Below are 513,189 nucleotides of genomic sequence, written 5' to 3'. Positions count from 1 at the left end.
TTACTACCAAAGAAAGATGAAATGCATTTACAGAAAAGTACAGGAGAGACAAAGTGATAATTAGAAAGTTTTTGACTTACAGTGGTCATTGCTGACCACAGTGTCCTTGGAAATGAAATAGATGGACTACCCATGAAAATGTTACTTAATCTATGTCAGGATTTACCAAACTCTCCCTGTAAAGGTACAGATAGTAAATATTTTAGACTTTTCACTTCAAGAAGCAAAATTAATGATGTTATATAGGTACTTATATTACAGAAGATAACACAAATTTTTACAAAATTTTTGTTGATGAAACTTAAAATATAATACTACTAATTGAGTACTTTTTTTGTAATACTAATGAGGAAAAGGAATTTTTTGGGGGGATAACATTTCACTTAATTCAGGTTCAAAATTAGTGTTTTCTATCATTAAAGTTGTTTGCTAATATCATCTGTCATTTTGATCTTTAATGAACTTTTATACATTTAATCTAATATTTGAAACTACATTTTTATACAGATAGGCATCACCAAATATTAACATGAAATTCAGGAGCATGGATTTTTATTTGAGTGTATTCATTGCTTAGAAGGTATTTATGGAATTTTACTAGACTCTTCCCTTATATTTGCCTGTTAACAGGTCATTACATTGCAAGAAGTTCCTCAATTGTACAACTAAATCAGTTTCGAAATACTGAAATTTCCTTTGCACTTCCATTGAGGTCTGAAAAACATTGCCGTAACCATTGTCTGAGCTTGAGAATGTATCTACTGCAAATTTATGTGGGAATGGAGATCTCATTCTTGTTTTAACCATTGACAGATTAGAAAGTGTATAAAGCAGCTTGACATTAATTGCAGTTCAAACATTAGTTGTCAAAGTAATTTTACTATAGTTAAGCTTCACATATATAAGTGACATTTGCCTTATGATTTTAGGTTGAATTCATTAATAAACATTATTTAGTCTGTAGCAAAGGCTAATTTCCAAAGCTATTCAGTGTTTGATAATAATGGTTTAAACCAGTTCTTCTCTTTCAGAAAAAATTCAGTGTTATCCCTCAGCTCAAAATTTTTATTGCAATAAAACTTTACCACTGCTAAACCATAAAACTGCCATGTTTAATGTTTAGCTTCTATCTCTGACAAAAATTCATGGAACCGACAGTAAAATCTACAATCGTAAATGAAGTTCACCACTGGTACGACTGGTTTAATAATACACAACAGATTAATGTATTTTTCACAAGATACCTGTAACAGATACTACAACAAATAAACATAGGCTTAAAAATTTTTACATCTTTACAAGCATTGCAAATTTGTCTAAGTCTTTTTCTGCTCCAGTTATATTTTTACTACCCTCAATTGTAACACATCATAGCAGATTCTACTTCATGTTATACTAGATTCATATTTTCTTAACTTCTGTTAACATATGCTTACCTGCATTTATTCCACACAGACTATTCATACTGGCTAATTCTTTAGTCACTTCAAACTAGTCAAGTACTGATTCCTTGAATTAAACAATTGAACAGTATTGTAAACATCTGTCAATTCATAAAGACCCAAAGAAAACCACTTGAAATCATCTGCTTTGTTTTTTTTTTTTTGACCATTGGTGTTACTTTCAATGTTCTGAACTCTTCAAACAACTGTTCTTGCTGAAATGCTAATAGTCTTGAACAAGTTTATTTTCTCTGGACTCATTTATTTGGCTGCTATGATCAAGCATAATTTAATGAATCCACCATTAGTAAACGGCGTTCCTCGCTTGTTTGGCTAACAGATGAACCACTTGGAAACTATTGTGTCATTGCATAATAAACGTAATGCTTTGCCATTTAATTTGATAACAAAATAATCCATGCTTCACTGTACCTTAAAGGCATGCATGCAAAGTTCACTATTATTTTTTTGTCATGACATAATTGTATGAACTGGTAAAAAAAAAATATTTCGCAATGGAGTGATATGTATGGCACTCAAAATGCCATCACGTTATAATTGCATCACCTTAACATCATGCTGAGTGTCACCTTATAAGCAATGAAGACACATCTGGTCTCTGATGCATCTGCTCAACCCTGCCATAGTAGTGTAAAATCATTCATAGACCACAAGTAACCAAAGGAAGGTGGCTGGGTTCCAATAAAATTTTATTTATGGACATTGCTCATAAAACTTTCATTTGTCACCAAGTCTATTTTCCTTTTGATGTTTTCCAACCATTTAAATATGTAAAAGCCATTCTTAGGTCATAGGTTTTACAACACAGAAGGCAGGCCAGATCTGGCCAGGGACTACCCTTTCTTTGTCCAACCCTTGAACAATATAATGGAACTCCAAGTCTGAGAGCTAAAAACTTGATTTGAGTCATGGTACAATAGATGACCATGACCTCTCACCTGGTTTCTAGATCCAAACCAGTTCACCCATCCAGATCCCTTTGGCTGAAGGGAGGACCATGTCCCCTTAAAGAAGGAACCTGTGGCATAGTACATACTGTACACCTTCCTGCAAACCTTTTCTAAAGGGATCTGCAGTCATTGATTGGAGTGAACAGATAATAGTTAGATCTTTTATGGATTCACTGAAAGCATCATGCAGAGAAGTAAGCCCCCAGTTTGTAAAAATATTAGACAGCTTTTATGTGTTTTTATACTGCATAATTTTAAAGAACCTCACTCTTCTTCCACAAATGGCAAAGAGCCTATCCTGGGGGCTGGCATTTTCATTGAGTTTGCTTCCCTGCTCCCTCTGCCTGCTAACAGTGTTCATGGCAGACTCCCTGCCTGCCTTCCCATCATGTCGTCCACAGGCTTGTCTCTGCCCTCTTTCTCTCCCTTTCCCAGCATCTGTGTGATCACGGCACTGTCCATTTATAGGACAATTGCTAAAATAGCAATGAGGTGAGATAGAAAACTAGCAGCCAAGAAATCACTATTTGTGCTCATGTGCTTAAAAATAACCAATCTGGAATGACATTATAGGAAAAATCCAGATAACACTGCACCTGCCCTGGTATGAAGTCACAAGTGGCTTTACTGCTGGATGCACTTTTCCCCTTCTGTACGACAAAGATTTAAAAGCAAAACTAATCTCTGGCATCTCTTAATCTTTCTTCCCTCCAAAACATACCAAGGAATTAAATGTTTTCATTTAGTGTGCAGCCTTACTTTTTCCATTTTAAAGAAGAATAAATGGAGGTGTCAGCAGTTTAAGTGGTATCTCATCATTTTCAGCTCACCTCTGAACTTAAAAAGTCATTTTTCTCTGGAAGAGATTATGCAGCTTTTATGGGTGGAAAATAATGAAAAAGAAAATAAAAGGCAAAGATGCAACAGCTACCACTACTACTGCCCTCCACCCCCACCTCTGCTGCCTGAGTTGCTTATCATGACCTTATTCCATCCATCCCCCTCCTCTGCTCACTCCCCCTCCCATCCCCACAACCCTCCTCTGTTCTGGAAGCAGATAGGGAACTGGATGAACAATCTTGAGAATGCTGATAGGTGGCCTGGTTGTTGCCTGGACTTGTCTGCAAAATCTATCCTAGGAGTCTTATCAATCTGGGGGATGCCAGTGACTTGAATGATACCATCAATACTGTGCTGAGCAAGTTTATAGTTATAAATGACATGGTGGTGAAAGGCTAGCTAAAACTTTCCACGGGCAAATCAGAATCCATAAAGATCTCAACAAGCAGACCTAGAAGATTAATTAGGTCACTTAGGTCCAAACTAATGAGTAACAGGAGACAAGGTTGGCATATGTAACAAAGATTTGGCAGTTTTGTTGACTGTAGTTTCAGTTAAGTCATTCATATGATGTAGTTATCTATATCATCACATGTTGGGAGCAAGACCCCCAAAATCCGGCCATAAACTGGCCCCATAAACAAAATCTCTGCAGCACTGTAACACGTTCATAATGGCCCTATCGCCAGCGTTGGAAGGTTGTGGGTTTACAGGAATGAGGGCAAGGAAAACCTGGCCCGCCCAGGGCAGAAAACTGCTTAAAGGCATTCTTAAGCCACAAACAATAGCATGAGCGATTTATGCCTTAAGGGCATGTTCCTGCTGCAGTTAACTAGCCCAACCTATTCCTTTAATTGGGCCCATCCCCTCATTTCCCATAAGGGATACTTTTAGTTAATTTAATATCTATAGAAACAATACTAATGACTGGTTTGCTGTTAATAAATATGTAGGTAAATCTCTGTTCGGGGCTCTCAGCTCTGAAGGCTGTGAGACCCCTGATTTCCCACTTCACGCCTCTATATTTCTGTGTGTGTGTCTTTTAATTCCTCTAGCACCACTGGGTTAGGGTCTCCCCGGCCGAGCCAGTGTTGGCAATCACATGCTACTGTATGTTAGGGAACCTTTCTAAATGTTCTCATAGCATCACTTGCTGAATCCTGTTACAAATGTTCATCACACGGTATTGCAATTGTTTCTCTTACCTCCTACATTGTAAGCTTTTGAAGGCAGAAACTGTGTCCTTTTTTAAATCCACACGTATAGCATAATACATGACCCATGTGGGAACTTAATGTCAATTATCAAAGTGATGTGAATATAGCTTTTAACTATAAAACGCAATACCATTTACACAAAACCAAGGTAAGGTTATTTGAAAATTATAATACTCTTTATATTGTATTAAGATGAAGTTATATGAGATAGTATAGTGATGAAGGATGAGTGCTCTGAAATTAGTTTCTAGATTCAAATCTTGTCTCTGCCATTTACCAGGTGAACAATCTCGATCAATTTCCTTTCTATACCTTAGTCGGTATAAAATGGAGTATAAGTACTTGCTTCCTAGAGCTGTTGTGAGAATTAAATAAGGCAACACATATAAGATACTTAAAACAGGCCCTGCACATTGTAAACATAACTGTTATTATTAGTATTAAAATGATGATAATCATGATGATGACAACTCCATGATTGAAGTTATATGACAGTGATATACTGTGTGACAGTCTTTACAACATATAAAACAAAGGATTAGCATATAGAATAGATAAAAGAAGTCAAAATTTAATTTCTAAAAAACACCAAAAATGAGGAAAAGATATGAGGTAATTAACTGCAGTAGAAACTTAAATAGCTAGCAAACATATAAGCTAAAAACTCATTAATAATTTAGAAAATATAAAGTAAAACCTATGAAATAATATTTCTTACCTACTAAATTGACAGAAATTTCAAAGTCTGATGACATCAAAAGTTGGCAAAGATCTAGCGTGATAGGAAACCTTATGGGTGGTGGAAGTGTAAATTTGCACAACCATTTTGGAGAGCAATAGTTAATATTTAGTAAAACTGAACACGTGCATATCCAAGAGTCTGGTAGTCTCACGTCTGCACTATCCAAGGGGTTCCTAAGCATAAAGAATTTCACAGACTGGCCTAAGAGCCTGCCTATGTTCAGAAAAGCCCTTTCCACACCCAGCCATATCTTGCTTTAGGGCATTGCTCCTGAGTTCAAAAACCTTTGGATAACTGAAAAAGGAGATGCTTCCTTTAATGATTACTTAGGGCCCATAAAGCCTGTGGGCTTCTAGTCTTTCCTATACCACACATATTTCTGTTAAGAGTGAAGATTTGTGATAAAATGAGATATTCAGATACATGGTAGAGAGAGGTGGAGGTGATGACAATCTACTGTCAGAAATTGTAACCCGATTAGCAGTGGCGGCAGGAGAGCCTAGGAAAGCAAATCAGCGGTGAAATGTTTTGAATACTTTATGGCTGTTTTTCCTATGTTAAAGTGTAGGCAATTCTATTTCACTTTTCTCAACGTTTATGCCTAAAAAGTATTGTCAGCTGGAAAGAAAAGCACCTTGGGCTAGCCAAAGGAGTATGTTGATGACTCTGATTCTTTTAAACACATCTAAAATGTCTTCTGGAATTATCAAATTTCCCAGAGTAAATTAGATAAAATCCACAAATAAAATACTTTCATAATTTCTGTCAGATTTGGTGTGTGCACTTTGATAAAGCAGTTAAAATCCACATTATAAAAGCACATCTTTAAACATGTATTCTAATTGAAGTTTATCTTCATCTAATTTTACTTATAAAATTCTTAATGCTTTCTATTCCTATGAACAAAAAAATAAATAAAATTACGTGCTTTCTTCCAGACTGATGAGTTTTAGCATTAGGTAGTTTTCGCCTTTTTACATACTGGGGAAAGCATTATCCTGAGGTCTAGAAATGAATGGTGTTATGTATTATATTTAAATTTGGTTGTAATTTAATTATTCACCAAAGCAGAACACGAACAATAAGTATATACACACACATACCAAAGAAATACATATACCTCGCTTCAAACATAACTTACAATTTTAGCTTAAAAGTATTTATAAATTACCCAGAAACAGCATCATGATTTTCTTATTTTTATAACTTACGAAAAAGTGAATAAATTAATGGTATTATATTTACATTATTTTAATCTCCTTACAGTATGCATTCTAAAATTTATTTATCAGTAGTTCTAGCACTATTTATTTAATTTATTTTTATTTTATTTTTTTGAGACAGAGTCTCTCTGTTGTCTAGGCTGGGGTATGATGGTGGTGTGAACACGGCTCACTACAGCCTCCACTTCCAGGGCTCAAGCGATCCTCCCACCTCAGCCCTCCAAGTAGCTTGGACTACAGGAACAAACGACCATGCTGGGCTAATTTTTGTATTTTTTGTAGAGACGGGGTTTCACCGTGTTGCCCAGGCTGGTCTCGAACGCCTGAGCTCAAGCAATCCTCCCGCCTCGGCTTCCCAAAGTTCTGGGATTACAGGCATGAGCCACCATGCCCGACCAGCAATATTTAACATTTACTCAATATTAAATGCAAATTAAATTTGAGAATTACTTGATAGCATTTTTAAATCTTGTATTAACATATTTATTTGAATTAAGAATGAAATTAGACTGTTTCTGTAAGAAAAAAGGTCTTATTTTGCTGATAGGTTTAACAAAAGTATAGGCTTTGCCAACATAGGATATTTTTGATAAATTAAGTGAGATAAATCTGCAGTTTCAAGGTTTAGATGAAAATATATTTTACAGCATTTGATAAGATAAATATCTTTGTCAATAATAAAATTAGTATTTTTCTATATTTCCAGCTGTTAGAGACACTATTGCTGTTCTGTTGCCTATCCCAGCAGCCACCTGTGAGTTCACTGTACCTTCTAGAGTCTTAAATGCCCAAGTCTTTCTGCTTCTTGGCGTAAGGAGGATTCGCCCTCTCTCTAGTCTTCAGCCTTGTACAGGGAGACTGGAAGGGCCAGGGAAAGTAATAAAAGATGGGAGTCCATGGATGAATTCCCCGCTTCTCTATTCTTTATTGGGACAGTTCTGACGTGCATTCTGCAGGATACTCAGAAGGTGGAACTGGGCTCTGTGGCCTACAGTAGTAACCCACTCACTAACTCACTTTTACATTGTTTTTCTCCCTCTCTGGTTCACTCTCCTCACTGACTCAGGTGTACCTTCTGGAATCACCTGTCAGGTAAACTTCTTCAACTCAAGATTTCATCTTGGGGTCTGCTTTTTTGTGGGAGCCCAAACTAAGACACCAATCCATTCTACACAGGGGGCCTTTAAATAAAAGAGCAACAGGTATATTTAAGAGTTATTTGATTAGGGTTGATAAACTCTTTCTGGTGTACCTCTCAGAATTCAAGAATGTGAATAACTCATAATTGGGCAATAGATTGTCTGCATGTTAGGTGGTTTTTGACACTTTCATGAATTTAAATAACTTAATAGAATTTTTGGCAGACAGCACTAAAAATATTTTGTCAGTAAATTACTAGGTAGTGTTTGGTATTTAACTTGAATGGAATGCATAGAATTGGAGGAAACTGCTCTAAACAAATGCCATTTGCTCCCATTTATTTATTATCATGAATATATTTTATCAGCAGTTACTTCTATAAAAGTGAGGGAGGGACAAAAATGAGTACAGAAATCTGTATTGTTCCAGCATTGATGAATGCTGGAACAATACAGATTTCATCAATGGATACATGAACTAACTGGGGAGAGAAGTACCATTTCTATAATTAAGAGAAGAATTCTCTATGGAACTTTACTTTTTCTGTTTAATAAACTACAAATTAATTGTAGTTTTATGATTTGGTGTCTTGATCAATTGGGTAACAATTACAATAACTCAATCCAGAAGAAAGTGTTTAACACTTACTGCCTTCCAGGAAATAAGACATTTTAAAAATTCAATCTCTATCCATAATTTTTTCAAAGAGAAGTATGATAGGGTGGTCAAAAAAGAGACCTTCTGGGACAAAAATATATTACAATAAGATAAAATTCTGTGGGACAATTGGAATGAAAAGGAGAAAAAGAAAAGTTATAACATTTCCACAGGAGATTATGCATGCATGTTTATAATGGATTATGAGAATTGAATTAAATTGTTATGGTATCCAAATTCCTTTGGATACATTTTAAAAAGTGATATAATCATTTTGTTTTAAAGCATCAATAATTACAAAATGTCAGAAGTTTTATCCTTTGAAACTCTTTAAATCTATGATTTAAATTGTTAAATGTCAATATTAAAATGTGTAAGGAGTGGAAAGTTTTTCCAAATTCCTTTAAAGGTTATACAAGAAATAAATGTGAAGCCTGGGCTAGAGTGTGTCCTCCCAAAAATCATATGTTGAAGTCCTAACATTCAGCGTCTCAGAATGTGACCTTATTTGGAGATAGGGTCTTTACAGAAGTTAATCAGTCCAGTTAAAATAAGGTCACTAGAGTGGGCCTTAATCCAATAGGACTGGTGTCCTTTTAAAAGGGGAATTTAGACACAGAGACACAGAGAAAGTGAAAATGATGTGAAGAGACACATGGAGAAGATGGTCACCTACAGGCCAAGTAGAGAGGTTTGGGCCAGATCTTACTCCCACAATCCTCAGAAGGAAGCAACCCTGCCGACATCTTGATCTTGGACTTCTGGCTTCCAGAACTGTAAAACAATAAATTTTTGTTGTTCTAAGCCACCCAGTTTGTGATAATTTGTTGTGGCGCCCTAGCAAACTAACACAAAGATCATTCTCCTGGAGAAACTCTCATACTTGCAGATAAGAAAAGTGTAAAGGACATTCACTGAAGAGTTCTTTGCATTAGGGGAATGGATAAACAAAATGTGTATCTCAGAAATTCCTATTTAGTTAGTGCTGAGGATGGGTTCTTGGAAATGGAAATGCAATTCTGGGTCTTTCTGACATAGTCCCTTTAGAGACACGCTGCTGTTGTTCCAAATTGGCAAATGCTCTTCCATTCCCTTCCAATCCCCTGAGGTCATGCGTGTTTGGTCCATAGTTCCCTCTAGCTTTCTTTTGTACAATTGTTTGGCAATTTTCAGGGTGGCAGTGATATTTTAGACATACTTCATAATATCAAAGAACTTCTACCAGTTCCTAAATTGCAGACTAATTTTTGCCCTTCACTACTTTCTTAAATGTGCCCCTCCCTGCACATCTATAAAACTTGAACTCTAAAATTCACCATGATTCTTTCTCCTTCTTTGTTTCTTTGCAGCAAATCCAGTTCTATTTTTCTCTTCTGTTGCATAGAAAAATAGATAGAACCCAAAATAAATGACAGAATTCAAGCAACAAGATGGATCAGTGGGATGGATGGCAGAATGGGTAGATGGACAGGGATGTGACAAAGTGAGGGTAGTAAAAGATGGATGGTAGGATCTCAGTGGCAGCATGTATAAAACATTATTATAAAAACCTAAAAGTTCACTTTGCAGTATTTTTAAAAATTCTCACAACAAAATGTTGGAAAAAAATGAAAAAAAATTAATGTCATACAGAATGGCAGCAGTGCAGAGCAAACAACACACGTTACAGAACAGATCTAACTCAAGTGTCCAAGGTCAATGTCGACAGTAATATGTCATGTTGATACCTCATTTGATAGCATGCACCCTGGAGATGATAGAATGAGTGGCACTTTCCTTCTGTGATTTTCATTTCAAAAACCCATAACCCCTGTCTAATCATGAGAAAAACATCAGACAAATTCTGACTGAGGCACTCTCTGCAAAACACCTGACCAGGAAACCTTAAAACTGTCAAAAGTCATCGAAATTAAGGAAAATCAGAAACTATCACAGCTAAGAAGAGCCTACGGAGATGTGACGATTAAATGTGTTGTGGCATCCTATATGGGACTGTGGAAAAGAAAGAGTAATCAGGTAAAAACTAAGGAAATTTCAATGAAGTATGGACATTAGTTGATAACAATATATCTATACTGGTGTAGTAGTTGGACCAATTATATCATTCTAGTGTAAAATGTTAACAATAGAAGAAACTGGGTGTGGAGGGAATGGGAGCTCTCTGTTCTATCTTCATAATTTTCCTGTAATTCTAAAGCTGTTATAGAATAAAAAGTCTACACTAAAAAACAGCAAATAATTACCTAAAGTAATGTTATTTTGTAATATTACAGGTGTGGGTAGATTATACTCATGTACCACATAACAATGTTTCAGTCAATGATGGACCCCATAAGATTATAATACCGTATTTTTACTCTACCTTTTCTATGTTTAAAAACACAAATATTTACAAATACTTACCCTATGTCACAATTGCCTACAGTATTCAGTACAGTAACATGCAGTACAGGTTTGTAGTCTAGGAGCAATAGGCTGTACCACATAGCCTAGGTGTGTCATAGGCTGTACCATCTAGGTTTATGGAAATACACTGCATGATGTTCACACAATGACAAAATTGCCTATTGACACATTTCTGAGAATGCATCCCCCTTGTTAAGTGACATGTGACTGTATAATCCTCTAAATGCAGTTGTAAGGTCTTTATTTGTATCTCTATGAAATAAATGCTTTTATTTTCAATGTTGGTCATTATAGTACAAACTAAAGGTGAGACCAAGAGACAGAAGTTATGTGTGGATTTAAAGTATCTAGTTAGCTCAATTGGAATAATCAAACTTTGTGGTTTTCGTTTTTGTTTTTTGAGGATGAGAAGATGCAGAAGGATGAAGTCGAATAAACAATTAAATTGGAATGAAAGCAATAGCATTTCCCCAGATTTGAATTGGTAATTTATGTTATACAGATGCAAACAGATTAATAAACAATACTTCATGACAACTGTAAGAGAATTCTTATCTAACTTATTTGTAATAGGCCTGCACAAGATATATAAATGTATTGACTATAATTCTTTTGCTAAGGTACTAATCATTATATTTTAAAGGTATGGAAACAGCTATATAAACAATGTCCTTAGGGGAGCTACTTAACCATTCTTTCCCTCTTTTTGATCTACAACTGGTTGTACCACAACCTGGTATCCAGACCTTTTTCTGTCTCCTGGAATCTCCTCCTGTTTGTTCACTGGGCCTTCTCCCCCTGTTGCTTAACTCTTGCTTGTCCCATTAAGGCTTTAGTTCAAAAGAGTTCAGTTGCAAAGTTTTATGGGTCTCAAAAATAACATTTTACATTTATACTTAAAATTGCAAAGTATTTCTACATATATGATCTTATTTGATTCTCATGGAAATCTTATGAAATACTTCTTTCTTAGCTAAGGAAACTGAGCCCTTGAGGGTAAGCTTAAGAGCATCACTGACTCCTTATTTTGGTTATTCTTCTTGGCTACCTGACCTCTGTTTACTGTTGAAGCATTTGGAGCATCCTCCATCTTACCCGGCAAGCATGCACCTTCCCGGACTCTAATTCAGATAAGACATAGGCACATAGCCCCGCTATGAAACACCCCCTGCCTCAGCCCCAGAATCAGAAGTTAGAGGAGTAGAAAAGCAAGATGAATTCTGGAGATGAGATAGAGCAGCTGCATCTAGTTTCAGGAGGCAGCAGGAACCACAATTCTAGTCTCTGTGTTGAAAATCAGATGCCCAAATATGCATGGGTCCGTTTCTGGTTTTTCTATTCTCTTTCATTGACCTATTTGTCGATCTCTATGCCAATTATTATCATACTAGCTTTAAAGTAAGTAAAGACCTTTCATCTTTACATATAGAGACATGCAGTACTATAAATTTCCTTTTAAGTACTACTCTAGTATTCTACAAATTTTGATATATTGTTTTCATTTTCATTCATTTCAATACACTTTCTAATTTCCTGTTTGATTTTTTTCTGGTTCATGAGTTGCTTAAAAGTATTATTTTTTCCCCAGATAGTTGAGCATTTTTCAGATATCTTTCTCTTGTTGATTTCTAAGTTAATTCCATTGTGATCACATCACACAGTTTCCATGATTTGAATTCTTTTAAATTCATTGGCACTTGTGTTATGGCTCAGAATATGTTCTATCATAATAGATAGTCCATATGCATTGAAAGGAATGTCTGTTCTTCTGTTGTTGTATAGTGTGCTCTAAAAATGCTAATTATGTCAAGTTGATTGATAGTGATTTTTAAAATTTTTTTCTTGTATTGCATCCTGTTGCATTTTAATGATAGTGATTTTCTAACTTTCTGTAACTTTGCCAATTTTCTGTCTTGTTTCATCAATTACTGAGAGATAGATATTAAAATCTGCAATTACAAATGGGGATTTGTCTATTTCTCCTTGCTTATTTACTTTGAAACTTTGTTATTAGGTGCATTCAAGTTTAAGATTGTTATATTCTCTTGATAAAAATGACCACTTTTTCATTATAAAATGACTCTATCTCTTGTAATGTTTTTTGCTTTGAAATATACTTTATCTGACAGCAATATTGTCATCCCAGCTTTCTTTTAATTAGTGTTAGCATATTATATCTTTTTTCATGCTTTTATTTTTAAACTATTTGTATCATTATATTAAATGTAGATTTCTGTAGGCAGTATATAATTTGACCACTTCTGGTTTATAATGGAGGTACTTAGACATTTCATGTGATAATTGATAATTGATATGGTTAGGTTTAAAGCTACTATTTTGCTATTTGTTTTCTATCTGTTCTTTGTTACAGATTTCTTTTTCTGTGGCCCTTTGTATTAATTGAACGATTTTATTACTCCACTTCATCTCCTTCTAGCTCCTTAGCTAGATCTCTTTGTTTTGTTATTTTAGTGGTTACTCTAGCATTTACAGTATACAGTATACATCTCTAACTTATCACAGTCTACATTCTAGTAATGCTTATACCACTTCATCATTTATGATATTATATGTCCATGTTATTTCTCCCAGCCTTTGTGCTATGTTTACCATACATTTCACTTCAACATCTTTAAGTATGTTTTGTAGTATAGATCCAGTGGTGATGAATATTTTCACCTTTTTTATGTCTTCAAAGTCCTTCTTCATTTTTGTTTTTGAATTATATTTTCACCACAGAATGATAGATTGGCAGTTGGTTTTTTTTTCATTTTAGAATTTTAAAGATGTTTTTCTTCTTTTACTTAGATTGTTTCCAGTAGAAATTTTGCTGTCACTATTATTTTCATTCTTTTGTGTATATAGTACCTTTTTATCTGTTTTTAAGTGATTTTCTCTTTTTCACTAATTTTGAGCCATTTCTTATGTGCCTTTGTGTTTCTTGTACTTAGGATTTGCTGAGTTTCTTGGATATTTGGGTTTATGGTTTTCATCATATCTGGGAAATCTTCAGCCATTGTTTCTTTAGTTTTCTCTTTTTCCTTTCTTTCTCTTCTGTTTTAGAGACTCCAATTATATCTACATTACATTCTTTCAAATTATCCAATATATCAATGATGTTCTGTTCATTGAATTTTTAGTCTTTTGTTATCTCTGAATTTCACTTGGGTACTTTCTATTGTTATGCTGTTCAACTCACTAATCTTTTCTTCTGCAATGTCTAATCTGCCATTAATCCCATACAATGTATTCTTCATCTGAGGCAGTTTAGTTTTCTTTTTTAGAAGTTAAATATGAGTCACTGTTAATATTTTGTACAACTTAACATGTTGAATCTCTACTCTAGCTTTTTTTTAATAAATGGAAGGCACTTGTAGTAACTGTTTCAATGTCCTCGTTCCCTGATTCTGACATCTTGTGAGTTCTGATTTGCTTATGAGTTTTGATTGATTAATTTTTCTCAATATTGTTCATATTTCCCAATTTTTTATATGCCTGATAATTTCTTATTTGATGTCACACATTGTCAATTTTACCATATTAGGTAGTGGATTTTAAAAAATTCATATATATATAAAATTGAGATTTGTTCTGGGAGATAAATTATTTCAAAATAATTAATAGTTTAATTATTTTGAAATAGTTCAATTCTTTCAGGGCTTGCTTTTAAGATTTGTTAGGGAGTACTGGAGTGGCATTTAGTCTAGTGATAATTTCCCCTGCCTAAGACCCTTCTAAGTATTCTATTCCATGACTCATTTTCCAGTCTGGCCAGGCACAGACACTATTCCCAGCTTTGTGTGAGCTCTGACTCTGACTACCCTCTCTTCCTTTCAGGTGTTTTTCTCTGGTCTCAGGTAGTTTTCTTTACCATATGTGCTGCTCAGAATGAGTACCTCTCTAGAAGTACTGAGGCTCAGTGCTCAGGACTCAAGAAGGACCCTATGTACATCTTCAGAGTTATCACTCCATGCAGCTCTCTCCTCTCTGATGCTGTACCCTGAAAACTCTAACTACTGTGAACTCTCTGGAGGCTCCACCTCCTCAACTCAGGGTGAGCAGCAGACTCCTTTTGGGTTCACCCTTGCTGCACTGCAGCCTAGAAATTCTCTCAAGGTGGTAAACTGGGGCATTTGTAAGGCTCACGTCATTTCCCATCCCCATCTCTTAAAAATAACCGCCCTTCATTGCCTAATGTCCAATATCTTGAAATCTGTTTCTTCATATAATTTTGTCCAATTTCTTAGTCATTCCAAGTAGGAGGGGAAATATGGTTCCCTATTACTCCATTTTGGTAGGAAGTGCACCTTTTTTCTGCCTATTCCTTTCCTTATCAGTTTCTTTCAACTTAAATAACAGAGTCGATATCTATTGTTTGCGAGTAAGAGGTCTGGCAGATACACATCTACCTCTCCCTTTCTTTAGATACTCAATTTATCTCCCAGTCCTGTCAGTTTTATTTTTTAAATAGCTTCTTAATTGCTGTAAGTTTATATATGTGTGTATGTATATGTAGAATGTGGTATGTGTGATTATTGTGTTCCAGGTACTTTTCTAAGCATTTTACTTCTATTAATTTAATCCTCTCAATAACCCTATGATATAGAAATCATTATTATACCTCATTTGTACAGATGAGGAAACAGGCATGGAGAAGTAAAGTAAGTTTTCAAGTCATAGGGTAAGTGATTGAAAACCAGCAGTATGAAGCAGATCCTATGGAAACATTGCTGCCTTTTTACAAATACTTCTACTCCCTTACATCTCCACTTAGGTCTCCATACCGCCACCCTAGTTCAAGCTAGCATCATCTCTTGCCTGAGCTACCATGTAATTGGTGTTGTGACTTCCAAATCATTTTCTTCATTACAGTTAGAGTAATCTTTCAAAACCCAAATCTGCTTGTGGGGGATCCATCAGAGGGGTGGGAAAAACTATAGGGAAAGGACGCAAACCTTCTGAAAGGTCAGAAGGTTCTGCAGAGCCCCAGGGGGAGAATAGCCGAAGGCAGCTGTTCTATAACCCTGAGGCAGAGGGCAAGGGGTAGGTACAAGGGAATGTGGGGGAATTTATCTTCAACAGACTTGTTTACTTATATTGACCAGGACCTGACCTTTGATCATCCATGTGCATGACGTTCCCTGAAAGGGGAACAATAAATGTTAATTACCTACAGGTTGTGTGGGCTCCAGGTTTTCTGAATAAAAGCAAGCTGCTCCAGCTTCTCTCTGGCGTCTAGAGCCAGGCAGTCACCTAGCACCTAGTCACCTAGCTGCTCTTACACTGCATACCTGTGTCTGAGTACCCATTTCATCTGTCGGCCAGGGTCTGCAGGACAGACCCAGCATCTGATTAAATGTTTTCAGTGTTTAATACCTATTGGTGGCTTCCCCCATCCTATTAGGACGAGACAAAAACTCCCTAACACGCCTACGGTGCTCTCCTGGTCTCACCCTTCCACACCCCACAGCTTCAGTTTCTATTCTGCTTGCTTCTTTTTTTTTTTTTTTTTTTTTGCCATCCAGCTACAATGGTTTTTTTCAGAACCCTTGCACCCTTCTACCACATGGCTCTTGTTCACACTATTCCTCCCCCACCCCCACCCCATGTAGAACATTATTCCTTACCTGTTTTGCCAAAAAAAAATTATCTGTTTTGACTCACCATAAGATGTTCAGCACCTGACATCAAGTGTAGCACATAGAAGACATTCCGTAATTTGTTACAATGAATGAATGAATGAGAGGATAAGCTCCTTGACTAAAGTGACACAGTAATAAGTTGGGACATTAGAATTATACTCTGATTCTAGACCCAGTTAGTTTTCATGTGGCGTTTGAATTAGAAGCTTGAAAGAAAGTTTTGACTGCTGTCAACTTCTTCTCATATCCATTTTGGGGATGTTGGTGATGGTACCCCAGCCTGCACATCTCTTGGAAAGTCAGCCCCTCTCTGATGCCCACGACTGGTTACTGGTGCATTTGGCCTAAGGCGCTGTTAGACTGTTAAGTTATTTATGGGTGACTCTAGTCTGTAGGAATTCTGGTTGATCCAGTAATTGGTCTAAGCATCAGGTTTGGATGACTTAGCTGTGTTCCTAGTGAGTTAACAATAACTGATGATAGAGATTTAGAACAGACACCCCCAGGTGCTCAGTTGTTTTAAATAGCACATTAAACAATGTAATACTTAACCCTGGAGGTGAACAATAAGTGTTGTATTAGTTGCAGTAAGTACTATGCTATAGCTCTAAATGTGGAGCTAGAAACCCATTCTTTATTTCTAAATGAATGTGCTTTTCACAAAGAACACAGGCTCATGATGGATGGGGAGCAGACGAACTTCAGCTCCCAGACTCCAAAGACCCAGTGCTTACAAGGGAGAAGCACGTATAATCTGAATGTATGCTTAAGGAAACACCAGACAAACCCGAATTGAGAGGCAGTTCTCAAAAGTTTCAAGGTCATCAAAGAGAAAAGTGCCTCCCGGGTTGGAGTCATGACAACTAAATGCAATTTGGGAATGCTGGTTTGGATTCTAGATCACAGGAAAAACATTAGTGTGACAACTGGCAAGATTTGAATAAGGTCTGTCAATTGCACTACAATTACAGTTGTGGAAGAGCTGGGAGGTGAGTACATGAAAGCTCTGTGGACTATTTTTACAACTTGGCTGTAAGTCTATAGTAAATGTTAAAAACACCACTAAAATAAATAAATAAGTAAACAAAAACCTAAATAAATAAATAAAAAGAAGATTAACAATTTTTATGCAAAGAGCATAGAAAAGGCTTAAAATTTCAAGGCATGAAGAAGAGGGTGAGTAGAGGAAAGAATGATCCGTTAGCCTATGGACCCTCAGAAAAATTGAGTTCTTCATTATTTTATAGAAGAACAGAAGCAACATCCTGGTCCCAGCAGATGCAACAGCATCAAGCACAGAACAGGCACCTGCCTTGCTGAGGAAACTAATTCTGATGGGGCCAGTTGGGTGATGGCCTAAGTCTTAGCAAAAATTCTGGATGTCAGGGCTGGTCTATCCAGGTAAAAATGAGCTATTAATCCTTTTTAAATACACACCTATTTTTATTAGAGACTGAGTTTCATCATGTTGGTCAGGATGATCTTGAACTCCTGACCTAGTGATTCACTCTCCTCGGCCTCCCAAAGTGCTGAGATTACAGGCATGAGCCACCATGCCCTGCCTACTACAAATACACATCAACAAAAAAAAAAATTAGCTGGGCATAGAGGCAGGTGCCTGTAATCCCAACTACTTGGGAGGCTGAGGCAGGAGAATCGCTTGAACCCAGGAGGTGGAGTTGCAGTGAGCCGAGATTGCACCACTGCCCTCCAGACCAGGTGACAGAGTGAAACTCTGCCTCAAAAGAAAAAAAAAAAATACACACCTAAAACCCAGTTACATGCTTTTAGTTCAATATAGCATGGGTGCCTCATCTGCTGAACTGTAATCATGTTGCTTGACCAGTTTTACCTCTAAGACCTGTAAGCTTCAAACAGAAAGGCTGGTGACTAGAGAAGTAAAATATTTTTTCAAAATAGTATCGACAAAAAAGCAGATTGTTCCTTTCCAAAACAATTATGGTCCAATTATTTCACATGAAGAAATCTGGGCTCAAAGAAGCTACTGAACTGCAGAAGACACTAGCGGATACAAGGGTTTGCAGTGACTTAAGCCCAAGACCAATGTATCATTGGGAGGAGTGATCTCTTCCATCCTCTCCAGGCCCCAGGTTTCCGACTTGTAAAAGTAGTAGTCGAGCTAGGTAATTTCTAACGTGTCCTCTAACTTTACTAAGCTATAATTTAATGAAAGAATATTTATTCAAATGAAGAATACAGACTAAAGGCAATTGCCACAATTACCATTACAACCAACATCTTGGTACTGCTGAATGAGACGCACTTCTCTCTCTAGTTGGGAAAAATAACCAGCTATGTCTCTATCTCTGTGCTCTGGACCCTGTGGCCTCTTGGCTTCTTGGGCACTAGATCACATCATTTCACTTCTGTATTTTCAATTCTCTTCCATTGGCATTTATGCATCTTTGAGTCACTCCTAGCTTGAAACAAACAAACACACACAAAACAAATGAAAATCTTCCTTTATAGCTCTCTCTATCCCTTCACAGCCTAACTTTGGGAAAAAACTTAATATATTTTCTATATTCATTTTTTCCTTTTCCACTGGCTCCTTAATCTACGTCACCATTCACTGAGGCCACCAATAACATCTATGCCATAAAACACAGCAGCCATTTTCAGTTCTGATCTGACTGGACTTCTCAGACCATTGAATACTGTGAGTCACATTCTCCTTGAAATACTCTCTTTCCTCAGCTTCCCTGATACTACCCACTTCTGGATTTTCTTCTTGTTGTTGCAAAAGTAATTGTGGTTTTTGCTCCACAATAACTTTTGCACCAACCTAATATTTCTCTGACACCTCCTCTTTGTTATTCTTGGTCTACTTGTCCTTCTCCTCCTAGCTATGAAATCTTGTAAATTTATTAAGACTAGATCGTAGGTCCTCAATCCTTCTGCTCATGACTTTTTATTATTAAATATTATTATTTCTGTGTCTGGACTTCCCATTATTTAACTTTGAGTTCCAAACTGTCAACTCAACAGATCTATGTGGCTATCTCAAAAACACCCCAAATTTGACGTGTCTAAAACTAGTTCACCCTTCACACCATCTCCCTACACCTGTCCTGTTCTTTTTCCCATACTCTGTCTCATAGTGGTATCACCACACTTGCCTTTGCCATCCAGAAATCTGGGCATTATTGATGACAAGTTCCTCTCCTTCCTTCCGCATTCGACCATCACCAAGGAGATACTTTCCATCTTGTTACCTAAAAATTTCTCACGTCCACTCACTTTCTTTATTTCTGCCACTCCTCCTCTGGTCAGAGTGAATGTGCACTGTCATGAATGGCTGCAGGAAATCTCCTAATTGGTTTCTTGTCACCTCCCTGGCACCAGCATCTTTCCACCATTTCATCCTTTCAGTCTCTTCTCTGTACCGCATCCAAAATGGCCTTTTATAAAAACTTTTTATTTTGAAATAATCATAAATTTGCGGGAAGTTACAAAGATAGTACAGAGAGGATTCATGTATTCTGCATCCAGTTTTCCCAATACAATAAGATACATCTTATGTAATTATAATACAATATGAAAACTGTGTATTTGACATTGGTACCGTGTGTTTATAGTTCTACACGATTTTGTCATGTGTAGTTTTATGTTACCACCACTATAGCAATTACTATACAGAACTATTCCATCAGCACAGAGATCTCCCTTGTGCTACCTCTCTATGTCATACTTACCTCTCCCTTCTGTCCTCCACCACCTCTAACCTCTTCCACCATTCATCTGTTTTCCACCTCTATAATTTTCACTTTTCAAGAATGTTATATACATAAAAAGTCATAGACCATGTGACTTTTTCAGGTTGGCTTTTTTTTTTCAACGTAACTTAATGTCCTTGAGATTCATCTGGCTTTTTCCCTCAATATAATGTTTTTGAGATACATCTACATTGTCACATATATGGGTGGTTTGTACTTTTTTATTACTGATGAGTATCCCATGGTATGGATGTACCATAGTTCTATGTTGAATAGCAGTTGTGACAGAGGTTATCCTTGCCTTCTTCCCAATTTTATGCAGAAAGCATTCAGCCTTCCACCATTAAGTCTGATGTTAAGTTTCTCTGCTAAATTGAGGATGTTCCCCTCTATTCCTACTTTTCTGGTAGTTTTTATCATAAATGAGTGTCAGATATTGTCAAATGCTTTTCCCACATGGATTGATATGATCACGTAATTTTCTTCTTTAACCTGTTAATATGGCAGATTACATTGACTGATTTCCAAATATTGAGTCAGGAAGTCACAGTAAGAGAAATTAGGCAAGAGAAAGAAATAGAAGGCATCCAAATAGGAAAATAAGTCAAACTATCTCTGCTGAAGGTATCATTCTATACCTAGAAAACCCTAGAGTCCACCAGAAGGTTCCTGAAACTGATAACTGACTCTAGTAAAGTTTCGGGATATAAAAAATCAATGTATGAAAATCAGTGGCATTTCTATACACCAATAGCATTCAAGCTGAGAGCCAAATCAAGAATGCAATTCCATTTACAATAGACCCGCCCCCCGCCCGCCTCCCCTACACACACACACAATACCTAGGAATACATCTGGCTAATAAATTGAAAGATCTTTACAAGCAGAATTACAACACACTGCTAATGACACACAAACAAATAAAAAGCATTCTGAGATAGCCAAGTGTAAAGGAGTCCCCGGAGAACCTCTGACAGGCCTGAGCACTGAAAGAATGGGATGGAGCTGTAGGAAGTTCACACCTTTTGCAGTGGGGAGGAGCCTGGCCTCTCCTGTTCTGGGATGGTAACCTGGGATTCAATCTGTGAGGCAGGAAGCCAGCTAACAGGACTCTCGCTTTGTGGAGAGTCCCTGTTTCCCAATTTTTTTTTCCTTTTCACCCAATAAACCCTGCCCATCTCATCCTTCAACATGTCTGTGAGCCTAATATTTCCTTGTCATGTGACAAGATTTTTCCTACACAACAATTCCATGCATGCTCATGGATTGGAAGAATAAATAGTGTTAAAATGGCCATACTGCCTGAAGCAATCTACAGATTCAACACTATTCCTATCAAGCTACCAATGTAATTGTTCACAGAACTAGAAAAAACTATTCTAAAATTCATGTGGAACCAAAAAAAGAGCCTGAATAGCCAAGGCTCTCCTAACCAAAAAGAACAAAGTCAGAGGGTTTCTTCTTTTCTTCAAACTATAGTATAAGGCTACAGTAACTAAAACAGCATGGTACTGGTACGAAAATAGACACATAGACCAGTGGAACAGAATAGAGAACCCAAAAATATAGCTGCACATCTACAGCCATTTGATCTTCAAGAAAGCCAACAAAACTAAGCAATGGGGAAAGGACTCCCTATTCAATAAATGGTGCTGTGGTAGTTGTCTAGCCATATGTGGAAAAATGAAACTGGACCCCATTTGCCATATACAAAACTTAACTCAAGATGAATTATCGATTTAAATGTAAGACCTCAAACTATAAGAATCCTAGAAGAAAACCTAGGAAACATCATTCTGGACATTGGCCTTGAGAAAGAATTTGTGACTAAGTTCTCAAAAGCAATTGCAACAAAAACAAAAATTGATAAATGGGACTTAATCGAACTAAAAAGCTTCTGCACAGCAAAAGAAACTATCAATAGACTAAATAAACAACCTACAGGATAGGAGAAAATATTCACAAACAATGCCTCTGACAAAGGTTTAATATCCAGAATCTATAAGGAACTTAATTCAGCAAGCAAAAAACAAAATAACCCCATTAAGAAGTGGGCAAAAGACATGTACAGACACTTCTCAAAAGAAGATGTACAAGTAGCCAACAAATATGAAAAAATGCTCATCATTACTAATCATCAGGGAAATGCAAATAAAATCACAATGAGATAACATCTCACACCAGTCAGGATGGCTATTATTAAAAAGTCAAAAAGCAACAGGTGTTGACAAGGCTGCAGAGAAGAAAGAATGTTTATACAATGCTGGTAGGAATGTAAATTAGTTCAGCCACTGTAGAAAGCAGTTAGGCTATTTCTCAAAAAACTTAGAACTACCATTCAATCCAGCAATCCCATTAATGAGTATATATCCAGAATAATATAAATCATTCTACCAAAAGATATATGCACTCACGTGCTCATCACAGCACTATGCACAATAGCAAAGACATGGAATCAAACTAGGTGCCTATCAATGATGGATTGGATAAAGAAAATATGGAACATATACACCTGGAATCCTATGCAGCCATAAAAAAGAATGAAATCAGGCCAGGCGTGGTGGCTCATGCCTGTAATCCCAGCACTTTGGGAAGCTGAGAAGGGTAGATAATCTAAGATCAGGAGTTCGAGACCAGCCTGACCAACATGGCAAAACCCCATCTCTACTAAAAATACAAAATTAGCTGGGGTGGTGGCACATGCCTGTAATCCCAGCTACGTGGGATGCCGAGGCAGGAGAATTACTTGAACCTGGGGGGTGGAGGTTGCAGTGAGCTGAGATAGTGCCATTGCACTCCAGCCTGGGCTACAAGAGCAAAACTCCATCTCAGAAAAAAATAAAAATAAAAAAGAATAAAATCATGTTCTTTGTCACAACATGGATGAAGCAGGAGGGCATTATCCTAAGAAAATTCATACAAGTACGGAAAACCAAATGCTGCATGTTCTCACTTATAAGTGGCAGCTAAACGTTGGGTACTCATGGACATAAAGATGGCAACAAGAGACACTGGGGACTACTAGTGGGGAGGAGGGAAGTAGGGGGATAAAGATTGAGAAACTAACCAGTGGGTACCATGCTCAGTACCTGGGCAACAGGATCAATCATACCCTAAACCTCAGCATCACTCAATGTACCCCTGAATCGAAAATATAAGTTGAAATTATTTTTTAAAAAAAACTAAGATTGAGGCCGGGCGTGATGGCTCATGCCTGTAATCCCAGCACTTTTGAGGAGTTGGAGGCCTGGCCAACATGGTGAAACCCCATCTGTACTAAAAATACAAAAATTTCCTGGGAATGGTGGCATGTGCCTGTAATCCCAGCTACTTGAGAGGCTGAGGCAAGAGAATCCCTTGAACCAGGGAGGCGGATGTTGCAGTGAGCCGAGATCTGCCACTGCGCTCCAGTCTAGGCGAGAGAGCAAGGGCCTGTCTCAAAAAAAAGAAAAGAAAAGAAAAAAAAAGCTAAGATTGAGTCAGGCTTGCATCCTTGGAATAAATCTCCGTTGCTCATAGGATATAATTCTTTTTATACATTGCTAAATTCAACTTAACATTTTATGAAGAATTTTTGCAGCTGTATTCATAAAGGATATTAATCTGTAGTTTATTGTATTGTCTTTGTTTTGGTACAAGGTAATAACTGGCCTCACAGAATGAGTTGGGAAAGTGTTCCCTCCCTCCACTCTTTGAAAGATACTGTGTAAAATTGGTATTAATTTTCACTTAAATATTTGGTCTAATTTTTCAGTGAAAAACTGAGTCTAGAGATTTCTTCTTTCTAAGTTTTTACAATATAAATTCAATTTTTAAATAGTTACAGGGTTTTCAAGTTACCTATTTCATATTGGGTGGATTGTGCTATTTTGTACTTTTTGAGGAATTGATCTGTTTCATTTAAGTTGTCAAATATATATGTGTGTGGAGTTGTCAGAATTGCCTTTTTAAAAAAATTACAAAGTATAATACTCATAAGGAAAATGCAAAAATGTGCAGCTCAATGTAAATAATCCCTAAAAAGCAACCACCCACCTAAGCACCATCTAGGTGTAAGGAACATGGCCAGCACCCCCTGACACCTCCCTGGGGCTTCCTCCTGAATACCACTGACTTCTCCTCTTCCTTAGAAGCAGTCACTATATTGATTGTTAGAGAAATTACTTAATTACTTTTCTTTTTAATCTTTACAACCTAACTACATATCCCTAAATACAATAGCTTAGTTTTCCCTGTGTTTTGAACTTTATATAAATGAAATCATAAAGTATAATGTGGCTTCTTTTACTTAAAACTATTTTGGTGAGAAATATTCAGATTAGTCACTCATTTTCATGGCAGGGGTATATTCCATTCTAGGAATGTATGCTTTAAGGCTATTGGATTAAAGCCTTACATCTTTGGGCATCTATTTCTCTGCACAGTGTCAAGGCAGTAAGATGTTCTGGTGCCTTACTCTTCTCCTGTATATATTTACCAGATTAGCAAACTCTCAGCACTCGGTCCTGAGAGCCTGGGTAGTACATTCAGTGTACTCCACAATCTCCTGACTGCACATTTCAGCAACAGCAAGAAAAGCTGGAACTATTGGAAGAAAGAGGGTCAATGTAGGCCACTGACAATGGCATGCCTGCTGGAATGAGGTAGCCTCGGACTTGAGCAACATGAAAAATGCCCAGGCAGCCAAGAGAGGGTCCCCAAGGCCAGGGGAAGGAAAAACACCCAAGCATATCGTTGCTGACTCTCATTTCCCCTAAAGCATGGAACAGTGTTGTTTTGTGGAAAGTACATGACTTTCAGAGCCAGACAGATATGGGTTTGAGTGATGTTCAGTTGCTGGGTAGACTTGGGCAAGAGACTTAACCTCTCTGAACTTCCACTTCCTCACCATGCAATGAAAATAATAATGTCTTCCCTTTGGTATTGTTAGAGGAATTAAAAGGCCATGATACATGGGAAACCCAAAAGAAATCTTTCATTCCATCCTCCCTTCCTTTCTTTCTTACATTCTTTCTTCCTATATCCCTTGATATATAAAATGGTAGAGGTAGGAAAACCCTAAAATTACTTAATTCCACACTCTTCTCATACAGGTAAGAGACATGAAGGACTTGCTTGAGATCCCACCACTGGCCAGTGGCAATGCTGACATCTTCCTAGTGTGATCTTTCCACCATGCCATGGGGAGCACCTAGCTGGAGAATTAGAAATTCTAAGTCTCAATTCCAAACATTTGTATGTGCATCCGCTTAAAATTCTGAATTCAAAGGGACATCAAAAAGGACAGCTTTCTTATCTCACATTTTTCACTTAAGAACACCCAATTATACTGAGCCTCTTCTACTTTAAAAGCTGCTCTGATTCATAATTTGTACAAGGTTTGGCGAACTTTTACAACTCAAGACCATATCTGATGCCTCCCTACAAGCACTTCTGAGTAAATTTTACTTTTTGGAAGAGGTAGTACCAGTTGTCCCAAATCTAGAGCCCTCAAACCCCTCAAGGTCCACGATTGTTCAAAGATGACCAGTTATAATTTGGGATTTGCCTTCCACTTGGACATTCTTCAGAGTTTGAGAGAAAATTCCCCTACTTTGTGAGCTCAGCTACACGCACGCACTCCAGGGAAAAGAGTAAAATATGCATCTCAGAACTACCCTACCTAAGGCCCAGCGCAGTGGCTCATGCCTGTAATCCCAGTACTTTGGGAGGCTGAGGCAGGTGGATCACTTTAAGTCAGGAGTTCGATAGCAGCCTGGCCAACATGGTGAAACCCTGTCTTTACTAAAAATTAGCCAGGCGTGGTGGTTTGTACCTGCAATCCCAGTTACTTGGAGGCTGAGGCAGGAGAATCATTTGAACCCAGGAGACAGAGGTAGCAGTGAGCCAAGATCACGCCACTGCACTCCAGCCTGGGCAACAGAACGAGACACCATCTCAGGAAGAAAAAAAGAAAGAAAGAAAAGAACCACCCCATCCAAAGGACAAGGCAGCTGGGGTGTTTCTGCACCAATTCCCACCAGTCATCAGCTGAGCACTGTTCCCAAAAGGGGCTGTTCCCTGCCCTTCTTGTCTGCCTCACATGGTCAGAGTAACCTCTGGAAGCCAGAGAGTCTTCAGGTAGAGATGTGAACGCAGGCAGTTGGGAGTCTGGGTGCGTGCACCAAAATGAAAACGGTCCAAGAGATGTGGTCCTGTGGGGCACTGGCATTGAAAGACACATGAAAAGCACAAGGCACGGACTTTCTTTAACCAGAGATTTCTCTGACAATGCCAAAAGAATGGGCTGAGGTAGCTGGAAAGCAAAGGCAAAGTTTGTTCTGTGTTTGCCAAATTACATTATCAGTTGTACTCAAATCTTCATTATGTTTCTTTTGTATATGTAAGGACATTGATTAGAAAAGAGACAAATGGAATGGGAATATAGAGCAGGATTTGGAGACCTTCAATTTCCCCAACCCACAACCCACCCTGAGCTCCCTCCTCCTCTGCGTTCCCTGGTTAGGCTCTTCATGTCTGGCCTGAAGACACTGTTAACTTCTCTCAGTGGCCATCAGTTACCTTGGCAGAGGGACAGACTCACTTAATGCTCTATCCCTACCCCCACCCCTCACCTTTACACACTCATCTTCCACATCCCCAGACTTGTAACTAAAGTCAGACCCCAGCACTTACTAGGGGAGAAGGGAATTCAACCACCAAAAGACTTACAGGACTTAATTATATTGGCAAAGATGTGGGAATATGTGAGGAAAGGCATCCTGAAGGCTATTGGTCAAGAGGAAGGAACATCACTTTGATCAGGGTAAACGTGGGTGCACTGTGCACTCACCCACGATTCTGGATCTAGTGGTGTTAGCTGGGGCAGCTGAGAGTGGTTCTGATAGTTTACTTGCTGGCCCAAGAAGTCCAGGGCTCCATTGGAAGTACAGTCTAGGGAAAGTTGAGAAGCTAGAAACTGTAAGGTTCAATATAACAAAAGAACTCATAGGTGTCAAGAGAGGAATGTGGCTGTAGCCTTATAGGCAATCCCGTCATCAAAGCCTGGGATAGACACTGGTAAGGCAAACACCGGCATCTTTGAAAAGAGTGTAGAGGCTCTTCTCTGTGAGTTGGGAATAGTGGTGGAAGATGCTACCATCCAAAAGGACTGCTTGATACCAAGCATGTGGGAAGGGCCCGGGTGGAAAAGGACAAATAGGTACACTAGAATAGTAAGATAGAAATGGGTATAGTCATCTTACAAGACATTAGGGCTTACCAGAATGAACTGAACTGCAGGGATCTTAGGGTGTGGCCAGTTGATCGCAGGATTTCCGGCCTAACTTGGCGTGTAACTGAAAAAACTCCAGGTCTGGTGAATGGGGGCTGCTATTACATCAGAAACTTGGGGTCGTGTCTAAGACCGAGTCAGTTCCCAGACCCACATCCCCTCACTAAAGGGAAAATAGGGATGCTTAAGGCAGCACTTTCTGCTAAAATTGCCAAGTATGTTCTGTGACTTTTCCTCTCAGCCTTCCCCAGTGGTACTTGTGTCCATTTAAACAGGTTACTGTACTGGGGGAAAAATGCCCAAACTTTTCTCAAATATTTGGACACTGGCTCCAAGCCAACCATACCACAGACCACCTATCAAAGCAGGCGACTAGTAGAGATCTGGTAATTGATAGAGTTTTGGAGTGTGTGTGTGTGTGTGTGTGTGTGTGTGTGTTGACCTTTCTTCTCCCATTTGGCAGAGGAAAAGTATACCAAACACAGAGGAAAGTGGAGAACTCATGGTGAGCTTTTACTCCTGTAACTGCATCCATTCCTGCTTCGCTTACTGAGTTCCCTCCACACTTGCATCTCAAACGCTGAACTCAAACTTGTCATTCTCCCTCTCCTCCCATGGCCTTTGAATTTGCAATTCCCTGGCCTAAATCTTCCTCACCTCTTCCCATCCCTTTGCCTAATTACTTCCTCCTCATCCTTCAAATCTCAGCTCCAGGGTCCCTCGTTAGGGAACACTGCCTATTCCCATCACTCCACGAATCTAGGTCAACTTCATTAGCTCCACAACATCCAGGGACAGCAATCTTTGCCTTTAAAGCACCTCCCGCAGCTTGTTGATGCACATTCATGCGAGTGGCTTGACGAGTATCTGCTTCTTCCTCTAGACTAGAAGCAGCCCAAAGCTGGAACGTAGTTTTGGTTACCACTCTTCCCCTGGCTTCTAAATACGATGCCTGGCACAGTGAACACTCAATAAATATTCATCAAATGAATGGATGAATGAATAAATAAATGAATGCACACCTCTTTTACTTCAAAAAAAAAAACACTTCTTAAGAATTGAAATTTAGCAATAAATTGGCCAATGTTTTTCCTATCTTTAGCGTGCCAGCACTTTCTTCTGGAGACCATGAGCAGGGGCAGAAAGACATCATCCCCAGCAGCACTCACATCTGAAAGCAGGCGGGTGTCCCTCTGCAACAACCCCTGCTCAGTTAGATTGCTTTAGGATACCCTCTTTTCTAAACAGAACAAAATTTTAACCAGACCATAAAAGCTGGTTTGGGATCTGAAAGAATAAGATTGTGCAGCAAATGATAAAAGGAAAAACCCAGCCATGCCTCCCTGTTCTGCCTTTTGTTTGGGCATCCTGTGTCCTGCTAGGCCTAGAAGGGGGTTGATGGAACCGTTTGTTGGCTGAGAGACTGGATTTTAATTGTCCTGCAAAGCTCCAATAAAGCTTTGTTTCAAGTCTTGAATTTCATCCATGTTTCCCTTTTAACAAACTTCAAGGAAATAACTCACCCTGAACTGCCACAGTGTACTGCCAAAGCGCTAGCAAATAAGAAAGGCACATGCTTCCTGAATTTGGGTGAATGAACCGACAACACTCACTTTAAAGGGTTTTCTTTTTCTTTTTTTTTCCTTTTAACTAGGAGAGAGAATGCGGACCAGGCTTTCCCTCAGCAATTTTTCTAATGAAAACATTTGGTGCCACCTGGTGGCCAAATTTACACGGACGCCTCAGCCTTCGCAGAGTACAAATGTCTCCCGGTTGAACTGGATATTAAAAACCCTGGTGCTACTCGGGAGGCTGAGGCAGAGTGGCATGAACCCGGGAGGCGGAGCTTGCAGTGAGCCAAGATCACGCCACTGCACTCCAGCCTGGGTGACAAAGCGAGACTCCGTCTCAAAAAAAAAAAAAAAAAAAAAAAAAAAAAAAAAAAAACCCTAGTGCAACCAATTTGGTAAATTTCTAAGAATATAGAGAATTTAAATTTCTCCTTATTGAAGACAAAATTCCCCACCTGCGTTCCACCACGCCTCTTGGGGACAATTTGTTTTCCTGAACAGGTGGCTTTCTTTAAGTGAACATTTTCTCTAAGGTAATATGCTTCATGCAGAGTTCACTTTTGAGCTAAAAGAAGGGCAAGAAGTGCAAATAATTATTGTGGCATGAGAGAAGGAGAAGGAATTGCCCAGAAATCCTTTAGGCCCCTTCAGTGTCTACTGGCCTAGGATTCCAAAAAGGTTTGAGAATGTTTCTCATACTCATATTTGGCCCAAGCACACGGGTCCAGTGGGTCAACTTTCACTTTGAGAAAAGCTTCAAATTCCACATTCTTGGATAAAACATAAATAGAGCCCAGTTAGTCCCTCTCAGGCTTTTATGAACTAGAATCATATTTCTTAACCTATCATTCCTGAGTGTGAGAAAAACAAGAGGAATGATATGTAATGTCTTAACAAGCTGTGCTGGGATACCAATTTTAACTGGCCAATAGAACCAACGCAGATTATGTTTTAGAGAAATCTAATCCCTTATAAATCAGCTGTGTGTAAAAACCCTCACATAAACAAGTGATGTGTTGTGAGTAGCAAGGAGAAAAAAAAAATTCTCCTGGAAATGTGTAGGTCTATTAGCGGAGACAAGCGCTGCTCGCCTCGTGCTCCATACTCCGAAGGGCAATTCATGTTAAAGGCAGTAGTGGGCTGGCCCCCTTTATGCTGAACATAGGAAATACAGAAAAACATCTACGAGACTGAGCAAAGTGGTAGTATTTCGTGCACTGGCTGGCTCAGCACCAAAATTCAAATCAATACTCCAGAGAGAAGAGCCCCCAGAAACAGCCCAGCAAGAGCTTGGAGGGTTCAATGATCATTTAATTTAAGCCCCTCTTTTTACAGACAAATGAACACAGGCCCCCAAGAGTTTAGGTGATGTTCCCGTGGGCCCTTATCAAGTTAGAGCAGAGCCCAGGGAGAGAGAGAGTTGAGGTCCTCCGCTCTCTGCTTCTGCCTCCACACTCTGCTTGCTCTGACCAACGTCCTCCCACCGGCGATGCAGAACTTCAAAGGGATGGAAAAGGTGGCAAAGTCACCAGTGAATCTGTGTGATATACATAACTGATGACTTCCTCCTTTAAAAATTTTTTTGAGAGAGGGTCTTGTTCTGTTACCCAGGTTGGAGTGCAGTGACACAATCGTAACTTGAAATCCTGGGCTCAAGTGAGCCTTTTGCCTCAGCCTCCCGAGTAGCTGGGACTACAAGGAGCACACCTCCATGCCTGGCTAATTTGTTAAAATGTTTCTTTAGAGACGGTAGTCTCACTATTTTCCCCAGGATGGTCTTGAACCCCTGACCTCAGGTGATCCTCCCGCCTTGGCCTCTCAAAGTGGTGACTTCAGGTGTGAGCCACTGTGCCCAGCAGCTTCCTCCTTTACAGAAATAAATTAATGCAAAATAAAGGAGGAAGAGAGAAATGATAGCTAAGCAGAGAACATGCAACAAAGTCAATGCTAACATCCACGTGATTGAGCATCTACTGTATGGCAGGTGCTTCACATGCGTTATCTTGAATGGGTGAACATTCTCCAATACAGCAGGGTTCCATCCATTCCACAGGTGAGGCACCTCATGCTCAGGTGGGTAAATTGCCCACCACCGTGTGGTAATAAAAGGGCAGAACACACACATGAAATCAGGACACCCTGACTCCAAATCCTATCACTGTTTCATGTCTCCAGCTGCAGACAACTCTTATGTGAGCCCTGGATAGGAAAAGGAACAGAGTCATGGAAGGTCCACTTAAGTTCTCCTTCAAGCAGCTAAGGAGGTGCTGTCTCTAACAAGCCAAATTAAGATAGGCAAAGTCACCCCAGCAGCTGTTGACTTCAGCATTTGCTTTTAAAATGAGAATTATTGTCTCAGGGTGAAGACTCCGGTTCAAGCATGAGTCATGCACCCCAGCAGACCTGGTTTGTTTTTAGCGAAGTGTGGCCGGGGGAGGAGGGGTTGTATTCACCAGCAAAGCATGTCACAGAGGATGTACACACACACACACACACACACACACACACACACAGACACACAGACACACACACACACACGTCTGCCCATTACAGCTGCTCCAGGCATCTCTCGCCTGACAGAATAGGGTCTGTTTCTGACCCCCACACATCCTTAAAGAATGTGATCTTTGCAGAGATCACTAGCAGGAAATGACCCTGAGGAAAGCCACTTGATGTCATTCTTTGAATGTTCTGCTGTCAGCTCCCAAAACTGTCAGGAATGAGGTCGTAAGTGTCTCCTTCAGCTGCATAAATAGAGGCCACCAAAGGTCTCCAGGAAAGAAAAAAGCTGGTAATCACAGCAATTCACGTGTGGACCAAATATGGCAGCACCGGTGGAAGACAGAGTCATGTTATGACTCACACAAACCCAAGCTGGAATCCCATAGCTGCTGTTTTCCAGGGGTATGACATTGAACTGCATAAATGCCTCAGTTTCCCCATCTGCTTGATGGGCATCAGAGCATCACTATGAGGGCTGAGCCGAGTACTTATAGAAGCAGTGGGTGATATAGGTAGCCAGTGCCTGATCAATGCTGCTTCTCATCCATCCTCCTCCTGCATGATGTGGTTAGAAATCTCCAATGGCTGGGCGCGGTGGCTCATGCCTATAATCCCAGCACTTTGGGAGGCCGAGGCCGGCGGATCACCTGAGGTCGGGAGTTTGAGACCAGCCTGACCAGCATGGAGAAACCCCATCTCTACTAAAAATACAAAATTAGCCAGGCATGGTGGCACATGCCTGTAATTCCAGCTACTGGGGAGGCTGAGGCAGGAGAATCGCTTGAACCTGGGAGGTGGAGGTTGTGGTGAGCTGAGATTGCGCCATTGCACTCCAGCCTGGGCAACTTCCAGAGTGAAACTGTCTCAAAAACAAACAAAAAAAAGAAATCTCTGGTGCGGCTGGGCATGGTGGCTCACACCTGTAATCCCAGCACTTTGGGAGGCCAAGGCGGGTGGATCACCTGAGGTCAGGAGTTCGAGACCAGCCTGGCCAATGTGGTGAAACCCTGTCTCTACTAAAAATACAAAAAATTACCTAGTTGTGGTGGCACACACCTGTAATCCCAGCACTTTGGGAGGCCGAGTCGGGCAGCTCACTTGAGGTCAGGAGTTGGAGACCAGCCTAGCCAACATGGCAAAACCCCGTCTCTACTAAAAACACAAAAATTAGCCAGGCGTGGTTGCGCACACCTGTAATCCCAGCTACTCAGGAGGCTGAGGCAGGAGAATTGCTTGAACCCGGGAGGCAGATGCTGCAGTGAGCCGAAAACATACCACTGCACTCCAGCCTGAGCAACAGAGCGAGACTCTGTCCCCAACTCGCCCCAGAAAAGAAAAATCTCTGGTTCCATCAGAACCAAGAGTGGCCCAACAAAGGGCTGACCAGTCCAGCTTCCTGGTCATGGAGGTCACACTGATGCTAATGGATCAAGTTGGCAAGCTTGACATTTAATGTAAAACTGCTAGCATCAGATTATTTGGGGCCAACGTTCCCCCAGTGCTTAAGAATCACTGTTATAAATTCTTCTTCCTTGCAGCTCTCAGAACTGATCCCTCCTCTCTTTGGCACGTATCTCTGCCTCAGTTCCAGCTCTCAGCCCCCTCCCTGAATCCCACAGCACCTCCCAACTATGTCCCTGCCTTCAATCTGCCCCATCATCCCCAATCCCTACATTGCTGCCAGAGTGAGCTCTCTGACATGTCTGTCTGAGGTGATGGATATTATTGGGTGTCTCTCAGCATCATTCTGTCTTCTTCTTTAAACAGAGACTGGATTTCGTTCAGACACCTAAATCTCCCACCTTTGCCCTATGCTTCTAGGAAAGCTGTCTCTTCTCCCTTTTCCTTGGGCAGGCCTGATTGATCGAAGAGTTAGCCTATCCACTTACCAGTGACTGTTTTAATATTGGTCCATGTTTCAGTTCTGGACAATGTTCTGGAAGGAAAGGTTTGTGGCTGCTTCTGGGAATATTCTTCACTTCTTATCTGCAGGCCATGAAACGTGTAAAATTCTGCCATGACACTATCACACTGCCTTACTCATTTATGTGTTTGGATCCCTACAGAGACTGTAAGCTCATAGCGTAGGCCTTCTCTTACTCTACTCTTCATCCCACTCCTAATACTGGCACATAGTAGACCTTCAAATAACAGTTGCTGAATGAATGAATGAATGAAGGAATGATGTTTAAATTATCAAGGGTGGTGAATCTTCCCAAAGCACTTCCTAACAGACAAAGGGACAGAGATCCTACTCCACAATAAAAGAGCATCCACTTATTGATGATGTTTGCTATAAACTCACATCTGTTGCAGCTGCCTTTTCCAGAACACAATGCCAGGCCAGATGTCAACCTTCTTTCCTAAGTAGGAAGTGTTTCCTAAGTCACATACACAAGAAGACCTCTCTACAGGATGTTATGATTGCCCCTTAAAGGCAGCAACAAAGCAAGGTTTTAGGACACCAGAGTCAGATGCACTTTGAACACCCTGTCTTCTCAGCAGAGGCAACATCATGTACTGGCCTGAATCATCAAAATCAACAAGACAGGTAGTACAGAAGGGTATGAACTTGAAGCAGAAGGGACCCTGGCCTCACCGGCAGGGCATTACAATTTGAAGTGGACATAAAGCATAATCACCAAAGACATTAAATTAAAAATCCTGCCTGCCCCCATAAAGCCCAGAGGACAAATTAGTAGAGTTGTATACAGGCTGCAATGGAATCATTTGCAATTAAGAGCAGTAATTTAGCTTCTGTTCCTGTAATTATAACTGCTCCTGTGTGGACAGACAGATCCCTCATTGTGTCTGGAACAATCGCAGCATTCCAAACATAAAGCAAGCCAAAGTAGCATACCCCAGGGCCGCCTCTTTCAACAAGCTATCGCTCAACAGCCCCCCGGTGCAGCCGGCTTGAGGGCCCAGTTTCCTGCCATTGTTAGCCTGCTGAGCCTGGAATTCCATCCAAATGGGTTTGACCCCTTTGCTAAACAGCAGTGCATATTTCCCTGATTAGTATATTCCTGTGTTTAGATGGGAAGTGGCAAGGTTGGGGGAGGTGAAGGGAGAAAGACAAGGAAAATAATAAGGAAAAACAACTCCATTCTATTCATACAATGATGATAGCAACCTGGAACTCTGGCTTCATCTGCAAGTGTAATATCCGTGCTACTCATGCATAAATAAATATTCATCCATCAAAAATTCTGTGTTATGTGCATGCCATAGACTAACCAGGCTAGGAATGAGCATGCACACCTGACTTCATTAATAAGTAGTTATTGCTATGGGGGGTCTGTTTATTCTAAGAACATGCAGAAAATTATAAACTATAATCTCCTTGTGGTTGTCCTTAATTACGTGAGTTCTGTCCCTCAAGGATATTTCCTTCTGACAATGACACTGAAGAGGGGCCTTTTGGTATTCGGCAACTGGAGTGATTCCTGCATATATAGGACTGCCCTTCTCCACACCACATCTTCTCCCACCGTACCCTACTTCCTGCTGTTTCGTCTAATGCTACAGTTTCTATCCATTCATTTTGCCTTTTATATTAATCTGGAATTCCCTCTTACAGATCACTTCACCATGTATTCCTTAGCAAACATTTTTATCACCACGTTTATTAATGTCTATTTGTTAATGACCCAAAGGCAAAGAAAAAATAATTCACCGTTTAAAGTCCTACGAGGTTATCAAAATTAAAAACATATATGATTTAAAGACACCATCAAGAAAGTGAAAAAGCCCATAGAGTGGAAGAAAAGTTTCACAAATCATACATTTAATAAGGGACTTGTATCTAGAATATATAGGGAACTATGACAACTCAAGACAAATAACCCAGTTGAAAGCAGGCAAGAAGCTGAACAGACATTTTACCAAAGAAGACATACAAGTAGCCAGCAAGCACATGAAAAGATGTTGGGTGTCATTAGCCCCCAAGGATCAATCAAAACCACAATAGGATACCACTGTTACGTGCGGGTCTTTGTTCTTAGAGCTCCCAAGATATGGCGGGCCACTCTCAAGACGGGGGCAAGCCTCTTATTCTCTGACCTGGGGTTCTTGGCCTCACGGATTCCAAGGAATGGAAGCTTGGGCCATGCGGTGAGTGTTATAGCTCTACTAGAAGCCGTGAGTCACAGAAGAGAACCCTGGAACCCAGCAACTAGCGTTCAGCTCGATTAGGACGAACCCTGGGCCCTTAGCCATGCAGGAACAATAGCGAGCCTCCAGCCCGATTGGGAGCGGCAATGGGCGTCTCGCTGGATCAGAAGCACAGTGGACAACCTGACGGATCCAGAGGGGTGGAAGTCAGAGGCGGGTCTGTGACGGCGGCAAACGGCAGTAGTGGACCGCGAACGAAAGCTCAGCTCGAGCCATAACAAACATGGACCAGAAGAGTGTGCAGTTGCAAGATTTAATAGAGTGAAAACAGAGCTCCCATACAATAGGAAGGGACCCAAAGGGGGTTGCTGCTCCCTGCCCGAATGCCTGGGTTTATATCCCGATCATTGTCCCTCCCCCTGTGCTCTCAGGCGATATATGATTTGACTATTTCTTTATCCTCCTGCTTTAGCCTAATTTATATTTTAGTGAGCCCTCTTTACTACCTAATTGGTTGGGTGTGAGTTGAGTTACAGGCCCAGTGTTTAAATGTAGGTGCGGTCACCTTTCCCAGCTAGGCTGTGGAATTCTTAGTCGGCCTAAGAAATCTGGCTAGTCCTGTCTGTCACCACTTCACACCCACTAAAATAACTCTAACAGAGAAGACAGATAATAACAAGTGTTGGTGAGAATGTGGAGACATCAGAACTCTAATATGCTGCTGATGGGAATGCAGAATGCTGCAGCTGCTTTGGAAACCATTCTGCAGTCAACCAGTCTGGCAGTTCCTTGAATGATTAAACACAGAGTTACCATAGATGCCAGTAATTCACCTCCCAGGTATATACCCAAAAGACATGACAACACATGTTTACACAAAAACTTGTACACAAATGTGCATAGCAGCATTATTCATCATAGCAAAAAAGCACAAAGAACCCAAATGTCCATCAACTGATGAAAGGATAAATAAAATGTGGTATGTCCATACAATGGAATATTATTCAGCAACAAAAAGAAATGAAGTATAAATACATGCTACAACATGAATGAACCTTAAAAACATGCCAAGTGATGTAGTCCCAGCTACTCGGGAGGCTGAGGCAGGAGAATTGCTTGAATCTGGGAGGTGGAGCTTGCAGTGAGCTGAGATCACACCACTACACTCCAGCCTGGGCAACAGAGCGAGACTCCATCTCAAAAAGAAAAAAAACAAAACAAAAAAACCCACAAACATATCAAGTGAAGGAAGCCAGTCACAAAGGACCCCATATTATATGACTTCATACTATGAAACATCCAGAACTGGCAAACTGCGGAGACAGAAAGCAGATTAGTGGTTGCCTAAGACTTAGGAGGCATTCTGAACGGCTATTTCTCCCAAGAAGATGCAGAAATAGCCAAATAGGCGTATCAGGGACTGACAGCTAAGGGGTGTGAAATTTCTTTTTAGGATAATGAGAATGTTCTAAAAATTGCTTCTGCTGATGGGTGCACAACTGTGTGGATATGGTAAAGGCCATTGATCTGTAAGCGTCACAGGGGTGAATTATCCGTTATATGAATTTTATTTCATCAAAGCTTTTAAAAAACTATGAGGTTAATTAAATACTCATAATTAGCTGGCAAATTTAATTGAAAGAGCATGGGACTTCACCCAGACTCTTTGCAATCTCGTCCCAACCTTGACCCTGCTCTAAATGACTAAGTAACTGAGGCAAGTGCCTTCGGTCTCCAGCCTCTGCGCCCTCATCTGTAAAACGAGGAGGGTGGACAGATGCTCCCTGAGGACCTTTCCACTTTTAATTCTTTCAGAAAACAGTGACCTCCAAAACAATTGTACTGATAAAATGGCCTGACTGTTCTTTGAACTCTCTGAAAGTTATCATATTCTTTTCCTTGGTTTTTAAAATTCCACCTTGGACTCTACTGGGTAGTTAAAATAATAAGTTAATTGTGTTTGATTTCAATGAAAGCAAAGTGTTTTAGATTAGTGTGTTTTGTTTATGTGCTGATAATGACCTTTTCTGCATGCTGAGGTGGGCAGCAGTAGTGAAATCTGCCCACCTGAAGCCAGCCTCAGTGGGGTCGGCTAGGGCCTGGGAAGCCCCTTCCTACTCAGTCTAAGCTGAGTACATTTACTTCCTCTGAGTCCTCCTCTCTTCTCCCATGCGAATTCTTATTTCCTGGTGTCCCTCATGTGTGAGTACGAGCCCGTTAGGCCCCCAGGCCAGCACCTCATAGACTTACAGATTAATTCTGGTTTGCAAGTGAATCATAGCATGGCCTAACATTTTTTTAGGTGTGAGTTTTGTTGTCCTCACCATTTTTTACTTGATGGTGGTGGAGGAAGGGGTACTCTTTCTGCCAAGCTGCTATATAAAGTATTGGTCAGACGTCTGCTTGACTGGCTAGAATTCAGCCAAGGCTGGCTTCAGAGAGCAGTGAACAGAGCCGGTTGCCTCCTAAGCCCTCATGTTGACAGTGACATAGCTGCGCTGATGTAGAGGCTACTTTCCCTCTTCCCCATTTTCACCCAGCCTCCTGACTCTGTTTCAAAGATTCCCCTTTTCCCTATCAAAATAAATATCTAAGCTTATAAAATACAGCTTCAGCCTAAATCCTGTCTTCTGCTCAAAGCCTTCACATTTGCCTGCACTAATATCCTCTTCCACTGAATCCCATCATAATAATGCTTATAAACCATAAAATGCTGGAAATGGGTGGCTAGTTGTCTAATGTCTTTCAAATCGGCATCTTCTATCAGTTCTCGAGGTCAAAACTAAGTCAAATGCTTCTCTTCTGTCCTCCTCAGTGCCTAGCACAGTTAGATAGACATTAAATAAATGTATATTAATTGGCTTTACAAAAAATGGTCCTAGCGGAGCACCTGCAAAGATGTGGTTCATGCCGGCATCCTGAGACAAGCTAAAATGCTGACAATTCTCAAACAGATTTCTGAAAATGGTAAGAGAAAACTTTCATAAATATTGTGGTCATTCCCTGCTAATCAGCCAGCTAGAACTTTTCTTGGGATATATTTAAGTATTTCTTAAATAAACAAATAATGAAGCTATGACTTTCTTTTTTTTGACACGGAATTTTGCTCTTATTGCCCAGGCCGGAATGCAATGGCACAGTCTCGCCTCACTGAAACCTCCACCTCCCAGGTTCAAGTGATTCTGCTGCCTCAGCCTCCCAAGTAGCTGGGATTATAGGCACCTGCCACCACACCCAACTAATTTTTGTATTTTTAGTAGAGATAGGGTTTCACCATGTTGGCCAGGCTGGTCTCGAACTCCTGACCTCAAGTGATCCACCCACCTCGGCCTCCCAAAGTGCTGGGATTACAGGCGTGAGCCACTGCGCCTGGCTGAAGTTGTCCCTTTCTTTCTCCAACTCTTCTATAGGGGAGGAGTGCATGTCTTTCCAATGCTTTCATTCTTTCCCTCCAGAGACAAGGAACCCATCCCTCTGGACTCCCCACCAGTGCTTTAGGTGAGATCTTCATCTACACTCTGAAATCCTCACCAGGACCTTCACCCCGAGCTGTCTTCTTGAACTTGCCTTTCGTTTCCTCTTCCTAAACCTCTTTGGAGGAAGAAATCCTCTTCCTCAGTCCTCTTCCATGGTAGCCTTTTCCCTCATGCTATCTCTCGAGTAAAAAAATGTTGAGAATCCACGTAGGCAAATTCTACATTACATGTGTATGATTAATGACCCTCTGAAAAATAACATTACCACAAAGTATTTAATTTTAATTTGGTCATGGCCAACTTTGGGAGTTTGGTTTGCTTTGGTTTGGTAGATCGCAGTGGGCTTCAAGAAAATCGGAGTGGGCAAATAATTAGTTTTCCTCTACCACCTTGTTAGCAGGTAATAAAAAAAAAAAAGCAAGTCCCTGACCAAAACAAGCTCAGAACAGTTCATCAAGCAGTCCTGTAAACTTGGAGTCCCAGCTCTCAGCTCTCTGTTTAGGTGCTCCAAGCATATCCTATAAAAGGTCTGCTCACCACAGACACAGCAACAATTCTCAGCAAGATGCAAAACATTGCAAAACATTGCCATCTGCATTATCTCATCTCTTAACCAATGGCTGTAAGACTAACTGGGGCTCAAGCTAAGAAAATATCCTCAAAGGGAACAGATCCATGGTTGAGTGCATTCTGAGGTCCTCTTCAGTCAAGAAGGAAGGAGGACCTCTAAGCTCTAATCTATGCATCTTGAATTCCTTTAATTTTGCCAGTGAAAACTAACTACCAAGACACGAATTTCATCAATAAAAACCTATTGTTTACACCTTATGTAAGAATCAGCAAAGTAATGGTTGTTGAACAAGGAGGGCTTGTAAAAGACGTGTCTGGCCTTTCTGATGTAATCCTGCCTGGTCACCCCATAAGAGGCGTTCTTGATTGGCACATGAAGTTCACCTAAGCTAAAGTAACACACATAGTATCACACTAGATACTATCAAGTATTTCTTTCTTTCTAGATGGAGTCTTGCTCTGTTGCTAGGCTGGAGTGCAGTGGCGCAATCTTGACTTATTACAATCTCTGCCTCCCAGGTTCAAGCAATTCCCCTGCCTCAGCCTCCTGAGTAGCTGGGACTACAGACGCACACCACCTCTCCATCTAATTTTTTGTATTTTAATAGAGATGGGATTTCACCATGTTGGCCAGGATGGTCTCAATCTCCTGACCTCGTGATCTGCCCACCTCAGCCTCCCAAAATGCTGGGATTACAGGCATGATCCACCGCGCCTGGCCACTGTCAAATATTTCTAAGTAAGCTACAGGCATGATAATCCTATAAACTAACACTTTATACCTAAAACTGCTTCAGAAAAATATGTTGCATCATTTTGTAAAGTAGAAAACTACCCCACTCTCATATTTATCCTTTACATGATTTTTTAAATTTATCATTTTTATTTATTTATTTCAGAGATGGGGTCTTGCTATGTTGCCCAGGCTGGAATGCAGTGATTATTCACAGGTGCAGTCCCACTACTCATCAGCACAGTAGTTTTAACTGCTTGTATCTGATCTGAACTGGCTCACCCCTCTTTAGGCAACCTGGTGGCCCCTGCTTCTGGGAGGTCATCATAGTGATGTTGAACTTAGTGCAGATGCTTAACCAGCATAGCGTCCTACAGCCCAGAACTCCTGGGCTCAAGTGATCCTTGCGCCTCAGCCTCCTGAGTAGCTGGGACTAGAAGCTAAATGATTTTTTATAATCTGGTTTTCTTAAAGTTAGGCTCACATGTGATGGAATGCTGTCACTGTACCAGGCAGGTGTGTGAGCACTGGGAGAGTTCCCATGTAGGGTCCTCTGAACAAGTAATGAAGATGGAAGTTTGATGGCTGTGTAGTGACATAGTGATATCGCTGCTGCTGGTGAAAGGGCCTTTTAAGCTACGTTGGGCAGAGAGGGACTGTGACTCTCATCCTGAACTCTCTACTTCACATGTGGGCCCCACTCTCTTCCCACAAGGGTTGTGGTTGGCCAGTTTTTTCCATACCTCTCCAGTTACACACTGAAAAGCCTGGAGGTCTTAAGCTTTTGATGTTCAATGACTACTTTGAGAATGTGGTGAAAATCTCTTCAATAAAATTGCATGTACACACCTGCAAAAAGCAAATTTTAAGTATCATTTCAGTGAGTTATGGACCCCACCACCACCAGTTTCATCCTTAAATCTCCTAGGAATCCATCAAGGTGGTCAGGGAACCTCTGACATTATGACGTCAAGAAAGTCAGTTAACCTCCCTGAGCCGCTGAGTTTCATCTTCCATAAAATTTGCTGCTCTCATAGTGCTACTGCCTACTCCATCACAGTACTCTGGGGAGGGAGTAAAATATCAATTATGGAAGTACATTGGAAAGTGTAGATTACTGTGTGAATGCACGGTGACTCTGTTTAATGAAAGTGCAACCCACCGGGAGGACCAGCTTCTGTCTTCTGGGCCTTTCCCTGGACACAAAAGATGTTACCTGGCATCTGAGTTTGCTCATGTCCTTCTGTGTTTTATCAAAACCAGATAAGTGACACTGATTCCCAGGACTGTCCTCTACCGTGATGGGAAAATCAATATACCTGTGGTGTCTTCTCCCCTCTCAAACATTGCCCCTTACTTTTAACCTCTCAGTTTTCCTTCCTCTCCAGTCCTCACCAAGAGCTGTCCTCACCAACAGCTGTCATTCCTCCCTGAGCCCCTGAACTAGTGAATTAATTTACACTGAAAAGATAATGATTTTATGTGTTGTTTATTCCCAGCAGTATTTTGCATTTTAAAAGAGAGCTGCAGTGTTCGGGCTACAGTGGATGCTAAAGAATGTACCCCTAATGATGGGATTCCAGTAACTGTTGTACCAGGTGAAGCTATTTTTTTAGGAAGTTATTCAAGTCAACCATGTAGGCTATTTTATATTCCCCATATAAGCCTGAACACTAAGTTTGCTACTCACTTTAACTTTTTAGTGAAGATGAGATGATCCTCTCATATCTAGGCAAGAATATTTTGAAAGGGGTAGTAAAGAATTCTGCTCCTCTGGCTACAAAGAGCACAGCTTTTCCATGCAAAGAAGAGGAGAATCAGGTTTATGTCAATACCTGTTGTGTCAAAACTCCATTCATACCCTAGAGGGTATAACAGGTTCAGAGGATATTGCTCCCAAAGGGCTCCCATTTTCACCAGTTCTAGAGGGAGCCTTCCTGGCCACCCTGTGGTCATGGCACACCTTTTGGGAAGGTGTATGAGGATGATTAAAGGATTGCTCTGGGATGGAAGACCTTCCCCTTAACACATCTCTCATCTGAAAAGCACTTGAAGTCTTAAAGTCAAAAGCCTGATTTACCTGTCCCCACCTCGCCTTTTTCCACTGTATTAGTCCATTTTCACACTGCTGATAAAGACATATCTGAGACTGAGAAATTTATAAAGAAAAAGAGGTTTAATGGACTCACAGTTCCATGTGGCTGGGGAGGCCTCACAATCCTGCGGATGGTGAAAGGCACATCTTACATGGTGGCGGACAAGAGAAAATGAGAGAACTTACGCAGGGAAACTACCCCTTATAAAACCATCAGATCTCGGCCGGGCGCAGTGGCTCACACCTGTAATCCCAGCACTTTGGGAGGCCGAGATGGGTGGATCACAAGGTCAGGAGATCGAGACCATCCTGGCTAACATGGTGAAACCCCATCTCTACTAAAAATACAAAAAATTACCCGGGCTCAGCTACTCGGGAGGCTGAGGCAAGAGAATGGCATGAACCCGGGAGGCGGAGCTTGCAGTGAGCCAAGATTGTGCCACTGCACTCCAGCCTGGGGGACACAGCGAGACTCCGTCTCAAAAAAAAAAAAAAATCAGATCTCGTAAGACTTAGTCACTATCATGAGAATGGCACAGGAAAGACCCACCTCCATGATTCAGCTACCTCCCTCCGGGTCCCTTCCATGACTCATGAGAATTGTGGGAGCTACAATTTAAGATGAGATTTGGGTGGGGACATAGCCAAACCATATCACCCACTAACTCCCCATGAATGGAACAGACCTAAGCCCATGCTCTGTGTTGCAGCCCTCACCTCACCCTTGTCTTACTTCAGGCTAATGGCTTGGCCTTGCCATACTTGCTCCCATCCCGGCATTTTTCCCATTGATAACCTTTCCCTGACGAGGTCCCCCCTTCCCAGTCAAGTCCAGCTAAAAGCTATTTTAGAACCTGCAGGTCCAGCTCATGCCCCCTGACAATTCTGAGCCCACCCCTGCCCTTCAGGGGAAAAGCAGCACTCTTCCTGGCTCAGGTTGCCCAATCCTGTAAGTATAGGCCAGCTCTGCCAATTCCTCACCATGAACCTATGTTCCAAAGGGAGACTTATGAATTCATATTCTTTCCTTGAAACCAACAATTATGGGATCATGGTGCAGGACTTCATGTATTTTTGAATGACTCAAACTTCATTTTTCATGTAATTCATACAAGAATCCTGGAGCCCTGGATTTCCTATCCACCCTCTATTTCCATTTTCCCTTGCTTCTTTTGCCCAAGTTTTAATGGCTCAGCTGGAGTTGAGACCATATTTGCTACTCGTGTTTGTTTGAACACTTAGGTTCTGTGAAAATATTTGCCTCCCAAATTCCCAATGATAGACAGATGTCCTAGCTCATTGCTGTTGCTTTTTAAGTATCTTGGCAGGGAGAGAATTGGCTTCACATTTCAAAGAATTCCTTTTCTGCTAAAAAGTTCTGGTGTCACCACACAAAAGCACTTGCAATGCACACCCACAAAATGGAGCCATCAGGCCCTCCTTGGAAAGAAAATGCAACTCTTCATTCTCTCTCAAGGTCCACTAACTAGCTTAGTGTCCTTGGGCTTAACCTCTCTGGACCTTAGTTTCCTCATTTGTAAATGAGGGATTTGTTTGATTTCTAAGGTTTCATCCAGCCATAACCTTCTCTGATTCTGTCAAAACAGGTCACAGGGAAGAAAACCATAATTTTACTTTGAGCACAGGGATTTTTGGAAGACTATTACAAATCTGCAAATAGAGTTTAAAATCTCATCAATCTTCCTTTACTAACAAAATACATTTCCATTCCTTTTTCACTGAGTAATGGAAAATAGCCTTGAAGGGTAATATTGGAGGGGCCTCGGTGACAGCAGGGTTCATTTTCTTGTTTTTAGATTCCAAAGTTAAAAAAAAAAAAAACCATTAAAGCCAATTCCTCTCACCAGGCCAGATCCAGAAGTTGCCACTTCAATTGGGTCTATTTTGAGGTAAAAGGAGATGAATATGAACACATTTCCATAGATGGAACTCATGCAAGAAGAGGGCAAGGTAAGGCTCCCCCTTCTGAAATCAAAAGAAATCAAGAAAATCCATTATCTGTTGCAGCTACACTTGACATGCTTCTGCCCATGTTATTTGGGGTTCCCTTAAGTTCCAGATTTCATGGAGTGGGGGAGACAGAGTTGTCACGCATCTTGAGGATTTCTCATGCACTGCGCTGCTAGTTGGTGAACAAAGCTACGACTGTCACTTTGCTCCTATAGCCTCTGACTTTCCAGCACAGCTCTGAGTGTCTCTGCATGGAAAAGGACTACTTCATGAAAATGTCCCTGATCATTTTAACTGCACCATGGGCCACACGAAGGCCAAAGGGGGAACTATAAAGTAGTTAGCTGCAGAAATTGGCCTCCTGCCTGGAGGTTATTTGGCCTCTTCTCTCCCTCTTTCCCCTGGATGCTGAGTCTCTGTCTCTTTACTGTTCCTTTGAGTTCTTTCTCAAACCCATGTGCTGTGCTTCTATGAACCAGCGCTAAATGGAGCCCAAGGATGTCAGTTTCATGCAGTACTCAGAAGAAACTGCCGATTTTAGCTCTGTCCTCTTACAGAGTTACAGTCACATAGGAATATTAAAAAGTTTTTTGGCCCACAATTCAGTTCTTAACCGCCACTCCTTCACATATCCATTTTCTAATGAAAAACAATCGGGAAAAAATAGCTGTATCTTCATTTTGTTTTTTGTCTCCTGTGGAAAAAAATAGAGTTTTTCATTTATTCCCATTAAGAAGGGTTGGAAGAGGCTATAGATTTCATATATGTATATTTAAACTTGGTGGAATTTTTAATTCTCTCTACCCAATTACTAGTTTGAAAGGGTTAGAAGAAGTTCACTGCCAACAATCCAGTTTATGAAGGTCTAGAGAAACATTCCATATGGGAAAAATAAGGCCAAGCAAAAATGAAAATGGAAACTTCCTCTACCAAAAATAGGGAAAGGGCCCTAGAAGAAACAAAATGCCAAGAATATCTTAAAAGAAAAGCATTCCCAGGCAGCAAAAGGCATGCACACACAAACATGCACACACACACACACCACCCATATACACACAAGCATGCATGGATGTAAGGACACATAGACACAGGAACACACATATATCTGAACCCAATGGCCTGGTCCAACCATTGGGAGGTTGTGTGTCACGAGCTCATTTTGTTCTTGTCCTTGATAAACTGGTAATCTTTAAATTCTGCTGCAAAAGCAAAGATATGGAAGGTAAAACATGATTCTGTCATTTTTTTTTGAAAAAAAAAAAAACAAAAAACATAGAAATCCCTGAGTGTATCTGTGTTGGCTTTATAACAGAGATGACTATTCATTTGTTCAACAAACGTATTTTTTGGTAAGCATCTGCCATATTCTAGGCACTGTAGATACAGGATCGTAGAACACTGGCCATAACGGATGGCACTCCTGTCTGGGGAGTAAGGCAGCCATAGAAAGAGATAATTAGAGTAAAAATGGTTGGTATGGAGGAGGATTATGTACACCCTAAGTGGAAACACAGAAGAAAGAACGTTCATCTCTGCTAAGGGCTCATAGTGGAAGAAACATTTGTGCTAAGTATGGAAGCAGGATGGAGACTCACTAAGGAAGCTGGAAGGGCATTATTGGCAGAGGGAAGGTCATGAACACCATCACAGAGATGGGGAACAGCATGGTGTGTTCCACACACAGCAGGGGATCCCACAAAGCTGGAGTTTAGATGAGTCAGATTTTGAAGGACACGATCGACCACCATGCTGAGGAATCTCAGCTTTATGGCATAGGCAATGTGGCAGCATCAAAGGACTCTCTCTCTCTCCCCCCACAAGCATAACTGTTAATTTTTGGCTTATGGATTTGTTTTGAGATTTCTGTTGCTGCAGAGTTTCTTTGGTGACAATAAGAAGAAGGAACCAGAGGTGTGTGAGGCAAGGAGGTGAGTTAGCGGCTGCAGCCGTGCTCCTCGTAAGAGCAGAGGGAGAAAGTCCTGGCTTGGGGAGTGAAAATAGAAAGGAAGACTCACAGACGCAGGCCAGGAATGACCCAGACCACACTCATGTCCTTGGTCTCCTAGAGTATTCCTATTTCACCTGTGTCCTTCCCCACCCAGGACTGTGGCATGCCCGTGAACTCTTCTGGGAACAGCTGCCAAGTCCCTGTTGCAGGGGGCTAAAGAAGACTCAACTCATCACTTTACCCAGGCCTCCTGCCTGAGGGTCTGAACAGATTTAACCACCAGAGCTCAAGCCAGATTTATGGAAATGCGGTTAAAGGGGACATCAATAAGAATGGCTGACTTATATTAATTTTTTCTTTTAAGCTCCAACAGACATGGCATACTATTGGGCTCAACAAATGCTTTTGAGCTGGGCGTGGTGGCACATGCCTGTAATCCCACCTACTAGGGAGGCTGAGACAGGAGAATTGCTTGAACCAGATAGTTGGAGGTTGCAGTGAGCCGAGATCATGCCACTGCACTCCAGTCTGGCAACAGAACAAGACTCCGTCTCAAAAAAAAAAATGCTTTTGAATCAATGAGAGGGGTGGGCTACACAAGTAAGTTTGGAACTGAGCTTAACCTAGGTCTACAGATTCCCCAGACAAGCCTTGGTCCCTGCTGTGGGGTCCTGTGTGCTGGGCCTCACCAGAGCTGCTCTATCTGCTTTTTTGTGACTGCCCACATCTTGTTTCATTTTAAGAAAAGTTTCTACAACTAAGTCTAGGTTATCACTAAAGTCCTCCCTTTCTTAAAATATCTCTGCAGCAATAAGACATCAATGAACTGATTATCGGTGATTAATATGCTCTAGCAATTTGTGTTTAATGTATTTTTAATCCACTTATGACTGAAATAAAAACTTTCCTCTTTCCTTGTACTTGAGAAAAGGGAATTCTAGAAGTGGCCTCGGTTTCAGAGGAATGAGGCTGCCAACATGGGGTTTACCCAGCTGGCTTTGTAAATATTATTCTACCCTGGTCTGCAATCCTTCAAACAATTGGTGATACCACTGTGGCTTAAAATAAAAACCTCAAGGCTGCTCTCTGACCCTCCCTAGTCACCCCCAAACCTCTCTAGGGGACTTGGACTTCCAAACCAGAATGACTTCCTCACCCACCAAGCAATGGGGGCTGGATTTTTCTCCTCTTAGGGTATCTTTCTAACTTGTTATTTCCATAATTAACTTTAATTACTTTCCTCCTCCTCCTCTCTTTCCACACAACACCCTATTTTCATTCTTTGTGGGGGTGGTAGACCTCCAAGCTTCTGGCAACTCTCCCTTTGACCGAGGTCCCCAGGAAGAATTTCCAAGGTCAGCTGAGGGGGGCCTAGGAGAGCTGTGTGGAAAATGAGGCCTAGGAGATGAGGAGGGGTTGGGAGAAGGGGAGGAACAAACTTTCCAGTGGAAAAAAGACTAAAGAACATTTATTCCAAGTTTTATTTCATAGATGAGAATGCTGAGGCCTAATGAGGTGAGGCAACTCACCCCAGGTTGCTATTATTGGGGGGTCTTGGGGACATGATCCTATCAAAGCAGGGTTGAAACTGAGTGTCCATTGTTGGCTTATGTGGCAACCTGAACTTCTTGTCTTTTTCAAGTGAAATGTGGCAGCAGCCAAGCCTTACTTTTCTGGAAGCTGTAGGTCACGTCTTCACATTCAAAGCCTTTGCTTAGCCTGGCCTGTTTTATAGATCTGGCCACATCTTCCAGCAGGACCATCACTCAGCACTCTCTGCCACAGTGCTCAGGGATCTCCAGGGCCCACAGGCAATAGGAGATGGGGAACCTCACCCAGGAGAGAAGGGCCTTGACCACCCCAGCAGACAGCTCCACATTGCCGTGCTCTCCTCTCTCCCGCATGCATGAGCCTTCTTGTTTCACGCATGCGTTTTTGAACACAGCACCATCTCTCATTCATTTCTTTGTGAATCTTACATCACCCTGTGCACTTCCCAGGCACCCTGATCCCTCACACCGTCCCCAGCCCAGAATGTGCCTCCCACCTAGCCCTTCTGAAAGAAATCACCAAGAGACATTAACTCAGGCTACAAGGACCGAAACTGGGCTTCCCCAGTACCCACAGAGCCACTCCCTCACTGGGTCAAATACACACCTGGGCCTGCCTATGTTCAGGGTGAGTTCCCAGCACACGCCTGTCTTGTTCCTCATGCAAACAGGTGTCTGGCAAGCCTCCCCAACCTGGCTCAGGTACCCACATCTAGGTCCCGCTTAAACTCAACACAGGATGCAAGAGAAATATGCACTCAGATGACACTCAGGCACAGGCACAAAGTCACACGTGCACATGTACATCCCAGAGAAACCTAGAAAACAGTAGGAAAGGATTGCTTTATAAGGGCAATTATTTTCTTTTTTTTTTTTTTGAAATAATGTTAATTTTTATTGGAATCTTTTTTTTTTTTTTTTTTTTAGTATTTATTGATCATTCTTGGGTGTTTCTGGGAGAGGGGGATTTGGCAGGGTCATGCTAAACATGTGAACAATTATTTTCTTCTTTTTGCTTATCTTAAATGTTTCTGGAGTTCATTTGAATTACTAATTCAATTTGAATACCTAATAACACAACTAAATGCCTTTTTTCTTTTTGAGACAGGGTCTCGCTTTGTCGCCCAGGCTGCAGTGCAATGGCACAATTATAGCTCACTGCAATCTCGAACTCCTGGGCTCAAGTGATCCTCCCGCACCTCAGCCTCTGAGTAGCTGAACTACAGGTAGGCACCACCATGCCCAGCTATTTTTTAAAATTTTTTTGTCAAGATGGGGTCTCGCTATGTTGCCCAGGCTGGTCTCAACTCCAGGCCTCAAGCAATCCTCCTGCCCAGTAAATGTTATTTTTAAAACTTCTATGCAAAATGAGTTTAATGGGCACAGTCTCTCCTTCATATATGATTCAGCCACTCATTCAATGAGCTTTGGTTTTTACCTCATTGCCAGGGTAGTGCTCAGGGTAAAAAGAAGACGAGTAGCTTATTTGTGTTCTCAATCTATCACTTATCAAGGAAAGAATACATTGAAGACATCACTTAAATTAAGTCTAGACCCAATCCTGATATTAAAATATGATTACAATTTAAAAGTATATGACAGAGATTTCTCAGTGCCAGCTAATGATCAGCACATGACAGGTGGAAATGTCGTCCTATGAAAGAAGCCTCCAGCTCCACCATCGAGTCCTTCAGGGCACACAGAGCGAGGGGCTTTGACCTGGACAAGGTGTGACTAACGAGGCAATGAGGCTCAGCTGTCATTCTGCTTATTGGCAAACAGGCCAGAACTCCTGCCTCTAAATAAACAGGTCCTTCCTGGGAGTCAGCACAGATGGCTACAGGCTCATTCAAACCTGGTCATCACTGCTTGGATTATTTTGGAGCTGTTCTTTGGGAACTTTCCTTATAACCAGTTGATCAGCCACATGGGAACATTAGCCACTTGCTTCATAGTCTGCTTCAGAATTAATATTTAAAAGAAAGGCAGGAAGCTAAGTTTTGGGAGTCTCACCAAGGGGTAAGAGTGCAACAGATGCCCAGTACTAAGGAAGCCACTGGGCCCAGACAGTGTGAGCTCTCTCAGGGACGTCACAGGGCCAGGCATCCTCTGGTGCCCAGAGCAGTGCCTGACACACAGTTGGTCATTAGTAAATACTAGTAGAAAAAAAATTGAGAAAAAAAAAGCAGCAACATTATGGTCAAATTCATAACCCACATATGACACGCTCCACTGTCCAGACCAGCCAGGTGCTGGGCTGCTCCTGCTGAAATGAAAAGAAAAGGGGGTCTCAAAGCCCCTTTCTTCTCTTTTCATCTTCTTTTCTAATGAACATACAGGGTCAGGCTCAAACTATTAAAACTCTTCCCAGCATTCACGTTTATAGTACATATTTGACATGAAGGCAAAGGTATGTCAGACTCATCATCATAGACAAAGGCAGTCAAGTTCAAAGCCAAACGTTGAATGCTCGGGCCAAAGCCTTCAAGTCCAGGCAGGCGCTCAGGGTGGCTGGAGACCTCACAGGGCCCTGACTTTCACACCCACCTGGCTGCTCAGGGTCAGGGGTTTGAGAGAGTGTCAGCAGGAGACAGACCAGGTCACCGTGCGCTGGCCCTGCCTTCCAGGTAAAGCAGACACCTGTCTGTGGAGTGGCCCTGCCTTGCTCCTGCCTGAGGTTGCGGGGCCCACATTCCTTTAATTCAGCTGAGGCCCATGGAAGCCCTGCTTGGTCCACCGCCTCCCAGGGACCTCTAGAATCCACTGCTCTCCAAGCCAGGGTTAACAGGATTCTCTCCAACCCTCCATCCTTTTTTCTAAAAGAAAGGGGGTTTCAGAAGATATTCCTCCCTGGGGTGGGGTCAGGAGTGTGGGGAATGGATAAGGGAGTGAGCTTTGTCCAGACAATCAAGATCTGCTGCTCTATTTCAGTTTTCCCGGAACATGAACAAGGAATGCTTTTTCTCCCCCAATTCAAACTGCACACACCTTATAAGAAAACAATGGCCTGCAAGTGCGTCATTTCAGCAGCCAGCTGGTTTTGTACCCCTGGAAATCCCTGAAGTGGGCAAGCCGGTCATATCTGGCTCTATCAAGAAAATCTTACATCAATTCAGAAATTCTCTGGGTGGCCCTCTCCTTCGGTTCTGCCCTCCTTGGGAATATAGCAATTTTTATTAGTAACTCTATCAAATAGAATTATTAATTATCTTATTGACTACATTCTGTCAAGGGCTAACCATACTCCAAGCCCTGAGCTTAAAGTCAATTATCTCATTTAATCCTCATGAAAATCCTGTGGAGCAGGGTTGATTCCAATTTTACAGAAATAGAAATAAGGTGTGTAGGCAGCCCCTAAAATAGACTGACAAATTCACAGTCTGATGGAGTTCCGGGTGTAACTAATGTATATTGTTACAGGTTGATTTTCCAGAGTTCGCTGGGACTCAGGTTTTTTCTGTTTGTTTTTTTTAATTGTTGGGAGACATTATTATTATGTGAGCGGAAAATAAGATCTGAGTAGGCAGCGTATAGAGTTGTGATCCAAAAAAATTCAGAAGCCAGGTTAATCTGACACCTGCGGAAGCTGGGCACAGCGGATGCTTGGCGGCAAGGTCATTGAGCCTGAGCCGCCTGGGAGGAGCGCAGGCCAGGTGTCCACTTCCTCTACTCAAACTCCAGCCCTCTTACCTCAGCTTCTCATGCTCCAGCCCAGCCTCCCAGGGATGCCTTGTGATGCCTGCCTGCCTGGGGCTGACTGTGTGGCATCCTGTGAGCTAAGAGGTTTCTAGGACCCACAGAGAATGATGATATTTGTGGCTTTATTCACAAGGACTAGCCTACACCTGGCACATAATAGATGCTCAACAAATACTTGCTGACTTACTGATTCCTCCACAAGGCCTCTCCCTGGGCAAGTGAGAGCAGCCCCCCTTCATCCTGCATTCCTGAGCTGGGCTTACTCAGAGACGCGGTGCTGTATTTGGTCACCAAGCGTCACCTCCAGCTGAGTCCAGCTGAGTCCAGCAGAGAAGCCAACAAAGTGCACAAAGAGCCATGTGTTGACCTCCAGTGTCTTCTCCCAGCCCAGGCCTGCTCTCAGCTAGGCTGTACTGACAGCTGCATCTGCCAGAGCTGGGAGCTTTGGGGGTGTGAGTCTGGGCCCCCACAAAACTGAGGCACCACTCAGGACTTGTCCTGGGCACTCTTGGAGCAGGCATATTGGCTGCTGCCTCCCCTCCTTCTCTGTCTCCAATCCTCTGGGTCTCCAAGATCTTATCCCTTTAAATATCCTGCTAAGGCATGAATGGGTAACTAAGTTAGAATATTTATATTTTGAAAGCAGGACTCAAATCTGAAAAACACACACAGAGAAATGCAGCTCTGATTAGGGGAGAACATGAATGAGGATGGCTTAACAGAGGGCAGGAATCCTCGCCTCACTTCCCTCAAAGTCACGCACTGCCAGGAATCCCCAGGAGTAGCAACTCAAAGGCTGATGCTGTGCCACACCCCACAGAGGAACGTGTACAAGGAAGTCCCAGTTATCGCAGCCTCACCAGAGAGATGCCAGGCTGTCAGTAGCCTTTTGCCTAAACCACCTGTTTTAGAAGAAGGGCGTGTGTGCGTGTGCGCACGCTACGCTGCTCCTGCTGAAATGAAAAGAAAAGGGGGTCTCAATGCCCCTTTCTTCTCTTTTCATCTTCTTGTCTAATGAACACAGAAGTTAGCCTTAAACTATTAAAATTCTTCCCAGCCTCCATGTTTATAAGCACCTATTTGAATTGTATGTGGAGGGGGGGTGGGAAGAGAGAGAAGGAAAGAGAGAGAGGAAGGAGTAGAGGGGAGAGAAAGAGAGAGATGGAGAGGGTTAAGCAAATAGTTTTAGGGCCTACTGTTCAGCAGCCACCCTGGGGAGCCCTGGTCTTGGGCACAGAGAGGATAAAAATTAAGTACCTCCGAGGAGCTCATGGACGAGCACGGGGAATGAACATTAAAGCAGGGGCTGTCATTCTAATGAGCCAGGTCTGAAGAGACCAGTAGGGTCAGGATGTCTGGGACCACAGGGACAGGATAATCCACCCTTAGCTTGAGGTTTCAAAGCGGTTTTCCCAGAGAGACTTCACTCATGTTAAAAGATATATTTTTGGCCTTTTTTCTGATCATTTAGTGGCAAAGATTTCCCCAACCTGGCTTTCTTCTGTCAACACTCCGTACAGCAGCTGTCTGTTCATGCCTCTGTAGTATGAAAGCACCTCAAAATCGGCCATGGAGGGCTGAATGCCTCTCCGGCCTGGCCCAGAGAGCTTTTCTAGTCCAGAGGTGTAGACGCCATGGGGAGAAAAAGGCTCTGTGTTGGGGACCAGAGGTACAGGGAGGAGAAAAGGCAAATGCTTGCTGCATCTCGGGAAATTTTTGCCAACAATGTTGTCCCAGATGCAGAGATGACAATGTCATCCCGGGTGGAACCTGGACTTTTAGACACTCTGGGGGACCCTCTTTAAGAAAAAGAAATAAAAAGGATTCCTCTTACAAACTGTCAGACACAGGACTTATGTAGACATTGGCGGGTTCTTCGCAGCAAGCAGGCCACCGCAAGTGAGGGGCCCTCAGGCTTCAGCTTCATGTGGCCTTCATGGCAAATCCACCTCTGCTCAGTGGCCAAGAAATGGTCTTTCTCTGGAGGAAACAACTGGGAGCCAGCCCGCCCTGTGTAACTTAATTATCTGTGAACTTCACAGGCAGAATGGCAGCTGTCACTGACAGGGCCCAGCCAAGCGTCCCCTGCGTGTTCCCATGGGTCTCCAGGAAGATGTAATTTTATTTTCAGAGCACAGACTTTCTTCAGCATTTCAGTTTGGCATCCAAAATTTTCACAGGAAAGCAAATGACAGCACCCGTCAGAAAACAAAATAGCCTTCCCATTACATGTTTATTGCTGTTCTAATGAGCCAAGGGCACAGGATACTACTTTTTAAACAACATAACAAAAATATTTGCCCTCAATAAAGCTTGTGTTCTCCTTCTTTAGAGGTTAAAAATGTCAGAGATTTGAACATCTCACATTAAAATCAGCAATGTATTTATTGTTTTTGTTCCCACCTAACACAGAGTGTTGCTAAAGATTAGGAAAAAAGAGTCAGATGAGCAGGTGGAAGTTGATCATATTTTTCATCATCATTGTTACTAGGGTGACTGTGGCTGTTCTAATACTACTAACCGTAAGAGTAAGCAGTTCTCCATAAGACTTGACAAGTGAAATGAAAATTGCAGCAAGTACCAACCTAAGCAGACTTTAGGAAACAAAACATACTCGAAATGGTAACCCTGAAGAGTTTTTCCCTCCCATATTTATCCCTTTCTCCACACCTGTGTTCCTCAGGGAAGCAACCCTCCACGAGACACAATTCTGACTGGTGATGTGTAGGCAGACGTCACTGGGGAAGAGGCCTAAAGCCAAAGGGCAGAGCTTTGTTAGGAGAAAGCTCTTCACTCTGTAGCCCTCTTACTTCTTCCCATTCTCCCTACTGGATAGCCTGGGGGTATAGCAGTCACACTAAAAAACAGATAGGCAAGTAGGAAGGAAAGCCCTCTGTGCTGAGCAATGGGAAGACGACCTTGAGCAATAGGAGGGTGCCATGTTTGGGTCACACACCAGCCCTGCCCTGGCCTCCTCTGATGATTATTTTCTGAGATAAGCATACCTTTATTTCTTTAAGCCACCATCAGAAATATCAAGAGTTCTGATACTTGTTGCCAAATACATTTCTAACTAATGCAAGAGAAAGAAAGAACCTGGTCCCCTCCAATTCCATCATAAATATATTCGCAAATTATGGGACGAGCGAAAGCGTTCTATGTTCTCTAAGCTTCAGTTTTCCCCTGGGTAAAATAAGTAACTGTTCTTGACCTGCTTCTTTATGGAGTTGCTCTGAGGATGAAATGATATATGCGAGGACACTCTGAAAACTGTCAATTGTATATGATTATCAGTAGTGGGCGCCATGCTAGGAGCCCAGTCTTTGTGCCCATCTCTGCTTGGGTGTTAGGATTAGCCACTAAATAGAGATCTAGTTTCAAAAGTCTTCTTACAAAAGGCTTCTCTGGCATAGAGGTGCCCCAGAGATAAAGGGCCAGCTAACACAGAAAGCCAAGTACAGAAACTCAGAAGAAATATTAGAGTGAGGGTTAGAGTGCCCCCCCATTAACAGTGTCAGAGGAACCACAGAACTGGTGGATGATGAGGAATTTTCTGGTACAACCCTGCATTCATTGCCTGAGGCTACCGCAACAAATGATCCCAAGTTGGGTGGTTTATTTTATTTATTTATTTATTTGTTGAGATGGAGTCTTGCTCTGTCGCCAGGCTGGAGTGCAGTGGCGCCATCTTGGCTCACTGCAACCTCTGTCTCCCAGGTTCAAGCGATTCTCCTGCCTCAGCCTCCTAAGTAGCTGGGACTACAGGCACATGCCACCACGCCTGGCTAATTTTTGTATTTTTAGTAGAGACAGGGTTTCACCACGTTGGCCAGTATGATCTTGATCTCTTAACTTCGTGATCCACCTGCCTTAGCCTCCCAAAGTGCTGAGATTACAGGTGTGAGCCACCATGCCCGACCTATTTTATTTTTTTCTTAAAGACCAGTGTAACAGTATTGGGTACTTCAAAGCAACAGAAACTCATTTCTTTCACAGTCCTGGAGGCCAGATATCTGAAATCAAGGTGGCAGCAGGGTTCATTGCTTCCAGGGGCTCACAGGGAGAATCTGTTCCTCGCCTCTCTCCTAGCTGCTGGTGGCTCCCGCCATCTTTGGCATTCCTTAGTAGCAGGTGTATCACTCCAAGCTCTGCCTCCATCCTCCCATGGCTTTCTCCTCCCAGTGTCTCTGTGTCTGCTCCTTTTTCTTTGTCTCTTGAAACAACACCCCTCACTGGATTTGGGGTCCACCCTATATCAGGATGATCTCGATTTGAGATTTTTATTTAAATGACATCTACAAAGATGCTTAATCCAAATAAGGTCACATTCTGAGATTCTGAGTGGATCTATATCTTTTGGGAGCCACAGTACAAATCCCAAGAGTATCCCTCAGATGTTCTTGGGTCCAAGTCCTGGGTAACAGGCTCACATCCTTGCAAAAGGGGAAGTGTGGGTTTTCCTTTGGGGGCCTAAAGGGTCTGTGGTCACTGAGAAGTCCTCACAGCCTCCAAAGGCAGAGCTGCAGGAGGGAAGTTGCAGTAGCAGCAGATGAGGCTGGGAGAGAGGCAAAGCCAGCAGCAGCAGCTACAGGAAGGGATGCACTGCCTCCCCTGTATGGCCCTTTCCCCACTCACATGACCAGCCACCTGTCTGTCTTGCCACAAGTTCCAGAACAGTCTTAACAGGGTATACCAAGTGCACTCAGTCCTCATCCATCCCCACGCCCCTCTACCTGCCTCCCAACGCCCAGTTCACAGGGCTTCAAATCACGTCACCATCTGCTTTTGGCCCAACCTGGGTCCAAGAGGGTCCTAGGGCTGCTGCTGAGCCCCAGGAATCACCTGAGTCATAGCCCCTCCCCAGGGTTGTCCCCACGACAGAGGTTCAGGTTCCACAGCCTCTTCACACAACTCCCTAATCCTGAGTCCACTGAGTGCCTCAGGAGAGTGAGCTTCTGTCCTGGCTTCTATTTCTGAGCTTGCCATGTCATCTAAGGGAGCTCCCCAACATGTTCTGCAAGGACTCCCGCCTTGCTCTAGCCAGGATTCTTGGATCTCACCCCTTCCCACTATCTTCTGCCCTCGAGGCACAGACACACCTTGGAGAATGCTGAGTGAAACAGAAGCATAAGGAGAAGGCTCATAGGACTCAGGCAACCTCAGAGCTCACACGATTTGGGGAGGAAAGGAATCTGTAATTGTACCAGGAAGCCCATGGCAAGTGTCAAGTAGCAGAATAGACATGAAAGCCCCAGAGATAGTTATGAGAATGGAATGACCACCTCAGGCATGGCAAAGGTGGAATTTGATTTAATGAAGAAAATGTTCTCTGATCATTCTTGGCCATCTTCTCACACTTCCAACAATGTCATATGGCTGAGGATTCTCAGTCTGCATCTCTAGCCCAGGGCTTTCTCCACAGTCTCACAACTGTTTTCTGGAGGCCTACTGGGCATCTCCACCCAGATGTCTCCCAGGACCTTAACCTCAACACAGCCAGACTTGAGCTCTTTTTCTTTTTTTTGAGATGGAGTTTCACTCTTGTCACCCAGGCTGCAGTGCAGTGGCCCAATCTTGGCTCACTACAACCTCCGCCTCCCAGGTCCAAGCGATTCTCCTGCCTCAGCCTCCTGAGTAGCTGGGATTACAGGCGTCCACCACCAAGCCCAACTAATTTTTGTATCTTTAGTAGAAATGGGGTTTCGCCATGTTAGCCAGGCTGGTCAGCATTGCTGGCTTCCCAAGCAGATGTCTAGGAAGCACCTTCAACAACTTCCTTTCCTTTACCGTCTTATATGATCACATAGGCACAGAGTAAATACGTTTAAGAGAAGGAAGAGAGGGAAAAGGAGTTCATGTGGTTGAGCTTCAATCACTAAATTCTTAATTAATTCAGAGACTCAATCTGCCCTAGGGGACAGAGAGACAACACTGATGTCGCCTGTCTCATATGCTTCCCTTGTTCCTGGCTAACAGAATCATAATTGTGCCAGGGGAGCAAAGTACCCAGCTGAAACTACTATGTAAATTTCTCAGCTTCTTTCACCACTAAAAGCAGCCATGTGACAAGATGCTGGCCAGTGAGCTGCAGGTAAAAGTCCCCAAGAAAGAGGTCCCCTTCTCAAAATAAAAAAAGGAAAACCTTACTAAAAGAAAGCCCTTTTGTTGCCCTTTGCACCTTTGCCCTGCCCTCATTCCTGCTTAGAAGGAGCAGCCATCCTGCAGCCACAAGGGAACAAGCATGACAATTGATTGGCAAGAGAATGGTGTGTAGAAAGATGGGCCAAGCCTACATCCCTCATGTTGCAGATGCCTGGATGGCCCATTCCTGCGTGCCTACCTGCAGACCTCCTTTTGTATAATACAAAATAAGCCACTCTGTGTTTAATCCACTGTAGTCAGGTTTCCCATTATTTATGTTCCTGATTTCTGCCATTATTTTATCATTAGTATTCATATATATGCACGTCTATGTATATCCTACAAACTCCTCAATAATCCTCCACAAAACATAGGGAATGTCATGGATACTGTGCTACTGCCTAAATTTCCCCCTTCAAAAAGGGAGAATTCACGCCCAATACGGTCAGTCCTTGTTATGGTTTGGCTCTGTGTCCTTGCCCAAATCTCAGGTCATCTCGTAATCCCCAGTGTTGGAGGTGGGGCCTCGTGGGAGGTGATTGAATCATAGGGCCTGGTGGGAGGTGACTGAATCACGGAGGTGGATTTCCCCCTTGGTGCTGTTCTGGTGAAAGGGAGTGAGATCTCATGAGATCCGCTAGTTTAAAAGAGTGTGGCATCTTCCCCCTCTCCCTCTTGCTTCTGCTCCCGCCATGTGAGATGCCTGCTTCCGTTCTGCCTTCCATAATGACTGGAAGATTCCTGAGGCCTCCCCAGAGGCAGAAGCCTCTGTGCTTCCTCTACAGCCGGCAGAACTGTGAGACAAACTTCTTTTCTTATAAATTACCCAGTCTCAGGTATTTTTTTTATAGCAGTGCAAGAATGGATTAATATAGTCCTCTTTGAGAGTTAACTTTGCTCAAGAGAGATGCTCACTCAAGGTCACCCTCCTTCCTGGGAAAGCACATTGCCAACAGCCAATGCAGGATATCTATGCCTGGTCCCCTTGCCCAAAATCAGATCTCTCTGATGGACCATGCCCCTGGGATTAGCTGAGAACTCTGGTGACTGCCTCACACCAACTTTTCCCTCTGCCCTCGTGGATGTTGATCCTGAGAGCATTCCAGAGTCAGGCAAATCTCCATCTCAGCATCTTCTCCAGGGACACCAACCTGCAAAGAACTGCCCTGATAACAAAATGTGAGAAAGAGAAGCCTCGGCCCGCATGTCAGGCAGTCTAGAGTGCTCACGTTAAGACATTCTCAATTTTACAAGGACAGAGCTTTTTCCCTCTTAAACAATCAAGTATAAAATAGCTTCGTCAAAATAGCATTAACACCAAGCCAGAGCTCATGGGTGTCCCATACTGGCTTAACAACCGGGGTCCCAGAATGACTTCTTTGCTTAACATGGGTTCTTTCAACTTTTTATTACTTGGCTTAAATGTTAACAACCTATTGTCTGATTTTTTTTTTTTATGGAATTTTAGGCACTGTTGCCAACCCTCGTGGAAAAGATCTGTTTGTGTTAGCTATTCAGGCATGAATATTGGAATTTGAAAACAAAGAACATGATCTAGTAAGCTCATGGGACTTATCCTTCCAGAGGAAAATGTTCCCCGTGTCTACACACTGTCCCGCAGCAGATGCGCTCACCCTTCTACAACCAGAGGTGTGTTCACGCCAGATGTGTTCTGTTTAGGGCTGGGGTCAGCAAGTATATTTGCGTCTTAGATAAAATAACTTAGTGCCAACGTGTGTCTGAGTCACGGAGCCATGAATTTGGATTCCATACCACCCAGGCAGGCTGAAACTCTGGGTAGATGTGGAAAGGGTTTAAAGATATTTCAGAATGTCACAAAGAACTGTGAGCTCTGAGAAAACTCTATCATGAGTTTAGTGCAAAGTACTTGAGCACAGGAAATCCCATCAGAGGAGAGCTCAGTTTGGTCCAGTGAAATTCCATGAACAGAATCCTGAGACGCCTCTGGGCTTCGGTTCAGGTAACTTCAATACAGAGAAGAGGTTGCAAAAGAAGGTTCTTCTCACCAAGTCAATCCTAAGCCAAAAGAACAAAGCTGGAGGCATCACGATACCTGACTTCAAACTATACTACAAGGCTACAGTAACCAAAACAGCATGGTACTGGTACCAAAACAGAGATATAGATCAATGGAACAGAACAGAGCCCTCAGAAATAACGCCGCATATCTACAACTATCTGATCTTTGACAAACCTGAGAAAAACAAGCAATGGGGAAAGGATTCCCTATTTAATAAATGGTGCTGGGAAAACTGGCTAGTCATATGTAGAAAGCTGAAACTGGATCCCTTCCTTACACCTTATACAAAAAATTAATTCAAGATGGATTAAAGACTTAAACGTTAGACCTAAAACCATAAAAACCCTAGAGGAAAACCTAGGCATTACCATTCAGGACATAGGCATGGGCAAGGACTTCATGTCTAAAACACCAAAAGCAATGGCAACAAAAGCCAAAATTGACAAATGGGATCTAATTAAACTAAAGAGCTTCTGCACAGCAAAAGAAACTACCATCAGAGTGAACAGGCAACCTACAAAGTGGGAGAAAATTTTCGCAACCTACTCATCTGACAAAGGGCTAATATCCAGAATCTACAATGAACTCAAACAAATTTACAAGAAAAAAACAAACAACACCATCAAAAAGTGGGCAAAGGACATGAACAGACACTTCTCAAAAGAAGACATTTATGCAGCCAAAAAACACATGAAAAAATGCTCACCATCACTGGCCATCAGAGAAATGCAAATCAAAACCACAATGAGATACCATCTCACACCAGTTAGAATGGCGATCATTAAAAAGTCAGGAAACAACAGGTGCTGGAGAGGATGTGGAGAAATAGGAACACTTTTACACTGTTGGTGGGACTGTAAACTAGTTGAACCATTGTGGAAGTCAGTGTGGCGATTCCTCAGAGATCTAGAACTAGAAATACCATTTGACCCAGCCATCCCATTACTGGGTATATACCCAAAGGACTATAAATCATGCTGCTGTAAAGACATGCACATGTATGTTTATTGCGGCACTATTCACAATAGCAAAGACTTGGAACCAACCCAAATGTCCAACAATGATAGACTGGATTAAGAAAATGTGGCACATATACACCATGGAATACTATGCAGCCATAAAAAATGATGAGTTCATGTCCTTTGTAGGGACATGGATGAAATTGGAAATCATCATTCTCAGTAAACTATCGCAAGGACAAAAAACCAAACACCGCATGTTCTCACTCATAGGTGGGAATTGAACAATGAGAACACAAGGACACAGGAAGGGGAACATCACACTCTGGGGACTGTTGTGGGGTGGGGGGAGGGGGGAGGGATAGCATTAGGGGATATACCTAATGCTAAATGATGAGTTAATGGGTGCAGCACACCAGCATGGCACATGTATACATATGTAACTAACCTGCACATTGTGCACATGTACCCTGAAACTTAAAGTATAATAATAATAAAATAAAAAAAAAGAAGGTTCTTCATCTCAAAATTGAGTCTGGAAGAAATCTCAGGGAAAGATCTTGTTGTCACATTAAATAGAAGTGGAAACAGCTGTAAAAGTTGGATTTTGCAGCCAATCTGGAGATTTTTCTCAGTTCTATCAAATAACAGACAATCTTGGCTGGAAGAGCACAAAATGAGTGAGCGGGTACATCATCAAAGGGTAACATGGAACCTAGGGACCCAGTCAGAGATAGAGAAACCCTCCAGGCCCTAAGTGGAAGCAGGAAGGGCCCCTGCCCCCCGTGTCCTGTGTACTGGAGAGGGGGCTGAGGGGCAGGAGTCTGGCTTACTTGGATCCAGTGACTCTTCCCTTTCACACACACCGACACCACACCAGTCATTTCATTTGTATGAGTAAAAAGCCCAGATCACCGTTTATTCTGTCCACAAGTCCCACAAGACAAAGAGCACAGATCCATGGATAGAGGGACAGGCCCATCCATGCTGCGAATGGGTTTTCTTCTTGTTCAGAGCATCTTTAATACGAACTCAGACACACTGGCTTCCCCATGCCCACGAGATGGACTTCCTCAGGACTGGGAGGCAGGACGAGGCTGCTGCTTACACAGAATCCCACAGAATAGTCCCTGACGAGGTGGGCAGCCAGGGACTAGCCTGCTATGGGTTGAATTGTGTCCCACTCTCACAAATTCATATATTGAAGTCCTAACCCCCTAGGACCTCAAAATGTGTGACTGTATTTGGAGACAGGCCGGTTAAGAAGGTAATTAAGGTAAAATGAGGTCACTCATGTGGGCCCTGATTTACTATGGCTGCTGTCCTTATAAGAAGGGGAGATGAGGACACAAATACACTGGAAGGAGATGCCATCTACAAGCCAAGGAGAGAGGCCTTGGGAGAAACCAATTCTGCCCACAGCTTGATCTTAGATTTCCAGCCTGGAGTCCATGGTACTTTGTGATGATGGCCAGAGCAGACCAACAGCCTTTCCAGACAAAAGTCTTAAGAGACTGCTGATTGTGCTTGGGATTAGGGGGGCCTGTGTTGGTATTGTTTACCTTATCCCCCCAGGGCCTAGCCCGGGGCCTGGCCTACAGGATACTCAATTCATTGTGTTTGTGAAATCAGTGAAAGACTCAGGATGAACCTTCCTGGGACTGAAACTTTCCATGTGGCCTCACTCTGCTAGACAGCCTTCCCTGGGTGGTAGCCAAGAATCTTGCTCTGTTCCAAAAAGCTATAAATGCATAGCAGTAGTAACCTGTCAATGATTATAAGCCCAGGAGAAGAGGGGAGGTGGGAACAAACACTTTATTTTGTTTTCTTTCAGCCCTCAGCGCAATTGCCTTAGCTAGGTCAAGGCTTGTGATTTCTTTTTAGGAACGTAACTATGGTATCGTTCCACCATGGCTAGTACAACAAATCCATGTTTAGTAATATTAGTGACATTCAAGAATTTTTCTCTCAGGTACTCATCACTCTAGCACTGGTCCCATTTTATCCCTCCCAACTTCTGTCAGTGGTTCCTCCATTCTCCCATGGCTCAGGCTCAAACCCTCAGAGTCATACTTGTTTCTTGTTTATTCTTGAATCTCTAAATCCAATCAGTAACAAAATCTTCTTCCTTTTTCCTTCCCCGTGCCTCTAACTTCTTCAGGTCCCTCAACATTACAACTCGCCTCCTGCTTCACAACATGGGAATCCTCAATGATTCCCCCTGCCTCTAAATTTGTCACTTCACTGTGTGATGTTTTTTCTGCAAACCCCACCTGTGTCAAGCCTCAGAAACTCTTTCCTGGGGCCCTGGGTCAAGAATAACGAAGGCGTATCTTAGTCACTTTATACCTGGAAGCCATGGCTAAGAAGTTTTTAGAAGGAGGGAAAATGAGAGGCCAGGACAAATTGCTAGAAATATTGGCTACATTCATCTACAGCCAATGGGGCTCTTCTAGAATCAGAAAGCCCATTTCCAGCTGCTACTCTGCAAAATACACACAACCAGCTTCACCTTAGGTTGTTGGACACAAGAACTCAGCTTTCAGAACATGCCAGAGTTCACAGGTAAACAGTTAATAATCTTCCCTGCTCATTTATTTTTGCAGGGATTGTCATAAGATGGGGCAGGGTTGGGGAGACAGGTGGCATGTGCAGGCCAGAGGGACATGGGGAGAGAAGGAGGCTGCTCCCAGGAACACAGAGTCACCGCCAAGACCTCCAACCTTCACCCTGCATGGTTCAGTGGCTTGCAGGCTGAGAGCAGGAAAGCGACATCTGGGATTCAGCACATATGAGACACTTGACCTCTCAGCTTCACGCCTCAACAGGCTCAGTGTGGGGCTGAGGCCAGAGAAGCAGAGCAGCACGTACAGTGCAGGCGAATGTTGACAGAAGAAATATTCATATGTTCTTCTCTGGATGCAAACTACAAATAGCCTACCCTCCAACAGAAGGTCTTGTGGTAGATTTCCTGCTTATATTAATGTTTAAAACAAATTAGTCTGTTTGGTTGGGTTAGCCATGGAAGGATGAGTTCCTGGACAACACTGGTACAGTATAACCATCCTCCTCTGCTTTGGGTTTTTAATGAGAAACCATGGCCACGTGTGTGCCATGGGAGTTTCTGAAGCTGAGAGTCCTATAATGGCCAGCGATTGACCCTGACTCTGGGCCTAGGATCTCCATGCTTGGCATGCAGAGGTGTTTTGGAATGAATAAGGGACTTACGGAAAACAGAACTTGTTTTCTTTATTAATCGTCACAAGTGTAGGTAGAGACAAACCAGCCCTGGCATGTCCACCCAAACTCCTGCATCCTGGATTTACTTCCTTACTCTGCTGTCACTTCGATCCCTAACACAGTAAAGCTTTGAATACTCTGTCCCTGGGATATCTACTACTTTTGAGTTCCAAAAGCTGACGCTATGGGGAAAAGTGCAGAAAGACATCCCCAAAGGGATCTGGATCGGTTCATCCAAGAAGAAGGATACGGAGCTCTTCTGATTCAGGGTCAATTCCATTTCCTTGTCTGTCAAATGGAAAAATATTCTGTTTACCCTCTAGCATCCCTTCTAGCATACAGATCTACGATATTAAAATATTGCTCTTTTCAGGCCTAGGCATAGGGTAAGACGAAACTAACCCACAGCAGAAGGTTATGAGAAGGCTAGCGATACTCTCTTCAGGGAAGTAGGTCTAGTTATTAAAAAACCATATTCAGAAACATAGTAAACTACCAATGCTAACAAATATTAACATTGCTTTATTTAGTCAATTAATTACTTATTTTAATTCAGTATGATGATCACTTACACAAAATGTGTGTGTTGGGGACAGTAGCATGCTGATAAACTGGCTCTTTAGAGAAACAAACGAAGCCCTGAACTGTAGTGTTTGCAGATTTTCATGGTGTAAATAGTCCTACTGTAGCTAGTTGCAAGGTATGAACCTGATGTCACTGGATCCCTTGACAGGGAACTGGGAACATGTGTACAATTGGCTCTCGAGGGCCAGCTCAGGATCCAACACACCCCTAGTTGGGTACAGTCTGAGCAATGTCAAGATTTGTTGAAATCAGCTTAAATTCCTATATTACGATTTTATTTTCTCCTTTCACTATTTGTGACAGGAAGACCTAGTCTGACACATATTTTGAGACTCAACTCCTATCAGTGGAGAGTAAGCAGTAAAATCACTTCAAACCAGAATGGAGTCCAGCCATCTGGCCCTTCTCCTGCAGGGCAGAAAATCATGGTGGTAAGCAGACCTTTAAGCTCTCCTCACTACAAGCCACTTGACCGCCTAACTGCTGTGGTGGCCTGTGCTGGCAGCAGCCCCATTTCCATCACACACTTACTGAGCTATATGCCAGTTACCCAGCTCAACCCACAGCCCATGACACGTATTCAATAAATGTTAATCAAATACAAATTCATTCTCTAACAAGGTCTTGAATGCCCATCATTAAAACACTGTAGTTTCTGTTCTAATGAAAGTCAAGTAGATCCAACAGACTGCTGGTCAGCTGAGTGGAGAAAGAAAGTAATGGGCGATGTCCGGAAGGATAAACACCATCCTCTCTAACAATGGCCAGACTCATTCTGCTGACATAAGGGAAGATGAAATTAACCCACAGCAGAAGGTTCTGGGAAGGCTAAAGGTACTCTTTTCAGGGAAGGTAACTCTAGTGATTTAAAAACACATTCAGAAACATCATTATCTCTACTGACAAGCAGTGGTCCTGGGGAACCTACCTAGACTAGAAGCTGTAAGGCCCATTATCCTTGTACAAATTCGTTTCCTCATCGTTTTTTTGTGTTTTTTTTTTTTTTTTTTTTTTTTTTTGAGACAGAGTTTCGCTCTTGTCACCCAGGCTGGAGTGCAATGGTGAAATCTCAGCTCACTGCAACCTCCACCTCCCAGGTTCAAGCGATTCTCCTGCCTCAGCCTCCTAAGTAGCTGGGATTACAGGTGCATGCCACTATGCCCAGCAAGTTTTTGTATTTTTAATAGAGACGAGGTTTCACCATGTTGGCCAGGCTGGTCTCAAACTCTTGACCTCAGGTGATTCACCAGCCTCAGCCCCCCAAAGTGCTGAGATTACAGCGTGAGCCACCACACCTGGCCAGTTTCCTCCTCTTTAAAACAAGGACATCAATGCCTATTTGTGCAGATTCAGTGAAACAGCATACACCGTGCCTAGCCCTAGGTCAAGGACACGAAGGTTTAGTAAATGGCAGATGTTATGATGACTATTACATTCATGTAAGTCTCCACATCCCTTTTTTCTATCTTCTCATACCTTCATATTGACTCCCTGCTGGTAAAAACGCATCTCTAAGCCCTATCAAAAATATTGATCTGCTGCCCCCTTTCTGAGGTGTCTGGGAATTGTTTTGTGTTACGGTTCCAAGCTGCTTGAACTGTAGGCAATAAGTAAAATCTTCCTTGGCTGGTGGGACATTCTGTAGGGTCACAATTTCAGCATTTTGCCTTGTGGACTGTGCTAGATAGGACAATGGCCCCCTAAAGATGTCTACATCCTAATCCCTAGAACCTATGACTGTGTTACCTTACATGGCAAAAGAGACTTTATTGATGCAATTAACTTAAGGATTTTAGATGGGGAGATTATTCTGCATTAACTGGGTGAGCCCAGTTTAATCTGCAGGGTCCTGTGAGAAGGGGACATGAGGGTCAGGATCAGAGAAGAAGATTGGATGATGGAAGCAGAGGTGGGGTGATGAGGCCAGGAGTCGGGGAGGGCTGGCAGCCTCTAGAAATTGAAAAAGGCAAGGAATGGAATGTCCCCTAGAGCCTCCAGAAGCATCCAGCCTCACTGGCTTGCTGGCACCTTGACTTTGGTCCAGTGAGACAGATTTTTGACTTCTGTCGTCAGAACTGTAAGATAACAAATTGTTTTAAGCCACTAAGTTTGTGATAATTTATAATAGAAGGAATAGGAAATTAATACAAAGGCAAATAATAAAACACGGGTCATGAGTCCCAGAAGGGGAGCAATCCTTCCTCTCCAAACCCCATATGTGAGAGGAAAGGACACAGTCTCCTTGGTCTATGACCGTGTCACTTCCTCAGGTGAGACACTTTTACAGCAGGAAAGTACGGGTCACCAACCAGTCCTCAAACCTTTCAATATTATAGCTTAAGTCAGGGATAGGAAAGGAAGAAAGTTAAGTGTGCAAAAAGCTGTAAGCCATCAGTATTGTGGAAGTCAGGTGATTACATGTATATACACATAAATACATTACATACACTTAGATATACATAAAATATATAAAGGTTATATACTTATATATACTTTAGAGTGGCATATATACTTCTATATATACATAGTATATATAGTATATATACTTCTACATATACATAGTATACATAGTATATATATAGTATATAGAAGTATATAAATATATATAAGTGTATACGTGGTATATACTTACATATACTTATATACTTCTATATACTTTCTATATATACTTTAAGTATATACTTTATATATACTTTATAATATATATACTTCACGTATATATACACTATATATAAAGTATGTATAATATGCATAGTATATTTTATATTATACATATTATACATACTTTATTATATTATATATTTTATAATGTATATATTATATAATATGTACACAATATGCATATTCAATTATATATAATAAAGTAATAATATATTATAATATATAAGATATTTTTATAATGTATATAATATATAATACATATTATTTTAATGCATATAATATAATATATAATTATAATATATGATATATAACATCACAATGTATAGAGTATGTAACATATATTATTATAATATATATAGTATATATTATTATAATGTATATAATATATAATACATTATTATAATGTATATTATATATTTATTATTATGTATATAATATATAATATTATGATGTACATGATATGTATATTACATATTATATATACATACTTTATAATATATAAAGTATGTATAATATGTATACCTTATAATACATGCTATATATACTTTATATAAAGTACATATACTTCATAATATATGTACTATTTATACTTTATCATATATAATATCATATATAAATTATATACATTATACTTTACATATATACTTTATGTATACATATACTTTATATACATATATACAGTATATATATTTCAAGTATGTATAATTAGGTGTAAATATACTTTATAATATATATTATACTTTACAGATATACTTTATATATACATATTTTTATATACATAAATACTTCAAATATATGTATATATAAAGTATATACTTTAAATATATAAATACATAAAAAGTGTGTGTGTACATATACGTATGTATATAAAGTGTATATATATATAAACTGTATGTGTACACACACACACACATACACACACTTATGTTAAAAGTTCAGAGTAATGACACTGTGAGTGGATGAAGAAAGCTAAGTAAGTGATTTTCCAAACAGATACTGAAGAGGAATTAGAAAACAAATGACCTCAACTGAATTATGGCCTCATTTTTGAGGAATGAACTGTAGGCCCTGAATTGTAGTGTTCAGGAATGAAAGCTCCGGCTTAGAGTGCATAAGGAATTCTGTGAAACCACTGGAAACCATTTGGTAAGAAATAACCCCTCCTGGCAGCAGGACTCAGGCTCTTTCATGACCTCACCGGGAGTGTAGCGTGAGTTCCTGTGATCCCAACTGGCCCTACCCACCGTGTTTGAGCCACATTTGTAAACTCCAGAAGGACATGGGGCATCTGAGGGTACCCTGCAGCTTTCATGAGGCTTGAGCTGTGGAGAAAAATGATGACAGCAGAAATGAGAGCCAGGGGAGCTGGCCATCCGGCCAACACCCTGCACTCTGTGGGGCTCATGTTGACTCACTTTGCAAAAGGCCCTCTGCACCCATCTCTTTTTTTTTTTTTTTTTTTTTTTTTTTTTTTTTTTTTTTTTTTGAGACGGAGTCTCGCTCTGTCGCCCAGGCTGGAGTGCAGTGGCGCGATCTCGGCTCACTGCAAGCTCCGCCTCCTGTGCACCCATCTCTTTAAGAAAAATGCTTCTCAGATCGAGCTGCCAATAGACTTAAAATGGAAGGCCTTTCAAAGGGCTCCTTCTAATTTTTGTTTTCATTGTCCTAGCTTAGGAAGTATGTAGAAAAACAATCATTAAGGATGATCTCCCTGGTGTGTTTGTGTGTGTGTGTGTGTGTGTGTATATAATGCAAATATAAGCATAGTATTTTTGGTGGGATACCCGTGAAATTGGTTAACAGTGGATAATTTTGAAGGTAGGATTAGAAAAGTTGCAAGAGGACCTAAACTTATTTATTCATGTGTTTTTAAGTGGAGATATTAAGCATGTTTTTTTCTTTTATGTGAATTGTTTCAGCTATTTTTTCCCCAAATACTTTTTTTTTCTAAATAAAAGAACCTTTTCCTTTTGGCTGAAAAGAGGTAATATCACAGAGCAGAAAACAGAAAAGCTCTGATTGTACCCATTGAATTTCCAAAGTAAGTTCTTTCTTCTTACAACCAAACAGTCCTGGGCCAGTGAATGGCTAATCTACCTCCCAGATATGCAGGGTGGTATGGTTTCATTTCAGGGCTTCTCTAACTAAAATGTGCAAATGAATCACCCCAGGATCTTGTTACAAGGATCTTATTCAGGCTCCTATTCCCTGTATCTAGGGTGGGGCATTTCTAACAAGCTCCAGAGGGATGCTAATGCTGCCGGTCTATGGACCACATGGTGACACCTGTTGGACGAGGTATCCAGCATGAATACCATGCTTTCCAGTTTAGCCGTCAGAACATAGAAGCCCTGCAATTATGCGAACCTCAGGCCGGTAAGTCAGAAGCTTCCAAGGTCAGCCCAAGATCACACAGTGACCTCCAAAACCAGAGTGGATAACTGATGGGCATGGTCCTAGGCCCACTGAGGCTGGAGGCAGTTCCACTTTGAAGCCCACTAATCCCGCACTAGAATACCGAGGGAAGTGCTACCACGGGAACAAACTATCTATGTTTCCCCCTCAGATCCCTGCTTCTTTACTGTTTTTTGCTATAAATGGAAAGGTTTTCTTTGGGAGATCCCCAGGGACCTGACATGGGCTCTTGTTGCGGTTACTGCTGTTATCGCTGATATTACAGTAAGGGCTATGATGCCAATAAGCTAGATAGAATGCTTGTTCCAAATACCAGGACATTCAATTCTTTGTGATTACCCTTCAAGGAGAGTCTCTGGTATTTTGAAGCTGGCACACTTATTAAAAAATTAAATAACAGGTGGTCAGCCAGAACCCAAGGGCATTTCCCACCCTGAACTGTGCATGCCAAAACTAACCAAACAGCCTGGTTGTGTTTTCCTTTTCTATTACCGGCATGCGAACAATGCAATCGTCGTCGTTTATGCTGGAGATATGGTGTCACCCTTAACCAAGACAAAGGATCAAAACAGGCTTTGTTCTAGGACTCTCTGTTCTATGGCCAGAGAGTTCTTGTAGGATTTGTACTTGCTGATCCTTGGAGTGCAAATGGGATTTCTTTAAGTCCCCAGTAGACTTATTCCTGTAACCAAGATTTTAATAAGGACTTTTCCCCCACCCACCAATGTTGCCTGTGCCACTGCTTCTCTGCAATTTCAGCTATAAAATGGTTTTTTTTTTGTGGGGAAGGTGATTTCCTTCTTGCTGAGACTAACAGAGGGCAATCTCTACCTCCATACGTCTCTGGGCTTCTTACTAGTTTCTTAGGCCCAACCGGAGATTCCATTTCATAGAATCAGATTTTTAACAGATTTTGGAAATTATTCGGTACAGTCTCTCCAAATTGCAGATGAGAAACTCATGGCCAAGAAGAATGAAGTGTTCAAAGTCACTCAGCCAATTTGTGGCAGAACCAGAGCAAAAATTCTGTCTTCTGACCCCCAAGCCCATGCTGGGCCCACAGCACTCCAGCTGCCCTGGGATCGTGGCTGACATCAATGGGTTTCCCATCCTATACAGGAAAAGTGGCATTCCAAAACTTCCTTCAAAATGAAATCTAGCCACAGTTCGCAGACATAATCTTGTGAGTCACTCACTGAGAATCTGAATATCTAAACAGTATCTAAGTAGCTAAATATCACCAGATTACGAGCCAGAAAACCTCACTGGAACTGAGTTGGCTTTACACTTAACATTGGGTACGTACTTGGATGGTTCAGGATTTCCTGGGTCATATTTTCCTAATATATAAAATGGTGCTAGCAATAGGTCCTCACCTGCCTTGCAGGGTAATTAGGAAGATAATTTGAAAGGAAGTTTTATTTTAATAGTCATGGCATAAATGAATTTGATACCCACACACCTAGGTTTGATTCCTGCTCCGTAAATTACTGGCAGCAGGCTCTGGAAAAATCCTTTAACCACTCTAGCCAATTGTTTTCACATCTTTGAAAATGAGGCAAAGACATCCATCTCATAACTTTGTAGAGGATTAAAATGAGATGGGTATGAAATCAGGTGTATGACACAGTTTCTGGTAAGTGGTAAGCATCCACTGATGAACTGCACATTCTAGCTTCATCACTTCCTTTGTGTATCTGGTTTTCCCCAACTAGACTTCAACTTCCACACAGATTTGTTTCCTTGAAGTGAAAGGCTAACACTCAAGACATGCTTCCAGTTTACTTCCAAAGCAGAAGAAAACATGATGCTAGTCCTTAAGGAGTTCTTACTTCCTACAGAAAAACAAGATGAGCTAACATATTGAGCATTTTGCAAGCATTATCTCATTTAATTCTGATGGCATCTCTATCATGTATACTGTATTTGAAGCTCATTTTACAGTCGACAATATGTAGGCACCAAGAGATTAAGTACCTTACCCAAGACCACAAATCCACTACGTGGCAGAGCTGGCCCTCAGAACTCTTCCAGTTTTGCCCCAGGTTTGTAGACTCATCTCCTGTTCTTGCCCTAGCATTCTGATCTCTCATCATGTCTTCCAAGGTCATTTTAGCAAGGAACTCTGTTTCATGTTTCCTGATGGATTTTTTTTCTAACCACGTGTGTTCATTTGCTAGGGCTTCCATAACAAAGTACCACAGACTGCGGGGCTTAAACAATAGAAATGTGTTCTTTCACAGCCCTGGAGCCCAGAAGTTCGAGATCCAGGTGTGAGCAGGGTTGGTTTCTCCTGAGGCCTCTCTCCTTGGTTTGCAGATGGCATCTTCCCCTGTGCGCTCCTATGATCTTCCCTCTGTGCACGTCTATGTCCTCATCTCATCTTCATAGAAGGACACCAGTTATATTGAATTAGTGCCCACCCTCATGACTTTACTTTTTAACTTCATTACTTCTATAAAGTCCCTATCTCCAAATACAGTCACACTCTTGAGAGTTTGGACTCCTGAGGGTTTGGACTTCAACATATTAATTTTGAGGGACATAATTCAGCCATAACACTGTGATTTCCATCACAAATGTGTGTCTCCTCCTAAACAAATTCTGAAGTCCTAGCATCCAGAAACGATGGAGAAAGGGAGGGGAAGGGCAGGCGGCATAGCCTCTGCTGAGGAAAGTACACACATTTCTCATGAAACATTTTTCAGTGGCCCCTTCAGCTCCCTTGAATAACCTGACTACTTCATCATTCCCACACCCTCTGTATTCTCCAGTAAGCCCTTTACACAGGTTTCTCTTGTCAGGGCCACCACGTCCCCACTTTAATTCTCATCTTGGTATGCTTCTGGGGGAATCCAAAAAAAGACAATTGCTAAAATGAAATCCTAAGTAGAGGTGATGTGAGCACTAGTAGACATAAGCTACACAAATCTCCAAGATTAAGCCTAACGACCATGTGATGTGTTTCTGCCAAAATTTCTATTTATCACCAGCACAGCAAGCTCTGTATTCATGAGACCCAGTGCAAATGAAAACTGTTTAAAAGTGGGGGAAGAAACTATTGTCAAAGGTACTATAAAATAAAGCTTTTTTCCTTCCTTCTGCAGTGTCTCAATTTATCATGATGTTAAAAAAAAAAATCTGCTGTTTAGTGTTGTTCTAAGTCAAGAAAAATTAAAATTTTAAATTATTAGCATGAATTTTATGGTTCATCTTTACATTGTACAATGTCAGTTTTAAATGCAAATATGGGCCAGGTGCGATGGCCAACACCTGTAATCCCAGCACTTTGGAAAGCCGAGGCAGGTGGATCACCTGAGGTCAGGAGTTTGAGACCATCCTGTGCAACATGGTGAAACCCCCATCTCTACTAAAAATACAAAAATTAGCCAGGCGTGGTGGCGTGTGCCTATAATCCCAAGCTACTCACTCTGAAGGCTGAAGCACGAGAATCACTGGAACCCCAGAGGCGGAGGTTGCAGTGAGCTGAGATCGTGCCACTGTACTGCAGCCTGGGTGACAGTGCAAGACTTCATCTCAAAAAAAGATAAAAAAATTAAAAATAAATAAATAAATAAATGCAAATATGAGAGTATTTAACTCATCTGCAGAATCACTGGAATTATGTAATTCATATTTTTCAGCTTATACATGAATATATATTTTTTTTCTTGCCAGAACAGTGGAAATACTGCACAAAACTAACTCAACTCTTTTTATTTATTTATTTATTTATTTTATTTTATTTTTTTTGAGATGGAGTCTCAGTCTGTCACCCAGGCTGGAGTGCAGTGGCGCAGTCTTGGCTCACTGCACCGTCCGCCTCCCGGGTTCAAGTGATTCTCCTGCCTCAGCCTTCCGAGTAGCTGGGGTTACAGGTGTGCACCACCACACCTGGCTAATTTTTGTATTTTTAGTAGAGACGGGGTTTCACTATGTTGGTCAGGCTAGTCTCGAACTCCTGATCTCAGGTGACCTGCCTACCTTGGCCTCCCAAAGTGCTGGGATTACAGGCGTGAGCCACCACACCCAGCCTTTTATTTTACTTCTTGATATGCACAAACTCTATCAAATCTTAACGCTCAGCTGCCCTTTTTTCCTTTTGGTCTATGTCTTCATTTTCAGAGGAAGTATATGGTTAATTCAGGGAAGTGCATGAGTAAGAAAGAACAGAATAGGGTCCGTTGGTCGTTAGTATTTGTTATTAATAGAATGCCATTGCCTTCTTTCTTGTGTCAAAGCAAGTTCTGCTTCAAATGGAAAATGTGCCCTCTTGGAGCTGTCAGTGTCCCTCCTCCTTCCTCACCTCACCTTCCTTGGTTGTCCATGCTTACCTTGTATTTGCTTTGAGTCTCCCCTGAATCCCCACACGTGGTGGGTCCACTGGAATTCTGTGTCCAGGGGGCATCGCGAACACTGTATGTGAATGAGCAGCAAGGATCAATGGACATGCATGTTGCATGTCACTACTCAGCTCACATGCATGCTCCGTTTTCATGTTGGAGTACACCTGCAAGATCCGAGTTCAAAGGTATTAAGGATTCATTAAGGATTAATAATTTATTAATCCTTATTAAAGATTTTACCATGGCAACAGCAGAATGTTAAACCGGATATGAGATGCTTGTGAGTTCAGGGCCCTGGGTAGGTCACTCAACTGTGATGCTAACTTTGATCACAGAGAAAGGGAGGCCATGGCATGTTGAACACCCCTAAGTGGGAATCACGCTTCTGCATTACAACCAGAGGCAAGGCACTGAACTCTCTAGTCATCAGAGTCCTTATAAGATGAATGTCTTGTACATGATAATCATGAAGGTATTATTTCTAAACACTTTATCATTCAACCAAGGTGAGAGGGCTTCTTGAAGTTCTTTATTATGTTCAAGCAGGTCTCGTTTAAAACCAAGAGTGAATTTAAAGAACACAACTGTCCCTTTGTTTGGGATTCCCCTGCACTCACTAATATCATTTAGATAAGTTAAAAAAAAATCCTGATAGCTTTTGAATATTTTTGGCAAGAGCAAAATTTTTTCTAGATGGCCAGAAAAATTCCATGATTATTTTTTTTTCTCTTAAATGCAGGGGGCTTTGCAGGCTTCTAATTTTTAAGCCTGAGTGCATCTGCAGACACACATAGACACACGCACGCCCTTGGTTTCCCCTCTGGCCCACACCAGCGTGGCATGGCCCAGACAGCTGCGGTTTGTTGTGTTCGCTGGTTTCCAGCTGTGGTCCTTGCACCTGTCCTCACCCGTGTTTTGTACATTCTGGAATGTCTGCTGGTTTTCCTTATCAGACGCGTGGAAGAACATAAACATGTCACCTCTTCCTAACAAGACTTCCAGAGTGTGTGTGTGTGTGCGTGTATTTGTGGGACTTCCTAGAAACCAGGGCTGTTTTCTCTTGCCAGGCGCCACAGCAGGCCTTCCTGTGCAGGAGGTCATTTCAATAAGGACTCTCGGAGCTTAGTAAGCAGAGAAAAGAAGGTCATTCCCAGACAGGATGTTGGGAAGACGCCCGGCATGAGCCTTGCTGGGCAAGAGACGCCAACCGGACCAAGAATGTGGGCCAGTCCCCCAGGAAGTTATTCATGAGCCTGCACTGTATGATAAACAGGCAACCAAAGCCTTTTCTAAACAACTAAAATAACAATGCTCCAAATTCCAGAAAATCCTCAAACAATGACTGGACATTCCTTATCCCCTATTTGCTTATTTGTTCACCAAGTACTTTCAAAGAAACCAGAAACTGAAGTTCTGACTTGGGTTTCAGAGCAGGAATAAAGTGTGAGAAGATGTGCTGGCCACGCCGCACTCCCTGGGGACATTCTTCCTTTCAGGGGAGTCTCCCCTTGCCACGCCAGCCCAGCCTTCCAGAACCCTTGTCACTCCCAGTGGCAGTTGAAGGCTGAAAGCCAGCATGGACTAGCTTTAAGACAGGTCAGCAGGATGGGGCCGAAAACAGGGAGAAGCTTCTATGGTTTACGGGATCAAAAGATGTAAATTGGTCAGGTTAGAAAATTATTCCTGAATAAGCAAAAAAACTATTCGGGGAGCTGGAAATGTGCTATATATCTACATGACTTGAAAGAGATATCAAAATTCCTTGAGGGCATGTATTGTTTAAATTGTAATATACATTCACTTGCTACACAATGACACTTCAGTCAAAGGCAGATGCATATACAATGGTGGTCCTGTAAGATGATAGTATTTTTACTGTACTTTTGTATGTTTAGCTACACAGATACTTACCATTGCATCCCAGTGGTTTATAGTATTCAGTACAGTACCATGGGGTCCAGGTTTGCAGCCTAGGAATGATAGGGTCTACCGTATAGTGTAAGTGTGTAGTGGGCTATGCCACCTCGGTTTGTGTAACTCTGATGGTCACACAACGATGAAATAACCTAATGAAGCATTTCTCAGAAGAGATCCTCATTGTTAAGCAGCACATAACTGTGTATGTATAATAGTATGATTATATGTGTGTGTACACATATATAATGTATACATAATTTGCATAATTATGAAATAATATTCTGTACACATATATAATGTATACATAATAATTTACATAATTATGAAATAATATTCTGAGTATCATTTTATAGATATAAATGTCTACAGAATCTAAGTCTGCAAGTAGTAAGATGACGGGTGGATATATGCACATATATCTTCTAACACTTGTTTATAGGTAAGACCCATTCTTCATTGGAAGAAATAGAAACTCTTGTCATTTTTCTCACTGGTTCAGTAAAATTGCACTTGGAAACTTCAATGCAATCTTCTCTCTACTGTCCCGGCTGCAGGCCAGAACACCCAGTTTCTTCTTTTTTGCTGTGGGGCTTAAGACTCTAATGTATGCGGTTTATCTATTCTTTACTGTTGGCAATCTGTATCCCACACTCCCCTCTCCCTTATAATGAGAGCTTTGAAGGGAACAATTTTTTGTTGTTTCCTTGTTCCCCAAGTACACAAAGCAGTGACTGGCACATACTAGACACTCAAAATTAATTTTGAATGAATAAATGCATCTAGCCTCACTTCCAAAATTCAAAAACACCAGATATTTACCAGACACCAGTGAATACTTCTGATTAATGTGGACCTAAATGGAAGACTGGATTGGTATTAACATGGTACTTTCTGGAGAATAGAAAACTCAAACCCACAAACATACAATTAGGATTTGACAAAAGGGCCATCACGGGTGTCAAGAAGGATACATTTTAATGGGACAGACAGAAGAACCTGGACCATCTGGAACAACACACAGAAATGAGCCCCTGCCCACAAGCCCAAGGAATCTCTACCCTTAGACATCCTTGAAGCCAGTGCTCTGAAATGGCCAGTTTCCATCTTGTCTGTTGGTAGAAGAAAGGCTGCAAAGAGAGACTTCAGGATTTTCCCAAGCTCTCTTTTCCCAAGATTCTGTGAATTTCTCCGTCCATCTCCCAGGGGCAGGAATTCACACCACATCAAACCTCCCGACAATGCTGGCAGCGTGGCTGGTGTGAAAGAGACTCTGGACTTGGATCAAGAAGGGATGGAGTAGAGTGAGGCTGAGATCAAAAAGCAGGAAGAACAGCCTGGGGAAAGAGCTGGGGAGGAGCTGGCTCTGCTCTTTGCACTTACACCGGTTTCTACTGGACCAGCTTTAGTTCTGCAGCATTTTCCAGAAAGCCTTTTCCTGGCAACGTTGAGATTATTTCTAAAATAAACACAAACCACTTTGCATCTCTCTCCGTAGGCTGTGATGAACAGAAAGAGGCCTTGGAGAGCCGTGGGACTCAGGAGCTGGAGCCAGGCTTGAGACGGGGTCCAGAAGGAGCAAGATGGGATGCCTTTGGACTGAGACCTTAAATTCCACCCAGTTTATTACAACCATGCTCACTCCTCTACCTGCCCTGCCCCAATCGGTGCAAACTGCCTTCTCCAGTCTTGCTTCCTCTCTAATCCATAGGTTGTCTCTGTTTTAAGAAGGCAAGTGGCCAGTGAGAGCCTTAAACTACCTTAGTGTTCTCTAAATAAGATATGCCTCCATGGAGTTGTAAAAGTGGATCTTTGCATGTCACAAAATCACATATGCATGCCAGGGCCCTTTTTGCCATGGTGGGGAGTGGAGGGATGCAGTGAGACATGCTATATATTTCTTGTCTTTAAGACAACAATCTTGTTAAGAATGAAGACCAATTCTAATTGAATCCTAAATTCCTTTCCTTACCAACTGCAACAAGAGATGCCAATGCAAATCTATTTCTAGACTGAGATAGCTTCAAATTAAATTTGGAATAAAATTTCAGGAGAAGGGTCATTTCTGGCTTTCAAAGGCAAACCCAGAATCAGGCAGCCCCACTTCCTGTTAGGGTCACTTTCCCCTCTGAAAATGAATGATACATGGAGGCAGGGAGATGACAGGTGTTTAAAATTTAAACCATGTTGCCTGGGGTGGGTGCCGATCCTGGCATGCCGCCCTGGCACCCACATGATAATGAGGTGCTTGGCTGGAATCTCTGGCTGAGGGCTTTTGTTGGAAAAGGTAGCAGGCAAGCCCAAATAGCTCCCCAACAGATATAATGGCTTAATTATTACTTTAATCAGTAAGGCCGAGGTTCCTTAAAGGGCAGCTTCCTTCCCTTAGTTTTTTTCATCCCACTGGCTGCACTCACAGCTGACTGTTCTGAGCACGGTCCTGTAACGAGAGGGCACATGGCCAACTGGATCTTAAACCAGCTTTGTGCACTGTAAACAAGATGTACTCTAATTATAAAAGAGGGTAAATGGAAGAGCCCAACAGGCGGAGGAAATTGAACATGGGTACAGAGTCGGTTGACTCAGAGGTTAACTACCCATTGAAATGGAGTCTAAAATGAGAAGCGACCTTTCTTCAGCACGGTTTTCATTCCATGCTTGATCCACAAAGGAACAGATACTCCACAAGATAAAGGCACCCGTGGCTAGCGGACAGCCTTGACTTGGTTCGTTGGATTTTCACAAGCTTGCCAAAAAAAAACAAGGGGGTGGGCGAGGAGCATCTGCTTTTTACAAAGAGACTGAAATGTAAAATTAATGTTCCAGGTCTTGTTTTAGAAACATGCACCTCAGAGCAGCTAGGCTGCACTGTTTCTGTCTGAAAGGTTAGGATGGCTCATTTCAACGACCCATCCCACCCTCCCACCCTGCCCCACCTGCCTGCATTCAGCTCAGGGCAGCTTCTAAATAAGCCTCTTTGTACAAAGCCAGCGTGCCTTGCTTGCTCTGGGAAAAACTTGATAGTAGTGGCTTCCCTCCTCTCTGCCCAATCGCATTTCTGGAAAATGGATTTTCAGGTTTCAGTTTCACCCAACTCTACCCAGGGCTTGTTTTCCTGGAAGGTTCAAGTTTTCTTTGCAGATTTTTCCTGGGAGGCCTCAACTCTTTCCCCAGTCCTGATAGCTTTAAATTCTATTTTCAACCTTTGCACACGATAACCCTTTTTGTTCTCTTGGAGCCCTCATGCTGACACAATGCCCTTCCTCCTTTATAATCTGTCTGTCTTTCTATATATTTATCTCCGCAGGAATGTAGCACCAAAGAAAGAAAAGTTAGTAACAGGGTTTACTCCCTGCAGCCTAGTTGGCTGTTTATGTCTCTCTATACGAAGTATTCACCCCAGAAAGGAATGTGTACAGCTCTGGGCATCCCAGAAAACAAGCCATCCCAATGCCAGGTAACTCAGTCAAGCACAGAGGGAACTCATAACAGATATATTTTTCTTCCTTTGTTTTAGAACAAATGATGCCCGTAAGTGCTCAAATGTGAGTGGGGAAAAAGGAGGGTGTTAGAAGAAACAAAATAGTGGTGTTGCAACCGTGTTTTCTTCCTTTCCCAGGGCTCTGTGTGCACCCCACCCTCATGGCAGCCCAGCCAAGAACAGGAGATGATTCTTGACTGAAGGCTCCAAAATGACACCCCTGTTTTTGTTCTTTCCTGGGGTTCTCTGGGGACAGTGGCTGCCTGAATAGCTTCTCCAGTGATCAAGAGGTCCTGTCTGTGGTGTTCTGATGAGTTCTTTGTACTCTGTTTTCTATTCCAAGTTCCTAAAACAAAGGTGATGCATGTTTAACTGAGTATTCAAAAAAAGAAGCTTCTGGAAGCTGATAAAAATTGACTACTGTCAGTTTAGAGGCAGAATCCTTAGTTTGCTGTTTCTTCTTCCTCTTCTTTCTTCTTCTCCTCCTCCTCCCCCTCCTCACCCCCCCTTCCTCCCCCTCCGCTCTTCCTCCCCCACCCTCCTCCCCTTCCCCTCCTCGTCCCCCTCGCCTTCCTCCCCCTACCCCCCTTCTCCTCTCCCCTTCTCCTCCCCCCTCCTCCTTCCCCCTCCTCCTCTCCCCTCCCTCTTCTTCTTCTTTTTTTTGCTATTATATTCTTCCACAGAATCTTTCACATATCTGTGATGAAATTTTGAAAGTCAAGAATGTGTCTAGGGACCCGCGTAATAGTGAAAACCTGCTGATCACGGCCCTCCTGCCTCTAACCATGACAAAATCCACAAAATCGTATGTATGTATGACTTGCCCAAAGCACAAATTCTGATCCGTCTGTCCTCACCCCTTCCATCTCCCTTCCCTCCTTCCCACTTTACCAGCTAGTTTAAGTCATCCTGGTATTACTGCTTTTGCCAGGGGATTAAATTTCTTACTGCAATAAAACCTTCTCTTCCATGCTACCCTGTGAGGAAGCACCCGTCCTAACTCTATGGTCAGCCCCGTACCACCCAGCTGATCTCCTGGAGATAAGCATCAACTCTCTGGTGCTGACAACTTCCTCATCCTTCTATGTCCAGTCCATCAGCCCCAGACAGGGTGCCCTGCACAGTCAGTCCTGCCACCCCAATACTTTAGGTCATTTGGTACCTTGCTCCAACTTAGGAGGGCGACTTCTTGGTTACTCTGTTACTTTTCTCTCTCACCTCATGCCCTGCAATTGTGATCAACTGATAGGTGCTCTGGCCCAGCTTTCCAGGGCATGGCCCTTGTCATGTGTCTCTCCAACTACTCCCTGGTTGGGTCAATCCAAGACTCTGGGAATTCAAGGCCTGGCCATTACCAAGCCTACTAACTTTGTGGATGAGCCAGTGCTCATGGGAACCTGGTTTGAATTCTGATCAGGATAGTTGGACCTCAGCGTTGGTGAAGTCTTTAGGATGGGACTTGAAAGGAACGATCTGAGAAGGAAAACCAGATTCTCCATCACCCTTTTCTCATCTGATCTAAGAGCCTCTGCTCCTAAGATTCCTCTGTAGAAAGGCCCAGTCTTAAGAAGTGACTTTGGTTGGCTGAGAGACCCCAAGAAGTAATCCTCTGTGTTATTTCCAAACGGTAGAACCAAACTCAGGGTCCCAGTCAACCTCGCCTGGCACTGGAAAAAGGATGATTAGCTGATTGGCTGCTGCTGCTGGAACTCACACAGATGTCCTCTGGGTAGCTCAGCATTGCACATGAGCCCAAATAAGTGCAGGGATGAAACAGAGTCAATGCCTTCTGCAGCAGTCATCCCAATGCAGGTGGATTCAGTCAACATGTATCCCATGATGGGTACGTATTTTAAATCACTACAGGAAATGAAAAACCAATAGTCATTGCAGAGATAAAGACAGACATACACAAATAATAAAGGGCAGAGTGTACATTATTAATAATGATGTGTAATTACAGACCCAAATAAAGTGCTGTAGGAGCACAAAGAAGGAAGAAGTGACTTCCATTGGGAGAGAGGAGCAGAAGAGGGTGGGGAAGTGGGCTTTTGTCACCCAGGCCTTGTGAGCAGGATCTCAAAGAAGCAATTCTTACTAAATGAACTAAATGAAAAGTCTTTTGAGTGGCTATTTTTCTTGACTCATAGCTGTTGCTTCAGAACCTCTCCTGTCTTATATAATTACAGATTTTGAGGTATCTTGGAGGAAGGACTCCTAGGCAGGACAAATATTCTAAATATCAAATAACCAGTAAGGCACAGGCAATAGCCATGGAAATGGGCATACTGTGAACAATGGGCACAGCTGGGCTGGTGCACACCCACTGATATCATCCCCACTTCCAGGGGCCATTCGCAGAGGTAACAGATAAAGTCCAAAGAAGAAAGAAAAATAAGGCTAGAATGTACATATAGAGAAAATGAACAAAGCCTGTACATTTGGAAAGAAGCGGGAGTGGGAAGGGCAGGAAGATTAGGAAAGAAGACACAGGAATGATTTCAAGGGTATGAGAAAAATCAAGGCAGAGAAGTGCCACTGCAGCCCGGGAAACACAGTTTGAAAAAGGGGAGGCTAACGTGGCATGGGGAGGGGGAGGATCATGATTGAGGAAACGTCCTTTGGTCCAGGCATCCAGGAAGGCTGAGGTGGAAGAAGTCGGTGAGAGAGAGTGAGGGTGAGGCTTCTGCAGGTGTGGGCTGGGAGTGGACACTCCACCTCCAAGAAGGGTGGCCCTGGGAGGGAGGAGGAAGATGTGCTGGTAGATCAAAGGAAGAAGGAGGCTTGGGTTTTCTTTTTCCAGTGTAGGAGTCTAGGGAGATGTGAGACTATTCATAATCTGTAGCGAGAGAGTCACAGTGCAATGGAAGACACAGGTCATGGGACAAAATCAACGGAGATTGTAGGAGGACCAATGCTCAAGTTCAGGGACAAAGGGGACATTCTCCTGTAAGAGGAAGAGGAAGACATCATTCCTGAAAAGTTAAAGGAGAAAGGGACAGGTAAGAACAGCAAACATTCAGTGTGGTGAGACAGGTTGCAGAGTCCCTCTTGGATGAGTCAGAGGCATTTGCCAAGTAAGGTCAGGTGAGGGGCAGCAGTAGATGTGGCGCTGGGTCTGGCAAGAGTGAAAAAGGTTTGGAAGTCCCTGTCTGGTTAAACAGAAGAGAATGGGAATATACATGGGAGGTCTGGACCACACAGAGCCTTTAAAATAAAAGCACACATGCCCTGAAGGCTCACTAGTTTCTAACAGCTTAACTTTGAGCGTCCAGGGAAGAGTGAACACAATAAGACTAAGACTTTCTGAGAAAAGGAAAAGACTTGTATCCATTCCAAGAGTTGGTCCAACAGCAAAGTCAGACCTCCAGGTTGCTCCCTGCAGGGACAGCCTGCCCACTCCCAACCTTACCTTTGTAACCTGATACCTGTTCCCCCATCTAGCTTTCAACCCTGAGGCCCACGCCCCCGACCCAGGACCCAGCTGTGAGTCTCTTGGAAGTCATGACCCCAGGCATGGCTGGAGCCAGCCTAACAGAAAGGAACAGCAGGAAATTCCCTATATGATGGATAGAATGAGGTGCATGCAGAAAATGTGTTACCACTTTAGAACTTCCTATTTCACTATTAGAAATGTGCCTTTAAGGCCGGGCACGGTGGCTCATGCCTGTAATCCCAGCACTTTGGGAGGCCAAGGCGGGTGGATTGCCTGAGCTCAGGAGTTTGCGACCAGCCCGGGCAACACAGTGAAACCCTGTCTCTACTAAAATACAAAAAATTAGCCAGGCATGGTGGCGGGCACCTGTAATCCCAGCTAATTGGGCAACTGAGGCAGGAGAATCGCTTGAAACCGGGAGGTGGAGGTTGCAGTGAGCCAAGATTGTGCCACTGCACTCCAGCCTGGGTGACAGGGCGAGACTCCGTCTCAAAAAAAAAAAAAAAAAAAAAAGAAAAGAAAGAAATGTGCCTTTAAAATCAAAATGGGAAGAAATAGTAACTAGGTTGAGTGATGGATGGGTTAGCTGGATGGCGGTAATCATTTCACCATGTGTACAGATATCAAAACATCATGTCATACACCCTAAATATATGCAATTATTTGTCAATCATACCTCAATAATGCTGGGGGGAGATATCAAAATGGGAAAAGCAGCACATAAAGAGGGAGGTCAGTTGTGGGCAATTGTGGATTGCCTTGACCCTCTGCCTGTTTCTAAAAATTAGCCAATATCAGCTATCCCAGGGAATGAGAGTGGTGGAAGGTGACTGGGATAGGCCATTTTGGAAAACAGAGTGGAACTGGACAGACTGCTACAGTGAGGACTTCAAGCGACAGGAACACTGAGTACTTGAGATTTTAGGATGAGAGGGAAAAGAAATGGAGATGAAAAGCCTATAAAAAGGAAAGGTAGACGGGAACCAAAACAAAATGAAGCCTTGTATGCTCCATAATTTTACTTGGAGTTGACTTTGTCTGAGGGACAGTGGAGTATTTTGAGAAAGAACCAGTCAGCAGAGAATTTTGCAGAGCCCAGAGTGGGATTAGGTCAGAGTTTATTCCGGCAAAGCAATCCACCCAGGTTCAGCGGAATCAAGTTAGGGAGGTCTGGAAGGAGGACGGGAAAGAAGGAAGAAGAATGGGAAGAAGGGAAGAAGGAGGCGGGAAAGGGCGGGAGGGAGCCATATGGGAATATTTCGAGAATCCAGAGCTGGTTCCACAGACACATTTCAACATGGGAATGCCAGATGCTAGCAATGATTGGATACTGCCTGGTTCAGAAGGATGAGCTGCTGGGCACCTAGGCCCCCCAAAAGTCCACGCAAGCTTGAATATTCTGACTTCTGGCTTAGCCCCCTCCCTTCCTCCCTTCTGAGTATTAGTAACATAACATTCTTTCGATAATTTTTCTTTTAAAGGAGATACTACTCTTACTAAAAGGTCAACCAGCTAAAAATATTTTGCTCGGATTTTCCATGCACTTCTGTTCATGATTTCTTTGCTTCCAGCCTTGCCTGGGAGAAATGACCGAAGCATTTTCCACCCGCAGGGAATCGTTTTCCAGGCATTGGTGCCAATGTTTGTCTTCTCACTCTTCCTTCCCTGCTTTACCCTTTTTGGTCTTATCAGTAACTTTCGGAAGAACCAAATGAAATATTTTATTTTTAAGGAAAGAGTCCAACCTCTCTTTGACATTTTAAGCCAAAGGGCCCGAGTTCCTTTTTAGTAAACCCCTTTACGAGAGCAGAGGCAGGGCCCTGTGTCATGCGGGATGGAAATGGGGGTTTTCCTTGAGGCAGGACCCCAGGTGTGATGGGGCACCTGATGGCCCATGGATAGGAACAGCAGCTGTGCCCCTGGTATAACAATTTGAGGGGTGCCCCAAATGGTACCTGGAATTCCTACTGGCAGAATCACTTTTTTGGGCCAAAACATGGAAGATCTCTACTCAACCTTCTCTTCCTGGAATGCTCTTTCCTCCATTTCTCTACCAGGTGAAATTCTACTCATTCTTGGGATGGAGTCTCACTCTGTTGCCCAGGCTGGAGTGCAGTGGTGCCATCTCGGCTCACTGCAACCTCCGCCTCCTTGGTTCAAGCGATTCTCCTGCCTCAGCCTCCTGAGTAGCTGGGATTATAGGCACATGCCACCACGCCCTACTAATTTTTGTATTTTTAGTAGAGATGGGGTTTCACCATGTTGGTCAGGCTGGTCTCAAACATCTGAACTCGTGATCCACCCACCTTGGCCTCCCAAAGTGCTGGGATTACAGGCGTGAGCCACCGCACCCAGCCCTACTCATTCTGTAGTACACAGCTCAAAGTGTACCTGCTTGGGATTAGTTGTTTTGTTTTCTAGGTTCTCATAGCAGCTGACTCCTACCACCGTCATGGTACTCAACTTATCATTTATCTGCTTGCGTGCCTGTCTTTCCATAGCACACCCTGTCCCCGTGAGACCCTTCCGTGCTTCCAGGTCAGCCTCAGTCTGATTATCTAAGTAAAAATAAGACCTGGAACTTAATGGGTACTGTTAAAGAAAAAATTATGCTGACACTTGTCATTATGGCAAGGAAGACTATATTCAAAACTATTACAATAGGAGAGAGAGATTTAGTTCAACCCCAAATGCAGCAAGGATATGCAGGGATTTACAGCAAGGAACAGAGTGAGGGGGAAAGTGACTAGGAATTACTAAGAGGAGACCTCAGCAGGAGGGAGATTCTGGCTAAACCGACATAGCAGGATTCTTTGCTAAAATTTGTCTGGACAGAACAAGGATTGGGGGGGCCACGGTCAAGGCCTAATGAAAAAGAGGGCTTAGAGGAGCCTAACTAAATTTTGGTCATGGAGCAACTCTTTGTCAGTACCAAAGAGTTTATAAAATGAAAGGATCTATCTCTAAGAAGTAGCTCATTCTTGTCATTTAGCCCTATTCACCTTCTTCTCTCGGTAAACAGTTACTAGCCATGTGACCAAGATTCTTTCTTTGACCAAACTGTAGGAGGATCCTCTGAACTCTCTTCTCAACTATGCCTTGACCTTTGGACTTCCGTGTCAGTCTTTGCATTGCCCAATTTAGCAAGAATCTTGCTAAATCTGTTTAGCCGGAATCTCCCATCCTCGGTATCTCACCAGGTTCCTCGTCTCCACCGTCTCCTAGGTGATATGTGATCACACTGGTCTGTCTTCAGTCAGAATCCTGCTAGGTTACTTTAGCAGAATCTCCTGTTACCTTTGATGTTTTCTCTAGGAATTTTTCGTCCGCTGACCTTGTGTACTAAGAGCTGAGCCCAATCTCTCATGCCCACTGCAAAACCCCCCTGTGGTAGTCTTGATACCTACCTCGATAGTCCTGCTGAATAAAGTCTGCCTTACCATTCTTTAACAAGTGTCAGGAATAATTTTTTCTCGGACATGTTTTGTCACCAACCCTGGCTAGAGAACAAGCTGCATCCCTGGGCATTGCCAGGGGACTGGGAGGGTGGGCCTGGGGGCTGTGCTCTGGACAGGGAACCTGGGGCCATGGGTTCCTGAAGGCCAGGGTGCTGGAGGTAGGGGCTGCTGAAGACCAATCTCACCCCCATCACAATTGTGCCTGAAGCCAACCCTTGCCATCAGGATGCCAAATTCTTCTCTTATCCAATGAAACTTTCAACCTGTTTCTATTTCCTAGTCAAGGAGAGTTTCTTTTTTCTTTTTGCCATTAAAAATATTTTTATTTAAATATTAAAAAGTAGCATGCCTTTTTTGTTTCAAGGTCTTTTGTGTTTTGAGAACATCCTTCAGCCCAAAAGTGGTTCCCATGGGAATTTCTTTTAAGGCTACAAAACCCGAGAATGCAGGAGTGAATGGTAGACAGCAGATGTGCCCAGGGGAGGATGAAAGTAAAAGCTGAGTTCTGCTTGTTTTTAACCTGTTTTTCTCAGGATCGTCTCCTCCCATAAGGAGCTTTGTGTCAACATGATATGACTCTCCACAGAGTTTATAGAACTGGGCAGAGATCATCTGATCTGTCCCTGACATGTCAAAGCTTGGAAGGAAAAAGAAAAAGGAAGGGAAGAAAAGAAAAAGACTGAGATAAAGAGGTAAAGGCATTTGCTGAAGTCCCCAACTGTCTCAAGGGGCAGGACAGGAATTTCCATGTCTCACGAGGGAAACTTACATGCTGTTGGTGGGCATGTAAACTATTACAACCACTATGGAGAACAATATGGAGATTCCTCAAAAAATTAAAAGTAGAACTACCATATGATCCAGTACTCCTACTTCTGGATATATATTCAAAGAATATGAAACTACTATGTCAAAGGCATACCTGCCCTCCCCTGTTTATTGCAGCACTATTCACAATGGCCAAGATATGGAATCAACTTAAGAGTCCATCAATGGATGAATGGATAAAGAAAATGAGGTATATTCACACACAGTGGAATTCTATTCAGCCATATAAAATAATGAAATCCTACCATTTGTGACAACATGGATGAGACTGGAGGATGCTGTGCTGAGTGAAACACAGGAAGGCAAAACACAAGACCTCATTTCTATGGGAAATCCAAAAAGGTCTAACTCATAAAAGCAGAGTGAATGGAGGTTACCAGGGGCTGGGGGGCAGGGGAGAGGCGATTAGGGAGATGTTGGTCAAAACATACAAAACTTCAATTAGAGGAATGAGTTTCAAGAGATCTGATAACATGGTGATTATAGTTAATACACTTGAAATTGCTAAGAAAGTAGATTGTAAGTGTTCTCACCACAAATAAATAAGTACAGTTATGTGCTAAATAACAACGTTTTGTTCGATGATGGACCCCCCCATGACAGTGGTTCCATAAGACTGTCAAAGAGCTGAAAAATTTCTATGGTTTAGTGACATGGGGCAAGGCATTACTGGTGTTTGTGGCGATGCTGATGTAAGCAAATCTGCTGCACTGCCAGTCATGTAACGGTCTACCGCATACAATGATGTATGCTACATAATACTTGATAGTGGAAATAAACAACTCTGCTACTGGCTTATTATGTATGATGCTGTACTTTTTATTATGGTTATAGAGTGTACTCCTACTTATCAAAAAAAGTACACTCTATATTTGCACAAGGACAGAATCTAACAACACATTTCTCAGAAAGTATCTGTGGTTAAGCCACACCTGACTGTAGATGAGTCAATGCATATGTTAATTGGCTTGGTTTCGCCATTGCACAAAGCATACATCTATCAAACCGTGATATTGCACACCATAAATATATATTATTCTTATTTGTCAACTTGAAAAAGGCTTTTTTTTTTTTTTTTGGAAACAGAGTCTCGTTCTGTTATCCAGGCTGGAGTGCAGTGGTGCCATCTTGGCTCACTGCAAGCTCTGCCTCCTGGGTTCACGCCATTCTCCTGCCTCAGCCTCCCGAGTAGCTGGGACTACAGGCGCCCGCCACCACGCCCGGCTAATTTGTTTCTATTTTTAATAGAGACAGGGTTTCACCGTGTTAGCCAGGATGGTCCTGATCCCTGACCTCGTGATCCGCCCACCTCGGCCTCCCAAAGTTCTGGGATTACAGGCATGAGCCACTGCGCCTGGCGTGAAAAAAGGCTTTAAAAAAAAAAAAAAGAAAAAGAAAAAAAAAAAAAGAATCTCCACATCTTAACTCTTGGTCTACTGCAGAGCACTCCCTGACTTACCAGGAGCCGCAAGCTGATACCTTTTCAGATGCCTTTTATATTATGAGTTCACTCATTTGAATTCCAAGGTTCTGAAGACTTGTTGACAAAGGAGTTTTCATGTAAAAATAACCTAGTGGTTGTCTCTGGCAATTGCAGATAAGCTGCTTTAGCTTGCATTTTGCAGAGGAAGGGAAAGGGGCTCTCACTTGTTCCCACCCCATGACGTCGTTCTTACCCATGCACAGTGAGAGGCAGGAACCAAACTTCAGCTCCCCATGGGAAACTCAGGGGGTCTCTCTCAAGGCTCCCGCATTTCCTGACAAGGCAGGCCTGGTGAGGAGGCAGCCACCCCAATACATACTGCAGATTTCAAATAAACTCCAAACTAGAATCACCCGCCTCCCTCAGCTTTTTGACTGTAAACGCCAGCTGGAGCTAACTCAATCTAAGGTTAAATTCAAACTTTGGATATATTACCTTGTGTATTATAAATATATATATAATTTGTATAAATATACTTTAAAAGCCATTCTATATATGTGTGCTATAAATATATGTGTGTATACACTTAGATATTTTGTTTTTATTTGAAATAATTTGAAAGATACAGAAAAGTTGCTGAAATAATACAAAGAACTCTCATATCCTCTTTACCCAGGTGTCAACATTGGGCTACATTTGGCTAATTATTTTCTATAGATAGATACATAGGTAGATATTTTTATTCCCCTAAAGCATTCAGGAGTAGATTACATACATCATTCCTCTTCACTGCTGAATATACCAGTGTTTGCCTGAGAACAAGGGTATCCTCCTACATAACCACAGTATAGTTATCAAATTCAGGAAATTTAGCATTGAGACAATACTGTTATCTAATCTACAGTTTATAAAATATGGTTATAATGTATCCCAAAAGTCTTAGTGCAGAGTAAGCTATTTAACGTTTTTAATACAACAAAGAAAAATGTTTTACTCACAGCTAATTCATGAGAACCTTCCCACCAATTTATAAGAACAAATTATTTGCTCCATATATTATTAATTGATCTAGATATTTTTAGTTTGCTTCTTGGCCTAAAGCCTCTAGACACATCCCTATAAATCCAATAAGGCAATCCCTGTCCTGAAGATACCAAGTTGGTGTGAAGGAGCTGAGATTTTATTATAAGTGCAGGTGATCAGAGGAAGTTCCAGGGGTAAAATACAGCCTTTAAATATCTTAGCCAGATTTGGGCTTCTGGGAAAAATGAGAATTAAAATGTAGGACTAGAAATGCTCTTTATGAAAATTACCCCAGTACTCATAGGAAAAAAAAAAAAAGCATAACTCACAGCCACACCAGGAAACTGACAGCAAGTCTGTAAACCAAGAGCAGGAGCGTGTCTTGTCCCCAGCGCTCTCACTTGGGCAGGGGCAGGGGCCAGGGCCGCTCTCCACTGTGAGTACGTGGGGTGTGTGTGAGTGTGTGTAGTCGTTTTGTAATAATGGAACATTGGTATTGTATCAATACCACTTACCTGTCCTCAGCCACGCTCAGTCTCATCCCCTTTGCTTCATGTCACTGGAACACGCCATTGAATAGATGTCCCATCAGGGCCAGGCTTTCCTCCCCTATCTTTCCTCCCCTATCTCCTCCCCTCGTCTCTGCTTTGAGACTTCACCCCAACAGTCAATCTCTCCCACTCTTCTCTCTCTCTCACTTTCCTTCTGTCTCCATTGGCTTCTTCCCTCGTGACTCAGAACCTACTCAAATCTTTCCCAGGAACCCAGTCCAGGTGCAGCCTCGCCTGCAGAAGGCCGCCATGCTGGGTGTGGTGCCTGGGGAAGGTGAAAGGTCCAGGAGCAGGTTCAGAGGCCAGAACCCCCATGGACATGTGATGGAGGAGCCACCAATGAAAAGAAAGCAAAACAGTGCCTTCGGTCCAGAGAGAGGCTGGGATGGGCATGGCAGGGGCCAGGGGACTGGGTGGTGAAAATTAACTTTATACAAGAGATCGGATAAGGATAGAACTAATAGACCAAAGGACATAAATAAATGTTTGGCTTGTAATAACTACTTGTGTTTTGTAGTTTCAAATTCTCAATACATAAGAGTTTACTTTTACTTATCTGTAATGCCTTGGGCCTCGACTTGTGCCCAGATAAGAAACATTAAGGAGAATTCCCATCAGGCAGTCTCTCCCACAGTTAATGAACTTTAAAAAGAAGAAAAAGAGAAGCTACAAAGGGAATTCTTGTTTCAGGCTCTAGGCAAAACCTGCCATGTTGAGGTCAATTGGTTTCACCTCCTTTTGACCTGCCTTTTTGCACAGGAGGTAATTAGGCAGATTGGGTTTCAAGAAGTCTTACTCAAGAGCCAGCCCAGGTGGCTGCTTCTGCCTGTTGACGGCAGTTAACCTTAATGCTAATGAAGAATAATGTGCCGGTGAGGGTCTCAAATCAACAGCTACCAGCAGTTCAGATTAAGAAGGAGAAATGGGCCGGGACTGGTGGCTCACACCTGTAATCCCAGCACTTTGGGAGGCCAAGGCAGAAGGATCGCTTGAACGCAGGAGTTTTGAGACCAGCTTGAGCAACAGAATGAGACTCCGTCTCTACAAAACATTTAAAAATTAGCCAGGTGTGGCAGTGTGCATCTGTCCTCCCAGCTACTCTGGGGGCTAAGGCAAGGAGGATCACCTGAGCCCTGGAGGTCGCGGCTGCCGTGAGCTGTGACTGTGCCACTGCACTCCAGCCTGGTGACAGAGGGAGACCCTGTCTCAAAAAACATGAATGAAAATTGTAAAAGGAGTAAAACTTTTGCAACAGCACCCTCTCTATTGCAGGCAAACAGAACAGCGAGGTTCAGGGATTCCAGAAAAGGCAGGCATTTGACCAGACAGCGTGCCTGCCAGTGTCGAGGGGAATGATGTCGATTAGAATGGTCTGCTAGCGCACCACTTAAGTATGTCTATAGACTGGCTCTGTCCCAGCACCACCGTTACTTTACAAGCTTTAAGCCTCACGACAACCTGATGAGGTAGCTTTGAAATCACTTCAGTGAGGAAACTGAGACTCAATGAGATGAAGTCGTTCCTAAGATGATTCAGCTCCTAAGTGGCAAAGGTGGAATTCGATAGAAGATTCTGACTGGAAATCCCTCATTCTTTCCCACTGGGTCTAAAAAGCAGACACTAAAACAATGTTAGAACCAACAACTGTACCCCATTCCTTGCCTGCCCTCTAATTTCAGATGGAGGTACACTTTTCTTTTTCAAAAAGTTTCAACTGCCTGTAAGATACAATTCCAGCCCTTTCTCCTGGAGTTCAGGGCTCTGGGCTGGCACCTGCTTACCTCTCAGTCCTGCCTCCCACTGCTTCCCACTGTGGCCTCACTTTTTCATAACTCCCTCCACATACTCTGACCCCCAGTGTGTGGGTTTCTGGTGCTCTTTCACCTGAGTGTCCACATCTGGATGTTCCCTCTTCATGATAAGCCACCACTTCTGCCTTCAGAAACTCATAGCTTGAAGCCTGTCCCATTGCCAAGTCATCTGTGAAGCTGTCCCTGACCTTCCCAGACCCCTGCAGCTGCTCCCTTCCGTGGAACCCTGTGACATTCGGCCCAGACCTCTCATTTGACATTTGCCAGTTGCAAACTTGGGTTTTATATGAGGGTACCACATTCATAGACTACCTGGGCCATGGGTAGCGAGTGCCAGCCTTGGGTTTTGGGTCTGGGAAGCCCCAGAAGGACACCCAAGTTAGGAAATTCCAGACAGAAATCTGCCAAACATGACATCATAGGGCCGGGAAGGGTTTGGAGCCCAGGGGCCAGGCAGAGGATGAGAAATCAGGTCAGTAAATATTGGCAGGCTAAAGAGAAACAACACTGAGCAGTGGGATTACAAACTTAGATAAAAACTTAGATGTCAGCCGGGTGCGGTGGTTTATGCCTGTAATCCCAGCACTTGGGGAAGCCAAGGCGGGTGGATCACCTGAGGTCAGGAGTTCGAGACCAGCCTGGTCAACATGGTAAAAGCCTGTCTCTACTAAAAATGTAAAAATTTGCTGGGTGTGATGGTGCGCACCTGTAGTCCCAACTACTCGGGAGGCTGAGGCAGGAAAATCGCTTGAACTTGGGAGGCAGAGGTCGCAGTGTGCTGAGATCGTGCCACTGCACTCCAGCCTGGGCTCAAAACAAAAATAGAAAAACTTAGATGTCAAAACCTAGCTCAGGTGTAGTGTGATGGGCCAGAGACCTTTGGGATGGGGACCAGGAAGAACTTTAAAAATATGCTTGCAAGCGCTTCCTGGAAGACCACAGAATCAACTAGGGACATTCCTCCTACTGATGTTGATTTGTTAAAAGAGTATTTATGGAAATTAAACAGAGCCAAATAGGATTATAACTCAGAGCTTTCCATGGTCTTCAATATACACGTGGGAATTGTGAATCTCTAAGACAGGAATACAGAAGGCAAGTTTTATCCAGCTTATTTGAATTCCTTGGCCAGGGAATTCTTTCTCTTAAGAGCCTCTCCCGGGTGCCGGGCGTGGAGGCTCACGCCTGTAATCCCAGCACTTTGGGAGGCCGAGGCGGGCAGATCACGAGGTCAGGAGATCGAGACCATCCTTGCTAACACGGTGAAACCCCATCTCTACTAAAAATACAAAAAAAATTAGCCGGGCGTGGCGGCGGGCCCCTGTAGTCCCAGCTACTCTAGAGGCTGAGGCAGGAGAATGGCGTGAACCCGGGAGGCGGAGCTTACGGTGAGCGGAGATCGCGCCACTGCACTCCAGCCTGGGCGACAGGTGACAGAGCATGACTCTGTCTCAAAAAAAAAAAAAAAAAAGAGCCTCTCCCAGTTAGTGTTCTTTAGAACAGGGGTCCTCAACCCCCAGGCTGCAGACAGGTACCATTCTGTTACCTGTTAAGAACCAGGCCGCACAGGCCGGGCGTGGTGGCTCACACCTGTAATCCCAGCACTTTGGGAGGCCGAGACGGGCGGATCACGAGGTCAGGAGATCGAGACCATCCTGGCTAACACGGTGAAACCCCATCTCTACTAAAAATACAAAAAATTAGCCGGGCATGGGTGGTGGGCGCCTGTAGTCCCAGCTACTCGGGAGGCTGAGGCAGGAGAATGGCCTGAACCCGGGAGGTGGAGCTTGCAGTGAGCAGAGATGGCGCCACCGCACTCCAGCCTGGGCGACAGAGCGAGACTCCGTCTCAAAAAAAAAAAAAAAAAAAAAAAAAGAACGAGGCCGCACAGCAGGAGGTGAATGGCGGGCCAGCGAGCGCTACACCCTGAGCTCCACTTCATGTCAGATTAGTGGCGGCATTAGAGTCTCGCAGGAGAGCGCAAGCCCTGTTGTGAACTGCGGATGCGAGGGATCTAGACTGTGTGCTCCTTGTAAGAATCTAATGCCTGATGATCTGAGATGGAAGAGTTTCATCTTGAAACCACACCCCACTCGGTGGAAAAATTGTCTTCCACAAAACCAGTTCCTCCTGCCAAAAACGTTGGGGACCGCTGCTTTAGAACACTCTTAATAAATGCTATTTACATTTAGTCTGACCCATTTGTCATTGTGGCTAACAAAGTGGGAAGATTGGAAAATTTGAGAGAGAGGAGAGAGAGAGATCAGGCTTTATTTTACCAAATTTATTACTGTATTAAAAGCTAGAATTTTTGATAGTTTTGAACAAAAGCTGTTACGAATACCAGACTGGATTAGTAACAGCCAAGATAATCATAGGATTCTTTGAGATGTGCATCATAAAACTGGAATCCTACCAAATGATCTGAGGCATTTCTCAAGTTGATGTCTGATACTTTCCAGAATTAAAAATGCTGAATGGATATGTAAGAATAAACCAATTCTTAGTTATTTTCAGCCTGATCGTCCTCATTTTCTCTTATGAAAAAGCCCTGCTTTCATGACAGAACCTATTTCAAGGGCTTATTTTGTTAACTTTTGGGACAGTTCTTTAAAGAAACACACACACACACACATTATCTACATTATTCCTGTCTTAATTCTCCACCTACACCACATGTGAAGAAATCCTTTGACACTTGACCACCTCTGCCCCCTTCCAGAGATGGTAAAGACAAAGTTGCATACATTTCAGATAGAAATGCTTTAAAATAGAAAGTGACGCTTGTAAAGTGATACAAGTTTCAACATCAAACAAAAATTATTTTGGGGATATTTGCCAATTTATCTCTACCTCTTGTCTCTTCCATTGTGAAGGTGACATAAGGTTGAGCTAGTCTTTATTTATGGACATGATTTTAATCTAACTTTTGGTTCAATCTTTTCAAATAGTTTCCCCAATACAGTCTCTAACATCACACAAACAGATTCCTGATGTCATGAGTAGGGGTGTTTTGACCTAATCCTGATTCGGAGGTTAATCAGCACACTGTTCATTTTTCCCATCACAACCAACAAAACTACTCCGGATATACTTCAGACTCCAGTCTACAGCAGTCTCGAAAACACAGCTTCCCATATCAATAATCCCAAAAGTACTGTTTTCTTTCATCCTTTTTGAACTCAAAATGTCCAGCGGGCCTTCATATTTTGCTTTGATTTGGCAACTTTTCCTGTCCAGATAATTGGTGGTGTGCATTGAACTAGTTAAGGTGGAACAAGAGTCTGAGAAGCATGCTGCTTTATTTGTGACAGAAATAGTCTGCTTAGTTAAAGTAAAAGTTGAAAAATATTAATGAAGCATTGTGGCAGTTGTATCCTATCAGCATTCGAGTGACCTGGGTGTGTAACTCTTATGACTGAAGAGCTCCCTCACAAGGTATTCCTGATGGAAGCAAACGGGACTTAACCCCTCAATAAGATCTCAAGTGAACATTTGGGCCTTTGTACGTCCTGTCTCTTAAAAGTCATAAGCCAAAGCCTTGTGGCAGGAAAATGAGCTAGTCATGGGTTACCCAGGAAGTGACCAGTTTCCAAGGGGATCCCTTTGGGCCTCTAGGGATTACCTGAGTCCAGGCAATTAGGCTGCTATGGCCACCTCTGTTCTGCTCTTCACATGCACATCTGTTCAAACAGCTGTCCAGGTCCCATAAGAGACCTTTGTTTAACCAAGTAAATGGCTTTCTTCATTTATTAAAAGCATTTTACCTTTCCCTCAAATAAGAACAGATTGTGAGGACAAAATGACATTATAGATGTGAAAATGGTTTGAGAGTAAAAGTTGAATTCCAACATTATTACAATGATGACCCTATCAGTAATATAGGCTTTACATATATCCTCCAGGCACTTGTAAAAAATGAAAAACAGGCCAGGCACAGTGGCCCATGCCTGTAATCCCAGCACTTTGGGAGGCCGAGGCAGGTGGATCACCTGAGGTCAGGAGTTTGAGACCAGCCTGGCCAACACGGTGAAACCCCATCTCTACTAAAAACACAAAAATTGGCCAGGCATGGTGGTGGGCACCTGTAATCCCAGCTACTTGGGAGGCTGAGGCAGGAGAATCACTTGAACCTGGGAGGCAGAGGTTGCAGTGAGCCAAGATCGCGCCATTGCATTCCAGCCTGGGCAACAAGAGCGAAACTCTGTCTTAAAAAAAAAAAAGCCAGAAGTTATGTGAAAAGCTGAATTTAGATCAAGACACTGTGTGTGTATATATTCTTGCATGTGCATATATGAACACATATGTTTGTGTATGATGTTGGCCAAGACATGTAACCTGTATGCCTCAGTTTCTGGATCAGCAAAATTGGAATAATACCTCTGCCTTGTTGAATTGCAAAAAAGGGAAAAAAAACAGAAGTTAGAGTTTAGATTTGAAATTTTCTTCCCTTCTCATTCACCTTGCAAAAAATCCTCCAAGTTAAACAAGTTTCAAATGAATCTGGACGTAGACTAAGGCTCAGAACTACATGGACATGTTAAGTGTCAAACGCTTGGAGCCAAACTGGTCCTGGCCTAGGAAAGTCTGAGAATAACAGGTCTATACTGATGCTGTCCTGTTAAAAGTTTCAACTTGCATTTACGAGAAAGCAAAAAGAGTTGATGTGTTTTCAGGTTTACTGAAGAAGAAATTGGCATAGAGAGATTAAGTCTAATGTGAGGTCTCATGGGCACAAAGGGTCAGAACCTGGGAGAAGACCCAGGTCTCATATCATCCCCTCTCAGGTAACATGCACAGGGCTTTCAAAAGTCACGAGTCTCAAGAAATAGAAATGCTTTTACGCTATTGATGGGAATGTAAATTAGTTCCACCATTGTGGAAGACAGTGTGGTGATTCCTCAAGGATCTAGAACCAGAAATACCATTTGACCCAGCAATCCCAATACTGGGTATATATCCAAAGAAATATAAATCATTCTACTATAAAGACACATGCACATATGTTTACTGCAGCACTATTTACAATAGCAAAGACATGGAACCAACCCAAATGCCCATCAATGATAGACTGGATAAAGAAAATGTGGTACATATACACCATGGAATACTATGCAGCCATAAAAAGGAATGAGATCATGTCCTTTGCAGGGACATGATGAAGCTGGAAGCCATCACCCACAGCAAAGTAACACAGGAACAGAAACCCAAACACCACATGTTCTCACTCATAAGTGGGAGTTGAATAATGAGAACACATGGACACAGGGAGGGGAACGACATACACCAGGACCTGCTGGTGGGTGGGGGGCAAGGGAAGGGAATCTAGAGGATGAATAAATAGGTGCAGCAAACCACCATGGCACACGTATACCTATGTAACAAACATGCACGTTCTGCACATGTATCCCGGAACTTAAAGAAAAAAAAAAGTCATGAGTCTCTCAAAATTGTAGTTTCCTCAACCCTACATCTCCCACTCATCTCTGTACCTTCTCCTATTTTCCACATCAAAGATAGCACAAGCATCTTCTTTTAACACATTTTGGAGTCACCCACCAACACCAATTCCCACGAAAAGTAAGCCAAGTGTAGTTTTATGAAAATCTGTTTGGTCCTCTTTTTTTTTTCTTTTTTGGCAACAGAGTCTCACTCTGTTGCCCAGGCTGGAGTGCAGTGGTACCATCTCGGCTTACTGCAACTTCCATCTCCCGGGTTCAAGCGATTCTCCTTCCTCAGCCTCCCAAGTAGCTGGGATTACATGTGCCCGCCAACATGCCCGGCTAATTTTTTTGTATTTTTAATAGAGAGGGTGTCTCACCATGTTGGCCAAGCTGGTCTCGACCTCCTGACCTCAAGTGATCCGCCTGCCTCGGTCTCCCAAAGTGCTGAGATTACAGGCATGTGCCATCTGGTGTCTGAAGTTCAGTCCTGATTGAAGACCCTGAGTGCAGGGGCACGTGTGTCCCCATGGCTGCTGTAGGCCACACTATGGGAAAACAAAACTCGCGCTTTTACAACCAGAACTCTGGAGCTGAAAAGACCAACCCTCCCTCTCTGAGTTTGAACTAAATAGTTTGTCTCTGTAGCATAGTAAACAAAGCAGAGCAGCTCATTAGCAACAGGATCTGCAGTGGTTGGTGACTATGTGCACAGCTGATGGGCAAGTCCCGGCCATCTTTCAGGATTCATTTATGCTGGCCGCCTTGGCTTCCTCATCTTGTACATATTTGGTTTAGAGAATGCGAGGAATTTGCTAGCTGAGCAAGTTTATTCATCCTGCTTTCTAACTAGGCTCTTTCCCACTGAGGTATGTTTCTAAAATTTCCCTCAGCAGGCTTTGTTGCAAAAGCAGTGCGGGGTTCAACGGGACAGTTTAAATCTAAAACAAATCCTCCCTAAAAATGCACTGTTCTCTGTCAGGACAGAATCTGGCTCTGTCTTTGAAACAGAAGTGCCTGAACTTATTACCAAAACTTCTAGCAAAGGCTGGAAGGACATCATCCCTCTATGTGCAGACAATACATTGAAAGAGGGCAATGGGACAAAGGTTATTTTCTAAGCACTCACTGCGTGCAACATGAGATGTCATTCCATTTTACTAATGTGAGAACTGACTGTTGCAGAAGTTAAATGACTTGGACAAGTTCAATTACTAAGTGGTAGAGCAGGAATTTAAAACCGAGTCTCATGACACAAGGCAGATTGCACTATGTGTGCGTAACCCCAAGTTGACCAACTGTATAACTAAATGTCACTAAGAAAGCGTAGACTACTAAATTAGATACTAAGATATCAAGGCTTGCATCTGTAATCCTAGCTATTTGAGAGGCTGAGGCAGGAGGATTGCTTGAGGCTAGGAGTCGGAGACCAGCCTGGGCACCAAACACAGTGTGACTCTCTCTAAATAATAAATAAAATACACTAGGTAAAATAAATAAATTAGATAAAACCATTATGCATTGAGTTGGAATTTAAGAAAAATATATAAATCAAAGTCTAGATTAATGACTTACAAAAATCATAAACTAAAGTGATTTTCTAATTTGCAAACAATCCTGATAGGTTGTTTCTAATTTGCAAACAACCTATCTTAATAATTCTTTGGAAAGTTACATTGGCTAGTGATGACATGAAGAAACCTTAATTTTTCTCATATTTAATTTTCTGGTGTGCATTTCTTTTGGAAAAAAAACATTAAATGTATCATATGGAAATGAATCCAAAAGTAACAATCAGTTAATTTCAGTTCATAGGTAATGTCCAAGGCAAAAGCAAGGAGAAAAATAAAATAGAACCACTGCACCATCTAGTGACGGAACTCTTGCTTTACAAGAAAACCACCTGATGCAATTACATTTTGCCAATCAGTCCCCAGAACTTTCTGAGCCTGAAAAATATTCATAAAATTGTCCAAAAGAAGAATGCCTAGTGACAATGAATCATAGAAAATTAAGAGCAGACAGGATAGATTCCTAAGTTTCCATTTGGAAGCTAGAGGCAAACCCAATTTTTAGTCCTCAAAGAGTGGGTGCCATGGATCCTGTTTACTTTCCCCTCTGCACCCAGAAGCTTGATGTAGTATTTTATGAGCTAATAAGGGTTTGAAGCCAGGCATGGTGGCACACACCTGTAATCCCGGCTACTCAAGGGGCTAAGGAGAAGGACTGCTTAGGCCCAGGAGTTCGAGACCAACCTGGGCAACACAGTGAGCGATCCACTCTCAAAAACAAAATAATAAAGGTTCAACTGCAAAACACAGATGGTGTAAGGATGTATTCAGTAAATCTGAAATGTTTCTCCACAAGCCTGACTAGGACTCATTCATAATGGTAAACACAAGGCTCAGTTTAAGACTAAAGCGTCTTTCTTCTAATTACCTTTCCCTGTAGTTTTGTCCAATGTAGGTGGTGATAAATCTGAAATTTACTAGCCAGGCATGGTGGTGCACATCTGTATTCCTAGCTACTGGGGAGGCTGAAGAGGGAGGATCACTTGAACCCAGGAGGTCAAGGCTGCAGTGAGCTAATTACACCACTGCACTCCAGGCTGGGCAACAGAGTCAGATCTCATCAATCACTCATTAAATCTGAAATAAGTAAATCCGAAATTTAATGTCTTATTTGAATGCTCTGCAAATAACAAAATGCCCAAAGAAAACTGACTTATTTTTTTAAATTACAAAAATATTACTTCAAGGGCCAAAAAAGATACTAGAACTAAAATAGAAAACTTTTTTGGGATCTCAAGATTTATATTTTGTCCAAGATGTTAACATTCATGGCCAGGGAGAAAATGTATTGAATAATTTTATGATTAGTGTGAATGAATAAAAAAAATTACCAAGGAAGAAGAAAATATATTTCCACGGAGTAATTACGTGGAATGAGTAGGTCAGTGTATGTGAAAAAACGTTTACTTCCATTATGCTTGCGCAATGTTTAAAGTGAAGCTAGTTTTCATTCCAGCAAGATTTGAAACATTTATAGTGACTGGCTCTGTCAGCTCCAATCTCTTCACAGGCAAGATAGCAGTTGAATCTAGTTGGGTACTTAGCACTTCCCTGAGAAATCCCAAACATTCAAAATATGCATAAATTTGACAATTCAAATCCTCGGTTGATAATTTTTCAAGACCACATAATTTCATCTGGTTTTTTACAGTAATGAGATATTATCTCATTACAGGTAAGAGTTCCCAAAATACTCTGTAGACACCAACACAACATAGTTATGTTGGGGGAAGCAGGTAATCGAGCAAGAAAACCCCAGCCCGGCAATTATTAGCTCTGTGGCCTTGAGCAGATTCCTACCTTCTCTTAACTTCAAATGCTTCATCTATAAAACGGCGATAAAACATATCACTTGAAGGGTTACCTTAAGTGTTAAAGAATACATAGGAAGTGTCTTTAACAGATAAGAAGCACTCAACAAATGGTAGCTCCTTATTAATAAAATTGATAGCATGTTTCTTTAAACGGTAACTCAGAAGTAGATGCTATGTGGCCCAGGATTGATCCTAGGCAAGTCTATTAACCAGACTTTATGCCTCACACCTTTTTTTTTTTTTTTTTTTCTGAGACAGAGTCTCACTCTGTCGCCCAGGCTGGAGTGCAGTGGCACGTTTTTGGCTCACTGAAACCTCCGCCTCCCGTGATTTCCCAGGCTCAGCCTCCCAAGTAGCTGGGACTACAGCCACACACCACAGCGTCCAGCTAATTTTTTTGTATTTTAGTAGAGACGGGTTTCACCACGTTGGCCAAGCTGGTCGCCTCTCAGCTTTTAAGCACTAACTCCTAAATCTGTAGGTAAAACAGGGCCAGAAAAATTGACAAAAAGGCAAGAGAAGACATTTGAGTCCATAGTGAATGAATTGAAAAGATTTATCACCAAGAGTCAAACACCCCATAAAGCTTTCAAAGACAGGTTTATTTATATATAAGTGCATGAAATTGAATACAGAAACTTTATTAAAATACTGTATATTACAAATTTTTAATCCAATAAATTCTGTGTAATGACATTTAAGTGCTGGATTCACTTTTTAACAGTTGTCTTGTGTGTATCAGTAAAGAGTTCACCCTGTATATTACAAAGAGGAGAGCCACATGTGGACCTCAGAAATGGTCCTGTGATTAGACACTGAATGATAGTAATTGTGCATCTTTTCCTTAAAGCAATGAATTGGAACCTAGATCTTATCTTTGTAGACCTACTTTCTATAATTAAAAATAACTTGCATATGTTTATTGCTGCCCTTTGAAGAAAATGAGAATGGTGAAAAATAATTTAAAATAAAGATCAACATCTCTAGGCTAAACTGATGCTTACTGCAATTAAAATTACTTAAAATTCACTGCAAAATTTGTGTTCTCCAGGAAATTATGCTATATACATAATGAGATTTGTACATGAATTGGGAAATAAAAAATTGCTTATATAAAATTAAAAATCAATAATATACAATATTTACAGCTTGTTAGGTATTATATATAAACATAGTTTTTAAAATAATCCTTCAAAATTAAACTGTTTTATGTAAACATGCAGTACACATACTCATATAGTTTATAGTCTTAACAGAAGGGGAAATTGTGTTCACATAACACAGGGTACTTCATCAAATATGCCTTTGTTTTTGTGTATTACCCCTCCAACATTTATTCTCCTGTCTTTAAGCTTCACAGTACATTTAGTATTTCTATAGTAAAAATAAATCCCTGATGGTAAACATATTTCTAAAGGTTAAAGTGTGTGCCCTGTACTACAGTATAAAACTAACACTGTTCACTAGAATCTCTAGTTTACAACAAAACTAAATTTTAAAGTCTCACACTTAATTTTCTTAACTACATTTTTTTCCATTTCATACTTGGAAAAAGAAAAAATAGAGAAAAATACCACATCATGAAAATATAGTGAAAGTAGCTGTCATCTGTCACAGTCAATGACTAAGTAACTGATTTACATTGAACCATATGAAGTTAGTAGCTACTATTCGTTAGGCTTTCTAAACTTTGAATTCCCAGTCACTGGTGATGTGTATCTAGCCAACTCACTGGTGCCAATCCTGAATCTTGCTAAATCCATTTTGCACAAGTATCTTAACTTTCAAGGCACTAAGGCTTCATTTAGCTTTTAAAATCTGCCTGTGATTTACCAAAAGATTCATCAGTGGTCTGAGAGTTAACACAATTTGAAAGTGAGACTTTTAATACTTGTCAGGTAAACTATATTTTTGCTATTTAAATAAAGACATTTTAGCTAGTTAACTTTCAAGATAAAGTTGATTCCCTCATCTCAGAATAACTAGAGTCAGGGGCTAATATTTTTGGTAGAATCCTATGAATTTTGGATGGCTAAAACAAAAAATACCGTGAATTTCCTATTTGTTCATCTAAATGCGTGCAGCTCAAGTCTGAATGTGTGTATTGGTGAGAGGGCCAAATCTTTCAAAAAAATTCTTCCATTGTAAATGCATCCAACATCAAAAACATTAAGAAAGTGTCAACAGTTAAACTATCAACTCATCTGCTATTAAAAGCAAGTCATTTTTATGATCATTTACTCAACAAGTGCCACTATGTTGCTTTCTATGGAGAAAACTTTAAAATGTTCCATTCCAAAAATACTTAACAATGATGTGTAAATACTTTAAAAACAAGAGAAGCGTCATCATCAGTAGTACTCTCGAGTTAACGTTCCTTTAAACAAGGCTCTAAAAAAAGTGATTTCTGCTTAATTCAGCAAGACAGAATAAAATTTTTAAAGTGGTGATTTTTAGGAACTACCAATTTATAAGAGAAAAAGTGTTACAGTTATGGGACTCAGACGATTGATTATGCACCGCAATTCCTCTTTCTGTGTATTTGTGTCAAACTGCTTTTCCGTTTCAGTTATCCACCTAAATACATTCCCAAAAAGGGTGGAGTCATGTTACTACCAAGAGTAGATACATGTGGGTGCAGTACATAATCGTAAAAATGTATGTATGAGGTTCATGCTCTCCTGACTTGCCTAAAGTATTTACTTTTCAGTAAGATTAGAGCTGCATAACTGTAGGGGTTAAGAGTATTCTTTCCTAAACCAGCTCCTTGGATTCTATCAACAAATTGTACATATGTTTAAACTATAACATACGACATCTGTATGGAAAGAGGAGGAAGATTTTTAGGAAATTGCTAAATTCGTTCTCAAAATCAGGGAAGAGTTATTATGTAAGTTCAGTATATGTGCAATAAATGTAAAGAATGTGAAAACAACTTCCCTAAACTCAGGGGAAGAGATGATTATAGTTCATAGCTCAGTTCACTCAGAAATGTGTTTCCACTAATTTAAAAGTATTATCTGATATATCTCCACATTTACTGAAAATACTTCAGATATTAAGCATTATTTCCCCCAAATTCATGGATACATTTTTAGATAATTCAGCAACCTCCCTAACAACACTGTACTGCCTACACAGACCAGAGCTCCTTAAGTGAGAAGAGCAAACCTGTCACCACACACACACACAAAATGCAATACAATTTCAAAATGCACGGTGGTCAGTGAAGCCTCACATATAAAGAAACACAGCATGTGTAAACATGCAGTATACATACTCATCCAGTATAGTTTCTAGTCCTAACAAAACACAGGATGTAGGGCGCTTTGTCAAATATGTTTTTGTTTTTGTGTGTTACCTCTCCAAATGCTATAATTTTTAATCAAATAATATCCTTTTTATCCTGAAGAGTCTTCTTCCAAGATGTTATAACAAGGACGGGAAGTTAAGAAAGATTATAAAACCATTTGATTATTGGTCCGTTTTAACAATTCAGAGTTTCACCCGATTATTAAAAGAAATAGTAATTTACCCAGTTACCCAAAAAGTGTTACCAAATTTCTCTGCAATCGAAATCTGCTAGAATTTCTTCAGTAATTTTCCTCGTCCCTCACATCTTAAAAACAAATAATGACTGCAGAGATTCTGATTGAGACTGAGAGAAAAATCTGTAGTGTCAAGAGTGAAGTGGTTTGAGAATATTTCAGAAATTGCTCCAGGCATCGTTACTCCCTGAATTACATAATGAACATAAATTTAAAATAATAGTATTTGAAGTTAAAAAAAAATAGGCTGGGCACGGCAGCTTACACCTGTAATCCCAGCACTTTGGGAGGCCAAGGTGGGTGGATCCCTTGAGGTCGGGAGTTTGAGACCAGCCTGACCAACATAGAGAAATCTGTCTCTACTAAAAATACAAAACTGGCCAGGCATGGTGGTGCACGCCTGTAATCCCAGCTACTCGGGAGGCTGAGGAAGGAGAATCGCTTGAACCTGGGAGGCAGAGGTTGCGGTGAGCTGAGATCATGCCATTGCACTGCAGCCTGGGCAACAAGAGCGAAACTCCGTCTCAAAAAATAAATAAATAAAAGAAACAAAATAACAGCTAGGGCTTAAGCACCCTTGGCCTGTGGAAGAAAGAACTTGGTAGACACTGAATATCGTTCTATTTTTCTACAGAATTGGCACTACACTGTAGAGCCAAGGGCCCAGGGCCGGCAGAAGAAACAGACATATAGAAGACTGAAGGGTTATATATCGCTCTTACTTTTCAAGAAGAATAATTAGCAAATAGCAGAAAGTCAATAAATCAACATGGCTGAATGAATCCAAGGGAAGTAAGTGGGAATAGATAAGGGAGTCAAGGCTGACTACCTCTCTACCCTTTTCCTATTTTAACCAGTGGTCAACAGAACTCCTAATTTAATCCTGCTTGCACTGGCCATTTCCACCACCACCAATTCACAAAAGGTTCTTAAAGATCTGCTGATTTTAAAAAGAAAAAGTGAAAAGGAGATGAAGCAAGATTATAAGAAAACGTTTTTAGTTTCTTTCCTAAAGCATATGTAAGGAAAATATAGAAATGAAACAAAATTGATGAATTTTACAAAACAACATATTCAATTGGTAATGCAATTGCAAAATGTAATTTAAAAAAATTCTAGAGACTATCAGTTGATCATTTACTGTGAAATACATACTGCTTTGCCATTCATAAACAATCTCACGTAATCCTCACAATAACTACATGAGGTATTAGTCACATTTTACGGAGTATGAACTGAGGCTCAGAGAAGTTAAGTGATTTGCTCAAGGTCAAAAAGTTGACAAGTGACAGAGTCTTAATTCAATCTGTGTTGCTGGCTTGGAGTCTCGTATTCTCTTCACTATGTCACAGCCATGATATCTCAGTTATGGAAATTCTATTTAGTGGATGAACCAGGAAAATGAGAATTTGGAGGGATAACAGGCTAACTCTCAACTAAAATCAGGAAGCAAAATGTTGTCCCAAACTTTTTAGGATTTAAAAATCATCTTGCTAGCTCTTGGTGTACTCAAGGTAAAGAATTCCATCTTGGTAATTCTTGTACTTCTTACTAGAGAAAATACTTGGTAGAGCACTTTACATAGTGGATCCACACGAAGTGTTTACAAAATAGAATTATTTGCTGTATGAGTGGCAGCCTAGGTACATCAATGTGGCAGCCACATTTTCTTCATTAGAGGTTCTTTAAAGACCTTTCCCACAACATTCTGTGATTTCAAATTATCCCGTTGCTCATATCACAAATACAAGATATACAGGCCAACTCATTTCTTTATTTCTCTCATTTAAAGTACAAACAAAACCCTTATACTTTTTTGAGCAGTGAAATGTATGCTGCAAATACTAAGAAAGTATATTGGGTAACAAACTGTAACACTGTTTGGTAAACATTAAGATCTAAAGAATAATTCTGCTCCAGGCCCTGAAGATAGCCATCATTTAGGACTTCACTTATCCTAGGCAAGGTAGGCTATTACCTTGGAACTGTCCCATGGTTCGGAAGACTGCTGGTTCTCCTTCTTTTAAAGTTTTAAGCATTATTTGCAGTTTATTTGAGGCCTCCTGACTAGCTGTGATCTATGGCATTTTTAATCAGTATGTTCAACTGTAATTAGTTTGGGCATGTAGGAGTTCCTTCTTTGGGGAGCTGATTTCACTATAAACAATATTTTATTAAACATTTTTTAAATAAAGGAGTGTCCACTATAGAGGATCCTCCCTCCCTTCTTGCATTTGTCACGAAGAAAATGTACTGCTAAATCACATACGAATTTTAACAAAGTATATAACCCAAATACATCAATAAGGACTTTTGTCATGTCCCAAACAAGGGTCTCCAGCTCTATTAAGTGAAGAAAATTTTCCCAAAATTCAAAATTTTCAAACATCCTCAAACCTATTTAAAAGATCATTACACTGAACAAATTTTCCACTAGAACATGAAAGTGTTCACTGAAAAAAAGCTTTCCAAGTAGACTGTATTCATATATAGCAGCTCTCTATATACCTATATAATGATATATACGTGTGTGTATATATATCATTAAACATTTCTTGTGTCTATAGGAAAGCTACTAACTTTTTAAAAATTTCAGCATATAAATAGCTATTAAGACAATTCACAAACTCAAACTATTCAACTGCATCTCAAAACATCAAAAGAGAGACAGTTGCACAAAATCTCAATGGAAATAACTGAAAACAGCAAAGAAACCAAAAATAACCCCTAAAATTAAAAGTATACACATACACACACAATTGATAATGTAAAGCAACTTGATAATAACTGCAGGACACTCTACAAACTAATTATTAACCGTTCAATTATACTTTCATTCTAGAGTAAAAACAATAGTTTAAATCTCTTTGGTCCACACATTAGTACATTTAATGTATCCAAGTTATTTTCTTGTTAATTTTGGATTATGAATCATGCTCCATATTACTTTACCATAACTTTCTTAAATCATAAAATAAACATATGTTAAAATAAGTATTCATTCTGGAGATCTGAAACAATTTCCACATGCTATTGGTAATTCCTCTGGAAGAATACGAATGCTTTAAATTATTGACAGAATAGCCAAAGTAAAAGAAGAACACAATTCAAGTCTGGCAGAAAAGAAAAAATCAGATTGACTTGGAAAAGTTATGCCTAAATTTAATTTGTAAAAACATCAGGAATATAAAGAACACATGAAAACAATTTCAGGCCTGTACATAATAAAAATAATCAATTTTAAGATTTACTTCAAAGATCCATGCATAGTTGCTTATTATTTTTTTAAAACAAATTTCCAAGCCAGTGTTAGTAAATCTCCCAAATTGGCTTCCATACTGAGAAAAGTACTGCCTCTCCAACTTCTCATTGGTAAGTTGTGGATATACTCTGCTTCTGGATAGAGAAAAAGTGGTATGGGTAACAAAGTTCTTAAATTTGAATGTAATATAACAAAGGCCTACTTTTATAGCAAATTGGATTAAACAGCAAGGCTACCAGGTTATTTTTGGATTATCCTTAACTTCATATTCTCTGCAATGTCTCCTTTGAGTTAGCACATTATAATTGTATCTGGTGCCAAAAAAAATCTCATTAGGAGACCAGTTCAACCCTACTTCCTATACTCTTACAATTACGTATTGCCAGAACCTCTTAAAATGTTTTATATAAAGGACATTTCCACTTTTGCTATATGCCCTCACAGATTCTTCTACTAAACTTAAATCATAACTTCATATCATAAATCAAGAACTGAACAACTGAATTACTCTAATACACGCTCAGTACTGCATTGATATGCTGAGACTAATTGCCAAATTTTAAAATTATCTACTATATTCCCCAATTTTTACTTAGCAAAATTATGATGTTGCCACATGTCCAAAGTAAAATAGTTCATTACTCTTCCTATATAACTTACTTGTTACTTATTTCTACAAATGAGGTCTTTATTTCCAGAGCCTAATTTAGGCCAGTCTCTAAAAACAGTTAATACTCCAGAATGAAAGACTGTTTATGTTTTGTCAAAAATCAAGATATATGCAACACGTAATACAATCCCACTGAGATACTAGTTATAAAGATGTTTTGTCCATGAGATACAAGGCAAAAACTTTCTTTAGAAGGGTCAAAGAATGCAACATGCATTTCAGACTTTTTTCTTACAAAAATTTTTAAGAAAATCTTCAAATTACATTTTTATGACGCACAAACTACAATCAATGTGTATGACCCTTCAAGTTTCTGAATTTGTATAAACAGAATATGGATGCATGAGAGAAGCTATTAAAAGGGTGTTACTTAAGTTGGTGAAAAGTATGCACCCTATAGAGCTACTCTGAGTTCTTAAAACAGTTGAGCTAGTCTTCAGTTAAGAAGACTTATCTTCCACATCAATTAAATAACAATAATACCTAAACATATTGAAGCCCTAAATCCCAGAAACGCGCAACATTAAAAACCAAATAATTTCTCTCATATTAAACAATTCAGTATTTAGCACTCATACGGGATTTAGTGTTACCGAACAAAAATCTTAGTACATTACCTGAATTCATGTCAAATATGTTCACAGCACTCAGCTACATCTACACTTGCAAATTGTCACATGATCAATGTTAACAAAAAGAAAAGAGTTTGGCACATATATCAATACCTCAAAACGTCCCTGTAACTTAACATAACACTGTTAGGAACGATGATTTCAACACCAATGTTAACCTGATAGGCAGCTAAACAAGGTGCTTTTTCTTGTAACTTTACATAGTGTCTTAATGCACCTTGCCTGAGACAGAGGCACATAAGGTGCAGTGCGGTAGTGCAATCACTTGAACACCAGAGGGCAATCCTTCCACACAGCTCAAGGTCTTCCTTATGCTTTGACCTGCTCAGTCCACATTCTTGCACAATTTCATTTCCACTTGTTAACAATGCCGTTTTCAGGGAATCTGTACATCTGTTTCCTTATGTGAAGTAAGACATTCCCACAGAAACCTCAAAGTGTAGCGAGGATCCTTGAAAAGGAGATGATTAATGTCAGTACAGTCTGTCCAACGCCCCATACCAGCGCTTCCAAAGGGGCCATGTTCTTCCCAGCTACTCTGTAAATGCCCGCTACTGCTGCACCTAAGGAGAAACGGGAGAAAAATGAAGGGATACAGTCACTCGTTTTATAACACACTGCATGCTGCACCTTAAGAGCTCTTTTCATTTCATCAAAACATAAGTCATCATTTTTTTCTCATTTTATCCACTTTCTATGAAAAAGTTTCCCTGTGATTGGTGAAAGTTACAACTTACCATAATACACTTAGCCACTTATTTGAAAAACAGACTTTTCTATTCAACCAAAAGATATATATTTATGGTATATGCTGCATACTTGATAGCAAATATGTTCATAAACAATGAATAATTCATTATTGCAACCTCTCACCTGGGCATTCAATTAACTAGACCTCTTTAGCATTTTTGTAAACATACAGTATAACATACTGATAATTACAAGTGATAATGCAGAAAAATAACATAATTTAATGTAATTTCTAAATTATTAATAAATATTTTAATATTAAAGGTATCTTTTCTGAATAATATGAATTCTTAAATATCATGTAAAATATAATACCTGACTAATCCATCTCACAATCTACCATACAAAATAGTTCTTGCTTTTTAAATAAACCATCCGACTCTAAGTTATTTGGAGACTAGTATCTTGACGTCTAATAAGAATGGAAAATGAACCTGACATCTATTCTAGTGAGGTTCCTTAGGTAATGTACACTTCTGAGAACGGGAGAATCTCAGTGTATGAGGAACCTCAGTGCTCATCTGATTCAACATCTGATCTTCACAGACCATCCATAATGATGTGGTATCTAAGCGGCTAACTTTAAAAGTACATTTAGGAACCATAAAGGAGGAAACATTTAAATTATAATATGCCATCCCACAGATGGAGATGGCCTGAAAACTCTTTTTCTAGAAAAACTGTCTATATATCCTAAAATGGTTAGATAAAAGAACATAAGACAAAGACGAGAAGTTATCTGAAAATACTGAATTGACAATTACAATTAAGACGGAAACCTACTCATGAAAATTAGAATATAATTTTTACTTGTCAACTTAGAAAAAAATTAGCTAAAGATTAATTATTTGTACTTCACTCAAAATCTTCCAAATAAAAGTTATTGTATTGCTCTGTAAGAGATGTAAACAGGAAAAGCAAATTACTAACCTAAGCCAAGGACTTTCATATACATGTTTTAAAATAAAAGGAAATTAAAATAGTGTACTTACCATATACTATGTATTTTGCAGGAACTTTACAAATATTATCATATTTAAATATCATACCACCCCCTCAGTATTATCACCTAATTTAAAGATGAAAAAAACAGAGGTTCAGAGAGGTTCAGTTACTAGCCCCAGGAAATACAGCAAGTACAAGAGCCGGGATTTTTCAATCCAGGTTAGTCTGGCTATAAATCCCAAAATCATTCTATCACTTCATATTTATACTAAGTGAAAATGAGAACGAAGAATTCAGAGAATGATAAAGTAGCTAATAAGCATCTCAAAACTCCTAGTAGCACCAACATTTACTTAACCAAACAATGAAATCACTTGTATAATTGGTCACATATCCAAATTTTAGGATTAGATGACATTCTTTAAAAATATTAAGTATCCTACACCTTTGTTATCAGAAATTATGTTAAAATAAACTAGAGTAATACTCTTTCTCTTTGGATTCATCCTAGATTTATATGACTATCTTCCATTTTAAAAACCACATTTTAGCCTCCATCCCTCTGATACTAAGTTTTCAATCATGATCCACAGCAAGGGGAAAATCGAAGCAATTACTAGCTCAGGCTGCCTGCGAAATGGCAAACAACTGTGTCAATTCAAACGTTGCATGCTTACATAAGGTGAGGAGCATGGGTTGTAGAGCCAGGCTCCTGGATTAAAATCCAAGCTCCACTACTTAGCAACTGTGTTACACTGGACAATCACAGCCTCCCATGCCTTGCTTCCTCCACTGTAAAATAGGTGGGCACGAAGATTAAGAGATGACACTTGTCAAGTGCTTAAAACAGTGGACGATCCTAGTATGTACTCAACAAATTTTGGCTAGTAGTCGTCATAGTAGTAAAGGATAAAGATAATTCCAATCAGTGATTCACCATTCAATAAATGGTGTTGGAATGACTGGTAGCCATTTCAAAAAAATAAATTTAGGTCCCTGCTTCACACCATTCCCCAAAATAAATTTCAGATGGATTAAATAACTAAATGTTAAAAACAAAAGTACACATCTAAACTTTAAAATGTAAGAGAATTATGTTTATGATCCTAGGAAAAGAGATCTTAAGACCACAAAAAAAGGGTAAAACCCATAAAGGTTTCACATCAATGAACAGACTGGAAAAATATTTGCTATATGCAAAACAAACTGATGATTAATATTTAGAATATAAACACACATATATACATGCATAAACACACACAATCAATACAGCATTTCTGTAATCAAACAAAAACAAAACAAATGTCCACCATCAGTTGGAGATAAACTATATGAAGTCCATACCATGAACCCATACAATTTCAAAAGGAAAATATAGATTTGTATGAACTGAAATAAAAATAACTTAGATATATCATTTAGGTAACAAAGAAAATAAAACATAAAACAATACATATTCTCTACTAGTACATACATACATATGTATGTGTGTATGTATGCGGTATGTATGTAAATATGTATGAATGAATGTAATGCATCAACAAATATCTGGCGGATACATACCAAACTGAAAATAGGGCTTACTTCTGAGAAGAGCACTAGTTTGAGAGTGTTGGTCAAAAGGGGCTTTGCTCTATCTATAATGTTTTGAGTTTTACATAATGAATATAATCATATATTACTCACGTAATAAAATTTTTAAACTCTAACTTAACTTCTATACCTAACTTGCCTAAAACACCCCTAAAATTCCAAGAAACTTTCATCTTAAATGTCAGGATATGAAAGATATTTCATTTTAAATGCCAGGATATCTTTCAATCCTATTTATCAAATAAAAATATTGGTATACAATGAAAAAGTTAAATAAACTCTTGATTTAAAATAGCAGGGCATAAATATATTATGGAATATAGTAGGAAATAACTATATTCCTTGTATGCAGCTATAACTTATTCATTTTCACTGCCATACAGAATTCCAAGTATGAATATACCACAATTTATTTATCCATTCTATGGCCAACAACATGTCTTTGTTTTCAGTCCTTTACAATCCCAAACACTGCTCCTGTGAATGTTCTTGTCTACGACCCCTAGCACACACATGCAGTCAAGAGTTTCTCCATGACCCACGGGTAAAACCAGAACTGCTCAGCCCTATGGTATGGGCCTTTTCAACTTGACTAGATAGTGCCAAATTATTTTTCTAAATTAGCTGTACCAATGTGTATTTCAGTTACTCCATATCCTCAGAGGCAGGTGACATCCTTTTTTGTTTTTTAATTTTTTTTGCCAATCTAGTGGGTAAGAGATATTATCTATCTGATTAATTTACAAATCCTTGGCAATTAATGTGATTGAGTTTCTCTTCACATATTATTAGCCATTAGGGTTTCTACTTCTATGAAATGCTTAAGTCCTTTATTCACTTTTCTACCGGGTTGTCTTTTTATAACTTGAGTCACAGGGTTTTTAAAAAATATATAGTCTAGATATTAATCTTTTTACAATTATATGAAGTTATATATTATTTTAACAAATATCTTACCCCAGTTTGTTCTTTAGTTTTCACTCTCCTTAGGGTGTCTTGCTGAACAACAGCTAGTTGAAAGAGTACATTAAGATCTTTATTTTCTTGGTGATTTATGAGGCTAATATATGCAGGCATGCAGAGAAGTGGGATAGGGTTCTTGAAATAAATAACGCATGCGGATCTGCCACTGTCAACAGTGGCAAACATGATCAATTAGAAATAAGGAAAGATCCCAAATGAAGTGGAGAAAGCAATACTGCCAAGATGATCTGAAGGTGAGTAAAATATACAAAACTACAAGAACGAAGGGGAACAGGAGAGTCATCAGCAGACAGAAAACACTGATACACAACATCAAGTGCCTGCAGATGAGCATTCCAATGAAAAGTGATGTGATCTGCCCTGTGTATTTCCTGACAGAAAGCAAATGATAGCCTGTGGTCCTAGCGACTCAGGAGGCTGAGTTGGGAGGATCACTGGAGCTCAGAAGTTCAAGGGTACAGTAAGGTATGAGTGTGTCACTGCATTCCAGCCTGGGCAGCAGAGCCAGACTCTATCTCTAAAATGGAAAAAGAAAAAAAAAAAAAAGCAAGCATATGATAAAGGTTAAGGGTGAAGAGGCACAAAGAGCTATGGGTGGAAAAACAGAAAAAAAAATAGAACAAGGTTAAGGCAAGAATTAGTTTTGATAATGTGTTGATTCTATCAGTTTGCATAGTTAGATCGAGGTTGGCAAACTACAATCCACAAATCTGGCCCACCCACCTATTTTGTACAGCATGCAGGCTAAGAATAGTTTTCACATTTTTAAAGTGATTTTTTAAAATCCAGAGATTAACATTTCATGATACATGAAAATTATATGAAATTCTGATTTTAGTGTCCATCAATAATGTTTTCTTGAAATACAGCTGCACTCATTTCTGATACTGAATTATCTTTGCATTCCAAGAATAGCAATTCCTAAGGTTCTGGTGTAGCCCTCATCTTGTTTAGCAACAAGATTACACTGACCTCTGCAAACAAGCTGTGCACAGCTTTTATTCTTTCTATTTTCTGCAGTAACTTGGATCAAATATGAACTAGTTGTTCTTGAAAGTTTGGTAGAATTCTCCTGTAAACCCCTTTGGGCCTGGAGTTTTTTGGAAGAAGGGTTTTTAATATTGCAATTGGCAAAAATAATTATTTTCCTATTCATATGTTCTATTTCCCCTTATGTCAAATTTTGACATTTTATATTTAGGTATAGCTGTTCATAAAACTATTTTATTTTTATAATTCTCTATCTTTATTATTGAGATTTAGTATTTCTTCTATTATGCTCTGTATTTTACTCTTCTGCCTTAACCCTTTTTTCTTAGTTTGCCAGCAGTCTATTCATCTTATCTCTCCAAAGAACCAGTTTTTTGTTAATCTTTCATATACCTGACTTACAAAGCTTAATAGTATTTCTCCACACCAATAAAACTAAACAATGTAATCAAAAGATATCCATGCACAATAGCCATAACAGGAGTTTGGGAATTAACTTCATAAAAAGTATACAAACTTCCTATTGAGAAAAGCATTTTTAAACTCTAATAAAAGACGTAAAAGATGATCTCAATAAATAGAGCTACACTACATGTTCTTGGGTGATATAATATGGCAATTCTTCCCAAATTATCCTCTATATTCAGTTAAATCCTAATAAAAATCATTATCATACTTTTTGAGCGATCCAGTAGACATAGTCTAAAATTTATATGAAAGAATAAAGGCCCATCAACAGCTGTTAACTTTGAGAAAGGAAAGTAACAAGAGGGACCTATTCCTGACAGATATTAAGATATACCACAAAACCACTGGGATTAAAAAAAAAAAGTGACCTTTCTACAAGAATAGATAAAAAGACCAATGAATCAGAATAGAGTTCAGAGACAGATCCCTGTACTTTGAGAATGTAATATACAATAAAGGTGGCACTACAAATCAACAAGGAAATGATGAATTTTTTAGTGTTTGGCATGATAAAAACTGATTTACTATATGGCAGTGGGGGAAAAAAACACATAGAATCCTATCTAATACCTAAAACAAAGGTAGACTCTATATGGAGGATAAATTATGGCCTGAATGCCCGATGCCTCTGTTGTAAATAGAAATAACGTTTTACTGAAACAGGCCATGAGCATTCATTTACATATGTCTATGGCTGCTTTTGCACTACCTTGGCAGAACTGAATAATGTGACAGAGACCACTAGCCTGCGAAATCTAAAATATTTATTACTTGGCCCTTTACAAAAATGTTTGCCACTTCCTGCTACAGGTGAATTAAAGACCTTAATACAAAAGGAAAAACTGTAAAATTAATAGAAGAAAATATATCAGAATATCTTTTGGCAATGGAATGGAGGATAACTTCTTTAATAAAATCTTTAAGTATAAACCATAAGACAAAAACCCTTTCAGTTGATCATGTCGAAACTAAGGATTTCTGCTCCGTAAATGATATCATGGATGAAGGTAACTGATAAAAGACTGAGATAAATTATTTGCAAAGTCCAAAACCAACAAGAGGTCAATATCTCTAATATATAAAAATATCTGTAACCTAATAAAAAGGAAACAAGAATACCAAAAGAAAACCACAGAATTTAAAGAAGCAATCTGTAAAAAAGAAAACCTAAATATATAATAAACATAAGAAGAGATGCTCAAATTCACTAATAATCACAGAAATGCAAATTAAACCAACAATGAGAACTTACTTTACACTTTTAGACTGGCTAAAATTAAACAGCTAAAATTAGACATTATATAGAAACCAGTTTCTCCCAATTCTGGTATTAACTAAAAACACTATATGAAAAATCACTCTAGTTTCAAAATAAAATCTAAGAAGTAGCAAAATATAATGAATATGTAACTATATTCAGTCAGCATCTTACTGAATATAGGTATTTAGCAATCAATAACTGAACTGAAGATACAGCTATGAGTGCACTAGTATTCACAACTTGTATTAAGAAAATAAATATCACTATTCACATTGGCTAGTTTTCCTAATTCACCTGTTTGCAGGTCAGATAATTAGCCAGAAAAAAATTAAATGTTTTATTGCTAATATGGACACAAATTTTTACTTGAAATTGTGTCAGACTTACATTTTTAAGGATTTAAAAATATAACACTGCAGTTTCTAAAATCACTGGCTTACTTTATTCTTGACTGAATTGAAAATGGGTTATATATACACACATATCATCAGAGATAAATGGAAGAATTCCATTTCTCATGCTCTCTTTAAACTTTTGCAATAATATATGCAAATAAATACATATATATATATACACATACCATTTAAACTTCCAAACAAGCTGCTCCTTCTTCCTTCCCCCTCTGTTCATGGTTGCACAATTACAACAGTGGCCATGTCAAAAACTACTGGCAGCCCCTTTCATATCTGTTTGTATGCCACCACAATGAATAACTAATTTAGATTTTTTGTCCTTTGTATGGTTCTTACATTAACTCCTTCCTTCCCAACCTACGGCCATTACTCTAGTTCAGAACCTGGCCTCAAGTTTAGATTACAGTTAATGCCTCTTAATTCCTCTTCCTTCCTCTTTATTCTCTCTCCCTATCCCCTCTTCTTTCTTTCCTTTCCTCCCTCTCTTCCTCTCTCACTCCTATCCATCAAACCTATATGTTTTGCATATCCATTATGTTCTAGGTACTGTTTTATTTTTGGGGATCGAGCAGTGATGAAGACAGACCAGGTCTCTGCTCTTTCAGGGTTTTCTCTTGCTTCTTTACATTAATTCTATATTCAACTATAAAACAAAATTTCCCACTGAACTGCTTGTCCCTTGCCAACTGCATTCAAAAATATCCATTTGTTTTCCATGGCCGGCAGAATAAAGCCCAAACTTCCCAGATAGCTTTCCAAGGCCCTCTGGAATCTGGCTCGGTTCTATCTTTCCTACTGAATCTGGTACTACTCCTATTAAGCAGACCATGTGCTTTAGCTAAACCTGAGTACCTGTTTAAAACCCCGTCTATGACAAAGCATATGAGGTACCATCCATATCATCAAATTATAGGTTGAATGCAGAAACAACAAAAGCAACTATAAAAACTTAACACAAGATAACAAAAAATAGCAATTGAAGGATAAGAAAACAGACTCCTCCCCATTTCCCACAAGTATTTTATGGTTGTCTTATTAGTGCCATAGGACATACCCAGGAACATGGGAGTAGGGCTTTCCTCTCAAGACAAAGGATGTCAATCACTCTGGAAAGGGTAAAGAAGGGAATCCCTTGCATCATAAAGACAAGGTTGCCTTCTTATCTCTGAGGCAAGAATCAACTAGAAAGGAAGAAGAAACTGTCAGAGAGTCCCAAAACAGATCCAGTGGTAGCAGTGAGCTGCCCCTGACATATGGGAATAGGCCAGACGTGAAGGGCAACAGACACATGTACTCTGCATTGGCAGTCACAGAATCAACAGCAGCTCAGAGAGGCACCCGGTTCCTGGCACAACCACACTAAGCAAGTAGATGTGGCACGCTCCAGTCTCAACAGGGTACACACCTAAGCTCTGCTCAACCAGTGGCTGCAGAAATTGTTACAATAGGTAGGTTGTCAGGAGTGGGGCAGGAGAGGGCTGCCCCCACCCACCAGGAATGTCAGGTGACCATCAGGTGATGGTCCGGCAGTTGTCACACTAAAATGATAATTGGTCACAGGCACCAGGGAGAGGCAATTTCCCAATGGATAAAAACACTTGAAATTGGTAACCAGTAGCTTCCAATAAAATCTCAGGAAATGCGTAAGTGGGCTCAAGCATGTGCATTAAAACAAAATGGTGGAGTATGACCTTTGGGGGCATTCCACCGGAAAACGGAAGAAAGCCTCAGATGAGCATGAATACAACTTCTTAAACACACTGCGCATGCTCGCCTCCCAAGTGTAAAGAGGACACCGCGCATGCGGGTGGCTCACCCTAAAGGAAGAATGAAGGAAAAGGGGTGCAAGACACTGGAAATGGGCCAGCAAGTCATAGCACCAAGGTTAAATGGGGCACTTGACCTCCAAAGTGCCCATTTGTGTCTCTTCCAAGTGTACTTTCCTTTCTTTCCTGCTCTAAAGCTTTTAAATTCCACTCCTGCTCTGAAGCTTGCCTTGGTGTCTTTTTCTGTCTTACACCCCTCAGTCGAATTATTTCTTCTGAGGAGGTAAGAACTGAGGCTGCTGCAGACCTGTATGGATTTGCTGCTGGTAACTTGGATACCTTCTGCTGATAACAAAACCATAAACTAATTCTTTGAAGTCAAGGCTGGAGTTTGGGCCTAAGTACAGTGTTAAACAGAGAAGTCCAGAGGGAATGAACCTGAAAACTTGTCTGAAAAAAGCTCATGAGGCAGCACAGCAGGAAACCTGCAAAGCACTAGAAGACACTCTAGCACAGCTCATTTCTAGTAGGCCATAATAATGTGTATATAAGAAGAAAGTGCAATTTTATTTTGTAGTCACAGGCAGATGACATTAAGGACCTCAGGGCTATACTTTTGCTTATGATAATTATCACTGACATATTTTTATGCCTTTGTTTTTTCCTAGAAAATGAGCAACTTGAAAGCAGAAACTATAATCACTGTGAATTTTCCCATTGACCTGCCTTGCCTCTTGCCAATTTTTATGAATTTTTCTATTTCCCTCAAAACCTTGTAAAAGGACTCTTCACACAGCAGAATTACAACGACTTGTCTGTTCAATGAATAAATCAGCTCATCTTTATCTTCTAGATGGAGTGTGTTAAGTGTTGAAAAATAATCTACATAAAAGATCTCACTAATGTTACATGTATAATAAGAACACAGCTACCAAAATGGTAAGTGTATACAAACTTACATCCTCAGACAAAAGAAAATCAACTTACTGGTAATCATCGCTCCAGTTACAGAAGCCAGAAATCCAATGCTGACTGCAATGACAGAGATGACTCTTCCCTGCCTATGCCTCTGCAGCATCACAAACATCAACACTCCTGCAGCACCATGGACAAACAGAGAAGAGAAGAGAGCCCAGAGGAAGATCCAGTACCACATCTCTGAAAGGAAAAGCAAAGTATTAATCATCTGTTGAAACACAACTTAGAAAATTCAATTTAACAAACAGTGAGCACCTATGGTTTGGGAGGTTAAATGACATAATACATAGAAAAATGCTTCACACAGTGCCTGACACAAGTAGCACTGAATACATTATAAGTTTTATCATCATCGCTGATGCCTGATGGGGAAATAATTCCTTCCATGGCTTCAAAAGGTTAACACTATACTCTAATTTCTTCTAAATGCCCCTATTACATAGCTATCATCCATCAATTTTATATTAAACCCCTGATATATTTGTAAACTTCTTAGAATTATAAAATTACTGTTTGAAATAGAATTTTTTATTTTCTACCCTAAATAGCAGTGTTAAGAATGTTTTTAACTACCTTGTAATTCTAATTCAAATCATTCCAGAAATCAGTCAATGATTTTTACCTTTTATCTTTAAGAATTTCAGTCATTTTCTCCTTGTGGCCCTGAACTTGGTATACTAAAAAATCAGTCAGATAAATTATTTGCCTCTAGTCATCTTAGTGTTCCTTATCCAGAACTTTTCAAGCTCCAATATTATCTCCCCACTGTGACCTCAATCGACTGTTCACTGACATCTCAGCTTAAGAGACAGTGGACAAGCACACTCTTCATTCTCTGTCTCACATTCATTCCCTTTCCTTCTGGCCACCCGACTGCCTCCCAGTCACTCCATATAGTTCCCACAGATGTCCTTGCACTGACTCCTTCTCCCTGACCATACTGTAGTGAGGGTGGAAAGAAAGGCAATCGATCCAAGCTGGGCCAATCGTTCCCTTCCCCTGGGACTTCTGGATTGGGACCAACTGAGTGTCCTTGCTCTTTGGGTAGCTGAAGCAGAAAGGCTCAAGATTTGTGAAGCTACTTCATCGTCGCATGATGAAAGCCACAGTACAAGAAGGAAAAAGATCCATCAAAGACAAGAGAGAATCAAGTCCCTTAATGAGTTATTTCTAAGGCCTGACTCATTACCATCCTTAGATTCAATGTCACATCCCAGTTCCCATTTAATAAAATCCCTCTTTTTACTTAAACTATTCAGATAAGGATTCTCTCACTTATACCTGAAAGAGCTGACTCTAAAATATTTAGATGTCACCTTGAGGATCATCCTTGATATGCAAACATTCTATAATACAAAGTATCTCATCTGTGATTTGGGCTAGGTAGTCACTATCAATTGTAAAAGAAAAGTCAATAAAATAGTCATTAAAGAATTAAAATGGATGAATCAAAACCTATGTATCCAAATATCATTAAACATAGATATTTACTGTTGGTAGGAATGTAAAATGATGCAGCTGCTGTGGAAAATAGTATGGAGGCTCCTCAAGAAGTTAAAAACAAAACTACCATATGATCCAACAATTCCACTTTCTGGGTATATACCCAAAAGAACTAAAAGCAGAATCTCAAAGAGATATTGGCACACCCATGTTTATCAGTATTATTCACAATAGCCAAGAGGTGATAGCAACTCAAGAGTCCCTGAATGGATAAATAAAACATGGTACACATACAACGGAAAAATTACTCAGTTTTAAAAGGGAAGGAAGGAAATCTTATCACATGCTACAACAGGAATGAACCTTGTGGACATTATGCTAAGTGAAATAAATCATCACAAATGAATACCATATGATTTTGTTGTTTTTTTTTAAGGCAGAGTCTTGCTCCATCACCCAGGCTGGAGTGCAGTGGCGTGACCACAGCTCACTGCAGCCTCCATCTCCTGGGATCAAGTGATCCTCCTGCCTCAGTCTTCCCAGTAGCTACAACTACACATGTGGGCCACCACGCCTGGCTAGTTTTTAAAAAATATTTTTTGTAGAGACAGGATCTGCCTGTGCTGCCCAGACTGGTCTAGAACCCCTGGCCTCAAGTAATTCTCCTGCCTCAACTTCCCAAAGTGCTGGGATTACAGGCGAGAACCACCACACCTGGCCTCAAGTTGTAACCTTTAAAATCAACCAGTAACCATAACCAGTGAAGTGTTTCCTTGCGTTCTATGAGCTGTTCTAGCAAATGATGAAACCTGAGGAGGGGTCAATGGGAACCCCCGACTTACAGTCAGTCACAAATATGGGAAGCGCAGACTTTCTACTGGTGTCTAAATGGGAGTCGTTTCTGGGACTGTGCCTTTAACCTGCGGGACTGGATGCTAACACCAGGTAAATGTCAGAACTGAACTGAACTGTAGGACACCCAGTTGGTATCCTAGAGAACTGCTTGGTGTGGGAAAAAAACCACACATCACTTGTCACAGAAGTGATCTGTGTGAGGGAGGAGAAAACAGTGAGTGCCTTTTCTTGGCGGGGAGGGGGGCCTGGTGTGGAGTAACCTCAGCTCACTGCAACCTCCACCTCCCAGGTTCAAGCGATTCTCCTGCCTCAGCCTCCCAAGTAGCTGGGATTACAGGTGCCCGTCACCATGCCTGGCTAATTTTTGTATTTTTAGTAGAGATGGGGTTTCTCTGTGTTGGTCAGGCTGTCTCAAACTCCCGACCTCAGGTGATCTGCCCACCTTGGCCTCTCAAAGTGCTAGGATTACAGGCGTGAGCCACTGCCCCCAGTCAACAGCGAGTATGCTTCATCAGTTATGTTTTTACCAATTTTTTTTAAAAAGTAAAAAATTTAAAAGCATGATATAAATTTGAAAAATACTTAGGTCAAGACCATAAATGACTAAGAATTTTAAAACGAAACAAAAACTCCTTAAAAAGGAAGGAGGGTATGGTTATTAAAAAGCAACATGAGTGATCTTTGTGGTAATGGATTTCTTCTTTGACTATAGTGGTGGATATACATGTAAGTGATACAATTGTATAGAACTAAATACACAATAGAGAAGAGTACAAGTGTAGAAGAAATACTAGCAAAATCTGGATAAGGTTGGTGGATTGCATCAATGTTAATATCCTGGTTGATATATTATACTGTGGATTTCTGAGATGTTCCTATTGGGTAAACTGGATAAAGGGTACATAAGCTCTCTATGTATTGGTTCTTACAACTGTGATTCTTATAATCTCAAAATAAAAGTTTAATCTTAAAAAACGAAAGAATAGAAAGATTTTTTTAAAATCAGCTTTACCCTGCCAAATTCTTAAGAACTGGCACGTAGAATGGACTCATGCAATTTGAAATTATTTCAAAGAAGATACATCTGATATATTTTACAGTGTGTGTTAAACTACCATGCATGCTTCTCAATGGCATACAAGATAGATGCTAGTGATTACGGAAATATAGACAAAACTTGCCTTTTAGAGGCTTTTCTCTTCCAGCATTCAGGGAAACAGTATTTCAGATCATTACTCTCAAACAAATGGCTTCAATTTATAATAAATACATTAAAATTTAAAAACCCCAACTTGCTCAGCAGATATTTGCATATTGAAAGATACAGTTTTCCTAAGTGAACCTAATAAAGTGAGAATATAAGGGAGTAGAATATGGGGGTGTATATTTTCATCAAGGGAGCTCTTTTCTCAACTTACCCTGAGACAAGGAAAGGCTCTGCAACAACCACAGGCTCTTCAATACAAAAGTCAACAATCCGCCTTGTACCTCACGCCCATTTAAAAAAGTTCTTATAATACAATTAGAGGAAATAATTTATTTATTGACTATATTTAACACTGTGAACAGGAAATTATCTGACATTATAAAAAAGTAGTGTTGTTTGACTACTGAATATGTAGCTATGATCTCAACAATAAATCTACCTAATAGAAGGCAAAGTAAAATTTCAGTTTAATGTTTTATAAAAACCAAAGGTATCAAAATAATCATAAAATTAAAATAGAATTTCAAATGGTCTTCCAATGACCAGTCCAGGATTATTCCTTCATCAGACTGAACATGAACAAAGTACCCTAATGTCAGATTTACTTTTATATTTCTTTCTCTCTTTTAAAAAATCATACTCTTTATGATGGAAAAAATGATAGAAAACATAACCTAACAGTTATGTTAGGTTTTGTGTTATTACTATTATTTTGAATTACCTGACAGATCAACATAACCTCATGAGTGAACAGGGACCCTAAAGATTTTGATCAACTCTGGATAAGCAAGACTTAAAGTCTAAGGCCCAATCACTATCGGCAAATACATGAAACCTACTGGATTAGTTCAGGTGAAGAGAACCGCAGGATCCTAAGGACTAGAGCAAAAGCAGATGCCCAAGGTCCTAGGAAGAACACCTAGTAAAAAGACAGGAGTGGAATATCACAGCCTTTTCTTAAACTGTCTATGCTAAAGTGAACACCCAGAGGCTCACAGTTTTCTCTCTCCACTCATACCCCACCTCATCCAAGCTTCTAGCAATTGGGTAACAATGAAGGGAGGAAGCCAGAGAGACTTTTGCTAGTGCTGAAAAAATACAAAACAAACATTTTAAAAATGTAATACAAAAAAACAACAGAAACTTTGAAGCATCTCATGCCTATAATCACCATAATTCTCTGGAAGGGAATATCCCTTCTTCCAGAACGTATCTCAGAAATTCCTTTGGTAACATTTCCCCACTCAAGACTGTCTATAATCCTCACCTTAATTTTGCCTGGATTGTTGCAGTGTGTTACTTTTTGGTGGGGTAAAAGGCAGCAGAGTTATGATCTGTTCCAGCCTCCAAACAATACTAGAAATAGCTCTGCTCCCAATCTGTAACTTTCATCAGCTCTGGTTGCCAAGCCACTAAAAAATTATCTTCTGTGCTTTTGTTTTTAATCCTTCAACAACATTATTTATGAGAAATGAATTTCTCTAGATGTCTAAAAAATACTGAGTAAAAACAAGTCAAAGAATGGTACATATTGTATAATCCTATTTGTTTAAAAAAGTACATTTTCATATCTGTATAGAAAACATATAACCAAATGGAAGAAGACCTAACAATGGCTTTTAGAGATAAGATATGAGATGAATGATATCATTTTATACATTCTTTACTATTTTAAACTGGTCTGAAATATTTTACACACATTTTTACTGCAAATATAATATTTTTAGAAATTAGTTTTTCATTTTTTTTTTTTTTTTTAAGAGATAGCAGTCTTGCTATGCTGCCCAGGCTGGACTCAAACTCCTGGGCTCAAACGATTCTCCTGCCTCAGTCTCCTGAGTAGCTGCTACTACAGGCATGTACAACTATGCCTGGCTCTCATTCTATTCTTTATCAAAGGAGAAGATTTGGGAGGCTGAGGCAGGTGGATCATGAGGTCAGGAGATCGAGACCATCCTGGCTAACATGGCGAAACCCCATCTCTACTAAAAATTAAAAAAAAAAAAAAAATAGCTGGGCGTGGTGGCGGGCACCTGTAGTCCCAGCTAGTCGGAAGGCTGAGGCAGGAGAATGGTGTGAACCCAGGAGGTGGAGCTTGCAGTGAGCAAAGACCACGCCACTGCACTCCAGCCTGGGCGACACAGCAAGACTGTCTCAAAAAATAAAAAATAAAAAATAAAAAAATAAAAATAAAGGAGAAGATGCTCTGCTAGATCAATGGTTCTCAACTTGAGCTGCTCATGAGAATTACTGCATACTGGGTATGCAGTAGAGACAGAAATCACTACTCTAGGATAAAGTTACATAAGAGGTATTTATTTAAAACTCCGAAAGTCATTAAAACAACAAAACCTATCTCATTAGACTATTTTTTTAATCCTCAAAAATACAGAGAACCCAACCTCTCTATTAAAAGTCATTAGCAAGTCAATACTGAAAACTTACTATGCACTAAACATTCTAGAAATCAAGCTGAAAATACCATTTATATATTTTATATATATATTTTTTCTTTCTTTATACCATCACCTTCTTTATAGAAATGGTCCATATTACATATTTAAATAATCTGTGTCCAAATTGGGTTATTTCAAGCTTTTTATTATACCAACAAATCTGAAGTGTAGAACTTGCACCCATTTTCTAACAGCAATGACTTCTGAATTTGGGGACATGTCCCACATAGGGGACTTACTAGACTCTCAGAGAGATGATACATTTATAATTTGGAAAAGTGCTATACAGATCAAGGGTCGGCAAAATATAGCCCATGAGTCACATCTAGTTTACCACCTGTCTCTGTATAGTCTTCGTGAATGGTTTTTAGATTTTGAAATGATTTTTTAAAATCAAGAAGCTGGGCACAGTAGCTCATGCCTGTAATCCCAGCAGTTTGGGAGACTGACTCAGGGGGACTGTTTGAGCCCAGGAGTTCAAGACCAGCATGAGGCCCTGTCTCTACAAAAAATTAAAAAATTAGCCAGGCATGGTTGTGCATTCCTGTGGTCCCTCACTACCCAGGAGGCTGAGACGGGAGAATCACTTGAGCCCAGGAGGTCAAGGCTGCAGCAGTCACCCATGATCATGCTACCACACCCCAGCCTGGGTGACAGAGTGAAACCCCGTCTCAAAAAAAAAAAAAAGAAAAGAAAAGAAAAAAATATATAAAGAACAATAATTTGTGACATGTAAAAATCATAGGAAACTCAAATTTCAGTGTTCATAAAGTTTTATTGGAACAAACTCATTCATAGTAGTCTATGACTACTTTCAAGCTACAATGGCAGAGCTGAGTAATTGAGACAGAGATTATATGGCCCATGAAGCCAAAAATATTAATATTTACTACATTTTCTATTTAAGTAAAATAAAATACTATTGCTAAAAGTAGAATACTGTATTTACAGAAAATGTCTGCTGACTTCTGGGCTGGGCTTGGCTGTCCCATCCCCCATTGAAAATTATAGTCAAGGTAGTTTCACATATTATCAAGAGTTGGCACTTTGAGTGTTCAATTAATGACATTTCAATTACATATGTTCTAATTCCTCAGTTTCTGCAGAGTACAGTATGTACGTGATGCTATGGGGTACACAGCCCTGTGGCAAGGGTGTGGGTTGTCAAGAAAGGTCCCAAGAAGAGTCATCGCCACACGTGAATTTTTAAAAAATTAACAAGATTTAAACAAATTAGATAATCATGTTGGAGGTGCGATAAGAGTGGGGAGTGGGAGGTGGGACTTGGCTGTATGCTGGAGTCACCTGGGAGAGCCTAAAATAAATGATGATGCCTTGATACCACCCCCAGACATTCTGATTTAATTGGTTTACGATGTAGCTTGGGCACTGGAATTTTTTAAAGTTGCCCAAATTTAAACGTTTCTTATGTTCCCATACAGCCAAGAATGAGAAACCACTGCTCTAAAACACAATGTTCAAATCATGAAATTGTATATAATAGAGAATATGAAATTGCAAGAATTCTGGGTTTGACTAAAACCAAAAAATATGGTAAGATGAGGCTGTAAATTACAGTGGTATGTTAGAGTCAGAGTAATTTTTGGTGAAGAAAGGGGAGAGGCTCATAGACCATATAGAATGAAGAATTTTTGTGAAAATTGAAGATTATGGGGACCCAATAAAAACTTTAAATAAAGAAGTTATAGAATCATATCTCCTTTTAAAAAGATTACTGTGGTAGATATGGAAAAGTGGGAATGGATGGAGATGAGAGACTATAAGAATATTTCAAGAGTACAAAGAGATTGGTCAGGTGTGGTGGCATAAGCCCATAGTCCCAGCTACTCAGGAGGCTGAGGCAGGAGGATCGCTTGAGCCCAGCAGTTTGAGGCTGCAGTGAGCTATGATTGTGCCACTGCACTCCAGCCTGGGCAATGGAGTGAGACCCTGTCACTTTAAAAAAAATAGTAATGATAATAAATGAATAAATAATAACCATTTTAAAGAGTACAAAGATAAATTAAGGCCTGGATTTTTGTACTGGCTTTGTGATTGAAAATAATTTGAGAAATATTTAGGAGAACTTGCGGATGGCCTGGATGATAGAGATGAGCGAGGTGTGATGTCTGGCCTCCCAGATTTCTGGTGTGAACAACTGGATAAATGATAATTCCATTAGGTTTGGGAGTATAAAAAAGTACGTTTAGTCCATCTACCATACTGTTCAAACACTGGTGAGAAGCAAGCAGTAAAGAAACTAAAAGTAGGAAAATACCAAGTACAAAAATGTGAAGATTACCTGCACAATTACATTACTGACCATGTTCTAAAAATATCTAAATTTCTTTTTTTAAATTATTTTATTTCCTTTTTTTTAATTTCTGGGGTGCATGTGCAGGATATGCATGTTTGCTACATAGGTAAATGTGTGCCATGGTGGTTTGCTACACCCAACAACCCATCACCTAGGTATTAAGCCCAGCATGCATTCATTTCAGGTTTGTAGTGTCCCCAATTTTTTCCTAAATGCATGATTTTGTAGAATTTAAAATCTATGCTTACTAAAACAGTTCAGTTATTCTATTTAAATTTTAATATAAAAATTTGCAAAAAATGTCACTCCCATCCAATGAGAAAAAGATAAAATTATACAATCGTAACTTTTCCTTAGCTCATTAGTGAGGTGAGGATGCAAAGCAAGGAGTGGGGGACATGTGTTACCTGGTAAAGCACAAGAGCAGGCAGTGGGCAACATACAAGTGGGTAAGAAGAAATCAGCTACAATTTTTACAGATTGTTAAAGACCAAGCATGGGTTAACATATCAACCTTGAGTAAATGACACAAGTGACAGACACAAATGCACACTCGCTTGCAAGTGCTTTTCCACAGGTCTCTACTGAGTGCTCCCTGGAAAGACTGGATCATAGGCTGGAGACTGGAGAGAGCCACCACTGGTGGTATAGGCCTGCGGGAGGTGACTGCTAGGGAAACACAGAAATCTTGTTTCTTGCGACCCTTCTCTTATTCAAGGCAAAACCCTTAGCCATTAGGGGAGGGCAGCAAATCCTGTCACCCTAAAGGGACAGGCAAAGCTCTAGTAGAACTCCAGTTTAGGGAAGGGTAGAAGAATAAAACCTCTATTCCTGGGAGAGAAGCAGAAAACCATCCAGGACCCAGGACCCAATTCCAAGCAGAGGTCTGTTACTGCCGATGGAAGGACGAGAAACTCCTAAGAACAATCACAAATGTAAGAAGAGTTTGGCCACCATGGTTCAGAAAGGCAGGAATGCTGACAAAGCCCCACCTCCTGAGATCCCCATACACAGAGCATGCCTAACACAGAAACAGGACAGCTCCCCTCAGGAGCCTAGCAGCAAGTAACAAGCATCAGCATTCCACCACTGGGGGGAGGCTAGTGTGTGGAGAGAGACCCCTTTTGAGGCATAGTTGTGAAGAAATGGCTAAAAGCTACAATGGAGCATTGCCACTGAGAATAACCCTGCAGTACAGAGCTCCCACCCTAAGCACAAGGCAACAACAGCAACCTTACAGAATGTGAAGCGTGCAGTGCACTGAAGGTAACCACAACAACAAAATTCAAATTCAGCTCAACTCCTAAGTAGATTAAATCAATTCTCACTATTGGTCTAACGGAAGCAACAGACCATCTCCAGACATAAACACGATGTACCTCAGTCTTTTTTTTTTTTTTTTTTTTTTTTTTGAGACGGAGTCTCGCTCTGTCGCCCAGGCTGGAGTGCAGTGGCGCGATCTCGGCTCACTGCAAGCTCCGCCTCCCGGGTTCACGCCATTCTCCTGCCTCAGCCTCCCGAGTAGCTGGGACTACAGGCGCCCGCCACCACGCCCGGCTAATTTTTTGTATTTTTAGTAGAGACGGGGTTTCACCGTGTTAGCCAGGATGGTCTCGATCTCCTGACCTCGTGATCCGCCCGCCTCGGCCTCCCAAAGTGCTGGGATTACAGGCGTGAGCCACCGCGCCCGGCCTTGTACCTCAGTCTTTAGTGAGACTTTTTCAATCAAAAAATTAAAAGAAGCACTCAAAAACAGGAAAAACAACTCACTGTTGAGAGATAAAGCAATCTACAGAACCAGAGTCAGAGATGGCCCAGTTTGTAGAATAACCAGACAGAGACTTTATAATAATTATTGTTAATATGTTAAAGTCTCTAGTGGAAGAAGCAGACAACACACATGAACAGATTGGGAATTTCAGTAGAGATGGAAATTCTGAGAGCCAAATGAAAATGCTAGAAGTTTAGAAAAAAAGATATGGCACAATTTCAAATGGTTTAACATATATGTAATTGGAGTCCAGAATAAGAAAGAGACAATGGAGAAGAAAAGATATTTGAAGGGAAAGATGCTGAAAATTTTTCAAAAATAATAAAAGTCATCAAACCACAAATCCAAGACTCTCACAGAATCCTAAGATAAATACCTCCCACTTCCAAGAACCAAAAAACAACAAAACAAAAATAAACCACGCACACACATACCTAGACACATCATAGTGAAATGCGTGAAAACCAAAGATAAAGGGAAAATACTGAGGGTAGTCAGAGGTTAAAAGACATATTACAAACAGTGGAACAAATATAAAAAGTAAAGGAAACTTCTTATCAGAAATTTCCGAGCCAGAAGACAATAGAGTGACATCTTTAAAATACTGAAAGGGGAAAAAAAAACTATAAAGACAGAAATCTATATTCAACAGAAATGTCTTTCAAAACTAAAGGTGAAATGAACATTTATTTGTCAGAAAGAAAAAAGCTCAGAGAATCAACTGCCAGAAGATCTATGCTACAAAATATATTGAAGGAAGCTCCTTAGACAGGATTATGATACCAGATGCAAACTTTACACCAAGAAATAATCAACAAAGGAGGCTAAAATGAAGGTAAACATAAAAGACATTTTCTTCTTATTTTTAATCACGCTAACATTTCAACCAGACTTAAAAATAAATTGTATTTATCAACTGGCAACCACATTTAATACATAAGTTAAAGCTACTGTAGATACTTAATAGTTTCCTACTTTTGCCTCTTAAGAGAGAGCAGAAACATTATCTTTTAAACTTAATTGTGACACCTTCAAGAGCTGCTTTAACATAGTGCCCATCTTAAAATTCATGGCAATACTGTTTATTAGCCACTTAAACCAAATTACCCTTTTGCTTGCTAATTATATAATTTCAAACTGTAAATAACAATACCCATAATTAAACAGAAGACAATTCTTAGAAAAACAGGTTTTTAATTAAAACCAATCAAAATATCATTTGCTTTAAAGAAATCAGGTTAAGGCTATTTAAAATAGTTCAAAAATTGCTCTATATTTAAGCCACAGCACTGTCTTCCTAAAAGATGCCATTCAATTTGTTCTTCCCCATAACTGATTAACTGAGTAATTAATCAATTATAATTCCAGTGATTTTTACTCAGATAAAAAGTGTAAGGATTAAATGTCAAAATCTGAATCTAGTATGAAATTATAACAGTAACCATACAATGGTTTTAATTGTTATTGTGTGCCCTCAAGTATCTTAAATTGTATGTATCATACAAAAAAACATTTTTTGATTCATGTTTGTTTGAATCACCAACCTAAAAAAACCTTCTCCATGAAGGATAAAATGTTTTACAATCTCATAATATAACATTTCCATGGGATATTTATACTAAATACTGAAAATTAAACTTTTTACACCAACGAGCATAACTTGTAATGAAATTCTCAATATAATACATTCCTGAAACTAAATATAAATAGGTAACCAAAGGAATGACCGATCAGGAAATACAAGCATAACCAGGGAAACTGCAAATAATGCAAAGTCAAGTCACGGTAATCACACCTTAAATAGCATTCAGACTAACTGTAAGGAAGTAATTATGCTGTACTGGGATTAAAAGAGAGAGAGAGATAATTTCATAACTGGAAGGAATCTTTAAATACTGAATCAAGTTTCCTAAACCAAATTTCAAGAAGGCCTAAGTCTAAGAGGTCAGAGGTGTGCAGAGAGCAAAGATTTTCTTGGTTCTAAACCTTACTCTACAAATAAGTATATTAAAAGTCTGAAGAAGTCCCACTTGAAAAAGAAAGTTGCTTAACTTGAAAGATTAAAGAAACAAGTTTATGTGCAAATGCATACATTTTTTCTTAAATCCTAGTAAAACCTCTAAACTTTTCTTAACTCATAAAATTTCTAGATCAGCTCTCCCTTAATCAATATGAAAACTATTTACATTAGATAGTATTATAAGTGAGGAAACAGGCCTGGGAAATACATGACTTGTCTAAAGTAAAAAAAACTAGCTAGTAGAAGTTGAGGCTAAAAAATTTTTTGACTCATACATTCAAGGATCCTATTACTTCTTTCAAATCTTTATTTTTAGAAAAAAATTTAGCAGAACCCCAATTATCCAAGAAGGGAGGTGGAAATTCCAATAGCTGCTCACCTAACATATTTACATAAACATTTTTAATGTTTGATTCTCCTATATACTTCAGATTTAATATAACTAAAATGTTTAGAATTTTTAAGATACAGTAGACCCTTGAACAATGCAGGTTTGCAGTGCATGGGTCCAACATACATGTGGATTTTTGTTTTTCAATTAAACATGGAGCAAAAATATTCTAAGGATGCAAAACCCACCTACAGGGAGGTTCGACTTTTCACATACATGGGTTCTGCAGGGCCACTGCAGGATTTTGGTATATGCAGCGGTCCTAGAATCAATCCCCCATATATACTTTGAGATCAAAATAGACACCTCTTTATCAACTAAGACCGAAACTAAGATTAAGGAAGCAAAGTTACCTACAGGTCAAGGGTTCAGGGCCCAGGCGGCATGGCGAATTTCTAAAGTCCTATGGCTCTAAACTCCCTGACAATAGGAGCTATCAGACCACCCCTTACTGATTTACAACCCAGACCACAACTCTGATTAGACACAGGACCAGCCTTATAAACGTTCTTTTCTGATAAGCAATTGTAGACCTTAAGCCAGTCTCTACCAGTCATACTATACCATAGAGACTGTGCACAGACTGCCTTTGCATCCCATAGTTCACCTTCTGACACAGTCAAATTCTACCTCATTTTAATGCTAAAACCTTGCCCCAAAGTAAACAGAGAATATATGTTACCCATGTTTACCCACTGAGCATGCACTCAGCTCCTCTCATAAATATGTATAGCTTTTCCCCCAAACCTGCTGAATATGTATGACTCTATTGTGTAATACAAACTCTGAGAGGCAATAAAACCCAACCTCAACTTCCCTTCTATGAAGAGACAGTGCTTTCTGCACATGCACATGGCAGAGACTGTCTCTTCCTGGTTTGCAAATTGATATTGCTGATAAAACTATCCTTTCTACTATTTAGCCAGCCTAGTGGTCTTTTGGATGACGACACTCAGGGATAACTGTATTATAATTTAGTAAGGATAATTTTCTATGGCTAATACTGCATACAAATGAAGAAAACATTCTCAAAAGATAAATTTAATATAATCTGTTAAAAGACAAGTCACTTTAAAAAAAATCTGGGTTATCATATGCTCTTGGAAATAAGTGAGTCATTTATACTGAAATTTTAATAAGTCCAAATCTCCCATATTAACTATTATACATCGTTAAGATAGCTATAAATTGATCACAAAAAATAATTTTAAAAAAATCGGGTGTTCCCAACCACTAAGCTCTCAATAACAAAATCTCCTGAAGAGTTGGTTTACAAGGCAGCATCCTAGGCCTTGTTCTAAGATCCTAATTCCACATTTATCGACTGGAGCCATGGATCTGTATGAACAGTTCCAGGTGATTCTGATACGCAGGCCTGGAAACCATGACAGATTCACGTAATTCATGGTAGGGAGTGACAGAAGGAAAAAACTGTATAATGAAAATCCAGTTTCATATTACTGATGAAAACATCTTTGCTTTCCAAGGCACCCAAGAGCAGCAACATAATCATGTCCTGGTAGTACCAACCCATAGGCAGTTCACCTCTCCTGCCTCTCTACCCTCCCATGAACAGGTTCCTGCTCCACTCTTAACCTCTTCTTGTGCTGTCTTCACAGTTCCATTGCCTGGTTCTTCCTGAACTCAACAAGCCACAAAAGAATTACTTAATCTAAAGGTTAGCTTCTCTAGATCACTGAGCTCCTTATGGATAATGACTGACATTTTCACTTTTGTTCATCAGTGTTTACCACAGAGACTGGCACATAACTTATAATCAAGAAATATCAGGATTAATCCTTGAAAATGCTAGACTGTGCTATTTAAACATGATTTTACATATCGAGACAGTTTTCTGCTTTTTCTAATCACCTTGTTTTTACAGACACTTCATTCCCTCACCTGCTATGATGCCCCTAGTCTTCCCTTAGCCTCATTCCTTTCTCCCCATACCCACCTTTAAGACTGTCTTAGCCAGCATCCAGCAGGCCTTCAAGAGTCCCTACCACACCCTTGTGCAGTCTGCTCGCACAATGTTCCAGAGCTGGTCTGTGTATGACCAATAGAATACAGCAGACATGATGGTATATCACTTCCAAGATTAGGCTATCAAAGACTGTGGCTTCTGTTTTGGTTTCTCTTACTGTGTGTTTGTGTCTATGTGTGTGTGATCTCTCATTCTGAAAAAAACAGTTGTGAGTAGCCCTATGGAGAAGGCCTCCCACCACCTGCCAAGAGCCACATGAATGCCCCTGGGAGCTGAACCCCCAGCCCTAGACAAGTCTGCAGAGAATGCAGTAGTCCTGGCTGACAGCTTGACTGGACACTGTAAGACCCTGAGCCAGAACCAGCATTCCTGACCATCAGAGACTGTATGAGAAAATAAATGTGTCTTGTGTTAAGCTACTAAATTTGGGGGTAATGTCATTCAGCAATAGATAACTAATACAAAGATGTATAAGTTAATACTCAAGAATATAAGCTTCTTGAAAATAGTCGCTATGTATTTATCTTTGTATCTCTGACAGCACCATGTCCATGGTAAAGTTACTCAAATGTTTGCTCAACTGAACTGCAGTTGAGTGGTAATTTTTCAAGTCATGGCTTAGACACTCCGTAAGCAAGGGCAAAATAATCTCTGCCTGTTTCCTCACTTTTACAAACTGAATTAATAATGGTGTCTACCTCGTGGGATTATTGTGAGGCTCAAATGAAATAATACATGTAACATTCTTAGAACAATGCCAAGCACATTAAAAGGTGTTAAAGAAATGTTAACTACTAAAAGTAAAATTTCTAAGAAGGAAATACATCACTTTCCTTCCTTAGTACCAAAACCCTGGGTATACGTTTTTTTATATAAGAATCATACAATCCGTCAGGGTAAAGCGTTGGCTAAAAAAAAAAGAAATTGGCTGGGCACAGTGGCTCATGCCTGTAATCCCAGCACTTTGGGAGGCTGAGGCGGGTGGATCACCTGAGGTCAGGAGTTCGAGACCAGCCTGACCAACATGGTGAAACCCCATCTCTACTAAATAAAAAAACTTAGCTGGGCATGGTGGTGGGCACCTGTATAATCCCAGCTACTTGGGGGCGGAAGCAAGAGAATCGCTTGAACTCAGGAGGCACAGGTTGCAGTGAGCCAAGACTGCGCCACAGCACTCCAGCCTGGGTGACAAAGTGAGACTCTGCTTCAAAAAAAAAAAAAAAATTATATAAGCCACGACAGGATTATGAAAAAAATTAGAGGCAGGGCACTGTGGCTCGTGCCTGTAATCCTAGCATTTTGGGAGGCCAAGGTGGGCAGACTGCTTGAGTCCAGGAGTTTGAGACCAGCCTGGGCAACACAGCGAGACCCCGTCTTTATTTATAAAAAGTTAGAAAAATTGATGTACATGTAAGTATATGGGATAACATACCAAATGAAGGGGAGTAATGGAGTATGTTAATAAGCTAATGTTAATTGATCTAGTAACCTACATTCCTCAAAGCTATTTTCATTTTTTTCAAGTCCTACTACAACAAGTAGATATATGCTCTTAGATTATATTCCATGATTATCATAACACAAGCAACTGGACTCCAGTAAGAAATTGTGTTCTTCCTATTTGCATAAAGTTTGGTGAAAAAAATCTTTTTCTTTCAATGCTTAATCTACTTAGCCAAAGTCATGAGATGGAATGTGACAATCTAATGAGGCCTCTTTTTTCTTTTTTTTTTTTTGAGACGGAGTCTCGCTCTGTCGCCCAGGCTGGAGTGCAGTGGCGCCATCTCGGCTCGCTGCAAGCTCCGCCTCCAGGGTTCATGCCATTCTCCTGCCTCAGCCTCCCGAGTAGCTGGGACTATAGGTGCCCGCCACTACGCCTGGCTAACTTTTTGTATTTTTAGTAGAGACGGGGTTTCACCATGTTAGCCAGGATGGTCTCGATCTCCTGACCTCGTGATCCACCCACCTCTGCCTCCCAAAGTGCTGGGATTACAGGCGTGAGCCACCGTGCCTGGCCTGAGGCTTCTTTTAAATGTGTTGGTACTGCCACTGTTTATTCTATGATTATTTTACTGTTCATGTAGTTAGTCATTTAAAATAAAAAATTAACCTATCACACCTGATATCACATATTTTAAATAAATTTATACGCTCACTTTATAGAAAATGAGATGCATGCAAAATGCTTTATATAGGGTCTGATACACAGTGAGGTTTCAATAAATATAGCCATCAGTAGACTTATTCATCTGATACTACAATAAGTTCAACATGCTACACTCTCTGGGCTCTCCTCTTACCTCTGACCACTCTTTTTTTATTATTATTATACTTTAAGTTCTAGGGTACATGTGCACAACGTGCAGGTTTGTTACATATGTATACATATGCCATGTTGGTATGCTGCACCCATTAACTCGTCATTTATGTTAGGTATATCTCCTAATGCTATCCCTCCCCCTTCCCCCCACCCCATGACAGACCCCAGTGTGTGATGTTCTCCACCCTGTGTCCAAGTGTTTTCATTGTTCCAATTCCCACCTATGAGTGAGAGCACGCGATCTTTGGTTTTCTGTCCTTGCGACAGTTTGCTCAGAATGATGGTTTCCAGCTTCATCCATGTCCCTACAAAGGACATGAACTCATCCTTTTTTATGGCTGCATAGTATTCCATGGTGTATATGTGCCACATTTTCTTAATCCAGTCTATCATTGATGGACATGTGGGTTGGTTCCAAGTCTTTGCTATTATGAATAGTGCCACAATAAACATACGTGTGCATGTCTCTTTATAGCAGCATGATTTATAATCCTTTGGATATACACCAGTAATGGGATGGCTGGGTCAAATGGTATTTCTAGTTCTAGATCCCTGAGGAATCGCCACAGTTTTCCACAATGGTTGAACTAGTTTACAGTCCCACCAACAGTGTAAAAGTGTTCCTATTTCTCCACATCCTCTCCAGCACCTGTTGTTTCCTGACTTTTTAATGATCGCCATTCTAACTGGTGTGGGATGGTATCTCATTGTGGTTTTGATTTGCATTTCTCTGATGGCCAGCGATGATGAGCATTTTTTCTTGTGTCTGTTGGCTGCATAAATGTCTTCTTCTGAGAAGTGTCTGTTCATATCCTTTGCCCACTTTTTGATGGGTTTTTTTCTTGTAAATTTGTTTAAGGTCTTTGCAGATTCTAGATATTAGCCCTTTGTCAGATGGGTAGATTGCAAAAATTCTCTCCCATTCTGTAGGTTGCCTGTTCAGTCTGATGGTAGTTTCTTTTGCTGTGCAGAAGCTCTTTAGTTTAATTAGAGATCCCATTTCTCAATTTTGGCTTTTGTTGCCAATTTCCTTCCTTAGTTTCAATTCCTTGTCCCCATCCCTACCTCCTCTCTCTTCTGTTTAGGTTTCTTTTCTACAGAAAACATATCCCTAGAAATTGTGACTCCTCTTCATGAACTATCTTACTTTCTTAGACCTTCCTTTCAAACACTAAACAAAGATAAATACATTTTATTATCATAGTTAATATTAAAGAATCAAAATTATAACTCAAGCAGTCCCAAGACATATCCAGAAAATGGTTCAGATCGAAGAAATGTCATCTGGACCTTGGACTTGGTATTGCTAGAGGATATGAATTTATGATTCAAAAATAATGAGACAGAAATTAAGAAAATAAAAACTTAATGACAAATGGTAAAAACAAAAAAAAATCCCTAATGACAATTTCGGTTTTTAAAAATTATAGCATTTTCATTCTCAATAAGATATACAGGTAAGCCTCCTAAGAAGTTAAATCCTATGAAGGCCATATCATACTGGCACTTATTAATTGACTCTGTACCTATCAAGGGTAAGGACTTTTCACATTTTTTAAAAAAGTAAAATGGAGGTCTGACACAAATACTGAAAAGTAGCATATATCTTTAGGGCACATTTACAAAACATAAATAACTCTAAGTAGACATTTGAAGTAATTTTTTCTACTTAAGCTCACCTCCTATAATACAGCATTTAGGAAGAGGAACTTAACCTAATGGTAAGCTAGAATACAGAGTAACCCCAAGAGAAGCATGCCTTCTTGGGAACGCTATTGAAGGAAGGTGCTGACTATACCAGTATGAATGTGAACAATTCCAAATATATATACTAAATATTCACTTTCTTTTATTTTTTCTTTGACTGACACTAAATATTGAAACAAAAATGGCTTAGCAACTATAATGCCTAAAAGGGAACTATGATGTAGTATGTATATGTGCATGTGTATACATATCCTAAATATACATATATACAATACTCTTCGTTTATCTGCAGTTTCACTTTCTGCAATTACAGTTACCCACTATCGAATATTGTCTGAACATAGATAAGTATAGTACAATACAATATTTTGAGAGCGAGAGACCGCATTCATATAACTTTTACTACAGTATTTGTTGTTGTTAATCTCTGACTGTGCCTAAGTTCTAAGTTAAACTTTATCACAGGTATGCATGTGTAGGAAAAAACATAGTACAGGCATGTGTTGCCTAATGACGGGGATACATTCTGAGAAATGTGTCATTTGGCCATTTCATTATTGTGCAAATATTATACAGTGTACCTACACAAACCTAGATGGTATAAGCTAACATATATTCCATTTAGGCTATATGGTATAGCCTATTGCTCCTAGGCAACAAACCTGTATAGCATGTTACTTTACTCAATACTGCAGGCAATTGTAACACAATGGGAAGTATTTGTGTCTCTAAACATAAAAAAGTTCAGTAAAAATATAGCATAAAAGATTAAAAAATGAATATCTGTATGGGGAAGTTATCATGAATAGAGCTTGCAGGCCTGGAAGTTGCTCCAGGTGAAACTGTGAGTGAATGTGAAGGCCTCAGACATTACTGTACACTGCTGTAGACTTTATAAACACTATACACAGGCTACACTAAATTTATTTTTAAAATATTTTTTGTTCTGCAATAATTAACCTTAGCTTACTGTAACTTTTTTACTTTATAAACTTTTAAGTTTTAACTTTTTAACTATTTTCTAATAACATTTAGCTTAAAACACAAATACATTGTACAGCTGTATGAAAAATACTTTATATTCTTAATTTTATAAACTTTTTCTACTTCTAAAATTAAAAAAAAATTGTTAAAAACTAAGACCCAAACATACATATTAGCCTAGGCCTACACAGGGTCAGGATCATCAATATCACTGTCTTCCACCTCCACACTTTGTCCCATGGAAAGTCTTCAGGGGCAATGACAGGCAGGGAGCTGGCATCTCCTAAGGTAACAACGTCTTCTTCTGGAATGGCTCCTGAAGGATCTGCCTGAGGCTGTTTTACAGCTTGCCTTTTTTTTTTTTTTTTTTTTTTTAAAGACGGAGTCTCGCTCTGTTGCCCAAGCTGGAGTGCACTGGTGCAATCTCGGCTCACTGCAAGCTCTGCCTCCCAGGTTCATGCCATTCTCCTGCCTCAGCCTCCCAAGTAGCTGGGACTATAGGCGCCCGCCACCACGCCCGGCTAATTTTTTGTATTTTTTTTTTAGTAGACACAGGGTTTCACCATGTTAGCCAGGATGGTCTCGATCTCCTGACCTCGTGATCCACCTGCCTCGGCCTCCCAAAGTGCTGGGATTCAGCTTTTTTTTTTAAACAAGTAGGGGTACATTCTAAAATAATGATAAAAAATCTAGTACAGTAAATACATAAGCCAGTAACACAGTTGTTATCAAGTATTATGTACTGTACATAACTATATATGCTCTACTTTTATACAACAGGCAGTACAGTAGGTCTGTTGACACCAGCATCACCATAAACACGTGAGTAACGTGTTGCGCTATGACATTAGGACGGCCATGATCTCAGTAGGTGACAGAATTTTTTTAGCTCCATTATAATCTTATGGGACCATCATCACATGAGGTCCTTCTTTGACTGGAAAGTTACATGGCACATGACTGTATATATGGGGTTCAGAAATATCCATGGTTTCAGGCACCCACTGGGGGTTTTGGAACATATTGCCTTTGAATAAACGGGACTACTACTACTACTACTACTTACTACTAGTACTACACACACACACACACACACACACACACACAGAGAGAGAGAGAGAGAAGCCTTTTAACCTTCATTCCAGGTTGAATTCCCAGCCTCCCAATGCTTATTACCAATAAAAAGAAGGGAACACCTGCCCCTACATTTGCTGCTGACACAGAGAGACCAGCCTGAAGCAGCCCTCATCTTTTTCCCAGGGACCAATTATCCCTTTCCTAACACCAGCCAAGTTTTGCATTTATACTGGGATTTACAGACCCTGCCCTTTTCTAAATAAAAATTCTTCTCTAAACTCTTAGCAACCAAATTTGGGTCAGAACACTAAGATGGAAGCCAAAATAGTTAAAGAAAATAAAAGTAAAGCCAAAAAAAAAACATTTAATTGTAGATTTTTTAAAAGTCAAGTTACCTAAAAAACTGTATATACAATATTGACTCTCATTTTAGATTGGGGTTGGGAATTTAGAATATATTCAAAGAAAGAAAATCTATTTGAAAAAGAAAGGAAGCTATTTATCTCTCTACTTCAGAAGCATATAACTGACACAGTTAAACAATTTAGGAATCCTGTGAAAAACACACTTAAAGAAGTGATATGTACAGAAAGAGAATTTTGGCAATGGTTATTAAGTGACAGATACGGGGTTTCGAGGGATTAGTATGCTCTACATGGAATCCCCATACAAGTGTCTTCCAAGGTAGGGGAAATAAATAGCAGGCTGAACTTGGTAGGAGTTCTAAAACTGGCTAGATAATGAATATGGATCACTAGCTTTTACAAGGGCAATGGCAACTTAAAATGTTAGAAAGCCTAATATATTACATTTTCCAGTATATTTTATTTTCTGGACAAATTAGTTCCATTCATACATCTTCAGGCTCACTGATGCAAACACTTACCAGGGTACTTTTAAGTACAGGTTGAATATCCCTTATCTGAAATGCTTGAGACCAGAAGGATTTCAGACTTCAGATTTTGGAATATTTTCATGCTATTTACTGACTCAGCATCCTTAACCTGAAAATCCGAAATCTGAAATGTTCTAGTATTTCCTTTGAGTGTCATGTTGCTCAAAAAGTTTAGGATTTTGGAGCATTTTGAATTTCAAAATTTCAGATTAGGAATGTTCAACCTGTACCGTAATATTTATTCTCTCTCGACCTGCCTGAGTTAACAAGCTATGTAGGAGAAAAAGGAAAGGCAGAGAACAAAGGTCCAGGAAACTCTGGTTCCAGTCCTGCCTCTGTCATTAAATAACTGATCTCAGCCATGTCACTTCACTGATGGAGTGATATTTCAATATTTCTAAAATTAAGTCGTTCTGGCTGTAAAATGTTAAGATGTTTGTAGTTCTCATTATTACTTTTTAAGAATTTATTTTTATCAAAGTAATATATAAACAAGACTACTTTCTAGAGGTCAGTCTCTAAGATAAAAAGGTCAGTATATTTTCCCACTTCACCTATTGGGATAATACACAAGGTGAAAAATCACATCACATCTCTTTGTACATGGGAAAAAAACACTAGTGACAGCATATTTCCCTTTCATTTGGTATCCAATTAATCAGAATGCCTATTAAGCAAATTTGTGCAAATCCTTCACACAGTTATTTCTTAAATCCAAGTAGTACTGGTTCTAGACTATGCTCCTTTCTATTAGTTTCATTTCCAAGTTTATGATGACGAAAAAATGCCTTCTGAGTTAACATATGTGTTATCATATTATGAAAAAAGATAATGACTTTTTCACTATTAGCTATCAGATCTAAGCAAGTTACTCTTTGCTTCAGTATCTGAATCTGTAAAATAAGAACAATAATCTCTCAGGATTGCCTAAAAGATTAAACAAAATATATGAAAGCATTATACCCAACACAGAAAACTACTCTCAATAAGCATTTGCATGTTTTAAAGGTATGTATAAAAATGATTTATATGAGTTGCTTAAACACTTCATTCTTCCTTAACAGCATATTCACTCCAAGAGATGCAGATGAGAAACAATGCAATATAGAATGTTTAAATCAAGCAACTGTTAAAATTTTAAAAATTCATCTCAATAAACATATATTTATCATTTACTACGTGCCAGGTACTATAATGCTAGGGTATAAGAATTCAAAGGTGAGGCAATGGACTGACCCTCAAAAAGCTCACAGTCTAGAAGAGATAAATACAAATTATAACGTAATTGAAAAACATAATAAAAATATGTACAAAGAGCAGAAGTAGCAAGATGAAGCAAGAAATTAATTTTGCGTGAAGAAAGTAAGGAGGAAGTAGCTGAAGTAGCATGGTAAAGAAGAAAGAGGAGTCTAGAGGCAAAGACTTGGGTCTAAAGCCCAGCTCAGTCATATACTAGCTATAAGATTTGGGACAATTTAATTTACCTCTCTGAGTTTCCTTTCAAATGTACTTTGAAGAGTTATTCTGAAGATTAGAAATAATATATGTAAAGTGCCTAACACACAGCGGCCATTCAACAAATGACAGATGTTTCAGAAGTTGTGTTTACTCGCCTCTTTTGAGCAGACAAAGTTGTAAATGGCACTGTAGGCAGCATCTGTTAACTAATGATTAAGATACACACCAAATCACTAAGGTCACTGGCATGGAGAAGGCCACAATGAATCCCATCAGAATATTATCACTTATAGACTGCCACTGTTGAGAAGAGATGTGGTTCCTAACGTGGTACACTCTACCACTAGTGAAACATATTTCTAATCTGTTTCTTTCTGCATTTTTATCCTGACGCCTAGAATTTCACATATTCAGACAGTAGTTATTTCCTAGTAGAGGTTCCCATGGTCCTCAGTCCCGCCTCAGTCCTAGTTTGGGATGTTCGGCATATCCTTTATGAAATGGCAAGGTCCAATGAGCAACTGGCAAGTATTAAGATCATATTGAAAGACATATTGGAGCTAACCCTGGATGAATAACTACTATTATCAGCTTAATGGTTGACTTGCAGAACTGGAGGCAATTATAATCATTAGAATCTTACTTATTTAAAAATATTGTTGAAGCTGGCCAGGAGTTAAGTTACATTTACATTTACTCTATGGCTCCCAAAGCTAACTTTCTCTAAAAACCCTTTGATGAGCTAATCCAGTGATTAATATCTACAGGCATACCTTGTTTTATTGTACTTCACTTTATTTTGGCTTTTACAAATGGTAAGTTTGAGGCAACTCTGTGTCAAGCAAGTCTATCAGTACCATTTTTCCAACAGCATGGGCTCACTTTGTGTCACATTTTGGTAATTCTAACAATATTTCAAATTTTATTATCTTATTATTATTTTATTATTGTATTTTATTATTATAGTGATCTGTGATAAGTGATCTCTGATGTTACTATTTTACTCGATAATTTACTCGATAAATCTTGTGTGTTCTCACTGCTCCACCAACCAGCCATTCCTCAGTCTCTCTCCCTCTCCTCGGGTTTCCCTATTCCCTGAGATACAACAATATTGAAATCAGGCCAACTAATAATCCTACATTGGCCTCTGAGTGTTCAAGTGAAAAAAAGAGTCAGATATCTCACTTTAAATCAAGTGCTAGAGATGATAAAGCTTAATGAGGAAGGCACGTTCAAAGATGAGTTAGGCTGAAAGCTAGGCCTCTCGTACCAAACAGCCAAGTTGCAAATGCAAAGAAAAATTCTTAAAGGAAATTAAAAGTGTTACACTAGTGAACACACAAATCATAAGAAAGCAAAACAGACTGCTCTCTGATATGAAGAAAGTTTGAGTGGTCTAAATAGAAGATGAAACCAGCTACAACACTCCCCTAAGCCAAAGCCTAACCCAGAGAAAGACCCCAACTCTCTTCAATTCCATGCAGGCTGGGATGTGAGAAAGCTGCAAAAGAAAGTTTGATACTAGCAGATGTCAGTTCTTTAGGTTTAACAAAAGACACCTCTATAACATAAAAGTGCAAGGTGAAGCAGCAAATGCTGATGTAGAAGCACAAATTATCCAGAAGATCTAGCTAACTGATGAAGGTGGCTACCCCAAACAACAGATATTCCATGTAGATTAAACAGCCTTATATCAGAAGAAGATGCCATTTAGGACTTGCACAGCTAGAGAGAAGTCAATCCCTGACTTCCAAGCTTCAAAGGACAGGCTGACTCTTCTTAGGAGCTAATGCAGCTGGTGACTTTATATTAAAGCCAATGCTCATTTACCATTCTGGCGCCCTTGAGAATTATGCTAAATCTACCCTGGCTGTGCTCTATAAATGAAACAAAAAAGCCTGGATGACAGTACATCAGTTTACAGCACGGCCTACTGAATATGTGAAGCCCACTGTTGAGAACTGCTCAGAAAAAAAAAAGATTCCTTTCATTTTAATGAGTATTTTCTTCAATGACAATGTACCTGGTCAACCAAGAGCTGTGATGGAGATGTCCAAGTAGATCAATGTTGTTTTCATGACTGCTAACACAACATCCATTCTGCAGACCATGGATCAAAGAGTAATTTTGACTTTCTAGTCTTATTATTTAAGAAATACACTGTGTAAGAAGGCTAAAACTGCCAGAGATAGTGATTCCTCTGATGGACCTGGGCAAAGGAAATTGAAAACCTTCTGGAAAGGAGTCACCATTCCAGATGCCCTTAAGAACAATCGTGACTCATGAGAAGAGGTCCAAATATCAACTTTCATAGGAGTTGGAAAGCAATTGACTCCATTCCTCATGGATGACTTTGAGGGGATCAACACTTTAGTGGAGGAAGTAACCATAGGTGTGGTCGAAATAGCAAGAGAACTAGAATTAGAAGTGGAGCCTGAAGATGTGACTGAATTGTTGCAATCTCATGATAAAGTTTGAATGGATGAGGAGTTGCTTCTTATGGATGAGCAAAGAAAGTGGTTTCTTGAGATGCAATCTACTCCTGGTGAAGATCATGTGAACACCGTGGAAATGACAACAAAGGATTTAGACTATTAGATAAACTCGGTTGATAAAGCCGCAGCAGGGTTTGAAAGGACTGACTCCAATTTTGAAAGTTCTACTGTGGATAAAATGCTACCCAACAGCATCCCATGCTACAGAGAAATCTTTCATGAAAGGAAGAGTCTATTGCTCTTCCTTAGTGGCAAACTTCATTGCTGTTTTAAGAAAACTGCCATCATCCCAATCTCCAGCAATCATCACCTTGATCAGTCAGCAGTCATCAACACAAAGACAAGACCCTCTACCAGAAAAAAGATAACGTCCTTGCTGAAGGCTCAGATGATCGTTAGCAATTTTTCAGCAATAAAGTATTTTTAAATTAACGTCTGTACTTTTTTTTCAGACATAATGCTATTTCACATTTAAAGACTACAGGTAAAATGTAACTTTTACATGCACTAGGAAAACAAAAAATTCATTTGGCTCACTTTATTGCAATATTTGCTTTATTGTGGTGTTCTGGAACCAAACCTGCAATCTTTCCAAGGTATGCCTGCACAAATATATGTTAAGTCCCTACTTTTCATTTCACTTAAACAAAAACTGGTACAGTTCAAATACCAAACAGTGGATAAATGCAAGCAAAATCATAAGTAAGATAAAGCAGTCTACCTCTAAATTCAACTGAATCATGAGATGGTCTTTATGTCCATTTAGTTTTCCAGAATTATAACAATATATTCCTTACCGGCAATCATCATGTAAAGTCAGTCTGTTTCAAGTTAAATAACCACAGCTTAAAAGTGAGGATAGCATGAAGCAATCCAGAATCTACTTTAACTGTATAGTTTCCATTCGAAGAAACCAGTGTCCTTAAAGTTGTCTTTTGTGGTATATAATTCCATAAAATTTTCTTCTATGAATGTTTGTATTCTATACCATGCCAGACTTTATATATATGTTATATATATGAACCCAGGTTATATTTGTAAAATACTCACAACACTTTAACCAGTTTGACAAAATGCATTTTGAAATACTAATGTTCTACTGAAATTAACTGCCTTACACATTTTCAAGAATTAAATTCTGAGTATTTTTTTAAGATTTTTTTCCTCTGAAAAGCAGGCACTGAGGAGTCACCAAATCGCAACTGAATCTCTTTCTCGTAAATTCTACTTCAGAGAATAATTTTTAAATTCGGAACTCAAAGTATAATGTAAGCATTTCCACATAACAAAACCAGAAGTTTCTTCACAAAGCAAATCTACAGACTGAATAAAAATATTGTGTGTTTTATCACTCACTTTTACAAATAGAAATTGATGTTATAAGGCCAATTACTGACAGCCTTAATAAATGAAGGGAAATACACAAAATTATCAAATGTCTCAGAAGCAGCAGCTGGAGGCCTGAGGGAAAGAGACAGACAGACAAAAGGAAATGGGAGGGGAAGGAGATATATGAAGCTAACACGCTTAGACCGCACTAGACCTTAGCTCAGCCCCTGACCCACTATAATTTACTCAGTTATCTACATCGCCCAAAAAATTAGCGGTTGAAAAAGTAAATCGACCATTGTGGGCAATGATTTTAGGTTCTACATTTGGCTTGAGATTTGCCAGAAAGAAAAAGAACTAAATCAGAAAAAGATGTAAATAGCAAGAAGCGATGTGTGTAGAAGGGGGAGGGGAGGAGGGTAATGGAATAAAAGCGAAATGCGCTCAAGTCTCAGCACTAAAGCTACTCCGCGCGTACTACAGAGGCCGGGCCGCCACCGGGAGCTCTCCCCGTGCGGGGCAGGAGCGGGGGTCGCTGATGCTCCCCTGGCGACTCAGGGAAGGGGGTGGCGGGAGCCGGCGCCCCCGGGACACGCGCAGAGTGGCTCCGATTAACACCTTCCTCGCCGGGACCTGGAGCTCCGAGCGGGGCGCGCACGGGGGTGGGGCGGCGAGGAGCGTGTCCCCTCCCGAGGAAGGAGAAGACAGGAGAGGGGCGGACCGCATCCCCGTCCCCAGCCCAGGCGCGTCAATTACCCGTGAGGTTCCTCAGCACCGTCCCGTGGGCCCAGAGGCTCAGGACCTGCTGCACCGACAGGTTGATCATGGAGTGGTCGCCCCCCTCCGCCTTCATCTTCCCCGAGGGGCGCCCGCCGCCCTCTCCTCGGGTGCCGGGCGGCGGCGGCGGCTGCGAGGCTCGGGGGGCGGCGGCGGGTGCGCGGCTCCTCCAGGCCGCCGCCGCTGGTGGAGGCTGCGGGACGCCGGGCCGGGCGCTGCTGCTGCTGCAGCCGGAGGGCCTCCGTGGGGGGGCCGCTCAGCGTGTCTCCCAGGCAGCCCCCTCCCCGCCGGGGAGACATTGAGGACGGCGGACGGAGGAAGGAGGGGAGGGGGCCGGGCGCCGTCCTCGCGCGGCCCCCGAGCGAGGACTCGGGGCGGAGGAGGCCGCCGCCGCTCCCTCTCAGGGGCAGCGCCGCGCCGCGGGGACTGGACACGCGAGGAGGCCGAGGTCACGCCAGGAGGCCGGTGCTGATGGGCAGCCGGCAGGTGCAGCCCCCGACAGGGCCCAGCTCATCGCCGCCGGAGGACGGAGACGCGGGACCAGCCAGAGGCTGCGGCGGCACCTGCCGCCCGCCTGCCCGCCCTCGGGTCGCCGACACTCGAGGAACCGCCCCCTCCACCCGCAGCCGCCGGCGGGCCACTCGTGCACGCGCACGCGCGCGCCTCTCAGCGCCGGCCCCTCCTCCCCTGCGCTCCCCGGAGCCGCTGCGCATGCTCACTCCCCCGCTCCCCGCGACCCGCCGCCCTCCAACAGCCGGTCGGCCCCAAAGCCCTCCTTCTCGCTCTCCCCTCGCGCTGCAGCGCGCGTGGCTGACGGCGCCGAGCGACGGCCCGCAGTGGGGCGGAGGGAAGCGCGGTCTACGTCACTGGCGCCACCGCCGGGCCTTACTGCTGATTGGGCGCTCCAAGGGAACCGCCTCCACGCCCCCCACCCCCGGACCCCGGGCGCGCGCCCTGAGAGACCGGGAGACCTGGATCCCTCGCCCTGGCCCGGCTGGGTGCGCGCGGTGCGGGCGGCGTGGGCGGTGCGGGCATTTCGGGGGCCCGCGCTGCAGGGGCAGCCCTGACCCAAGGTGGGGCTGCTGAACTCGGTGAGGTGGATACTGTGACAGTTCAGATTTTTGCCTTAAAATGTAATGCTTTTTGATAAAGATGCTTATGTATAACTTTTTTAAAAAGGTGTCACTATCTCAGCATTTAGATATATTAATTTGCGGGGTTTTTTTTCTGAGCCTGAATCGAATGACCTGGATAGGTCACTTACTTGCAGAATGCATGTTAAAACCCCTAAAACACAAACAGACCTGCGTTATCATTCTGCTAATCCCTCTTCCCGCAGCAAGAACTTGGGCCTCCCGGGGTTCCAGGACCTGCCTGACATTACCTGTTTACTCCAGGCTCGGCAGGTGTCCTAATCCTCAAGGCCATCGCCGGCTCTAGCCCCCCTTTTTTTGATGGTAGTATTCTTTTATCTAAGTTGCGTCTGTTATTTTTTTCCCTCGAACTTAAACTAGATCTCTCTCCCCACGCTTTGCTGTCTGTCTTCATGTCCAGCGTTAGCCAGAGGAGCATCTAAAATCCAACTACAAGTTAAACTCCTCGAAATTGGAAACCTTCTAACTTTAAAAAATAAAAATTTAAGTTTTAGCAGTAACATAAATATGCAGTAGCCAGCCCCTCCCCCCACCTTTTTTCAACCCCTCTGCCATCTGGATAAAGAAAAATTTACAAAGAGAAGTGAAGAAATACCTGCTGTAGCTAAATCATGAAGTATATTTGACAAAGCACTGAAGGGTCAAATTACCTGTCAAATGGTGCTCTTGGTGACCACTTTAAAATAATATTTACATACACATTTATTTCTTTGTTTATTTGTATTTTCTTTTTGATGTCACAACATAAGAGAAATTTTTGCACCATTAATAGGAATTGAGCCAAAACTCTTAATGTAGAGTTTATCTTCCTCCTAGAATTTAGACTTAATTAGATCTATTAACAAGATTACAGAATATCAAACCTAAAAGAGCGCTTTAACATTTTTCTAATTTTATTTTACAGATAGGGAAACAGATTCTGTGAATTAAGTGACTTGACAGAGATGACAGCACTTCACAGCTCAGTTTCTGAATTCCTGGTCTATTATTCTTTCTAGCAACCACATTATCTTTCTTAACCCACTGTTAACTCCCTCACTTTAAGATTCTTGATGGGGAAGTGCAGGTTACCTAATGATATTCTTAAGGGACTTGGCATTACATAATTAGTGATGTTAGGGAATGTGACCACATTCAGTGAAGGGTTCACAGCAAACTCCCTGAGCAGGGGCTCATTAAACTCTCATATCAGAAACCTTTAGTTAGTTTACGTTCTTAGGATTGCACACTATTATTTAAAACACAGTAGCACGCAGTGAAAATATTCAGAACCTGGGACAGTGCCTGGCACCTGCACCACAAATATTTGTTGAATGAATCACTGAATGATCTTCATAGAAAAGTCAGCATTGTTCTTGTTCTGAATAAATATTTTTTACAGAATCCAAGTGTTCATGTCAGGAAATGAGAAAGACACAGCAATGAAGTCTCAAGTCAGTAATGTTATTTGCTGCCCAACAACTTCACCCCTGCTGTTCAGTTCAATTTAATTGGCGTCTATATTTATTTGGCATCTACTATCTGTAATGTTCTGTGCAAGGTGTTATCTGTAACATTTGAAGATAAGATCTCTACTCTCTAGGCTACTTAGGTTTTCCTTGATAAAAGTAATGATCTTGACTGTGTTGGAAGCTTATATCCTTAAGAGAATTAGACATTTTCCCAACAGCCAGAGTTATGAAACCCAAAACTGAGTTAATACAAATGAAAGTTTTGGAATTTCTTTCCTACAGATTTTTTATTTTGAATTAATACACCAATTCAGGAAGAGTTTAGTCACGTTCCTGTCAGAAATCAGGGACCACCCCAAGTGAATCCAAAAATTTCCTTTCAACTCTGTGCCCTTCAGCATGAAACAATTCACAAACGTAATTCATAAACCAAAATTCCTGGTTTATTTCTCTCATGTAAGTGAGGGAACACCCATTAGCCTTAGTCATTTTTAAAACTGTCCAGAGACAACCTAGAGGAAAGCTTTTTAAAATCAATTAAAATATAAAATGATATTGATCTTTTGAGAAAAACATTTTCAGGTATCTTTTCAGAAGCACCCCACTCTACTGGTATCAACTTAACGTATTAGTCCATTTTCACGCTGCAGATAAAGACATACCCAAAACTGGGCAATTTATAAAGGAAGAGGTTTAATTGGACTTACAGTTCCATGTGACTGGGGAAGCCTCACAATCATGGTGGAAGGCAAGGAGGAGCAAGTCCCGTCTTACATGGGTGGCAGCAGGCAACGAGAGAATGAGGAAGACGCAAAAGTGGAGACCCTTGATAAAACCATACAGAGCCAAATTATATCATTCCTCCCCTGGTCCCTGCCAACTCTCATGTCCTCACATTTCAAAATCAATCATGCCTTCCCAACAGTTCCCCAAGGTCTTAACTCATTTCAGCATCAACTCAATAGTCCACAGTCCAAAGTCTCATCTGAAACAAGGCTAGTCCCTTCCGCCTATAAGCCTGTAAAATCAAAAGCAAGTTAGTTACTTCCTAGATACAATGGGGGTACACGCATTGGATAAATACAGCCATTCCGAATGGGAGACATTGGCCACAACAAAGGAGCTACAGGCCCCATGCAAGTCCAAAATCTAGACTGATTCAGCTTGATTCAGCTCAGTCCAGCTCCACAGGTCTTCTCATTTCATACCTGAGGCTGAGGAAGATGTCACGCTCTGAGTACATGCCATTCTCATGGTATAGGGCTGGAACCAGGGCTACAATGGGACACTGGCCTTGCCTGCAAAGCCTTGCCTGCAAGTCTTGACAACAGACTCTGAAACACTCTGTTATCAAGATAAATAATATACTAATATAATATTTTTAAAAATAAAAATTCATGCAAAAATCCATGATTAATGAAATACCAAAATTTTAAATAAACACAGAATCTCACCCTGCACTTGCAAGACCTTGTCTCACCCACCTCATCCTTATCCCAGCTCTGGCATGGACAAGAGAGGCAGGGCTAAACTACACAGGTGCATTTAAAGTTCATGCTCAGATATGGGGTCCATGTCACATGCATGTCACATATCCACATTCCCTTGTTTGAAGCAGATTGCATAGTTAAGCCCCTAAGTGAATGGGATAAAAAAGTATATTCTGCCTACAGAGAAGGATGGAAAGAATGAATGGGAGGGGGCAACAAATGGTAATGAACAAATAATGCAGTCTTAACACAGGCTGAGTGAGGTTAAGTCTTCTACAAATAATATATTTCAGCCTATATTTCTGTGTACTTTTTGTAGTTTGCGCTTTACGAATTTTGATTCTATGTGTTTTAGTGAACACATATGTATGTAAGATTTGTGATTTTGCTTTCTTAAATTAAAAATATATTAATTTCCATTATAAAATGCTTTTAAAATTTATGTGAATCTTGTCTGATGTTAAGGTCTTAAGTCCTGCTTTCTGTTTGCATTTGCCTGATATGTATTTTTCCATTCTTTTTCAACTTTGAATAATTTTGTTTTAGGAGTTTGACATCGTATTCCAATATGAAATTTCTAATTTAATAGAAGAACTTCTAGATAATTTCTAGTCGTTGATATAATAAATATGTGGTATTACTTGCATCATAGTTATATTATTATTTCTATTTTTGTTGCTTCTTTTAAAAAAGTATTTCATGGGTATGGTTTGTGTTTCCTTTGCTTTGTTTATGTTCCTTATAATTTGAAAGGATTGGTTTTGTTTTTGTATTTTATAGTAATCTCTGTGACCATAACTGATATACACTTCATCCTCTGTTTAGAATGTATCTAGTGACCATCCACTCTCAGCAATCCTAAAATCATATAACTCCACTTCCTTATAACCTCCTTTTCCTCCCCTTCTCCATCAGATTTAAGAGTATATATTTTTTTCTATTTCTTACTTCTACAGCTAAACTACCTAAGTTTTAATCCTGATTTTATTGCTTTACCAGGAGTGAACATTCAACATTCAGTGAGTTACTTAACCTCTGTAACTTTCAGTTTTCTCCTCTGTAAAATTTGAACTATAATATTCTATTATATGTATAATATATCTGTTATTCATTATAGATAGTATATATTTAATTATAATATTTCCTTGAGATATTCTGAGGATCAAAGTACTTAGTAATTAAGTGCTTAGAGTGGAGTCTGGAGCAGTAAATACTCAATGAATACTAGTTTTTATTACTGTAATATTTAAATATTAATAGATTTTTTAGAACTGTATGGAAATGGCAATCTTCTAAATAATTATTTATTTTAAAGAACAAGCAGAAAGAAATTGTGAAGGATTTTCTTGATGGGCAAGAATCTACCTCTTTCCCACCTTTTTTTTTTTTTAGTGTGATGAATTCATATGACTCAAAACTCTCATGATATGACGTGCAATCAGTGAAAATTCTCCCCCGACCCCTGGCTCCCAGCCACTTAGATCCATGCTGTCTGGGAGTCACCTGCCCTTCCTGGGCCATAACACTGTTTCCTTTAGTAAAAGTGTGGAAAGTGATGTTTGGGCATGAAGAAATAATTTAATGTAGGGTGGAAACTATAGTATTAAGGAAAGGTAAGTGATAAAATTGAGAATACAGGAGAAATGAAAGTTTAGTGACAAATGCCCATTAAAAATAGCCCTATTCTTCTCCCAAACCTAGACCATTTACTAAACATTGGTAAGAAAATGGGTTTCAGGGGCTCCCAACTGTATGCAGCATTTTAGTTAGGGAAAGAGTATTAGTCAGGATTCTCCCAGAGAAACAGAACTAATAGGTTGCCTATGTATAGAAAGACATTTATTATGAGAAGTTGGCTCACACGATTATGGAGGCTGACAAATCCCAGGATCTGCAGGGTGAGTTGGCAAGCTGGCGATCCAGGAGAGCCAATAGTGTAGTTCCAGTCTGAGACTGCATTGCCTGAGAACTAGGAGAGCAATGTTTCCGTTCAGACACTTAGGCAAGAATTCTGCCTGCCTTGGGGGAGCCTTTTTACTCTATTCAAGTCTTCAGCTGATTGGATGAGGCACCCACATGAGGGAGGGCAGTCTGCTTTATTTCATCCACCAATGTAGATGTTACTCTCACCTAAAAACACTCTCACAGAAACACCCCAAATAATGTTTGACCAAATAACTGGATATTCCATGGCCCAGTCATGTTGACACATAAAATTAACCATAATTCTATTTAACACACAAAATTAACCATCTGAGAAATTCAGGAGATTTGAAGACACCTGGGTTATACAGTATGTTCAACAGAAGGCACGACCCTCCTATTATTGAAAGAAGCTTTGAAATGAGAAGTGGAGTTGTCATGAACAGCTTGAAAACTATCATTTATTTAACACTTTCTATCTTTCACATACCAGTCTGTAAACTGTTAACCCTCACAACACCCTTTTAAGGTTGTGCTGTTATTAGCTTCACTTTTCAAATAAGGAAATTGTGGCTCTGGGCAGCCAGTAACCTGCCAAGGTCACCTAGCCCAATACTGTCTGAATCCAAATCCCCAAAATTTAACCATTACTTCCTCAATTTGCCCCTTGTTTTAATAAGACTTCTGAGGCTCAAAACTTACAGGAACTTTAGATCTGCTTGTTGAATGACTTTTGAGGCATAGATACTCACTGTTCACTAAAATCTCTTCTTCCTGGGCATACAACCTGATACATTTCCCAGCCACCCTTGCAGGGAAGTATGGCCTTGGAACGTGCCCAGATGTGATGTGTGCCACTTCCATGCCTGGCATATCAAAACCTCTTTTAACTGTTGCTCCATACTCTTTTTACTTTTCTGATTCATTGGGATGGTGACACTCCAGTATTTTTGAAAGTCACATGTCAAAGATGTCAAAGCCAGTATCAGCCTGGCTTCTTGAAAGAGTGCATAGAACAGGACAGAGAGCCCCCCAGCTGATCTGGAATCCCCTTTGAACTTCCTTGGTATAGAGTTTATAAAAGAAAATAAAATTTTAGGACCCTCTGAATTTATTATGCCAACAGGGAAGGTAAGCCCTGGAGACTGAGTCACGTCATATGTTTGGAATTCTGCTTCTTACATTATAGCTTAACTGTCTTCCTCACTGTTCTTGTTCTGTAAATGAGTAAGACAGATCAGAGCCCAGATCTTTCCTTCCAATCACTGATCTTTGTTATAGATTAGCTGCCTCCTTTGTCCTGTATCTAACTCAGACTAGATGGTGCTCAGGACCCCATAACAGTTACGTCTTCCATGTGGAATGTTAAATGTACCTTTCTCAAGGGAAAAAGACCACCTTAGCTAATCAGATCATTGTAACGAGGCATTAAAGCTTAGATAAGTCCTACACTTTGGAACACTGGCTTCCATTCTTTGGAATCTGTACTTCCTAGGTGGGCCATCCCCCCATTGCACTTGAACACACTCTCCTTAAACTAGATTTTGACCATTTTGATTATTTTAGGTTAGCAACCTGTTGTAATTTGGGACTTTTCCTTCAGTGGTTGAGCTTCCCTAATTAGTATTCCAATACTGCTCTGACAAGAATGCATTCTTTTGTATTCCAGGTTTCCAGTGATTCTATTTTCTAGAAGTCAACTGGTAAATTCAGCTTACTAATCAAAGCTAGATGATCCAAATTTTCTGTAGACACAAACAATTTGAGTATATCTTGTCTACCCACAAAATCCTGCCACCTTGCAGCAGGCAAAGGCTGTTTCCTAGAGAATTCATCCAGACCACCTTTCTTCACTTATTATGACTTTCTAAGTTTTCATATAACGTACAGAATAAATGTTACCCCATCACTCTTCTCCATATTAAAGTTCTGTCCAATTGGGTACCTAACCCAATCCATCATAAATTGAATTCAACTAGAAATATTAGTTGCATTAAAAAAATTGAAACTCTGAAAGTAAATTTTTCCAATGGTCTTTTTTCTTTCTTTTTTAAAATTATTTTTTAATTTTTTAATTATGGGTACATAATATTACAATTATTTTAAAATTAATTTTTAAGTTTTTAATTATGGGTACGTAATAATTCCATTTATGGTGTACATGTGAGTTTTGATACAGGCATACCATTTATAATGACCAAATCAGGGTAACTGGGATCTCCTTCATCTTAAGAATTCATTATTTCTTTGTGTTAGGAACATTCCAATACCGCTCTTTCAGTTATTTTAAAACATACATTTTTTTAAACTATGGTCACCCTATTGTGCTACAGAATACTAGCTCTTACTCATTTGATCAAACTATAATTTTTGTGCCCATTAACCATTCATTATCTTTTTTTTTTTTTTTGAGACGTAGTTTCACTCTTGTCACCCAGGCTAGAGTGCAGTGGTGTGACCTTGGCTCACTGCAACCTCCGCCTCCCGGGTTCAAGTGATTCTCCTGCCCCAGCCTCCCAAGTAGCTGAGATTACAGGCGTGCACCACCACACCCAGCTAATTTTTGTATTTTTAGTAGAGACGAGGTTTCACCGTGTTGGCCACGCTGGTCTCTAACTCCTGACCTCAAATGATCTGCCCGTCTTGGCCTCCTAAAGTGCCGGAATTACAGGCTTAAGCCACCGGGCCTGGCCTGGTAACCATCATTCTAATCTTTATCTCTGTGCATTTAATTATCTACTTTTTAGCTCCCACATATGAGTGAGAACATATGACATTTGTCTTCTGTGCCTGGCTTATTTCACTTCACGTAATGTCCTCCAGTTCCATCCTAGTTGTTACAAGTGACAAGATTTGATTCTTTTTTATGGCTGAATAATATTACATTGGGTATATGCATCACATTTTCTTTATCCATTCATCCATTGATGGACCCTTAGGTTGATTCCATATCTTGGCCATTATGAATAGTGTTGCAACAAACATGGGAGTGCAGATATCTTCTCAATGTACTAATTTTCATTCCTTTGGAAATACACCAAGCAGTGGGATTGCTGGATCATATGGTAATTCTATTTTTAGTTTTTTGAGGAAACTTAATGCTACTCTCCACAGTGGCTGTACTAATTTACTTTCCCACCAACAGTGTACGAGTGTTCCCCTTTTTCCACATCCTCCCCCATCGTTCATTATTGCCTGTCTTTTGGGTAAAAGCCATTTTAACTGGTGTGAGATGATATCTCATTGTAGTTTTGGTTTGCATGTAACTGATGATTAGTGATGTTGAACATTTTTTCACATACCTGTTGCCCATTTGTATGTCTTCTTTTGAGGAATGTCTATTCAGATCTTCTGCCCATTTTAAAATCAGATTTTTAGACTTGTTTCTTATTGAATTGATTGAGCTCCTTATAAATTGTGCTTATTAATTCCTTGCCAGATGAACAGTTTGCACACATTTCTCCCATTTTGTGGACTGTATCTTAACTTTGTTGATAGTTTCCTTTGCTGTGCAGCTTTTTAGCATGATGGGATTCCAGTTGTCCATTTTTGCTTTGGTTGCCAGTGTTTTTTGAGGTATCACTCAAGAAATCTGTGCCCCGACCAATGTCTTAGAACATTTCCCTGATGTTTTCTTTTAGTAGTTTCATAGTTTGAGGTCTTAGTTAAATTTAAGTCTTCAATCTATTTTGATTTGATTTTTGTATGTGATGAGAGATAAGGGTCTAGTTTCATTCTTTTGCATATGGATATCCAGTTTTCCCAGTGCCATTTATTGAAGAGACTTTCCTTCCCCCAATGTATGTTTTTGGCACCTTTGTCAAAAATGAGTTCACTCTAAATGCAGGGATTGATTTCTGGGTTCTGTATTCTATTCCATTGGTCTATGTGTCAGTATTTATGCCAGTACCAGGCTGTTTGGGTTACAATAGCTTTGTAGTATTAATATAATTTGAAATCAGGTAATGTGATTTCTCCAGTTGTGTTCTTTTTGCTCAGGAGAGCTTTGTCTATTCAAGGTTTTTTGTGGTTCCATATAAATTTTAGGGGTTTTTTTCTATTTCTGTGATGAATATCTAATGTTCATTTTTTATGCCTTCTTAGATAACTTTTTCAAGCTCATATTGTAAATATCTGGGTTAATTGGGAAACTAATGACAATATCTGGCCTATTGTAAAAGTATGAGATTGAACACAAATTTATAATTTTTATCACTTTCATTTCATTATACTAATTATAAGTGTTAAGAAATAGAAGATTTTTTTTCTACCCTCAAAGACCTTAGCATCTATTTAAGGGAGAATAAAACATACATTAGAAACAATAAATAGGTAACAAACTGTTACTGAGAACACATGTATATATATATATATATATATTCTATGTGTTATATAATATTAATAAATATATTTGCATTCTATAATCCATATCACATTATAATTACACATATTATATGCAATATATATAATACATATGTATTATGTTTTATTTGTATAATGTATATAGTCACCCATCACTTAACAATGAGGATTCTTTCTGGGAAATGCATCATTAGTCAATTTTGTCATTGTGTGAACATCATGGAGTGTATTTACACAAATCTAGATAGTATAGCCTACTTCACACCTTTGCTAGATGGTACAGCCTATAGCTCCTAGGCTACAAACCTGTACAGCAGGTTACTGTCCTGAATACCACAGGCAATTGTAACACAATGGGAAGTATTTGTGCATCTAAACACATCTAAATTTAGAAAAGGTACAGTCAAAATATGGCATAAAAGATAAAAATTGGTACAACTCTATAGGACACTTACCATGAATGGAGCTTGTAGGATTGGAAGTTGCTGTGGCTGAGTCAGTGGGTGAGTAGTGAGTGAGTGTGAAGGCCCAGGAACTTACTGTACACTACTGTAAACTCTATAAACACTGCACACTTAGGCTACCTTAAATTTATTTTTAAAATGTTTCTACAATGATAAATTAATCTTAGATTACAGTAACAATTTTACTATATAAACTTTTAAATTTTAAAAGCTTTCTGACTCTTTGTAATAGCAGTTTAAAACACAAACATATTTTACAGCTGTACAAAAATATTTTCATTCTTTCTATCCTTATTCCATAAGCTTTTTTCTGTTTGCAAAACTTTGTCTTTTTTTTTTTTTTTTACCTTTTAGATTCTTTTGTTAAAAACTAAAACACAAACATACGCATTAGCCTAGGCCTAAACAGGGTCAGGCTCGTCAATATCACTGTCTTCCACATCCACATGTTGTGCCATGGACGGTCTTCAGGGGCAGTAACACGCATGGAGCTGTCAAGTCCTATGGTAACAATGCCTTCTTCTGGAATCCCCCCTGAAGGACTTACCTGAGGCTATTTTATGTTAACTTTTTTTTTTTTTGAGACAGAGTCTCACTCTGTGTTCCAGGCTGGAGTGCAATGGTGCAATCTCGGAATAACTGCAACCTCCATCTCCCGGGTTCAAGCAATTCTCCTGCCTCAGCCTCCCAAGTAGCTGGGATTACAGGCGCCTGCCACCACACCTGGCTACTTTTTGTATTTAGTAGAGATGAGGTTTCACCATGTTGGCCACGCTGGTCTCAAACTCCTGACCGCAGGTGATTCACCGGCCTCGGCCTCCCAAAGTGCTGGGATTACAGGCATGAGGCACCGTGCATGGCCCATAGTTCTTTATTATCATTCTTTATATACAATTGTGTATTATGTATAATTGTATGTGTTCTACTTTGATATGACTGGCTGCATGGGAGGTTTGTTTACATCAGCATCACCATAAACACATAAATAATGCATTGTGCTATGACATTAGGATGTCTACAATGTCATTAAGCGATAGGTAGGAATTTTTCAGCTCCATTTTTATCTTATGGGACCACTGCTGTATAAACGGTCCATTGTTGACCAAAATGTCGTTATGCAATGCATGACTATGTATTATATGTAATATGTATGTATTATTATTTGTATTATATATGTATATTTATAGCATAATGTGTTTACTCAGCAAATATATTACATATATTACATAATATATATAACATATATGTGTGTGTGTACTCATAATATATATATAAATGTGTACCCAGTCACTGATATATATATTGCACAAATGCTTAGGGAATTATACAAATAGAATAAGATGAATGGCCTTCCTCATAGCCATGGTCATGTCACCTAATTTTCAGTTTGAAAAATGCTTGTATCAGCTAGAGCAGCCTGTCAACTATTTTAGTTTCTTCATCTTTCCAGATGACCAAAGGAATTTAAGACAGTTGTAAAAATCAAATTAACAAACATCTCTTGAGTAAGACACTGAGTTAGGCAATGGCTGACTAGATGTCATCTTTCAAAATTAGGCCAAGGGTTGCACGTAAGCCAACAAGTTGCACCACAAAATGTGACTTCCTCCCTGCAACCAAAGAGGGCTGCTTGCTTCTGAGTCTGGCTGCCAAGGGATCTTCCCCTTTAGTTTCAACTTTCTTATATTCATCCTGGATTTTCAACTTCCAAAGTGCAGTTTAGTATTTTATTGTAAAAACACAATGCGTGAAGTACAGTAGAAGGATGAATAAAGAATTTAATTGACTCCAAGGTGAAGATTAGGCCCTGACAAATTCCTGGTCCATGTGTAAGGAGAGGCCCATTTAAAGGATCTCATTGCTAAGAGGGCAGGTCTTAGGTTCTTACCAAAGTTTAAAAAAAAAAAATGAAAGATCTCATTGTGACTTTGTTAATGACCTTCTTCTCTCTTTCTCTGGAACCTCTGGAAAAGTTACTTAAAGAGAAGACAAAAAGGCCCTTTTGCCCTTTGCCCACCTTCCTTCCCTTCTGAAAGTTTGAACATGGTGTGAATAGATAATTAAGCATTTTCAAATTATTGTTTATTCCTTTCTATTCTTTGTAAACCTTTGAAAAGCAAGGCCATTTCCTTCTCATATATACTGAGGTCTAAGACATGAGAATGAAAATAATAAATCTATGGGTTTAAATTGATCACTTACTTTGAAATTACTGAGTAGACATCCACCCCTTGAAATAGAAATACACCCCTTGGAAGTTTTATTTTTGATCCAGTCACAGTAGCCTGTTAGGGCTATTAATGACTGTGAAAAGATTTATGTATAATACATAACTTCAAAAAACTTATATTGAAAAGCTTGCCTGGTTTGAAGTCATTGGGAATTTAAGCCAACAAGGTTGATTTTCCATTTAAAATCAGAATTTTGTTTTTCATATTTAGGTATTTAAAAACAGCTTTGATAAATATTTGGCCCATTTTTAAAAAAGCCCTCAATGGTGCTAATGTGTATAATGTGAGGGTAGATTTGGTGTTTGGATATAGTCAGAAGTTGTTTGGTGTTGTGTCAGTTAAGTGACCAGCCTGGGAAATATTTATTTTGATCAAAACTGAGGTGTATCTTAAGAGGTAAAACTTTTGTCTGAGTAATTCATAACCTGGTTTTGAAGAAAATTCAAAAGTATTTGAGCTAATGGTAACAACATTAGAATAAGAGTCATACCTTCCAGAGTGTCTTCTCTGAAGGGTAATATCAACTGGGAATTATAAATGATACAAATGTGACTATAAAGTAAAATACTACATAACTAAAAATATTTTACTTTACAGTCACATCTCTTGAAATCTTTCATTTGCACCAGATTTGGTCTTCGATGAAGATATCATATCATCTCCCAATTCTTTAGCTATTTTCCTCTCCTTGGAGATCTTATTTATTTTCTGTGTTTAAATATACACAAATAACTCCTATTAAAAGAGAAACAAAATTGAAAACAACATTCACTTTATTGTTTACCTGACTCATCTAAGATCACTTTTTCCTTTCCCTTACAATAAAAATTCTTCAAAGAATAACACAGTATATTGCCAACATTTAACTGAGTTCCGTTTTTTTCCCCTAGCGATGGGGTCCCGCTCTGTTGCCCAGGCTGGTCTCGAACTCCTGGCCTCAAGCAATCTTCCTGCCTCAGCCTTCCTAGTGGTTGGGATTACAGGTGTGAGCCACCGCACCTGGCTTTAACTGAGTTCTTTCTATGGGGCAGACACTGTGTTAAGCATTTTTCATGTTATATTAATCCTCCCTATGAGCAAAGTGTTATTCTCCTCACTTTAAGGATGAGTATATTAGTTTCCTGATGCTGCCATAATAAAATACTATAAACTGGTGGCTTACAATAGCAGAAATTTATTTTCTCATAGACCTAGAGGCTGGTAGTCCAAAATCAAGGTGTTGGCAAGCCCCTTCTGAAGCCTCAAGGGAGACTCTGTTCTGTGCCTTTTTCTTAGTTTCTGGTGTTGCCGGCAGTCCTTAGCGTTCCTTGGCTTGCAACTGCATAACCTCAGTCTCTACCTCTGTCATCACGCTGGGTGTCTTCCCTGTGCATGTCTCTCTCTGTGTCTCTCTCCTCTTCTTATAAGGACACCAGTCATATTGGATTATGGAGCCACCCTTCTCCATTATAACCTCATTTTAACTAGTTATGTCTGTAATGACCCTACTGCGAAAGAAGGTCACATTCTGATCTGGGAAGGACATGAATTTGGGGGACCATATTCAACCCAGTGCACTGGGACTTAGATACACTTCTACTCGTTAAGTTGTACAGTTTGGGTGGAACCAGGATTCAGGTACTGTGACCATCAGAGCCTGTCATCATAACTGCTTCACTATTTGATGTGACCACTGGCCCATCGCCTTGCTGCTCCTCCTTCATCCATGTGATCCCGTTTCCAGTCCCAGATTGCCATTGAAACTCTTCTCCTAAAGGACCTCACCTTCTGGATCATCCAGCTTCTTCCTGCCCTAGTGGTGACATCCTCCTCCTTAGCACTCTGCTCCCTTGGTTCTCTGGCCACACTCTGAGTCTCACACTCCAGACCGGGTGTTCCCTCTTGCGCTTGCTCATCTTACTCATCCTATGTCCTAAATGTGGGTGCTTCCCAACTCACATTTCTCTGTCCTTCCCTTCACATTCTTTCTTTCTGAAATCTCTTCCATTCTCAGTTTCAGTTGTAACTTCTATGCCATTGGCTCTCCCTTCTGTGTCAGTCTGTTTCTCCCTGCTGCCCTCTCCCCTAAGCTCCAGCCTCATACCTTCAAACTCCTGCTAGACAAGAAGTCCTACCATCATCTCTAGCCCAGCATGCTCAAGCCAGGTATTTTTCTTCCTTGAAAAGCTTTCATCCTGTCTCACCATATGCACTGACACACATGTCCTGGCCCAAGTCCTTGCTGTCTCATGGAAGGAACACTACAGCAATGCCCTAGTTAACTGGCTTGATGCCAGTCTCCACCCTTCCAGTGTGTCTTGCATAACCTTGACCAACTAATCTCTCCAAACCCAATTTTAATTCTTTTATTCCCTGTGCTCAGCCATTCCCTATGTTCTGCTGCTTCATGTTTACACTCCTCTGACATCTCTTTATCCACCATCTTCACCCAGTATAATTTCCCATGGCTTCAATATGCACTTGTACTCTAGTTAGGCATTGCTTCTCTGCAAAACTGAGCATATTCTCATTTCTGTGCTGTGACTTATGTTATCCACTCAACCCTTTATCCTCTCCAATCTTGCCTCTTCCATCAGGCCCCAGATCAAATCTCACCTCTTCTATGCAGTTTTCTCTACCATTTCAGGTTTCATTCATTTCAGTGGAGCCTCAAGGAAAGAATAACAGAAAAGTGGTCAGAAATGCAGGATGAACTTGCTCTCTCCGTGTCCTCTGTTCTTAGCTTCTATGTTTATATTTGCTCCATCTTTCTCTCTCTCATCTCAGAACTTCTAAAAATCAGCATACACATTACTCTGAGCTGTCCTGTTTTATTAATTGTTGCTTTACGTCTCTTCTCAACTATTTTATCAGACAAGTGAGGGCAAAGGCCACAACTCATCTTTTTTTCCCTTAATAGCTATACCACCTAACACAATATTGAATACTTACTAAACAATTTTCACTTAATTTACTTAATACAATTTCACAATAAGTTGAGTGGAGTTTCTTACAGAAGTGCCAAAAAACTGTTTCTGAAACCTAATGTGTTCTAGACACTAGTTTTCTAAGCCAAAAATATTTCACTGAAGGTAGACAGAGTCTGCAATGTGAAATGTGAAGATAATTTTCTCAATCATATAAGCAAAAATTAGTTTTCAGGATATTTTAGAGTTGTGTTAATTCTCTGCTATCTTCAGTTTTCTAGAAAAATTCTTAAAGCTATAATAAACAAGATAAATTATATTGGTAGTACTGGAAAATTTTTATTTAGCAATGTCAGTGAGTGCTATTCTTTTTGTCTTAATCACTAAATATATGTCACATAAATTTATGCTGAACCCATGCCAAATTTCTGAAAATAGAACTCACTGACATTCAAAAGACAAAAAATACTCAAGTGCTTCATTCCCACAGTATTAAAACTATTGTCTATATTGTAAATAATAGTAAGGCAAACAAAACCTGATTTCTTTTCCGTGAATAACAAGAAGGAATTAGAACTTTTTGAAAATGAATCTGAAAGGCTGGGCACAGTAGCTCACACCTATAATCCCAGCACTTTGTGAGGCAGAGGCGGGTGGATCACCTGAAGTCGGAAGTTTGAGACCAGCCTGACCAACATGGTGAAACCCTGTCTCTACTAAAATACAAAAATTAGCCAGGCGTAGTGGCGGGCGCCTGTAGTCCCAGCTACTTGGGGAGGCTGAGGCAGGAGAATTGCTTGAACCTGGGAGGCAGAGGTTGCAGCGAGTTGAGCTTGCACCACTGCACTCCAGCCTAGACGACAGAATGAGACTCCGTCTCAAAAAAAAAAAAAAGAATCTACAGAAGTCACTGAATGTCAAATCATAATCATTTTCTGACAATCTACTCTCTCTAGTCAGGAAAATATACATAAAAGTTTGACACTGAACTTTTATGAGAGCAGAAATGGTCTAAGTAGTTCTAGGTTCAGCACTTTGGTGAGTGCGCAGGAAGCACCAGAAGTTTACAGCTAAAATGGACTCTATCCAGAATCTGTAAGGAACTTAAAACAACTCAACAAGAAATAAAACAAGTAACCTCATTAAAAAATGGGCAAAGGACATAAACAGACACTTATCAGAAGAAGACATATAAGTGGCCAACAAACATATGAAAAAATGCTCATCATCACTAATTATCAGAGAAATGCAAATCAAAAGCACAGTGAGATACCATCTTACACCATTCAGAATGGCTATTAAAAAGTCAAAAAATAACAGATGCTGGTGAGGCTGTGGAGAAAAGGTAATTGCTTACACGCTGTTGATGGAAATGTAAATTAGTCCAGCCACTATGGAAGACAGTTTGGAGATTTCTTAAAGAACTTAAAACAGAACTACCATTTGACTCAACAATTCCATTACCGGATATATACCCAAAGGAAAAGAAATCATTCTACAAAACAGACACGTGCACTCATATGTTCATCACAGCAGTATTCACAATAGCGAAGACGTAGAATCAACCTAGATGCACATTGATGGTGGACTGGATAAATAAAATGTGGCACATATATACCAGGAAATATTGTGTAGCTGTAAAAAATAATAAAATCATGTCCTTTGCAGCAGCATGGCTGCAGCTGGTGGCCATTATCTTAAGAAAGTGAATGCAGGAACAGAAAACCAAATACTACATGTTCTCACTTATAACTGAGAGCTAAACATTGAGTACACATCAACATAAAGATGGGAATAGTACATACTGGAGACCTCTAGAGGGAAGAGGTAATGGAGCATGGGTTGAAAAATTACCCATCGGATACTATGCTGACTACCTTGGTGATGGAATCATCCATACCCCAAACCTGAGTACCATGCAATACACCCATGTAACAAGGCTGCATTTATACCCCCTGAATCTGAAATAAAAGTTGAAATTATTAAAAATAAATAAAATAAAATGTACCCTCAGATTGAGGGAATAGATAAAAGAGGGGCTATCACCATGGGTGAAGCCAAAAGTATATGGACCATGATTAAGGCTGGTTGGTTGTTTGTAGGAGAAAACCTCCCACAAGCCACATTAATTTTTGTATTATTTGAGCCTTTTTAACAGAAACTCAACTTGACCAAAAAAAAAAAAGAAAGGTTGGGATTTGGGTATTATTATTATTATTTTTGAGACAGAGTCTTCCTCTGTCACCCAGGCCAGAGTGCAGTGGCACAATCTCGGCTCACTGCAACCTCCGCCTCCCGGGTTCAAGTGATTCTCCTGCCTCAGCCTCCCAAGTAGCTGGGACTATAGGCACGCACCACCATGCCTGGCCAATTTTTTGTATTTTTAGTAGAGACAGAGTTTCACCATGTTGGCCAGGCTGGTCTCGAACTCCTGACCTCATGATCCGCCCTCCTTGGCCTTCCAAAGTGCTGGGATTACAGGCGTAAGCCACCATGCCCGACCTGCAGTTGGGTATTATTAATCATTATAATGATTGAGGGGTTTCACAGAATCAAAAGGCAGGAATGAAACTGGAGTTCTGGAAGGAAGTGAAACCAACAACTGACAGCTGACAGAATCCAGGAAGTACGTTTGTACATCTTTGCTTCTCCTTTTTGCATCTTCTCCTATCTTCTTTCTCCTTAAAGACTTCCTTTCTCTGGTCTTCAGGCTACAAAGTGGGCTATGGCTGCAGGACACATGAAGAGACAAACTTTACTCTTGGACTTAATTTAGAAATTCTTGGGTGAGAGCCTAATTGCCCAAGTTAAATCAGATTGCCAGAACTTGAACAATCAACTGTGGCCATGGAACTGATTATCTACTATAAATTTGGTTGCCCAGAGACTGCTTCTGTGGTTTTAACCATAATGTGGAAATGTTCAGTTTTGTGACTTGCCCTAAATTTCATCAGGGGCAAGGGAAGAAAGGAGCATGCACAATAAACTTAATGTGACAGTAGATGACAAAAACAAATTTGTTTCATAATTAATTCCTTGAGTCATGCTTGTTTAACATTAAAGTTACATTTTGGATAGGGGATTGGGAATAGAGTTATTTTCATAAAAGAACAGTCATTATAAGTTTGGCAGATACTTCAGAAATAGATGTCTATTGGAAGTACAATTCGGATATAACTTAAAATTAGAATTTATGTCTTCAGTAAATGAAAATGCAGAAATCATGAAATGAAAGCTAATATTGCCATAGTACATGAATACAAAAGTAACTGAATCTCAAGAAGTCTTGAAAAAAATTACATGCAAGTTAATATTAGGTTGAAAAATGCATTATCCAAATGTTTTTTTCCCCTGTCTCCTATGGTTCTTGTGTGAGATTATACAAATTTTATGACATCATATTCAGAAGATTAGGAAGACCACTAGAGTAATATACTGTGGGCAAAAGAAACTATTTTGGGAAGACTACCTCAAAATGTCACTTTTGGTGATTTCTGGGTTGTGTGATGACAAGGAATTTATTTTTATTTTTATTTTTACTTGATATGTTATTTTTGGAGCTGTTGTTGGTGAAAATCTGTTGCTTTTATAATTTAAAAGGATTATTTTTATAAGAAGAAAAAGAGTACCCCTGCAGTAGAAATATCACTATATTAGTGGAAACAGTGCTTTGATTAGCTGATACTACATTACCAATATGTAAATAGGAAAGGATAACACATCAGATTACCATACCAGACAAAAGCATTGATGAACATTCAGATTCCTTTTGCATAAACTTTTCCATTTGAATATCCAATTGTTTCAGCACCTTTTGTTAAAAAAAATTTTCCTTTGCCCCCAGTATAATTACTTTGGTGCGTCTGTTGAAAATTAATTGAGTGTGTAAGTGTGAGTCTGTTTCCGAGCTCTCTATTCTGTTCCATTGATATTTGTTAGACCTTATGCCAATACCATATACTATCTTGATTAACTTTAGCACATTTTGAATTCAGATAGGGTAAATCTTTCAATTGTCTTTTTCTTTCTCATGTTCATTTGGGTCTTCTAATCCATGAACATAGTATATATCTTCATTTATTTGGGTTTTCCTTAATTTATCTCAACAATGTTTTGTAATTTTTAGTGTAGAAATTTTGTATGGTTTTATTTAATTTATTTGTAAGTATTTTACATATTTCTAATTGCTATTGTAAGTGGATTTTTAAAAATTTTTCAATTGTTTGCTGCTAGTACATAAAAGGACGATTGTGGAGTATTGGCCATGTATCCTGTAATATTGTTAAATTTGCTTATTAGTTCTAGTGGTTGCTTATACGTTCCTTAGAATTTTCTACATCAACAAACATTATATTCTTTATTTCATTTTCTTGCCCTATTTCATAGGCTAGGACTTCTATTACAACATTAAGAGGGTACATCTTTGCCCTGAGTCCAATCTTGAAGGGAATACGGTTAGTCTTTCACCACTAAGCATTATATTAACTATAAGAATTTCATAAATATCCTTTATCAGGTCAAGGAAATTTCCATCTTTTCTTAGTTTACTTAGTGTTTTTTTAGGGTTTTATGTATGTATTTATTTAGATTTAGAAGATACAAGTTCAGTTTTGTTACATAAATATATTGCATAGTGGGGAAGTCTGGGCTTTTAGTGTACCTGTCATCCAAATAGTGAACATTGTACCCAATAGGTAATATTTCAACCCTATCCTCCTCCCACCCTCCCACCTTTACAGTCTCCAGTGTCTATTATTCCACTCTGTATGTTCATGTGTACCCATTGTTTGGTTCCCGCTTAGAAGTGAGAACATGCAGTATTTGACTTTCTGTTTCTGAGTTATTTCACTTAGGACAATGGCCTCTAGTTCAATCCTTGTTGAGCAAAAGACATAATTTCATTCTTTTCTATGGCTGAGACGTAATATATATGTATATATAATATGATATTCTCTTTGTCAAATCATCCATTGATAAATACTTAGGTTGATTACATAACTTTACTATTATGAATAGTACTGTGATAAACATATGAGTGCAGTTGTCTTTTTAGTATAATGATTTATTTTCCTTTGGGTAGATACTTAGTAGTGGGATTGCTGGATCAAATGGTAGTTCTATTTTTAGTTCTTTAAGAAATCTCCATACTGTTTTCCATAGAGGTTGTACTAATTTACATTCCCACCAACAGTATATAAGTGTTCCCTTTCTGCTGTATCCTCATCAGCACTTGTTGGATTTTTGGCTTTTTAATCATGGCCATTCTGGCTAGTGTAAGATGATATCTCACTGTGGTTTTAATTTGCATTTCTCTGATGATTAGTGATGTTGTGCTTTTTTAAAATATGTTTCTGGGTCACTTGTATGTCTTCCTTTGAACATGTTAAGATGTAAACCCAACAAATGAATGTAAACAACCAGATGTGGAACATCTTTGGATTACTTTCTATCCAAACTCTAATTCTGTCTTTATGGCCACATAAAAAAGACGAAATCTACATTGAAATCTCGGTTTGGTGAGTTCACAGTTTCTGCTGCTGGTTGGTAATTTCCTTAACTACCCTTTCCATATTTCTAACAATACACTAAAACACCCATTAGTCAATGGTCAATCCTGTGCTTTATTGTAATATTTTATAAAATATATTCCTTCTCCTCACACCTCCTTAACATTTACTTTTTAAAACAACTGGTAACTTAATAATACCTGGTAATTAGATTCATGACATTATGCTCAAAATTACTTTACTAAAATATCCCTAGCTTGCCAACAACAGAAATGGAATGTTCTTTTAATGCTAAATTCTGAAAGGAAAAGTCTTCAAAGAAAGAAAGTTCAAATAGTGGCCACTCAACAGCAGGTTTTTAGTGTTTAATATATTCAGTGAAAGGTCCGTGGGTAAATATTCAGTGATTAAGTGGCCAAAATACAACTCACAGCTTTTCCTCTAAATATCAGATATAAAAAGAAAAACTATTAGGCATTTTCAGTGGTTTTTAGGTACTTGTAGGAAGTTCTGGCTTTATGTATAGCTTTTTTATATATGTGTCTACTGTTAAATTAAGATCCTATTTTATATCAACATTTATGTTAAGCAGTGTAAAGTTACTTGACCTCTGGTCCGTTGAAGTGCTTCTTAGTTGTGGTTTGAGACACTTTCATCCAATTTCATAGCTTTCATTCTCAAACTTCATCAAAAGGAAGAATACACAGGACCTTCAGTAACATGTAGACAGTAAGAAAAAAAAACTTTAAGTGAGATAAATAGGGAGTTTTATACGTGGTGGGTGGAAGCTCTTTGTCTTTTTTTCTGCGTTTTGGCCTTAACCTCCAACAATGAAGGTTGGCAGAGAATGTATCAGGATTGAATAAGTCAGCTGAGTACACATTGGCATGGTGTTCAGTGTAAGCTGTTCTATGACCGAGGCCACCAGTGAACTGCTTTTGACTGTTTAAGAACATTTAGGAACTGTGAGGTACTGTTCTAAGAAAATGTCTTTAAGGTCATGGATAATGTGCCTCATGGTGGAGCACTATTTCTTTATAGTAATTCTCTGTGGTTAATTTAGATTCTAGATTATCTTGCTGAGCCTTGAGGAATTTCCCAGCATTTCAGCATCAAGTATGGTTGTCAACCCTGCGGCTTCCTCAAATCAAAATTTACAATAAATGTAAATATCTTCAATCTCTTTCTGCAATGCAACGCTGCAGTCAAGCTGCCTATTGCAAAGAAGACATCAGAGGTGTGGCCCTGGAGATTTTTTCCAGATGGTCTTTCTGAAAATAGGATACTTTTATGAACAACAATTTATAATTAAATCAAAACATTAATGCACTACAGAGAACAAAAGCTCAACCAGCTATAAAGGTATTCCATCTAACATTTGTGTCAACCTTTATATCATCTAAACACAAAACAATTGCTAGCAAAAACATTTCAAAAGCATCATGCATGCCTGTACATTGTGAATAGCAGATTTCCTTCAGTTCATTTGCCTTTTCTTTGTTGTTCTGAAAGAGGACAGACATTATATTATTGAGCTCTAAAACTCTTGTGATCAACAGAAAAAAAGAACATCTTTAATTGCTCCCAAAGCAATAGATGATCCTCCCACAACAGAAAACTGATTTCGACTTCTGCATATTTAAGGCAGAGGAAGAGCAAGGTGTGGAGATATGTTGGGATTATTTCTCTAAAGTTCTAGTTACCATGATTGCCATTTTGAAAGAAAGTCTACTAGATATAATCTAAGCCAGGTCACACCAGAATTCCTTGTTCATTTCCCACTTCTCAGTTATTGTAGTGTGACATTTCACAGCCAAACTTCCTGCATCAGCTTCAGGAGGGAGAAATCCCACATCCTTCTCTCTGGCCCTGAGATTCATCAGTGAGCCTAACCAATACCGGTGATTGCTTTTTCTCAGCTATGTCCTCCATATTAGCGACAGTAGGAAAGAAGTGAATCTCTCACTTCCCCGTTTCTTCCCAGTGCAGCTCTTGTAGATCTCAAGCACCTGTTTCTGTTGTGTTTTCAAACTGAATAATGTGTTTCAAAGAACTTTCTCAGGACTGCCTCACCAGAAAGTACCCTGAACTCCAGCAGTGCTTAAACATTAAAAGGAGAAAAGAAACCCTTTGAGATTTGGTCAGCCTCATTTTCATCCAAAGGTGTATTTTGTAAAAACCAAACTTCAAATAAAAATGTTAAGTGATCTTTGTTTTTATTCTCTTCAAAGTTTAGGGGTGAAATGCCTTCATTTTGTTCTTCACTTTCTTCTTCGGCATTGGAGTTCTGTGTATTGCTGTTGTTTCTTTATTGGTTTGTTTCTATTCAGGAGTTTCATCATTTTTTCCATTTGTGTCCTGATTTAATTATCACAATTATCTTATTTATTTTCAATGTCCACCATGTGGATTGTTCAGATGACCAGTAAAATCAACCATTGCTGGCATAGCATAATTGCAAATAACTCTTCTGTAAGTACTAGTTTTATAAATCATAGAGTTCTCAAAGTGTTTGACAATAATGTTTACTCAGCCAATCAGGTGTTTTACCTTGTAAGTTAATTTTTCTACATTTCTTCACCCACCTCAGGCTTCTTTCAAGGTCTTGTAGTAACCTGAAGGCCAGATTGGGCTTCATTTTCTTCCATGTGCAGTTGGGAACTGCATACAAGTTTGATGTTGTAGCCCTACCAGCAAGCTAGCCCGCACTCCCTACCCGCAAACTCAGGCCCTCCTGCCTTCCTGTTAGTGATGGGGAAAGAAAATCAACTTAACATGACTCGTGTTTTCATTTTCTTTATTTGAAATGTCTGTGTCAAGTTTAGTATCAGGATCAGGCTGACTTCATAAAATGCACTGGGATGTGTTTCTTCCTCCTGGGTTTCTGAAAGCATTTGTGTAAAATTGTTATTTTTTTCTTACCTAAATGTTTAACAGAGTTCAGAGGGAGATTTTGATAACAAATTCAATTTCTTTTATATATATAGGACTAGTTAAGAATTTTTATTTCATCTTGTGTCAGTTTAGTAAGTTGTATTGTTCAGAAAATATGTCCATTCCTTCTAAGTTGTTGAATTTATTAGCATACACTTGTTCATGTTTGTTGGATCTGTAATATATTCACATACTTATTCCTGATATTGGTGATTTCTCTTTTCTTCTGCATGTCAAACTTTAATGTCATTTCCCCTAGAAAAACCCCAAAATGTTTTATACCTATTAATTTCCTCTATCATTTGTCTGTTTTCTGTTTCATACTTTCCTCCTCTTATAATATCTTTATTGTTTCCTTCCTTCTACTTTCTTTGTTTTTGTTGTTATTGTTGTTGTCTTGAGGCAGAGTCTCACTCTGCAGCCCAGGCTGGAGTGCAGTGGCAAGATCTCACCTCACTGCAACCTCCAACCCCCAGGTTCAAGAGATTCTTCTGCCTCAGCCTCCCAAGTAGCTGAGACTACAGGCATGTGCCACCACGCCCGGCTAATTTTTGTATTTTTAGTAGAGACAGGGTTTCAACATATTGGCCAGGCTGGTCTCAAACTCCTGACCTCAAGTGATCCTCCCACCTTGGCTTCCCAAAGTGCTGGGATTAGAGGCATGAGCCACCACACCCGGCCCCTCTACTTACTTTGGATTTACTTTTCTCTTCTTTCTCTGGATCTTACTGTGGAAACAAAGGTCATTCATTGTATACCTTTCTTCCTTCCTATCCTAAGCATTTAAAAGGTATAAATTTCTCTTTTAGCACTACTTTAGCTGTATTCCACAAATTTTGATATATTTTCATTATCATTCAGTTTGAAATAGTTTTAATATGTCTTATGACTTTTTTCTTTGACCCATGGATTATAGACAATATGTGTTTAAATTTCCAGATATGTGAATTTTATCCTCCTTTGACATCTTATTGTTTTTGGTTTCTAATTTAATTCCACTGTGGTCCAAAAACATTGTCTGCATTATTTTAATCTTTAAAATGCGCTGAGACTTGTTTCATGGCCCAGCATTTCGTTTATCTTGGTAAACATTACATGTTACTTGAAGATAATGTTTATTCCGCAATTGTTGGGTGTAGTGTTCTATAAATGTCAATTAGGTAAAGGAGAGTGAAGGCATTATTCAGATCTTTTATCTACTTGTTCTGCCAATTGCTGTTATTAAATGTTAAAATCTCCAACTATATTACATAAGCAGAATAGGCACAAAAAATCTCCAACTATCATTGTGGAGTTGTCTCTTTCTCCCTTTAATTATGTTACTCTTTCATGTCACGTATCCTAAACCTGTTTTATTAGGCCCATATACATGTATAATTATTGTGTCTTTATGCAAATTTATTCATTATTACAGTATGTCTGTTTTTACTTTTTGTCTTGTGGCATCTATTACATCTGATATTAATATAGCCAATCCAGCCCTCTTAGGCTTACAGTTTGCATAATAAATCTTTTCCTGTCATTTGCTTTCAACATATCTGTATTTTTATATTTAAAGTTCATCTCTAATGGAGAAACTATGTTGAATCTTACTCATTTATCTCCTTTGAGAATTTATGAATTCTAATTGGAGCATTTAGTTCATTTCCATTTAATTGAATTATTGACAGAGTTGAGTTTAGACCAACAGTTTTACTACTATTTTCTGTTGGTCCTGCCTGCTTTTTGTTTTTAAATTCTGTTACTACTTTCTCAATTTTTTTTGTTTAATTCAATTTTTTTGAGAATTATTTTTTAATGAATTGTTGGCTTTTTAGTTATATAACTTTATATTGTTTCAAGTGGTTGCTCTAGGGGTCATAGTTTACATTCTTGATTTTTCACAGCCTACTTAGATTTAATATTGGACCATTTTGTGTAAAGCAGAATCTTTCTGAAAATAGAGGTTCATTTACTTCTTCTGTTTTGGTTGTCATATGTACTTCATCTAAAAATGTTATCAATCCCACAATACAATGTGGGGTTTAAAGCAAATATAGATTTTTCTTTAGTCATGTTTATTTATAACAAATTAGGAGAAAGGGACAAATCTTAATATTTAGCCACCTATATATCATTTGGGGCACTGCATTGTTTTCTAAAGACTGAGTGTCCACCTGGCATTAATTCCTTTTGCCTAAAGAACTTCCTTTGTGTTTCTAGCCAGGCGCTGTGGCCCATGCCTGTAATCCCAGCACTTTGTGAGGCCAAGGTGGGCGGATCACGATGTCAAGAGATCTGAGACCATCCTAGCCAACATGGTGAAACCCCGTCTGTACTAAAAATACAAATGTTAGCTGGACGTGGTGGCTCACACCTGTGGTCCCAGCTATTCAGGAGGCTGAGGCAGGAGAATCGCTTCAACCCAGGGGCCGGAGGTTGCAATGAGCTGAGATTGCACCACTGCACTCCAGCCTGGCAATAGAGCAAGACTCTGTCTCAAAAAAAAAAAAAAAAAAAAAAAAAAGAATTTCCCTTGTGTTTCTTGTACTGTAGGTCTGCTAATAAAAATTATTTTCATTTACCTGAAAATCTTTATTTTGCCCTCATCCTCAAATGTTTTTTTTTGCATTTAGTTGACTTTTTTCCTCCTTTCACCATTTTAGAAATGTCATTCCACTGTCTCCTTGTGTCCATTGTTTCTGATAAGAAATTATTGTTATTTCATATCATTCTACATTATGGAATATGTTAATCTGTGGTTAATCTGTGGTTGTTTTCAAGAGATTCTCTTTAACCATGGTTTGAGAAGTTTGATTCTAATGTGCATACATGTGGTTTTCTTTGTATTTTTCCTGCTTGGGCTTCACTGGGTTTGTTATAGTTATATCTGTAAATGTATGCCTTTCACCAAACTTGGGAAATATTTTCCAATTATTTTCTCAAATATTTTTGCTCTCTCTCCTCTTTTGAGACTACAACTACACATATGCTAGACCTTTCCACATTGTTTCCACAGATCACTGAGACTCTACTTTTTTCTAATCTTTTCTCTTGTTTTTTTTAGGTTAGCTACTTTCTATTGCTCTATCTTCAAATTTATTGACTTTCTCATTTTAATCTACTGTTAAAGTTATCTTGCAAATTTTAAATACAGGTTTTAAAAAATTTTTTGGATTTTCATTTGTTTCTCTTTTGTAGTTTTGATTCCTCTGCTAAAATTTTCTCTCCTTTCATTCATTGTGAGCATGTTTTTCTCTAAATCCTTGGAATGGTTATAATAGTTGTTTTAAAATCCCTATGTGCTAATTCCAACCTCTGGGTCATCGCAGTGTCAGTCTTCACTTATTTGCCTTTTGTCTTGAGATCACATTTCTCTGTTTCTTCATAAATCTAGTAATTGTGGATCACATGAATATTATGAATGATGTGTTGTAGGGACACTGGAATCTGTTATGTCCCTTTGAGGAATTTGTTTTCTTTGTTTTTGTTTTTAAGCAGGCAATTAATTTAACTTTAATTCAAACTCCAATCCTGTTTTTTGTGGAGTGGAGCAGCTGAAAACTCAATTCAGTTATTTTAGACTCATAAGGCCTATTTGGAGTTATCCCTGTGCATATGTAGTACAGGGGTCAGCCAGAGATTTTATCCATGTTCATATATAGAATCCCCCTTGCCCCGCCCCACCCATGGCTTTTACCTTTTGTGGGTTTCCCCCTCAATCTCCAGCTGCCATGGCCTCCAAAATCTGTCCTGTGGTTCTCCAAGCCAATAAGACTGGATTTCTACTGGAGTTTTACCCACCAAGAAAGCTGCAACTAGGGCCTACCCTCCAGCAAAATGTTGTATCAAAACAGGAAAACTACATGGCCATTTCCTTCTTTCAAGTATAAGTTTACCTCCAATTTCTTTCATGTCTTCTAGAGTGCCTTTAGATTAATCCAATTATATTTTATATTTTGTATGGAGCTTATTTTTGTTACCTGAGAGTGGGTTGACCCGATAGAAATTACTTCTCCATTTCATTTTAGAAACTTATTTGCATTAAGTTTTTATTCACCAAGAAATCAGTGCTTATTAGTTTTCACAGTACCTCTATGTAATAGTTCCCTGGTGCTTATGATAAGTAGATTTTTCTCTATTCTACCACTGTAAAATATTTATTCATTCATTCACTCATTCTCCATATATTTTTTGAGGATCTGCTATGTTCTAGGCATAGGATAAAAGTGAGTAAGATATGGTATTTGCCCTCACCGAGCTCAAAATCAAGTGCTACACTGTGCATTACGGTAGTTGCTAGCCATGTGTAGCTATTTTAAAATTATTTTTACATTAAGCAAAAATAAACAAAATTAAGAAGTTAGTTCCTGTGTTGACAGACAGGTATTACGTTAATACCACTAGCCACATTTCAAATGCTCAATATATAGCCACATGTAGCTATTGACTACCATAGTAGACAGCACATATATAGAACATTTCTATCATCCCAAAAGTTCAGATGTACTGTGTTAGTGTAGGAGAAGAGAGAAATATGAAAATTTATCACTAAAATATAGTATGATAACAAAAAAGAGTTATATACAAGGTATGGCAGCTGAACAGAGGTGATACTATTTAACTGATATTACAAAGATCCAAAGGGGAGATAATATGTAAGCTGAATTTTTAATGATTAGAAAGATTTGATCAGTCATCCTAGGAAATATAAACAACATGTCAATAAGCATTGAAGACTTAAATCAGATTACAAAACTATTTTTTAAAAGCCCTGACTCTCATATTTCTATTTTAGGCATCTGAATAAATGGTAATATTCACTGTTTGGGGATCATAAATGGAGCACATTTAAGAGAAAAGTGATAAGTTTGCATGAGGCCATTTTGAATTTGGCATGCCTGTTGGACACTTAAAGAAGCTGGATGTATAGTTCTTGAGACTGGAGAAAGGTGGTTTGAGTTGGCAATGCAGATTTGATGGCATAATATATTTTAGGTGGTTGTTAAATTTGATAGCATGTTTGAGATGTGCTAGAGGATGTAGAGTAAGAAACAAAAGGAACTAGCACATCGTGATGATTTCATATATGTCAGACATTCTGTTAGGCACTTTACATGTATTTGGGAAGAAATGCAATTACAATTGTATTTTGGTATGAGAGACCTGGATTTGAATTCTTGCTATACTACTTTACTGTGTGTGACCTTGAGCAATACACTTAATTTCTCTAAACTCCAGTTTTCTCATCATTCAAAAAGGGTAATAATAAGGCCTACCTCATTTGGTTGTGTGAGAATTAAATACAAAATTTGGAGTGTCTAGCATATGGTAAGTCCCCAATACATATAATTCACTCTATTTTTATTATTAATATTATTATTATTAATGACATATTATTTAGCCTTCATAACAACCTTATGAAGTAGCTTTATTGTCTTCCTTTAGCTGAAAGTATTATGACTTGACTAAGGTTTCAAGTTGGCAGCTGGATGATCCAGAGACAGAATCCAGTTTTAAATTAATTGAAATTTAAAATTTCTCTCCAGGGCTCTTTTTATAAAACTGCTCTGTGGTAGTTTCTTACAGACATTTGAAACAAGTATTTGATGAAATTATATATATAAGAATATAATATTCTTCGTTATTGTTATTTAAAGAAAAACAGAACATCTCCAGACACGACTCCAAAACAACTGTGTAATCATATTTCAGTACATGTAACCTCTCTCTTTGCCAAGATAGTTAGTGCTATAAAAGTAATACCTGTCAACAGATTTGATTACCCTCTGCTTTTAGACAACTGAAAATAATAATCTTAGATGTCAGAATATCAACCAAGAACTACAAAAATGTTCTTCTCCATTAAGTTTTGGACAGATAACCTATACTTACTTTGAAATATCTTGCTAAGACTGAAGTCTTAATATATAAATATAGTGGAAATAATTTGTGCCACCCACCAATTTCAAAGGCTAGTTGATAAGTGATTAGAGCAGCTTTATGTCTCTGTAAAGAGTTATAGGAACCTAATGATTTATTAGCATTTCAACTGCTGCCTTCTTTTTCCTTTCATGCTCTGACAATTCTTGTCGTAACACCCTTGGCTGGTGATTTAGTAGAATCTCCCTTAGCTGATGATTTAGTAGTAAGCAGATCTTAGATTTAAAATTACACAGCTCCCCTATTTAAAGCTGCAGGGTATTTGTTCCAATGGAACTTTACTTATGTAGCAAACATTCATTGGTACCTTGTTGTATACCAGATACTGTCCAAAAGTAGAGACCCCAAACTGAAAAGGCATAGTCCCTTTCTTTAATGAGTTAATATTCTAGTGAACACAGTGGACTTCTCTAAAGAATGGATGACTCTACAGAGAAATCATTGCAATAAGTTTTGTAATAAAGAGATGTTAAAGTTGCATGGGGAGCTTATCCAAAGCAGTCTTCAAACAAGAGGTTAAATTTGTAATATTATAAGTATGTAAATTTGTAATATTATAAGTATGTAAGTATGTAATATTATAATTATGTAAATTTTTAAAGGCCATTAAATTGAACACTTACGATTTATGCACTTCAGTTATGTAAATTTTATCTTTAAAAATATGAAGAGATATTGAACGATAGCAGGTTTGCTTTTCACAAGGGTATGGGCTGGCAATTCAGAAACATTCTCTGTATTCTAGACTTAATAAAATGCATTTATTATAGTAATATTTTATAATTTAATATACACAATATATGTATAATATATATAACATATCTATGATAATAAGAGGATGAGAGTCAGGTTTCCCACTGTTGAGAAGGGAAATGCATGTGGACATGGGTAAAAGGAAATGTACTCTGTAATGTTTGATTGCAATTGGAAATATCCGTGTAAACTTATGGTTTTTCATAGTAAAACTTTAATCTTAATTTTTATTTTTTTAACTTTGGTTTTAGGTTTGGGGTACATGTGCAGGTTTTTATATAGGTAAATTTCATGTCAGGGGGGTTAGGTGTACAGATTATTTCACCACCCAGGTAATAAGCATAGTACCTGATAGTTTTTTTATCCTCACGCTTCTCCCTCCCTCCACCCTCAAGGAGGCCCCAATGTCTGTTGTTCCCTTCTTTGTGTTCATATGTACTCAATGTTCGGCTCCCACTTAAAAGTGAGAATATGCAGTATCTGTTTTCTGATCTTGTGTTAGCTTATGTAGGATAATGGCCTCCAGCTCCATCCATATTGCTGTAAAGGACATGTTCTTGTTGTTTTTTTGTGTCTGTGTAGTATTTCATGGTGTATATGTATCATATTTTCTTTATCCAGTCTACTGTTGATGGGCATTTAGGTTGATTCCATGTCTTTGCTATTGTGAATAGTGCTGCAGTGAACATACATGTGCATGTGTCTTTATGGTATAATCATTTATATTCCTTTGGGTATATGCCTAATAATGGGATTACTGAGTTGAATGGTAGTTCTGCTTTGAGTTATTTGAGAAATTGCCAAACTGCTTTCCATAATGGCTGAACTAATTTACCTTCCCACCAGCAGTGTATAAACATTCCCTTTTCTCCATAACTTCATCAGCATCGGTTATTTTTTTACTTTTTATTAATAGCCATTCTGACTGGTGTGAGATGGCATCTCATCCTGGTTTTGATTTACCTTTCTGTAATGACTAGTTATGTTGAACATTTTTTCATATGCTTGTTGACTACATGTGTATCTTCTGAGAGTGTCTATTCTGTCCTTTGCCCACTTTTTAATGGGATTTGTTTTTTGCTTGTTGATTTGTTTAAGTTCCTTACAGATTCTGGATATTAGACCTTTGTTGTATGCATAGTTTACAAATACTTTCTCCCACTCTGTAGGTTGTCTGTTTGCTCTGTTGATAGTTTCTTTTGCTGTGCAGAAGCTCTTTAGTTTAATTTGGTCCCATGTGTCCATTTTTTATTTTGTCACACTTGCTTTTGGTGTCTTTGTCATGAAATCTTTGCCAGGTTCTATGTCCACCATGGTAGTTGCTAGATTATCTTCCAGGGTTTTTATGGTTTGGGGTTTTACATTTAAGTCTTTAATCCATCTTGAGTTAATTTTTATATATGGTGTAAGGAAGGAGTCCAGTTTCAATCTTCTGCATATGGCTAGCCAGTTATCCCAGCACCATTTGTTGAATAGGGAGTTATTTCTCCATTGTTTTTGTCAACTTTATCAAAGATCAGATGGTTGTTGGTCTGTAGCATTATTTCTGGACTCTCAATTCTGTTGTGTTCGTCTGTGTGTCTGTTTTTGTACCAGTACCATGCTGTTTTGGTTACTGTAGCCTTGTAGTATAGTTTGAAGTCAGGTAACTTGATGCCTCCAGCTTTGTTCTTTTTGCTTAGGATTGCCATGGCTATTCGAGCTCTTTTTTGGTTCCATATGAAATTTAAAATAGTTGTTTCTAGTTCTGTGAAGAATATCATTGGTAATTTGATAAAAATAGCATTGAATCTATAAATTGCTTTGGGCAGTATAGCCATTTTAACAATATTGATTCTTCCTATCCGTGATTATGGAATGTTTTTCCATTTGTTTGTATCATTTCTGATTTCTTAGAGCAGTGCTTTGTAGTTCTAATTGTAGAAATCTTTCACCTCCCTGGCTAACTGTATTGCTAGGCATTTTACTTTACTTTTTTGTGGCTACTGTGAATAGAACTGTGTTTTTTATTTGGCTTTCAGCTTGGATATTATCGGTGTATAGGAAAACTGGAAAGAAAACATAACATCTACCATAACAAGAAAGCTCCAGATAAACAGTACAATTATAACACTTTTTTCCATCAGAGAACAAAGGTTGCAGCACAACCAAGAAGACTGAAATTTAAAGAAAGGCCCTTATTAGGATGCAAGCACTGTCATACCTGAGTCAAAGCATGAGATGAAGAGATGTTAGATGCCATACAAACAGAATAAAAAAGAAAAAAACTGATCAGATGAAATATTTGAAAAAATAAAAATAATGGAAAACATCAAAATACATATCCAAGAAATGCATGGGACCCCTTGCAGCATATGTAAGGAAAAAAATCTAACTAGACAAATAAAATTCAAACTGCTGGAAACCAAGAGTCAAAAGAAAATCTTGAGGGCAACCCAAATAAGAATTATAGTAGATGTCTCATTAGAATTTATGCAACCCAGAAGACAAGAGTGACATCTTTAAAGCATTGAAAGAAAAAAAAACTAGCATCTCAGAATTCTATATTTTTTATCCATTGCTTGAATCAGCAAGAATTCTATATCTTTTAAAATAAAGTCAAATAAATATTGTTTTGAACAAACGAAAGATGAAAGAATTAACATCAGCAGATCTGTGCAAGATGAAAAATTAAATAAGTACTTTAGCAGGAGGAATAAGATCCTAGAAACTTAGTTGTACACAAAGAAATGAAGATTACAGAAATGCTGAAAAGGAAGGTAAATATCAAAGACATTTTTAAGTTGATAATTGCCCTGAAAGATAATGGAATGACTAAAGCAAAAGTAGTAGCCATGTAGTGTATGCTGGTAGAATATTTACTTCTAAAACTTATGAAAATTTTAGCACAAAGGATGGGAAAGAGGACTTGGGAGTATAGAGTTGTGAGGGTGAGATCCTTAAACTACATGTGAAACACAATAGTTTCAAGGTAGATTGTGACTAATTAAAGGTATATATTAGCAGACCTATGGCAACCATTAAAAAGTTATAAAAGATATGTTTTTTTGTTTGTTTTTATTTTTGAGACAGAGTCTTGCTCTGTCACCGGGCTGGAGTGCAGTGGCGCAGTCTCAGCTCACTGCAAGCTCCGCCTCCCGGGTTCAAGTGATTCTCCTGCTTCAGCCTCCCGAGTAGCTGGGACTACAGGCGCCCACCACCATGCCCGGCTAATTTTTGTATTTTTGTATTTTTAGTAGAGACGGGGTTTCACCATGTTAGCCAGAATGGTCTCGATCTCCTGACCTCATGATCCACCCGCCTCGGCCTCCCAAAATGCTGGGATTACAGGCATGAGCCACCGTGCCCGGCCCCCAAAATACATGTTTTTTAAAAAACGATAGTGAGTGTAAAATGGAATCATAAAAATACTCCATTAATTCAGAACAGAAGGAAAAAGAGGGAAAAAAGGAACAAAGACTAAATAGAATACATATAAAACAAATAGCAAGATGGCAGATTTAAATCTAACCAATGTCAATAATTACATTAAATTTCCCATTAAAATGCAGAAAGTATCAGATTGATTTTTGAAAAGCAAGACCAATACTTACCTGGTAAATGAGATTCCATGACCATGAACGTGGTTTACCCAGTGCAAGGCTTGTCCATTGCACGTTGGATGTGCTGACCCCTGTCATTTCCCCACATGTGGAAAACCTGACTATGGAATTTGTGCTGGTTGGAAACTTTGTAACTGCTTTTCCCTGAAATAAAAAATAAAAAGAGCATAGTACTCTTACATGCTGTCTACAAAACAAACCCATTGTACCTATAAAGGCAAAATATGCTAAAAGTGATAAAGAAGGACCTTAAATAATAATAAAGGAGTAAGTTTAAAACAAGATATAAGAAGAGGTAAAAAGCATAAATGTGTGTGCAATTAACAACAGACCTTCAAAATACATGAAGCAAAAACTGCTAGAGCTAAAAGAAGTAGACAAATTAATCATTAAGACATTTATACTCCTCTTTCAGTAATCAAGAAGACAAGTAAAGGGAAAATCAGTAAGGATATAGAAGGCAAGAACAATATTATTAACTGATTTGACCTAATCAAAGTTTATAGAACATCCAACCCAATAACAGTGGAATATACATTATTTTCAAGTGCACACGGAGCATTCACCAAAGAAAGACCATATTCCCGGCCATAAAACAAACCTCAATAAATTTAAATAGAATTATATGCAAAGTATCTTCTGTGATTTAAACTAGGAATTAAACTAGAAATCTATAACAGAAAGATATCTGAAAAAATTCCCAAGGATTTGGAATTTAAGCTACACAATTTTCAACAACAAGTGAGTCATAGAAAAGATAAAAATAGAAATTGGGGCTGGGTGCAGTGGCTCATGCCTGTAATCCCAGCACTTTGCGAGGCTTATGGCGGGCAGATCACCTGAGGTCAGGAGTTCAAGACCAGCCTGGCCAACATGGTGAAACCCCGTCTCTACTAAAATACAAAAATTAGCCGGCTGTGGTGGCACATGCCTATAATCCCAGCTACTCGGGAGGCTGAAGCAGGAGAATCATTTGAACCACTTGAACCCCAGAGGCGGAGATTGCAGTGGGCCAAGATTGTGCCATTGCACTCCAGCCTGAGCGACAAAGCGAGACTTCATCTCAAAAAAAAAAAAAAGGGGGAAATATTTTAAATTTAATTTAAATGAAAAGCAACATATTAATATTTGTGAGATGCGGCTAAAACAGTGTTGAGAAGGAAATCTATAGCATTAGACAACTATATTGGAAAAGAAAAAAACTGTCATTTCAAAAACTTCAATTTCTACCTTAAATAAAACTCATAGTAAGTAAAAGAAAGGAAATAATAAACATAGGAAGAGAAATCAATAAAATAGAAAATGGAAAAACCATAGAGAAAATCAATGAAAACGAAGCTGTTTGTTTTTTTGAGAACAACAAAAAAGATAAACTTTTAGCCAGAGTGATTAGAATAAAAAGAGGAGACACAAATTGCAAACAAATATCAGAAATAAAAGAAGAACGTCATTACTGACCCCAAAGACATTAAAAGGATAATCAGCAGGTATTACAAACAACTTTATGCAAATGCATTCAATAACTTAGATGAAATAGACATGTTTCCTTTCTAAGTATACCAACACATGCTGAAATAGATATATTTCTTAGAAGGGTCAAATTATCAAGTTTTCTTCAAGAAGAAATAGATAATCTAGACCTGTATCTAGTAAATAAATTGAATTTGTAATACAAATCATTTTATGAATAAAACTCCAGGTCCAAATGCATCACCTATGAATTCTACCCAATTAAGGAAGAAATAATACAAATTCTACACAAACTCTTCCAGAAAATAGAAGAGAAGGAAATATTTATCTGTCCTTTATCAAGCTAGCTTTATTCTAATAACAAATTAGGTAAACATAAGAAAAAAGAGATACATATCCCTCATGAACATCATAATTCTAAAAAACATTTTTTTTTTTCTGAGATGGAGTCTCATTCTGTCTCCCAGGCTGGAGTGCAGTGGCGTGATCTCGGCTCACTGCAACCTCCATCTCCCAGGTTCAAGCGTTTCTCCTGCCTCAGCCTCCTGAGTAGCTGGGATTACAGGCATGCACCACCACACCCGACTAATTTTTGTACTTTTAGTAGAGATGAGGTTTTGCCATGTTGGTCAGGCTGGTCTTAAACTCCCGACCTCAGGTGATCCACCCACTTCGGCCTCCCAAAGTGCTGGGATTACAGGCATGAGCCACCGTGCCAGGCCATCAGTTCTAAAAAACTTAAAAAAAAAAATCATCCTTTAGTATGTGAAACAGATAATATATGATGTCCAAGGGCGGTTTATCCTAGGAATAGAAGGTTGTTTCAACTTTAGAAAAATCAATCCATGTAATTCAAGCAGACTAAAGAGAAAACATATATGATTATCTCAATAGCTGATAAAAAAGCATTTGGCAAAATTTAATATTCATGCATGATTTTAAAAAGATAAAATGCTCAGCATTCTAAGAATAGAAGGAAATTTTCACAATTAGATATAGTGTGTCTACAGCAAACCTAAAGCTATCATACTTAATAGTCACATATTGAAAACTTTCTTCCTAAAATTAAAAAAAAAAGCAAGATATCTCCCCTTACCACTCCTAACCAGTATTGTACTAGAGCTCTTAGCTAGTGAAATAAGGCAAGAAAAAGAAATAAAATGACATACAGATTGGGAAGAAAAAAATAAAACTGCCTCTACTTGCAAATGACATTGACTATACAGAAAAATCCCATAGGATCTGTAAGAAATGTTATAAAAATTTTAATTTGGTTTAGCAAAATTTCAGGATAGAGGTCAATATACAAAAATCAATTACATTTCTATATACTGGCAATGAGTAATTAGAAAATGAAATTTTAAAACCAGTATCATCTACAATAGCATCAAAAGCTGAAATATATAGCTATAAATCCAATAAAATATGTGCAAAATCTCTATGTTGAAAACTAAACAACACTGACATAAAAAACGAAAGAATATCTGATGCTGTGAATTTGGTCACCTGGTTCCAATTCCATGTCTTCCTCTTTACTTACTATGTAAATTTGAGCAGTTTCTTTAGTTACATTGTATTCCTCTTGCTCATTTGTAAAATTAGACTGATAGTAATAACTACATAATGAGGTAATGTTACAATATGTGTCTAATAGAGCACCTGGCATATCATGAATGCTCAATAAATGTTATCTCTCTTTATTTTTATTAAAATGACAGTGTGTATAAAGTCAGTATTTTACTGATTTTGCCCAATGTTGTTTCCACAAGGGTGGTTCTTTTAAAATAAATCATATATGTCATGCTTTTGCATATGTGGCAGTCATGAAAATGCACCATGTTGGTCTGCTGCTTCAGAAGCATAACTGACTTATGGCCCAACTGCTGTCCTTTGTGACGCACCACCACCTTTATGCTAAATCCATGCTTCCTGCCAGCTCCCCCGAGCCAATGACTCAGTGCAAATGCCTGAGTTTCCCTGGCAGAAGCTAGAGGAAAGCATAAAGAGGTGAGATGTGCTAGAATGGATATATTATGTGAAACCTGGACACTAACCAGAGGAGTATGTCCCACAGGAAGGCCCATTCACCAAAACATCAGGCCTCATCTATGTTCAGTGGTTGCTGTCACAGAGCTAGGTAATTAATATTCATGAGGATAGTAAGGCCTCAGAATGAGAGACCAAGTGGCCAAGCTTAACCACTAGAAACCCAGAGTCCACAGTTACTGTAACGACCGGGAAGATCAGAGGCATCAAAGGGGCTTGACCTTCAAGGAGGTGGAGGGATGGATACTGGAGCATGGCATTCCCACAGGCAAAATAGATAAGGGCAAACAAGGCTGACGCTTAACATCTACAACGAGAAAAGGCAAGAAAGGAGGGGCAAGAGGCTGACAGCAATTGCCCCAGTAAAAAGTCAGGATACTTTCCTCAATTCTAGGAACTGAGCCAATTTTCAGGTCCAAAATCCATTGACTAAAAAGACAGCCAGGTCCCTAAGAATAAGTACCCTGCAACACTGCAACAAGTTTATATCGAGATGACTTGTCCCATCCTTCCCTAAAGGGACCCACGACCATTTGCTTAGGTGACTGTATGCCAGGGAAAGGGAAGGTCTAGACTATTGCACACAAGTTCCGAGTTGACCTTGACACCCGGACCCCTTGTTGAAGTGGGGCCTTATAAGAATCAAGTAATGAATGGAGTCCTAGCTGGGTCTGGCACAGAGTGGGCCCACAGAACCTGTAGACTCACCCAGGAAGCATTTCTCCATTTCCATGTATCACTGGAATGAATGTACTTGGCAGTTGGAGTAAACCCTATATTTGTTCCTTGGTCAGTGAGGAAGTGCTATCATAGTGGGAGAGGCCAAATGGAAACTCCGAAACTGTCCCCCAGGCAAGATGGTAAATACAAAATAGGGATTGGTCGTCTCTATCATATCTCTTTTTAATTGCTAGTCTCCCCCAGCAGGAAGTGGATGGACTCTGAAGAATGACAACAGATGAGTACAGTTTCAATCACATGGTGGTCGACTGCGGCTGCTGTGCCAGAGGTGGGATCACAGCTGGAGCACATTAAACAGGCCGCAGGCCCGTGGCATGTGGTTGTCTATTTGGTGAATGTGCCTTTTCTATCCATATTAGAAAAAAAGATCAGGAACAATTCACATTCACGTGGACAGACTCCAATATTCATTTATTGCTTTGCCTCAGAGCTATCTTAACTCAGCTGCCCTTTGCCATAATAGTCTGAAATAATCTAGATCACCTGAACCCACGGAACATCAAACCCATCCACTGCATCAATGACATCATGTTCATTGGCCAGAAGAAGCAAGAGGTGGCTAGTATGCTGGAGGTCTTGGTAAAACACTCATGCTCCAGAGAGGAAAAGATGAATGAGGATTTAAGGAATCCAGTGGTTAGGTTCATGCTGGAATATTCCCTCCAAAGCAAACGATAAATTGCTGCATCTTATATCTCATACCTCAAAAAAGAAGTGCCTGGTAGGCCTCTTTGGGTTCTGAAGGCAACTCATGCCACACTTAAGACTGCAGTTCCAGGCCAGGCGTGGTGGCTCACGCCTGTAATCCCAGCACTTTGGGAGGCCGAGGCGGGCGGATCACGAGGTCAGGAGATTGAGACCATCCTGGCTAACACGGAGAAACCCCATCTCTACTAAAAATACAAAAAAAAATTAGCCAGGCGCGGTGGCAGGCGCCTGTAATCCCAGCTACTCAGGAGGCTGAGGCAGGAGAATGGTGTGAACCCGGGAGGCGGAGCTTGCAGTGAGCCAAGATAGCGCCACTGCAGTCCCGCCTGGGCGAAAGAGCCAGACTCCGTCTCAAAAAAACAAAAAGACTGCAGTTCCAGCTCACAAATTGGGCAACATGATTATTGGCAGCTTTGAGTTGTGCCTGAAGCACAAAAAGGCTAGAGATGCAGGTCTGTCACCTGTGAAAGGGGAGGGAGAAGGAGGGTTAGTTAGGAAGAGTCTCAAACTGCAGTGCTGTCCTGCAAAAGTCTCAGCCAGCCCAACAGAGAGCTCCAGAGCAAAGGCTGCCTGTTGGAGAAGTTCCATGATGAACAGAAAGGGCCAGGCCCTGGCACGCCCACTGTGCTCATTAGCTGTTAAAGGTCTGCCTAGGAAAAGCATGGCCTCAGCTCAACTGCTGTGGCTAAGCAACCAGAGGCACTGCAACCAAGGCCATCACCTAACTGCACCCTCACAGCTAATCTACAAGTTCTTTCTTGAAGGGAGATCATAATAGCTCCATATCCCCATATTGGAGAGAATTCTCACTCTGCATTCTGCCAAGGAGCTGGTGTGTGTGTGCGTTTGTGTGTGTGTGTGTGTGTGTATGCACACATGTGACAAAGGTTTATTTAACTTATCAATGAATGAAGAAGGAGAAGAAAAATTACTATATATAGTCAATGAACAAAAAGAATGCTGGAATAAGACTGCAAGTGAAGTTGAAACTGGTAAATTATAAAACAACACAACTATAATCTGTAGGATTTATATTTCCTACTGGACAGAAATGAATTGCAACATAATGATCCTCCACAAGTTAACATTAACTTTACAAGAGTCTCACCTTCATCAATAGCAAATAATCAAAGTAACTTTCTTCCTGTAAAACTTCCCAACTGGGGGAACATTTGCCCTCTCCTCACCCCAGAGATATCTGACAATGTCTGGAGACATTTGTGGCTATCGCAACTAAAGGGATGAAGGTGTGCTACTGGTGTCTGGTGGGCAGGGGCCAGGGATACTGCTAAATGACCTATTACGCCCTGAACAGCCCCCACGGCAAAGAATTACCCAGACCAAAATTTCAATAGCGCCAAGACTGAGAATCGTGTACAGATGACACTTTTGACAGCTTATTAGGCAATGCTCTAGTATGACACCGAAAGGGCGTAAGAAGATCTTTAATGTTTCCTTCTGCTTTCACTTAAATGTAAAATTGGGATAATGATATATCGAAGCAACTTCATTTACGGTGAAGGATGATTAAATAAAACAATTGTGGTTGATTGTATTTTTACAAAGATGATGCACAAATATATATCCCATCCCACATGCTCTTCTTCTGACGTGACACTGACATTCCTGTATTGAGGGGTGGAGGCTATGTTCCCTTCCCTTGAACCTGGGTAGACGTTTGCAATTACCTCTATCAACAGAACACAGCAGAAGTGACATTTCCTGACCTCTGAGGCTGGATCATAAAAAGCAACACGGCTTCCTCCTGGCTCTCTTTCTGGGGACACCACCTTGGATGTTCTGAGCCAACATGAAACAAGTCTGGCTATGCTTGAGAAACCCTAAAGAGGGACTACATAGAGACAGAGAGAAGCTCCCACCCCAGCCTGTCCAGTCTTATCAGCTCAGACACCAGACACGGGAGCGAATGAGGCTTTACAATAACCCCAAGTACTGTCTGATTGCGATCTCATGTGAAAGAAGCCTCCAGGCAGAACCACCCGACAGAGCTCCTTCTGAATTCCTGGCCCATAGACACCGTGGGAGATAATAAATGATTTTGTTGTCTTAAGCTTCTATATTTTAAGATGATTTGTTCCATAGCAACAGACACTAAAACAACCATACAAAAATAGTCCTTAGCACCCTGCATGGAAAGTGAGTTAACTGGTCACTCTTGTGGGGTAGTTTTAGTATTTTTAAGTAATATTTATGTAGTATTTTTACTGTTTCCGTGCGCAAGAGGGCACACTGTCCGTTGACAGCCCTCATACATGGAGGTGTAATTTTCTAATCAAAGCACCAGGTGGAGCCAACCCCTAATTTTTCACTGTCCCTTTCAGAGGGTGAACTTGACAAAATGGAAAAAAGGCTTCAGAATCAAACTAGCATGTTTAGGGCGATGTGTTAGAGAATGCTCAGTATTCTAAATTCTCAAATTCTAAAACACAAGGAAGCTTATTTTGATGAATAACTCATCCCTAGGCAGGGTGTACGCACAAAAAACAAGAAAATCCTTTTTTTTCCTTTGTTAAATGCAACAGAGAAGGTTATGCTTTCTTTAAACCCTGAAAAGGAAAAGAGATCTGCCAGCCTATGATTTCTAAACAATACTGTACTTAATTTTTGCCATTATCTAGACACATAGCTAATGCAAGTCTCTGTTTGCTGTTTGCTTCTGACAGTAAGACAATATTTCTGAATACTGATTTATGGGACTCAGATAACATCTGTACCACAATTTTAGCTTAAACATTTTTAGGTTTACATGTTTTCTAGTCCTTTATTTTGTATACACGAATTTAATGCTCTAGTGGCTGTGAAAATGGGCCATGATTCCGATTGCAGGAAATCTGGGAACCAAATCCCTTAAAATGAATTGGGTGAACCAAATACATTGTATCTCCCTCTTGTCAGAGAAATTCAAAGCAGACTCTACCCATCAGCATTCACTGTAACCTGAGCAGGTTGGCAACCCGTCCTTATTATGATGATCTGCCAGTGCCTATGTAACTCCTGAAGGCTGATGCCTCTACCCTGAGATGGCTCAAGGATGGTTAGGGCAATAGAGCAGTGGTCTTGAGAATAAAGATGGTTTTGTGATCCGCTTATCTGATTAGAGGTTTATACTATAAAGTCAAGGCTTCATAGCCTGGTAGGGGATAAATCAAATGTCAGAAAGGATGGAGGCAGCTTGAACTCTGAAGAGCTGATTTTCTGAGGGTATCCTACAACTTTGACTCCACCCATACCCTAGCTGACCTGTCATCTTGCTAATTAACCACAAGAACTGAGGGAGAAAGTAAGGTGTGATCAGCTCAAGTAAGGCGTGATCAGCTCAAACCCTATCTATCTTATGCTGGGACTAACACAAAAGAAAGCCAAACACAATTATATGGTAAATCAGTAGAATCATGTTCCTACCTAACGTGTGTCTGTCAGGGATGAGACTGATTCCCATGCTTAACTTATGGCCCTGTCTCATCACTTTGTGCTCATAGAATGTATACGTGACATATTTTTCTTTGACACACTAGTACTGGCAAAGGCTGTCTTCTTTGGCTTAACCACAAATTGTGGAGCATGAGAGCCTCAGAACATCTCCAATCTCTCCCAGCTAGTTTCGGAAATTCCCAGGGACAATTGTGCACATGCTCTCGAGAAGTTCCCCTGGATCCTCAAAACAGCCTTGTGAATCCACAGTAGCTATGGTGACAAGCCTGCTGCAACTCTTTAGAGGGTACTTGGCTGGGTCCCACAGTCACTGATACTGACAGCAGGATTTTCGGGTCACTACTAAGCACTTCCCACAAATGGCCATGACCTCATTCCATGCACTTGGTAGCCTGTCAGTGCAGTGGCTAGAGTGTGATGAGGTAGGCAGGGAGGCAGCCTCTGTCCCTGTGACTATTATCCTCCATTGCTAGGCTGTCTTCTTGGGGCTCATCTCCTTAGGGTCCTTTATCATGTCTATGAGGGCCTGTTCAGGCATACAGCAGTATGAGCAGCCATTCGTACTACCCAGTCTCTCCAAAAATGACGAAAAACCATGTTTTGTGGCCCAGATCTGTATACTCTACCTGGGGATGACTTCTTCCTCATAAGGCATTCACTCCTCAGGCAAATAACATACCATGGTAAGCCCACCCTATTGCCCTTGCACCTCCGATGCACCCACATTAGCAGGCTCAGCCCATGCTAGTTCCCAAACTGACCTTGGATTGTTCAAGCAACTTTAAACCCAAACCTACAAAGCTGGTGTGCAGCTCACAGTTTGATGACTATGTAAATTACATCCTGAAATGTCTCTACTAAACATGTGACTGGACACATCTGAATTTACAATGGGCACACGGCATCTTGGTTTCATAGGTGAAAGACTCTGAATAAGTACCTTTTTGGCAATAGTTCAATCTGAAGTGGATTAAGGCAAGATTTAGAATCTTTAAGCAGGGTAGTACTTTTTTCAAACGGGCATGTTTCCAAGGGATGGAGTCACTGGATGGAGTTTCCCAGCATGGCAGCCCTTCTCTGGTGGAGGCAGCTTGCTGAGATCAGGAGGGATGTTCAAAGCAGAAGCCGGCTCGAAGGTTCCGCTCATTTTTATAACAAATTAGCATAGTTCACACCCTCCCCCTCTACATGCCAATGTTAGAATGATCTCATAGGCAGGCCAACTCCACCCTTTTCTGTACCTCTAGACTTCCATTCAACTCATAGAGCTATGCCTTCTTCCTGTACTTTTGCCAAACCAGGCCTTGCAAAATTATTCCATCAGTCATGGGTGCTAATGAACTGGATCAGAAATTGACCACCTGGATACAGAGAGTTTACTCAAGGATACCGGAGTCATCTTTTCCTTACCTGGCCCCTTTGCTCACATTAGTTCTCTCGTCTCTTTAAAACAGTAATCAAACTGGCCGGGCACGGTGGCTCACGCCTGTAATCCCAGCATTTTGGGAGGCCGAGGCCAGTGGATCACCTGATGTCAGGAGTTCAAGACCAGCCTGGTCAATATGGTGAAACCCCATCTCTACTAACACAAAAATTAGCCAGGCGTGGTGGCATGCGCCTGTAGTCTGAGCTACTCGGGAGGCTGAGGAGAAGAACCACTTGCACCTGGGAGGCAGAGGCTGCAGTGAGCCGAGATTGTGCCGTTGCACTCCAGCCTGGGCGACAGAGCGAGACTCCGTCTCAAAAAAAAAAAAAAAAAAACACAGTAACCAAACTTTGCTTCACTGTGGTTTGGTAAAGTGGAGCAGGTGTCTACCAGTTTTTCATGCAACCTGCCCAAATGGCCCTTTCAAACTCTAATGGTGTGAGAAGCTCAGCTCTGGTAGGGGAGTGTACATTTGGTATTTCTCCCCTGCTGCTTACAAGTTCAAATGCTCTGTGCACTGACAGCAGCAGGAGGAGGAAAAGTTAAACATGGTGATGTTTACTAGAGGAATCTGTCCTCTGTAGTTGTAATTAAGAGGTTTGCTAGACCATATGGGACTGCTGACCAAGTACTAAAGCAGCTATGTCAAACACAACACCAGTGGTTTTATTTACAGCCAGGAAACCAGTGTGTTTCACGTGCTATCCCAACAGGGACCATCTCCACATCTTTAAAGAACAATGTGCCGATAAAAGAAGTAGAACGAAGGATTGCAGCCCCCCCAGCCCCCCTGAGCCTCTCTGCCTTCTGGTGACAGAAGCATTTTAATCGTCACCACCTGTAGAAAATGTTCTCTTCCTGGTTGCCTAACCCGGAGATCCAGCAGTTGGAATTCCAGACAGGAATTCTATAGTGTGGGATGGAGAAGTATTTGGAGATGATGTGGTCGCAGTTATCTCTCAAGTTATTCTGGAGAGGCCATTTTCTCTCTTCCTATACTTGTGTTGCCCTATTCCCAGTTTTACTTCACAATGTTTTGAGGCATGTCTATGAGGCCCCAATCCTACACCCACGTAATCTCTCTCTACACTGCCTTTCTCTCCCTAACCCTGCGGCTACAGCTCCCCACACCAGTAGGCTCAGCCCACACTAGTTCCCAAACCAACCTGGGATTGCGTAAGCAACTTTAAACCTAAACCTACAAATCTACTGTGAAACTCAGAGTTTGATGACCGTGCAATGACCCCAGTTCCTGGCTGCCATGTTACATCCTGAACCCTTACTACAGATTTAACTGGGATGGGATATCCCCGAGGTATCCATCAGGATCCAGCATCCATAATAATAGTTGCTCTCCATGGGGAATTTCTGCTAAAAGCAATCCTCTAATCCTGACAACAGAGACTTTCACCATCTTTGTCTTAAAAGATGAGGATGCAGGGGCCTGAAAGAGGCTATGTAACTTCCCCAAGTCAGTGTCAAGCTGGGACTGGAAGATGAGTATTCTAAAAATTATACACTGTGAGCTGTGATTCAGCCTCGAGGGACTCTACTTGCAACCACTGTCTGGTCTTCCAGTTTGAAACTTGTTCTGAGCTTCCTCTTCTACCTGAGTCTCCAACCAGGTTCCTCCTTGAAAACTGAGTTAGCTAGGTGACCAGGACCCTGTACCCCAGGTTCATCTCACCTGGCTTTCTATCGTTCACCAGAATTTCTTACTGCAATGTTCCCCTTCTCTTGGGACACATGACTGCTTAACATAGGCTTTTAATGTGTGGCTCCTTGTCTGTGAGAGTTGGGAGCAAAGTAGGCCACGGGCATGAGGAAGGCGATATTGTAGCAGCCTTGCTATCAGGGTCAACATGGTGCAGGCAGGCATTCGGTCCTCTGCAGCCCTGTAGGGCTGCAATGCGTACCCTCAATGACTCTCAGCACACACGTGTGCACACACCACACACACAACCCGATACACACATGCACACACTCCACACACACACACACACTCAAACATACCACACACACCACACACACAACCCGATACACACATGCACACACTCCACACACACACACTCAAACATACCACACACACAACCCGATACATATCACATACACACACTCCACACACACACACCACACACACAACCCAATACACATCACATGCACACACTCCACACACACTCACACAAACATACCACACACACCACACAACCCAATATACACACACATATACACACCACATATACACCACACAACCACATACACACCACACACATCATACACACACCACCCTAACACACCATACACACACAACCCTAATGCAGCAGCAAGTTGGAGGACAGAAAGACACATACATATACACACCACACACATATACACACCACACACACAAAACCCTACACACATCACACAAATATACATATACACATCACACACACACCATATACATACACAACCCTACACACATCACAAACCTATGCATACATACACATACCATATATACCCACACACACAACCACATACACAGCACACACACAACACATCATACACACACAACACATACACACGACCCTACATACATCACACACACATGCACATATCACATATGCACCGCACACACCATACACATACACATCACACACACGACTCTATACACATCACACACATAAATACACATATACACACCACATACGTACCACACACAACATACACAGCACACAGCACATGCATCATACAAACACATACACACACATACCACATACATAGCATATACGCTACACACACATACACACATGCTATGCACGCACATAGACACACACACACCCTTTCTTCCTAGATTCCCAAGTCTTACACTGCACCGCCACCTCTCCTGACAGGCATAGAGGGCTGACTGTATTGAAGCCCGGCTGCAATGAAAAAACCTGGTTCCCTTGGTGGCTGTGACAACAGCATCATCAGGCATCTAACCAAGGCAAGTGCTGCAGTCGATGTTCCCGAGTATTCCTCTCTAGATATAAGCTCCTTTGCTTCTGAAGCAATCTCAAAACTCCTTTACAGTCTGGTTCAACAAATTCCCACACTTGTACAATGTTTAGTCCATAAGTACTGAACATCAAAGCCAACAGAAAACCCTAGGCGTAGGTCTGTCTATTCAGAGATTATCTCAGTTGACAGCAAGTGAATTGACCCATCCAAACCACTGGGTTCCATGACAAATTCTTCTCCAGTACCTAATATCTTCGGGATAACGCATTCATTCGCTGAACAACTCTTTGCTGATTGCCGGTGTTAGGTCACTGAGGGAGACACACATCTATGACTCATGTGACCTCAGCCCTCCAGGACCTACCTTCCAGTTTGCTGGGTGTCATAGCAGATGCAGTAGGCAGACTGCTCGGACCAGCTCCACATCCATCCTCCATTCACAAGAAAGGCTTCTTGCTGTGAGTATCTGCAATTCTCTGCTGGGGGGATTTTCTTTACTGGCCAAGTGTGCCTGCCCTGAATGCAGGACAAAATGGAAATGCTCAAGAATGATTTTCCCTGGAATCCCTCAAATAAATAATGGGCAAGGCATTGGTGAATACACATTGGAGCCTCCCTGACCTTGGCTGGGATAACTTTGTTCCACATTGCCTCCAGTGGGATTGAGGTCTAGTCCTCCATATCAGTAACTGAACTGATAATTCATCCTTAATTGATTTTCTTTGCCTCCCACTTTTACTAACCCCCTCCTCCACTGATGATTACTGGGATCACCTCTCAGCTAAACTACTCAGATTTGAATCCTTGTCTCAGAATCAGCTTTCAGAGGAACCCCGACTAATTAAAGGGCTAAAATACATGTATAGATAGTTATAATTCTAGAAGAAATGAGGTAGATGACATTAGAGTGCTTTATTTAAAATCCTGTAAGAGTTCACAGGAAGAGTAAATTACTTTGAGTTCGGAAATTAGAAAAGACTTCTTGGAGGACAGTCCTTAAATGGGGAGTAGGATTTGGGTGTTCAGTGATGGAGCAAAAGACACTCTGAGTGGGGTTGGGTAAGTGGAGGCATGACAGCAGGAATTGAGTATGGCATGTTTGAAAACAGTTCAGTCTTACAGAAGCATTTTATAAAGGAAAACAGCAGCAGAGGAGCCAGGTAAAGATAGATTTTAAATCCTAATGCCAAGGTCAGAAATGTTTATCAAGCTATCTAGCACAGCTCTATCCAATACAAATTTCCAGAATGATGGAACTGTTCTAACAATGAGTTGTTCAAAATGGAGGCCACTAGATACAGGTGGCTATTAAGCATTTGAAATATGGCTAGTGCCACTAAGAAACTGAATTTTTAATTTAATTTAATTTAATTTAATTTTAACGAACTTAAGTAGTCAAATGGCCAAGGACTGCTATTTTGGACAGTAGATTTCCGGGCAATGCAATATGACAGGATCAGAAATATGCTTCAGGATAAGTAATCAGAGAACTGACTCTAAGATCATATGGGAGGTGATCTGAAGATAGAGACCGATGATGAGGCAGAATCAATAACTGGGTAAGTGTCGTTTCTTATTAAAGTTGAAAATGAAAATATTTTCTTCAAATAAAAAAACAAACACATAAATAAAACAGATGAAAGTGGAGCTAACCTTGCTAAAATGAGGAGAAGTCCTTGAGGAATCTCCCTGGAAATCCCAAAAGCTGCTCAGAACTCAGCTCATTAACCACTAGGCCAAGTCAAAGGTGGTGAAGAGTTCTACCAAGGTAATAAAAATGAAGAGGAGGAATAAATCTGGGAGACGTGATAGAAGTGAAGTTAATCTCTCTTAGCAACTAATTACGTATAAGAAGTAAGCCTTGAATATCTGCACATTTATTCTCTTATTCACCTAAGCCCAAACCCTGGTGTTATCCAAAATTCTTCCCCATTACTCAGTCATCACAAATATATTCTTCCCCATTACTCAATCGTCACAAATATACGAGGTGAACAAGAATAAAGCTTATTGAACAAAATTAACATACACAGTGTGACATAGATAGTATTGAGAAAAATCAGGACTCACATCCAGGTTCATTGATGAAAGGCTTTCCCTAGGGTTTCCTGCCCACCCCCAGGATAATGCAGTCATAGGAGCCAAGGTAGGGGCCTTTACAAGTAGGGTTGTCAATCAATAGTTTTAAACACAGCAGCAAGTTGGGGGAGAGAAAGACAAATGGATATTAAAGTTGGGAGTTAATTTCAGTTAGAGTTAAGGGAAAGAAGGTAGGCTCTCAGATGTCAGACTGCTAGGATTTCAGGGATATGGTAAACAAATGAAGTATAAAAAAAGTGAAGATGCAAAAGTGAAGGCAATGAATATAAACTACTCTTTAGCTCTTTGGTAAATGGAAGAAAAGGATGGAATACCCTGGGAATACTCAGCAACCTGCTTGCTGACTTGCATTTTCTTCGTCTGTGAAATCTTAAAGTATCAAGAACACCCAATGTCTTTTCTTTTTTCTTTTTTTTTGAGACAGTTTCTCTCTTGTTGCCCAGGCTGGAGTGCAGTGGTGCAATCTCGGCTCACTGCAACCTCCGCCTCCCAGGTTCAAGCAATTCTCCTGCCTCAGCCCCCTGAGTAGCTGGGATTACAGGCATGTGCCACCACATCCAGCTAATTTTGTACTTTTAGTAGAGAGAGGGTCTCTCCATGTTGGCCAGGCTGGTCTCAAACTCCCGACCTCAGGTTATCTGCCCACCTCGGCCTCCCAAAGTGCTGGGATTACAAGCAAGAGCCACCGCGCCTGGCCAACCCAATGTCTCTTCAAAGAAAGTCCTTGGTCATCTGTCACTTTACTTAGAACTAAGTGGCCTCATCATCAGATTGATAGGACCAGAGGTAAACCACTGAGGGAGCCATCTCTTTTAGGCTTACTTGTGAGAATGGAACAGCCTGGTAGAAGAGCTCTTCCCAATAGAGGCAGGGTGCACTGATGGCCAATTGCCCAGGGAACTCGCCCTCCCCGTCAAGGAGTTGGAACCCCCCAAAGACACCAGAGAGTTGCAGGTAGCAGCAGGGAAGGTAGAGGCAGAGACATAAATGGGGGATCACTTTGTCTCCTCCAGTCACCTGAAGCAGAGAACAATAAATTTATTCCCTGAAGAAACAAGATGACCAGATGCGTGGAGCTTCATGGTGTCTTGAAGGATGTTGCATTCTCCGCAAAGCTTTGCTGAAAGTGGTTGAGATCTTGTCTTCCTTATCTTCTCTTGCATCCTTATGAAAAAAACAGAACACAACATCTGTCTTTTGCATCTGAAAGAACATAGCCAAGGCATGGGATAGTCCTGAAGACAGTGAGGCGAAAGTCTTGATGCCCTTCAAAAAGTAATCCTAGAAAATTCTCATAGGGCAAGCCTCTTTCAAAAGATTCTCTAATGGCCATAGGTGCAATGGTCTCATTTTTGAGAAAGTACAGAAATTTTAGGTTTACTCACAGACTCTGGAATAGTGCCCTCTGCCCTACAGAATAGCTTTAACAAACAAATAAACAAACAAACAAACCAGAGTCTTGCTCTGACACCCAGGCTGGAGTGCAGTGGTGTGATCATAGCTCACTGCAGCCTTGAACTCCTGGGGTACTACAGACCCACACGTCACCATGAGCAATCCTCCTGCCTCAGCCTCCCACAGTTCCGGGATTACAGGGATAAGCCTCCATGCTGGGCTTGGAATGGCTTTATTTTAAAGAGACCAAGGTTACAGATAGCTGAAAAGTACAACTTCAGTCCTTTGCAATCTTTTCTAAACATAGCAGGCTGAATCTTCCCTTTTAGTACTGGAAAGATAAATTAATGAAAAGTCAGTACTTGAAAGAGAAAAAAAAATCCAATGACTCTGGAACGGAAAGCAACCTTGGAGATTATTATCTGAAGTGTATCTCTTCCAAAATTTATATGTGGAAGTCCTAACCCCCAGTTCTTCAGAATGTGACTGTATTTGGAGATGGGGTCTTTAAAGAGGGAATTAAGGTAAAATGAGTTCATGCAGTGGGCCGAAATCCAACCCGACTGGTGTCCTTATAAGAAGAGAAGATGAGGACATAGACATAACAAAGGGAAGACTGTGTGAGGACACAGGGAGAAGATGTCATCTGCAAGCCACGGAGAAAAGCCTCAGGAGAAACCAGCCCTATCAAAGCCTTGAGTGAGGAAATAAATTTCTGTTACTTAGGCTGCGCAGTGTACAGTACTGTGTTACCGCGGCCCGGGCAGGCAGAGAGCATGCAGCCTAAACTTTTCACTTCACTCTTGAAGAATGTGAGTTCAGAATCACACTGCATGTATTAGCACTAAGTGCAAGCCTCAAGGGTCTCCAATCTCAGCCTAGAGGCCTTCCCACTTACCATACCCCTGACAAAGGATGCGGTTTTCCAGAAAGGAGAGAGGATGATAGAGAGAGCAAAGACACAGGGACATTATCTTAGTTAATCATGAGAAAAGAATGGATGGGAAAATGACTCCCTGATCCCACAGCTTCATATAAAAGCCTGAGACTCTTGGGCTACCTTCTTCTTAATGACTTCTGCTTGTTTTGCATTCTTATGCTCACCCCTAGCTTTGTTCCTAGCTGGGGCAAATGACTGGTTGCAAACATTCCAAAGTGACTTCAGTATGAATTTTAACTATGTGAAGCCAAGTTGGACGAATGGACCTAAACTTAACCAAGAAGGTCTTATTCTTTCCTTTGGTGTTTGTATCTCTGATCTGTTGATTCTCTTCCAGCACCTGCTTTCATGAGAGAAATCCAGGGCCGCTGGGAAATTTATGAGGGGATGTGCGTTTAAGTATTTACAATTACATTTTATTTTAGATTTGGTTTCTGTTGTTTTTTTGCAGCAAATTTTTCTTAGTTTTTTTTTTTTTTTTTCAACACTGTGTCCTCAGAATGTCAAACTAATTTTCTCTGTCAATCCTCTGTTCGTTTCAGATGACAAGCTTTCAAAAGCACAGCTCTTTTAGTTTTAGGGAAACTTAAAGCCTCATTGTCTTGGGGCCTTCCTGTCCCCCGCTATACTGTTGTTGTTGTTGTATCCCAGGGTGTCCTAAATCTCTGATTTCCACCCCCCTGAGTGGTTGTCTTCCATGTATTTTATTTAGAGATAAGGCCAAGCCTTTGAGTTTGAATGAAGCATGGCTAACTGAGCTTAGTTTGTTGGGAAGTATCTCTGGATCATCCTGATGTCCCAAAGGAAGGAGAAAATGGCCAGACACTATTTCGGCCTCTGTCAAAAAACTCATCATTTTCCCCATGATGCTATGGGTGAAATTCAAGCTTCTCCTCTTCGTTTCCATGGATTCATGTAATTGACACAATGCCAGGCATTGTGCTGTGAGTCTGGTAGCTTGTGACCTAGATTCTGCCTGTCACAGATACCAATACATGCAACGGAGACCACCAATCCAGTCTGCACAAATTATCTGTGGTTATTATGCTCGTGAACACTATAGATCAGAGCTCTGGTGGCCATAAATTGTGCTTCATATTCACTCTTAGTAAATGAGAATCATAAGAATGAGTAACACAAAGGTAGTGCTCACTTAAAAACAGGATCCAAAGCAAAACATTCTAACCAAGGCTTTTACGTTGGAACAATAAAATAGTTTCACTGCCAGGAAGGATGCATTATAGAACAAAATACTGCCTTTAATTGGTGGGTTCTCTTTTCTTTTTCTTTTGAAACACAACTTTAGAGCATGTTTTAATTTAAGTTATAGCCCCTGAAAAATTTTCTCAGTTATAAAATTATCAGCAAGTGATACATGAGTTAAATAATACAAGCTTTTCAAATTAGCTATTTAATAATAATCAATGAGTGCACTTTTTTCCAGCTAGAAATAGGTATTCTTCATTACTGAATTTCTTTTATACCACTATACCAAGACAGGAAAACAGTCCCCCTCCACCTAATTTCTTATTAATCTATGGGTTTCTGCCCCAATAAAGTGAAGCTATCAATTAAACCAAGAAACTACCTTCCTCAGGTTTTATTAATCACAGGCCTTAAGGGAAAGACAGGCAGAGTTCCTGTTGCTTCTATCTGCAATCACTCAAGCTACTTTTGGAGAACTTTCTTCAATGCATGGCTCAACTTCTTGGAACGCTGGAGAGCATTCAGGAAAAGAGAGCAAGTGATAAATAGTTTGGAAATGAAGATCAAAAAGAAAGCATTAGGAGAACTGGGAATGTTTAGTCTAGAGAGAGGGAGAATGAGTAGAGACGTATTTTTTCTTACTGTCATAAACAGGACAAAAGCAATTCTTTTTCACAAAGGGTAGGGAAATAAGAACAAGTGAAAATAAGCATAAGCAAGGAATTTGACTTCTTTTTTTTTGAGATGGAGTTTCACTCTTGTTATCCAGGCTGGAGTGCAATGGCACAATCTTGGCTCACCACAACCTCCGCCTCCCGGGTTCAAGCGATTCTCCCTCCTCAGCCTTCCGAGTAGCTGGGATTACAGGCATGAGCCACCCCGCCCGGCTAATTTTGTATTTTTAGTACAGACGGGGTTTCTCCATGTTGGACAGGCTGGTCTTGAACTCCCAACCTCAGGTGATCCTCCAGCCTCGGCCTTCCAAAGTCCTGGGATTACAGGCATGAGCCACCGTGCCCAGCCTGATTTTTAATTAATATAATATCTTCCTTTAAAAAATAATGGAATGCTTAGAAACTTGGGAAATTATCCTGGAATAGCTTCAGAATGCTATTCTGCAGGTCAATCTAAAGGTGAAGATATAGCGATATCTATCAAGGGGAGTGGAGAATTAATGTCATCCATATAACACAGAGTCAAGAATACTTTGCACGGAGAATTGCAGTAATGACAGTGTTTACTTCTAACATTCATCACACATGGATCAAATGCCTTTTCAGGCCGGACACTGAAGCATTCGTGATCACAAGCACTGTGTGCTCACCACATGGGTACTTTCTATGTGCCTTACACACAAGTTAGTCCTTGCCACAGCCATGTGAAGTAGATGCCATTCTTTCCCTACTTTTGCAAATAAGGATACTGAGGCCGAAAAGAGTTTAATTATTTGCCCAACGTCACACATTGAGGTTACAAATAAAAGAGCCAGGATTTGAACCTGTGTCCTCTGAGAAGGAAACACCAAGACGAGATGAGAGGTGCATGAGCTTTATTGGGAGCCACACCCATGGAGGATAAAGGGAGCAGAAACAGGAGGAGGGGGCTGAAGAAGGCTTCAGACTGAGATTCAGGTGTGAAATCTGTGAAAGGAGAGAGGGAAGAAAAGACTGGGTAGGAAGAGTCTCAGATGACTTCACAGATCTGAGAACGTCTTGACCGGGCCCATGGATGGAGAATCCGGTGAATGGTGGAAACTTGCATCAAGCAAGAATGGTCTAGTTTAGAACCTTCACATTGTTCACTTCTTGGCTGGGAGCAGCCTAGAAGTTTGGGTTGCCATGAATGCTCTGGTGAGGGGCAAAGCAGCATTTGGGGTCTCGGTCTCTTAGTAGGTTCTTATGGAGGGAGGTCTGAGTGGGGCAACACAGAATCCAAGATATCTGGCACAAAGCCATGCTTTTAATCATTCTGGTGGGCTTTTTTCTGTGGGCCACATCCTTTAATGGTGTGTAGTGAGGGATGTAACCCTGTGGTTATGAAAGGTCTAGGTAGTAAAAGGGGATGCTTCATTACAAAGCTCTACGGGGCCCTGTTCACATAGCATACAGCGTCTGCAGTGCCCACTGAGTCCAGCAAGCGGTGACCGGTAGTGAAGAGCTGGATCATAATCTTCCAATCCAAACATACTTGTAAGTTTTGCTCTGGGACACCTTCATCGCATAAACTCTCATAAAACTTCTCAGCCAATTTTTAAATATTTATGCAGCACTTACTAAACACAAAGCCTATCTTAAGTGCAGTGGGAAATACTGTACGAAGACCTAAAAACCTCAACCCTTCCCTCCAGTGGTTTATCCAGTAGGGAAGATGTCACTTCTATAAATAACCAGAGACATTTGAGGACAAGGAAATCACCACATCGGGTACAGATATGGTGCTGAGGAAGTTTAGGGATTAGAGGGCCTACTTCCTGTTGGAAAGATTAGGGAAGATTTCATAAAGGAAAAAAGCAATGATATAGGTTCCTCAAATGCAAATATGGTGCCTGGGACAAGCAATATTTCATGAAATGGTAGGAGGAAACATAAGGCTGTCACTGATGTAGGAAGCCAAACATTAAATGACAATATCATGATTATCATATGTATAAGAAATCTCTCTTTTAAAAGTTCAGACCCCAAGGGAGCTAGAAATCTATTCATCTGTTTCAGTAAATGCAGAAACAAAGGGATTTGCTTTCTCTCTCTAGTCATTTCTTAGGGCCATGATAACAAATTACCACAGAAAGAGTGGCTTAAGGCAACAGAAACTTGCCAGGCGCAGTGGCTCACACCTGTAATCCTAGCACTTTGGGAGGCCAAGGCGGGTGGATCACTTGAGGTCAGGAGTTCAAGACCAGCCTGGCCAACATGGTGAAACCCCTTCTCTAGTAAAAAATACAAAAATGAGCTGGCGTGGTGGCGGGCCCCTGTCATCCCAGCTACTCGGGAGGCTGAGGCAGGACAATACCTTGATCCTGGGAGGAGGTTGCAGTGAGCCAAGTTCATGCCACTGCACTCCAGCCTGGGTGACAAGAGTGAGACTCTGTCTCCAAAAAAACCCAGAAACTTGTCTCACATGCTGGAGGCTGGAAATCCAAGATCAAGATGTTGGCAGGGCCATGTTCCTCTAAAGCCTACAGGGAAGGACCTTTCTCTGCCTCTTACAGTTTCTGGGTAGTCCCAGATGTTCCTTGACTTGGAGAAGTGTCTCTCCAATCTTTGCCCACATCTCAATATGATGTTTTGGTGTGTCTGTATCTCCATGTGGCCATGTTCCTTCTGTGTATTTGTCTATTTGTAAGGACACCAGACCTGTTGGATTAAGGACTCACCCTAATCCAGTGTGACCTAATTCTAACTAACAACAACTGCACTGTGCCTACGTATGTATTTATTTATTTACTTATTTTTGAGATGGAGTTTCACTCTTGTGGCCCAGGCTGAAGTGCAATGGCACGATCTCGGCTCACTGCAACCTCCACCTCCTGGGTTCAAGCCATTCTCCTGTCTCAGCCTCCCAAGTAGCTGGGATTACAGGTGCCCACCACCACACCTGGCTAACTGTTCTGTTTGTATTTTTAGTAGAGATGGGGTTTCACCATGTTGGCCAGGCTGGTCTCAAACTCCTGACCTCAGGTGATGCACCCACCTCAGCCTCCCAGAGTGCTGGGATTACCAGTGTGAGCCATGGTGCCCGGACACTGTGCCTATTTCTGAATAGGATCCCATTCTGTGGTTCAGGGGCTTAGGAGTTCAACATATCTTTTTTGGGGTACACAGTCTGACTCATAACCTTATCCTATTAATTAAACTCTGGCACCATTCTTTGCTGTTTTATGAAATTTAATTTTGCACGAGCAACAGTTTGTTCTTTGGAGTTCCTAGGTACTGAGATGCCTGCAAGGAACACAGGCTTAAAGCCCTTCATCTTCATATCACTAAATTAGTGTACATCTCTATACACTACAATATTGAGACTTCTGAACAAAGTTTTAGAAAAATAAAAATAGTTTTCAGACATTTGACAAAAACAGACATCATCATTGCTTCTTGGTCTTCCCGAACCAGTCTGGACTCACACTCAAACACTCTGTGATTGTTTGCTATAGTTTCAGAGCAGATTCTTCATGTAGAAATATCCAAGGTAAGAGTTGAGGTGCTGTTTCAGGTCATAAGAATCTGTCCTGTCTTTCCTGAGAAACAGAAACAACAAGATGTCCTTTCCTACTCCAGGCAGATGGCGGATACTAGGAATAAGGTCTAGATGCAACTTGGGACAGGCCAATAAACTTGCTTAAAGATGAAGTTATCCACTTTTGACAGATTGTTATTTCCCAACGATTGCCACAGAAAAGCATATCCCATCCCACATGCTCTGTTTATAATGTGAGGCTGGCACTCCTCCATTGAGAAGTGGGAGTTTAAATCCCCCCTCTTGAATATGGGCAGGGTTTAGTGACTAGCTGCTAATCGACAGAATGTCCTGGAAAGAAAGCTAGGGAACTTGCAAGGCAAGGTCATAAAAGCTGATATGGTTTCTGCCTCGTTTTTCTGTCTCCCTTTTCCTCCCACTCCTTCTCCCTGCCCATTTCCCTCTGTTCTCCCCACTCCTCTTTTTCTCTGTCTCTCCCTATCTCTCTCCCAACGCACTCACCTTTGGAGCTCAGGCACAAGTAGAGGCCACACATGGGTATGTGACCCAAATCCAACTACCTTCTTGGCCATCAGCCAGTGTCAGGCTCCCAACAAAGACATGAAGGAGCCTTCAGATTATTCCAGCTGAGCCCCTCGACATTAGGAAGCAGAGATAAGATGTCTGCTTTGTGTTCTGTATACATTCCTGTCCACAGAATCCATGGACTTAATAAGTGGTTGCTTTATGCTACCAGGTTTTGGAGTAACTATTACATAGCCATAGTCACTGGAATATCATATATCCAGCAAAATAACAAGTTGTGAAGCTAGTTTCTTAGGTGTCATATTTGCTGATGTTTCTAGAATGTTCTCCTGACATCTGAGAAAGATAAGCTTTTAGAAGCAAAGGGGAAGGAGCAATAATGCTTAAATGACCTTAAAACCTAAGAAGTTTCAGGCTGTCAACATGAAAAAGCATTTCATACAGATGCCTCTCCCCACAGGTTCCCACGGCCTGGCTACTGCTTCTTAATCTGTGGTGGTCCAGGCAAGCGCTTAATGCCCTTGAAATGAATTAATAACAGTTTCATCTCAGGTAACCACATGTGGAATATTTATTAATCATCTTTACAAAGAGTGTAGCTTGCTAAAAACATGACTCTAATTTGGGGGATTTTAAACTTGTTGGGGTAGCTAACATACTCTGTCTTCCTGTTAAGAAAAAGTGTTCTTTTTCCTTCACTCACTCCTTTCTTCCATTTCCACACCATCCTCCTTAGTTCCTTTTATTTATTTATTTATTTATTTTTTGAGCGGTTTCTATCTGCATACAAAAAGCAAAGATAAGTGAACAAAAGCTAAGGGGGAAGGAATGAACTTATTTTCTATTAAAGTTGGTGTTAATGTGTTTTTGAGTTTATAAATCACTTATTTGTGGACCTTAGAATTTGCCTCCTTTTCTACCTGGGTGTTATTGAATTTTTCAGTTGAAATAACACATTCATCTCAACCTTTCATTTGAAATGTATAAAACCTCCTAATTAAGTGCAATGATGCATTAACATGGAATTCAACAGTTCCTTTTAAATCATGATCTCGACATCTACAAGGTCACCACCACTAATGCACTGTAGAATGATAAATTTTTAAAAGTGAATAAGAACTCAGAGGTTATCTAATTAACCCCTTTATTTACTAGCCACCAAAGTGAAGTTATTTGCCCAAGATTAGAAGTTTGAAGCTGTCTTTAAACTCTGTATCTATCTAGTTCCCATCATCTTATGCATCGGTCTTTGGGAAGCTCATGGAGACAAATGCCTTGTTAGAAAGTTTGAGTTCAGATCTTAAGATTGAGAACAGTGACATTCTGATGGTTGTGGTGGAACGTTGGAGGGAGACCAGAGATAGGACAGAAAATATAACAGTCTGACTACTTACCATTTTCTGTAGTAGTGTCTAATCCTGGAATTCATTTTAACATCATAGTTATGCTTTAAGAAAATGCCACATTTAATATTCACTGTACCCGAACTGTAGCAAAAATGTGCGATTTTCTGTGCCTTCTTTAGATGTTGTACAATGCACTTTCCTGTTTTTTTTTAACTTTTATTTTAGGTTCAGGGATACATGAGAAGGTTTGTTACACAAGTAAACTTGTATCACGGGGGGTTGTTGTACAGATTATTTCATCACCCAGGAATTAATCCCAGTACCCACTAGTTATCTTCTGTGCTGCTCTCCCTCCTCCCACCCTCCACCCTCAGTAGGCCCCAGCGTCTGTTGCTTCCTTCTTTGTGTTCATAAGTTCTTGTCATTTAGTTCCCATTTATAAGTAAGAACATGCAGCATCTAGTTTTTCGTTCCTACATTAGTTTGCTGAGGATAACGGCCTCCAGCTCCATCCATGTTCCCACAAAAGACACGATCTCACTCTTTTTTATGGCTGTATAGTAATCCATGGTGTATATGTACCACATTTTCTTTATCCAATCTGTCATTCATGGGCATTCAGGTAGATTCCATGTCTTTGCCATTGTGAATGCTGCTGCAGAGAACATTTGCCTGCATGTGTCTTTATGGTAGAATGATTTATATTCCTCTGGCTGTATACCCAGTAATAGGATTTCTGGATCAAATGGTAGTTTTGCTTTTAGCTCTTTGAGGAATTGCCATACTGATTTCCACAAGGATTGAATTAATTTACACTCCAACCAAAAGTGTTCCCTTTTCTCTGCAACCTCGCCAGCATCTATTTTTTGACTTTTTAGTAATAGCCATTCTGACTGGTATAAGAGGGTATCTCATTGGGGTTTTGATTTGCATTTCTCTAATGATCGGTGATATTGAGGCTTTTTTCATATGCTTGTTGGCCACATTTTCTTTTATACGTTTTCCTGATGGCTCAATGGGATCTTCCCAGATCCAAGTTTCTCTCTTCGTGTAGTGAAATAATGATTTTAAAAATACACTATTAATTTGTCAGAAGTTGTTCTGTAATTTTTCTAAAAATATAATACATTTTGTTGATTTTTTTCTTTTGTGTGTGTGTGTGTGTTTTTTGTTTCCTCAGCTGAGTTTATATTTAATCAGTCTCTAAACTTAGAGCCATTTCATTCAAGGAAAAAAAAATTATTTTATTTTCAGACATTTCCCAAGGTGAGTGAGGGTCTAAGTATAGGGAATGGCATCCTCTTGTATTTTGGATTACACTTTGAAAAAGCATTAGCAACTTTTAGATCTCATCTCTTCTTGCTTATGAGCTACTACAAATAAGTAGGAGAAACAGATATGGTATCTATGAAGCTCTGAATATGAGAATTAAAGATTCTTCTTTATATCACTGCTATGTGATTTTAGAAATTTTAGAAGATAAATTGTAGCACTTTGATTCAGATTTTATATTTTTATTACAAAAGTCAAAAGATGTGTCTTAGAATACAAGTGTCAGGCTTGGATGTTTCCTGCGTTTGAGAACTCCTGCTCTCATTTGGGTAGTGTAATCAACTCTGTTATTGACGGCTGGCTCCACTTCTGTTAATTACACACCTTCCTGTATCATCAGCCCCACTAGGTCATTCTTTTCAGCATGCTCATATGCTTCACTGTCTCTCATCTTTAAACAGAACATACAAACAAACCAAATCCCTCCTTTGACCCTACATCTTCTTCTAACTGCTGCCTCATTTCTCTACTCCCTTTTCTAGCAAAATTCTCAACAAAGTCACTCATGGTCTCTGGATCCACTTCCTTACCTACTGCGATGGGCTTTTGGTCCCCAGAACTCTTTTTAAAATATTCTTGTCCACATCCCAAAGAACTGCCACATTGTCAAATCCAATTGCCCTCTCCAAGCCCTCCTCTTACCAACCCCTTCAGTATCTCTCCGCACAGCTGATCACCTCCTTTATGGAAACCTCTTGCTTCTTTTCATTTGTATTCATCTGGTTTTCCTCATGCCTCTCTGGAAGTTTCTTATGTTTTCTCTGCTGGAGTCTCCTCTTCAGCTGAACCTCTAATATGTTGGAGTACTCCCAGGACATAGTTCTAGGCCAGCCTCTCTGCCTACATTGTCTCTCTAGTGAAACAGTCTGGTCCTAAGACTTGAGAGGTCAATATGCCAGGGACTCCCAGACTCCTTTTCATCCCTGACCTCTCTCCTGGGCTCCAGACTCAGATACCCAACTCAATATCTCCATTAGGTTCTTTAACTGGTGTCTCAAATATGAAGTAATTCTCTCCTACCTTCTAACCTGTTCCTCCCCTAGTCCTTTCAATCTCAGATAACAGAATCAACTACCCACCCAGGAACTCAATACTTGATTTTTCCTTTCTAATCCATCAGTGGGTCTGGTGGCTCTGTCTTCAAAGCATATTTCAAATCCATCTGCCTCATCCATCTCCACTGCTGTCACACTGATTTCAACCACTGCCATCACTTCCTTGGATGACCACAATTGTCTCTGCATGTCCTTCTGCTTCTACTTTTCCCTCCACAATCCATTCCCACGCAGCAGCCAGAGAGGTGTTTATAAAATATAAATCAGATCTTGTCATTTCTATGCTTGAAAGCATCCAGGTATTTCCTTTCTAAAAGCACTTAAAATACAATGGACAGCTTTCCTCCAATATACAATACTCTAGTTGACTGAGACCCTATGAAACTCCATTTCACCTTGTACCATTCGCTCCCCCTCTCCCTGTATCCCAGCCGTTTTGACTGTCTTTTTGCTCCTCCAATGTGCCTTCCACTTCAGGGTGCTTGCATATTCTTTCCCCTTTGCATAAAGTTGGGCCCTTCTCATTTGTCAGATCTTAGTTTAGATGTCACGGTAGCTCCTTGGAGCAAACTTCTCTGATGACTCTTTCAGAGCAAGTGCCTCCTCTCATCACCATGCCTGGTTCATTCCCATTAAAGCTCTTACCATAATTATAGGCTTATTTTCTCATTTATTCTTGTCCATCCCCCGCAAGAATGTGAGCCCCATAACAGCAAGGACTTGCTTGGTCTTGTTCATCCCTGCATCGCTGCTGCCTAGAACAATGTCTGTCCGCACTAGGCATTCAATAAACATTTGTTGAATGGATCAATCAGTTTTTAGATTACTCAAGCCATTTGTTTTTCCTCGATTGCCTGACAATCTACTTGTTGGCAAAGTATCCCTCTATTAGAGGGAATAACATGTTTCATTTTCACCTTAAACATGTGTTCAAAGAGGACATAGGATTTTAACAGGTTAGAGAGAGATCTTTGCTTTTAAGTCTGAGTTTTAAGTAGTATATCCCTTAATGACAGCAAATAATTAAAGATTAAGTTATGAGACCAATCAGATTTCCACTAGCAAACTTCACCAAATATTTTCTATTTTTTGTCTCTTTTGTGAATTTTATTTTATCTGAATATAAACATAGTCATAACTATGAAAGCTGTTGCTTAAATATAATTTTCAATTGTTGGAATTCTAGAAATGCTACAAAATTCACATATGTGATTATTTCAAATTCATTAATCCCAAGATTATGTGACGCTAACTCTTCTTATTCTCAAGAATTACAAAATAAAGATGGTGATATGGAATGTATTGCTACAATGCCTTGGGATATGACATTGTATCTATAAAACACTGATGTAATGCTATGAGCTCATATTACAAATAGATACTAAATCATCTGTGCTTTGTGGAACATTGTATCTTTATAATATCTTTTGTATATAATTCTAAAGAAAGAATAAAACAAAGTTGCAACTAACAGGTGTGTTGCTTCAAACATACAACTCTTGGCATTCCAACATTCTGATTCCAGGAAATGCCTGCAAAAGCTGGTAGTCAGCTTAAGATAGCACATTTAGTAACAAAGTAATTTTAGAAATCAATTACAGAGGAGAAATAGAAGACATTTTCTGTAATATGCCCTCTTGTTTCAGTATGAAGTGTTGACATTGTTTTATTTTTTAAAGTGAAAGCAAAGGATCTAAAATAAGTATGTTGTGAAAATCCAAAACAAAATATGTTGATAAATTTTAAGGTAAATTTTAAGATACCATGTTTCACACTCTAGAAAATAGAAAAAAATAAAGTACCTCTAAAACGTCTTGGGGGAAAAAAGTTAAATATAAAACTTTGCTGATCAAGATAAAAGATCCAATGTTAAGTACTCTTTTATTGGAAGAAAAAGAGAAAAGAAAGGGCTAAAGAAAGACAGGGTTTGATTAAGAGGTGCCACATCTGAGCTAGTTTAAGTGGTTGAACTCAATCTCTTGAGCTGTGCAATCAGGAAAATCATAGTCAGTGTTTGTTAACCATTTTTCTCTGGGTTTCCATATTTTGCAGGACTCTTCAGCCATGAAAAGCGTGAAAGCACGGTCAGGATTACAGGGACAGCCGGAGCTCAGTGAGGGGCTAAGATCAGAGTGGACTGGCGACGTTGGGACTATTTTCTGGGAGGGGCTGGTCTGCAGGTAAATCCTATTGGATGCACACGGATTTTGCTAGAGAGAAAGAAGTGGGTGGTGAGGAAAGAGTGGGAAGATAGAGACATGTACAAAACAAAAAGCAGTTAGAAAAACTAAGTTAGACTTTCCTACCTCCAGGAAAAAGGGTTTAAAAGGGCACTCCGATGGAAACAGGCAACATTTAGTATAGTCATAGAAGTGGAACGGGATGAAGCTATGGTGGGTTTTGAGCTGCAGCTGGTATGGACAGGCAGTAAGAAGCTACTGGAAACCTCAAGCAAGGGTGGTATCAAGGGGCTGGTGTTTCAGGAAGGGAAACGTTTGTCAGTGTCAGGCTAGTTGCAAGGACATAAGCTTGGAGTCAGTCCTTGATACCACATCTGCAACTAGGGTGTAAAGTGTAGTAAACTGGAGATCTGCATTCTGATGGTAATAATTTTAATAGAGATAAAGGAGTGATTCCAAGAGGCAGTATATGGTATTTTACTTAATTCTTATAATAGTCCCCTCCAAATAGGTATTATTATTCCAATTTAGAGGTAACTGAGTCTCACTGATTTATTAAATAAGTTACTCAAGGTCAAACAGTGGAAGCGAGGTTCAGAACCGGCAGATTCAGTGAGTGGTGGATGAGTATGAATCGAAGTATTTTTATTAGCATGTTTTATAAAACTGATTTTTGTTTTTTATTTTCCTTATTTCTCCTAGGTCTGGGAGCCCAAAATTGGTTTCTGTACATATGTATATCAAAGACAAGTGCGGGGTAGGTAATGCCAAAAGTGAAAAAGGATGGCCAGGTTTTTTTTAGTTTTCATTTTGAAACTAAGTATTTGGTTTTACATAAATCAAAGACGAGTTCCTTAAAATAAACAACAGTCTAATAAAGACTGATAATGGGCGATTACCAGCTGATTAAGGCAAGCGCCCTTCACTAAGTTTGCTCCAAGTGTGTCCCTCTGGGTGGTGGTGACCCTGCGCTGAGAGTAATCGCAACCAGAGGTCTGAAGAGCACCTGCTCTGAGCGATATTGCAGTGCTTTGCAGAACCCGGGCAGCCCACCTGGGTAATTCAGAAGCAGCGCAGAATCCACTTGCAACACCAGGGTGAGAGGGCAAAGCTGAGCTGAGAGTTGAAAATACAGCTCAAGTTTTAGAAATCCAGATTTTAAAAACTGGGAAGCCCTCTTTCTAAAGAAAAACAGAAGCTCGCAGTTTTGTTTCATTATCCACCGGTGCCTTGGAGCCATGAACTTTCCCCCACTTCGGAAACGTCTCTGGAAAATTCATTTCATGCTTGTCTACTCCAGTAAAATCCTTGACTGAACTGTTACAAAACAGGAGACTTGGCCCCAGGAATGTGAGAAATCACCCGATACGGTGGAGCCAGTTGGCATCCTCAAGAGCCCTGGGCTTCTGACCTTGGGTTTACCTGTCATCTTGGACCGTGACCTTCTCCCAGCAGAGGGGACTTTCTGATTGTCCCTGTGCCACGGGACAGGGAAGTGGACAGAGCACATGTATCACATTCTTTCACACCCTAGAAAATAGCCCCTAGCCAAGGGAGGGCTCCCAGATCCCAAAATGCTGAGATTATAGGCATGAGCCACTGTATGTGGTGATTATTTTAGATATATATCCAGAAATGGTATTGCTAGAGCATCTGGTAATTCAATGTTTAATTTTTTGAGGAACCACACGCTATTTTCCACACTGGCTGCATGCACCATTTTACATTCCCACCAAGAGTGCATGAGGGTTCTATCTTCTCTACATCCTCGCCAACACTTATTTTCTAATGTTTTTAATAGTAGCCATCCAAATTAAGATGGCCTAATAGTAGCCGTCCTAATTTTTAAATAGCAGCATTAGTACATTTCTAAATCGCATCTCAGGTGCTTAGAACTGGAAAAGTTTGAATCTTGATTCATGGCACATGCATCACCACTGCATGGGTGCATCTTTCATGTAGTCCAATTTTAATAATATAACAAATACCCGTGAACTTGCCACCTGCTTTAAGAGCCAGGACATCATAATTAGTTCATTATCCATGTGATCCTCAACTAATGCATTCATTTACCTACACCAGAGGTAAACGTGACCCTGAATTTTTACATCTTTGTTTTGAAAATGCTTTTATTATATCTATATGCAAATGTATGTATATCTAAAACATATATTATTTACTTCTGCCTGTTTATGAACTTCATAACAGATATGTGTTTCTCCAGACCTTGGCATTCTCCCAAAGCTCCAGGTGATTCTCCTGCACTGCCAGGGGCCAGCCACTATTGCGGCACTTCCTACCTGGCCTCTGTGCCAGCTGCCTCCTTGGGTCACCTCTGTGAACCATCAGACTGGTCTTCCTTTGGCTGACTTCAGGAATTCTGCTTCATTCAGGCCTGAGGCACAGGTTTTCTGGAAGTGGTTCACCAGCCTCTGGTCTCTGATACATTCACCCAGGGTATCTGTTCTCATCTTTTTCTGGGTCTTAAATCATTCAGGTAAGCTCTTTCCCCACCCCGAGTTTTGGATCTGCCATCCTCTCTCCTGTCTCATGCCCTTTTCAGTATGCTCTTTTGTCCCCTCACCACCTCCATAGTATTTATTCCTAACAATAGCAAAGAAGAGGTAGTGAAGTTGCAAAACCTGGGTACCTGAAAAACTATGTACAGAGAGGAACAAAACATATAATGTTCCCTAGTATCTTTAGCCTCTGTTGACTGGGAAGGCAGAACTGGAGTTTAGAGAAACCTCAACATACAGGAATGGGAGTCCAGTCACTCTTTAACACACAAGCCAGCAAGCACGTCTCACATGGGGATGACATTGGCTGTGTCTCTGAGTATACAACATTTGTTCCCCTCTTCACTACTTCACTTAATGATCACAAATAAGCTGTGTGCTGCAGTGTGGATTAATTCCTTTGATTTAAACAGGTTGCAAAGAGTCTACAGTGAGAGCAAGACTTCCTTTATTCAGGGTTAGCCTGGTCCCCAGCACAAGGAATCAGCTTCTCAATGAGTTCAATTGTCTCTGGGGTTTCTGTCCATGTCCCGGAAAAGCTGTGCTCTTTAAAAGACCAAAGAAGATGATGGACGAAGTGATCTGCTGTGTTTGCCTCTTGGGGAAATCACGAGTCCATGGGAATAGAGTTGGGATATCCCTTCCTGTGGTTCTTCGGTTGTAACATTAAAATTTCCCCCCTCCCAGTCAGGTCTATGTGTCAGAAGTTTTCCAGTTCTACCAAGGCCAAGAACAAATGGACAGACAAGATGAATGAGTTGATATGAAATGTTCTCTACGCCATTACATTGGGGCCCAAAGGTTGAGTCTGCTGAATAAATTTAAAAGATAGCATGGGCAGGGTACAGTGACACACTGTCTTTAAAAAAGACAAAAACAAAAAATAGTATGATATTTGTAAGTAAAAAATACTTTCAGTACTCACAGTGAATTTTTTTTATGGTTCAAATGAAAAATATTGGCGCGGTGGCTCATGCCTGTAATCCCAGCACTTTGGGAGCCTGAGGCGGGTGGATCACGAGGTCAGTTCGAGACCAGCCTGCCCAACATGGTGAAACCCTGCCTCAACTAATAATACAAAAATTAGCCGGGCGTGGTGGTGTGCGTCTGTAATCCCAGCTACTCAGGAGGCTGAGGCAGGAGAATCACTCAAACCTGGGAGGCAGAGGTTGCAGTGAGCCAAGATCATGCCACTGCACTCCAGCCTGGGCAACATAGTGAGACTCCGTCTCAAGAAAAAAAAAAAAAAAAAGGAAAAAGAAAAATATTATAACAGCTTAGAGTTAGAGCTTAGAGTTAGTCTCAGAAAATTAAGAAGGTTCTCATTTGAGAAGCAAAAGTTCACTATTACTGGAGTGAATTGAAAATCAGAGAGTTAATAAAACTGTCTTCTTGGAGACTTCAATGTATTAAATAACATTTAAACATCATTTGTAGGCCGTGTGCAGTGGCTTACACCTGTAATCCTAGTACTTTGGGAAGCTGAGGCGGGTGAATCACCTGAGGTCAGGAGTTCGAGACCAGCCTGGCCAACGTGGTGAAACCCCGTCTCTACTAAAAATACAAAAATTAGCCAGGTGTGGCAGTGGGTGCCTATAATCCCAGCTACTCAGAAGGCTGAGGCAGGAGAATAGCTTGAACCTGGGTGGGCGGAGGTTGCAGTGAGCCAAGATGATACCACTTCACTCCAGCCTGGGCAAAACAGCAAAATTCTACCTCAAAAAATAAAAATAAAAAATAAACATCATTTGTAGGTTTTTTAAATCCCCAAATTCTTTCCTGTGTCACCCAAGCCACCTGCCGACCTGATCCTTAAGGTTTTTAAGCAGTAAAGCCTTTCTCTGTTTCATAAGTTGGGTGGCCCCAGTGCTCCCCATTTCTCCCTCACACATGTGCTCTTCGCAGAAACATGCAGATGTCCTACATCCACACCCATACGGTTGGCCTGTCCATGGCCTGGGTCTAAAAGAAACCCCGGCTTTTAAGGTTGCTGTTTTCTTTTTCCTTTAAATCATTGTATTAATGTTGACTCCAAAGCCCAAACAAATATGATGCCAGGGAGAGGCACAGCAGGGCCATATGAAGGGATTAGATTTCTTTAAATTACAAAAACAGTAAGAGCAGGAGGACTTTAAAGTCAACATTTAATATTGAGCCATGCTCATGTTTTTGCTCCTTGGCTTAAAAAAACAATATTGCCAGAGTTGACTACAAAGCTCCTTAGCAATGTCTGACACAGCTGAGAGAGGTGTGCAAACACCAAGTAGCATCTAAAGAAGGGTCCCCTGCCCTTTGTATCTTGGCCAAGGCTGGAAGTTCTGAGACTCTTGAGAATAATGTTTATGCTCTTCACTCATAGGAAAATAAAGAATAGTGTATTAAATGATATTTTTATTTATTAGTTTTTTTAAAGGTTGTCTTAGTCCATTTGCATTGCTATAATGGAATGCCTGGGGCTGGGTAATTCATAAAGAAAAGAGATTTATTTGGCTCATGGTTCTGCAGGTTATACAGGAAGCACGGTACCAGCATCTGCTCAGCTTCTGGTGAAGTCCTCATGAAGTTTCTACTCATGGTGGAAGGTGAAGGGGGAGAAAATAAGTCACAGGACAAGAGAGGAGGAGGCCAAAGAGAGGGGAAGGAGGCAGCAGACTTAACAACCAGATCTTGCAGGAGCCAAGAGTAAGAACTCACTCCATCTTGTCAGAATGGCATCAAACTGTCCCGAGGAATCCACCTCATGACCCAAACACCTCCCACCAGGCCCCACCTGCAACACTGGGGATCACATGTCAACATGAGACTTGGAGGGGACAAACATTCAAGCTACATCAAAGATTCACTATTCTGAACAAAAAAAAAAAATGAGGATAAGTGAATAGATCTGCCACCAAAACCCTACCCGCAAAATTGTCTCTGAACTATTTAGTCCCAGAAGCAGCAACATCAGCATCACTCAGGAAGTTGTAAGAAATGCAGATTCTCAGGCCCCTGCCTGGACTTGCTGAATCAGAAACTCTAGGGGTGGGGCCCAGAAACAGGTGCTTTAACAAGCCCTCCAGGTGGCTCTGAGGCAAGCCCGAGGCTGAGCACTGTTAGTCTCACGCAATTCACTACGTGAAAGACTGGAAGTGTCTGCATGTAAGCCAACCATAAGGCACTGCTTCATTGCTTACTGATGAGAGATGAACCAATAGGATCTCAGAGAACCTGACCCATATTATTAGCATTTTGTTTGTTTGTTGTTTTTGTTTAATTGAGACAGAGTCTCGCTCTTGTTGCCCAGGCTGGAGTGCAATGGCGCGATCTTGGCTCACTGCAACCTCCGTCTCCCAGGTTCAAGCAATTCTCCTGCTTCAGCCTCCCAGGTAGCTGGGATCACAGGCATGTGCCAGCATGCGCAACTAATTTTGTATTTTCAGTAGAGACAGGGTTTCATCATGTTGGTCAGGCTGGTCTCGAACTCCTGACCTCATGTGATCCACCCATCTTGGCCTCCCAAAGTGCTGGGATTACAAGCATGAGACACCGCGCTGGCCTAACATTTTTGTTTTCATGCCAGAGGAAAAAGAATCAGGTGGAGATGAATACACTGTTTCATTATGTTGTTTTCAGCCAAGGCCCATTGGTGTAAAATATATAAAATCAACTGGGTGTCAAAAAAAGGTAAAAAAACAAACCCACTTAGATGATCTTTTTTTTCTTTGCAATAGGAAATATAACATATTTAATTTTCTTTCTCTTTTTCAGTTAACTGTGAGAAACATAAGACAAAGCCAGGAAAGATAACTCAGTTTTCTATCATGGTTAATTAAGAGAGGCAACAGGTTTTACAAGAGTGCTGATTTTCTTGAAGGGCAAAGACTTTCATTCTATCTCTTTAGTATTCAGCCCACTCCTTAGTTTGAAATAGGTGTCCAATAAACATTCACTGAAATTATGGCAAAAGGTAAATAAGAGCAAGGAAAGAAGTACAAAGACAAAACATAGAAAAACAGCCCAGAGAGAAATATAAACATGAGATAAAGAAAAAAAATGATAGAAACATATACAGAGAGAAAGAAGACAACAAGGGGAAAAGAAAGGAAAAAATGACAGAGGTTAAAAGCAAAGAGATGACACCTTGAGATGCAAAGGACTAAACCGATTTATAAATTATAGGGACAAGGCTCACGAACTTCCAGTTCAATAATCTAGCTAAGGAATGCAACATTTCCCCTTTGAAAAATTATTTCTGAAAACCCTTGTCCCAAAATACTGGCCAATGTCAAAGCCCAAGAAGTAGATTTTTAGGGGCTTTCCCTACTGGGAGAAGCACCTTTTGTCAAATGGAGATACTGGATCTACAATGAGTTGCTGTCCCAGGGTGCTCAAACCAAGGAGGGTGAATAGCTATGAGAAATGGGGCAGATTCTTGTATGAAGAGAAGAGGGGAAGGAGATCTTGGTTCTTTTAAAATATTCCACTTTGCAGAGAATATTTCTCAGAGTTTCAGCTGCAGCTGTTTCACAGACATGTAAGCATGGGAAACATGGCTCAGTGGACCAAAGTCTGTGAATTCTCACCTTGAACCACAATTCACTGCTAACTTCTCAACCAGTCACTATCCTATCTCATGCTTAGTTTTGTCTCTAAAATGGGAATAGACTAATATTATAAGGTGCAGAATAACCAACAAAATTGTTCCTGAGAACTTAAAGATGCAAACAGTAATTACCTTTTAAAATTTGTGAATAGTGTTTTATAGCAGTAACCTAATAGTTCAAGAGTGATTGTGGGCAGGGTTGGCCTAAGGGAAAAATATGATTTGATGTAAATGTTGACAGCAGACATCCAGTCACTCCAAAGAAGGGATATGATTGTTCAAGAAAAGATAATCAGGGCCGGGCGTGGTGGCTCATGCCTGTAATCCCAGCACTTTTGGGAGGCCGAGGCCGGCGGATCACTGGGTCAAGAGATCAACACCCTCCTGGCCAACATGGTAAAACCCCGTGTCTACCAAAAATACAAAAAAAATTAGCTAGGCATGGTGGCACACTCTTGTAGTCCCAGCTACTTGGGAGGCTGAGGCAGAAGAATCACTTGAACCTGGGAGGCAGAGGTTGCAGTGAGCCGAGATCATGCCACTGCACTCCAGCCTGGCAACAGAGCAAGACTCCGTCTCAAAAAAAGAAAGAAAGGAAGAAAGAGAAAGAAAGAAAGAAAAGATATCAGAAAGCACAAACTACCATAATACGCAAAAAGAGCCAGGTCTTAAAAGTTATAGGACTTCATCTGTTTCCAGGTAAGGGAAGTTTTTCCAGTTAACACTTTCATTCAGTAAAGCACCAACCCTCCATGCAGCGTCACTGGAGGCTGGACATGCATTTTGCCATCTGGAAATCAACAACAGAGTCCAATAAGGTTAAACAACCCACACTTCCATTCCTACCTTTCACACTCAATCAAATGTCCTTATCTCTCTGTAGGCTAGAACTTCAAATAATGTGGATAACAAGGTATTTCGTGCACAAATGGAAAATAGAATCCATCTTACAGACAGTTCCATAGCTTCTTAAGCTTGTTTGAACTTGCCATTCTTTTGATATTTAATGGAAATCAATCCCTAAACATCATACAGAGGAAACAAATTAAAGAGTTAAACTTTTTGCTCAAAGAAAAACATTACAAAGAAAAGAGGGGTAATAGTGAGAAACAACATGGAAATATTTGTTGTCTATACATGTATGGAGATGTAAGTCTCCACATAAAGATATATGCTATCCTTCAATCTCTATGAAGAAACTTCTTCTCTACCTTCCTTTTAAGAGTGGCAGATCTGGGCTGGGCGCAGTGGCTCACGCCTGTAATCCCAGCACTTTGGGAGGCCGAGGCGGGCAGATCACGAGTTCAGGAGATAGAGACCATCCTGGCTAACACGGTGAAACCCCGTCTCTACCAAAAATATAAAAATTAGCTGGGCATGGTGGTGCGTGCCTGTAATCCCAGCTACTCAGGAGGCTGAGGCAGAAGAATTGCTTGAACCCGGGAGGTGGAGGTTGCAGTGAGCTGAGATTGTGCCACTGCACTCCAGCCTGGGGGAACAGAGCCAGAACCCGTCTCAAAAAAAAAAAGTGGCAGATCTGAATTTCTGTGCATCTCACATTGGCCCTTTGGTGGCTTACTGTGTATATCTTCAAAGCAAAGAGTACTGGGGCAATGGGAAGACATTTTTCCTTGTGCAACACTATCCTAACAAGTGTGGTTATTATTGAATCAACTTATCTAACTGGACAAATAATATCTAAGCTTCCATGTGAGTATTATTTTATCAAAAAAATGTACTTATAGCATTTTCTATTGATTAGATTGTTACACTATTTTTTAAAAATAAAAAGAAAAGGCAAGACTTTGATTATGTGGCTGCTAAAACATAACAATGACCTTGGGTGAAGCCTGAGAGACAGCACTTCCCTTGCTGACTTATGACAAATATTCAAAGGCATGGAATTCTAGGGCAAGGAAAAGACAACGTAGATTTAGCCCATTAACAAAGTCCCTATCTTGTCATTTAAAGCTCTTTCTCCACTTGAAGAAAATACAAGGTTGATTTTACTAGGACCTGTTGTTAGGTTTCCAACATCACGTGTCTCTTGCATTTGTGAACAGATTCTGGCAGAACACAAGAGAGGAGGCAATTAAAATGTTAAGTTCCGTGTACACAAGAAAAATAAAGTGGTATAAGTGTTCATATTTAATGGCAATCATTTAAAAAAGTGTTTATGCAACATATGCCTTTATGAAAACATATTTCTGTTTTGTTTTTTTGTTTTTGTTTTTTTGAGGCGGAATCTCGCTCTGTCACCAGGCTGGAGTGCAATGGCGCGATCTCAGCTCACTGCAACTTCCTATTCCCTGGTTCAGGTGATCCTCCTGCCTCAGCCTCCCGAGTAGCTGGGATTATAGGCACGAGCCACCATGCACAGCTAATTTTTGTATTTTTAGTAGAGACAGAGTTTCACCATGTTGGCCAGGATGGTGTCATCTCCTGACCTCGTGATCTGCCTGCCTTGGCCTCCCAAAGTGCTGGGATTACAAGCATGAGCCACCACACCCAGCCAACATATTTCTGTTTTTTGAGATCACATTCTTCTCTTGCCCCAAAAGAGTGAAGAGAACTAACATTTATTGAGTACCTACTATAAGCTAAGCACTTGACAACATTATTTTCTTAATTTTCCACAACTGAGTTAAGTGGATGTTATTATTCTCATTTTCACATAAGGAAACTGAAGCCAAGAGGATAAAAACTTGGTCAGTGTTATCAAATAGCTGCTGGCCGAGCTGGGATTCCAATTAGTTGTGTGCAACTTGAAAACCAGAGGACTTTCTATTTTATGCTGTTGCACCATTTTTTTTTAAATTTTATTATTATTATACTTTAAGTTTTAGGGTACATGTGCACAATGTGCAGGTTAGTTACATATGTATACATGTGCCATGCTGGTGTGTTGCACCCATTAACTCGTCATTTAGCATTAGGTATATCTCCTAATGCTATCCCTCCCCCCTCCCCCCACCCCACAACAGTCCCCAGAGTGTGATGTTCCCCTTCCTGCGTCCATGTGTTCTCATTGTTCAATTCCCACCTATGAGTGAGAACATGCAGTGCTTGGTTTTTTGTCCTTGCGATAGTTTACTGAGAATGATGATTTCCAGTTTCATCCATGTCCCTACAAAGGACCTGAACTCATTTTTTATGGCTGCATAATATTCCATGGTGTATATGTGCCACATTTTCTTAATCCAGTCTATCATTGTTGGACATTTGGGTTGGTTCCAAGTCTTTGCTATTGTGAATAGTGCCGCAATAAACATACGTGTGTTGCACCATTCTTTAACAATATTGATTTGGAGTTCTAATGTGTCTCCTCTTATTGCTGATTGCCAAAACACCCAATCATATACTTTCCCATATACATCTATCCATGTATGTCCACAGTATCATGGTGAAGTGCGTGAACTTTGGAGTGAAACTACCTGCATTCAAACACCAGCCCCGACTAACTGCATACACTAGGCAAGGGACTTAACTACCCAGACTCATTTTCCCATCTGTAAAACAGTTATGATGATGATAGTGTACGTAGCTTAAAAATGGGGTCTAGAACATTTTAAACACTATGCAAGTGTTAGCCATGACTGTTTTATCAATAAGGGTGGAACTTTTGGGTAATATCCACTCAGTGAATCTTGGCTGGAACAGTCTGGGCAATGAAAATTTAGTGCTAAGGAGTCCAAGATTTAAATTTACATCAACTTTTAGACTGGCTAAGCTTTCTTTCTGCTCCATGCCTACAGATTCTCTAACTCCACTCAGCTATATTAATGAGTATCATGGATCCAAAGGGATCCCTGAATTAGAACAACTGTATGCTCTCTACAAAACACATGACTTCCTGAGGATCATAGAGTGGGTTAGTCATGCAACGGAATATGAGCCTTTTAGTGTTAGAATTAAATACACTGATTCTACGCCCCCACTCATAGCAGCATCATTCACAATCGCCAAAAGGTGGAAGAAACCCAAGTATCCATTGACAAGTAAATGGATAAACGTGTGGTATATTTATACAATGGAATATTATTCTGCCTTAAAAAGAATGGAAATTCTGACACACGCTACAACATGGATGCACCTTGAGAGCAAAATGCTTAGTGAAATAAGTCAGTCACAAAAGAACAAACACTGTATGATTCCGCTTACGTGAGGTACCTAAAGTAGCCAAATTTGTAGAGAGAGAAAGTTGAATTGCAGTTGCCAGGGGCTGTGGAGAGTGGGAAATGGGAATTGCTTAATGGGCATTGAGTTTCAGTTCTGCAAGATGAAACAGTTCTGGAATTGGTTGCACAACACTGTAAACATACTTAACACGACTGAACTATACACTAAAAAAATGGTTAAGATGGTAAATTTTATGTTACGTGTATTTCACCACAATTTAAAAATATCATTTAAATACTGATTTCAATCAAACCAACTATAGCGGTCACGGTGGCCACCAATTAGCGGGAGGGTATTCTGTTGTTTCTGATCTGTGAGATCTGATGAAATTATCAATGCTTTTCCCTGTCAGCAGCCAAGCTCAGTGATATGCCGCAGCTGTTGCCTGTGTTCCCCAGTACGAGAAAGAGTCTGGGCCACCCACCTTTGGCCTTTGATTCTTTGCTAGGGGAGCCACAGATATGATCCTTGAATTAAGGAGGACGTGTGGAGAAAATGCATGTATGCATCCCTGAGGTCACCCTGCTGAACCCCTTTACACATGGCAGAATGAGTGGCAGTGTTAAAAACTTCCATGTAGGTCAATAGTGTCAAATCTCATGGTTGTCAAATGGAACATTTTTGTTTCTGATGACATCGTTGGAGCTCCAGGAAATAGCCTAGGGTCTCTGTATTTGAATCCATGTTTTCTCATGGCATGTGAATGTCAAGTCTGCAGTCTGGAACATGGGCAATTCCCTCAAGCAGAAAATGGTTGCACTCTCTCATTAATTAGGACCTATTCAGATATCTATGATCAGTGGTTTCAATATGAACCCTTTAGGTTAGAATTGCTGCCTATCAATTCTTTTTTTTTTTTTTTGAGACCGAGTCTCGCTGTCTCCCAGGCTGAAGTGCAGTGGCGCAATCTCGGCTCACTGCAAGCTCTGCCTCCCGGGTTCACACCATTCTCCTGCCTCAGCCTCCCGAGTAGCTGGGACTACAGGTGCCTGCCACCACGCCTGGCTAATTCTTTTGTATTTTTAGTAGAGACGGGGTTTCACTGTGTTAGCCAGGATGGTCTGGATCTCCTGACCTCGTGATCCGCCTGCCTCAGCCTCCCAAAGTGCTGGGATTACAGGCGTGAGCCACAACGCCCAGCCTATCAATTCTTTCAAAGTGTGTTTAAATTACACTAGTATGTGTGAGTTGCAGATCTTTCATGTTTTCCAGGTGGGAGGGAGAAGGAGAGAGGACAAACATTTCATGTTTCAACACAAATGAGTCTCCTTCAAGTCCAGTGTATTAATTAACAACTGGTTATCCTTAAAAATTGTAGTATAGTGTAAACAGGAATCTATTTATTTCACTAATTAATTCATTTATTTAGACATTAGCATGAATTCTTTATTCTTCCCTCTCTGACTACCTACACATTTCCACTCCCACACACACACGTGTGTGATAAAGTGTGTGTGCATAGTACATCCATCATATAGTACAAGGAAATGTAATTTGAAACAACGACAACTTACGCCACTAAAAGAGTAGACATTTTATCTCTGATACTTTTGACACCTACTATTACAGGCTTATTTCAAGAACACAATTTTCAAATACGTTGTAGTTGGCTCTACAAAAATCAAAATGCAAAATGACAGGTTTTTTTTTTTAACCCCAAATGTCTTATGATTCAAACCCTCTTGAACAGTGTAAGCCACTCTGAAGATCAAGTGCCACCCGTTACGGGAAAGGGTACAAAAGACCTTTGACCTGTCTGCTGCTGGGGAGTTTTGGCCACATCTGGGATTTCCATCAGCACTCACCTTCTTCGGCTCATGAAGAGGCCATGGCAGGTGTTGGTTAAAGAGGGGAAGTTGCTTTCAAAAGACTGAGATGAAAGAACTACTAGAATCAAATAGCTTACTGTAAAGACTGATTCTCTTTTGCACAGTCCTAAGAAATGACCTGTCCTTGGCCTTCCAAGATCTTGCTTCCAGAATATCAACCTGTCAGGACGGGAAAGAAGCAATAGCAGGTGAGACCATCTGAGGCGATCAGAGGGTCTTGATGGCAAAAACAAACTGACTCTATCCCTTTCCCAGACCCCAGACTCCCAGCTATGGTGGGACTAAGAATGCTGAATGCTGGTTCTCAGGCCAGTGAACCTAAGAAACTGAAGAGCACAAAAAGTGCTCTTGGCAGAAACTATTTTAATAGTGCTCGAAATACTTTTAATGAGAAGGGGAAGCAGGAACTTCAAATAAAGTTTCTCTTTTGCATTCCACCAAGAACAGATGTTTGCTTTATTCAAAGAAGTTTCATGGGGGTGATTTCATGCATAGCTAAGAGCAGCAGTAGGGTTTTTTAGCTGTTAGAGCTGGGGTTGATTTACATAATCAGGGTATTACCGCTCCTGTGGCTTTCTACCTATATGCTATTAAACATATGTGTGCTTATATCTGTGTGTGTATGTGTGTGTGTGTTCATAACGCTGGAATCAAGTAAAAGGTCCACCGTCATTTCCTCATCATTCTTGGGAATATTTACAGTATCAGGGCTGCTCTCTTATCCTCCAGCTGTAATAAAGGCAGCACTTTGTACAAAATATCTCATTTAATTTTTATGACAATCCCATGAAATAGGAATTACTGTCCCCACTACATAGATGGGAAGACCGATGCTTAAAGAGGTTGAATACACATGCTAAGGTAGCATAACCAGGAGGTGGCAGAGTTGGGATCTGAGCTGAGGAAGTCCAGGGCTCTCAATTACACTCCCACAAGATAAGGAGCATACATTGTACAGGCTGCACAAAGTCATGAAGAAATCTTGGGTAACCATCTGCAAGCCCATTTACTGATTTCCTCCCTTTAATAGGGCTGACCCACAAGCCCACACACTGTGGCATCCGCTCTCCGCTACCACTTCACCCTGTGTCTCTCTGCTTATGCTGATTTCCGTCCTTTCCAAGATTAGCATTTGGCCTGCCTTCTCTCTATGGCCTCACTGGCCAACCCTGTCAGCAATGTGCCCTGAATAATAGAATCAGGCATAAAGTCCTTGCCCATCTTTCCTAGTAGAAAGGGGATCCCTCCATGGACTTCTGGAGCTGTCCCATTTATGTAGCCATAGCTAACTGCCTAGTCTCTTCTTTCACCAGAGCTCCATGATACCACATCCTGTTGAAAATGACACAAGGAGGAAGAAAAAGTCCCTTTAGGTGGTAGTCATCAACTTTTCCTTTCCACCCCCTCCAGTATGTCTTCATTCTTTCTCTTTCAGCTCTTCAATTTACTGGATTTTTTAAGAGGCTGTGCTCTGTTGCTATGTTCCAGATAGGTAGGTAAGTAGGTAGACAGATTAGATAGATGGATAGATGAATAGATTAGATAAATAGTAGATACATAGATGAATAGATTAGGTAGATGAATAGATAGGTGGATAAATGAATATATTAGACACATGATAGATAAGATAGATAAATAGATTACATAAATAGATAAATAGAAGATAGATGAATGCATTACATAGCTAGATAGATAGGTAAATGGATGGATGGATGGATGGATGGATGGATGGATGGATGGATGGATGGATGGATAGATGTAGATGAATAGATGGATGGATAGGTGAGCAGATAGATAAATAGATAGATGCATATTCTTGGCTTGGGTTACCCCAGAAGCAACCTGAAATAAGAATTCACATGCAAGTAGGAAACACTAGTAGGGGAATAGAGAAGTGAGAAACAGGCAAGAGAAGAAAACCAACCAAAGGAGAATAATCAAGAAAGTTACCACTGAGGGCAAATGAAGCTGAATTCCACTGGGGAATTCTGAGAGACAGTGTAGAGCCTGCTACTCAAAGCGGACCATCATCATCATCATCATCATCATCATCATCATCATCATCATCATCTGAAGCTCTACCACAAATCCACTGAATCAGGATGTGAATTTTTAACAGGATCCCCAAATGATAAAGTTTGTAAAGTACTGAGGTAGAATATGCCTCAAAGTTAATCAGATGAAGGGGTGAGAAAACTGTGATAGTCATTACTAGCTTCCCCCTTAACACTGCTTGTGAGCTGTTTCTGAAGTTAATTCCCCTGCACTCCTGGCTTAGCCTTTGTATGAGCAGGGCATTCATGCCCCAGTGGTCAAAAAGGAAGTCCCCAGACAGAAAATCAAAGGTATTAGCAGGAAGCGGCCCTCAACATGCACAGCTATTACAAGTTCAGCTGTTAAATAGTTAATCTAAATATGATATTAAAACTGAGGTTAAATTATAATAATAAAAACAGCCACAACTCTAATGCTGATTCAAGGTTAAAGATGCATTAAATAGATTGAAATAAGCAGGATTTCATTTAGGCATTTATTCTCAAAAAAGCAGTTGATTTACCTAGTAGAAAAATAACCATTATCACAATTAACTTTAGGAAAATTCAATTAAGATTAATATTATTTTTTACTCAGTAGTTATTTCAGGCCCTCTCAAGCAGGCCATGAGTGAGATCATGAAATATGTTCCCATATTTCATTGACTTATTCTAATTCCTAATATTAACCCCCAGGAGGGGTGGGGAGGCACATGACTGAGGTTTTGCATTGCAAAGACAAACTATGTACTATATTTATTCTGGAGTACATTCACGATCTGAAATTATAGTGGAAAAAAAAAAGACTTGACTCCTATTATAATGCTAAACACTGGTAAAGACATTTGGAGAATATCCAGAAAAATCAGTGACTTCTCCCAGACACAATAGGCGCAATAAGGTAACTACACAAGAAAAGCAGTTTCCACAAAGATGTTAGTTCTGTTACCTCATACACGTATTCTAAAGGAGTACTGGAGTACTTTATAGCACACAAAGAAAAAATGTATTTCTTCAAAAAATTTTAAGATGCATTCAAAAAGTTTCTAAATCAGCTTGGAAAAAAATTAACAAACTAAGAACTTCTTAGAAACACTGAACTTAAAAGAAGTCCCCAAGAAGATTTTCAAGTTAAATATTAGGACTATAGAAAAGTATAAATCCAACATTTTTAGGCATGACAGGATATATTAATTGATGAGCACAAACTATACCTTCACACTTGAACTTCATGAAATATAATTGAAAAGAAAAATAAATGAGCTATATCCTTTCATAAATTTTTTGCTCGACAACACCAAATGAATTCTAAAATATTCTGAACATTATAGAATAAAATTATTGTTCATTTATTAACCAAATACCAAAATCAAAAAACTTTTGCTCAGTAAATGAAAAGTTAATGCATACAGCATATTCTTAACATACAGAATTAATAAAATCCTACTGAATAGTATTTTTTATATATATACTTTAAGTTTTAGGGTACATGTGCACAACGTGCAGGTTTGTTACGTAGGTATACATGTGCCATGTTGGTTTGCTGCACCCAGTAACCCGTCATTTACGTTAGGTATTTTTCCTAATGCTATCCCTCCCCTTCCCCCCGACCCCACGACAGGCCCCCCGGGTGTGATGTTCCCCACCCTGTGTCCAAGTGTGCTCATTGTTCAATTCCCACCTATGAGTGAGAACATGCGGTGTTTAGTTTTCTGTTCTTGTGACAGTTTGCTCAGAATGATGGTTTCCAGCTGCATCCATGTCCTTGCAAAGGACATGAACTCATGCTTTTTTATGGCTGCATAGTATTCCATGGTGTATATGTGCCACATTTTCTTAATCTAGTCTATCATTGATGGACATTTGGGTTGGTTCCAAGTTTTTGCTATTGTGAATAGTGCCGCAATAGACATACGTGTGCATATGTCTTTATAGTAGCATGATTTATAATCCTTTGGGCATATACCCAGTAATGGGATTGCTGGGTCAAATGATATTTCTAGTTTTAGATCCTTGAGGAATTGCCACAGTCTTCCACAATGGTTGAATTAGTTTACACTCCCACCAACAGTGTAAAACCTTTCCTATTTCTCTACATCCTCTCCAGCATCTGTTGTTTCCTGACTTTTTAATGATTGTCATTCTAACTGGTGTGAGATGGTATCTCAGTGTGGTTTTGATTTGCATTTCTCTGATGACCAGTGATTTTGAGCATTTTTTATGTGTCTGTTGGCTGCATAAATGTCTTCTTTTGAGAAGTGTCTGTTCATATCCTTTGCCCACTTTTTGATGGGGTCGTTTATTTCTTGTAAATTTGTTTAAGTCTGTTGATTCTGGATATCAGCCCTTTGTCAGATGGGTAGATTGCAAAAATTTTCTCACATTCTGTAGGTTGCCTGTTCACTCTGATGGTAATTTCTTTTGCCGCGCAGAAGCTCCTTAGTTTAATTAGATCCCATTTGTCTATTTTGGCTTTTGTTGCCATTGCTTTTGGTGTTTCAGTCATGAAGTCTTTGCCCATGCCTATGTCCTGAATGGTATTGCCTAGGTTTTCTTCTAGGGTTTTTATGGTTTTAGGTCTAACATTTAAGTCTTTAATCCATCTTGAATTAATTTTTGTATAAGGTGTAAAGAAGGGATCCAGTTTCAGCTTTCTACATATGGCTAACCAGTTTTCCCAGCACCATTTATTAAATAGGCAATCCTTTCCCCATTGCTTGTTTTTGTCAGGTTTGTCAAAGATCAGATGGTTGTAGATGTGTGGTGTTATTTCTGAGGTCTCTGTTCTGTTCCATTGGTCTATACATCTGTTTTGGTACCAGTACCATGCTGTTTTGGTTACTGTAGCCTTGTAGTATAGTTTGAAGTCAGGTAGTGTGATGCCTCCAGCTTTGTCCTTTTTGCTTAGGATTGTCTTGGCAATGTGGGCTCCTTTTTGGTTTCATATGAACTTTAAAGTCGTTGTTTCCAATTCTGTGAAGAAAGTAAGTCATTGGTAGCTTGATGGGGATGGCATTGAATCTATAAATTACCTTGGGCAGTATGGCCATTTTCATGATATTGATTCTTCCTATCCATGAGCATAGAATGTTCTTTCATTTGATTGCGTCCTCCTTTATTTTGTTGAGCAGTGGTTTGTAGTTCTCCTTGAAGAGGTCCTTCACATCCCTTGCAAGTTGGATTCCATGGTATTTTATTCTCTTTGTAACAATTGTGAATGGGAGTTCACTAGTGATTTGACTCTCTGTTATTGGTGTATAGGAATGCTTGTGATTTTTGCACATTGATTTTGTACCTGAGACTTTGCTGAAGTTGCTTATCAGCTTAAGGAGATTTTGGGCTGAGATGATGGGGTTTTCTATATATACAATCATGTCATCTGCAAACAGGGACAATTTGACTTCCTCTTTTCCTAAAGAAGTACCCTTTATTTCTTTCTCTTGCCTGATTGCCCTGGCCAGAACTTCCAACACTATGTAGGAGTGGTGAGAGAAGGCATCCTTGTCTTGTGCCAGTTTTCAAAGGGAATGCTTCCAGTTTTTGTCCATTCAGTATGATATTGGCTGTGGGTTTGTCATAAATAGCTCCTATTGTTTTGAGATATGTTCCATCAATACCTAGTTTATTGAGAGTTTTTAGCTGAAGTGCTGTTAAATTTTGCCAAAAGCCTTTTCGGCATCTATTGAGATAGTCATGTAGTTTTTGTCTTGGTTCTGTTTATGTGATGGATTATGTTTACTGATTTGCATATGTTGAACCAGCCTTGCATCCCAGGGATGAATCCAACTTGATTTTGTTGGATAAGCTTTTTGATGTGCTGCTGGATTCAGTTTGCCAGTATTTTTTTGAGGATTTTCACATCTATATTCATCAGGGATAGTAGTCTAAAATTCTCTTTTTTTGTTGTGTCTCTGCCAGGCTTTGGTATCAGGATGACGCTGGCCTCATAAAATGAGTTAGGTAGGATTCCCTCTTTTTCTATTGACTGGATTAGTTTCAGAAGGAATGGTACCAGCTCCTCTTTCTACCTCTGGTAGAATTTGGCTGTGAATCCATCTGGTCCTGGACTTTTTTTGGTGGTAGGCTATTAATTATTGCCTCAATTTCAGAGCCTGTTATTGGTCTATTCAGAGATTCAACTTCTTCCTGGTTTAGTCTTGGGAGGGTGTATGTGTCGAGGAATTTATCCATTTCTTCTAGATTTTCTAGTTTATTTGCAGAGAGGTGTTTATAGTATTCTCTGATGGTAGTTTGTATTTCTGTGGGATTGGTGGTGATATCCCCTTTATCATTTTTTATTGCATCTATTTGATTCTTCTCTCTTTTCTTCTTTATTCATCTTGCTAGCGGTCTATCTATTTTGTTAATCTTTTCAAAAAACCAGCTCCTGGATTCATTGATTTTTTTGAAGGATTTTTTGTGTCTCTATCTCCTTCAGTTCTGCTCTGATCTTAGTTATTTCTTGCCTTCTGCTAGCTTTTGAATGTGTTTGCTCTTGCTTCTCTAGTTCCTTTAATTGTGATGTTAGGGTGTCAATTTTAGATCTTTCCTGCTTTCTCTTGTGGGCATTTAGTGCTATAAATTTCCCTCTACACACTGCTCTAAATGTGTCCCAGAGATTCTGGTATGTTGTGTCTTTGTTCTCATTAGTTTCAAAGAACATCTTTATGTCTGACTTCATTTCGTTATGTACCCAGTAGTCATTCAGGAGCAGTTGTTCACTTTCCATGTAGTTGTGTGGTTTTGAGTGGGTTTATTAATCTTGAGTTCTAATTTGATTGCACTGTAGTCTGAGAGAGAGTTTGTTGTGATTTCTGTTCTTTTACATTTGCTGAGGAGTGCTTTACTTCCAACTATGTGGTCAATTTTAGAATAAGTGCGATGTGGTGCTGAGAAGAATGTATATTCTGTTGATTTGGGGTGGAGAGTTGTGTAGATGTCTATTAGGTCTACTTGGTGCAGAGCTGAGTTCACCTGGATATCCTTGTTAACCTTCTGTCTCATTGATCTGTCTAATATTGACAGTGGGGTGTTAAAGTCTCCCATTATTATTGTGTGGGAGTCTAAGTGTCTTTCTAGGTCTCTAAGGACTTGTTTTATGAATCTGGGTGCTCCTGTATTGGGTGCATATACACTTAGGATAGTTAGCTCTTCTTGGTGAATTGATCCTTTTACCATTATGTAATGGCCTTCTTTGTCTCTTTTGATCTTTGTTGGTTTAAAGTCTGTTTTATCAGAGACTAGGATTACAACCCCTGCTTTTTTTTTTTTTTTTTTTTGCTTTCCATTTGCTTGGTAGATCTTCCTCCATCCCTTTATTTTGAGACTGTGTGTGTCTCTACAGGTCAGATGGGTCTCCTGAATACAGCACACTGATGGGCCTTGACTCTTTATCCAATTTGACGGTATGTGTCTTTTAATTGGGGCATGTAGCCCATTTACATTTAAGGTTAATATTGTTTGTGAATTTGATCCTGTCATTATGATGTTAGCTGTTTATTTTGCCCATTAGTTGACGCAGTTTCTTCCTAGCATCAATGGTCTTTATAATTTGGCATGTTTTTGCAGTGGCTGGTACCAGTTGTTCCTTTCCATGTTTAGTGCTTCCTTCAGGAGCTCCTGTAAGGCAGGCCTGGTGGTGACAAAATCTCTCAGCATTTGCTTGTCTGTAAAGGATTTTATTTCTCCTTCACTTATGAAGCTTAGTTTGGCTGGATATGAAATTCTGGGTTGAAAATTCTTTTCTTTAAGAATGTTGAATCTTGGCCCCCACTCTCTTCTGGCTTGTAGACTTTCTTCCGAGAGATCCACTGTTAGTCTGATGGGCTTTCCTTTGTGGGTAACCCGACCTTTCTCTCTGGCTGCCCTTAACATTTTTCCTTCATTTCAACCTTAGTGAATCTGACAATTATGTGTCTTGGTGTTGCTCTTCTCAAGGAGTATCTTTGTGCTGTTCTTTGTATTTCCTGAATTTGAATGTTGGCCTGCCTTGCTAGGTTGAGGAAGTTTTCCAGGATAATATCCTGAAGAGTGTTTTCCAACTTGGTTCCATTCTCCCCGTCACTTTCAGGTACACCAATCAAAAGTAGATTTGGTCTTTTCACATAGTCTCATATTTCCTGGAGGCTTTGTTCATTTCCTTTTACTTTTTTTCTCTAAACTTCTCTTGTTGCTTTATTTCATTAATTTGATCTTCTATCACTGATACCCTTTCTTCTGCTTGTTCAAATCGGCTATTGAAGCTTGTACATGCATCACGTAGTTCTCGTGCCGTGGTTTTCAGCTCCATCAGGTCATTTAAGGTCTTCTCTACACTGTTTATTCTAGTTAGCCATTTGTCTAATCTTTTTTCAAGGTTTTTAGCTTCCTTGCAATGGGTTTGAACATCCTCCTTTAGCTCGGAGAAGTTTGTTATTACCAACCTTCTGAAGCCGACTTCTGTCAGCTCATCAAAGTCATTCTCCGTCCAGCTTTGTTCCATTGCTGGCAAGGAGCTGTGATCCTTTGGAGGAGAAGAGGCTCTCTGGCTTTTACAATTTTCAGCTTTTCTGCTCTGGTTTATCCCCATCTTTGTGGTTTTATCTACCTTTGGTCTTTGATGTTGGTGACCTACAGATGGGGTTTTGGTGTGGATGTCCTTTTTGTTGATGTTGATGCTATTCCTTTCTGTTTGTTAGTTTTCCTTGTAACAGTCAGGTCCCTCAACTGCAGGTCTGTTGGAGTTTGCTGGAGGTCCACCCCAGACCCTGGTTGCCTGGGTATCACCAGCGGAGACTGAAGAACAGCAAATATTGCAGAATAGCAAATATTGCTGCCTCATCCTTCCCCCGGAAGCTTTGTCCCAGAGGGGCACCCTCATGTATGAGGTATCAGTTGGCCCCTACGGGAAGATGTCTCCCAGTTAAGCTACATGGGGGTCAGGGACCCACTTGAGGAGGCAGTCTGTCCGTTCTCTGAGCTCAAACACTGTGCTGGGAGAACCACTGTTCTCTTCAGAGCTGTCAGACTGGGATGTTTAAGTCTGCAGAAGTTTCTGCTGCTTTTTGTTCAGCTATGCCCCGCCCCCAGAGGTGGAGACTACGGAGGCAGCTGGCCTTGCTAAGCTGCAGTGGGCTCCGCCCAGTTTGAACTTCTCCGGCCACTTTTTTTTACCTACTCAAGCCTCAGTAATGGCAGATGCCCCTCTCCCTGCCAGGCTGCTGCCTCGCAGGTCAATCTCAGACTGCTGCGCTAGCAGTAAGCAAGGCTCTGTGGGCTTGGGATCCTCCGAGCCAGGTGCAGGATATAATCTGGTGTGCCATTTGCTAAGACCGTTAGAAAAGCACAGTATTTGGGTGGGAATGTCCCAGTTTTCCAGGTGCTATGTGGAAAACTTCCCTTGGCCAGGAAAAGGAAATCCCCCAACCCCTTGGGCTTCCCGGGTGAGGCGATGCCCTGCCCTGCTTCAGCTCACCCTCCGTGGGCTGCATCCACTGTCCAGCAAATCCCAATGAGATGAACCAGGTACCTCAGTTGGAAATGCAGAAATCACCCGTCTTCTGCATCGATCATGCTGGGAGCTGCATACTGGAGCTGTTCCTATTCAGCCATCTTGGAACAGAATCTCCTGAATATATAGTCTTTTGATACCTCTTGTCTTTCCCTTTATCTCTCCTCTGTCTCCCTTCTCCTTCCCTTTAGCTTCCAGGAGCAAAAGAAGTTTTCTATCTATTAAGTCTCTCCTGAGTCCACTGAACATAGCATTTTCTGTGTATTTCATCACACTACAAATTATCTGCCTCATTAAGAATAAAGTCGAATTGCAATTCAGCATTTGCTGAAGTCATCTCTCCATTTTCTGCTCTGGCCAGAGCATTCAGAAAGACATTTAAGGCTTTAAGTCACCTATTTATTTATAGCATGGTTGATAGACTCATGGATATTATAATGAAAAGCTCTGCTAAATTTGACAATTTGCTACTTACTATATCCTACAGTTTAGGTTAAAAAAAATAGTTTGGGCCAGACATGGCGGCTCACATCTGTAATCCCAGCACTTTGGGAGGCCAAGGCGGGTGGATAACCTGAGGTCAGGAGTTCGAGACCAACCTGGCCAACACGGTGAAACCCGTCTCTACTAAAAATACAAAATTAGCCACGCAAGGTGGCAGATGCCTGTAATCCCAGCTACTTGGGAGGCTGAGGCATGAGAATCACTCGAACCTGGGACGTGGAGGTTGCGCCGTTGCTCTCCAGAGCGACAACAAGAGCAAAACTCTGTCTCAAAAAATCAAATCAAATGTAAAAAAAAAATAGTTTGGAACATCAGCTTGGTTGGAGGGAAGAGTCTTCTTTTCCTCAAAGAAATAAATGATTCCCTCTTCACCTGAGGTATGTGTAGGAGACAACTTGTAGAGAGTTGGAGGCAAGAGTGCTGGCAGGCAGGCTAGTGTCACCTAACCCGCTGCAATTGACTCACTTCTGAGACTGCAGTTAGGAAGTATGCAAAACGTCATGAACCTTGGGGATGAAAATAAATCTGAGACTATCAAAGATCTAATTTATGTCAAAAACTAAATGGATTCTGGACCAGTGCTGTCTAATAGAAATGTAATGTGAGCCACAAAACCAAGTCACTGTGCAATTTTAAATGTAGTAGCTCCATTTGAAAACTAAAAAGAAGCGTTACAACTCTTTTAGAATTCAGAATTCTAAATTCTAAAGGACTAGTGTTAGAATTTCTAACAGGTTTTTTGGTTTTCACTGAAAAAAAACCCCACAGGAAAATCAAAGTAAAAATAAACAGTTAAAACTATAATAGCATATTATTTAACCCAATATGTACAAAATGTTATATTTTTTAATATTTGGCTTTCTTATTTTTCATTAGTCTTCAAAATCAACTGGGACTTTTACATGTACAGCACGTTTTAAATGACCCAAAGCCACCCCGCTGGTCAGCTCAGGTCTAGACAATCTATTAAATGAACCAAATTGCCTTTAAAATCTTTGCAGGATTTTTAATAGCTGGATCAAAAGCACTAGCTGAAATCATGAAGCTAAAACTGCATTTTTATCATAATGAGGTCTGACCTCTTTCATTTATAATTAGAACTCCAACCACCTAACAGGCTTTCCCTGAGGATTATTTTGTCACCCAATTCCATTTCACAGGCTCATTCATCTAAACTCATGTGACGAGCAGCATCACGTTCCCTCACACCACCCTCAAGCACCACACACAAACACACACACACTCCCCAGCCCTCTGCAGCATCCCATCCTCTAGGCCTTGGGAATTGCTTTAAAAATTATGAAACTACTTTAATTCTGATTCACTTTTGCAGCAAAACTCTTAGGTCAAAGCCTGATCTAGGTATTTGTGTGACCACAGGGAGGACCCCAAAAAGTGAATGGCTCTATAGTTTGCAAAAGCTTTACAGTTGCTCCCCTGTATTCATGAGTTTCACATCCATGAATTCAACCAAGCACGTATTAAAAATATTTTTAAAAAATGAATATTTTTGTCTGCACTGAAAATATACAGACATTTTTTCTTGTCAATATTCCCTAAACAATAGAGTATAACTATGTAGATAGCATTTACATTGTATTAGATATTATAAGTAATCTAGAGATGATTTAAAACATACAAGAGGATGTGCATAGGTTATATGTAAATACTACACTGTGTTATACAAAGGACTTGAGTATGTGTGGATTTTGGTATCCATGGGGGTCCTGGAACCAATCCCCCAGGGCCACGGAAGGATGAGTGTATTTGCTAGGGCTCATTTTTTATGTGCTCTGGGCCTCTGGTCAAATTTTGAATTAGAAAGGAGACAAAGGGCAACCTGTCACTTGTGGACAAAATAATATATATTGTCATTGGCTGTGGAAGCAGCCTGAGCACAATAGACTGTAATTAGAGAAACTCTCTCATTCTTATTACAAGTCGCAATTGTGATGTTTCTGGAACTTAACATCTCTCCTGAGGCAAGAATTACCTGTGAGATGACTGAGGAAGGCATATTTCTACATTACACTACCAGGGAGATCTCAGAGAGCACTGACTTGATCTCAGAGAGAACTCAGAGTGCCAATATTTATCTTGACTGTCCTTAGGAAAACTCATGTCCCAGTGATATCCTAGCTTAACCTGGGAAATTTCCTACTGGAAAATATTGTCCTAGAGATTGTGCTGGTTGAGATGTGGAAATGGGTAGGATGAGAATTCTTGGACATGACTGATACCAGTGAGTAGGGGAGGGGTTTTTCCAAAGGGGAGATGAAGACTCACACTCCAGTTGTTAGAGAAGGAAAAGCCTCCTTAGAGGGAGGGAGACCCAAGGGTCAGGGGGCAAGGCTGGGTATGTGGTGTATATCTACGAAGGGTTTAACTCTGTGTAATTTTCTTTTGGACTATGGAAAGTAGTCTTGTGAAGCATACACTATTGATTAATTTCCCCTCCTATACTGTATTCCTTTACAGTTTTTTAAAGTAAAATTCTTGTATAATTAAATAAAAACAGGACCAGTTGCATAATTTACAGGACTAGTGTGAAATTAAAATGTGGGAACACTTTTTCAAAAGTATTTTTCAGAATTTTCACCCAATGTGTTATATACCTACAGTGGAATGTTATTCGCCCTTAAAAGGGAAGGAAATGCCACACATGCTACAATATGGATGGATCTTGAGGATATTATGCTAAGTGAAAAAAGCTAGCCACAAAAGGACAAATACTGTGTAATCTCACTTATATGAGGTACCTAGAGTAGTCAACTTCAGACAGAAAGTAGAATAGTAATTAACAAGGATTGAGAGAGAGGAAATGGGAGTTGTTGTTTAATGGAGAAAGAATTTCAGTTCTGCAAGGTAAAAAGAGTTCTGGAGATTGGTTTCATAATGTTAATGTACTTAACTCTACTGAATGTAGATGCAAAAATTGATACAATACTGCTATGGTTTGTTCCCATCAAATTTCATTTTGAAATTTAATTTCCACTGTGGTGGTGTTGGCAGGTGGGGCCAATTGGAAGGTGTTTGGGTCATGGGGGTGGATTCTTCATGATTAGATTACTACCCTCCCTCAGGGGTTAATGAGTTTTCACTCTTATTAATTCCTATGAGAGCTGGTTATTCAAAGGAGCCTGGTCCTTCCCCCACCCCTTTCCTCTTCTTTCACCATGTGATCTCTGCACATGTCAGTTCCCCTTTGCCTTCCACCATGAGTGGTAGCTTACTGAAGCCCATACCAAAAGCAGATGCTGGTTCCATGCTTTTTGTATAGCCTGAAGAACTGAGAACTAAATAAACCTCTTTCTTTATAAATTACCCAAGTTCAGGTATTCCTTTATAAGCAACACAAAACAGATGGTAAATCTTATGTTGTGTGTATCTTACCACAATTAAAAATAAAATTTAAACAAATTTAAATTATTAGGAATTACAAGATGGCAATTGCAGAACACTAAAATAAGTTTGGGACCCTTTTAAATGTGACATTCTCTGTGATTGCATAGGTTGCAGACCCATGAAGCTGGTCCTGGGTATATGAAACAAAGTAATAAAAGAAAATATGGCCTTTTCAAGATTACTTCCTGTCTGACTCCCAAGTGGTGGTAGCAGCAAGAAGGATTAAAGTACCAGAATTCCAGATGATGATCAGTAGCATGCAGCAGGCTACTAAAGACAAATGAAAATTTTAAAAGCAATCAGTGTAAAACCTAGATTATTTACAAAAGAAACAACTAGACGAATAGAAAAATTCTCATTAGCTATACTAGAGTCCAGAAAACAATAAAATAATGCCTTTAAGCATTAGAAGAAAATAGTTACCAACCTGGGAAGTTTTCTCTAGCTAAATTATTATTCTTGAGTAACGGTAAAATAAAGACAATTTCAAATGAATCAAACCTGAGAGTTTATGACTCATGGTCTTTCCATCACTGAAAGAACTACAAAAGGTGTACATTAGTAAGAAGAAAATCAAACCCAGAAGAAACAGAATGCAAAAAATATGCTGTAGTTTTCCATTCTACTCCATGTCTCATAATTCTTCATATTTTCTATTTCTTTTTTCCTGTGATACATTCTGAATATTTTCTTTGTTTTTTTCTCATTTACTAATTCTCTATTTATTGGGTTGCTAACAATTTTATGTAATTATTAAGACTAAGTTCAGGTAAAGGAATAGCATTTATGGCTTTTTTTAAAAAAAAGGAGGAATTTGGCTTACATCCAAGATGAGTAGCACAGAGTGGATTTATCCTCCTGTCTGAAAAGAAAAGAACAACAACAAAAAAAGCAACAGTTTTCGAGATACTGAATATAAGAAAATAGAGTACAATGATCCTGACTGATGAGAAACATATAAGGTAAGCCCTATAATTGCCCCAGCGTGCAGCTTTGAGAGAGTTTTTAGGCTGTGCCACTGGGAGACAAAACTCAAGGGGAGCCCACTGGACTCCTTGAGTTGAGGGGATGGAGCTGAGAGTCTCAGGAGAAGAAGACTGAGCTCAGGAGAACAAGGACAGAATGCTGGAGAGAAGTGAGATGCAAAGGGAGACAGATTCCCCATCAATAGTCGGATGTATTCTCTCTGTTTAAAAGTTAAGAAGTAGCATGGAAAATGTATTCAAATGACCCAAACCCAACCTCAAGAGATGAAAACTAAAATGTCTGTAATAAAAAATAAATTTCATAAGACTTACAGCATTACATATTGTAGAAGAAAAGTTTAGTGAACTTAAAGGCATAGAAATAGAAACTATCTAAAGTAAAACAAAAGCAAAAAGAATTTAAAACAAGAAGAGCATCAGTTAGCTGTGGGACAACTTCAGGTGAGTTAATATTTATGTAATTGTAGTCTCCAAATAAGAGGAATGAGAAGAGGGAACAGACAAAAAATATTTAAGAAAACAATAGACAAAAATTTGATAAAAATTAAATCCACAGACAAACGATCAATAAATGCCAGTCACAAGAAACATGATAAAACTACCACACAGTGTGTCATAATAAAATTCCTCAAAACCAGTGATACATAGAAAACTTGAAAAGCAGCCATAGATAAAAAATGTATTACTTACAAAAGAACAAAAATAAGGACAGCAGCAGATTTCTCATCAGACACAAGGCATGTGAGATGACAATAAGATAATATCTTTAGACCCTAAAAGAAAAAAAAAACTCTGCTAACTAGAAATCAATACTTATTAAAAATATCTTTTAAGAAATCTATACCCAGCAAAAATGAAGAAAATAACTTCTTCAGAAATACAAATGCTGGAAGAATGCATCATCATAATATCCACACTATAAGAAATTAACTATATGGGTAAATATGGCATTATTAGTGCTTAAATATCTCTAAAAGATAATTGACTAAATAAAAATAATATCAATGTAGTATGAGGCTTTATACGTATAAGTAAAATATATGAAAACAATAGCACAAAGGCTGGGAAGGTAGAAGTTTAAGTGTAATATCATAAGATTTTTATACTCTACATGAAGTGATATGTTATTTGAAGACATGGTATGTTGTTAAAGATGTATCATATGAATAGGAAAGAAACCACCAAGAGAACAAAACAAGAAGTTATTGGTAATAAGCCAACAAAAAACATACAATGATGTTTTAAAGATACTTAATTAATCCAAAAAAAAAAGTGTAAAGAGGGAAGTGGAATTTAAAAAAAAGAGGACAAATAGACTTCACATAGTATAATATATTTAAATCTAAAAATATCGACAAGCACGTTAAATGTAAATGATCTAAACACCTGAATTAAAAGACAGAGATTGTCAAATTGAGTAGAAGAGCAAAACTCAACCCTTTGCTGCCTACCAGAAACACAATTTAAATACAAAGATACAAATACGCAAAAAGAAAAAAGTTGGAAAAAAATGTACTATACTAACATTAATAAAAATAAAAATAGACTGGCTATATCAATATCAGATAACTAGCTGTCAGAGCAAAAAGTATTATCAAAGATAAAGAAGGTCCATTTATAATGATATTTGGGTCAGTTCCTAAAGAGGACATAACAAAACTTTATGTAGCTAATAATAGAACCTAAAACTTTATACAGCTAATAACAGAAGCTAAAAACACATGAAACAAAAACTGATAAAACCACAAGGAAAAATAGACAAGTTCTCAATTATACCTAGAGATTTTAATACATCTCTTTCAATAATTGATAGAATGAGTAGACAGAAAATTAGTGAAGACATAAAAGACATGAACATCGCTATCAACCAACCTGACCTAATTGACATTTAAAGAACTCTTCACCCAGAAGAATGCACATTTTTTAAAAAGTGAAAAGTATTTACTAAGATAGATCATATTTCAGGATACAAAACAAGTTTTAATAAATTTGAAGGAATTCAGGTCATACAAAGTAAATTCTCTGACCACAATAGAATTAAACCAGAAATAAATAACAGCAATATTTGAAAATCCACAAATATTTGGGAACTAAATAAGACACTTTTAAATAACCCACAAGACAAAGAAGAAAACAAGGGGGGAATTGAAACTATATTTAAAAGAATGAAAATGAAAACACAACAGATGAAAATTTGTGGGCAGCTACTGAAGCAATACTTCAGGGGAAATTTATACCACTCCACACCTGACTTAGAAAAGAAGAGGAGCCTCAAGTCAATAAACTCAGCTCTCACCTTATTGAGCCAGAACAAGAAGAGCAAATGAAACTCAAAGTAAGCAGATGAAAGGGAATAATGAAAATCATGATAGAATTAATGAAATAAAAAAACAAAAACAATAAAGAAGATCAACGATATGATTTGCATCTGTATCCCTGCACAAAGCTCACATCAAATTGTAATCCCCTAGTGTTGGAGGTGGGGCATGGTAGGAAGTAACTGAATCATGGGAGTGGATTTCTCATGAATGGTTTAGTACCATCCCCTTGGTGCTGTTCTCATGATAGAGAATTCTTGCAAGATCTGATTGTTTAAAAGTGCGTAGCAGGCCGGGCGCGGTGGCTCACGCCTGTAATCCCAGCACTTTGGGAGGCCGAGGCGGGCGGATCACGAGGTCAGGAGATCGAGACCATCCCGGCTAAAATGGTGAAACCCCGTCTCTACTAAAAATACAAAAAATTAGCCGGGCGTAGTGGCGGGCGCCTGTAGTCCCAGCTACTTGGGAGGCTGAGGCGGGAGAATGGCGTGAACCCGGGAGGCGGAGCTTGCAGTGAGCCGAGATCCCGCCACTGCACTCCAGCCTGGGCGACAGAGCGAGACTCCGTCTCAAAAAAAAAAAAAAAAAAAAAGTGCGTAGCACCTTTGCTCTCTCTCGATGTTTCTATGGTCGTGTGATGTGCCTGCTCCCCCTTCACCTTCTGCCATGATTTTAAGTTTACTGAGGCATTCCGAGAAGCTGAGCAGATGCCAACATCATGCTTCCTATACAGCCTGCAGAACCATGAGCCAATTAAATCTCTTTATAAATTACCCAGTCTCAGGTATTTATTTATAGCCATGAGAGAACAGAATAATACAATCAATAAAACCCAAATTCAGTTATTTAGGGTAATAAAATTGATAGAACTCTAGCCAAACTGATCAGGAAAAATGAAAACACAAGTGGACAATATCATGAACACAAAGGTGACATAGCTACAGATTCTATGGATATTGTCTTAGTCTGTTTTCCCACTGCTGATAAAGACAGACCTGAGCCTGGGTAAATTATAAAGAAAAAGAAGTTTAATGGACTCAGTTCCATGTGGCTGGGGAGGCCTCACAATCATGGTGGAAAGCAACAAGCGCATCTTACATGGCAGCAGGCAAAAAGAGAATGCAAGCCAAGCAAAAGGGGGTTTGCTCTTATAAAACCATCAGATCTTGTGAGACTTATTCACTACCACGAGAACAATATGGAGGAACCACCCCCATGATTCTATTATCTCCCACTGGGTCCCTCCCACAACACATGGGAATTATGGGAACTACAATTCAATATGAGATTTGGTTGGGGACACAGCCAAACCATATCATTCTACTTCTGGCCCCTCCCATATCTTATGTCCTCATATTTCAAAACAATTATCCCTTCCCAACCATCCCCCAAAGTCTTAACTCATTTTAGCATTAACACAAAAGTCCACAGTCCAAAGTCTCATCTGAGACAAGGCAAGTCTCTTCCACCTATGAACCTGTAAAATCAAAAGCAAGTTAGTTACTTCCTAGATACAACTGGGGTATAGGCATTGGGTAAATACAGCCATTCCAAATTGGATAAATTGGCCAAAACAAAGGGGCTAAAAGCCCCATGAAAGTCTGAAATCAAGCGGGGTAGTCAAATCTTAAAGCGCCAAAATGATCTCCTTTGACTCCATGTCTCACATCCAGGTCACACTGATGCAAGAAGTGGGTTCCCATGGTCTTGGGCAGCTCCACCCCTGTGGCTTTGCAGTGTACAGCCTCCCTCCTGGCTGCTCTCAGGAGCTGGCATTGATTGTCTGCAGCTTTTCCAGGTGCACAGTGCAAGCTGTCAGTGGATCTACCATTCTGGGGTCTGGAGGATGGTGGCCCTATTCTCACAGCTCCACTAGGTAGTGTCCCATTGGGGATTCTGTGTGGGGAATCACATCTGACATTTCCCTTCCACACTGCCCTAGCAGAGGTTCTCCATGAGGGCTCCACCCCTACAGCACACCTCTGCTTAGTCATGCAGGTGTTTCCATACATCTTCTGAAATCTAGACGGAAGTTCCCAAATGTCAATTCTTGACTTCCTCGTGCCTGCAAGCTCAACACCATGTGTATGCTGCCAAGGCTTTGGGCTTCCACCTTCTAAAGCCATGGCCTGAGTTGTACCTTGGCCCTTTTTAGCCATGGCTGGAGCAGCTAGGATTCAGGGCAACAAGTCCCTAGGCTCCATAGAGCAGGGGAGCCCTGGGCCCACAAAACCATTTCTTTCTCCTGGATAGGAGTGGCTGCCATAAAGGTCTCTGACCTGCCCTGGAGACATTTTCCCCATTGTTTTGGCGATTAACATTTGGCTCTTCATTACTTATGCAAATTTCTGCATCTGGCTTGAATTTCTCCTCAGAAAATGTTTTTCTCTTTTCTATTGCACCACCAGGCTGCAAATTTTCCAAACTTTTATGCTCTTTTTCCCTTTTAAGAGTGAATGTTTTTAACAGCACCCAAGTCACCTGTTGAATGCTTTGCTGCTTAGAAATCTTTTCCATCAGATACCCTAAATAATCTCCCTCAAGTTCAAAGTTCCATAAATCTCTAGGCAGGGGCAAAATGCTGCCAGTCTCTTTGCTAAAACATAGAGTTACCTTTACTCCAGGTACCAAGAAGTTCTTCATCTCCATCTGAAACCACCTCAACCTGGATTTCATCATCCATATCGTTATCAGCATTTTGGTCAAAGCCATTCAACAAGTCTCTAGGAAGTTTCAAACTTTCCCACATTTTTCTATCTTCTTCTGAGCCCTACAAACTCTTCCAACCTCTGCCTATTACCCAGTTCCAAAGTTGCTTCCACATTTTCTGATATCTTTACAGCAGCACCCCACTCTACCAGTACCAAGTTACTGTATTAGTCTGCTCTCACACTGTTGATAAAGACATACTCGAGACTGGGTAATTTATTTATTTATTTATTTATTTATTTATTTATTTTTTTGAGACAGAATTTCACTCTTGTTGCCCAGGCTGGAGTGCAGGCGCAATCTCAGCTCACTGCAACCTCTGCCTCCCAGGTTCAAGCAATTCTCCTGCCTCAGCCTCCTGAGTAGCTGGGACTACAGGCATGTGCCACCATGCCCAGCTAATTTTTGTATTTTTAGTAGAGATGGGATTTCACCATGTTGGCCAGGCTGGTATTGATCTCTTGACCTTGTGATCTGCCCACCTTGGCCTCCCAAAGTGTTGGGATTACAGGCGCGAGCCACTGCACCCAGCCAAGACTGGGTAATTTATAAAGAAAAAGAGGTTTAATAGACTCACAGTTCCACGTGGCTGAGGAGGTCTCACAATCCTGGCAGAAGGCAAAAAGCACATTTTACATGGCAGCAGGCCAAAAAAAAAGTGAGCCAAGCAAAAGTGGTTTCCCCTTATAAAACCATTACATCTTAGAAGACTTACCACCGCAAGAACAGTATGGGGGAGACCACCCCCATGATTCAATTATCTCCCTCTGGGTCCCTTCCACAACACGCGGGAATTATGGGTGCTACAATTCAAGATGAGATTTGGTTGGGGACACAGCCAAACCATATGAGATATTAAAAGGATACTAAGGAATATTAGGAGTAACTTTACGTCAATAAACGTGATAGCTTAGGTTAAACAAATTTCTTAAATGGCACAAATTACTACAACCCATTCAAGAAGAAACAAATCTGCATAGACCCCCATCTATGAAAGAAATTAAATTTGTAGTTTAAAACCCACAAAGGAAATTACAGACCCAGATGGCTTCACTGGTGAATTCCACCAAACAGTCAAGAGAGAAATAATATCAACTCTGTACAAACATTTCCAGAGAGTGAGGAGCAGATAACACTTCCTAGCTCATTCTATGAAGCTGGAATTACCTTGATAAAGACATTACAAAGCATTGTAAGATAAGAAAACTACGTATCAATATTTTTCATGAACTTAAATGTAAAAATCCTAAACAAAAATTTAACAAGTCAATCTAACAACAAATGAAAACGATAACACACCATGACCTAGTGAGGTTTATCTCAGGAGTGCAAGAGTGGTTTAACATTTTAAACACAATTAATGTAATTCACCATAACAAACAAAAAAAGAAACATCGTGATCATCTTTGTAGATGCAGAAAAAGCCTCTGACAAATCCAACCACCATTCCTGTTAAAACATTTTAGCAAACTAGGAATATAAAGGGCTCTCCTCAACCTGATAAATGGCATCAACAAAAAAGACCCCTAGAACTAACATCAAACTTAATGATGAAAGACTGAATCCTTTCTCCAAACATGAAGGAAAAGACAAGGATGCTTGCTGCAACCATTTCTATACAACATTGTATTGAAGAATCTAGCCAGTATAATAGGGCAAGGGGAAAAAATAAAAGGCATCAAGATTGAAAAGGAAGAAAAATTTTTCTTTTGCAGGCAATATAATTGTCTATATTTAAAAGTCAGTGTGATCTATAAAAAACTACTAGAACCAGTAAGTTAGGGTAGCAAATTTTAGAATATAAAATCAATATACAAAATTTAATTGTATTTCTATAAATTAGCAATGAACAATTGGAAATGGAAAAAACTTTAAAAATGACATCATTTACAATTGCGCAAAAAAAACGAAATAAGTAGGGATAAATCTGACAAAATATCTGCCTTGAAAATGATGCAACTTTGCTGAGAAATTAGAGGGGAAAAAATGAAGAGACTTTGTTCCTGGGTCAGAGGATTTAGTATTGTTAAGACATCAATTTTCCCCAAATCTCTCTGTTGAATCAATATGATCTCAATCAAAATCCCAGATGCATTTTTTATCTCTTTTCTTTTTTTCAGAAAATGAAAGCTGATTCTAAAACTCATTCAGAAATTCAAGTGACTTAGAGTATCCAAAGAAAATGTAGAAAAGAAGAACAAAGTTGAACACTACTACTTCGTTTTGAAATGTAGGATATTACCAGTGGGGGTAAGAAGAAGAACAAAGCCTGAATAGTAAGCTTTCTCAAAGTTTCTTCAAATAAAAGGGTGTAAAACACCTGTTGTGTTGGGATATAGTAAAAGATAAAATAGACTGGTGTGGCCTCACGTCAACTGGCAAAGTATCAAACCGACTAAACCAACTATTTACCGGCTATAATCAAAGTCTATTGGGCAGTGAAGGGTCTTGAATATTAGAAACAAGCTGCTTTCAAACTTGATAAATAAAATTTTTTTCACTTCCATATAATTTTTATCTTACCTACTTCTAAAAAAACTTGAAGTAGCTAACAATGAACTAGGAAAACTGCCTAAGATTCATGACCTTACTTTTACATATGTACTTTATACTCTTGCATACTTCCTCAATTCTGCTTTGATTAGAGGGGAGATTACTGAGTGACTTCCATTTGACAATACTAAATAATAGGGAACAAACTCAAGTCTTACATACATTTTCCACTGTCTAGACTTCTTATTTTAGATCCATCTAATGCATGAAGGACAATGGGACATTTTCCAAATCTAGGAGGAGCAACATGTAGCTGTCGTCATAGTCCTTCTTATGTTAGGAAACTTCCTATCATTGTTCCAAGAAGGCAAACACTTGAGAACCACAGTGCAGGAAATTAATGGTTTCACAGAGTAAAAGGCCGTTTGCCATGCAGACCACAGTATCATCAAATGTCTTATGATGATGGCATCTCCTACTCAGCATCTTTGCTTCTTGAGGAAAGTTTGATTCTTTCTAGAGAAGAGACTGGTGACTGGGGATTTAAATTTTCTCTTGGAGTGAAGATTTTCTCCATATTTATGAAAAATAATAGTAGCAATAAATGATACTTAACGTAAGGCCTTAGGGCAATATTTCAGGTGTACCAATGCTTTTCATAGGAGTCAGAAAAATCTTATATATGTGAATCTTATAAGTTGAGGAGTGGGAGGAAATTTAATAGTATCTGAGCTTTAAGTATACTTCTTTAGGATAATAAAGAGGACTTTTCATTTAAAATTTTAAAATAATAATATAGAAGACAAACAAGCAGCTTACACTTTCTTCTTCATGGCCAGGATAAGTATCTTTATCTGTTACAGAGTTTGAATTTTGGAAAATTAAGGGTTGATTGCATTTGAATCCTGTACTCATTTGTATGCTGCCTATAATATCCTTTCAAAATATAAATGTTTTCTTTCTGCCCCCAACTGACTATTGTTCAAACTCCATAGTATGTTTCACCAGAACCTTCATGATGTGGTAAACACTGTTTACCTCTAGCTTCATTTCTTTATCACACACACATATACACACAACATGTTGTATTTTTCTCTAATTTACTCATGAGGTCTCTATCTCTAGAGTGGCTATGAACTCCAGCCCTGTGCTGATGGGGCTCCAGGGGATTTGACCATGCATGTTTAGAACGTGCCTTTCACAGGGTACTTCTTTATCCTGGCTCATTGCCTCATGACTAAGTGTCCCATCTGTGACCGGGTGTCCCTCAAACAGGAAACTCATTTATTCTGGAAGATGCCCTTGTGCTCTTGTCTAACTCGTGTCCAGTTTATTCCTGCCAAGATAGCCATGCTCTAGAGAGCTCTGACCAGGAAAGAAGTTAGGTTCAGGTGTGTTTCTCAAGTGAGATACAGAGGAAGCAACTCAACAACACACAATCTACCAGAAGCGGTGTATTCCTTACAGATCCCAGAGAGCACAGAGCAGCATGACTCACAGGGCCAATGGAAAGAAGGCAGCTATCCAGGACATCCATGCACGATCAGCAAATGGGGAGCAAGACACAGAGACACCTGTGGGCCAAAGCCTTTACTGGAGTCCAGGGCCTTCCCCAGTTAGGTTTCCCATGACGAGTTCTAAGTGGTGGGTTTACAGCAAGCAGATATGAGCTCTGTGGGGTTGTGCCGTGACTGAGAGGTGGTCACTGCACAGTCCATGTGGGGTGTGGGGGTCAGTGGGGTGAGTCAAGCAGGTTGTATCTAGCTGACCCATGGGGAGGGGGTCACCAGGAGGTGGTCATTTAAGGCAAATATCTGGAATAACCACTTTGAGGAGTTGAGAAGACAGAGAACTAGAAACCATGTCAAGGGTGATGAAGCCCTATTTTGGGTATGAAAAAGTCCAACTTTTATTCCAAATGGATGCTGAGACAACATAAAATTATAAGAATTCACTACACTAGGCTACACTCCTTTCTACCAACTTTATCACACCCTCCCTGATTACATATCACCCTCATACCCTATAAGGCAGCTACACGGACACTATTTCAGTTCCACATATGGCCTAGGCTCTCAACAGACCCTTGGCCTTCACCCATGTTGTTTCACCTGCTTAAAATACTATGTTACATGTAATTTTTGTTTGGTTAATTTCCACTGGTCCTCAGCTAGGTGGACATTTTCTTTGAAAACTTCTTAACTGACTTTGCCAATGAGGACTAAGGCTCCTCATATATTCCCCTCTCTTCCCCTACCATAACACTTGTCATTTTTGCAGACTGCATTTTCTACAGATGTCCACAGCTCTATCTCCTATCCCACGTGCTCCTACCTTGCCTCTCCTTCATTATTAGCTGCAAGCAGCAGACGTTAAAGGACTCAAATTCTCCTTCCCTGGAGTCTATTCAGCCTTAATAACCAATACAATGTGACAGAAGTGATGGCCAATGATCTTCGAGGCAGGGCCCGAAAAAGCCATGCATCTTTTGCCGGTTTCTATTGAGATGCTTGCTCTAGGGGAAGCCAGTTGCCACCTAAGAGACACAGTTACCCTAAGGCTATCCTGTTGGAGAGGTCACATGATGTAGGTATTCCTGGCAACAACTCAACAGGGCTCCCAGATAACAGCCAGCAAGAACTCAGCCAAGTGAACAGAGACACCACCAGGTAATTTCAGCCCCTGGCCATTGAGTCTTGCTAGCTGAGCCTCAGACATTAGGGAATGCTGTGCCCTGTTCAAATTCCTGAACTTCAGAGCCATGAGCATCATACAAAGGTTGGTGTAAGCTGCTAACTTGGGGGATAATTTGTTACACGGCACTAGTAGCTGAAATATTATTAGACAAGTGGATGTTTACTCATCAAGGCCATAAGATTCCAGACCAGACTATAAATGCATGAGTGTAGGTGTTCTATGTGATTCGTTTACCATTACAACCTCAGCTTTTAGCCCAGTGTCTGTTACAGCAGGGATTACAATTATAGGGATTTAGCGAACAATCTTAGCCAAATGATAATCTTAACTAAATAACAGATTAATAACAACTTAAATAATAATAATCTTAACTAATTGAATAGATTAATAAATGGATGAATGTGTTCTTAGTCTAGTTTTGTGTTTATCTACCTCTTTCTTGCAGCTCAAATTTGGTGACCTAGCTACAAATTGTTGGCGTACACAGGAATTGTTTTTCCTGTCTGCCAAGTTCCCCATCTTTAATTTCTACTGTGTTCCTTGCCCCAGCATTTAGAATATGAAGTAGCCAAGAGAAAGGCCTTGGACCATGTGGATCTCAGAAAGCTCATCTGGTAGGGCCCCTGGAGTGAGCAGAAGGGGACCAGGGTTGGGTGAGGCGTGGTTGGAGGCAGCACCCCTCTGAAGCCTGTGAACTTGAGAATGGTCTTTATGAGAATGCAGAATCATCCATTAGTAAAGTGCTGCCTCTCTCTTTCCACATACCTTCCTAGGGCACAGGAATTGAAGAGACTGAAGAGAGATGACAATTAGACCAAATCAGCGTATCACCAGCTCCCTGCTCAAGGAGTGTTAACTGGTTGGGCAGGGGGCTATTCAGGTGGTGTGTTGCGTGAGATAGTATCCCTGCCTCAAAAAATCTGTGCCATCTTCCCCTTCTACCTCAAACCCTTTTCCTGCCTTTACATATAAGTGTGTGCATGCACACAAGGCCATGAAGAGGACTAGGGTCTTCCTCACACCTGATTCTATGCAAGATGGATGTAGCCTTCCATGCTGGTGTACTTTTCCCAGTATAGACACAGAATAAGAAGAATAGGGATAAGAATAAGAATAAGAGCAGAAGAGCAAGGAGAAGGAGGAGAAGATGGGAGAGGGAAAGGAAGAAGAGGAAAAGTTATCTTTTATTTGATGTTTGCTAAATGGCATGAATTATAATAAAAGCTTTTTGGCATAATCCCATTTAATCTAATAACAACAACAACTCATAATTTCCAATTTGTAGATGAGGAGACTAATGCTCAAAGAGTTTAAGCAACTTGCTCAAAATCTCACATAGTTGGTAATTGTTGGAGCCAAAATTTTTAGCCAGGTTTGGCTATCTCTAAATTCCTTTCTCTTTCCATTCAATGAATCTACAGGGGGTTCTAGTATCACCTGGAAGTATCCAAACAGCCCACAAGGAGCAGTGCTCAAACTGGATCATGATGTGGGAGTCACTTTGATTCTGACGCTGTACAGAATTGAATTCCTTGTTATAACACCTGTTTGAATTTTGCTTCTCCACACACTGCTCCTTGGATGCCTAAGCACAGCCAAGAAGAACTCCTAACTTACCTAAAGTCCAATGTCCTGGCGATGCCTTGAGGATCAAGAATTCAGGGTATCAGAGTCCAACACAGTGCATTGCACCAAAGAGGAGCTGTTGAGTAATTCAGTTGATGGCTGTCAGCCATACATTGCTTCATGCACAAGAATGCATGTGTTACTGGCAAAAGAAAAGTGACTTCCTAAGATCCATTCTAGTTCAACCACGTTAGTTGTCCTGATCATAGCAGCCACTGTGAATTCAGTTGGTTTTGTTAACTCCCCATGATGCAGTATGTACACAAACTCTGTTTGCTAAGGCAATGCAGAGTCAGTAGTTTATTCAATGTTTACAGAAAGTGATAAGAAAATCAAGGACTAGAATCAAGTGTCTAGGCTCCGGATCAAGTTACTCCAAGGTTGCAAGGAATTTTCAGAGGCATTTCATAGCTTCTTAAGAATGCTTTCTTGAAATAAAGCCTGGGGCCGGGCACAGTGGCTCACACCTGTAAATCCTAGCACTTTTGGAGGCCGAGGCGGGTGGATCATCTGAGGTCAGGAGTTTGAGACCAGTCTGGCCAACATGGCAAAACCCGATCTCTATTAAAAATGCAAAAATTTAGCTGGGCATGATGGCGCGTGCCTGTAATCCCAGCTATTTGGGAGGCTGAGGTAGAAGAATGGCTTGAACCCAGGAGGCAGAGATTGCAGTGAGCTGAGATGAGCTGAGATTATGCCACTGGACTCCAGCCTGGGTGACAGAGCAAGACTCCGTCTCAAAAAAAAAAAAAAAGAAAAGAAAAGAAAAGAAAAAGAAAGCAAGCTTGGGTTGCTGAGATTATGGCCAGCATTCTATAACTGAGTCTGGGATTGTAAAGTAAAGAAGCACCAGCACCTCCTTTGAATTGTTTTGTTTTATTTTTCCAATTCAGCAAACATTTCCTGGTCATCTGCCCTTTTAGAGCTTTGCCACTTAGCCCTATAGAGGACACTAAGCAATAGGAAACATAATCACTGCCTTCAGAATATTACAATCTGTTGACAAAAATAAGTCTTCAACTAACATGCCCCAGAGGGTGAGAAGAGCCTGGCCCTAAAGATACTCACAAAATGTGAGAGAAGTAAGCAGCCCAGAGAAGTCTATTCCAACAGGCAGTTATGTATTTCATTTTGATCATGTGTTTATTCTTGTGGTTTGATTCAGTATGACCTTTGGAGCCTCACTTTGGACTAGACATCGAGCTACAGAGTGGAAATAATTGATCTTACATTTTTTGTTTAACTAGTTCACTATACCTAGTAATTATGGAAAAGTTGCATATTTCAACAGATTCCTTTGTCATTTACTACTCTTTGGTGGGTCAGAACATAATAGTTCACAACATATACATGCTGATTTTTAGATCTCAAAGTCAGAATATAGGGTTGAATATGTAATTATAATAGATAACATATATAAATTATGATAACATATATGTTACTATGCCAATAAGTTGTACTTAGGCCCTTATATACTTCATGTGGCTACTTTCTCTTACATTGGGGAAAAAATATAAAACCTCTCTCTTAAAATCCTACTATTTAGAATAGATGTAAGAAGTCAAATTGTACCCTCCACCTGCTCAGCTGAGTGGCAGAGCTCTATCTTTAGAATGAAAAATCCAGACTGCTGAGTGGTGATAATTTAAATTCTCCAAAAGAGAAAAGTGGGAAGTTAGAACAAGTATGAAAGAAATGAATGAAAGAAAACAAAACATTAGCTCCCAAAGAAAAGATACAGGAAGTTAGGGAATTGAGAAAGAAAGAAAAGATAGACCAAACACTGTTTGAAACAGAACAAAAAAATTCTGAACAGAAGCCTGACTTACTATAATCCATTATATCTTTGCTGATACACCCAAAATAGGATTCAATTTAGTTCCCAGTAAATGACACCAAACACCAAAAACAGCTAGTGACTCACAACTTAGAAAATCAGTTGAAAGCGCTTTCCAAATAGATCTGAGTTTATACTTAGTATTAATAGAACTGTTTCCTTTTCCTCTAATAATAGGTCAGAATATACAATAGCATTCTCCAAGATCTAAAAAAAAAATTTTTTTAAATATCACATTTCTATTTTAACATGAAATTCTCTTCTTTTGATTTTTTTTCTAGTTAAGTGCAGAGAGCATTACAAAAGCACTCAAAAAGCTATTGAATCTTGATGTTTGAGAAAGAGGAATGAGTTATAATTGTGGCATGATAGTAGAATGAATTACAGAATGAGTCACAGCAGTAAAAATAGTATTACAGATGGTGCTTTAATACCTTAGTACTTTTCCAGTCTTCAAGAATTCACTGTCAACATCCCCAATTGTGGTCCACTGTAGTGGTGGTCACATTTTAAATAGCCCCTTCTTTATTGAGTCAGTGTTTTATTGCAGTACCAGTGCCTTTCTCACTTGACTTTCAGCTTGTAGTCATTCACCACATAAAAATACCAGAAGGAATAAGATGATTGGATGAAGAATGCAGAATAATAACCATGTAAGATGTAATGTGCCATAAATGCGGTGTACACATATTACATATTATGGCAAAACCTTAGTAATTGCCTGTCTGGTTTAATTTTCAGCTGAGTAAAGGGAAAAAATTCTGAGGCTGTGCTATCTTTTCCTCTATTATTATTATTACAAATATCTGTATTGGTCAGGGAACCACATAAATCCATCACTACAGTTTTTACAGTTTGCAGAGTTTCTGGACTTGGAAGCTAACCTAAGGTAAAACACCCAAGCTCAGCTTTCCAAAGTTTTCTTACGTTTTTCATCAGAAACGAATTTCAAGTTAACCTTTAGATCCTAAGAAACAAGAGTTTCCCATGAAACTGTGGGCTAGCTAAACCCCAAGTAGGGAGGGGCGTGACCAGGGCGAGGATATGGTGTTCTCATTCCCTGTTGGCAGATGTGTTAGACACGAATGGCCTTCTTGAATCTGGGAGTCTTGCTGGGGCACCCAAACCCGGAAGAGAAAGAGGCTTCATGATTTGGGGGGAGGAGAGACTGGGGATGGTAAATGCCCAGGCAAAATTCTGGTGTGTGCCAATTCCAGCCTCTCATTTTTCTCCCCATACCTCTCTTATCTTCCAACTTAAAGTCTGAGAAGAGCTTGACTTGAGAGCAGCTCAACTTTCTCAAGGACACAACTCAGCCCATGAAAGAGCTGTTGTTCAGATAGATAAATATTCCACAGTCTCTGATGCTCCATATTGAAATTCATCTCCTCCTGAGATTCTGCACTCTGGGCTTCTAAAATCAGTTCCATTCCAAACTCCTCTGTTACTTCATTGCCTTTATCTCAACGGTTCTAGAAACATTTGGGGCCCCACTTTGACTTGAACATCTGTGCTGTACTCTAATCTGCTCCGTGGCCCTTGCCCGGCATTTGTTCCCCCTGGTCCTTTCTTGCACAATGACATCCCTTTGTGTTGATGACCTAAGATCTCTGTTCCAAGGGCTTCACTGACACACACATTTTATTCGGTAAACACTTTTTTATGCCTGCTGCTCAAGATTCTACTCTTGGAGCTCGGCACATACTCCCGCCTTCAATGAGAAATCCACAGTCTAGTGAGAGGGAGTGAAAAATAAAGCACAGGAGAATAGAGGCTTTGGAAGGAGGTGACACAGGGTGCTATGGGGGTGTGTAGAATCCAGGCCAGGCTAGGGGTGAGGGAGAGGAGGGCATTGGGAGGCTTCATGCAGGAGGAGACACCTGAGCTGAGTCTTTTTTTTTTTTTTTCTGAGACCGAGTCTTGCTCTGTCACCCAGGCTAGAGTGCATTGGTACGATCTTGGCTCACTGCAACCTTCGCCTCCCAGGTTCAAGCCATTCTCCTGCCTCAGCCTCCCAAGTAGCTGGGACTACAGGCATGCGCCACTATGCCTGGCTAATTTTTTGTATTTTTAGTAAAGATGGGGCTTTACTAGGTTGGCCAGGCTGGTCTTGAACTCCTGACCTCGTGATCTGCCCACCTCGGCCTCCCAAAGTGCTGGGATTACAGGCGTGAGCCAGCCATCGCGCCCGGCCCTGAGCTGAGTCTTGATGCACATGCAGTAAGAGGTAGCCAGGCAATGACCTAAAAGGGGAAATGGGCAGGAGGGTGAAAAGGATACTGGAACAGATAGAAAGAGAATAGCAGCGTGCATAAAAAGATGCTGATTAAATACTAGAAATTTTAAGTGCATAAAAGTGAATAAGGAGACAAGAGAGGAAGGTTTTTAAAAGAGTTGGCTATGAGCCCTTTCCTTTTCAATGGGTCCAAATAGCTCGTCTTAATCGGATTAGGTTTGCGTAACACAATACCATAGACTGGGTGGCTTAAATAACAGAAATTGATTTTTTGCAGATCTGGAGGCTGGGAAGTCTAAGATCAAGGTGCCAGCAGATTCAGTGCCTGGTAAGGGCTTGCTTCTTGGTTGGCAGATGACTGTCTTTTTGCTGCATCTTTACATGGAGGAGAGAGCAAAGGCTCTGCTCTTTTCTTCTTTCCCTAAGGGTACTATTCCCATCATGGCGGCACCATCCTCATGACCTCATCCAAACCTAATCACCTCCCAAAGGTCCCATCTCCAAATATTATCACATTGGAGATTAGGGCATAAACATATAAATTTTGGGAGGACACAAAAATTCAGTCTGTAATGCAGTTTTTACTAACAGAGAAATAAATGCATGGTGCAGAACTGACGAATTTCTCACCTGGATGCCATGGACTGGATCACAATAAACCACAAAACTGCTCTTTCTTTATTTCATCAAACCTGTGATCAGTTAGCAGGGCTCTAGTCATGGCTGATCGCACTGTGTAATTAGAGACCTAAGATGGGCTATGGTTCGAATGTGTGCTCCCAAAAGTTCATGTGTTAGAAACTTAACTGCCAATGTAACAGTAGGAAGAGGTGGAGCCTTGCAGGGGTGATTGGGCTGTGAGGGCAGAGCCCTACAAATGGCTTCATGCCATTATCACGGGAACGCGTTAGTTCTCATCAGAGTGTGTTGTTCTAAAGGCAAGCTCAGCTCATTCTTGCGGTCGCTTGTGCTCACGTCTGCCTGCTGCTTTTCTACCACGTACAGCAGCATGAAATCCATTTCCAAAAGCTGTGGACATGCCCTTGGACTTCCCAGTCTCCAAACCATGAGCCAAATAAACATCTTTTAAAAATAAAATAAAATAAATTACCCGGTCTGTGGCATTCAGTTATAGCAATAGAAAACAAACTAAGACAAAGATAGTCTTTTATTATTGAGGCATGCAAAGAGAGGCCTCTCCAGAAATCCACTGCCTTGCCCAGCTCAGGGCTACAGAAGACTGACACAGCTCTTCCTGGCATGGGTGTTAACAGTCCCAGCTAGACTTGAAAGAATTGTTCCATATCCCCCCTGCTGTCAGGTGATTCATGAGCTGCTATTCCTCCATCTCTCTGGCCACCTGATGTCATGGGACCCCCAGCCGAGAAACCTATGATCTAATGCTAATTGAAGACAGGAAACCAACCTCACACTGCCTCCTTTACCTCAGAAGAAAACTCTTTTTCTCCTGATACCTTAAAACGCATATCTGACTTTCAGGTAAATGTCAAGGTTCACCAGGTTGTCAAGTAAACCACAAAATGTAAAGATTACTATGAGGGCTGAAAATTTTAATTGAGTCTGTATGAAAGGAAATGTGCCAGAAATATAGATCTCATTGGTTACATAACCATCAGTGTAGTTTATAAACAAAATCTCAAGTTCCCTTAAAATAGTATGGTTATTAGGAAGGAAGCAGCTGATGATGTTTATTTTTCTCCCATCAAGAACCGGGTCTTAAGCTGTAGAAAACTGTCAGCATACAAGTATTTGCCATCTTTCAGCACAATCCATGTTGGTGGGAAGAAGGCTGATTAGAAAAAGAAAAAGACACAGTGTACAAGAAAGAATATATGTACCAAAAAACAAGGTCAATAATGAAGCAATGTGGCTAACCATAACTTGGCTTCTAGGATTGAGATTCTGGACCGTTGAGTAATTGTGTTCCCTTTGCTCTAAGTCCCATCTGTCTTGTTTTGAACCCCTTTCCTGGTGGTTTGTGTGGTGAGCTAACCACTCAACCAGCACTGGGCATCACTGAAGTCTAAACACACAAACACCCTCAGGGATTCGTTTCTAAGCCCTAGAGGGAGAGGAGCGCTGGTATTTCACAGGTCCAGCTCTGGAATTCAGTACTGTCTCTAAACAGGAAGAAGAGATGTTTACAACTGCTGTCTGGCTCAGGGGCCAGCCTGTTTCTCTGAGATGTGTTTGGCAAAACCGGAATTCTAAATTTGATGCAGAAAACAATCACTTGATATTTAAAACAAGGACTAAATGTTTTCCTATTCATTCCATATTCAGCCTTAGTTACTTAGAGGGGTTACTGACAGTGTTGTTTCAAACTCTGCATGGCATTGTGTTAAAAAAGAATGTATTCATTTGTTAGTTAATCGGTCCAGTAAATCTCATTGAATTCTTAGTATCTTCTGAGAGGTGCAAAGAGCTCTTAGACCCAGTTTTACCCTACAAAGAACCTGCAGCCAGCCTGGGGACTCATCATAGGACAGGAAGCTTGTTCATGGTGTTGCTGTTAGCACTGTATCTCCCACATCTAACATGGTGTCTTTAGTACCTTCTAAGTGTTCAACAAATATTTGTCAAATAAACAAATGAAATTAACACCCAGGACGACAGTAAAGCCTTTCCAGGCTGAGAAGTGATACTCCAAGCTAGGTGACTGGGGGAGGCTTCATAAAGGAGGCAGGATTTTAGCAATGCTTTCAGGAGGGAGTAGGACTGGATGCAGCTAGGGAAGTGTGGAAGGGAAAGGGGTTACTTCTTCAGGTAAGGGGGTTCAGATGAGTCCAGCCAGGAGATTGGGAGACCCAGGGCATTTTCGAGAGAGAGAGTGGCTAGAGTGCAAGAGGCCAACTGTGGGGCAAAGCCTGAGAAAGGTGGACTAGGGTAGACTGGGCAGGAGAATGCATACTGGAGGGAGGCATCTGAAATCACTTCCGACGCCACTTCACCACGTAGTTAGGAAAAGAGAATTATGAGTAAACAGAGAGGTGTGGCCAGGGAGAACTACAGAGAGAGCCGGACTGAGCACAGGGACCCGGGTGGGCCCCATTCCCACGGGCTTGGTACTGTGATGCTCCGCATTTCCTGCCTTGATTTTAACCTTTAGAAAAAGGGAAAATTGTTCAAAAACCTGACTTCCTATGTAGTATTCCAAGTGAGTCATAGGACTGTTATGTTTACAGCTAATTTTGATATAAAGATATGACTAGGAAGGGGGATAGGTCTCAGAGCCCCAGGAGGCTGCTCTTGCTGAAAATGGTCTGAGGCGGGAGACCCAGCACCCCATCTCCCCTCTCCTTGCAGTCATGCCATGGGAAGGAAGACTGCAAGGGGCCTGGTACGCACCAGCCTTCGCACTGTGGGGCCTCACAGCACAAAGGGTGTGTATGTATGATGTGTACTGTGTGTGTGTGTATGTGGTGTACGGGTGTGTGTGTGGTCTGTTTGTGTGTAAGAGGGAGTGTGTATGTGTATGTATGATGTATGTCAGTGTGTGTATGTACATGTGGTGTTGGGGAGTATATGTAGCAGGCATGAAGCGGGTGTGTGTGTGTACGTGGTGTGGGTGTGTATGGTGTGTTTGTGTGTGTGGAGTGTGTATGCGCATGTGTGATGTGAGCGTGTATGTGTGGTGTTGGGGAGTGTATGTATGGGGTGTGAGGGGTGTGTGTGTATGTGGTGTTTGTGTCGAGGGAGTATGTGTATGTGTGATGTGTGTATGTGTGGTTTTCGGGAGTGTATGTATGGGGTGTGAGGGCTGTGTGTGTGTGGTGTGGGTGTGTGTAGTGCGTGTGTGTGTGGAGTGTGTATGCACATGTGTGATGTGAGTGTGTGCACATGTGGTGTTGGGGGTGTATATGGGGGTGTGGGGGAGTGTGTGTGATGTGTATATGTGAGAGCATGTGTATGTGTGTTTAGGGGTTTCTGAGCACTGAGAGAGTTTGAGGAAGAGAAGAAGTGATGTGGGGCCTGGACTACACCAGCGTTCTCCCAAGCAGGCCCTGTGTATGTGGAGAGCTGATCTTTCCTTGGTGTCTTTGTGGATTTTCAGCTAAACTCAATAATCTCAAAGATAGTAAAAAACAAAAACAAAAAAACACACCAAAAAACCAAGTTAGTCAGGAGAGCTACAAAAAACAAAAACCCTCATGAGATTAGATTTCTCAATAAAATAGTTACAAGAAATTGTTCACACTCCAGGAGAAGGAATTTTTTCTACAGCTAGCTTTCGTATCAATGTTGCAACCTTCTTTTTCATCTAAGTTGGAACTATCAGCCCCCACCCCACGCCTCCCCAGGCTGTGTGTCCCTGCACCTTAGCCTGCATGGAGTTCTTTTGCATCTGAGCAGGCTGTGACCTCCTGGATGGTGGGAACTGATTCATTTCCATAGAGCATTTCTTGGCACAGAGCAGGTGCTCAGTTTTGGATCTGAATGGGATCCAGGAGGGACTTTGAAGTGCAGTCTCCTTGTGGGGGTTCTCCCTACCATGAGCTGCAGAAGAGAGACTTGTTTATTATCTCACAGATAACTGGATTCAAATGCATGTGTGCATGCGCACACACACACACACACTCCCCACACACCCATTACAAAAACTAGCATTACTTTTGGAGATCATGTGATCTGTTTCAGTGTCAAGAAATAGGCACATTTTCTTAATACAGCATAATCTATTCCATGCTAATACAGTGTAATTCTCTTCTACAGAATTCATGCTTTACACATTAATGTACTGAAAGGTGTCAGTGTCACTTGCCCCACATTCCTCCTCACCCCACAATTCTGCTCACCCTCCAGTGGACTCCAGGCTGTCCTCTGGACCCAAAACCCATGGTTAGGACACTCAGGATCAGTCAGGACCATGGAACCATAGATAGCAACACGAAGCCCTACAGAAGCTTTTGAAGGCTGCTTTTCTGTCTGCTGGGTACATCACTTTCCAGAGGGGCATTTCAGATTCTTTCTTCCCATTAGAGAAAAAGGGGATACAAGAATTTGTAACCTTTTTGTGCAAGAATTACACATACCCTCTACCTTGTTAGGGTCTGTGGTGGGGAGGCAATGAGGGGAGTGGGGTGAAGGGAATTGGTTACAGAAACAAACTTCCAATTATAAAAACAGGATAGCACAAACATGTCACAGAAGTTTTGAGTAAGGAGAAGGTAGGTCACTGAAATGCTTAGGGAAGGATTCTCCAAGTGCTAAGATGGGGGTCCAAATGATTGAGCAGGATTTGGGTAGATGGAGAGCCTGGGGACAGGGAAGGAGAGGGAGGGCATTCCTAGCATTCCTGAGTGGAGGGTCAGCAAAGGCCAGAGCTAGGAATGGACACAGTTTATGTGGGGTCAGGGCTCCCACATGACCACTCTCTGTCCAGAGGGGAGAAGTTAGTGCATGAGAGCCTTGTAAACACTGTGCGTGCACATGTGTTTGAATAGAAATCATTGTTTGCCCACCCTGCCTCTGAAATACCTTTGCCTCCCTTTCCTTAATCTGAAAAATATAGCATTGAGTATGAGTAATGACGACAATATCTCACATGTATGAAAGCGCAATTTAAAAGAGGCTTTCATATCTTTGCCTAATTTGTGACATTATATCGCTGACTCATTTGAAGCGCTGCAACATATACCCACTTCTTGAGGTGTGAGGAATGCTTATCAGTTTAGTGTTGCATTTGTAAAATGCCATTTATTTAAAAGTATTGCTAAAATATTCCTTGTGTGCTCTAAGGAACTAGTAAGATTCTACATTTAGTACTTATTTGCTTTCAGAAGTGTGCTTCCTCCAGAAAGCCTGAGGAGGAGAAGCAAGAACATCTATCTTTTTATTAATTTATTTATTTAGAGATGAAATCTTGCTCTGTCACCCAGGCTGGAGTGCAATGGCGCGATCTCGGCTCACTGCAACCTCCGCCTCCCAGGCTCAAGTGATTCTCCTGCCTCAGCCTCCCAAGCAGCTGGGACTACAGGTGCCCACCAAGATGTCCAGCTGTTTTTTGTATTTTTAGTAGAGATGGGGTTTCACTAGGTTGGCCAGGCTGGTCTCGAACTCCTGACCTCATGATCCACCCACCTCTGCCTCCCAAAGTGCTGGGACTACAGGAATGAGCCACTGTGCCCAGCCAAGAACATCTGTCTTTCAGAAGCACAGGGACTGAGCAGGGTGAGTGAGCTGTTGCCATTCCAAATCTCCTATTTCAACACCAAGGGTGGAAAGGAGCTGGGAATGTGGGGTGCAGGAATGCAACCCCAGGTCCCCAACTTCCCAACCTGTCCAAATAAGGGAAAAGCACCATTCAGCAAAACCAATCTAACAATCTCCAGCTAGAAGGGGCTGAACCAATATTTTTCCATCTGTTTGTTGAAAGCTCCATGCTGTGGGGTATCATGAGTGCGTCTTCCTTCTCCGAAGTTGTCCCCACTGGGCTGTGATATAAAGCAAGCCTGTGGCCCCGGTGTGTGGAACAAGGTATTCTTGAAGACTGTTTAGATTTGCTGGGAATTTCCTGCTGCCCTGGAGACTCAGGAAACCAGGGCTATGCCCAGGTCACTGCCCATGACTGGTGAAGGAATGTGACTCGACCCTGAGGTTTAAACTTCACAGTTGAAGAGAGGATTCTGAGTTTTAACTTTCCAGGTGAGGAGTCACTAAAAAAGTACTGTATTTTTTCAAGTAACCACCCTTTTTTGAATGCTTACTATAAGCCAGGTTCTGTGCTTAGTTGAGAGTTTTCCACCATCTAATCCTCAATAAGATACATGTTATTACTCCATTTCATACGTGAGAAACCTGAAAACCAGAGACGTTGAGCAGCTTACCCAAGATCTTACAGCTAATAAACTACAGCACTGTGACTTTCACATAGGTTTCTCTAACTCTCCTTAACTGTTCTTGTACGTAAATCCATAATTTCATTCAATGAATTGTTACTAAGTTCCTATCAAGTGCCTGGGGCTGGAAACATACCTGTGAATAAACAGACAAAGCTATGGCTTTCGTGGACGTTATATGCTGGTGGATAGAAGCAGAAAATTCACAAATATATAGCATGTTACGTGGTGGTAAGTGTCATAGGGAAAAATAAGCCATGGAACTAGATGGCAAGAACTGGAGAGCAGGCAGTACTATTTACAAGGAAATGATGCATTTGTGATGACAGGACATAAAAATGCTTCCCAACATGTCAAGAACAATTTCTAAACTCCTGCAGCCTGTCATAGCCAGCTGTGATGGCAATATGATGGCTCCCCAGCCAGCATGAGAGGAGTCCTTGCCAAATAGGTGTGTTTCAGCTTGTTGGAAATGCAGTCAGAAGGGAAATGTCACAGCACAGATGGACTGAATGATTGGGGATAATGATTTGATCCTGTGAGCTGACTTCCCCTTACCTTGATTGGAAATGAATTCCCTCCCCCTCTTTCTTCACAAGGAGGTTTTGAACACTGACCCCCACCCCCACCAATCTGGAAACCATTCGGAGACTCCCTGGAGGAAAGGGCTATGGACCTCTGTGATTGCTGATATTGTTTTCACTAAATATGACATGATTGGGAATTACCAGGGAAAACCACTACCAATAAAAGGATGGGTTTCAAAAGATGTGACGAATGAGCATTTCTAAAGATTTGCCACAAAATCTAGTTGATCAACTATCAATGTTTCTAAGCCATATAAATAAGCAGTTTTGTAAAGTAGTATGATTCGAAACTTTGAGATGGTCCTATGCTTTAGAAAACAAGTGACTTAATAATGAAACAATGTGTTTTGAGAGCATTACTTTCTCCAGAAGTAGCAAGGTTTGTTAACACCCACACAGATGACACACATAGATGACAGGGAGTTCTTGCATCCAAACAGATCTACCTAGCTGCCTGAGACACTTGGGATGTCAGACTGTAAACAGTGTATCAAAATCTTAATGAAAACATTCAGTAAAACCAAATATCCTTTGTCTGCAGTAGGGGGAGGCTTTGAAAATGAACCTCAACTGAAAATAATTTTATACACACCCACAAAATTCCGTCATGTTTTACACTGCTGACTCCCTTCTAACTCCTTCCAGCCTTTCCAAGTGTTTTTTTGGTAGTAAATACAATTTAAATATATAATTAACTTAGTAAGTAATTAATGTAATGATTATTTCAAATCTTATATTCTCATTTCATGTCACCTGGGTAAAACTAAAACTTGATTTTACAGAAACCAGTTTTTCAGAATTGATAATATCAATGGTCTTGTTTCTATTATAAATTTGTACACATAAGACTTCACAATCTTTCCCTGCTTCAAAGAGAGAAGTTAAGGTGAGTTCTTCAAATATATTAGCATTGTAATTATAATATAGAGGAAGACACAGCTTTTGAGGCCATTTAAATTTTGCTCTGTATGTCTTAATTACTTAATGAAATTCTGGGAACAAAATGGTGCAATAAAACCCAAAGTGGTGGTAGTGATTTAATTTACTATCATTTTATAAACTCTCCTAAATCTGTACAATCTAATTTGAAAGCTACTAGCCACATGTACCTGTGAAGCATTTGAAGTGCGGCTGCTATGAATTGAAACTTGCTGTAAGTGTAAAATGCACACCAGATTTCAAACACTTACTATAAAAAAATCAAAAACACCTTACTAATTTTCATATGAATTACATTTTGGAATAATATGTTGAACATATTGGGTTAAATAAAATCTATTGTTAAAGTTAATTTTACCTTTTTTATATTTTTAGTATAGCTACTAGAAAATTTAAAAGTACATATGTGGCTGGCATTATATTTCTATTGGACAAGGCTGCTCTAAAGCTTAAGAAAGCACAAAATGTTTTTGACGTAAAGCATTATTTTGTCTGATACAAGCATGGCTACCCTCCAGCTCTCTTTTGGTTTCCATTTGCATTAAATATCTTTTTTATCTTTTTCTATCCCTTCACTTTCAGTCTATGTCTGTCCTTAAAGGTCAAGTTAGTTTATTGTAGGCAGCATACAATTCAGTCTTATTTCTTTGCCCATTAACCACTCTCCTATCATTTGATAGGAGAATTTAATCCATTTACATTCAAGATAATTACTGATAGGCAAGGACTTACTACTGTCATTTTGTCGATTATTTCTGGTTGTTAATGTAATAATCTTTTGTTCTTTTCTTCCTGTCTTGCTGTCTTCCTTTGTGATTAGATTATTTTTCTCTAGTAGTATTTTTGATTTCTTACATTTTATCTTTTGTGTATCTACTATAGGTTTTTGCTTTGTGGTCACCATGAGGCTCACATATAACATCTTTTAGTTTTAATAGGCTATTTTAAGCTGATAACAACTTCATTTTGATTTCAAACAATAGCACCACACTTTTGCTCCACCCTTCTCCATTTAATGTTTTTGATGTGACAATTTACGTCTTTTTATATTGCATATTACTTAAATTATTGTAACCATTATTTTTAATAGTTTTGTCTTTTAACTTCATACAAAAGATATGTGATTTACATACCAGCACTACAGTATTAGAGTATTCTGAATTTTACTGTATTTTTTTTACCAGTGACTTTTATACATTAAAATGTTTTTCTGTCACTAGTGTTCTTTTCTTTCAGTTTGAAGAGCTCCTTTTAGCGTTTCTTATAAGATAGTTCTTGTGGTGACAAACTCCCTCAGTTTTTGTTTGTCTGGGAAAGTTTTTATATCTCTGTCATTTCTGAAGGCTAGCTGTGCAGGGTACAGTATTCTTGATTGGCAGCTTTTTTTTTCCTTCAGCACTTGGAATATATTATGCCACCCTCTTCTGACCTATAAGATTTCTAGTAAGAAATTTGCTGCTAGCCTTACTGAAATGCCCTATGTGATTTTTTTTTTTTCTCTTGCTGCTTTCAGGATCCTGTCTTTGATTTTTGACAATTTTATTATGTTTTGCTGTAGTCTTGTTTAGGTAGAATTGAATTAGAGAACTTTTGACCTTCCCATACTTGGATATTTACCTTTTTCTCCAGGTTTGGAAAGTTTTCTGCTATAAACTTTGCTTTAAATAAACTTTCTACCCCTTTGTCTTTTCTCCTTCTTGAACTCCTAAAACTTAAATATTTGCTCTTTTGATGCTGTCCCAAAAATCTCATAAGCTTTCTTCATTCCTTTTCATTGCATTTTATCCTCTGTGTATTTTAAAGTAATCTGTCTTTGATTTTGCTTGATCAATTCTGAGTCTTTCTTCTGCTTGATCAATTCTGCTGTTGACTTTTTTTTTTGCATTTTTAATTTCATTCTTTTTTCAACTAAAGAATCTATGTTTGATATTTTTTAAATGATTTTAATCTCTTATGTTGGTCATTTATTGTTCTCCTGATTTTTGTTCTGTTTTCTTGAAGTCTGTTAAACTTCCTTAAGACCATTATTTGGAATTCTTTGTCACCCATTTCATACATCTCCATTTCTTTAAGGTTGGTTACTGGTGCTTTACTTAGTTCTTTAGGTGGTGACATTTCCCTGATTGTTTTTGATCCTTGTGGTTGTACATTGGTGTCTGTGCATTTGGAGAAGTAGGTTATCTCCTACTTATTCTTTGCAGACTGGCTTTGTCTGGGAAATCCCTTCACCAGTCAGTCCCCTCAGAGATTCTAGGAATGCCATCTGTCATGGTCCACAGGTAGGCTTGCTTTTGGAATCCTTGGGCAAGCTGGCCTGGTACCTGGATCAGCAGGTAGGTGGGCCTAATGCCTGGGTCCAGGTTAGGTCTGGAGCCTGTAGCCAATGTAATATACCTGTTGACTGAGTCTGAGAGGATGTACTTGTAGCCTGGATCTGCAAGGGTGGGCCTGCAGCCTGTATCTGTGGGGTCCTGACTTGAAGCCTGGGTCCCCTGTGGCTGACCTGGCACTGGGGTAGACCTTGAGCCTGAGTATGGAGGGGCCATCCAAGTGCTGGGATGAGCCTGGTGCCTGAGACCACTAGAACCTGAGTCCACAGGGTCTGGCCTAGTGCTGGGGCAAGACTGGAGCCTCAGTCCATGTGAACAAACCTGGATCCTGGGCCTATGGGAGCTGTTTTGGAGCCTGGATCTGTAGTGTATCCTGGAACCTGGGTTTGCTGGAGCAGACCCAGGGGACCAGCTTGGAGCCTGGAGCTGGCTGGCCATGTGCTGGGGCAGGTATAGAGCCTGGAATTGCAGTTATTGGCCTGTGCCTGGAGCCACAGGATCTGGTCTGGAGTCTGAGGTTGTGGGAACCAGCCAGCACTGAGGTTTACTGAATGAGTCTGGACCCTGTGTCTGATGGAGTATGGAGCTGCATAGGCCAGCCTAGAGGGTGGAGTTTCAGAGACCAGCCTGACACTGGGCAAGCCTGGAACCTGTGTCCATGGGTGCTGGCCTGGCACTTGGGGCCAGACGTGTCAATCTGGTGTTGAGGTGGGCTTGAAGCCTGGAGCTGTGTGGACCAACGTGGCTCTGAGCTAACCTGGAACCTCAAGCTGGCCTGGTGTTGAGTGGGCCTGAAACCTGGGACTATGGGACTGGCGAGTCCTGGTTCTAGGGAAGGCCTGGAGACTCAGTCTATGAGGGCTGGCCTGGCTCTGGGGCAGACCCAAACCTTGGGGCCACTGGGGCCACTGACACTGGGACCAATCTAGAGCCTGCGACTGTTAGAGTAAGCCTGGTGGTAGAGCAGGGCCAAGGATCAAGTTCACCGAACAGCCTGGAGCTTGAGGCTGCAGGATCTTGCTGGTATTGAGGCAGGAATGGAGACTCCATCCTCAGGTACCAGCTTAAAGTCTGGGGCTGTCGGACCTGCCCAGTACTGGGTTTTACTGGTGTAGGCCTGGTGTTGGGGTTCAAGACAAAGTCCAGTGCTCACTCCCCTCTCCTTTCTTCAAGCAGAGGGTATTTCTCTCTATGCTGTGTTGCCTGGTGTTGGGGGATGGATGATGCAGGTAATGTAAAACTGTCCTTCCTACTCTCTTCAACGAGTCTTTTCTTATTTCTGTGCTACACACAGAATAGGTGCTGTTATCTGTCACCTGGTTTTCTTAGCTTTTGTGAAGGTATTTTTGTGCGTGGATAGTTATTCAGATTGAAGTTTCTATTTGGGGACAAGTATTGCAAAGTCTTATTCCACCATCTTGCTAACATCTCAACAAAGAAAGTGTTTAATTCAGTTGGCCCCAAGGAATTTTAAAGGAATTTGTATGTTATATTTACAGAAGACTCATCTAAGGAGGCATCAAGATTATATTAGTAAGTACATGCCTTATATACCCAACTCTGCTTCAAACAAGAACAATGACAGGAAAATACGAATAAGTAAAATGATATAAGCAGGTTTAAAGCAAGACAAAAATTTCTATGAACCACACCAGGCACCTGGACCGGAAAACAAGGCAGTCAGTAGTGTATACACAAATCTCTGGGCCTACTTCTGGGGCAGGAAGCAAGCAAAGACATCTGGGAATTTGGCTCATCTGAAGTAATGGTAATTAAAATTACTCTACATAAAATGGCAACAGGAATCAAGCCAGAGATTGGGATAGAAATCCCCCTAATTTAAACAAGGAAACAGAAAAGTCTTGGGAAGTTTCTGCTAATTGTTTCCTGGGAATATTGCCTCCTTGGTAGGAAATAAAACAGCCTCATTTCCAGGATCTGAAACTGACTGCTGGTTCTATGACCAAATTGGCCATAAGCCTTAGTCTTTGATATCATAATCTTTGAGGTCATAATCCTTAAATTATATGAAGTTCAAATCTGCAACATAAGACATGTTTTGGTTAAGGAGCCCCAGGAAGCTAGGTGGAGGCTATCACAAAACTAGAGAGGAAAGAGTAGGAGAGAAGAAAAACAAAAACCAAAAAGGCTTAACTGTTTCTTAAAATGAGCCTAGAAACCATAGTACCAAGATAAAGAAATGCTATGCAAAGCCAATATAAATCACCAAGAAGAAGCCGCCTTTGACTAAAGTACAAGAATAGTCTGACAAAGGCTTTTAAATAGGCACATTTAAGGTAATAAAAGAGAAGTTAAATAATATCCACTGAAAATAAGATATAAAATTGGCAAACAAAAATAAGAATAAATTAAGCAAAACAGGTAGATCTAAAAAATGTAAAAAATTTAAACACAAAAAAACAAATTTATTGGAAAAAATCTTGGTAGAGAGATTGTATAGAAAGTACAAGGGCACTACAAGATACTACTGAGGATTTCACTGGAACGCATCACAGAGACAAAGAGAAAAAAATAACAAAATAAAGGACTTGGAGGATAAACGAAAGATCTGACTTACACACGGCTAACAGAATTTCCAAAAAGGTAGAAAGGCAATATTTGAAGAGGTATTTGCTGATGCTTTTCCAGAGGTGAAGACGAGTCTTCAGAGCAAAGTCCAAGCACCCAGAGGTATAGATGGTAATTGTACAAGATAATATATGTAGTGAAACTAGAAATCATTGAAAACAAATAGAGAGGGAAACCCTTCAAAGCTACTAGACATAAAAAGACAGGTTACTTACAAAGGACTTACAGTTAAACTGACAGCAACTGTAGTTACCAGTGAGAGGTGACAATGTACTAGCAGCCCTCGTTTGCTCTTGGCGTCTCCTCGGCCTCAGCGTCCACTCCAGCCGCCCTTGAGGAGCCCTTCAGCTCGCCACTGCACTGAGGGAGCCCCTCTCTGGGCCAGCTGAGGCCGGAGCCGGCTCCCTCTGCTTGCGGCGAAGTGTGGAGGGAGAGGCGCGGGCGGGAACCGGGGCTGCGGCACGGCGCTCACGGGCCAGCGCGAGTTCCGGGTGGGCGTGGGCTCTGCAGGCCCCGCACTCAAGAGCGGCCGGTCGGCGCTGCAGGTGCTGGGCAGTGAGGGACTTAGCACCTGGACCAGCAGCTGTGGAGAGTGCTCCGGGTCCCCAAACACTGCTGGCCCACCCGCGCCACGCTCGAATTCTCACCGGGTTTCAGCCGCCTCCCAGAGGGGCAGGGCTCGGGGCCTGCAGCCCGCCATTCCCGAGCCCCCCCCATGGTGGGCTCCCGCGCGGCCCGAGCCTCCGCAACGGGCACCGCCCCCTGCTCCGTGGCGCCGGGTCCCACTGACCGCCCAAGGGCTGAGAAGCGCAGGTGCGGTGCGGCAGTGGTAGGCAGCTGCGCCCGTGACCCGGCCAAGGGATCCACTAGGTGGAGCCTAGGCAAAGCCAGTTGGGCTCTTGAGTCAAGTCCTGACTTGAAAAACTTTCATGTCTAGCTGGAGGATTGTATATGCACCAATCAGCACTCTGTGTCTAGCTAATCTGGTGGAGACTTGGAGAACTTTTGTGTCTACCTAACGGATTGTAAATGCACCAATCAGCACTCTGTGTCTAGCTCAATGTTCGTAAATGCACCAATCAATGCTCTGTGTCTAGCTAATCTAGTAGGGACTTGGAGAACTTTTGTGTTTAGCTAAAGGATTGTAAACGCACCAATCAGCACTCTGTGTCTAGCTCAGGGATTGTAAATGCACCAATCAGCACCCTGTCAAAACAGACCAATCAGCTCTCTGTAAAATGGGCCAATCAGCAGGATGTGGGTGGGGCCAAAGAAGGGAATAAAAGCAGGCTGCTCCAGCCCGGCAGTGGCAATTTGGTTGGGTGTGCTTGTACTCTGTGTAAGCTTTGTTTTTTGGTTCTTTAAAATAAATCTTGATGTTGTTGATTCTTTGGGTCAGCATTGCACTGCTCTTGTGAGCTGTAACAGTCACTGCAAAGGTCTGTAGTTTCACTCTTGAAGCCAGCAAGACCGTGAAAGGGTAATGAACAACTCCAGACACATCACCTTAAGAGCTATAACACTCATCAGGAAGGTATGCAGTTTAACTCTTGAAGCCAGCAAGACCACGAACCCACCAGAAGGAAAAAACCCTGAACCTGTCTGAACAGCTGAAGGAACAAACTCCAGACCCACAACCTTTAAGAACTGTAACACTCACTGCAAGGGTTTGCGGCTTTACCCTTTAAGTTAGGGAGACCAAGAACCCACTGATTTCAGTCACCAGAGGATTTCAGGAAAGAATCATGCTCAAAATGTTCAGTAAAATTAACTCAGACTAAAGTTTTATTCCCCAACTATGATTTAAAAAATGAGAAGAAATAGGCCAGGTGGGGTGGCTCACACCTGTAATCCCATCAGTTTGGGATGCTGAGGTGGGGTGGATCATAAGGTTGGGAGATTGAGACCGTACTGGCTAATACGGAGGAAACCTGTGTCTACTAAAAATACAAAAAATGAGCTGGGGGTGGTGGCACGTGCCTGTAGTCCCATCTACGCAGGAGGCTGAGGCAGGAGCATCGCTTGAACTTGGGAGGCAGAGGTTGCAGTGAACCGAGACCACAGCAGTGCACTCCAGCCTGGGCAACAGAGTGAGACTCCATCTCAAAAAAAAAAAAAAAAAAAAAAGACAAAGGCAACTTTAGACCTTTAGACTCTTAAAGAGCCTAGAGAGTTTACCATTAATTGATGCTCATGAGCACAAATATTAAAGGATATATTTAAGCAAAAAGAAAAGTCGACCCAGAGGGAAGGCACATAGGATACAAGAAAGAGTGGTAAACACAATATTAACAAATTGTCGGTTTATTAATTTAATGTTGACAATTTTAAAAGCTAGTTTAGCAATTTTGGGAAATCTTTAAAATCTCTAGGAGGTAGTTATTTAATAGGTAGTTAAATATACCCAGGGGTTTTGTAACATTCAGGAATTTTCTCAATAAATTTAGATGTTAGGAAAAATATTATAGTTGAAGATTAGAGATGGTAATTGAAATACCTTAAAATGATAGAAATGCTTCCAAGCCAACAGTGGGGGGTAATATTCATGAAGGATATTATTAAAAAACAGCTTTATCCAAAAGAAGGCATGGAAATACATTTTTTAAATCCAATAAAAATGGATAGTAAAAGGAAAATAGGGTAGTAGAAATAAATGCAAATATATCAGTGATTATGACAGTGAAAATGAATTAAATGCATCTGATAAATGACAGAAACTAACAGATAGAGCTTTGTAAGCTAGCTAGTTGATGTCTATAAGAAACACTAAAAATCTCCAGCACAATCAGACAGAAAGATTGAAAGTAATGGGAAAAGTGAAAACTTGCAATTAATAATTGTTAAATAAGTAGAAGGCCATTAGCCTGAGGCTGTGTTGATTCTTTGAATTCCTACATAACAAACTGCAACCTAACTTAGTGCGTAAACAAACTGAAACTTAATTTAGGAGTTCAACAAATAGCTGAGTTTCAGCCAATCACAGGCAGCCAACTCATTATGCCATGCCCAAACAGGAAAGTGCCACATCACACCAGGTTCAAATAAAGTTGAAGTTTACCTGTAACCAATCAGGTGATTTCTCTACTTTGCTTCTGTGTTCAGCCTGTAAAAGCTTGCTGCTTGCATTGCTAGGCAGAGCTCTCTGAACCCCTTCTGGCTTGAATGCTTCCTGATTCATGAATCTTTCTTTGCTCAAATAAAGTCTGCCAAATTTAATTAGTCTAAAGTTTTTATTTTAACATAAGCAAAGAAATTTTGTGTAACAATATCAGTATTAGACAAAATAGAATTTCAGACATAATGCATTAGTAAGAGTAAAGATAAGTACACATGGTAACAAAAATTGAAATTCACTAAGAGATAGGAAACACAAACATATCTGGAAAACTTTTGACATGTCTTCTTAGGTAACTCATGAGGACAAAAAGGGAAATCACAGTAAATGTTGCAAAATATTCAAATACCTACGTATTTTAAGCCTATGATTTTAGGGACATAGACATTTATGACAGAATTAAAAAATATTTACAACAGAATAAAAGTACTACCTATAAAAATGTTAGCTGTAAGTGCTTCTTAAAGGTAAACATGTAATTTTAATTAAATTAATTAATAAAGTAAATATAATTAAGTTTAAGAAAGAGCAATCTAAAGAAGTTTTAAGAAAGCAGAAATTAATAATATAGAAACAAGAGAAGCAGTAGAGAGGATGAAAAGAATCAATACCTGTTTTTTAAATGACTTCACAAAAATATAATTCACATACTAGTTCGCTCATTTAAAGTGAACAATTCAGTGATTTTTAGTATATTCACATAATTACACAACCTTACCACAATCTAATTATAGAATATGTTCATCACCCCAAAAAGAAACCCTGAGCTTCTCCTAGAAATCACTAGGCAATTAGTCACTACCTAGAGGTCACTAGGCAACCACTAATCTTTCTTTTTCCTTACACATATAGTAATAAAAATTAACAACAACAACAAAAACTTTTCACAATGAAAAGCCCAGGTGCAAGTGGCTTCACTGGTGAATTCTACCAAACATTTAAAGAAGAATGCCAACCCTTCGTAAACTTTTCCAAAAAATAAAAGATGAGAGGCTTTCTTCTATAAGACCAGTATTACCTGACACCAAAACCAAAGATATCGAAAGAAAGGAAAACTACATGCAAACTCTGTAATGTGACAAGAAATTTTGGCATCATTCAGCCTCAAAAGTCAATTCTGTCATCCAGCAGTAAGAAAGTTGACCATGAAGAACGTGCATTATATGCACGCGTCTAAGACTTCTTAATGGCGGCAAGTTTGATTTGCCCACATTGACATAGATGGGTGCATGCCCACAAGAGGGAGCCTCCAAAAATGGCAGCTGGACTTAGATTCCATGACACTATATATTCCATTCCTATTTGCACACATAGCATGTTAAAGTTTGGAAGCTCCTCCCCTTTGAAGGAAATGCACTAGTTTCATGAACGAGAGCAAGGCCACCCCATGAATAACTGTTGAACTAAGCTGTCAGGATGTATTCATTTTCACTCTCAGAGATGCTTTCCTCATTATCACCCACAGCAACTCAGTCCCCTGAGCTTTCCTCTCCACTCCTTGTCAAAGTCTCTGAGAATGTTCATTTACATTAAAGTATAATGAATAACAATACAAAAAAATATTTCAGTCAGATTATGTGCATTTCACCAAAGATTTGAGCTTAAAGCTGAAGACTGGACATTGATCTGTTATCAGACAATTTTTAAAAATTATTTTTTGGTAGAATAGAGTCTTGCTATGATGCCCAGGCTGTTCTCAAACTCCTGGACTCAAGTAATCCTCCCTTTTCAGCCTCCCAAAATGCTGGGATTACAGGCATGAGCCACCATGCCCCTCCTGTCATCAGACAAGTTGATAAGGACAAATTTAAGGGGAAAAACCTTGTGAGTACAGACAGCCTCTGATTTTCCTAGTACCTAAAAACAGTACATTTACCAAGAATCTACTTTAACTCTGATGCCAAATTCTAGGAAACTGGAAACAAAGAAGTAAGCACTCTTGGTATGCCTATTTGCATATAGCGCCTGAAATTTGTCCAGCTATACATAGAAGAGGTTCTGTAAGCAAAAAAGGTACACAAAGAAAACATATTTATCCGCAAGTCATGTTTTCTAGATGAATCTTGTGTTTCGTCCCAAAGATATATATTTAATGAAGATTATTGAAAACCTTTGTAGATGCAGTCTCAGAAATATGTATAAATGACTTTAAAACTCCTGTTAATTTCCATAACACGTGACTCTCAAACAGACCTTTATACTCCTTTAAGGATTTAAAAGACATTTCTAGTATCTGATAAACAGTCACTTTAAATCACAAGTATTTACCACTATAATCACGGGGGAATGTGTGGCTCAGCCTCTGAAAGCCCCATTTCCCTCCTTTGCCCCTGAGATTAAGAGCATCCAAAAGACAGGTATTGTGTTTGCTCTGGGACCATGCAGTCCCTTAATTCCCATTGGCACCATCTGGACTAATTCCATTTTAAGACCAACTAGGTGGGGTCTCTAATCACTGGCAGATCTCTTATCACCAAGTCAGATCTCTGCAACTACCAATGGCTTAATCCTTCTTCCCTTGCAATGCCATATAAAGTGTTAGTCCTCGGCTGTTCTAGTAGAAAAATAGCAGAAGGCTGCAGTGTAGGAAATCTGATGAAACACAGAGTGACCTCATGAGTTAAAAATGGGGACAACCAAAAAACAAAATGAATGGTGGAAAGAACTTAAGTTTCTATTAATGTCTTTAGGTTACAAAAGTAGGGCAAAGGGTTCACAGGAAGGCAAATGTGTAGATAGAAGCCAACAAAAAAAGAGCATTCAGTGGAGGAGTACTTCTGGGATGGCGCTGGGAGACTGCTCATTTTATTTTATTATGTAATAAAAAGGAAAAATGGAGGTGTTTTTGTTCAAGAGGATCAGACCAAAGGGGTATGCAGTATACGCTGTGAACTCATTCAGAGGAACCAACATATTTTAGAGTAAAGTTGTCTAAAAATAACTTGCTTCAACAGTTCTGGGACATTTTTTTCAGTCTTTTGCCAAGAATCTAATTAATGTGTGTTGCGATTTTCTTTCAGGCAATATGATGTGGATTTTATATCTCATATTCTTTTTTTTTTGGAGACCAGAGTCTTGCTCTGTTGCCCAGGCTGAAGTGCAGTGGCTCAATCTCGGCTCACTGCAACTTCCACCTCCCAGTTTCAAGCAATTGTCTTGCCTCAGCCTCCCGAGTAGCTGGGACTACAGGTGCCCACCACCATGCCCGGCTAATTTTTTTTGTATTTTAGTAGAGACAGGGTTTCACCACGTTGCCCAGGCTGGTCTCGAACTCCTGAGCTCAGGCAATCTGCCCGCCTTGGCCTCACAAAGTGCTAGGATTACTGGCATGAGCCACCATGCCTGGCCTCTCATATTATTTTATAAAGAAAATTCATATAGCCAAGTGGATGTGAATAATGTGATATGTGAGCAGCTAAGATGCTAAGGCTCATCATGCCATTACTTGATTCTCTCCAGCCCAGGACGTTGATACAGATCAGTTAACCCAGTGAAACTACTCTTGCTGCTCTCCTCTTCTCATCCCCACGTTCCACTGTATTTCACTTCTGCAGAGAGCTGGTGCTCAGACTGTGCCTCTGTGAAGCTGGCAGTGAGTGGGCAAGTGAGAAGACTCAGAGTAGAAAATAGGTTCCAGGCATGGACTTTCATTGTTACTCAGAGTTTATGTAAGTAGCTACCAGGAAATAATTAAATCTAAAGGCTGAGGCTGGCCTATCTTCCCGGGACATCAGTGAATAATAATAAAACACTTTATTAAGAAAATCCTGCCAGATCTATTCAGAAATAGGATGTACATGATCTTTTAAGATAAAACACAATAAACTTCAAATATGCTTCACAATTTTTTTTTCTAAGTGGGCCACTTTAGGCTGAGCCTCCAACTTCCTAGGAGCCTCTCACCACACATTATAGAGCATAATTTCAGGAAACATCTGCAGTGGATTATTCATTTCTGGGAGTATTATCAATCTAACGAAACAGTCACTATGGATTTTAATAGTGGAGTAGACCTTAAACATAATCAGGCCTGATCTAATTATTTTAAAGATGAAGTTAAGAACAAAGATAAAAGGTACAAAAAGCCTTGTGGCATTTTTCTTTCTCCCTAACAAGGTCCAGAGCTAAAGTTTTTCATGCCCTGACCTATTGAACATCCCCCAAACACACCACTGTGTCTTTGCATACAATCTTCCTTTTCTATGCAACGCCTTTTTTTTTTTTTTTTTTTTAGATGGAGTCTTGCTCTGTTGTCCAGGCTGTAGTACAGTGGTGCAATCTCGGCTCATTGTAACCTCCACCTTCCTGGTTCAAGCGATTGTCCTGCCTCAGCCTCTTGAGTATCTGGGATTACAGGCGTCCACCATAACACCTGGCTAATTTTTGTATTTTTAGTAGAGACAGGGTTTCACCGTGTTGGCCAGGCTGGTCTCAAACTCCTGACCTCAGGTGATCCACCTGCATCGGCCTCCCAAAGTGCTGGGATTACAGACGTGAGCCGCTGCACCCGGCCAATGCCTTCTTTTATTGAAAGTTTTTACTTGCCATTTAAGACCCAGCTTCCTTGCCATTTTTACTTGCCGTTTAAGACCCAGCTTCCTTGAGGAAATGTTTACTTGCCAGCTTTACTTGCCATTTAAGACCCAGCTTCCTTGAGGAAATCTTTCTCTACTCACCTAGGCAGAGTTAGCTGCTCCTTCCTGTGTGTTCTAATAGATCTTTAAATATAATTTGGTTTTTAGTCCCTCTGTTAGATTTAAAGATCTAATAGATCTTTAAATATAATTGGGTTTTAGTCCATCTATTAGATTTAAAGATTTAAACCAAATATAATTTGGTTTTAGTCCCTCTATTAGATTTAAAGATCTAATAGATCTTTAAATATAATTTGGTTTTAGTCCCTCTCATCCAAAAGAAAAAAAAAGTAAACAATATCCTTTCTGGAGCTCCCTCTCCAGTTGCCATCCTTTCCATAGTCTCCCCTTCACAGCTAAAATCCTTAAAAGAATTGTTTCCATATTCAGGCTTTACTTTCCCACTTCCATTTCCTTTTCAATTCACTCCAACTGGCTTCTGACCCCTCCACTCTGCTGAAATTATTCTTGGAAAATGCAGCAATGACTTCTGCACTACCCAATCCAATGGCTGATTGCCAGTTCTTACTGCACTTTTTCCCTGTCTTGAAGATTCTATACAGTTGACCACCACATCTTTAAAACACCCTTGGCTTCTTACACACCACAATCTATTGGTTTTCCTCCAATGACTTGAGGCATTTCTTCCAATTTCCTTGAGAATTCATCCACCTCTCCTGAAACTTTAGTGTTAGAATTCTTAGAGTTTATACCTCAGTTCTCCTCTTTCTTTCTTGGTGATCTAATTCACTCCCTGGCTTCAAATTCTAAATCAATATCTACAACTTTCAACAACATGTCTACAGTTAATCTCTTTCTGAGTAAGAGAAATTGCAAATCCAACTGCATACTTAAATTGCTAGCATCATCATGAATGATTATAAATGATAAAATACCACTGAGAACTAGCTAAAATAAAGCAGAGTCAGAGACACAGAGAGAGAAAGAGAAAGAGAGACAGAGACAGAGAAAGAAATGTATTAATAGACAAATACCAACTCAGCTCATGTAACCAAGCCAGGGACAGAAACAAGGGAATGCCTATATTCTCAGTAGTCTTTTCTTCTGCCTCTTCTTTCTCTGTATGGTACCCTCATTTTTTCAATCCAACATCATCCCCACAGAGGTGACATGTTCATCAACAGCTCTGAACTTACAGGGTCACAGCTCTGCAACCGGAGTATAAAAATCTGTTCTCCCCATTCAGATTAAGAGAAGTAATTAGATTGGTCCAGTGAGGCTCATATGGCTTTTCTAGGAATCAGTCATTGTGTTCTGGGCATGATGATATTCTGATTGATTTGAATTGGGCCATATGAACACCCATAATTACTAGAGGAATAATATTGGGTCAGGCAGTCACCTAATTAATATCATTTAAACTATTCAACATTTCCATCTAGGTCTTTCACAGGTATCTTAAGTTGACAGTATCCACAACTTAATCAATAATGTTTATCCAAAAACACGATTGTTCCCCAGTATTTTAAATGCCAAAAAATGACATAAACATTCATGAAATTTCTCAAGCCAAGATACTTAAGAGTTATGCTTGACAGTCCCTCTCCCTGCTGTTATTGCCTAGCCCACCCACCATCCAATTATCAAGGTCTATCAATTCTACATCCAAGATATATTTAGGATCAGTCCACTTCTTTCTGTCTGCAATATTGCCCTTGTAGTTCAAAACAACGTCACTCCACACCTAGATTACTGCAGTAGCATCCTAACTGGTCTCCAACTGTCCACTCTTTTTTTTGTTTTTGAGATGGAGTTTTGCTTTTGTTGCCCAAGCTGGAGTGCAATGGCGCAATCTGGGCTCACTGCAACCTCTGCCTTCTGGGTTCAAGTGATTCTCCTGCCTCAGCCTCCCGAGTAGCTGGGATTACAGGTGCCCACCACCACACCAGGCTAATTTTTTGTATTTTTAGTAGAGGAGGGGTTTCACCATGTTGGCCAGGCTGGTCTCGAACTCCTGACCTCAGGTGACCCGCCCACCTCGGCCTCCCAAAATGCTGGGATTACAGGCGTGAGCCACCGAACCCAGCATACACTCTTGATCTCCTGACATTCTTTGTCCTCAAGGCAGAGTGACTTTATGAAATTTAAAACTTACCATACCTTGCTTCTGCTTAAAACCTTAGAAAAGCTTCTCATTGTTCTTGAGATAAGCCCTGCATTCCTCATTTACCCTGGGAATCCAATCTTTGCTTTCTTTCTAACCTCATCTTTTCCTACTCTTTCTTTTCCCTCATTTAAAATGTTTCAACTCTATCAATCTTTCCATTTTTGAAATGTAATCTGACATTTTTGGGGGGTACTGGGCTTTCACATGTGCCAGGCAAACATCTTGTTACATGCTCTCTAGGCCTTGGCCTTTTTCACATCACTCATCACAGCTTTAATACTTACAATGCAAATGTTTAACTGTGAACTTCTTAAGACCAAGGACTGCATCTGTCTGGCTTGACGTAGTACTTAGCACTTAGTAGACGTTCAATCAATATTTGTTGAATGAATGGTCATCCCACTTTATTACAGTCCTTTACATACCTGTATTTTCTGCCAAGATATGAGTTCATTCTTTTATTTTACAAATATTTATTGAGTGCCCACCTTGTGATATTTAAGGAGAGAGTTAAATATCAGGGACAGAGGCATGAAGATGATACAGGGGATTCTTACCTTTAGACATTTATAGCCTTTCTACTATGCAACAATTATGTGTTTTTTCTATGTCTCAATTCCTGGCAGATACTGTTTAATGAATGTTTGCTGAATGAATACATGAATGAATTAATGGGCATTGTGAACTTGACCACCAACTACTCTCTGTTCTTTTTGCTGTACCCTGTCCTGCATGTTTCAAATGACCAGAAGTTTCATAGCAGAGAAAAATGGCCACTAAACCATGGGTTTCCTGGCTGACAATGAGCTGGTTCAAACATGATGATCATCCCTTAGGCAGAAGTGAGATAGGTCCAAGCCAGGATACTGGCACCAGGGAGGAAAGAAGGGTAAACACACACAGCATTTGGGAGCCTTGGGGCAAAGGTATGCCAATGGTGGGAGAAAGGAAGAGGAAAGAAAAGACAAATGGTTGAGAGGCTGAGGCAGGCGGATCACAAGGTCAGGAGATCGAGACCATCCTGACTAACACAGTGAAACCCCGTCTCTACTTAAAATACAAACAATTAGCCGGGTGTGGTGGCGGGCACCTGTAGTCCCAGCTATTCAGGAGGCTGAGGCAGGAGAATGGTGTGAACCCGGGAGGCAGAGCTTGCAGTGAGCCGAGATCGCGCCACTGCACTTCAGCCTGGGCGAAAGAGCAAGACTCTGTCTCAACAAAAAAAGAAACGACAAATGGAGGTGAGGAGTGTTCTTTCTTTTTTTTTTTTTTTATCAAGAAGGTTGTTACAATCCCCTTTTTAAAAATTTAAATAGCTTTAAAAGTACAAGTTGTTTTTGCTTACATGGATGAATTGTATAGTGGTGAAATCTGGGCTTCTAGTGTACCCATCACCCAAATATTGTACCCAATAGGTAGTTTGAGAACTATATATTTTTCATCGAAGTTTCTTACTTAATGTCTGTCATTGACTGTGCATTGTGAGCTTTGTGGTAGAAGGAGCAATGTTTGTTTTGATTTCCAGAGTCTCCAGTGCCAGTCGGAGCAATCATACATACTTGATGAATGAATGAATAAATGAATGAATGCTCAACATCTCCCAGAGAACATACATCCAGTGTCTGGTTCTGAGGCTCACCCTCTGCAGGTAAGCAGGAAACCCTAGAGAGAAGGTTTCCACACCCAGGTATTCCAAGACATCTCAAAACCATGGTCAAGAGGCAAATGGATCTGCTACTGGATAGCTGAAAATTCTCAGAAGAAAAAAATGTTTCATAGAGATGAAAAGTCCAAAAATGCATTTGTGCCTAGAAGGCATAGCAGCATGAATGAGTAAATCTTATTGGGTAAATCTTTTAAGAAAAGAGGTGGTGGTGGTAGTGGGATATGTAATATGACATATATAATATGACAAGGCTTTGGGTACCTAAGTTGAAGAGGAGATGCTTTTAGGGAGAAAAGGGAGCAAAAAAAAAAAAAAAATAAGAAGCCTGAAGACCTCAAACATAAAATTAGCGGGGAATTTTACCAGAGCAAGTATAATTTTGTGCCTTTCCTGACAAGTCAAAGCACTATCACGTAAGAGCTAAACCGATGATCTCTAGAACCCAGTGGCTTAGGATCAAATCATGGCACTGTTGATTCTGGACAAGACACTCAGTATCTCTAGGGGTCAGTAATTTTATTTGAAAATGAGGACCCATCTCTTAAGGTGTTGAGAGTATTCAATGAAGGAATTCCTGGAAAACACCTAGCGTGTGTTACAAGGGCGGTAAATATTAGGTATTGCTACTGCTTACACAGATTACTCGGCAGGAGGGGTGGTCACCATTTGAGCAAATCTACGATCGTGGGGATTCAAAGGAAAACCAGAGGAAAGTGGGGAGCCCTTGAGTTAATCTACAGGAGAGATGTCTGCACAGAGCAGGGCATGCTGTCAGTGCATGGTGAGTGGTGACTTTCCTTCCTTCTGCTTCTGTCATCTCCCTATTTCTATGACATTAAATTTGAAGTGCACAATTCTCCCCACTGTGCCTTGTGGCTTCCCTGTGCCCAGGAAAGCTTTTCTGGTCTGGAGATGGCAAAAGGCAGCCTAGTAGCTACGCCAAGAGAAAAATGGTCAAAAATGCAGATCAGAGTTTTCTTTTTAAAGAAATATATATTTTAAGGTTAGAATCTAATCAAGCACAAATAATGCAAAGTTATAAACCCACATTTTTTTCTTCTTCTTCATTATTTTAAGAGCCCTCTGCTCAGGAAGGGGGCGAGGGCTGTTTCCTGGCTCTGGGCAAATGTGTGAAGGAAGTGAAGTGCAGTGCCCTAGGCCACCTCCTTCCCCTATCCCCTTCCCCATTCTATTCCCCTAAGTTCGTTACCAGGCACTCTAGGCCCAGATCTGTCCCATTTCCCAGGCAAAATCTTCTCTCAAAAAGGATCTGAAACTCATTTACATTAAAATATGCGTGAGGATTGCAGTGGAAAGCGTTGCCCCAAGGTTGGCCTTAGCTTTAAATAAACCAATGCCTGCCAGAGGCAGCAGAGCTTCCTCAGGAGGCACCAGCATCCTGCTAGTTGTTGGTTTTTTTTTTTTAATTTTAGCAATGTTTATATAACACTAAATCAAGACACCGAGTAGTTAATTTACATAATGTTCGTATCACCAGAACAGTGTTAATATACATGAACATATTTTGTAATCTTTTTTAATGTTTTTTTTTTAACTTTTATTTTAGGTTCAGGGGTACGTGAGCTAGTTGGTATGTTTAAAGTGGATTCATCCTGGAATTCCCATCTCACTACTCAGGTTGTAAGTTGAGCTGCAGCATTTAAAGAAAGGCACCAAGGGTAAGAGAGAGCTATGCTAGCACTCAGAAAATAATAAGCATCTTCATTCCCTTTTGGCAGAAGAAAGTGGAGGCCCACTCATTAATTCCAACCTCCCCTGAATTTAAAAATTGCCCAAAAGTAGTTATGTTACCAGTGGAGGGTGTCCAGGTTCTTGGCGTTTTGAACAAAGAATTGGACAAACCACACAAAGCAAAGAAAGAATGAAGCAACAAAGGCAGAAATGTATTGAAAACGGAAGCGCTCCACAGGGTGGGAGCAGGACCGAGCAAGCGGCTCTAGAGAGCTGGTTACAGAATCTTCTGGGGTTTAGATACCCTCTAGAGGTTTCCCATTGGTTACCTGGTGTACACCCTATGCAAATGAAGAGGATGAAGTGACGTTACAAAGTTACTTACTTGGTCGTAGAGACTTGGAGTTTTTCATTTGATTTAGTTCGAGGAAGTACTTACGTTCCCTAGCTCCAGACCCTGTTCTCCCGCCTCAGTTATGTATTGACAACCAGAGGCCTTGTGGTCTCTCTTTTAGCAGGTCCAGGTTAAAACCCTGGAAACCAGCATTTCTAACACGCATTGTGGGGTCGTGGAGATTAAATGAGGGACTTATTGAGAGGCTCTTGGCCTTGCATGCCTAGGATCAAGAGAGTTGGGTATTATTTGAATCTTGTATGTCACTTCTTGTAACCTCATTTGGAAGCATAAGTCTGACTTCCCATTTAGGCTCTCCTTAACCGTCAATTGCAGGCATTTCAAGAGCCTCTCTTTCCTCTGCCGGCCGTTCCACATGTTGCTGACAGATTCACCTTCCTACAGCACAGTCCTGAGCTTGCTTGCCACCTTTTAAAAAAGATAGCAAGGGCTATCTATGATCCTGGCTATCTTTTTAAAAAATTGAATTATTTTGTTCCCACATTTAAAATGAAATGTAAACTCTCTATTGCAGCTTCAGAGCCCCCGCATGACTTGGTCCTTGCTGATCTTTTGACTTCATTTCCTACTGTTTCCCCTCCTGCTTCCCAGGGTCCAGTAACACGTAACTGATCCTCACCTACCTCCTTGCTCACTCCTGCCTCAAGGCCGCTGCCTTCCTCTTCCCTTGCAAGGAAAAGGAACACACTATTGCTGTACCCAGAATGTTCTGACCCCATGTCCTTGCATGACTGGTTCCACTGCATGGTTAGTTCTTGGCTCAACAATTACCTCCCACTAGAGCAGCACCCCAGGATGCATCGCATTATGCTATTTTTATTTTTTTTACAGCACTTCTATCATCTGAAATGACTTTGCTTATTTGTTTTCTTGTTATTATCTGTCCACCTCCCTCCAGAATGTAAGCTCCCTGGGTTTCCTGTTCACGGTTCACTGTTGTTACCTCTGCTGCCTAGATAGCAGTTGACACACGGCTGGCTTTCAAAAAGCATTCTGCATAAAACCATATTATGTCTCTTTCACATCCTTAGCAGTCCTCACAGCCCTCGCTCGCTCTCGGCGCCTCCTCTGCCTGGGCTCCCACTTTGGCGGCACTTGAGGAGCCCTTCAGCCCACCGCTGCACCGTAGGAGCCCCTTTCCGGGCTGGCCAAGGCCGGAGCCGGCTCCCTCAGCTTGCAGGGAGGTGTGGAGGGAGAGGCGCGAGCGGGAACCGGGGCTGTGCGCGGCGCTTGCGGGCCAGCTAGAGTTCCCGGTGGGCGTGGGCTTGGCGGGCCCCGCACTCGGAGCAGCCGGCCGGCCCTGCCGGCCCCGGGCAATGAGGGGCTTAGCACCCAGGCCAGCAGCTGCGGAGGCTGTACTAGGTCCCCCACCAGTGCCGGCCCACCGGCGCTGCGCTCGATTTCTCGCCGGGCCTCAGCTGCGTTCCCGCGGGGCAGGGCTAGGGCCCGCAGCCCGCCTATGCCTGAGCCTCCCATCCCCTCCGTGGGCTCCTATGCGGCCTGAGCCTCCCCAATGAGCACCGCGCTCTGCTCCACAGCGCCCAGTCCCATCGACCACCCAAGGGCTGAGGAGTGCGGGTGCACGGCGCGGGACTGGCAAACAGCTCCAGCTGCAACCCCTGTCTGGGATCCACTGCGCGAAACCAGTTTGGCTCCTGAGTCTGGTGGGGACGTGGAGAACCTTTATGTCTAGCTCAGGGATTGTAAATACACCAATCGGTACTCTGTATCTAGCTCAAGGTTTGTAAACACACCAATCAGCACCCTGTGTCTAGCTCAGGGTTTGTGAATGCACCAATCGACACTCTGTATCTAGCTACTCTGGTGGGGCCTTGGAGAACCTTTGTGTGGACACTGTATCTAGCTAATCTGGTGGGGATGTGGAGAACCTTTGTATCTAGCTCAGGGATTGTAAAGGCACCAATCAGCGCCCTGTCAAAACAGACCACTTGGCTCTACCAATCAGCAGGATGTGGGTGGGGCCAGAGAAGAGAATAAAAGCAGGCTGCCCGAGCCAGCAGTAGTAACTCGCTGGAGTCTCCTTCCGGATTGTGGAAAGTTTGTTTTTTTTTTTTTTTGCTCTGCAATAAGTCTTGCTACTGCTTGCTCTTTGGGTCAACACTGAGTTTGTGAGTTGTGAGGCTCACCACGAAGGTCTGTAGCTTCCCTCCTGAGCTGGTGTAGACCATGAACCCACCAGAAGAAGGAAACTGCAAACACATTTGAACGTCAAAAAGAACAAACTCTGGACACGCCACTTTTAAGAACTATAACACTCACCACGAGGATCTGCGGCTTCATTCTTGAAGTCAGTGAGACTAAGAATCTGCCAATTCCGGACAAACTTTCGTAGTTCTACATCTTTTTCAGAATCATAGTACATATTCCTACACCTGCCAGTGAAGGACTTGGGTGGTTTTGTCTTAATACACTTGCTATAAATAAATTATGCTTAGGTAGCTTTCTTGTTACTACAACAACATACACATGAAGGTGAAGTTTGTGGATCAGTATCGTTGGCATCATGTGGGCGTTCATTAGAGCTACGGCCCCTGACAGCTGCAGACTTACTGACTTCCCCCATTCCTATTTTAACAAGAGCCCAGGTAAATAGAAGGCACCTTGGGCCACACCTCATAATTACTAAAGGAGTAATACTGGATCACACAATCACCCAATGTGTTTTGGCTAAACTACTCAATATTCCTACGTGGACGTCTCACAAGTATCTCAAGCTGACAGTGTCCAAAACCGAACTATACTATTGCTCCCAAAAACGTGATTCTCTTCCAGTGTTCTCAAAAATTGAGAGCTATTGTCCTAAAATTTGTGAGCTATTCAAAGGCACAGACTCAGTATTATTCACCTTCGTTTCCTACATGGAATGTCCTCAATGTTTGCTGAGCTGAATTTATTTTATTTTTAATTGATACATAATAGATGCACATATTTTAGAGGTACCTGTGAGAATTTAATACATTTATGTAATTTGGTCTTTGTGTGTGTGTGTGTGTTTGAGACAGAGTCTCGCTCTGTTTCCCAGGCTAAAGTACAGTGGCATGATCTCGGCTCACTGTAACCTCTGCCTCCCAGGTCCGAGCAATTCTCCTGCCTCAGCCGCCCCAGTAGCTGGGACTACAGGCACGTGGCACCACATCTGGCTAATTTTTTTTCATTTTTAGTAGATTTGGGGTTTTACTATGTTGTCCAGGCTGGTCTTGAGCTCCTGACCTCAAGTGATCCTCCCACCTCAGCCTCCCAAAGTGCTGAGGTTACAGGCGTGAGTCACCACGCACAGCCCATTCATATATGTAAAGATCAAATCAGTGTAATTGGGATATTCATTACCTTAAATATTTATCTTTTCTTTATGCTAGAAACATTCAAATTTTCTTATAGCTATTTTGAAATACACAATTATTGTAGACTGTAATCACCTTAGTGATTTATCAAACACTAGATCTCATTTCTTCTATCACTGTACATTTCTACTTGTTAATCAACTTGTCTCCGTCCCCTCACCCTCCTACCCTTCCCAGCCTCTGGTAACCACCAGTCTACTCTCTACCTTCATGAGATCCATTTTTTTTTAGCTCCCACATATGAGAGTGAGAAATGTGGTATTTGTCTTTCTGTGCTTGGCTTATTTCATTTAACATAAACACCTCCAGTTCCATCCGTGTTGCTGCAAATAACAAGATTTCTTTTTCTTTTCTTTTCTTTTCTTTTTTTTTTTTTTTTGAGACAGAGTCTTGTTCTGTCACTTAGGCTGGAGTACAGAGGCGCAATCATGGCTCACTACAGCCTTGATCTTCAAGGTTCAGTCAATCCTCCCACCTCAGCCTCCTGAGTAGCTGGGACTACAGGCATGTGCCGCTACACCCCACTAAGTTTATAATTTTTTGGAGAGATGGGATTTTGCCATGTCGTCCAGAGTAGTTTCAAACTCCTAGGTTCAAGTCATTCTTTTTATGGCTGAATAATATTCCAGTGTCTACATATACCATATTTTCTGTGTCCATTTATCCATTGATGGACACTTAGGTTGATTCCATATTTTGACTATTATGAATAGTGCTGCAGTAAACATGAGAGTGCAGATATCTCATTGATATATTGATTTCCTTTCTTTTGGAGATATACTCAGCAGTGGAATTACTGAATCACATGGTAGTTCTATTTTTAGCTTTTTGAGGAATTTCCATTTAGTTTTCCAGGGTGGTTGTACTAATTTACATTCCCACCAATAGTGTATGAGGGTTCCCCTTTTCCCTACATTCTTGCCAGCATCCATTATTCCCTGTCTTTTTGATAAAAGCCATTTTAAGTGGGATGAGATGATATCATCTCATTGTGGTTGTTTTTTGGGTTTTGTTTTGTTTTGAGACAGGGTCTCACTCTGTTGCTCAGGCTGGAGTGCAGTGGTGTGATCTTGGCTCATGCAACCTCTGCCTCCTGGGCTCAAGCAATTATCCTGCCTCAGCCTCCCAAGTAGCTGGGACTACAGGCTTGTGTCACTACGCCTGGATAATTTTTGTATTTTTAGTAGACATGGGGTTTCACTATGTTGCCCAGGCTGGTATGGAACTCCTGAACTCAAGTGATCCACCTGCCTCAGCCTCCCAAAGTGCTGGGATTACAGGCGTGAGCCACCATGCCCAGCTCATTGTGGTTTTGATTTGTGTTTCTCTGATTATTAGTGGTGTTGAGCATTTTTAAATGTACCCATTGGCCATTTGTAGGGTTTTTTTTTTTTTTTTTTGAGAAAAGTCTATTCAGATCTTTTGTCTATTTTTTAATTTTTTTTTTTTTGCTCTTGAGTTGTTTGAGTTCCTTATATATCCTGTTTTTAAAATTCTTGTCAGATGGACAGTTTGCAAATATCTTTTCCTATTCTGTAGGCTGTCTGTACACTCTACTGATTGTTGCCTTTGCTGTACAGAACGTTTTTGCTTGATGTAATCCCATTTGTCTATTTTTGCTTAGATTGCCTTTGCTTTTGAGGTCTTACGCAACAAACCTTTGCCCAGATCAAAGTCCTGGAGCATTTCCCCAGTGTTTTCTCCTAGTAGTTTAATACTTTCGGGTCTTAGATTTCAGTCTTTAATTTATTTTTATTTGATTTTTGTATATGTGAGAGATGGGGGTCTCGTTTCATTATTCTGCATATGATTATCCAGTTTGTCCAGCACCATTTATTGAAGAGTGTTGAGCTGAATTTTAAAAATTTATAGTCTAGTGGAGGAAATAGCCTAAGCAATAACAATGTGACAGTTACTTAACTAATCCAGTGAAAACTGGCAAGGCTCTCAACTCAGGAGGAAAAGTTAAGAAATATTAAGGAGCTAGAAGTGACAAAATGTGGTCACCAATTGGAGAGATGATTTATTTACTGGAAGGAATTTTAAATGACTCCCAGTTCTCTGCTTTGGAAACTGGGTGCATGGGAGTGACAGTCTCTAAAACAGGGACTGTAGGAAGATCAGGCTGAACTCAGGAGAGATATCAGGGTTCAAAGCAGATTGTAGAGCTAACATGCAACAGCCAATGTTGACTCAGTATTTACCCATCAATGATCCTACCACGTTCCCTGAGTCCATTACTCTCCTACCCTCCAAGGTGGTTATCTCACACCCCATTCTTTCTCCTTGAGCCTTCTTCACCTCCTGCACAGAGTTAGGTCTTAGCCGATGGCCTTATTTTCTATTTCGTGGAAACAGCAGAAGCAGCCAGAAGAGGATGTGCTTGAACTCACACCCCCACACCTATAATCTGCCTTTTCTCTTGAGGAAAACTAACCAAATTTTCTGTTAGTTTTCTGGGTCCCATCCCTTTTCCCTTTCCCAAAGACCTCATTTCAATAATTCTATTCCCTCTCCACTGCATCATAAAAATGTCAGTGTCTATTAGCTTGTTTCTATTATTGTTCAAGCATATTGAATCTCCTATCTTAAAAGCAAATGTAAACCTTCTTTGACTCCACACCATCCTTTAGCTATCACCCCATTCTTCTCCTCTCCTTTACAGCAAAGCACCTTGACAGAGTTGCCTATACTTCTGCCTCCAACTTCTCTCTTCCCATTCTCTCTTGTACCCACTATTGAAACTGCTTTGTCAAGGTCATCAATGACATCCACATCACTACATCCGCCACTCTGTTCTCAGCCTCCATCGCACTTCCTCTATCAGCAGTGGACACACTTTTCACCTCCTCCTGGCCTCTCTGCACTTGCCTTTCAGGACCCCACACAGTCATGGTTGTCCTCCTTCCTCTCAGGCCACTCCTTAGTCTCCTTTCTTGGTTTCCCTCCTCTCCCTGACTTCTTCATCTTGGCATGCCCGATTCTCAGTCCTCAGTTTGCTTCTCTGTTCTAAGTGCATACCCTTGACGACCTCATCTGGCATCACTGCTTTTGAAATCAACTAGGTGCTGATGACTTCCAAAGTTTTATCTTTAATCCAGACCTATTTCTTAAACTCCACATTCACATATCAAATGCCCTTCTCAACAGCTACACTTCAATGTCTAATAACCATGTAGGATTTGATTTACACTAAATTGATTCTGTATTTTCACCCACTGTGTGTTCCCCCACAGTCCCTCTCTCTTTTTTTTTTTTTTTTTTTTTTTGGGAAGTGGAGTCTCACCTTGTTGCTCAGGCTGGAATGCAGTGGCACGATCTCGGCTCACTGCAACCTCCGCCTCCCAGGTCCAAGTGATTCTCCCACCTCTGCTTCCCAAGTAACTGAGATTACAGGAGCGTGCCACCATGCACAGCTATTTTTTGTGTGTGTGTTTTTAGTAGAGATGGGGCTTCACCACGTTGGCTAGACTGGTCTTGATCTCCCGACTTCAGGTGATCCTTCCGCCTCGGCACCCCAAAGTGCTGGGATTACAGGTGTGATCCACGGCTGCTGGTCGGTCTTTCTTACCTCTGAAAATGACAACTCTCCTTCTCTTTACTGGGGCCAAAACCTTTGAGCTCCATCTTGATTTCTTTCTTCCACTCCCCACATCCAGCAGAAGATAGTGTTGGTCTCACCTCCAATTATGACTCAAATTAATCATTTCTCACTACTCTACCACCACCACCCTGATCCAAGCCCCCACTATCTCTCACTTTGATTATTGCAGTGGTCTCTAGGAGCATAAGTCAGATCATATTGCTCCTCTCCTTAAAATCTTCAACAGCTCCTGTCTCACTCACGGTAGAGGCCAAAGCCCTAACATTGCCCTTGCAACCTGATCTGTCTTCCTGATCTTTTCATCCTCTTTCTCCCTTCATTCTAGCCCCATGATGATTCCTTCAAGATGCCAAACACTGTCCCACCCCAGGGCATTTGTGCTTGTTATTGCCCCTGCCCAGCCTCATGGTATAATCCCTCCCTTATTTTAAGTCTCTGCCTAAATGTTGCATTATTAAGGAGGCATTCCCGGGGACCCCATAATGAATAGAAGGGTCTGCTCATGGCCACCCATCCTACCTACCCAGCATTATATTTTTCCAAAGCATTTCCTCCATCTAACATGTGAAATGTTTATTTCATTTATTCATTGTCTGTCTCTTCACTAGAATGTAAGTTTCATGAGGGCAGGGATTGGTGTGATTAGTTTATTGCTCTATCTCCAGCACACAGAACAGCACCAAGCATATAGTAAGCACTCAATAAATATTTGTTGAATAAAAAATGAATTAAAACAATGTGCATTGAATGTCTCCTATGTGTCGTGAACATATAAATAGGAGTTGAAAGTGTAGGAAACAATGGGATCTCACCTCAGGAATTGACAGGTGAGATTGAAACAGAAGGGGAATTGACAGGTGAGATTGAAACACAGTTTGGGGAAGGGAAAAAAAAAAGAGGACCCTGGAAGGGAGCATGAAAAGGAGTTGCTAGAGAGGTAGATAATAAACCAGGAGAAAATTGTAATGGAACACAGGGCAAGAGGGCAAGGTAGAGTTAAGAAGAAAAGGAATTGCTGGCTGGGCACGGTGGCTCACACCTGTAATCCTGGCACTTTGGGAGGCCGAGGTGGGTGGATTACCTGAGGTCAGCAGTTCAAGACAAGCCTGACCAACATGGTGAAACCCTGTCTCTACTAAAAATACAAAAAAATTAGCTAGACATGGTGGTGGGCGCTTGTAATCCTAGCTACTTGGGAGGCTGAGGTAGGAGAATCGCTTCAACCTAGATGGCAGAGGTTGCAGTGAGCCGAGATCACACCATTGCACTCCAGCCTGGGCAACGAGAGCAAAACTCCGTCTCAAAAAAAAAAGAAGAAAAGGAATTGCCAAGATAAGTGATGCTGCAGAAAGGTAAGGTAAGACAAAGAAATGGAAAGCACCCATTGGATCTAGAAAAGCATCTGGAGGACCTTAGTGGCTCCTAGGAACTGTGATAGTATTCCCTCCCCTAGGAAGCCTCTTTACATACCTTTTCCATAGTGCTTAATAATCAGAATGTGAGCAGACTGACCTGTCAGTTACCCAGCAAGTTGGACTGTAAGCTGCCCAAGGGCTTTGGGCAAGGGAATGGTATTTACTGGACAAATCTATGGGCTGGGTGCCTGCCAGGTAATTTGCATATACTAATATATTTGATTCTCACTGCAACCCAGTGAGATAGGTGTAATTTCCCACTTCACAGATGCAGAAATTGAGGTTCCACAAGGCTAAATAACTAATCCAAGATCTAACAACTACTAAGTAGCAATGCTGACCCTAAAACTTTGATCTTCCTGACTCTGTGCTTACTAGGGAGCGGGGTTGGGGGTGGGTAGTGTTTCTTCCCCTCCCTCCCAGGTCATCTGAAAGTCTCTTATTGAGGCAGCCATTGCTGGCTTCTTATCCAATAACTATCCTTTCTCCCTGCTAAGGATCCTGAATTGTGTTTCTGAATGGGGCATCTTTGTGCTTTGGGAAAGACTGAGCCTTTTATTTTTTAATTTTAATTTTAAATTTTACTTTACGTTCCAAGATACATGTGCAGAATGTGCAGGTTTGTTACACAGGTATACATTTGTCATGGTGGTTTGCTGCACCTATCAACCTGTCATCTAGGTTTTAAGCCCCACGTGCATTAGGTATTTGTCCTAATGCTCTCCCTCCCCTTGCCCCCCCACCCACCGAGAGGCCCTGGTGTGTGTTGTTCCCCTCCTTGTGTCCATGTGTTCTCATTGTTCAACTCCCACTTATGAGCGAGAACATGTGGTGTTTGGTTTTCTGTTCCTGTGTTAGTTTGCTGAGAATGATGACTTCCAGCTTCATCCATGTCCCTGCAAAGGACATGAACTCATTCCTTTTTATGGCTGCAGACTGAGCCTTTTCTTAACCCCAGGAGGTAAAATGTGACGGTCCTAAACCATTTAGGACCATTTCATTTGCTTTGTTGTTGACTGGCTTAGGAACAGGCTTGGGATGCAATTCTGCCTCTAAGACTTGTGGATATGTCTGCTGGAGAGTGAGCCTTGGAGGAAGAGTTTTTCTAGGAAAGGAATCATCTCTCAAAAAGAAGCATAGAGATCCGAAGAGCAGTGAGCCTTTCTTTTGGGTTTTTTAATTTATTTTCATTTAGATGTGGTTGGGAATGCACCGCCTAGAGCTATTGCAGACAGTTTGCAATCATGAGGGAACCAAGAACTTCAGACCAAAGCTGATATGAAGACTTCTATGGAACTGTTGAATTAACCAATGCTGGACCCACCCTACCCCCTGGATTCTTGCTTGATGAGGCAGCAAATATCTATTGTTCAACCCAGTGTAAGTTGTATTTTTACATTATTTGGAGCAAAAATATCCAATCTGTGTAGTCTCCCAGACCATGTCTGTTTTTACTCACCAGTTTATTCCAGCTCTGAACAGAGTGCTTATTGCTCAAAAAATATGTTTTGATGGGCAGCAGGAAGACTGTTATTTAAAAAAAGTAAAAATGAATGAATTTGGTTAATTATTATAAAGTGTAGGAGGCTGAGGACACAATCATTTTTAGAGAATCTTCTCTAAAAGTGCAACAGGAAGAGAAAATGTAGCATACCACAAAGACAAGTTCCTCCCAGTGCTCTGCCGGCATAGTGCCACTGAGGGCATTATGTGCTATGACCCCTATGGATCAGATGGCCGTTCACTCCCATGTAATTAATTAAAATTGAAATCAGCTTTTGTCCCCGATTACTGAGGCTCAAACTAAAAACAGCCCAGAATGTATTCTCAGTCAGGAGGTGGCTGTGTTGGAGATTTGTGTTGGCATCTCTGAGCTGTGACCACAGCACACATTTTTGTGGGAAATATCGGATGACACTTTTCCAGCAGCATTCTTCCATTAGGAAGGTTGGTGGGGGTGGTGGCAGGGCTCAATGGATCCAAGAGACCTTTTCTTCTTCTGAAACTCGTTTAGACTCGTTCTTCCCCAGTTAATGAGGCCATTTTGTGCCCCTTTCAGAGCTAATGTAGCTGGAGAAACCAAAGGGTGCGAAATTTAGAAACATCAGAGTCCCCTTCCCAAAGCCTCATTTTGCAAGGCCCTATGTGGTTTGTGGGAGCAACTTGAGGTCCTGGTTACTGATAAAAATTATATAATTTTAGAACTTTTCATAAGCCAATGTGGCCTCCTTGTTAAAGAACAGCAATTAGAGCCTTGAAGTACTGAATGCAATTACCTAAACTGTTTTCCAAATGCCCATATTCAGTCTTGGTTCTCGGGACTGATGTCTTCCTCCCCTTTGGCCCCTTCTCACGCTCATTCATTCAGCTACATCATTCTAGCTGTGGTACCCCGATATGGCTCAGCTTCAGTATATGCAGGGGTGAGCCAGGAAGAAAATTCCAGTCCAGGATTCGGAGAAAAGTCTCTCTGTGCCTACCCTGCCCGTGGTGCTATGCTGAGGGAGGTGACCATGAGTGATTTCGTACGTGCAGATTGTCACGTTTGACCCTATGATCCTGGCTGATGAAACCAGGAAATGGCAGTTGTCTTTGAAGACAGCCATCAGCAAACTGGCTGGCAGCCAGGGAGATAACACAGTGGGAATCTCTACACGATAAGGGTTGCCTAGTGCCCTGCAGTGAACAATGAACTATATCAGATATTTTCTTTTAGGGAACTTGAAAATGACACAGAGAGAAATGCAAGTGGCAATAGGATCCAGAAACCGAGAGACTCATGGAAAGGAGGCAGCCGGTGGAAGCAGGAGACAGCAGAAGCCAAGCCAAACAGCAAAAGAAGGAAATTGAAAGGAGCCAGAAGGGGTCATCTGAGAGATGTCAAGAGTGGCAGCAGAAACAGACAGGCACCTCCTGTGCCAATGCCTGCTTTTGAGAGATCAAGATCATGGTATCTGTAGACTGAGAACAAAGTGTGAGACTCAGAACTAAGTCCATTCAAGCTCTGCATTTCTTTGTTATGTCCCTTTCATCAGTAATTTCCATTAGTTCCTTACATCTCTTTCATCATGAATTTCCACCAGAGAATCTAATTGCATCAGACTCGCTGAAAAAGTTTAACTAATAGATCCAATATTTACCAGCCTGTGATCTTGGGTAAGTCACGTATCCTGCACGAACATGAGTTGTTTCATCTCTATGTGTGATAGGCAAAATAATAGCCCTAAACATGTCCACATCCTAATTCTCAGAATTTGAGACTATGTTACCTTACATGGCAAAAGGGATTTTGCAGATATGATTAAGTTACAACATTGAGATAGGGTCCTATGTTATACATGTGGGCCCAGTCTAATCATATGGGTTCTTAAAATCAGGGAGAGATTTTCCCAGCTGTGGTCAAGGAGAGATGTGATGAGGGAAGAATGGTCAGAGAGATGCTGCACTACTGGCTTTCAAGATAGAGGAAGGGGCCGTGAACCAAGGAATGTGGATGGCCTCTAGAAGCTGGAAAAAGGCAAGGAAGCAGATTCTTCCCAACCTAAAGAGGAGGAACACAGCCTGCCAAACACCCCAGCTTTAGCCCTGTTAAACCTGTGTTAAACTTTTAACCTATAGAACTGTAATATAACAGATTTGTGTTGTTTTAAGCTGTTAAGTTTGCAGTAACTTGTTACAGCAGCAATAGAAAACTAATACATTCTGATGGCTAACACTACATATGCATGGGAAAATGTCTAAAAGAATGTATTCTCCAATGTAACATTGGTTTTGTCATCTTTTCAAATTATTTCTTTTTTCTGGTTTCAATAACGACTGTGTGTTATTTGTGTAATAAAGAAATGATGGAAATGTTAAAGAATAAGTAATATGTACTAAATAAAGTTAGATGACCTCTAAGGCTCCACCTAACTGTGGCATTATCTGAGCAATCCAGCTGGTGGCTTAATTGCCAATCCATATCCTGTTTCTTCTTGGATGCCATAGACAGGTCTTAACTCCTCCACAAAGGAACCAGAAAGAGCAATTTCAAATCACTCCTGGTGTCTTTATTTTCCATATCTCAGATACAAATATGTATTCACCCGTATATGATATCAGTGTGTTTCTACATTTTTATGTGTCCTTTTATTTATTTTTTTTACAAATTATAATCAGATATAATTATAGGGTGCACAGTGATGTTATGGTGTATGTATACAACGAGGAATGTTGGAATCAAGCTAATTAACATATCCATCCCCTTAAATACTTATCATTTATTCCTCTTGTCTAACTTTCTACCCCTTTACCACCACCTCCCCATTCCCTGACCTCCAGCCTCTGGTATTTTTACATTATTTGGAGCAAAAATCATTTTACCATCATTTTGCTCTCTATTAGTTAAATTATTCTAGATTCCACATATGAGTGAGAGCAGGCAGTATTTGTCTTTCTGTGCCTGGCTTATTTCACTTAGCATAATGTCTTCCATATCCATCCCTGTTGTTGCAAATTATAGGATTTCTTTCTTTTTAAGGCTAAATTGTATTCCATTGTGTGTATATACCACATTTTCTTTATCCATTCGTTCACTGATGGACACAGGAAAATTTCCTATTTTAGCTATTATAAACAGTGCTGCAGTAAACATGGGAGTACAGATATCTCTTCAACATAATTTCAAGTCCTTAGGATATATATATCCCGAAGTGGAACTGCGGCATCTATATGGAATTTTTAAAAGATTTCATTGGCCGGGCGTGATGGCTCAAGCCTGTAGTCCCAGCACTTTGGGAAGCCAAGCCGGGTGGATCACGAGGTCAGGAGTTCAAGACCATCCTGGCTAATATGGTGAAACCCCATCTCTACTAAAAAATACAAAAAAATTAGCCGGGCATGGTGGCTTGCACCTGTAATCCCAGCTACTCGGGAGTCTGAGGCAGGAGAATCACTTGAACTGGGAGGCGGAGGTTGCAGTGAGCAGAGATCATGCCACTGCACTCCAGCCTGGCAACAGAGCAAGATTCTGCAAGATTCTGTCTCAAAAAAAAAAAAAAGAAAGAAAAAAAAAAAAAGAAAAGATTTCATTGGTTGGTAAGTAATGATACATAATACATACATATTTGGTAAATAACAAATACAACAAATATGTGTTGTCGTGTAGTCTTGAGGTCATTCAGATGATGTATGTTTTGTAAAGTCTTCGTGGGTTCTGGTATGGTGCATTATGACAGATCTCAAAATTGTGTTGCTAGAGCTCAAGATTAAAAAGGACATTTTAGAGAGTTTGTGGCCAAAACAAGGCTTGCCTATCATTACAGTCTCCCAGCAGTCTCATCTAAAGTCTAAAAAAGCTCATTCACAATCCACTCAGTGTCAACAGGTGAGGGCTACTAGCTGATACTAGAGTTATCAATACCGATGATAGGCACAGCAAATGGAACCGTGCAGCTCATTAGAAGATACTTACGAACCACTTAAACTTAAGAACTTGGCTTTAGTGAGTTAAAAATGCAGAGTATGCCCTGCAAAACCAGTTTCCACTTGAGCAAGAATTTGTTAGTTCTTATCACAGCCAACCATCTTCCGGAATTTGAATGGCCCTAAACCTAATTTGGCGTTTTGGACAGGACAATAGGTACTTGCGTGACATGGTTGGGGAATAACGCACAGCTGTTTCCCATTTAGGTCACTTTGATCTATGACTGAGCCAAATACCTGGGCCTGTCCCCAGCCAAACTACACCCCAGAGGAATGAAGGAAATAGAGCAGAATTTTAGGAGCAGGGATCTCAGTACTTTTTTAATCAAGTTTTTATTCATCAAATATTTGTTGGATGCTGTAGAAGTGTTCTCAAACATTCATGTCCGTAAGATTTGCCTAGGACAGTCCCACGACCAAGACAAACAGAATTTGCAGTTGAGTCACAGAGCCTGGGAATCTACATTTAACCAGCCTCATAGGTGATTCTGATAAGAGACCTCCATGGACTACTTTGTAAAATGTTTAGTTTGGTCTCCAGAATGAATAAACAACAGTTCCCTGCCCTCTGGAGCCTCAAAGTCCAGGGAATGGAGATACACTATTGTGACATTATGTGATTAATAGAGGGCCTGGTGACAGTGAAGGAGGAAAGGAAGACTCTGTCCAGGGGATACCAAGGGGTTGCCAGAAAGACAAGGAGAAAGGGCATTCTAGGCAGGGGAACAGCCTTTACATGCCATAACCATGAGAAATTATGGAATAGGAGGGGACCGAGAGCAGCCTCAATGTTTAATAAATTAGCAGACTCAGGTATTTCTTTATAGCAACACAAATGGACTGAGACAAATGGAAGTATGGGACGAGAAGGCTGGCCCCTGGTTTAAATGGGATGAACTTATCCAGAGAAAGCAGGAGCATGAACATGTGTGGGGCCCAAGGGTGAATCACAGTTTGATGTGATGGGAAGGTGAAGGGCACTGCAGAGGTGGACAAGGCAGGAGAGAATGTAAAGAGAAGAGTGGACTGCCATTCACCAGCACAGTCATTTCAATTCTATTTTGTAGGCAACAGGAAGTTGGCAAAAGTCTTTAAGCAGAAAGTGAACATGAGAAGATATGAAGTTTGTCTATGGAAGTATCTAATATTTTGAAGATGTTCATTCAATTAATATCTCCTGAGGACCTGGTGTATTGGCCCATTCAGGCTGCTATACCAAATAACTAGGACTGAGTAACTTACAAACAACAGAAAGTGATTGCTCCCAGTAGTGGAGGCTGGAAGTCTAAGATCAAGGCGCCAGCAGATTCAGTGTCTGCTGAGGTCCCTCTTCCTCATAGATAGTGCCTTCCAGCTGGGTCTGCATGTGGTGAGAGGAGCAAAAGACTCCTTCAGGCCTCTTTTATAAGGGGACTAATTCCATTCATCAGGACACTGTCCTCATCTCCTAATCACCTCTCAAATGCCCCACTTCCTAATAATAACACCTTAAGAATTAGGTTCCAACATATGAATTTTGGGGGGGACACAAAAATCTGAACCATAGCACCTACCGTGTTCCTAACAGTGTTCTATAGAGGCTAGAAGAGGACCTCACAGCTAGGAATTGTTGTAACAGTCTGAGCAATTAACGTCTAAACTAAGAAAGTGGCAAGGGACACACAGAGAGGGAACTGAATGCGTCAACAAGATTGGATTTGAGATTTAATTTAAAAAGACAACAACACAGAATATGGTGACTGGTTGGATTGAAGATGCAGTGGGGAAAAGATCTGCAGTGTTTTGGGGCAGAGGGACTGAGAATACGGTAATGACATGGGTAATGACTGGGAGAACAGACAGGCAAAAGACAATAGTTTGGATGTTTGTCCCTCCAAATCTCATGCTGAAATTTAACCCCCAATGTTGAAAGTGGGGCTGGATTGAAGGTGTTTGGGTCATGGGTGCAGACCCTTCATTAGTGCAGATTAGATTAGTGTCTTCCCTTGACAGGGTGGTGAGTGGGTTTTTAATCTATTAGTTCCCACAAGAGCTGGTTGTTAAAAAGAGCCTGGCACTTCCGCCCTTTCTTGCTTCCTCTCTCATCACCTGATCTCTGCACATGCAAGCTTCCCTTCCTCTTCCAACATGACTGGAAGCTCCCTGAGGCCCTCCTGTCCCTCCCCCAAGCAATGGCACCATGCGACTTGTACAGCCCAGCAGAACAATGAGCCAAATAAAGCTCTTTTCTTTATAAATGACCAGCCTCAAGTATTCCTTTATTGCAATGCAAATGAACTAGGACAAATGGAAGTGTGGGAAGAGAAGGTCCCTCTTTTAAATGGGATGAACCTACCCATACAGAAAGCAGAAGAGTGAAAATGTGTGATGCCCAAGGGTGAATCACCGTAGCAGTAAGTGGTGGAGTGTACTGAACCAGAAAGAGGGGAACCAAGGCAAGAGGTGTCCTCCAAAGAAGTAGAGAGGGGTCTGAGAGGAAAGAATTGCTCAACCACTTCCAATGCAGCAGAGAAAAAGACTTTGTAGTGTCTACCGGTTTATCATCCAGGTTCCTGAGGGTGACCTTAGCAAAGATGATTTCAGCGGAGAGCTGGAGGCATGGACCAGATGTCAGGATGGAAGGAATGCAGTGAGGAAGGAAGGAATGGAAAGTGTGGAAGTGGAGGTATGAAGTGTAGACAAATTTCTTAGGAAAACTGAGTATGAAAGAAAGAAGAGAGGCCGGGCGCGGTGGCTCACGCCTGTAATCCCAGCACTTTGGGAGGCCAAGGTGGGCGGATCACCTGAGGTCGGGAGTTCGAGACCAGCCTGACCAACATGGAGAAACCCCGTCTCTACTAAAAAATACAAAAAATTAGCCGGGCATGGTGGCGCATGCCTGTAATCCCAGCTTCTTGGGAGGCTGAGGCAGGAGAATCACTTGAACCCGGGAGGCGGAGGTTGCGGTGAGCCGAGATCGCGCCATTGCACTCCAGCCTGGGCGACAAGAACAAAACTCTGTCTCAAAAAAAAAGAAAGAAAGAAAGAAGAGAAAGAGGCAAAGAAGAAGATGGAACCAAGGAACTGAGTTAGGACTGCCAGGAAAATATGGACATAGGTGTTTGTTTATAAGAAAAGTTGTGGTGAAAATAGAGGAAGGGTAAGTTGGATTTCCAGTTTAAATTTCTATTGTCTTAGAGAAAAAATCATTGTATAAAAACTAAAGGGAACAAACAGGGAGTGCTGCAGTTTTAACTACTAGGGATCAGTAAAAAATATTTCTCAATTTAGAAAGTAGTTAACCCACAGTATGGCACTGTGAAATGGAGGCTGCTATGAGAGTCAGGATAAGGGAAACGCCCAAGGAAGGAGAGAGGTAAACAGTCAGTCATTGTAGAGAAAAAAGTGGATGTAAATAATCCCAGCACTTGGCATCCCTCCCCGTGTCTGGGGTCATTGTCAGGGGCAGCTTATGTATATATCAGGGGAGGGTTGTGATTTGACTTTTTAGCTAGGTGATTGTGAAGGCAAAAAGGAACAATCCCAAAAATCACTTTATCAAATGGCAAATAGATCTTTAGTATTTGATCCAGGAATCTCTACCCAGAGGTAAATCAGCTGGATGTGAATCCACATTTCTATGTATTTAGAAAACAAATGGACAAGATTCAGATAAACTGAGGAGCCTCACCTGTTCAACCATCTAAAGCAGCAATGCAGTTTTGTTTTTTACATTCTCGTGAATAAGATGTTGTTTCCAAGTTGCTGTTTCATGTGAAACCAGAACGGCAGTTTATACAGTTCCCTCAGAAACCGAGGATAGTACAGTATGATGGTTTCAGTATCAGGTTCTGTTTGTGTGCACATGCATGCTCAAGGGCAAGGGTAGTACACATGTGCACAACTGCAAATTGGCAGTGGTGACATATATTTATATGAATGCCTGAAAATGTCTTAGTAGAATGTACCTCAAACCGATAGCAAAGGTTCTCTGTGGGCAAAGCAAGAGAGAAAATTAAAACTAGGGCTGATGGGCAAAGACACTTTGGAGAACCTCATCTGCAATGTTAGTTCTTTACAAGATAAATTTATTACTTGTAGATTTTAAAATTTTATTTTAAAGTTATAGAGAAATTAGCACTAATTAAGTTTTACCAAGTATTTTTTGAGAAGTCAAAGATGGTTATTATGTAGTGGAAGGGTAGGCAAACAGGGTGTAAACCATGGAGAAATACGTGTTTGCAAGATGCCTAAATGCAATGAATGCTTCCAATAAGTCAGAATCTTTACAATTTGGCATCACTTCTGTCTTTAAAAGTGTTCAGTCTTTCTTCCTTTTGCTCTTCCAGGTGCCCGTGTTTTCTCAAACAGCTGTTCTATGACTAGAAGAATGGTTTCATCTTTGCCAATGTTGTTTGCCTCCTGCTAATATAAATTTAAAATGATAGCTCTTACTATCATTATTAATTGGGTGGTGATGCTTGAAGCTGTAATTCAAAGGACTGAAGAATGGACAGAGAATGGGGAACAGTATGGAAGAAATGGTGAAACTGCAGGGATCTTGAGGCATCCTGAAAGAGTTCCCATCATGAGACCTTACCCCAGGCATAACAGGAGGCAACAGCTAGGCTTAGAGCTTTTAGAACATGAGAAAGGTCTAGAAGGGATACCACAGGGGACCTGACAGACAGCAGGAGATGAGAAGGAAAATTCTTGAGCAGCAGAAGGGCCTCAGTTAAGATTATTGGGGAGAATTTGCAAGGAAACAAGTTGCCTTATTAACTTTCCCCAGTAAGTCTGGATAGCTCTGGTGCATGACATGGGTGGAAAATGGAAGAACAAGAGCAAGGAAATCTACATTATACACATTGCTGAAATAGGTCATGGAGTTCTGGCAATGTAGGAGGGCTAGAGAGCCCAGGACTTGGCTGAGGGACTGGGAGAATAGACAGGCAAAAGACAAAGGTGTCCTGTTAGGGGAGAGAGAAAAGGAGGTTTATAAGGGCAAGAGAGCAGAAGAGGAAGGTGAATAAGGCTCATTCTTCCATGCCTTCCAGACTATCATCTCTCTTAGGGGAGAAACTGATTCTCATTTCTTTTTTATTTATTTTAGCCCATGTTAAATAATGCTTTTAAGATCATGAATTAACTAATGAACAGAAACAGCTATCTTGCTGGCTTATCTCCCACTGAGCTACAGGTTTCTGGAGGGTGTCCTGTGGAGCGAGGTATCGAGAATGCCCAGGAAAGCTCAGGAGACTTCGCAGGTATGCGATAGTTAATGAATGGGAAAAAATGAACGGGATCTTTTTGAGCTCTGATTTCCTCATCTAAAAATGAAAACCACAAGACAAACTCCCATTCCCAAGAAGGGAGGAGGCATCCATTATAATTCTAGACAACTTTGTTCTTAAAATTTGCCAGACCAGCCCTTGAGCATTTTCATTTAAATTCCTCAGTGGGCAGTTGATTCCCCATGGCTCATACTGTCTTCCATCGTGGAGGGGAATGAGTCAAGCAAATGGAATCATAAATAGACACATGTGCATGCGTGCACACATGCACACACACATGTGCACACACTTTGGCCATAGATTTCTCAACCTTTGAGTCTTCTCAAATTCTCCTTACTTTTCCTTCCCCCATCCTCATCCTCCACTCCATACAACAGCTGCTCCTTGGACCAGACCTCCATAACAAATTCAAAACAGTTGCCTGGGGTTTGGCTACTGCTTCACAGGTAGTTATAAAGCATTTTGTGGTGCAAGCTAAGATTCCAGCTAACTGAGATGGCATGAAGGAGCTAATTAAAGCAGTCAAGAAGCTGGTTTAAATGAAGATGAAAATGTAAGCCCTGTCCTCAATGGATAGAGTGATTAGAAATTAAAGTTGTTTGTTTTTTGTCAGAATCATCTGTGGTTTGCCAAAATGTTGACATGCAGCATAACCTGCTACTAATCAAAAAGAAAATAAACCAAAGAAGAAGAAGAAAATCTAACACTGTAAGTAGGAAAACAGACATAGAAAACCGGCATCTTTGCAAATGGGAAAAATATTTAACTTGTTTTTCTAAAATAAGTCTGATCTGTTTTTGGACAAAGTCTCAGTTCCTGAGTTTGCCTTGAAGGACATGCTCGCTCGCTCTCTGTTCTGAAAAACTCAGCAGTGGGAGGTCCAGGCAGCTGGAAGTGGGAAATGAAGCCATAGGATGAAGATGAAAAAACAGAGTTCAGGATAATAAGGTTGTCAGTCTCAAGTATTTTATGTAAAAGGAGCCCAAGCTTAGCATTTTTAATATCTCTAGAGTGTAACTGACTTATGCAGACAATTTGATGGCATTAATATTCAAGTCATACTACAAAATTATTAATTATGTTTTCTAAAGTTTGTACATTTAAAGTTATACTAATTAAATGCCTGATGAAGAAAATAATTCCTTACCTGATACGGTATAAGGGGAAAAGCATAAAAGGACGTTTTGATAAAACATGTACTATCCAGACTTCTCTACCTCCATCAATTTATTATAAACACTCTGTATTATAAAATAAAAACTTCAGAGTAGAATAATTCTAGCTCAAATCTGGAATGATGTGGATACATAGCATGTACTCAAGAATGGTTTTGTAAGGAGAAAGAAAGAGAGGAAAGAAGAATAAAAGCATACCTTGCTGAATATTGTTAATTGCACTTAACAGGTACAATATATGTATACAATATATACAATATATGATGATTAATATCGATGTTCTTGTCATTGATTTCTTCATAAGACCCAGTGTACATGGCACTGAGCTGAGTGTTTATTGCTTTAAGTGTGGCACCTTTGTATGAGCAGAATATTCTTTAGCAAGATTTGAACCAGCTCAAACATTTAAAAATAAATGAATTTCAGAGAAGTCTTACAGAAAATTAAAACAAAACAAAACAAAACAAACAACAACAACAACAACAAAAGAGATGCCACAAGAGTGCAACATACATGAGCTGAGTCTGATGGGTGGGACCAAGGGCAGCCCTTTCTTTGTCTTCATGATGGAGCAGGAAGGAGTTGAAGCAGAAACATCAAGCACCACAGGATCATTTGGGGAACATCCATTATCAAACCACCTCTCTCTCTTTCCTCTCAACCCTCTATGTCCCCAAGTCGTTTGCTAGGCATGAGCAAGGAGTGGAAAATGAGGAAGGGTAGGAAAATAGCAAAGATCTCAGCTGATAATAATACAAAGTTGCCACGAATGATCACGGCAAACACTTATATTGCGCTTACTCTATTTGTGCCAGGCATTCTTGGAGTGCTTTACATGTACTAATTCACTTAATTCTCACAACAATCCTGTGACTGTTCCCATTTTACAGATGAGGAGGCCGTGGCACAGAAAGGCCAGAAGTGTTTAAAGAGCAGAGCCATAATTCAAACCCAGGAGGCTTGTCTCAGAGCCACTTGTCTGCTACTTGAAAGCACAGAATGAAGAAGACAAAGGGTTTGGGCTTTCGAATTCCCTTCTACATACACAGATCTAGGCTTCCATACCACATTGTAAGTAGGAAACTCTCTGAGCACCTAGCCTCTAGCATGGTGTCTATTCCAGTGTACAAGCTCAATAAGTACTTGTCATAGGAAAGAATGTTTCATGTCAATTAATAGTGGAACCCTTTGCAACATACTGAGTCCATAAAACCATAAAATCCCAATTCAGTTGGCTTGGAAATAGCCTAACTTTTGCTTCAGTGCGGCCTAGGAGGGAGCTTATGCCACTTAGAAGAATACATTTTGACAAATTTCCTTGCAATACGAATTTAAAGATCACCTACCTTTCTAAAAATAGCAAAGAGGCCAGATGAGAACAAGCTTTCTTACCTGTCCCTAAACTACAAAGTGTCCTCAGCGAATCAGAAAGTATGACAGAGAAAAAAAAGAAGAAGCACAGAGAGGAAATGAACCAAGACAACATCACCTCACAGCAACCGGAAGGAAAAACACACACATACATATGCCACTCACATCCGACGTGTGTGGTTGCTCAGTAGGGAAATGCTTACAGCTGCCTCTAGAAGCAAGTCCGCTCGCTGCATGGAGAGGGAAACATGAGCATGCAGCAGGACTAGCTGTCACCTCCCGCCCGCCTGCCCAGAGAGGGCCAGAGCGTCGGGGAGGCAAGATGATCCACCAGCGGTTCCATCCTACACTTGGGTGAGTTCTCAGCCACTTGCTGTGGCCTGTGGGAGAGGAGGGACTCATTCAGGCTCCTACTTCCTGAGTTGGTGCCAGACATCTGGTGGTGTTTCCCCACTGTGAACACTCCTCAACTGGGGCAGGGAGGACCTCCACATGCCCCAGAAGAGGAATGAGTGACTCCCGGTCTCCAAGTTGACCTGGAGGTGCTGGTTTTAGTGCAACATTCAAACCAGCATGATTTCTACTTATGAAATTGTTCTGGGTAGATGCTTCCTGGTGTGTAAGTACATGGCCCCTCCCCTCTTCCTACTGTCGTCAGAGAGCTTACCTGACAGCAACTAAGCTTTTATTTTTCCTGAATTATTTCAGTACTTCAAAGTGTGGGCCGTCACTTATTCTTTATGGTGGATTAGAATCATTTACGTCCTTTTCAGCCTCTTTGGACATGAGTCCTGACTGGCGAGAAATGGTGACTGAGGATTGGATTCTGTGCGTGTCCTATCCCTGTAGTCATTAGGATCATCTCCAAGGGGCTGAGGACAAGTGACAGCACACTGTGTTCTCCCTGTCCATAGTGAGCCGCCCAAGAGCTCCACCCTTACTTTTCTCTATGTTTATTCTTTCACTTAGCCCATTCATTCATTTCTTCCTTCATTCATTCATTCAATTGCCTTTCTTCCACCAAGGACTTGAGGCAAATTTTTTATCTTGCTGAAATTTTTTCAAAATGAAGACCATCTGTAATCATAAAGGGGACAATCGTTCTGAAAGGGTTATACATAATTCTAAGCTATGCAGAGATCGGCCACCAATCTTTTCCCTTTGCTTGTGTTGAGAAGTGAGAGTAGGCGCTCTAGTCATTTAAACTCCTGCATGGGGAGTCCCTCCTTCCCCTGCCCAGAAGCTGGTTTCCCACCCAGCATGGGGTGTGAAGAGCAATTGTCCATGACAGAATACTGGGAATCTGCCAAATAGTTTTCTTCTTTGTTTCTGTTTTCTTCCAAGCTTGGTTACTTTCGAGGACATTCCTGGTTCTAAGAATGCGGAAAGTGGAGTTGGTGGAAAAGAAAGGATGTGAAATCAGTGTTTAGCTAGCGCTCCACCATTTCTTGTTAATCGGTTAGTTTATTTAACAGCTATTTAGTGGCTGTCACTTTGTACGTCACCACTTAAACAAGATAGCTGGGCACGGTGGTGTATGCCTATAGTCCCGGCTATGCAGGAGGCTAAGGCGGGAGGATTGCTGGAGCCCAGGAGGTCGAGGCTGCAGTGAGCTATGATTGCACCACTGCACTGCAGCTTGGGTGACAGAGTGAGATCCTGTCTCAAGAAGAAGAAGAAGAAGAAGAAGAAGACGATGACTAGGAAGATATAAAAGCAGAGGTGTAGGAGAGGACAGGCTGTAAGGGTCACATGATGTAATTCCCGGTGCCTCTTCCTCTACACGTAAATAAGGGGAAAGAGCTATCTTGAATGGCTGTGGTAAGGATTAGATTGAATAGCAAACATTTAAGCATCTGGCAGAGAAGGGGTATCCGAAGTAGTCAGTGTCCTGCCTCCCTCCTCCAGGCCTCACTGTGACTGAGCTGGCTGCTGACAACCTGAGTCTTTATCTCATGACCTGAGAGCTTTCTCCAAGCCACACAGGGACAACTGTAATTGCCCAAAGGGCAGACGAAAATTCCCAGAAATGAACTCCTCAAAGGCTGTAAATATTCCAGCTCCCTCAGTCTTGAGTGGAATAATCTACACGGAATCAAGCTCCAGTTGCCCACAGTGGCGGGGCCCTTCATGGCTTCTCTCCTTCCCTGGATACTCCTTCACTCCCCATCAATGCTTCCTGGGATCATTTCTTAAACTACATGTCCTCGAACTCTGCATTGGGGTCTACTTCTGGGGGAACCCAAGCTAAGACCACCGGCCACCTACTACTGTAGGTACTTAAAGAGTTTAGTCGTCTGTTTTCCAATGATCAGCTCCATCTCCATTTGACCTTAGACTCTGAGTTTTGATTTCCCACATATCCATTCAAGGGTTGTAGTGGGGGAAGATCCTCCTCCTCCTCTTCTGGATTTGGCTTGGAGAAAGGGCACAGGCACAGCATGGAGAGCACCTTAGGCTTGACATGTCTCCATGCAAACCCGCACAGCACGAAGATGCGTCCTACTGCAAATGACCTTCACTTTGTCCTGCTTATCTGTCACCTTCACAACTCATTTGATGAAAATTTCTGAAGTGTGGAACACAAATAGGAGAATTTTATATAGCACAAGATACATAGATAGAGCATGAAATCACATTGAACCTGATCTTAAAGCTACTCTAACTCTTGGCTCCTTACTGTTTTAACAAGAGAAAGTCGATCTGAGGCTAGGAGCCATCAACAGGCACTGGTAGCTAGCTACAAATTAATAGCATGGCTTTATTTTCCTGTATTTGCTTTTTATGGTTACCTTATATTAAACCACAACGGCCTGTTTTTTTTTTAATTTGTAGGAATGGTATAAACATTTCTTTTAAAATATAAATCTTTAAGTTTTAAAAAAGTGAATTTATTATTACTATTATTATTTTTGAGACAAAGTCTCACTCTGTCACCCAGGCTAGAGTGCAGTGTGGCTCACTGCAACTTCTGCCTCCCAGGTTCAAGTGATTCTCTTGCCTCAGCCTCCCAAGTAGCTGGGATTGCAGGTGCCCACCATCACACCTGGCTAATTTTTGTGTTTTTAGTAGAGATGGGGTTTCACCATGTTGGCCAAGCTGGTCTCGAACTCCTGACCTCAGGTGACCCGCCCACCTTAGCCTCCCAAAGTGCTGGGATTACAGGCATGAGCCACTGCGCCCGGCCCAAAAGTGAGTTAATTTAAAGAAAAAAACGTTGCTGACAGTCCTGACAGCACACAGAATATGGCAAACCCTGGAAAATGGGGTTTGATTAAGAGAAGACTAGGAAAGCCCCACTAGAACGCAGGCTCCTCAAGGGCATGGCTGCATCTCCCAGTGCCTTCCACCCAGGGCCTGCCTGGCCTGTGCCACTGGGCTGGAATTGTATGGATTTTGGATATCCCAGGAAGCAGGGGTCCAAGCTGCCCTTGTTAGCTACAGGCTTTTTTGGTCTTCAAAATATACAACTTCACTTTGCCCACAGTGGCTCCCAAACGTCCCAGCAGTGATGCAGGGTAGTATAGACACCTAAAAATGGGTACAACACAAGCTCCATTGTATGGTAGTTCCACCCTAAGTAAGAATCCATGAGGCTCCGATGTAACTCAGCAATGTGAGCTGAGGGGACGGGTGGAGGTATTTCTTCATCTGCATTCCTTTTCACTTTTGCTTCAGATTAGAAGCTCTGGTTCGTGAAGGTCTGTAATTCACTTAACTAGAGGTCAATGAATGATAAATTTTTTTGAACAGCTACAAAACCCTCTACTTTCCAAGGAAAGTGATACATGAGGGTGAATAATTTAGATAAATTTAGCTTGAAAAAATTTTTAAATATTGTAACATTTTATACTACAAAAAAGTATATATAAGGTATCCATATATTCTAAATAATCATAGGAATAAAAACATAAATACACATCCACCTGTTACCCCACTACCCAACCCTGAAAGCCTGCTGTGTGCCCCTAAACAATTGTATCCTTCTCTCCCAATGCCCACTGGGTTGGTCTATGTTTGTGTGGCTATAAATACCTGAGGCTGGGTAATCTGCAAAGAAAAAAGGTTTAATTGGCTCATGGTTCTGCAGGCTGTATAGGAAGCATGGTGCTGGCATCTGCTTCTGGTGAGGCCTCTGGAAGCTTACAGTCATGGTGAAAGATGAAGGGGGAGCCAGCATCACATGGCAAGAGTGGGAGCAAGAAAGCTGGGAGGTGCCACACTCTTTTAAACAATCAGATCTTTTTTTTGAGACAGAATCTCACTCTGTCACCCAGGCTGGAGTGCAGTGGTGCAATCTTGGCTTGCCGCAACCTCCACTTCCTGGGTTCAAGTGATTCTCCTGCCTCAGCCTCCTGAGTAGCTGGGATTACACGTGCATGCCACCACACCCAGCAAAATTTTGTATTTTTAGCAGAGATGGAGTTTTGTCATGTTGGCCAGGCTGGTCTTGAGCTCCTGACCTCAGGTGATCCACCCACCTCAGCCTCCCAAAGTGCTGGGGTTACAGGCATGAGCCACTGCGCCTGGCCTAAACAACCAGATCTCATGTAAACTAATTGAAGAAGAACTCACTCATCACCAGATAGATGGTGTTAATTCATTCATAAGGGATCCACCCGCATGCTCCAATACCTCCCACTAGATCCCACCTCCAAAATTGGGGATCACATTTCAACATGAGACTTGGAGGGGACAAATGTTTAAACCATATCATTCTGCCCCTGGCTTCCCAAATCTGATGTCCTTCTCACATTGCAAAATACAATCATCTTCTCCCAGTAGTCTCCCGAAGTCTGAATTGATTCCAGCATCAAGTACAAAGTCGTGTCTCATCTAAGACTCAAATCTGTCCACCTATGAGACTCTAAAGTCAAAACAAGTTAGTTACTTCCAAGGTACAATGATGGTACAGATATTGGGCAAACATTACCATTCCAAAAGGGAGAAATTGGCCAAAAGAAAGGGTATAGGGGCCCCACACAAATCTGAAACCTAGCAGGGTAGTCATTAAATCTTAAAGGTCCAAAATACAATCTCCTTTGACTCCAAGTCCTACATTTAGGGCACACTGTTATAACAGTGGACTCCTAAGGCCTTGAGCAGCTCTGGCCCTGTGGCTTTGCAGGATGCAGCCCACATGGCTGCTCTCATGGGTTTAAGTTGAGTGCTTGTTGCTTTTCCAGTTAAAGGGTGCAAGCTGCCAGTGAATCTGCTATTCTGGGTTCTAGAGGGTGGCAGCCCCCTTTCCGCAGCTCCACTAGGTAGTGCCCTGGTGGGGACTCTGTGTAGGAGCTCCAACCCCACATTTCCCCTGGCATTTTCCTAGTAGAGTTTTTCTGTGGGGCCTCTGCCTCTGCAGTAGGCTTCTGCCTGAGCACCCAGGCTTTCCCATACATCCTCTGGAATCTAGGTGGAAGCCACCAAGCCTTCTTCACACTTGCGTTCTGAGCATCTGCAGACTTAACCCCATGTGGCAATCACCAAGGCTTATGGCTTGTGTCCTCCAGAACTGTGGCCAGAGCTGTACCTGGGCCCCTTTGAGCTGAGGCTGAAGCCAGAGTCTGAAGCTCAGCAGGGCAGTAGGGCCCTGGGCCTGGCCCCTGAAACCATTCTTTTCTCCTAAGCCTCTGGGCCTTTGATGGGAGGGGCTGTCCTCAAGATTTTTGAAATGCCTTTGGAGGGTTTTTGCCTTGTCTTGGATATTGGCTTCCTTTTAGTTATGCTCATCTCTCTAGCAAGTGAATGTTTCACAACCTGCTTGGATTCTTTCTCTACCACAGAGCCAGGCTGCAAATTTTACAAACTTTTACACTCTGTTTCCCTTTTAAATATAAATTTCAATGTTAAGTCACTTCTTTGCTCCCATATCTGATTTAGGTTGCTGGAAGTAGCCAAGTCACCTCTTGAATGCTTTGCTGCTTAGAAATTTCCTCTACTAGGTAGCCTGGGTCATCACTCTTAAGTTCAAACTTCCACAGATCCCTAGAGCATACAGTGCAACCAAGTTCTTTGTTAGGGCATAATAAGAATGACCCCATTCCATTTCCCAAAAACTTTCTCATTTCCATCTGAGACCTCATCAGCCAGAACTTCACTGTCCATATCTGTATCAGTATTTTGGTCACAACCATTTAACCAGTCTCTAAGAAGTTCCAAACTTTCCCTCATCTTCCTGTCTTTTTCTGAGTCCTTTAAACTCTTCCAGCCTCTCCCTTACCCCGTTCCAAAGTCACTTCCACATTTTCAGTTATCTTTATAGCAATGCTCCACTTCTCAGTACCAATTTTCAATTTTCTGTGTTAGTCCGTTTTGCATCACTATAAAGAAATACCCAAGGCTGGGTAATTTATAAAGAAAAAAAGTGGGGACCGGGCACGGTGGCTCACGCCAGTAATCCCAGCACTTTGGGAGGCCGAGACGGGCGGATCACGAGGTCAGGAGATCGAGACCACCCTGGCTAACACAGTGAAAGCCCGTCTCTACTAAAAATACAAAAAATTAGCTGGGTGTGGTGACGGGCGCCTGTAGTCCCAGCTACTCAGGAGGCTAAGGCAGGAGAATGGCATGAACCCGGGAGGCGGAGCTTGCAGTGAGCCGAGATCACGCCACTGCACTCCAGCCTGAGTGATAGAGTGAGACTCCGTCTCAAAAAAAAGAAAGAAAAAAGAAAAAAGGGTTGATTGACTTATGGTTCTGCAGGGTATACAGAAAGCATGGTGCTGGCATCTGCTTCGGGTGAGGCCTCAGGAAGGTTACAATCATGGCGGAAGGAGGAGCCAGCATATGACATGGCAAGAGAGAGAGAAAAGGACAGAAGGGAGAGGTCCCAGAGTCCTTTAAACAACCAGATCTTGGGTGCGTTAACTGAGTGAAAACTCACTCACCATCAAAGGGACAGCACTAAGCCACTCATGAGGGATCTGCCCCCATAATCCAATACCTCCTACTAGGCCCCACCTCTAACACTGTGGATCACATTTCAGCGTGAGATTTGGAGGAGACAAACATCCAAATTATATCACCTACCACAAAAGGAACTATTGTCTTAAAATTTTGTTAGTCATTCCCTTACTTTACTTTTTGATTGGCCTCCTAGGTCTAAGTGTATGCATAGACATATATGCATAGGTATATATACAATTTGCATATAGTCAATTTCTGCCTGTTTGGGAACTGTAAGTAAATATAATCATACATAAGCATTCTTCCAAGACTTGCTCTAGGGTCAACATGATATTTCTGAGTGTTATCCATGTTGATGCCAAGAGATGTTGATAATTCATTTTCACAGCTGTATAGTATCCTATTGCATGAATGTATGACAGTCTATCATTTCTATCAGTTGGCAGTGCTAAGTCATTGACAAAAATGATGGTTCAGAGTTAGGATTTCAAGAAGGCACAATTGCCACCAAATTTATCCCTGTTTCATGCACAAACTACTTGAGCAGAGAAGTGAAAATTTTGCCTCAAGTTAGAAGCAGGTTTTAGCTAGGGGACATCAAAGGAGGGAAGGGGTCTTAAATGGGAGAGGAAGAAAGGGCTAAAGTGACTCCCCAAGATTAAAAAATAAAAACAAAAAGAAAAAAAAGAATCTTCCTGGACAGACAATTTGTGACTGGGCTAGCCCATGCTGATTGTGGGCAAATTAAGGCTTTCACTCTCACTGTCACTTCCCCTCCAGATAAGCCCTTGGGGAAAAGTTCTATATGAATACTTAATTTACAAAAGTATTGTTCCCCAGACCAGCAGATTGGGTTCCATGAAGGTCCATCACTTTGCTTGATCCTGAAGAGAACCAAATTTCATATAGTGCTCATCTATAAGCTTCCTATTGATGTATTTTTTATATTCACCTTTTTCTATAGCATATGCGACTATGCAGCTACCACACAGTTATCAAATAGTAGTGTCCATGAACCTTTAGTAACCTTTGACTAGTTTCCATGACTCTGAAATTCCCCACCCACAGCTTCACTTGTAAAGAGTGGAAATATTTAGAGGAAGTGAGACTATCAGCAGCTCAGCCTCACCATGGGAAGCATTTTCTCCTCAAAGCACAGTAGTATGCTGGTGCCTTCTGTCACACTATCAGGACATGGCTTTAGCAAGTACAGTGTCCTCTCAGCACCTGTTCCTCATGCAGGTGCTTTGCATCATATAATCGTCGAAACATTAAGGAAGTAATGCTCTTTGTCACTCCACCGGAGTGGAGAAGTTAAAGTCAAGAGTGTACTTCAGGGGTTGTATCACTGGTTTGGCTTTAGTAGTTGTGAGGTCTTGATGGGTGAGAGTGATCCCTGGCAAATGACATATATTGATTGATTCATTGAGTGAGCAAAGGAGTAAGGTGGGTGTATTAGGGTTCTCCAGACAAACAGAACCAATGGAATGTGTGTGTGTATATATATACATATATATATAGAGAGAGAGAGAGAGAGAGAGATTTATTTTATGAAGTTGGTTCACACAATTATGGAGACTGGCAAGTCCAAAATCAGCAAGGCAGGCTGGCAAGCTGGAGATCAGGGAAGAACTGACATTGCTACTTGAGTCCGAAGGCACTCTGCTAGCTGAATTCCTTCTTGCTCTGTGGATGTCGCTCTTTTTTCTATTAAGGCCTTCAACTGATTGGAGGCCCACCTACATTATGGAAGGTCATTTGTTTTGCTCAAAGCCTACTCATTTAAATGTTAATCTTTTAAAGAAGATAGCTTTGCAGTGACATCCAGAAGAATGTTTGATCAATATCTAGGTACCTTGGCTTAGCCAAGTTAACACGTAAAATTAACCATCTCAGATACTGTATCCATTTCAGAAAATAATTTAGTAGATATTAATATTTATTGAACATCTGTTAAGGACTCTGTATGGGCCAGGCACCATATTAGGTGCTGGGGATTCAGCAGGAAAGCCAGCCAGACAAAATCCCTATTTTCAAGAAGCTTACATATGGAAGGGTGGAGGTTTGAGTAATTAAAACACTCGCAGTAGTTTTCATGCCTTCAAGAAGCACTGCAGATACAACTCAAGTCAATCAAATCCATTCTCCCATATACATATGGTATTGGGGTATAGTGAAAAGAGGAACAGAGGTTCTGACTTCCTGGACTTTGTCTTCTACTGAGGACCTCAGGTCTAAATTATATGATGACCATAGACACATTTTAACAATTATATACAACATGTTATTCATTATGTAGCTTTCAAAAGCACATATAATTCAGTTATAAAGGATGATGAAAATTAACAAATTGCATACAATTGTATTAAAAATAAAGTGACAAAGGTATTTTGTACATGATTATTTCATTTTCTTCATGAGTTTTTTTTTTTTAATTTTTATGGCAAAACAGTTCAAGGAACCACTTAACGAAGGTGTTTGATTTCAAAAGAATTGATTTGGGAAGACAGAACTGCTTGATGATGTCTGTTTCTTTGTTAGCTTTAAGTAACTGGTTTACTCAATTGGCCTCTTCCTTCATTGTGTTTTGGAGTTTTTTTGACTGAAGCAAAGACAAGCATTAAAAATAAAGACATTGGTTTATGTTGTTTAGAACTGAGAATCCATTTAAAAAAAATGAATTGGAGTATCTATGCCAGATTGCTCTTACATGATATATGTGGCCATGGGCAGAGGAGGGTTGCATTCTTAATTTATGCCCTGAAAGAATATCAGGCTTATTTCTCAAAAGGAAAAATACAAATGGCAAGCAGGTATATGAATAGGTGCTCAACATCACTGATCCTCAGAGAAATGCAAATCAAAACTACAATGAGATATCATTTCACCACAGTTAAAATGGCTTATATGCAAAAGTCAGGCAATAACAAATTCTACTGAGGATGTGAAGAAAAGGGAACCCTCATATACTGTTAGTGGGAATGTAAATTAGTATAACCACTGTGGAGAACAGTTTGGAGGTTCCTCAAAAAACTAAAAATAGAGCTGTCATATGATCCAGCAATCCCACTCACATATACCCAAAAGAAAGGAAATCAATATATTAAAGACATATCTGCAGTCCTGTGTTTATTGCAGCACTCTTCACAAGTGCCAAGATTTGGAAGAAACCTAAGTGTCCATCAACAAATAAATGGATAAAGGAAATGTGGTACATATACACAATGGAGTACTATTCACCCATAAAAAAGAATGAGATCCAGTCATTTGCAGCAACATGGATGGAACTAGTGGTCATTATGTTAAGTGAAATAAACCAGGCACAGAAAGACAAATTTCACATGTTCTCACTTACTTGTGGGAGCTAAAAATTAAAATAATTGAACTCATAAAGACAGACAATAGAGGGATGGTTACCAGGGGCTGGGAAGGGTAGCGTTGTGGGTGGGGGGGATTATGGGGGGCAGGTAGGGGAGATAGATAATGAGTACAAGTCATAGAAAGAATGAGTAAGACCTAGTATTTGCTAGCACAACAGGATGACCGTAGTCGAAAATAATTTAATTGTACATTAAAAAATAACTAAAATATTGTAATTGGATTGTTTGTAACACAGAGGATAAATGCTTGAGGTGATGGAGACCCCATGTACCCTGATGTGATTATTACACATTGCATGCCTGTATCAAAACATCTCATATAACCCATAAATATATACACCTACTATGTATCCACTGAATTTTTTTAAAAAGAAAAAAAACAGCCTTTAATTAGAATATTTGCATGTCACAGGCTAGGGCTAATAATCCAATTAAAGTTTTAGGTAAGGGCTGGAGGACACAGGGATGTGTAGCACACGTTGATGTACCTCAAAGAGGGGAATTCTTCTAAGAAAGCGTCATCACGATTTCTCACCTGTTATCTACAACCTTCAACCCATTGCTCTAAAAAATCTTACATTTGAGTTGAAGAAAGAACAAATACGTTTGTAAAACAAAAATCACATTTAAAAAATAGCTAAATATGTTGCTAAGTGAAAGAAGCCAATCTGAAAAAGCTGTATATTGTATGATTCTAACTAGAACGTTCTGGAAAAGATAAAACTAGGGTACCAGTAAAAAGATCAGGGGTTCCCAGGGACTGCAAGGAGGGAGGGATGAATAGGTGAGGCATGGAAGATTTGAGGGCAGTGAAAGTCCTCTGCGTGATACGATAGTGGTAGAAGCGTGTCACTGTGCATTTGCCCAATCCCATAGAATGTACACCACCAGGTGCGAACCCTACTGTCAACTATAGACTTGGGGTCATAATGATGTGTCAATGCAGGTTTATTGATTGTAGCAAATGTGCCAGTCTGTGGAGGGAGGTCGACAGTGGGAGAGCCTGTGTGCATGTGGGAGCAGGAGGTATATGGGAAATCTCTGTACCTTTTTCTCAATTTTGCTGTGAACCCAAAAGTGCTCTAAAAAATAGTCTTTTTTTAAAAGGAGCTAAGTGGCCTCTTTGATGTTCCCCCAGAAGGCCAAGAAAGTGCCCAACACCGGACGTTTGCACTGACAGTCCCTCTGCCTGGAAGGACCTTCTGGGAGATCCCTGCCAGGCTCCGTCCCCTTCCTCATTCAGCTCTGGGCCACAAGTCACCCAATCCGCCAGCCCTCCCTCACATGCCATGCAAAATGGCCACGGGGTCACCTCTGTCACCCTCCCCGTTGTCACCTGTCCTCAACACCACCCGACGCCGTGCAGACTGACGTACTGGCTTATGGTCTGTTTCTGCCTCTGAACCGTTGGCTCCGTGGGTGGGTGAAGGACGTTATTTTGTCCCCTGCTGTGTTCTTGGCACATGGGAGGTGCTGGAGGGACATCTGCTGAAGGAACGAGTGAGTGAGCCAGTGAGTGGATCATCCAGTGAGCGTGAGGGACGGGTGCTACCAGGCAGGGAAAGAAGCTCTCTGTAAGCAGGGAAGCCTGCTCAGAAGTGAAGCTGGTATGGCCCTTGCAAAACGGGAAGGACACAGAAAAGCATGAGGAGATTGTGAGGGGAAGAAAAGGCGGCTTGAGGAGAGCCTTGTGCACCTAGTGGGTCGGTGAGGGAACCATTTGGACTGGAATGCAGGTCTTGGGAGGACAGGGGTGGGAGCCGTCCTCCAGCCGTGTGTGCGTGCTGTAGGCAAAGGCAGACTTTTCCTCAGGAAAGCAAATTTGGATCCGCTCCAGCATTTGAATAACAGCCTGATTGAAAAACAAAGCTCTACTCTACATAGCAGAGCAAAGAATGGTTTTGGTCAGAGCATTTTTCAAAGACAATGTTCCTCACTTCTTGCTTCAGCATAGGAAAACGTCAGCAGAGCTTCGGTGCAGCGTTTTACTCTAAGCAGGCCTGTGATTCAGGGGCTGGCCTCCTTGGGTTCCCACAAGCATGATTTAGCAGAGAGATGTGTCTATTTCATCATTAAACGAAATGTTCCTTAGGGAAAAGACTCTTTATATACCTCAGTTGACATCCCTAATGATATTCCCTGAATACCCAGTTAGAGAAGTGTTAGCCTCTTCTATGTCATACTTTCTATCTGCTGAGTAATTTCTTTCTTAATTGCACAGAAGAGCCACTTGGCCCAACACTCCCTATTTGAGTTCGACCTAGCAGAGATTTCTTTCTTTTGAGGCTATGTGAAATGCAGTTGAGCATGATATTGAAAACATGAACACAATCCAAAAGTCCATCAGTAGGGTCCTTATTACAATTTGGCAATCCACACTTTGGAATACTGTGCTACTGGTGAAAAAGAAGAAAGAGGATATACACAAAGATATGAAAAGATGTGAATCAAATACAAAGCAACAAATGCAAAAGAACATACAGTACAAGCCCATTTTTATCTATCTCATTGTAGAATAAAAGTCTAGCAAAATATAGACTCCCAAATATTTTTAAATGTTTTGGGATTGGGTTTATAAGACAGGTTCACTTTCTGCAGTAGACATTGTCTGTCTTTAGATATTTAAAAATGAGTTTACGTTGCTTTGTGATTGAAAACTGGCTCAAATTTTAAAAACTCTGTGTGTGTACACGTGCACAATCACTCATGCATGCCAGGTTGTGTAGTACACAGGAGCAATGGTTGGAGAAATGGGGAGTTCCTAATAAAATTTAACAGTAGGAATGTGTTTTTAAGATTATTTTACTTAAAAATAATAATTCTTCTCCCCTCGTCAGGCTTATCTTTTGACCATTTTTGTTTTGGCTTGTTTTCTTGTTTTGTTAATTTGTTAATAAATAATTGATAAAAATAAATGGCAAAGCAAAAAAAAAGTTCTAAGCAATGTAAGAAAGTCATGGCATACTCTCTAAGGAGATTCTTTCTCTGCAGCATGGGAACATTCACAAAGCAACTATCAAGCAACATAAGTTGGGGAAATGATCATCAGGGTTCAGGAAATGGACAGATTCAAGAAGGTTGGAGTGCTTAAGAGAGAACCAACTGCCTGAGTTCAAATCCAACCTGTACCACCCACCTGCCATGTGCTATTGAGCAAATTACTTTACTTTTCTGTTTCTCTGTTTCTCATCTGCACAAAGGAGGTAATAAGAGCCCTACCTCACCGGTGGTTTTGAAGGTTTTATGAGTCAATGGATGATTTTGAATGTTACATGAGTCAACACACACACAGCACCTAAAGTGGTATCTGACACATTAAGTGCTCAATACATATTAGCTAGTGGGAGGAAGAGGAGGAGAGGGAATGAGTTTTCATAAAAGAGAAGGGATGTAAAGAATGAGTAGGGTTTGACAGAAAAAAGAATTCCAGAAGATCAAGAAAAAAACAAAACCCAAAGGCTTATAGGATACATGAAATGATCCAGTTAAATTCACCCCAACCTCTGTAAAGAAAGCCGAAATGATATTTCATGACTAGATGATAAACATAAGCAGATATGTACAAGCACTCAAATGAAATAGAAGGAGGGTTTTTTAAAGTTAGCTTTCCTTTATTATTCTGTAGACCCTTCTGTGTGTCAGTCATCAGTCAACAAATTCGTATGGAGCTACGTGGTGGTGTAGCTCCCACCAGCATGGAACTTTTTCCAAGTGGGTTTAAAGTTGGAAAACCATGGCGATCATTTGTTTTATTGTGTGTTGATTAGTAGCGTATCCAAGAGTTGTGGTAGTTACTTCGGTGTGACTCATTCAGGAATAGAAGAAAGATTCATTGTATTACTCTTAAAATATAAACAATTCTTAATTTTTCTGTGCTAATGAAGAACCACAGGAATAAATATAGTTGATAGATTAAATTATGTTTATTTTATTTTATCTGTAAATTAAGCAAATCTTCATTGTTTTGCCTTTTTGAAACTTTTCTCCATCTGTTTGGGTTTCTGGGTACCCCCCAGCCCTGGTGTCTTCTTCCCAGCTTGCAAACAGCCATCAGGGCCCAAGGGCAAGGGGAGAAGCCACTGAGGGCCAGACTGCGCACAGTAGCTTCCAAGCAGGCCCTGGGTAATTGAGTTGCTTGACCTTGGCAAGCACAGAACCAGCCTCATCCACGAAAACACGAAAAACACATGTGACTAGGTGCTGAGACTGATGCTTTTGATCACCAGCCCTGACCACACTGAAGAGCCCTTTTAAGAACCAAGGTCCAGTCTCATACAATCCCGAGAGTTCAGACAAAAAGGCCAAAATTCCATAGCTCTGCCGGACTTATTTGCAAGGGGTGCTGTGTAGAAGGTGCCGAAATGGCTAGTAGCTAGGTTTAAGCAATTACAGTCACTAGTTGGTTCAAAGGGATGCCATTCACTCCTGGAATCCTGCTGTCAATGATTGAGCTAGGGAGTTTGGTCTCCAGGGAAGAGTTAAACATTAGACAGGAACCATTACAAAACTTTCCACTAAAAATAAGTTCCTTGTAAGAGAAGTTGAGAGACTTGCTAATTGCAGCTTACTCTAAACCTAATGACAGTCTGTATCATTTGCAAAGAAAGCACAGGATGTGTGAATGATGGTGAGGGAAGTGGGGAGTCTTGGCAGATAGATCTGACTCTGATAGATGCAGTTGGTCCTCTAGACTAGTGATCCATTTTGGAGTAAACTGCATTGGGAGACTGATCAAATTTCCTTTCTCCAGGATTCTTACCAACAGTAAAGACTGATAAAACACATTTGTGCTGCTGTGTTTTTCAAAAGCTCGGCCATATAATAACTTTAACAGACTCCCTAAATTTCAAACATTTCCTTGATGTAGGATGATCACAATAGAAAGGAATGTTATTCTCATCCAGCCATCGGTAAGCTTTTGTCTTCCTTAATCCCAGAAACTAAATCACTGGCTACCTCAGAGGCTCTGACCTAAATCTTAATTGATGCCCACTGCACTTTCAGACCACTGTGTGTGATTTTAACCAGACAAACCAAGGAGGAAGGATTAATGAAGAAAGCCTAATATTTTGACCAATCATAGAGTCCACTGCAGTGCCCTTTCCATTTTAATTGAGCTTTATACGGTTCTCCTCTCGAGGTAACCCTCCTTTCTTAATGTTCAGTACAGCAAAAACTAATCTAGGTTTTCTTTTTAATGTTTGATTTATCTCTTCAATCTTGGTGCTAGGTAACAACATTGGATCAAAATATTAACAGCCAAGATTTAGATATTATTTTACAATTAACACAGCACATTGACTCATATTATTTCACTTTCACAGTGGTCCTGGGGCATGTTTATTGTATCTCCCACTCTACAGATAGTGAAACTGAGGAGATCACGGTGGGAAAGATGACGTAACTCACATGAAGTTGGGCAACTGATCAGATGACACAGCTAGGACTGAAGCCTGGGTCCCCTAAGTCATTTGCTTAGAGCTCATTCAATGACGAGGCAACTCCTTGCTGTGCATCCTTTCAGCACACGTTGTTGGTGTGAAGACGCTGGTTTTCATCAGACTAAAATGCATCTTACTTCAAGATAGGCAGTTTCTGTTTTGGTTTCCACCTCTCATACATTGCTTTTAAAGTGCCAACCTCTAATGGCTATCCCATGAGAAAATCTACTGTAAGTATGAAGTGACCCTTTGGTACTACCAGTTTTTCATCCTAAATCCCTTTTCTTTCTTCTTTCTTTTCCTTTCTCTCTTTCTTTCTTTTTTCTTTCTTTCTTCCTTTCTTTTTCTTTTTTCTTTCTTCTTTTATTTCTCTCTCTCTCTGTCTTGCTCCCCCTTTCTTTCTTTCTTCATTTCTTTCTTTCTTTCTCTCTGTCTTTCTCCTTTCTTTCTTTCTCTTTCTTTCTTTCTTTCCTTCCTTCCTTCCTTCCTTCCTTCTTTCTCAGACTCTCACTCTGTCACCCACGCACAATCTCGGCTCACTGCAACCTCTGCCTCCCAGGTTCAAGTGATTCTCCTGCTTCAGCCTGCTGAGTAGCTGGGGTTACAGGCACATGCCACCACACCCGGTTACTTTTTGTAGTTTTAATAGAGACTGGGTTTCACCTTGTTGGTCAGGCTGGTCTCAAACTCCTGACCTCATGATCTGCCCACCTTGGCCTCCCAAAGTGCTGGGATTACAGGTGTGAGCCACCACGCCCAGCCTCTTTCTTTTTTTGACTGTGTCTCTTGCTCTGTCACTCAGGCTGGAGTGCAGTAGCACAATCTCGGCTCACGGCAACCTCTGCCTCCTGGGCTCAAGTGATTCTCCAGCCTCAGCCCCCCGAGTAGTTGGGTCTACAGATGCATGCCATCACATCCACCTAATTTTTGTATTTTTAGTAGAGACAGGGTTTCACCATGTTGGCCAGGCTAGTCTTGAATTCCTGAGCTCAAAGTGATCCGCCCACCTCGGCCTCCCAAAGTGCTGGGATTACAGGCGTGAGCCACTGCGCCCGGCCCCATTTTATTTTCTTTCTTCTTTTTCTTGGCATTTGTTATGATCAAGCCTTTTTTTTAAGTACTGAATATCCATGGACTCCTTCCAGTTTTACCTCATCAAAATGTGCTTGCAGGGAAGGATTTGGTCTTGTTGATTTCAATTAATGTAACTCCAAGCCACCACTCTTCTGCTATTCACCTTTTAATCTATATTTCTTACTATACATAAGAAGCTTTGCTTCTCTACTTATTTCAAGGAGTGTAGGGTGAAGATGAGGTTTTTAAATCACGGTATCTTTCTTCAGTCCTTTCCTCCAAATTCTACACGTAGATGTACTGTGCTTCAGCCAACTTATCTCTAACTAGGACATTCAGATCTACTAACTAAGCTATGACTTATTATAGGCAGGCGGTCAGCAGGAAGAGCTGTTTTTTTTTGAAAGTAGGACAAGAATAGGTCTATGGAATGTTGGGGTCACTTGGTTTCCTCAATGGAAAGAAACGGGATGTTTCTGCATTAACTAGAACACTTGAAAGGTAGGGAGGGGTGAGGGTGATTGAGAAATGATTTCAACAAACAGAACATTAAGTACTCTGTTTGTCAGACAGCGTGTTCCCATCTGGGGGGTGAGTGGCAGAAAACATAGTCGCCATCATGAGAAGAGCTCCCCTAAATCTGCCCACCCACCTCCAACTCTTGCTCCAGTCAGTTTTTCTGAATGCCCAGCCTGCTACACTGACCCTCACCGCTCTTACCCCGGTGCCAGGGTGAGAGAGGCCAGGGATCAGGTAAGGAAAGAGGAGAGGAAATGCAGAGGCTCCATTTGGCTTATAAAGGAACTGTACCATAATAGTTATTATTGTTTAAAAAAATAGCATGACATCCATTCTATTTCTCTCCCTCTTCTTCAAAGATATTTCAGCCTCAGGGACTTTCTGCTTGTTAGTGGGATGGCGAAAAATGCATGATAGATTTCTAGTTAGTAGGTAGAAGGGACGGGAGATTACATCCTAATACAGTAGAGTAACTATGTTTTATTGAGCACTTAATATGTACTGAGTGAACACACCTGCTTTGATTCACAACCACTTAATGAGGGAACTTTGGAGCCTCCTTAAGGGTTACAAGCAAAAGCTGTGGAGTCAGCTTGCCTGGGTTCAAATCCTAGTTGTGCCATGTACCTGCTGTGTGGCCTTGGTATAGTTACTTAACCTCTCCATGAATCAGCTTCCTCACCTTAAAATGGAGATAATTATAATGTCACACACCTTTGGGGGGAATTCCCAAGGCCACCCCCAGGTTCAATGACTCATTAGGAGGACCCACAGGATTCATCATAGAGACATGCCCACAGCTAAGTTCTATTACCTCAAAGACAAATCAGAATCAGCAAAGGGGAAAGCAACAGAAGAAACCAGACATGAGCTACCAAGAGTCCTCTCCTAGGGGAGTCACACAGGACATACTTAACTCCTCCAGCAACGAGTTATGACAGGTATGAAATGTTGTCTACTAGGGAAGCTCAGTAGATACTTAGTGCCAGAGTTTTGATTTGGAGCTGGTCACTTAGACACCCTCTGTCTGGCATGTACACAAATTCCAGACTCCCAGAAGGAAAGCAGGTGTTCAGCATAAACCATGTTGTTTGCACACACAGTTAAGTCACAGTGAGCCACTCATATCACGGACCAGCAGGAACCCCTCACATGTTCCCAGATGCCAGCCAAGGGCCAGCCTTGCAAGCAGGATTGAGACAGCAGTCTCAGACCTGCTATGTGAACTCTTTACTGCTTGCTACCTTTTGATTGTTGTGAGATTACATAAGGTAATATATATATCTGTTGCTTACAACAGTGCCTAATTTGTGGGAAGCCCTACAGATTTTTTTAGCCCTTACTATTATGCAGAAAAAAAAATACTCAGGTTTAGAATGACTACACAGTCAAAATGGAACAAACTGGAATCTGAATTCACATATCCCCAAAAAAGGTTCATGCATCTATTCACATCACCCTAACATGAGCAAAGTAGCATCCTTCTTCAAACCGTAACTGGGGATGTTGTTGGTGGGTCCCTCCCTTTTCAGGTTCAGAGAAGATGGAGCCTTTCATTCCAGTTGTGTTCTGAAGACAGAGCTTCTTGGAGCTATAAGCACCATTAGGTTGCTTCTTTCTCAGGTTAAACCACTCAGAGTGCATTTATGGTCTGGTACTTAATGCCCCACATGAGCATATTTCAGACTTCCCCCCCATTCCATGAGGCTTGCTTTGTTGATGTCCTTCATTTTTCAGGATACGTATCCACAAATCCATAAGAATTTTCTTCCATAAGATCTAGATAGTGAATCATCTCGCCGTAATTGAAATCATCCCATTGTAAACCATTTTTAGGCTTAAAAAAAATCTGACAAAGAAATTTCTCCCACCTACTTCTCCCAATGCAAAGTAGTTAATCAATCTCTTTAATCATGGGATTACCTCTATCTTATCTTTCACCAGGTTTTCTGGTCTTTGGTTATGTCAGTGGGCAGGGCAGCAGAGTGTCCAATAGCTAGCTGTGAATGCTAAGCAACTGTAGTAGATGCCAAATCAGTTGCACCACCAAAGTCTATGCATTGAAATGAAGTCATTGACTGCAACCAATTTAGATATCTTTTAGTATTTTTTTTTTCAAAGACGGATTTCAAAATGGGAACAGGGCTAGAAGAATCCTTTCAATTTTAAGTTAAAAATTATGCATCATCAATGCAGATTGCCATATGGTTGTAGAGTAAGATGAAACAGAGTCTTAGAGCAATAGTTTATTTCAGCATTAGCATTGTTAGTTGTTAGACATCTGTCCCTTCCAATAAATGAAGATTTTGTAAACTTCTTAGTCATTTCTGTCCCCATAGATCCAAGAATAGAATTCACACATGGTGACTGTTTATTAAAGGTCTGCTCCATTAACACTCAAATGCTAATGCACTTCCACTTAATAAAAGAGCTTCATCTTTGGGTCTGGCAGCTCATGACATATCCCAAGTGAGTAGGTGACTATTTCCTGGATGACTATAGTCAACGCAGTGCCAGATTTTGACACCTACACAAATATCTCCCTTTGGTGAGAAAAGCAAGCAAGAGTTATAGTGAAAGAATAGTGTGACTGCAGTTAATACCATAATTTGAAGAACAAATAATGGCATCTATAAAAAAATAAGATGTGAAGCTCATAGAATATAAGAATCAAAGTGCTCATGGTAGCCCTGGTTGCTACTAGCTGAGTCTACACATGCTAATAAATGGCAGAAGACATGAAAAGGCAAAGCAAGAGGCAGAACACACAGAAGAGAGAGAAAGAGAGGGATGAAAATGGAATTATGTCAGTGTACTCATAAGTTTGGACTGCTAGAACCGAGTACTATAGACTAGGCGGCTTGTAAACATCATATGTTTATTTCTTACAGTTCTGGAGACTAACATTCTGAAATAGGGTGCCTGTTGAGGCCCTCCTCTGGGTTGCAGATTGCTGCCTTCTCATTGTATTCTCACATGGCAGCAAAAGAGGTAGAGAGCTCTCTGGGATCTCTTTCATAACGGCACTACATCCATTCAGGAGGATTCACCCTCATGATGTAATCACCTCTCAAAGCCCTCCCCTCCTATCACCATCACATTGCGGGTTGGGACTTCAACATATAAATTTGGGGGTGATACAAGCATTCAGTTCATTGCAAGCAGCACAGCACAATTCATGAAGACTTTTTTCTTCTATGCAATCTCCCAAATATTCCTTGAATATCTGTACCTCTGCCTTTGCTCAGACTAATTTCTTCTTTTTCTCCATATGCCAGGCTCAGCTCACATACCACCTACTTCTTGAACACCCCAGCCCATCTCAGCCCCCAATGCTTTCTCCCTCCTACAAACTCCTAGAGCTTCCATTGTGATGCTGAATGTTGTTCTTTAGGGTCGCAATTAGATTGTATAGGTGTTCTTCTTGTACTCCTAAGTTTCTTAAATAAAAATGACATGGTTTTTGTTCTCTCATCAGCTATAAGCATTTCCTAACCATCTGCTGTGAATAGGGATGATATAGTTTAGGTTTTTGTCCCCACCCAAAAATCTCATGTTGAATTGTAATCTCCAGTGCTGAAGGTGGGGCCTGGTAGGAGGTGTTTGGATCATGGTGGTGCATCCCTCATGGCTTGGTGCTGTATTTGTGATAGTGAGGTCTTGTGAGATCTGGTTGTGTAAAAGTGTATGGTACCTCCCCCCTGCCCCTTGACACTCTGTCTGTCTCTCTTGCTCCTGCTTTCACCATGTGACGTACCTGCTCCTACTCTACCTTCCGCCATGATTGTAAGCCTCCTGAGACCTCCCCAGAAGCAGAAGCCTCTGAGCTTTCTGTAAAGCCTGCAGAACCGTGAGCCAATTTAACCCAGTCTCGGGCATTTCCTTATAGCAGTGCAAGAATGCCCTAATACAGAAGATAAAGAGGATATGATCTAGAGTTTGGCTGGACTTTAACCAGAGCCCCCATCCCTACAACTCTGACCCCCTGACACTGCTGTCTGAGCACACAGCTGTCCTTTAGCACCTTTAGCCTTGTTTTCTTATTTCCAGAACAAGCTGCATATTTCTGGAGACCATTCCTCCACTATTTCACTTTTTGAATAAAGCTTAAGTGCACCAAAAGTAAATGGCAATAAGAAAAATGTACCATACATGCCTCACACACATGTACGCTCACAGTCATACACACAAACAAGCTGATACATTAGTTTTACTTTGGCTCACCTCTAGAATCTGGGTGGACAGTCTGCTCTATGCCTTTTCTGTTCTTTCTCTTCCATTGTCCGCAGAATATGAGGACCAAAGTGCTCATTGTTGTTTCTTGAATTCTGCATGTAGGCAAGGAGTGGTAGCCTTCCCTGATGTATTAGTCAGTTCTCACACTGCTATAAAGAAATACCTGAGACTGGGTAATTTATAAAGAAAAGAGGTTTAATTGGCCCACGGTTCTGCAGGCTATACAGGAAGCATGATGCTGGCAGCTGCTCAGCTTCTGGGGAGGCCTCAGGAAACTTTCAATCATAGCAGAAGGTGAAAGGGGAGAAAGCTCATCTTCCATGACTGGAGCAGGAGGAAGAGAGAGAGCAGGGAGGTGCTCTCTCACCAACCAGATCTCATGAGAACTCACTCACTATCAGGAGAACAGCAACCAGGGAAAAATCTGCCCCCATGATACAATCACCTCCCACCAGGCCCCACCTGCAACATTGGGAATTACATTTTGACATGAGATTTGGGTGGGGACACAGAGGAAACCATGTCACCTGGCTAAGTGGTGACCACACAGTTCTCACCTGTGTGTGGGTTATTCACTTTCTGCTCTTCCCTAAGACTCTCCTTAAATTCCTGGCAGACTCTTGCTCATGCTCTCCTTTGGGAGTTCTTCTTCTGCTCTACAATGCTTTCTGCATTTGAACCCTTTCCTCATATGTCACACCCTCTTCACCCTAATGGGGGTTTATTTTGCTTGATCACTCTTTAATCCATCTGTACTTTCCCTTTTGAGTGGCACCCAAGACTGAGCCTCGTTCCAATAGCAGTGCCCTGGAACCACAGATTTGGGAGCTGAATAGGACTGTCATCTCTTTGCTGTGTCACACACTAGTGATGGAAGCCTGCAGAATTCTCCCACAGATGGACAGTTTAGTTATGAATCCCACACCAACTTCTGCTCATCAAACATCCTCCTTTCATGATATAGGCAGAAATTTCAGAAGATTATTTGATAATGCCTTGTTTTATTTTTTTGACACAACTGTCAACCACGCCACTTCAAGATGTGGTTTGTCCCTCATGGCATGAAACAGGTCTCAAACGACTTGCTATCTGGCAACAAAATGGTACACCAACACATTAAACTCCTTCAACAGGAGAACATCTTCATGACAAAGACAGTGGTTCGCAGGTTGGACACCAATCTTATAGGATGGGTTTCCTTGGAGTTCAGGGTTAACAACATGTGGCAACTTGTTTGGGATATTATGAAAGAGAAAAGTATTCTATTCTGCCTTAACCATGGCGGAAGCAGCCCTTGAGGAGCTGCTGTCATGACTTCCAGTCATCCTTCTAAAGGAAGATGTCTAGAAGAATGTGGGGCAAAAGTGAAGTTTGTACAGAGAATGAGAGGAACTTACAGATAACTTTGAACTGGCATATCTGTAGTTATCTCTATTAATGTGAATTTACAAAAAGTTAACTAGTGAAATAGGGACAGATAGGCATTTGTTCTCTGAAGCCATTTGGGTATGTCTTCATAATCCCAGGACATTGGGCAGAGGCTTCCTCTATCCTCTTACTCAGAGAAATCCAAATATGGCAAATGATCCCTGTAGCTTCCTGGGCAAAGGCCCATTTGCTTCTGATTCTTTCAAGGGTAAACAGGAAGGCTTTATAGAAAGCTTCAGCTTGTTTCTCCAAGAGTTTCCTAACACAGAGATAAATACATACCTTCCCCTGACATCTCTCCACCCTGCCCACGTGAAACCCTTGCTGGCTCTCTGTCTCTGTAACCCCTCTAGCCTTTCCTTTCTGGGGGACTTGCCAGCTTGCTACTCCACCTGGAGAACAGAACAGGATGGAGTAGAACAGGAATTTTCAATTCTCTCCTTTATATACAGAAGCTCTCTCAAGTCTCTCTAAGCTTTTCAGACTTAACGTGTCTCCTACAAAATATTTGTTCCTGACTCACCACTAAGAAGATGAACTTTAAGAATTGCACAGTTTGCCTCTCCCCCATGATAATATGCATAGCTAAGCCACAGCAAGGCTACCTTTCTCATTCTTGCTGCCTGCCGATGGTGTGATCTTAGCCCCTCTCTCAGTATTTGAATTTCCTCGGTCTTTATGAATGGTAAGAGTTGTTTAAGTCTCTCCTTGCAACACTCCGCCACCCACCATTCATCCCATAATCTTTCACATGGAAGACTGCATGTATTTTGTAAAACCAGGGGGAAAAGTCCTGATTCTAAATCAAGAGGCAATTATTAAGAGTGGCACGCAGGTCATTTTTCTTCCTTCCTCCAACCACCCTGTCAACCACCACCCGCCATGTTCACAAAAGCCTCCAAGGCTACCTACAAGAAAATACCCAGCTTTCCTCTAGGGTGACTTGACTCTTCAAACTGCTTCTCAGTGGAAAACTTTTTAAACGCTCCGTTTTATTTATTCTCTAACAGTTTTCCTGTTAACTAGGTTTGGAGGTGTTTTCTGAAACATGAATGCCATTAATCCAACACCAAAAAGATTCCAGAACTTTCCAGGGCACACATGGCCAAGCCTTCCAGACCAGTTTGCACTGGAGGAGCGTTCTGCACTGGCAGGCGTTTCTGCAGCTTCTGACATCAGGGAAAAGGTGTTATTCCTACAGTGCTGCTGACGTTATGTAACAGCAGAGCCATTGCTTTTTTTTTTTTTTTTTTTTTTTTTTTGACGGAGTCTTGCTCTGTCGCCAGGCTGGGAGTGCAGTGGCGTGATCTCAGCTCACTGCAACCTCCGCCTTCCGGATTCAAGCGATTCCCCTGCCTCAGCCTCCCGAGTAGCTGGGACTACAGGCATGCAGCACGCACGCCCGGCTAATTTTTTGTATTTTAGTAGAGACGGGGTTTCACCATGTTGGCCAGGATGATCTCGATCTCCTGACCTCGTGATCCGCCCGCCTTGGCCTCCCAAAGTGCTGAGATTACAGGCGTGAGCCACCATGCGGCCCCATAGCTTCTTTAGTTGAATGGCTGCCTCTGGAGGCGGGACCCACAGGGACTGCCTGGGTGGAAGAAAGGCAGGGAAGGCTGCTTTCACTCATCACCGCAGACTCACTGCCATTCAGCTAGGCCGATCTTGTAGAACTGACGTAGAAAAGATTACTTCTCCATAAGTATAGGTTCTGGTCAGAACCAAACTCTCTTTCCAAGGACTGCTTCCTGCCTGTTTGTGCACACATCTTGTTTTCTTAGGGTCATTGGGACTGAATACTAATTAATCGAGGTCTGCATGATCAGCACCGAAGCAAGCGCCTGAAAAGAGAGTGAATCTTTTTTAAAAGTTACTTTATTATTTGTATTTATTTTCTGGGTGTTGTTTCTGATTCCAAGTAGTTACATAAAAGTTGCAAAGCCAGTTAAACACCCTCTGAATGTTCCTGCAGAACTTGGACTGGGCGCTCCCTATTTAGAGGTTAATAATGGTCAGTGGCTTTCTCTTCCTTTCTAACTTTATTTGGGGTGTGCCTAGCCTTGAGATCTGGGTTGTGGCCATGAATAGGTCTCTGTAGTCCAAGAAACATTTCTCAGACTACGGAAGATGTGTGGAAAGACAGTGCCAAGCTGCCTGCCGCTGTGGCAGCACCAACGGAGAAGAAAAACAAGCCAAAGGATGCGGGTGTGATCAGGGCCTGCGCAGGGGTTGGAGTGGTCATTTGGGGCTTCCAGAGGGATAATGACAAGTTTATCCACAGGAGTAAAGGGTTAGAGCAGCCAGAAGACGCTTGTGTAATGTCCCAGCAAATCAATTTAAAGACTTAAATATGACAACATGCTAAAGAAAGCCTGGAAGGAATTGGTGGGTGAAAAGGAAATCTGCCGGCCTTCAAAAGTGAAAAACGAAGCAAAATGGAGCTCCAAAAAATGGTGGCTCAACGAGACCCCAGTGGGCTTGGCTAGAGGCTCCGGAACAGAAGGCCTCAGTCACCTCATTGTATTCAGCACAGTCTCTAAAGCTGAGAGCAGGAAATCCTGTTGCCCCACCCATGTCCTCAGCTGAGGTCCCATGAGACAATATTCCTTAGATACCAGCAGAAACTTTTCTTACATGCGAAGGGGTGTAATTCACAATATTCTTTAGAAAGATGGTTGAAAGGTCACGTCATTCAGGCCATAAAACATTTATCCACACATTTATTCATCAATAATTTACTGAGTGCTATACCAGGGGGAGGGGAAAGGGTGGGGGGGGTGGGTTATGATGATGCCAACGATTAAAGAGACCAGTCAAGACACTCAAGTGAGCCTGTGGTCTAAAATGATGCTACTGAAGGTGGCAGATGCCCACCTGGGAGTATCTTAGGAATGCAAATTCCAGCCCCGCCCAGCCTTACTGAAACAGAAACCCTGGGGGTGGTGCCCAGCCATCTGTGTTTTAACAAGCTTTCCTGATGCACGGAAAATTTAAGATGTATGGGAACATGGTGTCTCAAACAATGATGTGTCCTGGCCATTTGCGAGATGTGTGGAAAGTAATATATTATTAATGATAGTTAGCATACCGACATTTGTGAATAATTTATATGTATGTCACCTGCAAAGATTTTGTAAAAATACAGATCCCTGGCTCCACCCAATTCCAACGGAGTAGAAATATCCAGGTGTGGCAGGCAGTATTTAGTTTTAAGACTTCCCAGGTGACTCTTAGGATCCGTCAGGTGTGGGAACCAGTGGTCTATAAGAGCCATTTGCCCCATAACAAAGAGAAAAAATCATGGAATTCTAGAGGGTGGTCCCTCGGAGAGCAGGTTTCCCCACTCCCCTAACAAATGTTAGGCAGATCTCAATTGAAACACATACAAGAGAAACTCCAACTGCAGCAGAAATGGAGTGGAGGTTGCTTCATACTTTCCTTTCTGCAGTGGCTGTTGCAGCTCTTAGTAAAAATCTAGAGCTCTCGGCCGGGCATGGTGGCTCACGCCTGCAATCCCAGGACTTTGGGAGGCCAAGGTGGGCAGATCACGAGGTCAGGAGATCGAGACCATCCTGGCTAACACGGTGAAACCCCGTCTCTACTAAAAAATACAAAAAATTAGCCGGGCGTGGTGGCGGGTGCCTGTAGTCCCAGCTACTGGGGAGGCTGAGGCAGGAGAATGGTGTGAACACAGGAGGCGGAGCTTGCAGTGAGCGGAGATCGCGCCACTGCCCTCCAGCCTGGGCGACAGAGCGAGACTCTGTCTCAAAAAAATAATTAAAAAAAAAAACCTAAAGCTCTCAAAAATATGGTTTGAAAAGCATGGATGTTTCTATCACCACCTCCTCCTCCTGCCACATACGCCCCATTCATTGATGAAGAAACCAAGGCTCAGAAAAGTAAAATGACCTGAAAACATGTGACTGACCATTCAGGTCTGCCCAAGACTAAAGGCATCCCAGAAATTAGAGCGTTCAGTTTTAAAACAGGGACAGTCCCAGACCAACCAGGATGAATTCGTCACCCTAGGTCGGAGACTTCACGACACCCACAGTTCTTGCGTTTTGGCTGATTTATTATTGTTGTTGTTGTTGCTATTATACCATATTACTGCAAGAAGAATTCAAATTACTATTGGTTTTTAATTTTTTTTTAAATTTTTCTAGCCCCTTGAGAAGTTCTTACTAAATTACTATGGTTTCCTTTTAAAAACCATATTTGTTTTTATTCCCTCATTCCAGAAGGATTTAAGGGAGTAATACCCTTATTTTATGTGTTTTGAAATACTTGTAAGTATTCTAAAATACTCTGGACTATTCCTGTGTCCATGTCTCCTCTATCTGACTTCAGACCCACCATACCATATGCATTTTCTCTTTGGCTTCCATATATTTGTGTGATGTTTGCTATGGCACCTACTGTGCCCTACTGAGATCTGTGTATTAGTCAGAACTCTTTAGCTTGCCAGTAAAAGAAAACAAAAGGATGGAGTATGTCAGCTTGGGTAGCAGAAAAGAGCTTCAGGCACAAGTGGATACAGGGGCTCCACCTCATCAGGACATGGTCCCTCTTTGAACCCATAGCAAGATGGTCACATGCAGCTCCACACACCCGCATCCTCCCAGCAACCCAGCTGACGGCATCTTGTCCCCAGTAGCTTTTGTAAAAGTCCCTAGGATGAACTCTGTTTGGGCTGACTTGTGCTATGACCCTTCCCTAAACCAGTTGCAGCCCCCAGGACAATGGAATACTCTGATTGTCCAGACTGTGGCCATGCACCCACCCCTGGCACCAGGGTCTAAGAAGAGAGAAATGCAAGTCTCCCAAAAGAAAGTCAAAAGATGGTTCCTAGAAGCAGAGGAGGAACAGATGCTGGGTAGGTGAAAACAGCAAATGTCCATGGTAGTCTTAAACAGTTCAAGAGGGCTGACCAACTGATTGGCTGATGCACGGGCAACAGCATGCAGCTCCATGTCTTCCTCTATCCCCACTCTGCTGAGATCTAGGTACTATTTTCCCCTGAAACACTAGGTTGCAAGACTCCAAGGTCACCATTGTCAGTTCTAATTTTGAAGACACGCACCACATTTAGCTGAAGCTAGCAGCAGCCCCAGAACCCATGGGACTCCATCCGAAAAATGATAAGCCCTTTGCTGGGCTCCCAAATATGGAGCTCCTGAGAGTGAGGAGCTGGTGACTCATGTTCTCTGTGCTTTGGTTGCCCCCACGTTTTCCAGCTGGGTTGGTGACGTGGGACTCAGTACTTTCTTCAATGCGTCCTGTACACAAAGAATAAATAGCCCCAGAGCTCTTTCTTTTTCTTCCTGCCTTTCTTCCTGTAATTCATTCTCAGCCCAACTCAGCTTTGTTCAAACCACAGTATTTCACATTGCCTGGCAAGTTCTGACACAGCTGCTTGCTTTATTCTTTCAGTCTTCTGTTAAGCCAGAGGTAAAGTTATACCTTGTGGCTAATTTTTAGTCTGTAAACCTTATCCCTTGTTCAAGCCGAAATCTTAGATTAATCAGCATGAAAATGCCAGCTCCCCCAAGACCGTTGAATTATGGCCCCCATCACTCTTCCTGCCCTGACATTCATTTGAGTCCCTTTCAACTTTTACAAGTTGTTTTCTCTTATCCATGAGCAAGGTGGTGGCTTGGGCCTTTTTAGGCAATTTTCTTTTCTTCTTAATCACCTGCCCCTATTCCATCCAATCTATTTCAATTTCTATATAATCATGTAATACATCTCTAATTTGAGTCACCAGGTTTTCCACGTTAAAGGTGGGCTTTAGGAATGTTTATTTTACAAACTAATAGAACTTCCAGTCCTATGGACTCTAACTAGTAGTGGGGCCACTGTGTCAGCTTCCCAGAGCTGCTGTTACAAAGTACCATAAACTGGGTGGCTTCAGATGACAGAAATAGATTTTCTTACAGTTCTGGAGGCCAGCAGTCTGAAATCAAGGTGCTGGCAGGGCCACGCTCTTTCTGAACCTTCAAGGGGAGGATCCTTCCTTGCCTCTTTCAGCTTCCAGCAGCCCCGGGCATTCCTGGGCTTGTGGCAGCATCTCTCACACCTGTGCCTCCATCTTCACAGGGCCGCCTTCTCCCTCTGCGTCTCTTTCACACAGAGTTCTCTTCCCCTTTTACAAAAACAGCAGTCATATTGTATCAGGGCTCACCTTCATGACCTCATCTTAACTTGATGAAATCTGCAAAGATCTTATTTCCAAATAAAGTCACATTCGCAGGTGCAAGGAGATAGGACTCCCACATACCCTTTCATGGGGAAGGAAGACACAATTCAACCCCTAGCAGCCAGGAAAGAGAAAAACAGGGACAGAAAAATAACTCTTTGATCTTGGTCAACCAAAAAGGGGATCCTGATGTTCTCAGAGGATGTTCACCCAGAAAGAGCCTGGGACCCCGACAGGAACATCTGGAGATGGAGGCGAAAGCCTAGCAGCAAAGGTGATCGCTCAAGAGGGCAGGAGAATCCACTGGAGGGCAAAAGCCAAGGACACATTTGTGCTTGAAGAGCCTACTGTGTGCCACATGTGCTTTTATCCCATTGAATCCTCAAATAACTCTGCCAAAGAGTTGCTATTATTCTTTTTTAATACATGGAGAAACTGAGGCTCTGATTAAATAATGAGACCCAGATTATAAGTAGAAAAGCGAGATCATGATTGCTATTACCGCTGTCACTTCTGTTTTTAATAGGCATTGGATCTCTTGTGCTACTATACACCAAGGATGTTACCTGTATTAACTGAGATCTTCACAGCTCACAAAGCTAGATATTGATGGCCTTATAGAGATGAAGAAACAGAAGCTCAAAGAGTTTCAATCACTTGCCTGAAGTCACACAAGTATTACATAATTCAGCCAAAATTTAAACTCTGGTCTTTCTGACTGGCAGGACCATTCCTTACCATGATGCCATGTTGCTGGTGGACATTAGGGTATCTAAACTAGGGTAGTCCTAGCTTCAGAGAAAGAAGCTGTATAAAGAAACCAAATGATTATGCTTGAGGCTTAACCAAAGCAATATAAAAAGTGTATGTTCTCAGGGGAATGGGCAAAACAGAAGAGAAAAAGGCCGGCCACCGAGCGGCTGTGGGTGAATGAGTTAACCAAAGAGCAAATGTCTGAGTTGGATCATGAAACAGCAGATCAAGTGGGCTCAGTGTCTGTAAACATCTACACTGCCCATGAGGACAAGATCTGTATGCTCCATCTACACCCAGAGGCTGAAGGAATGCCTGTGGTGTAGACAACTCACTTTTCTAGAGAAATGGAGAAGGGATTAGACATGTTAACCCTGAAGAAAAGGAAACTTGGGGTAGGGTAGGCTCAGAAAGTCTTCAGAGGTTGGGAACGTGGCCCATGAAAGAGCAGGGAGACTGGAAAGGGACCCTGCCTGTGGAGGCAGCTCTGGGCCCCACTTGAACACACACGGGTGAACCACTTGACCCACCTTACAGTGAAAGAAGCTGGCACCTGTGGACCACTGGAGAAACCTCAGTAGCCATCTGGTGTTCCCCAATGACTGTGTTGCTCACAACCCTCAAGAGTCCTTTGTTGCTTTTGGAATTGTAGGGCTGGCAAGATGTCTTCACCCACTGCTAGATTCATGGCTGAGGCCCCTATAATGAAGGACAGATGAACAAGAGAAGAACATACAAACGCATAGAATATAAGTTTTACATGACACAGAAGCCTTTGAGGGGAAATGAAGAACCAGAGAAACAGGGAAACCTGTGTATTTGCTATGCTCGATTGGATGAAGAGTGGACAGTCATGGAGAGGCATGACCGAGCAAAGCGGGTGATAACCTGGAGGGAATGTCACCACATCTGTTGGCTCAGATTCTCCTCTGTGTCCTTGTGTCTTCAGAAAAAGGATGTTCCTTTCCTCTGAGTATGCGGGCATCACTCACACCAGGGTCCAATGTCCTACTTCAGGGGAAAGTCAGGAAATCCTTCCTGGGACTGATGACCGGCCTCAGAGAGAAGGGTAGAACAAGGGAAGGTGAGAGTGGCCTTTCTGCTTTTGCTGTTTTCTCAAATGCCAATTTTCTATTTTCAGGGGCAATATGTCCTGAACCCCATCAGGATGAAGCCCCAGCTCCATGAAGCCCCTCTTGAACTGGTCCATCCTACTGTTCCAGTCTCAGCTCCCTCTGCTCCAGGCCTTGAACTTCACATTCCAGCCTGGGGACTCCTGGCAGTTCCCTAAATATGCAAAGAGCTCAGCTTTCTTTCCTGGTCCTGGTCCTGGTCACTTGGCCCTCTCTGTCTCTCCCTTCCTTCTTCCCATCTCTCTTCCTTTCTGGCTCATGTCCCTCGCACATGCTGTAAACTCTTCCTGGAACATCTCCCTTCCACCTGTGAATCTCTTGCCAGCTCACTTCTTTTCTCCCTTTAAGAATCCACTTCTCAAAAGAAAATGGCAACTCTGTGAGGTGATAGAAATGCTGATTCGCTTGATCATTGTGGCGTCCACAATGTATATATAAAACAAGTTGTACACATTACCATGTATAAATTTGTGTTTGTCGATTATATGTCAAGAAAGACAAGGAGGTGTGGAAAGACTGCACCTCTGTCAAGACGCCTTTCTGACCACCCCCCGACCCTGGTTGACACTCCCTGACATGAGCCCCCGAGTGTTTACCTACGCTATGTGTATCAGGGCATCCCGACCACTTGCTCACTCACCTGTCTCCCCACTGTGAGGTCAGCGGCAGGGCCTTGTTCAGTGTCTTAGTCATATCCCCTCCAGCACCCACCATGACCTCTGGCACTAAGTAGGGGCTCAATAAGCCAATCATTGTGTTGATGTACCAGTGACATTGAGGGAAGACCAAGCTCGCCGACCTCTAAGATCCTGTCCACTCTGAGAGTCTGTGAGTCTGTATTTCTGCTCCCACAGTTAGTCACGGAGGAAGTTGCCAAAGCAGATGATGAGACTTCTGTTTGGGGTTGCCCAGGTCTGCCTGGCCTTTGCAATTTGTAATCAGGTCCTTTGAAAGAGAAACTGAACTGAGAGAAAAACACAGTTTGGATGAGGCAAGAGTTGCAAAATAATGAGTTATGTAATGGTGATGGTGGCCTGTGGTAGCATCTTTGGCCCTGCCCAGATGATACAAGACTTTGTATGTATACCCTTGAGCATGGCCAAAAGGACAATTGTCAAAACCACGGCTTAAGTGTTCAAAAGCCTCTTTTCCCATAAGATGTTGCCTCTTGAGGTCAGACTGAAATCCTGTACCTGTAATAATTTCCTCCTTAGGACTGGATGTACATGAAAAGATTGGAGATATATATGTACCTTTTTTATATGCCATGTAAATGGTATAACCCTTGCACTCTTTGGCCATTAACAGCCAATTGTCAATTAGTTTATTGTGTATTAGATCAAACTGTATTGCCCAGGCCAGCTCCTGAAGAACTGTGAACTATGAACATCTCAGCCTAGAAGGATAATGTGACCTTCAATTTGCACACCATCCATTGTCTCTTTCAAACTAAGAGCCTCTCTAAGCTAGATAGGCCAAGGATTATTTTTTTAACTTTTATTTTAGGTTCAGGGGTACATATACAGGTTTGTTACATAGGTAACCTCATGTCATGAGGGATTTTGTATAGATTATTTGGTGACCCAGGTACTAAACCTAGTACCCATTAGTTGTTTTTTCTGCTCCTCTCCCTCCTCTCACCCTCCACCCTCAGTTAGTTCCCAGTGTGTGTTGTTTCCCCACATCTATCCATGTGTTCTTATTATTTAGCTCCCACTTATAAGTAAGAACATGCAGTGTTTGGTTTTCTGTTCCCGATTAGTATGCTGAGGATAATGGCTTCCAATTCCATCCATGTTTCTGCAAAGAACATGCTCTCATTCTTTAATATGGCTGCATAGCGTTCCATGGTGTGTATGTACCACATTTTCTTTATCCAGTCTATCATTGATGGCCATTGTGGTTGATTCCATGTCTTGGCTATTGTGAATAGTGCTACAATAAACATAACATGTGCATGTGTCTTTATGATGGAATGATTTCTATTTCTTTGGGTATATACCCAGTAATGGAATTGCTGGGTCAAAGGGTATGTCTGTCTTTAGGCCTTTGAGAAATCACCACGCTGCTTTCCACAATGGTTGAACTAATTTACACTCCCACCAATGGTATATAAGCATTCCCTTTTCTCCACAATCTTGCAAGCATCTGTTATTTTTTTATTTTTTGTTAATAGCCATTCTGACTGGTGTGAGATAGTATCTCATTGTAGTTTTGATGTGCCTTTCTCTAATGATTAGTGGCATTAAGCTTTTTTCATATGCTTGTTGGTCACATGTATGTCTTCTTTTGAAAAGTGTCTTTTTATGTCCTTTGCCAAATTTTTAATGGCGTTGTTTTTTCTTGTAAATTTGTTAAAGTTTCTTATGGGTTCTGGATATTAGACAGATGTAAGATGCATAGTTTGCAAATATTTTCTCCCATTCTGTAGGTCGTCTGTTCCCTATGGTGATAGTTTCTTTTGCTGTGCAGAAGCTCATTAGTTTAATTAGATCCCATTTGTCAATTTTTGCTTTTGTTGAGATTGCTTTTGGCATCTTTGTCATGAAATCTTTGCCAGTTCCTAAGCCCAGAATGGTATTGCCTAGGTTGTCTTTCAGGGTTTTTATAGTTTTGGGTTTTACATTTAACTCTTCAGTCCATCTTGAGTTGATTTTTGTATATAGTATAAGGAAGGGATCCAGTTTCAATCTTCTGTAAATGCCTAGCCAGTTATTCCAGCACCATTATTGAACAGGACTCCTTTCCCTGTTGCTTGTTTTTGTCAACTTTATCAAAGATCAGATGATTGTAGGTGCACAGCTTTATTTCTGAGCTCTCTATTCTGTTCCATTGGCCTGCGTGTCTGTTTTTGTACCATGCTGTTTTGGTTACTGTAGCCCTGTAGTATAGTTTGAAGTTGGGTAGTGTGTTACCTCCCGCTTTGTTCTTTTAACTTAGGATTGCTTTGGCAATTCAGACTCTTTTTTTGGTTCCATACTAATTTTTAAATAGTTTTTTCTAATTCTGTGAAGAATGTCATTGGTAGTTTGATAGGAATAGCATTGAATCTGTAAATTGCTTTGGGCAGTATGTCCATTTTAATGATGTTGATTCTTTCTATCTATGAGTATGGAATATTTTTCTATTTGTTTGTGTCATCTCTGATTTCTTTGAGCAGTGTTTTGTAGTTCTCATTGCAGAGATCTTTCACCTCCGTGGTTAGCTGTTTCCTAGGTATTTTATTCTCTTTGTAGCAGTTGTTAATGGGATTGTGTTCTGCTCTCAGCTTGACTGTTGTTGGTGTATAGGAATGCTCGTAATTTTTGTACATCAATTTTGTATCCTGAAACTTTGATGAAGTTGCTTATCAGCTCAAGGAGTGTTTGGGCAGAGACTATGGGGTTTTCTAGCTATAGGATCATGTCATCTGCAAACAGAGATAGACTTCCTCTCTTCCTATTTGGATGCCCTTTATTTCTTCTCTTGCCTGATTGCCCTGGCCAGAGCTTCCAATACTATGTTGCATAGGAGTGGTGAGAGAGGGCATCCTTGTCTTGCTCCAGTTTTCAAGGGGAATGCTTCCAGCTTTTGCCCATTCAGTGATGTGCTGGCTGTGAGTTTGTCACAGATGGCTCTTATTATTTTGAGGTATGTTTCTTCAGTACCTAGTTTGTTGAGAGTTTTTAACATGAAGGGATGTTGAATTTTATTGAAAGCTTTTTCTTCATCTATTGAGATGATCACGTGGGTCTTGTCTTTAGTTCTATTTGACCCATCACATTTATTGATTTGCACATGTTGAACAAGCCTTGAGTCCCAGGGATAAAGCCTACTTGATTGTGGTTGATTAGCTTTTTGATGGCTGCTGGAAAGGTTTGCTAGTATTTTGCTGAGGGCTTATGCATCAATGTTCATCAAGGATATTGGCCTGAAGTGGTTATTTTTGTTTGTTTGTTTTGTTTTGTTTTTCTTGTTGTGTCTCTGCCAGGTTTTGGTATCAGGATGATGCAGGCTTCATAGAATGAGTTGGGAAGGAGTCCCTCCTCCTCAATTTTTGGGAACAGTTTCAGTACCAGCTCTTCTTTGTACATCTGGTAGAATTTGGTTGTGAATCCATCTGGTCCTTGGCTTTTTTTGGTTTGTAGGAGGCTGGGGATTTTTATCCCAGATTTATAAATAAAGAAATTGAGTCTCAGAGAGAAGTGACTTGCCCAAAGTTGCAGCTCATGAAAATAAAAAGAAGTGGCCAGACATCCGATCTTTGTACCCCAGTGCTCCTCTCCACTTTGTACCCCAGTGCTCCTCTCCACCCTGCACCTCTTGGGCTTGCTCTTCTGGTGGAAACACAAGGACCTGAGGTGAAGCTGGAGAGTGGAGGGGATGGTGGAGAGGGCTGAGGAGAGCAGGCTGGTGAGTTGTGCTTTGGGGCCTCTTAGCCCATGGAGATACATGAAGGATGAGGGGAAGGGGTTGGAGCATAGAAATGGAGTTTGGGGAGCAGGTAACAGGAGAAGCTGGCTGACCTTTCACAACACAAATTTCAGGCCAGTCCTGACTAAGATGCTCTGGGCTGAAGCCAACTGAGCATGAGCTCCCACAGAGAAAAGAGGTTTGCACATCCTCTCCACATGGGTGCCCATGAGCCAGCCCCCTACTAAGCACAAATTCAGGGTTGCTGCCCTAAGCAGCTACTGGCTGAGTGATCAAAGCAAGTCAAGAGCCTTGAAAAGTTGAAAGTGGCTGCTCAACCAGCAGTCAGTCCAGATCCTATCTATAACTCCAGTCCTCCCCAGCCCCCTCCTTCCCCGATGAGAGTCCAGACCAGCCTCAAACAGAAACTATGGAGATGAATCAAAGACAGAGCCAAGACATCTTTGCCTGGGAATTCTAGTGTATCCATCATAATTGGGTTTATTTTACCCAGTAAAGAGAGGGCTTTCCACTCACCTCGGGGGGGGGGGCCTCCGAGCCTTCTTATAACAGTACAACGAAAGTGAACCACAGACATTTGTTCCCTTAATTAACAGCGTTGCTCTTTTGGGTGGGTCTTGAACTGTTAGCACTGGTCTCCCACATTCTTTAGTCAGTTAAGGGCTGCCACCATCATGACATGGAATAGTAGGACTGGGAGAATGTACTGAATCAGTACCTAGTGCAGAACAAAACCCTTCCATGGAACATAAAAGGTACAAATATTACATTCACAGCCATGTTTGTTCATTCAAAGAGCATCTTCTGAAGACTTTCTGTGTGCCAGACACTGTCCCCAGTGCTGGAGAAAATAGACAAGATCCCTGTTATCATGGAGCTTATATGCTAATGGTGGAGACACAAAAAAGCCAAATAAATAAATAAACACGCTAGACCATGTCAGAGAGTGGCAAGTGCCATGAAGAACCTGAAAATGAGACATGGTGTTGTAGGAGATGCCTTAGATAGGGAGGTCCTGGGGGCAGAGTACCTGGAGGTCTGAGATCAGAGCTTTTACGCAAACAGAGCAGGTGCAGAAGTTGTGTTCGAGGAACAACCAGGAGGCCAGTTGGCCTGCAAGGCATGAGCCAGGGAATGGTGGTACAAGATAAACTTGGAAATTGTTTATGCTCTGTCTCTCACACTGACTTGGCCTTCGATCTCAGCTAAAATGCTGCTTTACTTCCTACTGTATTGGTGTTTGCAACCAATGCATGATGTGTCATGTACTTTCTACTCAGAGAAAAGTCCTCTACCAGTGTTGATGAGGGTGAAAAGATCATTCCTACTCCAGGAAGTCTCTTTGGAAACTTGGTGGCGGAAGACAGGAGAGCTAAGAGCAGTTCCCATCTTGTATGATCTAAGGTTCCCCTGGAAGTGAAGCCACGATCCCCTGTAGCTATCACAGCATAGGGATGTGCGGAGATCCTGGCTCCACATATAGTTGGCAGGAGGTGAGTCTCCTTTAAGGTGTTCAAATGTAGCACACACACACACACACTCTCTCTCTCTCACCTGCTGTCTTGCTCGATGCTCCATCTCTTCTATTGCTGTCCTGAGAACCAAGACAGCTCCATGTACAAGTAACTCAAAACCCTGACACTCCCTCACACTGCCCAAAACAAGACACTGTCAAAATAAGTCACAGATGTCACAGTTCCTTGTCACTCAGTTTTCTTGGCTTAGATTTAAAGCATTAAATCAGCTCATCTTCATCTCTCATTCCCTAGCCCCAGCTCTTCCCTGCTGAGTTATCTTTGATATTCCCTTGGGTGGATTTCTTCTCCCTCCTTCTTCTCTAAGAATCTGTAAGTTTATTTTCTCTCTTACTCTCACTCCCCTTCTCATCCTGCCTCACCCCGGTCCCTCTTTCTAAGCCCTCTTCTCCACCGCCCTATTCTAGACAAGATCTTACAAAAATACCTTTCTTCCATAATATCTTCTCTACTTCCACAAGAATTCCCCCAGATTCCTTTCCTTTTTGTTGAAAGGGCTGACTCCTGGCATTTATAATTTTAACCAGCAGAAGGGCTTGAAATGAGAAGTATGAGTACTTCGACTCTTTTCCACACCTGTTCCCAATCTCCACTTTTTTTTGAATACTGACTCTGTAATGGGTGGAGAGTAGGGGAAAAGAAAGAGAGATGGGAAAACAAGAAATGAAAGGGATTTTTAGTAATAAAAGCAAATGAGGAGATAAGGTAACTGTGTTCTGAACATCAGGGCTGGAGAGGCTGATGCTCATGATGGACACAGGAGGAGAGGCGCAGTGCTGGCTAACAACCTGGACACAGCACCAAGCAGATTGTAGTCACATGCTAAAGCATGTGCTATGCCATCTAGGTGCAGTAGAGATCAGCCATAGGCTGGAGTTTGCCCCGAAGGAGGTGGCATTGAGGTCACACACTGCAGAGTCATCCACATGACTTTGTAGATTGGAATCTTATTTTATCAACTGCTTACCTGAAATAAACATGCCCCACCTGAAACTTAAATGCAGCTTGATCTTTTCTTTGGAAGAGTGTGATGCTTACGACAGGAATGTGTTGCCATGGGATGCTGCTGATATTTTGTCCACACTCCTATCTTAGCCTTTCGCCACTTTGAAGGTGCCCTCTTTCTCCAGGATAAACATCTTCAACAACGGGGACTTTCCAACAGAGTGGACCAGGTGAATTTTTTTAACTCTCTGGAATTTGATGTTATGTGAGATTTCTAACTGTGGAATTGCGCTCACATTCATGTTAGAATATTATGTCTATCACATATTCTTATCAGCACATTTTTGTAGCCAGAGATGTATGCAACCCAAGTGTCATGAGCCCACTACACCTAAGAGTTTAGACTTACTAATTCACTGAAAACTTAAAAGAGGCCAGGATGTAGTAGATTGCTTGGTGATAGATAGCAGCCTACTCACCCTGTCTCTTGAGAAATAACTTCACTTCTCTCCCCCTTATCCTAATTCTCTAAAACAGTCCTATCTTCCAATGGATAAAGTACAGACAGATATCTGGTTACCTTTATTGTAAACATCTATAGTTCACCCAAGAGCCTAGATGAAGCACCTCACATAGCATGCCAACTGCTGGCCCGTGTATTTAGTCTATGTTTAATACCCTTTTACTTAGGTTTCTTGCCCTGTAAATTGGAATTAGACTAAAATCTGGTGTCTTGAGTTTCACAGCATATTGAGTTTCACAGTATGATTTTAGCCTGTCTACTCATCTTATATCTGATAGCAGTAAAGAAGGTAAATTCATTCATTCATATATTCCTTTATTCATTCATTCATGTAAATTTATTGAGCATGCATTTTGTGCTAGGCACTGTTCTTGGTATGGTCCACAGCTCTGAACATAACAGGCAAAAGTTCTTGCCCAAATGGAAGTTACATTCTAGGAGGTAATATAAAGCAAGACAAAAATATCCAGTGTGTTAGACAGAGATATGTGCTAGGGAGTAGTGGAGTAGTGGGGTGCAGTTTTAAATAGGGTACTCAGGGAAAGCCTCATTGAGAAGGTACTTTTTTTTTTTTTTGAGACAGAGCCACCTTCTGTTGCCCAGGCTAGAGTGCAGTGGCGCCATCTCCACTCACTGCAACCTCTGCCTCCCAGATTCAAGCAATTCTCCTGCCTCAGCCTCCTGAGTAGCTGGGATTACAGGCGCATGACACCACACCCAGCTAATTTTTTGTACTTTTAGTAGAAACGGGGTTTCACCATGTTAGTCAGGCTGGTCTCGAACTCCTGACCTCATGATCCACCCGCCTCAGCCTCCCAAAGTGCTGGGATTACAGACGTGAGCCACGGCACTGGGCCGAAGTTACCTTTTTTAAGGTTTTTTTTTTCAGCCAATGTTACCATGGTGTAATTTATCTTCTGTAAAATTCCCACATTTTAAGTGTACAGATGAGTGGCTTTTGACTAATGTATACATCCACTACCCTAATCAAGCTACAGAAAATTTCCATTTCCTTGAAACGTCCCTCTTTCTTTTTCATATTTAGTCTCCTACTCCCACTCAAGCTACCACAGATACTATTTACATCATTATAGGTTAGTTTTTCCTGTCCTAGAATTTAATATGCAACTATGCATGTTAAGTCTTTTGAATGTGGCTTCCTTTGGTTAGTTGAAGCCATGTTACTGCATTTATCAGTCATTATTTTTTTATTACTGAGTCTATTGTATGAATGTTTTATAATTTGTTTACTCAGTTACTTATTGTTTCTATTACTCTTCATTCTTTGTGTGGTTTCTTCCTGGTACTATTCTCTTTATACTGAAGAACATCCTTTAGCATTGCCTGTAGTTCAGATCTGCTTGTGATGAATCTTCTCAGATTTTGCTTATCTGAAAATGTCTTCATTTCACCTTCAATTTTGAAGACTATTTTTATTCAATTTATATAGAATTCTGTGTGAATAGGATTTTTACATCTCCAAAGATGTTGTTTCATTGTCTTCTAGCCTCTACTGTTTCTGATGAGCACTAGTAATAATTCTTAACTTTGTTCCTCTGTATGTGTCTTTTTCTTTGGCTGCTTTTAACATTCTACTTTATCTTCAGTGTTCAGTCATTTGACTGATGTACTTAGGTGGGGCTTCCTTTATCTTCATCTTACTTGGGCTTCGTGGATTTTTAAGTCATTTTTTAAAATTTTGGGAAGCTCTTGGCCACTATTTCTTCAGATATTTTTTCTGCTCTCTCTCTCTCTCTCCTCCTTCTGGGACACCAAATAGACGTAAGTTAGACTGTCTGATATTGTTCCATAGGTCTTTGACCCTTTGTTCATTTTTTCCTTAATATTTTTTATTTCTGTTCTTCAGATTTGATATTTTCTACTGCTGTGTCTCCAACTTCACTTTTTCTTCTATCATCTCCAACCTGCTGGCAAGCTCTTCCGATGAATGATTCACTTCAGGCATTGCACAATTCTAGAATTTCCATTTGTTTCTTTTTAGGGTTCCCATTTATCTACTAAAAATTCCTCATTTACTCACAACTTAGGGCCATTTGTCTCTAATTAATTAATATATTTTTTGAATATATATTGTAAAACATATATGTTTTAATGTCTTTATTTTCTAAATCCAACATTTGGTCCATCTTAGAATAGTTCCTTTGCTTTCATTTTTTACTATGGATTACACTACCCTTGTATGGTTTTTGTTGGTTTTTATGTCTAGTGATTTATCATTGAATACTGGGCATTGTGAATGTTACATTGTAGAAGCTCTAGCTCAGCACTCTTCAATAGTACCTGCAATGAAGAAAGTGTTCTGTGTCTGCACCATCCAATAGGACAGCTGCTGGCCACATGTGGCTATTGAACACTTCAATGTGACTAGTGTGACTGAGGAACTCAATTTTAATTTTAATCTAAATGTTCGCATATTTACACCCAGAACTTCTCAACCTCTGTTATACTGTTTCAGTCTCAACCTCATAGCAGCTGACATCTGGCAAGCCTCTGATGGTTTTCCCTGCACATATACAGTCAAGCCCTCAGCCGTGGACTGAGGGAGGGGCTTCCCATACGCATGCAAGGACTTCTAGGGCTTTGTCTTTGCACAGATTCCAGCTATTTCAGTTGCCTCAGATTCTGATCCCTGCCTCTTCAGCCCAGCAAGAGTCCTGTGCTCTGCTCAAACTCAAGTCTCCAGGCAGACAGCTGGACTACTGTGGGGCTCACCTCACACTCCCCTCTCCCCATTTTTGCAGTCTGGTGTTGTTTATTTTCCATTGTCTGAAAACTATCTTGCTTCACATACCTTGTCCTGTTTTCTAATTGTTTACAGGAGACGAAATAGTCTGAAACTAGTCATTCCATCACAGTCAGTAGCCTGAGAAGTGTCCCTTCAGGTCATAATCCAAAGAAGATTGTGGGATAACTAACTAGGGGAAGAGAGTTTCAAACAGGGGGACGTCAATGGAAAGGGTGGGAGGCAGAAGCATGCCTGCCTGACTTAGAACGGTAGGGAGGCAACATGGCTGAGCACGAGAGCTAAGGACAGAGAGAGTAGGACAGTAGGTCAGAGAGGCATGGTGGTGGGAAAGACACTGTTTGGCTTCATAGGCCATTATCTGCACTCTAGCTTTTACTCTAGTGAGATGAAAAGTCATTGGAAAGTTTGGGGCCAAGAACTGATTTAGGTTTTAACAGAATCACACTAGCTCTTGGAAACACCTCCAGGACAAAAGCAGGGTGCTGAATTAGAAGGCCATTGAGAGAATCTATTGACTAAACTTGCAAATCTAATTAAAATTCTGAATTATTCAAGGTCGATGGCTGAGTTTTTATTCATTTCCTAGAGTTTGGGGCTCACGAGGAGACAGGTACCTTAGTGTGGAAGATCACATCATCTGAAGTCTGATTGGCTGTGTGACTTTAGGCAAGTGACTTCAACTGTCTTTCTTTATTTCTATACAATGGAAATAATAAGAATACCTATTACATAAAAGATATTATGACGATTAAATGAGATAATTCCTGTCAAATTCTCTAAATTATACCTGGTGCATATAATTCCTGTCAAATTCTCTAAATTATACCTGGTGCATATGAAGTAAGCGTTCTACAAATGTTAACTATTACTATCTGAGAGGCTGAATGTCTGATGATTATTACTGTACCCTGTGGACATTGACATTGATCTACTCTGTGAATAAAGGGTACCACACTCAATTCTGATTCTCAAGAGATATGTGCAACTGGCATAGAAAAAATATCTCAAAAACAAGACTGAAGGAAATTAGAGCCAAGTAGAGGTCCATGCTGTCAGCTCTTGCATAAGGAGGGAAGGCTGAGGCGTTATTCATTCAGGCTGAGGAGATCTTTGAAGACTATTGAGAGGCAATGAGTTAGGGTTTGAAGAATGGATTAGATACAGAGACTGTGGAAAGGGAAGGGAATTCTGAAGGTCACCTGAACTTGCGGCCATCACTAATGTTTAAAGAGCTTCTTAAATTCAAAGTGAAAAATTATGAGTTCAACATGGTTATTATCCCCTTAAGCTCACATTTGGAATCAACCATAAGAAGTAGGATATCATTACCGTACAGCTGAATGGCTTTATTAACTTATTTTTGGAAATTAGATGACAAATGCAAGCACAGTCTTGTTTAACAAGAAGCATTTCCCAGTTGTTTCTATGAGAATTTAAGAAAGGTTCTAGAAATGCAAATAGAGAGAACCCAGTCAAGTCCTGAAATCTCAGTGCAGCAGAATTGAGAAAGTGAATAATGGCCCACAGGTCACAGGAAGGCAATGAATACGCTAATCAAAGGTTGTGATTAATGAATGTTGTCTCACATTTCATCTGGCATAACATGTGTCCAATTGATCATTTTTAGCATAGCTCATCAGAGGAGAAAAACTTGGTGAAATATGATCTGGTGGGGCAGGATGCACCAGTTGCACAACAGACATAAGCTGCTCCACTTTGGCCACACCTGTATAAAACATGAGAAAAGTAGGTTTTCATAGAGGTTGAGGCATATCTAACTACCTCAAGTAGAAAAAGAGTATCCATTTATTTAATGAGGGAGAGAGCAGTGGAAAGGCTCAGCCTCATCCAGGCTGAGAAGTGATTACCTTGGAAATGCTGTTTGTTTTGATTGAGAAAGTCAGCTGAGAATGTATTTTAAATAGGCAGAAAATATATCTATCAAAGAAATACTATGCAGTCATCAAAAAGAATGAGGCATGTTTGGTATTTTAATAGTTATCTCCAATGTTTATAATAAAGTGATAAATGCAATATATAGATAATTATATAGTGTATGACAATTATGAGAAAAATGAAATGTACATCTGCACATACATAAGGTTGCACACACAAAGGATGCCTCTGGGGGAGGGAAATTGGGTAGCTGGGACTGAAAATAAAGATAAACAGGAGACTTATGTTTCAGTCTATATCTTTTGAATTTATTTGTATATGCACCTAGATCCAGATAGTTTTATTTCTCGGTTGAAAAAATTAAAAAAGAATAGGAAAAAAGAAAATAACAACCATAGTTTAATTTTTTTTTTTTTTTTTTGAGACAGAGTCTCGCTCTGTCGCCAGGCTGGAGTACAGTGGCACAATCTCTGCTCACTGCAACTTCTGCCTCCCAGGTTCAAGCAATTCTCCTGCCTCAGCCTCCCAAGTAGCTGGGATTACAGGCACACACCACTACACCCAGCTAATTTTTGTATTTTTAGTAGATATGGGGTTTCACCATGTTGGCCAGGATGGTCTCGATCTCTTGACCTTGTGATCTGCCTGCCTTGGCCTCCCAAAGTGCTGGGATTACAGGTGTGAGCCACTGCGCTCAGCCTAATTTAATTTTTAAAAGAGCTGGAATGCGTCCATTCCTTTCCCATTTGCAAAGGGCTCCAGAATCATCCCAGATGATGGCTTTCAAAATGATAGTTCAATAAGGGAGATTTAGGATAAAGTGCTTCTTTCTGATGCTTCACTTAAGGGTCCCTGAGAGTATTAGTTTGCTAGGGCTGTTGTTAAAAAACAAAAACACAAACTGAGTGACTTAAACAGCAAACATTTATTGTCTCCCAGTTCTGGAGACTAAAAGGCTGAGATCAAGGGTGTCAGGAGGATTGGCTCCTTTCGAGGGCTGCAAGGGAGAACCTGTGGCTCTCTCCTAACTTCTGGTGTTTGCTGGCCGTCTTTGGCATTCCTTGGCTTGTAGAGGCATCACCCTAATCTCTGCTTTCATGTTCATGTGTCACTGTCCTTGTGTGCATGTGTGTTTATGTCCAAATTTTCCACTTTTATAAGGACACCAGTCATTGGATTAGGGGTGTGCTCTAGTGACTTCAGGTTAACCAATGACATCTGCAACAACCCTATTTCCAGATAAGATGACATTCTGAGGCACTGGGGCTTAGGACTTCAGCATAAGAATTTGGAGGGGACAGCACTCAACTCATGACACCAAGGGACACTTACCCAGAGTTAAACTGCTTACTGAGGGGAGGTTTTTGCTATGTGTCTATGAAGCACAGATAGTAACATGCATCTCCTCATGCCCGAGATGTATAAAGTGAATACACGCTGGTATGATTGAAAACCTTAATATTTTTTAACGCACTACCATCCTCTGAGGAAAGAAGAGAGCTTAAACTTGCTTAACTAAGAACAACAGCTTGTTGGAGCGATAAATCCATGAAACAAAACTCAGATCCCCTGCTCTTCCCTCCCCATCCATGCCAGCTAAAGGCATGTGCACACAGCAATGTTTATTAAACACCTACTGATGCCCGATACTGCACTGAGAGCCAGGGACGGAGTTGGACAGAACATCCTCCTGCCCTTCAGGTGGAGAAAAGACACATAAAATAATGCAGGCATGCACTAAGTGACTATGCTTCAGTCAACAACAGACCGTATATAGGACCGTGGTCCCGCAAGACTATGATGAAGCTGAAAATTTCCTATCACCTAGTGGCATTGTAGCCATCCTAACATCACATAATAATGCATTGCTCACATGTTTGTGGTGATGCTGGTGTCAACAAAACTACTGCATTGCCACAACATATAATTGTGTACAGTCTATAATATTTGATGATAGTGAATTACTATTTTACTAGTTTGTTTTTACTATAGTATACTTTTAATCATTATTTTAGAGTGTACAATTTCTCCTTATTTTTAAAAATTAACTTTAAAACAGTCTCAGGCAAGTCCTTCAGGAAGTATTCCAGAAGAAGGCATTGTTTTGTTTTTGTTTTTGTTTTTGAGACAGAATCTCACTCTGTCACCCAGGCTGGAGTGCAGTGGCATGATCTGGGCTCACTGCAACCTCCGCCTCCTGGGTTCAAGAGATTCCTCTGCCTCAGCCTCCTGAGTAGCTGGGACCACAGGCATGCTCCACCACGTCCAGATAATTTTTGTATTTTTAGTAGAGACAGGGTTTCAACTATTGGCCATGCTGGTCTCGTACTCCTGACCTCATGATCCGCCTGCCTCAGCCTCCCAAAGTGCTGAGATTACAGGTGTGAGCCACCGCGCCCAGCCAAGAAGGCATTCTAGGAGATGGCAGGTCCCTGTATGTCATTGCCCCTGAAGATCCTCCAGCAGGGCAAGATGTGGAGGTGGAAGACAGCAATACTGCTGATCCTGACCCCATGTAGGGCTAGGCTAATACGTGTTCTAGTGTCTTTCTTTTTAATTACAAAAGAGTAAAGAAGTTTTAATTTTTCTTAAGTTTATAAAGTAGAAGAAGTTATAGTAAGCTAAGGGTAATTTATTATTGGAGTAAGAAAAATTGTTTGATAAATGTAGTGTAGCCTAAATGTACAGTATTTATAAAGTCTACAGTAGTGTACGGTAATGTCCGAGGCCTTCACATTCACTCACTGACTCACCCAGAGCAATTTCCAGTCCTGCAAGCACCATTCATGGTAGCTGCTCTATACAGATGTGCCACTTTTTACCTTTTATATCCATATTCATACTGAACATTTTCTATGTTTAGGTAGGAAGTATTTACATACACAAATACTTACCATTGTGTTGCCATTGACTACAATATTCAGTACAGTGACATGCTGTCTACTTTTGTAGCCTAGGAGCAATAGGCTAGACCAAATAACCTGGGTAAGTAGTAGGCTCTACCATCTGGGTTTGTGTGAGTACACTCTATGCACTTTGTACAATTACAAAATCATCTAACAATGCATTTCTCAGAACACGTCCCCATCGTCAAGTGGCACATGGCTATAATTATATCACTATAGTATAGTAAATGTAGAGCCATGACCAAGGCAGAAAGAAAACCGTTAACTCCACTTGGCGATGCCAAGGAAGGTGGCCTATGAGAAGTGTCATAAGAGATGACTGTGAAAGGCTGACTCTGAGGGAGGTGAGGGCAGGAGGAGGTGACTAGGGAAAAGGGAGTCCTGGGGCATGTCGTGTCTCAAGCGGGGGAGCCCAGACAGACTCCTGGTTACCAGGAATGGAGACAGGAGTTGGAAGTAAATCTCAAGTGCAGACGAGCTTCTGAAGGAGCTTATCTTCAGCCTGAGGATTTGGGACTTCTTTATCCTCCAGGAAACCCTGGAAGATTTAGAGGAGCCACTTGGTCAGATTTCCTTCTTTGAAATATATTAGATTGGTGCAAAAGGAATTGTGGTTTGGGACTGTGAATTTTAGATCCTTATAACTAGACTCAAACACATCTTTATTAATTCAAATAGGAACAATTACTATCAACACATTTTTGCCAATGAGAAATAAGTTTGTTTATTCCTGTAGCATAAAGGTCTGTGCTTTGGGATTCAATGAACACTTGGAAAGCATTTTCTGCACACTGCTGGTTGTGGAAGCAAAAAGTTGTTGAGATGCTTGAAGAAGTGGTAGTCGGTTGGCGAGAGGTCAGGTGAATATGGTGGGTGAGGCAAAACTTTGTAGCCCAATTCGCTCAACTTTTGAAGCATTGGTTGTATGACGTGCAGTCGGGTGTTGTTGTGGAGAAGAATTTGTCCCTTTTTGTTGACCAATGCCAGCTGCAGCCACTGCAGTTTTCAGTGCATCTCATTGATTTGCTGAGCAGACTTCTCAGATGTAGTGATTTCGCCAGGATTCAGAAAGCTGTAGTGGATCAGACTGGCAGCAGACTACCAAACAGTGACCATGACCATATTTTGGTGCAAGTTTGGCTTTGGAAAGTGCTTTGGAGCTTCTTCTCGGTCCAACCACTCACCTGGTCGTCACTCGTTGTTGTATAAAATCCACTTTTCATTGCATGTCACAATCCGATCAAGAAATGGTTCATTGTTGTTGTGTGGAATAAGAAAAGACAACACCACCAAATGGTGATTTTTTTTTACTTTCAGTCAACTCATGAGGCACCCACTTACCGAGCTTTTTCACCCTTTGAATTTGCTTCAAATGCCAAAGAACAGTAGAACAGTCGATGTTAAGTTCTTCGGCAACTTCTCGTGTAGTTGTAAGAGGATCAGCTTTAATGATTGCTCTCAATTGGTCATTGTCAACTTCCAACAGCTGGCCGCCACACTCCTCATCTTTAAGGCTCTCGTCCTCTTTGCAAAACTTCTTGAACCACCACTGCACTGTACATTTGTTAGTGGTTCCTGGGCCGAATGTGTTGTTGATGTTGCCAGTTGTCTCTGCTGCTTTACAACTCATTTTGAACTTGAATTAAAAAATTGCTTGAATTTGCTTTTTGTTTAACATCATTTCCATAGTCTAAAATAAACATAAAATAAACAGCAAGTAGTAAGTCATTAGCAAAAAAACATAAAGCGAGAAATGCCCATTAAAATGATGTATAACATAACCACATTTATTTAAGAATGTATTCCAATATCAAACAGCAAATTCCAACAATGCAAAAATGCAATTAACGTTTGCTCCAACCTAATATTTTCAGAGAGAATGAATAATGGGGAAAGAAACTGAAGAGAAAGTAACAGGCAAGGAGATATTTGCAGGTGAGAAAAAAATTATGACCAATAGTCTAAACAGTGGTAGCGGTGGCATGAATAGAGAAAACAGGGGCACCCTTATCTTGCCCGATTTGTACAAATTCAGTTAATTCTATTTTAACTTATTTATTTGTGTTATTTTTCAGATGACAAAAGATAATACATACTCACTGTAAAAAATTTTGGATTAAAACATTTAAAATGTATAAGGAATACAACAAAATCGCCCCTTAATTACTCAGAAATAAGCATTCTTATTAATGTTTGTGTATCCTATTAAGTTCTTTTCAAAATCATATCTATGTACATATATAGTCATTTACTCAGACTTTTATAAACAGCTTTTTCCACTTTATATATTTCCCTATTAGTAACTTTATAGAACTTGATTTTTGATTGATGTGCTATATTTATTTAGCTAATCTAGAGGACAGATTTGAAAACTGTTAAGGAATTATAAATTGCAGTAGGAGGTGATTAATTAGCTGATGGGGTATGAGGGAAAGGAAAAAAACTGAGCAACCCCAACTTTTGGGCTAAAGCCCTTCTTTTTACAGCTTTCTTCTTGTTTTGGCCAGAACTGGAGGGTCCATCTTGTGAAAAGGAGGTGGCAGAAGGATCTGTGAATATATGTTACATTCAACCTCAACGATGGTGAACATAAGCACTGTTCAGGGCATGCAGACACAGCCCCAGGTTCACAAGCTGCCAGAACATTCATTAAAGTGGATAAAATGGCCTGCAATGAAATCCTCAAAGGATGTGGTAGATAAAGCAAATGCCCTCCTAAACACAGCTGCAGGCTGCCAAAACCCCCAGCCACACCTGGTGAGCATTCTCAGAGAGGAGCAAGTAGAGACAGCCTTCCCTGCCAGGAGGGAGTCCCTCTCCAGGCTGTGTGGCCCTGGCTGTGGTCTCTGCACCTGCCGCTTGCCTGATGGCTTTCTTGCATTCTGGGAGGGCATGCCTGTCCGAGCACTTCCTCTGCTCAGTCTTTCCATAGCGAGAGGAGGAAGAGCAAGAGGAGTCAATACCTGTGAGGCACAATAAATCCAACTGAGGTGAATAATAAAGCGTATTCATTTCCAAAAACTTAGAAGACAATGTTAGGGCAGATATTGGGAAAGAAACTGACTAATTGACCCAGGCTTTCATTTCAGGCTCAGTTTGGTTTCCATTGCCTAACACAACTCTCCTACGCTCCTGTGCCTCTTCAGAAATGGCTTCTGATTGAAACACAACCTGTGTCTTTTGATTGATTGGGAACTGAAAGATGTTCCTCTTTTAATCTCATGGATGGAACCCAATATATTTCACTTTCTTCTTTGTGCTGATAGACAAAGCCTCGGAAAAAAATGCTATTTAAATAATAGCTTTCACTGACAGTAGACTCATGGGAAAATTGTCCTTCCTTCCTTCCCTCCCTCCCTCCCTCCCTCCCTCCCTTCCTTCCTTCCTTCCTTTTTTCCTTCCTTCCTTTTTCTGAAGTGTATGGACCATTATTGCTTTTACTTTGTCTTATTTGGCTTATGGGAAACCGTGGGACTCCTCATATATCTATGTGCTGAGCTGACATAAGGGGGACTATTAACCGCTTCTATGCAGCATTTATTTTGCTGAAGAGAAAACATGGAGTGTGGCTTTGTTGAAAAGCTCCCCATCATTCACAGTTCACTGAAACTCATCCATTCAATCATCAAGCACAGATCTACCTCTGCTCCACTTGTGCCTGGGATGGTGCTAGATGCTGAGAACGTGCCATTGCCCACATGTTCTCAGCATCTAGCAGAAGAATCAGTTCCAGAGCACACTCACCCAGCTTCTGGAATCTCACAGGTTAGTTGGGAGGTCACTTAAATAGAACACGACGTGTGCTGTAAACAAGTTAAGCACAGAGTGCAAAGGAGCATCTAATTCAAGAGCTGCTTAGGATGGTTTTGTAGAGAAGGCATGTATGATTCTAAAATGAAGGCATGGCACGTGCAAGGCTGTGGTGTTACAAGAGAACTTGGAGCATTTGGAGAAGCGGACGTAGCGCAATGTGAGGCGAGAGATGAGAGTGGTACATCCTAGCAAGGAAACTCCCAGTCTTGGAGGTAATGGAGAACCATTGATGAATTTTAAGGATTTTAAGAATAGGCATAATGTAGTCAAATTCACACTCAGTGAAGTAGTCCTTGAACCATTGTTCACTGCACCACATGGTCACAGTCTTATTAAGCTGACAGTTGAAAGTTTCATTGGAAAACAAACCTGGCAGTTCTTGAAATGGAAACATGAAGGTAATGCAGGGCCTACAACTCTAGGTTGCAAAAAGATCAAGGACATTTCATAGATCTTGCCTTACTTTTCCTCTTAGGGCAAAACACACATTACAAAGACCCTCAAATGATGCTCACTGTTACCAACATTTTTTTCTAATCTTACATCTTTCATCCTAAATGCTCATGAAAGACATGTTGCTTCTGGTTCAAACTTGGGCCAATGACAATGCTTTTCATGTTTGTTGACCCAATAATCAGCCATTGCACTCAAAGACTTAGAGCGGATCAGTTTAAAAACAGCTATTACTGCATTTGAACTACAGCTCCCCTCCAGCCCTCTGTATGTCTGGGCTTGCTGCTGCCACAGGAAAGCTCCTAGTTCTACCCAGGGAGGGATTGTGTTTCTCAGCCTGTTTCAGCACCAACCCGTAAAAGCTGCTTATGTCAAATGTCAGTTAATTGCAAACTTACCCGTGAGGTTTAATTGACCTTATTCCACAACAAGTGTGGCCATATGAAATAAACCCAAAGATTCATGATCAGGCAGGTCTAAGTGTTGCATTTTGGAGAATGGCAAGGGGTCGTTTTTGGAAGGAGATGGAGCACCTCCTATGCTAATCTCATGAGATTAGCTTTAAACATCTTCAGTTTCCTCCAGTCAATAATTTGTTATGGAACTGTCATTTTACATTTAAACATTTTTTGAACCCTTTTATTTTTGCACCCTTTAGCGTTGGGATAAAAAATTCTTAAGTCATATCTCCTCCCCACTCCCACCACCGCCACACTGTTTTATATAATACTTCCTTTTACTATTTTACTGTTTTAAATTTATCTACCTTCCTGTCCACACCCCCCACCCCCGCCTCACCCTGTTGCTTCAGAAAAACTCATGATTTGTGGAGGAGTAAATGCTCACAACTATCTATTCTCTCAGCCCTACATCTCTCTCAACTTGCGTCTCTCTGGACAGAACAATTTTTATCTTTTTAGCAATTCTTATACCGCAGTTCCCCTTCACTGCCATAATTCTGGTGAACTCACTGTTTGAGATCAGTCTCCACTGTTCCCCATGGAGATCACCAAAGCCGATACTACCAGAAGCTCACATTTGAGCCCTGCAGAACATTGAGGAAAAGAGCATTTTGGGTTTGGTTTGATTTGTTTCAGCTATTTTTTCCCCTCTCTAGAAACATGGGTAGGTGGAGCTTACCAGGTGAGGTTGCTGACTTTCTTCTCTAGAGTCTGTAGAGTAGAGTATCTACACAATATTCCATTTGTGAAAATTTGCACAATAGACTAGATAAACAACGGATTACGGAGAAAACAGCCCTAATACTCAGACCCTAAAGCAGTGCTAGGTTAACAACAAGGTGCTTACTTGCTTGGGGTGCCAGCCAAAGTCAGAACAATGAGGCTTTCATGGACTTATCCAGAATTTTATAACTGATAAAAAGAAATCATTTTATGTTTTGTGGTTTAGTATTGCTTTAATCTGGGTTTATATATGGGAGGAGGCACCAAAATATTTCAGTGCTTGGGGACTTAGACTAAAAGCCACAAGGAGGAAGAGAAAAAGCAGGAAACAGGCTGCCCTTTGTCACGGACCTTGTCTTTCCTGGCACTCTTTGGCTCTGGTTTTCACAGACATGAGTCTGATGAGAATGCTGAGTGATTGGCTTCCAGTCTCAGCAGAGTGTATATGAGGAAAGAAAGCACTGGTTGCCTTTGCTACGTCTAGCCTATGTCTCCACCTCCCCCAGTGTATCCTAGTTAGCCCCTCCCCAAGCTTACCCCCTGGTCATTCTCACGGGGTCCTGTTTTTTACCCTAGGCCTCTTAGTGCTCTCTGTTCCCGCCAAAATATCTTTCAGATCCGTTAGTCATATTAAATTAGCAACAGCTCTTTACAAGTTAAAGGTCTTCTCCCTCCCACAGATAATGTCATACCAACACGGGTTAAAGTCTTAGCTAAAGAAGGAGTGTCTAACTTTGGATTCTCAGTCATAAACCAGTGGAAAGGACATCTGACTAGGGGGCAGGTGATCTCAGTGCATCTAAGCTCCCGCTGTATGGACTCGTGCTGCCTAACAGAGTAGCTACCAGTTGCATGGGACGATTACAATTTAATTAATTAAAATTACATAAAATAAAAAACTCACTACCTCAGTCACACTGGCCACGTTTGACCCACTCAATAACCACATGTGGCTGGTAGCTCCCACATCGGACAGCACAGATACTGATCATTTCTGGTCTCACAGGAAGCTCCCCATTGGATGGTGCAAATCTAAGTAATTTCCTTCTTGGCTTATGCAAAGGCAAGGCCCTCCCCAGTGCAGGGTTGCTCAGGCTTAGCACTATTGCCATCTTGGACTGGATTCTTCTTTGTTGGGGGTGGGGATGTCCTGTGCATTATAGGATGTTTAGAAGCCTCCCTGGTCTCTATCCCCTACATGCCAGTAACAGCCACCGCCCCCCCCACCCAGTTGTGGCAGTCAAAAAACATCTCGAGACATTGCTAAATGTCCCCTAGGGGACCCCTACACTGAAGTTGGCTGGAGCTCTGGGGATCAGGGAGGACATCTGCAAGCGTGCTTATGAGTTGTAAGCTCTAAGAGGGGAGGGACATTGCACAGGGCAGGTCAGGCACATTGTAAGTGCTCTTAAAACATTACAGTTGAGAAGAATTTCAGAGTAACATTTATAGCCAAGAAAGATATTCTTCCCCCAACTTGGGCATTCCCTTGATGTTAAATTGTCCTGTGCGTCAAAACCCTAAAGAACTGCAGGGAAGCCTATAACCCCAAAGGAAGGCAGAGAAAGGTCCTGGGGGACAGGTTGTGGGGTGAGTTAACTTATTCCAGCCAAGGTGAAGGAGTTGCCCCGGGCTTCACTCTGAGACTTGGAGCCTAGTGTGCTAAGCTCCCAGTTCCCAAAGTGACCATTCCCACGCTGAATGTCATTACTGCCTCATCAGCAGCTTGTCAGCTGTAATTTCTAATCCCAAGCCGGGTCTCTCTTCCCAGGACCAAAGTCATAAAGATGTTTGCCCTTGCACGGGTGTTTGACATGTGCTAGGCCATATTTGTGCATTTGTCTTAGGGCCCTCTTGAGGGCTTAGCACTTCTCTCTGACCCAGGCAAGACTTTATGTGCTGTGCATTCCTCCTGAACATGATGTCATGCTTGTGCCTCACCATGGAATTCTGCAGCCAGGCACTGGGGCTCAAGTCCAAAGACGGGAAGACTTAAAAGGCTCAAACAAGCAAATGTTTGTCATTATTTAAGATTTTAAGACAACTGAATTCTGAAATGTTTATGGTCCTGGCCTCCTTTGTGGGTCATCAATGACCTCTTCCCTTTTAGGAGGTATCTCATGGAGAGGGCGTCTTGGCCTGCTCCCCTCTGGGGCCACTAACTCACACCAGAGCTGACTCAACCATTCCAGGGGAAGATTGGTAAGAAGTTTATTCACCAGACATGTCTAGCTGAAATGAATGAAATCAAACTCAGCAGAAGTCAACACTTAGCACGGAAGGCAAAGTAGAGACAAAGGGTCACCCGGCTGCTGCACACCGGCCTTTAGCTTTAGCTCAAGTTGTTCTGCTTTAAAGGACAATGCCAATCATCTCATAAGTAAATGAAGACAATGATTCAACAGTGCTGTCAAGTTTGAGAGAAAAGAGAAGCCATCCCTACACCCAACACTTAATATATTGTTAGGCTTGGGGTGGGTTGCCCAGTGCCTTCTGGGATGACCTGTGCTCTTTTCTTTTATCCAGGAGCAATTAGAATCAATCTGCTTCATCTGGAAGTTCTGCCCAAGGGTCTGGCACCATAGGAAGTTGTCCAGGATTATTTTAACCCTGTTACAGGATCCAAGTAATTCCTGATATGTATGAATGTAAAGCCCATTCTTGTATTCAGCGTTTCTCAGTGGAGATACTTTTGACATTTTGGGTGGGATGAATCTTCCTTATGGGAGTGTCTCCAGCACACAACAGGGCACAGAATGCAAGTGGTGTCCTCCTCTGGTCATTGTCACAACCATCCACCCACCAATGCACGCACTCCCAGGCACCACGTGGTGGGTGGCACTGCCCCCACTGAGCACATTGCAAGCTTATTGCCACAGAAACTAGAATGCTAGTACTACCCATGGGAGCAGGCAGCAGGCCTGTTCTTTATTTATTTCACTCTTTGATTCTGCAGACCTCAGATTTACCCACTGTTATTGATCTGTGGAAGGCTTTTGACTGTCCATTTTCCCCCTAGGGTGAGCTCATATAAGTGGAAGAGAAGCAAAGAGATAGCTGTTGCACAGCTGTTCCATTCCTGCTCCCTGTTGATCTCCTAATGTTGTGAATACACCCTAAGAATTCTCCCAGGTGTGGATTAAGACGACTTAAGCCAGGAGGAAATTTGCCCCAAGGCAAAGCATCCTCTTTTCCCTCTGCAGAAACTTTGTCCAGGCACCCTAGCATGAGGGATTGCCTCCCCATCTAACATCTTCACACAGGCCCTCTTGCTGGACCCACATTAATGGACGGCAGCTTCTGACTTCCAGCAGGCCCTCTTTCACTTTCCATCGTCTTTCTCTGTCTGTGTTTTATAGCATGAGGCACTGAAGTTATCAGGTGATCAGAGAAGACTAGAACTGGATATAAACCAACAGATCATCGAGTAACGTGGCTTTCAACCTCCAGACTTCGAGGTCTATTGACTGTGAAGATACTGGAGGGGACTCAAAAGCTATTATCATTTTCTAAAATGGTGTCAGAACTGTTCGATGTACTTTAAATAGGACTCACAGGTGTATTAAAATGTCAAGTTTTCTTTTGCCTAAAACTGTATGAACGCGGTGCAATAACTGGTTATTTCAATGCTGACAAAAGTTCTGATTGACAGAACTTGCACTCATTATATATCACTCAGTACCTAATTGATATGATAATTTTGAAATCAGGAAGACTGTGGAGAGAGATTAGTAAGAGGTCCTTAGTGGTAAAAGGACTAAGGAAATTGTAGTCCGATTGTCTCTTTCTTCAAAAGTTGAGGCCCAGAGATGTTAAGTGACTTGCTGACAGTTGGATGATTAATGCCCTAGAACTATGGTGGCCATGCCACACCAGTACAGTCCCTATGTGCTCCTGTTGTCCCAGCATCATCACCAGTAGGAATCCCTGTCGCTCTCAAAAGAAATCCAGTTTGATTAATAAGTTACATGGTCACTCTACCTAAAACCCAAGTCTCCAACTGCCAATTCATCCCTTTTCTCACCACACAACTCTACCTCTTTCTCTCTTTTTCCTGGTTCTCAAAATTGTTTCTCCTATCTGAATGCATCTCTTATGTTTTCACAAGTAAGTCATCCTCAAAGTTTGGGCGACTATAAATGACAGCTCCAAATCCAGATGGCCTGAACCGTGGGACCTTTTGTTCCTGAGTGGAGGGGGAAGGAAGATGGTACGGGGCAGGGGCAGCTGGGCCCCAGGCAAGCCCAGGGCCTTGCCCAAGCCTCAGACAGCCACCCATGTGCTCCTGTGTTCTCAGTGACAAAGGCCAGGAGGGGCAGAGGGAAGCTGGTGAATTTTTATGATTTAAAAAATATGAATCCACACTGGATAGAAAAAAATACAATGTAAAACACCACCCATGCCGCTCTGAAAGTCTAGAATGTCCAGGTGACTCCAGAATGGTGTTCATAGACTTTGGCAATACTTTGAAAACCTCTGTGAACAATAAAAGTTAAGCATGAGAAAGAAAATATTTCCCATAAGAAAATGTAAACCCTTTTCCTTGTCTGCCACATGGGGCCAAACATACCAGTGTGTTTAATTGGTAGATCAGTACCACTCTCAAGAATTTCTTAGATGCCATAAACACAGAATGCAATTTTGGTGGAGTCCCACAGCAAGCTATAATCATGAGCAGGGAGGACCTGGGTTCAGCAGCTGTGCTTTATTCCTGTGTTGCTTTGAACTCACAGCAGAGCTAAATACCCGGCTCATAAGACCTTCTGATAACAAAGTCCAGCGGACTTGGGAGAAACTTGGGGTTTTTTTTGTTTTGTTTTTCCTTTTTTTTTTTTTTTTGAGATGAGGTTTTTGCTCTGTTGCCCAGGCTAGAGTACAGTGGTAAGATCTCGGTTCACTGCAACCTCCGCCTCCAGGGTTCAAGAGATTCTCCTGCCTCAACCTCCCAAGTATCTGGGATTACAGGCATGTGCCACGACACCTGTCTAATTTCTGTATTTTTAGTAGAGACGGGGTTTCGCCATGTTGGCCAGACTGATCTCGAACTCCTGGCCTCAGGTGATCCGCCCGCCTCGGCCTCCCAAAGTGCTGGGATTACAGGCGTTGAGCCTCTGCACCCAGCCAAGAAACTTGTTAAAATGAAAATTGGGTCTATGTAGACTGGGAGATTAAAAATGACTCCTTTTTAATGTAAGGAACTTTGCTTTACTGTTTCATTAAAAGGTTTGCCAGTGCAAACCGAAAATGTAGGAGCCCTTTTTCAAAAGCAGGAACAAAAACAACCTCTGCTGTGAAAGGTACTAAAATAAAAGCCGCTTTTTTTCTTCTGCAGTCTCTCTTTTGACTTGTCACAAGGCTTTTAAAATCATTCTTATTCGCTATTTAATGCCACTCTAAGTAAAGGAAAATTAAAATTTTAAATTGTTAGCATGAATCTTACCATTCATCTTTATATTGTGCAAAGCCAGCTTTAAACGAAAATATAAGAGCATTTAATTTGTATGCTAAATTGTTCCAAATGATGCAATTTGCATATTTCATTCTTACCAGAACAGTGGAAAATGCTGCACAAAACTAATTCAATGCTTTTATTTCGCTTCTCAATAATGCACATTCTTTTTTTTTTTTTTTGAGACAGAGTCCCTCTCTGTCACCCAGGCTGGAGTGCAGTGGCATGATCTCAGTTCACTGCAACCTCTGCCTCCTGGGTTCAAATGATTCTCATGCTTCAGCCTCCCGAGTAGCTGGGATTACAGGCACCCGGCACCACACCCTGCTAATTTTTGTATTTTTAGTAGAGACAGGGTTTTGCCATGTTGGCCAGGCTAGTCTCAAACTCCTGACCTCAGGTGATCCACCACCTCGGCCTCCCAAAGTGCTGGGATTACAGGCGTAATCCACCGTGCCCGGCCTGATACATGCACGTTCTATCAATGCTCTCTACCTTTGGCTTACTGACAAGTAAGGAAGAATTTAAAAAAGGCCTATGGGTTGCCTTATCTTTCTATTTCTTTCTGTGTCTTCATTTTCAGTTTAAGTTGTTTGCAAATGCAAAGAAGTAACATGAGTAAGAAAGGTCAAACCAAGTTTCCTTGGTCATATGTGTTTCTTAGAATACCACTGCTGCCTTTGTGTTTGAAGCAAGTTTTGGTTTTCAAATGGAAAGTGTGGCCTCTCAGGGCTGTCAGTGTCCCTCCCCCTCCCCAGCTAACTCATCATAGACAAAACACACTTGGGAGTCACTTAGAAGCTTCATGAACTCCCACACATTGTGAATACACCAGAATTCTGAGTTCATGGCGAATGCTCCATGTGAATAGGGTGACAAGAAAGGACAGGCACACGTATCTCCTGTGTTTCTGCTCATTCCATGCTGTCTCATCAGAAGTCACTTACAAAATACAAGTTTCAAGAGGAAATTATTACAATTTTAATACGGTGGCCGCAGAGCATGAAACCCATCAAGAAGTCCTTCTGAGCACCAAGTCCTATGCAAGCACACAGGTGACGTGCCATGAAGCTGGCCCTGCACGTGGGGTGGCACCATGCATGAAAATGGTGAAGAGATCCCAGGGGATCGGGCGGTGCACTGAGAAGGAACACCAGGCATCCAGACCTGCACACAGGGCAGTGTGCACAGCAGGAGTCCAGGGCAGCCAGAGATTCACTACCAGAGGTACAGCCCGAGAGCACATGCCATGCCAGGAAAGAGGAGACAGGCAGAGACAGGAAGATCAAAGTGGAGGGAGAAAAGCCAGATTACTGGTTAACTAAGACACTCAGCCGGCAGTGTCAGGAGAGAGCCACAAAATGAAGGCAAGGGAATCACGGAAGCCAGATACTAGCAAAGGGGCATCGGAAACCAGTGGCCACGTGGCTCTGATCCCAAGCACTGAGTGCCCTCCCCGGCATCCTTGTGGGGCTGTGAGGTTCGTTTCATGTGTCTGGACGTGGCTCCTCAGCGTGGTCTTCCAGCTCCTCTCATCCCTCTACCCTCTTGGTAAAAACAAGACATCTTCTAGGAGTGAGGCAACCTCCCCGCTGCCCTGTAGAGAGCCACACTTCTGCTTTTCTAGTGTTCTAAGAATGCTTTTCCTGATTTATCATCGTTAAGAATGGGTGGGAAACTAGCTATGTTGAACATGTGACGTGCAAGGTGGTTAATGGTGATCCACCAATGAGCAGGACGCCAGGACCTTGTGCAACTGGGAGACTTTGCAACACCACAGCGGAAGGCTGTCCCTCAGAGGTTTGTAGCCACCTAGGGGCCTCCTTCTATCACCCATGACTAAGTCTTCTGCATTAGCTTAGAGCAGTGTTTTTCAGCCTTGAAACCATGAACATTTGGGGCCAGACAGTTTTCTGTTGTGGAAGACTGTCCAGTGTACCGTAGGATGTTTAGCAGCCTCTCTGGCCTCTGTTCACTGCATGCTAGTAGCAACCCCCTTTCCCTACCCTGTGACAAAAATGTCTCCAGACGTTGCTAGATGCTCCCTGTGGGAAATCATCACCCTTGGTGAGAACCTGTGACTTTGAGCCCATGAGCCCTGCAGAGGATCATGTCTGAGAGGACGCCACTCCCACCACATGCTCTTCCAGCTGGAATGGTTGTCTTTGCAGTGCCTGCTTTTCTGAAAGTGTCTCTTTATTGCTTTGGCTTCCTTCTAGCACTATATTCCCCACTCCTGGGCAAGTTAGTAAGGCCTGGGGGTATAGTAAAGTCACTCAGTGGGCAAGTCTCCTTGCTCTGTGTTCATCCAAAGAGAGTTAGATCAGCCTTGAAAGTCACTGCAAAATATATATATCCTGAGGCCTACAAAGATTTTTGTGAGCTCACCGTCCCTTTGCTAACTCTCTAGGGCACTGTGTACTACTATGTAGCAAGAGCTCAATGTTTGCCAGCCTTGTCATATGTTTTGTCTCTTTTAATCTTCAAAGAGAAAAAAATAACTCCTATAACATAACAGCGTATCTCCTATAACTTATAAAAAATTCCTATAAAGTAGTATTGACTCCCATGCCGGGAATTAATAAGTAACTTGCCCAAGACCACCCAGGTAGTAAATGGATTTGAACTTGGGTTTTTTGGCTGCTGGTCTAAGACCTTTTCTATCAATGCTTCCCTGGCTTCGTGCATGTAAGAATCACCTGTGGGTGTTTGCAAACAATGCAGGTCCCCAGGCCTCGCCCCTAGAGCCTTGGTAGGCAGGTTTAGAGCAGGCCCCAAGAATCGGGATTTGAAACATCTGATGAAACACGTCATTCCGGTAATGACTGTGCAGGTGACTGCCCCTTGAGTAACACTGAACTCCATTATTCTGTGCTTCCTGGCAAACCATCAGGGAAGGAGGGAAGGAGAAAAGAGAAAAGAGAGGAGAAGGGTTGAGAGAGATTGAAAGCACTCAGGCTGATGCAGGGTTGAGAGGAGCTGGTTTCCTCCTTCCTCTCTCATCCTTGCAGGCTTAGCCACATGTCTGACAATGGCAATACCGTGTCCAAAACTCCACACCCACGAGATGCCCCTTGACCTCTCCTGCCTCTGTGTGTTTGGGCAGCCTGGGTGTGGGTTCCCCCAGCTCAGTCCTCAGGTGCCAGGACCAAAGCTCCCATCAGTGAACCTGACTAATTCACAAAGCATTTCTTTTTTTTTTTAAGTTCTGGGATACATGTGCAGAATGTGCAGGTTTGTTACACAGGTATACGTGTGCCATGGTGGTTTGCTGCACCTATCAACCCGTCATCTAGGTTTTAAGCCCCGCATGCATTAGATATTTGTCCTAATGCTCTCCCTTCCCTTGCCCCCGGCCCACCAACAGGCCCTGCTATGTGATGTTTCCCTCCCTGTGTTCACGTGTTCTTATTGTTCAGCTCCCACTTATGAGTGAGAACATGTGGTGTTTGGTTTTCTGTTCCTGGGTTAATTGGCTGAGGATGATGATTTCCAGCTTCATCCATGTCCCTGTAAAGGACATGAACTTGTTCATTTTTACGGCTACATAGTATTCCATGGCGTATATGTGCCACATTTTCTTTATCCAGTCTCTCGTTGATGGGCATCAATTCACAAAGCACTTGCATCAGCTTCATTTGATTATGGAAATTAGCCCACTAACATTGCATTTCTTTGTTCACAGATACTTTCTAAAATCCTTGGCCTTCGCTAGAGACTTTCCTGGAAGGTTTGTCTCCCCTGGCTAGATCATGAAAAACCTGGATCAGCCTTAAGTTGGATATCTGGTCACTTTTGCTTTTAAATAGTCTGGCAAAGCAAGAGGTACAACACATCCTGGTTTGATGTACTTTCCAGCAAAAAGTATTAGCAAAACAATAATAATATTCAGAGGGCTCAGTTCCCAGTAGAATTCAGCACATACTCCAGATCTCCTGAGGTTCAGGTCTAGTTGAAGGGAAAGGAATGACTGAGATGAGTTTGAGTTTCAGACTTGAGTTTCTCCCAGCTCCCTTGAGAGGCAAAGAAAATCTGCCGATAAACACGAAACAAAGCTCATTGTCCTGCTACTTGTTTGCAAGCAATTGTATGTCTGTCCTGCAGACCTCACTGGGCTCACGGCATTTTGAATAGCTTTCTGTGATGTAACGCACACAGGTTTTCACTCACACTATGCGCAGGGAATTCAGCTCTCGGAGTCATGACTACGTCATCCTTCACCTCTCAAACCATCGCTGCTGGTGGCCTTCGCTTTTATTTGTTAAGCTGTAGCTTCAGGAAAGAGCCAATTCCCTCCCTCCCTCCCTTCCTTCCTCCCTCCTTCCTTCTTTCCCTCCCTCCTTCCTTCTTTCCCTCCCTCCTTCCTTCTTTCCCTCCCTCCTTCCTTCTGTCCCTCCCTTCTTCCTTCCTTCCTTTCTTTGCCCCTCCATTTCCCTCCCTCTTTTTCTTTCATTCCCTATCTCCCTCCCTTCATTCTCTCTCTCTCTGTCATGGTTAACAACACATGCTTCAACAGGTTTTTTTTTTAACCTCTTAAGAGGTATATGGTTAAAAAGTCTCTTTGCTATTCCTGTCTTGTACCTAAGCCACCTACCCCCACCCCACCCCTGCCATACACACATTCATACACACAAGTAAACCATTGGTACTGATTTGATGTTTTTCCTTCCAAAGTGCTTTCAATATATATGAAAGCACATTTGAATAGATGTTGTCAGCCCCCAAATGACAGCCTGTAAAACACAGTGCTCTGCATCTTACACTTTTCACTCACCATTATATCTTAGAGATCTTTCCAAACGTAAAGACCTTGTACATTCTTTTTTATGGCATCATAGTACTCCAGTTGTATAGATTAGCATCATTTATGTAGCCAATCCTCTATTAACAAAAATTCAGGTTGCTTCCAATATGTTGCTGTCACCAACAATGTTGTAGCACGTAGCCCTGCACTATGTCTTCCTGCACATGTGCCAGTCTGTGTGCAGCATAAACTCCTGAGGATGGCATTTGAGGATGAGTGGCTGTATGCACCTGCAGTCTGGATAGATACGAACAAATCGCTTATCGTAGGCACCGTGTGGACCTCTCTTCCACCAATAGTGCAACGGGACCTGGCAGTCCCTATTGCAACAAGTTCCTGAGGCTTTCCTGGGATAAGAAAAAGGCGAGAGAGTATAGAAGGTTATTTAATTAGAAGACCAGGTTCCCCCTCTCACTTCCCAAGCCACAACCATCAAAATTCTCAAACCTGATTCTTTATGATACAACCCAAGAAAGATATATTTTTATTTTTAAAATCGTAACCTAATGAATTAGGATTTTTTTGACTGTGAGTAACAAAATACAGTTCAACTCAGCTTGGCAGTGGACTGGGGGAGAAAGAGCGGCAGGGCGTGGTCACTGTAAGAAGAAGGACACATCTCATGGTACAGTAGGCAGGAGTGCAGCCGTGCTCCCAGGAGGGACAGCATCCAGGAGCTGGGAGACCACAGGACAGCCAAGGATACAGGGCCTGTCACCCATTGCTGCTTCTATTTGGATCTTCTTTCTTGAAATATTTTTTTCCTCTCTTCTATTCAATCCTCACAACAGGTAAAGGTGGAAGCTCATAGTGACCAAATTCACAGTTGGAGACAGACTTTGTGTGCATGTGTGCATGTTAGTGTGTATGAGTGTGTGAGTGTGCATGAGTGCGTGAGTGTATTTGCTTGTTAGTGCAAGTGTGCACCAGTGTGTGAGTGTGCATGTTAGTGTGCGTGAGTGTGCATGTTAGTGTGCATGTTAGTGTGTGTGTGCATGTTAGTGTGTGAGTGTGCATGTTTGTGTGTGCATGTTTGTGTGAGTGTCCATGTTTGTGTATGTGTGCATGTTAGTGTGTGGCATGTGTGAGTGTGCATGTTAGTGTGTGTGTGTGTGAGTGTGAGTGTGCATGGTTAGTGTGTGCGTTAGTGTGAGTGCATATTAGTGTGTGTGTCCGCATGTTAGTGTGTGTCCGCATGTTAGTGTGAGTGTGCATGTTAGTGTGTGTGTGCATGAGTGTGTGATTATTTGCTTGTTAGTGTGAGTGTGTACCAGTGTGTGTGTACATGTTAGTGTGTGAGTGTGCATGTGTGACTGTATGTGAGGGTGCATGAGTGTGTGTGAGTGTGAGACTTGTGTGTATGTTAGTGTGCATGTGAGTGTGCATGTGAGTGTGTGGGTGTGTGAGAGTGTGAGTGCACAGGATGCTTTTCTGCTTTGATTCCCCATTCCCAGAAAAGGGCGTTGGCCCTGAACTTGGGGCCAGGCACCCAGCCTGGGCCAGGCAGCTGTGAACAGCAGAGCTTGGTCATGTTGTCCAAGCTGAAATGTGGGTCCCGCTGTTCTGAGTGGGCAGAAGAGCCAGGGGAATCTTTTCAAGCCGAGCAGATATTCCACATGGCATCTGCACAACCACAAATAAAGTTGTTTATCTTTGTCACTTTAATATTATAACAAAAGCATTATAAAAACAAGGCAGAAACATAATGAACTCTAAGGCCCAATAAATCTCTTGGTTAAATGGCCCTCGTGGTTTCTGAAGTTATCCCAGAATGGGATAATGGCAGAAATGAATTAGGTATAAACTGGACAAATTCTCACCTCTCCTGTTGTTTCTTTTCAGCCAATAGTTTCCTAAAAACTGGGTTATCAGAGACGCTCTTTTAGAGTAAAACAATTTTTTTTTTTTACATTTTTAAAAACAGAGCTTCTCTCCAATGAATGTCCAGAAAGACCATACATTTCAGGGCTGGCCTACAGGACATATTTCAAAGTGATGTGTAATGTCATTTTAGAAGAGTGAGCTGTTTTCTGTTGTTTTTTTTTAACTTAAAGACAAAATGGCCAGGGAAAAAGCTGCCAAGTCTCTGAGTAATCTTATTGAGGGTTCAGCTTTCTAAGTATGACCTTATGCTAGCAACAGCCCCTGAGTAACAAGAAAACAAGCCAAGCTAGGAAGCCTTGTTTCTATGAGACGAAATGGTAAGACAGCAAAGTCTGAAGGTGAATTCTAATTATGTAACATGAGTGAGTCATCAACGCCGTCAGCGATCACAGACAATGATGCAGTGACCCGCCGTCTCCCCACACTTGCAAAGCACAGAGGCTGTGTTTCTCATCCCCCGCTCCACACCTTCCTCTCACCCCTCCTTCCTTCCTTCTTTTCTATTTTTCTCTTTTCTTTTCCATTTTGTGCTGCATTACTCAGGGTTCTCAGAACCAATAAGATACACATATATATTTAGAAAGTGATTTCTTGTAAGAACTTGGCTCATGTGATCATGGAGGCAGGCAGGTCCCAAGATCTGCAGAATGAGTTGGCAAACTGGGGACCCAAGAGAGCTGATGGTGTGGTTCCTGTCTGCGTCTGAGGCTCTGGAACCCAGGAGAGCGGATCACATAGCTCTAGCACAAAGGCCAGCAGGTTTGAGACCCAGGAAGATCTGATATCTCCATTTAAGTCCAAAGGTGAGAAAAAGCCAATGTTCTAGTTCAAAGACGACCAAGCAGGAGGATTTCTCTCTTGCTCAGGGGAAGGTCCACCTTTTTGTTCTATTCAGGCCTTCAACTGATTGAACAAGGCCCACCTGCATCGGGAGGGCCACCTGCTTTACTCAATTTACTGATTTACACGTTAATCTCATTTCAAAACACCCTCAGAACACCCAGAATAATGTTTGCCCAAATGTCTGGACATCCTGTGGCCTAGTCAGGTGGACGCATAGAATTAACTATCACGTGTGCCTTCCTGTTCTCGGGTGCACTGGCCACGCATGCTGTCACCCATTTCCCGTTTATCATCTTTTCTTTACAGCCAAGTTTCTAGAAAGAGAAGTCTAGACTGTCTGCAGTTTCTCATCTCTCATTCACAAGTCAACCCAGCGGCAGTTGGCGCCTGTCCCCATCATTTTCTTGAAACTGATCTCAAGAATCTGCATAATCTAATTGTCAAGTTCTTTCCTCTGTTCTTTGTGTAATAACGCACCATCCTGAATCTCTCCTTCAGGCCTCTCTTCTCTGTGCGGCCCTCTAGGAGTGATAGTCCCCAGGATCCTACCATCTTCCTATCTATCTTTTTTTTTTTTAATTTATTTTTTTGAGACGGAGCCTCACCCTATAGCCCAGGCTGGAGTACTCACTGCTACCTCCACCTCCCAGTTTCAAGCAATTCTCCTTCCTCAGCCTCCCGAGTAGCTGGGATCACAGGCCCGCACCCCCATACCCAGCTAATTTTTGTATTTTTAGTAGAGACGGGGTTTCACCATGTTGGCCAGGCTGGTCTCAAACTCCTGACCTGAGGTGATCTGCCCGCCTCGGCCTCTCAGAGTGCTGGGATTACAAGTGTGAGTCACCGTGCCTGGCCCCCTATCTCATTTAACAAGCTCTGTCTGGCAGATGTTATAAGCTCTCTTGCTTTAACTGCCAGCTCTAGGCTCATGACTATAAAATCTCTGTCTTCAACATTCTCTCTCTCTGAATCTCAGACTTGGGATATATAACTGCTTACAGATTCTCTCCCCATTGGATAGTCTCCACATGAAACTGGAACTTAACATGCCGCATTCAAATTCACCATTTCCCCCGTAGACTTAATTCTTAATTTCTTCTTTCTCAGAATGATACTAGCATCCATGCAGTCTCCAGAGGTTTTATCCAGGAGACATTTATTACCAACGGCTCCGTCTCCCACCTTGTAATTCAAATCAGTTACTATGCTCTTTCGGTTCTCCTTGCTAAATATCCATTTCCTCTCCTCTTCACTGTCCCTGTCTCCAGCTTAATCCGAACCTTCCTTATAATTCTCAACTGGAGTATAGCTTTATAATGGATTTCTCTCCACCTCCATTTCAACTGCCCCTTCAATGAATTAGTGACTATTTTCAGTGTGATTCTTATGCAAGAAAATGTGATCGAGTTAATTCCCACTGAAAGCATTTCCAAGCCTACCCCATTGCCTTTAGGATACAATATGAAGACAATTGCAACAGTCCAGGAGAGAGACTGTGAGCTAAGACAGAGGCAACTGAGATGGAGACACAGGACAGAATGAAGGGAGCTGGGAGATCCTACAAGCTAGAAATGCCAAGACCCCATTACCCATGAGACGATCAGACGTGGGAGTGAGAGTAAAGGGAGATGAAGGAAATCCTCTCCATCCTGACTTTGATGATAAAGTGAGTCATAGTCTTGTTCTCTGAGCTGGGGAACTCTAGATCCTGACTTTCCTCAAAGCAAACAGCAAGTGAACTTACTTGGGTGGGGCACCCTGTCTGGGGAAGCAAAGCCTTCAGGAAACTCAAAGGTCTGCGTAGAGATGAATCAGAGACTCAATAACGAAGAAATAAAAATTAATACCAGATGGGTGAAGGAGGCAGTTGAAAGTCCTTGTAAATAGTCAGCATCCAAGAGTGCTGCAGAAGTGGAAGGTGCCACAAACAATGCTCTTCTGCCAGGAGATTCCTAAAAATCTGCTGGCAAAGACCAGAGAAAGAATCAGAGCCACGTGCCCAGCAAGACATTACCTAAGCTCAAAAGGGTTTAAAGGACTTATAACCCTGCCTTTTACCCTCAATTATTTCATGATCACCACCATGCCCTTTTTCCTGGTCAGGTGGTTGGCAGTAGTTTGGAATACCTTGCTGTTTGTAGAACATGTTAAAGCATGAATTATTTGTTGCTATGCCTTCTGGGTGCATATTTGGATGCCCTAACAGATGAACTAATAGCTCTTTTCATCTCACTCTCTTTATTGAGTCTTGCCCATTTACAACAAAGGAGAGACTTGTTTTGTAGATCTTTAAAACACACCTGAGGATTTTGAATTCATTTATAAGCCAATCCCCTCCAGTGATCATTCAGTAAGAACCAAAGTCATTTGCAAAGCTATACACCAACAACATTTAAACTGGTTAAATTGAGCCAAACCACCCAATTTGGCTGTTCAGCCAAATTCAAGTATGTCCAATGCATTGGGATATTAAATCCCCAACAAATTCTTCTTTGGCATGGCCTGACAAGATCACTGGTATTTATTGGTTGCTTTTATACAAATGGAAAGAAATATATCATAACCAAAAAGTTTTCACAGGCAACCTCATTAGAATCTTGCATGGGACCCAAGAGTGGGCTGAAGAACACAGTCTTTCCTGCCAAAGAGCAGCCTTTTGCTCTGCAAGCAGGTGGCTGATGGGCTGTTTTATGAAGGGTTTAATGATCTCTGTCTGCCTTAGTTACCTACCAAAATAAACTGTGTGAATCCCAACGTGGTAGAAGGACTCCCTCATTAACTGTCAAGCAAAATCTTGGTAGGGCTCCACAGCCTGAGGAAATAAAGTTGCTAAGGAAGACAAGTCAGTGATTCTGTAGTTTCTACAGACCTCTGCTTCAGATACTGTTAGCAGCCCAGGAAGTAGTTCTGTTGGCTGCATTGATCCTGGGCCCAGAATTACCCTAAGGCAGAACCATCAGGGAGACAGAGCTAGATCAGTCTCCATTCCCCTAGGACACTACTCATTTGGCGACAAGCTAACCAGAGAGCTTCACTCAATTTATAATATTCATAACTGATAAAGGCCTTTTCTGGTATCCCACTAATTATATATCCAGGTTATAACCTAAATAAGATACAAAACTGAGGATGCATTTTTGTCTGATCTCTTTATTTGATGCCTGAGGAAACTGAGACTCAGGAATGGCTGAACTGCCTGAAGTTGCACACCTGAGAGTCGAGCCCAGGTCTCCTGACTTGCAGGCCACAGTTCTTCCTGCTGTGAATACCATCATGTGCTGCCAGCTGCACATGGTTGAATGGGAGTTACAGAAGTTTGGAAAACCTGGGTCAGATATCAGACTAGAGAAACATCCAAAGAGAGATAAGAAAAAACATAGACTGGATGGTCCACAAGCCTCAGTGTAGGAAATGAAGTGGATTAGCCAGGAAATCAGGAACCTAGGCTGTTTTGAGGGGGCATAAAAGCTGCCTTGCTCAATCATGCTTATTTCAATCTATAGAGAGAAACACCCTACAGGCAGAAGACCTGCCATTTTTACCCATGCTTGGTCCAAGAGTACGCCTTCCTTCATCCATATTTCTAGCTTTCTCCCCACCCACTCCTTTCTTTGGAAGGAAGTTATTTTCCTTTCCTATCACTGAAAATTCTAACAGAGCCCCACTGAGAGTCTTCTTCATCCTACGTCCTCATTTAAAGCCAAATTTTACTGAGCACTTACTATGCACCAGGTGCTGAGCTGGGGTAACAAAGATGGAGCAGCCACAGTTATAATCCACAAGGATCTCCTCATCCAAAGGTCCTGTTTATGTAGAGTGCTTGCTTGCACCATGTGGACAGTGAGCATACTTCTAAACCCCAAATCTCAACATATGGTCCAAGAAAAGCCTGCTTTTCTAATTTGCGAATGTTTTATAAGGGTGTCTTTAAAAGGCTTACAAATTGAATTGTGTTAGTAAGTCCTATAACAAGTTCCTTTACTAGAAAAAAATAAATTTTATTAAATCAGGATTTTTGAGAAAAATCTGTGCTGTGTGTTCTCCAAATCCATATGTTTTAACTTGTAAAACCTCCCTATAATCACAGTCTATTGCAGTTGGGAAGGATCTGAAATGTCACCTAATCCAGAAGATGTAAATTTTTTATTTTTTAACAATGAAACAATTTTTAAAAACAAATATTACCGTGACTTCCAAAATAATAAAAGAATTAAAATTGGCACCTTTCTCCTAAAAAATGAGCTTGTTTACTCTTCCCGTCGCAAATGAGGAAACTGAGATCCAAAGAGAGTGAGAGGTCAAAGGTCTCAAAGAAAGTTACTTGCAGAGTGAGGGTAGGAACATAGGATCCTTTCCTATTCTCTTTCCACCCATCCATCCATCCACTCATCCATCCATCCATCCTTCCATTCACCCACCCACCCATCCATCTATTCATCTATCCACCCATCTATCCATCCATCCACCCATTCACCTATCCATCCACCCATCCATCTATTCATTCATCTGCCATCCATCCATCTATCTACCCACTCATATATCCATCCATCCATCATTCCATTCATCCACCCACCCACCCATCCATCTATTCATCTATCCATCCATCCACCCCTTCACCTATCCATCCACCCATCCACCATCCATCTACTCAGCCATCCATCCACTATCTATCCACCCATCCATCCGTTCATTAATCCACCCATCCATTCAACAATCCACCCAATTTTCTATTCATCCATCCATCCATCCACCCACCATCTATCTATTCATTTATCCATCCATCCATCCATCATATATCTACCCATTGATCCATCCACCCATCTAGATATTCATCTATCTACCCATCCACCAACCATCCATCTATTCATCCATCCATTCATCTACCCATCCATTCATCTACCCATCCATCTATCTACCCACTAATCCATCTATCCATCCATCCACTTCACAAACCTTCAATAAGTCCTAGGGGTCCTGCACTTGAAAAACAGGTAGACAGAGGCCAGACCATGCATGGCCTTATGAGTCACCTTAAGAATTTTGGACATTGTCTTAAGAACAATAAGAAAGACATTGCAGTACTTTTTGTTTTGCTTGGGTTTAGGGATTTTCTTTTAAAAACATTTTATTGTAGAATGTTTCAAAAGTAGAAAGAGTAGTATCAATTACCTAGCTTCAATAATTCTCAGCACATGGAAAACCTTGTTTTACGTCTCCCCACTTTCCCCACCCCACTGGGTTATTGGCCTGCAAATACTCAGTATGAATCTTCAAAAGACAAAGACTCTTTAAAAATATATATATATATATATAATATATATAATATAAAATTATAATACCATTATCAAACTTAAAACATTTCCATAGTAATTCCATAATATTAAAATTTCATTAGCTGACTAAAAAGTTTAGAGATTGGGAACTCACATGACACAGTTGACATTTTAGAGACATCAGCTCTGGCTACAGCATGAAGAAAGGGTTATAGAGAGATGAGCCAAGTCTCAAGGGCCAATGCAGTAATCCAGATGAGAATGGAAGTGGCCTGAACATGACAGCAGTAGGGACAGAGAGGAATGGAGAGGTACAAGAGCACTGCAGGAGGCATCGTCGAGAGGACATCTTGAAAGCCATGGGGAAGATAGACAATGGAAACCATTAGGATGAGGCCATGGGGAAGATGGACAATGGAAACCATTAGGATGAGGCCCAGCATCTAGTGTGGGTGGTGGTGCCATTCACTGAGAGGAGACCAAAGCTGAAAATATCCATTTGGATTAACAGATGGGGTGTGTCTTTTGGAGAGGTGGAGCACAGGGTGGGAGAGGGGCATCACGGGGAGCTGTCCAGGGCCAGCTGGAGAGAATGCTTGGGCTGGAGAGACAGGTTCAGGAGTCCTGAAGCTGTAGGTGGAAACTGAAGTTGTGGCTGCAGGTGGTGAAAGTAGAGGAGGCTGAGGACAGAACTGGAGGCTCAGTGCCATGATGGGAGGTGAAGAGAAACACCCAGACAGACTAGCACCAAGGAAAGAGCATCATTTAAAAGGGGAAACGTGGTCAATGGTGTGAAATCTTGCAGAGATGTCAAGTAAAGTCAGACTCAAAGTGGGCCACTGGGTTTAGGAAAAAGGATTTAGAGCAAGGGATGTTGGGAAGAGCCCGGTTGGTGAGGGAGAGAAAGCAAGCACCAGACTGTCACCAGTGAAAACGGAGGAACTGGAATTTCTTCTGCGCCCGACCCAAAGTGCTAGGATTACAGGCGTGAGCCACTGCACCCGACCCAGTCTGTAATATTTTATTATGGCAGCTCTAGCAAACTAATACAGCCAGGCACTGTGATTAACATGTTACTTCCTTCTTTTTATTTAATATTCACAAACATCTCATGAGGTAAGTGCTCCTGTATCTCCTTTTCTTGATGAAGAGATTGAAGCTTAGAGAGGGAAACAAACTAACTTGCATAAGATGGAAAAGTCAGTAAGCAGAATTCTAATGCAGTTTCCCAGGGATGCTGTCACAAAGCACCACAGACTGCAGGGCTTAAACAGAAATCGATCGTTTCACAGCTCGGGAGGCTGGGAGAGACCAACGGGTCGGTAGGGTTGGTGGCTTGAGAGGGCTGTAAGGAAAGAATCTGCCCATGTTTCTTCATATCAGCTTTCCTCTCCGTATTGCTCCTCTTTATAAGGACATCAGTCCAGTTGGATGAGGGGCCCACCCTGCTCTAGTAGGACCTCATCTTAACTAATTACATCTGCAATGACTTTATTTCCAAATAAGGTCCCATTCTGAGATACTGGGGGTTAGGAATTTAACATATGAATTTGGGGGTACACAATTCAATCCTCCTGCCCTGCCTGGATGAAGGCCGTGTGAGCTGAAGGACTCAGTCAGCTAGGGGAAAACCTGACTTCAGGGTCTTAAAGGAAAGGGGTGACTGCTGGGAGCAAGTCAGGAGAGAGGTCATATATGGAGAAAAGTCCCATAGAAGGCAAGACAGGATGGCATTCAGTGGCAGGTGACAGGTGGAGGGATTCACTTGGGCATGAGAGGACACATTTTCCTTATTGTTACAAGGATGAGGGAAGGAAAAAGGGATGAGTTGAAATGTGAAGTCAATCTGCAGATGTGGAGGAGGGAAGTTGAGGAAGTTCATTTCAGAGGGCGCCTGCTTTCTTTGTGGAGCAGGTGGGGAGACTGCCTACTGAGGTTAACAGCAGGGTTTAAGATTGGGGCTCAGAAGAAAGACAGCAAATAAAACCAGAGACATTGAAAAACATGGGGAAAGTTTGAAACATCCGCTGTGTATAAACTGCAACAGCCTGCTGTTTCTAGACTAGGCCCCATTCAATGTAGCATTGCAGAAGATAATCTACTCTCATTTTAATTAGAAAAATAGGAGAAGAGGAGGGTGAGCTGGCCAGGGAACTACAGAAGGCTGCCTGACAGTAACAAGGGTCTAGATGGCATTGGTGGCCCTGAGGTTGCAGTGGCACCATCTGCAGGGTGTGTGGTTTTGCCAGCCATGCTCAATAGCTGGGCGATTGATGCAGAGTAAGTAAACAGTTGAGTTCATCCAAAGCTGGGCTTTGGCCAGGGCAATGCATTAAAAGGACAAACGGCAAGGAGGTTGAGCATATTGGCAAGAGGAGGGTGAAGTAGGGAAGCTCAGGGGTTTCAGTGGGCAGAGAGGGAAGTGGGCATGTGAGGAGGCTGTGGCTATTTCTGCTGAAGAGGCCTGCTCATGCCCCTTGCTTTCGGAGCGCATGGCTGTTGCTGCTTCCTGGAGGAACAGATGCTGCCAGATGTGCCATACTAATGAGCTGCAGGCTGACAGGCTCCCCAGATGGTCTCCCTCCTCTGCAGTGGTCCTGACTGGTCCCAGCTGGGCAATTCAGCAATTTGTGCTCAGTGCTGCCACAACGCTCAGAGCATGCTCTGGGGACACACACCCCTGTGAAAGGATGAGGTTGGTACCAGCTGCCCTCCTAGTGGCGTGTCGATGTATCCCCTGGATCAGTCAGCTCATTTCTCTGTTACTTTAAAATGCAGTATGGAGTGACTCTGTTTACATCTTGGATTTTATTGCTGTAATCTTCTAAGACTACCAATCTTCCCTTAGCTGCCATATTTCAAATAAAAACTATGGATATTATTATAAATATTATTGATATTACTATTCTATACCTCTACTGATGTTATTAGCAGTCAACTTGAAACTCCAAGTTACCATATTCACTTCAGTATCTTCATATACAAATAAAGGAGAAGAAAAACCCATAAATGTTTTAGAGGGGTGGTGACACACTAATGTTATTCCTAGTACAAAATGGTCAACATTTAAAAAAAATACTAAACATTGTCAGAAGCAATGGGAGCTATTATACCTTGTTGATGAGAATATCGATTGATACGACCACTTTGGAAACAGTTTGGTATTTTCTGTTAAAGCTGAAAACAAAGCAGGCAAGGTTCTGTGAGCCTGTAGTCCCAGCTACTCAGGAGGCTGAGGCAAGAGAATCCCTTGAGGCAGCCTGGGCAACACAAAGAAACAAGGAAGGCAGGAAGGCAGGGAGGGATGGAGGGAAACCTATCATCCAGCAATTCCACATAAACACAACAGAAACAGATAAAGATCTACGTAGCATTATTATTCATAATGGGCTAGTACTGGAAACAACACAATTGTCTGTGAACATTATTAATAGGATGGAAAAATGTTGGCATATCCATACAGTGGAATACCATACAGCAATGCAAATTACAAACTACAGCTACAGGCAATAACACAGATGCATTGCTCAAACCTAATGCTGAGTGGGAGAAGCTGACACAAAAGATCATATGCTGTGATCCATTTATCCAAAGTTTAAAAACAGGGGAAGTCACTTTATTGTATAGGAGTGCCAAGTGACATAGTAAAGCACAGAGAAAACTAAGGAGGGAATGACGAGAACAGTCCAGGTAGTCACCTGTAGGCAGGCCCACCGTTAACAGACAACTGGCACATTCAGTAATTGAGGACACATAAGTATACTTTAGACGCTGCTTTGCTTATATACAAATAAAAATCTGCAATATATATCATATGGAATTATTCTTTTCCTTTGACATCACTTCAAAATGTATATTATCTGATTCTTATCATGAGTTTAAAACAAAGGATCAATGCCTGATATTCTCCCAAATAATAAATTATCAGGATTCCTTGGAGCATGACAAAAAACAATTTTTTGTGGGGCTTAAGGTAGAAGTACAGATGGAGAACTGCATATTATGGGTCTAAATATTGTAAAATTATAAATTAAACTAACAAGCTGTTAAATAAAAGATGTCCCGGCCGGGCGCGGTGGCTCACGCCTGTAATCCCAGCACTTTGGGAGGCTGAGGTGGGCGGATCACGAGGTAAGGAGATTAAGACCATCCTGGCTAACACGATGAAACCCCGTCTCTACTAAAAATACAAAAAATTAGCCCAGCGTAGTGGCGGGCGCCTGTAGTCCCAGCTACTCGGGAGGCTGAGGCAGGAGAATGGCGTGAACCTGGGAGGCGGAGCTTGCAGTGAGCCGAGATTGCGCCACTGCACTCCAGCCTGGGTGACAGAGCCAGACTTCGTATCAAAAAAAAAAAAAAAAAAAAAAAAAAGATGTCCCATCCTCCTACTTGGACAAATGTCTCTTCATAGTGACCTGAGAAACCACGTTGGACCTTAGAATTCTTGGACTGCTTGGGTCTTCCTGCTGTAACATGTGCCACAGGAAGAAGCCACCCCTAGACCCAGCCATCTACCCTTATGCCCCAGCCCTGCTCCATCCCATAACCCAAGGGCCTTGGTGCTCATATGTATCACTCTTGAGCCCTCAAGTCTACCTTCACCCATGGCCTTTTACGAATATCTGCTTCCAGGCCCCCCGTCAGGAATAAGGACTTAAGGAAGAGCCCACAAAGACCAGGAAGTAGGTTTGGAATCGTCTGAACAGGAAGTCCCAATGTCCTGGTCCTTGGCACGGGGTCTAGAAAGGGAGACATGGATCTCGGGTGGGCATGGTCTCTTGGCCCCACAGACCTCTTTCCCCTTGAGAAAGTTCATGGCTGGAGGACAGCCAGAAGCCCAAAAGCACAAGGCCCAACACAGAGACCCCGGTGCATGGGGTAAGGGTAGTACCACCTTAATGGGAAAGAGAGGGGTTGCACTGGAAAGGGCTCTTGGAAAGCTTCTGGAGTCCTGGCAGTACTCTATGTCTTGACCTGGGTGGCAGTTAAATTTATAACAATTTATTAAGCTATACATTTATTTTATACAGTTTTCTATATGTGTGTTATATTTCCCAGTAAAGAATTAATGACATGTGTGTGTGTATATATATATATATAATTTCTGGTACTGTAGTTTATGGTATCCCCATAGACAAATCAGCTCTGAGAGGTTGTCTTATAAGCACAGACACCTTGGGCAGTTAAAATGCCTCAAGGTGTGAGTACCTAAAGAAGCAATAGACAGACAGGGCGCTGGAAACGCAGTAAATCTCCCTTTTGTTTCTCCATCCTGTGTGGGGCCAAGACACTGGGGTAACCACACATGGGTTCAGGCAGAGCAAATGAGTCATGGGCCTGTGTCCCCTTGCCTAGCCACTGCAAGTGCCTCAGAGGAAAATTCCTTTTTCCCCCCTCTTAGCCAAGACTATAAATACTGCGTTTATCAAACTGAAATTACAGGAGGCTGTTCCCATCCTGGTAGAAGTGAAAGGAGACCAACTCCCAATTATCCTGTTTGGAAAGGAGTTCTAGGAGGACTTCTCTTCCTCCTAAGGGCAGCTGCATAGGTTCATTAATTTTTTTGCTGAGCTTCTATTATGTGCCAGACACTCTTCTTATTTTTCTGCTTCCCCTTTTAAAACAACCTCTTACTTATTCTTGATAGGAAAACACTGTCCTTTTACAAAGATTCACATTACCAATTCTCAAAAAGATATTCACGTGCCCCGTGTGGTTTAAATATCAGGGTTTTTCTAAGGATATATACCCCAACTATAGCCTACAAATACATACACATACATACACACACACCATCTCAAAACAGCCTTACAGCTGCAAGATATTGAAAGAGAGTGAAAAATTGGCCAGTACTAACTCACCGAAAGCCCAGTCCATGTTTTTCCCAAAAAATCAAATTCTGGGCTTTGCATCTAAGCTATTTAAAAGCCACATTTCCAAAACACTAGTTTTTCTCCTTTTCTGGAAACAAGAAAAGCATATGGCTCCAGTGACCTTCACAAGCTGCTGGTAAGAGGTAGAGTCAGGCACATCTTGTGGCTTCAAAATGATAAAAGTGGTAACATATTAAGTTGGTATAAAGGGGGATGGTGGGGCCTCAGGGATGGGAGAGTAGAAAACAATCAATGAAATCAATGACAAGACTAAAACTGTAGGTTATAGGCAAGGAAATTTCACTCTCACCTCTACTATCCATACAAAACATCTGGCAAACGTCTACCCATCTCTCAAGACTCCACCCAAGATTGACCTTCCTTTGTGCCCTCACCAGACCCACTGCACATTTGACCCGAAATGATGTAACATTTTATTGTGCTGTATTTTTGTTTGTTCAGTGAGACTGTGGGATCCTTGAGGACAGGACTATATTTTATGTGTCTTTGAAGTTCCAACTAAAGCATAGTAAGAACCCCATAAATGCTTTCTTTGATTGCATGAATGAATGGATGATGGATTCCATTCACAAGACTATGGATTTGGCTTTTCCAGCTGCTATGATGCAACCCTTAAATGATGAAAAGCATCTCAATTTTTTTCAGATCTTACCAACCTTTCCATCTCTATCTCCTGTTTTCAGATTCAGTAAGCTGTGAGGTCCGTAATGTCAGACACTGGCAAACATCATATGTTCTTCAAGTAGAGTTATGAAAACGAAGAAACTGGTCAGAAGAGTAAAACGCCGGAATTGTCCTTTCCAACATCCAGAGCTGCATCATTCCTTGGGGCAAAATGTGGACAAGGGTGAGTACTGATAGAAAAAAACAGACAATTTGTGATTCCCCTTTTTCCAGTTTGCTCAGCCTAAATTCTCTGCAATAATAATACAAATCATGTTTTTTTGTCATACGGGCCTGCAACTAACATTTGGGGAAAATACTGTTAAGTTTAGACTGCCAGATTTTGCTGTTAGGTGAATTTTTTACATGGATGCACTGATGCCCACAGGGCATCCTATTCCATCCAGAAATCTCTGGGGAAGCAGTCTTCTGGGATGCAGATAGATTATTCCACTTAACATAATGGTGCCCGAGCAAGCCTGGAAGTTACACTCACTGAACTATTCATTCAGAAGCTGATTGCCCACGTTTGGAAATAGCCAGTTCTTGGTGCCTTGTTTCTCTGTTTGCCAGTCACCTTCAACCATTCAACTTCCATTCGGCCATTCCTCAAGAAAATCAAGTTGGCCTGGAGTAGAGTGTAGGATGAAAATAATCAATTTTTCTATCTAACCAAGGCTTCCTAAAGGTTTTATGAAAATTCAGTAGAAGAAATGATATGTAATTTTACCTATTAGTTGGCCTCTAAAAGAGGCAGGCATCATCGCATGGCATAGTGGCATTGAGGGTCACAAAGATCTGAATTTTGGTCCTTGCTTTTCTGTTTAGTAGTAGAGTTGACCTGGAGCCAGTGACCTGACCCTTTTGAATCTCTGTTTCTGTGTTTATAAAATGGTGACAGGAAGATTGTTCAGAGGATGAAATGAGAAAATGCACATAGAGTAACTCATGCTCAAAATGAAAAAAGGTAAATTCCCTTATCTATTGAGATCGATCAACTGTTTTCTGTATCTCAGAGAATCAACCATCAACTGCACACAAATAAAAAAGCTCTGGGCACCGTATCAAGCCAAGAACAGCCCAATCTCCTTTCTGGGCAAACGTTCCAAGGTAAATATAATAAGAAATGCTTTCTTTAAATAATTTGATAAGTAACAAAAGGATTTCCCTGGAAGGCATTAAAAACAAGTTTGATTGTCATATCACTGTGGGTTTTTTTAATTATATTTTAAGTTCTAGGGTACATGTGCAAAACGTGCAGGTTTGTTACATAGGTATACATGTGCCATGTGGGTTTGCTGCACCCATCAATTCATCATTTACATTAGGTATTTCTCCTAATGCTATATCTCCCCCAGGCCCCCACCCACTGACAGGCCCCGGTGTGTGAGGTTCCCCACCCTGTGTCCATGTGTTCTCATTGTTCAACTCCCACCTATGAGTGAGAACATGCAATGTTTGGTTTTCTGTCCTTGTGATAGTTTGCTTAGAATGATGGTTTCCAGCTTTATCCATGTCCCTACAAAGGACATGAACTCATCCTTTTTTATGACTGCATAGTATTCCATGGTGTATATGTGCCACATTTTCTCAATCCAGTCTATCATTGATGGATATTTGGGTTGGTTCCAAGTCTTTGCTATTGTGAATAGTGCCCCAATAAACATACGTGTGCATGTGTCCTTATAGTAGCATGATTTATAATCCTTTGGGTATATACCCAGTAATGGGATGGCTGGGTCAAATGGTATTTCTAGTTCTAGATCCTTGAGGAACCGCCACATTGTCTTCCACAATGGTTGAACCAGTTTACACTCCCACCAACAGTGTAAAACCCTTCCTATTTCTCCACATCCTCTCCAGCATCTGTTGTTTCCTGACTTTTTAATGATGGCCATTCTAACTGGTGTGAGATAGTATCTCTTTGTGGTTTTGATATGCATTTCTCTGATGACAAGTGATGAGCATTTTTTCATATGTCTGTTGGCTGCATAAATGTCTTCTTTTGAGAAGTGTCTGTTCATATCCTTTGCCCACTTTTTGATGGGGTTGTTTGTTTATTTCTTGTAAATTTGTTTAAGTTCTTTGTAGATTCTGAATATTAGCCCTTTTTCAGATGGGTAGACTGCAAAGATTTTCTCCCATTCTGTAGGCTGCCTGTTCACTCTGATGGTAGTTTCTTTTGCTGTGCAGAAGCTCTTTAGTTTAATTAGATCCCATTTGTCTATTTTGGCTTTTGTTGCCATTGCTTTTGGTATTTTAGTCATGAAGTCCTTGCCCATGTCTATGTCCTGAATGGTATTGCCTAGGTTTTCTTTTAGGATTTTTACAGTGTTAGGTCTTACATTTAAGTATTTAATGCTTCTAGTTAATTTTTATATACGGTGTAAAGAAGGGATCCAGTTTCAGCTTTCTACATATGGCTAGCCAGTTTTCCCAGCACCATTTATTAGATAGGGAACCCTTTCAATATTGCTTGTTTTTTTCAGGTTTGCCAAAGTTCAGATGGTTGTAGATGTGTGATGTTATTTCTGAGGCCTCTGTTCTGTTCCATTGATCTATATATCTGTTTTGGTACCAGTACCATGCTGTTTTGGTTACTCTAGCTTGTAGTATAGTTTGAAGTCAGGTAGCGGGATGCCTCCAGCTTTGTTCTTTTAAGTAGTTTTTTCCAATTACGTAAAGAAAGTCAGGTAGCTTGATGGCGATGACACTGAATCTATAAATTACCTTGGAAAGTATGGACGTTTTCATAATATTGATTCTTCCTATCCATGAACATGGAATGTTCTTCCATTTGTTTGTGTCCTCTTTTATTTCATTGAGCAGTGGTTTGTAGTTCTCCTTGAAGAGTTCCTTCACGTCCCTTGTAAGTTGGATTCCCAGGTATTTTATTCTTTTTGTAGTAATTGTGAATGGGAGTTCACTAATGATTTGGCTCTCTGTTTGTCTATTATTGGTGTATAGGAATGCTTGTGATTTTTGCACATTGATTTTGTATCCTGAAACTTTGCTGAAGTTGCTTATTAGCTTAAGGAGATTTTGGGCTGAGACAATGGGGTTTTCTAAATATACAATCATGTCATCTGCAAGCAGGGACAATTTGACTTCCTCCTTTCCTAATTGAATACCCTTTATTTCTTTCTCTTACCTGATTTCCCTAGCCAGAACTTCCAACACTATGTTGAATAGGAGTGGTGAGAGAGGGCATCCCTGTCTTGTGCCGGTTTTCAAAGGGAATGCTTCCAGCTTTTGTCCATTCAGTATGATATTGGCTGTGGGTTTGTCATAAATAGCTCTTATTATTTTGAGATACGTTCCACCAATACCTATTTTATTGAGAGTTTTTAGCATGAAGCGCTGTTGAATTTTATCGAAGGCCTTTTCTGCATCTATTGAGATGATCATGTGGTTTTTGTCATTGGTTCTGTTTATGTGATGGATTACATTTACAGATTTGTGTATGTTGAACCAGCCTTGCATCCCAGGGATGTAGCCAATGTGATCGTGGTGGATAAGCTTTTTGATGTGCTGCTGGATTCGGTTTGCCAGTATTTTATTGAGGATTTTTGCATCAATGTTCATCAGGGATATGGCCTAAAATTATCTTTTTTTGTTGTGTCTCTACCAGGCTTTGGTATCAGGATGATTCTAGCCTCATAAAATGAGTTAGGGAGGATTCCCCTTTTTTCTATTGATTGAAATAGTTTCAGAAGGAATGGTACCAGCTCCTCTTTGTACCTCTGGTAGAATTCAGCTGTGAATCTGTCTGGTCCTGGACTTTTTTTGGTTGGTAGGCTATTAATTATTGCCTCAATTTCAGAGCCTGTTATTGGTCAATCCAGAGATTCAATTTCTTCCTGGTTTAGTCTTGAGAGAGTGTATGTGTCCAGGAATTTATCCATTTCTTCTAGATTTTCTAGTTTATTTGCATAGAGGTGTTTATAGTATTCTCTGATGGTAGTTTGCATTTCTGTGGGATCAGTGGTGATATCCCCTTTATCATTTTTTATTGCATCTATTTGATTCTTCTCTCTTTTCTTTTTTATTGGTCTTGCTAGCAGTCTATCTATTTTGTTGATCTTTTTAAAAAAACAGCTCCTGGATTCATTGATTTTTTGAAGGGTTTTTTGTGTCTCTCTCTCCTTCAGTTCTGCTCTGATCTTTGTTATTTCTTGCCTTCTGCTAGCTGTTGAATTTGTTTGCTCTTGCTTCTCTAGTTCTTTTAATTGTGATGTTAGAGTGTCGATTTTAGATCTTTCCTGCTTTCTCTTGTATGCATTTAGTGCTATAAATTTCCCTCTACACACTGCTCTAAATGTATCCCAGAGATTCTGGTGTGTTGCATCTTTTTTCTCATTGGTTTCAAAGAACATCTTTATTTCTGCCTTCATTTCGTTACTTACCCAGTAGTCATTCAGGAGCATGTTGTTCAGTTTCCATGTAGTTGTGTGGTTTTGAGTGGGTTTATTAATCCTGAGTTCTAATTTGATTGCACTGTAGTCAGGGAGAGTTTGTTGTGGTTTCTGTTCTTTTACATTTGCTGAGGAGTGCTTTACTTCCAACTAAGTGGTCAATTTTAGAATAAGTGCAATGTGGTGCTGAGAAGAATGTATATTCTGTTGATTTGGGGTGGAGAGTTCTGTAGATGTCTATTAGGTCTACTTGGTGCAGAGCTGAGTTCAAGCCCTCGATATCCTTGTTAACCTTCTGTCTCATTGATCTGTCTAATACTGACAGTGGGGTTTTAAAGTCTCCCATTATTATTGTGTGGGAGTCTAAGTCTCTTTGTAGATCTCTAAGGACTTGCTTTATGAATCTGGTTGCTCCTGTATTGGGTGCATATATATTTAGGATAGTTAGCTCTTCTTGGTGAATTGATCCCCTTACCATTATGTGGTGGCCTTCTTTGTCTCTTTTGATCTTTGTTGGTTTAAAGTCTGTTTTATCAGAGACTAGGATTGTAACCCCTGCTTTTTTTTGCTTTCCATTTGTTTGGTAGATCTTCCTCCATCCCTTTATTTTGAGCCTATGTGCGTCTTTGCACATGAAATGGGTCTCCTGAATACAGCACACCCATGGGTCTTGACTCTTTATCCAATTTGCCAGTCCGTGACTTTTAACTGGGGCATTTAGCCCATTTTCACTTAAGATTAATATTGTTATGTGTGAATTTGATCCTGTCATTTTGATGTTAGCTCATTATTTTGCCTGTTAATTGATGCAGTTTCTTCATAGCATCAATGGTCTTTACAATTTGGCATGTTTTTGCAGTGGCTAGTACCAGTTATTCCTTTCCATGCTTAGTGCTTCCTTCAGGAGCTCTTCTTATAAGGCAGGCCTGGTAGTGACAAAATCTCTCAGCATTTGCTTGTCTATAAAGGATTTTATTTCTCCTTCACTTATGAAGCTTAGTTTGGCTGGATATGAGATTCTGGGTTGAAAATTCTTTTCTTTAAGAATGTTGAATATTGGCCCCCACTCTCTTCTGGCTTGTAGGGTTTCTGCCAACAGATCCGCTGTTAGTCTGATGGGCTTCCCTTTGTGGGTAACCCGACCTTTCTCTCTGGCTGCCCTTAACATTTTTTCTTTCATTTCAACCTTGGTGAATCTGACAATTATGTGTCTTGGGGTTACTCTTCTTGAGGAGTATCTTTGTGGTGTTCTCTGTATTTCCTGAATTTGAATGTTGGCCTGCCTTGCTAGGTTGAGGAAGTTTTCCAGGATAATATCCTGAAGAGTGTTTTCCAACTTGATTCCATTCTTCCCGTCACTTTCAGGTACACCAATCAAACGTAGATTTGGTCTTTTCTTATAGTCTTATATTTCCTGGAGGCTTTGTTCATTTCCTTTTACTCTTTTTTTCTCTAAACTTCTCTTCTTGCTTTATTTCATTAATTTGATCTTCAATCACTGATATCCTTTCTTCCACTTGATCGAATAGGCTATTGAATCTTGTGCATGAGTCATGAAGTTCTCATGCCGTGGTTTTCAGCTCCATCAGGTCATTTAAGGTCTTCTCTACACTGTTTATTCTAGTTAGCCATTCATCTAATCTTTTTTCAAGGTTTTTAGCTTCCTTGCAATGGGTTAGAACATGCTCCTTTAGCTCAGAGAAGTTTGTTATCACAGACCTTCTGAAGCCAACTTCTGTCAACTCATCAAACTCATTCTCTGTCCCGTTTTGTTCCTTTGCTGGTGAGGGGCTGCAATCCTTTGGAGGAGAAGAGGCACTCTGTTTTTTTGGAATTTTCAGCTTTTCTGCTCTGGTTTCTCCCCATCTTTGTGGTTTTATCTACCTTTGGACTTTGACATTGGTGACCTACAGATGGAGTTTCGGTGTGGATGTCCTTTTTGTTGATGTTGATGCTATTCCTTTCCGTTTGTTAGTTTTCCTTCTTACAGACCCCTCAGCTTCAGGTCTGTTGGAGTTTGCTGGAGGTCTAATCCAGACCCTGTTTGCCTGGGTATCACCAGCGGAGGCTGCAGAACAGCAAATATTGCTGCCTGATCCTTCCTCTGGAAGCTTCGTCCCAGGGGGGCACTCACCTGTTTGAGGTGTCTGTTGGCCCCTACTGGGAAGTGTTTCCCAGTCAGGCTACACAGGGGTCAAGGACCCACTTGAGGAGGCAGTCTGTCCGTTCTTGGAGCTCAAATGCCATGCTGAGAGAACCGCTGCTCTCTTCAGAGTTGTCAGACAGGGACGTTTAAGTCTGCAGAAGCTGTCTGCTGCCTTTTGTTCTCCTATGCCCTGACCCCAGAGGTGGAATCTGTAGAAGTAGTAGGCCTTACTGAGCTGTGGTGGGCTCTGCCCAGTTTGTACTTCCTGGCCTCTTTGTTTTCACTGTGACACTTTGTTTACTCAAGCCTCAGCAATGGCAGATGCCCCTCCCCCCCTCAAGCTGCAGCGTTGCAGGTCGATCTCAGACTGCAGCGCTAGCAGTGAGCAAGGCTCTGTGGGCGTGGGACCCACTGAGCCGGCACAGGAGGGTATCTTCTTGTCTGCTGGTTGCTAAGACTGTGGGAAAAGCACAGTATTTGGTCAGGAGTGTACTGTTTCTCCAGGTACAGTCTGTCATGGCTTCCCTTGGCTAGGAAAGGGAAATACCCCAACCCCTTGCATTTCCCTGATGAGGCAATGCCCCACCCTGCTTCAGCTCACCCTCCATGGGCTGCATCCACTGTCCAACCGGTCCCAGTGAGATGAATCAGGTGCCTCAGTTGGAAATGCAGAAATCACCCATCTTCTGCATCAATCTTGCTGGGAGCTGCAGACTGGAGCTGTTCCTATTCGTCCATCTTGGACAATAGCCCGCTTACTGTGATGTTTTAAGGTCAAGGTAATGACCTCTTAACAATCCTCGCTAGTACTAGATTCTATGGCAAAAGTCTGTCACAGAACTGGATACTTCAGAGGCTTCCACCAAACCAAATTAGTAATCCAAACTGGAACAAACTATATTTATTTGTGAATTCTCAATCCATTCAATATAAATACCAATTTCTCTATGAATAGTGAAACAAAAAATGTCTCTCTTCTCATTTTTTATACCTACTCAGCCAACATTACTAAACTGAGACAAAAACAGAGAGATACAGGGAGATAAAACATTCCCTGAAGCAAGTCAGTATTTCATTCCAGCTGTAACTCTGCAATTAACATTAGTTCTATGGTATTTCCAATACATGCTGATTCTCAACTTTTGGAATTCTAAACCTAAAAACCATATAATTTCACCACCTCAATTTTTTAATTTGCTTTAGAATTATCTATGTTGAGTCAAAAGGGCCTTTGAGGTCTTTAATTTCATGACTTCTGGGTGATTTTTTCCCCCATTATTAAACTTTATTTTAACTTTTCATACACACAGATACACACACTCACACACACACATCACTTCACACTACGCATACATATATTCCTACTGCTCTTTTTCAGGTAGGATGCTGGTTAAAAATATGGACTGGGGCTGGGTGCAGTGGCTCATGCCTGTAATCCCAGCACTTTGGGAGGTCAAGGCGGGCAGATAAGTTGAGGTCAGGAGTTCGAGAGCAGCCTGACCAACAGAGTGAAACCCCATCTCTACTAAAAATAGAAAAATTAGCTGGGTGTAGTGGTGCGCACCTATAGTAACAGCTATTCAGAAGGCTGAGGCATGAGAATTGCTTGAACCCCAGAGGCAGAGGTTGCAGTGAGCTGTGATTGCACCACTGCACTCCAACCTAGGCGACAAAGCGAGACTCTGTCTCCAAAAAAAAAAAAAGAAAAGAAAAAAAAATACGGACTAGAAGCCATACTGCCTAGTTTGAATCCCAGTCTTGCCTCTATTGAGTAATAGGGCCTTGAACAAGTTATTAACCCTCTTTGTGCCTCAGTTTCTTCATCTACAATATGAGAATGAGAATAGTACCGACCTCAAAGGGTTTGTGATGATTAAACATGCATGTTGCTTAGAATTGTGTTTGGCACGTACTAAGCCCTCAAAAGAAGCTTCCTGAGTTTTATAGCACATAAAAAGTCAAGTCAGTGCAGCTAAAAGAAATCATTGAAGGGAGAAGATGAGAGACACAGAGCATAATGAAAGGCCTGGTGGGAGAATGAGCCTTGGGAATCTGGATGGGGCTAGACTTGGTCACTCACCTGAACTTCCTTAAGCTGTGATTTTTCTGGTTCCAGAGGTGACAATGAAGACACCATGAGTGAAGGCATGGACAGAAAAATTCACTGGGGAAGCCTGTGCTAAACTCATAAATACTCTTAAAAGTAAACCCCTTACAAGAAGCCTCAGCAAATAAAAGCAAGCCCTGAGGGAACTGCACTAATATCAGTGTGAGGAGGAAGGCGGAGAGGTCTCCTCACACCTGGAGAGCTGTCCCTGGCTGCAGAGAGGCTGGCACCCTGCAGCATTCTTTTCCCAGGATGGTTCTGTTTTATTTCATTTTCAAAGAGCTGGTAGTTAAACATTTACCATTGCTCCACTGAAGACAATAAAGAATAAAGGGGCTGGCTCAGAAAAAAATGAAAACCAAAAAAAAAAAAAAACAAAACAAATTAAACTGCAAAGCTTTTTCACCTTTGCATTAGGGCAGGAAGCCTGCAGCCAGGCATGGCATGTTATAGTTTATCTAAAGAAAAAAAGCCAAATCGGCTGGGCGTGGTGGCTCACGCCTATAATACCAGCACTTTGGGAGGCCGAGGTGGGTGGACCGCCTGAGGTCAGGAGTTCAAGACTAGCCTGGGCAAGATGGCGAAACCATGTCTCTACTAAAAATACAAAAATTAGCCGGGCATGGTGATGTGCACCTGTAATCCCAGCTACTCCGGAGGCTGAGGCAGGAGAATTGCTTGAACCCAGGAGGTGAAGGTTGCAGTGAGCTCAGATCACGCTACTGCACTCCAGCATGGGTGATAGAGCAAGACTTTGTCTCAAAAAAGAGAAAGAAAGAAAAGAAAGGAAGGAAGGAAGGAAGGAAGGAAGGAAGGAAGGAAGGAAGGGAAAGGAAAGGAAAGGAAAGGAAAGGAAGGAAGGAAAGGAAGGAAGGAAGGAAGAAAGAAAGGAAGGAAGGAAATTTTGCCATTCTTTCCCACTAAATGCAAGTTCACTGCAGTTCCAAGGTACTTATCCACACCGTGTATTTACATCTGCCTCAGGTTTGTAGTAAATGCTGTAAACAGAGAGATGTGATGAAGAGAGGTAATGCATATTCTTTATCACCTCTCTAAAAACATGATTATCCTGACCTATTGTAGGGAATATGAAAACACTATGTAGTGAGAATTACCATCCTGCTTCATTATACTTAAAAGAGAATTTAACCTGTTCAGATTTCTGAGTTGTTCCTTAAGTATAAAAGTGAAAGAATCAGGATCAAAACGAAGAACCTCTAAATCCGCCTATTGTATCTGCTTGGGCTGCCATGACAAGGTATCACAGAGTGGGGGCTTAAACAACAGAAATTTATTCTCTCACAGTTCTGGAGGCTGGAAGTCCAAGATAAGGTGTCTGCAGGGTTGATTTCTCCTGAAGCCTCTCTCCTTGACTTGTAGACCTTCATCTTCTCCCTGTGTGGTCTTCCCTCTGTGGGTGGCTGTGTCCTCATCTCCTCTTCTTATAAGGACTCCTGTCATATTGGATTAGGGCCCACCCATGTGACCTCATTTTAACTTAATTACTTCTGTGAAGACCCTATCTCTAAACACAGTCACATTTGGAGTTCCTTGGTGTTAAAGTTTCAACATGAATTTGGGGTGGGGGTCACAATTCAGTCCATCACACACCTAACGTGGGTGTAATGTGTCTACAGGAACAGTTTGATTGAGCAACACCACAGGTTGCATTCCCAGAGAAGCAAATTTTGAGATGGAGATTGGCATGCTGGAAGTTTGTGGAGAGTGCTCCTGGGAAACTGTCAAGGCAAGAGAGGAAGCAGGATTAGGCAGAGGAGGAAGCTGAAATCAGGATAAAGACCCCAGCAAGTCACAGAGGCCCTCCAAAGCTGGGATGTCCTTCCATGTTGTCTGAACTGAGGCAAGGTAGTTGGAAGTTTATGCCCCTTCCTAGACAGTCACTGTAAACAGGCCACCCGAGGGAGGAGGTGTGCTGTGCCTCAGCTGGGGACAATCTCAAGAGGGGACTCTGAAGCAAGCTGCTAGGTGCCAACCCTTCCATAGCTGACAGAATGATTGACTAAGCCTGAAGTGGGGTGTCAGGTCATGGACCCCAGTGTCCACTACAAATCTGAAATTTACTTTCCTCAAGTGAGTGGAAGGACTTACCATTATCTTCTTAAGAAATATCTCGCACCCTACAGAATGGGAGAAAATATTTGCAAACCATCCATCTGATAATGGGTTAACAGTCAGAAAAATAAAACGCACTCATACAATAATAACAATAAAACATAATCTGGCTAAATAAATGGGCAGAGAACCTGAAAAGACATTTGTCAAAAGAAGACATACAAATGGCCAAGAGGTACATACAAAGGTGTGCAATATCACTAATTGTATTAGTCTGTTCTCACACTGCTAATAAAGACCTACCCAAGACTGGGTAATTTATATAGAAAAAGAGGTTTAATGGACTCACCATTCCACATGGCCGGGGAGGCCTCACAGTCAATGCAGAAGGCAAAGGAGGAGCAAAGGCACGTCTTTCATGGCAGCAGGCAAGAGAGCTTGTGTAGTGGAACTGCCCTTTACAAAACCATCAGATCTTGTGAGACTTACTCACTGCCATAAGAACAGCACGGGAAAGACCCGTCCCCATGATTCAATTACCTCCCACCAGATTCCTCTCACAACATGTGGGAATTATGGGAGATACAATTCAAGATGAGGTTTGGGTGGGGACACAGCCAAACCGTATCACTAATCATCAGGGATATACAGATCAAAACCATAATGAGATATCATCTTACCCCAGTTGGCTATCATCAAAAACACTAATAAGTGTTGTGAGGATATGGGAAAAGGGAACCCACGTATACTGTTGGTAGGAATGTAAACTGATATATTAGTTCGTTCTTACATTGCTATAAAGAACTACCTAAGACTGGGTAATTTATAAAGAAAAGAGGTTTGATGGGCTCACAGTTCTGCAGGCGGTACAGGAAACATGGCTGCAGAGGCCTCAGGAAACTTAGAATCATGGCAGAAGACAAAAGGGAAGCCAGCACATCCTATATGGCTGGAACAGGAGAGGGAGAGAGCAAAGGGGGAAGTGCTACACACTCTCAAACAACCAGATCTCATGAGAACTTACTCACTATCACGAGAACAGCAAAAGGGAAATCCACCCCCATGATCCAACATTTCCCACCAGACCCCTCCCCCAACACTGAAGATCACAATTCAACATGAGATTTGGGTAGAGACATAGAGCCAAACCATATTAGCTGGTATAGTCGTTATGGAACACAGCATGCAGGTTCCTCAAAATTTAAAAATACAATTATCATATGTAGCAGTAACTCCACTTCTGGGTATATATCCAAAGGAAATGAAATCAGTACCTCAAAGAGTTCTATGCACCTCCATGTTCATTACAACATTATTCACAATAGCCAGGATATAGAATCAACCTAAGTGTTGATTCTACTAATACATGAGCAGATAAAGAAAATGTGATACACACACACACATACACACATACACACACACACACACTTACACAATGGAATTCTATTCAGCCTTGAAGAAGAAGGAAGTCCTGTCATTTGTGACAATGTGGATGAACCTGGAGGACATTATGCTGAGTGAAATAAGCCAGGCACAGAAAGACAAATACTACATGATCTCACTTTATATATGGCATCTAAAAAAGACAGACTCATAGAAGCAGAAAGTAGAACTGTGCTTACCAGGGGTTGGGGGACTGGGAGGATTGGAAAGATGTTGGTCAAAGAGTACACATTTTCAGTTACAAGATGAACAAGTTTTGGGAATCTAATAAATAACATGGTGACATGGTTAAAAATACTGTATTTAATATATACTTGAAACTTGCTACCACAGTAGATCTTAAATATTCTCAACACGCACACACACACACATAGACGGTCATGGTGTGAGGTGACAGATATTTCAATTAGCTTGGTTGTGGTAATTATTTCACAATGTATATGTATATCAAAGCATCATGTTGTACACTGTAACTATATACAATTTTTATTTGTCAAATATGCTTCGATAAAGCTGAGAGGGGGGGATAGAAAACAAAGAAATTTCTCACAATGTCTCTCAGTAGATCTAAGGGTAACATATTAAAAACTCGAAAATATTTGGCCCAATCCTGGGCTGCTAACATGGGTTAGTGGAAAAGTGCACTGTGGCGCCAGAAAGGTCTGGGTTCAAATCTCTATCTTGCTGTTTGCTAATATTTCTTAACCTCTCTGAACCTCCAATTTCTCCTGTGCAAAATGAATATAATAATACCCATCTTATTGGACTGTTGCAAGATTTAAACAAAAAAAAAAACATAGACTTAGATTGTCTAGCAACAATGCTTGACACAAAGAAGGCATTTAAAAAGCATTTGTTCCCTTCCCCTTTTTACAGCAAATAGTTCATTGGCAGTGAATGATTACAAACTACAAGTGTTTCTCAACTTGGAGTGGTTTCTCAAGTATGTGACTGGAACCACCTGTAGAGATTGTTAAACTACAGATCCCTGGACCCCACCCCATTCTTAATGAATCTAGTTCATGGGTTCTAGGGTGGAGCCCAGGAATGTATAATTTTAGCAAGTTCCATGGATGTTTCTGATACCCAGAAAATCATGAAGCCCTCTGCTTGAGGCTGAGCTCAGTAAGAATATTCTTTGTATTAGAACCCAGGGAGGTCTGTGCTTAGAGGATGCCTGAGGACATTTGCACCTCCCTCCTTGTCATGAGTTCTGTGGATGTACATCTGCACATCACATCACAGAGACCTCTCTCCATTGCATAAATTCTGTGTATTCCAAAACTAAAACATGCATAAATCACATCAGTTATAGACTCAAACCAATTCTCCTTTTTGAGATGTCATTTTATTGAGTTATAAATCACCACTAAAAGGCAATTTTGTGCAGACAGAAATTTTACTGGAGGATGCAGATCCCCTGAGCTTGTCTGGAAAATGAGAAGCCTATTCAAAGACGAAGTGTCCTGCTGGTGGAAGAGTCATTGGGCCTGCAAAGAGGCATGTCTGGATGGAGGTTTAACTTTTTCATTTCAACCAAACAAAATGGAGCCCCTCACCCAGATGGGATTGCTGAAGGCTTTCTGGGTTTGATTATGGGTCACAAAGTCCAGCTGCATTGCAGAAATTACACTGTCAAGAAGACGCTGACCAAGGTCCAGAAAATAAACAGGAGCTGAGATGCAGAAAGTGACCTCGAAGCTTAAACAGGCTTTCCCATGCCTACCAGACGCTTTTCTTGATTTAACACCGGGTCATGTGGTTTTTCAGTGTCTTCTGTGGCTTTCTTTTCCCATAGATGGGCCTCACTTATTCTAAAATATAAAGCTTTGGGGGTTTCTTGAAAATGGCACTTTCACTCAGTAAAAATAAGTCCAGATGAAAACCTTATCTGTGGGAATCCATTCTGAAGAAGGATTAAAGTAAGTCTATTTTCCCCAAATGATCAATAACCACCCAGACCTAATCACTATCTCTGATTACATGATGAAAAAGATTCTGGAAGCAGCACAGCAAAAATATGACAATGACAGAGAACTCAAAGGTGACCCTGTACTCACCATCTCCATGCAGACATCACAAGTGCAGGGATGAGTAAGCCCTTTAGTTGGAGATCTATGTTGCTAATAACAAGACATTCTGAGTTTTCTTCTTCTTAGTGAGAGAGCCTTCCATGACCATTTTCCCATAGTTTGCCTTTATTCGTTTCTAAGAAACTATTTTTCCAGTTTTGACCATGGTGCTGTAACCCACAGAGGCACCGTTACACTGAAACTATGCAACCCTATCTGTTAAGTATTATCCAACGCCCACTTGGGTTTTCACTGGCTCATTTAGAGAAGCACCTTTGAGTACAATATCCAATTAAACAGTAGGTTTACATGGAGTGCTTCCTGCTCGTGTTAAAAATCTCATTCTGGCCGGGCGCGGTGGCTCACGCCTGTAATCCCAGCACTTTGGGAGCCCGAGGCAGGTTGATCACGAGGTCAGGAGATCAAGACCATCCTGGCTACTACGGTGAAACCCCGTCTCTACTAAAAATACAAAAAATTAGCTGGGCTTGGTGGCAGGTGCCTGTAGTCCCAGCTACTGGGGAGGCTGAGGCAGGAGAATGGCGTGAACCCGGGAGGCGGAGCTTGCAGTGAGCAGAGATTGTGCCACTGCACTCCAGCCTGGGCGACAGAGCGAGACTCCGTCTCAAAAAAAAAAAAAAAAAAAAAAAAACCTCATTCTATTTCTGCCCTGTGCTCTGCCATTCCCTAGATACACAGAATTTTGGACCCAGTAGAGCACCTTCACGAGGATAGTGCTGCAGTGAACCGCAGTAGCAAGGAAATCGTACAAGCTCAGTGGCTCAGCACAACACACTGTTCTCACTCGTGGTCCAGTCAGGGACTCTCCTGGACAGCTGTCCTCGGGGATCTGGGTCTCTTCCATCATGGGCTCCAGTATCTCGGGGCCTTTCACTTCCAGCATGTGAAACACTCCGTCTTCTTCAAGAGGGAGTGTGTGGGACATGTTAGGGAGCAGGCTAGAAAGCAGAGTACATCACTTCCACTGGCACTCTACCGTCTAGCACTCAATCGCATCATCAACCTAAATCCGAAGAAAGCAGGGAGATGTAGAGATGAGCACAGCTGCTGACAGTGCCTGCCTCGGAGAGATGTTAGCTGCCCCTTTCTTTCAATCCCTTTTTAAGGTTTTGCAGTTGAGGCGACTGAGACTCGGAAGACATGTTACCCACAGCTAGTCAGTGACAGCCCAGCGCAGTGTTCACCCAGGGGCCTCTTGCCCACCCTTATTAATTCCAATTAATGGATAAAAGGGCTCATTTGGTCTCGAGGTACAGCTGGAGCTTTGTTTCCTGCTCTTCTACGCAGGACTCCACGGTGAGGAGGAGGACGACCACTCTGCTGCAAAACCCGCAGTTCCAGGGCAATGCCTCTTGGTCTGGGAGCTGCACAGATGAATACCTCAAGGAGCAAGTGCCAGTAGCCAACCGTAATTATGGGAAATGCTTCTTGGCTCCTAAGGGATATAAAATTACTTTGGGGAAAGTCAAGGAAAATAGAAACAGAATACCCCATAATGCTTTATTTGGAGGCCAGAAGTCACATACTAAGGCTTGTGTTTTGTGTTTGATTCTGTCAAGAGAGCTTAAAAGGTGGAGACAGCCTTTGGGGGGAATGAAGGTCTGGATGGTATCAGCCTGGCTTGCAAGCGTCGCTGTGGCTCATGAAAACATATGTCTTGAAAGGTTGTCCTGCTCATAGTTCCGAGCAAATGTGAGAAACAACAGAGGCTTCCAACAAATACCTGCTAAAGAATGAGGAAATGGACACAGGCAAATAGGCAAATGGAGTCTCCTTAACGGAATCGTAAGGCTGTCTGGAGGTAATACGAGTGGAAAGAACTCCTGTGTGAAAATCTGCATGCATCTTTGCCCCCGTGGAACCGTCTACACAAGTGCTAATGGAACAGTTAGTTACATACCTATTTTTTTAAACTCTGACTTTACCATTACAGAGGTTATATATCTATAGGATTTTTTGCCTGAATTTTTAGATTTTCACCTGGAGATCTGGTATGGAATAATTAAATGCTGCATATTGTTTCTCTTATTCTTAAGGATCTTGGAGAAATTATTTAACAGTCTGAGATCTCCTTCTCTCCTTCCCTACCCTCCCCACCCCTGACCTATAACAGCTAGGGAGAGAAAATAAATACAAATAATATCTGCTGGCCAGGCACAGTGGCTCACGCCTGTAATCCCAGCACTTTGGGAAGCTGAGGCAGGCAGATCATGAGGTCAGGAGATCAAGACCATCCTGTGTAACATGGTGAAACCTCGTCTCTACTAAAAATACAAAAATTAGCCAGGCGTGGTGGCAGGTGCCTGTAGTCCCAGCTACTCGGGAGGCTGAGGCAGGAGAATGGCGTGAACCCGGGAGGTGGGGGTTGAGGTGAGCCAAGATCGCGCCACTGCATTCCAGCCTGGGCGAAATAGCGAGACTCCATCTCAAAAATAAATAAATAAAATAAAATAAAATATCTGCCATTTGGCTGCAAAGTATGGTGCTGATTTAACCTGAATATTACCACATAAAATCAAATAACAATAATAATAGAAAATAGGTTTATAGCAGTACCAGAATTATATTACTTAATTTAGCTGCCTTTTCCCAAAATATAATCACACTTCCTAGATTTTACAGGTCAGATATAAAAGAGTACAGTGGAAGAATTCAATCACATGTGCCTTCATTGTTCACTTTTTCATCTCAAGCTCTTCTTTTCATGCTAGCTGTTCCAGCTCTTCAAAAAATGTTTGTTCTTGTGAGTCAGAAATATTGTATCCATTTTATTAACAGCCTGTTTGAAGCCAATAAGATGAATGCGTTTGCTGAGCATAGGTTAGTTTATGGCAAAGTCTGGACTCAAATCAATGGCAGGAGAGGAGAGGCAAGCTAGTTAGATACCTCCAAAGGACTTGGACATAAGGAAGATTTCAGAGTTAAATTAGCAAAATGCATACATTCAATACATACACACTAGTAAAACAAAATGGCTGCAATTAGTCAATTATGGAAGTAAACCAAGAAAACATCCATCTGTCTGTAAAATAGAAGAGTGTGGGAACTTCTTAAACTTCAGTCCTGCTGATCTGGGGTATAGTAATGAGGAAGATGAATATATGGTTGTAAGTCAGTGAGCAGAATGCCAAGTGGCTGCATTGTGCCTGATTGGATGAAATGTTATCCATGTTATCTGATTGGATGAAAGGTATGTGAACAGAAGGGGCTGGTCAGCCAAAGAAGCAAGAAAGAAGGAGAATCAGAGGGTCTGAAAGCCCCTCTAGATGGCAAAGCCCTTGGACATGGAAGCATCTAAGAAAAACATAGTCTTGGCAGTGTTGACCAAAAGTATGGTTCCCTTTATGAGACGTTCCCTGTTGTGAGCAAGAGTGCCTCAAGCCATTGACAGCAGCATTCTAAGATCCATTAAGAGCACTTGTTCTGATCCTGTGGACACCAAGCAACCTTGTGATAATTTGGCTCCTCACATAGTGAGACTATTGGCAGCTCTGCCTCAACACATTCTGGTCTACTTGTCAGTTGTATAGACGAATTTAATTATATCTGACGTGGTGTGCTGACTCCACCCTAAGCACGCCAACAAAATCACTTTTATGAGCCTAACAGACCTTAGACCAGGGTGTACTCTTTAAGGTAAACACCACCCTCGGCATGCAGCTGGACAGGCAGTAATGTTGCCCAGCAACACCCCAGGCCACACGCCATACGCCACTTGAACTGCAGCTGAACCAGCCTGCGTAATTTTGACTGAGCCACATATAAAGTCAAGATCAGGATGTTCTAACAACATGACCACCTCTAGTGATCTGACCAAACAATTGCCATATCACAAGCCAGGAGCAGTCTGCAGAGTGGAGGAATGGAAAGAACCTAAACCATTTTAACAGGCCATGTGCCAATTTTCAACTGTACCCGGGACCCCACCATAGACAGCTTCATCAAAGATATCAATGCTGTTGACAGAGTAATGTTTTCCAGGTTTTATCCCACCCTACTCAGTTGCAGTAATTGTTAGGTGATAAAGACAGTGACAGCTCATTACAAAATTCAACTTCCAGAAGCTGGAAGGTTAAGTGACACCTCTTACCTGCTGGGTGATGGGTTAGCGTCTTAACCTTATCCTTTTGCTACTCTCTGCCCCAAACTCCAACCCCATCTGGAAGCTTGTGCACTTGAGGCAGTAGATTTCACATGAAACCAAGTCAGAAGGCTTTACAACAGACCATTAAGTAGGAATGTGTAGGAAAAGTACGTAGAGGAGAATGGATGAAGGGGATGAAGAATATTGCCTAAAAACTCAAGACCGTTATCTGTAGCCCTTATAACACTTTTTATTTATGTGTTCTGTGTGTGTGTGTGTGTGTGTGTGTGGATTTGTGCACTACTGTACCTTCATACCAGCTTGTCACACACGTATAAACCTATGTCCACAGACATTAACTACTTGGTTTTTGTTTTGTTTTGTTTTGAGATGGAGTCTCGCTCTGCCACCCAGACTGGCATACAGTGACACCATTTCAGCTAACTCCAACCTCCACCTACCAGGTTCAAGCAATTCTCCTGCCTCAGCCTCCTGAGCGTCTGGGATTACAGGCACCTGCCACCATGCCTGGCTGATTTTTGTATTTTTAGTAGAGATGGGGTTTTGCCATGTTGGCCAGGCTGGTCTCGAACTCCTGATATCAAGTGGATCCGCCTGCCTGGGCCTCCCAAAGTGCTGAGACTAAAAGCGTGAGCCACCGCGCCCAGCCTACTTGGCTTCTTTAAACAGCTTTATTGAGGCATAACTGACATACGATAAACTACACATACTGAAAATATAAATTATTTTAATCTGTAATTACACCTTTATTTTTTAAAAAATTGTGTGAGCCCAACCAGATAACCATGAAAAGTTCCATATTAATGATGATTGTACTGAGTAGAGAAGCCTCCAATTAAAGTAAATTTTGATAACATTGACATATATATATGCACTGGTGGAACCATCGCCAAAACCAAGATAACAAACACATCCATCACCTCCAGAAGTTTTCTCATGCCCCTTTGTAATCCCACCTCTGCTGCTTCCTACCCCCAGCCCCATTCCTAGGCAACCGTTAATCTGCTTTCTGTCACTATACATCAGTTTGGATATTCCAGAAAATTATATAAATGATACATATCTTATATACCCTTTTTCTGGCTTCTTATACTCAGAATAGTTACTTTGATTTGTATCTATGTTGTAATATGTATCAATAGTTCATTTATTTTCATTATGGCTGAGTGTTATTCTTCATACGGATGGACCACAGTGTGTTTATCCATTCACCTTTGATAGATATTTGGTTTGTTCCCAGTTGGGGGCAATTAGAAATAAAATTCTAAAAACATTTATGTAAAAGGGTGTGCATGGCATAGGCTTTCTTTTCTCTTGGATAAAAATCTAGGAATCAATGACTAGATTATATGATCAGTGTATTCCTAACTTCCTAAGAAACTGCCTAACTATGTTCCCATCACCAGTGTTTGAGAGTTCCAGTTCCTCCTCACCCTTGCCAACACATTTTATGGTCAGATTTTCCTTCTAATTCTTGCTATTCTAATAGGTATGTAGTGGTACCTTCTAGTGGCTTTAATTTGCATTTCTCTAATGACTAATGATGTTGAGCATCTTTTCATATGCTTATTTGTCATCTGTGTGTGTCCTCATTAATAAAATGTCTGGTCAAATATTTTGTCCATTTTCTATTTGGTTTGTTTTCTTATTATTCAGTAATGAGAGTTTCTTATCTATTCTGGCTACAATTACTTTATCAGATTTATATATTGTAAACATTTTCCGCCAGTGTCTGGCTTGTCTTCTTAGTCTAATAACAATGTCTTTAGAAGAGCAGGTGTTTTTAATTTTTATGAAGTCCTATTTATTAATTTTTTCTTTTATGGATTGTGCTTTTGGTGTGGTAACTAAGAAATCCTTGCCTACCCAAAGTCACAAACATTTTCTCTTATATTTTTATAGTTTTAGGTTTTATATTTATTTCTGATCCACTTTGAATTAATATTCATATAATGAAAGATATGAACTGAAGTGCACTATTTTGAATACTGATATCCAAGTGTACTAGCACCATTTGTTGAAAGAACTATGTTTCTCCACTAAAGTTTCTTTGCACCTTTGTCAAAAGTCAGTTGTCCATATAGGTGTGTAGGCCTCTTTCTATTCCACTTATCTATTTGTCAGTCTTTAAGCCAATATCACATTGTCTTGATTAGTATAGTTTTGCAATTCTTGAAATCCGGCAGTATTAATCCTCCAAGTTTGTTCTTCTTTTATAAAGATTTTTGTTTTTGAGGATTTTTGTTTTGCTTTTTGTTTGTGCTGTTCTAGGTCCTTTGTGTTTCTATATGAAGTTCAGAATCGATTTGTTCATTTCTACAAAAAAAAGCCTACTGGGCTTTTGATTGGGGTGATATCAAATCTATAAATCAATTTAGGAAGAACTGACATCTTACCGATATAAGTCTTTGGATTCATGAACACATTATATCTCTCCATTTATTTATATCTTCTTTAATTTTTCTCAACAGTTGTTTTATGGTTTTTGGTGTACAGAGAACTGTACACCAAAATATCATTTCTCAGTATCAAAGTATTCAAAGTACATCACTTCTCAGTATCAGACTGTCAGGAAAATGATCAATTTCCCCTTCAAGACTGACAAGCTAAAGGCACCAGAGGCTTAGGCTTCTTACAGCAACACAATGCAGGGACTATAAAAAGCAAACGATAGCACCTATTTCCTAAAGTCACGAATGTTAAGTGAGTTTAACATTTATGCAGTTTAACGTAACACCGGTTGTGAAGGTAAACTGCCTGGGTTCAAATCCCAGCTGCACCACTTATAACTGAATCACCTTGGGAAATTCACAGTCTCTCTAGAACTCAGTTTTCTGATCAGCTTAATGCAGAAAATACTAGCACCTCCCTCATAAGGGTCTTCATAAGAATAAAATAAGCTCACTAAAGACTTAGAACTATTCTTGTCATATAAGAACTAATAAATATTAGTTATATTAATATATAAATCTTAGCAAGTTTTATATTATATTTATTATATTAATATATAAATATTAGCAATCATTGTTGATTTTATTATTAGTAGCACTTAACATAGTATTTGGAACAAATGAGTATCCAATAAAGGGTAGATATTATTGGCTTATGTAGCAAACTAGTGGTTAACACCTTCAGGTATGCTTCTCAACTGTTTTGAATAACCGAAGCTGAACTGAATTTGCTAGAAGTAGGTCTGTTTGTTCTTTATTTTTTATTTTTTATTTTTTTGAGACAGAGTCTTGCTCTGTCGCTCAGGCTGGAGTGCAGTGGCGCGATCTTATCTCATTGCAACATCCACCTCCCGGGTTCACGCCATTCTCCTGCCTCAGCCTCCCTAGTAGCTGGGACTACAGGCGCCCACCACCATGCCCAGCTACTTTTTTTTTTTTTTTTTTTTTTTTTAGTAGAGACGGGGTTTCACCGTGTTAGCCAGGATGGTCTTGATCTCCTGACCTCGTGATCTGCCTGCCTCGGCCTCCCAAAGTGCTGGGATTACAGGCGTGAGCCACTGACACTGCGCCCAGCCAGTAGGTTTGCTCTTAAAAGGCCTGACCCTGAACAGGAACATTCCATTCTTTGGATGCTGTATTTAAGATGCTATGTCAGACATCTCTATGCAGGATCTCACCATGATAGGCAAATCTCCACCACAATTAGCTTTACTACTGGCTTCCTTAATCTCTCTCTGGCCTATCTTGAGGTCTAAAACCCTGGAGGAGATTGTATGAATTATATTTCCTCATTGCTCCTGCAATCCTTAGAGAGATGACATTTTCATAAGGATGCATCTACACTAACTCTGGCCCTTTCTCTAGAGTAAAGAAGTGACCAGATCACCTTTCATACATACTAGACTGGTTTTATATTGTGATATGATTTCCAAACCCAGGAAGGCTCTGTGTGCCTCTCATCACTCACCACTACTACCATCCACCCTTGCACACACACACGTGAACCCTCCCTCCTGGCTTGCTGACACAATCTGTCTAATTGGAAATCCATTTCTGTGCTTGATGACTTTGTTCCCTATAAAAATACGAATTATCTTTGAAGGAAAAGCAATCATTAACCTTTGTGTGTAGGAGACAGTATTAAAGTAATAGAAAGAGAAAAGCACTCAAGATTCAAGAAAGAGGCATTCAAGATTATTAGATCCCAAATCTTTCCTCTCTTGCAAGAAGAGTTTGCCATGGTCATTAAAGCCATGGCACTGGGTGAGGTCATCATCCATGTGGTGACTATTGCTAGAGAGGAAAACTCTGGAATCTAATGGTCTCAAATGCCTTTTTCCCTCCTCTGTAACCAAGATTCTACTCAAGTTCCCTGATCTACAATAACAGGATGGCATTTGAGCCATTCATTCATTCATTCATGCATTCAGCAAATCCTGACCACCCTCTCACCATGGTCAGGTATTGTTTTAAGAGCAGGGGACACAGTAGTGAACAAAACAAAATCCCTACTCCCACAAAGCTTATATCCAAGCCAAAGAGACAGGTAATCAGCAAATAAACACAAAGGTTGTAATAGGTTGTCAAGGAGTAAGGGATTTCAAGAATAAAAATAAAATAGGGTAAAGAGATGGAGAATGCCAGGAATGCTAGTTTAGATAGAGTATTTAAGGATGTTCTTTCTGAGGCTGCAATGGTTGAATAGAGACTTGAAAACAGTGAGTGAGGCGACAGCTGGGCAGCTAGTAGAACATTCCAGGTACGGGACTGGCAAATGCCAAGGTCATAAGGTAGAAGTTTGCTCAAAGTGTTTGAGGAAAATAAAAGAAGCCTGTATGGTTGCAATAAAGAGATCGCTGGAGAGGCATCCAAAGGCCAAACCATATAGGGCATTGTAGGTGATCATAACGACTTTTCTGTATATTCCAAGCGAGATATGAAACCACTGGAGAGTTCCAGAAGGAAAGTGACAAGATCTGACCTTATTTAGAAAAATCACTTGGGCCGATATACCTAGAACAGATCACCAGGGAGCCAGAGGGAAAGCAGGACAGCCAGCGAGGAGCTGTTGCCGTAGCTCAGGAGAGAGATATTGGTGGCTTAGATGAACAAGGAAGGTAGTAGTCAAAGAGGCAAGAAACAGATATGTGATATATGTTGAAGGATGGGATGTAGGGTTTAGGTTCCATGCCATGAAAAAAGTAAAAAATGACTCTAAAATTGGTTATAGCAAAGGAGAATGCCATTTACTGAGATGTAGAACCATGGAGAAGGTTGGAGGAGGGACAGCAAGTCTGTTCTGGACATGTGAAGTTGGCATTGTCTATGAGATATCCAGGGTTCATGTTGAGCAGGCAGTTGTATACACACAGCTGGGCTTCAGAGGAAGAGTCAAGGTTAGAGAGACTTCCGTTTGTGGTCATCACTGTCTGCATGGCCATTAAAGCCATGGCACTGGCACCATGTGGTGACTTGCTAGAAAAGAGAAGAGGAGCATCCAAGAAAAGACAGTGAGAGGGAACAGCCAGGGTTGTCGGAGGAGTATCTGGAAAGCATGGTAACATGTAAGCCAAACTGTAAAATTGCTCCAAGGAGGGAGTGAGCAAAAGTCGCTGAGAGGTTCAGATGGCGTTTTTAATCTCTACTATTTATTACTGAATTAAAGGAGATGAACACCTGAAACCATGTATTAAAGTACCTTGTGCTACAGGTCAAGTACCAGAAATCTTGACCAAAAATAGCTTAAGCAATAAAAGCATTCATGATGTCACATAATATAATTCTCTGAGAAGAGTAATTCTGAGGGCCGGGCACAGTGGCTCATCCCTGTAATCCCAGCACTTTAGGAGGCCGAGGCAGGTGGATCACTTGAGGCCAGGAGATCTAGACAAGCCTGGCCAATATGGCAAAACCCTATCTATACAAAAATTAGCTGGTTGGGGTGGTGTGTGCCTGTAATCCCAGCTACCCAGGATGCTGAGGCACAAGAATTGTTTGAACCCAGGAGTTTGCAGTCAGCCGAGATCACATCACAGCACCCCAGCCTGGGTGACAGAGCGAGAGTCTGTCTCAAGATAAAAATAAAAATAAAAATATATAAAAAAAGAGTAATCCTGAGGTTGGTTATCTCATTGGCTCAAACATATCAAGGACCAAGATTTCTTCATCTTTGGGCTCTGCCACCCTGTTGGCCAGGTGTGGTGGCTCATGCCTGTAATCCCAGCACTTTGGGAAGCCAAGGCAGGAGGATCCCTTGAGTGCAGGAGTTTGAGACCAGCCTGGGCAACACAGGGAGACCCTGTCTCTAAAAAGATAAAAACAAAAGAAAAAACGGGGGGACTGCTGTAGCTCCAGATATCACATCTTCTCACACCAATGTCCAGAGGTGGAATAAAGGGAATAGCCTTTCATTGTGTCTCTTTCTAAGAGTGAAGAAACTTTACCAGCAACCTCCTGCATAATTATCTTTTCAACGAACCCAGAACTGTACCATGCACCCATGTCTACGACAATCCTGGAAGGCAGAATGATAGAAATCGATATCACACTTTAGGGCTGGGGAAGAGCCCAGGGCCTCTCAAAGGACATGGCTGCTCTGAGGAAGGTGGAAGAAGTCAGGGTTCTGTAAGCAAGAAAGAAGACTTAAAAGGGTAGTTCTTGGTTCAACAACTGATACCATCTGCAACACAAGCATTTGGGCATTCTAAACATGCCTATCTTTCTTCCACAGCAATGATACAAATATAGGAAGTTATGAATAAATATTCATTATCTCTCAGCCAAGAGGACAAGGTTTTCCTTTTCAGGCTAGTGTTTGAGCAACCATTGAATGCTTATGCATGTCGTAGAATCTGTGGGTTCAAAGAGGCCTTGAAGGTCCATGTATCCTCAATATAAAATCCCCATGACTTCTTGTATTAGAAAAGATCCCAGCAAGACATACAGGACACACTCAGATTATCCTAATGTAACAGGAACTCAGAGGATTTGATGCCAGGACTAGCTACAAGTGAGGCCAGGGCTTGGCAAACACCAAGGGCAATGCAGTGGCCAGGGCTAGTGTCAGGGAAACCTCCCTCACCATGCCTAGGAGGCAGAAGAGGGCTCCAAGCGTGGGGCCCCCAACAGGAGTCAAGACCATTGGTTGAGGGACATAGCCAAGCCACAGTGGCCTTGTACGGATGGGAGAGGCAGGGGAAAATGTCCAGACTTTACTTCCTTCTCCACTCAACTGGAAGCCAAAGGGCAGAGGAGCCGCCCAGTGGAATAACTGCAGGTCAGACTCTGGGGTGCAGAGCAGGGGAGAAGAGGGTGGAGATGGCACCGGAGGAGCAAATGGAAGACACCCAGTCCTCCCCATGGTGGGGGCCAGCCACTCCTCAGGCTGCTCATTTCCCCTGGCCAGTTCTGACTGCTGGAAAGTTCCCAGTCAATCCAGGGTCCATGCAAAACAGGTCTAACTCTTCACTTACATGAAAATACTTTAGATAGAGGACAACAGCCCACACACCTCACAGCCAAGTGGTGGAGTGAACAACCTTGAGATGTTAGTTTAGTTCCTTGGCCCCAGGGTACCCAGTGTCTGATGGAATTGGAAAGCTAAGGTCTCCATACATCTTCCCCTTGGCATGTTGTTTCTCAGCTGGAGGTAATTGCATCCCCCACAAGACACTGGCAATGAATAGAGACATTTTTCACTGTCAAAAATGGTGGAAGGCATGCAACTGACATCTAGAGGGTAGAGACCAGGGATGATGCAAAACATCCTATAATGCACAAGGCAGCCCCCACCATGAAGAATGATCTGGCCCCAAATGTCAATAGGCCAAGGATGAGAATCCTGCCCAGGCAGGAGCTGAGCCTGGACAAGGCTGTAGCTGCAAGACCTTTCCCGGGAGCCACCCACGATGTTTCTCTGGGACATCTTTGTTTTCAAGGTGAGCTAATGCTGAAATCTGTGTTTTCAAGGTAAGATAACGCAAAACAGTGCTAGAGTCCTTGAAGAACTGGAGGGAAGGAATAAGCAGCAATGGAGTTTCAGGGGTGCGGGGAGCGGGAGGAGATGAGAGCTGTTTGTTTGCAGTGGGAATGGCAATTGTTGAATTTCCCCTTGCCTGGCCCCGGCTTCTCAACTAATGCAAGGGGGAGCCCTGAGCCACCCTTGATATCCTGCGAGCCATCCTCACATCACAACATCAGCTTTCGCAGGCAAGCATGTAAACAAGAAGACCAGCCACGAGAAACATAAGAAAGAAATAAAAGTTGTTTGGTCTTCTGTCAGGAACAGATTGTTGGAATATTCCAACCCCAGTCCAAAAAGAACAACCAACAATAACAACCGGGAGACCGCAGCCCACGCTGAGACACACGAAGCCTTCGCTTTTCCCGGTGCCGCGGACCGTTTCCAGGAGAACGCGCCGCTGGCATCGTCCTCTGTTTTTGCCATGGCCTGGGGAGCTCTAGTGTTTGTCCAAGCACCCGCATTAGGGCCAAGAAATATGAAAATGTCATCTGTGAGCATGAATCAGGAGCAAGTGAACTTCTCATCTGCTGAAAGTCAGCAGGTGTGAGTATTCTGACAAACATCTGCAGTCCTGCAGCAATTCCTCATTTATTTGGCATCAACAGATCAGCTGGAAATATCATATTTTAAGTGAATCTTCCAGATAGCTCAAGTTCACCCTATTAAAGAATATCCTTAATGATGTAGCCTTTTAGGGTGAAGACAACTTTCCAAAAGGTATCTATTGCCTTTACTTCAATCAAGTATATTGACAATATTTCTATTTTTTAACTGGCTCAGAATAATGAGTATAATGTAATAATAAAAATAATAAGATGTCTGCAGACCTAGGGGTAGTTTGCCCAGACATTAAATGAACCCAGATCAGAACCTTTTTCCCCCTGCTTTTTTTTTTTAACTCTTTATCCTCCCTTTGTGTAGCTGTCAGCTGCTACTCTTTACTTACATCTCCCGACCTGTCCATCTGTAATCCCTGCCTTCTAGTAATTGCCGCTGTGGGCTAGGACAGTGGTTCTGAATGTTGGCAGCATGCTGAAATCTCCTGGGTCCCATCTCCAGAATTGTGTTTTCACTGGCCTAGGCAAGAGGACAGTTTGCAACTCCCCAGGTGACTGTGTTGAGTAGCCAAGGCTGAGAACCACTGAGATGGGAAATCCAGTATCTTATCTGTTAGAATTGTGCACAAAATAAGAGTTAATATGATCTGAGAGATTTTCCTACAAATAAGCTTTAGTGTATAAACCTTTGGCATGTATTTTGAGCTCTTCGAATCTGCAACTTTCTCATTCTTAGCTGTACCTCAGCAATGTGACCTCAAGCTAGGAGAGAGGTAGAAAGGACCAGTGGTTAAGTGTTTGGGGTCTAGAGCTCAATTACCTAGGTTCAAACCTCAACTCTGTGGCCTCGAGCAAGTATCTTAACCTTTTTGAACACCAGCCTCATCTATAAGTGTTGGAAGGACTCAGTGAGTCAGTGCACAGAGAGGGCTGGGGACAGGGTCTGGCACGTCACAACACTCAGCACAGTCAGCGTTACAGGCAGGGTCTGGCAGGGTACAGAATTCGCTTCAGATGAACAAGGAGGAGAGGCAGAGGTGCGAACTGGGAAAAGAGCGCAATTCAAGGCTACTGTGGTTCCCAGAGGCTGGCGAGTGAGAAGCTTGACTAGCCTGGACAGGAAGCGGGAGGGGAAGAAGATGTGTTATGAGATCCCAGGGAAAGCTGAGGCTGTGGAGAGAAGCAGGGAGGCAGCAGAGAGGAAGCACCCGACTCCCATTCTCCCTCCAGCCTCCGACCTCTTGCAGGAGCCTCCCTCCCGCTGGCTGGATCCAGTGAGAAGCCAGGGAGTGGAAAAGAAGTGGCCCTCAGGCTCAGCTTCTCAAGAGGCAAGGCAAGGCAAAGGAAGAAAGAGAATGAATCTGGGTGGGTGGGAGGCAGGCAAATGGAGAAGAACCAGCCGAGTTAGCTATTACTAATCATTCCGTAGCTGGGAAGTCACCAAAGAAAGTCCCTATTGCCCTAGAGTGGGTGAACGCTACACAACATCCGCTGTAGAATCAGAAAGAGAATTGCCCCTCAAGTTCCCACATGCTGGAAGAAATGTGCCTCCACCACAGACCTTTAGCACCAAACTGAGATGGTTCAACACTGCTATGGGCAAAAGTCCAATTTTTTAAGATGTCCTAGCCTCCTTGAGAATCTCAGGGCTGAGGGCAACGTGCCTCATCCCTGTGGACTAGTTCGCGCTGCTCTCTGAGCCTTTTCTCACCAGCTGGCCTCTGTCTCTTTTCCACCCCCTGCCCATGCCTGTCAGAACTCAGACCTCCTAGCTCACTTCCTTTGCTAATTGAAACACATTCCTGAGCCCCATTTGTAACATGCTTTGGAATTTCTTCCTCCACCACTTCCCCACCCCCAAACGCCACCTCTCTCTTCTCACTCATGAATGTTGACCTTTTGTCTAATAAAAGCTTCATTCTTCCAACCTCCCACTATTGACTTAAGTAGCCATTCTTGGCTGTGTTTACATTTGCTCTCCAAAACCATAGTCTCACTACCTATCAAGTACTCAGTGGTGTAAGTAGAGGCAGAAACCCTTTTCTTCCAGCAGCTTCCATTTTAAGTGTAAGGACAAGAGACATTGCTCAGAGTGGCTGGTGGCTTTCCCAGTGGATGTCTTTGCAGCGTGATAGTTCCGCCCCATGCTTTGCCACTGCACCATATTACAAATGAAAATTAGTCACTTCCAGATGCACCCCCCGGGCATCAGAGCCCTCTTGTACTGTGCTGGTACACTTGCTTCGCTGCCTTGGAAACTCTGCAGTGACTCTATTTTCATTTCCATCACTAGTTTGTTTGTTTGTTTGTTTGTTTGTTTCCAGATCCTGTAACCAAAGAGCTATTCCTTTGCCAGGATCTAATTGAACTATTCATCCTTGTTCCTCCATTATGTTCCTTCCAAATTCCTTTGAATCCCTCTTTCCCATCACATATGCATTATGCTATAATAATGGCCACTATTTGGCTCTGTTTTCCCTTGGAAGCCTGGCACATGTTACTACTGTGCTCTCCTGAGTAAAGAGAGAAGGTGGAACCAATCCTGTTCCCCTCTGGTACTCAGATGCCCTTCTGCAAAAGCATCAGAATCAGGGAACCAGGACCTCCAGAAAGAGCTGGGTTTGAAGTTAAAAAAAATCCTAATGAGGTTTGACTTGGCAGAATTTTAAGCACTGATTTGGGTTCAGGTGGGCCAAAAGCGTGAGTAGCAGCAACAGCAGCACCCTCTGTGTACCCACTCCCTGCAAACCCCTGTTCTAGGCCCTAGGAATTCCATCAATCCCTACCCTCAAGGAACTTACATTTTAGATAAGGAGAGAAGACTCAGCATGTGTGCGCGTGCGCACACACACGTGCACACACACATGCACGCACACACACACGTGCACAGGTGCACACACACGCATGCACACATACATGCACACACACACAGAGCCAATAATGCAGGCTAGCATAGAATGAATGCCAATTAAGTAGTAGCTAAATAATAATAATTAACTTGCATTTAAAAATCTGTAACACAGGCATTTCTCTTAATCAAGACTCATTTTCTCCCAGGTAATTTCCATTTTAATTGGTATTGGTGGAGGTTTTAATTAGATTTCTTAATCTATCTCTGTTTCTGTTTGCACAACTGAAAGATGTCTCCCACTTCCAAATCTAGCGTATTGTTTGAAATTTTGAATTTATGACATCTCCACAAATTTACTATAGATTGATCCATCAGTATCTAATGATGTCTTGAGATGATTTCTTATGATTAAAACACTTTAAAGTAGTGATTATCTAAAGTAGAATCTAACTTCCCGTTTGAGGAGGTTGAAACATGTGCTTCCTATCTTCGGTTCTCATTTTTTTTAATGTGGGTGCTGCTTTAGCAAAGCCAATAACTACAAGAACATCCTCCCCCAGTTTGAGTAGATGTGTCACCAGAAAAGCAAAAGTCCAATGCTGAGTGATTTGAGTGGCTTGGAAGAATTTCCCAGCTTGCAGCTTATACTGAACGAGCATTAATACAAGTAAACCATTAACTCATCAGTCACACCTGCTCTGTTTGCTCTGTGCTTGTTTCTATCCTAGCACCCTTGACAAAGTGCTGAGCTTGCTGCCTGTGGGCATGTCGGCCTCCTTGCTAGACCATTCACTAGCTGAGAACATGCAGGAGGTCTTTTAAAAAAAATTTTGTATATATATATATGTGTGTGTGTGTGTGTGTGTATGTATGTATTTTAATTGACAAATAAGAAATGCGTATATTTTATGATGTACAGCATGATCTTTTGAATGTTTGTGCAATGGCTAAATCAAGCTAATTAACATATGCATTAGCTGACATATATCATTTTTTTAGGGTAAAAATATTTAAAATCCACTCTCTTAGCAATTTTCGAGTATGCAATACTTTACTATTAACTATAGTCACCATGACACACAATAGATTCTCTGAACTTACTCCTCCTAACTGAAATTTTGTATCCTTTTACTAACATTTCCTCAATCCCTGTACCTCCTCTCCCCAACCTTAGCCTCTCATAACCACCTTTCTACTCTCTACTTCTATGAGTTCCACTTTTTTACAGCCTGCAAGTAAGTGAGATCGTGTTGTATTTGTCTTTCTGTGTCTGGTTTATTCCCCTGAGCAAAATGTCCTCCAGGTTCACCCATGTTGTCACAAATGCCAAGATGGCCTTTTTTGAGGATATGTAGTATTCTACTATCTATATGTCCTGCGTTTTCTTTATTCATCTACATTTATTCATTTATCCATTGGACACTTAGGTTGATTCCATAACTTGGCTCTTGTCAATGCTGCTACAATGAATATGGGGGTGCAGAGAGCTCTTTGACACACTGATTTCATTTCTTTAGATTTGTACCTAGAAGTGTGTATATATCTAGACCAGAATGGAATTGCTGGGTCATATGGTAGTCCTATTTTTAATTTTTTGAGGAATTTCCCTACTGTTTTTCATAAGGACTGTACTAGTGTACATTTTCCCCAGCCGTGTGTAAGGGTTCTTTTATTCACATCTTCACCAACACACATCATTGGTTTTTTCATGCTTTATTTTTTGGTAATAGCAATTCTAACAGGTCTGAGGTCATATATTATTGTGATGCAGTAGGTATTATTCAGCTTGGTACAGTGAGTACAGCAGAGAGTACAGTTCCCAACAGAGAGTACAGTGCTCTGTGCCCAGCAGGCCCAGAAGTGGATTAACGAGTTGATTGAATAACTGATTAGTGGGAAATAAGGAAAGCATTAATACTCCCAGAGAGCAAGGATAGACCTAGGGGTGCTTGTGAGAAACCAAGGTTGATCTACAGCATTCACAGCCTGGTGAAAGGGGCCCAGAGTGTGGCACCAGCTGTAGCCCTGTCTGCACTGAGGGCCAGGTGAGTGAGATGTGACTGGGTACCCCTTCCAGGTCCAGGGAAGAATCTGAAGAGTGGGGCCCACATCACCCTTCAGAACATAAGACATGGACACTCCCTGATCACAGGGACAGCCCAGGTCATTTAGCCCTATCCCATACCCCTTTATAACAAAATACTCTATTATTACTTCCGTAAAACTTGGAAATTGAGATATGTGCAAATGAGGGTATGTTCCAAAAAGCTCCTAACAAATACTAACTCCAATTCTCATCTGGTTCTTGGGCTTGACATAGAGAGGGAGAGAGAGTGGAAAAAGGATTTGGTCTCAAAACAACTTTTGGATTTTGCCTGGAAACAGTATCTCGTAGCATGTTCATTGCAGCCTTTGGCTGAATTCTTTCATTAGAAAGAGGAAAAGCACATTTGGATGTTGACGTGACATTCAGGTAGGCAACATTTCTTTGCTCGACTTGGGAAAATGCTAATGAAGAAGAAACCAATCCTATAAAAAGAGGTCAGAGTACGTCAAAGTACCTGTCCACCCCCATAGTCGTTTTCCTTAATCTTGACATCTGAATCACTTGCTGTCGGGTGAACACAGGAATTTTCCAGGGAACAATCTCATATTGAGTGAGGCTCTACTCACGGTTGCCCTACATGTCATGGGTGTCCATTTCGGCCTTCCATTGTATGAACAATGCCCAGGGTAATTCGGATCTTGATAACATTGACTCACAACCTCAAATAAATGAAGTCATATCAAGCCACTGGCAAGACGGAATCTGCCGGCCGGAAAGGGAGTAGAAGGCTAGACCACAGGCGGGGACTGTGTGGAGGGCAACACAGGTGAACGCACACAGATAGGCGCAGTCCCCGGCCGTTCGCACCTCAGCATCGGTGGCACTTGTCATGATTCAGGTTGCCCTTGCTTTCAGCAAATTCAACCCTTTTGAATGCTTGTTTTTATAGAAACTAAATTAGAGAGGGATTATTCATTTACAAACAAATTGTTCATTTTAACCAGAGTCTTAAGTAACTGATACCTCTGTGCTAGTTATAATTTTTTTAATCTCAACTTGGATACACATTTTCAAGAATATATCTATTAGGTAAAGTACACTCACATAAGGAAAAGTAGATGGTTAATTGCCTGGCTATTTAATTCCCAATATCATAATCTTGGACACTCCTTTCAATAAACCTTCACCTAGCCAATTCCCAAGAAATCACTTCCTCAAGTGAGTTAAACTGGGCAACGGTTAAGCAATAGGAGTGTCTTTTTTTCAGATGCCAGCACAGAGCCACTTGTCCCTGTTAATCACGAAGACTGGAAAACAAGCAGAGCTATGTGACGGATATATTCACCAGACCCTATCTCTGTGGGAGGCGGTGTTTTGGCACAGACAGGCTGATGATTTCAGGGTCAAGAGGGAAGTGATTAATCAAACTGGGAAGAAGACAGAGGAAAATCCAGCAAACAGCTATGAAGAACATATAAAAACAACAACCACCCAATATCTGTATGGGTAAACAACGCTCCGTTTGCACACTGGAGAATGCAATGAAGTGTGACCAGGATGAAGCCGAAAACAAAGAAATGATGCTTCCAACTGCGGCTCCCAGGCATGGCTTTTCTTTCTGCACCTTGGAGACTCCTCTGCAGCTCCATTCTCATCCCACACCTCCAGGGTCTGTGCACACCAAGGCAGGTGGAAGGGGAGGCAAGGAACTGAGCAATCTGAGGTTAGGTGGGGGAAAGGAAACACACCTTCTACTATTAGTGCAAAACGAGAATTTTCCCAGTTACCGATCTTGAAATAAATTCATCAGATGATAGCGTTCTCCTTCTTCTTTTGCCCCTTCTTTTGCTCACACATCCTACCTTAATTTGAAACATTGCAATGAAAGAGAAATGTAAAAAGCAAATCTAGACCAAGCTGCGTTCAAATGTGCATGTAGCCAGAAACCTTAAAAGTAGAAGGTGATCATTTTGTTTTGTTTGAATTTTTTAAAAAGTATAACATCTGTCAGGTACTGACTGTGAATTCTACATCTTGTACTGAGTCGCCCCTCTCTTCTATGGAACATTAGAAAGCAAGAGGAACTACCATTTGTGATAGACGAAGACAGATTTGCAGGTGGAGGGAGTGACAAGACCTGATTTGTTTTCTGCACATAATGAGTAATCCTTCAGACACAGAGATCCTCATCTGCAGCACGAGAGAAAAGGTAAACCAAGTCCCCAGGCTCAGCACCCATGGAAAGGAGCAGAGGGAGAGAGTCCTCTGAGTTGGCACACGAGTTCTGCACCGGGCTGTCCTTTGATATGACAGCTCTCTTCTGTGGTGGGGCCACCTAAGAAGTGCTTGGGAAAATATCTTGATAGGAGAACTAGACGGAAACATGCTTTCAGAGAAGGGATGTGTCTTGTTGCTTATTGTGGTTTTTCAATACATGAGCCTAGTTTACATAGCAGGGGCCCAAATGCAGCTCTGTATAATATTGTCATACTTCAGCTATGTGCGTGTTTATCATTTCTTTACCAACAACAGCTGGAGAAAATGGCTGAGATTGGAGAGGAGGGAGCAGAGGTAGAGAGGAAGTCAAAACCTTGGAATGGATGACATACCACTTCCCCAATGAATGAAGCTGCAGATTCAGCCACATGTAGTTGATGTCGCCATGTCAAGACTGCATTTTTCCTTCCAAACACAGAAGTATGGGGTAAACTTAATGCAGGACTATGAAGATGAAGCCATTGAGGCCCAAGACTTTATCTTGATTTCTTCAATTCCTTGGATATGTTTACTCCCTCCCCACACTGGGCCCTTGTAGCTGCTTAGACTGAACCTACTGGCCCTTCTCTTGCTGGAAAGTTGCCCTCCAAGAAGTGCAAGAGCTCAGATTGCACCTGCTAACTGTTAAGACCAGACTTGGCCAGGCTACCAGATCTTTCTGCAACAAGGCCAGCTTCACACTGCCTGAGCAGACCTTTCTGTTCTGCCAAAGGCAGCTGAAGCAGGGAAAATGGATCAGCAAAGGGATCTGGGCCAGGCGCAGTGGCTCATTTCTCTAACCTCAGCACTTTGAGAGGCCAAGGTGGGAGGATCACTTGAGGCCAGGAGTTCAAGACCAGCCTGGGCAACAAAATGAGACCGCATTTCTACAAAACAATAAGGTTAAAAAAAATTAATCAGGTGTGGTGGCAACTGTGGTGCCAACTCTTGAGACACTAAATCGGGAGGATCACTTGAGCCCAGGAGATGGAGGCTGGAGTGAGCTATGATAGCACCACTGTATTCCAGCCTGGAAGATAGAGTGAGACCCTGTCTCAAAAAAAGTAAATAAAGGAATCTGAACTTGAAGAATGGGCCAAAAAAGAGTGATACTTGACTGCGGTTCCTCTTTGCCTGTGCCGTCACCTGGGATTGGAATTCTGCATTTCCCACCCCCAATTCCCTTCTCCAGTCATCTAACTCCTCTGCTTCCTCCAATACTCAGCTAAGGCATTACCTCCTCCTAGAAGCCTTCCCTGAAATCCTCAAGCAGTTCTCTTTCTTTGACTTCCCTCTTTGGAGCCTCAACTGTCTCTTTGGGTTTGTCTGTCCTGCTAGACTGAACGTAAATAACTAATGAGGGTATCTGCATGGAAAGAAACAGACCCTTCTAAGTGCTGTGTTAAGTAACTTCACTGAACCAGATGAGAGCATTAGAGCAGCTGCTTTCTAGGGTTTTGCCAGCTCCTGTATGCGGACGTGAGGCTGCTGGGGATGTTGCTATTAGTGATAAAGTTAAGGGTCCAAGAGGTTCTTTGCTTCACGACTACGTCATTGGAGGCTGATAAGCCATGGCCAAGTGTGTTCAAGGTCTCCAGCTGTCATAAAAGTGTCTGCTTGTTTATTTTAGGTAGATAAGTGTTGCTATTATTCCTGGGATGGTAGGAAAAGCCGGGGGCAAGAAATCACTCTGTGAAGATATATTGAGATCCCTGGAACATTTAAAAAAAAAAAAAAAAAAGGTTGAGGGGAGGGAGAGAAACCACATAGCCTGCATTTGGTGATACTGTAATTCTAGCTCCCTTTAATTACAGTTAATCACTACTTACTATTTTGTAATCTAAGGTAATGAACACTGTAGCTTTGCTTGCTAATTGAAGTTGACAGAATGCGAGAAAGCGCCCTATGGCAAACCCCTTTCATCAGGAGAGTGTTTTATCTTTGTTTATCAACAAGAGAGTGGATTTTTTGTTTGTTTATTTTAAGGAGTCACACTCTGTTGCCCAGACTGGAGTGCAGTGATGCGATCTCGGCTCACTGCAACCTCTGCCTCCTGGGTTCAAGCAATTCTTCTGCCTCAGCCTCCAGAATAGCTGAGAGATTATAGGCACGCACCACCACACCCGGCTAATTTTTGTACTTTTAGCAGAGTCAGGGTTTCTCCATGTTGGCCAGGCTGTGCTACAACTCCTGACCTCAGGTGATCCACCCGCCTTGGCCTTCCAAAGTGCTAGGATTCAGGCATGAGCCACCGCATCCGCCCAAGAGTGTTTGTTTGTTTGTTTGTTTGTTTGTTTTTTAATGGTTTACTCTAGGTTTAATTCAGAGGAAGTAAGAGATTATTCTGCAGAACACCCTTGGGTATTTAACCTGGCACAACTCAATTAATAAGTGATCCATTTTACTATTACAAACTAAATTTATCTTTGGAAATAATGACAGACCGAAACAACCCAGAAACTACATATATCTATTTTGTATGAATTAAAAAGGAAAGAAATCACCAGAAAGAAAAAAAAAGAGTTATTTAATTGAGTGCATGGCCCCATAAGGGCAATTGGAAACCTGTATTTAAGTTTGTATGCAATTTTGTGTATGCATTTTCTGGAAAGAAAAGTCATACTTTATTCAGATACCCAAGGAGGTCTGTGATATCCCCTCTGCCAATCTCAACTTAGATATTAGTGTTTAGTGAATGAAATAGTCCATAAACTAGATTGACTATAAATCTGGTAATAATGTTGTAAAATAAAGGTTTTCCACGCTCTACAAAAGAAAACCAAAACAAATAGCATAGCTATAGTTCTCTCAATCCTCATCCCCAAATTCTCTGCAGCTCCCTAAATAGCCTAAGACACCAGAGAAAGTCAGAAATTTATTGTCACAGCAGCTAGAATGACCTGTCACCTAACCAGACAAAGTCCAGAGCAGAACTGAAGGAGCAGAAGTTCTTAGAAGGTTTACCTTGCACTGCCATCACTCACTTCCAGCCCAAAACCTTTAACAGGTACTTTGTTTGTAGTGAATGGCTTAACTTCACTGAATTGCAGTTAACCTCAAACGTTTGGGTTTTTTGTTAAATGTTTTAAGACGAGAGGAAAATAGCACTTTTACGTAATAAGAAATTTCAGATACTTGACCTCTCTAAGTTCACAAATTCCCATTTTAATTTTCATTTTTACTGAAATTTCTTACAGAGAAGTAAAATCCCTCTTCCTAATTTCAAGCTGATTTAAATACCTCTGAAACCAGGTTAAAACCTAGGATATGATATAGTTCTCCCATTTGGGCCAGTTGAAATAAATATAAATTTAGCCCTTTTTCCCCAAATATTGGTTGTGTGTGTGTGTGTGTGTGTGTGTCTGTGTGTGTGTGTGTGTGTGATGGAGCTTCGTTCTTGTTGCCCAGGCTGGAGTGCAGTGGCCCAATCTCGGCTCACTGCAACCTCCGCCTCCTGGGTTCAAGTGATTCTCCTGCCTCAGCCTCCCAAGTAGCTGGGATTACAGGTGCCTGCCATCACGCCAGGCTAATTTTTGTATTTTTAGTAGAGACAGGGTTTCACCATGGTGGCCAGGCTGGTCTCAAACTCCTGACCTCAGGTGATCTGCCCGCTTCGGCCTCCCAAAGTGCTGGGATTACAGGCACGAGCCACTGCACCCAGCTGGTAAATTCTTTATTATCATTAAAAGCCAACAATTTTGACTCAGTCTTATTCTATATATCTGTTCTTTCATTCTTCTTGTATTTCAATGAATGCTTCTATAAGTATACTGACTTCAGCCAGGAGTGGTGGCTCCCGCCTGTAATCCCAGCACTTTGGGAGGCCAAGACAAGATCACTTGAGCCCAGGAATTTGAGACCAGCCTAGGTAACATGGCGAAACCCCGACTCTATTAAAAAGCAATACAAAAGTTATGCAGTCTCGGTGGCGCATGCCTGTAGTCCCAGCTACTAGGGAGAGTAAGGAGGGAGAATCGCCTGAGCCTGGGCAGTTGAGGCTGCAGCAAGCCGAGATCGCGCCACTGCACTCCAGCCTGGGCGACAGAGTGGGGCCCTGTCTGAAACAAAATAAAAGTATATTATAGATGCCGTTTTTACCTTGACTCACTGACATCCAGTTTCAGAGCCAGCAAAGCTGAGGCCCAACTCTGCTGTGGTCTAAATCTGTTGTAGGGTGAAGCCTGAGGGTCAGTTTGGTGCCCCCTTTTACTTTTCTCTACTTAAATTCAATCTATTCTTACGGCATAATACTTAGAAATAAACTTTCTATTATAAGCCTTAGATATAATATTCAAAGGTAATTAGTTTATTGGAGAACTGGAGAAAGGCCATTTTTTAAACAGTTTATTGGAGAACTGGAGAAAGGCCATTTTTCTCCCCCAGACAAGACCCGTATCTCCACAGGCATTGACAATAGCTTCCTAATTTTTTTTTCTTACTAGCTGATTAGTGCTATGTCTAATGAATTGCCCATACCCTTGTTCCCTAGGATTGTTGTTGAAAATATATGCAGCAATCAGCATATGTATTTAGTTGAAAACCAATGTCTCCAACAGCCTTAAAAGCCCAGCTTTCTCTTCTAATATCAAAATATTCTATTTTACTAATAAACCATTTCTTAAGCCATGTAAAATAAAGTCTAAGTACAAATCTTAAGGCATTATGAAAAGATACTTGGGAACTACATCCCTGCAGCCAAGGAAGTGGTGGTTTTTTTTTTTTTTTCAAAGACATCTGACCTTATCAAAGCTTCAGACCAAGAATTCAGTTCATCAGTTCATCTGCTATCTAATAAGCACAAGAGCCATTTGTCCTTCACATGATAAGGTCATGGTACATTACAAGCCACTTGCAGGTTTTGTTTTCTTGAAAGGACACATTTGCAGGGAGCACTGCCAGAGAGAAACGACTGGCTGAAATCAAATAGTCGACATCAAGGGATACCTATTTCAGAAAAAGCGATTGAAGGCAGCAGCCAGAAATGCTGAGATTTTCATATGAGGGATGTTTGTAATCATAAGCCAGCAGGTAATTCCAGCATGTGCAGATTCTCTTTGACATGGTGCTATAAAAACTCTTGGGCTAAAAGCAAAATCTCTACCTGACAGAAGCAATCCTCACTCCCATCTATTGATACTTTGCTCCTGATTCACAGCAATAAATGGTCCTTAAAGTGAATGAGAGGAGGGTAATTCATTCCCTACACACACACCAAGATGAGCCCAGTCTTCTTGCATTAACTTCTTGCTGAATGCAATTGATCCGGACCATTGGCTGGTTTTCCAGAGACTTCAAATAGCCTGACTTGGCTTGTTCAGCCAGTAGGGTTGAGATCAGAGACCCCTACATCAAGGTCACTGAAGGTACCATTGGAAACTACAACTATCCTGGCTTAGACTCAGACCACTGGTTACAACTTCCCATTCCTAGGTGACAAATATAAACCCATACAGTAGTTGAAGACTAAGGACCAATAAAAAGCAGAAAAGTTTTTTTTAATAATAATAAATACACCTGGCTAAAAATTCCAGTGGCCAGAAGGAATAAATTTAGCATCTTAGCTTTCGTTGCTAAAATAGGATCTGCTTCCAGGCTCACTCTTGTAAGGGAATTGTGTATATAATGGCTTCTTTTTCCAGAGTTTGGGGCAGGGTTTCTCAGCATCAGCACTATTAACACCTGGGGACAAATAATTATTTATTGTGGAGTTGCCCTGTGCATTGTAATACGTTTGGCAGCATCCCCAGATGCTACTAGATGCCAATAGCACTATGTCTCCCCCTCCCCCGAATCCACCCAAGTTTGACAATCCAAAATGTCTCCAGATATGGAAAAATGTTCCCTGGAGTAAGTGAGGGGGGAGGGGTGCAAAATCACCCACAGGTGAGAACCACTGCTTTAGGGCATTATTTGTTTATTAATTGTATAAATGTATGGGGTCCAAGAGCAAATTTGTTACATGCATAGATTGCACTGAGGACAAGTCAGGGCTTTAGCCTATCCATCACTTGAATAATATACATTGTACCCATTAAGTAATTTCTCTTGGTCCCCTCCCTTCCCACCCCCTCTCCCTTCCAAGTCTCCATTGTCAATCATTCTACTCTCTATGTCCATGCATACATGGTTTTTTTAGCTCCCACTTATGAGTGAGAACATGTGGTATTTGACTCTCTGTGTCTGGCTTGTTTCACTTAAGATAATGGCCTCAGTTCCATCCATTTTGCTGCAAAAGACATGATTTTATTCTTTTTTATGGCTGAAGAGTATTCCATTGCATTTATATACCACATTTTCTTTACCTAATCCTCCATTGATAGACACTTAAGTTTATCACATATCCTTCTTATTGTGAATAGTGCTGTGATAAACATGTAAATACAGTTATCTTTAGGGCATTATTTAATAAACACATTTCATCTGTACCAATGACACCTCTCCCCTGATTCCTTGCTCTCCAAAAGTACTTCCTTCCAAAAGAATTGCCTCCAAAAGAATTGCCTTTTCTTCTGTAAAAAGGTGACCAGTCTTAGTTTGAACAATTTTTCTGCCAATATTACTAGTCATAAGGACAATACATTAATTGATCCAATTGTTCTTTCAGGATAGAGAAAAGTGCTTCCATCCATACATGCTGGAAAACTTTAAGCATAGATTTATTGAAAGAACAAAATAAGTTAAAGTCCAGAAAATACTGTAGCAATATTCAAGTCATCGAGAAAACCAGAAAAAAATGAAAATTTAAAACTCATCTGAAATCTTCACCTGAAACCACACAGAAATAACCATTGCTGATATTTGGTGAGCGTTTTTCCACTTATCTCTCCTTGTCCATATAACAGATATAAAGCCTGGTAGACACAAAGAAGTTCTTCTGTGAAATAACCCAGGATTCATTATCCCGTAGTTTCATATTGACATTTAGAATAATGAGAGGATACTCATGCAATTTTAAACTTGAAGTATTTGATTTAATTTTCCTTGAATTAACAGATTAAAAAATCTGAAAACTGAAGAATCTGATGAACTTTGGACATTTCTTCACTGCTAGAGATATTAGTTCTTAAAAGGTCCCTATAATTTAAGAAAATGTGCAAAACCTATAGAGCTGGCTGGGAGCAGTGGCTTACGCCTGTAACCCCAGCACTTTGGGAAGGCAAGGCTAGAGGATCACTTGAGCCTAGGAGTTTGAGACCAGCCTGGGCAATACAGTAAGACCCCCATCTCTTAAAAAAGAAACAAACAAACAAACAGAAAAACTTAAAAGAGCTGAAGTTATTGTTATTTTTAAACTGTGCTTTTCACTGTTGACTCCTTGACAGGAAAGATGAGGAAGTCAGTTAACATATTTTTTTCAACCTCTTTTCTTCTCTTACCAGTATGATTAGTTATATTAAAATACTTACTTGTGACCTTTAAATTCTTTTTTTCAGCCTTACTCCCCAAATTGTTTGGTCTCAGTTCTGTTTTAAACGAATCCACAGCCTCTCAGTTTCTGAGTTCTTTATTTTGATTCATTTTTTATTTGGCTGGATTGGTTTTCAAGACACACTTTTTATTTGCAAAAAGAACCCATGGATGCTGTGTTCCTTGAGGTTTGATTCGTTCCTAAATATCTGCCTCCTGCTTTCTTACTCAAGGAACAACTGGGCTAGAGATTGAATTCTTGGGGACCCCTTCTCTTGCTCAATCTTTATAGACACCACTCCACTATCCCTGGTGGTTCCCCAAGCAGTGACCTATGAGCGCGGGATGCTGGGGCATGTGGTTCCTCACAGAGCCCTGATTCTTCCTCTGGGGGCGCCATCTCACTCAGACTGCAGCCTGGGCATGCTCCTGTCACCTCGAGGAGGTGATGGGAGTCCAGCTTTTGTTGGGCCCCCTCTCGCCACTGCCCAGCCCCTGGGCTCAATCTGCATTTCCAGTGGGGAGGTAGCCGGTTGCAAAGCCCCTTCTCCATCTACAAGAATGGCAGCAGAGGCTGACCCTCCTTCCTTGCCCCAGACCTGCCTTCCACATCCGGGGAACTCTGATGGTTGCCGTTTCCCTTCTTCCATGAAGGAGGCTCTACCACTGTCCCTATTTTAAAGATGAGGACACTGAGACATAGAGGAATTAAGGAATATGCCCGTGTTCAGATAGCTAATAAGCTCAAGTCTAGACTTGAACCTAAGAAGACTAAGAGATGCTCTGATATCTACATGGATTATTGTGAGAGAAATGGTCTCTATCTTGACTAAGGTTTGCAAGGATGTAGGCTTACAGAAGCATACATTAAAATTTGGGTTAGGACTAAGAACAAACTTCCTTTCTTGAGAGCAACAGGGCTCAGTCTACCAAAAGAGGTTATAAGTACCCTGTGTAAATGTCCCAGACAAAAATGGCACCTATGCACATGTGACCTCATGGCACCTATCCACGTGTGACACCCTTCCAGCCAACCAAACAATGACCTCATGATGTCAAAGGCCAGGAATGTGAATTGGGAAGGCGAAAATAACAGCTTGCTTTCACTTTCCAAGCACAAGCCAGCCAGCCCAAGACGTTTCTCTCTGCCATGTGCTCCCTGCAGTTCAAGAGGGCCATCCATGCGCCAGACAGATTAAACACTAAAGGAATTCTAGACGATCACTCCTGGGAGGGTTTTTTTCCACTACTTTCTAATCCAATGAAGCCTGGGCTGGCAAAGGCAGTTGAATTGAGAGTGGCTAAATATGCAGAGTCCTTGGAGGTTAGAATACAGTCTGTCTACCAAGAGAAGGCATTTTGCCTTCAGTCTGTCTGGATTTCTAATATCTACTGCAGACTATTAATCATGAAGGCCAGACTCTTGAACCTCTTTGAGTTGTTTCACATTTAATCAGAATCCTCCCCCTTACACACACAAAAAAGCTACAAAATCCTGCCTGGTTATCTGATTTAAATGAATTTTAACATTCAAACAATGGTTTATCTGGAACATATCCCCTGCATCGAACGTATATTTAATAGCTTTGAAATAAAGTCAAACAAAACCAAAAATGCAATTACTATGCATGTCATGAAATCATCAGAATTAAAAATTAGCCAAGGTCATATTGTTCATTTCCTTTAGATTTCCTGTTAAAACACTGGTTACCCCAGATTTTCACCATCAGGAAATGGGAAAAAAATTGAATAACTCATTTTCTATAAGACAATTTCCATCAAATTGTATTGGGTGAGAATTTGGCCCAGAATTTACACTTTAATGTATGATTTTGCATTTTAAATGTCATCTGATTTTATTTGTGATTTTCACATTAAGCAGATGTCATAATTTACCTGAATTCCATGAATAGCTCTGTTCATCCACATACCCATTTTCCATGTATTTAACTGAGCTTTAACTTATTTTATTCTTTTAATGAATGTATACTGTGTTTAACTCAGACTTTTCTATTTTGGCTTTCTGAGATGTGAGGATGGAAATGCTTTTCTCTAAGAACCCTATTCTGGGATAGGGAAGCCAAATTGGAAATGTGGAGCCACACTGATATACAGCTTCCAGAATAGTCATATTTCCCCGTTCCAACCACACATAAATTCCTAAACTTGCTTCACACAGAGAATCTGGGAAGTGAACAAAGCCTATGTTTTCCCTCTTCTACTCTCCAAAGTGTGGGTTGTGTGTTGGCACCTTAGGACAGGAAGGGAATTTAGACCGCATGCTCTTGATTGCACAGTCTGGGAGGGTATGGGGTGGTAAGGAGAGCAAATGTTCAGCTAGGCCAGTAGAATGTTGCCACCAATCTGTCACTAACGCAGCTGCCAAAATTTTCACATTGCCGAGAAAGTAAGTCTTTAAAGCAAAGGCTCTTTGTGCCTTCTTTTTGGAAGTTTCTTGCTAATTTCCTCCTCTGCTTCCCTGGCGATCTGAGAGCTAGAGCTTTTGTACCATCAACTCTCAGCAAATAGAAGCTGGGCCAGCAGGCTGCAAAGCAAAGGGTCTCATTAAACCACAGCCCTTTGCAAGTCAGGTCCGGGCACATGTTTGGCATCAATTTTCTACACTGGGGCATATTCCAAAATACATAAGGCTCTCAATTTTTCTGTTTCTTTAAAAGAAATTCTCCAAAGTCAGATAAAGTTAAGGAATTTGAAAGGTGTTTAAGGTGGAGGTTTCCACTAGGAATAATTATTCCAAGGAGCTGAGTTCCAAATTTGACATCCTCAGGGTAAGACGAGAATCTAACACATCATAGCAATAATGACTGTCTGGTGGTCTGCAAGCTTCACCGCTGGGCCGAAGTGCTCTTTCACTGCACACAGACTTTTAGTTGTTTGGGAATTTTAGCAGAGCAAAAACAAGGGGAAGAGAGAAAATAAGGTAAAAACAAGGTTCAAGTTGTCACAACAGCCATATATTCTGGATTTTCCATGATCCGCATCCATATAATCTCTCTGATTGTTCCCATAAAGGTAGTCATACTCACTAGAATTAGAAAAGTTAAAAGCATAAACTTGGTATAGTTTATAACAGGTAAGACACAACTCTATTGTTCTTTGAGAGCAATGATTGTGCCATATTTATCTTCGTGTTTCTAATGACTTGCACATGACAAAGAGCTCAATTTATGTTGAATGAATGAATTGAAACATAAATATGCTAATGAAAATCAACAGAAATATGGGAGGATAGTTATTGTATTAAGCATTATTGTTTTACCTCTATGACTGATTTTAACATACACTAAGAATGCAAAGACATAGGTTCTAATTGTGGTTCTGCAGAATACCAGGGAGAAAGTTACTTATCCTCCAAAGACTCAGTTTTGCCATATAGAAAATGGAGTTAATAACTTCCCTGACTTAGCTTATGTTATGGAGTTGTTATGTAAACCACCTGAGACACTGAATGTGAAAACGCTTGATAATCGGAAAAGATGCGTACCAATGTACATTTTCATCATTATCGTTATTATTACCAATCATCACGGCTCTGGTACTCAGGGATGCTCAGTCCTCTCAAATCTTGCAAAAAGAAAACTGCTGGGAGCCACAAAACATCTTGTGCCACATGTGAGCTTACTTTCCAAAATGGCTTCGTTTTTATAGTCATTAAAACACAACTCAAAACCTGTCATTCTTTGTCCCTAGTGAGCCAACCAGGACATGATCAAATGTGGAGAATTATGGAGCATGAATCCCAGGAAGAATTCTTTTACAACACACACACACACACACACACACACAGGCTCACACACGTGCTCACACATACATGCTCACACACAATATCACACATCCTTTCAGCACTGAGAATGGTTAATAGTAGGTGTGAAGACTCACCCACAGAAAACTGAGAAATAGTGTGTGACTATTTCTGTGACTAACACACTTTTTATATCATCTTCCTCTTCAATACCATCCTTACCCCAGATGTCCAGGATCTTCAAGTTACTTAGGACCCAGCATACATGTTGCTAAACTTCTACCACTTCTGTAAGTCATTTAATTCAAGCCCATTCACTCAATGCCCAGAACTGGAGTGACAACGGGTGGGATGAGAAGTCATCACCTTCTTCATCACCATCTTTGTGATCTTCATCATTTCATGAACACTTACTCTGTAGCTTTACATTCATCATCTCTGTCTATTGTGACAACATCTTATGAAATATATACTATTAACCCCATTTTGCAGATGGGCAAGTCGAGACTCAGAATGATTAATTTTCCCAAAGGCACACACCCTAATGTGACAGACTCTGGATTTGAAACCAATTCCACCTGATTCTAAAGACCATGTTTTTAACCACCTCACTGTAATGCTGAGTGTTCTTAATCACAGGAAATCTTTGGTGTGCTAGGACAGAGGTTTGCAAGGCCTTCCGGGAGCTTCTCAATGTACATTCTCTACTCTGTTTATTTTTGTCTGTATACCAACATATATTTTTGAACCCTTTTTTATATATGGCCAATGATGCTAGGCCTGGAAGAATATTAAAAACAATTATTTCTATAATGTAAGTGACTACCAGTTATTTAATTTCCGTTTTTTGGGTTATTTGTATTTTAAAAGAAAGGCTATATGCTATAAGCCAAGTGAATGAATCCCTAATGGTACGATTTCTGACACTGAGACTAGCAGATGGAGAAGGATCTTTGTTTCTGTGGTGGGGTGTGTGTCTGTGTGTGTGTGTGTGTGTGTGTGTTAAGGGCGCAGTCAAGCACTGCACTACTCGTACCATACCATGCAGACAACCATCTAATCTGATCTCTCAAAAGGTTTGACAGTATTGGCATCATTCTCAATATCCTCATCCTACACGTTAAAATTGCTAATTAATATTAGTATTTGGTTGCTTTATCTTAAAACAATACCTACCTCTGTTAATAGGAAAATTAGAAATTATATCTATTGTTCCTAAAGATACAATTTGTTTCTCTAACTCCAAGGGAAGTGAATGAATATGTTTCAGACTATACTTGTCTGTGTATTATTTGTTTTTGTAAGGTGGTTTTTTCTTTTGCTTCAAATTGAGAGCATACAAACAAAATTCCACTGTATAAGCAGTCAATTTTGGTAATAATAACACATGCCTAGAGCACTCAGATTAAATTATTACACATACTAATAAAATTATTCACAGTAGTACTCCTTGGTAATGTTGGTATTAGGGAACAGGATAGAACCCATCTTCAAAGTCAACCCTATTACTTCAAGCCTTTGCAGGGTCCTGCTGTTTCCAAGGATACAATCCAATGCTTAATTTACAGGAATCCGAAATCATTTGCTGTGTTAAAAACTTGAGATTAGCCCTTGCTGCCCCCTTCCAGGTTGGCCTTTGGAAGCGAAAGGTCTTTAAGCTTAAGTAAACTGGAGAATATTTCTGAGTAAGCAGGCTCCAGGTGGAGGGTACACTCCAAGATACCTTCACTTGCCAAAACAACACTCCCTGCAAGGTTATCAGCGAAAAGGCAGTAGAAAGAGCCCTCCTGCTGCCAGAAGGTCTTGTTTTGCAAGGCTTCTCAGCCTGCCTGCAGCCATTGGGTGAGGAGAGGAAAGGACACCTCACCTGGCAGAGCAGCACAAAGGTCAGGCATGTTTCCCTCCTGACCTGGAAGCTGGGTCCTGCTCCTTCACATGAACTGTCCAGGGCTTGGTCATATACCCAGGTCCCCCTCAGTCCTGCCCAGAGTGACTCCACTGGTCTCCCCAGAAAACACCAACAGCAGAGAGAAATGAAGTGTGTCTGTTTTCTGGTTTCATATTGCAGCTCCTCTTGCTCTTCTTAGGACAGAAATAACATCTGCAATGCCAGAGACCTGTGAAGTAATAAACAACCTTTCCCCCAGCTCTTGACAAGCATTACCTTGCTTTGAGGTGCAATCAGTTCTGACAAGTTTATGGCTTTGTGTCCTTCAACCCAATGGACATTACCCTCTGGGGGAGTTTAATGACCCCTCTCAGCTTCACACTCACTTGAAGGAAAGAGCTAGAAGTCAGTAATGATGTGTTATGACTTGCATGGCTTCAGGTAGTTCAGAACCTGCAACCTGTAGTTCAGATTACAGGAGAAGAACTCAGACGATAAATTGGCTTCCAAAGAAGGCCAAATAGAAAAAAAAAAGGCTTCTTCAGACCAATAGCTGAGTGACCTGAAATTTAAATGCAAAAAATGCATTAAAACCCACAAAACCACTTCCTTTAAAATTCTTGATACCAAACATGTTACAGCATTAAGTGAACCTTAATCTAAGCAAAATTCAGAGAAGAGCATTCACACCTTTGATAGAAGAGCCAGCCAGCCAGGGTGCTGGGGCTCAGCTCTTGAGAAAAATGTTGATGTAAAAGCCTTGGTGGCCTGGTTCAGCCCCTGAGCCTCCCTGGTAAGCACATGGCAGGCTCAGAACATCCATAACTGAATGCTCTGAGCCCTGTAAAAATGCAGTTACAATGGGAAATCAACTCTTAAGTATGCTATGGGATGCTGTGATAAAATTTGAGTTTCTCTACCTTCTGTTTGCACTTTGGTTCATTTAGAAAAGAGTCCATAATTGTGTGCTTCAAGAGTGCAATTCCATGGCTGTAACAGAATAGAGTCCTCTTTCTTCTGGCCTTTGCCTCTTTGGGGATATTCCAACTCTGTGGAAGGTGATCATTTGCGATTATGATCAGTTATTTATATTTGACTGTAAATGAAAACTTCAGAGTCAGTTTCAAAAAACAAGAGATGGACATAAGGACATGTGCTTATGAGTAGGGGACAAATAACTAGAGACAAGAAATAAAAAGAGACAAGATATGAGACAAGATAACCTTTGATGCCGTACTGCACACACACACACACACACACACACACACACACACAGAATCTACATTGTTTCTGTCACTCTGCGGGGCTGCTGGAAGGCAGAAATGAGAAGCCTCGGCCCTCATCTTGTTTAGAGTTTTGCCTGGGCCAGGCTCTTCTGCTGCATTGGAATTCAACTTTGCAAATCTCAGTGTTTCCAGGTTGACCTCGGGAGAAAGGGGACCCCAGAAAAAATTAGAACAAAAAGGAACAAGTAAGGAGCAGTGTCTAGAATGGGAACACTGACAAAAAGAAGCAAAGTCAGAACACATGGTCTATTTGGGGGGCTGTTAGACAGACCTGGACTAGGCTAATTCCAGGGTTGCCTCCATGTACTCACGGGCCCTCAGAAGGCACTCTTCCCTCTCTTCCCTCTCCAGATCCTTGTCTTCCCATTAGATCAATGAGGATGGAGGACTACACCAGGGACACCCAACTAGGGGCAATTTTGCCTCCCAGGGGTTATTTGCCAATGTGTAGAGATATTTTTGGCTGTCAAAACTGAAGGTGGTGGGTGCTACTGGCATCTAATGTGTGCAGGCCACGGCTGTTGTGAAACATCCTGAAATGCACAGGATACTCTCCAACAGCAAAGAATTATCCAGCCCAGAATGTCAATCATGCCAAAGTTGAGGAACCCTGGCTCCACCATTTGAAGGATCTGATGCAGGTGATCGATGGTCCCCCAGAAGAGTATTGGTCTGGGACCAAGAGTCCAATGGCCATACTTTACATTTTTCCAGGGCCTGAGTGCCAAAGTGACCTACAATCCTTATAAATGTTACCCTGTTTTCTGGCATTCATGAGCATTGGAGGTTGAAAAATGATTCTCTAAGAGAGGCTTGGCCTGCAGTCAAGTTGAAAGGTGAGTGAGAGTGGGTCAGCCTACAAATATGCCATCCACATGGGGCTGCTCTGAGTTTGCACAAAGGACAGAATGTCACCTAAATCAATTCACATCTACTGATACAAACAGCCTACTGCAAAGGCTCTATTGAATCCAGGGTTTGTAATAAGTATATCAGAATTCGACCGGGCAGGGTGGCTCACACCTGTAATCCCAGCACTTTGGGAGGTCAAAGCAGGAGAATCGCTTGAGGCCAGGAGTTTGAGACCAACCTGGGCAACATGGCGAAACCCTGTCTCTACAAAAACAAATATAAGAATTAGCCAAGCACGGTGGCACGCACCTGTAGTCCCAGCTACTCAGGAGGCTGAGGTGGGAGGATCACTTGAGCCGGAAGGTCCACACTCTAGCCTGGGTGACAGAGTGAGACCTGTCTCAAAAAAATAAATAAATAAAAATTAAATACTAATAAATTCTGTGAAAGAGATACCACCTACGCTTCTTGGTAATTGTTTGGTGAATACAGCCAACAAGAGCAGAGGCGCCTCTGTGGTGTTAGAGTGGGCTGGAGTGTTTCCACAAGTTTGCCAAATATTACAGAAATATCCTGCCCTCCTGCTGCACATACACCTGGCAGGAGAGGAACCAATGGGAGAAGGTCTCGCCGGGAAGATTCCAGCCAGATGGGGGCCCTGCCTTGGCAGGTGCTTGGCATGGGAAAGGTGGTTCTGAAGCACCAAGGCAGGTGGCTTGTGAATCTGCCTACATTCCCCTAACTCTCTGAGGCTTGAAATATCCCCTCAGGGCTCCAGAGAGTTGCTGTTGTTCAGTTATGATGCCCCATGCCCTACCAGCCTCTAGCAAAAACCATGCATAGTGACTTGGGAAATTCTTTTCACTTTGCTGGGCCAAGACCCAGATGCTCTGTGGGCATGCTGATGGGGGCCTAGTGGTGTTACTCCTGTATTCCTCCGTAGCAAAAAAATAGTATTAGGAGAGATACAGGGAGATCAGGAGAATACAGCGTCCCTTCAACTTCTGCCCAAATTTCTGCAGTAGCCTCCTAACCAGTTTCCTTATAGCTCTCTGGTTCCCTTCCAATCTCTCCCCTCCTATGCAGCCAGAGGGATTCCTTCACACTGAAAGCTAATTTGTTACACTCCTGCTTAAATACATAAAGTGATTCCATAGTGCTCAGGGATTAAGGGAAAAATCCTTAACAGATCTCAAAAGGCCTCGCATGGCTCCAGCGGCTATGTGGATCCATGCAAGGCCTTTTGGGGTCTGTTAAGGAATTTTCTGCCTCTCAAGCCTAACATCCCACCATGCGCCAAGCTTGCTTTCATTTCCTTGGATGCCCCAAGCTTCCTTCTGCCACGGGGCCTTCACACATGCTGTTTCAGCTACCTTAGATCTTCTCCTCCCAGGCCCCCACCACCTCTTGTCACCAGACTAATTCTATTCTCCTCAGTCCTTACCTCTCTCACAAGGCCCTGGCCAACCTCCCTCACCAGATCATGCCTCATACACCACCTATCATGGCAACGCGAATTTCTTTTACGTAGTTCTTTACAAAATTGCAGTTTTACATTAATTTATGCATTGGAATTCAATAAATATCTACTGAATAAACAAATGAATGAATGAATCACCCCCTTCTGGGGTGGAACAGAGAATCCCTCCGACCACACATTCTTACTTCCATCTCTTTGGTGGTTCTGTCCTCTCAGCATGGTTAGCTGTTGATTTGTATCTCTGCCCATAAGATTCTTCCTTTCTGGCCAATCCCATTCATCCACTCATTTCTCCATGAACCCTTCTCTCATCTCCTACTCCTCACAGAACTTATTTGTCTCACTCTATGAATCCTGTTGCATTTTCTCTATTTTTCCACACTTTGCCTTGAATAGCATCAGCTGTAGACATGCTAGTCTTCCCTTTGGGGCTCTGAACTCCTTGAGAAAAGAGACTCAACCCAACATATTGTTCTGCAAAGCAGCATGTACTTAATAAATATTTGTTGAACTGAAATACCACTTGTGAAAGCTCAGGTGATAGGAATAATCGCAGGTGGCAACTTTAAGATCACACCAAAACACCAATGCCACTTTCATTCCACCCACTCCGACTTCTAAGAGAGGATGTAGAATGTAGCTGGGAAGAGGGTCTCTCTCCATGGGGAGAGAGCAGCTAGAAATGCTGTGAGAGTTTTCTAATTAGCAGTAAGTTACCACCACCTTTGGGGCCCAGTGGGATTTCTCCTCTTGCTCCAGATGGCTGTCATGGCAGTAACTATTTCTCTGCATGTAAGATGGTCAGATTTAGCAAATAAAAATACAGGGTTTTAGGTACAGTTTACACTGTTTGGGTGACAGGTGCAGCAAAATCTCAGAAATCACCACCAAAGAATGTATTTATGTAACCAAAAACTACCTGTTCCCCAAAAATTATTGAAATAAAAGTTTAAAAATAGAAATATTTAATTTTTAAAAATACAGGGCTCCCAGTTATATTTAAGCTTCAGCTTCAGAAAAACAGCCAGGCTTGGTGGCTCACACCTGTAATCCCGGGAGGCTGAGGTGGGCAGATCATGAGGTTGGGAGTTCAAGACCAGCCTGGCCAATATGGCGAAACCCCATCTCTACTAAAAATACAAAAATTAGCCGGGCATGGTGGCACACACCTGTAATCCCAGCTACTCAGGAGTTTGAGGCAGAAGAATTGCTTGAGCCCAGGAGGCAGAGATTGCAGTGAGCTGAGATCATGCCACTGTACTCCAGCCTGGGTGACAGAGCGAGACTCCATCTCAGAAAAAAAAAAGAAAGAAAAGTTTCAGATAAACAACAAATACATTTTTGCACAAATATAACCCAAATATTTCATGGCATGTACTTCTACTAAAAAGTTGCTCATAGTTTATCTGAAATTCAAATGTAATTGGCCATCGTGTATTTTATCTGTAATTTCATGCTTTTAGCATAAGCTTGAAGATGCCATAATATTAATTGGTGGCTCCAAATGAAAATTCATTTAAAAAAAAATACCAGTACAAAATGACCAGACGTGTGCAACTCCTTCTCACTGTATCCTTGTTTGTCTGCCTGTCTATAATATCACTGCCTGAGTCATTATTGTCTTAGAGGGTGGGTGCTGGATCTATTTTATTCTTTTTATAGAATCCTGATGTTGCATTCACATATGCACTTAAAGTATATTTGTCTTGCTGCCTGTGATGTCCAGAAGAAGGAATGGACTTTGGTAATAGTTTTTATAATGTTCCCACAGAAGATTTAAATTCCAAAATGATACCATAGTTTCCCACACTTAAAATTTTACATTTCAAAAAACACCATAAAATTTAAACGTGGAAACTAGTTTTGAACATTTGAAATAAGTTAACATAAAAGTTCAGGTTTTCATTCCCATGCGGTGTGAGTTTGTCCTGGGGCACGGGGTTGTGCAGGGAAAGAAAAGGCAAATATTCTCCAGCAATTTTCCTGGAGATGTATGACTTTTCAAGCAAGAGGAAATAAAAGTGAAGAATGAGACATATCCCCGATCAAATTTTACCTTCAGAAATATTAACTGCTACAGTACACTTACTCCCCGCAACCTCAATGGAGGAGGCCAGATTCCTACAAGCGGGGAGGCCTTGTCTGATTTCATTATATCTTTTCCTCCTTTGCAATCCTGCAAAGTGATACTTTCTCTTTTTTATCAACATGGGTTGTAAGTTCAACGACTGCGCACATTCATGAAAGTGCCAAAGAGATGGGAACCTGTTAGGACTAAAATCCAAGCGTTTTCTTTTGACCGTACCCTGATCCTTGTCTAGATGTTCTTAAAAAACTATGACCTGACTTTTTTATGACTCAGATGTTTGTAAGACCCCTAGATCATTAAGACATATTTAAACATTCTCGTGCCCCTACTCCTCTCCCACAAGATAATGTTTTGTTCTTAGGCAACTGCCAGGAAAGCATTAAAAACATCTAGCACAAGCCCAATTTTCCCAAAAGAATGATTTCTTGTTTGAAGTTTAGGAGAAAAAAAAAATACATTCCTATCACTTCCATTTCTGTGTCTAATTTTTATTTATTTATTTTTAGAATATGTAAAGTATGTATTTTCTTAGAATAGTTAGGCCCTGGGGCATACAACCAATTTACTCACAAACAAACCCTATATTTAAGAGACAGAGTTGTTTTTTTTTTCTGGGAAAATGAAACTGCAGGCTAGGAATTCATTTCTGTCCTCTATTTGTCATTTTCAACTTTGATTAGGATAATAATGCTTTGCTTGTGCAGAAGGCTCTATATAACTAAATAGTGTAAGTGACATGGACCTAAGATGTCTATTTCCTACCAGCTCCTTTCTGCTCTCTACAGGGTTTCTTTGACCATGGAAGGGGGTGCTTCCAGGAGGCATGGGAGGTAGCTGTGGGCTGTGTTAATTTGTTTAAAGGATGGAGAGCCATAGAGAATTCTATTAACATAGATCTTGCTGAAGCATTCAAAATAAGCAGAGATAATACATGAGTTACTGTGAAATCGGGACGTGAGAGCTGGTTCCGATATTGCAATAGGAAACTACTATTCTTTTGCTTGACTGGCATCCTCTTAGACCCTCCAATAACTCTTCTCAATTTTTATGTTCATCTGTATTCTCAGCTCCCAGTGAGCCAGAAAGTTCATGACATGCTCAGGCTGGTAGAAAATGAGAATACCAGTCAGCTCTCCAGAGGGCTCTGCTGGCATAGCTAAGAGCCCCAGGACAGACATGAAATGAAGATCTGGCTGAGAGAGCACTACAGCGCCCAGCTAGAAGATATTAACACAAGCTCTGATTCACATGGGACAGCAAAATATAATCTGTGTGTGACAGGAATCGACACAGCCTTCAACCCTGAGGTGGAGCGAAAGCACCCAGATATGCTTTTGCATTGATGGGAAGTGCAAGCAGAAGGTGAGGGGAGAATTTTGCCCATCACTCACCATCCCCCCCCACACACACATACATAGAGTCATGCCAAAGCATGAAGCAGCACAGAATCCCCAGCATTCAGCCATCCCTGGCACTGAGCCACAGAGAAATTAGTCAAAGGCTCTGAGGGCAGCTAGAGCACAAAGGGTCATTTGTTTTTAGAAACACCAGAAAAAGGACAATATTCTCCAGCTAAACCTTGCCAGCTCCTTGTTTTGCTTTGTTTTCCTCTTGTAGCTCTGATTCTAAATCCCTGAAGTGGTTGAACACTGTGTCTGAGGCCAGAAGCTTTCGTGGGTCACTAGAAAAGAGCCTAGTGAGGGGGAGGAACTGGACTGGAACGTGGAAAGCTGGAATCGGGTCTGACCTGCCCTGCCGCCTTGGCAAATCACTCCTACAGGTAATGAGTGGGCCTCAGCTTTCTCACAACCAAAACTGAGATCCTGATGTGAGTCCCGCTCACCTTAGAGAGGAGAGAGAAAACCATGACCGTGACCGAGGAAGATGCCTCAGGACATAACTTCTGCACAGGGGAGGTTGTCAATTTCCTCTGCAGTATGGATTTATGCTCCTCACCTAACCAGCCTGGACTCCAGTATCCCTATCTGTTTAATATTAAGCTCTCTGAAATGTCTCCACCATAGGTATCTCATTAGTAGAGGACAAGAGACAAAGGTGATTTAATCAAAACAGCCACCACCCCGACAGCAAAACACATTTACTGATTCCTAGAACCACTATCTTTCCTGAAATGTTAGTATGGGGTTGACCCTATTGGTTACATTTGAATTGACTTTTCCATGTTGAGAGAATTAAGGTCAAGAGAATGAACTAACAGCCAGCCAGTTTTTATACAACAACATTTTTGTATTCTTTCCATTGTAGGTTATATTTCTTTAAAGCTCAAATTAAACAGCCACTTATCCTATACCCCATCATCTCTTTAAGTCTCCTTACAGCAGAAAAATTCTGGAGACATTTTCAAAGGTGGAAAATCCAGGCCCAGTACCTAGAGAAATTAAAATATGGAACATTGGCTCAAAGTTCATAATTAAAGGTAGTAAGGAATTTGCAGGTGTGTAGTTTTATCCCGAAGTCAGTAAAAAGAATCATTTTAATGTTGTTAATCAGTGGTTCAGCCTGGGACCTTGTTAAATTGATTTGCAAATGGGAACTTTGAAACATCCTGGAGTGGCCAAGTGTAAAGGAATGAGAGACGGGATGTGGGGCTCTGCGCCTAAGCCACAGTACATTTCCAGCTCCTTTATCCCAAAGGAACAGTCATTGTCAAGCTCAAAAGCCAGGTCTGGACTCAGCTTACAGGTGTCTCCTGGGGACCTGGGGAGGAGCGATTCCCACTGGGTGAATGTCAGCAGAGAATGGTATGCCGGCAAAGGGACACCAGAGAACTCTCTGGTCGTAGGACGGGCAGCAAGACTGCTTCGGTAGATTCAGGACATGATTCTGGGCAGTTAGCAGCCTCTCTCCCCTGCTGTGTGTTAAGAACACTTGAGGATGTTTTCCCTTAGCATTTATGATGCTGAGGAAAAGAGATTTTGGAAACTACCTTGACAAAGAAATTAATGGAGGGTGACATGGGGATTCCAGCAAGGCCAACATACAATTGCCTCATTTTCATGGTATGTCAAATTAGATTTAGGTTTTGGCTACTGTGCTTGTCATGGGGGCTCTAACTCTCACCCAGGGCCAGCATCTCACAAAATTTTATGACTTTACACTGACTTTGACCTCCAAGGACAAGGGCCAGTGGGGAGAAAGACCAGCAGAGGCTCATTCCTCCTCTAGTCTCAACGTCTCTCTCCCTCCCTCTTTCTGGAACTTGTGCTCCTGAGGTGGATGTCTGACTGTGTCTTTGGCCACAGCCAGCCATTTGCACATCTGTTCCTGTGGAGTGACAGGCAGTGGGGGAGCTCACCGCCCACTTCAGGACCCAGACAGCCATGGTCCAGGCACTGCTGTGGGCTGGAGAAAGCTGGAAAGGACCTGCCTGTGGCAGGAATCTCTGGGCCCCTTGACCATGATCTCCACACTCACCACGTGTGTACCAGGAGGGCAGATCCAGACACAGGAGCCAGAAGGAAGCCCACGCGAGCCAACAGAACATAACCTCTGGGCAGGAAGAGGGAAATGCACTCTATTGCCCAGTACCCTAGCATGACTACCTACCATGAGCAGAGGTCTATCCAAACAGGCAGAAAAAACCTGGCACATGTACATTTATCAAACAGTTATGGAGCATCTACTGTACATATTTACCTAGTAGGTACTTGTGGCCAACACTAGCAGTCATCCTCTAATACCCATTCTCCTCTTCCTTAGTCATGAAATGACCACCTAGAATAGAGACTACACCTCCCAGCATCCCTTGCAGCTAGCTGTGACCATGTGACCAAGATCTGGCTAATGGGATGAGAATGGAGGTTCTAGGAGCACCTTTCAGGGAGGAGGCACTTTTTTCACCTAATTCTTCTTTCCTGCTGGCTGGAAGATGTTATTTAGAAGTGATGTCTAGAATTTGAGCCACCTTGGACCTTGTACTGAGGATTTCAAAGCACAAGAGAGGAGAAACCTGGGTCTCTACAGACTTTATAGAGCCCTGAACCAACCCAGGAATTCTAACAAATAAGAAGAAAATTAACTTCTTTTTAAACTCATTCATCTAGGGTTTTTCTGTTACTCACAGTCAAACTTAACCCTATTGGACTCAATATATATTTGTTTTATTTAGGCCTTCAACTGATTGGATGAGGCCCACCAACATTATGAAGGGCAATCTGCTTTACTCAAAGTCCATTGGTTTAAATGTAAGTCTCCTCCCAAAAAACCCTCGCAGAAACATCCAAAATAATGTCTGACCAAATACGTGGGCATTGCAGCCCAGTCACGTTGACATATGAAATTACCCATCATGGGGATGAAAACTGGTGAGTCACTGGCATATGAATAGCTGGCATGACTGTGGACTCTGGGGAGAGAGAAGAGAAGGAGAAGGCAGGGCCTAAGGAACATCACTATTCAATGATCAGATGGAGGAGAGGGCAGGTAGCTGGCAAAGGAGACAGCTGACACTTCATCAAGTCCTCAGATACCAGTACTGTAGGGAGAGCCGTGTGCAGGTAGCAGAGCCATCCCAGGGCCAAGGTGGGGCCTCAGTTTCCCATCGAGCAAGTTTCCAGAACCAAGTGAGATCAGGGTAGCACTGGTGTGCTGGGGGCTTAGTGCCAATCAGTGCTTGACCATTCTGGATGGGCCTGGCCTTGGGGACGTGTCAGGCCAAAGGCTCCGATGCCTTCTACAATGAAGAATGGAGGGCCACAGAAGCCAGGACCCTGAGCAGCCAGCAGAACAGCCAAGCCCCTTCCCTGTCCAGCTGTTCTCCAAGACCAGAAGATGTAATGCCTATTGCCGTTTTCTGTACAACATCAATTTTCTTATTAGGATACTTTTGGGGAACCAGTTTGAGAATATATAGAACTGCAATTTTGTTCAAAGGCAGTAACAAGGTTATAAGCATGAGGTTTGAAGCCAGGTGGGCCTTGGTTAGATCCTTGCTGTGATCCTGAGCAAGGCAGTCACTCCCTGAGCATCAGGTTCCATATGTAGGATTACTAACCCCTCCCTGATTCACCATTACGGAGAAGAGATGGCGCACTTAGCTGTATCTGGCACATGACTTCTACATGGTAAAGGCTTTCCTTTCTTTCTTTCTTTTTTTTTTCCTTCTCAAATCTATTGTTTTTATTTTTTTTAAGTAAGCAGTGGTATATATGTCATCTTTTTAAATGTTTCTTTTGGGAAGATCTTATAGAAAAATGGCACCCTGAAACTTTCAGCTCTATATCCCAAAAATTGTCTTTCAAGAGTTAAAAAACTCTTTAAAATGAAGAGCTTTTTTTAACTCTTTATGAGTTTTAAAAAAACCCTTAAAAATGAAGATAATATACCTGGCCTAAATCAAAATAATCTGAAAAATAGATGTGTCCCAGTGGAAAGCCTACAAAGGAATAATCTCCCATCTTCATGGGACCTTCTTTCTCCTTTCTTTCTAAAAGCCTTCTAAAGCATCACCAACACACCCCAAATTTTGCTTTTCTTTTCTATTTTATTACCATTTTTTGGCTGTTATCACTCCATGTTCCCTTGCATGTGTTAAATGTATACATGTGTTCATGCGACTGAAGTCATCTTTTGAAATACATACAAAAATGTAAATAGCCAATCTCGTGTTTGTGTTAGCCTTTGAAATCAGGCTGAAAATAAAAATGCATGAAGTCAGTTATAAATTGCTATTGCCAAACAGAAATGAGATGAGTATTTGCCAGAGGTCTGGGGCCTGGGGGGAAATGGGGAGTGATGGCTGATGGGCATGGTGTTTCTTTCTGGAGTGATGAAAAAGTTCTGGAATTAGATAGTGATGATGTTGCTATAGCTCTGTGACTATCCTATAAAACACCGAAGAGTACACTTTAAAATTGTGAATTTTATGTAGGTGAATTATGTCCCAATAAAAACAAATTTCTATCGCTTGGGTCAAATAGTGGATCGCCTACTTCTAAGGTCAAGTGTTATGAAAGGCGGGGCAGCATTAGGGATTCATACATGGCAGACAATGGCACCAGGACTCCGTGTTGAACTAGCAGAACTGACTTTGAGCATAGTACAAATTCAGGAAAAAGGACTCATCTAGAGAGGCTGGCGTCAATTTTAGGAGGACAGACTTGAGCTGAGTATGCAGGGAGGAAAGAATGGACTGGAAGAGCAAAGTAAAAGACATTCCAAAGAGGAATTCAGAAGGAGGGAGAGATCATGATGCTCTCTTTACTTGGTTACTGTTTTAAACTTTCATTTCATGTGGCAGTGTTTTCAAGGGGAGATGGGAAGATTGGACTTCTAGGCAAGGGAGTTGGGAGCACAAATCTTGTTTGGCTGGGCAGGGAAGAGCCACATTAGAGTGTCCCTTCACAAGCAGCCTTTATCTTGATGTGGGAGGTTGCAGGGCAGTCGTCTGAAGCCCTGGAGCCATGAACAGTCACATGTCGTTCATTCTGATGCGTCTGAACTCCTGCATCCTAAGTCACGTAACTGGAGGCAACGAGAGCCTGTTGGATAGGAAACATGTCGACTGGCCCAGCCTTTGCAGCCTTTCCTTTGTAAGAGATGTCTAAGCTCTGTTTGAAAGAAATGAGGTTTCTTTGTTTTAAAGAAATAGAATACTGCAAGGGAGAGGGAGAGTTTCCCGGGCTGCCATCTTGTTTTCTGTGGGTGGGAAGTGAAAAACCTCTCATTTTTGGTAAGCTGAGCAAAGCCCAAAAGCAGGAGCAAAATCAGTCCACACTCGAGCTTCAAATGCCACTGTGAAAATTCGAGGCAGGCTTCATTGGTTAAACCGCAGCCTGTCAGGGAGGCTTCAGCAAAAATGCTGGCATGAGATCTTGATTCTTCTATGATAGGCCACAGGACAGTGGCCGTACTGCCCTGCCAGGTAACTGGTGGGGCCCGGGGCCTGGGGGACCACGTCGTGATGGTTCATTCCTGGGCCCTGGGATCCATCTGCCTTTGCCTGTCACTGGAACCCATGACAGCAGTGGACTGAGCCTGTCAGGGAGGATGAGAGAGATGGAAGCAGCCCAGGAACTCTCTCAACCTGAGGCAAGTTGTGCCTCTTCCCGGCTGCCCTGTGCCAGGCCCCGAGCCAGTACAGAAATGGCACTTAGGTTGATATCTTACATTCAGTCCATTTTGCTGGAATGTTCTGTAAGCTCCCTCTTGGAATTCTGGGTCCATGACATTCTTTTATCCTTTGCTATTAACATTATCATTGTGTTAGCAGTATAGCTCAGTATGACTGCTATTTAAACATCCATCCCCATCCCTGCCCGCTCCCCCACCCGAAAAAAATACTGTCTGCACTGAAAAGAAGTGGTTTGGCATAGTGAAAGTTTTTAAACATCCATTTTCCAGATGGATATCCTTGTTAAATTTAAAAAGAAAAAAAAAAACTAAACCATGTGGAATGCTCCTAAGTGAATATTATTGTTTACTAGACTTATTCCATCTTATGGCATTTTATGACAAAATATCAGCAAGCTCATAAAGAGGGCTTTTTTTAAGGTCCATAATCTTTCTAACCATAACAAAAGGGTGGTAAATATATTGTACAAGAGCACGATGGAAAAATGTGCTAAAGTATTTCCACAAATCAAATGTAGCACTTTGGCATTGGCTCTAAAGCATTAAATTTAGTAAATTAGAACCAGATGATTTTAAAATAGAAACTTACATAACTTTACGGTGTGATTTTTTTCCCCCAACGCAAGTTTATCTTCCTGCAGCCGCGTTGGCTGCTACTGTAATAGGTATTTAAGAAGTAGGGCAGCCTCTAGGTATTATTCATCTTTGTAGCTCCCAAGGTGCCTAGCATTATATTGGGCAATTAGTAAGTATTGGTGGATGGGTGAATGAAATCTCAGCAGGGATTAACAAGTACTAGTTAACTGGCAAGGAAATGTAATATAAATATTTATACAGATCTACAGGTAGACAAAACACTGCCGCTATCACACACATAATAGTGAAAATATGGGTTGCTTTTCCTTTCATTGTTAAAGCTGTGGATTAAAATCAATGAACCTGAAATAAAAGGGTGGATCTGCTTCGCCTTTGGGTCACCATGCTTCAAACCACCATCACCCTGGAATGTTCCTAATACATAAGTCTCATTTCTATTTCTGCCATCATAGCAGCCACAGAAAATGCTCCTTTTGGTCATGTCTCCCTCTCCTCCCACACACAAGTTCACAATGTAGCTAATACCTTAAAGATAAGCTGGGAGTTCAACACAGCATATTGACTGAGTGCCTATAATCTCCAAGACCCTGTATGTGCTGCCACAGGGGGTGCAAAGGAATAAGGTATAGTCTTTGCCTTCTAGGAAAATACTTTCCAGTAGAGGGTTAGTCAGCACACTGTCATTGCATGTAAAAGAAATCTAACTTATACTAGGTTAGTCAGGAAGGTGTATTTATGGCCTTCTGAACTGAGTTGTCTAAGAGTAGACTTCAGGCATGGCTAGATCCAGAGGCACAGACAACAGGATTAGGGTTCTCTCCATCTCTCCACTCTAAATGCCTTTGCTTCTTTTTGCACATGGACTCATTCTCTCTTGCTATTGACTCTCTCTACAAGGAGAAAAACATATTCACCACCGAGCAAACATTTACAGTCTATGATCCAAAGACAGAGAAGTTGTCTCTCTCCCAGGCTTCATATACAAATCTCAAAAAGATCTTGGATTGACTCTGAGTTACATGTCAAGTTCTCAGATTAATTACTGTAGAAAAGAGGATGTATTCTATGACCAATCAGGCCTGAGTGGTGGTTGGGACTCTCCCTTTGTGGATGAATGAAAAGGAGGCGATTTATGTCTTAAATATTGATATTTAAATATTGATGTGCCTTGGCAGCTGATTGGATGTGGGAAGTAGGTGGGAGAAAGAAATAAAAGATCAGTCTGAGGTTTTGATTCTAGGTGACTGGTAGGGACATAAATAGAAAGAGAATGGTTTAAAACAGACACTGTTTTAAAGGGAATTTATCATTCATAGGTGTATTAATCAGGGTTCTCCAGGACATGTGTGTATCTATGTGTGTGTGTGCGTGCACACACGTGTGTGTGTGTGTGTAAAGAGAAAGAGAGTAAAAGATTGGTTTGTTTTCAAGGAGTTGTCTCCAAGTCCAAAATCTGCAGGGTAGACCCACAGCATGTGGACCCTGGGAAGAGCTGATGTTGCAGCTTGAGTCTGAAGGCTGGTGGAACAGAATTCCCTCTTCTTCAGGGAACCTCAGTCTCTTTTCCCTGAAGGCCTTCATCTGATTAGATGAGGCCCACCCACATGGTGGAGGGTATCTACTTTACTCAAAGTCTACTGATTTAAATGTTATCTCCTCTTTAAAACACCTTCACAGCAACGTCTAGACTAGTGTTTGATCAAATATCTGGGTAGCATGCATGGCCTATCCAGGTTGACACATAAAATTAATCATCCCAATATTTGACTATAAGGAGCTTATGACATGCCTCTGGAATATTTAGGTGCAGTAGAAAATGAGGGCTTGGAACTCAGAACACAGGTTGGGAGATGTGATTGTCATCAGAGTAGACGTCATTGGAGAGCATGAGATAGATAAGGGAGAAAATACACAAGGAAAAGGAGCTGAGAATGGAACCTTGAAGAAAGGCTCCTGAAAAGAAGACTGAAACACATTGGCAAGAGAAGTAGAAGAACCAGAAGAGCCCACTGCTTTGGAAACCGAAGGAGTTGATTTCATAACAGGGGAAATAACAAGGAGTTTCAGGAGTTGAGGGGAGATCATAGAGTTGGCAGGCAGAGAAGAGTCCCCGGCTTGGACAATGGAGGCTGGGGGTTCCCCTGGAGCAGGACTCCTCAAAATGTGTTCTGCAGACCTGCACCAGGCCACACACTGGACAGGCCCACCAACAGGTAGGTGCAGAAATTGAGAGCTAGTGCTTAGAAGCTCTGACAGCCATTAGACAAGAGTGATTTTTTATCAGCTGAATTCAATTATCATCATGATCATCATCATCATCATCAAGGCTTGTATTTTGCCAGTCTTTTTCATTTCTTTTTTCTAGTAATTTCAACACTACTCCTATTCTATGCATCAATGGCTTTGATGGTTATTGATGGAACAGGGGTCAGAAGCAGATGCCTGGAGGACTGAGCAGGAGGCCAGGATGCTGGACCACCCACTCTCTGGTCATGGCAAGTGAAAGATAGAGGGCACTTGGTCAGTGTTGGGGAAGGAGAGGTGGCAAAGGGAAGATCCTGAAGACCCAGAGAATGTTGTTTGTGGCTCATATTTGCTCATCCACAGTAACAAAATGTAAAAATCTGGAGTATTTTGATAGCTCACTCAGCAGCACAGCCTGATTGGAGTTGGCCTGAGTGATATGTATTCTTTTACCCACTTGGCATGACTCTTTGTAGATTCAATTGCTGAAACATGCATGCCTTTGCTCATGGGACACAGCCATGGATTTCACTGGGAGTGTCTTGTAATATGTGGTATATGCTCTAAATCTCTTTCTAAAATCTGAAATATTCTGAATTCCACAAGCTCATCTGGCCTCCAGGTTTTTGAACAAGGAACTGTGAATCTGTTTTTAGGGTGAGGAAGGCCAGAACTTACTTGCAGAGAGCAGGGTGGGAAAGATTAGGGGGCACATCAGAGAGGGGATGGTTAGGGAGCTGAGTCCCAGAGTGGGCTTGAGAGGAGAGAAAAAAAATGCACAGAGCTGTCTGGATAAAAAGGAAAGACAGTTTTTTTTTTTTGCCTGGTGACCAGAACTGCACAGGTGATGACTTTTGAAAATGTAGAGTGATTTTAAGATGGCAAAATGAAAACTGGGGGAAGACATGGCCTCTATCAGCTAGGGCCAGGAGGGCACAGCCTTTCTTCTTGTCACTACTCTCCACCCCTCCTAAGACCAGAAGCTCCAAAAGCAGGTTAGAGCATGAATCAGGAGAACTGCATGCCCTGGGTTCAAGAACACCCTTGCAACACTCCCTTGTCTACATCGTCAAGTCTGAAATCACAGGGTGCCAGGCCTTCAGCAAGTTAAGAGAACTTATACTTAGTGCCTGTAAAGCTCAGGGGTACCAGTGAGCGAGACTTCAAGTCTTGTGCATGCTCATTGCCAGACCCCCTTTGGCTTTTTGTATAAAGAAGAGAGCTGCTCTTTATTTCCGGGCTCAGTGGGCAGAAAGGAATGCTCCGTCCATACTCCGTTCGGCAAGTCAAGGGTGGACACTGGTGTCTTTATCACCACCCAGTCCTCGGCCCACACTGGCAAGGCATTCCTCTAGCAGACAAAATAAAAGATTGCTGATAGCTGGAGCACTTTGTTTGCTTTCTAAAACGAGTCAAACTCTTCAAAAGCTTGGCTTGAACCGTGCAGGGTGTGCTGTGTTCCCGCCACATTCCTCTCACCCGCCTCTCCACCAGGCCTTGTATTATCCGGATTCCTTTCATGCGCTCACGAGCGCCAGCTGGCGGCTGCTTGGGCTGGCCGGACAGGCCAGAGGCTCTGGGCCCGGGGCCTGCTGGACATTGGCCGGCCTCAGCTGATGAGGGCAGCGGGGCACGGGAGGGAGGCCTTCTTGGAGGGCTGGGTCAGCTGGGCTCTTTTAAGGCACAAGGGGGAGAAAATGCATCTCCAACCCCTGAAGAAATGAGGTACCCTGGGCATTACTAGTGGCCATTTGGTGTTTAAAACACTCCCTTCTCCCCCATTGTGTACTGTCCCTACCTCCGCCCCCGGAGCTATGCTGGATGGCTGGTGTGGAAGATGGCTTCCGGAGGCCAGTGTGCGCTGGAGAATGGCAAAGCTCGGAAGTAGATTGGAAACAGAAAATCCAGCCCATCTAGGAAGCTAGGGCACACAATCCATAAGCCTTTTCTGCTTAGTCCAACTAGACAATAGCAAGACGTGGAGAGGGGAAGAGGGCTACAAAGTCGCATCATATCACATGATGTCATGCCATGGCAAGTAGGAAAGATCATGTCTTATACCACATGACATCACATAGAAAGTGTATGCCAGAGAAGTCAGGAAGACTTTTCAAATGTAAGAACATATAGAGGAAGCACAAAGGTTAGCAAGAAGAAGACCTGATGCCTTTGCTCCCCTTCATTTAATAGGTAGTATGCACCAAGATGATTGTGTTTGGGCAGTGCCTCCGGAAAGAGGAGACGGCCACTCTCATTTCAGCCATGAGAGTCCATTCCTGTTTATTTGATGTTGGCAGATCACTTCAACCTTTGTAAAAATCCACAGTGTGAAGTTTCTATCAGCAGAAAAGATTTCCATGACAGTTTCATATAACAAGTTGTTTATTTGGACAAACTAAAGCATGTAATAACAGAACACCTCACGGCTAGAGAAAACAGGAGAGAGAGGCTTTGCCAGGCAGCCTGCACAATTTTACTATTAAACTCCTTTTGTTCCACTGAACTCTATGCCTTTACCTAGCTGGGGACACATAAATAGTAGAAATGTGAACCTTGCACAATTATGGAGATAAGCCTAAATCTTTATGCATTTCTAATTTTTCTTATCACTTCACCTTTAAGTTAATTCATCCAAGTCTTTCATGTAAAGAAAATGCTAAAATGGAGCGTCACAATTGCTTGTCACATTTCACTAGAGTCGAGTGAATTTATTTAACACCTAATTTAATCTGTCAACGTTTTTCAATTCTTTGAAGAAAAAAAGGTAGTAATTAAGTATTCCAAAGTTATAATAACACTAAACATCAAAACTTCACAATCGCACAGTTTTTTAAACATCAAGTTAAGATATTAGCCATAGTCACTCCACTTAAGGTGGTCTGGCTAGGTTTTTAGTAGCACGGTAGTGACACGGTTTTACGTGTTCTATTTCATGGTTTATCAAGAACTAAGAGGGGCCTAAGACATCCCATTTTAGCGCTTCACCCTTGGGATAATTAAAAGCCACCTCAAAGAGATGGAAGGAAGCAGGAAGAGGGCTCAGTAGGAGTGGTGGTTGTAAGGGGCTGTACAGTGACAGCCTGCTCAAGCTCAGCTAAGTGGTAAGAGGCACCAGGTCCTCGTCAAGTCTTCACAGTGTGGAGACCCACCGCGTCGCTGTAACCTAGAAGATCTAGAGAAACTGCTTCCATTCTCTGCTGCCTAGCGCCCCACCCACCCCAGGCAGCTTGTCCTTGAGAGCGAAATGAGTTAGGAGGGAACCAAATGAGAAGAAATTCAGGGATCACGAGTCAAGGAGCTTTTTTAGAAGACACTACCCTCCACCTCCATCTGCAGAAACAAATTTCTTTTTTTTTTTTTTTTTTTTTGAGATGAAGTCTCGCTCTGTCCCCAGGCTGGAGTGCAGTGGCTCGATCTTGGCTCACTGAAATCTCCGCCTCCCGGGTTCAAGCGATTCTCCTGTCTCATCGTCCCAAGTAGCTAGGACTACAGGTGTGCACCACCATGCCCAGCTAATTTTTGTATTTTTAGTAGAGATGGGGTTTCACCATGTTGGCCAGGATGGTCTCAATCTCCTTACCTCATGATCCACCTGCCTCAGCCTCCCAAAGTGCTGGGATTACAGGTGTGAGCCACCGTGCCTGGCCTATTATTTTTTTTAATACGAACTTAACAAGTCTTTCAGAAAATAGAATGTATTCCTAGGACACTGTTGCTAACGAGGTAGTTCGGGGTAAGGTCGGGTAGCCTTCATGAGGTCTCTTGTGCCAAAATATTAGTGGAGGGAAAGTGAATGAAAGCCCTATTTCACAGTATATAAAGAATCAAGCATTAAAACTCTTTTGGGCTTTTCTCTAATAATAGACTTTCATTCATTCCAAGAGCTTGACCAGTTCAACAGATAAAAGAGGTTTATTGCCTTGAAGTGAGAGGAGCTCATTCCCTTGCCTTCTGAGAAGTGGCTTATTTGTCCCCCTGTTGAATTCAGTGAAGGCAGTGTGCACAGACAAGACACAGGCTTTGAGAGGACAAAAGATGGGGTTCAGTCACCTACATAAGTGCAAAATGGGCTACAACAAAAGAAAAGACAGAACCCTCTTCTATAAATTGCTCAAAATCTCATTGCGGAAAAGAAACTCTCACAAAAGAAACCATGTAAGGGAATACCAAGCACTAAATGGTGTGTTATATACATAAAACTGACTAGAGAGCATATGCAGATTTTTTTTATTTTTATTTTTTTAGAGACAGGGTCTCACTCTGTCTCCCAGGCTGCAGTGCAGTGGCACAAACATGGCACACTGCAGCGTTGACCTCCTGGGCTCAAGTGATCCTCCCCCCTCAGCCTCCTAAGTAACTGAGACTATAGGCATGCACCACCACACCTGGTTAATTTTTTTTAATTTTTATTTCTGTAGAGTTGGAGTCTTGCTATATTGCCCAGGCTGGTCTCAAACTCCTGGGCTCAAGCAATCCTCCTGCCTTGGCCAACCAAAGTGCTAGGATTACAAGTGTGAGCTACCGCACACAGCCATGAAGATCACTTTAAACGGGTAGATTCCATAGCCTCATACTAAGCCTACTGCGGCTCATACTTAAAGGAGAGAGGCCTAAGCATTTCTAATTGTTTCTTAAGGGAAATTGGATTTGGGAAGCATAGACTTAGGCCACAGGTGACGGGAGTCCAGAGATACAGAGGAAGATTGGAGGGAGGAGAGCAACAATGGAGAGATTTTTCTAGGAAAGGTTTTATAAAGAAGATGGGGTACAAGCGGGAGGCACGATAGGATGTAGGTAAGCAGAGCCACGAAGTGGGGCAGAGTGATGAAAGAAGAACTACATACGCACAGGCTCCAACGTGCACGTGAGTAAGGGGTGTGTGCATTTGTATTTACACGGCTGCATCAGCCCTCCTCACAACTCAAGAACAATACCTGTTTCTCAGTTGAGCTTAGTCCCACGAGGGTGGAGACTCGACCTTATTGAGCGGACAAACATGTGCTCAGATAACGAAGTGCATTAATTCATTCATTCATATGAAGAGAATGGCAGCAATATAGCTCCATGGTCAGGGCCACACAGACTCAGAAACCAGAAAGCCTGGGTTCATAAACAAAATGGGCCATCACCCTGTAAGTTGGCGCATGCTGTAGAACTTCTCCAGTCTTGGTTTTGTGAAGTGTAAAGTAAGAACAATACAAGCTACCTCACAGGGCTGTTACGTGAGATGAATATTAAATGGACTCCTGCTTGTAAACATCTGGCACAGGGCCTGGCACCTCGGAGGGTTTCGGTGAAGGCTGAATGAACCAAGAGTCAGTTGTATTGAAGGAGAAAACTCTCAATGGCTGGTCTTTGAGGAGGTTTCTGGAGACTTGTAAAAGACTGGAAAAGTTGCTGCCTCCAATTATTTTTGAAATAAGCTTGGTATATGTAGATTGTTTTTAAAAACTAATGTCAAACTAGAAATGATAAAACATGGCCCTAGAATGGTTCCTTTTTAGGACTGGGCTTGTTCCTCTGGTCTAGCACTCACTCAGCTTCCAGATTGTTCCCCTGTAGATGTGGAAAGATCTATACTTTATTCTGAACTCAGGCATAGATGTACCTTGCACTAATCTAGAGTGTGGGTCGGCAAACTTCTAGAGACAACCAAATAATACTTTTTCTTCTTCGGCTTTGGGGGCTTTGCCATCTCTGTGGCATGTGCTCAGAGTCTGCCATTACAGCTCAAAAGACATCCCTACATGAATAGGGATGGCTGTGTTCCAATAAAATTTTATTTATAGACATCGAAATTTGAATTTCACATCATTTTCATGTCTCATCTTTGGTTTTTTTCCCAACCACTTAAAAATGTAAAAGCTATTCTTGGCTCATAGATGCAGAACTAGCAACAGGCCTTGAGTTGGTTCTGAAAAGGTGCATCCTAACACCATTTTAAATAAATGGAAAACTCACTGCTAAACTCAAACACACGGGGGAATATGTCTTCCCTGTTCCCTTCCTGGGCACCAAACAGAACCTCATGATAAACATACGTTCTTTGAAGTTACATTTATCTTCTTACTCATTGATGCTGCAAGCATTTATGCACCTCTAAGGTATACAACAGGACAGGGGACACAGATGAACAAGATACCACCCTGTTCCCCAAGAACACACATCGGAGCTGGGGAAACAGACATCAACAAATCATTATGAGACAACGTGGAAAGCCCTTATAATAGGGCCGTGTTCCAGTACAATGGGGGCATAGTGAAGGGAGGGAGGAATTAGTTCTGAAAGGGCGAGGTGGGCAGGGTGGGGGTTGTAGACAAGGATACACAAAAGGGTTAGTGTTGAGGCCAAACTTGACAGCAGAAGAGTGAAGGGGGGTCATTCTCAGCAAAGGGGCCTGCCTGTGCAAGTCAGGAAGGTGCAAGTCCGTCTTGGAATCAGTAAGTTCCCGGCAACCCCACACTCCCAAGTATGGCTAGAGGGTGGGATGGGGGTCGGCGGTAGAGGGAGAAAGAAAGGGTGGGTTCAGATGGTGGTCCATGCCAAAGTGTCCAGATTTTGCTTGTTAAGCCATTGAAGTGTCACTAGAGGTTTTTAAACACGGTAGTAATGTGATCGACTCTGTATTCCAGGAATTAAACACGTAGTGAGCAACGTGGAAGATAGATGACAGCAGTGAGAGAGTTAGGCAAAGAAACTAAAAAGAAATCATTAGAATAGACCAGACCAAGAGATTCAGGGGCCTGACCTCACCACCAATTGCTGTTATAACTCAAACTGGTGGGGCCCTGTGTGAGGCACTCAATCTCTCTGAGCGACAGACAGCTCTGCCCTCTCTATGAGTGGCTGGATTAGGTGATTTCCAAAGTCATTTCCTGCCCTCACATGCTCTTCACTCTTTGCCCTTCACTCTTAGAGAGCAGTCACGTGGGTTCATTCCAAGTTGTCAACAGAAGTATTTCTTCTTTCTAGCCTCCTCTTGATTTTTTGCTGTATTTATGCCAGTGCCCAGTTGCAGCTGGAAAATCATTAGAATGGCATCCGGTGCCATTTCCCTCACTCCTGCCTGCACAAGCATCTGGAAGGAAGAGTGCTTGGTTGAAGAGCAGGCAGGCGGCAAGGATGACAGGAGGGGATGCCCACCGGAGTGCTGGCAAGTGCAGGAAGTGGAACCGGAGGCCCAGAGTTCTAGCCAATTTCAGGAGGGTCTCTATGGGAATCCTAGGGCTGCTGCATAAATCAATTACATAGCCCAGTTTAAACATCATTTTTGCATCTGATAGTAATAAATGAGGAAGGGAATTGTTTCTGTATTCACTGAGACAATTTGTGTTTCCCTGAAGAGTTTTAAGGGCAACATACTAAATGACACTAATAAAGTAACAACTATCTGCATTATTTAAGCTGCATTAAGACCAGAGCTCAATATTTTAACTAGTAGCCTGCTGTCCTTGAGTGTTTAACAAACCGGAGAGAAACAGATTACTCCCTGGTCAAAACACTGCAGAGGCTTCATGTCACACTCAGGAAAAAAATCCAAGCTCCCTACCACCTACCTCTCTGAGCTCATCCTCTCCATCCAGCCCTGTGTACCCCACGCTAAGCACACTAGACAGCTTGCTGCGCTTAGACACACTAAGCTCGTGCCTACTGCGGGCCCTTCCCCTGGGTCACTTCTGTCCGGAATGCTCATCCCCTAGATCTCTGAGTGGCTGGATCCCTGAAACTATTCAGATTTCTGCTTAAATATCATCTCCTCAGAGGAGCTTCCCTGACCACTTTATCTAAAATAATACACCTCCTGTCCCACCCTGGTCTGTTTTCCTCCAGCAATTTTCCCTGCTTAATTTTTCTTCATAGCATTTATCACTGCAAATCATATTATACATTCATTTAATTATTTTCCTCAACTCTCACTAGACTGTAAGCTCCATGAAGATGGGAACTTTGTCTGGGCTACTGCTGTATCCTCCCCTCCTAGAAAGGTACCTGGCACATGCTAGGTGCTCTAGTGATAACAGTTCAGTGAGAAAGCTGCCTTATGAAAGAATGGCACACAGAGAAGGGGTTCCTCCAACTTCTTCTGAATGCCTACCACACTTATCAACAGTAGTCTAATATTAATACTAGTTATAATTAATACAATAATTAAATAATAATCTATAGAATATAGCAATAATGTCATAAAATATTAACAAAATATCATAAATCTGATATTAATTAAAATAATAACTAATAACAACAGTAATAAGAACAAGCAACCATTTAAGGTCTTACAATGTAACAAGTACTATTAAATTCTATCCACATTATCTTATTTAATCCTCATTATGAGGCTAGCAGGTATTATTATTTTCTCTATTTCATACTGAAGGACATCAAAATTAAGAAGTTCAACTGGCCAGGCACAGTGGCCCACGCCTGTAATCCCAGCACTTTGGGAGACTGAAGCAGGTAGATCACCTGAGGTCAGGAGTTCGAGACCAGCCTGGCCAATCTGGTGAAACCCCGTCTCTACTAAAAATACAAAAAATTAGCCAGGTATGGTGGCAGACACATGTAATCCCAGCTACTCGGGAGGCTGAGGGAATTGCTTGAACCAGAGATGCGGGGATTGCAGTGAGCCGATATTGCACCACTGCACTCCAGCCTGGGCAACAAGAATGAAACTTTGTCTCAAAAAAAAAAAAAAAAAAAATTAAAAATGTTTTGAGGTTCCAGCACAGGTTTACCTGATTCCAACACCCTTGTGCTTTCCTTTAGGCAGCTAACTATATACTGACCCAAGCCTTCTTGAAATGAACTTCGGGTAGATTACATGTGTCTTACTTACCTTACAGGACAGAAACAGGAAAGCAGGAGGGCCACTAGCTAGAGAATGAAATTACAAAAAAACCCCAGCACAAACTTTAGGAAACTGTTTGAAAACATTAAAATAGGATGGGACAGCACTCACTTACTCAATGATATTCATCAAACAAAACAGAAAAAGGATTCAGCTTGACCACTTAGGAAGCCAAAGGAATGTTATCTAGATCTCTTGGAGGCCGCAAGACTCATCTTACAGATGGGAAGGGCTTTGAATCATTGTCCTCCTTTATCCAGGTAGACACCAAAAACAATTTCCTGCAAACTAACGACTCTCCGGTCAGTCTGCAGGATTCTTAAGGAGATCGTTACAATGCAATATGCTGCGTGCTTAATTTGTGTTCAGAAAGGCCTTGCACAATCACTCAGGCTTATTTTTGCTCTAAGGACAAATGAGGAGAAGCAAGGCCTAATACAGGCTGGAACAGGTATGTCAACCTCATTAGGATGGCCTGGGGGGTCATGTCCCTGGAATCAGTGCCACACTGAACTGCAAACTAACCTGCCAACCCTGTATCTGGAAACCACTTTTGTAGGACAGCTGTTCTCTCATTCCTTTTGCTTAGATCATAAAAGTAGAGTTTTCATCCATTGGGAATTTGTGTGTTAGACGCGAAGGGAATCAGATTCTGATCCAACTTGGTCAGGAAAAAAAAAAATAAGGGCTGATTTTTCCATCCAAGTCATGTAGTCTGGTTGGAGTGCATCCCACTCAGGGACAGCTATTGTCTGGATTCACCGAGTCTCAGTCTTGCCCGGGAAAAAGGAATTTTTCGCCTCACTGCTCTGTCCGTGAGAAGAGTTGCAGAAGGTGACCATTTCTGTTTTCTGGGTGATTCTCTTTCTCTATAGAAATCCTAAAATGGAACCTTTATAGAAATTATGTTCTGTGCTTCGCTGGAGAGAGACTGGTCTTTTTAACCAGGCTCATCAAACAGTGGGCATTTTCGTTCTCCTGGATAATAAGTGTTGGTGGGTTAATGGGTCATCCTCAGGACAGAGGTCAGAAGGAAAAACACTGCAGTGTTCAAAGCTGGAGCTAGAAATGCCAGCCGTCAAAGAACACAGAACTCAGTGGACGGTGATGATGTATAGGGCGTGCACTGGCCAACCCCATCCGAGAGGTCACATCTAACCTTTATCCTCAGCAAAGCCACTGAAGGTCGCTCAATATGTGTGACCCGCAACTCTGAGGCCCTGGTGAGAAGCTGTCCAGGAAAACGCTGGTGCGTGTGCTAGAGGGTTCCTTTTCACTAAGGGAGAATTGTCTTCCAGCTCCTTGCAGACTGACATCGCAAAGTACTTTGAACGTTGAAAAGAACAAAAAAAGCAAACAGTCACACACACACAAAAAGTAGGCGGGAGGAGGGGGAAAGAAAAAGGGACAGAGAGAGAGAGAGGTATCAGCAGGGGTGGTTAGTAAAAAGGGGCCCGGAGACAGAAAACCTTTTGTTCCCGGAGTTCGTTTCATGTAGAGATTGTGAGGTGAATGGCTTTGAAACGAAATGGGTTTATGAAGGAGTTGCTAGGTCACAGGAAGCGCGACTGTCAGACTGCTTTTGTGAATTCAGTTTCTTTAAAATTTGGGTTAATCTTAAAAAGAATGTATCTCCTTTTCCTGTTCTTTCTCTTTCTGTCTTCTTTTTTGGCGGGGGCGGGAGGACAGAGTAAGGTTCAGGACGGTTCCCCACTTTCTGTTTTATTTTCCACCGTCTGATAAAGCAAAAAGAAGCGATCACATTACAAGTTCTTTGTCAGTTTTTCAGAATTAGGGGTGGGCAGGGCCTGAGCATTACCTTGTCCCACTAGCCAATGGCGGGGCGGCATGCAAATGAGGTCCGCGATCAGCCTGCCTCAGTCACAACAGTGAGCTCAGAGACTTGAGGGAGGCGCTGCGACTGACAAGCGGCTCTGCCCGGGACCTTCTCGCTTTCATCTAGCGCTGCACTCAATGGAGGGGCGGGCACCGCAGTGCTTAATGCTGTCTTAACTAGTGTAGGAAAACGGCTCAACCCACCGCTGCCGAAATGAAGTATAAGGTAAGAGAGTGCCTTTTACAGGTTACCTTGCAAGCTGAAAGCTGTGCCTGCGGGTGTGTGCTTGTGTATGCGTGTTCCTTACTGTCAGTCCCTTGTGTGTCCCGGAGAGTTCTAAGATGAGTCTCGGTCACTGAGGTTGACATGCAAGCAGACAAGCAAGCAGAGACCCGGTCTTTGAGACCCACTCCAGGGGTTCACAGTACACCCGAGTCCATCTGCTCTGAAAGTTGCCGGGGAAATACCTCGGTGAGAAGTTAAGACTTGGAGCCGCTTCACAGCAGCCACTGGAGATCAGAGGGTGTCTGACTTGAATCGCGGCAGGCATTGGCTCAAGTCTCCTTGGCTTCCCCAGGCCTGGCTTCCACTGCCCTGGGGAACTGTAATGAGAGGAATGAGGACTGCATAGTCTGTCTCAGACTGGCTCTTAGTGCAAAGTTTTCCAGACTTTGCTTTAATCGTTTGGTCTCGGAAGGAGTATGCCATATGCACTTTTGGTGGGAGAAATTAAAAGCCCAGATTACACAGCTGAGGATGGAAAATTTTGACATCCTTATGTTATATTGGATGTAGGAATAAATAAGTATGAGCCATTTCTTGAAAACATTTTTATTGGAGTTTGAATGGGGTGAGAGTGCGAAGGCTCAGGCTGGCTCATTGTGCCTGAAAGCTTACAGAGTGTCATAGTCATAGTACTTCAGCAGCATTATTTTCCAATGCATTTTACACCATTGTTTGTGGATTTTTCTTGCCAAAAGGATTTTTGACTTGCTCCGTATATTCCCCCCTCCCCTTTTTCTTTTAAGTCACTCCCATCTAAGGAGGCAAGCAGCTTCCAGGGGACACAAAGAAAGCAGACTGCAATGAATTGGACATGAATTTTTCTTGAATGATGAATAGACATGAGTGCTAGTGCTACTATTTTATTTTATGCTATTTTAAACAAAAGTGTTATTATTAAGATGGATTTGGGCAAGGGTGCTAGGCTTGTGGATTGACAATTTATATTAACTGTACACTAGCTGGAAGCTACTTCGCTTTTTTTCTAAATTTTTCTGGTCCATCCTTTTTTGATGTAAGGTTGTAAATACTTGGTCTAACTGATAGCCACTGACTAGCCTCAGTAATAAAGCTTTTGTTCAAAAACTATGAATCTTATTCAAAAGCTTTAAGTCTAAATGTCAAAAGTCTTTATAGTAATGCCTACGTTACCACTGTCTGAAGACACAGGTATCAGCTATTTCTGTTTCATCAGCTTTCTATTATCTTCATCAGTAGGGAAGATCAGAGGAAAGGGTCATCCTGAAGACTATTAATATTTGACTTTAGGATGCAACCAGAAACAAATCCCTCTACTTGGCAGGAAAGTTATCTTCCTTAAAGTGGCTCACCCCATATTTCCTTATTTAGAACAATGATAGGACCAGATATTACTCAGCCTGGAGTGACTTTTTTGCTCCTCCTTTCCCTGTTGTTGAATAAGAACTGGCTTGCAGAAAAAAGAGAAAGTATGTTCATATGTCTATTATTGGAAAGTATAAATGGCTGAAATTAACATTGAGTGCTATAATCTAGAAAGTGACGAAAGCGACAAAGTCTCAAGTCACTTTTATTCAATGATCTCATCGTGGTTAGCTTTACTCTTTATGGAAAGAAAATCTAAAGGCAACTGATAAAGTGACTGACAGCGTAAACTGCGATTGGCATTCATGGAGAAACCTGCTTCTCCACTGGGCCTTACTGGTGTTGAACACCTTGCCAAATGATGTAAATACATGATTTTTATTACCTTGTAGGCACCTTCACCAGCAAAAAAGCTAACTTCTCCGACCGAACACATGACTTATGCCCTATGATGACTATTAAATCAACCAATAGCTGAAGAAATCCACTTTCCTTTTTTATAAAGTTTTCTTTCTCTCTAGTTAATAATGAACAACTTTACTTCAGGAAAGGATTTTGTTATTGTAAGTAGAGGAGAGACACAAAAGTAATGAAGTAACATTAATTGAGACTTACTGTGACAACACAAGATTGTCATATTCAACTCTCCCAATAGCTCTACAAGGTGGGTATTATTTTTATACTCAATTTCAAATGACACAGAGAGGCTAAGTAATTTATCTAATGCCACACAGCTAGAAAGTGGTGAGCTGGGATTAGAACTAAGGCGATCTGGCTCCAGAACTCATGACTTTAACCACTATTAAGAGAAAGAGAAAGAGCTATCGTTGACCTCTCTAAAATATGGCCAGTGTTTTCTTCTCCCAGAAAGTTTAAGACTATTTCATCCCAAGTATTCCTGCAGGATAATTTCTTTTTAAGATAGTAACTCTACAAAGCAAAATGAAGTGCATGTTTGGCAGTTATTTGTTTAATTCGAGCCACTTAGGTAGTAAAACCAGATAATTATTAGATGGTAAAATCCCAGAGACAGGAATTATCTCTAAAATACTACGTTGCTCTATGCACTGTAAATTTAGCACAAACCTTAAAATGTTTACTGAAAGACTTATGAATCAGGCCCTATAAGATTGTCGTTGTTAACCTGATTATCTGGTTTGGCTGCCCCAGGGATCACAACTACGGAACAACAAACCTTCACTTATTTTGCACTTAATATACATAGCTTCAGGCCAGGCAGCAAGGTACTTGCAGTAATCCTGAGAACTGTGGAATGTAAGCTATTACTCCGGACAGACATTTCTGGTTAGCACTTATCTAATCTGTCTTTATTTCCCTGTATGTTTTTATTTGTCCACAGGAAGGTTGCAGTCACTGTCATACGTACTTAATTTTCCATTTCTCTTAGAAGGGATTCAGTCTGTGGTTATGTGATAGTAAATTACGGGGGCTTCATTTATTAAGAATTTTCTACAAAATCCCCTTCATATACAGAGCATGTTCTTAATTGGGCGGGGGCTGGCGGGGTTAGGTGATTGCCTCGATGGCCTTGGTTTGCTTACCCAGTGAAGGCTCCCTCCTGAGGGTCTGGAGGTGTATGGTTGTGCTGTTTCCCAGGAGGGTGATGGAAGGGTCTCTGCGCAGCTGTGTTTGAGCAGAAGCCCCCGAGACCCCACCCCGTTTGTGCCTGCCAGGCCCGAGGCCCCGCCCACCTCAGGCCCAGCCCGGGCGGGGGCTCAGCGGCCCCTTGGCCTGGCTGCTAATGGCTGAGCAGAGACGCTTTTGTGGCTTTGCCAAATTTCTGAGCCCTTACGTGCCTACATTAAAATTCTAAATTATTTATCTCGTCTACCATGCAACAAATTCATTCTTTAACGTTTTGACTGAAGAAAAATTACAGACGGAACTTACAATGCCATTAAGAAAGGTGCATTCTGAAAGTCAGAGTCCTGTGTTCTGGTTGAATGGGGTAGGTCAGGGAAAGGAGAACCTGTGTGCCGTGAAACGCTTTGGAAAGGACTTTGAAAGTATTCGTATTTCCTCAAGCAAGACCGAGGAAAATAATGACAGAGGATCTTTAATTTAGTCAATATGGTCATGCATAAGCTATTAAATTCCCAATTATTTCCTTGCTTTGATATTTTGGTTTAAAATGCTTTATTTTTCTCTGTATGATTTTTGCAACCAATCCAAATGTAGGACTCCTGTCCTTTTCCTTTTTAAACCTTGTATGAGATCTATGGATTTAAAATCACTAAAACATGCTTTGAAAAATATCAACTTGGTTATTTATGTATTTATGCATTTATTTATTTATTTAGTAAACCCATTTGCAGAGCTAAATGGCTTACCTACACAGAGATAAAAGCCTTTAGAGTACTGAAGGTGCCTGATAATACCAAATTTAGCAAGTTGTACAGTGCGTAACATGCCAAGGATTCCTTTAGCATCCTTTCCTTGCTGGGATACACGTCAGTCCCTGTTCTCAGAATTCAGTGGTTCCCTGTCTCTCCCTTCACTCCAGTCTTCTGAAAAAAACACCTTCCTCTCCACTTTTCTTTTTTTCTTTTTTTGAGATCAAGTCTCACTCTGTCGCCCAGGCTGGAGTGCAGTGGTGCCACCTCAGCTCACTGCGACCTCTGCCTCCTGGGTTCAAGTGATTCTCCTGTCTCGGCCTCCTGAGTAGCTGGGATTACAGGTGCCCACCACCATGCCTGGATAAGTTTTGTATTTTTAGTAGAGATGGGTTTCACTGTGTTGGTCAGGCTGGTCTCGAACTCTTGACCTCAGGTGATCCACCTGCCTCAGCCTCCCAAAGTGCTGGGATTACAGGTGTGAGCCACCGCACCCGGCCTTTTTGCAAATTCTCTCCCACTTTCGTGCTTTTATGACCTCATTGGTTCTCCTTTTATCTTCTTCTTCTTCTTTTCAGGCTTTCCTTACGCTTCTTTAATACTGACTTCCGTAGATCTTACTTCCAACCCCCTACTCCCCAGCCCCCCACCCGCACCTATCTACTGCCGCCCCCTTGCCTCCCACACACAGATGTGACACTTTTAATGCACATTCTGTAGCCCTCATTTTTCCTTCTCCTTAGACTCTGCTATGGGAAATCTTGGTCCCTCACTGCCCCCATTCATCTGCCTCTCTGTTTGCGTTTACATGACTTGAGTGGCCTGTCAGTCCCGCTAGTAAAGTCTCCTCATCCATCCACTCTGTTTAAACAATCAAACTCTGAAACCTGTGTCTCCTGGACCATCCTATAATCCCTAAAATAGGCTGTTATGCTTTTCACCTCTGCCCTACTCTGTTAGCACTACCTTACTTATTGACCTCTTTCAATCAAATCGTTATCTAAAGGATACCTGTAACTCAGATAGGTTGCCTACTGGGCCTGTTTAGTTTTAAGTAAACCCCACTGAATATGAGAGACCCACCCTCTATTTGTATGTAGAGGCAGATTGATCGAAAAGTCCTTGAATAAAAAACATGATCTAGGGTCTGTGAAGTTTTGAGGGGGCCAAGACTTGGTGTTTTATGCTCTTGTGTTAGAGACATGATAGAGCATGGGCTTTGAAGAAAGGCATTTCTGTTCCTTATGGCTTATAGCTCTGGACCTTAGGCAAGTTAAGCTCTCTAAGCCTCATTTTACAGCATTGTCTGTAAAATAGGGATAAGAATAACTGCCTCATACTATTCGAAGACCTGGGATAATATATGAATGAAGTACTTACTATGGCTCTTGGCATATAGTAAGCAGACAATGCAAGCTGGCTCCAGCTCTCTTTGTATGGTAGATGCTCAATAGATGTTGAAAGGATGGTATGTACTCAAGACTTGGTGACAGAATTATGTCAAAATCCCAGTTACTAGGTTGAGATGGTTGAATATTGTTGAGTATTCTGTGGGCCTGGATGTGTATTGTAAGCATAGGGCCCTAACAGCATATGACCCCACTTGCTAATATACTAATGACTTGATTCCTTCATTATTGTTCATTGGACTCAGTATTCCTGAAATTACAAGACTTTGCTCATAGAAGACAAAATGTATACACAAATAGCCATTTAAGAGGATCTTAATACTATATGGCATAGTAAAAAAACAACAACAACAACAAAAAACATGGGCTTTGTTTCAGATCCCACTTTTGTTACTTTCTAACAGTATAGTTTTATGCTAGCTACTTTAAACCTTCTTTTCCTCATTTATCAAATGAGAATAATACCTGTCTTGTCAGATAGTTATAGGATATAATATATGACAATTGTCCTTTCTAGCAGATATTAGGCATTTAATAAATGGCAGCTATTATATGATGTTATATACACATACCCACAAAGATATACAGATATATAGATATGGAATTTTTATATAGATAAAAGTGTTTAAAGGAGACATTCACTAGAATTGTTTACCCATAACAGAAATATCAGTGAGGAAGAGAAAGTCGTCAATTCAAAAAACCAAAGATAAAATCCAAAGAATGTAAGTTGGGAGTACATGAGAAGTTCAGGGTGAACTCTCTTATCCAATTGCAGTCAATTAGAATGACATAAATGTAAAGTAAGAGGTCTTGGTTGTCTATGTTTAGATCATTTTAGGGTCAGAAAGAAATCTGAACAAATTGGTTTGAAATGCCAACCACTAGGACCAAGGCAATACTCTGCAAGAACATATAGGCTGAATTACCAGGACTTCTCGCCAAGACAAATGAAACAGGGCCATTGGGAAGAAATACTATATTTCTAACTTAAAATGCCAGAGAGTAACTGACGGTTTCCTAGGTGATAGATGGTTGCAAAGAGTACGGGCATGAAAAGGGGACACACACACACAAAAAAAAACCCTGTTTATACTTTGCCAACAACACCCCCCTCCATCTTATTTACTTTGAACATTCCAGCCATCTCTCTGCAGTAATTCCTGCTGGCTAATGAGGATTCCACACAGCTAGGGAACATGACAGCCTGCAAAGGATTATTTTCCTGAACAATCTGCATTTTAAGATAAGTCACCTTGTTGGTAACCTTTTGTACCCTTCATTGGAAAGGGTGACTCTCTTTGAAGACAGTTTGACCAAACAATGAGATCTAGGTGAATTTGAGGAAGATAGAACGGGCACTCCAGAAATATGGATAGTGGTGGAGCTGACAGCAGTTTTTCATGGTTGACGTAGGGAGTGGAGGCAGCTGTCATGGAGATATTAAAGTTGCCAGTGGAATGTTTTCCAATACATATTCCTGGGCCCCACAATGGACTATTAAATCCCAGTTATTCTTTAAAAAAAAAAAAAAAAAAAGGCCGGGCGCGGTGGCTCACACCTGTAATCCCAGCACTTTGGGAGGCCGAGGCAGGCGGATCACGAGGTCAGGAGATCCAGACCATCATGGCTAACACGGTGAAACCCCGTCTCTACTAAAAATACAAAAAATTAGCTGGGCATGGTGGTGGTCACCTGTAATCCCAGCTACTTGGGAGGCTAAGGCAGGAGAATGGCTTGAACCCGGGAGGCGGAGCTTGCAGTGAGCCGAGATTGCACCACTGCACTCCAGCCTGGGCGACAGAGTGAGACTGTCTCAAAAACAAAACAAACAAACAAATAAACAAACAAACAAAACAGCTAGTCTCTTTCTCCCTAATCCCCTCACTAACCACTACTAGTGCTTCTGGTGCTTACACGGTGTCTAAGTAGGTAGTTCATGATCCTTATTCAAAGGCTGGATCCAGTGATTTGTAAGTGTCATGTTTCTTTGCAAATCTCAGTCTTGCGAATTAGAATTCCCCCTGATATGTCTAACATATCAAGGTAATAGTTATATGATGTTACTAAAAATGTCCCTCACATGAAATGTTATGTTTATGCCCACAGGAAACAAAGATTTAGCAACAAATATGTAAAAGTGAAACCATTTCAAGCAACAAAAATATTTGATAGCCCTTTTGAAATTAATTTGAATTCCTTTTTTTACTGTGTGTATGTGTGGTTGGGGGGCAGGGGGGCGGTGGATGGATTAATTATCTGTGAAACCCAGTAGAAAGTTGCAGTAACCAAAACACGTGTAAAGTTCAGATTTGAACCAGATCTCCTGTCTACTTCTTAAGGCATTGTGCATTTAGATAGTATATGTCATTCATGTTTTTCCTAGGTTTTATTGGTCAGGCAGAAACACTGTGCTATCTCTTGGTAACTATGAGTTAGCCTTAATCTCAGTGATTCATGACAGTCCACTTGTTTTCCTTAATTTAATGCCTCACTCCCACAGGAGATGAGGCTAACTGAGGACTCATCTAGAGGACTCTTTAAGAATGAGCTGGGCTTTTCTGCCCCCCAACACCCTCCGCCTCCCAAAATAACCATAACAGGCAAAGCCAGCACACAGAAAATGGCAGTAAGTGGACTTCTAGACACTCCAGCTACTTCTGAGTCTTCAGTGTCAGGACACATCAGTCATCTGTCGATGAGATTTTTTTTTTCTTTTCCTTTTGTTCTTTCGTTCTTGTTACTAGTCACTGTGGCATGACTGAGAGTTTGGCAGGAAATGGGTTCGTGGACCTGTGGTACAGTCGCACTACCACAGCAGCATTGGCCTAGCAAAATGTTGAGCCCTCTTTCCCTTGCATGCTCCCCTGGGGCAGAAGTCCAGTGCTATCTCCGCTTCCCTGACCCTCTCCACTCAGAGCCCAGCATGACAAGCACACCTTTAAATGGGTTCAAGGAAGGGAATAGCAGAAATGAACGCAGCCCGACAGCCTCCTTTCTCTTGATAACCCCTGTCACTGTGGAGCTGGACTTCTAGGCTATCTCACAGAGGCCCAGAGGCACTGGAATCGATCTCATTTCCTTACAGACATCACCTTGTCAATTAGAGAACACATAACGTTGATTGAATTTAAGATTCTTATCAGTGCCTAGCTCTTTTTCTCCCAAATCCGAAATTCAGCCATGGCAGATCCATAATCAAGAAATATACTTACATTCCCATCCTTTGTTGTTGGTTTCAAAAATATTTCTTTTTTGTGAGTATGTATCCATGTTTTACAAACCAAAAAAATGGGACATATGGTCTGACAAAGGGAAGGATATTTGAACCTGGGGACTGCCTGGGAGAGTCCGGAAGCACATGGTCACTCTAGAGACTGTCATCAAGGGCTGCTCCTGAGATTAATCCACTGTCGAAGGCATTATCCCATCTCCCTTACAGCAGCCTTTTGCAGGAAACTGTCTAAGATGTTGTGCTTTTTTTTTCATTGACTTGTAAATAACAAGGTGCTCTCTTTCCTTTTCTTTGCAGAAATAGGCATCTTTAGAAATAAAGCCATGCCCATTTTGAAATAAGAACTTGTTTGGAACACCTGAGAGTGTTAAGCAGTGCGGGGGATTTGCATCCAATTGTTCTTGCTTTAAACCTGGCATGGGCGCTCTCGCCTCATAGCCCGCAGCACCTGAATCAAGCCTCCTGCCTCCCTTATTAAGATCTTAATTACAGACTCAGCTTAGTTCATTGCTGAAGGGAAAGAATTTCATTTCTCTGAAGTGTGTCTGTTTTTTGGTGTGGCAGGTGTAATCATGATAAGATCATTTCTGGGTTTTTTGTTTTGTTGGTTTTTTTTTCCTAGAGGAAGTTTTTTTTTCCAAGGGGAGGAGTACAGTTCTTAAGACACAATTTCATGAGCTCATCTTGGCGCAGTAATAATAACTGTGCTTTGATTTTATAGAGACTCTTTTTCCTGAAGAAATCAGAGCATTTGGAGTAAATAATCTCATGATTCCTCATATTTTTATAAAGAAGAACATGTCTATTAATATTTATTTTGCAGACAGGGAAACAGAGGCACAAAAGGCAGAGATTTGATGGTCATTAGTCTTCAAATGTGAAGTCTGAAGCTAGACCCTCCTAATTCAGTCTGGTGTCCATTCCTCTATCCAGGGTTTCTCAACCTTGGCACTATTGACACTTAGGGCCAGGTCATTCTTTGTGGTGGGGGCTGTCCTGTACACTGTAGGATGTTTAGCAACATCCCTGGCCACTCTACCCACTAGATGCCAGTAACACACGTGTGCATGCATGTGCACATGCACACACACACACAGTGACAACCAAAAAATGCCACTAAACATTGCCCGTACCCAGAGGGGACAAAAATCCTCCTAGTTGAGAAGCAGTGGTCTAATCTCTTCTACTCCTTCTCCTTAAAAATAACTGCCCTACTCAAAAATACCCCCATAGAACTGACTGCCATAATTTTATCATTACTGATATTGAGCTTAATGTAACAGGTCCTAACCAAAAAGCAACTTCCTCTTACAGGCCTAGCCCCAGTTTGTTTCAGTGAATACCACAAAATACTAAGAAGCGCAGAGTTTCATTCAAGTCAAATGTAAAACCCATCAAACCATCTCTAAGGCAACTTTAAAGTATTTCTCTGGCTTCTCTCTCTACAATATGTACCTCATCATGGAACATGCATTTAGAGCTGGGTCTTTAAGAAAGCTATTTTATTCTCATAAACTGGTGTATAACATGTGCGTGTAAGAGCTTGTCTCTCCACCTCGGCACTGAACAATTTCACAATGAAGGTTTTTTGTTCCCTTTGCTCCTGCCACCTTTTCCCTGTCTTCTAACTAAGAAGCTGCAGCTTCAAAAACTCTTCCTTGAGACAGCTTAGTGGCTGCATTGCTGACAGTGTATGACTGTAAACACCTCTCAGCCAAGTGTGTGAATCTGTTTTCTAAAACTCTCTGAGGACCTCACAAGTGAAGTAGATAATACCAATCAGGCACCAAATCCAGGTCAAGTGACATCTAAAAGAGTTCCAGGGAGGGTTGCATCCTATTTACATCAACTCGGTTCTGGCTGGGAGATGGACAACAGTTGCCAGGATGTGTATGCATTTGTATTGGTGGGTTTAGATATAACCTTGGGCTGCATAGCTTGGTGAAGGAAGATAAGATAGACAGGAATGGAAAAATAGGAACCTCTTTTTCTTCTTTCAAACACCTTATCAGATGTTATAACTTGTGCATTTTGACTTTGAGAAATGACATCATTTTTGGAAGTATATTGTAATATAGTAGATTGGGGTCTCCTACTCCATTAAAACTTAATTCTTATTTCTCTTCCCTGAGTACCTGGATGTTAGAGGGATTTGTCTAGACAGGCAGATAGATATGATCCAGTGCCAACACTGTAATGCTGGCTGAAATCCAGATGGTTGTTTTATTGTTAATAAAATCTATCTTGTGGGTGGGTGGGTGTCAGGCCTTCATCATTATATGGTGCCTGTCAGATTTATCTACAGACAGAACCCTGAAAACAGCTTGTGCCTGCCCCGCATTTTTGACCCCTTGCCAAGATACTGTACTGAAATCTATCAAAATCAGGCAACCTGGGACAAATGCTTCGAGATTCCAAGGCTTAATAGCAACAGTGCTGACTTCTAAGATGGAGAAGATTCTCAGGAAGGGCATCCTTGTCCGGTGGGGAAAAATTCTAGATTAAGAGGTGAACCAGATGCTAGCTCTGGCTCTGCCGCTAATCTGAGACCCTCTGGGCTGTAAAATAAGGAGATTGGGTTAGAATGGTTCCTTCTTACTCTGAAATTCTACTCTAATCAACTCTGGTCAAGGTATGGGTGACTTCTGGTTCTAATACCTATAAAAAACCTAGGTGTTCTTCCCCCTTCTTTTTTTCTTTTTCTTTTTCTTTTTTTTTTTTTATGACAGAGTCTCGCTCTGTCACCCAGGCTGGAGTGCAATGGCGTGATCTCAGCTCACTGCAACCTCCGCCTCCCAGGTTCAAGCAATTCTCCTGCCTCAGCCTCCCGAGTAACTGAAACTGCAGGTGCACACCTCCATGCCTGGCTAATTTTTTGTATTTTAGTAGAGACGGGGTTTCACCATGTTGCCCAGGCTGGTCGCAAACTCCTGAGCTCAGGCAATCTGCCCACCTCAGCCTCCCAAAGTGCTGGGATTACAGGTGTGAGCCACCGTGCGCGGCCTCCACCTTCTTTAAGATTCTCAGGAGTTGCTTCGGTAAACCCAAAGACCACAGATGAGTGAAAAAGAACTCAGCAGTCAAATTCATCTTCCACCGTGGGCCAGGAAATAATAGAAGTTGACTGTGACATTGCACGTATACACACATATATGCAAATCTGCCTACTAACTCTTTGCCCTAAGATTTTGTTGGTTACATAGTAAACAAATCCTAGCATATGAATGTGTCTGTCCAGCACGAACCCTAAATCAAGCAAGAATAGATGGCATTCATTCAAGTATGGGGAAGGAGAGGAACCCAGCTTTTGAGGAACCCCTTTGTAATTGCACAGCTATGCTGTCCATATCATGTTACCAAATCTGGTCAGAGAGAGATTTCTTTCTGAGATCCAAATATCCAAATTTGCAGTGAGCATCAGATCTTTTCACCAGTCCTCAAAAAGTAACTTCACTTTGGTATATGAGCCACCAAAATAGTGCTGGGTTCCAAATGATCCTTCATCAGACAGGATTGGCCAGTGTGGAAGAGATGTTAAGATTCCAAGCCCTGGATCTACAACCACACACAGGGCGCTGCCCCACAGCACATCCAGGGAGTATTAACAGCTTCTCTTGCCATGTCAAAGAGTACCTTCGGGAGGCAAGTATTTAATGTCACATTTCTCAAACCTTCTCCCACTCAGACATGCTCAAAAGAGAATGCTATAGCTAAAGTTCACAAAGCTGGAAAATCTAAGAAAACTTGAGGACTCGGGGCAAAGTGAATGACGTCAAGATTCGGCGGGGGGGTCCAAGATACTCCTATAAGCTTTGTAACTGTCATAGGGGTCTAGAAGAAGCACTTCCCAGAAAATAAAAATTACTGCCTGAAATGCAGTCTGGGTGCCACAGGAGGCCTTGTGGGAAATGTTGAACACCTCTCAGCAGTGGGCAGAAGGATGCCAGGGATTAGTGGGACAAAGTGGGGTCCTGCTTTTGCCTTTCTGTGAGCTCCATTCAGCTCACCTAGTGAAAAGTGTGTCAGAACACAGTCGACAAATAGTACTGGGAAAAAATTAGCATATCTTATATTATATCATAACTTATCATATCTTCTGTCTCCTGTATTGAAAGCTTCATGCCTGTGACTTCATAATCTCAAGAGGAACCAACTCAAAAAATTCGACATTCCAGATCTTCAGATGCAAGAACCTAAGTGTAAACCAAGTATTCTGAGAATTAAAATCCTGACACTTACAGATATCCATGTTTTCTGACTATGGCTGTTTCCTTCTCTGGGGAAAGCCCACATCCCCCTCTATCCCAAAGGTGATGGTGGGAAGGAAAGGAGAAATGTAGCCAAAATGGTTTGCAGTTCTCAGACCAAAGCCGGTTTTCGTCAGTATGCACAAAAGCACGTGAGCCTTTCTTTCTCTTCCCTGTTGTGCCCTGAGACTGACCTTGACAATGTTCATCCCTCAGCTGCCTGCCTTAGGACTGACTTCCTTGATGATGGCCATTTCCTTGAATGTGTCTGTTTCTCAGGGTCTGTCCTCTGCATGCATGCATTTGCGCATGCAGGCATGCAAACCCACAAGAGTCCAGGCTAAAGTTTTGGGGGATTGGGTACAGGAAAATCATGTCATTGAGAATGGGGCAACCCTGAGGCCATGGCAGGATCCCCTGCATGACAAATATAGAATGAAGTAAAAATAATCAGAGGAAGCCGGGCCATTGATGATGCTATCAGTCTTAGTGGGGTGATACACCAGACATTCTGTCTCATTTCTCTTCAAACGACCGCATGAGTGGTCATGGAAACTACAAGTCACACCTCTCCGTATTTGGAAAAGCAGATCGTTTCTCTGACATAGGAGTAATAAGCTTTCTTGACATTTTGATAGCAGTGAGGGAAGGGAAAAAAGGCAGGGAGGAGTTGGAGGTGGGGTGAGGGGTAGAAGCCGTCATGTGTCCTAGAGCTCTCTGTACCAGCGTTCTGGTCAACTGTACAGTATTTTCTTCCCACTCCTCAGGCATAGCTTGGGAACCAGGAACAGCAGAACCCAAGTGGTCTGGCAAAGTGTTTGAATGGTGCTCTGTCACCTAGTGCCAAAAGCAGATTGCTACACTGAAGGGAGAAAGGCTCTTAAAAGAGACCATTGTGTTTAATCTCACTGGGATGGTCAGTTCCTCTTGGCCTTCCTGTTTGCTCCGTAGTTGCGAACACTAGTTTCAGGGGGGTCAGGCTCCCGATCTGCGTCATTATCCTGTTTAAATAGGGAGGGGCAGGCCCTTTCCTGCTGTCTGTCTCCCATAGTCTCTGGCTGTGAGGCTTGAGTGACTTGGACATGACATTTCTCTTTCTGGTTCATTCATTTTCCCCACTTCCATCTGAAAATTCTAACCAAATGTCTTGCTGAATTCTCTAAGTACAACAATTTCACCCTCCCTGCAGACAATGAGGAAATCAGAGTCCAGAATCCATTTCAACTTAGCAAACATTTACTGAGTCTATATTTTGTTTCGGATACTGGGGTAAAGTTCTGGAAATGCAAAAGGAATTTGCATCTCTGAACTTAAGGAGTTCACAGTCTTGAACAGGGCAATCCAAGTTGTACTGTAAAGAAATAGTATGATCGAGAACTGGGAAAGGAAACAGCCTTTGAATAGATACCCATTCTGGTTAAATGGAAGATGGGTTTCGAGGGAGGAAGGAATTTAATGCAGGAAAGCCAATTGGGAAGCAATTTCTGTGCTACAGAAAAAAAAAAAAAAAAAGTTGCTGAAGACCTGAATGAAGGGTGGCAGTGAGGTGGAAAGCAGGGCCCCAGATGGGTTGCAGGTCATGAAGAGACACAGCAAACCTCTGCGGCTCTTACTGCACAGCTGTGTGCATGCTGTTAACCAAGCAAAGCAAAGCAGGAGAAAAAGGTGTTTGCACTTGCTTTTAGAGAGGAAGATGCCCATTAGACTGGATATAAGGGACTGGAATGCAGAAGAAATATCCAGCGAAGACTATGGCTTTAGGAATTATCTGTGTGTTCAGATGCCATCCTCCTGTAGAGCGTAAGCACATAGCTGAGAAGAGGAAAGTGCAAAGGACAAATCTCTTTGGAACATGATCACTTTAGGGATGGGAAAAAGATTTAGTCTCCAGTGGAGAATAAGGATGAGAGTGGTCAAGAGAAGACAGAGAACGAAAAAGTGGTATCGTGGAGGCCAGAAGAAGACAGTTTCAAGGAAGCTTGGGCTGGGGATCAAGGCTAGAGGCTGCTGCAATCAGGGTTCCCTCAGATAGGGCTCATGATCCTAAATGCTGATTTGCAATCCTGATTAGAGCCACAGCTTGTGTTGCACCTGTATTTCACTTGACTAAATTCTGTCCTAATTCTAGACCTGAAGACAAGAGGCCTGAATTCCTGTCTCAGCTCTAAGACTTTCTTGCCAGGTGAGCTGGCAAATCATTAACTTCTTGAGGCTCATTTTTTTCTTTTGTAAAGTGAAAGGGTTGGACGGTAATTGTTTAAAGTTCCTTCTGGCTTTCAAGTTCTGTGCCCTAACTGTTTTGGTGTTTTGCCAAGCTCTAGCTGCACTGCTAACTGCCAGCCTTTGGAGACTAACCATCCAAGTGAATATAGAGTTACATAGCTCTCTTATCTCTCCTTGATTTGTTTCTGTGTTGACCTTCCCTACCCTGGAGATAAATATCCAAGGGGGTGAGTGGGCAGGAGAAAGAGTACATCTTGAGTAGATTAAACTGCCTCTCTGGGGTTTTTCTAAGATAGCAGATCATCAGCTTCTGACTTTGTGGCTCAAGGAATCACACCTTTGCACTGAAGGAGAGGATCCCTCCACTTCCTTGCCAGAAGAATTCATTCTTGATTTTCCTATTACGACTGATGTGCACTTTTGAATGAGATGGTTTATGGTCCAGCTGAAATTCATTTGGCTGTTATGGTCTTACTGAAACCTTGCACCAACACCAAATCTTTTCGAAAGTCCAACTCCTGCCTCATGCCTTTTCCTACCTGCTGATGTATTATCTGTGTTGGAATCTGATGACATTTATCCATAATTTATCAAGTAGTATCATTATTAATATGTTGTCTCAGAAGTTCCCTTGAATGCAACCAATGGTTTCACTATTGCTGTTTGTAGGCAGATACTCAACAAGAGGTTGCAGTGACAAGAACTCATTCATAATTCAGAAATATACTGCTTTAAGATAACAGTTCTTCTGAAATGTAATCCTGAGCAAGATAAATATCAGATAGGTACAAAACATATATAATAGCATCATTGGAATAGGACCAAGCCTGGACTGCAAATGGAAAGGAGGCAAGGCGGGGAGGGAGCCTGAAGCCCAAGGGCCATCTAGCAAATTAAATAAAACATCACCATAGCTTACCAAAGACCGGGAAACTAAGGCCCAAAGGGATGCTGTTGCCTGGCAAAGTAACACAGCTAGAACCTAAGACCGCAAATATCCAATTTATTCCATAGACACAAAAAGAAGAACCGCTCCTCTTCAGAACTTTATCATATAATGGAACTGAGCCCAGTAACAAGGATGCTGCGTGGCTGAGCTAAGGTAGCTTAAAGTTCTGGAAAGAGGATTAAACTGAAAGAACGCAATTCTCTTTCCATCGCTGCCAATAGTGTGGTCTTGGGCAAATGATAAACTTCAAATCTATTTCCTCATCTGTGACACAAGGGCATTGTGTCCAGGTGATCTCTAAAGGTCCCTGGAGCCGTAAGCTTCGGTTTAGGAGAGTGGCTGGATGTAGACATTGGCTCTCTGTAGCTTGCGCAGATATTAAATAACTCATACTCCTGTTCGGCCAAGGCTGAGAATATGTATCGGTGTGTGAATAGGCTGGTGCCGGGGTCCTGGCTACTAACAGCACTGACAAGCTGTGCCTGAAACCTAATCTCTATGGGCACTGAGGAGGACTGCTGGGAAGTCCTGACAACCAGTCAGGAGGACTCACCTGCGGTGCCCACATTAGCCCAGACTGTGGGGCTCTGAGAGTTTCCCCCAAGAAGCAGCTCACAGGCCAGTGTAGAAACATTAGCCAGCTGCTCACCAGGTGGTAAGAAGGTTACTGGGGCAGGAGACAAAGAACGCCCAGGACGACTCTCGCACGGGGATTTCTATCTGCCTCTGATCAAGCATGCTCCGGTGCTCCACTTCAGTGCCTCATGGTGCTCTTGGAGTTGGAAGTGGCCCAATTCCGAATGCCTTGAGCTGATTTATGCTGATTAGATCTGTAGCCCTTTGCCTTTCTACTGTTTTCTGTTTCTCTTCTTTCCCTTCTTTGTAGCCAGTATAATTGCACAGCTACCAACCCTCAGCTCCCATACAACTAGCCCGACTCTGTTGCTTCTGATTTCATGTGGGGGCTTCCCGATTGCTGAATGGGCCCAGAAGAAAGGGACAGACAGAGGCCAGAGTGGTCAGCTATCTCCTCACTTAATAATCTCAGTACAGCTCTGGTGGAGTCATTTCCTGGAGGTCATTTTAGTAAAAGGACCAGAATCTTGTCCTCTGTAACTCTATGACTTCTCTTGTAAAATACAGAATACCCAAAAGATGGGAGAAGAGAAACAGAGACAATTTTAGGATTATGACACCATCCTTAAATGGTTCCATGAACAGGGGAAACTGCTGCCTGATTTTTTCTTTATGTATGTGAACTTTTCATTGTTAGATGAAACCCAGCGCCTCCTGGAATATTAACTACCCAGTGAAACCTTCCCCTGAAATATGCACTCCTCAGTTTCCCTTTAGCTTCCCTGGCCGCTCACCTCTCTGTGTCTCACACTTCCTGGATCTCATAACTGTCAAGAAAAAGGACTTCAACCTTATTCTTGAAGAGTATCACAAAGCTTCCTGAGGACTGTCCTCTATGGCTTTATCTCTTTTAATTGCCCTGGCTAAGAGGAACCTGGCTCACAGCAGCAGAACTGGACCCGTCCCAACTACTGAATAGAGGGCAGATCCCTTCCATTGCACAGCCCTCCAGAGCGGAAAACACACAGGACCCGTGGCAATGGGGCTAGCACAAGGGGACGCGAGTAGTGCAAGTCAGCTGCAAAGAAATGAAAAGCACGAGGCTGAATGATCAAGTCCACGTTGCTAGAGAAGAAAATAGACAGCAAAAGCTCAGACAATGACAGCCGAAAATCCCACGAATATGTCATGGTATAAAATAAAGTCATGAACCTGCCCCATCCAATCCGTAATCCTTTCTTCCATAAATGAGCCCCACCTCAATGACATTAAGTGCATCCAAACATCTTAACAAAGCATTAGAGTTCACTTTTAGTGTTCCGAGGGCTTGTGCTGAATCAACAACGTCCCCGACTTCGCTGTGCTCTGGGAAGGGGGCAGACATGCGGGAATGGCTGCCCGCGTGCTGGGAAACTTTACTAATGCCAAGAAATGAAATCTTCCGAGCCTTTGAAAGGCCTCCAAGAATGTCAGCACGTACTGCCTGCCCACTCTCTGCTGAATGCCTACTTTGGCTGTCTGCTTAGTACTGAATGTGCCAGACAGGCCTTCATACAAAGACGGAGAGTGTGTTGGGCCCATGAAAGGGGAAGGCACAGCTTTTCTGATGTGAATGGTGAGATTCAAGAAGTAGGTGACGAAAGGGGAGGGCGAGGAGGGGCCCTCAGGAAAGGTATGCATAAAAGACCGAGAGAGAAGAGTTGGCATCCACCTATGTGTTAATAAATTTGTTGTCAAAGCTGGAGATGTATATGGCTGCTGGCCTATGCTCCACGCTTGATGGCATGTCTACATGCCTTGCTTGTGGATTCTCTCTGGATCCAAGGCTCCTGTCATCTGAGAACAAGAATTTCTAAGCCCTGCCAAGGCATATATATGTGTACTTCTATTGGCTTTTCAACTCCAAATATAAATGCTATTTGTACTGTGTGTTATTTGGGATTTTTCTTTTACTCTTTTCACCTCCAATATAGAACAATATTGAGAAATGTTCATTGTCGAACATCTGAATATCTCGGGATTTTTTTTTCCTTAAGCTCACTTTGAAAAAGGAAGAAAAATGTTTTGTATAGTGAACCATGCTCTAACTCTGTAACACTGCTACTCATAATTCCTTGGCACGGCATATCCTGCTAGAGGAAAGAACTCTTCTGGTGTTTTGAGCTTTTCCAAGGAGGCAGTCTGATGTCACTGGTGGCAGATGCAGTGTATATGTATCTGTCTTTTGTCTGCACCATCTGTTTTTCTCCTTACAGTCTATTGTTCAGATTTATGCTTCTCTCTTTCCAGGAAGTGTGCCTTTCCATAAGAGCACGGGCCTTAGGTGATAAAGGGACCGACCCAATATTCTAACACGGTTTCCTTCTCTTCCTTCCCTCCTAGAATCTTATGGCAAGGGCCTTATATGACAATGTCCCAGAGTGTGCCGAGGAACTGGCCTTTCGCAAGGGAGACATCCTGACCGTCATAGAGCAGAACACAGGGGGACTGGAAGGATGGTGGCTGTGCTCATTACACGGTCGGCAAGGCATTGTCCCAGGCAACCGGGTGAAGCTTCTGATTGGTCCCATGCAGGAGACTGCCTCCAGTCACGAGCAGCCTGCCTCTGGACTGATGCAGCAGACCTTTGGCCAACAGAAGCTCTATCAAGTGCCAAACCCACAGGCTGCTCCCCGAGACACCATCTACCAAGTGCCACCTTCCTACCAAAATCAGGGAATTTACCAAGTCCCCACTGGCCACGGCACCCAAGAACAAGAGGTATATCAGGTGCCACCATCAGTGCAGAGAAGCATTGGGGGAACCAGTGGGCCCCACGTGGGTAAAAAGGTGAGTAAATGACTAACTAAATTTTTGTTCCTACTTATTTTTTTTTCCCATTACACTTGGAGCATTTGGAAATGTTCCCAAATTAATAACTTGAAGCTGCCAAGAAGTAGATATAACCAATACCTTAGCTCAGGCATCATGTTTGCATGATTTTGCCATTCATCCATCATTCAGCAAAACTTCTTTGAACTACCATGTGCTGAGTACAGTTGATTTCCAGCCCTCCTAAGTTCCTGTGTCATCCTGGGTTACATGGGTTATTAAACTGTTTCTCTCCATCTTTCTCATATATCAGCTTCTAAGCCTTCACTCTGTGCTCAGATCGTTTCCTATCTTTTCTGTTTCTTCATTGAGTGGAACAAACACCAAATCTCGTACAAGCCTGATGATGCAACAAGGATCCTCCCTTGGCCAAAAGCTGAATCATGACCTCAGTGGCCTGGCTGGACAAGGAACCCACCCAAAGTAGCGAGAGTGAGGAAGCTGGGAGTATGTCATGCTGACCAACTCGTTCTATAGAGTTATCAGCTTAGTTTGACTCATTTAAAAATGCACAGATACTAGTGGAATTGGAATGAAGCCATCCTCCTGTCCTTCAAGTCATTCTTATAATAATGCCTGAGGCAGTGGGTGAAAACAGTGGAGCTTGGATATTTAGGAAGGAATTAATTTAAAAATACAGTGTGGGGAGCTCTGCAACACCCTGTGTAATCCCAAATACTTTAGCAATTTGAGGTCAATAGAAATTCACTAATTGAACAATGAATGTTGAGCATCTAATATATTTTTGATGCTTGTGATACAGTGATTAATTAAAGATAAACAAAGCCCTGGTGATGCTTACATTGCCGTGGGGGAGACAGAAGCAACCAAGAGAATGCTAGGTAGGGACACGTGTTATCAGGAAAATAATGTCAGTGGACTGATCGGGGGTAACACCCACAACCAAGGTGATGCTTATGTGAGCATCACAAAGGAGGGATTTTCTCTTTCATTTGCTGGCAAATTCCAATGGGTCCTACAAGGTTTGGTATTAGGAATGAACAAATTTAACTGGATAAGAAGATATCCCTGAATTACAAGAGGAAAGATGCAATTACATACCAGAAAGAGCTTGTTGACCCTTAGAACACTAACTATAGATGTGTCCTGCCCCAAGTAAATCTAATATGAAGTCTGATTTTACAAACCTCTGTAAATTAGGGAATATCTATTTGATGTATTAGAATCCTCTGTTGAAAAAACAAAGGATTCCTTTAAACAATGAAAGCACTAATGCATTTTTGGGTACATGGAAAGAGGCAGCCTAGAGACCCTGTGGAGAGCCCTTAGTGTTTGGCTGGGGAGGTGCCAGGGCCACCCTCCTGCCCTCCCCATCCTGGCCATGTCACCACCCCAGACCCTGACCCTGTGTGGGTAGATTCCTTTAAACAACAAAGCACTAATGCATTTTTAAATCACCTTTGATATAAAAAGTATGTTTTACAAAATACTTCTCAAGAGCACGCGTGTGGCATGAACTGAGCGTAGGTTCGTTAAGAGGGATTCCTCAAGGGTGGTGCACAGCTTTTAGACTTGTACTGCCCACGACAACGATGCTGCCTAGAGGTGATAAACTGACTTGTGGCTTTTCAGTCTTCCTTGTCCTAGGAATTGTAGATTCAAAGGGAAAACAAAACCTGGCTTCTATCTCCAGAGGGGAAAAATAACAGTTGAAAGGTGTAACTATAAATAAGTAACTTCACTCATTCTTAGTCCTGGTTGTTTGCACCTTAAAAATAGCTCTCCCACATCTGAGCCAGTGTGAGGCAGAAGGGGAGGCCAGAGCAGGAAATGCTTGGCTGGGAGGTGGTGGGCTCTAAACTTTCATCACAGTTGACTTTGGCAGGAAGGTAGCGTGTTTTCCTTTTTAGACCCAACCTTTTCAGCTCCAAGTCAGAGAAGCCTAAGCCTTCAGACTTCTTCCCCTTGTATCTGCTGGGACTGCCCTGCAGGCTTTCCCCATGGCTCCCCGTCCTTCCAGAGGGCAGAGATACGGACTCATCTTCCCTTGGATTGATGTCAAAGGGCTGGGGTGCTGGGGTGACCCTCGGGCACTCACATTCCATGTTTTGTTTTGCTTTTTTTAAGTCTACACTCAGTAGAACATTTTCTGTTTAGCAAAAGGTAGATGAGTCCTGCAGGAGGAAATCAACTTCTGAAAATGACCTGTGCCAGCCCTTCCAGGAGTTGCAGCCAGGGCTGAAGAGTAGGCCGTGCCTAAAGCATCACACAGTCAGGGTCTGGGGTAGTGACATGGCCAGGATGGGGAGGGCAAGAGGGTGGCCCTGGCACCTTCCCTGCCAAATACCAAGGGCTTCTCCACAGTATCCTGATCCTGGGTCTCTAGGCTGCCTCTCTCCATGTACCCCAGAGCAGTGGTTCACATCCATGGGAGTGTGGTTGCCTCTTCCTTTCTTTTCACTCCCTTCCTCACTTCTCTTTTCTATCTCTCTCTCTCTCTCTCTCTCTCTCCCCCCATCCCTCCCTCCTTCCCTCTCCCTCCCTTCCTCCCTTCCTTCCTTTCTTTCATAGTGGAGATGGCTTAGCTGCTAGGAGGTGATTTTAGCCTTCCAGGCAATTGCAACTGCTTTAAAAAACATCTGTCAACATCTTCCTGGGTATAGGATATTCTCAGTGGGTGGGAATCATTCTAATGACTTAAGCCTAGGCCCTAAGAGATAATCCCAGCACACTGGGGATCAGGCGTGGCTTTTTCATTTTTCTGAGTTTGCATTTTAGTAGTTTTACTGACTGGCTTAATAAAGCAATTTGCTCATTTTCTCTTTAAATTTTTCATCTGTAAGATAATATGAGCCCAGAACTAGATATGCCTGGTAGTTTAAGCTATGGTCTTTAAAAGCTCTTGAATAAGAAAATAAGGAGGCAGTGGAATCTTATTCTGAGCCACCGGGGTGGGGTTTAAAAATGTTAATGGGCATAGAATCACCCAGAGAGGTAGGGCAGTGAGTTTAAATGCAGATTCCCAGGTCTTTCCCTCAGAGAAATTAATCCAGTAGGTCTGGTTGGGGGCCCAGGAATCTGCATCTTATTGAGCTCCTTGCATAGTTTTGTGGGTGGTGGCCTAGGACTAGACTTTGAGAAACACTGTAAAGGGACCATGAAGGGGCTGGGACATGCTCCAATCTGATTATGATTTGGGACTTTCCATAGTTCAAAATTCCCTTGATATTGCTACAGACTGTGGGCTTCCGAAGTTTTACCCAGCACTGCTTTTTTCTACTAATGAATCACTTAAGGAAAAAAAAAAGACAGTGAATTCTGCCTTCTATCACTTCAACTTTGCTCTCTTGGAAACTCCAACCTCTACCCACCCTCTTGCATCCCCTCCACACTAACTGACATTCATCACATATTAAATCAGCATTTAGAGAAAGAAATATAGTCATAAAATCCCCACCCTTTTAGGAAACAAGCAGACAGTGTGAGAATTGTGGAGAGAGTAAGGCCTTCAGGGTTCAGCTGATGCTGGGTTGTTTCTCCATAGCTGTATATCCTTTGGTAAGTTACTGACCATCTCTACGCCTTGGTTTCTTCATCTGTTTAATGGGAATGATACTAACTACTTCATAGGCTGTCGTGAGAATTAAACAGAAGCATACATAGAAAGTCCCTGGCTCAGTGCTTAGCATGGCAGGGGCTTAAAAGAATGCATTCCTCTCACCTTGCGTTTCCTTTCTCAGAGTTTATTTCCTACTACATCAGCCCTGTTGTGTTTCTTACGACACACCGAAGGTACAAGTGCTTTCTTGCTAACACATATGCTGTGTTTTTTGAGTGTGTGGCTTTCTCTTTGGTTCTGCAAGAATTCTGCAAAGGGTGGAAAAAAACTCTCCAAGTTATCTGAAAACCATATACGCTGACACCTTTACTTAATTTCATTGGTCTTTTTCACTCTGTGTTTTGTGCACAGGGCCGTTTTATCCATTAGGCGTTGTAGGCAATATGCCCAGTGCCTATAAGAATGTTTGGGAGCTGAATAAAAGATCTTTTGACTCCAAAATATGAAACACAAAAACTGCAAAATAGAAATTAATAAACATTTAGGTCAATGTCTAGGAAACCATATCATGTCTGCCCCATTAATTGTTTTATTTAGGGCTTATAACTATTTCATCATATTAGAAAACAGTATGTAGGTTATATTTTTCTCACTTTGCAAAGATTTCTAAATATGCATCATGGTTGCCAAGAACCCACAGGCAATCCTAAATTAAATAAGTTACTCATAGTCGAATAATTTGAAAAACTGAATTATAAAGGAAGAAAAAAAGTTTTCAATTTTTAACAGCAAAAATTCTACTTAATATGGGATTATGGTTTGGGGTAAATGAAATCTACAAATGTTCAAAACCAAAAGCCTAAAAAGATCTAAAATAGTCTCATTTCTCTGCTTCAAAGATCAGTGAAATTGCTACCTGAGTTCATCCATTTCACAGTTGATCTGCATGGGAAATTATATGTGCTTCTCTGATTTTTCTTTGGATGTGTCGCTTTTATTCTAACTGCTGGAACTATTTGTTGTACCTCTTTCTGAAGATCAGTTTGGGGCTAAATTACAAGCTCCATCAGCACAGGGGCCATGGCTGCCTCCTGACTGCTGTAGGCTGAGCACTTGGTAGAGCATCAGCCCACAGATAGCAGCCCAGTGAACCAATGAACAGGTGGAAGCAAGAATCAAAGTGTTAAATGAGAGTTAACCTTTAATTAACTGAAAGGTGGTTCTGATCTTATCACACATCCACCCTCACACGCTGCTGCTCGAATCCCATGGTTCAGCTCATTACCATCTGGTATGAGAGGTGTCAGATTATATACAGTCATTTCCCTCGCTGAAGGACCTTCCAGAATGTCACTGCCTGTGTCCTGTAAGGGTAACTATTCATATACAATCAATGAGCACCTTGATGCAAAGCATGAGTGATGTAAAGAAGGGCTTATCTGAGAGTTTAACTTCTGTGCATTTTGCCCAATTTAGACAAGATTAGTTAACTCCTCTGTGGTCACCTAAGGAGGAAAACTAGGCTTTTTTTTTTTTTTTTTGAGTCAGGGTCTCGCTCTGTCACCCATGCTGAAGTGCGGTGGTGCCATCTCGGCTCACTGCAACTTCTGGCTCCTGGGTTCAAGCGATTCTCATTCCTCAGCCTGCCCAGTAGCTGGGACTATAGGCATGCGCTACCAAGCCTGGCTAATTTTTGTGCTTTTAGTAGAGACGGGGTTTTGCCATGTTGGCCAGGCTGGTCTTGAACTCCTGGCCTCAGGTGATATGCCCGCTTCAGGTTCCCAAAGTGCTGGGATAATAGGCATGAGCCACTGCGCCTGGCCTAACTTTTTCTACTGAGGGGCAGAACTTCCTTTGCATATGTTATGATTTACCTAGAATGCCTTTCCCTTCTATTTTCCCTGTGAACTCCTATCCATTCTTTAAAACCCACTCCAAGGTTCATCCCCCTCATGAAGCTTCCTCTCTGCAACCCAGCAGTTTCTCCCTTCCCTATGGTCCCAGAATGTGTTGTATATTCCATTGATCTCAAGGGCTTCTTAAAAATGGAATGGTCTGCCATTGCAATGTGTGTGATGGTCTGGACTGGGGTAAGTATTGCTTTGAGGTGGCACTTGGAAAACTGAAGTAATATTCAGATTTACCAAGATCCTATGACATCATCTTTAAGGACCATTTTCTACCTTCCAAAATGGGTCACGGCCAAATGTTGGCAGGAAATGATTCAAAGGTTTTAGCCAGGTCTTCCAGGCCCATTCCTGAAAGGTAATGTAAGAAACAGAAATAGATTAGCTACAATGTTTGTACCTTCCTAGACACTGAGTCATCACAAATTACACACATACACGTACATACACATACACATACACACACACAGACACCCATAAGCTGTTGGCTAAGGAACAAGGACTTCCCTTATTGGAATTTGAGGCATTGTGCAATCTGGTTGCCCAGAGCGACACTCAGATACTAGCCAACTAAGTGCTATATATTAGCAGCATGACTTGTCTAACAACAAGCAAAAAATAGGTTTAGAGGAAATGAAAGCTTCCAGAAAAGTTAAATTCTGACTTCACCTCACTTTCTCCTGTTCCTTGCCTATACACACACAAAATACGTACACACCCAAAAAATACTCCTAGGGCAGAGGGTACTTCGGTTTCCTCATTTATAAATCAATAAAGTACAACTATGTTCCAGAATTGTACATTTCTACATAAAGATAATCCTAATGTATATGAATTGTTTGCCTCGATACATGGGTTTTGGGGCTATGCAGAGAACTGTACTTGCCATCTAAAATGTCACCCCTGAAGTTTCAAGATACATTTTAATATTACACAAAACTGGAGGTCATTCAGCTCTTGAAGGGCAGGACTTTATGAGCTCACTTTGAAAATGAGAAGTTATCTTTTCTCAGACAAGTCACCCGAGCCAAAGCAATGAGCAAACTCTAACACCCCTCCTTAAAAATTAACAAAGGTCCTTTTTGTTTGGCCAGTGCCAAAGCCTTCAAACTCAGTTGCACTTCGTTCTAAATTTTATAGATAATGCATATTTCTAAGAGTGCATTAGTAACTTCTTATAAACCCACACCAAAGCAAACAGAGGTTAACCCTCCTTTTTCAATGATTTCATGCTAAATGACTGTGCTTATCAGAGTGAAGAGGTAAGAGACTGCTTTAATATGATGTCTGGCTAAGTAGGAGAACACTGTGAGAGAGAGAAAACAGAATAAATTTATTTATTTAATTTCATGATAAACAATATTCGTTGAACACATCTTTTTTTTTATTTTTGAGATGGAGTTTCACTCTTGTTGTCCAGGCTGGAATGCAATGGCGCAATCTTGGCTCACTGCAACCTCCGCCTCCCAGGTTCAAGCGATTCTCCTGTCTCCGCCTCCCAAGTAGCTGGGATTACAGGTGCCCACCACCTTGCCCGGCTAATTTTTGTATTTTTAGTAGAGACGGGGTTTCATCATATTGGTCAGGCTGGTCTCAAACTCCTGATCTCAGGTGATCTGCCCACCTCGGCCTCCCAAAGTGCTGGGATTACAGACATGAGCCATCACGCCCGGCCTGGTTGTACAAATCTTTAAAAAAAGACTTGCTTGACTACATTGTGCAAAATGCAGAACTAGAAACTGTCAGCAATCAAAAGCACTTCATTCTAACTAGCTGTGCCTTAAACGTTGTCAAGATAACTTCTAGAGAGATGTGCTGCTCCTGTTTAAAGTGTGTCAGTGCCACTCACATAGGACAATGTGTGTTCCTCAAAAGTCGGATGTAGGTCGGGCGCAGTGGCGCATGCCTGTAATTCCAGCACTTTGGAAGGCCGAAGTGGGTAGATCACCTGAGGTCAGGAGTTTGCAACCAGTCTGACTGATACCATGAAACCCCGTCTCCACTAAATACAAAAAAATTAGCCAGGCATGGTGGTGCATGCCTGTTAATCCGAGTTACTTCGGAGGCTGAGACAGGAGAATCGCTTGTACCTGGGAGGCAGAGGTTGCAGTGAGCTGAGATCACGCCATTGCACTCCAGCCTGGGCAACAAGAGCAAAACTCTGTCTCAAAAAAAAAAAAAAGTAGGATGTAACTCCAGTAACATTTGAAGAGTGCCAAGGAGTCCTCTCTTTAAAGGGATCCTACAGTATATCAGTTTTTTGAAGCAAAGAAGCCTTTAGCAATGCCACAATCGCCTCTGATTTATTTGATTAATTTTTGTAATACTTGGTTTTCTTAAAGCATGGCACACTTAAACCAGTTATTTATTGGAATAGTTTTTGTTTTCAAAGTCACTACCAATTGAATGTGCAGCCTTCACTGGTGTCATTACCCCATGCTTCCGTCTCATTTTGCAAGATAGTGTTAGAACTAAAGTGGGGGTGACCCCAAGGCGCCTTGAGCCTTGGCTCCATGTTAGGGATCCCATAGAGGTACTACCACCTGATCCTCTCCACAGCCTCGTGAGGTGCACCTCACAGCATTTGCTGTTCAGAGGAGGGAACTGAGGTCTGAGAAGGAAATTCACTTGCTGAAGTTAACTTGCTGCCTCCAGTGAGAGGCAGGATTGATATTTGAGCCCACGTCTGTCTGACTCCAATGCTAATGATTTTTACATCCCGGCTGAAGGATGATATTGCCAAGCCCTTAAAGAAGAAGGCATATTTGGACACCTCATTAGCAATTTGGGCGCTAAATCATACCCTGTTGGCCAGGAAGAATTAAAGTTGCTGCCCAGGGCTCCCACCTCAGGTCCAGGGAGTAGCCTCAATACTGAGGGAATCTGAATTAAGGAGCTTGGAAGTTCCCCCCACCTAGCTGTAGTGGGCAGTTTCAGAGTGGGCTGATCCAGGAGTCCTGACCAGGTCAGTAGGGTGATGTCTAGACTCCAGTACCACTGAGAATGTTGCTATGTTGGCTTTCTCTGCCACACAGAAAAGTCTTTTCTTTCCTTTTCTTTTCTTTCTTTCTTTCTTTTTTTTTTTTTTTTTTGAGACGGACCCTCCCTCTGTTGACCAGGCTGGAGTGCAGTGGCACAATCTCGGCTCACCACAACCTCCGCCTCCTGGGTTCAAGTGATTCTCCTGCCTTAGCCTCCCGAGTAGCTGGGACTATGGGTGCGCACTACCATGCCTGGCTAATTTTTGTATTTTTAGTAGAGACAAAGTTTCACTACGTTGGCAAGGCTGGTCTCAAACTCCTGACCTCGTGATCTGCCCACCTCGGCCTCCCAAAGTGCTGGGATTATAGGCGTGAGCCACCACGCCTGGCCTAAGACTGTCTTTCCAAATGACTTCAAATTCCTTCAAATGGGTAACTTCATTTAACCAGGTGGGGGCACCTCCCAAAACACAAGTTACCCAGCTTTCAAGTTGTGGCTCTCATATAAGGAAGTAACTTTCTTTGAGAGTATTTACTTGTGAAATTATAAAAGTAGTAAATTTCTGGAAAATGTCTAACATGTATTGCTAGCGTAGGCCGCAGGGCATTGAGAAACGTATACCGCTGCACTGCTGGCCCAGCTAACCAAGGGTCTCCTTCACTTCTTTGTCATTAATAGCCTGAGTAACTAACTCCACTTTAGTTCCCTCAACTGTGAAATGGCAAGTGATGCTAGATTATCTCTAATGATCTTTGCTAAAATTTTATGATCCAGATATCCTTATCTGATTCTTTCTCAGAATCACTTTAACAGTTTAATAAAAACGGCCTGACATCAAGAGTTTTTTTTTTTTTAAAGAAAAGATACTCAAGCATTGATTATAAATTTCAACTTGACCCTTAAGTTTTTGCAAATCTTTCCTACTCTTCCTTTAGGATCCAGCCCACCATCCCATCCAGAACCACAGTGCCCTTTGGAAGACAGAGCTATGCCAAAAGACAGCAGGAGCAGGCAGGGACACAAGGAGGCAGGGACTGGAGTGTGCTGAGCCAGTGAGAATCAGTGTTTGACAGACCTGGGTCCTGTACCCAAAAAAACTTCCAGAGTTCCCCATTAAGGAGCACTCTCATCCCTGTTTTGTTACCAAGAGCTAAGAAAGCACTTCATCCTGGAACTCATTGTTTTCTGCCCATTTTCCCCTATGTAATCCTCTTGGATTTTGCAGACGTTTTAGGCCTGTTGTCTCTGGACACGACAACCACCTTCAGAGCTGGCACCGAGTTCTGCCTTGTGAGTGGTTTGCCCCATCAGCCACTGCATCCCTTCTTCCAACTAAACCTGAGCGTTCTCCTCTTTAGGAAGAAATGATACCAATCGGCATTTGGGTCCCAAAATTCTCATCTCTCACCTCCTCTTCACAGTCCCTTTCCCCTTAGGGCAGTCTGTGGGCATCTCTCTAAAATCCATTTCCCAATCTAGATGTAGCGCTCAGAGTCCTGTTGAATTTATTTGGACATCAAAAGAGCCACAATACTTGTGCTTTTTTATAGTTTTCTTTCAAAGAACATTTCAGTCCATGAGACAGAAAAAAAATGGCTTTGCTGTATCCAACTTGTCACAGGCTTGTATTTGGCATTGTTCTGAGAAAGACCTCAACCACTCGTGAAACCCAGACGTCATTTCCCGTCGTGTTCTTTCATGTTAAATGCTTCTAGCTGCTCGCTGGTGCTTGGTCACTCTATAACTAAATATTGCTTTAGCACTGGCTACACAAAGAGCTTCCTGAAAGCAGCAGGGGGGACATGCTAGGGGCTTAACAATAGGGGCACTGTTTCCATTGAGCGGGTTTGCTGCCCAACGCTGTGTCAAATGAAAGTGACCCAGGAGCACCACTGCTCCACTTCTGAGCTTCCACTTGTGACTTTTTCCTCACTGGGGAAAGAAGCTGGCTGTGATTTAGATGTGGCTAGCAAAAGGTTTAGTTCTGGCATAAAATCAGGCATCAGAACGACTTTGAAAGAAAGTAATTCACCTTCAAAAATACATGGGGAAAAAACTTCATGAGCACCAGAGAAGCATTTGGAAGAGTTAACCTTGGACATGGCTTACGAGGGTGTATTTTTAAGGCCAGACTCAGTTTTCATTATATTGTTGCTATGCAAGTAAATAAATGAGCTCACTGCTACACCCAAGCTGGGCAGAATGAATTTACAGAGAATTAATAAATCCAGGGTAGGCAACATGTGGCTTTTCTTCTGGTCATAGAGAAGCAACTAGTACTCTTGGATTTTAAGCAGGCAAACCTCTGTAGCTTTACAGTTTCTGAAAATTGGATCCCAGTTCTAATGGGCAGGCAGTGATAATGGTAATGTTTCTTTTCCTAAGGTTTTCTTTAAAGGGAAGGGATCAAATAGTTCATTTAAGACAAAGAGGTTATTATAAAGTCTAATAAATACTGTGGTAGCTCTGTTAATGCTTTTCAAGGGCATTTAAGTGAAAGAAGCCCTTTCCAACAGGCAGTTTTGGAAAGCTAAACACTCTTGTTAATTCATGAAACGCAAAGAGAGATAATATAAATAAATCAGGGGCTGGGGAGGAATTAGAGATAGACAGGAAGCAGTCAAATTTTACTTCCCACATATGCCAAGAAAAGTGCAAATACATGGCTGTTACTTAGTAAAACCTACTTTTAAATTCAGAGAATCGTAGGTACTATGAATGGTGAGGTTATAAATCTGTAATCATTACAGCACGGGGACACTTTTTAACTTCTCATCAATTACCCATTGTTATTTCCTGAGCACATCCTGGGTTACCTAGCTCCTGACTAGGCATTAGGGAAGGACACAAGAAGCTGACTCCACACATTAGTACTCTACTAAATTCATGGGTAAACTCCACTGGTCAATAATCAAGTCACTATCTCTATATTGGAGGCAAAGGATTGCACAATTCAGGCTATTTGTAATGTTGCTTTGGATTGTAGAGACTTAGACTCAGAGGAATCACGGGACATAGAATCTAGAACAGGTCTGTGTCCCATCATTCTCTTAAAAGAAAACCTTTCAAGTAATATTTCTTATTATCTTTTAAAATCTTGTTAAAATGACAAAATATATATATATTTGTAATTTTTAAAATTTTGATGCATACAAAGATAGACATAGATAGATAGATAATGTAGAAGTATAAATAATAATAAGTCACTAGAGCATGACTAACTAGTGAAGTTACCCAGTCTCCTCTCCATCCCATCTCTCTGTCTCCCATCCACTCTACCCAACTCTTCCTTTCAAAGAGTAGGATTTTTCTGCTTCGTTTTTTTACTGCTTTGTTCTTACTTAGGGTTGCTGGAAGCACATGGAAGGAGGGAAGTAGTCAAAACAAGACAGTGTTGTGAGGGGAGAGATGAGAAGTCATGATAAGTAGGTGGGTGGGTGACCCACAGGGCTGGCATCAGAAGGAAACATAGCAAAACATGATGGATATGAGGCTTGCTGTGGGGAGGGGGATTGGCCTTTGTGAGTGGCAGCCGTCTGCTCCCTTCCCGCTTCCCTTAGTGCTCCATTGAGCTAGCAGCATGCAGCTGAGAAGTTGAAGTTCTGACCACATGGCCTCTGCTGCCGCTGCTCTGCCCCATCCCAGGCACCTAGCCAGCTCTGCATTAAGGAGGTGAAGTGGATGCCCAAGGAAAGAAGTGCCCCCAAGGAGACTTGCTGAGACCTTGAACAAGTGACACAATGTGAGCAGAACTTGTCTTGACAGAAAATGCTTTGTCTCTAGGTGTTCCAGAGAGATGGGCAAGTGTCCTATTTCTTAGTGAGAGCCTCTAAACAAACCAGCTTGTGAACCTCCACTGAAAAGATCTCATCTGATGAGCATTTTAATAAAGTGTCCTGAGTTTGGAGGCTTGCCGTCTTTCTCTTGGATAAATATCTTCATCTCCTAGACTTGGAAAAACACATTTTCTCCTGGGGTTTCCCATTGGCGTGTCTTGAGCTGCTCTGGTGATAACCGTAATAATGCCAATACTGATACGAACAGCAGAAAACAGTAACCCCAAGAACTCTACAGATGATCATCAAGGACCACTGTCTCTTACCATTTGCTGCTTTGGTTTGAAATTCTCACTGCCTCGTAGATCTCATTTTGAGCACTATACATTCCTAAAGATTGATTTCTTTCTATCTGACTTAAATTTAGGAATGATTAAATCTTCATTTCTCCCATGATTTGATCCTAAAACATTTTGAAAGGAAACAGCCTTGAGATCTGTGATTACTAAGACATACATAACATTCTTATCACATTAGAAAGCAAGAATTGACTGTTGCTTGTCTTGTTCCTGTTGTCTTGTCCCCTGAATTCCTGTTTATCTTTGATTGTATGTGGGACATTGTATTTTCAGTACATTTGTAGAAATAATGTGAAGCCTATAAAGATGTTCTCTGCCTCCAGAGAGAATTTTGTTTCCTTCTGCCAGCCTCATAGGCAAGCATACATCTGATTCCATGCTTTGAGCTGTTCTGGCAACCCTGATGTCTTCAGCCTGTGCAAGGGTGGGTTTACTTCCAGTTAATCCTTATTTTGGATACAGTCCTTAGGGTTCCAACCCAAAGTCGGGGGTGGTTTGGGGTCCCTGCCTTGGTGAGCCCTATAGTCCAATGTTCCCCCTTACCCAAAGAAGCTGTAGAAAACCCAGCACAGCCTCCCAGGCACCAGTTTCAGATCAGCAAAAAATAGCAAATGCCCCCAGGCTTGAAAAGCAATCTCACCTCTATTAACTCTTCTCCCAAAGTTTGACCTAGTAATTCTTTATTATCCTTGAACTCTTGACACTATTAAGAAGATCTTTTCGGCTGGGCGCAGTGGCTCACGCCTGTAATCCCAGCACTTTCGGAGGCCGAGGCGGGCGGATCACGAGGTCAGGAGATCGAGATCGTCCTGGCTAACACGGTAAAACCCCGTCTCTACTAAAAATACAAAAAATTAGCTGGGCACGGTGGCGGGCGCAGTGGGCGGGTGCCTGTAGTCCCAGCTACTCGGAAGGCTGAGGCAGGAGAATGGCGTGAACTCAGGAGGCGGAGCTTGCGGTGAGCCGAGATCTCACCACTGCACTCCAGCCTGGGCGACAGAGTAAGACTCTGTCTCAAAAAAAAAAAAAAAAAAAAAAAAAAAAAAAAAAAAAAAAAGATCTTTCCTAGCTTTTCTTCATTTTTTTAAGTTGTCTTCAGCAAGATGGTTAATCTCAATTACCTAGTCCATGATTTCTGGAAGTCAAAGTCAAAAGGTAAAATCTATATAGCCTAGGTGACAATTACAATAACAATAACAATAGCTAAGGCTTATTATGGCTTTATGCCAGGTACTTTATGCACTTGATCTCATTTAATACTCATATAGCCTATGAGGGAAGTATAATTTCCATTTTACCTATGAGAAAACAGGCTTAGAATGGAACCTTTGTTCTCATAGCTTGTGAGTGGTAGAACCGGGATTTAGATCCAGCTCTGCCTGAGTCCAGCTTCTGTTTGTCAATTACTTCCCTCTTCAGACCTAATTCTTCCAATAAGCAACAGAAAAAGACCCAGTGGGGCCATGGCCTCTGGCACACAGCTTCTCATAAACGAGCCTATCACACATCCCCAGAACTAAAGCAATCGTATGTTCCTTCTGATGTTGAGGTAAAAAGCAGGGTTTGTTTTGGTTTCCCTTTTCCAAAACACTCCCCCACATGTTTCTGGCTTGTGGTTAAGAAGAACCCAGGTGTTCATGTCACATACGAGCTCAACTGGGGAAAAGGAAACCATCCAGCAGCCCTCCTTGCCTGCCAATAGTGGCTTCACCCAACTTGGGGTGCATTCTTCTACAGTTTCTGATTTCTCAACTTCACCTAACATTCCCTTGCCTTCTTGGATCCCTCTCTTGCCCAACACTACCATGCATGGCTGATAGGGCACTGTTCTGCCCCATATCCCATGGGTTCTACTTAACCCAGAGCTGGCTTACCTGGAAACCAAGCTTATTCTGTAGTGGCAGACCTCACGCCATCTTGCTTAATAGCCTTCAGTTTTCCTTTAGTTGATTAATGTATCACTCAATAGATTATGCAAGACCTACTCTGCTAGGCACTGTACTAGGCCCTGTGGTTTATATTTAAATGAAGAGGGAATGATCTCTGACTTTAAAATGCTGGAAGAAGAGATGAGATGCATCAAGACCGTCAAACCACAAGTGATAAGTGCTGTCAGAGATGTGTGGATCACTGGCTCAGGGAGTTCCAAGGATAGAGACATATTATCTGTTTGGGAAGGGCTTGGTGGGGGAAAGGCATTCAGCCGGGCCTTGAAAATCAATTAAAGTTTGAATATGAGGAAAGAAAGAAGAGCATCTCAGACAAGGACATGGCATGGATGAAGGCACAGAGGTATGGGCGTGCAGGGCATCTGTGGAAATGGACAGCTCAGTTCTCGCCGAGGGAGGGAGTTGGTGCAGAGCCTGGGGGCCCTGCCTTCAGAAGATTTCCAAGAGGAAGGAGGGCAAAAATACACAGATGAAGGCAAAGACTGGCAGCCCGGAGGCCAAAGACGCGTTTAGTTTGGCCAAGACACTGTTTTTAAAATTTAAGTCAATTTTGAAAACCAGGTTTCACATAAAATTCCAAATTTCTGGCTTCTGAAAACGTGAAAGATCTGGCAACACAGGGCGCAATGTCTTCCCTCTTTCGGTAGAAGGAGTTCTGTCTCCCCGGCACCAAAGCCTGGCTTGTTTCTTCCCTACACCCTGCTTGCTCGGTCCGTGAGCATCTGAGTATAGGACCCTTGCTCTGCTATGGGTACCAGCTCAGGGAACACAGATGCAGAAACATCAGAAAGAGTCCCAAGGGCCTCTCATCCAACTTGCTGACTGTCATCATGCTGGTTCTCAGACCTCCCTATCTCTCTCTGCTATCCAAACACAGACCCTCCTCTTTAAAATTTCAGCATACATGGCTTTCAAAATTATGAGGCATGAAAGTGTCAAAAGCATCTCCAGAAACTCATGCCGCCAGGATCTGAGACTCAAAACAGTGTGGATCAAACACCATCAAAGTGTGGGGTGGGGCAATTCGAGTTTGTTTCCTTGTTTTTATGTAAGCAGATTAATTAGAGAACTAACATAACGCCAGTCTTTGGGCTTTTGATCCTATCCTGCCAGGACCCAGACTTGGAGATGTATTAAATGGATTCTTCCTTTTCTAAATGGAAGAATCTGCCCTTCTCGGCTTCATAGCTCTTCTCAAAGTCTCTGTCTTGGACCCTCCCGTTAGTTACTGAGAATGGTATACTAACATCTGAGAAAGGTTGGATTCCTCCTAGGGACAGAAAATCCACATATGGAAAGTGCAAATCCTGTGCCGGGTAATCACGAAAGCAGTTGCAGTAGCATTGGATCATAGAGCCCCAGGAGACCTCACAATTCAGCCCCCTTCCTGGCAACACTAATGAATTAAGAGGTCAGTTTGGTAATTCCAAAGGCTAAGCCTTTGTAACTATAAATAAATGCACAGAATGAAAGGAATGTAGAAAAAAAAAAAAGCAAACAGAGGGGGAAAGGAAATGAAAAACCTGACTTGATTTCATTGAGAAAATTAGTTTAAAAATGTCCTTTGTGTAGCAATTCCTTTAATGCCTCACCGAACAAATGCCTAGGAGAATTCTTCCAAACTTGAGGTCCCCTTAACCAGACCTTGGTGTGCGTCTTCAGCTGAAATTCAGCAGTTCTGGGAGGTGGAATGAGGAGAGATCGTTGGAAGGTTTTTGTGTACTTATGTCACGCAGCAAGAAAAAGCCTTAATGAACCACAAAACTGGAGACTTTGTAAGGTACAGCTCAGTCAGCACTTTTCCTCCGAGGAGAGGACACACAATTGGCATGAAAGTGACCCAAGCAACAGGTCGAGGCAGAGAATGTCCAAAAGTAGAAGACTTCGAGCTCCCTGATCTTCCACACGTCACAATGCGGATTGCTGCACTGGACTTGGCATTTAAATGGGACCAGCATTTTGCATCCTGGTCCCATTTAAATGCCATTTGTGGACCAACGTGAATTAGATGGTAATGTCAGGAAGGCTGGAATCGGTGGTGGCGGGCGGGGGGTGCTGTATTCGGTTGGCGTTTCCCCCCTGTGGTTTTCACCATCTGTTTCTTTGAATGCATAAACAAGGAAAATGACTGGTTTGGAATGCAGAGTTTTAAAAAACCAGAAGACCACAGGCATCCTCTAAATGAGAAAGAGAGAGCAAGTTGGGGTTCTGTGACATTTGTCAGGAAGTGAAATGTTAAATACCGGGAAGCATTAGCGCTTTCTGCCAGGGAAGATCCACAAAGGCAAGGAAACACTTTAGCGGTGAACCTGCCTTCCTTTTCTGAGGTCGTGCTATGTGTTTATATGTCACCTAGTGCTATTTTCAGACACCAACGCCACCCACTCTAGCTCCCAATCCCCTTCTGGGTTTTTTGTTTGTTTGTTTGTTTTGTTTTGTTTTGAGACAGAGTCTCTCTCTGTCACCCAGGCTGGAGTGCAGTGGAACGATCTTGGCTCACTGCAAGCTCCTCCTCCCAGGTTCACGCCATTCTCCTGCCTCAGCCTCCCAAGTAGCTGGGACTACAGGCGCCCACCACCACACCTGGCTAATTTTGTGTATTTTTAGTAGAGATGGGGTTTCACTGTGTTAGCCAGGATGGTCTCGATCTCCTGACCTCGTGATCCGCGATCCTTGCCCTCCCAAAGCGCTGGGATTACAAGCGTGAGCCACCACGCCCAGCCTGTTTGTTTGATTGTTTGTTTGTTTTTTGAGACGGAGTTTCACTCTTTTTGCCTAGGCTGGAGTGCAGTGGCAAGATCTCAGCCCACTGCAACCTCCGCCTCTCGAATTCAAGTGATTCTCCTGCCTCAGCCTCCCGAGTAGCTGGGATTACAGGCACATGTCACCACACCCGGCTAATTTTATATTTTTAGTAAAGACGGAGTTTCACCATGTTGGCCAGGCTGGTCTCCAACTCCTGACCTTAGGTGATTCTCCCGCCTTGGCCTCCCAAAGTGCTGGGATTACAGGCATGAGCCACTGCGCCCGACATGCCCGCTTCTGTTTTTTAAACGAAAGATGAACAGTTAAGCTGGACTTAGCCTTGGTTTTCCATTAGCATTATTGCTAAGTTGGCAACCTTGGATAAAATCCACTCTTGGAAACTTTTAAGCTGAACAAAAGCTGCACTATGAGCAGGTGCTATGATAAAGCCAAGACAGCGCTCTAAGTAGAGGGGCTGATGAAATAGACTAAGGGGAGATCTTCATTTCTCTCCTGGACAATAGCGAGTAAAAAAAAAAAAACAATCATATAAGGGCATTAGGAACACATTGTGTTTTTCTTTAGCAAAGGGCATCCTGCTTTGAAAAGGAAGGTTTGCTATGCACAATACAGTGGCCATTCTATAAAGTGGTTCCGTATGCTCCATGCCAACAGACCTCAAAGCAATAGGTTCCTTTTTTAAACCCAAGACAGTGGAGAGACTTGATGGAAATTTTGAGTGCATACTAATCTCTTTTACTTCGTTGCAAGAAACAATCAGTTGTAAGCACTAGGGATTAAAAGCCAAATTGAACTCAGGCATTTTGAGAGCGCCTGGGGAGAAGGCATTGGTGCATTTGGCTGAGTTCCACCCATTTCAGCATAAGATGGACGTGGAGCATTTTTCACATAGTTCTGTAGGCAGCCTGACGCCAGAGTTTTCACTTCAGAGAAAGGATAAAAGTTGACGGTTTCTTAGGGAACAACCAACTCTTCCTCATTTGCAATGTCTGTTCTCCTCAAAGATGTCGTGGGCAACGCTTGAGATGGGCACTCAATGACTCAAAGGGTGGGGGTTAGGCAGAAACAAGACCCTGGGCATTTAGAAGCCCTTGGACGATTACATATATTTCAAAATGAGTTAAGTTCAAATAATTTTTTGCTGGTGCTTAGCACACCAATGAAGTATGTAGATATGAAAACAGGAGGCTGCTAGGTAAGATTCATTTTATTGGCACTGGTTCCAGATGCCAGCATCGTGATGAACGCTATTTGACTTCTGATATCCCTTGACGTAGGTACTGTTGGGGATGTTTTCTTTCCTGGTGGAAATGGGAAAATGATTAGAGACCAGAGGTCAGGAGACCTGAATTCTGTTCCTGGTGCCTCCCTGACTCAGTATTTTGTTTGTTTGATACGTTAGAATGAAAGCTCCCAGAGGTTTCTAAGGACAGCACAGTTTGAGCATTGGCTTTGTAAAAGTACTCTGGTGACCTGTGGAATTACAGTTATAATCATCATAATAATGTCCAATGAAGAGGCATACTGAGGAAGGCATGAGAGGAATTTTAAGTGGCTAAACTCTATTTGCATTATTCATTTTACAAATTGTTTCAGAGCCTTAAAGCAAATTTCAGTATGCGGTACTTTAGATGCAAAATGCTCCTCTAGGACTTTCATAAGTTACACACAAGTATCCCTTAAAGTATATTTCAGAAATATGCTTGCAGTGCATCAACTCTATCTGATGAACTTTGAGATGATCACAATTAAGGGTGATAGAGATATTTTAGGGATTTTTTTTCTCATTGGGATTCAAGAGGGATTTAAAAGTTTACTAACCTGGGCCAGATGCAGTGGCTCACACCTGTAATCCCTGCACTTTTGGGGGCTGAGGTGGGTGGATCACCTGAGGTCAGGAGTTTGAGACCAGCCAACATGATGAAACCCTGTCTCTACTAAAAATACAAAAAATTAGCTGGGCATGGTGGCGTGCACCTGTAATCTCAACTACTCAGGAGGCTGAGGCAGGAAAATCACTTGAACCCGGGAGGCAGAGGTTGCTGTAAGCTGAGATTGTGCCACTGTACTCCAGCCTGGGGAGCAAGAGCAAAACTCCATTTCAAAAAAAAAAAAAAAAGTTTACTAACGTGGTGTCTACTTGTCTCCTTCCTGTTATGTCTTCTTTCTTTGGTTTCTTTCTATCTTTTTATGAGGGAGAGTTGAGGGATGAGTGCTTAGTTAGGAGGCAAGGAGATTCAAGGACTCAGGCTTGGAAATTTACACCTCTGTGCCTTCTCTCCCACAGGTGATAACCCCCGTGAGGACAGGCCATGGCTACGTATACGAGTACCCATCCAGATACCAAAAGGACGTCTATGATATCCCTCCTTCTCATACCACTCAAGGGGTGCGTACCAGAACATGGTCACAAGAGGAGAAGCGCTTCTAAGGGTAGCATTCCTTCAGGGCTGTAGAGAAAAGGGAGTTCACAAATTATGCATTAATATATGTCATATGAAGCTTTGTTTAGGTTGTCTACCCAGTAGCCACTTTAGCCAATGCTATTTAAATTATGTTTTCTGGATTTGCTTTATCAGGAAATCCTAGTATTTCACCCAAGAGAGCTTATGTTCTTCTACAATTTTGCTTCAGAAAGTAGATTTTTCTTTTTTCTTTTTTTTTTTTTTAAGACAGAATCTCACTTTGTTGCCCAGGCTGGAGTGCAGTGGCTCTATCTCAGCTCACTGCAACCTCCACCTCCCAGGCTCAAGCAACTCTCCTGCCCCTGCCTCAGCTTCCCAAGTAGCTGGGACTACAGGCACACACACCACCATACCTGACTAATTTTTGTATTTTGTAGGGACAGGCTTTTGCCATGGTGGCCAGGCTGGTTTTGAACTCCTAACTGCAAGTGGTCTGCCCACCTCGGCCTTCCAAAGTGCTGGGATTACAGGTGTGAGCCACGGCCCCCAGCTGGAAAGTAGAAAATTTAAACTACACTTTAAAGTACAGACAGCGTAGATATTTCACATAAGATCTTTTTTTTTTTTTTTTTTTTTTTTTTTGAGACAGAGTCTTGTTCTGTCACCAGGCTGGGAGTGCAGTGGCACGATCTCAGCTCACTGCAACCTCTGCCTCCCGGGTTCAGGCGATTCTCCTGTCTCAGCCTCCCAAGTAGCTGGGACTACAGGTGTGCACCACCACACCCAGCTAATTTTTGTATTTTTAGTAGAGATGGGGTTTTACCATGTTGGCCAGGATGGTCTCGATTTCTTGACCTTGTGATCTGCCCACCTCAGCCTCCCAAAGTGCTGGGATTACAGGCGTGAGCCACCGTGCCTGGCCAAAATCATTTTTATATTAAATGTAAGTTAAAAACCATAAAATGTATTAAAAAAAAAGGCAATAAATCTGTTATAACATGGAGCACTGCCAAAGATCAAGCTTGTACATAACCTGGTAAATAAATCCATAATTAAGTGCTTAGGAGCATAAAAAATGACCAAGTATAAGACATTTCCATTCTGGGTAACTCACGGGTTTCTCTTCAGGTATACGACATCCCTCCCTCATCAGCAAAAGGCCCTGTGTTTTCAGTTCCAGTGGGAGAGATAAAACCTCAAGGGGTGTATGACATCCCGCCTACAAAAGGGGTGAGTGAGTGACTACAAAGCAGCAAAAAGGAGTGTGTGTGTGTGTCTGTGTGTCGGGGGGTGCAGGGTTGGGAGGGTGGGTAAGTAGTTCACTCGAATAAAACAAGAAAGGCAAACCCAAAAGGGGAAAATGTAGTCTTGGTGAGAGTAAAGGAAGGAAGCAAAAAAGGAAAGGCACTAATTAAAGATAGCTCTAGGGATTTCATATTGAGAAGCCCCAACTAAAAAACACTAGGTGGCCAATAAGGATAACCCTTTGGCAGGGAAGATAATTAGTTCAGTTTGGCAAGTACTAATATATATTTGTAGAGGGTTTGTTTTGTTTTGTTACATTTTGTTTGAGACAGGGTCTCGCTCTGTCACCCAGGCTGGAGTGCAGTGGCGCAACCACAGCTCATTGCAGTCTTTACTTCCCAGGCTCAAGCAATCCTCCCACCTCAGGCTCCCAAGTAGCTGGGACCACAGGTGCACGCCACCATGACTGGATAAATTTTATTTTTTGTAGAGACGGTGTCTCCCTATGTTGCCCAGGCTTGTTTTGAACATATGGGCTTAAATGATCCTACTACCTTGGCCTCCCAAAGTGCTGAGATTACAGGCTGAGCCGCGCCTGGCCTGTAGAGGGTTTGACAGTTTCCTCAGTGTGTATGTTTGAGTGAACTCGTTTGACTCACTCTGTTACCCTATGGGGTATGCCTGCACAGGAGGCACAGTAATCCCTACTTTACAGACAAGGGGACTGTGTTTCAGACGCCTATGCAGCTCATTCAGCATCACACAGCTGGTGTGATAACCAAAAAGACCGGGGGAGAACTCTGGTCTTACTCTGCCTCTCGGCACAGATCAGCAGAGAAAGGATACCCAGGAGGTGGTCAGAAACACAGGACTGGAAACACAGGGTGAGCAATTTAGCCAGGAGGGTTGTACATACGAGTCTGCACCAAGAACGTGGGGTTGGACACACTTGGCAAAGGACAAGGGAAGTGACAGCAGAATAACGGGGAACCTTGGAAGTGCCTAACATTGGGGCGGGGGAGGGCGACCGAAAAAGTGCCAGCAAATAGGACTGAGCACATGGGACCACAGGTTCCCATGAGCCAACTCAATAAATAGCATTTCGCTTTCTACTTGCTTTGCAGGTATATGCCATTCCGCCCTCTGCTTGCCGGGATGAAGCAGGGCTTAGGGAAAAAGACTATGACTTCCCCCCTCCCATGAGACAAGCTGGAAGGCCGGACCTCAGACCGGAGGGGGTTTATGACATTCCTCCAACCTGCACCAAGCCAGCAGGGAAGGACCTTCATGTAAAATACAACTGTGACATTCCAGGAGCTGCAGAACCGGTGGCTCGAAGGCACCAGAGCCTGTCCCCGAATCACCCACCCCCGCAACTCGGACAGTCAGTGGGCTCTCAGAACGACGCATATGATGTCCCCCGAGGCGTTCAGTTTCTTGAGCCACCAGCAGAAACCAGTGAGAAAGCAAACCCCCAGGAAAGGGATGGTGTTTATGATGTCCCTCTGCATAACCCGCCAGATGCTAAAGGCTCTCGGGACTTGGTGGATGGGATCAACCGATTGTCTTTCTCCAGTACAGGCAGCACCCGGAGTAACATGTCCACGTCTTCCACCTCCTCCAAGGAGTCCTCACTGTCAGCCTCCCCAGCTCAGGACAAAAGGCTCTTCCTGGATCCAGACACAGCTATTGAGAGACTTCAGCGGCTCCAGCAGGCCCTTGAGATGGGTGTCTCCAGCCTAATGGCACTGGTCACTACCGACTGGCGGTGTTACGGATATATGGAAAGACACATCAATGAAATACGCACAGCAGTGGACAAGGTGGAGCTGTTCCTGAAGGAGTACCTCCACTTTGTCAAGGGAGCTGTTGCAAATGCTGCCTGCCTCCCGGAACTCATCCTCCACAACAAGATGAAGCGGGAGCTGCAACGAGTTGAAGACTCCCACCAGATCCTGAGTCAAACCAGCCATGACTTAAATGAGTGCAGCTGGTCCCTGAATATCTTGGCCATCAACAAGCCCCAGAACAAGTGTGACGATCTGGACCGGTTTGTGATGGTGGCAAAGACGGTGCCCGATGACGCCAAGCAGCTCACCACAACCATCAACACCAACGCAGAGGCCCTCTTCAGACCCGGCCCTGGCAGCTTGCATCTGAAGAATGGGCCGGAGAGCATCATGAACTCAACGGAGTACCCACACGGTGGCTCCCAGGGACAGCTGCTGCATCCTGGTGACCACAAGGCCCAGGCCCACAACAAGGCACTGCCCCCAGGCCTGAGCAAGGAGCAGGCCCCTGACTGTAGCAGCAGTGATGGTTCTGAGAGGAGCTGGATGGATGACTACGATTACGTCCACCTACAGGTAAAACAGCGGAACTCATAAAACACCTACACTCACTCACATGCAGGGAGCCTGAGAAAGATGCCTATAAGGATGTCGGGTTGGACTGCCAAAGGAGAGAACATAATTAATGTTAATCTACATGGTTCACAAATTGGAGGGAGTGTCGTAGAGTAGTAAGAACGCTGGGCTGAGAGTCCTGAGTACTCACTCAGATCTAGCCCTTTCTCTGACGTTTACTGTGTGACCAACTTATTCAACCTCCTTGGGCCTTAATTTCCTCATTTGCAAAATGAATGGGGTAAGGGGTTGGATTAGATCCCGTTGATATACCTCAGGTAAGAGGAGACTCACCAAGTAGGATAATAGGCCCTCTAATAATAATACCAGCTCCACTTCTATTTGTGTTTTATGTATAGTTCCATGCAATATTTTATTTGAAAAAAAAGTTTTCGTCATTAAGAAAAAGAATAGAAGACCTTTGCACCAGAGAATTTCTAAGGCCCCTGCTAGCCCTACTCTGTGTATGTGTGTGTATAATTGCTTTAAAACTTAGCCCCATCTCAGACTTACCTAGAGGACCACTGGGCATTAGCTAGCTGTCCTAGGAGCTTAATCTGTGTATGGGACATTGGATAGTCACAGTTGGCCTCCTACAATTGGGAATTCTACCAAGCTCCAAGTTGACCTGGGATTCCGACAGCTTTCCCTTCCACTTTGAGGGATTAAAACATTCTACTGGCTGGGCGCAGTGGCTCACGCCTGTAATCCCAGCACTTTGGGAGGCTGAAGCAGGTGGATCACAAGGTCAGGAGTTCAAGACCAGCCTGGCCAATATGGTGAAACCCCATCTCTACTAAAAGTACGAAAATTAGCCAGGCATGGTGATGCACGCCTGTAGTCCCAGCTACTTGGGAGGCCGAGGCAGAAGAATCACTTGAACCTGGGAGGCGGAGGTTGCAGTGAGCTAAGATCGTGCCACTGGACTCCAGCCTGGGCGACAGAGCGAGACTCTGTCTCAGAAAAAAAAAAAAAAATCTACCAAGATCCATTGTTTAGGACTAGGCTTACTATCTTATTCTGCCATTCTTTTAATTTGACTGAGAGTCACAGATTATACTGAGAACTACGTAACTATTATGCCAAATTCCCTCAAGCGCAAGAAAGTGTGGCAAGGAGAACTGAGCCCCACCTGATGCTGAGGAAGGAAGTGGAGAGAGAGAGGATGGAGGCATTGAACATTCATCTTACTGGTTGTCTGACCCTGCACAGTGGGAACTACTGCCTTGGAGCAGAAATCTATAGATGATTTGAGGGAACTAGAAGTGAGAGGTGGACCACATTTAGACCTGCATTTGGGGGTTTACAGGTTCACATATAATCTATGAGAAAAGAACCCAGAGACTATAAAAAGAACATTATATATGAGATTTGAAGGGAATCATGAGTAGCTCTCCGAAAATTTTAAGGTGCCCCAGAAAGCTGGCACCCTATATGGCAATGGGCTTTATTTTTCTGCCACCCCTGTCGTCTAGGGTTCACAGTGCCTCACTGGGCATTTGAGATGTTGCCAAGGCAGTGGAAAATAAAGAGTATTTACTCATCCGTCAATGAAATTGTTAGCATAAGTGAATCACAGTGATGACATAATATGTTCTTTATGTTGAAAATTAACAGGGTAAGGAGGAGTTTGAGAGGCAACAGAAAGAGCTATTGGAAAAAGAGAATATCATGAAACAGAACAAGATGCAGCTGGAACATCATCAGGTAAGTTCAATCAGAGCAAAAACTGCTTGGCATTGGAAAGATTTCCCACCTAGCACTAAGGAAAGGTATCACTTCAAGAGATTATGATTTTGATTCTTCCAGCTCACTGGCAGGAATCAGCTCCAAAGCACGGAATGGGGTTTAAAAGCAAAGAGAAGGTTTATGACCTTGTTAGTTCAACTGGGTGTACCTGGGTTCCATCTAAACGGCAATTTTTTTAAAGGCTAAACCTGCATATCTAACATATGAGGACTATTTGGGTTAAGGCATTTGGTCTCAAGAAACAAGACCCATTCAAGCTAGCCTAAGCAAGCAGGTTTATAGTAAAGCCACAGTAGGGGAATTCAGTAACAGAAAGTGAAGATAGAGCCAGGTCTGGGGAGAACTAGAACTGTAAATTATCTCTCCTTCTTGTAGTTCCTTTGCTTCTTTCTATCAGTCTACTTCACTCTCACCTATTTTCTGGTTTTCTCTAATTATCTACTCATTTGGCTCCCCTGTAACTTTGCAGAACCCATAAATGGCCACTCAGAACTTCTATAGATGGCTTTTCATCTCGGCTTCCTCTTCCGATGGTTAGCTCCCTTCTCTTGTTCATCAGATTCCCAAGAAAGAGTCTGATTGGGCCACGTTGATTGGGCCATTTCTCTTTCTCTCTCTCTCTCTCTCTTTCTGTCTCTACCTCGCTATTTGTCTCTCTTTCGCCAGCAACACAAGCCTATGGTTTGCCTGGCCTTGGTCCAATCTAAAGGTAGGAGAGCAGAATTCAATGTTTTCAACATATATCCAGGCCTATCTACTGAGGACTTTGGGCAGGGCATGTTCATTCAAAAGCTGGGTATGAGTAGGGGAGATAATGACGACTATTGCTAGAACAAGGGCATACAAATAAAGAGAGATGGATTGAGGATTTATTTACAAGCCTTTTAAGATGAAATGAAGTGAAATGGCATGTAATGACATGAAATGGCATGCTATATTTAGGAAATCTGAGTTCTAATCCTTTCTGGCCAACCAACTATGTCAAGTCAGGTAACCTCCCCGAGCTTCAGTTACTTCCCTATAAAATGGGAAAGTACCCCCCCCATCTAATGACATGATATATTGATGAACATATTTGCATAAAGCCTAAGATATATAAAATATAATCCATTATGATTAAATACCTTGGAATATCACCTTGTACCTATTTATGTTTGCCTTGGCATCTGGCAAGGTAAGACTGCAGGGCTTTGGGGAACTTGTAGAAACCATAGCAATCGCTAAGAAGAAAACAGATTCTAGAAAAGTAAAGCTGTTGAAGGCTGGGCACGGTGGCTCACACCTGTAATCCCAGCACTTTGGGAGGCCGAGACGGGCGGATCATGAGGTCAGGAGATCGAGACCATCCTGGCTAACACAATGAAACCCCGTCTCACTAAAAATACAAAAAATTAGCCAGGCATGGTGGCGGGCGCCTGTAGTCCCAGCTACTTGGGAGGCTGAGGCAGGAGAATGGTGTGAACCTGGGAGGCGGAGCTTGCAGTGAGCCAAGATCGTGCCACTGCACTCCAGCCTGGGTGACAGAGCAAGACTCTGTCTCAAAAAAAAAGAAAAGTAAAGTAAAGCTGGCTGTGCATCTCTCAGAGAAGCTGGGGAAGCTGGGTGAGGTGATCACTGCTCCAGCTCATCCCTACGTCCAGGTGGGAGATTAACTGAGTCTGAAGCTCAGGTCACAGATAGTCCTTATCTGCAGAAGAGAGGTCTCTCTTGAGTCTTAGTGGAATCCCTAGAAATTATTATAATTGCAATTTAAATAATACACCATTTGGTAGCAATGAGGAAAGAAGGAAGAAAGCCAGCACCTGATGCATCTGACTCTGGGTAAAACCCCCTTCTTTTAACAGCTCTGGGGGACTAAATATTATGATGCACAATTCCCATTCAGACTGCCTTAGAAACTTTTTTTCCTTAAGTGCTCATATATTTATATGCATTAATCTTCCTGTAGTGCTGGATCATAACATGTCTATCAATCTTGACAGAAAGAGTAGGATAAACAGAAAGGGGTCATGAATGGTCATTTCATCTGAGCATCCTGAGATAGTCGAGGCTTTCTCCGAGAAGGAGCAAACTGTCAGTGACTTACTTGACAAGGAGGTCACTACATTTGGTTTTCCCTTGCCACCCCTCAACATTAATAAACATTTACATAGAGCCTACTACATACCAAACTATTATAAGCATTTTGTAAACGTTAACTCATTTAACCTCCATAAAGGTGTAGGTAACAGGGCTGCGGTTTAAACACTATGCTACCTTCTAGCCAGAGGGTACAAGAGACCAGTAGTCCAATCATAGAAGGTCTGAGCTTGAGGATCATCTTTCCCAACGTCTACATTTTACAATTTAGGAAAGCAAGGCAGCTTGACCCAGGCTTTACAGCTCACATGCATCTGACAGTTACTAGCGACTAAAATCCCTGTCTTTTAACTCCAAGGCCTAGTGAATTTCCATTGCAACACACTCCCTTGCTCTAATGAGATCTGCTTTCGTCTTCCTTGCAGCTGAGCCAGTTCCAGCTGTTGGAACAAGAGATTACAAAGCCCGTGGAGAATGACATCTCGAAGTGGAAGCCCTCTCAGAGCCTACCCACCACAAACAGTGGCGTGAGTGCTCAGGATCGGCAGTTGCTGTGCTTCTACTATGACCAATGTGAGACCCATTTCATTTCCCTTCTCAACGCCATTGACGCACTCTTCAGTTGTGTCAGCTCAGCCCAGCCCCCGCGAATCTTCGTGGCACACAGCAAGTTTGTCATCCTCAGTGCACACAAACTGGTGTTCATTGGAGACACGCTGACACGGCAGGTGACTGCCCAGGACATTCGCAACAAAGTCATGAACTCCAGCAACCAGCTCTGCGAGCAGCTCAAGACCATAGTCATGGCAACCAAGATGGCCGCCCTCCATTACCCCAGCACCACGGCCCTGCAGGAAATGGTGCACCAAGTGACAGACCTTTCTAGAAATGCCCAGCTGTTCAAGCGCTCTTTGCTGGAGATGGCAACGTTCTGAGAAGAAAAAAAAGAGGAAGGGGACTGCGTTAACGGTTACTAAGGAAAACTGGAAATACTGTCTGGTTTTTGTAAATGTTATCTATTTTTGTAGATATTTTATATAAAAATGAAATATTTTAACATTTTATGGGTCAGTCAACTTTCAGAAATTCAGGGAGCTGGAGAGGGAAATCTTTTTTTTTCCCCCTGAGTGGTTCTTATGTATACATAGAAGTATCTGAGACATAAACTGTACAGAAAACTTGTCCACGTGCTTTTGTATGCCCATGTATTCATGTTTGTTTGTAGATGTTTGTCTGATGCATTTCATTAAAAAAAAAACCATGAATTACGAAGCACCTTAGTAAGCACCTTCTAATGCTGCATTTTTTTTGTTGTTGTTAAAAACATACCAGCTGGTTATAATATTGTTCTCCACGTCCTTGTGATGATTCTGAGCCTGGCACTCCCAAATCTGGGAAGCATAGTTTATTTGCAAGTGTTCACCTTCCAAATCATGAGGCATAGCATGACTTATTCTTGTTTGGAAAACTCTTTTCAAAACTGACCATCTTAAACACATGATGGCCAAGTGCCCAAAAGCCCTCTTGCGGAGCAAATTTCAGAATATATATGTGGATCCAAGCTCTGATAGTTCAGGTGCTGGAGGGAAGAGAGACCTGTGTGTTTAGAGGCCAGGACCACAGTTAGGATTGGGTTGTTTCAATACTGAGAGACAGCTACAATAAAAGGAGAGCAATTGCCTCCCTGGGGCTGTTCAATCTTCTGCATTTGTGAGTGGTTCAGTCATGAGGTTTTCCAAAAGATGTTTTTAGAGTTGTAAAAACCATATTTGCAGCAAAGATTTACAAAGGCGTATCAGACTATGATTGTTCACCAAAATAGGGGAATGGTTTGATCCGCCAGTTGCAAGTAGAGGCCTTTCTGACTCTTAATATTCACTTTGGTGCTACTACCCCCATTACCTGAGGGAAACTGGCCAGGTCCTTGATCATGGAACTATAGAGCTACCAGGACATATCCTGCTCTCTAAGGGAATTTATTGCTATCTTGCACCTTCTTTAAAACTCACATATGCAGACCTGACACTCAAGAGTGGCTAGCTACACAGAGTCCATCTAATTTTTGCAACTTCCTGTGGCCAGTGTGTATAACCCCTTCCACTATCTCACAGATAGTCACAGCGTCCATTCCATAGTCTGTCTCCTCACATCTGTTAGTATTGACACAGCACAGACACCACAAGCCATCAGGTTCTTCATGGGGCAGGTGAAATACTTCTACCCCATGGGTAAATGTATTCACATATTACCAAGAGAAGAAGCACATTATCTATGATCTTTTGGCCCAGTTCTTATTTAGCATTTTTATTCCAGCCTACTTGGAAACATGTTTTTATTTGCAATATATGCCTGACTGAATTAAGCTTGCTTGTTTTAAACAACCAAATCATTGGAACAGAAAAGGATTTAAAAAACAAGAATGCATGATCTCAGAGTGATTAAAAAAAAATCAGTGGAAATAAATGATCATAGAAGGTGCTTTTCAAAACAACTGCTATTATAATTCTCAAAGTCCTACTCTGCCAAAAGAAGATTAAAAGTCATACATTACATTACAAGGAAATGTTCATGTGGGAAGAGGGTTGCTGAAAATCAACAACGCTTGAAGTTAAAAAGTGTGTCTTTGTAGATTTCATTGTATAATGTGTATTTCTTAGGAGATGGCTGACTTGATTGATCTACGCTAAGTGGAGACATTTCACATTTTTAAAACCAAATGTTCAATCTGTATTACTCTTTGCCGTCTTGTATGTAGAGGCTATTTTTAAATCATTAAATTTTTAGATCTCTGTTTTCATAGCCACTGGGTTTTCTTTTTCATACTCCTCTGTCACAGAATTAAATATTGGCTTACTTTGGTACTCCTAATATAAAAAGTTAAATTATGATTATTTTAGCAATGCTATAGGTCTGGATTTTTTTAGGAAAATTGAGGGTTTGGTTTTCTCTGTATATGTGTCACTTCCAAGTGTATTTGCATTCAAAGAAAATTCTAGAATCTGTGAACATTATCAAATTCAAATATCTGGAACAAGACTTGTGTTCACCAAAAAACCCATACACTCAGTAACATATAGGATGATTTGTTTTCATAATATGGATGTTACCAGTCATGTGGTTTTTAGAATCAAAGAAAATTTTTCTATTTGTTTTGGAATAGTCATAAAGAAATAATTTAAAGCAAACTATATTTAATGAAAATAAGAGATTTGTAATCATGTAATTATCATTTTTAATGGTTGGCCCACTCTTTTATTCAGGTATCCCACTGAGATTTACAGACAAATTATTTAAATGTATCATGTACCATTTTGCCCACACATATAAGCATTAATTTATTTTTGACAAAATGTCAAGGCACTTCAAGGAGGGAATGAAAACTCTTCCGAAAAAAAAAGTGGTGCGGGAACAACTAGATCTATGAAATAAAATGAATGTGTACCTTACGTTCTACCCAAAGATTAACCCAAATGGATCATAGACCTAAATGTAAAACTTAAAACTCCTAGAAGAAAACACAGGAGAAAATCTTTGTTATCTTAGGTAGACAAAATTTCCATATTTGAAACACTTTAAAAACTTAACTCAGAAAAAAAATGATTTATTGGACTTTGTCAACATTAAAAACTCTTATTCTTCTGAGGATACCATTAAAAAACCAAAAGTCAAGCCAGAAAATGGGAGAAAATACATCACATCTATCAGCCAAGGACTTACATCAGACTTAGGAGACAAAAAACTAAATTTTTTTAACTCGGCAAAAATTTGGAGAAGAAACTTCATAAAAGAAGACTTATGTAGGTAAATGGAAAAAGTAAATAAACACCACACCAAATAGAATCACTAAAATTAAAAAGACAAATGATACCCTGTGTTGGTGCAAGAAAGGGGAGCAAACATTGCTCTTGTATATCACTGGTAAGAATGTTAAACAGTACAAACACTATGGAAAACAGATTGGCGATTTCCTAAAAAGTTAAACCTATGTCTACCCTATGACCTAGCAATTTCTCTTCTAGGTATTTACCCAGAAGAAATAAAAGCATATGTCCATACAAAGACTTACATAAAAATATTTATAGCAGCTCTATTTGTAATAGCAAAAGCTAGAAAGAACCCAGATGTTTGTTCATCTATATGAATGAATAAAATCACTGCGGTATATCCACACAATGGAATACTACACAGAAATCAAAAGGAAAAATATTGCAACAAATAGCCAACATGAATGAACTTCAAAATCATTATGACGCAAAAAAGAAGCAAGACAAAAAGAATACATATGCTATGTTTCCATTTATACAAAATTTTAGAAAATTCAAACTAACCTATAGGGACAGAAAGCACATAAGTGGTTGCCTAGAGAGAAATGGTGGAAGGAATGGATTCCAAAGAAGTCCATGGAAACTTGGGAATGAAAGCAGTGTCCATTGTCTTGATTGTGGTGATGGTTTCACAGATGTATGCATGCCAAACCTCTTCAGATTGTACACTTTAAATATGTACAGTTTATTCTTTGTTAATTTTTTCAAAGTAAATGGTCTAGGCACTCCCATTAAAAGTTAGAGATTCTCAGCCTGGATTTTAAAATGCAAGACCAACTATATGCTATTTAAAAGATGCTCGCTTGAAATAAAAATACACAGATAAATTAAAAACAAGGGGATAGAAAGAGATGTACCATGTGCATTCTATTTTTTTCTTAAAAAGCCGGAGCAGCTATATTATTAACAGACAGAGTAGAATTCAGAACAAGGGCAAAGAGAGGCATTTCATGATAAAGGGATTAATTCATAAAAAAGACAAAACATTCCTAAATGTGTATGTACCAATCACGAAGTCTCAAAATACATGAAGCAGAAACTGATATAACTGAAAGGACAAATAGAAAATCTATAATGATAGGTAGAGATTTCAATACTTGTCTCTCAGTAATTAATAGAACAAGCAAACAAAACAAAATAAAACCAGTAATAATTGGTAAGAATGGAACTCTCTTCCGTTGCTGATAGGAGTGTAAAATGGTACAATCGTTTTAGAAAATGGTTTGGTAACCTCTAATAAAGTTAAACATATGCTTTCAACATAACCCAGCAATCCCAATCATAGATATTTACCCCCCAAAAAATGAAAACATATATCCATATGAAAAGCTAATTTCTTTATTCATAATTGTGCCAAATAGAAACAACCCAAATGTCATCAACAGGTGAGTAGATAAGTAAATTGTGGTCTATATATACAATGGAATACTATTGAGCAATGAAAAGGAGTGAACAAATTAGACATGTAACAACATGAGCAGATCAACCTCAGAAACATGCTGAATGAAAGCCAGGCAAATAAAGAGGAATTCTGTATGAAGCTCCAGAAGGCAGGAATCTAATCTGTAGTGACAAAAATTAGACCTGTGATTTCCTAAGGCCAGGGGTAGGGGTTGGCGATTATTTGGGAAAGAGCACGAAGGAGCCTTTTGGTAGGATGGATATGTTTTATATCATCACTGTCCAACACTGCAGAACTTTCTGCAATGGTAAAAATGTCTTCCATTTGCACTGTCTAATATGCTGAATAACAGTCACATATGGCTACTGAGGATTTGAAACATACCTAGTACAACTGAGGACGTTTTTCATTTTAATTTTAGCTCATTAGACTTGAAATAGCCACATGTGTTTAGTGGCTATTCTACTGGACAGCACGGTATCTATATCTTGATTGTTGCAGTAATTGTGTGCATGGATAAATTTGTCAAAACTTATTATAAAATACACTAAAAATAGGTGCATTTTATTGTATATAAGCCTTACCTGAATAAAGTTGATTTTAAAAAGAGGCAAAGCATTTCCCAACTAACTCTAATGCTCCAATTTTTCAAGTCAATATTATCAGCAGTTCACAGAAACATTGGCGGTTCCATAGAAAGAGAACAAACCGGAAAGCCAAGCTTCTAAATCCATAGCAGGCTACTGCTTTAGAGTCAATGATACTGAGCTCGTTCATGTCCCACCAGGAAGACAAATGTGGCTTCCTAACCCTGAGTTGGTAAAAGCCTGTCTGGGTTTTAGATGCTTCCCCATAAACCACATCTACATTCTTTATATTTTTGAGGGATTATGACAAAAGAAATATTGTCATTCACCAAAGAACATAAAAAACAACAAGGATTCACTTATTCATTGAACATTTCCTGCCTGGCCGGCCAGAGCAGGCAAATCTGCCCTGCGTATCAATAGAACCCCAGCTGTCTCCGCCAGAGGAGCTGGCCCCACCTCACAGCCAGTGTCTCTGTGTGCTCAGCAACGTGCTGTGGACCAAAGGGACAGGAGAAGAAGGGAGACGTGGATTCTGCCTCCCTTTGTTTGAAATAAAAAGTAAACATGTCCTTTAAACAATTGAAGGCAGATTATAGACAAATGTTTAAGTAATTTACAGGCAAAGACTTTAAAGTAGAGAGAATGAGAAAAATCAAAGTGATCTAGCTGGTGAGAAAGAGCTTTTTGCCAAGGGTGGGGTTGAAGAGGTTGATCATAAAGAAAGGTGTCTTTGTCTGTACTGTGCTGCTATCACAGAATACCAAACACTGGGTAATGTATAAAGAACAGAAATGTATTTCTCACAGTTCTGGAACCTGAGAAGTTCAAGGTTGAGGGCTCACATCCAGTGAGGGCCTTCTTGCTGCATCATCCCATGATGGAAGGTAGAAAGGCAAGAGAGCATGAGAGAGCAAGGGATTGAACCGGCAGCCTCAAGCCCAAAATTTTATAATCCCCATTAACCATGCATGAGGGTGGAGCTCTCCATACTTCCCATTAGGCCCCACCTCCAAATGCTGTTGCAAGGGGGATTACGTTTCCAACACACGCTTTTTGGGAGATACATTCAGACTATACCAGAAAGGCTAACTGGACGGCACAGGAAAGCCTGGCAAAGGCTGGTGGCCAGGACGGCGTGCTGCAGAGATGCAGTGGAGAGTTTAGGTGATGAGGGGCTCTCTAGAATCACACTGCAGCGACTTTGGCTTTGCATTTTGTACCTTCAGAGAATTCATTCAGAATAGACATACCAAATATTCGTTGGCCTAATGAAACTGGGCATTAGATGGCATCATATCCTTTCAAAGAAGAGAAAGGAGAGAAAGCAGGATGGGGAGCCTGGATGAGACAAAGATGATACAGATAGTGAAGACTATGAAAGGATAAAAGGGAGGGGATGGAGAGCAGAGGAGAGGAAAGAGCAGAGGAGAGAGACAGAGAGAAGAAGCAAGAAAGACCCTGACACAGGGTGATTAGAAAAGAGTCAGTGAAACAAGTAACAGACTGCAAGAGATACACAGTATATGCTAAAGCAAAATGCTATGTTCTTAGGTCATCTAGGTTCTCAAGATATAGTCAGAAACAAACAGTCAGTACATATTACTTGAAAACAGGGCTGCATTGTCATTTTGAAAAATACAACATCGTATATCAGTCTCTTGGAGAGACTTAATACTCGTGAGCATGTAAAAGGCTCTAGGCCGGGTTTGGTGGCTCACGCCTGTAATCCCAGCACTTTGGGAGGCTGAGGTGGGTGGATCACCTGAGGTCAGGAGTTCAAGACCAGCCTGGCCAACATGGCAAAACCTCATATCTACTAAAAATACAAAAATTAGCCAGGCTTGGTGGCGGGCGCCTGTAATTCCGGCTACTCGGAAGACTGAGACAGGAGAATCACTTGAACCCGGGAGGCGGAAGTTGCAGTGAGCTGAGATCACGCCACTGCATTCCAGCCTGGGCAACAGAGTGAGACTCTGTCTCAAAAAAAAAAAAAAGAAAAAGAAAAAAAAAGGGCTCCAAGAAGTCTTACAATATAAAAACTTGCCTTGTCTACTACTTCACAAAATTATTTTGACCCTAAAAGCTGTTTTCTCTCTTAACATTTATAAAAACCTGGTCTAGGATATTCAGATAGTTTTCGTTTTCCTCCCCCAACAAAAGGGTGAGGCCCGCCAATGTGACTCAGCTCACAGAATCATTATTGTTCTCGACTACATTCATCAAGGTCAAGTCCTCTGTCTTTAACAGTCTTTTAGAACCAATAGGCTACGGGGCAGCACCTGTTCTGATCTTTAGCACCCATACTCACCCTGAATCTGTACAAAGCTTCTAAATAAGTATGTGAAGATACTTTATTATTTCCCCCATTCATTTCTGATTATCTGAATATTTGTCTTAGAATAAACATGGAGGAAACAAACCAATAATTAATTTGGATGAGCTTTCCCAAATCATCAACTCCTTGGGACCAGGATTTTTTTGTAGAAATGCTTTGGAAAGCCCAATTTTATATGAAGAATTTTAAAATAAAAATATCTCTCAGAAGAGAACCAAAAAAGTGAAAGAAAAATAAAATACATACAAATGGGAAGATAAATAGAGTCAGAGACACATTGTCTGGCCCATCTAGAAATTTAATCTAAGAAGAGGTGCTTGATGCATGGAAAGGCTTTTGAAGGTGGCAAGAATGATAAGGACAAATACATACTTTGAAAAAATATGATTTAAGTGGTTAAACCCTGGCTATGTTAAGGCATAAGATCAATAGATGTGCTAGTGTATAAATGACATCAATCGCCACCATTTATTGGTGTCTAGTTTGAGTTAGCAGACACTACATCAAGCACATTATCTTTGCCCTCATAGCAAACCTCTTATAGATAGTTCTTATTTTCACTTTACAGAGGAGGAGGCTGAAGCTAGAAGGGAATTAAACAACTTGGCCCAAGTTTCAAGGCTGGAAAATGGAAGTAGCCCTTTCCCTATACCACACAAGCACTCTGGGAGCTGCAGGTAGAAAAGTGTACAAAGGATATTCTCTGGGTAATTGCATTACAGTCATGACCTGAGCAGGGTTTAGCTGGTAGCTTTACCCCAAATCAGGTAAGAGGCATGGACAAAAGATATTCGCGTGCAATTTTAAATATTATGACATTTGTATGTGATTTTGAATATGGTCCTCTTTGCAATTAATTTTCCTAATAGTAAAATACTCACATTATTTATTAATTCATATAACTAGTCTCTTTCTCCCCACAAAGACTAAGGTGCATACAATATTTTCGTTTTAGAAGAAGACAACTGAATAAAAAGAAAATAAAGGTAAAAAAAATAAGACGTAGCTGTTAACATAGTTCATACACAAAATGCATGTTGCAAAGGCCTGTGAACTTTGGCCTTGAGTTTTCTGGACAGCCCATGAGATAAAGAAAATGAGATCCGGCCGGGTGCGGTGGCTCACGCCTGTAATCCCAACACTTTGGGAGGCCAAGGTGGGCAGATCACCTGAGGTCAGGAGTTCACGACCAGACTGGCCAACATGGTGAAACCCCATCTCTACTAAAAAATACAAAAATTAGCTGGGCGTGGTGGTGGGAGCCTGTAATCCCAGCTACTCTCGGGAGGCTGAGGCAGGAGAATTGCTTGAACCTGGGAGGCGGAGGTTGTAGTAAGCCAAGATCACGCCACTGCACTCCAGCCTGGGCGACTAAGCAAGGCTCCATCTCAAAAAAGAAAAAGAAAAAGAAAGAAAGAAGGAAGGAAGGAAGGAAAATGAAATCCGTTATATGATTTATAAGTATCCATAAAATGAAATCAAGCCCACTGTTTCCCATACTGGGACCTCAGAGAGATTTCTCACCAGGGTCTTCATAACGGGTTATATAACACAGTAAATCATACAGCATCATGACATATCATCTTTACAGTAAATATAGTGAGACCACAGCTTGTTTCTAGTACAGCATCACTTATGTGCTATTATTCTTTCTCTAAAGTCTAACACTTTAAAGTATATGATGTGGCTTTTAAGGCCCATCATGATCTAACCCCAAATGGCTCTTTCACTCTCATTTCCTACTATATCCTTTCATGAATTCTCCTGAACAGCCTCTCTGGGCCACTCAGTCATTCCTGAGTATCTTTGATTTTTCTGTTCTTTCATCCTATTTACTCATTGTTATTCACCTTCATCTCTGACATTCAAAATACAAGTCAGGAAAGGCAGAGAGTAAGTTATACACACCTGGTGGGTGGTATATTTTGGACAGGCTTTATTAGCCTCTCCTCCAAGTTTGCACTACTATCAATACAACTTCAATCATTCATTTGTTCTGCAAATATTTATTGAACACCTATTATGTACCTGGCACTGAGGGTACAAGGGAAGCAATAAAAATTTAATACATCCCTTGCTTTATGAAACTTCCAATCTGGTGAGTGAAAAAAAAATGTTGGTTTTGTCAAAAAAGAAAAGAAAAGCGCAACTCTATGAAACACTATGAAGTCAAGATACATAGCTCCATAAGAGGGAATATTGGCGCATCCTAAAGTAGTGTGGGGAGCAGGGATGGCTTTCTTCTGGAAAAGATGTTTGATGTGAGATCTGATGAGTGAATGGACTTTATCTAAGCAAAGCTGGGAAAGGACATTCCAAGCAGAAGTAGGAGTAAGGACAAAGGCCCTGAGAACCCCAGGATCCTGCTGTGTTCTAGGACCAGGAAGAGTCCAGTGTGCCTGGCGCACAGCAGAGAAGTGGGAGAATGGTGAGAAATGAGGCTGAAGAAGTGGCAGGTACCTGGCCATGCAAGGCCTTCAAGGCCACATTAAATGATTGAAAGATTATTTATTTATTTATTTATTTATTTATTTATTTTGAGACAAAAGCTCTGTCACCCAGGCTGGAGTGCAGTGGTGTGATCTTGGCTCACTGCAACCTCCACCTCCCAGGCTCAAGTGATTCTCCTGCCTCAGCCTCCCGAGTAGCTGCGACCACAGGCCTACACCACCACGCCCGGCTAATTTTTCTGTTTTTAGTAGAGATGGGGTTTCACCATGTTGGCCAGGCTGGTCTTGAACTCCTGACCTTGTGATCCGCCATCTCAGCCTCCCAAAGTGCTGGGATTACAGGCGTGAGCCAGCACGCCTGGCCCTATTTTTATTCTTTAAGAGACAAGTCTTGCTCTATTGCCCAGGCTGAAGTGCAATGGCAAGACCCTAGTTCACAGCAGCCTGAACTCCTGGGCTCAAGCAATCCTCCCATCTCAGCCTCCCAAGTAGCTAGGATTACAGGTGTATGACACTATGCCCAGCTAATTTTTTTTTTTTTTTTTTTTTTTTTTGGAGAGACAGATATCTGTGTTGCCCAGGCTTGTCTCAAACTCCTAGCTTTGAGAGATCCTCCACCCTCAGCCTCCCAAAATGTTGGGCTTATAAGTGTGAGCCACTGCACCTGGCCTAATTAAAGAATTTTAAACAGCTATATGACACCATCATATTTTTGCTCTGAAAATAGCTCCCTGGCTGCAGTGTGGAGAGTGGTGAAGAGGGGCCATGTGGATCCTGGCAGTTCAGTTAGGAGGGCATTGAATCAGTTCTAGGAGAAGCAGTGAAGATACGTTGGATTAGAATGGAGGAGTGGAGATGGGGAGATGCAGATAGGTTCCAGGGACGTGGGAGGGCAAGTCCGTAGGAAAAGTGATGAACAGCACCTGGTGCATGATGATGAGGAGCCCGGGGAAGGGCTTCTTGGCTGGGCATCTGGATGGATGTGGATCCATTCATGAGCTAGGATGTGCCAACGCTATTTCCATCTCCATGGAACCAGCCTGGGGTGCAATCCACACTTACTGCACTCCCCCTCCCTGGCACTGAGCAAAGCGCATGAGGGAGGAGCAACATTGGGCAAGAACCTCCAGACTCTTATCTGGAGGAGGCTAAGTTAAGCCCACTTTACTTCCTCCTAGGGCGTGGATGTGTAGGCACATGCTTATTTTATGGTTGGGAAAAAAGAAGGAAAAGAAAAGAGAAAAACAGCCTTGAAATAGTTCTAGGCCAGGCACGGTGGCTCACGCCTATAATCCCAGCACTTTGGGAGGCCAAGGCGGGGGGATCATGAGGTCAGGAGTTCAAGACCAGCCTGGCTAACATAGTGAAATCTGTCTCTACTAAAAATACAAAAATTAGCCAGGCATGGTGGCGGGAGCTTGTAGTCCCAGCTACTCAGGAGGCTGAGGCAGGAGGATCGCTTGAACCTGGGAGACGAAGGTTGCAGTGAGCCAAGATCGCACCACTGCACTCCAGCCTGGGCAACAGAGTGAGACTCAGAAAAAAAAAAAAAAAAAAAAAGAACGAACGAACGAAGGAAAGAAGAAAAGAAAGAAAAAAAGAGAGAAAGAAAAGAAAGAAAGAAAGAAAGAAAAAGGAAAAGAAAGAAGGAAGGAAAGAAACAAAGAAAGAAAGAAAAGGTTTTAATGAGTAGAGGCCAGCCTGCAGGGGGAGAAACCTCTACAAGGGCAACTGAAAAGCTTCAGCACACTGACTGACCTTCATCTCAGACTCAACTATTACCAATCTCTAAAGCAAATTCCTCTGCAGCCTGGGAGGGGGCATTGAGGGGCAGGAACCACCACCATACCTCACAGCATGATTTAAGTCATCTCCCAACAACTATAATTAAGAAAACTGAGTTAACAAAAAGGGCACCTTACTTTGTCTCCTAACTGTCAATTTTCCAGAGAGACAAGAGTCAGCAGGGAATGATGTTAAATGAAAACATACCCCTAATTTTCTCTGGCCTGCCTGGCAGTCAGGAGACCACCAGACACCAGACATTGTCTATCCCCCACACAGCCCCTCACCCAGTCATCATCCAAGCGCAGTTTATGAGCCTTCTTTATGACCCAGGCAGCCTAACGGGTTTTTTTTTCAGAACCATCTGGGCCCTTTGTGACTTAAATTCCTATTAAAGAAGTTGAAGTCTCCAAGAACAATGGTTGTGAATGAGACATTTTAAACAGTGGTCAGAGAAGTAACTTATTTCAGCCTTGCCCAATGTTAAAATATCAAGACAAAGGGCTGGTGTGGGTGTATTTTTAGAATGATGTAAAGATGTAAATGGACAACTTAGTGAAGGCTGTCCTTGCCCTTGGGCAATTATTTCTACCTCTCTGTCTAGACATCCAGTCTACACTGGAAAGGACCTACGATTTGACAAAAGAAGGTTTTGGATAAATAATGGGTCCCCCAATCCTGTTTGCAAAAGAAAAATCAACAAGCAAGAAAACAAAAGATCTGCAAAGAGCACTGAGAAGGGGACATGTAGGGACCTGTATGCAGAGGAGAGCGCTCTAGAGAAAAGTTACTAGGTCCTCTGCCCCTTGCAAAGGGGAGTGAACTTGTGGGTGTTTACACGTACCAGGTGGCTTCCCGTTGAAAGGGGGCCCCCAGAAATCCTTTAGAGCGCTGACAGTGCAAATAGCTAGCACCTATTCAGCTCAGGCAACAAGGTCTTTGGGCACCACCTAGGATGTTTTGAAGCCCCTCACGCAGCGACCAGCATTTTGCAGATCTAAGGCTGTGTTCGCCTCGCACGGCGCCCCCTTGTGGTCTGATGGGAAATGAAAGGTGGAGGACAATTGGTTTTTACAACCGATTTCATCTCTAACGTGCCTGGGAAATAGGAATGCTAGTGCAGACCTGATTCGCTGTTGTGAAAATAAGCATTCAAAATAATTCTTAAGCGCTCCACAACCACGTAGCAGTACGATTACTTCCTTGCTGCACATCTCCCTAGCCTCTTGTATATTTCAGACACAGGGCATCTTGGACCATGAGTTCATCTTTCCCATCTCACTACCTAACTAACACAAAGAGTTCAATTCATGTTTGTTGACTGGCTAACTGAACCCAAAGGAATGAATCCACCTCCAAGCTCCTCCACCCCCATCCCACATTGGAGGATCCTTTTTTTTTTTTTTTAAACGGAGTCTGCCTCAGACACTCAAGACTGGACTGCAGTGGAGCTGTGTCCGGAATTGGTGGGTTCTTGGTCTCACTGACTTCAAAAATGAAGCCGCGGATCCTCGCGGTGAGTGTTACAGTTCTTAAAGGCAGCGTGTCTGGAATTTGTTCCTTCTGATGTTCGGATGTGTTCAGAGCTTCTTCCCTCTGGTGGGGTTTGTGGTCTCACTGGCGCATGAGTGAAGCTGTGGACCTTCGCAGTGAGTGTTACAGCTCTTAAGGCTGCCCGTCTGGAGTTGCTCGTTCCTCCCAGTAGGTTCGTGGTCTTGCTGGTTTCAGGAGTGAAGCTGCAGACCTTCACAGTGAGTGTTATAGCTCATAAAGGCAGTGTGGACCCAAAGACTGAGCAGTAGCAAACTTCACTGCAAAAAGCAAAAGAACAAAGCTTCCACAGCGTGGAAAGACACCCGTACAGAAAAGTACCCGAGCGGGTTACCACTGCTGGTGCAGGCAGCCTGCTTTTATTCTCTTATCTGGCCACACCCACATCCTGCTGATTGGTCCATTTTACAGAGAGCCGAGTGGTCTGTTTTGACAGGGCGCTGATTGGTGCGTTTACAATCCCTGAGCTAGACACAAAGGTTCTCCACCTCCCCACTAGATTAGCTAGATACAGAGTGTGGACACAAAGGTTCTCCAAGTCCCCACAAGAGTAGCTAGATACAGAGTGCCGATTGGTGTATTTACA

At 41.5% G+C, this 513,189-nt stretch overlaps 2 protein-coding genes, 5 long non-coding RNA genes and 2 pseudogenes across 21 annotated transcripts, besides 36 other annotated features; 4 read left to right on the top strand and 5 right to left on the bottom strand.

The window, feature by feature from the left end:
- Positions 28,920-29,089: a silencer, noted in NCBI's record as "silent region_16917". NCBI's record gives its function as "represses an Ori minimal core promoter by ATAC-STARR-seq in GM12878 lymphoblastoid cells {active_cell/tissue: GM12878}" and the evidence as "EXISTENCE:reporter gene assay evidence [ECO:0000049][PMID:35858748]".
- Positions 33,422-34,027: an enhancer, noted in NCBI's record as "OCT4-NANOG-H3K27ac hESC enhancer chr6:11650969-11651574 (GRCh37/hg19 assembly coordinates)". NCBI's record gives its function as "activates a minimal SCP1, AML or CMV promoter by ChIP-STARR-seq in naive H9 embryonic stem cells {active_cell/tissue: H9 hESC(naive)}" and the evidence as "EXISTENCE:reporter gene assay evidence [ECO:0000049][PMID:30033119]".
- Positions 34,028-34,633: an enhancer, noted in NCBI's record as "OCT4-NANOG-H3K27ac hESC enhancer chr6:11650363-11650968 (GRCh37/hg19 assembly coordinates)". NCBI's record gives its function as "activates a minimal SCP1, AML or CMV promoter by ChIP-STARR-seq in naive and primed H9 embryonic stem cells {active_cell/tissue: H9 hESC(naive and primed)}" and the evidence as "EXISTENCE:reporter gene assay evidence [ECO:0000049][PMID:30033119]".
- Positions 74,908-75,449: an enhancer, noted in NCBI's record as "NANOG-H3K4me1 hESC enhancer chr6:11609547-11610088 (GRCh37/hg19 assembly coordinates)". NCBI's record gives its function as "activates a minimal SCP1, AML or CMV promoter by ChIP-STARR-seq in naive H9 embryonic stem cells {active_cell/tissue: H9 hESC(naive)}" and the evidence as "EXISTENCE:reporter gene assay evidence [ECO:0000049][PMID:30033119]".
- Positions 101,239-147,014, bottom strand: TMEM170B (transmembrane protein 170B). Of its 2 annotated transcripts, XR_007059185.1 has the most exons (4): positions 146,389-147,014; positions 118,927-119,097; positions 108,755-109,332; positions 101,239-107,601 (listed from the first exon to the last, which is right to left on the bottom strand). XR_007059185.1 is itself a non-coding variant. In NM_001100829.3 (3 exons), the coding sequence occupies exons 1-3, from the start codon at positions 146,483-146,485 to the stop codon at positions 109,202-109,204; spliced, it is 399 nt and encodes a 132-aa protein (NP_001094299.1). In that variant the 5' UTR covers positions 146,486-147,014; the 3' UTR covers positions 101,239-109,201. The 2 variants fall into 2 exon arrangements, 1 of the variants encoding a protein (NP_001094299.1); NM_001100829.3 differs by having other exon boundaries at positions 101,239-109,332.
- Positions 146,061-146,340: a silencer, noted in NCBI's record as "silent region_16916". NCBI's record gives its function as "represses an Ori minimal core promoter by ATAC-STARR-seq in GM12878 lymphoblastoid cells {active_cell/tissue: GM12878}" and the evidence as "EXISTENCE:reporter gene assay evidence [ECO:0000049][PMID:35858748]".
- Positions 146,061-146,721: a biological region, named in NCBI's record as "H3K4me1 hESC enhancer GRCh37_chr6:11538275-11538776".
- Positions 146,220-146,721: an enhancer, noted in NCBI's record as "H3K4me1 hESC enhancer chr6:11538275-11538776 (GRCh37/hg19 assembly coordinates)". NCBI's record gives its function as "activates a minimal SCP1, AML or CMV promoter by ChIP-STARR-seq in naive H9 embryonic stem cells {active_cell/tissue: H9 hESC(naive)}" and the evidence as "EXISTENCE:reporter gene assay evidence [ECO:0000049][PMID:30033119]".
- Positions 146,351-146,430: a silencer, noted in NCBI's record as "silent region_16915". NCBI's record gives its function as "represses an Ori minimal core promoter by ATAC-STARR-seq in GM12878 lymphoblastoid cells {active_cell/tissue: GM12878}" and the evidence as "EXISTENCE:reporter gene assay evidence [ECO:0000049][PMID:35858748]".
- Positions 146,531-146,690: a silencer, noted in NCBI's record as "silent region_16914". NCBI's record gives its function as "represses an Ori minimal core promoter by ATAC-STARR-seq in GM12878 lymphoblastoid cells {active_cell/tissue: GM12878}" and the evidence as "EXISTENCE:reporter gene assay evidence [ECO:0000049][PMID:35858748]".
- Positions 146,721-147,550: a silencer, noted in NCBI's record as "silent region_16913". NCBI's record gives its function as "represses an Ori minimal core promoter by ATAC-STARR-seq in GM12878 lymphoblastoid cells {active_cell/tissue: GM12878}" and the evidence as "EXISTENCE:reporter gene assay evidence [ECO:0000049][PMID:35858748]".
- On the bottom strand, positions 160,639-267,400 carry LOC105374928 (uncharacterized). Of its 5 annotated transcripts, NR_187824.1 has the most exons (5): positions 267,184-267,400; positions 197,052-197,198; positions 194,299-194,450; positions 181,100-181,252; positions 160,639-162,132 (listed from the first exon to the last, which is right to left on the bottom strand). It is a non-coding gene; the product is annotated as an uncharacterized LOC105374928 (long non-coding RNA). The 5 variants fall into 5 exon arrangements; NR_187827.1 differs by lacking the exons at positions 160,639-162,132; positions 181,100-181,252; positions 194,299-194,450; positions 197,052-197,198 and adding exons at positions 203,442-203,809; positions 223,296-223,478 and having other exon boundaries at positions 267,173-267,400; NR_187825.1 differs by lacking the exons at positions 160,639-162,132; positions 181,100-181,252; positions 194,299-194,450; positions 197,052-197,198 and adding exons at positions 203,442-203,809; positions 223,296-223,478.
- Positions 168,374-170,571, bottom strand: THAP12P5 (THAP domain containing 12 pseudogene 5; annotated as a pseudogene).
- Positions 169,661-169,710: an enhancer, noted in NCBI's record as "active region_23989". NCBI's record gives its function as "activates an Ori minimal core promoter by ATAC-STARR-seq in GM12878 lymphoblastoid cells {active_cell/tissue: GM12878}" and the evidence as "EXISTENCE:reporter gene assay evidence [ECO:0000049][PMID:35858748]".
- On the top strand, positions 181,092-181,254 carry RNU1-64P (RNA, U1 small nuclear 64, pseudogene; annotated as a pseudogene).
- Positions 192,639-192,758: an enhancer, noted in NCBI's record as "active region_23988". NCBI's record gives its function as "activates an Ori minimal core promoter by ATAC-STARR-seq in GM12878 lymphoblastoid cells {active_cell/tissue: GM12878}" and the evidence as "EXISTENCE:reporter gene assay evidence [ECO:0000049][PMID:35858748]".
- Positions 224,352-224,541: an enhancer, noted in NCBI's record as "active region_23987". NCBI's record gives its function as "activates an Ori minimal core promoter by ATAC-STARR-seq in GM12878 lymphoblastoid cells {active_cell/tissue: GM12878}" and the evidence as "EXISTENCE:reporter gene assay evidence [ECO:0000049][PMID:35858748]".
- Positions 239,984-240,103: an enhancer, noted in NCBI's record as "active region_23986". NCBI's record gives its function as "activates an Ori minimal core promoter by ATAC-STARR-seq in GM12878 lymphoblastoid cells {active_cell/tissue: GM12878}" and the evidence as "EXISTENCE:reporter gene assay evidence [ECO:0000049][PMID:35858748]".
- LOC105374929 (uncharacterized) lies at positions 255,203-267,144 on the bottom strand. The gene is made up of 3 exons (XR_926485.3): positions 266,947-267,144; positions 257,992-258,170; positions 255,203-255,462 (listed from the first exon to the last, which is right to left on the bottom strand). It is a non-coding gene; the product is annotated as an uncharacterized LOC105374929 (long non-coding RNA).
- Positions 289,638-289,850: a silencer, noted in NCBI's record as "fragment chr6:11395146-11395358 (GRCh37/hg19 assembly coordinates)". NCBI's record gives its function as "represses an EF-1alpha promoter that drives an FKBP-Casp9 reporter gene in an ReSE screen in K562 erythroleukemia cells {active_cell/tissue: K562}" and the evidence as "EXISTENCE:reporter gene assay evidence [ECO:0000049][PMID:32094911]".
- On the top strand, positions 289,901-292,888 carry LOC105374927 (uncharacterized). The gene is made up of 2 exons (XR_926477.3): positions 289,901-290,368; positions 291,705-292,888. It is a non-coding gene; the product is annotated as an uncharacterized LOC105374927 (long non-coding RNA).
- Positions 292,889-302,414: 9,526 nt separating this feature from the next.
- Positions 302,415-501,465, top strand: NEDD9 (neural precursor cell expressed, developmentally down-regulated 9). 5 transcript variants are annotated; one of them, NR_073131.1, is made up of 10 exons: positions 302,415-302,624; positions 378,608-378,771; positions 379,604-379,697; positions 471,036-471,482; positions 484,342-484,492; positions 491,071-491,172; positions 492,317-492,418; positions 493,558-494,799; positions 496,456-496,545; positions 499,092-501,465. NR_073131.1 is itself a non-coding variant. In NM_001142393.2 (8 exons), exons 2-8 carry the CDS (start codon positions 378,760-378,762, stop codon positions 499,599-499,601), a joined length of 2,505 nt encoding a protein of 834 aa, NP_001135865.1. In that variant the 5' UTR covers positions 302,453-302,624; positions 378,608-378,759; the 3' UTR covers positions 499,602-501,465. The 5 variants fall into 5 exon arrangements, 4 of the variants coding, with proteins under 4 accessions (NP_001135865.1, NP_006394.1, NP_001257962.1 ...); NM_001142393.2 differs by lacking the exons at positions 379,604-379,697; positions 484,342-484,492 and having other exon boundaries at positions 302,453-302,624; NM_006403.4 differs by lacking the exons at positions 302,415-302,624; positions 378,608-378,771; positions 379,604-379,697; positions 484,342-484,492 and adding an exon at positions 452,095-452,259.
- Positions 302,544-302,743: an enhancer, noted in NCBI's record as "active region_23985". NCBI's record gives its function as "activates an Ori minimal core promoter by ATAC-STARR-seq in GM12878 lymphoblastoid cells {active_cell/tissue: GM12878}" and the evidence as "EXISTENCE:reporter gene assay evidence [ECO:0000049][PMID:35858748]".
- Positions 313,528-314,027: an enhancer, noted in NCBI's record as "H3K4me1 hESC enhancer chr6:11370969-11371468 (GRCh37/hg19 assembly coordinates)". NCBI's record gives its function as "activates a minimal SCP1, AML or CMV promoter by ChIP-STARR-seq in naive H9 embryonic stem cells {active_cell/tissue: H9 hESC(naive)}" and the evidence as "EXISTENCE:reporter gene assay evidence [ECO:0000049][PMID:30033119]".
- Positions 314,028-314,529: an enhancer, noted in NCBI's record as "H3K4me1 hESC enhancer chr6:11370467-11370968 (GRCh37/hg19 assembly coordinates)". NCBI's record gives its function as "activates a minimal SCP1, AML or CMV promoter by ChIP-STARR-seq in primed H9 embryonic stem cells {active_cell/tissue: H9 hESC(primed)}" and the evidence as "EXISTENCE:reporter gene assay evidence [ECO:0000049][PMID:30033119]".
- Positions 319,353-319,647: a silencer, noted in NCBI's record as "tiled region #10259; K562 Repressive non-DNase unmatched - State 24:Quies". NCBI's record gives its function as "represses a minimal TATA promoter and a strong SV40 promoter by Sharpr-MPRA in K562 cells {active_cell/tissue: K562}" and the evidence as "EXISTENCE:reporter gene assay evidence [ECO:0000049][PMID:27701403]".
- Positions 339,607-340,806: an enhancer, noted in NCBI's record as "P300/CBP strongly-dependent group 1 enhancer chr6:11344190-11345389 (GRCh37/hg19 assembly coordinates)". NCBI's record gives its function as "activates an origin of replication core promoter dependent on BRD2, BRD4, P300/CBP, MED14 and CDK7 cofactors, with strong dependence on P300/CBP, by STARR-seq in HCT116 cells {active_cell/tissue: HCT116}" and the evidence as "EXISTENCE:reporter gene assay evidence [ECO:0000049][PMID:35650434]".
- On the bottom strand, positions 348,973-393,041 carry LOC105374925 (uncharacterized). 6 transcript variants are annotated; one of them, XR_007059446.1, is made up of 7 exons: positions 392,832-393,041; positions 385,750-390,277; positions 379,318-379,465; positions 379,084-379,215; positions 378,581-378,748; positions 364,001-364,377; positions 350,094-363,258 (listed from the first exon to the last, which is right to left on the bottom strand). It is a non-coding gene; the product is annotated as an uncharacterized LOC105374925 (long non-coding RNA). The 6 variants fall into 6 exon arrangements; XR_007059447.1 differs by having other exon boundaries at positions 385,750-388,994; XR_001743967.2 differs by lacking the exon at positions 350,094-363,258 and adding an exon at positions 348,973-350,017 and having other exon boundaries at positions 385,750-393,041.
- Positions 366,301-366,520: an enhancer, noted in NCBI's record as "active region_23984". NCBI's record gives its function as "activates an Ori minimal core promoter by ATAC-STARR-seq in GM12878 lymphoblastoid cells {active_cell/tissue: GM12878}" and the evidence as "EXISTENCE:reporter gene assay evidence [ECO:0000049][PMID:35858748]".
- Positions 385,417-386,174: an enhancer, noted in NCBI's record as "H3K27ac-H3K4me1 hESC enhancer chr6:11298822-11299579 (GRCh37/hg19 assembly coordinates)". NCBI's record gives its function as "activates a minimal SCP1, AML or CMV promoter by ChIP-STARR-seq in primed H9 embryonic stem cells {active_cell/tissue: H9 hESC(primed)}" and the evidence as "EXISTENCE:reporter gene assay evidence [ECO:0000049][PMID:30033119]".
- Positions 406,846-406,945: an enhancer, noted in NCBI's record as "active region_23983". NCBI's record gives its function as "activates an Ori minimal core promoter by ATAC-STARR-seq in GM12878 lymphoblastoid cells {active_cell/tissue: GM12878}" and the evidence as "EXISTENCE:reporter gene assay evidence [ECO:0000049][PMID:35858748]".
- Positions 406,956-407,005: an enhancer, noted in NCBI's record as "active region_23982". NCBI's record gives its function as "activates an Ori minimal core promoter by ATAC-STARR-seq in GM12878 lymphoblastoid cells {active_cell/tissue: GM12878}" and the evidence as "EXISTENCE:reporter gene assay evidence [ECO:0000049][PMID:35858748]".
- Positions 407,073-407,367: a silencer, noted in NCBI's record as "tiled region #1219; K562 Repressive non-DNase unmatched - State 21:Repr". NCBI's record gives its function as "represses a minimal TATA promoter and a strong SV40 promoter by Sharpr-MPRA in K562 cells {active_cell/tissue: K562}" and the evidence as "EXISTENCE:reporter gene assay evidence [ECO:0000049][PMID:27701403]".
- Positions 407,106-407,175: an enhancer, noted in NCBI's record as "active region_23981". NCBI's record gives its function as "activates an Ori minimal core promoter by ATAC-STARR-seq in GM12878 lymphoblastoid cells {active_cell/tissue: GM12878}" and the evidence as "EXISTENCE:reporter gene assay evidence [ECO:0000049][PMID:35858748]".
- Positions 425,972-426,151: an enhancer, noted in NCBI's record as "active region_23980". NCBI's record gives its function as "activates an Ori minimal core promoter by ATAC-STARR-seq in GM12878 lymphoblastoid cells {active_cell/tissue: GM12878}" and the evidence as "EXISTENCE:reporter gene assay evidence [ECO:0000049][PMID:35858748]".
- Positions 452,008-452,057: a silencer, noted in NCBI's record as "silent region_16912". NCBI's record gives its function as "represses an Ori minimal core promoter by ATAC-STARR-seq in GM12878 lymphoblastoid cells {active_cell/tissue: GM12878}" and the evidence as "EXISTENCE:reporter gene assay evidence [ECO:0000049][PMID:35858748]".
- Positions 452,538-452,587: a silencer, noted in NCBI's record as "silent region_16911". NCBI's record gives its function as "represses an Ori minimal core promoter by ATAC-STARR-seq in GM12878 lymphoblastoid cells {active_cell/tissue: GM12878}" and the evidence as "EXISTENCE:reporter gene assay evidence [ECO:0000049][PMID:35858748]".
- LOC124901256 (uncharacterized) lies at positions 454,053-464,902 on the top strand. Its single transcript, XR_007059449.1, has 2 exons — positions 454,053-454,324; positions 464,774-464,902. It is a non-coding gene; the product is annotated as an uncharacterized LOC124901256 (long non-coding RNA).
- Positions 485,484-485,533: an enhancer, noted in NCBI's record as "active region_23979". NCBI's record gives its function as "activates an Ori minimal core promoter by ATAC-STARR-seq in GM12878 lymphoblastoid cells {active_cell/tissue: GM12878}" and the evidence as "EXISTENCE:reporter gene assay evidence [ECO:0000049][PMID:35858748]".
- Positions 487,873-488,738: an enhancer, noted in NCBI's record as "NANOG-H3K27ac-H3K4me1 hESC enhancer chr6:11196258-11197123 (GRCh37/hg19 assembly coordinates)". NCBI's record gives its function as "activates a minimal SCP1, AML or CMV promoter by ChIP-STARR-seq in naive H9 embryonic stem cells {active_cell/tissue: H9 hESC(naive)}" and the evidence as "EXISTENCE:reporter gene assay evidence [ECO:0000049][PMID:30033119]".
- Positions 488,739-489,605: an enhancer, noted in NCBI's record as "H3K27ac-H3K4me1 hESC enhancer chr6:11195391-11196257 (GRCh37/hg19 assembly coordinates)". NCBI's record gives its function as "activates a minimal SCP1, AML or CMV promoter by ChIP-STARR-seq in naive H9 embryonic stem cells {active_cell/tissue: H9 hESC(naive)}" and the evidence as "EXISTENCE:reporter gene assay evidence [ECO:0000049][PMID:30033119]".
- Positions 493,524-494,294: an enhancer, noted in NCBI's record as "H3K27ac-H3K4me1 hESC enhancer chr6:11190702-11191472 (GRCh37/hg19 assembly coordinates)". NCBI's record gives its function as "activates a minimal SCP1, AML or CMV promoter by ChIP-STARR-seq in primed H9 embryonic stem cells {active_cell/tissue: H9 hESC(primed)}" and the evidence as "EXISTENCE:reporter gene assay evidence [ECO:0000049][PMID:30033119]".
- Positions 494,295-495,066: an enhancer, noted in NCBI's record as "H3K27ac-H3K4me1 hESC enhancer chr6:11189930-11190701 (GRCh37/hg19 assembly coordinates)". NCBI's record gives its function as "activates a minimal SCP1, AML or CMV promoter by ChIP-STARR-seq in naive H9 embryonic stem cells {active_cell/tissue: H9 hESC(naive)}" and the evidence as "EXISTENCE:reporter gene assay evidence [ECO:0000049][PMID:30033119]".
- Positions 498,540-499,739: an enhancer, noted in NCBI's record as "CDK7 strongly-dependent group 2 enhancer chr6:11185257-11186456 (GRCh37/hg19 assembly coordinates)". NCBI's record gives its function as "activates an origin of replication core promoter dependent on BRD2, BRD4, P300/CBP, MED14 and CDK7 cofactors, with strong dependence on CDK7, by STARR-seq in HCT116 cells {active_cell/tissue: HCT116}" and the evidence as "EXISTENCE:reporter gene assay evidence [ECO:0000049][PMID:35650434]".
- Positions 511,913-512,207: an enhancer, noted in NCBI's record as "tiled region #2452; K562 Activating DNase unmatched - State 12:CtcfO". NCBI's record gives its function as "activates a minimal TATA promoter and a strong SV40 promoter by Sharpr-MPRA in K562 cells {active_cell/tissue: K562}" and the evidence as "EXISTENCE:reporter gene assay evidence [ECO:0000049][PMID:27701403]".

Source organism: Homo sapiens, chromosome 6 (genome assembly GCF_000001405.40).
Source record: "Homo sapiens chromosome 6, GRCh38.p14 Primary Assembly".
In the NCBI taxonomy this organism is placed as follows: Eukaryota; Metazoa; Chordata; class Mammalia; order Primates; family Hominidae; genus Homo; species Homo sapiens.
This window is presented reverse-complemented; position numbering and strand designations above follow the sequence as displayed.

Excerpts from the sequence above, each read along its gene's own strand:
- TMEM170B (NM_001100829.3), bottom strand. The coding sequence starts at position 146,485 with ATGAAGGCGGAGGGGGGCGACCACTCCATGATCAACCTGTCGGTGCAG. Across the intron at positions 119,098-146,388 it reads GGTGCTGAGGAACCTCACGG|AGATGTGGTACTGGATCTTC; the intron begins GTAATTGACGCG and ends TTTTCCTTTCAG. Across the intron at positions 109,333-118,926 it reads AACTGGAGCGATGATTACCA|GTGCAGCAGTAGCGGGCATT; the intron begins GTAAGTTGATTT and ends GTTTCTCCTTAG.
- NEDD9 (NM_001142393.2), top strand. Across the intron at positions 494,800-496,455 it reads ACGATTACGTCCACCTACAG|GGTAAGGAGGAGTTTGAGAG; the intron begins GTAAAACAGCGG and ends GAAAATTAACAG. Across the intron at positions 496,546-499,091 it reads TGCAGCTGGAACATCATCAG|CTGAGCCAGTTCCAGCTGTT; the intron begins GTAAGTTCAATC and ends TCTTCCTTGCAG.